At 46.0% G+C, this 438215-nt stretch overlaps 4 protein-coding genes and 2 long non-coding RNA genes across 24 annotated transcripts; 3 read left to right on the top strand and 3 right to left on the bottom strand.

Moving 5' to 3' along the window:
- The first annotated feature begins 10304 nt into the window (after positions 1 to 10304).
- Positions 10305 to 215392, top strand: CRYBG1 (crystallin beta-gamma domain containing 1). Of its 3 annotated transcripts, XM_070073735.2 has the most exons (22): positions 10315 to 10757; positions 101788 to 101926; positions 162528 to 164089; positions 169380 to 171594; positions 175722 to 175769; positions 175857 to 175975; positions 177779 to 177944; positions 181026 to 181165; positions 191347 to 191473; positions 195315 to 195350; positions 195875 to 196032; positions 196661 to 196787; positions 196879 to 197024; positions 201358 to 201484; positions 201691 to 201723; positions 202623 to 202735; positions 205130 to 205259; positions 208021 to 208160; positions 209400 to 209523; positions 209916 to 210074; positions 211962 to 212124; positions 214806 to 215392. In XM_070073735.2, the coding sequence occupies exons 1-22, from the start codon at positions 10585 to 10587 to the stop codon at positions 214892 to 214894; spliced, it is 6234 nt and encodes a 2077-aa protein (XP_069929836.2). In that variant the 5' UTR covers positions 10315 to 10584; the 3' UTR covers positions 214895 to 215392. The 3 variants fall into 3 exon arrangements, with proteins under 3 accessions (XP_089188898.1, XP_069929836.2, XP_069929839.2); XM_070073738.2 differs by lacking the exons at positions 10315 to 10757; positions 101788 to 101926 and adding an exon at positions 147700 to 147877; XM_089332772.1 differs by lacking the exons at positions 191347 to 191473; positions 195315 to 195350; positions 195875 to 196032; ... (9 more) ...; positions 211962 to 212124; positions 214806 to 215392 and adding an exon at positions 184675 to 184836 and having other exon boundaries at positions 10305 to 10757.
- A 2173-nt stretch (positions 215393 to 217565) lies between these two features.
- On the bottom strand, positions 217566 to 286007 carry RTN4IP1 (reticulon 4 interacting protein 1). 7 transcript variants are annotated; one of them, XM_089332773.1, is made up of 9 exons: positions 285899 to 286007; positions 276124 to 276275; positions 274679 to 274747; positions 273350 to 273474; positions 251209 to 251257; positions 242734 to 242870; positions 240371 to 240554; positions 228604 to 228696; positions 217566 to 217693 (listed from the first exon to the last, which is right to left on the bottom strand). In XM_089332773.1, exons 2-9 carry the CDS (start codon positions 276247 to 276249, stop codon positions 217586 to 217588), a joined length of 891 nt encoding a protein of 296 aa, XP_089188899.1. In that variant the 5' UTR covers positions 276250 to 276275; positions 285899 to 286007; the 3' UTR covers positions 217566 to 217585. The 7 variants fall into 7 exon arrangements, 6 of the variants coding, with proteins under 6 accessions (XP_089188899.1, XP_002714919.3, XP_089188903.1 ...); XM_002714873.6 differs by lacking the exon at positions 285899 to 286007 and adding an exon at positions 284315 to 285049; XR_016233810.1 differs by lacking the exons at positions 251209 to 251257; positions 285899 to 286007 and adding an exon at positions 284315 to 285066.
- On the top strand, positions 285116 to 314730 carry QRSL1 (glutaminyl-tRNA amidotransferase subunit QRSL1). 2 transcript variants are annotated; one of them, XR_016233809.1, is made up of 11 exons: positions 285116 to 285253; positions 292350 to 292509; positions 292837 to 292935; positions 294669 to 294765; positions 296566 to 296739; positions 302299 to 302474; positions 302559 to 302671; positions 303893 to 304033; positions 305087 to 305204; positions 309583 to 309788; positions 314450 to 314730. XR_016233809.1 is itself a non-coding variant. In XM_002714875.6 (11 exons), the coding sequence occupies exons 1-11, from the start codon at positions 285230 to 285232 to the stop codon at positions 314671 to 314673; spliced, it is 1584 nt and encodes a 527-aa protein (XP_002714921.3). In that variant the 5' UTR covers positions 285116 to 285229; the 3' UTR covers positions 314674 to 314730. The 2 variants fall into 2 exon arrangements, 1 of the variants encoding a protein (XP_002714921.3); XM_002714875.6 differs by having other exon boundaries at positions 303841 to 304033.
- Positions 314731 to 316674: 1944 nt separating this feature from the next.
- LOC149126537 (uncharacterized) lies at positions 316675 to 358120 on the bottom strand. 4 transcript variants are annotated; one of them, XR_016233811.1, is made up of 4 exons: positions 357773 to 358120; positions 356370 to 356433; positions 318706 to 318802; positions 316675 to 318460 (listed from the first exon to the last, which is right to left on the bottom strand). It is a non-coding gene; the product is annotated as an uncharacterized LOC149126537 (long non-coding RNA). The 4 variants fall into 4 exon arrangements; XR_016233813.1 differs by having other exon boundaries at positions 357673 to 357778; XR_016233812.1 differs by lacking the exon at positions 318706 to 318802.
- Positions 358121 to 406069: 47949 nt separating this feature from the next.
- On the bottom strand, positions 406070 to 432652 carry LOC149126536 (uncharacterized). 7 transcript variants are annotated; one of them, XM_089332771.1, is made up of 5 exons: positions 431591 to 431727; positions 428301 to 428379; positions 425865 to 426011; positions 425361 to 425490; positions 406070 to 407439 (listed from the first exon to the last, which is right to left on the bottom strand). In XM_089332771.1, the coding sequence occupies exons 2-5, from the start codon at positions 428321 to 428323 to the stop codon at positions 407242 to 407244; spliced, it is 498 nt and encodes a 165-aa protein (XP_089188897.1). In that variant the 5' UTR covers positions 428324 to 428379; positions 431591 to 431727; the 3' UTR covers positions 406070 to 407241. The 7 variants fall into 7 exon arrangements, 1 of the variants encoding a protein (XP_089188897.1); XR_016233805.1 differs by lacking the exon at positions 428301 to 428379 and having other exon boundaries at positions 406080 to 407439; positions 425361 to 425449; positions 431591 to 432652; XR_016233803.1 differs by lacking the exons at positions 406070 to 407439; positions 428301 to 428379 and adding an exon at positions 421359 to 421496 and having other exon boundaries at positions 431591 to 432652.
- Positions 432653 to 432867: 215 nt separating this feature from the next.
- LOC149126535 (uncharacterized) lies at positions 432868 to 437817 on the top strand. The gene is made up of 3 exons (XR_016233808.1): positions 432868 to 433006; positions 433107 to 433282; positions 437699 to 437817. It is a non-coding gene; the product is annotated as an uncharacterized LOC149126535 (long non-coding RNA).
- Positions 437818 to 438215: the final 398 nt, after the last annotated feature.

Here is a 438215-nt window from a genome sequence, read left to right as displayed (position 1 = left end):
TTGTTTTTGTTTTGTTTTGTTTTTAATTTGACAGGTAGAGCTATAGATAGTGAGAGAGAAAGACAGAGAGAAAGGTCTTCCTTCCACTGGTTCACTCCCCAAACGGCCACTACAGCCGGCGCTGTGCCAGTCTGAAGCCAGGAGCCAGGTGCTTCTTCCTGGTCTCCCATGCGGGTACAGGGGCCCAAGCACTTGGGCCATCTTCCACTGCCTTCCCAGGCCACAGCAGAGAGCTGGACTGGAAGAGGAGCAACCGGGACTAGAACCCAGCGCCCATATGGGACGCCAGCGCCGCAGGTGGAAGATTAACCAGGTGAGCCATGGCGTTGGCCAGGTCACTTATTTTTAAGCAAACATAAAGCAACATAAAATATATTGTCCTGGGGGCCGGCACTGTGGTGCAGTTGGTTAATCCTCTGCCTGTGGCATCGGCATCCCATATGGCCACTGGTTCTAGTCCTGGCTGCTCACTTCTGATCCTTCTCTCTGCTATGGCGTGGGAAAGCAGTAGAAGATGGTCAGATCTTGGGCCCCTGTACCCTCATGGGAGACCTGGAAGAAGCTTTAGCTGTTTGGCCATTTGGGGAGTGAACCAGCGGGTGGAAGACCTTTCTGTCTCTCCTTCTCACTGCCTGTAACTCTACATCTCAAATATATAATATATATAAATATATATATAGTCCTTCTTTAAAGTTAAAACTCCAGAAGATCACACACTTGTTAAACAACAATGTAATTACCCAAAACATCAACAGAGTTCTTTTGTGATTGTCTTTAGAGTCAGTTAAAGAAATAAATAAGAGAAATAATTCATATTTGTTTACAAATACAGTTTTTATGCTTACTTGAAAAGTAAGTTGGATCTTTTACTTTATTTGCTATATTTGCATATAGATAACTTTTGGCTTTTTTTTTTAAAGTCCTTAAAGAACAAATTTTGCAACTCTTAAATATACTAAAATAAACATGATATAGGATTATTCTAATACACTGTTTCCATATTGAGAAATTCTGAACTACATACACAGGTCTCAATTGTGTAGTAAGGACTATCTATAATTAACTCATGCACTTTTTAAGTTAGCAAAATATTAATAATAATGAAATATTAATAAAGAGAAAAATTTTAGCATGTAGCTTTAAAACTCAAAGTTGGTGAATAGCAATTATATTTGTAATAATCGCATTACCAGGGGCCATAGAGGCTTGATGGAACACAGATAGGAAAATAGCTAAATTATATGACTATAAGCAAACGTCTAGATTTTTTAAAAAGTGTGGAATAGATATTATATGATTAGCAGAAAGCAACATATTTGACTTTGCATTATGCAATGGAAGTAGTCTTCCACTCTTTGTATTAGAAGCTTCTTTGCTAGAAAAGTATTGCTAGAAAGTATATATTTCTAAACCAGAATAGGTTCTAGGTGTTCAGCAGCATAATTGGTTGTTTCCTACAGCTTGAATCAGCGGAGATGCTGACTTCACAAAAGGGTGTATGAAGCTAGCTCTGCAAGGCTGACCTTCTTTCTGCCTTCTACTGCTTTTTTTTGTTCTGCAACAATCATAAGATGGATTTTTGGAACTGGATCAGACCAGAGCCAGTGTCAGCTAAGGCTACCATTATATCAAAACTGTCGATATAGATGCTGATCATCATTTCACCTGCAAAACTCAAAGGCGAGCTGCTGGAGGATGGAGCTCACCCAGGTCTGACACATCAGGTAGCCATCAACTCCCAGATTTTATTTGGGGAGATTTCTAATGCAAGTGACTGATGAGTTTCTTGGTTGTGATGTGAACTTAGAACTCAAAATATATTGAAATACTTACTACCATACCAATGAACTAAAACTTTGTTTGCTTTTAATGTTATATAATGCAGAGTGTACACCTTTTTTTTTTTAATTATTTATTTATTTGAAAGTCAGAGCCAAGGAAAGAGGGAGAGGCAGAGAGAGAGAGCGAGAGAGAGAGAGATCTTCCATCTGTTGGTTCACTCTCTAAGTGGCAGCAAGGGACAGGGCTGGGCCAGGGCTGGGCCAGGCCAGTGCCAAGAACCAGGAGCATCCTCTGGGTTTCCCATGTGGGTGCAGGGACCCAAGCACTTGGGCCATCCTCTGCTGCTTTTATCAGAGAGCTGGATCAGAAGTAGAGCAGTGAGGACACAAACCAGTACCCATGTGGGATGCCGACATCATATTATCTGCTACGCCAACAACGCCAGGTCCCCAGAGTGTATACCTTTAAGTCAACATACAATCCTTTTATTTATTTATTTTTTTATTTTTTTATTTTTTGACAGGCAGAGTGGACAGTGAGAGAGAGAGACAGAGAGAAAGGTCTTCCTTTGCCGTTGGTTCACCCTCCAATGGCCGCTGTGGCCGGCGCGCTGCGGCCGGCGCACCACGCTGATCCGATGGCAGGAGCCAGGAGCCAGGTGCTTTTCCTGGTCTCCCATGGGGTGCAGGGCCCAAGCACCTGGGCCATCCTCCACTGCACTCCCTGGCCACAGCAGAGAGCTGGCCTGGAAGAGGGGCAACCGGGACAGAATCCGGCGCCCCAACCGGGACTAGAACCCAGTGTGCCGGCGCCGCAAGGCAGAGGATTAGCCTAGTGAGCCGCGGCGCCGGCCCAACATACAATCCTTTAGCTCATAATAAATCATTTACGGCAGCTTTACCCACTACGCCACAGTGCTGTCCCAATGATAATGTTCTATATCATGATTGTAATGGCAGCTACATGACTACAGGCATTTGTCAATATGACAAATTACTTCTACAATTGAAATTTAAATATTGAGCACAGGTTTGAAAGGTTGTTTTATAAGGCTATTTCAAAACACACAAAATTAATTTTTCTATTGTGACAGTAAAAACTCTCCCATAGTTAATAAATTCCTACATTATGGTGCAGCAAATTGAAGATCAAATTTATTATTCTCTGTATTCCTCTTCTACCCTTTTAATGTCCAAGGAACAGTCAAAACATACTGGGGCCAGCGCTGTGGTGCAGCGGGTTAACGCCCTGGCATGAAGTGCTGGCATCCCACATGGGCGCTGGTTCTAGTCCCAGCTGCTCCTCTTCAGATCCAGCTCTCTGCCATGGCCTGGGAAGACAGTAGAAGATGGCCCAAGTTCTTAGGGCCCTGCACCCACATGGGAGACCCAGAGGAAGCTCCTGGCTCCTGGCTTCAGATTGGCGCAGCTCCGGCCCTTGGATGAGTGAACCTTGGAGAGTGAACTATCGGATGGAAGACTTTTCTCTCTCTGCCTCTCCTCTCTCTGTGTAACTTTGACTTTCAAATAAATAAATAAATACGTTTAAAAAAACCATACTTCCAGCTAATATATGAATATTCCTTTACTTAAAAGGGACACAACGGGGCCGGCATTGTGGCATAGCAGGCACCCTAGCAGCTCCACTTCTGATCCAGCTGCCTGCTAATAGCCTGGGAAAGGTAGTGGAAGATGGTACAATGCTTGGAGCCCTGCACCCACATGGGAGACCTGGATGAAGCTCCTGGCTCCTGGCTTTGGCCTGGCCTAGGCTTGGCCGTTGTGGCCACCTGGAGAGTGAACCAGTAGATACATGGAAGATCTCTCTCTGTAACTCTTTGAAATAAATAAATACAATTTTTTTAAGGGACCAATTAAACTCCCACTGAGGGTCCACATTTAGGGCACAAGAAAAACATTCCCTGTCCTTGTAATACAGTCTTGTTTTAGAGGTAGATTTTAATAAAGAATTACATGCATACATATTACAAGTAACAAAATAAACACAGATGCACATGTAACTTGGAAACATTCACATGAAAGAATGGATGGCCTTAAAATTCTGCAGAGATAAGAACAAGCTACAAGTTTGCTTTTTTGGTACTGATAAGAAGGGGATGCAGCTGGCATTGTGGCGTAGCAGGTTAAGCCTCTGCCCATGATGCCAGCATCCCACATGGGTGCTGGTTCAAGTCTCAGCTGTTCTACTTCTGATCCAGCTCTCTGCTAATGGCCTAGGAAAACAATGGAAGATGGCCCAAGTGCTTGGGCCCCTGCCACCCATGTGCAAGACCCAGAAGAAGCTCCTGGCTCCCGGCTTTGGATTGGCCTAGCTTCAACTGGCCGTTGTGCCCATTTGGGGAGTGAACCAGCGATGGAAGATTGATCTCTCTCTCTCTCTCTCTCTCTCTCTTTCTGCCTCTGCCTCTCTGTAATTTGGCCTTTCAAATAAATAAATTGATTAAAAAAAAAAGAGCTACCATTAGAGGTCAGCTGAAACTGTCCCAGACCAGAAGTGCCCAGCAGAATCATGAGCTAAGTAAATGATGCTGTTTCAAGGCACTGTTTGTTTGTTTGTTTTGTATAAAAATATTTGTTTCTAAAAAAGCAATGACTAGCATAAAGTCCATATACAACCTACTCAATTTTTTTTCCATGAGCAAGTTCCTCATCATCTTCTATATATGAGTATACATGAGTGTTTCTTCTTTTTTTTTTAAGATTTATTTATTTATTTGAGGGGCAGAGTTATACACAGAGAGATGGAGAGACACAGAGAGAGGACTTTCATCTGCTAGTTCATTCCCCCAGATGGCCACAATGGCCAGAGCTTGGGCCATCTTCTACTGTTTTTCCATGCCATAGCAGAGAGCCAGATTGAAAGTGGAGCAGGCAGGTCTTGAACTGGCGCCCATATGGGATGCCAGCACTGCAGGTGGCAGCTTTACCTGCTATGCCACAGTGCTGGCCCTGCTCTCTCTCTCTCTCTTTTTTTTAAAGATGTTTTTCTTATTTATTTATTTGAGAGGAAGAGTTACAGAGAGAGGGAGAGACAGAGAGAAAGGTCTTCCATCTGCTGGTGGCCACTTCCAGTGGCCACAAAACTGTTGGAGCTGCGCCAGTCTGAAGCCAGGAGCCAGGAGCTTCTTCTGGGTCTCCCATGTGGGTGCAGGAGCCCAAGCCCTTGGTCCATCTTCTACTGCTTTCCCAGGCTATTAGTAGAGAGCTGGATTGGAAATGGAGTAGCTGAGTTGGGGCCTGGTGCCCATATGGGATGCTGGCACAGCAGTGGAGGCTTAACCTACTACACTACAGTCCTGGCCCCATAATGGGCTCTTTCAGTATGTCTGAGCCCAGTTTGTGGGTTGGACTGGTTCCACATGGCCCCATTCTCATTTCTGACGGTTGGCTATCTGTTGGCTGGGTTGGTGTGGGTGATTTGGCCACTTATCTCATCATCCAGGAGGCTACTCTAGGTATGTTCAAATGGCAGCAAGGTTCCAAGAGCATCAGAAAGGTAGGCTCCAATGTGAAACACTTTTCAAGTTCTGTTTGGATTATATCTGCTAATGTTTCATTTGCCAAAGTAGGTCTCACAGCCAACTCAGACATAAGAAGTGTGAAGGGGCCGGCACTGTGGTGTAGGGGGTAAAGCTGCTCGCTGCCTTGATTCTGGCATTCCATATGGACGGTGGTGAGAGTCCTGGCTGCACCACTTCCAATCCTGCTCCCTGTTAATGGCCTGGGAAAGCAACGGAAGATGGCCCACATGCTTAGGCCCCTGAACCCAATGGGTGACCCGGAAAAAGCTCCTGGCTCCTGGCTTCAGATTGGCCCAGCTCTGGCTATTTTGTATCCATTTGGGGAGTGAACCAGCAGATGGAAGATTCTCTCTCTCTCTCTCTCTGTCTTCTCTGTCTCTCCCTCTTTCTCTCTCTGTAACTCTGCCTTTCAAGTAAACAAATAAAATTTTTTTAAAAAATAAGAAGTGCAAAAATAGACTGTTTCTTATAGGGAGAATTGTGAGCATTTGTGCAACTTACTATGACATCAGTTGAAATCCAAAGACAGAATAATAGAAATAAGCAAAACGGAGAGGAGAGGATGGATACAAAAGACATGTAAGTGTTGGACCCACCAAGACTTCTAGTGAGTGAAGGAGAAGCAATCAAAGACGACTATGGGGTTAGATTTCCAGTTTAGGTAAATGAATAGAAGTGAAGCCACGAACTAAACACTGGAATACAGGGTGGGGTGTAGGGGGTTGGTCTCTTGGAGGAAAGAGGTAGATCTGAAATGGACTTCAGATTATTGAACAGAGAGGAGGCATTATAAGATAGAAGACACAGCAAAAGCAAGATCTTGAAGATAGAAATCACATGACCTTGGTCAACCTCAACCCTCTGCCCTGGACAGCTGGCCTCCTCTTCAGCTGCTCTGTCTGGCTTCTGCTGTCTGTGGGCGCTCCCTTACCCCTGACATGTTACCTATGGTTTTATCTTTGCTTCTCTTTTTTCTGCACATTTGCCCTGGGAATCTCATCTAATTTTGCAACATCAACTCCCTCCTAGTCCGTGATGACATCCCGATCTGCATTTGTAGCTCTGACCTGTGACCTCTAGACCACAGTTCCCCATGAACTCTTAGACATGTCTGGCTATATAGCCTCTAAGTCTCAATGCATTCAAAACTGAACCTATTTTCATGCCCAGAAGCCCTGATCTTTCTCCTGTATTCCTGGTTTTAGCTCATGGCTTCATTTCCACTCAGTAAACTAATTGGAAATCTAAGCTCGTGGTCACTATGGATTGCTTCTCCTTCACTCACTTCAAGTCCTGGAGTGTCCATCTCCTACCTTTGTATCCATTCCCTGCTCTCCATTATCACAGCATTGCCGGACTTCCTGCCAAATCCACTTAACTAGTTTCCCTCAAACATGCACAGTTTCACCTTACTCCACCCCATCCCCAAGCTTTATAAAAACCCAAGTTTATGCAGGTCACTCCTCTTCTTAAAAATGTACGCCAGCCCCGCAGTGCCTCTAAAGCTAGATTTAAGCCCCGAAGCCTGATTTACCAAGTGCTGAGCAATTCGACCCCACCTGATTTGACCAATGTCGTTTCCTGTCACTCTGCCTCACCCCATCTCCCTTTTCTCCAGCATCACTGAGCTCTGATTATTCCCCTGCCCTTGTGCAACCCTGGGCCTTACCCCACGTTGTTTACTCTTCCTGGAGTGCCCGCCCCCACTCCTCCATCTGCTAAATTCGTATTCATCACCTGTAGATCATACTTCTGTCATTTCCCTTCTGATGACCTCCCTGGCCATCCAGACTTAGTCACTTCTTTTGTGTTCCTGTAACCCTTTGCCCCTTCCTTAGGCAGCGGCCAGCATTTCCACTTTCGTGTGCTTAACCTCTTCTGAAAAACCTACACTACGCTAGCAAATCTGTAGCTCCGTGAATTCCACCTTTTGGAGAAGAACCCAGAGAACACAAGTTTTCCTTGCTGCTAGGGGGCAGATAAATGGCCCTGGATCTTCCAGTCTGATGTATTTGCTAGAGCTTTTTTTTTTTTTTTCTTCCAGAAGTGAGCAATCTGTGTGCCAGGGAGGTAAGGCAGGAGACTGTTCTCCTGGCAAGATTGATCTGGAGTGGCAGAGCTGCTGGTACGGTGCCCCTGGTGCTGGGGGATCATGAGAGCGAGGTTTGCCTGACCAGCCTTCTGCAGCTGGGAATGTTTGCATTTCAGAGTCTGGCTCTTCAGCTGTTCTTAGATAGTCTGTAACCCACCTAATATCCCTTGACAAATTCACTTACTGCTTAGATAAGTCTGAGTGGATGTGTTTTTGCAATGAGTGAAAATAACATGCCTGAAATACCCTGGTTAGGACACTTATCAAATATTATTATATGCATTTGCATAGGTGTCTGACCGCCATAGCAGATAAATCTCAGTAGCTATGTCTTACCCTCCCATGCATCGTTCTAATTTCTTGAATAATTCAAGGCATAGTTGTTGTGCCATGCACTATGCTTACCTTTGGGGATATAATAGTGAAAAAGGAGACATGTGACCTTGGCTCTGATGAAGCATGCTGTCCAAAAGATCTGTGCCTGCAGCATGCTACATGTCCAAGGGAGTGAGTCCCCAATTCATTGCATTAATTGTTTCAACTAATGAGTCTTGTGTCTTGAAGATATAAACGAGAAGTGTCCTTACATTTCTTTCTGGCTAAAAGGAGACACGGATGCGTAAGTTTCATGCAATGTGAAAAGTGTGATTGAAGAAATCACATTCCTGATTCCCTGGTGGCACAAAGAAAGGGAGGAGTGAGGTTCCTGCTGGGCAGCAGCAGGAAGGAAGACTTCCTGAGTGTGCAAATATGGAAGCCAGTGTGCACAAGACTTCCTCTCCATTTCCCCTTTCTTCTCTTTCCCCTTTCTTGTTATTTCCTTTGCCTTTTAGGCTTCCACTAAAAGGCAGCTTTATAATGAATTTTTAATGACCACTCCCCTTCCTCCCTCTCCAATTACCAGCCAGGGTTAGTAACATCTCCAGTCTCCTCCAGTGCCCTGGGCAATACCCCTGCTGATTCTTCTAGCCTTCATTGTAATCACCTCTGTGTCTGCCAGGGATGCCCATCAGCCAGATCCTGGCACAGGATGTTGAATAAATGTTTCTGGAGGGAACAGGAATGCAAACTGCGGTAAGAGACTACCATCTTCACACGGGAGTGGCCACAGTGATAAGGACAGATAATTTCAAGTGTTGATGAAGATGTTAACAAATGAGGGAATTTCAAATATTGCTGGAAAGGTTAGAAAATGGGACAACCCTTTGGGGAAACTGTTGGCACAATTCAATAAAGTAGACATATGTGTGCCTTGTTACCCAGAGCCTGAACTCCTGGGTGTGTATGTGTGTGTGTGTGTCTCCAACTGAGATGAATGTTCATATTTATAATTATAACAGTTTTATCCATAATATTCCCAGAGGGGAAACAACTTAAATGTCTACCCACAATAGAGTGTTAAGTAGGGGCCAGTGCCATGGCATAGCAGGTAAAGCTGCTGTCTGCGACACTGGCATCCCCTATGGGTGCCAGTTCCAGTCCCGGCTGCTCTACTTCCTATTCAGCTCCTTGCTAATGGCTTGGGAAAGCAGTGGATGATGACCCAAGTTCTTGGGCCCCTGCACTCACAGGGGAGACTTAAATGATGCTCCTGGCTTTGGCCTGGCCTAGCCTGGCTGTTGCGGCCATTTGAAGAGTGAACCAGTAGATGGAAGATTCTCCCTCCCTCTCTTGCTCGATAACTCTGCCTACAAATAAATAAATAAATCTTAAAAAAGAATGGATAAGTGAATTTTGTTATGTTCATATCACAGAATAGTATCTAGCCTTTTTAAAAAAGAATGCTAAGCTATAATAGGTATTATTTTTAAAGACTATATTAAGTCATACACAAAAGAATACTTATTGTCATTGTACTCCAGTGAAGTTCCAGGAGAGGTAAAGTCGTCTCTGGTGAGAGCTGTTGAGATGATGGCCAACTTTCACAGGAGGAAGGGGTAACGCCGTGAAAGGGAACAGATATTCCTGCAATCCTGGAAAAGCTTTGTATTTTTACAATGGTATGTTCACAAGTCACATACAGAAGGATTTTCTAGGACAATATCAATGTCCTTCATTAAAAAACATTGTACTCCCCAGCCACATAAATGTTGGTGCATTCTTAAGGGTGCATAGGTTCTATACCTCTGCAAAAGTGTAAATTAAAAATAATTAATAAAAAGGAATGAGTGAGTGAATGAATGAATGAAATGGATCGTCAGAGAGAAAGAAAAGAGGAAAGTCACAAAGGAAGAAAGACTTGTACTGCACTGAATTTTTAAGCAGTGCTTGGTTCTCGAGCTCTTTACACTGTGATCATGCCTGAAATAATCATCCACATCCTTTCTTTGCTGACATCGGTTGCCTTTGCTGTTTGATGGTGAGGTTTAGGAATGACAGTCATTACCAGCAAAGCAGAATGTGAGCACCTCCTGGCACACTGAGTGATCTAAGAAGTCCTTTTGGAACTGGGGACTATGGCTAGTGCTGTTTTTTTTTTTTTTTTATCTTTTTGTGCTGCATGAGATGCAAGAATTAATTATTCAAATTCTCGAGAAGGGGGGGGAGCTGGCCATTGCCCTCCGTGTTGACTAATGGGGACAGAAGCCACCCAGCACATGACATTGCTCAACTCAACCTAGGAGCAGAGAAGAGTCCTTATTGCCGGGCGGCCCGGCCATGGATGTACCACTCCCTTCCTTCTCCAGTCCGGGCTCATGGCTAAACGGCCACTCACCCGCCAGCCTGGGAGAGGTCCAGGGCGGTCAACAACCCCCGGGGCGACCAATGCCCAGTGCACGCCTTGGCTGCTAACTCCTAACCCAGAGCGGGGTCCGAAGGCGCATTTCCCAGCGCGGCCAGTAGGTGTCGCTGCCCGAGGGGGGTCCTATCCGCCCCCACCTGGGGCTGCCGGCGCGCGCCTCCTCACCTGGACTCGCGCCCCTGGCTGCCCGCGCCGCGCGGGTGCGCTGTGTGGTGACCGGGCCTCGGCCTCCGCCCCGGGAGCTCGGGCTGCGCTCGGCCCTGGCCCTCCAACCCTCTGCCGTCCCCCGCAGCGGTGACGAGGGGGCGGGGTCCGACGGCGCTTCGGGAGAGGCGGGCGAGGTGGCTCTCAGGTGTGTTCTTCCACAAGGGCCGGCCGACCGACTAGACAGCGTCCGAGCCGTGGGAGAAGGAGGCGGACGAGAAGATGCCGCTGTCGTCGCCCCCGCCAGGCGACCCCAGGGAGTCCAGCCCGTCCAAGGCCCCCAAGAAGCACGCCACCTTCCACATCTGGCGCTCTAGAAAGAAGCAGCAGCCTCCGCCGTCCGACTGCGGGGTGTTCGTCCCGCACCCGGCGCCCGCGCCCGTCGGCGAGGACAGGTAAGCTCCGTGCCCGGAGCGCTGCACTCTGGCACCCTTCCTGGCGCTGTCTAGGGCCGCGCTGACCCGGGGGTCTTCGCCGCCGACGTCACCCGGGGTGCGTTTCACCTAGCAGCAGGGTCCCGGGGTCCCCAGGGGCGCGGTCGGGGCCGCTGCAGGTTACCAGGTTCCTCGAAGCCCCAGCGAGAGGGCGTGCGCCCACCCAGGTGGCCTGCGTTTTGACCTGCGAGGGTCTCCACCAGGGTGGTGAAGGGTGATGACCGTAAGGAACGCTGTGATGATAGTACCTGGTCGGGAAGACCCCCACTCAGAGGCAGCGCGCTTCCGCCAACGCCCCAGGCCACGAGTGAGGCAGCAGGAGCAAGTGGCGCAGGTGATTAGCCCTGTGTTCTGAGTGGAGACACTGAGACCCAAGGGTAAATGGCGTGTCCCCGCGGGAGTCAGTGGCAGAACCAGCCAGCAACAGTGCACTCAACCTGTAATCGCCATTGCGCCCTTCCATTTTTTCATGATTTTTGTATTGGTGTTATTCTATTTGTATAATTGCCCAGTTATATTATCAGACTTGCTTCCTCAAGTGGATAGTAATTGATTTTGTAGTTTGGAGGTGTAGAATATTTTTTGTGATGGACAATTGACAATGCCCAGTACCTTCTTTCTGAATGTGTTTGTAACATATGATGTACAGTCATGGCTAGAATAATACTTTTGTTCAAAATTTACATTTAGACATTTTACTTTTATTTCTAAAAAATTTTAATGTTTCAATCTATTTAGATTTTTAATTAATCGTTATTTATTTGAGACGCAGAGAACACAGAATCTTCCATCCACTGTTTCACTCCCCAAATGCCCAGGACAGCTGGTACTGGGCCAGGCAGAAGCCAGGAACCTGGAATTTAACCTAAGTCTCCCGTGTGAGTTGCAGGGATCCAAGTACTTGAGACATCGCGGCTGCCTCACAAGGTGCACATTAACACCAAGCTGGAATCAGGAAAGGAGCCAGGATGGGACAGGTGTAGTAACTGCTAGGCCAAACACCTGTCCCTGCAATCTATATTGATTTAATACAAATTCTGGGGCTGGCTCTTTGGCTTTTTAGGTTAAGCCTCCACCTGTGGCGCCAGCATCCAATATGGGCACCGATTGAAGACCTGGCTGCTCCACTTTTGATCCAGCTCCCTGCTAATGGCCTGGCAAAGCAGTGGAGGATGGCCCAAGTGCTTGGACCCCTGCACCTGTGCGTGGGAAACCCGGAAGAAGCTCCTGGCTCCTGGTTTGGGATTGCCCCAGCTCTGGCCATTTTGTGGCCATTTGGGGAGTGAACCAGTGGATAGAAGATCTTTCACTGTTAACTCTGCCTCTCAAATAAATACATAATTTTTTGAAAGATTTTATTTATCTGAGAGGCAGAGTTGTACAGAGAGGCAGAGGCAGAGAGGGGGATCTTCTATCTGATGGTTCATTCCTGAAATGGCTGCAATGGCCGAAGCTGATCTGAAGAGGAGCAGCCAGGTCTTGAAGCGTCAGCTATATGGGATGCTGGCACTGCAGGTGTTGGCCCTATAAATAAGTCTTTAAAAAAATATTCTATCGAGGGGTGGGTATTGTGGCATAGCAGGTTAAGCTATGCTATCCGGCATCCCACATGGACACTGGTTGGAGTCCCTGCTGTTTCACCTCCAATCCAGCTCCCTGCTAAGGTGCCTGGGAAAGCAGCAGCAGATGACTCAAGTACTTGGACCCCTGCACCCACACGGGAGACCTGGGTGAAACTCCTAGCTCCTGACTTCTGCCTGCCCAGCCCCAGTCATTTCAGCCATTTGGGGAGTAAACCAGTGGATGGAAGGTCTCCCCTTCTCTGTAACTCTGCCTTTCCAGTAAATAAATAAATACTTAAAAAATTCTATTGAGCACCTTAGCTAAATGCCGGGTATTAAAACACACACACATACAAAACAGCAAGAGAAAATAACAATTCTCAGTCATCAAGGAATCCCTAGTCTTTGGCGGGGACCAAAATGTAAATGGTGGGCAGAGAAGTGCATCTGGCGAGGCTTCTTGGAGGAGGTTCACAAAGAGGCTTTGTTTCTCCCACAAAAGGGCAGGAGCAGCAAGTTCCAGGCACGGTTTGCTCCCTTGAGCATCACAGCCACTCGAGCGAGACACCTCCGGAGAAGCACTGGTTCTGAGTTTGTGTGAAGAGGCAGAGGACAGAGTGCTGAGAGAGACAGCATTGTATTTTTTCCCCATATTTTATCATCCAATCCACAGTGGTAATCAGTTGCAGTAGAACATATTCTTAATTGATGCAGACACTTAATGTGCTTCATTGTGGATTGGACTTTGGAACAAAATTGGTTATTCAGTAATGATGTGCCCAATATCGAAGTACCTTTCCTATTACCTCTACAGATATTTTTAATGTCGCCATTGTGGTTTTTCTTATCTGACCTTGTTCCATTATTTTCTTTCTACCCAGTTGTTGTGTATGATGCACAGCTGTGGAAAATTTACTCAAATGCAAATACATTTTCATCTGAAACTTACAATAGGAGCCTTTGCTCCTCTCCTTGAGCTCCCTGTATCTTAGCTGAGTCTTTTATTTATTTTTTAAAGATTTATTTATTTACTCGAAAGGCAGAGACACAGAGAGAGGAGAGAGAAAGAGGATGAGAGCTTCCATCCTGTAGTTCACTCCCCAAATGGCCACAATAACCAGGGCTGGACCAGGCTAAAACCAGGAGCCAGGAGCTTCTTCCAGGTCTCCCACATGGGTGCAAGGGTCCAGGGACCTGGGCCATCTTCTACTGCTTTCCCAGGACATAGCAGAGAGCTGGATCAGAAGTGGAGCAGCCAGGACTCGAACAGGAGCCAACATGGGATGTCGGCGCTGCAGGTGGAGGCTTAGCCTACTACACCACAGCACCTGCCCCTCAGTCTTGAAGCCCTTCATTCTTTTCCTTCAGAACTACAATGAACTTTGTCCTAACAAATACTCCTACAACTAAACCTACTGGTCTGTCTTTGGGATGTTTTTCTGGTTAGATCATCTTCATAAATATTTCACTTACTTCTGAGAGAGAATGTGCTGGTAAAAGCGGAACAAGACACCTTGGGCTTTGGTCAGCCTTTGGCCACTGTACATGTCTTGAGCCACCTGACTGTGCCCTTCAGTTCTGTCCAGGTCTTGGTGGTGATGGAACTTGGCTGTAGTGTGCAGCATTCACTGTGGCCTTTGTATTTAAGGAAGGGACAATTGGGTGAGCACACTGATTTGCTGGATATATATATAATTTGTATTATGCTTTTAGATCAGACAAAAATGAATTTATGTGCTGGCTCTGTGACCTTGGGAAAGTTACTTCACCTCCCTGGTTCTGTCTCCTCATTTGCAAAGTGGCGCCAATAGTTAACAGTGACGCTAATGTTTATGTTATTCAATATAAAACCCTTATCACACTTCTGGAAAGAAAGCAAAAAAATCAGTAAATGTAAAAGCATCCTGCTCCTCACCATCATGATTATCATCTTCATCATCATTATCATAAAAGGACAGATCTAATGGAAAGAATGGGAAAAGAATAAAATTGAATGGGGGAAAATGCTTCTACTCCTAGGAACACTTACCATTCCAAAGGTAAAGTTTACAAGTACCAAATTTTTGTATTTTGTAAATATTTAAGGGTTTGAATGTGGGTGTTCTAAACACCAATCATTCTTTATATAAAATAATTCAGACATGGCCGTCTGTCTTCCTAGTGTTCACTCTTACAGTTTTTTTGCAGCTTGGTTTTGGTAAACTTGTTACCGCAGTGTCGTTCTTTGTAGAAGTCGTGCCTCCTGGGTCAGTGCACGGCTCTCTTGCCATCACAGGGCTCAGTGGTGTGCGTGGGGAGGGCCCTGAGGGCTGTGACCAGACCCCCACCCCAAGCAGCCAAACACCATTGCTTTTCGCATTTAGAATTCTATTCCATTTTGCAAACTGTTCATTGGGAGGGCGGATTCCGTGCTTGGGTTTAAATCCCTGTTCTCCTGCTCACTCTGACACCTGGTTCTGTCATCCTGGGCAAGGTATTAACCTGTTTGTGCCTCAATTTCCTCAACCACAAAATGGGAGTAATGAGTAATGAAAACAAGTTCATACACCCAGAGCAGTGACTCGAGAGGTGGGAGCCGTTTCCGTTCTGCTCACTGACAGCTTGCCTGTGCCTCCTTTGGGTGGAGTCACGTGTTTTTCTGCCAGATGATGGAAATGGTACTCGCTGTTTGTTTCCCCTCTTCCCACCACCCAGTGTTGCTTTGATTAGAAAGGGGCTCTCAGCTAAAGGTCAAATGCCAGTGAGCTCAGCGTGGTCACCTTGGGTGGACTCGAACCCTAACCTGGAAGCAAGCACTAATGTTCTGTGCAAGAGCCGAACGCCAGTGGAGCGTGGGCCTTGTAATCCTCTGCAGTCAGCTGGACCATGTTTGAGTGGCAAGGAGAGTGCAGCCAGGGCCTGAGGGCAGAGCATCCTGGCTGGGCAGGGGGACCCCACCTGGGAGTCAGCAGGAGCAGGCTCAGGTTTCCAGGCTGTAGACAGTCCCTTGGTTTTTCTGTGCTTGAATGGACTTTTCCCTTCTGTTAGGGGAAAACAACTTGTTCTCTGTTTCTGCCATCAGAACGCTGTGAGGATTGTTATTTGGAAGGCTTGTTTCTCCTTCAGGAAAAGAACACGCATTTAAGCATGTTACCTGAAGGCATCTTAAACCCAGAGGGTTAGACTTCTTAACATGAAAGTTATTGTAATTTTTAGTCTTTTGTGGCTTAGTGTTCGGAACGCTAAACAGGTTTGATTATTCTCCAACACAAAGGGATTTAGCCAGGTAAGTCTATTTTTGTTTTGTCCAATGTTAGATTTCAGTGGGTTGATCCTGGGTTAGTTCCCTTATTTTCCTTTGCTGAAGGCAAGAGTTTACACTTGTTTTATTTCACTACTGATAAACTTGGATTCTTTTAAAAAAGATTTTATTTGTTTGAAAAAGAGAGTTACAGAAATGGGGAGACAGAGAGCAAGAAAGATCTTTTTATTTATTTATTTAAAGATTTATTTTTATTTATTTGAAAGAGTTACAGAGAGAGGTAGAGCTAGAGAAAGGTCTTCTATCTGCTGGTTCACTCCCTAAATGAGCACAACGGCAAGAGCTGAGCCAATCTGAAGCCAGGAGCAAGAAGCTTCTTCTGGGCCTCTCATGCGGGTGCAGGGGCCCAAGCACTTGGGCCATCTTTTGCTGCTTTCCCAGGCCATAGCAGAGAGCTGGATTGGAAAAGTAGCAGCAGCCAGGACTTGAACCAGCACTCATATGGATGCTGGCACTGCATACTGGGGCTTTAACCCTCTGACTGCGCCACTGCGCTGGCACCAAGGGTGGACACTTCTACCACTCTTATTCAACATAGCGCTGGAAGCTTTAGAGCAATTGAGGAGAAAGAAATAAAGGACATTAAATTGGAAAAGAGGAAATCAGACTATCCATGTTTGCAAGATAACATGATGTTGTATAGGTAAAAACCTAAACACTCCACCAAAAAGCTGTTAGAATTGATAAACCAATTTATTAAAGCTGCAGGTTACAAAAAATACAAAAAAAAAGTAGCTTTTTTGTATGCTAATGATGAACTCACATAAAGAGAAATCAAGAAAGAAATCCCATTCAAAATAGCCACACACACACACACACACACACACAAACCCACAAATATTTAGGAATAAATTTAATCAAAGAGATGAAAGATCTCTACAGTGAAAATTGTCAAACATCGATGAAAGAAATCATCAAGGATACAAAAAAATGGATATTTCTTGCTCACGCATTGGAAGAATAAATATCATTAAAATGTCTATACTGCCTAAAGCAATCTACAGATTCAATGCAGTCCCTATCAAAATACCAATGACAATCTTTATAGAACTAGCAAAAGCAATCCTAACATTTGTATGGAATCACAAAGGATCTAGAATAGCCAGTGATCCTGAACAAGAAAAACCAAGCTGGAAGCATCACAGTACCTGACTTGAAAGCATACGAGAGAGAGAGAGAGAGAGAGAGAGAGAGAGAGAGAGAGATTGAGAGAGATCTGTCCACAGATTCACTCCCCATACGGCCACAACCCAGGAGCCAGGAACTCCATCCAGGTCTCCCACATGGGTGGCAGGGACCCAAACATTTGGACAGTCTTCCACTGCTTTCCTAGGTACAGTAGCAGGGACTTGGATTGGAAGTGGAACAGCAGGAAGTTGAACTGCTGCTCGTATGGGATGCTGCCTTTGCAAGCTACAGCTTAACCTGCTGTGCCACAGGTTGGCTCTGAAACTCGGAATTTAAATTTAGTTCCATCACTTACCAGCTGTGAGCTCTGTGGGAAGTTACTGCTCAAGCTTCAATTACATGATCTGAGACTGGTCTCTCAGCCTTGCTTTGAGAGCTGTAAATATATATAATGTACATATATTCATATATGTGTGTGTCCAATGTTAGATTTCAGTGGGTTGTGCATATACACTTATGTGTATGTGCATATACACACATATATGTGTGTGTGTATATATATATATATTTTTTTTTAATGGCTACCCCAGGGCTTGGTGGTGGACTCTTAAGAGGATACCCAGTGAAAAGAACACAGACTTTGGTCTTGGGCAGACCCTGTTTCATATTCGCCTCAGACATTTGGATACATTTTTAACCTCTTTCAGCCTTAGTTTCTTCATCTGAAAAGTGGGAGTATTTTGCTTTCCTTACAAGACTCTATGCGGATGGGTTGTTTTACAAGCATCCTCCATAGGGCCTGGCCCGAGGCAGGTGCTTGGTGGAAGACAGGTGGTGGCAGTAGCAGGAATGATAGTGGCAGGGACAGATGTGATTGTTGTGGCCTTTTGGGTAGTAATATATACACTGCTACTTTGTAAGTGGAGTCAAACAACTTCAGAAGCCTGGAAGAAGTAGCCAGGTCTGCCATGCTTTGAAGTACCTTTGAGTATGTGGATGTTCATGTTCCTCCATAAACGGGATGTCTTTCCTGCCTTCAGTGACTCCCAAGTCTTAGTACATCTACCGAAGAAGCCAAGGTTACTCATGAGCTTCAAACTTGAACTTGTAGAAGTTTCTCTTGAATTGGGTTTGAGCCTTAGTATTGGATGCTTCTTTCCCATTTAGCACTGTGTGTACTCTCTGTCCCTGCACTTGCAGTCAGAATCCACTTAGTCCACGTACAAAGTGGTAGTGAGCACAGAAGCCCTTTTGGAGGGCTTTGGAGACCTTGGGGACCTGGGCTCACTTCCTTCTTCTTCAGCTCTTGATTACAAACCTTATTTGTGAGATGAGACAACTAATTGCTGCTTTGTTGTTTGCCCTTGAATAAATCAATATAGTGAACATATTAGATGTTCAAAAAGGCTTTTTTTTTTAAAGATTTATTTTATTGGGGCCGGCACTGTGGTGAAGTGGGTTAGCGCCCTTGCCTGAAGCACCAGCATCCCATATGGGTGCTGGTTTGAGACCTTGCTGCTCCACTTCTGATCCAGCTCTTTGCTATGGCCTGGGAAAGCAGTAGAAGATGGCCCAAGTCCTTGGGCCACTGCACCTGCATGGGAGACCCGGAAGAAGCTCCTGGCTCCTGGCTTCAGATTGGCACAGCTCTAGCCATTGCAGCCATCTGGGGAGTGAACCATCGGATGGAAGACCGACTGACCTCTCTGCCTCTCCTCTCTCTGTGTAACTGCCTTTTTAAAAAAAAAAAAAGATTTATTTTATTTATTTGAAAGGCAGAGTTACAGAGAGAGACAGAAAGATCTTCCATCTGCTGGTATGTATAGAGAGAGATCTGTCACCCACCAGTTCACTCCCCATAGCGTCGCAACAGCCAAGGCAGGGCCAGGCCGAAGCCAGGGACCAAGAGCTTCTTCCAGGTCTTCCATGTGGGTACAGGGGCCCAAGCGCTTGCCATCCTCCACTGCTTTCCCAGCCACATTAAAAGGGAGCTAGATTGGAAGTGGAGCAGCTAGATTGGAAGTAGAGCAGCTGGGACTTGAACCAGTGCCCATATGGGATGCTGGTGCTGAGAGCAGTGGCTTTACTGGCCAGGCCCTGAAATAGCTTTCTGAGTCCTACTATTCATTCCAAATGCCATGTCACTATGAACATTAAAAGCATGTATTTGTCTGAAAGGTTCACTTTATGTAAAGATCGGTTGTATTTCAGGGATGTCCCTGCAGAAGAAAAGTGATCTATTTATTCCAAAAGCTGTGTCTGGTTGCAATCAGAAGTTCTTCCAAAGCTTGGACTCTGAGCTTTTCTCCCTACCTTGAAAAGCATCACCAATAGTTGTTTGACCTCCATTTAGTCTTTGGTTTGCTGCATAGGAGTCTTAGAGATCCTATTCACGAAAAACAACGCACTCTCATCTTTAAAAACATTTTCTAGGATTGATGATGGGTTTTCTATGGCATAAATTCCTTTTGTGACTCCCTATAATGATGGATTAAATTTTAAAATGTTTATTATATTCAACAAATACCAAGCACTTATATATCAGACTTATATATAATGTGGAATAGAACAACAAATTCAGAGATTATCTCTGCTGTTAAAAAAAGAAGCTTGTAGTCTAGCAGATAGTAGAACATATAGATGAAAATGAACACAGGAACATATGATGTATTAGGTATAGAAATAGAAGACTTCTTCAAATGCACTGAAATCAGAAAAAGGATTCCCTTGAAGAAGCAGAAAATATTTTCTCATGAAGAGGGCTTACTCATATTGAATAATTAATGAGAAAATTTTCTCCAATATGGAAACCATCAGAGGCTCTAAATCTTGAGGTTATGATCATCTTAAACTATATTGAGGGGGCCAGCACTGTGGTGTAGTGGGTATAGCCACTGCCTGCAGTGCTGGCATCCTGTATGGGCACCAGTTCGAATCCCAGCTGCTCCCCTTCTGGTCCAGTTTTCTGCTATGGCCTGGGAAAGCAGTGGAAGGTGGCCCAAGTCCTTGGGCCCCTGCACCCACGAGGGAGACCCAGAAGAATCTCCTGGCTCCTGGCTTTGGATAAACTATATCTAATACCAGACCAAAACAAAATTCATGGAAACTGCTTATTTCCATAGTGGCATTTAAAACCAAGCGAATAATGTATTCATGATTATACATACATAATTTCCTCCAATTCCCTAAGATATTGAGAGCCTAAGATCAGATTATTTGTATTTTGGCACCTCAGAATGAAGATTGGGTTTGGACTGTTTCAGACTTGAAAGCAGAGGAAATTATAAGTAAGCATGAAGTTAATATTAGAATCATATGCTGAAAATGAGGGATTCTTGACATTATTTTCCAATATATTTGTGGATCCAAAGAGGGCTGTTATTTAGGGCACGTGGCTACCTTGATGGTTTTTCGATCTCTGTCGAAATGATTCTACAGTCTTTGTCAAGGAGAGTTTTGCATTGCCTGTGCTCTCAAAGTAAGGTTTTTTCCTTTAAAAACAACCTGTGTTTACATTTTTTTATTCATTTGAAACAGACAGATTTTTCGTCTACTGGTTTATTCCCCAAATGACTGCTTTTGCCAGGGCTGGACCAGGCTGAAGCCTGGAACTCAATCCAGGTCTCCCACATGGATGACAGGGACCCCTGTACCTGAGCCACCACCTGCTGCCTCCCAGGGTGCAGACTAGCAGGAAGCAGGGATAGGAAGTGGAACAAGGCTTGAACCCAGGCACTCCAACAGAGGCTGTGTACGGCATTGTAAGCAGCATTTCAACCACCATGCCAATTGCTTCCCCAGCAGCCTATCGTGATAGTCATACCAAATTGCATGGCAACTCCAACATATGTGCTTTCAAATATTCACTTTAGAAAAATGAATCCTGGGCTTTTGCACAGAGGACACTGAAATGTGTATTGAATAACTCATCTAAAACTGAATGTTCAAGGTTAAGTACTAGGGTACTTCAAATATTTGTGGAAAATGGAATGAAAATAGAAGTTTATTTTGGTAACCAAAATTTTGAAATCCATGGGTTTGAAAAATAGGTATGCATAGATTTCAAAATTTTTTTCAACAGAATAAGCTTAGCTTTTAATTCCAGTGTCTATGAACTTTTGAAGCATCTCCATGTGTCTGACTGTTACACATGAGGAGAGTTTGGCAAGAAAGACAATGAATTTTTTATGAGTCTCATTAGCTCCTTTATAGCTCCCTTAAAACAGAGGTGTTTTGAGCTAACCCAAATACCTCATCAATAACTTTGTGGGTTCAGCTTTACAGGAATCATCATTCTAGAGAGTGAGCATTTGCTTAGTGCTGTCTTTGTAGCCTTGTGTGTCTCCTGGATTGGCCTCTTTGGTGGCAGATAAGCAATAACAGAGACCCTGTATTGTAGGGGATCATTGTGACAAACTTGCAGTTGACCCCAAGGACATACCTGAGAGGCAGAGAACCTGAAGTCCATCCGTGGCGTCTGCGACTTCTCTCGCCAACAAGTTATAGACACAAGGAGAACAGGTTGCACCAGTAGCTAACAGAAAAGTGAATCAGAATTAACAAGGGCCTTTTGTTTTTTACTTTCCCATAAATGGCAGTTAAATGAGTAAAACTAAGTTGGTGTAAACCTTGGCAGAATGTTCTGTGGTGAAGAAGGTTGACTGTTGTGGTGTTTATTATTGATGGATGCCATTTCAAGCCGGCGACCCTACCTGTGTCTTATTTGTGAGAAGTTATGGTTATGCCATCTCTGAGGTGAGTAGCAACAACTCATGTAAGAGATTTGGCCAACATTGACATCAAGGCACCATGCGTGAAACACCTCTTAATTTTCAGCTTGGTAAGCAGCTGTATCAGCTCCTGAAATTTCTTTGGATTCTCTAGTTGGATGGTTCTTTATCTGATAATTGGAGTCCAAGGTCAAAGAAATATGCACCCTATAAGATAAGAAAATAAAAACATTTGGTTTATGATAGCAACTTTAGCACATGTCTTTGAAAACATTGTTTTCCATCGAGATTTGATTGAAAGATGCAGTTTATTTGGCATTCACTGCATGCATCAAACATTATTCTAAGTGCTCTAGAAGTATTCACTCACTCCAGTTAATGAATAATATCCTGAGAGGTAGGAAGTATCATTATCTACATTTTGAGTGAAAATGAGGCATAGAGGGGTATAGTAATTTGACTGAAGTCACAGAGTTCATATTGTAAGGGGTGGACCTCTTACCTTACCTCTCTGGCCGCTGGGTCTTGAGTTCTTGCTAGTAGTTAATCCTTGCAAGTCACTCAGTTAATTCTGCCTTCTTTATATTCCTGCAACAAGTATATTTAGGCTCTAGCTCTCATAAGCAGAAATTAAAATATGTATAGGAAATCAAGTTAATGTTAAGTAGAAGACAATTCTATGTTAATAGAATACAAATATGTATATTCATAGAAATATGAGTCCATTAAGCTGTTGGAAGAACAAATGATTTTAAAGTGTATGTTATAAATGAAAGCTCTTGAGTTTGGGGAGACAGCATAGCCCAGAGGCAGGCCCTGACTGCACTCGCTTCTTCCTTGCTGGCCATCAGGTACAGGCATAGAATACCAGGTTACTGGCGCCTAGGAGACTTTTTTGAGTTTGCAGTTGCTGCTCAGGCTGGGTAGGGATATCAGAATCTCTCAAGTACACTCATTGCTTTAACAGCTGATGGAAATCTTTAGGGCTCTAGAAGATCTGCTCTTCAAATCCCTCAGTCAATGAATAAAGGCTCCACCTTTTGTTGACCTTACATTTTAAGGATGATAAACCAGTGTTGACATTTTATCTGTTTGAGGCACATAATGGCTCTGTGGGTTCAGCCCAGGCCCTCATTTTGAGGACAAGGAAACTGAAGTTCATAGACCGTCATGCAGATGAAGGAAGCAGGATTAAAACTGAGATTTTGATTCTGCTTTCTTGTTCTTTTTGGGTTCTCTTGGATTGCAGATTATACCTCTTCTCTTGGCCTATACCCACCTCTGGCAAGAGACAAACTGACTCATCTAACCTGCTGGTGGCCTTCCCCTGAAAATCATCCTCTTGTTTCATAAACTGACAACTCTGAGCCTGTCTGAGCCCTAGACAGAGTTACTAATCATTTGCTGTAGTCTGGTTACTGACATACTGAATTCTTACAGAGTGTTTGCTGTAATCAGCACCTTACCTACTCCCTAAAAAATAAACAGATACATACAATAAAATAATTCATGTTTTTGAAAAAAAAAACACAGTAAAAGGATGGGCTTTTGCATGGCCAATAGGATGCTGGTTGGGACCCCCATGTGCCTTTGTGACATTGGAGTGTGACATTGGAGTGCCTGGGTCGGATCCCTGGTTCTAGCTCCTGATTCCAGTTTCCCACTAATGTGGACCCAGGGAAGCTTACATGTTTGGGTTATGTCCACTCATGTCAGGGACCTAGGTTGAATTCCTAGCTCCTTGCTTCAACCCCCTGGCTGTTGAGGACATTTGGGGTGTGAACTGGTAGATGGTATCTTTCTCTGTGTCTCAAATAAATTTTGAAAAATTAAGCATGTGCAAGCTACATTTTACAACAACAAAATGTCATTTGGAGTTATGGAGCCTATCTGTATTGTACCATATTGTACACAAGAGCTCCCTTTATGGGCTTGAAGTGATACTGTGACACATCATATATTTTATTTATGATTTGTCATTTAAGTGTGGTCATAATATTAATGGATTCATAAATATCCCAGGAAAGTACAGCTTGATTGCTTTTGCATCTGTTATGAGAAAAAGATTGGCTAGTTGAAGCAGCTGTTGATAATCATGTTGAAATACAGCATCTCTTTCATCGTATGTGTCATGCACAAACCTAAGAAATGGCCCTTTTCAAACCTGTGCAGTGGAGGCTCAGACAGGTCTTGCCAACCATTCTTGGCTCTACTGCTTTGCAAATAGTGACTTGCTTCCTTTCTGTTTAGCTCCATGAACAAACTGGTTGATACTGTCTTCAAAACAAGAAGATGTAGCTTCTGGAAGGGTGGGATTACAAAGCTATTCTCTTGTAGCATTGGCTATCCAAAACGATTTTGTCTGGAGTGGACTCAGTTATTGATCAGGAATCCTTCATTGGAGCATCCTTTGGGTTGAAAGCGGAGCATTTATCAGGAAACATGTTTAAGCTAGCCAGTCTAAAATGAGACTTTGGGTTTTATTCAAGATAAAAGCAAAAGCAAAATATGACTGAATGTCTGGAGTTTGCTCAAAGGTTTGATTTTTACCAATTTGCCTTCTGTAATTGTCCTAATCTCATAAGAAGTTTCAAGTCCTTTGACCTGGAAGTCTTAGTAGCTGGTGTACCATTGGCATATAATTGTACTCTTCTCTCTTATTTCACTTTTGTTTAAACTATGTTTTTGGGGTTTTTGTTTGTTTTTAATGCTTACAAAGGGACAGCCAGCCCTAGATCTAGGTGACAACTGCTGAAAAGACAGAGCAGGTGTGTCTCCTCCATCATCATGTCCTTTCTCCCTACTGAGACACTCCTCAGGAGTTTGTGCATCAACCTCCTTGCTTATTGGAGGATTCCTGGGTGCCTGTCTGTGTGTGTCAGCTTATCTTGGTTGCGGTTCCACTCATTTACAAAGCCAAGCCACTAGAAATTAGACAGAAGAGCATTGATTTATATCTTAAGGACACTCAATAACTGACCAACTTAGAAGAGCCAGTGGATTTGAGCATGCTTACTGAGGAAAATGAGTGTGGCATGGGGAAGAGAGGAAGAGAATGTCTTTCAGGCAGATAATTCGCAAGCTCACCTGCAAAGGAAATAGGGAACTTTTGAGGACAAAAATAAACAGAAAGAGCAGATGTTGGTACAGCAGTTAGGGTGTCACTGGGGACGCTTAATTCTCACATCAAGTAACTGGGCTCAAGTCTTAGCCCTGCTCCTGACTCCAGCTTCCTGCTAATATACACCCTGGGAAGCAGCAGGTGATGCCTCAAGTACTTGGGTCCCTGCCACCCACATGGGAGATCTGGACTGAGTTATCAATTCCTGACTTTGTTGTCAGAATGTGTTTCCCAGTTTTTTTTTTTTTCCAAGTCCTTGCCCCACATGAGATAAGACTTTAAAGCAAAGGCATAAATAACATGCAAAATGACAGCAGTATTTATTGAAAGTGAGAGTAAATATACATTCACACCTGAGTGTGGGCAACCACATGTGGAGAGATACTTGCCATGAAAGGGCCAGAGAGCTGCCTACAAGGTGAGACATAGGAGAAAGCAAGAGTAGGGAGGCCAAAAAGGAAGAAGCGTGCCTGTCTGTAGCAGTCCCCTTTTTGGGGTGAAAGGGGTGGTGTCCTAACTGAACATACAAATGGGTGGGAGTTTGGGCAGGGCTTAGTATGCATGAGGTTTTCTGGGAGCTTCCTGGCATCTCCTCGTGGAGTTCAGCTTACATGTGTTCATGATAGCATCTCCTTTTTCCCAGTCCTGGAAACTCAGGTGCATCATGGGAAAGTGAAATTACTAGATTGACATGCAAGTGGGTGGAGTTATAGCACAGGGCTGCCAGAGACAGAAATTGTGGAGAAATCTTCCAGCTCATTTATTGCAATCTAACTTTCTGCTGGGTTCCCCTGTATCACCTTCAGCCTGGCCTAGCCCCAGTTGTTGTAGACAGTTGGGGAGTGAACCAGCAGATGGAAGATGTCTGCTTCTCTGCCTTTCAAATGAACAATAAATAATTTTTACAAATTTTTTTTTCGACAGGCAGTGTCAGACAGTGAGAGAGAGAGAGAGAGAGAAAGAGAGAGAGAGAGAAAGGTCTTCCTTCCATTGGTTCACCCCCCAAATGGCCACTATGGCTGGCGCTGCGCCAATCTGAAGCCAGGAGCCAGGTGCTTCCTCCTGGTCTCCCATGCAGGTGCAGGACCCAAGGACTTGGGCCATCCTCCACTGCCTTCCCAGGCCACAGCAGAGAGCTGGACCAAAAGAGGAGCAACTGGGACAGAATCCGGCGCCCGACCAAGACTAGAACCCCGGTGTGCCAGCGCAGCAGGTGGAGGATTAGTCCAGTGAGCCATGGCACCGGCCTACAAATTTTTAAAATACTAGGACAAGGGGCATGGATGATTTTTGAGTACTTATTATGTGGTAGTTGCTTTCCTGCTTGACGCATCTCATTTAATCTTCTTAGAAATCCCATCTTTACAATTGAGAAAAGAGAACTTGAAAGAGGTGAGTTATCTAGCGAATTTCAGAGCGATATTTGAACACAGTTCTTTCTCACTCCAAAGGTCATAATACTTGGGCCATAGCATGAGAATATTAAAGCTCACTGAAGGAGTAGTTGGTAGAGGGTTGTGAGTGCATGCATGGAAAGTTGCTAGCCAGAGAATGCAGGCATCCCACAGAAATGTCGGTATCCTTTTACTCTCAGCTAGCATTCTTTGAAAATCCAGTGAGCTGGCCGGCGCCGCAGCTCACTAGGCTAATCCTCCACCTAGCGGCGCCAGCACACCGGGTTCTAGTCCTGGTCGGGGCGCCGGATTCTTTCCCGGTTGCCCCTCTTCCAGGCCAGCTCTCTGTTGTGGCCCAGAAAGGCAGTGGAGGATGTCCCAAGTGCTTGGGTCCTGCACACCATGGGAGACCAGGAGAGGCACCTGCCTCCTGCCTTCGGATCAGCACGGTGCGCCGGCCGCGGCGGCCATTGGAGGGTGAACCAACGGCAAAGGAAGACCTTTCTCTCTGTCTCTCTCTCTCTCACTATCCACTCTGCCTGCCAAAAAAATAAAAAATAAATAAATAAAAATTTAAAAAAAAGAAAATCCAGGGAGGAAGGACTGCCCCTCTTTGATTTTCTGCTCTTTACCTGGTCCCATCACAGAGAAGGTAACCTCCAGGAATGAAGGATTCACGTCCATCACAAAGTCTTTGGGACACCTTTGTTTCTCTGTCAAGATGATTGTCCTGAGAATCAGTGACTCAGTATCAAGTGTTAACTAAACTTGTTGCACCTGATTTCCAATCCAGCCAAAAGGCCGCACAGTCCTACTCCCTGCCGAGATGATTCAGAGCATGCAAAGGAATCTCAGGTGGAAAATGTTGGCCATTTTTCCCTCTGTGTGAAGGTTAACCACAGCCCCGAAAGAGGAAAGAAAATGCTGGTGACCTCAACTCCCAATGTATAGAAGAACAAGTTGGCTTGAAAGATGTAGCTGCAGAAGGTGTGGTATCGAAGGATTGTGGAAACCCTTGTTAGGGGCCAACAAGAAGTTTGTTGTCAGTGACCATTTGTCTCAAAGTTGAATTTTATTTTGAATTTTTTTTGTATTTGAGAAACTTTTCAAGTTGTACTGAAGGTTGCACATTGATTTCTATGAATACTGTGTGCACAGAACTAACAGCTATGGAAGAGAGAAAACCTCTTTTTACCTTATACTGAAATGTATGTTCTCTGATATCTGGTTGTTAGATAAGTAGTTTTTTTAAGCATAACTGACTATAGTCATCAATACTGTTCAACTTCCAGAGCACAACTGCAAATTTGCTACTTTATCTTTTTTTTTTTTTGCTACCTTATCTTAAACTATGCTTTCTTATATAGACTTTCCCTGTTTTTAAAAATCAATATCCAGTGATGAGAGCAATTAAAGCATCGGGCTTGCTTCTTTCATCTATGCCGCAGGTAACTCCAAAGCAGCCGTACTGTATGGTCTTCAGTAATGTGTCTGTCACACTTAGGACAAAAAATAAATACAGGAGTGAAACTGCACTGGTATAACTTATTTACTAAACAAACATTTCTGGCCACCTGCTGTGTGAGGCCCTGGGGTGTTTGCTGGCAAACCAGTTCAGGCTCTGTTATTGGGAAACTGAGTCTCCCTCTTCCACCTTCTGGAGAAGCAGTGTTTGCCACTAAGAAAACAGTTGTTACATTCGCTGTTATAATAGAGGAGAAAAGAATATACTCCAGTATGTTCAAGACAGGTGGAGAGAGAAAGAAACTTAGAACAGAGGATGCAGGATTTATAATCCTTGAGAGCTCTCTCAACACTGTTACTGCTAAGGGAACTCCAAACAATAGCTGATGGTTTCAGTGCATATGTACACATATATGATTCTTATATAAGTTCTTAAATATAGATACAGATGTGTATATGCAGGTACTAATACTGAATACTTCATTAAACACTCAGTGTGAGATAGATGACCTACTTGGTAGATTCAGCAGGTGCTTACAGCATCAACAGAGTGCGGATGAGAGAAAAAAAAATATAAAATATGTCTGAAAGTTCTGTGATATTTCGAATATTCAATTTTTATAGGGTTTAGAATGGTTTGTGTTCTGAGTGACCTTTTAGGGAAGGGCAGGGATATTTTTAGTGTTGAAAGTTTCTAAAGGTAATAGTACAGACCTTGTTTAAAGAGCTTTGCGGGGGTGGAGATGAGGGGCAGCGCTGTGGCATAGCAGATAAAGTTTCCACCTGCAGTGCTGGCATCCCATATCTGCTCTAGTTCCAGTCTTGGCTGCTCCACTTCCAATTCAGCTCTCTGCTAATGCGCCTGGGAAAGCAGTTGAAGGTGGCCCAAGTCCTTGGGCCCCTGTACCCACACATGGAAGACTAGCCATGAAGACTAGCTAGAAGAAGCTCCTGGCTCCTGACTTCAGATCATCCCAGTTCTGGCCGTTGTAGCCATTTGGAGTATGAATCATCAGATGGAAGGTCTCTTTTTCTCACTCTGTCTCCCTTCCTTCCTCTCTCTCTGTCTCTGTAACTCTGTCTTTCAAATAAAATTAAATAAATTCTTGGGGGAAAAAAAAGAGCTTTGGGGTAGAAGCAGGTGTTTGGTTTATCAGTTAAGCTGTGTAGGACACCAGCATCCCATATAGGAGTGACTGGGTTGGAGTCCCAGTTCTGCTCCCAGTTCAGCCTCCTGCCAATGCATTCCTTGATAGCCACTGGTGATGGTTGAAGTAGTTGAATCCCTGTCACTGCATGACAGACCTGGATTGTGTTTCCAACTTGGGGCTTGCAGGTATTTTGGAAGTAAATGGGTATATGGTAGATTAAAGGAAAGAAGTCTTCTGGGAGCCGGCAGAGATGTGAACTAGGGAAAATGAGGACAGATAAATGCAGCCCATTTCTTCTTGAGCTCCTCTTGGGTTGGATTCCAGACCCAAAAGGTATCCCTTTATTTATTGAAGGGGTTTGATTGGTTGTTTGGCTCTTTTGATGTCCTGTCCAGTTCTGTGGAAATGGGTCAGACCTGAGAACATCCCGTATGGTCTACATTTGCCCTATTTTGGCATCTTTACCACATTATCACAATCATCCAAAAATTCTATCTATGTGTATTTCCATGAAACTTAGCACCAAATATGAAATTTCAAAGGTAGCGATTTAGATGCCTTTTATTTTTGTATCTTGTTTTTCACTTGACTTTATATCATAAAAATCTTCTCATTTCACCAAAATGTAAAATAATTTTCATGCTCATTCCTGCTGCTGTCCATTTAGGGTCCTTCTAAAGTTTCATTATTACAGTTAATGCTGCAGTGACCTTCTCTATGCCAAACCTCAATCCATGCCTTAAACCTTCATCTCTGGATAGTCTGTTATGCCTCCAGGTCTGCTTTCCATCCTTCTCCTCCTTTATAGTGGGGGCTTGAAAGAGAAACTGTAGCTCAGCACTTGCCTGGGGTGGTGATGGCTTCCACCTGTTGAGAGCCCTAGGCCACTCTGCCGTTCCTTAGTGATTTTTCCTTACCTGCCTGCATCTTGTAAGTGGTCCTTTGAACATCTTTCAATCATTTCTTTTGTGTGTATCCTCTGTTCCCTGCTGAGATCCTGGCTGACATATCCTAAAACAAGAGAGATGTTTTTTTCATTATATTTTAGGTTTGGGACTTTGTACTGCAGAGGGATAAAAGATAGTCCAGAATTAGGTCGGGGGGTTAAATCAGTTCAGATGTGAGCTAGTGTTAGTGAAGAGTGGCATAGATTGAGTTAAAAAGCATTCTCAATGAGCTATAAGCAAATTGCTATGGGAACAGAAAGAAGGGAGCAGTAAATTCTTCCATGTACTTTTTTTTTGGATGCTTGAAGATACCTTCCTTGCCAAATGTTTTCATTCTCTTGTTTCATTTGGATAGTATTGGTTCAGTTGCTTCATTTCCCTTTTCACTCAGGGCTTTTGTAGCTAATCCCTTACCCTTTTCTTACTCTTCTTAGGCAATTTGCACATCCGTATATATGAAGTCCGCTGTGTACACTGTATATTCATTTCTCATCCACATGTTTGCTCATGACTTCTCCCTCATAGAAGGCACCTGCAGGGTTTTGTGAGCTGAACAGATTGTTGGCATTCCTCCGCCTGTGGGCTTAGTCCTTGGTCCTTAAATGAAACAAAAAGCACGTAACAAGCAGTTAACTTCATTCCACTTTGCTTCAGCCCTAAATCTTAGGTGTAACTTTCCAGAATGAGAGCCAAAGTGGTCATCAAACTTACTAGGGCCATTAGTATTTCACAGACCTTTTAAGGCGAATGATAATCTTTCCTGTGGTTACCAGCTCATCACTGACAGGATCTCTGACTGATGTGGAAGGTGAGGCTTCTGCAGGACTCACTGGGCTTCTCAAAGGTCCTAGTCAAACATCAGGTGTTTGGTGCAGTGGTTAAGACTGCTGGGGACTCCCGCATCCCATAGTGGAGTTTGTGTCCTAGTTCTGCTCCCAATCCCAGCTTGCTGTTAATGCATGCACTTGGAGGTATTAGGGGATGGCTAAAATATTTGGGTTCCTACTACCCATGTGAGAGAGATCTGGATTGAACTCCCAGCTCCTGGCTTTGGCCAGTCCCAGTCCTTGCTGTTGCAAACATTTAGGGGAGTGAATCAGCAGATGGGAGGTCTCTCTTTGTCTGTTTCTCTCTCTGCATCTAAAATAAAATAATAGATAGGTGTAACATAGGAAACTACAAGACCTAAAAAAATCCTAGTCCATTTTAAAACTAAATGTTACCTATTTTAAGAAATATCATTGCTGATTTAATATTCTTATTTCAATCTCTTAGAATATTAATTACTCAGAGTATATTCTGCCTCAGGTAAAAATAAGGATAATTTGCTTAAAAAAACCTCAATATATAAAATTTCCTCCATTTACTACCAGTGGAAAAGCTGTGATAAAGACAGTGATGTTGGAAAAAAAAGTTACACACAAAAACTCACAAGTGAAGGAACGAGAGGGCTTGGGCTTTGACCCTGGATTTCTTGGGATGAAGCAACTTTGGACAAATCTCCTAAACTCTTCAGCATTCTTCAGTAAGGTGAGGCTGACACCAACGTGTCCCTGGTCACCATCAAGGCTGCCAGGGGCTCCTCTGACCACATGTGGAAGGGTGTTGAGAAGTAGGGGGCATTAGGCACAGGTAAACTCTAGCATTGCTTCTTTTCTGGAAGCCTTGTACGTTCAGTAGTGATTGGAGAGACTAGGAGGAATCACTTTTCCCTACATTTTCTCCATCCCCACCTCCTTTCCAGCCATTGTTTTCTAACTTCTCAGCCTATTTCTAAAACATCTCTGGAATTCTGGTTGGAAGCCAGGTCAGGGCCTTCCCATCACTCTCCGTGTGTACAGCAGCAGGTGGAAGTGGGGGCCTGTGGTTGCTGCCACCACCCTGCCCAGCTCGCTGCAGTCCTCTTACCCACCCCCCCAATGCCTCTAGGGTGGCTGTCACTGGACACACATACATGCCACTGCTGCCATGTTGCCTTTCTCTTTCAGACATGACCTGTTTCCCAGAGGAATCTCATCGGAAGCCCAGCTAATTCCAAGGGGTGGTTGGGTTTGCTTGTCTCCATTCCAGAGATTAAGCAGTTGAGGCATGAAATGGTTTAATTATATTCAGGATTAAATCCTATAGTTTTAGCCAATGCTCTTTTCACCATCGCTCCACAAATGTTCCCGTAGAGTAGCGGGTCGGGGCTGTTTTGTGGCTTTACTTGTTTAGTGTTATAACCTTTCTTATTTTTTTTTTTTAACTTTGTGTGGAGTAAAATTATGTTGAAGTAGTACAAGGAATTGAAAACTCTTTGATTAGTCATGTAAGATATTGATTTTTATAATTAAAATTTACACTATGATGATTATTAAATTTTAATGTAATATTACTAAGAAAATTCTTTTTTTAAAAGATTTATTTATTTATTTGAAAGTCAGAGTTACACAGAGAAGGAGGGGCAGAGAGAGAGAGAGCAAGAGAGAAGTTTTCTATCAGCTGGTTCATTCCCCAATTGGCTGCACTGGCTGGAGCTGCACTGATCTGAAGCCAGGAGCCAGGAGCTTCTTCTGGGTCTCCCATGTGGGTGTAGGGGCCCAAGGACTTGGCCATCTTCTACTGCTTTCCCAGGCCATAGCAGAGAGCTGGATTAGAAGTGGAGCAGCCGGGACTCGAACCCGCGCCCATATGGGATGCCGGCACTGCAGGTGGCGGCTTTACCCACTATGCCACAGCACTGGCCCCACTAAGAAAATTCTATAGATAGGATATGTTTGTTTGTTTGTTTTTTTAATGCTTACCTACTTTATGCTCTTCTGAAAGACAGTTGTCTCCAGGGCATTTCCATGTTTGGAGTTTGATAACCATAGGCACTGCCCTAACTCGTTCGGAGGAAATCCCACAAGGTATTACCCACCCCCCCCCCAGATACCTTTCTGAGTAGAGCTGTTGATGTTCAGGTCCTGACACGCATCTCAGTTTTTTCTGAAGTACAAATTCAAGTAGAATTCAGTGCAGTGTATTTAGGAAATTCAAATAATGAACAATTACAAATATCCTAGAGTACTCTCCTTTGGGAGCTTTTGACTTGAGAAGGTTGCTATTGGAATTCTCAGGGGATTCCAGAGCTGACACTTAGTCTTGGATGTGGGACAGAAACCCAGAATAGCCGAAACCCTAGTTCACTGAGGCATCAGCGCCCAGTGGTGGACCAGAGGGCTGAAGGATGAGCCTAAATGAGTCTGATGGTTTATTAGGCTGAGCAGGCGATGGGAACAGTTCTGTCACAGCCTTTAGGATTTCATTTGTATTCCAATGTTATAGATAAAGCCAGAAAAGAAGATTAATACGAGTAACAATTGGAGGAAAGAAGTAGACCAAAGTTCCAGAGATCTGAATCTGTGCTTATTAGCTATGGTAATTCTGTAAAATTACTTTCTCGAGGCTTAAATGCCTCATTGATAGTAGGAAGGATGAATCCAGTCTTTGATCATGATGCTTATTCTCATCTCCCCGAGTTGTTGACCTCTTTGTGGAGCAGGGAGGAGGTGCCTCTGCAGGTTGAAGGCACCTGGGAATTTTACGGTACCTCCCGAGTTCCACGTGGAGCTTACTATCCATCGCTCCTTAGGTCCTGGGTGAAGCAGATGCATCCGGGGAAATGTACGCTTTGACTGATAAGAAGGGCATTGAGGGAGGGGAGGTTTGCAGGTACTTCCAGCTCACATGGACCTATCTCGCTGCCTGCTTATTTATCCCACATCAGTTCTGGTGATAAACTGTTATCTCCACCCTTTTCAGGGGGTCCCCTTGGTATAGAGAGCCGTCAGTCACAGGGTAAGCTGGCAAGGTTAGGGTTTGTAAACTCTTCTCAGTAGAAACCTGTACATCTTAGATGATTGCAAAAGGGGAAAGAAAAAAACTGCAAAAGTGGTGCATTTAATTTAGATCGATGAAGGGGTAGATTATTTAAATGCTATTTTGGGGTCGGCTCTGTGGCTCAATAGGCTAATCCTCCGCCTTGCGGCACTGGCACACGGGGTTCTAGTCCCGGTCGGGGTGCCAGATTCTGTCCCGGTTGCCCCTCTTCCAGGCCAGCTCTCTGCTGTGGCCCGGGAGTGCAGTGGGGGATAGCCCAAGTCCCTGGGCCCTGCACCCTCATGGGAGACCAGGAGAAGCACCTGGCTCCTGGCTTCAGATCAGTGCGGTGCGCCAGCCACTGTGGCCATTGGAGGGTGAACCAACGGCAAAAGGAAGACCTTTCTCTCTGTCTCTCTCTCACTGTCTACTCTATCAAAAAATAAAATAAAATAAATGCTATTTTGAGGAATCTCTTAAGATGGACATGGCTATACTTGTGTCTGGGTGTTCAATCATCAATTTAATAATCAGCATAGAATCATAGCATATAGGCCGGTGCTTCTGTCCCAGTTGCTGTTCTTCCTGTCCAGCTCTCTGCCATGGCCTGGGAGTGCAGTGGGGGATAGCCAAGTCCCTGGGCCCTGCACCCACATGGGAGACCAGGAGAAGCACCTGGCTCCTGGCTTCAGATCAGTGCAGTGCACTGGCCACAGTGGCCATTGGAGGGTGAACCAACGGCAAAGGAAGACCTTTCTCTGTGTCTCTCTGTCTCTCACTGTCCACTCTGCCTGTCAAAAAAAAAAAAAAAAGAATCATAGAAGAATCATAGCATATAAACTGAGATATATACTGCATTCCTATGTGCAGCCTAGAAGATTTTCTGATAAAAAAAAAACTTCAGAAACAGGAAATGATTTAGAAAACTTCACTGTCTGGCTTTTGTGTAGTCATAATGTATCTTTTGCCTTAATAAAATGGCATTTTGTTTACAGGCTTAGGCAAATTTCTTCAGTTCTGTGTTTGTGACCAAAATTGCTGAATTTTGTTTTTGGTTCAGCCATTTCCTGACTGTGTTGTCACCCCGGTGGGGCTCAGTCTCAGTGCCCTCAACAATAGAGGGCGGGAGAATTCTCGTGGATCTCATTCCAAAGTTTACGTTCTGTCTGTCCGGAGGTCCCAGCTTGCTGCTGAGGAGACTGAAGGGCATGAACAACGGAAGCCTGGTGTGGTCTGCAGCGTTTCTGTGCCAGCCAGTCCTAAACACTGACCACCAAATCCAGCGGGAGGCACTTCCACCGAGGGGAGGTTTTACCTGGGAGACTGGTGTCTTAGGTGGGTCCGCCCATGACAAGGGTTCACACACAAATGTGATCCAGGTAATACCTGTAGGGAATGAGGACGTGAGGCAGGAAAAGGAAGCCAGCTCATAAAAGGGGAATGATTATGCCTGTTTCCAATGCTGGCAAAGAAGTGTTAATCCCCTTGGGAGCTAGGCAGGCCCTGGGGGAGAGGAACTAGGGCGCTCGGTCCAAGTTCTGCCAGCGGCTTGCTGAGGATGGCTCCTTCTGCACAGTGCTTCTCTGGCACTTCCCATCTCGGGCAGTGTGGGCTCCTGCCAGCCAGAAAGTTCCAGCTATCCCGGGATATAAATATACTGAGTACAGAGGGCAGGGCAGACACCCTCTGTCTTCGCTGGGTTGCAGTGGTGAAGCCAGAGTAGGAGTTCCCAGTCACTGCCCTGTGGTGCTCTGAGAGAAGGAGGTTGATACACTCTGACTTCGACAAGAGACACCGAAGCAGGGCACCAGGAAGCAACCAGCAGTCCTTGGGTGTCTACCTGTAAACACGATGGCATGCGGCAGCCAGGGAGGGGCGGGTTCCTGAATGCCTGCTAGCCTGAGCCTGGGGAGGCCCGTGCTGGGCCTCACCAAGAGGCCTGTTGACAGTCTAGGTGCTGTCCCTGATCACCACTGCAGGGCCTAATTGCTGGCTACACCTAGAACAAAGCACTGTCAAGGAAGGATCACCCAGGAGGACTCTGTCTTCATGATACAAAAGGCGACGCTACATGCAGATTTTGATATATTTTGTAGAAACTCTTTGTTTGCTAGAGAAAGCAGATTCTCTGATATGCTGTAAAAAAAAAAAAAAAAAAAAAAAAAAAACCATGCTACAAGGTACAGAATCTTATATCCTGTTCTTTAAAGAATCCAACAAGCTGTCACCAGCATCCCTGAAAAGTTTGGAAACATCTGGGCCTTGAAACAGAACATTGGCAATGCACTGAATGGTTCACCAAGGCTTTATGAAAACTCACTTCTAAGTCAACTTGCCTTTGAAAAATCAGTCTTTATACTAATTGCTCTTTATGCAATAGTAAAATGTGTTATCTCTGTCAGAATTATAACATTGTTTCCTTTTTTTAATAGTAAGTTAGATTTTTAATTTTAACACTTGAGCCAGAATTGGAAACCACGTATTTAGGGGACAGCTGGCCTGTAACACTAGCAGAAGGTTCTTGATAATCCATGTACCTGTGATTATTATGAAAAGCTATTTTTAACATTAAATGACCTGGTAAAGTCATTATCTTTGAATGAGCCATGTTGCAAAAGAAAACTACAATTAAGATATCACAACATTATTCCTATTAGGTAACCTGTTTACTGCAAAATGATTGATATCCAAACAGGGAGCTACTGGGAAATCCTGAAATCATCTTTCATATGTCTGTATCCATGAAGGCAGGTGTGTAGTCAGGTGGGTAGACAGATTCCTGAGGTAACTTTTATGGGAAACAATGTTGTGAATTCAATTTGACTTAGTCATGGAACCAGAATTTTATAGACTTCTAAAAAGTATGTGAAGAGGTCATCTAGTGTAGTTTTTCTCAAAATGTGCTGCTTAAATATCCAAATCAGAATTGTTTGTGGAAAAAGAGTCGGGAAGACTTGTCTAATGAGGCCTCTGGAAACACTTGGAAGGCCTGGAGTAGGGCCTGGGAGTCTGCATCTTTATCAGTCTCTCCAGTTAGTCATTTAAGTTTGAGAACTGGGGCCGGTGCTGTGGCATACTGGGTAAAGATGCCACCTGCAGTGCTGGCATCCCAAATGGGTGCCAGTTCGAGCCCTGGCTGCCCCACTTTTGACCCAGCTCCCTGCTAATCCCCTGGGAAAGCAGTGAAAGATGGCCCAAATATTCCCTGAACCCACATGGGAGACCCAGAAGAAGCTCCTGGCTCCTGGCTTCAGATTGGGTCAGCTCTGGCCATTGCTGCCATTTGGGGAGTGAGAGTGAATGGAAGAATCTCTCTCTCTCTCTCTCTCTAACTCTGCCTTTCAAATAAAATAAATGAATCTTTAAAAAAAAAAAAAAAGGTTGAGAGCCATGATCTCGCCCAGTAGGGATTAGGAAACTGAAATCCCAAGAGGAGTTCCCAAGGGGACCCAGTTGGCTGGTGGCAGAGCCAAGGCCGGAATACAACTCTCTCAAATTCAATGTTCATTTCTCTATATTATGCTTATACTTTTTGATAAATATTTGAATCCATATTCCAGACTCATCCTTTGCACAAGTAAGTCCTAATTTACTACCTAACTAAATATAGCAGATGTTTAAAGATTAATGCTTTTATAAAGATAAATATGTAAAGGCAATTTACATAGACTAGAATAACAGATGGTTTTGCAATGCTGGCCTTTATTCAGTAAAGGGCCACAAAACAACACAGATGCAAAGTGCTCGTAGGAACGGCCTTCTCACAAGGCTCCGCTGTGATGTATCCTATGGTTAATCTCTCATACTCTTTCTCTGATCATTTCTTCATTTCCACATCTCTCATTCATATTTGGTAAGTTTGCTACAGACAGCTTCCTCCTGCAACTTTTCATATGCAATCTCCTATGTGTTCTAGGGTAGACTATTAAGATTCGCATAGGGGCCGGCGCCGCCGCTCACTAGGCTAATCCTCCGCCTTGCGGCACCGGCACACCGGGTTCTAGTCCCAGTCGGGGCGCCGGATTCTGTCCCAGTTGCCCCTCTTCCAGGCCAGCTCTCTGCTGTGGCCAGGGAGTGCAGTGGAGGATGGCCCAAGTCCTTGGGCCCTGCACCCCATGGGAGACCAGGAGAAGCACCTGGCTCCTGCCATCGGATCAGCGTGGTGCGCCAGCCACGGCGACCATTGGAGGGTGAACCACCGGCAAAAGGAAGACCTTTCTCTCTGTCTCTCTCTCTCACTGTCCACTCTGCCTGTCAAAAAAAAAAAAAAAAAAAAAAAAGATTCACATAGGTGTTGACCATCTGGGCTGGTGAGTTTGTGTGACTAGTACTTGGGGCTGGCTGGGGAAGCTGTAATTGTGGTTCTCATTCCTGCATGTGGCTGGTCAGCATTGCACAAATTAACAAAATGCTTCCTTGTTCATAAATTGCTTTTCTAATGAGGCAGATCTTCCTGTTGCTGTGCAGTGTTGGCCACGCAGGCACCAGGGGAGAGCACGTCGCCTGCACATAGCCTCGATTCTGGAATGCCTTGTGGAGCACTCACTGCTGATGGTGGTGGTGTCACTGTGTTGAGCATGAGAAATTGTATGAGTTTAAACCCTGACCCCACAGGAGGTGCAGAGACTCTTCTGTGACCCACTGGCCCTCCAGAGCCTCCCATAGCACCTGGACCCCCTTCTTTTAGAAGACAGTATTAATTTTTGAAAATATAGGGTTGATTTGGATATTGATTAAAGTAAAATTGGAATTTGGAAGAGTAGCTCTACTTTTTTTTTCCTGTTCTCCTTCTTATTCTTTTAAAAATGTATTTATGTATCATATTTGAAAGGCAGAGAGAGAGATATCCCATCCACTAGTTCACCCTCCAAATTCTCCCAATAGCTAGGGCGGGGCCAGGCCAAAGCCTGGAATTGGGAACTCAATTCAGGTCTCCCACATGGGTGGCAGGGACCCAGCCATTTGAACCAACACTGCTGCCTCCCAGGGTGTGCATTAGTAGGAAGCTGTGATCTGGACCAGAGCTGGAACTTGAACCCAGGTACTTTAACATCAGATGTGGGGTCCCAACTGCTAAGCCAGGTGTCTACTACCTCTTCTTAGTCTTATGTTAATTTAGTGAGGATTTCAAGAGGTTTACCAGAAACAAAGTGTGACAGAGAAGCATGATAGCAAGAATTATAGACGTAGCAAAACAAGAAATTAAAAATAAAAGCAGGACCCATGTTAATAAGGGCTAAAGCTGAACCAGCTGATCATAATAGTCTATCCATTATGATCAATATGATTGGGTCTCAAATTTGGCTCTAAATTTTCCCACACTTTCAGTAAAATGGGATATAAACTGAGTTATACAGCTAACTTGTTAAGATAAGCACAGCCATATGAGGAGAATTACAACCCTTCTCTGTACTCAGAATTCTCTCTGGGGCATCCTGAGTAAGACAGTTTTATGAAGTAAGGAACAATGTTATTGACAGCTTTAAAAAAAAAAAAAAACCAGACTAAACAGACTTCCTGAGGATGTTTCTTATAGCTCCTGATATTGACTTGGTATATAATTTTGTTAAAGCAAATCTGCAGGGGGCCAATGCAATACAGCCTAGGAGCTGATGTGCAAATTAATGAAATGACAACAGGAAATTGTAGGGATTTATACAACATGTTTCCTTATCAGAATTTCCCCAGGGAGATAGTCACTGGAATTGTTAAATGATTTGAACTCTGCATGAAATGAAATGTTGTGATATAAACACAGGGAGAAGTGAGGAGAGAAGCGAGGCTGAGGAAGATAATATTACAACCTGCCCTTCACTTCCCCCAGTGGGACTTCAAGCTGGGGCAGCTGTACATCTCTCTGTACTCACAGCTGACCCCTAACGTGGCCTTCTCCAACCACCTGTTTGTCTTTCTGTGTTCACCAAATGCTACCTGCTTCTTGTCACACCTCCGCAATGTGATAAATGTTTGAATCCAGCTGGTGCCCACAGTCTGTTTTGTGGCTTCATGAGGTTATCAGAGGTTTTCAAAAAGTATATAGATTTCAAAAAATATTTTTGCACCCAAATAAACTTCTCTTTTAGTTTCATTTTCTCAAGAACTTTTTGGAGTACCCATGTATAAAACTCCTGCTCCATCCCAAATGAATTGGGTTAATAATTTAATTGAGTTAGGATAGGAAATCTGAGGAGGACAGGCCTCCCCCACCCAAGAAAGAAGCTTTTGAGTTCTCACGATAGTGGAATGATGGGATTATCATCACCAAGATTCAGACATAGCTCATGGTGCTGTCTCCCTGCTTCTGGTCATCCATGAATGTTACTGAAGAATTCTCAGGTGCTATAAAGGTCACCGGTGGCCTTTAACCCTCCTGCAGGGCTGTTGTCTCAGCACAGTCATGGCTAGCGCTGTTCTTGTTCTGAAAGGAGTCACTCTGGACCATATGCCGTGTCACTACTCCAAGAACCTGCCTGCGCACTGTGACTGCTTTTCTGCGTTTCCACTCAGGCTTCTGCTGCCATGTTGGTTGAGGGGTCAGTTACCTGTGCGTCTTCTCTAGGTAGATTGACACTCGCCAGAAGTCTGAAAATTACTTAAGGATGTGCTCGTCGCCTTCATCTTTGCAACTCCAAAATTCTCTGGGTCCTCAACTACAAGTATCCCAGGGGGTGATAAGGGAGCATTGAGTGTTTTGTCCTTGCACATACATAGGAAGAAAAAGAGCCTTGTTTTGGTTAGCATTCTTATTTATTTATTATTTGAAAGGCAGAGAGTGAGATAGAGACCTTCCATTGGCTGTTTCTCCCCACAAATGCCCACAACAACCAGGGCTGGGCCAGGCCAAAGCTGGGAGCCCAGAAACCCATCTGAGTCTCCCATATGATTGGCAAGGACCCAAGTACTTGAGCCCTCACCTGCTGCCTCCCAGGATGGGTATTAGCAGGAAGCTGGATTAGAATCAGAGGAACTGAGAATTGAACCATGCACTGTAACTTGGGATTTGGGCATCCCAAGCAGCAGTTTAACTGCTACCCCAAATGCATGCCCCAGGGAGGGGAGTTTTGGTTCTCTTTTCCACCCTTGTCCCTCCCCTTCATCCCAAGCTCAGAACTGAAGTGTTCTTTATGAAAAGTTGGCAAAGTTTTCATTGAATTGCCTCCTTCTAGCTTTATTATTCGCAGCTAAGAGCAAAGGCCCTTATGGGGTAAAACATTTTGGATTTGTAATCATATGTGTTAAAATGTTTAGGTAGATGCTTCTTAAAAGGGAAAACATAGTTTAATTCTAGATAGAATAATAATTTCTGGTATCAACTATCATTGTGCATGGAAAAATACTTTTTGACAGATGATTTTGTGCATTGTGCTTTTTACTTTGTAGTTTCAGGTTGGCAAGATAATTTCTCAAGTTGTGTCTTTCTAAGTACTGTGCTGACAGAGTATGATGTCACCTTATAAGAAACACTATTTTGGTTATGGCTATTTTGTAAAAGTGCTAGTTGTATACCACAGGGCTGGCTAGCTAAGAGAAAGATAGTAGTACAATTTATAGTATTACAACTTTAAAAGAAAAACAATTCTTTATTATGATAGCTAAGACAATGTAATAATTCTAAATTTTTCATTTTTTTAAAGATTATTTACTTATTTATTTGAAAGGCAGAGAGGGAGAGACCTCTGTTTATTCCCCAAATGCCCACAGAAGCCAGAACTAGACCAGGCTGAAGCCGGGAACCAGGAACTTGATCCCAAACGTCCCACGTGGGTGGCAGGAACCCAGTTAGATCAGAAGGGCAGAGGTGAGGCCTGATCCCAGGTGCTCCATATGAAATGTAGGCATCTCCATTAGGACCCAGCCAGCTGTGCTGCAATGGCTGCTTCACTTCTAAACTTAAAAACAAAAATGACAGCTACACAGAGATGTAATCACTGATGTAATAATCATTGTTCATTTCCACCAATTTTTAAAAAAATATTTATTTGTTTATTTGAAAGGCAGAGTTACAGAGAAGCAGAGAAAGAGAGAGATCTTCATCTGCTGGTTCACTCCCCAGATGGCTGCAAGCCAGGAGACAGGAGCTTCTTCCAGGTCTCCCACATGGGTGCAGGACTTGGGCCATTTTCTACTGCCCTCCCAAGCCATAGCAAAGAGCTGGATAGGAAGTGGAGCATCTGGGACTCAAACCAGCGCCCATATGGGGTACTGGCAGTGCAGACAGCGGCTTTACCTGCTACACCACAGCGCCAGCCCCAGGATATGTTTTATGTAAACCCTTTGAGAAAGTATTTTCTTATCCTATAACTAATTTTCATGGGAAGTAATCGCTTGGTCTAGGTAAACAGTTTAGTTTTATCCATGAAGCTTGTTTTCGTTCAGGGACAGATAACATTAAGGTGAATCATTTGTGAAATGGACCTGAAAAGAAAACTGTGTTCTGATCAGACATGCCAAAGAACAAGAGCTGTGCTCTTGGAAACGCTGGGTCTGGGGAACTTGGTAACAAAGCAGAAAACAGAATCGCCAAAGTCACCTTTGGCTCCTTGGAGCTCTCCCTTATTAACTCACATTGTCTAAACCTGTGGCATGATTTAGGCCTGATCCTCCCTTCCTTTCTCCCCTGCCTTCCCTTTTCTTTCCTCTCTACTCCTTTCCTTTCTAATTGTGTTACAACTTACGCAGATCAAAATACAACATATTAAGTATGCAACGCCAGTTTTACATATATATATATATACACACACACGTAACCGCAACTCAGATAAAAATATAGGACACTGCCGTCACCCCAGAAAGCTGTCTTGTGCACCTCCCTGAAGTCATGATAGTAAGCACTCTTCTCATTTCTGTTCACTGAATATTGATTTTTTGCTTTTTAATTTTCATATCATTGGAGTCCTATGGTGTATCTGGCAGCTTTCACTTAGTTTCATGCACTCTATTATCACTGGTTATTGGGTTGTTTCTAGTTTTTTACTTTTCTGAAATAAGATCCTAGGACCACTCTTGTATGTGTCATTTGGTGAATACAGTATCTGGTCATTTCTGTTGGGCATATTCCCAGAATTTGAGTTGCCAGGATATAGGGTCAGCATAACTTTCTTTAGTAGACACTTCAAACTGCTTCCAAGTGCTTGTACCAAGTTGCACTCTAACCAGCAGCAGATGAAGTGGCTTGTCAGTCCTTTTAATTTTAGTCACACCAGTGTGCAATGGCAGTTGATAGTATATCTCATTGTGATTTCTTAGTTTACATTTCCCTAATGACTAACAATGTCACACACATTTTCATAAACATATTGGCTGCTCAATATTCTTTAATGGGAAGTGCTAGTTCAAATGTTTTGCCCATTTTAGAAAATGGACCATTATCTTTTAAAGTAATCAATTTGTAGGTATATATCTACACATAAATTTTCCATTTTTAAATTACATGTCATAATCACCTTTTTACTATTTTAATTTTTTTTTTGACAGGCAGAGTGGACAGAGAGAGAGAGAGACAGAGAGAAAGGTCTTCCTTTTGCTGGTGGTTCCCCCCCAGTGGCCTACGCGGCTGGCGCTCTGCAGCCGGCGCACCGCGCTGATCCGATGGCAGGAGCCAGGTACTTCTCCTGGTCTCCCATGGGGTGCAGGGCCCAAGGACTTGGGCCATCCTCCACTGCACTCCCTGGCCACAGCAGAGAGCTGGCCTGGAAGAGGGGCAACAGGACAGAATCCGGCGCCCCGACCGGGACTAGAACCTGGTGTGCCGGCGCCGCAAGGCAGAGGATTAGCCTAGTGAGCCGCGGCGCCGGCCACTATTTTAATTTTTTAAAGATTTACTTTATTTATTTGGAAGATAGAGTGACAGGAGAGAGAGACAAACTGAGATCTTCCATCTGCTGGTTCACACTTCAACTGGCCAAAGCCAGGAGCCTAGGCCATCATCTGCTGCCTCCCAGGTACATTAGGGAGCTGAATCAGAAGTGGAGGAGCTTGGACTTGAATCGGTACTCTGATAAGGAATGCTGATGTCATAGGCAGTGACTTAACCCACTGCACCACACCATTGGCCCTCACAATCATCTTAAAGTAACTGCCATTCATGTAGTGCTTTTTGGACACATGAAAGGAGACTGAGGGTGGCCTAGCTGCCTTTGAGGCTGGAAGAAATAAATAAAACAGGGGCTTTGGTGCCTGAAAGACAATGCTGAAGCGAAGAGTCAGAGCTCTCGCAGCTCAGCCAACACACCACACCTGCTTCCTTCTTGCTCTCCCAATTCCCAGTGTTATTCTGTGTCTGTTAAAAGTAAAATAAAACAAAACCAAAAAGAAGAGACAAATTCCCAGCTTTAGAGGCACTCTTACTGGCCAGAGCACAAAGGTGAGGCTGCAGCTAGTTTATAATTGAAATGTGTGTGTGTGTGTGTGTGTGTCTGTCTGTCTGTCTGTCTCCTGGGAAGAAGAGGAGAGCATGGGGGTGAACCTTCTCTTGGGGAAGCATGAGCAGCTGTGTGCTTTTAGATTAATTCATCCTGGTGGCCGATTACCACCTCGGAGGATGGCAAAGAAGACTCTTGATGGGATGCAGTGCAGGGGAGCCCAGGAAATCTGTTGGGCTGTGGGAGTTGTGGGAACAGGGAGGGCTGGGCGGCTGGAGGCAGTGTGGCTGTTTACATCAGTCCTTTCTCTTTTCTGCTGGATGTGCAGTGCTGCTTGAGCCAGCCCCTCTGCTGTCACACAGCACAGAAGGACAAGTGGAGAGCAATCAGATCTTCCACAAATGAATTTCACCATTGTGCAAAGGGCAACACTGCTTAAGACCCATTAGATGTTTTGGTTGTTTGAAAGAGAGATGTTTAGTGAGGTTTGCTTTTGCTCACTAGGAATGTCTCATTGTCTTTCACCATGAAGGCATTATTTGAATTATGTTGGTGTCTTTCTAGCTGTGCTAAAGGAGCATAACACACACACACACACACACACATTGTATTTATATTGTACATGAAATTACTGGAATAATGGTTTAACAATCTGTTCCATCTCTCTTAGGATTCCCATTATAATAATTTTTACAGACCTTGATGGTGTTGTATTATATATGAGGAAAATAAAAATATCTTGTTAGTATTACTATATGTGACCTCAAGAATGTTTAAAGTCTGTAGAATGTTTTTTATCTCTACGTTTTCATCTTTTTTTAAAGACTTATTTTATTTATTTGGAAAGCAATTAGAGAAAGGGAGGGAAAGAGATCTTCCAATCACTGGTTTGCTCCTCAAATGGCCACAACTGCCAGGACTGGGCCAAGCTGAAGCCAGGAGCTTCTTCTGGGCCTCTCATATGAATAGCAGAAGCCCAAGCACTTGGGCCATTTTCTTCTGCTTTCCCAGGCCATAGCAGAGAGCTGGATCAGAAGTGGAGCAGCCAGGACTCGAACCGGCACCTATATGCTGGCACTGCAGATGGTGTCTTAACCTGTTGCACTACAGGCCGGCCCCCTAGATTTTCATTTTTGTTCATTATAGTGGCTGAAGAGAATTGCCTCACATGATTATCCTAAGTTATTCAGAAAAAAAAAAGGATTAAATTGTCCTCTTTGAGAAGGCAGGGGAATTTTATAGTATACTTGGGAAATATTTTATTTTCAAATATTTACAGTTTAAAATATCAATATTTAGAGAGCTTTTAAAAAACACACCTATGCAGAATAATTCTAGCCCTGAAAATAGACTAGCTAAGGCCATATATTATTTTGGAAAAATAGGTTTTATGATTGTCATTCTCTTAGCTATTGAACATTGGTGGACAGCAGAGCATTTTTTTTTTATTCCTTTGTCATTGACTTAATTATGTTCAGTGCTCCTTTTCTGTAGCACAGTTTAATACGTTCATGACTGAATGTTTAAGCTGGATCTGCAACTTGTACAATTCTAAACAACACGCTGTATGCTAGACTACTGTTCACCACAGGTCTTTTGTCCTCGAATATGCCGATAGTTTCTAAGTTGTGGTTGGTGGGCCAGCTCTTCAGAGTTCTGTGCAGCAACACAGAGGAGATCTGATAGCTTTGTCTAGAAAATAAGGCCTGGGGACGTGGGACAATGTGGCTCAAGGAGTGCAGGGAGAATGGCTGAAGTGCCTTCTTAAAGCCCTCATCATCACAGTGCTAGTGTGTACCTGTATGCACCTGTGCAGCCTTAATGAAGTACTGAAACACTAACAAAGTGGTGAGCAAACAGGTGCTGTCCAAAGCTGCCTGGTTATTCCTCCTGCCACCCACTGCCTGACTCCCTGGACCTTCCCTGGACTCCCACTGCAGGGGGACCTCTAGATCAGAGCCCTGCGGCTCTGCCTGCACGGGCAGGGATTACATGGTACGCAGTCCTTCTCCTGTGAAATAGTTTGAATATTAGCACTGCTGTCAGGAATAAAGACAAATGATTCTTTGTCAACTCCTTCCTCCATTTGTGGATTCTTGGAACTGCAATTAGATCTTACTCTGCCCTTCTTTCTCCTCACCTTTATGTCTTCTCCTGTCGTTAGAATATTTGACTACTGATCAATAGTCCTTTCAAAATCAGAAATTGAATGCAGGGTAGATGGCCATTATTGAGTTTATGAACAGCCAGGAACATCAAATTGTTGCACCTACAATTTATCCAGGCTACAAAGCCTTGGATACACATGCCCAAGCTCCCTCTCTCCATACTATTTCTTGATCATTTTTGAACATAGCTTGTTAATGAGCAACTTTAACCTCTTTTGCTGTTCTTTCTCCTCTTCACTCATGTTTTCCACCTTGATACCTGTACAACTACATCTTGCTCTTACATCACTCATTAAATGTTGACTTAGTGGCCACATTTTCTGTGTCATATCCACTTCCATTTATGTCCAGCCTCTGGAAATTTTTTGTCAAACTTTTTATAAGCTTCCCTTGTGTTCTTATAAGATTATCTTAACATTGTTATGAAGGGATTGTTTTAGGGGCTGAATTCTAGGAAAGTTGACATTTAGGACACTTTCATTTTCACTCCTAGCACTGTTAACACTCTGGAAAAAAAGAAGAAAGAAAGAAATGACGATCTTTTAAAGTTGTTTCCAAAACATAAGCTTGTTTTTGAAAGTAAAGCAGTTTCTAAACAAGTAAGTGAACTTTGTTTCATAAGAGTGCATTGGAGTTAAATGAACCATGTAGTTTCTGCTTATAGATGACAAGTTAAAACACAAACATTGTTTTTTTTTTTTCAAACTTGACAGGCTTAATCTTTCAAAGGAGAAAAAGAATATTTCAATGAGTAGTGCAGTGCTTTAGGGAGGTTATACTAATAGTAGGTTAAATGCACAGCAGGAGTTGATACTAAATACATTTTTTAAATATTTTATATTTACACCTCAAGGAAAGAGTGCAGAAGACTTGAGATCTTACTAGAACCTTAAATATGAGCAAGTCTTCAAAAAGTTCATATTAAATGCATATTAAGAAAATGTATAGGGGCTGGTGCTGTGGCATAGTGGGTAAAGCCGCCACCTGCAGTGCTGGCATCCCATATGGGTGCTGGTTCAAGTCCTGGCTGCCCCACTTCCAATCCAGCTCTCTGCTATGGCCTGGGAAAGCAGTAGAAGATGGCGCAAGTTCTTAGGCCCCTGCACACAAGTGGGAGACCTGGAAGAAGCTCCTGGCTCCTGGTTTCGGATTGATGCAGCTGCAGCCAGTGTGGCCATCTGGGGAGTGAACCAGAGGATGGAAGACCTCTTGCTCTCTCTTTGCCTCTCCTTCTCTCTCTGTGTAACTCGTTCAAATAAAATAAATAAATATTTTTTTAAAAGAAAAAGTATATACATAAATTTCACAATTTTTTTGCAAAAAAGAGCCTCTCTCAGAACAGCATGGACTCTAAAATTTATGAAGTAAGAGCAAATATACAATTAATGGTGCAGCCTGGGTGGAAGCATGGTGATGCTATTGTTGCTTTACATAATGTATGGGGGTACTTGTACCGAATGAATCAGCAGTTTATAAATGGATAATGTGTTTTAAGGGACAAGGGGCCAGTGTGGCATAGAGAGTCAAGCTGCCACCTGTGATGCAAGCATCCCATGTGAGCTCTGGTTTAAAACCCAGCTACTGCACTTCAGATCCAGCTTCCTGTTGGTGTGCCTGGGAAAGCAGTGAAAGATGATCCAAGTGCTTGGGCCCCTGCTGCCCATGTGAGAGAACCAGATGGAGTTCCTGGCTTCTGTCTTCAGCCCGGTCCAGCCCTAGCCCTTGCAGCAGTCTGGGGAGTGAGCCAGTGGATGGAAGGTTTGTCTCACTGTGTCTCTGTCTCCACCTGGCCCCTCCTTACCCCTATAATTCTGCTTTTCAAATAAATAAATATTAAAAAAAGATGAGATGATGTTAAAGATAAAGCCCACAGTCTTAGAGGACCCACATCAATGGGCAAGGAAAATAAAATGACACTTGTTCATGCCCGAATTGAAGAGGAGTAGTGATTGACAGCAGAAATAATAGCCAGCACCATAGACATCTCAACTGATTCAGCTTAAAGTGAACAAACATTCTGTTTGATCGATTCCAAAACTGTTGTGTCCCGATCAGCTACAGGTAAGAGCAGGGCCTTTACTGGAAATTGTAAACAAGTGGGAGCAAGGTCCTGAAGCATTTCTTTGAAGAACTGGAACACCAGATGAAACGTGGCTTTACCAGCACAATCCTGAAGACAAAATGCAATCAAAGCTGAATGCCTACCAGCAGGTGCACGTGGTCCAGTCAGAGCCAAAGTGGTGACTGGTGTTGTGGCATAGCAGGTTAATCTGCTGTGTGGATAACTGACATCCCATAAGAACTCTGGTTCAAATCATGGCTGCTCCACTTCTGATCCAGCACGCTGCTAATGTGCATGGGAAGGCAGCAGAAAATGAAAACAGTGCAAGATGTTCCAAGTGCTTGGTCCTCTGCCACCCAAGTGGTAGACCTAGATGGAGTTCCAGACTCCTAGTTTCTGACTGGCTCAGCCCTGGCTATTGGGGCCACTTAGGGTAGTGTATCAGTGGATGAAAGATCTCTTCTTCTCTTTGTCTACCCCTTTCTCTGTAACTCTTCCTTTCAAATAAATACGTAAGTCTTTAAAAAAAAAAAAAAGCAAAAGTGAACCAGTTAAGAGCAAAGGTCATAGCAACAGATTTTTTGGATGCTGAAGGTATTTTGCTTGTTGACTTTCTGGGAGAGTATTTTGAGAAAGTCCTCCAAAGCTTTAGCATAAAAATGCCTGGGGAAACTTCTGGAGAGTCTTTCTCCATCACCACAATGTTTCTCATCAAGAAGGGGCAGAGACCTTCAGCTGGTGATGTGGGCGTCACCTTGCAGTCCTCATTTCCTTCTCTGACTTCCTTTTTTTTTTTTTTTTTTTTTCTCTAGTCTTTAAAACTGTTTAAACAGAGAGGGGGCATTTGGCCTGGTGGTTAAGATGCTCACATTCCACACTGGAGTCCCTAGGTTTGATTCCTGGCTCCACTTGCTGACTCTAGCTTCCTACCAGTATGGACCCTTGGAGGCAGTGATGACTCAATAATTGGGGTCCTGTCACCCACATGCAGGCATGTGGGGAGCGAATCAGCAGTTGAGAGAGTTCTCCCACTGCCTCCTTCCTACCATCTCTAAAATACATAAAACATAAGTTAAAAATTTAAATCTTTGAAGGACATCCAATTTTCTTCAGTTAATCATGTAAAAAAGAGTACATTAACATGTTTAAATTCCCAGGACCCTCAGTTCTTTATTGCTACTCTATAGTTGTATGCTAAATGTTTGGTACTACCACTTGCAAATGTGCCTTGAACTCGTTGGAGCTTAGGTTGAAAATAAAGTTATATAAGCTTATTTAATAGAAATAATATTACATTTTTAAGTCCTATTTTCCATGAACTTTTTGAAGTCTCCTCGTGTAACTCAGTATATACCTAATTTGTAACAGACAATTCAAGGGAAAGAAGAATTTCCCCTATCAACACCCAAAAAGGATGGACCTGCAAAGTCTTATTTCCTTCAGTTATTTTTTTAAAGATTTATTTATTTATTTATTTGAAAGAGTTACATAGAGAGAGGAGAAGCAGAAAGAGAGAGGTCTTCCATCTGATGGTTCACTCCCCACTGGCTGCAACAGACTGAACTGCACTGATCTGAAGCCAGGAGGCAGGAGCTTCTTCCAGGTGTTCCACGTAGATGCAGGGGCCCAAGCACCTGGGCCATCTTCTACTGCTTTCCCAGGCCATAACAGAGAGTTGGGTCAGAAGAGGAGCAGCTGGGACTAGAACCGGTGCCCATATGGGATGCCAGCGCTTCAGGCTAGGGCATTAACCTGCTGAGCCACACACACCAGCCCCATATTTCCTACAGTTATTAAAAGTTACTACTTTGTTTTTTCTTTTAAGGATTTATTTATTCAAAAGGCAGAGTTACAGAGAGAGAAAGAGGGAGAGAGAGGTGATCTTCCATCTGCTAATTCACTCCTCAGATGGCCACAATGTCTGGAGCTGAGCCGATCTGAAACCAGGAGCCAGGAGCTTCTTCCATGTCTCCCATCCGGGTACAGGGACCCAAGCACTTATCTTCTGCTACTTTCCCAGGCCATAGCAAAGAATTGGATCAGAAGTGGAGCAGCCAGGACTTGAACCTGCACCCATATGGGAAGCCAGTGCTTCAGGTGGAGGCTTAGCCCACTATACCACAGCACCGGCCCCAAACTTTTACTTCTTATGGCATAGTTTTAAGAGGGCTTTAAATAGGAGATCACTTTTGAAGTTAAGGTTATATTGTCAGGTTCCAAAAGTATGTGTACACACCTATGTCCTCAAAAACTTTTAGAAAAATTATATAATATACATTTTATGCACCAAAAAATTTAACAGATTTTATAGTTCTTAACAATTTGCCTTGTCTGTCTCTTTTAAAGCAAAACAAACAAACAAAAAACTATTACAGACACACTTTAGGGTTGGCCCCTCTGTCCCGTTTCTGTCTCTCTTCTTCTGTGTGTGTTCTTCTGCTGTGTTCTTGCCAGCTCATGTTTTACTTTCATGGCTTGTGTATGACTTCTCCGGGCACATCTGCCAACCCTTCCAAAAAATTTTACCAGTCTTCCTAGTGCATTAGAAGATGCTGCATTACAGTTTTCTCTGTCTTCTCTTTGAAAGCAATATAATATTAAGGACTTTCATGGTAATATATTTTTAGCAATGTAGAAAAACATCTAAGTTTTGAAAAACATTTAAGTTCTGAAACATTGCCATTCATTTTGAACTCAGCCAACATTTTTTGAACTTTAAGGCAGGAGATCGACTCCTAACTTGCTGGTCATCACATTTCTGTTGATGAAAGGGAGAGGGAGAAGGGATGTTGCATTTCTCCATCGACCTCGGAAATGCTTGTTTCACAGAGGGGTAACTTTTTGCTATCGAATGATGCTTACTGTATGCTTTTCGTAGATCCTGACAGAACTCTAGCCTCATTGAGAATGACAAAAGTAACAAGTCTCCAAAACACCAGCAAGCAAGTAAGCAGAACTTCTTGCTAGAACTTCGTAGATGCCAAAAGAAGATACCAAGACTTCATAGCTCAGAGAAGGCAGTTTGTTATTCACAGCCAATAGCTTTTTGAAATTGCTTCAGCATCTTTACCTTAGTGTGTCTCTCATCTTGAATCAGTTTTGTTTATTTGTATGCTTTTTTTTTTTTTTTTTTTGGACAGGCAGAGTTAGACAGTGAGAGAGAGAGAGAGACAGAGAGAAAGGTCTTCCTTTTCCATTGGTTCACCCCCCAAATGGCTGCTACGGCCCGTGCGCTGCACCGATCTGAAGCCAGGAGCCAGGTGCCTCCTCCTGGTCTCCAGTGCGGGTGCAGGGCCCAAGCACTTGGGCCATCCTCCACTGCCTTCCAGGGCCTTGTAGGATTTTTTTTTAAAGTTTATGCTTTCTTTAAATTTTTACATGTATTGGTATAGTACTTTTGTGATCTAAAAATCAGCTTCCATTTTCATAGTTAGGTTTCTGTCTTTATTAATAATTTTTTAAGTTTTCTTTTCCTATGCTATTTCTTTGTTTTCTGTCGTGTTCATTTCTAGTTTTCATATTTGCTTCCTTCTCATTTGAGTTTATGCTCTTCTTTGTCTCTTCTTTGTCTTTGAGTGAGTGCTTATTAGTTCATTAATTTTCAGTATTTCATTTTTTAAAAAATTTATTTATTTCCTTGAAAGGCAGAGTTACAGAGAGAGAGAGAGGTCTATCCACTGGTTCGCTCCCAAAGTGGCTGCAATGGCCAGAGATGGGCTGATCTGAAGCCAGGAGCTTCTTCCAGGTCTCCCACATGGGTGCAAGGGTCCAAGCACTTGGACCATCTTCTACTGCTTTCCAAGGCCATCAGCAGGGAGCTGGATTGGAAATCTTGCAGCTGGGACTCGAACTGGTCCACTTGGGATGTTGACGTTGTAGGCAGATGCTTAACCTACTATGCCAAGCATTGGCTCCAATATTTCCATTTTTAAAAAACATTTTATTAGCCGGCGCCGTGGCTCAATAGGCTAATCCTCCACCTTGCGGCGCCGGCACACCGGGTTCTAGTCCCGGTTGGGGCGCCGGATTCTGTCCCGGTTGCCCCTCTTCCAGGCCAGCTCTCTGCTATGGCCAGGGAGTGCAGTGGAGGATGGCCCAGGTGCTTGGGCCCTGCACCCCATGGGAGACCAGGAAAAGCACCTGGATCCTGGCTCCTGCCATCGGATCAGCGCGGTGCGCCGGCTGCAGCGGCGGCCATTGGAGGGTGAACCAACGGCAAAGGAAGACCTTTCTCTCTCTGTCTCTCTCTCTCACTGTCCACTCTGCCTGTCAAAAAAAAAAAAAAAAATTTATTTATTTGAAAGAGTTAGAAAGAAAGAGAGAATATGAGAGTCTTCCATCTGCAACAGCCATGGCTGGGCCAGGCTGAAGCCAGGATCCAGAGCTTCATCCGGGTCTCCCATACGGGTGCAGGGGCCCAAGAATTTGGGCCATCTCCCACTGCTTTCCCAGGTGCAATAGCAGGGAGCTGGATCAGAAATGAAGCAGCTGGGACGTGAACCACTGCTGTGAGTGGTGGATTTTACCTACTTTGCAACAGCACTGGCCCTACCCATTCATCCTTTTAGACAACTTTAGTGTCAAAGACAAAAACCAGTACTTGAAATCTCTGGCATGCTGCTGTTAGCATGTGTAAGTGGAAAGGTCAAGTTTAGTGGTATTGCCTCTTGAGCAAATGTGCAGACTGTAGACTTTCTGACACCTGGTTCTTCCAGAAAAACAAGACCTCAGGGAAACACCCACAATTGACATTTTTGATTGATTATATCACTGTATTCAAAGACATCCAAACTAAAGTTGCTGCAGTTATCACATGAAGGGAAGTCGTGATATTTAAGGGCTATATTTTTCTAAGTGAAGTTTACTCTGATTTTTTTCCTATCCTCAGCTTTATTGAGGTATAATTGCCAAATAAAAATTGTGTAGATTATAAAAAATAATATGGTGTTTTGATGCATGTATAATTTGTAAAGTAATCACCACAATCAAGCTAATGAACCATTTAAGATCTACTCTGTTGACAAGCTTCAAATATATGGTATTGATTAATTAGAGTACGGTATTGTTAATTATATATATTTATACATATAAAAATATATGATATTGATTGATTAGAGTACGGTATGGTTAATTAGAGTCATCATGCTATGTATTATTTCTCCAAAATGTATTCATCCTGCATAAATGAAGCCATGTTATTTTTAATACGAATGTAACTATAGACTCATAGGGAGCTTGGAGTCATTCTTTGAGAAATTGCCTCAAATAAGACAAACATCAAGGAAGACTTTAGCAGCCAGAAGGGTTGGTGCTTTGAATGAACTTGATTCAGCTCAGTGCTTCAGCATAATCTTTCTGTAATCCTCGGCTTGGGGCCCTTCCTCCCTGATAAAGGAGAGGGCGTGACCCAGGAACAGTTTAAAGTCAGCACATTGTGCTGAGACTGTTGGTTTAGGGTCACTGGAAGGCTACTGCTGGATCTCCCTGTATGAAATTAGCAGGGTGTAACCCCAGTATCTGTGACCCCCCGAGCAGTGACGATCTCTGCATTTGGAGCAAAGTAGTAGCCAGATGTAAATTGTCATAGTCACCTACTCCCTATAGGAGTCCCAGAAAGCCCATTTTCACCCTTTGCTGGTATAGCTCTGTGGCAATGGAACTTTTGGAAATTGACTATCTCCATATCATAAATGTTTCCCCTGCCATTCTCTGGAACTCAGTGTCATGGTGGCAGGTGCTCATCTTATAGTTTACCAGTAAATGTGAAAAGACTGAGTCTCACTGAGCTATGACACACAATTGTTTTCTGTGTTTTCTCCAGGAGGTTTTGAAGTACAGTCTGTAGATTGAACGCTTGCCCACCTTCCCTACTTTTTTATTTTTTATTTATTTGACAGGTAGAGTTATAGACAGAGACAGAGACAAAGGTCTTCCCTCTGTTGGTTCACTCCCCAAATGGCCGCTACAGCTGGAGCTGCGCCGATCCGAAGCCAGGAACCAGGTGCTTCTTCCTGGTCTCCCATTCAGGTGCAGGGGCCCAAGGACTTGGGCCATCCTCCACTCTCTTCCCAGGCCATAGCAGAGACCTGGACTGGAAGAGTAGCAGCCAGGACTATAACCGGTGCCCATATGGGATGCCGGCGCCGCAGGCAGAGGATTAACCAAGTGAGCTACGGTGCCAGCCCCACACCTTCCCTACTTTTAAAGGTTCTCAGGCCTAACAGACTTGGGCAAGCTAAACTGAGAGAACAGAATAACAATTAAAAAAATAACATTTCAGCAATTGAGAGCGAAACCCACTCCTGATAAAATATATAGGAAGTGCTTTCTTTTTAAACAGTATTTTTAAATATCCCCATATATTCAGAGACTTATGTTGGGTGACCCCTTTTCTGACCCCTAAGCTATCTTCATTCATTTTCTTCTCCCACTCCTCAGCTGCTATGCTAGCATGCCCGCGTCATCCCTTCCATGCGTTCTGGGTTTGCTCCATGCACAACTGACTCCCTTACTTCTGTTTGCCACATCTTCTGAATCCCTCTGTCACAATGCCTGTTAATGCGTTCTTGCTTTGCTTACAGGCCTGCCTCCCTCTCCCACAGCAAAACTTCTGAGAGGCAGGCACCGTCTTTTCACACTTTATGCCTAGCATGAGCCGTGGTGGTCTGCAGCGTGTTTCTCACAGGATCTGTTGAGTGACTAATGGAGACTAGGAGCTAGTCCTCTGGTGAGCCATGTCCTGAGTGGGTTTTCACCTTGCCACGAAGACCTGGAATTCACCTTTCTGCTAAGCCTTCTTCATGAGGAAGTTTGCCCAGAGAGCCAGTTTGTTTTGCATAGTAGAAGCATCTGACAGATATACATATATGTGAATACTTATGAATACCCAGTTTAATTCCAACCGGAATCTAGGCATTAAAAAAAAAAAAAAAACTGAAGAAGCCTGATGAATCACCTTCCCATTTCCTATCAAAACCTCTTCACCCCAGAAAAATCTGTTGGTCAGCACTTTGATAGTTTTATGTGGAAAATCCTGGTATGAGTCAGTAGACTCATATCAGGTTTGTAATCAGGTTTTGGAATCTGCTTAAGAGGAATTTCAAACCAAAAAAATAACTCACTATGACTCTACAACTTGTTTGGTGCTCTTGTGGCTCAGTCATTAGTATCACGAACTTAAAAAGTTGAGTTCATGTCTCTTAGACAGTGGTGGACCTTCAGAGGGCACCTGTTCGAACAATTTTTGGATATATGATACAGGCATGGTAAAACTTTTGAAGACCATCAAGACCCCAAGAGGTAAACTTTCAGTATTCTCTTATGGTTTGGAAATGAATATTCTATGTGATAAATTCAGTCTGGGTTTTCCACATCTGTCTTTTAAGATGCTATGTTCATTAAAGATGTTGACCTACACACAGAACAATAGACATGGTCAAATCTTATTTGAGGCAATGCCCTTTTCTAAAACTTTATTTTTCGTATTGGTATGATTCTGTTTGTGTTTTCTTCATCTCTTGCCTTACTTTATTAGATCCTAACAGTGGATGGAAAAATATTACAGAAGATTAAGAGTAGAAACAGGTGCAGTGAGAGAAGTTCAGCCACAAGAGTGGGCAGAATATTTGTATCATGGAAAGAGTTGCCTTGGTGTTGTAGGAAACTAGATGACAGCAGAACTCATTAAGAGTTGGCTCTGTAAATATTCCATAAATATTTATGGGCCTCAGAATAAACTCTATTAAGTGCCAGGAACTGTGCAAGGAGCCAAGAGTAGAAGGAAAAAATGAAGATGACACAATTTCTGTGTACATGGACCTTATCGAATGAGTTAGATTGACATTGCTTATAAAGCCATATGAGAATGACAGTAGCCACACAGCCGCAAGTGTGTATGAGGACATAAAGGAGGGTGACTGGTTCTCTAAGGGAAAGCCTAAGGTTTCACAAAGGAGACATGTGAGCTAAATCACAAAATAGGAGAAGGGTTTTGTCAGGTAGAAGAAGGTAAAAGCAAGGGAAAACATCATCCATATGCCAGGGCGTGGGGCAGCCATCATCCTTGCTGCTAGTTAAAATACTGGGCAGTGTCTCATCTCATGCTCTGATGAGGCAGTGCCCAGCAGGTGCTGGCTTTTCCTCCTCCAAGCTCCTAGATCATCTAGTGGCCTTCTGGTCTTAATTGAGTTTTCAGATAAAAACAGGTATAAGGAAGATTGGTATTTTCTTCATATTAAATCTGGAATTGTGAAGGTCCTTCCACCTCTTTTCAACCCACGGAGCAGATAGTAAAGTTGGATTCGTCTGCAAAACGTGATTCTTACAGTGACTTGATCAACTCTTGTCCTGACTATTGATGTACAGTGTAATACTTTATCCATGTTAGTATTTTTTGGTTCTAGTAATATTGATTGAACTCTGTAATTAACACACAATTATTCTTAGGTGTTTAAATTTTAACTGAAAAGTGATCCCTGTTAGGAATTTGGAAAACATTATGCTGAGTGAAATAAGCCACTCCCAAAGGGACAAATATCATATGTTCTCCCTGATCAGTGACAACTAACTGAGCACCAAAAAGGAAACCTGTTAAAGTGAAATGAACACTATGAGAAACGGTGACTTGATCAGCCCTTGCCTTGACTGTTGATGAACAACTTAATACGTTATCCCTCTTAGTATTTCTTATGTGTTCTACTTAATACTTTAGGTTGAATACTGTAATCAATACACAGTTATTCTTAAGTGTTGAAACTTAACTGAAAAGTGATTGCTGGTAAATATAAGAGTGGGAATAAGCAAGGGAAGAGATGTGCAATTTGGGACATGCTCAAGCTGACTTGCCCCAAACGGTAGAGTTAGAAACATACTGGGGGATTCCAATTCAATCCCATCAAGGTGGCATGTACCAATGCCATCTCACTAGTCCAAGTGATCAATTTCTGTTCACAATTGATCATAATGACAGGACTAAGAGCCAAAGGGATCACATAAACAAGACTAGTGTCTGCAAATATTAACTGATAGAATAAAAAAGGGAGAGAACAATCCATCATGGAAAGTGAGATACACAGCAGACCCATAGAATGGCAGATGTCCTAAACAGCACTCTGGCCTCAGAATCAGCCCTTAAGGCATGTGGATCCGGCTGAAAAGCCCATGAGAGTATTTCAGGCATGGAAAGCCAAGACACTCTGGCAAAAAAAACAAACAAGCAAACAAACAAACACAACTAAATGAAAGATCTCCGTGATCTCCGTGAGTGAGGTCCCAGTGGAAAGAACAGGTCATCAAAGAAGGAGGTACCTTTCTCTGAAGGGAGGAGAGAACTTCCATTCTAACTACAACCTTGCCTAAATATGATCAGAGTTGGTGAACTCAAAAGGCTTCCATAGCCTTGGCAACTCATGACAAGAGCCTAGGGTGATTACTGATGCCATAAACAAGAGTGTCAATTTGTTAAGTCAACAACAGGAATCACTGTGCACTTACTCCTCATGTAGGATCTCTGTCCTTAATGTGTTGTACATTGTGATTTAATGCTATAACTAGTACTCAAACAGTATTTTCACTTTGTGTTTCTATGGGGGTGCAAACTGTTGAAATCTTTACTTAATATATATTAAATCGATCTTCTGTATATAAAGAGAATTGAAAATGAATCTTGATGTGAATGGAAGGGGAGAGGGAACGGGAAAGGGGAGGGTTGCGGGTGGGAGGGAAGTTATGGTGGGGGAAGCCATTGTACTCCATAAACTGTACTTTGGAAATTTATATTCATTAAATAAAAGTTAAAAAAAAAAGAAAGGAAAACGTGATTCTTAAGTAAGAATTGGTGAATGCTTTGGCTTGGATTTTGTGTGTTATCTGCTGTAGGGAGAGTTTAGCCTCTATTTGCTTCCCTTAATACATAGTTAGATTCTGAGAATTTTCAGTGTTTGTTTTTGGTTTTTTAAAGATTTGTTTGTTTGAAAGTCACAGTAATACGGAGAGGGGGGAAGAAAGAGAGAGAGAGAGAGAGAGATCTTCCATTTGTTGGTTCACTCCCCAAATAGCTGTAACAGCTGGGGCTGGACCAGGCCAAATCCAGGAGTTAGGAGCTTCATCTGGGTCTCCCACGTAGGTGGCAGAGTCCCAAGTACTTGGGCCATCTTCTGCTGCTTTTCCCAGGCCTTTAGCAGGGAACTGGATTGGAAGTAGAGCAGCCAGGACATGAACCAGTGCCCATATGGGATGCCAGTGTTGCAAGTGACAGCTTTAACCACTATGCCATGATAGCCAGTCCCAAGGCTTTTTATCATTGGTGATGGCATTCTCTCATCTTCTGGGTGATTCTTTGAGAACCACATAAGATAGTTCAGGGGATGGTGGGGACATGCAGGGAAGGTGACCCTGAGGATGTGGCAACTGAGTCCTTGATCTGTGGGCTGAAGGAGTATGAGCTGGGCAGTGTGCCTGGGGAGGTTGAGAGAGAAAGGTGTGGCCTTGTGGCCAGCAAGCCTACCAGCCACAGGAGCACCATGCCCCAAGAATATGAGCTCTGGGAAAGGCAGGAAACTAGGCTGCCTCCTACACTTAGAACACTGTGGGATGTACAGTAGGTTCTTCACCAGAAATGTTTGCTGGAGGAGTTGAAAAGATTCCAGTGTGACTGAGATGGGGTCACCTGGACTAAAGTGATTCTAAGAGAAAGACAGGGCCATCCGAGACCTTGCAGTCCTTGTTAAAGGTGATGGGTTTTGTCCTCGGCAGTGGGTCACCATCAAAGGGTTCTCAGCAGGGGGACATATGATTGCACTTGCCCTACAGTGTAGAGCAGCGCTTTCTACTTCCTAATGTGATCAACAGTGAGAAACTCCTTGTACGTTGTGACCTAGTGAAACGCACATGTGCACATACATCCCTGAGACAGTTTCTAATGAACAATGCTTATCCTGGCTAAGCGTGAAATGCTCCATTATTTTGTGTTCCAATTGATGTTTTCAAAATAGCTGTCAGAAGTGTGGCCAAAAGTCATGAGTGGCAAGTACAGTTTGAGGGACACTCTGAGGGGGGAGTGCATATTTTAATGATAAAGGTGATGTGTGTAAAACTGAAGCAAATGGTGACTTTAGGTGATCTGGGAAAGGTGAGAATGTGCTGACTTAGAAACAGCATGCAAAACAAGGAATTCATGATAGAAGGTCAAGGGTGGGAAGGACTTCAGGTCCTGGAGAATCCAGCTGGAAGGTGTCAAGGGCATGTGTGAGTCCTATCAGGAGTCTTCCCAGAGTCCTCAAATATCTGCTCTCTCTCCATGATTCCCTTCACCCTCTCCTGTGTGTTCGTTTCGTAACAAGCCATGAGACATGGAGACTCCATTGCCACTTTGTACCTCTGGAAATGGAAGTAAGGAAGTGACTTGCCTCAATGTTAGATGCCTAGGCAGAAGGCAGATTGAGGCTGGACTCAGGCTTCCTTATCACCTGTCTGGTGATCTTTCCATTGTCCTGCTGTTTCATACAAATGCATGAAAAAAAAAATCATGGCAGTGCAACATTTTGGTAAGTATGTGTTTCTGTGCTAGAACTCTGAGAGTTGTGCCGCCAAGATCATTTAATCGGTTTAGTATTAAAAATTAAAATTGGAGTGCATGAGTTGCTTCTGCAGAAATCTGGAAGCATAATGTATAATCTGTTTCAAAAAAGAATGAATGTTTAATCTGAGCATTTAATTCTCAGTCACCTAATGTCTTTACTGACATTTGAGTGGGTGGGAGAGTAAAATAGGTAAGCTATTCATCATAAAAATGCAAATGGTGGAAAACCCCAGGGAGATTGATTTTATTCTTGAGAACTGGGTAAAAAAGATGATAGATAAAATGTGGTTAATAAATTATGTATATAAATCAGAAGGCATCTGCATAGGTTGATGTGATAAAAAATAACATAATAAAATCCATTTGAAATACACTTTCTACCCAAAGCTGGGGGATTTCTAGAGGAAATTGGCTTTGGGGGCCAGAACAAAACATTCAGATAACACTCTTCTACTTTATGGTGGGGGAACTCGTCTAATAGGAGCTCGTCTTTGGCAGGGTAGCTGTCCTTGGGAGTCCCACGTGAGCCCTGGTTTGTGGAGGTCTACGTAGGAGGCAGCTTAGCATTTGCCTACTGGCTTCATCAGGACTCAGCAATTTTGATGTTAGTTTTATGTCTTATCTCAGAGCTACATATTGGTATCTTTTTAAAGACTTGGGGTGCAAGTTATTTTCAAGTGATCCTTTCACCCAAGGTTTTCTTTGTACCTGTTGCCAGGCTAGTAGGTGGAATTCTACCCCTCATTCACAGGTAACATAGCATTTTTAACACTGCTGTCTATGTGGGAAGCCCAGTTTCCCCTTCCTCTCTCTGGGACCAGAGGCCTCCACACCCGTGCTGGTGCTGGCACTAAAGATCAGGCTCTGCTGAATGTTTCTGGCTGGATCCTGTGCCAGGCTGCTCATCACTGCCTGTGCCGAAGGTTTTAGGTTCTTCTTATTCCTCCTCCTCTTTTTCACCTTAGAATTCTTACTTTTGGGTGTCATTATGTACTTTCAATATTTTATCTTGTATCCAAATTTTTCCTGTATTTAGAGGAGGAAGAGAAGGGTTTCTTTTATTTTTCTTTTTTAAAAAAGATTTATTTATTTATTTGAAAGTTACAGTCACACATTGAGAGAAGGAGAGGCAGAGGGAGAGGACTTCCATCCATTGGTTCACTACCCAGTTGACCGTAATGGCTGGAGCTGTGCCAATGCAGAGCCAGGAGCTTCTGGGTCTCCCATGTTGGTGCAGGGGCCCAAGGACTTGAGCTTTCCCAGGCCAAAGCAGAGAGCTGGATTGGAAGTGGAGCAGCCGAGACTCGAACTGGCACCCATATGGGATGCTGACACTACAGGTGGTGGTTTTACCCTCTACACCACAGCACCGGCCCCTGAGAAGGGTTTCTTGATTTTCCTTATTTTACCACCTTGACTCAAGTCCTTTTTTTTAAAAATTTTTTTTTCTCTCAAGTCCTTTCTATTTAAAATTTGACTTTGCTAGGGAAAATGTGTATTATATTATTGTTGTACCCAACACACATGTAGGATGGCGTGCCTTGTTAGTGAAGGGTCACTGTGGCTAGGTTGGCTACTGATAGGAATCAGAAGGCATCTGCCTGGCCAATTTGATAGGGGACATCTGTCTTTGTCCAGGTTGGCCCTACAGAAGTTGGGAAATGTCAAAGCCAGGAAAATGAGACAAAGGTTATTAGCCAATCCTTTACCCTCAGCTCTGGACCTGATGAGCCTCCAAATTTCAGTATTTCTCATGTGGCAGAGTTCTTCCCAGTGGGTGCTGAATCCACAAAGCTGCAAGTGTCCATCTAAAAGGAAAGTGGGTGTTTTGTGTCACTCATGACTCTTGCACACATAGAAAACCAGCTCACATTCTAAGAAAAAAGAACTTTGTCAGATCACACACCTGAGAAGTCCAAGGTGATGCTGGTTGTAGGAGTGGCTGAGCCTAGACGTTCGAGTCATTTCCTGGTCTCCTGGCTCTGTGGTCTTCACCGAGGCCAACATCCTTAGGTAAACAGGCGCCCACCTCCTGCGGTGAAGTGGCTCCCATCAGTCCTAAGACCAGTCGCCTCCACAGCCAGCAAGCCCTGCCGTAACCCAGCTTGTCTTTCTCAGTTGCTCTGATACGAGGTGTGAGGTTGTGTCTCCTTGGTCTGTTTCGAGCTGCAAGTCCATGCCTGTGAAATCAGTGCATTCCATCCTCCCAGCCACAGGGGTTGGGCCCACGCCTAGGACTGGGCTTTGGGTTAGTCCCAGCAGAACCGCACAGTCAAAGCAGGGCAGCGCTGATTGGCCTCAGAGGAAGCCTTGTGCTACAACCACAAGAAAGACCGCCGAGACTCTGGGCCAGCGAGAGGAAGCAGGTGTTCACTGCCGACAGGGCACCCGTGTTTGAGGAGAAGAGAATGAACCTGAGGAAGACTTTGCTAGAATTTGGATCTGCCCAGGCACAGAAGCCACGTCTTTGAGTGTCTAGGAAGTTCTCACTGGACAAAGGAAGCCACACACAATCAGACTGCAGTGAAGCTGTGTGGTGAGAGAATTTATAGGCCATCCAGGGCCTTAGGTCTGAGGAAGTAGATTGTACCAGAGTCTGGAATTTTATGAAGTCCAACATTGCTGATATTTCTTCTAGTTTTTATAGCAGGTTTTGGGGGGACTGGCAGTGATTGGGATTCCTTTAGCATTCAGTTGACTGCAATTATCCACACCTTTCACTGCAACAAGCCCCTGATTTTCTTCCAACTTGTGTTGCTTCACCTGGTAGCAATTTCTGTTTTGTGGGACAGGCGTTTGGCTCAGTGGTTAAGACCCCAATTAGAAGGCTTGCATCCCCTATCAGAATACCTGGATGCAAGTCCCAGCTCTGCTTCCAATTCCAGTTTCCTGCTAACGTGTACTCTGGGAGGCAGCAGTGAAGGCTCAGGTCAGTGAGTCCCTGCCACTCACATGAGAGGCCTGGACTGAGTTCCCCAGCTCTCACTTAGGGGCATTTGGGTAGTGAATCTGGTAATAGGCTCGTGCTCTCTCTCTCGATCTCTCACTCTCTTGCTCTCTCCCCCTCTTCCTCTCCCTCTCCCTCCCTCCCTCTCTCCCTCTCCTCCCTCCCTCACCTCTCAAAAATTAAAAAAAGTTTTTCAAAGATTTATTTGAAATGCAGAGTTACAGAGAGGTGGAGGCAGAGAGAGAGAGAGAGAGACAGGTCTTCCATCTGCTGGTTCACTCCCAAATGGCTGCAATGACTGGAGCAGAGCCAATCTGGAGCCAGGAGCCAGGAGCTTCTTCCTGGTCTCCCATTCAGGTGCAGGAGCCCAAGTGCTTGGGCCATCTTCTACTGTTTTCCCAGGCCATAGCAGAGAGCTGGATTGAAGTGAAGCAGCCAGGACACAAACCAGTGCCCATATGGGATGCCGGCACTGCAGGTGACAGCTCTACCCCTTACCACAGTGCCAGCCCTCAAAATTTTTTAAAAAATTCTGTTTTGCAGGGGTAGTGCTGTGGCCTAGCAGGTAAAGCCACTGCCTGAAGTGCCAGCATCCCATATGGGTGCCGGTTCGAGTCCTGGCTGCTCCACTTCTGATCCAGCTCTCTGCTATGACCTGGGAAAGCGGTAGAAGATGGCCCAGCTCCTTGGGCCCTTGTACCCATGTGAGAGACTCGGAGGAGGCTCCTGGCTCCTGGCTCCTGGCTTCAGATTGGTGCAGCTCTGGCCATTGCAGCCAATTGTGGAGTGAACCAGCGGATAGAAGACTCACACTCTCTCTCTCTCTCTCTCTCTCTCTGCCTCTCCTCTGTGTGACTCTTTCAAATAAATTAATCTTTAAAAAAAATTCTGTTTTGTGAGCCCCTTTTAGATTGTTCAAAGATTTCCACTATCTTGGAAACAGTGAAAACTTACTGTTCCAAACAGCACTTGTACTGCGAGTACATCTTACTCTCTGCACTATCAGAACTCCGCTGCTATGCATAGCTATGCCTCTGATTTGCTCTCATGATGAAGAAGGAACTCCACAAGTGAGACAGCTCAAGGATTTCTGCACTGGAACATGACACCACGCAGGCCTGGCCAGAGGAAGGCTTGTCTCCTCTTGTCTACTCTAGCCACAGCCTACAAGGACTTCCCTTTTGAGAAGTTTTTGCCCAACATTGGGGTCACAGTGTCAAGTCTTCCCTTTCTACACTGGAGGCCACTGGTTTCTAGAAACAAGTTTGTAGTGTTTTTTGTCTTCTTCAGAATGTGTCTTTCTCTTTGAGGGAGAAATAGAAAGTTCTCTCACAGCACACTGACTGGGAGCCAGAGGTGTTGGCTTTGGCTTACGATAGTGTACCGTTTTTGCCTGATGGATGGGAGCCTTGTTATTCACAAGCCTGCAGGCAATGTGACAAAGGCCACCATTGGACTGGAGAGAAGCAGGGTGAGGGTAGCTGCAAGCTCCAAGCTGCCCCTCTGGAAGAAGAAACGAAGCACACAGTGTCAACTTTCTGGGGGTGGAGGAGGTGTTGGGCAGACTGTCTTCATTTTCTCTGAAGACGAAAACCACCTAGAAACACCAGACTAGGCAACAGAACTCTTTTGAAGGGTGAGTTTAAAATTGAAAACAGATTTATAATCTCTTCCTTTCTGCTAGCAAAATCAAGGACTCAGTCCTTGCCAGAGATGATCTCATTAATTCTGGGATGAAAGAAATAATGCAGATACATTCAGCTGGCAGAATTTTGAAGCAATTCTGATTTTTTTTTTTTTTTTACATCTTTTATCTGGCAACGCGAGGGATGAGAGCTCAGATTCTACTGCTCCTACAGTCTGTATGAGTCCAGGTTTTCAGTTGTAGTTGCCATTAATATAGAAAGCCCAAACTGATAGAATATTGAAGGCCATTCCGTGATTATCACAGTGAACAACCAATTGAGGCCCGTGTTGTGGGCCTTCTTCCTTATTGCCAGGGCCCCAGGTGACCCCCACAATGATCTCAACTATTTTTTTAAGATTTATTTTATTTATTTGAAAGGCAGAGTTACAGAGAAAGACAGAAAGATCTTCCATCAGCTGGTTCATCTTCTTTTTTAAGACATTTATTTGAGAGGTAGAGCCACACAGAGAGGGAGAGACAGAGAGAGGTCCTTCATCTGCTGGTTCACTACCCAAGTGGCTGCAACAGCCAGAGCTGGGCCGATTGGAAGCCAGGAGCCAGGAGTTTCCCCAGGTCTCCCACATGGGTACAGGGGCCCAAGCACTTGTATCATCCTCCACTGCTTTCCCAGGCCATCAGCAGGGATCTGGATCAGAAATGGAGCAGCTGGTACTTGAACCGGCACCCATATGGGATGTAGGTGCTGCAGGCAGAGTCTTAACTTACTGTGCCACAACGCTGGCCCCCACTGGTTCATTTTCCACATGGCTACAGTAGCTCTGGGCTGGGCCAGAAGGGGCCCAGGCACTTGGGCCATCTGCTGTTACTTTCCAAGGCCCATTAGCAGAGAGCTGGATCAGAAGTGAAGCAAATGGGATTTGAACAGGCACCCATATGGGATGCCAACATATTGGGCCATGGCTTAACCCACTGAGCCACAATGCCGGCCCCATGATTTTAACTTTTATAAAGGATTTATTTATATATTTATTTATTTAATTTAAAGGTTCAGTAATAGAGAGAGAGAGAGACCAAAAGAGCTCTTCTATCTTCTGGTTCACTTCCCAAATGGTGGCAACGATAAGACTAAAGCCAGGAGCTCCATCTGGGTCTCCCATGTAAGTGTGGCAAGGGCCCAAGAACTTAGCCATCTTCTGTTGCTTTCCCAGGTACAGTAGAAAGGAACTGGATCAGAAACAGAACAGGCCGGCACCGCGGCTCACTAGGCTAATCCTCCACCTGCGGCGCCGGCACACCGGGTTCTAGTCCCGGTCGGGGTGCTGGATTCTGTCCCGGTTGCCCCTCTTCCAGGTCAGCTCTCTGCTGTGGCCAGGGAGTGCAGTGGAGTACCTGGCTCCTGCCATCGGATCAGCGCAGTGCGCAGTGCGCCGGCCGCAGCGCGCCAGCCACGGTGGCCATTGGAGGGTGAACCAACGGCAAAAGGAAGACCTTTCTCTCTGTCTCTCTCTCTCACTGTCCACTCTGCCTGTCAAAAAACAAACAAACAAACAAACAAAAAACAGAACAGCTGGGATTTGAACTGGAATCCTAAGGGGCAACTTAACCTGCTGCATCACAATGCTGGCTCCTATTTCAACTTTTTAACTCAAGCTAAATTACATCAAGTTTCTCATTAAGGTACATATTTACACATTTTAGATATATTTGTTTTTCAGGAAGAAACCATTATTTTGTATTTTAAAAATTGTATTTCAAGGGGGCCGGCACCGTGGCTCTCTTGGTTAATCCTCCACCTATGGCTCCGGCATCCCATATGGGCGCTGGGTTCTAGTTCCGGTTGCTCCTCTTCCAGTCCAGCTCTCTGCTGTGGCCTGGGAAGGCAGTGGAGGATGGCCCAAGTGCTTGGGCGCCTGCACCCGCGTGGGAGACCAGGAAGACGCACCTGGCTCCTGGCTTCGGATCAGCATAGCTCCGGCCATAGTGGCCATTTGGGGAGTGAACCAATGGAAGGAAGACCTTTCTCTCTATCTCTCTCCCTCACTGTCTAAGTCTATCTGTCAAAAAAAAAAAAAAAAAAAAAAAAAAAAAGAAAAGAAAAAGAAAAGAAAGAAAGAAAGAAAAAAGAAAATAAAAGAAAACAAAGTGGTTCAAGATAGGAACTTAATTTGTAAAAAAAAAAAATGTATTTCCGTTTCCAACGTGTGTAAACAATGCATTTAACAAGTCTGTTTGTATAGGGATGATGTTCAAGGCTCTTTCTCCATCTCTGCTCTCAAGGTTTAGCAGAGGAATGGGGGCTGGAGGAAAAGGGGCAAGACTGTCACTCAGCTGGTGCAGTTTGACTGTCTTCTCTCCAACTCTACCTGATGGGTATGCAAATGCTGCCCCTCTCTTTCTCCCTTGGCATGCTTTGTGCATTCCCTGGAGGCACCCAGAGGGGCCTCACCCTGCAGCATTCCCTAATGTGTCAATGAGGTGGCTCTCAGGACCCCTTACCTGAGCTCTGCCCCTTTGCAGCCCCCCCACAGAACCCCCTATGCTGCATTTCCCTTGCCTCTGGGGGCCTGGGGTGGAAGGCAGTGCCCACCTGGAAAGCCCCTGCAGAGGGAACTGACTCTGTGTCCCCTGTAAACTCTTCCCTGTGCTGGTCCTCTGCTTGGGTCTTCAGCTTGCAGGGTTCTCCTGGCAGGAAGCCACCCCCTCTTACCCATGTATATCCTCAGACTGCAGGGCTCATGGCCAAATCCTCCCCAGAGTGCTGCCCAGGTGCTGTTTCCAGAGCCCAGTAACCCTGCCTCAGGGAGGAAGCGCTGGGCACCTCCAGCAGGGGCAGAGAGGTGCTCCCTCTTCCCCTCTGTGAGGGAGGGGACACCCAGGCGTAAGCTCTGTTTTGAGGGTGCTCTTCCTTCTCCTTTGAGATTTTTCAGCCTGTTTTATAGACGCCTGAGGTGAAAGGCAGGGGCTGGTAGTTGCTAGACTGGTTCTGCCGTGTTGTAGCTCTGCCGGCACAGATCTTCTGATGCCTTTCTTTGCAATGTGTTGCCCGTTGTTCTCAAATGTGGGCCTTGGACTGAAATGTTGAGAAAAGAAGAAAGTTGTAAGTGGGTGAATCCATGGATGAATGTTTATCTCAGAGTGATTTATAAAAGCAAAAACCTGGAACCATCTTAAAGTCCCTCAGTGAAGGATTTACTAAACAAATGACCGTATTCATCAAGCATACTGTGTGCTAAGTAACAGAAGACACTGGTGGTACACTGTTAATCAATTGAAGAAATAACAATATACAGTCTAATCTCACTTTTGTTGAAAACATGTGAGGAGGCACTGAAAAATGCCATGGTCATCTCAGGGTAGTACCTTATGAAGATTTTAATTTCCAGATTGTTTCTGGGTTTCTTGAGTTTTACATGGAGTTTGTTTTACCTTAATTAACAAGAAAAAAAAGCAGTGATGGAATTTACATTTTAAAATCTCTTTTTTAATTAAAACTTTAAAAAAAATTTTTTTTACAATTTATTTATTTATGTGAAAGTCAGAAAGAGAGAGAGTGCTTCTCTCTACTGACTCACTCCCCAAATGGCCACAATGGCTGGGGCTGGAACAGGTGGAAGGCAGGAGCTTGAAACTCCATCCAGGTCTCCCACATGGATGACAGGGGCCCAGGCACATTAGCAAGAAGCTGGACCAGAAGCAAAGCAGATGGAACTGAAACCATGGCTTGGATGTGGTATGTCACAGTCACAAGCAGTGGCTTAACCTGGATCACAGCGCAGACCCCTTCCCTCCTAATTTATTTTAAGTTTAAAAGCAGGGCGGCAAACTGGCAGCTGAAATGGTGAAAAGGAAGGAAGAGAATGTGATGGCTGAGCCGGTGCTTGGGTGAGACAAAGCAGCGTCTAGGGTGTAAAATAGAAGGCAGTCCCTGCTTCCAGGGTAGTGCAGATGAACTGGGGCAAGGTGCACAGAGGTGAGGGCTCCCTTCCGTTTGCAGCCTACCTGCCTCTCTCACCTCACCCTAGGCCCAGCCCTGTTGGAAAGAACCAAAAAGAGCAAAACATGGAAGGCAGTCCTCTGTCTGTCCTCTGGACCACAGCCCCAGATCCAGGGGGTGTGCTTGGCTGCTGAAGTATAAAGTTCTGTAAAAATAATGGAGGCACTTGTCCTTTCCCTCTGCTTTGCTTCCCTCATTGGCTTATGGCTGAAGCGAATAGCTTATAACTTCTTTACCATGAACAACTCTAACATTGAATTCTTTTTTTTTAACTTTTTTTTTTAATTTTATTTTTTGACAGGCAGAGTTAGACAGTGAGAGAGAGAGACAGAGAGAAAGGTCTTCCTTCCGTTGGTTCACCCCCAAAATGGCCACTACGGCCAGCGTGCTGCGCTGATCCTAAGCCAGGAGCCAGGTGCTTCCTCCTGGTCTCCCATGCGGGTGTAGGGCCCAAACACTTGGGCCATCCTCCACTGCCTTCCCGGGCCACAGCAGAGAGCTGAACTGGAAGAGGAGCAACCGGGACAGAATCCGGTGCCCCAGCTGGGACTAGAATCTGGCGGGCTGGTGCCGCAGGCAGAGGATTAGCCAAGTGAGCCACGGTGCCGGCCACTAACATTGAATTCTAAATCGCTTCTCCAAACTCCACTTTGGATTCTTCTGGAAGAGCCTCCCCATCAACTGACAGCTATTTTCCTGACCGGTCAACTCCCGCCATGAGTCTTGGCAGTGACCTGGGCTCATTACTGTGGACTCAATACACGTATGGCATGGTTCAGCAAGCACTGAACCATGAGAAAGACAAAAAAATGCAAGAGTTAGAAACAACCTTTCCAAGTTGCAAAGTGAAAAAGTGATGACACTGACAAAGAGCCTCCAGCACGCTTTGCTCAGACTGAAACCAAAATCACAAAGCAGGAAGAAAATTCCTGAGCAGCAAGAACGGAGATGCTTCAGGAAGCTCATGGCAAATGAAATTAAACGATGACTTTAGTAAGATGCAAACAATTAGAAAGCTATCCATGGTGGTTTTTTTTTTTTTTAATTAAAAAAATTATTGAAAGGCAGAGAGACAGAGTTGGGGGGAGAGAGAAAGACAGATAGACAAGACTGGGCCAGGCTGAAGCCAGGAGCCCAGAACTCAATCGGAGGCTCTCATGTGGCTTGTGGGGACCCAAGCACTTGAGCCATTACCTGCTGCCTCCCAGGGTATACATTAGCAGGAAGCTAGAATCCAGAGTAGAGCCAGGATTGGGACCCAGACACTCCAGAATGGGATGCAGGTATCCCAAGCAGTATCTTAACCATTGCATGAAATGCCAACCCCACATAGCTTTTTTATAATACGCATTTTCCATGGACTTTTTGAAGACCCTTGTATATGTGCTCTGAAGTCTCTGTTCCCTTCTCTACAGAAAGTTGAAGCCATCCCTAGGCCAGACGATGTTGATTCAGAATCCTGTGTCTATAAACTCACGTCTAGTGACTTGATTCTGATTTAAGCTGCAATTCTTCCTAAGTCTAACAGCTAAGAAACCTTTCACCTCAACTTATAAGGAATGAGCCTTGTAAGAAGTTCTCCCAGCTGGATCCCACAGTACAGTGTAATGATTTTATACATTTTGATATATTTTTTGACAGGCAGAGTGGATTTTAAAAATTTTTTTGAAAGCAGAGTTACACAGGAAGAGACAGAAAGAGATCTTCCATCTTTGGTTCACCCACCAATGGCCATAATGGCCAAGGTTGGATCAGGTCAAAGCTAGGAGCCTGGTACTCCATCCAGGTCTCCTGTGTGGGTGTTAGGTGTTAGTGGGATGACCCAAAGGCCCAAGCACTTGGGCCATCTTCCACTGCTTTCCCACATGTATTACTAGGGAGCTGGATCAGAAGTGGAGCAGCTGGGATTCTAACCTGTGGCCAGAGGAAATGCTGCCATCACAGGCAGCAGTTTGAGCAGCTCACCACAATGCCAGCCTTGATATAATTTTAAGTATTAAAGACAAATATGAAATAACATTTAACAAACACTGAAGGCAAAGAAGTACATCTTTCATGTAGTCAAATTTCTACAGAAAAGTGCTAGGTTTTGTTTGTAAATTTGATCAACTTTTCTAGTGCATTCACTTATGGGTACGGCTGTGCTCACTGATATGGGGCAATCCTAGTGGGATTTGAGTGATAGGAGAATGCAGTAGCCAAACATCAGGCAGAGTAAGAACCACGGAAGGGGATGTCTCTGGGCAGCTTCCTAGCTTGTGGAGAGACGTCCTGAGGGCGTGCATCTGTATTGGAATGGAGACAGGAAATCGTGCACTCTGAGAAACTGAGGCAGTTAACACACCCAGAAGAGGAGTGCAGTGCAGCAGAGGCCAAAGAAGGGGAGAAGAGCCGCTTGTCACTATTCAGGCCTTAGGGAGTGACATCCTGCGTGTTGGAGGCCCACAGTGGCAATGGACAGTAGGAGCCCGGTGTGAGCATCATAACAGAGAGGCGCTCCTAACAGGGTGGTCGTGGACACGATACAGCTCCAGGCAGGCTCTAGGGTAGAAAGTGATGTCTAGGCTTCAGGTCTGCCTTTAACCTGGGTAAAAATTCATTTTTGGCACAGGGGGAGGTGGAGTGGTGATGAGTTTGAAATGGCTGAGCTTACACGTGGAGATGTGTTCTTCAGGCATCTGGATACAGTGTGCTTTTGGAAGCATGGCTGCTGCACCTGAGAGAGTAGGGCCTCTTGTGCTGGAAAGCAAAGAGCCTTGCCTTGGTCATTGGTTGTGATGCGACTGCCTCTGGTGTGACTTAGTGTCTTGTCCTGTTGTTAATCTATGCACTAGAGTCTCAGCACCCTCTGGGTGTCATGTTGCTGCTCTCACCTTCCCCAATTTCAGCATCCACCAAACTTAGCTTTCTTCCATTGTTCCGAGCCTTGATGTCGGCTTGTGGTTTTTTCTGACATCATCGTATTAGAATTGAGGCCCCTGTCTTGTTCACTGCTACAGCCTATACACACAAACTTCCTTCTGAAACAGTGTTTGCATGACAAAGCTGTTGGTCCGTTCTTGAGGGCTGGGACTGTGGTTCTGAAACCCTAGTGACTAGGAACTTCAATTTGACAGTGGTGTGGTCATGGTAAAGCAGGTTAAAACAGAAGCTATTTAAGCTCCTTTCTTCTGGGGCCAATGATGATTAAAACACTCTAAATGAATTGTTTCTATAGATAAATTCAACAAAATGTTGAAGGCTATCAGGCCACCATTTGATAATTTTCTCTCTTGATGTAGTTACTTCTTGATGTTTGGAAAAATGCATTTACTTTTTTTTTTTTTTTTTTTTTGGACAGGCAGAGTTAGACAGTGAGAGAGAGACAGAGAGAAAGGTCTTCCTTCCGTTGGTTCACCCCCCAAATGGCTGCTGTGGCCTGTGCGCTGCACCGATCCGAAGCCAGGAGCCAGGTGCTTCCTCCTGGTCTCCCATGTGGGTGTAGGGCCCAAGGACGTGGGCCATCCTCCACTGCACTCCAGGGCCAGAGCAGAGAGCTGGACTGGAAGAGGAGCGACCGGCACAGAATCCGGTGCCCCAACAGGGACTAGAACCCGGGATGCTGGCGCTGCAGGTGGAGGATTAGCCTAGTGAGCCATGGTGCCAGCCTCTGCATTTACCTTTTAATGGCCCCTAGTCCTGCAGAAAATAGTAAATTGGCCTTAGAGACTCTTAGCTGGGCTGAAAGAGTGGAGGGACTGATAACACCTGCAGAACAAAATTTGAGTACTCAAAGTAAACGTTAGAGTTGATTGCTTTTTATCAATAAGACTTTTTCATAGCTAATGCATTTTGCTAAATTATCTCCCAGCCATAGTTCAGTCATCCAGCTTCTTCCTTTATCATTCTTGGACTGATTCTGTAGGAAATATATATATATATATATATATATATATATATAGAGAGAGAGAGAGAGAGAGAGAGAGAGAGAGAGAGAGATATTTCCTTGTAAAATTTTCTGCACCAGAAACTCTGTGTAACACAAGGGGTATATTGAGGCACTGAAATGTTAGTGTGGCTCTAGTGAACTCTTCTAGTTAAACTATGGGGGCACTGTTTTTAAAATACTAAAAGATGGGGCTGGCGCTGTGGTGCTGGCATCCCATATGGGCGCTGGTTCAAGCCCTGGCTGTTCCACTTCCAGTCCAGCTCTCTGCTATGGCCTGGGAAAGCAGAGAAAAACAGCCCCAGTGCTTGGGCCCCTGTACCCATGTGGAAGACCTGGAAGAAGCTCCTGGCTCCTGGCTCCTGGCTTTGGATCAGCCAAGCTCTGGCTGGCCATTGCAGCTGTTGAACCAGCAGATGCAAGACATTTCTCTGTCTGTCCCTTTCTCTGTCTGTAACTGTACCTCTCAAATAAATAAATAATTTTTAAAAAAAAAGAAAAAGAGTAACAGAATTTTTATCTACTGGTTCACTCCCTAAATGGCTGCAACAGCCAGGGCTGGGTGAGGCTGAAACCAGAGCTCCATCCATATCTCCCACATGGGTAACAGGGACCCAAGCACTTGGGCCATCTTCTGTTGCCTTCCCAGGTGCATTAGCAGGGAGCTGGATGGGAAGCAAGAGTAGCCAGGACTCGAGCTAGGGTTCTGATATGGATGCCTGCCAGCTACAACATGGGCTCCAGAGAGGAATTCTTGAAAACCCTAAGTCATTTGATATGCACCTGCTCAGTACACTCCAGTGCTTTCCCGGTATACTCAGAATAGAGCCAGAGCAGCTTGGGCTGTGGCCTAATCCCTGACTGCTTGGGCCCTGGCAGACACACTGGCCTTCCTGCCTTTCCTGGCCCATGTCTGAAGCTTTTGTGCTTGCTGTTCCTCCTGGAGATAAGGCTTCCCCCACCCCTACGAGTGGTCCCGCTTGGCTCCCTCCCTCACGTTATTTAAGGCTCTCTTCAAACAGTACCCTTGTGGGAGACCTGCCTTGACTGCTCTGAAAACAGGGCCTTTTAGTACTTTATCTTCTCAACCCATTTTCTTTTTCTTTGTAGACCTTACCAATACTTGGCATTATAATTAGTAGCAGCTTGTTTTGTGTTTATTCTGTGTCTCTCTCATTCAAAATATAAAGGCATTATTTTATTTATGTCATTCAATGATGAGTTACTCAAAAAAAAAATTGGGAGGATGTTTGCATCCCATATCAGAGTGCCTGGGTTCAAGTCTGTCTCTATCTCTCTGATTCTCAAGTAATTAAAGAATTTTTTGTTGAATGAATATTTCTATTTAATAGCACATAGTGCTTTTTGTAGTGTGTCCAGTATAAACAACCAATACAATAAAGGGTGGCATATTTTCTTTAAAAATTCAGGAAACAGGGTCAGCATTGTAGTACAGCAGGTTAAGCCACTGCCTGTGATGCCAGCATCCCATATGGGTGCCATTGGAGTCCCAGCTGCTCTACTTCCCTCCAGCTCCTTGCTAACATGCCTGGGAAAGCAGTGGAAGATGTTCCAAGTACTTGGGCCCTGCAACCCATGTGGGAGACCCAGATGGAGTTCTAGGCTCCTGGTGTTCGCCTGTCCCAACACTAATTGTTGTGGCCACTGGGAAGTGGACCAGCATATGGAAGATCTCCCTCTCCATCTTTCTTTGTAACTGCCTTTCAAATAAATAGATAAAAATCCTTTAAAAAGTTAAAAATAAAAACTTTTGAAAGAAGCATGCTCATGTAATATGTTCCCATAAAGAGACCTTATGATAATTAAAAATTGTGATGAATTTTACAGTGTAGAAAGTGCTTTCCTAAGCAGTATCTCATTTAAATGCTGTAACAATCTTGTGAAATGTTCTCTTCATCTTTTTATTTTTTTTAAGATTTATTTATTTATTTGAAAGGCAAAGTTAGAGAAGCAGAGGCAGAGAAAGGCCTCCCATCCACTGATTCACTCCCAAAATGGCCACAACAGCCAGAGCTGTGCCAATCCAAAGCCAGGAGCCAAGAGCTTCTTCCAGGTTTCCCACATGGGTGTAGGGGCCCCAGGACTTGGGCCATCTTCTACTGCTTTCCCAGACCATAGCAGAGAGCTGGAACAGAAGTGGAGCAGCTGGGACTCGAACCAGCACTCATATGGGATGCTGGCACTGCAGGCAGCAGCTTTTACCCACTACACCACAATGCCAGCCCCTTCATCCTGTCTTACAGATGAGGAAGCTGAAAACCAGGGAGAGTAATTGTCTTGCCTTGAGTGGTATACTTAGATATGGCAGAGATGCAGTTTTAAGCACAGTCTTCTGGTACCAAGTTATACCTTCCCTTTGTGCTGGGGACACAGGATGTTTGGTCTGAGGCAGGTGTCTCAGCCCTTCAGCTCATTGTCCTGTTTGTGTATCAAAGCACCATCCTGAATCCTAGTGCAGTCTGGCCCAGCTGTGATGGGTCTTTGTGGAAGGACCAGATCAGGTGTCCTGAGGGGCGGAGACGTCTCCAGCTTTGTATCACATAAATGAGAATCCCCTTTCCCTTGATCCTTTGTGAATATAAGTTGCTCATTGAGGTTCTAGAGACAGCCCAAACCAGCCATCCACTTGGTATTACAGCATCTTCTCCCTGTGGGAGTTCTTATGATGTTTTAGACTCCTTGGGATAGAAAAACTGAGATGGGGCCAGCAGAATTGATCTGGAGAAATTTCCTGCTGGCTAAATCATGTTCTTTTCATTTCTTGCTGTTTTCCACCTCTGGGTGGACGGGATCACCATTGACAACCTTGCCAACCATGTTATGCCCTCTTGGATGCCAAGATGGCATGTGTTCCTGTTGGGGAGAGCATGTGCTTTAGAAAGAAGGGAAAACAGGTGGGCCAAGAAGAACCAGCAAAAGCAGAGGGTGAGTTAATTAACAGGAGAGCTGAGCTGGATAAGTCACTGGAATAAGTTGCCTGTGTCTCAGTTCTCTGTTTTGTGCAATGAAAGGCAGACTAAAGAAAGGCCGGGTGTCCCATACCATGTACAGGAATTATTCCTGTGTCCTCCTAGAGTTATGTAACACGAACCCCGTCACATCCCATCAGTTAAATGCAGGAGGATGCCAAATCACATCCATAGTATATCAAGTCACTTACTCAGGATCAAGATAATCACTTTTATTTTTAGCTTTTTATGGGGGGACCCATTCCTCTCTGAACAGGAGAGTAACCAAATAATGAAGTGACTTTATTTCTAAACATGGGGCCACACAGTACAGTAAATAGTTATATAGCTTTGAAGTCAGGCTGAGCAGAGCCAAATGCTAGCTCCACTAGTTACTGTGAGACTACAGGCAAATCACTTCATCTTTTCAAATCTCAATTTCCTCACCCACACAAAATACCAGTAACAATGCCCACCTCACAGGTTGGTTTGGAGGATTAAATGAGATAATAGATGTAAGGTGCTAGGCACAGTGCTTGGGATACAGCAGTCACCAATAACAGGAAATTACTAATTAAGTAGGATGTAGATGTGCTTAGTACTACTGAGTTAATTCTCTGCGCTTCCTACTGCCCTATTTATTTAAAATAGTAAGAGATCAATTGAGAAATATGTTGCCTATGATTTTTAAAAAGTCTCCCTGAACCTATCTTTTCTAAAGTTTATCTATTCAGATGTTAAATTCTACTTAATTCTCTAAACGGCTGGATGTTCTGTGGATGATTTCTGTAAGAAATGACCAAGTGTGGGGTAGGCATTGTGGCACAATGGGTTCATCCACTGCTTGTGACACCTGCATCCCATATCAGAGTACCAGTTTGAGCACCAGCTACTCTGCTTCCACTCCAGCTTCCTGTTAATGCATGCTGGAGTCTCAGTGCTTGGGCCCCACCACCCACATGGCAGGCTCCTGGCTTTGGGTTGGCCAAGCCCTGCCTTACAAATAGATGCCAAACTAACAAAAAAATGACTTTTTATTATTAAAAAAAGAAATTGACCAAATGTGATTTCTATGAAGAGCAGATTTTAGCACAAGGCTACGTGATTTTGGCCTCTTTTGGTTTTCTCTTGCTGCATAACATCTACCCCCACATTTGTAAAATAACATTTATTGCTTCTTGTGATTCTGTGCATCTGGAACTTGGGCAAGGCCTGGGGTCCCTGCCTGTCTCTCTTGGGGCTGGAACAAGCAAGGTGGTTCCAGAGGCCCCTTGCCCCATATCTCTGCTGGGGGGTCTTGAACAGCGGAGCTGAACCAACTGCCCTGGGCTCATGATGTCTGCACCTCCTGCGTTGCCGTCGCTTGGGTCCTGAGGTTCTGCCCGCACAGTCTCTTGTGCTTTCACTGTCTCTGCAGCTGCTCCGGCAGGGAAGCCGTCTCCTGCAAGGTGGTTTCAAGAGGAAGATGACTACCGGCAGGTGCAGGGCAAGGGAGGGTTGTTGGCTGTCTTTGGAGATGGGTTACCACAGCCTCCTAATGTATGGACCTCTGCCATAGAGTGTCCCAAGCTCTGCCTCGTGAAATGAACAGCAACTGCCCAAGTGTTATATAAATGCTGTCGTGGCTCAGCATCTGTGGAGGACTGGTTCCAGGACTCCCCTCAGGTACCCAGATCCGCAGATGCTCATGTCCCTCACGTATAATGGTATCATATTTGCACAGAACTTATACAGATCCTTCTGCATACTGGAGATCCTCTCTAGATGGCTTATGATACTGAATACAGTCTAAAAGCTAAGGAGTTGGTATATTGTCTTATTTAGGGATTAATAACAAGAAAAATGTCTGCACATGTTCAGTACATAGGCAGTTTTTTCCTTAATGTTTTGACCTATGATTGGTCAAATCTACAGATACAGAACCCTTGGCTACAGAGGGCTGGCTGTACATTCCTACATGGACACTTCTTTTGATGTTTTATTTGAGAGATAGAAAGATGGAGTTATTCCATTTGCTGGTTCACTCCCCACATGCCTGCAACAGCCAGGAGCCAGCAGGAGCTCCATCTGGGTTCCCTCTAAGGGTTTCATGGGCCCAAGTACCTTAACCATCACCTGCTGCATCCCAGGGTGCATGATAGCAGCAGCTGGATTAGAAACAGACCCAGGACTTGAACCAGGTACTCTAATATGAGACAGTGTTAACTGCTGTGCCAAATGCCCACTCACGTGACTGATTTCTTCTTTCTTCACAGTCTTCATAAATGAAAACATTCAATTCCAAACTATCTTGGAATTATGTCTGAGGTCAACTCTTGGATTATAGACCCAGACTGGCAAACAAATTGTTCCAATTAAACACAAAGACCAGCCTGAAAATGACTTTGGGCTCTATTTCACTGGCTTTGCCCTGTCCGTGTGGGTTCTGCAGCAGTGTCGCTGCTCCTCCTACAGGGCGGCTCAACAGAGGGAGATAACTCCATCCCTCAATGGGAGGTACAGCATGTGGTGTAGGAGAGTGTTTCTGACTTAATCAATTTACCTGTAGGTGGGCAGAATACACCATGAAGGGGGAAGATGGATGCAGAAATGGCCACGCTTTTTGAAGTGTGTTGTAATTTTGTTGTTGAATACTGTAAATATTTCTCATATGACTTGTAGGAGTAGGAAAGGGACTGTTTTTGTGCATTTCTGTATCCTGAAGCATCCTCTGTACGGAAGGCAGGCTAGCTCCCTGGGAGTTCTGTCAAGGTCAAGAGCTGGAGTGGACCAGATATCATCAATGAGTGCAAATGACATGATGGATTTGCTGCTTGAAAGACTGTGTGGGCGTGGAGCAGATTCTTTGTTATTTGCTCAGGCGTCAATTAGATTATAAAAATGTTTGTGGGAGGTTCCTGTTTTATAGGAAACATAGCCCCAAATACTGATTAAGTTCTTAATGAGCCAGCATTTTTTTCTAGCATGGCAAAATCATTGCTGTCTTCTAAATGCCCCTTGTCTCTCCAAGCTCTCGGAGTGAAATAGTCAAATAACCATACTCTCCTAATTGTACCTCATAACCTGGGAGTTGAATCACCTTTAATGCAAAGATTTCTCCCACCCTGCTTGGTACTTGTGTTCTGCATGACTTTGTCCATTTCAGGACTTTTAAATGGAAAGGAGTCCATTGAAAGCAATTACCCAAGTTTGTTTAAAAGACTTTTTAGGAGCTGGCGCTGTGACCAGTAGGTAAGGGCATCCACCTGCGGCACTGGCATCCCGTGTGGGCGCTGGTTCAAGTCCCAGCTGCTTCATTTCCTATCGAACTCCCTCTTGAGGGCCTGAGAAAGCAATGGAGAATGGCCCAAGTGCTTGGGCCCCTGCACTGGCATGGGGGGCCTAGAAGAGGCTCCTAGCTCCTGACTACTGTTTGGCTAAGCTCTGGTCATTGCAGTCATTTGCGGAGTGAACCAGGACATGGAAGACCTTTCTCTCTGTCTCTCTGCCTCTCCTTGTTTGTAACTCTGCCCCTTAATAAATAAATTAAAAAAATAATTATAAGACTTTGCAATAGAATGGGTTTTATAGTTTGAAGGAAACCATGGGGCTCGTGTTGTAGCATAGCAGGTAAAGTCACTGCCTGCAGTGCTGGCATCCCATATGAGTGCTGGTTTGCATTCTGGCTGTTCCACTTCCAATCCTGCTCCCTGCTCATTGCATGGGAAAAAGAGTGGAAGATGGCCCAAGTGTCTGGGCCCCTGCCATCCAAGTGAGAGACCTGGAAGAAGCTCCTGGTTCCTGGCTTTGGCCTGGCCCAGCACTGGCTATTGTGGCATCTTGGGAGTGAGTCAGCAGATGGAAAATTCTCTCTCTCTCCCTCTCTCAAACTGTCAATAAATAAGTGTCTTTTAAAAAAGAAAAAACCATTTGTACTTCAAAACTATTCTTTGCTCCTTTCCTCCCTCCTTTTCCATTTCAGAAAGGTATCAAGTACCTCCCAGGGGAGCCTACTGTGCTACTGCCAGCTGCTGGGAGCACCAAGGGGAAGGATGGCCAGTATGCACCCTCAGGGGGAGTTCAGTGCCTTTTAAGGGGAATCAGTAGGTTATGGGGGCCCTAAACATCAGAGTGTTAAAGGTGCAATACTCCCGTCTCAGTGTCAGAGTAATTCTGGAGAGTGTTAGCTGTGCGAGGCTGAACAGGTGGGGAAAAATGGAGTTCTCTGGTAGGACCCTGGTAATGGGCCCACCAGGTGCACCACCACCTCTCCCCCACTTGCCCCTGGCTCAGTCTCCCCTAAACTTCTGTGTTTTGCATTTTCTGGAGAGCGTCCTACTACTTCACAGAAATAATTAGATGTTATTTTCTATTTTTATGCTAACACCTCCCCCTACCCCTTTTTTTACACAAAAAATCAGATGACTCTTAATTGAAACCTTCAAGTCAGGATTGCTTTGAGGATAGAGATAATGTACTCCGGAGCACTCCTTTTCACATGATAAAGGACTACACAAACCTAAGACATTAGTTTAGTTGTAGTTCACTGTCCTGGTCACAGTGAAGCTGTCTGGAATCCTAAACTTGTGGGAGTTTGAGAAGCTTGAGGTTTGCTTTGGGAGTTTGGCCATTGGATGTGTTTGCTGTGTTTTCAGTTCTCCTGGGGTGAACATGGTGTTGTTTCTAGTGCTGATTTTCTCAGTCATTTAATCTTCCTCCATTCCACATCTTTTTCTTACATTTCAGAGTTAGAGAGCTCCAATCAGCTGATTCACTCCCCAAATGCCTACAACATCCAGGACTGCTGGCTGGAGCTCCTAGCTTTGGCTGTTGTTGGTGTTCAGGGAATGAACCAACTGATGGGCTCTCTCTCTCTTTGCCAGGAGTGCTCCAGGGCCGGGCCAGAGCCAGGAGTTGAGAACCCAAACCAGGTCTTCCCCATAGGTGGCAGGGGCCAAACTACCTGAGCCATCACCTGCTGCCCTCCAGGACGTGCATTAGCAGGAAGCTGGACTTGGGAGCTGGAATCAGGACTCCAACCCAGGCATGCCGACGTGCAGTGCCGATGTCTTAACTGATAGGCCCACTACCCACCCGTAAGTCTTTGTCTAGGGTCAGATAGAGTAGAATACTGAAACCTGCCCTAATCTGACCTAAACCTTTGGTTTTTCTGGTATGGTGGGAAGTCTAATGGTGTGTTGGCAGCCCACTATGTTAATACTGTGACCTGGGCTGGGTCTAGTTTGTAGTCTATGTCAAGGTAACGCTTGTGTCTGACAGTCATCGTGTGCTTTTAAAAGCTGGAGGCTGGGGTGTATAAGGAGGTGCCAGATGTAAGGAGATTAGATTTCCATTGCTGTGTAACACATTTCCCCCACATTTAGTGACTTGAAACAGCAAATATTTATCCTCACAGTCTGAACAGTTAGGAACGCGGGAGCAGCCCAGCTGCTGGTGGAGCTGCGTTCTCTCCAGGGCTGCGTCACCTGAAGGCTGGAGCAGAGCTGGAGGCTCCATGTCCAAGCTCACTCAGGAGGCTGTTACGGGGAGACCTCAGTGCCTCACTGCCCTCGGCTGCAGGCCCCAGTTCCTTTGGGCCTCTCCACGGGTAGCAGGGAAGCTGGCTTCCCCCAGGGCAGTCAAGGGGAGAGGTGTGGGGCATGGGCAAGCGTGGTGTCATTACCAGTCTTGGAAGTGAGATGTCATCACTTATATGTGAAGGGGGGAGGTATGTGAGGTCTAAATACTGACTAAGGATTGTGTGGAATACCTTGGAAGATGGCTTCAATGGGAGTCAGGAAAACTCAGTAAACTTGAAAACTTTTAAGAGTTTTGACACGTATCTAGGGCTGTGGGTAGATTTTTCCTATCTTTGAATTTACCCAGACTTGGGCAAACTGATGCTTATACTGAATTATAATTATCTGATAACCTTTATTAGAGTTCCAGAAGTCCTGAAATGTTCACTGAAGGCTGTACAGGTGCAAAAAGAAGACTGTACCCAGCAAGCTTGTCAGAACTTAGGTTCTGATGTGGGGGCAGGGAGGCAGCAGTGAGAACAGAGGTGACTGGGTGTCTGCTCTCACAAGGGAGACCTGGCTGGGGATCCTAGCTTTGGCTGTGGTCAATGTTCGGGGAATGAACCAACTGATGGGCTCTCTCTCTCTCTCTTTGCCTCTCAAATAAATAAATGAAAATTTAAACAATAAATAGCTAAAGTGGGGGCAGTAAACTTTTTCTTCGAAGGGCCAATAGTCACTGTTTTCAGTGCTGTCTTCCACAGAGGTTCTGTTGTAAATGCCCAGCCCATCATGCCAGCACCATGCAGCTGCCGACACCGTGTTAGGTGGTTGTTCCAGCAGACTATCTGCAAAAACAAGTGTGTGCCAGAGTTGGCCAGCAGGTCATCGTTTGCTAACCCCTAACCTAAAGGATAACTGCAAACTACTAAATCAGAGTATGTTATCCAAAAGTTAGTGTGAAGGAGGGAACATTTACTTGTAAATCTTCACCAGTTTCATTTTATGGATTCCCTGGTTAGTTCTAAGAAATGTGTGTGGGTAACACAGAGAAGCCATGGGAGGGATACAGAGCTCGGCAAAGGGAAGCAATGAATGGGGTCAGGACACCCTTTCATTATTTGTTGTCTCCTGTAAGTGGAATAAGTGATTTGGAAAGCATGCACAGTAAGCAATAAAACAAAGTCATTCTCCTGTCAGTTTCTGTGCCTTCCTATCCCTACCCCAATATAGCTGCCGCTGCTGCAAAATTACCCTCCATGATTGTTTTAATTCTGTTATGTGACAAAGGCCAAAACACATGCTGATTGCCTTAAATGGGTAAAGTTCTCTACAAGTATTATTTTCTTTCAAATTTTAAAAACAAATAGTGTCTTGAACCCATCCAAGAAAAAAATGTGTGGCTCTAATGAGAAAACTGACAATAACCTAGGGTATTCCAAGGTCTAGGTTGGGAATTATTAGCCTAAGAAATTAGACTGGCAGGCAAAATCTGGGCATTAATATTTTATTAGATTATATAAAAAGGTCTGTTCCATCATTGGGGTTTTACTTTACATTTCTGCCACTCGAAGTCCTTATTTAAACTTCTCTGAGGCATCTGTTAGCAGTTTTGAAACTTTTTAATGAAATATTTTTCTTATAATAAGAAAATGCACGTCAACTTGTGAAAATACGGAAGTGAATATAGATTGCTCATGATCCTACCAGCCAAAGATGGCCACCGAGAAGCGTTTAGTGTATTTGTTTTCAGTATGCTCCTGGATTTGGAATACAGCTGATGTACAATTTCTTATTCCATTTATCTACTTATTATATCACAGCTCTAGCCCTGTGGTTTCAAGGATAAATGGCATTCAGTAACACAGATGTGCAATAATGAATCATTGCCTGAGTGGGTTGAGTTGTTTGCAGATTTTACTATCAGAAATAACAGTGCCATAAGCATGATTGTAAATAAATCTGTGCTCCTTTAATCATCTCCTTAGGATCATTTTCTAGAAGTAGAATTATAGGGTTTAGGTATTTTAGCATTTTTAACTCTCTTAAGAATAAGAACTGATAAATTGCTTGCTAAAAGGCTATAGCAATTAATGTACCCCCAGTGGTATGTAAAAGCAATGAACATTGTCAATTTTAATATTGTATCCTGTTGTTACCTTAATTTGCATGTTTTGATTACTAATGAGGTTAGGAAAATACTTTTATTAACACTTTGTTTCTTCCTTTGAAAATTATTCATTTCCTTTGCCCATTTTGTTGAGTTGCTATATTTGTCTTAAATGTTGTATGATATCTAGTATGGCTTTTTTTTAAAAAAGATTTATTTATTTATTTGAAAGTCAGAGTTACACAGAGAGAGAAAGACACAAAGAGAGAGAGAGGTCTTCCATCCACTGGTTCACTCCCCAATTGGCCACAATGGCCAGAGCTGCACCGATCCAAAGCCAGGAGCCAGGGAGCTTCTTCTGGGTCTCCCACGTGGGTGCAGGGGCCCAAGGATTTGGGCCATCTTCCACTGCTTTCCCAGGCCATAGCTGAGAGCTGGATGGGAAATGGAGCAGCTGGGACTCGAACTGGTGGCCTTATGGGATGCCGACACTGTAGGTGGCGGCTTTATCCTCTATGCCGCAGCACCAGCCCCTCTAGTATGGTTTTTAACTGTCAGGTATATTTGTTAAAAATCTTCCCTAGGCTTGTTGCCTTTAATTTTTAAATTATGGTAAAATAAATTTTATAGAAAATATTTTTCTTTTTGATTTCTCCCATTGCTTTTAATCTAAAGAGGTTCTTCCCCACCCTGTAGTGTCTTATAACATACTCTAATATGTGTCTCTTCTTTATGATTTGCTGTTTCTACACTTTTTTTTTTGTCACCAGGAATTAACTTTTCTGTGTGGTGTAATGTGGCTGGGCGTTAAAGGAATGGGTGGTATAGACAGACTGCTTTCTCTAACCGCAAGATTCTCACTCCGCACTTCCATTCTTGAATTTACTTGAGGGTGTCTTATTTCCCAAGATTGTTTTTTTGTCTTGAGACTGTTGTTGTCCTTGGAGTGCCAGGCCGGCAAAGAACTTACCTCCTCCTTTCATTTCCCTTTCATCCCTGCGTGGGGCTTCAGAGGGTGCTGCACCCAGAACCCAGACAGAGCTGTGCCCACAGCCCCACAGGAGGCTGGCCCATCTCCCACTTCACTAACAGGTGTGCAGAAGGGCTGCTACCCTGGTGCTGCTCCTCCTCACATAGACCCGTGGTCTCATCGCTGCGTTCTACGCCACCCACCGCTCTGGAAGTCTCGTGCCATGCATGCTCTCTGCAGGGGAGCACAGGGTATTAGTTCCTAGGGCTGGCTGCCCAGGAAGGCTGCAGACCCTGTACCTTCAAAGGACAAGTTTATCCTTTCGTAGTTCCGAGGCTAGTGGAGGTGTGGGCGGGACCAGGCTCTGCTCCGAGGCCGGGGGAAGATCCGTGCCTTGCCTCTTCCTGCTTCTGGTGGCCTGGGCAGTGCTTGCGGCTCTCTGGGGCTGGCAGCTGCCTTCTTCCCCGTGTGTGCAGGTATGGTTGCTCCTGCAGCTGTAGCCACCATAAATCCACATGTATTCTGCTTTCTCAGTAACTTGTATTCGTTTCAAGGGGAGAATCCAGTTTTTGCGTGGTTTAGTTAGTTTGATTGACAGGTTCCTTTCCTTTTTATTAATTTATGATCATTTTCTTCAAAAGACAGAGAAACAAAGAAAGAAAAAGAGACAGAGATCTTCCATCCACTGGTTCACTCCCCAAATGCCCGCAATAGCCAAGGCTGGGCCAGGCTGAAGTGAGGAGCCTGGAGTTCAATCCAGATCTCCCCTGTAGATGACAAGGATCCAAGGACTTGAGCCATTTTCTGCTGCTTCCCATGGTGTGCAGTAGCAGGAAGCCAGATTAGAAGCAGAGCAGTGAGGATGTGAACCAGAAGCTCAGGTGTGAGATGCAGGTGCCCCAAGCAGTGATGGCACCAAGTGCCCATCCCTCTTTCCTATAGTAAAATAGGCAAACTGTTAGGGGAGTGACAGGATAAAATGTATGGCCCATTGGAATGATCCATGTAATGGTTTGACGTCAAATCTTTTTTGCTTTCAAAAATATATATAAACAGTAATTACAATTATATGATTTTCTCACAGTTGAAATTTAGTGACATCTGTTGTAACTATTAGATTTGGTAACAAGAAAAAATACTTCTTTTTGAGTATTAACTACATGAGACAACCTGAAATTTTCTTTTTTTTAAAGGGAAGAAAGGATGACATGGGGCCAGCACTGTGTGTGGAGGCTAAGCCTCCACCTGCAGCACTGGCATCCCATATGGGGACCAGTTCACATCCCAGCTACTCTTCTTATCCAGCTCAAATAAATAAGCAAAATCTTAAAAAAAAAGATGGACGGCCTCTCTGTAACTCTGCCTTTCAAATAAATAAATCTTTAAAAAAAAAAAAAAAGCAGATTCTCAGTTTCAGGTAAGAGTTGTCTTTAGATTATTTATTTTTTGACAGAGACAGAATGAAATCTAATTGATCAAAATCACTGACATGGGGCCGGTCGTGGCATAGTTGCCTGAGTCTCTGCTGTAGCACCAGAATTCCATATGGGCACTGGTTCTTGTCCCAGCTGCTCTTCTTCCAATCTGGCTCTCTGCTATGGCCTGGGAAAGCAGTAGAAGAAGGCCCAAGTGCTTAGGCCCCTGCACTTACATGGGAGACCTGGAAGCTCCTGGCTCCTGACGTCAGATTGGCTCAGCCCCAGCCTTTGCAGCTATTTGGGGAGTGAACCAGTGGATGGAAGACCTCTCTCTCTATCCCTTCCTCTCTCTGTCTGAAAGTATACCTCTCAAATAAATAAAATAAAATCTTTTTTAAAAAGATGACATATTAGAAATCAATTTTGCTAATAAAATTATTTTTATTCTTTTCAGTGAAAAAATTTCCAAAGCTTGGAAATGCCAATAGCATTTTTTTCTGGTTTAAACAATATATGAAATGAAAAATTTTAATGCAATTTATGTATCTGCTTTTTGATTTTGTGAATTTATCATTTTTAGGATGCATATCCATATATCTTACCATTATCCAGTTTATATTAAAAATTGTATTTCCTTTTGGAATTATTGGTGATAGTTGAACATTTTTGCTACAAAACCAGTATGGAGGTATTTTCAGTGAAGACAATGAATGCATGTGCTCTTTCTGTAAAACTGGGCCCAGTTTTCACCAGTGTTGTGAAAGTTCTTGCCTTCATCTTGAGGACAGAAATAAAAACCTGCAGTTGACTCACAAGCCCTCGTTCTACCCGATGAGATAACACTCCCTCCTTTAAAATCCTCTCAAACAAAATAAATATTTTCTTGGGACAGAATGCTTTGTGGTTTAGTGACTCAACTCTCTCTCACTCAGTGCTGGGAGTCTGCATGCCTGATCAGCCGGTGGCACAAGAAAAGACTTGTTTTCTGTCATCCCTAGTGGGAAACAAAGGCGTATGATTTAAACCCAGTGAGCATAGGTTTTAGGGTTAGAAGATAATATGGCTTTCAGCTCACAAAACATCTATAATTGAAAAACTGACATATGTTCATAGGAACCCTAATATGAATACATTCTCAGTAATACTAGGTTCAATCACAGGAAGTTGCAGTATTTGTGGTATTTCGTAATATTCAGTGTCAAAATTCAAAGCCAGCTACCGTTCCTTGCGTATGTTGTACACATACTTCAGTCTTTTGTGCACAAAGTACCATGCATGCAAAGGCCTGTGTTGAACCTGGTACGCTCAGTGCTCCCTGGGGAGCAGGTGCGGCCAGTGGCTTTTCCCTTGGAGAGCTGTGCCCTGGCTCTGAGGACTCTCTTCTTCGGCCCTCTGCTTTAGGGATGCTGTCCACAGAGCGGGAGTGTTCCTTCCTCCTCAGCACACCCCCTGCATACTTTCCTCTCTTCCTTCTCTTTCTAGTCTTGGTCAAGGGCAGCTGCTCCTTCTCCCTCACTTCTCTTCCTCTTCTTTCTTTTTTTTTCTTTCCATTCTTTGTTTCTTATTTCAGTTCACGGTGAATCACCATCAGTCAGTTATGGCTGTGATGCTAGTGATGCATTTGCATGAAAGTAAGAGAAAACTAAGTTTTGATGTGAAATTAGAAATAATTAACACAATGGGCCCTGCGCTGTGGTGCAGTGGGTTAAAGCCCTGGCCTGAAGCACCAGCATCCCATATGGGCGCTGGTTCAAGTCCCGGCTCCTCTTCCAATCCAGCTCTCTACTGTGGCCTAGGATAGCAGTAGAAGATGGCCCAAGTCCTTGGGCCCCTGCACACATGTGGGAGACTTGGAGGAATCTCCTGGCTCCTGGCTTCGGATTGGCACAGCTCTGGCCATAGCGGCCTTCTGGGGAGTGAACTAGCAGATGGAAGACCTCACTCTCTGTCTCTACCTCTGTAACTCTGTCTTTCAAATAAATAAAATAAATCTTTAGGAAAAAAATAAAAGAAATAATTAACACTAGCAGAAACAAAGGCTCTAAAAGTCATGTTGCAATATATGAAAACTTCTCCAACCATAATCTCATTGGTTGAACCTGCTTTCTCTCAATAATTCCTACTCTAAATGGATGTTTTTAAAGGGTTTATTGACTTTTCATCTACTTGGAAGGCAGAGAAACATGGTGGTGTTGGGGGGTGGTATCATCCATCTGCTGATTCACTCCCCAAATGCCCACAACACTCATGGCTGGGCCAGCCCAAAACTAGAAGCCAGAAATTCCCTCTGGGTCTTACATGTGGGCAGCAGGGGCCCATGTACTCAAACTGTCACCTGCTGCCTCCCAGGATGCATTAGCAGGAAGCTGGATTGGAAGCAGAGGAGCCAAGACTTGAACCAGCACTCTGATTTAGGATGTGGGTGTCCCAAGAGGTGGCTTAACCTGCTCAACCATAATATCCACTCCATTAATTCCTCTTCTAACAAAAGAATAGTCTGTACTTGAGAAAAGTAAACACTATTTCTAGGACTATTTTATTGTTTTTTGTTCTTTTTTAAAGCAATACTGAAGCAACTTTATGATTCATTACTTTTTTTTTTTTTTTTGCTATGATACAGTATTTCAGTTTTATGCAACTGACTTTTAGGGACTTATCTGAAAATCAGGATAATAAATCATTGTCCTTAAAAAAACAATTTTGGAACATATCCCCGTTGTAAGTTGGGACTTCCTTTTGTACAAACTAGATAGTGAAGGGGTTAGGAAACACAAGATTTATTACAATCAGAGAACCCTTGGAGGAAGTTGATTTTGAAGGTAGACTCGCTGGAATTTCATAGCCAACAGCTGCAAAGAAGAGAAGGAAAAATTGGTAGGAAATGCAAGCAGAGATGTGTAAATAACGGGGCAAGTTGTCCTTGTGTGTGAGGGAATGGCAAACAGATCTCTGCCCACACCAAAAGTCTGACATTGGAGGGAGACAAAAGCAATTCTAGAGGACCCCTCAGGTTGGGAATTTGCAATGGCCTTGTTAGCCTTTTACCAGCCCCTCTGTAGGGATATCACTATTAAGCCGGAGGGAGAGGAGGGGCACTGCGACAATCTTGCCTTGCCTCTGCACCTGAGAGAATTTCTGTTTCGGAAAGCTGAGTGGACAAGTAGCAGTGCCTCTCCAACTCAGCTGCACGGCCTTCTCTTTGTCCTCACTCAGCAAATCAGGGTCCCTGCTGCAGCCTGAACACAAGTGATTTTTAATTAGAAATGATCCTTGATGAGAGTGTTCTGTTGTAATACAGTAATTGAGCTCATTCGTTAGATCTATAATCACAGTTCTAGTCCCCACCAAAGCCTGTATCTAGGAGCCTTGTAAGCAACTCAGGTCTCTTGTGGACTTGACCTACCCGGTGCAGGTGGAAGGGGGACGCCTCAGATGTGATTCATGGACTGATGTGAGTTATGTACTAATTACTGTTCATTTTATATTCATCATTTAACAACTAGCAGCTACTGGGAAGTTGACTAAGATGATGAAACTGACAGTTATGGAAATTTATGTAAAAGCTAACCTACATAAGAATTATCTTGGAAAATTAAGATAAAGAAACCTCATAGTTTAAAACAGTTTCCTTAATTTCACATTCCAATCAAAATATTTACCATAAGCACTGTATTGTTTGAGGGAATGTTCTATATGTCAAAAATTAACACTTAAAGACTCAGTTCTCACTTCTAGATGTATAAGATTTCTATATCACCATCTGGAAGGATAGATTGAGTAGACAGCTTTTAAATTCCTTATTTTATCTAAGAAAATTGAGTATCTGGTAAGAAAATAAAATGTTTATGAGTTCAGGAAGTACAGTAATTTAAGAAATTTTGAGGTAAGAACAGTTACACAATATCTCTTGAAATTTTATTGCTTCTAAGAATGTTATGAAAGGGGCAGTATTGTGGCATAGCTGATAAAGCTGCCACTTGCCATGCTGGCAACCCATGTGAGTGTTGGTTCGAGTCCTGGCTATCACATTTCCAGTCCTGGTGCCTGCTTATGCACCTGGGAAAGCAGCTGATGATGGGCCCAAGTGCTTGTGCCCCTGCCATCCACCCATATGGGAAACCAGGATGGAGTTCCTGGCTCCTGGGTTGGGCATGTCCCAGCCTGGGCCATTGTAGCCATCTGGGGAGTGAACCAATGGATGGAAGATCTCTCTCTCTCTCTCTCTCTCTCTCTCCTTTTTGAATAAATGAATCTTTTTTTAAGTCATGAAATGACATTTGTAATAATTCAAATATCATCAAAGAGACCGGCACTCGGCTCACTTGGCTAATCCTTTGCCTGCAGCACCGGCACCCCAGGTTCTAGTCCCAGTTGGGCGCCGGATTCTGTCCCAGTTGCTCCTCTTCCAGTCCAGCTCTCTGCTGTGGCCCAGGAAGGCAGTGGAGGATGGCCCAGGTGTTTGGGCCCTGTACCCTCATGGGAGATCAGGAGGAGGCACCTGGCTCCTGGCTTTGGATCGGCACAGCGTGGTGGCCATTTGGGGGGTGAACCAACGGAAAGGAAAACCTTTCTCTCTCTGTCTCTCTCTCTCTCACTGTCTAACTCTGCCTGTCAAAAAAATATCATCAAAGAGTAGGATTAATGAAGATAATTCTTTGAGGTCCTGGAATGACTTACTAAGGCATGTGAGTTTGGTGCCAGGCATTTTAGGGGACCCCAGCTTTTCAAGACTCTTACTAATTGTCCCTGGCATGAGTCATTTTGAGCTAGTGAGCTAAGGTGGGGCAAAGGTAAACAAAACCAGCAGATGATGCATATTAAAGGTGCTATAAAGTCAACTTCAAAGTGTGTGACGTCACCACGGACTTCTGGAAAATACCGACAGAGCAGCCTGGCATGCAACTGTCATGGTTAGAAGGGGATGCTTTTGAACCAAAGTTTTATATTGATGTTATTTGAAATGGTTGTAAACAGCAGCAGGTTCTGCCAGCAGCTGCTGAATTCATGATCAAACCATCTTTACCGAAGGGGCTTAGTAGTCACTCTCCCAGGACACCCTTACTGAGCAACTGTGATGTGACAGCTGTTATATGCTATGGCGGAAACACAGGAATCAGACATGGGATCCCTTAAAGAGCTTCTTCTCAGTGGCTGGCCCTGTGGTGTAGTGGGCTAAGCCTCTACCAGAGGCACCGGCATCCCCTATGGGTACCTGTTCATGTCCCAGCTGCTCCTCTCCCAATTCAGCTCTCTGCTGTGGCCTGGGAAAGCAGTAGAAGATGGCTCAAGACCTTGGGCCCCTGCACCCACATGAGAAGACCTGGAGGAAGTTCCTGGCTCCTGGCTCCTGGCTTCAGATCGGCACAGCTCTGGTTGTTGCGGCCAATTGGGGAGTGAACCAATGGATGGAAGACCTTTCTCTCTCTGCCTCTCCTTCTCTCTGTGTGAACTCTGACTTTCAAATAAATAAATAAATCTTAAAAAAGAAATAAAGAAAAAATGCACTGGATCCAGAAGCTGGAAGCACTTGAAATGACTTCCACACAAGAGAATGCACCAGGAAGGTCTATTTGTAAAGTTAGAATGAGTTAGAGGCTAGAGGAGAGACTTGATAGCAGAAGAGTCACTATACTGAAGACAGGGAGGCTGGGAACTGGGATGTTGGGGACCGCAGTGAACGAGAGTGGACAAGTATCACACTGGTGAGGTGGAAGCCACATGTTTCATGTATGTATATCCAGCACCTCATCACTTCCTCCTCTGAAGGGTTTATAGTGGTTTATATCCAAATAGCCATGCAAATAGGTAAAGACCAGAAAACTAAAGGTACGGTCATATGATAAAACCTGAGTAACAGTTACTTTGCCCAAACCATACATTCGTAAAGTTCTATATGATTACTAAAGCTGACTCCTGATCAGGTGCACATCCTACTGGAAGACAATGGATGAGGAAAAGAACAGCTTTTCTTGGAACTTGAGAATGATACATCTTTCTCCCTTCATTCCCCATAGGGAGGATATGAAGTGAGATCGCAGCTAACACCCTTCTCACTTCCCTGTGATGGGTCCAGCGAGGAGTCCTGGCATGGCTGCCTCTTACAGTGGCCGGCAAAGCTTGGGTCCGATGACAAGGAATCTCTTGACCAGTGATCAGAGGCAGCTTGACTGCGGCAGGAGGCTCAGAGATGACTCCTTATAGTTGTCCCTGGTGGTTTTAGGGTGCCCTTTCTACCCTTGTGCCTGAAAATACCTTCCACCAGGCTTCCTCTGCTTTTCCTGCTCAATGCTAATCTAATCACCAATAGCTTTGTGTTGTGTTACAAAGGATAGCAACTTAAAACACTCTTGTATTATTGATGTGTTTTTTTTTAAAGATTTATTTATTTATTCGAAAGAGTTACACAGAGAGAGGAGAGGCAGAGAGAGAGGGAAAGAGGTGTTCCATCCAATGGTTCATTCCCCAATTGGCCACAATGGCCAGAGCTGTGCTGATGCAAAGCCAGGAGTCAGGGAGCTTCTTCCAGATCTCCCACAAGTGTGCAGGGGCCCAAGGACTTGGGCCATCTTCTACTGTTTTCCCGGGCCATAGCAGAGAGCTGGATTGGAAGAGGAGCAGCCAGGACTCGAACTGGTGCCCACATGGGATGCTGGCATTGCAGGCCAGGGCGTTAACCCACTGCGCCACAGTGCCGACCCCTATTGATGTGTTATTGATGAGATCAGTTAGGTCATTAGTCTCTCTTTGGGGGTTGCCATCACAAAAGAAGCCGTTAGGTTTCTGGGAATAGGAGCTGCCTTGAAAGGGAGCTTCCAGCAGTCAGAAAAGCTTCTTTTGCACATGGACATCTCAAAACTAACACGCCATCATGTGGCAGACACCAATTCGCGATAAGTCTGAGGCTTCCTCGGGGTTCAGATCGTGGCTCCTCCACTCAGTGTGGCTTCAGGCCGTGGTTCCCCAGGCTGTTGGGTCCTCTACTGCTCTCTGCTCTTGCCTAGAATAAAATCCTTCCTCCTTCTCGGGCCAATAAAGTCAAACCTTGTTGGGCCCAGCCTGGCCCTGGGTGGATTTCATAATTTGTTCCTCAAGCAGAGTATATATCAAAGTTCCAAAGGACCAAAAAGTATAAATCATTGGTTCTGAGATAGCTTGGTTAACTTTCATAGACTCTGTGGCACCCACAGCCTAGATTTCACCAAATGGGCCCTTAGGGCATGGGTGGCCAGCCTTTGTCAGAGAGAGGATCTGAATTCCACTGGTCAGACATGAGTGGAACTTGCACATTTATGCCCTTCATAACACACTGGGATATGGCTCCTGGCCTTCAAGTGCCATTTCAAATGCCAAGGTGCCCAAGAAGATGGAAGCAACCAGGGAGTAGAGGCCAACTGGACCAGGGGGAATGAAAAATACCCCAGAACACTACTCAAAAAGACGAACAGGCTGATACTCAGAGCAGCCACCAGATGGCAGAGTTTCAGCATTCCATTTGCTGACTCTAAATACTTCGATTAATGAAGTGGTATTCATTCAGCTAAAACTTTGATGATGTTTGACTTTTAAATATTTGAATGAGAAAAGAAGACATTTGGCACAATGGTTAGGGTGCCACCTGAGATGCCAGCATCTCATATCAGAGTGCCTGGTTCCAGCTGTACTCCCAATTCCAGCTTCCTGCTACTGTGCATCCTGGGAGACAGCAGGTGATAGCTCAAGTGATTGGGTCTCTGCCACCCATGTGGGAGACTGAGATTGAATTCCTGGCTCTGGCCTGGCTCAGCCCCACTGTTAGAGGCACTTGGGGAATGAATTAGTGGATAGAGGATCCCCCCCACCCCATATCTCTCTCTCTCTCTCTCTCTCTCTCTCTCTCTCTCTCTCTCTCTCATAAAATATGTAAAAATAAAGTACTCCAGTATTTAAAATCAACTAAATTTGAATGAGCATAGAAAACTGTCCATTTCCCTATCTAACTGGGGATTCTGTAATCATGAAGACATCTTCTGAGAAGTTTGAAATTAGGCTCTGAGGCATCAGGTGGGTTCCCTGCTCCTAACCCTGCCAGTAATTAGCCAGTGACCTTGAACAATGAATGTCTCTGGGCCCCATGAACTCATTTGCAAATTGGATGGTTGGGTCACAATGTTATGGTCCAATGGTATATTCTCACTTCTGTGTCACTTCATATTTCATCTGCATGCTCTGAAAACTGTCAGCTGACATTCAAATGCCTAATTGAAACAGCTGATGATTTATTGAACATCTGCTATGTGCCAGCACTAGGCAAAGTATTTTATAAATATTACCTCATTTAATTTTTGCAACAATCTGATTATTACCTCCATTTTGCAGGCTAGGAAACCCAGGTTTAGAGAAGTAATAGCTCAAGACCACACAACTAATGGTCAGGCTGCTGTATTATCCTTTATTAAGTTGAGATATCCTTTATTAAGTTTGAAGACAGTATTGCTTCTGAATTAAAAACTTACCTGTGGGAGCCAGCATTGTGGCATAGCAGGTTAAGCCACTGCCTGAAATGCTAGAATCCCATATGGGTGCTGGTTTAAGTCTTGGCTACTCCACTTCTGATCCAGCTCCCTGATAATGCACCTGAGAAAACAGCAGATGATGGCCCAAGTCTTTGGTCCCCTGTCTGCATGTGGGAGACCTGGATGAAGCTCTTGGTTCCTGGCTTTGACCTGGCCCAGGCTTGGCTGTTGTGGCCACTGGGGGAATGAGCCAGCAGATGGAAGATCCCTCTCTCTTTATTCTCCACCCCCTCTGTAAAATAAAAAATAATAATAAATCTTTAAGAAAATAAAAAAAGCAAACCTTATTCGTGAATGCAAACTCCTTGATCTTGCAAGCTGATACATTTTTAAAAGATTTATTTATTTATTTATTTGAAAGAGTTACACAAGGAGAAAGAGAAGCAGAGAGAGAGAGAGAGAGAGAGAGAGAGAGAGGTCTTCCATCCTGCTGGTTCACTCACCAATTGGCTGCAATGGCTAGACCTGTGCCGATCCGAAGCCAGGAGCCAGGAGCTTCTTCCAAGTTTCCCACACAGTGCAGGAGCCCAAGGACTTAGGCCATCTTCTACTTTCCCAGTCCATAGCAGAGAGCTGGGTTGGAACTGGAACAGCCGGGACTTGAACCGGTGCCAGCACCACAGGTGGTGGCTTTACCTACTACACCACAGCACCAGCCCCAACAGATACCTTTTTTATTTTCTTTTGTGACACTTTGTTTTTCTGGACATGGTTAGATTTACATGGCTGTGTTCTCATGCTGTCATTGGTTGCCTTCCTGTGAGACTGGGCACGGAAATGTGGCTTCCAGTAACTGAGGCGTGGGTAACCAGCAGGCTCAGTGCTGTCAATCACATGGTTTCTCAGTGGGCAGTGTCTTCTAAGTCTACAGTGAGGTGTCTGCACCAAGGCAGTCAGTAGCAGCCTTTCAGGTGTAGAATGACTGATGGTGTATGTCCATAGTCTAACACTGAGTCCTGTGTTAGCAGGGCACAGGTTGTTTGGTAAATGGCAGCTCTCTCCCATTTGGCATTTGCAGTGAAGAGATGCTACACATACTGTTAGTGCTGCTTGTTAGTGAGTTTAATGTTCTCCTTCCTTTGTGGCCAGGAAACTTGGGTAGCATTACAACCAATGTCTTCATTCAGAGGAGTATGTAGCATTTTAACCTCTATCTAAGAAATAATTTGATACAGGTGGAGGTATTCTTTGATACTTGTAAATCATTCTTCTGAGGCTGGATGGAACACTCCAATAATTCTTTGGGTAGACAATAGGTGGCAGTACAGCATCAATTTATACCTACACTATAACTTATGCCACGTTTTATTATTTTCTTATGCATTGTCTTGGAAGCAAGAATTATTTGATAAAGAAACTCATATTAACTTTATATTGCACTACACATGCTAAAATGCTCCAGGAATAACTTGAAAGGCTAGACCAGCATCACGCAAATCTGATGCTCGTTTATAGGGAGAAAAAGGAGCTTAAACTTCAGGGCTCCCTCCAAGACCTTAGGAGAGACCCCAGCACCAGCAATTCTGAAAAAGAACATTTTTTTTCTTAACAAGAGTCCCTGCCTCCATATTGTATAAGCTCCAAGCCATAGAAAGGCTGGATTTTTCTGAATACAGCCTTGTGGCTTTTTTTTTTTAACCTGAGAGAAGGAAAAACAATCTTGTCATTATTAATGTTGCCATCAGCTTAATCTCCATGGGGAAGGGCATCTGCTTTTTAAAAGTAAGCAAGATATAAAGGAAATAAAGAGAAATCAAATGAACTAGCAAATGTCCCACTTAAAAGTGTGAATAAAAGCGAGCACTCACTGAAACTCTTCCACAAGTGCTGTGTCTGTGCCTCCACGGAAAATCCGGAAGATTGTCATCAGCAAATGAACACACTGGCCTCCGCTGAGACTAGCCCAACATGGCAGCATTGGGGCATTTCATTTCATCTCATTTTACTGGCCCAAGCATTTGTTGTCCTTGTAAGTGAGCAGTGGCAACCATTCACAAAGCAAATTCTGCTTCCATTTACAAGCCTTGCATCTCATACCAGACAGCAAGCATAGCTTGTCATCTGCTGTAGGTTTAGTGTGTGGATGACCAGAGAATGGGGAAACTGACAGATAGCTCCAGGGAGGATCCTTGCTTGGTCACATTTCTGAGACAGGAAATTCTGTGTGGTCTTGGTGCACCCAGTAACCTCTGACCTGCCTCGGAGGTGGGTGGGAGAGGAGGAGCTTATGACCACACCTACCCATCAGGAGTGAAACTAAAATTTATTCTTTGGGAAAGAAGAATTAACACATGTTCCAATCAGCATCTCCTGTTGCAAAGCTATGGGAAGGTCGGCTTTTAGGCTGGGGTGAGGTATGTGTGGCTGGTTCCCAGTGCAGCAACGACCTGTGTTCCAGGACTGAAAACACCAAGTGCTGCCTATTTGGTGAGCCCCTGTGTGGCCTAGACGTTTGTATCCTCAAGGGCAGGCATCTCTGGTAGCGCAAGATCCAAAAGGTACAAAGTTAACCGAGGACCTGTTATGTTGGTTCACTGTCCCTGACTCAGGCCTGTATTTTGCTTGTGATCAAAGCCCTAGCTTCGACTATAGGATTCTTTTTCCCGTAAAGAAGAGAAAGGTTGTAAAGGTGGTATTTGGGGAGATAAACTAGTCCAGCGAGTTTGCTCTGAGTAGAAGGCCTCTGATTGATATTCCAGAAAAGGAGGTGGAAAATGCTCTCTGGGTGGCCTGAACACCCAGGGCTGGGTGAGAGGGAAGCTTCCCCCAAGCCGAGCTCTGCCTGTGAAGCCCTCTGAGCCCACGCACCTGTGACCTTGCCTCACCTCTCAAGCAAGCCCTGGAGCAAACCCGGAAATAATGGCCCCTGTGGCCTGGATCTGGGTCACAGGAAAGGGAAGTCGGTCAGCACCCTCTTCCTCCTCCTCCTCCTCCTCCTCTCCCTCCCACCTCCAAGGCAGGGCGGAGGTCATAGGGTGTACTATGAACACACACAACTTCCTGTCTCAGAATTACGGGAAGCAAGGACCTTCCCTGGAGCTACCTGTGATAGTTTCCCTCGTTTTCTGGCCATCAACAAACTAACCCCACCCCCAGTGCCATGTGTATCCTTCCGTCCATGAGATCCTGACTCCAGGCTTCTAGAAAGGAGCCCTGGAGAGCAGCATGTCACGTCAGATTAGCTTCTTCCCCGTATCAGGAGGGTGGGAAGCTTGCTGGGTTCAACACGCTGTGAGGCCGAACTCAGGAACGTCCTTTTGTGGCTGTAATCATAAATCCATAGCAACTGTACCAGCAGCGCCATCAGTGTCGGAAACAGGTTTCAAGACAAGATCAGGGCGGTGGCAGAACACACGCCACCACCCGTTTCATGGCCTCCACGGCTCCTTTTCCCCTCACAGGACCCCAGCAGTGCCCTTCAGAGGCCCGGTGATCGGGCCGATTCAGGCAAGAGCCGTCCGCCGGGTCACTTCCAGGACGTATATTCACTTCCGGGTCAGCCATGTCAGCCTCAGGAACTGTCGCACCCTTCTGTGACCAATTACGTGGTAGCAGCCACTGAATTCTGTAGCAACTGAATAAGCTGAATAGACCAACTCAGTTCACCTCTCTTGTCTTATACGTGACAATATTTTTTTTAAACATCAATCAGGCTTCTGTGTTTGGACTTCCTGTTACTGTCAGGCAGGTGGGCTCCATACGATGAGTGGGGACTGGTTTCCAAGCAGGATACAGGCATACCTCAGAGATGTTGTGCTTTGGGTTCCAGACCCCTGCCATAAAGCAAATACTGTAATAAAGGGAATCAGACAAATCTTTTGGTTTCCCCGTACATATACACTGTTAAGTGTGCAATTGCATTGTGCCTTAAAAAGGTACATACCTTAATTAAAAAATGTTTTTTTTTTCTTACACATCTGAGCCTTCAGCAAATTGGTGTGTGTGTGTGTGTGTGTGTGATTTGCTGCTGGAGGGTCTTACCTCAGTGTTGCTGGCTGCTGACTGATCAGGGTAGTGGCTGCTGAAGGTGAAGGTAGGAGTGGATATGGACATTTCTTTAAGATTTATTTATTTATTTGAAATCAGAGTTAGAGAAAGGGAGAGACAGAGAGGTCTTCCATCTGTTGGTTCACACCCCAAAACGACCAAAACAGCCAGCGCTGGGCCAAGCTGAAGCTAGCAGCCAAGCGCTTCATCCAGGTCTCCCAAATGGGTAAGGCCATCTGCCCAAGGATGTGGGGCTGTCTTCTGCACTTCCCTAGGCACATTAGTGGGGAGTTGGATCGGAAGTGAATTGGCACCTGCTATGCCACAACACTGGCGCTGAAATGTCTAAAAACAATACAATAGTGAAGTTTACCACCTCAACTAATTCTTCCTTTCAGAACAGATTCCTCTGTTTGCCATTTGGTAGTGTATTACCCACAGAACTACTTTCAAAATTGGGGTCCATCCCCCTCAAACCTTGCTGCTGCTTCAAGTAAGCCTATGTGTCAATCCTTTGTCATTAATTCCACAGTGTTCAGAGTGTCTTCACCCAGAACAGGTTCTATCTCCAGAAACCACTTGGTTTGCTCATCCAACTCTTGATCTGTCGAGGTTTTATCATGAGATCACAGTGCTTCAGTCACAGCACCAGGCTCCAAGGCGCCACTTCGAATTCTTGCCATTCCACTCTTGCCATTTCCACCGCCTCTGCAGCAACTTCCTCCACTGAAGTCTAGAACCCCTCAAAGTCTTCCATGAGGGTTTCAGTCAGCTTCTTCCAAATTCCTGTTAATGTTGATCCTTTGATTTCCTTCCATGAATTATGAAAGTTCTTAATGGCATATAGAATGGTAAAAATCCTCTCCAGAGAGTTTCAATTAACTTTCAACATGTTCAGCAAAAGAATCACTTGTTTATGGCAACTATCACCATACAAAATGTGTTTCTTAATAAGATTTGAGGGGTAGGTGTTGTGGCACAAAGAGTCTGCCACTTGGGACACCCATGTCACCTGTCTGAGCACCTGAGATCAAGTCCTGCCTCCCCTTTTGATGCAGCTTCCTGCTAATGTGCCTGAGAAGCAGCAAATGATGGCCTGAGTACTTGGGTTGCTGCCACCCAGGTGGGGAGACCAGATTTCATTCCTGGCTCCTGGTTTCAGCCTGGCCCTGCCCTGGTTGTTGTGAGCATTTGGGGAGTAAACCAGCAGATAGAATCTCTCCTCTCCTCTCCTCTCCCTTCCCCTCCCTACTGCTTTCTTTCCCTCTCCTATCTCTCAAATAAATAAGTAAATAAAGCTTCTAAAAAAACTGTTATTAGAAATAATAAGACTTGAAAGCCAAAATTACTGCTTGATCCTTGGACAACAGAATGGATGTTGTGTTAGCAGGCCTGAAAACAATATTAATCTTCTATATTTTTGTCAAAGCTCTTGGGTGACCAGAACATTGTCAGTGAGCAGTAATATATTGAAAAGAATCTTTTTTTTTTCTTCTGAGCAGTGGTTTCAATAGCAGGCTTCAAATACTGAGTTATAAACATGTGGTATCATCTAGACTTGATGATTCTACCTGGAGAGCACAGGCAGAGTAGATTTTAAGTAATAGTCTTCAGGATTTCTAGGTGATAAACAGACATTGGCTTCAACTCAAAGTCACCAGCTGCAATCACTCCTAATAAGAGTGAGCTGTCTGTCCTTTGGAGCTTTGTAGGAAGCATTGACCTCTCCAGCTATGAAAGTCCTAGGCTGTACTGACTTCTGACAGAGAAGGCTTTTCTGTCAACAATGAAAACCTGTTGTTTGGTGTAGCCACCTGCACCAATAGTCTTCTGCACACTTGCTCAGCTTCTGCATCAACACTTGCTGTCTCACCTGGCACTTTGATGGGGACCATTTCTCTCCTTAAAACTCATCAAACACCCTCTGCTAGCTTCAAAGTTTTCCTCTTCTCTGCCCCTCTCAGGCTCACAGACTTGAAGGGGGTTGGGGTCTTACTTTGGATCAGATGCTGGCTTACAGGAATGTTGGGGCTGATTTGATCTCCTATCCAGGCCACTAAAACTTTCTCCATATCAGCCATCAGGCCCTTGCTCTTTCTTATCATTCGTGTGCTCACTGGAGTAGCACTTTTAACTTCCTTCAAGAACTTTTTCCTCGTGCTCAGAACTTGGCTATTTGGTGCACCAGGCCTAACTATCAGTGTATCTCAGCTTTCCGCATGCCTTCCTCATTAAGTTTAATCATTTCCAGCTTTTGACTTAAAGTCAGAGACATGCAACTCTTCCTTGCCCTTGAACACTTAGAGGCCTCTGTAGGGTTATTGGTTCACTTACTTCAATGGGGTTGTCTCAGGGAATAGAAAAACCAAAGAGAGAAGGGAAGGGCCAGTTGGTGCAATCAGTGCAGCCTCCCCTGGGTCTACATTAGCTGGCATGGAACCAGTGGGACTCAGGTGTCCTAACTGACATCTTAAATGCTAAGCTAAACACCCATGCTTTATCGCTTTGTATCTTGAAGTCTTGTGAGTCATTCAATAGACTTTTCAACAAAGAGTGGGTGGCAGCCTGCCTATACATTTCTGGTTTACTTCTACAATAGAGAACTCCACTGTGGTTGGAATAAGTTCAGATCCAAGGGGTCTTCTCTTGCTTGCTGCCTCTCTTGGTGTACTTGTGAGCCAAAGGACAAAGTGAACGCTGTGGGCTAGGGTTTGTGAGAATTAAAAAGAGGTCTTGATGCAGATGCATCCATGCATCCATGGTAAGACTGCAACACCTTCTCACTGTAAGGGATCTTTCAGTTGCCATCTGAATTCTCCTAGGTGATCTCGGTTTCTCTGTACTCTTTAAATTCTTGAGAGAGATTTGCCTCAAAGATACCCTTCAGCACTCTTCAGAGGATAGAAGTGCATTTTCATAAGTGCTTGATGTGGCATAAAGTGTTGGAAGAAAGAAACTGTCCAGAGCGATTACTTATGCAGTATGGAATTGTTATCCCACTGGAGATTCTTTTTATTTCAATGCCCTTATCTACTGATTTGACTTTTTTATAGTGTACTGCTTTTTACCATGTATTACTTTTATATTACAAAATTGGGGGTTCAGGGTCGATGCTGTGACATAGTAGGTTAAGCCTCCACCTATGGCACCAGCATCCCACGTGGGCGGTGATTCATGTCCCAGTTGCTCCTCTTCCAATCCAGCTTTCTGCTAATGGCCTGAGAAAGCAGTGGAGGATGGCCCAAGTGCTTGGGCTCCTGTACCTGCATGGGAGGCCCGGAAGAAGCTCCTGGCTTCTGGCTTCAGATAAGTACAGCTCCAGCTGTTGTGGCCATTTGGGGAGTGAATCAGCGGATGGAAGACCTCTGTCTCTGTCTCTGTAACTCTGCCTCTCAAACAAATCTTTTTAAGAATGGGGGTTCTCATTTTATATAATATGAAGAATAATGTTTTTAATTTTTAATTTATTTGTAAGGGAGAGATATTGATTGATTGATTGATTGATCTGTGACAGGTGGGGATGAACCAGGCCTAAGTCAGGATCCTGGAACTCAATCTGAGTCTTCTGGGTCTTCTGTGTGGTCGGCAGGGACACAACCACTTGAACACCTGCTGCCACCCTGGGTATGCACCAGCAGGAAGCAGGAACTGAATGCAAGGCAGGACTCAGATCCAGGAACTCTGCTATGGGATGTGAGCACCCCAGGCAGTGTCTTAACTACTGTGCCAAATGCCCACCCCTAAGAATAATATCTTTTAAAACAAAGATACACATGATAGAGTTCTCCCAAATTATGCTCATACAAATCACCCTTGCTGATTTTGCCATAGTGATATATATATATCTGCCTTTAAAGTATTTGTATGATGCCTGATTTACCTTTCTAACCTCAAAACAGCATCAAAATTCCACAGAAGTTTGTACTTCTTCTGTAAAACAGCAGTTTTGTAGTTCTCCTTCTCCTTCATTGGTATTTTCCATCAAAGCCCTGGTCTTGCTCCCATGTTATGAGCATGTCTCAGTATCTGCAATGCTGTACTCCTTGTGAAGAATGACTCCTCATCTCAGCTGCTTAGAAATACACAGGGAAATGGGCCTTGGGTTCCTGGAGTATTCAGCGTTCTTGAGAGCTCATTGATGTGAATGTGTTTTCCACTCCTTACAGAGCTTTGGAGGGCCTGGATGGAAGCCATGCGGCTCAGGAGTGCCGGGACATTGCACTGCCTGGTGGGGATCCCCAGTCCCTTCTCACCGCCAGCCATGCACCTGGTCCTTTGCCCGCAGAATCTAGAACACTGAAAAAGGTAATGCTTCACTTCTAGTATTTGCCTCCCAAGAATAAACATTGCTAAACATTTAAATACTGCAAAATCACCCCTATCTGACTGAAAAACTCGTGCTTGATGGGCACAACATATATTGTGAGAGGTCTTCGGAAAGTTCATGGAAAAGTGTGTTATGAAAAAAAAGTTTGCATGGATTTTAAAAAATTTTGGTACCAAAATAGACATCTTTTAACTCCATTCTCCATGAACTTTTCAAAATAGCATTTATAACATATCACATATGATATATGTAGTATACATATATGTTGTACAATATTATTATATTTGATAATACAATAGTTTGTTTAAATATAAGTATTACAGAATATATAATGCATATTGCATGCCGTCTCTAACATTATGCATGACAGCAGCGTATTATTAATAATGAGTCTCTGTGTGAACTTGACTCTGCTGCCTCAGGTGTTCTTCATTGTATAGCTGCCCTTTTCTGCCTTGTTCTTGTTACACAAGCTGTGATTTAACACAACGGTGCACAAAGTAATATGGCATCAACTTTGGGACTAGTGTTTCCCATAAAAAGCACACCTACTTCTTGCTACTATAAAGCACTTAGTGCTAGTATCTCATCAGGAGTACTTTCTTTTTCTTTAATAATTTATTTATTTGAAAGGCAGAGTTAGAGAAAGATCTTCCATCTGCTGGTCTACTCCCCAAATGGCCACAAGAGCTGGGGCTGGGCCAGGCTGAAGCTAAGGGTCTGGAACGCCATCCGGGTCTCCAATGTGGGTCACAGGGACAGAATTACTCTGGTCATCTTCCGTTCATTTCCCAGGCACATTAGCAGGGAACTGGATTGCAAGTGGAGGAGCAGGTCTCAAACAGGCACCCATATCTGGCTGCCTCCCCCTTCCTCTCTCCTCCTCTGCTGGCCCCCTCTCCTTCCCCTCCTCCCTCCTCCCTCCTCCCTCCTCCTTCTTCCCTCCTCCTTCTTCACCTCCCACTTTCTCACTCTTGCAGTCTTTCTCGGTCTTTGCATGTTATACCAAGAGTACAGGGAAGAGGCAGAGCAGCAGCCTTTCTCTCCCCAACCAGAGGGTTTTACACCTTATGTCTCATGAGTCATGGCCAAGAGGGCCAACTGGACCATTAGTTCCGAAGTGCAAGACCCCACACATGGGGCCAGCGCTGTGGCGTAGAGGGTAAAGCTGCTGCCTGCAGTGTTGGCATCCCATATGGGTGCCGCTCCACTTCTGATCCAGCTCCCTGATAATGCACCTGGGAAAGCAGTGGAAGATGGCCCCTGCACCCATGTGGGAGGCCTGGAAGAAACTCCTGGCTCCTGGGTTCAGATCTGCCCAGCTATGGCCCAGCTTTGATCTTTGTGGCCATTTGGGGAATGAACCAACAGGTAGAAGATTCGCATTCATTCATATTCTCTCTCTCTCTCTACTCTCTCTCGTTCGCTCACTCTCTCTCTCTCTGCCACACATGCCACCACTGTGGCCAGGATTCTTGGTAAACAAATTTTAAGTGTACTGAGATCCTGGGTGGTGCATACTCACAGTGAGTGTCCGGGCACCTCTGAGACCTTCCAAATTACTCTTCTCTCAGTCTGCTCTCCCCAGTGGGAGAGCATGAGATCCAGTAGGTTTACTGAAGCGACAATGCAAGGACCACCCTGGACCTTCTCTCCTGGACAGATGGCCTCCCATTCCTGAGTATATCTAGCCCTCAAAATTGGATCTACTTTTTCAAACTAGGATTTATTTTTTTATTTGCATTAACTCTAAGCAATTTCTATTTCCCAAAAGCAGAATTTTTATCCACTCTCTATATGTGTTTTGTATACTCAGTGTTATTGTTTTTATTTATTTCTTGCCTTTTTTAAGATTTATTTATTTATTTGAAAGAGTTACACAGAGAGAGAAGGAGAGGCAGAGGTAGAGGTCTTCCATCTGCTGGTTCACTCCACAATTGGCTGCAATGGTCAGAGCTGAGCCAATCTGAAGCCAGGAGCCAGGAGCTTCTTCCAAATCTCCAATGTGGGTGCAGGGTCCCAAGGACTTGGGCCATCGTCTACTGCTTTCCCGGGCGACAGCAGAGAGCTGGATCAGAAGTGGAGCAGATGCCCATATGGGATGCTGGCACTGCAGGAGGTGGCTTTACCCACTATGCCATAGCACCGGCCCCTACTTATTTATTGCTTTTAATGTGCTATAACAATATTACTTCAACCTGACAACACTATGCTGAATCCTTCAATTAAAATAAAAAGACATTTGCTGTACCTGCTAGTATACGCAGATACATGATTTATAATTACAAAGACAATACTATGTCTCCACATACCAGCTAGGGGGAAGTGGAACCACAAATCAGAATGTTACTAGAATCTAAATGTTGGATGGGAAAAAGCACCAGGAATCATTCATTTATTTATACAAAACAAATTTTCCATTGAGTGGCTATGTTAAACTTTTAGTTAATTTTAGAACAGAAGACATTTTATTTAAAACATCACTGTTTCTGGGATAGACAATGTGTCACAGAGGGTTAAGCTGCCACTTGAGACATCTCCATCCCATATGAGAGTGCCTGGTAGGCAGTCCTGCCTCTGTTTCCCATCGAGTTTCCTGCTGCTGTGCACCCCGGGAGGGAGAAGGTGATGGCACAGGGAATTAGGTCTCTGCTGTCCATGTGGGAGACCTGGGTGGAGTTCTGGGCTTCTGGCTTTGGCCTGGCACAGCCCTGACTGTTGTGGGCATTTGGGGCCTCCCCTGTCCCAAATCTCTGATTTTTAGTCAGATCTTGACATAATTTCACCCCACCCCACCTGGGCACCTGTCTCTTACGCACATGGGTGGGCCTGGTACCCAGCTTCAATTTCTTGAGCACTTGGGTGCCTCCCACCCGTATGGGAGACTCTGAGTTTTGGGCTTCTGGCCTTAACCTGGCCCAGCCCTGGATGTTGCAGGCATCTGGGGGGTGAACCGGCCCATACATCTCTGCAAAGAGGGCAGATACTTTAATGAGAATTTTCCTGTAATGATATTTTAATTCTCCTTAAATTCTGATAGCTTATTTTGAAAATGCTGAAGATTGTATATGACCATCGTGAATATAAATGAAATTGCCATATTTTCAGGTCTTCTCAAGATGCATTCAAACAAGTGAAATGCACAGCAGCTATTTGAGTAACTCAAGTAAAAAAGCTATTTTGGCTTTAATTCTTTGGATCTTTTCCTTATTGGTGAGCCAGATAAAGCCACTATTTCCTAACAAAGTATGTGTGTGTGTGTGTGTGTGTCTGTTTCTTTTTAAGAAGAAAAACAAACCCACCTCCCCTACAAAGTAAATGAATGAATGAATGAATAAACCCCACAGAAGTAACTGACCTATAGAGGAGATGAAATCATATCAACTCAGTGCTACTCTCACTGTTTAAGACCGGGATGCACCCACATCATCCATAATAGACAGGTGTCTGCTTTGCTCTGAAGTGGCTCAGAGAGGGCTCCGCTGCAGCCACCTTTGGCAGCTTTTTCTTTTCTTAATTAACCTTAAAGCAGTCAAGATGTTGTGTCTCTCAGTTTCTAGCCTGATGTTCTACATGACTCTATAACACTTCAGTTCAACAAGCCTTGGCACAAACGTGCATTCTCCACGTGACTCATAGAGGCAACCCACCCCTCTGTGTCATTTCCCTTCCCACTTCTCTATTTCTCCTCTCTCCCTGTAGCTGTTCCACACTAATCCACTGGCTTGTCTGAATGTCAAATCCTCCCCACCCTCACCTCATTCCTTAGGCCAACCCAAGTTCAAAGTATAAAGTACTTAAGCCTAGGACACAGTATATGAACCTTGATCACAGAACTCCCACTCTGTCTGAGCCACCTAGGCTGCTGACCTCCCCAGGGATGGTGCTTGCATCATCCTGCAACACGTGGGACCTCCCCATACCCTGATGTCCATCCTACTGCTGCAGCCTTGGGAGTGGAGCTCTTACTAACTAGGTTTCCACCTTCCCCCAAGGTGGCTTCCATAAAGAATTTAGGAATATCGTCCATGTAACACTCAGCACTACAGTCCACCTTTCCACTGGAACTCCAGTTTGAATTATCTGTGCCATCCTGTGTTGTGACCAAAGATGACTGAGCCCTTGGGCCTCCCCTGTCCCAAATCTCTGATTTTTAGTCAGATCTTGACATAATTTCACCCCACCAACCTGGGCACCTGTCTTATGCACACAGGCAGGCCTGGTATCCAGCTTCAGTTTCTTAGTCCTCTCTATAGCTTCTGCATGGCAGGAGTCTATGTGCTCTGAAAATACGGCTCAAAAAGACTGAACACACTGCTGGGGGAAAAGGCAAGATAGAGAATAATGTGTATAGCATATTTTGTAGATAGATAAATCAATAGATTGATTTAAAAGGCAAAGTTAGAGAGAGAGAGAGAGATCTTCCATCTGCTGGTTCACTCACCAAATGTTCATGACAGGACCCGGGAGCTCCATCTGGGTCTCCCACATGGGTAGTAGTGGCCTAAGTACTTGGGCCATCTTCTGCGCCTTCTCAGAGGCGTTATTAGGCAGCTGGATTGGATGGAGCAGATAGGACTTGATCCAGCACTCATGTGGGATGCCAGTGTCACAAATAGTGACTTAACCCATGTGCCACAATGCCAGCCCCATGGCATGTTATATTTTGTGTAGAAAAGTGGGCAAATAGAATATATGTTTCTGTAGTATGTGTGTATGTGTATGTATTGGTAGATGCATTAAGAAACTATGGAAGTATACATTAAAAGCTAATAATAATTACCTGTAGAACATATACATTTTTGTTGCACAGTTTTTAATGTTTTTATTTCTGAGCTCTGTGCAAGTATTCCTTATTCAAAAACATTTTTTAAAGATTTATTTATTGGGCCGGCACGGTGGCGCACTAGGTTAATCCTCTGCCTGCGGCGCCGGCATCCCATATGGGCGCCAGGTTCTAGTCCAGGTTACTCTTCTTCCAGTCCAGCTCTCTGCTGTGGCCTGGGAAGAGAGTGGAGGATGGCCTAAGTGCTTGGACCCCTGCACCCTGCACCTGGCTCCTGGCTTTGGATTGGCGTGGCTCCGGCCATTGTGGCCATTTGAGGAGTGAACCAATGGAAGGAAGACCTTTCTCTCTATCTCTCTCTCTCTCACTGTCTGTAACTCTACCTGTCAAATAAATAAATAAATAAATAATGGATTTATTTATTTAAATAAATAAATAATATATAATAAATAAATAAATCTTTTTAAAATTTATTTATAAGGCAGAGTTACAGAGAAGCAGAGACAGAGATCTTCCATCTGCTGGTTCACTCCCCCAATGGGCCATGATGGTCAGGGCTGGGCCAGGCTGAAGCCAGGAGCCTGGAACTCCATCTGGGTCTCCCATGTGAGTGGGAGGGACCCATGTACTTGGGCCATCTTCTACTGCTTTCCTGTTAGCAGGGACCTGGATCAGAAGTAGTGCAGCCAGAACTTGAACCTTTGCTCCTATGGGATGCCGATGTTTCAGGTGGCAATTTAACCCAATGTGCCACAACACAGACCCCTTCAAAAAATGTTTGAAGATGTCAGAGTAATAAGTTACATTGTGATTAAAGTTAAAATGGCTTAGGTATGCACGTGTAATTTTTTAGGACTCTCTCAATTTGCTGTAAACTACACCAGTCCTGATTATATTGTCTGGGAAAGCTATTGTTGCTCCCAAGTTTCTTAAATGGGCCATCTCACCACCTTTGCTCTATGCCTTCCCATGGCTAGGAAGCTGTTCTGCTTTTTGCACACCTGCAGACTTCTATTAGTCCTCTAAGATCCTGCTCAAACAGTTCCTCCTTTTGTCTGCCCCAGAAAGGTTGTTCATGGTCTTCTCTGGGCTTCCCACTGTGATGAACATTTCTAGAACTCAGCATTTGCTATACTGATTGACAAGCCTTACCAGATAGAGTAGGAGGTTCTAAGGATCAAAATGCATTTGTGTACCTGGAGCATTATTTATAAATGTTTCAGTAAAATGCATATATTCACAATGAAAAAGAGGAAAAGAAAAACAGAACACGCAGTGCTTGCTGCATTCTGTGCTGCAGTGCAGCCCTTGTATGGGTTTATTTTCAGTTAGGCTTTGGAGGGTAGAGCAGGAAATCTCACCAGATCCGTCCCTACATAAATGAGCCCTGTGTGGGCAGCAGAGAATGTGGCAGTTTCCAGAGCATGACTCCACCCTGCCCCTCCAGCACTGGTGTTGTGCAATTGCCAGGATCAAGGTGAAAACAATATGATGGCCTAGGGAGCACTGCTCCGACTCTGAAAAAGCCCAGGGTTACCAGGTGCAGCAAGAGCTGCCTTTCATACATACAAGGTTTCTGAAGTCAGGCATCCAAGGACAGGAGGACATTGCTTCGTATCCTAAGCATGACACTGCTAACAGTGGGATTCAGGGCACCAAGTATTTTCCTCGTGAAAGCCAAATATCTGCTCTTGCATGAAAGAGATCGATTGCCTACTTACAACCAGCTTTGGACAAACTCAGGTTATCCCTATCTATCCGTGATGTTTCCATTTGAAGGTGTCTTGGTCGCCAGTTTGTAACAGGAAAGCTCAGTGAGTGGCTTGTTTTTCTTTCTGCCCCAAGTGCATGTGTTGTCTTCCTTTGAAGCAGTGATTGTGGGTGCCTCTTAGGTACACATGTATAAATATATGTCAGCCAGTCCATTTCCTGTTTTAGCCCAAACTAGAAGGCATTGTCTCTTGTAGGGTGTTTTTGGAAAGAGTGTGGTTATACGTATGTATATATATTTTTTCTGTACTTGCTTACTACAAAAAAAAAAAAAAATCCCAACAGTATTAAAACATATAAAACAAATACTTAAATTCTCTCTTCATTGTCCCCAAATTTGTATATACTAAATGCATGAAGCTTGTATTCCTTAAAAAAATTCTCTCTTTATCCTGAAAATTGAGTAGTTTGGTATATATTCTATGTTCTGTGTTGTTTTTTCCTATGTTCTATGTTGTTAACCAAAAAAGGATTATCTACTACCTACAATTCTCTAAATTTTTTTAAAGATTTATTTGTTTATTTGGTAGGCGTAGTTACAGAGAGAAGGGGATACAGAGAAATCTTCCATTCGTTAGTTCACTCCCCAAATGTCTGCAATGATTGGGCCAAAGAAGGGAGCCAGGAACCTCATCTGGGTCTCCCACAGGGATGCAAGGGCCCAAGCACTTGGGCTATCTTCAGCTGCTTTCCTGTGCACTTTAGCAGGGAGTTGGATGGGAAGTGAAGCAGCTGGGACTCCAATCTACATCCATATGGAATGCTGGCACTGCAGGCCACAGCTTTACCCTCTATGCCACAATGCTAGCGCCTCTAATTTTTTTTAAAGATTATTTATTTATTTGAAAGTCAGAGTTAAACAGAGAGAGAAGGAGAGGCAAAGACAGAGAGAGAGAGGTCTTCCATCTGCTTGTTCACTCCCCAGTTGGCTGCAACGGCCGGAGCTGTGCCAGTCCGAAGCCAGGAGCTTCTTCCAGGTCTCCCACACAGGTGCAGGGGCCCAAGGACTTGGGCCATCTTCTACTGCTTTCCCATGCCATAGCAGAGAGCTGGATAGGAAGTGGAGAGGCTGGGCCTCAAACCAGCATCCATAGGGGATATCAGCACTGCAGGCGGCAGCTTTACCCACTATGCTGCAGTGCCGGTCCCCTCTAATTTTTTTAACCAAGAAATCTTTGTGATCATTTTCCATATAAGTTTCTATAAATATGACTCCTGTGAGTTTCTAAGTCATATTCCAGTGTATAAGGTGGACATACTATCATATGGTTTACCAGTCTTTATTTACAGACACTTAAGGTGTTTCTGCCTTTTTTCTTTCATAAACAATCTGTCCTTATGTTTTCTTTGGCCAGTTATTTCTCTTTTTTTTTTCTAAGACTTTTTTATTTATTTGAAAGGCAAAAAGAGAGCGATCGTTTATCTGCTGATTCACTTGCCAAATGCCCATAACCACCAGGCCTGGGCCAGACTAAAGCCAGGAGCCTGCAATGCAACCCAGGTCTCCACATGGCTGGCTGAGAGCCATCCTGCTGCCTCCCATGGTGTGCATTAGCAGGTAGCTGGAATGGGTGCAGGGCCAGGACTGGAACCCACATACTCTGACATGAGATCTGCGTGTCCCAAGCGGTGTCCTCATCACCAAGCCAAATGTCGGTCCTTGGCCTGTTATTTCTGAGGGGTAAATTCTCTAGAACTGCTGAATCCACAGCATGCGTGATTTTAAAGAATGCAGATACTATCAGTTTGCTGATTAAAAAGGCTTAATCAATATGTGTTCCCATGGTGAATGAATGTGTTTGTTTCTCACCTCTTTATGAATGTCATATACAATCAAACTTTTTCATCTTGCCAGTCCGTTCCTATCTCATATTTAAATTTGCGGTTCTTCAGTTACAGTGAGAATGAGTTCTTTTTTATGTTTACAACCCTTTTGTGTTTCTTCAGTGAATTATGTTTTCAAGTTCTTTGCTCATTTTCATATTGGGTTGTGCATCTTGCTGAAGCTGTGATAAAGTGATAATCACTGGTATTCATAATTGATAAGTTGTTTTTTCATAGGGTCTCCCCCCCTTTTTGGAAAAGCACATTACTTAGTGTTCTGTCATCCAGTCAGGGTGTACGTTTGCTGTGAGTTCCTCAGGTGGAAGGTTCTATAGAGGCGAAGCTGTGAAGTGATGCAGAACATGGCCACTTCTCTGCCCTTGTTCTAGAGCAGGCTGGCATTTGGAAACCGTAGTTTTTGGTCACTCGTATGCAGTGGGGTTAAATGCAGATCTCAGGAGAGTAACCGAAGAGTTCTTCCTTCTCACTTACCCCAGCTCTTTCAACCCCTTCATTCAAATAAACTTGCATTTAACACTAGCCGTCCTAGACTTAGAGCCCCAGGAAGGAACATCATTTAGGTGAAGTCCTCTGTGAGCCAGTGTTTCACCAGGAACACAGGGGCGGTGATCCTCCTGGCCAGCACGCCCGTCTTGCCCCAAGGAATCTCCAGTGATTGGAAACCACGGGCCAAGTACAAAGCTGTATGTGAGGGGTAATTACTGTTATTGTTCTCTGACATCCTCACATTTCAAACTGAATTCCTAGCAGCTATTGCAGTCCAGGAGAAAATTAAAGCTCTGGTGACCTCACCCCCCTAATAAAGGGGAGTCACCGATCACTGATGCTCATTTGTGTTCCCGAGGCCACCAAGAGAGGCTGGAGAGATGTATAACCGCGAGCTTGTCTTCTTTTGAATTGAGGAAGGGTCTTTCCTAAGAGAGCATTCGTTTGGATTAGAAAAGCCTCTTTGGGGACCTCTTCTTTGATCAGAGCAGAGGTCACTGGCTGCGCTCTGCCTTGGGCCTCTTGAGGGACCCCTGGCTGTGTATGTAACTCTGGACACAGTCCCATTCTATAGCACTCCCTCTCCTCTCTTGGGGAAAATCTGAAGACTGTCCCAATCCAGAAACTCAATGGGGGGTCGAACCTGCTGTGGATGTGGCTGTCGCAGGTGTAATGGCTGTGCCAACAATCGCAGCAGGAGTGTTGACTCTCGGAACAGGTGTCTGGACTCCCGGAATAGATACGAAAATCCCAGAAACAGAGCCTATGACCAGGATCCGGATCTGGAGGTAAGTCCTTTCTGAGGAGATCTTTCAGCGTCATTGGTTTTTCCAGTGTCTGATTGGTTTTGAGGTCCATGATTGTGAATCAGGATCTATTACTACAGGATCTATTGCACAGGGCTAACTACATATTTCAGAGTCATGTATGTTAGTGTAATCGTTCAGCTGTTCTTTCACTGAATGTTAAGCAATTTTTTTGTTTGCTTTTTGCTGTTGGTTAGAGTTTAATTAACAAACTAAGTGTCGTAGAAGCCAGTTCCTGGGGGATATTGTTCCCTGAGACTTCAAATTTCTATGCTAGGCTTTTTAGCACCTCTAGCATTGCAGTAGGAACCAAACAGTATTGTATTCTCTCAAAAACCACTTCCTTTTTGCTGGGCTCATCTGCAGGATACCCAGTTCTTATTTGACTTGATAATAGTAAATCCCATAAAGATGGCTTGGGAAATGGCCTGATTGGGTAAGATTCTGAATCAATAGCTCAGAATTGCCTTTTGTGTACCATTTTGAAAGGTGATACTTTAACATTGAGAAGTGAGTCCAGCTCCTAAGCCTGGTGGCTGTTCATTAGCACCAGTCCCCTTTGTGAAAGCCAGTGTGTTTTTGTACTGAATCTTCTGTGCTCCTCTGGTGAGGCACAGGGTGGCCATCTCCACCAGCCCGAGCTCACCTCCAAGGCTTATTCATCCTTCTCTTCCCCAGCTGTAATAGTACATGTTTGCTTTGTTTTGCACCTGCTGGCTTTGAAGCTGTTGGATGGAATGTGTAGAATGTATGTCAGCCTCATTTTGGAACGTGCTCTAAGAAAAAGCATGCCCTGTAAACTTCCGATCTATTCTTTTTTTTTTTTTTTCCTGTGAGGGTACTGATTAGTGTCTAACCTATAATTTGATGAACTAGGTAATGTATACATGTTAGTAATATTTGTTTCTCTGTGTGTGTATATACACACACACGCATACTTCTGGAAAGCATCTAAGCGCTGAAGCAATAGTCGCAGATGGAGTAAAACGTTTGGTGCTGGCAATGCACTCACCACATCAGTCAGATGGACTCTTTTCATTGCTTATTGCATTTGAGACAGTGGGAAAGGGATTCAGCACTGTAATTTTTCCTTTGATTTTCACGACTATTGGTTTTACTGTCATTTCTTCTTAGTAGAGCTTTGATTTCTCTCTGCTGTTCAACCTGTTGACTCTCTTGGGAGCTTTAATCAAATGTTCTATAGAGAGAAGACCAAAAGGCCCAGGCATGGGTTCATGTGCTTCAGTAATCACTGGTTAGTTGTCAGCTACCAGAGGATATTTCTAATGATTTCCAACCAACTTGAAAGAAAATGTCTGAGAGAACTTTGGGGGAATCTAAAATGTGTAAACAGATAACTCTAACGTAAATACTGAGAAATGCTGTGATGACCTGTGATTATGAGAGGTCTCTCGGCCGGCGCCGCAGCTCACTAGGTTAATCCTCCACCTTGCGGAGCTGGCACACCGGGCGGGGCGCCGGATTCTGTCCCGGTTGCCCCTCTTCCAGGCCAGCTCTCTGCTGTGGCCAGGGAGTGCAGTGGAGGATGGCCCAAGTGCTTGGGGCCTGCACCCCATGGGAGACCAGGAGAAGCACCTGGCTCCTGCCATCTGATCAGCACGGTGCGCCGGCTGCGGCGGCCATTGGAGGGTGAACCAATGGCAAAGGAAGACCTTTCTCTCTGTCTGTCTCTCTCACTGTCCATTCTGCCTGTCAAAAAATTTAAAAAAGAAAAGAGAGAGAGAGAGAGGTCTCCATGATTATGACAAATACAGCCGAAAGGATTGACTCCAGGACAACCTGGGTCATCGCAGCAAACCTGGGAACCACCCGACCCAGCACCCTGCTTGACTTTCAGTGAGGATCTCAGGAACCTGCAGGGGCACATACTTTTTGCCAAGATGATTTGAAGAAGTACCGTAAATAAAGAGAAACTCTTTGTCCTATTCAACTTAGAATCTTAAAGCATAGCAGGTAGGGGTTCGGCACAGCAGTTAAGATGCCGCTGCATACCATCCTGGACTGCCTGAGTGGGAATCCCGGCTCCGTGCCCAACTCCAGCTTCCTGTTAATGCACATCTTGGGAGGCAGCAGGTGATGGCTCAAGAAGTTGTTAGCTCACTGCCATCCACGTGGAAGACCTGGATTGAGTTCCCGGCTCCTGGCTTAGATCGGCCCAGCCCTGGCTGTTGTAGGCGTTTGGGAGTGAATCAGTGGAGAGCAGATCTCTTTTTTCTTCATCACTCTGCTTTTCAGATACATAAGATACATACATAAATAAAAAATTGCAGCACCTTATAGTGAAGATCTCCCAACTTAGAAAATGAAGGAAGTAGGAACTGTTTTTGGCACTGATGCTCAGAGTCCTAATTGAAAAGGTCTTCCTCTTGGTGATGGTGCCGTTCAAGCCCATGCACATGCCTTTGTTTTTGGGTCTGCTCATAACGTTTGTCTAAAATAACAAAAGAATATTCAGGTACTTCTTTCAAGTTAGCTTCTAAAGGCTTAGGGAACTAAGAAATATTTCACCATAATGCATATATTAATTCAAAATATTGAATTTTTTATTTTACAAAATGAAAATATACATTACAAAAATGTTAAAGTACCCATAAAAACCTTCTTTCATTCTATATTTTGTTTAAAACTGCCCTATCCAAACTGGCTGTAGTAGTTTAGCAAATATTTGTAAATTCAGAGATTATACCTGTTGAGATTTATTGATCTTTAAAACTGATGATCTATCTTATTTGTGAAGTTTTCCTGCATTCCCAGTTGGTGTTGTCAGATGTTGCTCATGAAATTCAGTTATAGCTCAGATAATAGTTCTGTATGATTATTCAGAAATTATATCTCTTCTCCACTGGAGAGTTTGCTGCTGTAGAACAGGGGACTAATGTCATGCTGAAACCTGCTGCACACAGATGACATCCAATACGGGCAATCACAACGACTGGACAAGTGAATTATGAAGCACTGAGTGGAGCCAAGACCAGAGTCCCGCTTTCAGCTCCTCTCTAGACCATCTGTGTTTCTGTGGGTTAGGTCATTTATCCTTCCTGCACGTTGGCTTTGGTGTCTGTAAATTAGGGGATGGCAGTTGGATTAGTTGTGCCTGGTGGAGCCCCACGCGTTCCTTTGAGATGCCTCAAGGGTTGCAACAGGACGGAAGAGGCAGCTGGGTGGGAGAGGAACTCAGGCTTGCAAGCTCACGTTCACCTGTTTTTAATATGTGCCAGGATCTGTATGGAGTTCTTTTGAATAAAATGTACTGCTGAAACAGATCTGGAAAACAACTGGACTAGATCATGTGTAATGTTTTTCCTCATCTTGTATTCTGATTTTATGTAGCAGGTTTATTAATTCGTTTCATTATCACATTGCCTTTTTTTTTTTAAGATTTATTTTATTTATTTGAAAGTCAGAGTTAGAGAGAGAGATCTTCCATCTGCTGGTTCATTCCACAGATGACCACAACAGCCTGGGCTGGGCCAGGCTGAAGCCAGGAGCCAGGGGCTTCTTCTGGGTCTCTCACATGGGTGCAGGGGTCCAAGCACTTGGGCCATCTTCCACTGCTTTTCCCAGGCCATTAGCAGGGAGCTGGATGGGAAGCCGGGACGTGAACTGGCACCTGTATGGAATGTCAGTGTTGCGGACAGTGGCTTTAATTGCTACACCACAATGCCAGCCCCAACACATTGCCTTTTGTAAGAAATTTTATCACATTGGTGACTACCACTAAGTCATTATGTATCTTCCCCCTCTTCCAGCACAGGCCCTTATTGTTCTAATACCTAGTTAATTTGTCTATTATATCTTGTAATTATTCTTTATCCTAACTAAGCTGCCTGTCTTTAATGGATTTCCTTTACCTTATGGAATTGCTCTATAAATATTTAATGAGTTGATTTGAATTTTATTCTTATCTACCTGGGCATTGGCAACCTTAAATGTCTGGGTTCATCAGTTCCTTCCAGTCATTTGTGAAGTCCCTGGAAGGAATGATTCTCAACTTGGAGCAACTAGGGGAGGGAGTAGCTGACTTTCCTACATTGCTGGCTGGTCGTGCAAGAAATGTCTTCTCTGCCTTCCTCTTTTTAAAAAATCACACTTGAACAAAGAATTTTCAAGGTGGTTAGAATATTGGCTTTCACTCGAGCACTCAATGGAGCAGCACATACTTGCACAGCATAAATAGTAATGAAGGAATTAGGTGTGTTACAGGAGAAAAGGAAAGAAGTCTCAGGTCAAGGCACACGCAGTAGAGTAAGGGAGGAGCAGGTGTCCCACTTGCGAGTACCTGGGTTCACTTCCCAGCTCTGGCTCCTGCCTGTAGCTTCCTACAGCTGTGAAGGCTCGAGTAACTGGATCCCAGCTGCCCATGTGGGAGACCTGGATTGTGTTCCCCTCTTCTGACTTGAGCTGTTGCAGGCACTTGGGGAGTGAGCCAGTAAATGAGAACTCTCTCTTTGCCTCTCAAATAAATATACTAATTAAAAAAAAAAAAAAAAAACAAGAAATGGAAGAATTCAAATACCCATGCACACAATATTCATGCAAAGCTCAAAGTCCCTCATGCTGCTGCAGTTCTGATGGGAAGCTTCTACCCCATTGCCTGTCCTTTGCTCCTTCTGTGGTATATTGGTATTCGTTTATTCATTCTGTACTTGTTAATGAGGTACCCAGGGAGTTTCTTCTTTTGGAGAAGTTGGAAGAGATTGAAAAGGAAATTACTGGAAGTACGCTAAGTAAATTACCAACAACTTAGTCAAAACCAAGCCTAAGAGGAATGACAAACTCATTTTACTAAAGAGTAAAAAAAAAAAATAAGCTGTATCGTATTTGTTGCATTTAATATTATGTTGCCCTATGTGACGGTTAGGGAAGGCATCATAGACTGGATGCCACTGGGACACAGGGAGGCTGAGTTAACCAGGGTAGAATGGTGTTTCCAGAGGATGGTGCAGAGGAACTTTGGTGGGGTAAGGGTGGGGGTGGGAGTTTGGTGTATGTATGAAATACTACTTGGGACACCTGTGTCCCATATACGGGGTTTGAGTCCCAGCTCTGTTCCCTAATCCAGCTTCCTGCTCATGTGCTTCTTGGGAGGCAGCCAGTGATGGCTCAAATAGTCGGGTCCCTGCCACCCACTTAAGAAACTCAGATGAGTTCTGGGCTGTGGACTTCAGCCCTGCCCATCCCTAGTTTTGCTGGCATTTGGAAAGTGAACTAGCAGGTGGGAGTTCTCTGTCTCTGTCTTCCCTCAGCCCCTCTTTCTCTCTGCCTCACAAATGAGTAAATAAGTAATTTTAAAAACCAAAGTAACCTCGGGAAGTAGAATTTTTTTTTCACGAATAAATGTGGGCATGCTCCATTCTTTAAATTCAGACAAAGACATTGTTTTAAGATCTTGAGCAAGGCAACATCTGTAATCAGTGAAATATCTCACAGACAGTGGGTTTGGCTTTGCTGGCATGATGGCAGAGTTGAGTGAAGGGAAATAGAAAGTAGCTGGGGACTGAACTTCCACAAACTGCACAAGAGGCAGCTGGAACAGTCTGGTCTTACATGTAAAAGGTTGCTGAATGCGATGAAGTCAAGAGATTTGCTGATAGATCTCATGTGGGAGCAAAAGTAAGTGAAATAAAAAAGATGGTATGACTGTAGTGTAGGAGGCTAGAAAAATGGTGTTCCCAATAACAGATGAGATTCTTCCAAAAGAAAACCTGATTGCCAAGAAAAATCTGTTTGTTCTTTGTAGAAAATGTTGGCTTTAGAAATAACAACTTGAAAACTCTGTAGAAAGTTTTAGGGTAATGGGGCGGGGGGAGTTGTAAAGAGAAGTAGATTTGTAATATCATCAGAACAAATTAGAAGCTGAAAATTTTCAAAATTTTCTTCTTTTTTTTTTGGTAAATTAATATGAAAATTCATTTGGCAGCAAAATCTGACCTGAACTAATATGAGGCAACTAATTACTTTATTTAATTATCCCACTACAGTGTGAATAGCTGTGCACTTTTGCTGCAGAAATATTCATGGGTCATGATACGTGCCCATGGTACCTTTCTAAAATCTGAAGATTATTTCTTTTGAAATATGCTGTTCCAAGGAGCTTTTCATGAGGGCATAGGGATTGTGTGCTTATATTGAGTTTAGAGAAAGAATGGCAGTGAGCAACGCAGACCCCAGGAGGCAGCAGTGGTAACTAAAGTAATTAGGTTCCTGCTACCCCTGTGGGAGACTGGGTTGAGTTCCTGCCTCCCAGCTCTGGCCCGAGCCCACTTCAATGGGAGTATTTGAGGAAAGCCCTCACTTGCTCGCTTTCTTTTCTTTTCTTTTCTTTCTTTCTTTTTTCTTTTTTCTTTTTCTTTTTTTTTTTTTTTTGACAGATAGAATTACAGACAGTGAGAGAGAGAGACAGAGAGAAAGGTCTTCCTTCCATTGGTTCACTTCCCAAATGGCCACCACAGCTGGCGCTGTGCCGATCTGAAGCCAGGAGCCAGGTGCTTCCTCCTGATCTCCCATGCGGGTGCAGGGACCCAAGGACTTGGGCCATCCTCCACTGCCCTCCAGGGCCACAGCAGAGAGCTGGATGGGAAGAGGAGCAACTGGGACTAAAACCCGGTGCCCATATGGGATGCCGGCACTGCAGGCGAAGGATTAACCAAGTGAGCCACAGCGCTGGCCTCTCCCTCCCTCCCTCCCTCCCTCCCTCTCTCTCTCTCTGTCTTCCCTGCCCCTAATGAAAAATTCAAAAGACTAGCTGTGAAGGATATTACAGAATCACACATGATGAGACTTATAATGAATGATTAAACTTGAAAAGAGAAACATAAAACTGCACACAAATAGAAAATAGAAGAGGAAACTCAAGCAAGAGGCTATTTGATTTGGTGGGAAGGGGGATATTGTTGAATCTGGGATTTTTGAAGGTTATGGGAGTACAAGCAGGTGGATGATAGTAACTGGAGAGAGAATCTGAAGATTTGCTTCCAGGAGAGGCAAAGCTGAGGAGGTGAAGCTTGGTGGCTGCCATGGGGCTGGCGCAGTTAAGAGAAGGGCTGCTTGCCATGATGGGTCATGTTAGGCAGTTTTAGAATCAGGAAAGAACAAAAAGGAGAAGGGAATATAGTAAAAAATGCCTGGGAGGGAGGGGATAATTGGGGAGGTACAAATAGGTTAGAAGGAGAATGTTAAGCCTGGGTGGACCACAGATTTGGAAAGGAGGAAACACGTGTAGTTGAGCTAAGAGCAGTAGCAGAATGGGAAGATGATAGAGGAAATTCACAATGCAGAGTCACTTTCCTCTGTAGGGAAAGAAAGAATATTATTGCCAAAAATGGGTCTGGGGGAGAATCGATGATGGAGAAGACTATTTTTGGAGTAACCTCAGATGGAAGTATGGTGGGAAGTCAACAGGAAACCGACGGCTGTCAAAAGGGCCAGGGTGGGCTAGTTAAACACCATAAATCTATCATCCAGTTGTGTGAACAGTGCTGGCTGGCTGTGACTATCTTGCTATTCAATGAAATTTATAACATTGGCCTACTTCTTTACCGTCTGTCCTTCTCCCCTACAATAGAAACTCCACGAAGCAGACGTTTTTGGCTCAATTGCTCACTGCTATATCGTATTCCTACCATATGCTAGATGCTCAGTAAATATTGCTTGAATAACTTAATGTTTTATCTGTATCTTTTAGTTTCACCTTCATTTACTTAATTATTTCTCGAGAATCACTTACTACTTAGTAGATGTTTGGAAGCTTGTTCAATTTGACTTGGTTTATTTCAGTTTGCTGCAGTAAGAAGATGCTTCTTGGCCAGCACTGTGGCTCACTAGGCTAATCCTCCGCCTTGCGGCGCCGGCACACCGGGTTCTAGTCCCGGTCAGGGCGCCGGATTCTGTCCTGGTTGCCCCTCTTCCAGGCCAGCTCTCTGCTGTGGCCAGGGAGTGCAGTGGAGGATGGCCCAGGTACTTGGGCCCTGCACCCCATGGGAGACCAGGATAAGTACCTGGCTCCTGCCATCGGATCAGCGCGGTGCCTTCGGATCAGAACGGTGCGCCGGCTGCAGCGGCCATTGGAGGGTGGACCAATGGCAAAGGAAGACGTTTCTCTCTGTCTCTCTCACTGTCCACTCTCCCTGTCAGAAAAAAAAAAAAAAAAAAAAAAAAAAAGAAGATGCTGCTTCTCTTTCCCACAACTTTGTAACTTTAGGGATTGACCATCCCTGCAAGGTTTCTTAGGCAGCCCGGTCCTAAACCTATTTTGTTCCCTTGTGCCACAGTGGTCTCATGCATGGCTCCAGGTAGTGGCATTGAAAGAAAAACAAAGTCTTTCTGTTGCGCTGTCTTGCGTAACAGAAGACTAATACGTTTTTTGTCAGGAAGAAGTTTTGCAAGCAACAGCTTTGGCAGTTCTGCTTCATGGCCCCCGAGGCCTGCCTGCATGAAGAGGGTAGGCTGTCACAGGTGCTGGGCGAGGGCCCCCATGCCTCTGCTGAGCATCTGGCTGCCAGGCGCAGTCTTGAGTTCTCCATGGAACCAGGAGCTTCCCTCTTTAGTCCTCGGGGTGCAGGTGTGGTCACCCCTGCCTTGTCTGTCCAACACCAGCCCGGTAAACACTGCGCTCTGTGACACACCCAGAATTCGGAGTGACTCTCAGCAGGCCACTGAACTGAAACGAAGGAAAGCCAAGCATGTGTAAGGAGCTAAGGAAGTCACACAAATAAAACGCTTCTGCACTCTGAACAGGACTAGCCTGCAGCAAGACCCCAAAAGCAAATGGCTAATCGTGAAAAGGAAGTGGGTAGATCTGCAGAGACCACCTTCCTCAAAGTGATTGACAGCTGTGCTGGGCTCCGACGCAGTGTAATTAATGCGTCTCACGCCTAAAAGGTCATGTTACCTGCCTGTCCCATGAAACTTCTTTATATTTACCTTCATGTCATCAGTAATTAGGCCATCCACGGGCCCCTGAGTTGGGTGTCATTATCCCTGCTTTGCAAACAAGGAAGAGCAAGGGTGTTGGTACCTAGACTCCAAGCAGGTGTTGCCAGACTCCATAAAGGATCCTGGAATTCTAGACTCTCGGTCTGAACTCAGGCTTCCTGCACCGTGGAGCAGACAACCAAGTGAAAATAACCCAAATACATGTTGTTCTGGCAGTGTTGCAGCCCCACCCTGGTTGTGTTCTACCCGAGTGAAGATGCTCCCTGCTTGGCATGGCTGGGAGCTGGAGGACAGGGACAGTGGGGGGAAGCGGGGAGGATGGTGGAGTGCAGTGCAGGGTCCATGCAGCACATGGTTCCCGGTGTCTGGGGAGAAGTGACTGCAGCAGGCTCCTGCGGATGTTGCTCAAGTCTGAGGGACGTGCTGGTCTGTAGGGAGTAGGGCTGAGCCTGCTGCCTGGCCTTCCCTTCAGGAATGTTCCCAGTTAATCGTATAAGCAAACAGCAGACAAGTCTTACCCATAAAAGAAGCACCCCAGCACAGGGAGGGCAGAACCAAGATCTATGAAGATGGAGACAGCACAAGATCTCAGTGTGGGGTCCTCTTTGCAGGCTGCCTGGTCTGCGATAGCAGCGCTGGCCTGGCTCCTGCTATTTGTGCTTCCCCAGGATCGTTGCTATTTTAGTCTTCTCCATAAATTATTCAGATAAGCCCAGATACCTTTCTGCACCAGATGAGTAAAGACATAACTCGGGTTATTTCTGGAACATTACACTCCAAGAAGAGTCCTCTTAGGAGAGCACTTGGTACAGACTTTCCAGTGCCAGTTACGCTCCCAGGGACACTGCAGCACTTGCAACCAGGTGGCAGGCGGGCTGTGGGTCAGTCTAGGGGCAAGGAGGCAACCTCTGGGCTATTTCAGTTCTCCAGCTCTCCCCTCTTCCACCCACCCAAAGGGTGCTGTAGCCTTTTTAAGTACTCTTAATGCCAAGAATTGAGAGGAGAGCAGAGAAGTCCTATTTGTGTGTCTGCTGAGAACAGCGAGGAAAAGACAGGCTCTTTCACATCAACTCTTACCTTTGATCTGACTTAGGGAGAAAAGTTCAATAGCAACTATTGAAACAGTTCTTTCACCTGATTAATCTAATAAAGAGTTCAGATCTACATAAATGTTTAGGCAAAGCATGCTCTCTGAACACTAGACATATTAAGATGGCTTTAGGTTCCTCTTCTTCAATATTAAGTATTTCTTTTTATTTATTTGAAAGACAGGGAGGCAGAAGGGGAGGACAGGGAATGGGAGAAGAGAGAGGATGAGGGAGAGAAGATCGCCTATCTATTGGTTTATTCCCCAAATTCCCATAATACCAGGAGCTGGGCCAGGCCAAAACCAGGAGCTGGGAACTCAGCCCATGGGTGGCAGAAACTCAACTGCAAGGGCCGTCAGCACTGCTTCCTAGGGCATGCAGTAGCAGGAGTGTTGGAATCAGCAGTGGAGCCAGGATTGAATCCCAGGCACTCCCATAGAGGATGCTGGAGCCCCATGCACTGTCTTAACAGGGACACCAAACACCTGTGGCTTTAGCTTCCCTTTTGCAGAGAGACAATTGTATGTTTGTAACTGAACTGTAACACTTAACTGTCTGAAATCTGAAAAATGAGTTATGCGAAGCAGCTGAATTTTGTAGATGACTTAGTGTCTATCTTTGTATGTTAAAAACTAGAATTCTGACTTCTTTGAATAAAACCCATCTAAAAATATGCTTATTTTTCTGTATTTAAAAAACAGAATTTGCTAAGCATTGTTTAGCTTTTCCATGATGATAATATGATTCTTGTGAAGAGAGTTTTTCTATAGAAATGTAGTAACATTCTTCAAGTTTATTGAAGTGCATAGTCTACCTGTTACTGCAGTAAATTATCATTTCTCTGTTATTTTGATATTTTTGAAAATTTTTTATTTTCATTTTATTTGAAAGGCAGACAGAATCTTCTGTCCATTGGTTCACTCCTCAAATGCCTGCAACATCCAGGACTGAGCCATTTGAGTCTCCCACGAGGGTGGCAGGTACCCAAGTACTTCAACCATCAACTGCTGCCTCCCATGGTGGCTTTAGCAGGAAGCTGGATTGGAAGGGGAGTACCAGGACTTGAACACAGCACTCTGAAATGGGATGCAGGCATCCCAAGTGGTGATTTAACTACCGTGCTAAACACCTGCCCTTATTTATTTTATGATTTTTTTAAAAATTATTTATTTATTTGAAAGGCAGAGTTACAGAGAGGCAGGGGTAGAGAGAGAGAGAGACAGAGAAAAGTTTCCATCGGCTGGTTCACTCCCCAGGTGGCCACATTGCCAAAGCTGTGCTGATCCAAAGCCAGGAGCCAGGAGCTTCTTCTGGGTCTCCCATGCAGGTGCAGGGGCCCAAGGACTTGGGCCATCCTCCACTGCTTTCCCAGGCCATAGCAAAGAGCTGGATTGGAAGTGGAGCAGCCAGGACTCGAACCGGCGCCCATATGGGCTGGCAGCACTGCTATGCCACAGCGCCATCCCCCTTGCTCTTATTTCTAATAGGTTTCTCCAGATGTTGCCTTCTTTTTACCCATCATTTCTTATTTTTGTCAGTGTGCACCTTCAAAAATCTTGATATTTTGATTAGTTATGTGTTTGGAAATTAATCAGCAATGCTCATTAGAATGTATATAGTAGAAGAGTAACAGGAACATGGAATGAGGCTGAAGTGTCCTCCCCCACCCTCACCATTCTTCTTTTTAAAGTTGTTATGGGACTTGAAACATACAAGTAGAGAATAAAATAATGAACCACCGTCCCAATGCACTTCCATTTATGTATCATCCAGTTTCAACAATCACCAAGTTCTGGCGAGATTGCTTCTTCTCTACCTCTCAACTCGCCCATCCCGCGGTCTCCCCAGAGTTTCAATAAAGTCAATCACAGGGCTAGTGCTGTAGTGTTGTGGGTAAAGTCACCTCCTGCAACACCAGCATCACCTGTCAGCAATGGTTCAAGTCTCAGCTGCTCCATTTCTTTCTTTGTTTTCAAACAGGCAGATTTAGACAGTGAGAGAGAGAGACAGAAAGGTCTTCCTTTCCTTTGGTTCACCCCCCAAATGGCTGCTACAGCCAGCACGCTGTGCTGATCCGAAGCCAGGAGCCAAGTATTTCCTCCTGGTCTCCCATGCAGGTACAGGGCCCAAGCACTTGGGCCATCCTCCACTGTACTCCCAGGCCACAGCAGAGAGCTGGACTGGAAGAGGGGCAACCGGGACAGAATCTGGCGCCCCGACCGGGACTAGAACCTGGGGTGCCGGCGCCAAAGGCGGAGGGTTACCCAAGTGAGAAATGGTGCTGGCCATGCTGCTCCATTTCTTATCCTGCTCCCTGCCAATGGCCTGGGAAAACAGTGCCTGGGTGGGCATTTGACCTAGCAGTTATAATGCTGATTAAGATACCTGCATCCCAGGGCTGGTGCTGTGGCGTGGTGGGTAAAGCCATGGCCTGCAGCACCGGCATCCCTTATGGGCACTGGCTCGAGTCCCAGCTGTGCCACTTCTGATCTAGCTCCATGAGAATGCCTGGAGAAGCAATAGAAAATGGCCCAAGTCTTTGGGCCTTTGCACCCATGTGGGAGACCCAGAAGAAGCTCCTAACTTCTGGCTTAGCCTCAGCCATTGCAGCACTCTGGAGAGTGAACCAGCAGATGGAAGAGCTCTCGGTCTCTCATCTTTCTCTGTATCTCTGACTTTCAAATACATAAACAAGAAAAAAATATTAAAAAAAAAACAAACCTGCATTCCATGTCAGAGTGTGTAGATTTGATACCCACAACCAGGACTCGAACCAGCACCCATATGGGATGCCAGCAGTGCACGCAGTGGCTCTACCCGCTATGCCACAGTGCCGGCCCCATCAATGTTTTGGTTTTTTTTTTTTTTTTTTTTTTTGACAGGCAGAGTGGACAGTGAGAGAGAGACAGAGAGAAAGGTCTTCCTTTTGCCATTGGTTCACCCTCCAATGGCTGCCGCGGCCGGCGCACTGTGGCCCGCGCACCGCACTGATCCGATGGCAGGAGCCAGGTACTTCTCCTGGTCTCCCATGGGGTGCAGGGCCCAAGCACTTGGGCCATCCTCCACTGCACTCCCTGGCCACAGCAGAGAGCTGGCCTGGAAGAGGGGCAACCGGGACAGAATCCGGCGCCCCGACCAGGACTAGGACCCGGTGTGCCAGCGCCGCAAGGTGGAGGATTAGCCTAGTGAGCCATGGCGCCGGCCGATCAATGTGTTTTTAATACAAATCATCTTGATGTTAAAAGATTGATATCTTACTAGGAATTATTACGGTATGTGATAACTTTTAGCGTTACAAATTTTATCATTATACCATATGTTTCTTTTTTTATGTGCTTTCCCAGTTAAGAAAATGAAACTCCTTGTAAAGATTTACCTAGATTTATCAGTGTTATTTACTTTATCTGTTTGAAAGGCAAGACAGACCCACAGAGACAGGGAGAGAGGGACCATCTGCTGGTTCACTCCCAAATACCTGCAATGGCGCCTTGGGGACGGGGAGGAGGTTCTAAAGCTGTGCACTGGAAACTCAGCGCAGGTCTCCTGGGTGGGTGGCAGGATCCATCACTGATCCATCCAGACCCTGAAAGTCTGCATTGGCAGGAAGCTGGAGTCAGGGGCCAGAGCGGAGCACTTAACCCAGGCACTCCAGGGTGGGAGGCAGGCATCCTGACCATCAGGCTGAATACCAACCCCTAAGGTTTACTAAGTTTTTAAAGTCATAAAGGTATTACTTTTTATTTTATATTTTTAAAAAAATTCTTAATTTTTATTTGTTCAAAAGGCAAAGAGAGAGAAAGAGAGAGAATGAATTTCCATCTACTAGTTCACTCCTCAAATGGCTGCAACAGCCAGGGCTGGCCCAGGCAGAAGCCAGGAGCTAGGAACTCAATCCAGGTCTCCTATGTGGGGGACAGGGAACAAATACGTGAGCCGTCACCTGCTGCCTCCCAGGGTGCTCCTTAGCAGGAAGCAGGAAGCAGGAGCCAGAAGCCAGGCCAGGACTCACAAACTCAGGCACTCTGATACAGGATGCAAGTGTCCCAACTACTGTGTCAAATGACGGCTGCTATTTTGTATTTTGAAAGCAGCTAAAAATTCTGAATGAAAATGTTAAGTGAAAAAGAGGGATAAACGCTTGGCTCAGTGGTTAAGTCACCATGTAGGGTACACACAACCCATATCTGAGTGTCTGGTTTGAGTCCTGACTGCTCTGCTTCCCACCCAGCTTCCTGCTAACGCACATCCTGGGAGGCAGCAGATGATGGCTTAAGTACATGGGTCCCAGACACTCGCATGGGAGACCCAGATGGAGTTGTGGGCTCCTGGCTTTGGCCTGACCATACCTGACTGTTGTGGGCATTTGAGGGAGAACCTGGGGATGGAAGATCTCCCATCTCTCTCACTCTGCCTTTCAAATAACATGAAACACTATTTTTTAAAGAAAAAGAGTAAACATCATAGTCTTTAAAAAGAAGTGAAAAAAGAATAGATTCAGTGTCTCCCTTTGATCTGATCACAAGTGGCCTCGCTTTAAAACAAAGATCCCTGTGGACCTCTTCTCAGTCCGTCGCTTTGAGAGGAGAACACGTTGTTGCCAGGCTGGCCACAGGCAGGGAATGTGCTTGCTGAGGTGGCCACAGGCCCATATGGAAGCCGCTTGTGGTGTAGAATGGAGATGGAAGAGGAAAGGGAAGAGGCAAACCCCGGCTTCCGGTCATTTGAAGATGTATATATTTTAAATAGACTTATCTATTTATGTATTTGAGAGGTATAATTACAGAGAAATGGAGAGACAGGGAGAGATCTTCCATCCTCTGGTTCACTCCCCAGATGGCTGAAACAGTCAGAGCCGGGCCTGTCCAAAGCCAGGAGCCAAGAGCTTCTTCTGGGTTTCCTTTGCAGGTGCAGGGGCCCAAGGACTTGGGCCATCTTCTGCTTTCCCAGGCCATAGCAGAGAGCTAGATCAGAAGAGGAGCGGCCGGGACTAGAACCGGCACCCATATGGGATGCTGACACCGCAGGCAGAGGCTTAACTTACTATATATGCCACAGTGCCAGCCCTGAAGACATTTTTTTAAAACCTTTTATTTTAGGAATACAAACTTCATACATTTCATAGTTACAACTTTAGGAACATGGCAATTCTTCCCACCAAACCCGCCCTCCCACATACTCCTCCACCCCACTTCCCCCTTTATCTCCTATTCCCACTTTTATTTTTTACTAACATCTGTTTTCAATGAACTTCATACACATATGACTAAGTCTATGTTAAGTAAAGAGTTCAACAAATAGTATGAGGGAAAAAAACTGTTTCTCAACAGTAAACAAGGGCTGTTCAAAGTCATTGTGAAGACACATTTGTAAAGGCAAGAAATCAGAACATCATTTACCAGTTTCTTAGTTGATCTGTAACTTTAATATTAAATGTATTGTAGTTGAGGCTGCATGTATATTCTTGTTCCTCTTTCACCACCACTTTTGGGGCAACGTTGGATAGATTTTTTTTAATAAACATTTTTATTTATTTAAAAGAGAAAGGATGAGGAGAAATATTCTGTCTGCTGGTTCACTCCCCACAACAGCCAGGGCCGGGCCAAGCTGAAGCCAGGAGCCTGGAACTCCACCCAGGTCTCCCACATGAGAGGCAGGGGCCCGAGCACTGGAGCTGCCTTCCCGGTTGCACATCATCTGGAAGTTAGATCGGAAATGGAGCCAGGAGTTAACCCCAGTGATTCTGCTATGGAATGTGGGTGTCCCAAGCAGCAATTTAGCTGCTATGCCAAATGTCCACCCTGAGTAAATTTGTTTTTTTTTTTTTTAAAGATTTATTTATTTATTTGAAAGAGTTACACAGAGAGAAGGAGAGGCAGAGAGAGAGAGAGAGAGAGAGAGGTCTTTCATCTGCTGGTTCACTCCCCAATTGGCTGCAGCAGCCGGAGCTGTGCCGATCCAAAGCCAGGAGCCAGGAGCTTCTTCTAGGTCTCCCACCCAGGTGCAGGGGCCCAAGCACTTGGGCCATCTTCTACTGGTTTCCCAGCCCACAGCAGAGAGCTGGATCGGAAGTGGAGCAGCTGGGACCCAAAATGGCACCCATATGGGATGCTGGTGCTGCAGGAGGCGGCTTTACCACACTACGCCACAGCACTGGCCCTGGTAAATTTGTTTTAAAAACAAAACAAAATTGAGTCTAAATGTTGTGCCGGCGCCGCGGCTCACTAGGCTAATCCTCCGCCTAGCGGCGCCAGCACACCGGGTTCTAGTCCCGGTCGGGGCGCCGGATTCTGTCCCGGTTACCCCTCTTCCAGGCCAGCTCTCTGCTGTGGCCAGGGAGTGCAGTGGAGGATGGCCCAGGTGCTTGGGCCCTGCACCCCATGGGAGACCAGGAAAAGCACCTGGCTCCTGGCTCCTGCCATCGGATCAGCGCAGTGCGCCGGCCGCAGCGCGCCGGCCGCAGCGCGCCGGCCACGGCGGCCATTGGAGGGTGAACCAACGGCAAAGGAAGACCTTTCTCTCTGTCTCTCTCTCTCACTGTCCACTCTGCCTGTCAAAAAAAAAAAAAAAATGTTGCTAATTTTTTAATTCTCTTAACCTATTAATAAATACTCTGTAACAGGTTATCTTTGAATTTAACCATAAGTTTTAGGTAAAAGATTCCACCTAAAAATATACAATGGTAATTTAAATAGTTTGTGGGGGAAAAGAAATTAGAAGATGAGGGGTTTTTTTTAAGTCTATGCATAGTTTTCTTATAATATTCATGTTCAATGAACTTTTTTTAAAAATACTTTATTTTATTTATTTGAAAGATGGAGTTACAGAGAGAGAGACAGGGAGAGAGGTCTTCCATCACTGGTTCACTTCCCAGATGGCTGCAATGGCTGTAGCTGCACCAATCCAAAGCCAGGAGCCAGGAGCTTCTTCTGGGTCTCCCACATGGGTGCAGGGGCCCAAGGACTTGGGCCTTCTTCTACTGCTATCCCAAGCCATAGCAGAGAGCTGGATCAGAAGAGGAAAAGCCGGGACTAGAATTGGTGCCCATATGGATGCTGGCGCTTCAGGCCAGGGCTTTAACCTGCTGCACCACAGCACCGGCCCCTCCATGAACTTTTTTAGTATCTTTGAGTTCCATGAGCTTTTGGGTTTTTAGAATAAATCCATAAAATTCCCCAAAGTGTTAAATACCAACTCTTCAAGGAGACTATGGGGTAAGAGTGGCAGACAATTAGATAATCAATGATCTGATACTTGGCACAAAAGAATAGCTTTCTAAGAAACATTTCTTGCTGTAAAGAAATCAACACACCAAATGGGAAAGTAGAAAAGATGTACATAGAAAAATTAGAACATTAAACATTAAATTAAAACATTCTAGTTAAAAAATTAGGACCAAAGACATGAAATTGGTGTTAGTAGTAATAAATGCTTTCAGAGAAGGATTTCAGTAACCCGTGGTTCTCAGAGAGGCTTCCTGGGCTGGGCTCTCCCGTGTGAATCAGAGCTGGGTTGGCCCAGGGAAGATGTTCTGGGAGGGAGGAGCCCCATGGGCAGGCGCCAAGAGACAGGCAGGTACCGTGTGGGTTTGGGGAACTGGGAACCTGCTGGGGTGGAACCGATGTTTGGGGCAGGCCCAGCAAGGCTGGAAGACATGGCAGGCACACGAGTACGGTGCCACACTTTATGCTAAGTGGAGTGGGGAGTCGCTGAAGGATTTCTAGATAGACATGCCAGGGTAAAATCTGGGACTTGAAAAGAACAGCCACGTGGCTTTGTGTGGATGGCCTGGCAGGGGGAGACAAGAGGCAGGCAGACATGAGCTTCTGAGCTCCTGAGCCAGAGAAGAGGGTGAGGATCCGATGTGTTTCCACTGAAAGAGAAATTCAGAGATCACCAGTGATTTCCCCTGGGATCAAATGATTGATAATGGGGTGGGCGTTTGGCGCAATGGTTAAGATGCCACTTGGGACACAGGCATGCCCTATCAGAGGGCCTGGGTTCGAGTCCCTGCTTTGCTTCTGATTTCAGCTTCCTGCGGGGAATAGGTGGTAGCTGAAGTACTTGATCTCTGCCATCCATGTGGGACATCTACATGGATTTCTCTCTCTGTCCCTGACTCTCTGCCTTTGAAATAAATAAATAAATAATGGTCAATGATGAAATATAACAGAATAATAGAAAATGAGTACCCATGTAAGATAGAGTAATACCCATTTTCCACTTAGCATACTCGTATTTTGTGTCCGTCCGTGTTTTGTGATATTACCTGATTGCCACTCTAATGAGGAGCAGGTTAGCAGCACCCAGCTTGTGTTGGAAGTAGACTGTGTGTATTTCCACAGTCCAGCCAGTGAGATAGGACTGCGCTCACCTTGTCCCTACTGAGCATGGGGAGGCACTGTGGCCCCAGGTCATGGGAGCATGCTCCCTTGTCATACCAGACTGTCCTGGGGGTGTGGTGGACCTCGTGAGAAAGCATAGAAAGCACAGAGAGGCACTGGACGCCGGGAGCCTGCGACCCTTCACCTGATGGCGCTTCCACTGTGGTGCGGCTGCGGGGCCTGGGAGCCCCGGGCACCTTCCTGGGCAGCTTCACTTAGGAGATGGCATTCTGCAGACTCCAAGGTCCTTTTCAGCTCTGTGGTTCTGTGCTTTTTGTAAATTAGACCCAGCACCAAAGATTTAATAGCATGGATTTCTAAATAGGCCGTGAGTCAGACTCAGGTTGAATTTCCTGGTGGCCATGACACTGAAGAATGACGCAGCAAACGGGCTTATCTGTGATTAGTTCGTGGGAAACTTGAGGCAGGGTTTTTCTTAATGCTGATTGTGTATCAAAGTTAGGTTGTTCAGGGAAATGATGTCTCCCCTTCCCGCAAATCACCCAAGAGACAGGTGAGTTGTAAGTGTGGTTTATTGGATGATACTCCTTTTGTGAATTTTGTAGGGACATGAAGTTTGGTCACTTCCCTATGCAGAACCATAAGCACCTTTTAATTTTTTTTTCAATTTTTCTTTAAAACAGACATACTACTATCATGAAGAGAAGGATTCATGACACTGATCATGCCATGGGGAAAGAAGGGTGTAATGTCATTTACATGGTATGATCCGTGAAGCAATATTGATAACTTCTGTCTATGAATATGACATCTGCACAGTTTTTATACTTTATACTAACTTCTACAAGTAAGAGAAAACAAGTGATGTTTGTCTTTCTGAGGCTGGTTTATTTCACTTACATGATGGTCTCTAGTTTCATGTATTCTGTTGCAAATGTCAGGAATTCATTCTTTTTTATGGCTGAGTAAGATTCCATTGTGTATATATACCACATTTTATTTATCCATTCATCAGTTGATGGACCTCTAAGTTGATTCCATACCTTTGCTATTGTGAATGAGCTGCAGTAAGCATTGGTTAGAAGCATAGATTCTAAACTCACATCTGCTCAGATTCGAATCCAAACTCTGCCACTTGATAGCTGTGTGGCCTTGGGCTTGTTACCAAACCTTCCTGTGCATTAGTCAAATTCTTCATCAGGTTGTTATGGGGATTAAATGTGTTTATTACACGTAAAGTGCTTAGAATACCACCTACCATACACATTTGGCAGAGTAGTATAATTATTGGGTAAGGCAAAAGAACACATGTTGACGTAGGAAGGGACCCTGACATATAGTTTTGAGGTCAAATTTGTGTGGACCCAATATATCTACTTTGAGACTAAAGTATTTTGGCAATTTTTTGCCATTGGTCCCATTGAATTCCAAAGCCACAAAAATGGCACTGTTCCAATCAGTGCTCCATTGTGTTTGCATTTTACTGAAGAGGAACGCGTTTTTCTGTGTGGGGTACACACAGTGTCCCACAGTGAATGGACGTGCAGGAAGAGGAGGGGTAGAGGCGGAAGGAACGGCGGAAGTGAATCTTGCGATTTTAGTAGGCAATGAATATTCACCTGAAGGGTGTTTACTGGAAGAAAAGTTCTGCTGTAGTTCCAGGAGCTGAAACATCAAGTTCAGCAGAAGGAGTGAGTCAGCGTTTCAGCAACTAGTCCCGTTTCCAAGCTTCCTTTTGGTTAAGGAGTTCAGGTTGGTCTTCGGCTCAGAGTTAATGATTTACCTCACATTATCTCAAATAAGCTTCAGCAACTTCTCTGTCATGCTTGATGACCCAAGCTGTGACCAGCTCTCCACAACAGAAACCAAGAGGGAGGGGCACCGACAGTGGGTCCTTTTGTGGCCCCACCCTTCCTGCATCCCCTTGCCCTGTTGGTGAATGATCTTTCTGCCCGGGTTGGGGGTTGTCCTGAAATCTGTCTGCCCCGCAGGCTGAGAGGGAGCCGTCTTTGTAGGGCTCACGAGAAGCAGGCGTGAAGCTTCTTCCGTCTGGAGGATCTCAAGCCATGAAAAGGTCTTTTCATCCTCCCTCTGGGTGATCCAGAGCTGGGAACCGCGGCTGTTTGGAAAACTGAGCCGAGCTCTACTTCCTTCCCCTTCGGGCAGTGCAGGCAGAGCCGAGTTCCTGCCCTGTACAATAGTGGAGGGCACAGCTGTTTGTCTCCTTGGTGCAGAGCCCACCAGCTGCCCACGTGCCAGACTGTGCCCCGCAGCTGGGTTGGAGCCGAGGGAAGCTGGCCACTGCTCCCTGGGCTTGAAAGGTTTGGGATAATCTTTCATGTGTTGTTTTAATAGGTTGGGTCTGTATACCAGGTAAAACTCCTCAATAATGAGGGTACTCGGAAATGATAAAGACAATAATGAGTGTGTATGTGTTTTTCTTTTTTGTTACAAAGATTAGATCTCTCTTATCTCTCCTTCTAAGCTTTAATTCCAATTATGTTTGTAACCAAATAAAGGCAGTTGGTTAAACTGTGGTTTGGGCTAAGACTGATAATAGCTGCCATTTAGAAACTGATGCACTTGCTGAATTATGCTATCTTGTGCTGAAAGTAATTGGCTCACAGGACAATGCCTGAAGGCTTGGGCTGTGCCTCTCAGCATCCTATGTGAGCACCAGTTCAGTTCCCAGCTGTTCCATTTCCGGTCCAGCTCCCTGCTGTTATGCCTGGGAAAGCAGTGGAAGATGTCCCAAGTTCTTGGGTCCCTGCCGTTCATGTGAGAGACCCAGATGAAGTTGCAGCCTCCTGTCTTTGACCTGGCCCAAGCCCAGACATTGTGCTTATTTGGGGCATAAATAAGTAGATGGAAGACATCCTCTCTGTCTCTCGCCCTCTCTCCCTCTTTGTTTCTCTCTCTTTCCTCACCTCCCTCCCTCTCTTCCTTCCTCTCTCTCCCTCCCTCCCTATCGCTCCCCCCATCTTTGTTTCTTCCTCTCTTTCTGCAACTCTGCCTTTCAAATAAATAAGTATTTTTTTTAAAATGTGCCCATGTCAAAATGCATTTCTACCTCAGACATACCATTTTATAGAACATATGTAAAGCTTCACAGATTGGGACAGAATCCAGCGCCCCAACCGGGACAGAATCCGGCTCCCCGACCGGGACTAGAACCCGGTGTGCCGGCGCCGCAAGGCAGAGGATTAGCCTATTGAGCCATGGCGCCGGCCTATATTCTATTTTGAATACTGACAGTAGTGATGTAAACTAAATATTTGTGATGCTGAAACCCTACCCTGTAGTAAGATGGTATTAAAAAATGGGGCTTTGGGAGGTGATTCGGCCATGAGAGTGGAACGCTGCTGGATAGGGTGACTGCACATAGAAAAGAAACCCCGCAGGTGGCCATGGCTCAAGTATCTGATCCCTGCCACCCACATGAGAGACCCAGTTGGGTTCATAGCTCCTGGCTTTGGCCGGATCCTGCCCAGGCTGTAGGTGGCATTTGGGGAGTGAATCAATGTATAGATCTGTGTGTATGGCTACCTCTGAAATAAATGAATCAATACATAATTAAAAACCTATTTAAAAAGAGACTTGGGAGAGCTAGCTGATCCCTCCCACCGTGTGGACCCTGTAAGAAGGCGCTGCAAAAAGGAGCCCTCACCAGACGCGGGATCTGCCACCAGCCCGACCTTGGGCTTCCCAAACCCCAGGGCTGCAGGAAATACAGCCGTGTTGTTTATGAGTCCCCGGTCCGTCATAACGCTTCTGCTCAGCCTGAATGGACCAAGTCACATCACTTGATCGTCTCACTGTTCGTGGCTAGGGAGACCATGCCTTTCTCAGCTCACTGGTAAGGGAGGCTCATCATCATCAGCATGCCTCTCTAATTAGACAGAAACCTGTGACACGAGAACACTTGCTGGATAAAAGTTGATGATGCTCAGTCAGTGTTTGAATGAACGAATGAGTGAGCACAATTCTGAATGAACGAATGAGTGAGCACAATTCTGATGGGCTGTAACATCAGAGCATGAACTTGGATACAAAAGCATTTCCACCAATTGAACTTGGGTCTCTGGTACATACTATATGATTGCAGGTTCCTTCTCTTCTCATCTTCCCAAAGCAGGAGGCACCATCGCCATGGCTCTGATGTGCTGTTAAGTTTCATCTTATTCTCCATGGATCTCGTGCTTCCTCCCCTACAGGCTGTAGGCTCCTCCATTAGCAGCTGTGCCTTTCCCACCCCCAGGTCACCTCCTCAAGCTGGACTCCTAACTCAGTGTCTACACTGACTCTCTGGAAACTCAGATGAAACTGAGCAGAAATTTCAGATTCCATTTTAAGATTCTGTTACAAATGGGTATATTTACTTTTTTAAATCTGATCTTAATTTAATTCAGGCTGCTTTAACAAAATGTCATATACTGGGTTGCTTATAAACAAAAGAAATTAATTTGTTTTCATGGCTTGGGAGGCTAGAAGTGTTGTTAAGGGAGCCAGCATGGCTGGGTTCTCCTGAGGGCCCTCTTCCAGGTTGCAAGCTGCTGACTTCTTGTGTCTTCACCTAAGTCTCTTGTGATTCTTAAAAGGCAGGAATGCCATTCCAGAGGGCTCCACCCTCACAACCTAACCACCTCCCAACAACATCCCAGTGCAAGGTAGGGTTGCAGCATGTGAATGTGAGGGGAACACAGATGATCCGTCCAGAACACCTGCTCATTATCTTGCACTGCTCTGATTTGGAGGAATTATCTATACCCTAATAGCAAAGTTTTTTTTTTAGACAGAGGTCTTCATCTGCCATTTCATTCCCCAAATGGCCGCAGTGACTGGGGTTGGGCCAGGCTGAAGCCAGGAGCCAAGAACTTCTTCCTGGTCCCATTTGGTTGCAGGGGCCCAAGCACTTGGGGCATCTTCCTCTGTTTTCCTAGGTGCATTAACAGGGAGCTAGATCAGAAGTGGAGCAGCTGGGACCAAAACCAGCAACCATAGGGGATGATGGTGCTGCAGGTGGCAGCTCACCCAAAATAACACAGCACAGGCCCAATAGCTGAGTCTTGCATAGCACAGTGTTTGGTCCATGGCGGGCACTATTCTAAGTACTCCACAGATATTAACTTGTTTAATCTTCATAATAACTCTGTGAGGTAGGTACAGTTACTCCCTTCATAATAACTCTGAGGTAGATACAGTTGCTCCTATTTTACCAGATGATTATACTGAGTTCTCTTAACTCACTTTGGCAAGTGTCAGAGCTGGGATTTGAACACATGTTGCACAGCTCCAGTGTGTATGTGTTTGACCACAGTGTTGAGTACCTCTCACATACTGTGGTAATAGGAGGTGTATCTTCTTAGGAAGGCCTGGTATGAATTTTAGCAACTCTACTTGCTATGTGGCCTTGGAGAAGTTGCCCTTATGTCTAGTGTCTTCCTTGAACATGAGGACAACTCATCTGACCTTGTTTTGCATTCACGTGACATTCAGTATAATTTGGCCCTTTTTAATTAAAAGTTAATTTTTATTTGGGGGCTGGCACTTTGGTGTGCCAAAGTGGCGACTGCAGTGTTGGCATCCCACATGGGCTCTGGTTTGAGTTCCAGCTGCTCCTCTTCCGATCCAACTCTCTGCTATGGCCTGGGAAAGCAGTAAAAGATGGCCCAAGCCCTTGGGCTCCTGCACCTGCATGGGAGACCTGCAAGAGGCTCCTGGCTCCTGGCTTCAGATCAGTGTAGCTCCAGTCATTGCGGTGATCTGGGGAGTCAACCAGTGGATGGGGGACCTCTCTCTCTCTCTGTGCCTCTGACTCTCTGTAACTCTGCCTTTCAAATAAATAAATAAATCTTAAAAATAATTTTTATTTGAAAGGCAGAACAACAGAGAAACACACAGACACAAACACATGCATATGTACACACACACACACACACAGACAAGAGACAGAGTGAGCTTCTAGCTGCTGGTTCATTCCCCAAATGGCCACTATGGCCAGAACTGGACCCCAAAAGGCAGCCCTGCATTTACTGTCCATCCCTGCTTCCACCAGCCCCTGGCAACCACTAATCTACTTTTTTGTCTCTGTGGGTTTGCTTATTCTAGGCACATGTGCTAGATGGAATTATTATGTGGCCTTTCATGCCCGTCTTCCTTCACTTAGCATCATGTTTTCAAGGTTCTTCCATGTTGTAGCATGTATCATTATGCTACATTCCTTTTTGTTGCTGAAAATCACATTTTTAGTTTGCTTATCATTGATTAACATTTGGGTTGTTTCCAATTTTTAAAAACTGTGGGTAATTCTGCTATAGGCATTGGTTTACAAATTTTTATGTGGACGTATAAATGTCATTATAGCTTTGGTTTGTGTTTCTTTAATGATTAGTGATGCTGAATATCTTTTCCTATATTCATTGGCCATCTTTGGAGAAATGTCTATTCAAGTTCTATTTGAAGTTCAAATATTTAATAATATTTCATTATTAGAGAGGCAGAGAGAGACATAAATAGAGAACTTCTGTTCACTGTTTCACTTCCCAAATGCCCACAACTTCCAGGGGGCCAAAGTCGGGGCTGGAAACTCAATCCAGGTCCTCCATTGTAGGCATCAGTAGTCCAGTAACTTGAGCCATCACTGCTGCCTCCTAGGGTCTGCATTATCAGGAACCTAAAGTTAGGAACCGGAGCTGGGAAAAGAATCCAAGTACTCCAAAATGGGATGCACACTTACCCACTAGACCAAAAGTCTGCTCCCTTTGCCCATTTTGAATTAGGTTACTTGTAGTTATACTGTTGAATCGTTAGAGTCTCTATACTAGACCACTATCAGATACATGATTTATTAATATTCTGTCCCATGCTACAGTATGTCTTTTTACTTTTTTTGATAGTGTTTTTAGAAGTACAGACTTTTTAATTTTGAACAAGTTCAGTTTGCCTTTTTTTTTTCCCCCGGGGGGGGGGGGAGTGGGGTGGTTGAATTTTAGGTATCATAAGAAACCATTGCCAAGTTCAATCACAAAAATTTACACCTTTGCTTCCTCCAGTTTTATAGTTTTAGCTCTTACATGTAGGACTCTGATACATTTTGAACTAATTTATAGATATGGGGTGAGGTAGGGGTCACATCCAGTTTTGCTAGAAATAGTCGGTTTTCTCAGTGGCACAATGCCAGGGTAGACATAATTGAAGCAATGGTTGCTGGGACTTAGGAGAAGGATAAAGCTCACAGGGCAGACACTGAGTGGCTCTGATTAGGAACAATATGGTAGGCAAAAGTGATGCAGGCCACAGGAGGGCCTGGCTGGCCCTGTGACCAAGTGAATACAGGTCCCTGCAGCCTGGCATTGTCAAGAGGATTTGGGCATTAGAAGAAATGTGGCTGCTACAATGGAGGTGAAAGTTTAGCTCAAGGGCTGGTGCTGTGGTGCAGTGGGTTAACGCCCTGGCCTGAAGCGCCGGCATCCCATATGGTTTCCAGTTCCAGACCTGGCTGCTCCTCTTTCCATCCAGCTCTCTGCTGTGGCCTGGGGAAGCAGTGGAGGATGGCCCAAGTACTTGGGCCCCTGCACACATGTGAGAGACCCAGAAGAAGCTCCTGGCTCCTGGCTTTGGATCAGCGCAGCTCTGGCAGTTGCGGCCAATTGTGAACAATTGGCTGGAAGACCTCTCTGTCTCTCTGTCTCTGTCTCTGTCTCTCTGTCTCTGTCTCTCTCTCTCTCTCTCTCTCTGCCTCTCCTCTCTCTGTGTAACTCTGACTTTCAGATAAATAAATCTTTAAAAAAAAAAAAAGTTTAGCTCACTGTCTAAAGTTTAAGAAGAGACAAATTACAGTGAGAGGTGAGATAAGACACATGGCAGTCTCTTGAAAAAAGTCCCTGTGTGTCTCCGATACTCCACACAGGTCTTTAAGAGAACCCAGGCCTCAGTTCATCCTTTTTCTAGGCTCATCTGCATCTCCTGCCTCAGAAGGAGCAGGAGACAGAGGCCCTTCTTGGATCCTTAGGATCCTCTTCTAGAAATGTCTCTTTGACCGTGAGGTCCCACTTCGCCCTAGCCACCCTGCCCTGTGTCCTGGGTCAGCTCCATCCAAGGACTCGGGTGTGTGGACTCTCCTCTGGTGTGTTTTGGGGGTTGGTTTTGGCGGTAGCTCAGAGACAGAGGGAAGTGAGACCACTGCATCCATTCGCCTTGCTCCATCCTCCCTGCAGGCTGTCTGTCTTTCAGCCCCTGGCAGGCCCCCTGCACAGCCCTCTCTGAGGCCTCTTCCTGTTCCCTCCCTGCCCTCAGGGCTGCCCTCAGGGCTGCCCACCATTAGTCCTGGGGTAAGACCCTTCCCTTGAGGGCTCCTTTCACTTCTTTCTTAGCTCCCAGTGAGTCAGCCACTTCCCCTGTTCTCCTGTTCTTGCTTTCTCTGAGGACCTGAGACCCCTCCTCCCAGGCAGGCATCTCTATGCCGCACAGGCCAGCCCTGAAGCCTTTCATTGTAGAGCGGTTCTGTGAAGTGCACTGGTTCTGTGGTTGAAGGGCCAGGAGTCAGCTCCTGCAGGCACTGGAGAATTCAGACTGAAGGGGATGAAATTCCTAGCTTCTAGCAGCTCCCATTCTAACAGGTGACAGACAAGAAACGAAGAGGTATGGGTGGAATTCAGACAGTTTGTGGGAATTGGATTAAAAGATAAGTTTATTCTGGTGCAAAAAATATTTAAAATCCCTGAATGTAAAGGATCTTCAGAAATGTCATGAAAGATGTATATTATGAAAAACCTATATATGGATTTCAAAATTAATTGCTACTTTAAAGAAATGATTGTATTTACTTGAAAGGCAGAGAGAAAGAGAAAGAATGCCCCCATCTCTTGGTTTACTTCTCAAATGCCTGTTAACATCTGGGGCAGGGTTAGGCTGAAGCCAGGAGCCAGGAACTCCATCCAGGTCTCCCACATGAGAAGGGACCCAGCTACCATCTGCTGCCTCTCAGGGTATGCGTTAGCAGGAAGCTGGAGTAAGGAGCCGGGGTCAAACCCAGGTCCTCCCTTGTAAGACAAGGGGTTACTGACCAGTTCCTAACCATCATGCCAAAGCCCTTCCCCAAAATCAACTCTTAAAAGAAGGCAAGCAGAATAGATTTGTGAATTACTCTGCTGGGTGCCACCCACCCTGCCCCACCCCATTGTAGAAATGGATTCCCTTACTGTTTCCTTGCAAAAAGTAAAATTTCTGGGGCAGGCATTTGGCTTTGCTGTTAAGACCCTGGTTGGGACACCCCCATCTTATTTTGGAGTACATGGGTTCTAGGTCCTCCTCCATTCTCAATTCCATTTTCCTGCTAATGCAGACCCTGGGAGGCAGCCCACTCAAGTAGTTGAGTGAGAGAACTGGAGGGAGTTGTCTGCCCCTGGCTTCAGCCTGGCCCAGCCCCCAGCTGTTACGGGCATCTGGAGAGTGAACCAGCAGATGAGAGATCTTTGTTTCTCCATCTCTCTGCCTTTCAAATAAATGAATAAAAAAATTGTATAGTCATGGTTGCTGAAAACCAAGGATTTTTTTAAAAAAGCAAAATTTCCTTTCTGTTTGTTTAAGCAAGGCACCTGGGATATTGTTGTGGGAGAAGCTAGTGTTTCCTGCACAACCTGGAGATTCCCAAGAGACAGAAAAGGCTGAGTGTCAGCATCCGTAAGATGGAGAGGGCAGAATAAGGGGCCTCCTCTTCCCCATTTCGGTACTAAGAAAGCAGTTAGTCTTTCAACACTGAAGGAGACCAAGTGCTTGCCACATTTGTGCCTCCCGCAATCCCCCAGTGGCTGCTGGTTCACCCCTGGGGAAGTCCCAAGCTAGCCCTGGGGCTCAGCCACCACAGGGCTCCCCCAGCCCCTCGCAGAGCAAACATTACCCTGTGCTTCCCTGCCTTGCTCCTGCTCCACCAGCCTTCTACATACAACACGATTGAAACCCTAGCTTGTGCCACCAGCTTCAAAGTCGTCCTTGTTGCTCTTTCTTCAAGTTCCAAAACTTAGCTGATGGGACTCATACAGCTACCTGCTGCTTCATTTTGTCATCACTTAGGTGCCTATGTTAGGACTCCCTGGTGGATTAAATTCCTCAGATACACTCATACGTATGTATAAGTTATACAAAATGTACTACAGAGCCTAGTGCATAAACAGTGGCTAAGAAATATTGATCAGGCCGGCGCTGCGGCTCACTAGGCTAATCCTCCGCCTTGCGGCGCCGGCGCACCGGGTTCTAGTCCCAGTCGGGGTGCCGGATTCTGTCCCGGTTGCCCCTCTTCCAGGCCAGCTCTCTGCTGTGGCCAGGGAGTGCAATGGAGGATGGCCCAAGTACTAAGGCCCTGCACCCCATGGGAGACCAGGAGAAGCACCTGGCTCCTGCCTTCGGATCAGCGCGGTGCGCCGGCCACAGCGCACCGGCCGCGGCGGCCATTGGAGGGTGAACCAATGGCAAAGGAAGACCTTTCTCTCTGTCTCTCTCTCACTGTCCACTCTGCCTGTCAAAAAAAAAAAAAAAAAAAAAAGAAAGAAATATTGATCAAATGTTGAATTGGTTTTATATTGCTGCATAACAAATTAACACAAACTCAGCAGCTGAGAGGCCAGTGCTGTGGCCCAGCAACTTAAGGTGCCTGTCATGCCAGCATTCCATAAAAGCACTGGTTCAAGTCACAGCTGCCCCACTTCCCATCCAGGGAAGTGCTTGGGCCCCTGCCATCCACATGGGAGACATGGATGGAGTTCCAGGCTCCTGGCTTTGGCCTGGCCCAGCCTCAATCATTTTGGCCATTTGGGGGAGTGAACCAATGGATGAAAGATTCTCTCTGTCTCTCTGGTTCTCTCTCCCTAACTCTGCCTTCCAAATGAATCAATCAATCTTTAAAAGAAAAATAGTAACAGCAGCTAAAAGCAGCCTGTATTTTCATTGTCATTTCCCTGGGTTAGGAGCCTGGACAAGGCTTGGCTGGGCCCTCTGGTCAGAGTGTGGGTGGGGTTGCAGTTTCATCTGACACCTGGAGTCCTCTTCCAAGCCCTGGTGGTGGTGGTGGTTGGAATTCACTTCCTGGCAGCTGCAGACCTCTGACCTCTGGATGCCCTGTAGAGGGCTCACCAATTAGGACAGACTTGCCCAGGATAATCTCCCTTTTGAGTATCTCCAAGTCAACTCATTAAGGAGTAATTGCACCTGCAAAAATCCAGTCACCTGCCAAGTACTGTAACCTAATCAAAGGAGTGAGCTTGATCCTGTTCCCAGGTTCTGCCCACTCTGCAAGAGGCCATTACACAGGGCAAGTGCACCAGGGGCTGGGATCCAGGAGTCCTCTTAAAATTCTTATGACCACAAAGATTTGGGGGTGAACACTTTGGTAAAATGTGGCAGATTTGATTATATCACATGACCCAAACTTGCTACAAAATAGTAGGGACAAACCCTCAAGTTGATTATTATTTGAAAGGAATTTGGAGGAAGACTTTTCTGGTTGGTTGAAAATGTTGGTTTTAGAGGCTGGCTCAGTGGCACAGTGGGTTAAGCCATACCCTGAGGCACCAGCATCCCATATGGACACTTGTTTGAGTCTCAGCTGCTCCACTTCTGATCCAGCTCCCTGCTAACGTGCCTGGGAAAGCAGCAGAAGATGGCCCACATCCTTGGGCCCCTGTACGTACATGGGAGACCTGAAAGAAGCTCCTGGCTCCTGGCTTCAGCCTGGCCCAGTCCCAGTTGTTGCCATTGTGGGAGTGAACCAAAGGGTGGAAGATTTTCTCTCTCTCTCTCTCTCTCTCTCTCTCTCTCTCTCTCTTGCTAAGTCTGCTTTTTTTTTTTTTTTTTTTTTTTTTTTTTTTTGACAGGCAGAGTGGACAGTGAGAGACAGAGAGAAAGGTCTTCCTTTACTGTTGGTTCACCCCCACAATGGCTGCTGCGGCTGGTGCACTTCGGCCTGCGCACCACGCTGATCCGAAGCCAGGAGCCAGGTGCTTCTCCTGCTCTCCCATGCGGGTGCAGGGCCCAAGCACTTGGGCCATCCTCCACTGCACTTCCAGGCCACAGCAGAGAGCTGGACTGGGAGAGGGGCACCGGGACTAGAATCCGGGGTGCCAGCGCCACAGGCGGAAGATTAGCCTATTGAGCCGCGGCGCTGGCCTAAGTCTGCCTTTCAAATAAATAAATAATCTTTAAGAAAGAAAATGTTGATTTTAAACCATTTTAGTTAAGTTGTAAGTCTATGTGGTTTAAAGTTCATTTCATAAAGTTAGTTTCAGTTCATTTAATTTAAAAACAATAACACAAAATTACCCTCCATAAGTGACAGACTTGAGTTTGTTAATAGCTGGGGGGACAGAGTGAGTATCTGTCTAAAACTGCATAGGTGGAAGAACATGAAGAATTAAGGGTTGGGTGTTTGGCAGCAGGGGTTAAGACACCCACAGCAGAGTGCCTGGGTTAGAGTTCCAGCTTCGCCTCTGATTCCAGCTTCCTGTTATGCATCCTGGGAGGCAGTGATGGCCCCTGCCACCCACGTGGAAGACCCAGAGTGAGTTACAGGCTCCTGGCTTTGGGCTGACCTAGCCCTGGCTATTGCAGGCATCTGATAGATGTCTGGAAGGATTTTGTCATCTGTGGAGAGGCTCATGCCTTCAGCAGGGCTTGTAAATGCGACCATAGAGGAGTCTTTAGTCTCATAATGAACCCACGTGACAGTCTGGCTTCCCTCTTGGAATTCTACCCAGTGTTTTAGTCAAGTATATCCACCGGTCAGCAGTGACGTGATGCCAGGAGAATTCCTAGGTCACCCTATGCGGGGACAGCCACCGTGACATAGCCGTCTTTACAGTATGCTTGTGTGGCACGAGGTTCACTGGAGGAGAGAGGACAGAAAGACAATTCTGTAATTCAGTTATTGGGGAAACATTTCACCCCCTTGGGAAACTGTGGATGAACTGGCCGGGACCAAACGTGATAGATTGAGCAGATGAAAACAGAGGGTGGGGCCGGCACCGAGGCTCACTAGGCTAATCCTCCGCCTCGAGGCGCCAGCACACAGGGTTCTAGTCCCGGTCGGGGCGCTGGATTCTGTCCCGGTTGCCCCTCTTCCAGGCCAGCTCTCTGTTGTGGCCAGGGAGTGCAGTGGAGGATGGCCCAAGTGCTTGGGCCCTACACCCCATGGGAGACCAGGAGAAGTACCTGGCTCCTGCCATCGGATCAGCGTGGTGCACCGGCTGCAGCGGCCATTGGAGGGTGAACCAATGGCAAAGGAAGACCTTTCTCTCTGTCTCTCTCTCTCACTGTCCACTCTGCCTGTCAAAAAAAAAAAAAAAAAAAAAAAAAAAAAAAACAGAGGTTGGTAAGTTAAAGGTGATTTCTCCTGGGAAGTTGCAAGCTTTAAACATGGGATTTTCCCACTGGAATATTGAAGGGGTCCCACGAACACGTGTTCCACGGCTGCTCCCAGGCACCCTGTGGCTCAGAGCTGAACTATGTTTGTATGCATTCTTCCCAGTTTGGTATGGAAGGGCGGGGCTGGGCAACGTGGGAGCAAAGTCAGGTGCGGGCGGTTTTGCTTTCCTTTGCCCCTTGCTGTCTCTCTGTGCTTTGCTGGCACCCGGTCCTGGGATCAGGGGCGGGGGCAGAGATTCACAGGAAGACTGAGCATGGGAGGAAAGTCCCCAAGCTCCAATTGACCCCTGGGGAATTTGGCTGAGGGGACAGGCAGTAAATACACTAAATTAGTGTACCCTCTGCGGAAAGGCCTGTTGCTAGTGAGGAGCACACGAGCAGTTTTCCAAGTGTGCTCATCAGACAACAAAGTGTGCTCATCAAACAACACGGTACCTCGAGTAGGGCTGCAAGTCTTAGAACCGGCAAGGCTTCCTCTCATCTCTGCGATGTTAATGATGTCTCTTGCAAGAGGATTTCATTGGTTTGTTGAAGCACAAAACTACAGGCTTGCAGTTTTTATTTCGTTCTTTATGGTAATCACAAACCTTTTTCAGACACTTTGTTTAAACAGAATGATGAAATCCTCTTGAGTCGTGTCAGAGTAGTTATTACGTATGCTGATTGGTGAGCCCCTCACTACAGACGCTGTCCAGCGTGTGCCGCCCTGGACAGGCCGCGTGCAGGACTGACTCCTGATGAAGAACAAGCAGGAAACTCCCAGGTGCTGATGGAGCTGCAGACACAGAAATGTGTCATTTGTCTTTCACAGGGAGTAAGCAGCGCTTACTGTCCTACAGAAGAGGGGATAGTGCCATCACCAACGGGTGCTTCTATTTTTCCTAGCAAAGTGAGGTCTGATGCAAATTAGGGTTCAGATGAAGCCGGTTGTATAGCTTCAAGCAGGAAACCTACATGGCTTGTGGGCATTTCCTTTTGGGAATGGCAACCGTCCCTTACCTTCCACATGACCCGTGCCAGGCTCCTGAGCCTCTGACTGAGCTGGGCATCCCTCCTGCTCAGCTCTCTCTCTCTCTCTCTCTCTCTCTCTCTCTCTGCGTCTGCTTCCCCACTGTCCTTTCTTGCCTTCCCTCCATTTCCACCGTCGGTGCTCACATCTGAACTTGTGACTCCACGTTCCCAGCCAGCTGGGCCCATCAGAGCCTCCTGTGCTTGCTTCCTCCAACACTGCTTTGGATCACATCACCTCCCTGCTCAGAACCCTGCAAAGATTCCGTATTTCCCATGGCATCGCACCTAGGCTTCTTGAATTCCAAGGCCTTGCCAGGTGAGATTAATCTCATCTTTCAACCTTCCACTTTACTTATTTTGCTGACCACTGTCATGCCCCCTGTGCCAGTGGTCACTTGGGCACCTTTCTTCAGGCTCTGCCCCTCACTTGGAGTGTCGTCCCCTAACCTTGTCTTCTTAAATTCAAGGCTAGTCCTGCCTTCTTCCTGTGGCCTTCTGTCTGCACACCCTCACTGATCTCCTCCTCTTTGAACTCTTAAAGGAGTACAAATGTCTACTACACACTTTAGCAGCTAATTAGATGCCTGCCTCCACCCCAGTGGTTGTTTTATAGACCAGTCTATAAGCTTCTAGAAGGCGAAATAAACTTTATATTCTCTATCACATCGTGAGTACATGGTAAGTGCTCTATAGAAGATGTTTTGTTTCTTCTCTGTCAGCAGAATTCTTATTTTCAAATTATGCTGTCAAGTATGTGTATAGTGATAGTACCAAGTAAATGTTTTTAATATAAATGATTGCTTCAAAATTGATTATTGGTTAGATAAATATAAGAGTTTTGTCACCTGTAATACTTGTGTTTTTTTTTTAAAGATTTATTTGAAAGGCAGTGTTAGTTTCAAGAGAGGAAAGACAGAGAGAGGTCTTCCATACACTAATTCACTCCCCAAATGGCCTCAAGGACTGGGGCTGGGCCAGGCCAAAGCCAGGAGCTAGGAGCTTCTTCTGGGTCTCCCATGTGGGTGGCAGGGACCCAAGGGCTTGGGCCATCTTCCACCACCACTTTCCCAGACTATTAGCAGGGAGCTGGATCAGAAGTGGAGTAGCTAGAACTTGAAATGGTGCCCATATGTGATGTGGGCTCTGCAGGCATAGGCTTAACCTGCTGTGCCACAGCACTGGCCCCTGTAATACTTGCTTACAATGAAAGAAAGGAAGAAAAAAAAAAAGCCCAGAGCTAGGGTACCTGCACATCAACTCTTAATTCAAATGGCATGCCCTTAACAAAGCGTTTTATACATAGGTTCTTCGCAAGTGATAGCTATCCTTGTATGCCCCCTGCATCCCATTCATACCTCTAAATGACAGTGTCCTCTTGCATTGTCTTCAGACATCTGTCTTGCTTCCTTTTTTTTTTTTTTTTTTTTTTTGACAGGCAGAGTGGACAGTGAGAGAGAGAGAGACAGAGAGAAAGGTCTTCCTTTGCCATTGGTTCACCCTCCAATGGCCGCCGCGGCCAGCGTGATGCGGCCGGCGCACCGCGCTGATCCGATGGCAGGAGCCAGGAGCCAGGTGCTTTTCCTGGTCTCCCATGGGGTGCAGGGCCCAAGCACCTGGGCCATCCTCCACTGCACTCCCGGGCCACAGCAGAGGGCTGGCCTGGAAGAGGGGCAACTGGGACAGAATCCAGCGCCCCGACCGGGACTAGAACCCGGTGTGCCGGCGCCGCTAGGCGGAGGATTAGCCTAGTGAGCCGCGGCGCCGGCCTGTCTTGCTTCCTTTTAATTTACCCCAAACTGTGGTGAAATCCTTGATTTTAGGGCCTCTGTTTTTAAACACTGAATCTACACAGCTGTCCGCCAATTAATGTTTGCTGAATGAGTAAGTGAAACATGTCACATGCTGCAACATGAATGAAACTTGAGGGCATTGTGTCAATGAAATAAGCCAACCACCAGATGACCAATGCAGTACACTTATATGAGGTACTGAAAATAGTCCAACTCAGGGAGAGAGAAAGTAGAATGCTGGGGGCAGGGAGGAATGTAGAGCTTCTTCATAGATATAGAGTGTTCATTTTGGAACATGAGAAAGTTCTAGAGATCCTTCGTACAGCAATGTGAATATAGTTAACAATACACAAATTGTTAAAGTGGGATGTGCATTTGGCCTCGCTGTCAAGATGCATATCCCACATCAGACTGCCCTGAATTTGATTCCTGAGTCAGGCTTCCAAATCCAGCTTCCTACCAGTGCAGACCTGGGAGGCAGCAAGTGATGGCTCAAGGTGTTGGGTCTCTGCCACCCTGCTTGGAGACCTAGCTCGAGTTTCCAGCTCCTGGCTCCAGTCCTGGCCCAGCCCCAGCTTTTATAAGCATTTGAGGAGTGAAAAAAAAAATGGGTAGGTTCAGATGGTAAATTTTATGTTCTATGCTTCTGCCACTGTTTTAAAAGGAGACAAAAAAAAAAGAGTGTTTTACCTCATGCACTCACCATCATCAAGTTATGCCCACACATTGGTATGAGTCAGTAGGAGCTTAATAATTGTTTCTAATACTGGTGATCATAATGAAAGAGATAGGAGAGTTTTTCTTTTCTGCTTTGCATCACCTCAAAGACTTGAATAATGGAGGTCTAATGGTTGTGTGACTTGAAGAGAAGAACTTTAACAAAAGCAGGTTGCCAAGTACTGAAAACTTCTCATAAAACAGATGCAAACTAGAAACCAACAGAGTGAGTGTTATGATAGTTTATAATTATTGAGTTACATTTATTGATGAATGTAGGTGTCAATTATTTGGGTATTAAAGGTTGGACGTAATGTTTACTCTTTCTATTTTTATGTTACGTGTTTGCCCACAAATTTTGTCATTTTACTTGGGATATTTATTTATTTAAAAAGCATAAGTGCATAAAGGCTGGAGTTAAAACAAAAACTCACCACTGAAGTCCAATGACCATGTACACCGGAGGAAGAAAATCAAAACTAAAATATCCTCCCAGCTCTATCTGCTTCTGGCCTCCTACAACCAGGTTTTCACATAATTTCCTGCAAGCAGGGTGACTTTCCCCGAACCGTCTACTAGCTCCTCTGCTGTCCTTTCAGCAGTTCTGGTTCAGTGTCTCACACCCAGCCAAAAGGGCACACCTCTTTAACTCTTTCAACTGTTGAATCAAACACACCCTTATTAAACGTGCTTTTCACATAAACAGTCAGTATCTGTCATTCACCTCTGGCTCTCTGGGAGAGAGCAGTGCCGCCCGAAGGTGAGCCGGGGAGTTAAACCCAGGAGGTTGGAGGAGGAGGGCAAGAACGGGCTCTTTGGAGACGGAAGAAGACTGACCCCGGTAATGCACGCACTGCTACATTGTCCTTCTCATATTCTCTTGCTGTATCCATAGAAACCAAAAAGGAAGCAAAGTCATGGTAAGAGACTGACATTTTGTTCTCTCTTCATTGCTTAAGTCTTTGTTTAGAACTTACATAGTAGTAGTGATAGTATCAGTAACATCAATTAGCTTCACAGTGTGTTCATTGTTTAGATCTGGCAAATTCTTTTGCCTTAAGAATCGTAAGCATTGTGAATAGAAGGAATATGGTAGGAAGCTGAGGATCCTTGCAGATGCTGGCTTGATGTGGAAGTGAAAACGACTGTGACCTGGTCTGCTGCTATCTGCTCTTTCTCAGGGTCTTTAAAATGTAGCAGGTGATCATTGGCACACTACTCCTGTTAAACACATTCGAGTTTGTTCCATCGGCAATCTAGCAATGTCTATTTTATAGACCTCTTTCCTGCTGTGTGCTATAAAGAACTTAGTTCATCCTTTTCTTCCCTGGGCGAAAAACACCTTTTCTCCCAGCCCGGTTTTGAAATCTCGATGGCAAGCTGCACTCCAGCCCCTTGGGTGAAGACCAGTGGGGCAGTGCTGTTTTGAGAGTTAGGGCTGACTTTCATTTCTCTTTGTGGCAGAAGTTCGCACTCTGTTACACATTCTTCTGAAATGTGGGTTATCGTTCCAATGCGTTCCCCAGTGGGTGTTGGCCGCCTGCTGCCTCCTGGGCCTGTCCCCGCCGCGAGTCATTATGTGTTGCACAGACTTTCCCCAAACGAGATTTATTAGGACACAGACATTTATGGGAACGCCTCGCCTTCGGACAGCCCTGACATTCAAGAGGTGCTAGTGATTAAAATAGGTGAAGAGAAAAAAGCAATCTTGTAAACTTTTAAGAAAAAGGAGTTTATGTAAGACCCATTAAACTTTGCTTCACTGGCTTGGTCACAGAGGCGTAACTATGAAGCCCAGAGTAAGGGGCAGGCGTTACTGCTGCCCTGGTCCCTGAAGGCTTTAACACTTTCCTCCACATCTGACATTCTAGACACCATGCTTGGTAACTAGGCAGATAGCCTTCACCCAAGGTCTGAGCTTTTGATGTCCTCCAAGAAATCTTTTTTTTTTTTTTTTTTTTTTTTGACAGGCAGAGTGGACAGTGAGAGAGAGAGAAACAGAGAGAAAGGTCTTCCTTTTGCCGTTGGTTCACCCTCCAATGGCTGCTGTAGCCAGCGCACCACGCTGATCCGATGGCAGGAGCCAGGTGCTTCTCCTGGTCTCCCATGGGGTGCAGGGCCCAAGCACTTGGGCCATCCTCCACTGCACTCCCTGGCCACAGCAGAGAGCTGGCCTGGAAGAGGGGCAACCGGGACAGAATCCAGCGCCCCGGCTGGGACTAGAACCCGGGGTTCCGGCGCTGCAAGGCGGAGGATTAGCCTAGTGAGCTGTGGCGCCGGCCCATTTTTTTCTTTTTTTTTTTTTTCCCCAAGAAATCTTAACAACGAATACCTTGTGTACAACAACAACAACAACAACAACAATGCATTTTTGAACTGATTTGCCAAATAGATTTAGAAAAAAAAAGTCAAACTTCTAGGATTGAAAGTCTCATGATTGTGAACCTACAGAAAGCATTTTAAATTTAGTAAGTAAAATTTCTTGTATTTTGGCCAACCATTTTTATTGAGGCCTAACTGTATCTAAAATATCTTAAAGGTACCAAGTAGATGAATTGAAGCCTAGCCCATGTAGGTTGGTGAGTAAGCCTGGGTGCGGTGGGCAGTGCTGCAGGGAGAGCTATGCCAGCCATGCTGACCATTTGGAAGGGTATTTCTCCCTCGAGTTTCTCTGTGATGGGAGAGAGTTGAGTGGACTGCAATGCTGGGAGTCAAGCGCAGTGGCCAGGGAGCCGGCATTTCAGTTATAATGGAAAATATTGAGATGGGCAGGGCCGGCTGCCCATGTCTCCAGGCGTAATCAGGACGAGGGCAGTGCAGGAAAGCCTGGGTGTGCAGGCTTGTCTGCCTCAAGCCCGTACAGGAGCAAGGTTTGCAATATGCAACCTAGACACACAAGCTGAGGCAGAGGAGGCCGCCTGGCCCACGCCGCCTGCCAGGACGGAGCCGTGCCACGTGACAAAAAGCTTTACCTTTCAAAACCGAAGGGGAGCAGATTTCTCACGGTCTTTCCACACCGGACATACACGTCGGCCTCTCCCCGCCACCCAAATGCCAGCCTCCCCAAGGCAGGGATTAAGGGAGGGAGTGAAATAAAATGAAAATCCAAAGGAGAGGAAGGCAAGCTCGTGTGGGCAGAAAGGAAGTGGAAGGGCAGTGGGTCCAAGGAGGGGGAAATACAGCCAGTGTTGCATGAGAAACCCCACCAGGATGATTTTCTAGACCCCAGCAAGTTGCAGCGTGAAGCGCCCCCAGAAGCTGGTTCCTGCATAGCTCTTTAGGCTCCTACTTCTGACTTCCAGGGTTGATTTCCTGCCCTTCCATCTGCTGCCCCTCCCGCCCTTCAGCAGGCTTTACTTCTCAGCTCTTCCTGCCCTGGTCTTCCTGTCCCTGTGTGTGTGTGTGTGTGTGCACGCGCACCTGTGTCCAGGTGATAGTCAAATGAAGCCAAAAGGAACTGGAAAGGAAGTGAAAGAAAGAAGCAGCATATGCATTACTATGCATCTTTTAGTCTCACCAAACAAGTGCATTCGCACCGCAGTTTTCCTGGATGTGAATGGAAAATGGCCATCGCCACTCCCCAGGGCTGTGCTGAGTGCCTGGCCCACAATAGGTTCTTAGGGAATGTCACCTGAAGTACATCATGAAAGAGGAAATATGGAAGGCCAATAAGTATATAAAACATGTTCAGTGCCATTAGGAACCAAAGAAAGGCATGTTACCTACTTATTGTGAAACATAGCTTGCGTCAGAAGTGTGTAAGATATAAATGTAGAGCAAATGACTAATTATAAAGCACCCGTGTAACTAGACACAAGCACCTGTGTAACTAGACACAGAAGGAATGGTACATGCTGTCATCCCTAGTCTCCTATGGGTCTCTCTGATCACAACCTCTCCATCACCATTAGAGTAATGGGAGTGAGACAATTGCCTCAAGACAATAATCAAGGTAAAGGGTATTTTGATGCTGAATTTATTTCATCACTAAAAAGTAAAAACTAATGCAAAAAATTCATGATGAACAAAATTTAAAAAAAATACAGGATATGCTCCATAAGAGGTATCTACTCTCTTACTGCTATGATAGTTGCATCTCTGCTGTTCTTTAGTTTTATCATCTATGAGTAAATTCTCAAATAGTACCATTTAGCTTTCCTTTTCTTACCCTTTAATGTAAACGGGATTACACATGGCGCTCTTGTTTGTATCTGGATTCTTTTTAGTTATTTTTTTAGGATTTATTTATTTATTTGAAAAGCAAAGTTAGAGAAAAGGAGAGAGAGAGATATCTTCCAGCTGCTGGTTCATTCCTCAGTGGCTGCAACAACCCAATCTGGGCCAAGCCAAACCCAGGAGCTTGGAACTCCATTCATGTGTCCCACATGGGTGGCAGGGGCCCAAGTACTCAGGATATCTTCTGCTGCTCTCCTAGGCATGTTAGCAGGCAGCTGGATTGGAAGTGGACCAGCCGGATTTCAAACCAGGGCCCATGTGGGATGCTGGTGTTACAGCTTAAACCACATACCATAGCACTGGCCCATATATCTGGATTCTTTTGACGGATTATATTTGATAAAATTCACATATGAATTTTGTGCAGCTGAAGGCCACTCATTGCTATTGCTCTGCTCTATTTCATGAATGAACCACAATTAATTTGTACATCCTACTAAGGGTGGGCACCAGGTCTGATGTTTTTGGGGCCCACAACCCACAAGACTGAATATTGTCAGCAGGTGTCCTGGAACAATGTGTGTGAGTTCCTTGAGCACAACAGTTCTCAAAGTGAGACCTTTCAGGAGGAACCTGTGAGGTCAGAACTCTTTCCATAATCATGCTAGGATGTTGTGTTCGCTTTTCACCCTCATGTGCCCACCAGCGTACAGTAGAAATCCAAGCTATGTGCAGTGATCTGCAGCTCTGATGGCTAAAGAATGTGTCCCAAGTTTTCTTGAATTTTAAAAACTTCCCAGTCTTAATTTCTAATGTGACAAGTGTTGACAGATATAATCTCCATAAGCAAAGGCTCTCAAGTGTCCTTAATTTTTGAGAGCATCAAGCGGTTCTGAAACCGAAGTCCTGAGAGTTGCCGCTCCAAGGAAGGAGGCTTCTGCAGAGTGGGGCTGCTTGCTCATCGGATGGCTGCATTGCTCCAGCTCTGTAGATACCACCAGACCCTCTGCCAATGCAGTGCTGCAATTCCCACTCCCGTCATAGTGGCTGACAGTTCTTGTTGTCCCACGGCCTGTCCAACATTGGAAATTATCATTCTTCTTCATTTTTCCGATCTGGTGGTTGAGTAAAGGTATCTCCCTCTGATTTCTCTTCCTATTGTCATGACTAACAATTAGGAATGTACTGTATCCTATGGAAATAACTAAAGCTGTTTATAGAGGTAAGCTACAAATGTCTTTGGCAGTCTGCAATACATTGTAAAGAACGTAATGAGGCCGGCGCCACAGCTCACTAGGCTAATCCTCCACCTAGCGGCGCCGGCACACCGGGTTCTAGTCCCGGTCCGGGCACCGGATTCTGTCCCGGTTGCCCCTCTTCCAGGCCAGCTCTCTGCTGTGGCCCAGGAGTACAGTGGAGGATGGCCCAAGTGCTTGGGCCCTGCACCCCTTGGGAGACCAGGATAAGTACCTGGCTCCTGCCATCGGATCAGCGCGGTGCGCCGGCCGCGGTGGCCATTGGAGGGTGAACCAATGGCAAAGGAAGACCTTTCTCTCTGTTTCTCTCTCTCTCACTGTCCACTCTGCCTGTCAAAAAAAAAAATAAAAATAAAAAAAAACATAAATGAGAAACTAGGAATTGCGGTACACATATCGTGGAATTCAGTGCAATCATTAGAATATTCATGCAGAAATATACTTGATAGCATGAATTCAGTGAAAGAACAATATATCAAATAGTATGTGCAAAATGATAGTGTATAAAAGTCTAAAAAGAAAAATCCAGGAAGCAGAAATAATAACTGTGGTGTTTGGGGGTAGAAGAGGTAAGGATAATTTCTATTTTTTTTTGTCATTGCACTTGCTCTTGACTTTGAATTTCAAATATAAGTATGTATTTATTTATGGTTTCCTTCTTCATTCCTTGCCTCTTTCTCAGAGAGCGCTAAGTGTTTCACAAACATCTCCTTTGGTTTTCAAAGCTATCCAGAGGACAAGCACTGCAGAAGCTGGGGTTTTGGGGGAATTATTTGAGAAGCAAAGGCCAGAAAGAAGCCCTTGATCCTGCAGGAAAGTTGCTCCCAGGACGTGTGATAATGATTCCCCCAAACTGCTGGCTGCTCTGTTACACACCATCATTGTGTGGGTCTTGTTTACTGATAGGTGGGAGAGTAAGGGGTTCCTAGAAAATGTGTTTGATGTTGTAATCATTTGATAAAGCTTTTTGAGTGCTTATTGGTACCAAGCATTGATGAAGAGCTGGGAATGTGGAAAACAAAATTCCATTCTTGTCTTCATGAAGCTTACATTCTGTAATGACCGACAGACAACAAAGCAATAAAAATATTCAAACAAACATGTACCATGTTTCAGGAGGACGATGTTATAGGAAGTGAGTGTGCTATTTTATGTTGGGGTGATCCAAAGGCGTGTACCCTACCTGGTTGTGTGTCTTCTATACAGTATGATCTACCAAAAAAAAAAGTTGAAAGTATAGACTGTTGGTTTTCTTTATTCTAGTCATGGCGCATTAAAGAGGAGGGCTAAGGGCAGGCATTGTGGCACTGTGGGTTAAGTCTCTGCAATGGCTCACATGACCACAATGGCTAGTGCTGGTCTAGGCCAAAGCCAGGAGCCAGGAACTCCATCCAGGACTCCCATGTGGGGGACAGGGACTCAAGTTACTTGGGCCATCATCCGCTGCTTTCTTTCTCAGGCACATTAGCAGGGAGCTGGATTGAAAGCTGAGTAGCCAGGACTCAAAAAACTGGTGTTCCCATATGGGATGGCAGCATTGTAGGCCACAGCTTAACCCCACTGTGCCACAACACTGGGCCTTCAATCCCCTTTAGTAGTGTGATGCTACATCAGAATTTTGTGGAAAAAATGGAATTAAAAGATAAACCTGTTTTGGTGTAAAATGTTTTTGAAATCTATGCCTAATTTTTTTCACAATACACACTTTCCATTAACTTGTTGAAGATCCCTCACATTCCTGAGTTCATGGAAGCATGCATTCTGCTTCTTAATTTGAAAACATGGCTAGGAAATCCATTCTGGCTAGCAATTATAGGAAACTGAGATTGCAGGGCAGTATAGATTAATTGGAAAGATAGATCGCTCCTTTTCCCAACAGTAAGCCCACTATTTTCTGGCATGATTTATTTATTTATTTATTTATTTATTTATTTGAAAGAGTTGCACAGAGAGAGAAGTTCTTCCATCTGCTCGTTCACATCCCAAATGGCCTCAACGGCTAGAGCGGGGCTGGTCGGAAGCCAGGAAACAGGAGCTTCTTCTGGGTCTCTCATGCAGGTGCAGGGGCCCAAGCACTTAGGTCATCTTCTGCTGCTTTCCCAGGCCATAGCAGAGAGCTGGATTGGCAGTGGAGTAGCCCGGACTTGAACCAGTGCCCATATGGGATGCTGGCACTACAGGCAGTGGCTTTACCCACTGCACCACAGTGCCGGCCCCTTTGGCCTGCTTTAAAATGGGGTTAAACTGACCATAAGTTATAAGGTCTCAAGGTCACTGGAAGCCTCAGAGGCAGTGCAGGATTGGTAGTGCTCTGTGGGAGAGATCTGTCCACTCTTCTTTATAGAACTGCCCACTGCCTGTCCTCCCCCATCTCCATCGTTGTCTTGTTTATACAAGGCATCTTTGAACAGTCCATGGACAATGTATGTTGTGAAAAAATGCATGGATTTTTTTTTATTTTAAAGTATGCATGGATTTCAAAATTGTTTTCACCAACAAACTTACCTTTTAATTCCATTTTTCCTTGAACATTTTGAAGTAGTCTCATACATGGATAGTAGAACTAAAGATTAGTCCTTGGTCCTTTGGTGCTTTGGTGATCACTGATGGTTTAGTGTATTTTAAAGCATTTACTAGCATGAGCTGTTATACAGATCATTCTTTTAAAATTGCACAAGGAACATGCTTTATGTGTTTGGTTCCAAGTCAATTAAAAAGGAACTTTTTGACTACTTCTCAGTGAGCACATTTGCATTTTCCAGTTTGGCTAAACTTTATACATAGGCAGTGATTTCACTGTAAATCAGGGTATGCATATAATTCAGGAAGCAGAATAATAAATATTCTTGCTATCAATTTCCAACCCTTCTCTTTCCTTTTAATGGCCCTTTATGTACAAGGAAAAAGCACTTACCAACTTAGGATCAGATATCTCAAGTATAGAGCAAATTAATTCAAGCTGATTGTTATCTTTGTAAGAAAATAAAAATATTAGGGAGACTGTTCAGTTTATGTATACAGAAACATTCCAGTTATTCATTATTCATAATTATATTACAATAAGCATTGGTCAGAAAGCAGAGAGCACGCTCAGCTTGGCTAACTGAGAAAAGTAATAAGGACCATTTACAAGTGGGAGCAAAGTTTTAAGGACCAAGAGGCAATAAAGAAGCTTAAACTTCAGAATTCTTTGCTCACATGACCTCTTCTAAGGCTGTGTGCTCCAGTCTGGAAGTTTGTGTTCTTTTTCAGAAGGAAACCTTGCAAGTCACACACTTTACACCCACAAATCTGCCTGTAGCAGAGGCAAAGGCTAGGGGAGCACTCCCCAGCTGCCACCTGCAGAGACCTTTTCCTGCCTTAGACCAGAAAGAGCAGGAGGAGGAACTGGAGCCTGGAGACAGCGCAGAGCTGCAGGAAGCTCTGTTCAGACCCAGCACCTCCAGCCCAGAATCTAACTGGGAGAGGGAGGGCGCGGGGAAAGCGCCTGGCCTTCACTCCCGTCCCTCCCTGGGTTCTGCCAGTGCCTCTCACTGTTGAACCCAGCCAAGGCCTAAAGGGCCGCAGACAGTATCTCCACTCCTGCAAAGCTGGCAGTGGGGGCCCTGGCAACAGTGAGGAAGTATGAGCCAGCAGAAATATCCAGAATGGACTGTTTGTGGAGGTAACTGAATTTCAAAGCCAGCGTTCCATATTAACATTATAGAGCTCCATAATTATCAGTGTAATGAATGAGTAAATTATCCTACAATTCAAATATCCCACAATCTTACCTTTTATCTTCCTTTCGTTTTAAAAAATACTTATTTATATATTTTAAAAGTCAGAGTTAGAGAGAGGCAGAGACAGACAGACGGACAGACATACGCACACACACACACACTCACACACGCAGAGAGAAAGAGACAGAGACAGAGACAGAGACAGAATCTTCTAACCCCTCGTTTATTCCCTAGATGGCTGCAATGGCCAGGGCTAGGCTAGGCTAAATCCAGGAACCAGGAGTTTCATCCAGATCTCCCATGTGGGTGACAGGGGCCCAAGCACTTGGGCCATCTTCTGCTGCTTTTCCCAGGCTATTAGCAGGGAGCTGGATTGGAAGTGGAGCAGCCAGGACTTGAACTGGCACCCATATGGGATGCTGGTGTCATGGGTGGCGCCTTAACCTGTTTTGCCACAATGCTAGGGTCCCTTATCTTCCTGATTGATCAAATGCCAGTGGTTTTAGTCAATTCATTTTGTCTCTGTCAAAAAATAAAGACAGCTCTTACCTAAAACTGACAATCTGCTTTTTTTTTTCTTTTTTAAAGATTTGTTTATTTTTGAAAGGCAGAGTTACAGAGAGGCAGAGGCAGAGAGAGAGCTTCCATCTGCTAGTTCACTCCCCAGATGGTCACAACAGCTAGAGCTGGGCCAAACCGAAGCCAAGAGCCTGGAGATTCTTCCAGGTCTCCCATGTGGGAACAGGGGCCCAAGGACTTGGGCCATCTTCCACTGCTTTCTCAGGCCAGTAGCAGAGAGCTGGATTGGAAAAGGATTAGCCAGTATATGAAATGGAGCCCATAGGGGATGCTGGTGCTGCAGGTAGATGCTTAACCTTCTATGCCACAGCACCAGCCCCTAAATCCCTATAATTTTAAGGCTACACAACTAGAGCTATTTAAAAAGAAATCTATTTGGAAAACATTCTTTCACAAACACAAACCTATATGTTGTGAACTGAAGGCATTATCAAAGTAACATGGCCAGTCATCTCTTCACAATAGTGTCTATTTGACTCATTTCTCATTATGTTGGAATCGAAGTTAAATCTAAGGTATCTTTAAGAACAAGGCACAGGTGAGGACATGCAGAAGATCTTTATCTGCTTTCCTGAGACAGCTTCGGGCTGCAAGACAGCAGTAAACTTGAAGAAATCCCAGTTTGTGTGCCAATAGCTGCATCCATGTACAGAATCTGTACGTGGGAAGAAGCTGCAAATTCTTGACCATGCTGTATCTTGGGCAGAAAAGGTTTTCATTCCGTTTTGTTTAGAGCTAACTGTTTTCTAGTTATCTGCAAGAATATTGATAACTCCCTTTTCTTTCTTTGAGAGACAGAGACAGAGAGGGGCTTGTGTCTGCTGGTTCACTCCCCAAATGCCCAAAAAGGCTTGAACTGGGCTGGGCTGAATCCACAAACTGGGAAAGCAATCCGGGTCTCCCACTTGAGCCATCAGCTGCTGCCTCTCAGGGTCTGGATTGGCAGGAGCCAGGGCATGGAGCCCAGGCACTCGGATGTGGGACATGGGTGTCTTAATGGCTGGGCTCTGTGCCCCCTCCTGTAACTCCCTCTTGACAGAAGGAGGGGTGTTACTGGTTCTTCAGTAGGAGCCACTGGTTCTTCAGTATGTCCATTCTTGCTGTGGTCCTGTTAGGAATGCAGACAGGACATTTTACCTGCTCGCAAGGGGCTGACATTCCATGGGGAATGCAAAGGTAGGAAAACATGGGAAAGACTTCTGTTTAAACAGGATGTTAGCTATATCTTCAAATGATGTGTTCAATATTTTCCTTCAACCTCCAAACATGATTTCAGGTGAAATACTTCTAAATTTAAAGCAATGATTCTAACTGGTAATCTGAAGAAAAAAAAAAAAAAAACACAGAGAAGTAAGGACACTGTTTTGCCCATGTGTCCAGACAATTTGGACACACCGCAGTGTAGTAACACCTCTTCCTCTATGTCCTGGCCTTTGCTTTCCCATTAGTTGAGGAGGCATATGTCTCTGAAGCTGTGTATCCCAGCTCAGGTAATGTTTAGTAAGTGACACGTATACATGGTGCCACTGGGTTCAGAATCCCAAAACAGCAGGGCACTCAGCACTGCCTGAGCCTCTCCACACGGCGGGAATGATGATCTACTGTCCACCCTGTGTAGAACTGCTTACACATGCTGCCTAATGAGCCACACTTACTATTAGCCAACAAGACCTCTCTAAACAGGTCTCCACACACAGCCGGTGGACCATCTCCAAAACAGTGCTGTTGCGCACAGCTCCCTCCCCAGCAGGGCATGGGGGTTGGGAGGGTGCCAAGTGTAGCTTCTGCACTATGAGGGGTGCTGGCTGCCTTAAGAAAGGTGGGCGGACAGTGCACGGTCACCAGGTGGCTACCATGGAGGTCCAGGGATACCATGGGCTCTGGGAACCTTTGGCGCCCTGCTGCGGTGCAGAGGGTCAGAGAGAGAGGTAGGAATCTGGGTGGCCTCTTTGGAAAACACATCCTAACACATTGTCATCAAGGTTGAGGGAGAACGTGCTGGTCTGTGACCTCCCATCCTAGGTTTAAGACTCCAGACCCAAAGCTCCTGCCCCAGCAGGTGCTTTGTAGAAAGCAGCTACAGCCAAAAATGGGAGCGGGACGACTTGCCTGCATGGAGCCAAGGGAGTATGGCTGATGAGGCTTCTTCCTGAGGACTCTGCCATCTGGGTTTTCACTCTCCACCTGCCATGACTCCCTCACTGACCCCAGAAAGAAAGAAGCCCTGGCTGAAAAATGTGTATCCTGCTTAGGAAGAGGCATGCCTCATTCCCGAAGTGACTGAGAACTCTCCTCGGGAGGCGTGGGGCATTCTGTCCAAAAGTCAGAGCCGGGACGTCTGCAGGGACTTGGCCTCTTGGCCAGCACCACCTTCCCTGGAAATGAGAGCGTGAACCCACCCCCTCCAATAAGAACTGTGAAATGTACACCCAAGCCAGAGGGCCCATGCCCTGCTTTATTTTCCAGGGATGGGGTAAAATGTACTTTTAAAACAACTCTAGGCTGGCGCTGCAGCTCACTAGGCTAATCCTCCACCTGCGGCGCTGGCACACCAGGTTCTAGTCCTGTTTGGGGCGCCAGATTCTGTCTCGGTTGTTCCTCTTCCAGTCCAGCTCTCTGCAGCGGCCATTGGGGGGTGAACCAATGGAAAAGTAAGACCTTTCTCTCTGTCTCTCTCTCACTGTCCACTCTGCATGTAAAAAAAAAAAAAAAAAAAAACAACCTATTGAGATTGAATTTACATATAGCAAATTACAGAATACCTATTTTAAGTGTTTACTGGGTTTCGTAACCATCACTACAATCAAGATAAACATTTCCAATACACCCAAAAGTTCCCTCTTGCCTCTTCCCAGTCATACTGCCCTCCCACCTGCTACCCTGTCCCCGCTCTGCAGCAACACCAATCTACTCTCCATCATTATAGGTTAGATCATCTAGAATGTCATAGAAATACAGCCACACTGTGTGCAGCCTTTTATCTGCCTTCCATTTAGCAAATGCCTTGGAGATTCATCCATGTGGTTACACAACTCAGAAAGTTTTTCCTTCTTGTTGCTGAGTAGTAGTAGTCTGTTGTATAGAGAGACCACGATTTGTTTAACCACTCACCAGTTGATGGACATTTGAGTCATTTCCAGTTTTTTAGCTATAATGAGTGAAGTTTCTAAGAATACTTGTGTGTAAACAAACAAGACTGGAATTCTAGGAAATTCAATAGAGCAGTGTGTCTGGCTGGTGATGAAACCTTAGGAGAAGTAGCTGGGGAGGGTTAAGTAGTTGATGAGCAAAGTTGAAGACCAAACAGCTTATTTTGTAAAAAGCAGCTATAGCCAAAAGTGAAAAAGTGTCAGCCCTGAGCATGGAGGGACTGCTGACCAAGCATTCTCACCATGTGGGAAAAAACAGTTGCACCATCCCTGGTGGGGCAGAGTAATGTATACACTTAGCCGTTTTATTTTGACAGGGACTGGAGTAGAGCCAGTAGTCTCAGACCCATTTTCCAGTTACGTCTTCAGGATGTCTGAAACCTATCCAGGCAGTAGAGACAAAGAGCTCCATACCCAGCGCCAGACAGACTTTGCTGGGGTGGGTCTGGGACCCAGCTTCATGACCTTGGCAAGTGGGCTTAGAAGACTGCCTGCCCTAAGGACTCTTGGGAGGATAAAATAACACCACAGAAATCACTAGGCAAGTGTCAGGCACATCAAGGGGGCCCAGTGAGGGTGGGCGTTTGGATGGTGGCTACGGGGTAGCTTGGGATGCCTGGGTTCGAGTCCTGGCTCTGTTCCCTAGTCCAGCCTCCTGCTAATGCCTAGCCTCAGTAACCCAAGTAGCTGGGTCCTTGCCATCTGTGTGGGAGACTGGGATGGAGTTCCTGCTTCCCAGCTTCAGCCTGGCCCAGCCCCAGCTGTTGTGGGTATTTGGGGGGAATAAACAGGTGAATAGGATTTCTCTCTCTCTGCCTCTCTGAAAATAAAATTTAAAAAGGCTCAGTAAATCCTATTACGATTAAAAATCATGTAACATCCTTGTAGTAACAGAATCCAAACGGTTCTTTGTAAGTCAGAATATTTTGATGTATTTTCTTAAAGGTACACTGTGATTTGTGTAAACGTTAGATTAATGAAGATCTGGATAGAGTTGGAAGCACATAGCCCTTTGTCACAAGAGCTCCAAGGCTGCCCCTTAGCTTGTCCGGAGCAGCAGCCGCTGCTGCCAGAGCGCCCACCAGGTGCTTCTCGGAGCAGAGGAACCGCCAGAAGTTTGCGAGCGCTCGAGGCTCATGGGCAGTTTCTCGGCAGCGCGGATTCTGAGGGTGAGAGACTGGTTCCTTAGGACCGACTCGGGCCACAGCCGCCCTGGCGCCTCTGCACCTCCGTGGCCTCCACAAGGGGCCCCAGAGGTGGAGTCCAAGGAGCACCCGGTGGAAGCCAAGTATTCGGGTTTGAATCCCACCCGCAAGACCCTCGTAGTCTCTTGGCTTCCTTCCCTTCTCTCTGTGGGGCAACAGTGGTACCTTCCTGGGCTGCCGCAGGCTTACACGATGCGCGGGGCCAGGACTGAATGGACAAAGGCCTGCGACCCAGTGCAGCCCGGCCCTTACTTTCTTAGTCTGCTCTATCCCCACCGCCTCCAAAGTCCCCAGACCGCGCGGCATCCATATCAGATACGGCTGCTTTAAGGAGTGACTGGGGAATCTCCAGGGGCGTAGTTATTATGGTCCTGAATGTGACCTTGCCGAAAAGGGGGCTAAGTGGTGGGGGACTGGACTTTTTCTGCCTCACCAGAGTTCAAGCCAGCTCCTGGGTTTTGAGCCCGAGTTGGTTCCCAAGTGACAGTGGCCACGCGCATGGGCCTGGTTTCTGTGAGGTCGTGTACCTGAAACACACCTTCCCTGCCCCCTCGGCCTCCCCTTCCCTGCACCGGCGCACCCTGGCGCGCCAATCAGCGCCTTTGATTTTATTGATCTGTCCTGGGCTCGCTCCGGGATGACCGCACGGGCACCTGGTACCGGCCGTTTGGCTCCAGGCGAGGGGAAGCGCAGGTTCCTCCCCTTCCGGAGTCTCACGCTCCTCCCGTGGGTGGGCCGGCCCCTGGGCGGGGTGCAGGTAACGCGGAGACGGTCATCTCAGTGCCCACGCCCCCTTCCCTTCGCGCCGGGAGAGGCAGGAACCCTCCAGGTGCGCTCTGGAGCTGCGCGAGCGGCGGGCGTGCAGGCGTTTGAAGCCCGCGCGCGTCTCCGGTTGGAGGAGCAGAGCCGCCGGCCCGCGGCGGGCGGGAGGGGCCGAGGGCGGGGCGCAGGGGCGCGGCTCCTCCGAGGTCGTGCGCCTTTGCGTTTTGCCCGAGTGTTGGAGCCAGGTGTCTTCTCAATGTTCTGCCAGTATTGTATTTTCCTAGTCCTCTCCCTCCCACAAAAAGAAAGGGCGGTGTTTCCGAAAAATATTCCGCCCTAAAATACGTTAGTGTTTGCTACCCCGTTGTCACGCATGGCTGCTTTGAAATTACGTCTTAATGGAGGAAGGAGGGTTCAAAAAAAAAAAAAACCACCAAGACCCAAGAGAGAACTGGGATTTGTTTTTGTACACTATTAAGGGACCTTTCGAATTTTCCCTTAAAAATGGTTAAAGGAAATATTAAGTGCTAAAGTGCCCAAAACTCTAGGTGTTTAAGACATTCAGAAAGTAAGTTTATTTCTGCTGGATGAAACAGACACAGCTTGCTTATTTTCAATTAGAAATTCCGGTCTATTATTTTGGTTTGTCCTGTGATACACTGCCAAAGGGGGAGAAACCAGCTTCTCATGTTTTCTCTCCCCAATCCCTTCTATTTTTCAGTCCAGAGCGCAACCACCGGAAGAGAACAGAAGGAAGCCGGTTTTGGGGAAACTTGGCACTCTCTTCACGGCGGGCAGGAGGAGAAACACCGGCTCAGATGCCAAGTCGGTCTCTCCCAAAGATGGAACTGCTGCTTCCAGGCTGCCTGAGAGAGAGGGCGGGAAGAGTCCATCTCAGAGCAGCCCACCCAAGCAAACAGACGCCAGCCCGGAGGGCTGCCCGCAGGAGGCAGCGGGCGAGCGCCCGGAGGGCTGCGTCCCGGCGGCTCCCCCTGCCGAGCGGTCGCCGCGCTCGCGCCACGAAAGTGAATCACCCCAATTAGAACCTCCGCAGGCAGGGGGAGAGCCGTTCCCAGATGCCACCGCCGCTGCCAAGCAGCCGCATTCCGCACCCCGGAATTTCTCCGGGCTAGAGCGCGCGGAGACGCCCGCCCGCAGTGCGGGGGAGGACGCGGCGCTCGGCGCTGGCGGCGAACCCGAGCCCGCGCCGGGTGCGAGGGGTGTGCGGGGGTCGCCCACCCACGAGTGGCCCGCGGGAGGACGAGGCGAGGCCCCGCACGCAGCCCCCCGCGCGTGGCCAGAGGGAGGCTCTCCCGGGTCCAGAGGAGCGCTCGGCCAGTCCCGCGAGGACGCGTCTGCTCCTGCAGGTGATCCTCCCGCCGAGGGCGCGGAGAGCTCAGCCAGCCCGGAGCAGGCGGGCAGCCCAGCGCGGCCCGGAGGCTGCGGGTCCCGGCCGGGCGAGCGCGCCCACCCCGCCAAAGTGCTAACTTTGGACATCTACTTGAGCAAGACCGAGGTAGCGCAGGGGGACGAGTCAGACGTCCTTGCGCCCGAGGCGGAGGACAGTGGCGACGGGGACGACATGGAGAAGAGGTCGAGCGGCCGCCGGTCCGGCAGGCGGAGGAAGTCGCAGAAATCCACCGACTCGCCGGGCGCCGACGCCGCGCTGTCGGAGAGCGCCGGCCGGGATGACGCGGTGTTCGACGACGAGTTGGCACCAAACGCGGCGGCCGAGAGCCAGGCTGCGGAAAAGAAAGTGAAATCTCCGCGGGCTGCCCCCAACGGGGGCGTTGCCTCCACCGCGAGCCCAGAGTCCAAAGCCAGCCCCGGGCCTAAAGGGCAGCTCCGAGGAGAGCCGGAGCGCAGCAAGCAGGCGCTCCCGGCCTCCTCGCCCACCAAGAGGAGGGGCAGGGGCCGCGCCCCCGAGGCCGTGCCCACCCCGCCAGGCGGTGCTCTGCGCTCTCCCGCCAAGGAGTCCCTACCCAGGAGGGTGCCCACGCCCGCGCCGGACCCTGGCCAGGCCGCCAAGGGCGCGGCGGCCGAGAGCGGCGAGGAGGCGGCGCGGGTCGTGCCCCGCGAGCTCACGGTCAAGAGCAGCTCGCTCCTGCCGGAGATCAAGCCCGAGCACAAGAGGGGCCCGCTGCCCAACCACTTCGACGGCCGGGGAGAGGGAGGCCGCAGCAAAGAGCCGGGGAGGCTGGCCCCTGCTGCGGACGCCGACGGCTTGAAGCCCCGGGGCCACCTAGGTGCGGGCAGGTCGACGGTGACCACCAAAGTGACCCTGTAAGTAGCTGCGGCTTCGGCGGGCGCCGGGTTTGCCTCGCGGGGCTGAACTTAGCACAGTAGAGGACCGGTTGATTAAGGTTTAGGGTGACCCGTTGGTAGGTTAATTCCGAAAATTAGACTGGCCTTGGAGGCGCAGTGTTTACAGAAATAGACGTAAAACTTCATGGCTTGACATGAACTGATTTTGTTCGTTATTCCAAACATACCCGGCCTGGGTAGGATCAGGCATTCGAAAACCACACGGTGCGTTAGAAAGCACGGGGCAAATGCTGGCTTTGACATGTGTGGGTTTTTAAAGAATTCACAGGATTTAGTGCATGATTGGCTAATAATAATTTTTAAATGGCCCTAATCCAGGCGTCTTAGTGTCTCTCCTCCCCCACCCCCCATACTGTTAGGAGATCTGGGGATATTTTGGCCCCAGGTCCGAAAGTAGTGTGTGCAGTTTTTTAAAACCAATCACTGTCCCCGAGGGAAGATTATCTGCTAAACCAAAGGATGCAAGACAACAGATTGACTGCTTGCCGTTAGGTGTATCTGTCTGGCAAACATTGATTGTGCTAGGTGGTGCCAGGGTGGGGAAGGGCACACACATTGCCTCGGAACACTCGATGGCCCCAGCACACACAAATCAGATAAAGATGTGAAGGGCTGTCTGACTGAACAGAAGGGCTCTGCCGCTCTCTAAAGGCCAGGGCAGGAAGGAATGGCTGCCCCATCTTGGGAGGAGCTGGGACCTTGTGCCTCCTGAGAAGTGGGATTTGTGTAGGTGGAGGGCACTGTAAGAAGGTGAAGATCCTGCCTTCCCACACTTCGTGTCCCCCACCCAGGTAGCACAGGTGACAAGTGATTGTCTAAGGGCTCGAGGTGTTGCTACCTTCACACACTCACTAAAAGAGCAGGCACGTTGACAGTGTTTCTGGTTTTGAGCTGACGCTTTCCTGCTCTGTGATCGCTTGGGTAAGTGAGCATTATTAGAGTAGGAGGTCTATTTCGTAAACACTTGCGAGGAAGAATGGGCTTAACGGCTAACCACACTAACCAGCTTTCAGCATTTGATTGAATCAGGTGTTTGTTCTGTACTGGTGGCTTCAGAGAGGCCTCCTTCCCTGGTTGCATGATGCCCATTATTTGCAGAAGATCAGGCTGACCGCACGCTGAAGCTTGCTCCCTTGGGATCCCTGGCGAAGCCTTGCTTCACCTGTCTTCCAATATGAAAGCACCAGTGGAAAAACCTGAAGTGTGACACTGGGAGGGGGCAGGGTAAACAGCAGGAGGCCGTCTCACGGTGAAACTCAGTCACTGGCTCTTTCCTGTGCCACAATGAACCCCCTTGTCTTTTTCTCAGCACTGATTTGCTTTCTATATAAACATTTTCTTTACCGCTCAGTTTAATAATTGTTTTGCACGGTGCTTTGGGTGCTTTGCGCATGGTGGACTGGCAAACCATTGAAATGGAAAATTAATCACTTTTAGTCTTTTTGACCCATTTCTGTTGGGCTGATGGGTTTTCGTCACACCCTTTCATTCTCCTATGACTGTGTTTCAAGTAAAGATGTTAATCAGATTTTTTAAAAAAGCAATTCAAGACTGAAAAATTAGCAAAGCCTGTGTATATCCCCTGGAAGAGCGTGGCTGTGAAGCCGCGTGCCTCTATGTTATTGGAGAAATTATTCAGGTTCTGTACCGGGGAAGCTGGCTGTTGAAATTCTTAAAGTCGCATGTTTGGAAGAAGGAACATTGTCCTCGTAGTTTGTAACTACGGCTTTTTGGGCTCCCAGTTGTTTTCCCTTCTATTATGATGAGGGCTTTACAACACGTATTATAGGAACCTGCCTTGTAATCAGCCAGAACTAGGTTAATTGCAGTGACTCTTGGTAGCAGGACCCAATAACACAGAAAGTGTGATTGTAAAATGCATTTTGATCTTGGTGCAGATCTTTCAAGTGCACATGTGCTGAAGGTAGCTTGTGGGCTAACCTGTAGCATTTTCCATTCACATCATAAAATACACTTTGATGTTGGACTGGAGTACTGTTCCCTGAGCTGCCTGGTGGGAATTCTTTCAATGCACATTCCTTGTTGACTGATAGCATTTTAACAATTGCTGATCATCTTAGTGGCTTTAGAATTTAATCTTGATGAGAATGCTTACTAGTTAATTTTGCTTTTAAATTTATGGTATGGGCCTACAGTCAGGGAGCCTGGGTTTTCTTTACTCTTTTTTTTTTCTTTTTTTAAAAGATTTATTTATCTATTTAAGAATCAGAGTTTGAGAGAGGAGAGATAGAGTTCTTTCATCTAATGGTTCACTCCCCAAATGGTGACAATGGCCAGGGCTGGCCCAAGCCAAAGCCAGGAGCTTCTTCCAGGTCTCCCATGTGGGTTCAGGGACCCACCGACTTGGGCCGTCTTCTACTGCTTTCCCCAGGAGCATTAGCAGGGGGCTGAATTGGAAACGGAGCAGGTGGGATTTGAAGTGGCACCCAAATGGGATTCTGGCACTTTAGGCAGCAGTGTAACCTGCAGAGCCACAGCGCCAGCCCCGAGCCTGGTTTTTTTTAAAGGTGATATTCAGAGAAATTTATGCGCACATCTCAGATTTAGTATTTTGGTAAAATGTACAAGACTGAAAATGTAAATTCTCAGTACTGCATCTGAGGAGGACTTGGTGGTACCTAGCCCAGTCCTTTCATTTTATTCAGAAAGACCAGATGTCTCGGCCACAGTCATACAGCCTGAACCTCCTAGCGGCTCCTCACAGCCGTGCCTCCTGAAGGCCAAGTCCACGCGGGAGATGGCGGGAGAGCGCAGTGCTTCTCCATGGGCGTGCGCTCCATAAGGTGGTCTCCCCAGTCTGACTGCGATCCCATAGAGCTCACTTAACTGGTAGAGATGGGAAGAACCCGAGGAGCTCTTCCACTTCTGGGGAAGCAGAAAGGTGTCCTGGTGGGGAGTGTGGCGTCTGAACCCCCCCCCCCCCAACTCAGGGCCCTGTCACTTGCTGGCTGTGTGGCCTCAGGCAAGTTACTTGCCTTCTCTGAACCTCAACTTCCTCATCCTAAAATAGATCATGCCAGGACCACACTGTGTGCTCAGCCATGGAGAGTACTTGGTGGGAGCTTGGCTGGCAGTGGCTAGGAGTGATGATTTTTCTCTCTCTCTCCAATTATTTATAAGCCACTAGACCAGTGAATTAGCTTTTTTTTTCTTTAAGCTTTGGAGCCCTTTCTTCTAAAGGAGCTTATGTAGCAGTGGGATGTAAACAGTGAGTGGGAGTGATTTTGGTTGAAAGGCAGGTGGACAGCTCCATCCCTTGGTCCCTGTGGTTCTCAACTGCAGCCCTTAGAGAGAACTCCAAGGATTCCTTCGGCCCTGCATCTGAGAGAAGGAAAACACCCCTATTCTATGTCATCTAGGATCCCTCACACCCCCGCCCCAGACTGGGGAGGGAGAACAATCTGACCAGATTCACACAGGTCATTAGTGGAGCCAGGGCCAGAGCTGTGAGTGCCTAACAGAGCACATGTTGTTTCTGGGAAAGAAAACACTGTGTACACTCAAAACTTAGGATTTCCATTAGGGGGCGGTTACACCTAACAACTTGACAGAGAGGATGCTTTCTTGGCCCAAGAAGTGGTGACAAAGCAACACTTGAATAACTGATAAGTAAATTAATGTATGTGCGTATGACAGACTTTATGCAGGCATTAAGAAAACCTTTAGGGGCCTGTGCTGTGGTGTGGTGGATAAAGCCACCTCCCATATGGGCACTGGTTCGAGTCCCAGCTGCTCCACTTCTGATCCAGCTCTCTGCTATGGCCTGGGAAAGCAGTGGAAGATGGCCCAAGTTCTTGGGCCCCTATACCCATGTCAGAGACCTGGATGGAGTTCTGAGCTCTTGGCTGTGGCTTGGCCCAGTCCTTGACGTTTTAGGCATTTGTGGGAGTGAACCAGCAGATTCAAGTTCTTTCTCTTTCTAATTCTCACTCTCTTTCTCTGTTGCTCTGCCTTTCAAATGAAAATAAATGAACTTATCTTTAAAAAAAAAAATCACTTGCAGGGCCAGTGCTGTGGTGCTAGTTTGAGTCATGGCTGCTCCAGTTCCAATCCAACTCCCTGCTAATGGGCCTGGGAAAGCAGTGGAAAGTGGTACAAGTTCTTGGGCCCTTGTACCCACATGGGAGACCTGGAGGAAGCTCCTGGCTCCTGGCTTTGGCCTGACCCAGGCCTGGCTGTCTCCGCCATTTGGGGAATGAACCAGCGAATGGAAGATGTCTCTCTCTCCCCGAGTCTGCATCTCTCTCTAACCCTGACTTTCAAATAAATAAATATTATAAAGGAAAAAGAAATTTTAATCTAAAAAAAAGAAGACCCTTTAAACAAAAATTTTTAGTTAGCTAACAAAAGTTGACTGTAAGATTAAGTAATTTTACACGCACGCACACCCACACATGACGGGCATTTTGCCTAGTGGTCAAGATGTTCTGTCCCACGTTGGAGTGCCTGGGATCAATTCCTGGCTCTAGCCCTTGCCTCCAGCTTCCTGCCAAGGCATATGCTGGGAGACAACAGTGATGGCTCAAGTAATTGGATGACTGCCAGCCATGTGGTAGATCTGGATTGTGTTCCTGCCTCTGGTTCTTGTGAGCATTTAGTGTGTCTCTGCCTCTTAAAAAAAATGACACCAACTCTTTGAGCAGAATAATCTCAGTTCTATTAAAAGATAGTTTACTATGCATATACAAAGATTAGAAATATGTTGAATGTTAACAGGGGTATTCTCTGGTTGGACTGTGATTATTGAACATTTTCCATAATGACCACATCGATCAGAAGAATTTTTACAGAGAAGGAATGAAATCCCCAAGGAGATCTGTAGTGAATGTTTTTGTAATCTAGCCTTTTGAGATATTCTCTGAAGGACTGGTGAAATAAACATGTAACTGATGTTCGGGGAGGTCATTTCCCTATGCAAGTGTGGCAGAGCGTTAGATACTGAGGTCTGTTCTAGCGTTCTTGGGCCCTGGGCTCACACAGTTGCTGCCTATGTTACCTTGCCCCACTCCAGAGTTTCTTAGCTACACATCCTTCTGGTACACCAGCAAAAGAGCCATTTCACTTTGTTGGTAGTATACCTAGGGTTGATCAAAACCCGTTTCATAAAAATCAAATAGCGTGCACCAGGAAGGGAGAGGCTGCTCGTGGTTTTGCGATTCGCTGGCCTGTGAGTTACTGTTTTTTCACACTGGGTCGCTAACTGTGTCTTGCCTCTCTCCTCTCACAGCCCTGCCAAGCCCAAACACGTGGAACTAAATCTTAAAACCCCTAAGAACCTGGACAGTTTGGGAAATGAGCATAATCCATTTAGCCAGCCGGTTAACAAGGGAAACACCGCCACCAAAATCTCCTTATTTGAAAACAAACGGGCTGCCAGCAGCCCGAGACACGCCGACATCCGAGGCCCGCGGAACAGCCCCGCCTCTAATAAAACGTTTGTCGGTAGGGCAAAGCTGAATTTAGCCAAGAAAGCCAAGGAGATGGATGTACCCGAAAAGAAAGGAACGCCAAGCAGTCACCAGAATGGAGTGGCCGAGAAAGAGGCCCCTGCCGAATCCCAGGGCTCCGTGCCTGGAGGGGAGGTTGTGCCAGCGGCCAGCCATGGCGATGAAGCAGGTGTGCACCCAGATGCTGGCCGCCCCTTGGAACCAGTGGCTGCTTCTCCGATCCCTGCCAAGGACCAGGGGCTCCTAGGTGAGGACAGCTCAGAGGCCGCTGACAGCAAGAGACTTGCTATGCCCGAGGCAGCGCGAGGCGTCCCCGCCACTCTGGATACCCAAGGTTTGCCTCCAGCACCCACACCAAAGCCGCAGGATGAGTGTTCTGACTCACAACCTCCCGCCGAGGAGGCTCAGGGGCCCCCTCCTCCCAGGCCTGCACCCGTTCCTGGGGACAGCCCCAGAGACACCTGTTCTCAAGTCCCCCTGAGTGACTTGCCGTGTCCTGAGCTCAAAGCATCAGAGAGCCAGAACGGAGGTACAGAGTGGAGGGACAGTGAGAAAGCGCCAGAGTCTGGACTTGGAGGGGGAGAAGCAAACCCTCCTTTGTCCCCAGAGCCGGAGGGAAATGAGTGTCCATCAAGAGTCCTTGTCCAGGTCAGGTCCTACGTGCTGCCCCTGGACAGCCCCGGGGATGTCAGCTCCCACCTCATCTCAGGAAGCTCTGAAGTTCGGGAAGTGCAGTTGCCAAGCTGTCACAACAATGAACTCGAAGTGGTTTCGGTTGCAAGCTGTGCCCCCACCCAGCAAGAGGAAGTGCTGGGTGGTAGGAGCCTGTCACCTACGCACCCTCACTGCGAGGGAGGACATGTGGCGGAGTCGAGCCCGCAAGTCTCGCCGCGGCACACAGAGACGGCCCTGCCCACACAGGCTCAAAGTCAGGGCGAGAGAACCCCGGCACGGGCAGGGCCTGATGGCAGTGCCGTGAACGGCCAGGACACCCCGGCCAGTCTTCTGGATGTTTCTGCTGGGAGCGATGACAGTGTGTTTGACTCTTCTTCTGATATGGAAAAATTCACCGAGATCATCAAGAAGATGGACAGCACAGTGTGCCTGCCCCAGAAGAAGAAGAAGGCCAGGATGCCGCACTCCCCGGCCCCTCACTTCGCCATGCCGCCCATTCACGAAGACAACTTAGAAAAGGTGTTTGATCCCAATGTGTTCACCTTCGGTTTGGGGCGGAAGAAGGAAAACCAGGCAGAAATGTCACCGGCTCTGCATCTGATGCAGAACCTGGACGCGAAATCCAAGCTGAGACCCAAGCGCGCGTCCACTGAGCAGAGCATCCTCTTCAAGTCCTTGCATGCCACCACTAACGGGAAGAGCGAGCCTGCGGCCGTGCCAGAAGGCAATGACAGAGAGACCCGGGATTTCCCCAACGGGGGTGGGGTTAAGAGATCGAGGCTGGAGAAAAGTGCCCTTTTCTCCAGCATCCTTTCATCTCTGCCGCAAGACAAAGTCTTTTCCCCCTCTGTGACGTCAGTCAACACGATGACCACAACGTTCAGCAATTCTCCGAACAGTCCCGCGGCGCAGTCTGCAGCACCCCAGCCCGCTGCAGAAGGGGCCCCGCCCTGTGGCTCACTCCCCGAGCCGCCCAGCCTGCCACCCAGCAACTCAGGGAAGGTCTTCAGTTTCAATTCACATCTGCCTCCCCCTGGCTTGAAGAGTGCCAGCCCCATGGAGAAGCACCTGCAGAAAGAAGAAACCAAGGAGGAGCTGCATCCCCAAAGCACCCCGCACCTGCCAGAAACCAGGCTTTCGGAACTTTCAAAGCCAAAGAGCGACACCGACGACACGGAGCGGGCGAATCATGTGGAAGGCGTCCTTAAATCGAGCGTGCCGACCTATGGAAGCAGCGACCCTGACTTCATGGAGCTTTTCAGATCTAGCCGGTACGACCCAAGTGTGGCCTTCTCGGGAATGTCACTGTCGGACACAATGGTGAGTAGCGACCTGTTCTCGGTCGATTGGGGATTTACAAAGCAGAGGCGAGAGAGTGAGCATGAGCAGTTTCTGTTACTCTTGGAGAAGTGGTTATGCTTGTGTAAGAGAGTTTTCTGTTCATTCACATATATGCGTGCATATTTGAAAAATCTGGACTGTTAGGGCCCAAAGAAAAAGGTGGTAAGTTTCTTCTCTCTAGTCCTCTGCGGTCCAGCCGGGAGGAGAAGGCAGAAAGATTTCAAGGCACCTGTGAATTTATACGCTGTGTTAGGAAAGGCATAGGGCAGGTGCTTGGAGAGTGTGCAGGCAGACAAGAAGCCTTTCCACGGCTCTTCTCTGTAAAAATGCTCTGTTCTGTACTTAGAATTCTGGCTTGTGAAGCTGCTTCCTCTATTTGGGAAAGCCCCAGCCCGCCCCGGAAACCTTTTCTTCCTCCCTTCTCCGAGCTGAACCGTCAGGTTCGCTCTGCCTTTCCCTGGGAAGCAAGGCTGGCTTCTCCCTTGCAGCTGGGACTGGGGATACATTCTCATCAGGGACGTCGCCCACCTGTCTCCCCCCCCCCCCCCCGCCCAAGTTTTGGAGAATAAAGAGTGTTGGTTCATGCTGGATCTTTTCTCGAATACCACAACACAGACAGGGCAGCCAAATATGATCTGGGGGAACAGTTAGGATTTCTCCAGCCCATTGTATCTGAGGGCTGGAGGGTGTTTTCTTTCCTCGTTTTTTTTTTTTTTTTTTTTTTTTTTTTCCTACATGAATTGGTACCTTTTTGTTAACAAGCTGGATACTCAACGTTGAGGGAGGCAGAACAGCAAGTCCAGAGCTCAGCTCTGCTGTCCTAGAAATCTGAGCGGAGCCCGTGAGTCGGCGGCCCAGCCTGTGAGCCAGGCTTCCTGACAAGTGTAGACTGTGACCCAAGGCAGTTAACCGAGGGAGAAAATACTTTGCGCTCACCTGCATGTGTCCAAGGCCCTGCAGCATGTTCAAGGGCGTGATACTGGCTTTTGCTACAGCCCTCTCATAGAGAGTGGCTTCGGAAGCTCTTTCAAAATGTGTAGTTGGCTTTCCAATAGCAGGATAACATCCCCCTTTGCTTTTTATTGTTTAAAAATAATTCATCACTTACACATTTTGAAAGGCAGACACACACACACACACACACACAGATCTTCCACCTGTTGGTCACTCCCCAAATTCCTCCAACATCTAGCCCTGGCCCAAGCTGAAGCCAGGAGCTGGGGACTCAATCCAAGTGGGTGGCAGTACTTGAGCCATTACCCGCTGCCTCCCAAGGTGTGCCTTAGCAGGAAGCTGGAATCAGAGTGCAGCTGAGACTAGAGCCCAGGTGCTCCAGTAGGGCATGGTGGTATCTTAACCCTGCACCAAACTCCTGGCTCCAGATTCCCTTCTCCATGTGATTTTGTAAACCGGTGGGTTTCAAATTTTTTGTCTTAGATTCCTTTAAAATTATTGAGGACCCCAAGAGAGCTTTAGTTGCTATATGGGCTATGGCTATCAGAACTTAGGGTATTAGAAATTAATACTGAGAAAGAGTTTGAACATCAGAACACAAGCATGCATTCAGTAGCCATCAGAGCAATGTCACCATTACTCGTCATGGGGCTTATGCTCCTAGGATAGTCAAAACTAGAAGCATTTTGGGGGTTCCCCTGAGCACCTCGGGACCATACTTTGAGATTCACTGTTGCAGACAAGTAAGATTGAATCACCCCATAGTACTCAAAATTATAAGGTTTTAAGCTACTGCTCTTTAAGCACGGAAGGAATTTCTGCAAGCATTTCTGTTCAAGATGGCTTTGTTTTAAATTATTTGTAGATCATCTATGTTACAGTAGTGCAGTTTCCTATGCAAACCAGTTAATTGGAGTAAAAGGGAGAAGCAAAGGGCTTCATACTTTGTCAAGGTCTTTTTAGGATTAGAAGAGTCATTTTGAATCCTGATTGATTATGAAACCATTCCTGTATTCAACCTGAGTTTTGGCTTGACTTTTACATTGTTTCTTCATTTTATCTACTTCTGATATGTACGAGGAGTCTTCAGAAAGTTTGTGGGAGGGGTGGGTGTTTGGCCTAGCAGGCAAGTTGCCAGCCAGGATGCCCTTGTGCCGTATCAGAGTGCATGGTTCACGTCCCAGGCACTTCCCTGCTGGTGTGCAGGAGTCATGTGAGTCAGCAGTGGTGGTTCAAGTACCTGGTCCCTGCCACCCACTTCCAGGTTTCTGATCTTGGCTGGCTCATGGCTGTTGTAGGGAAAAAAACCACTGGATGGGAGCTCTGTCTTTGTCTCTCTGCCTCTCAAATAAATTAAACCCATAAATAAAAGATTTTTTTTAAAAAAAGTCAAGGGGCTGGCATCGTGGCTCACTTGGTTAATCCTTGGCCTGCCGTGCCAGCATCCCATATGGGCGCCAGTTCTAGTCCTGGTTGCTCCTCTTCCAGTCCAGCTCTCTGCTGTGGCCCGGGAAGGCAGTGGAGGATGGCCCAAGTGCTTGGGCCTCTGCATGCACATGGAAGACCAGGGTGGGGGGGTGGGGGAAGCACCTGGCTCCTGGCTTTGGATCGGCGCAGTGTGCCCGCCATGGCAGTCATTTGGGGGGGGTGAACCAACAGAAGGAAGACCTTTCTGCCTCTCTCACTGTCTATAACTCTGTCAAATAAAAAAAAAAAATAAAGTCAAATATAAAAAAATTGTGTTCATGAAATGAGTGTTATGAAAAAATATGCATGGATTTCAAAATTTTTTGCACCAAAGGAAACTTAACCTTTTAATTTTCTTTTCCCATGGTGAGTTTATGGCATTCTCTGGTATGATGCAAGAGCAGTCAGATCAAAGGTGATTCTTGGAATAGGCATCTGGTCAGCACTGAAAGTCGTCCATGTTTTGTAATATTTTTACACATGTAATTACCATTTTTATTATCTTAGGCATTTCTGGTTTTACTGGTCTTGTTGGATGGTCTTGAAAATGATTACTTTGGGAGGCATATACAAAGATATTTTGTCCATGACTAAAACCGGGGGATTAAATATACCATGTGCAGTGTACTCTCTGGAATACAAACATTTTTATTTGGCCTAGTAGTTAGTACATGATGGTAGATATTATTATGAAAACACAATGTATGTAGATTCAAATAGGGTGTGTGTATGAACACATAAAGTTGACTCAGCTCTTTGTAGATAAGTGATAAATACATTTCAGTTTCTCATATATTTGAGATAGTGCTGAGATTATGGAAATTATAATCTCTTCGGTGGATTCTTGTTCTCTGAACTGGCATATGGGTCTGATTTTGGGGACCTGAATTTTCAAACATTGTTGGAAATAGCCTAGAAATTTGTTTCTATAGGGGCCGATGCTGTGGCGTAGTGGGTAAAACCGCTGCCTGCAGTGCCAGAATCCGTATGGGCGCTGGTTCAAGTCCTGGCTGCTCTACTTCTGATCTATCTCTTTGCTATGGCCTGGGAAAGCAATGGAAGATGGCCCAAGCTCTTGCACCTGCACAAGATGGAAGACCTCTCTCTTTCTCTCTGCCTCTTTGTAAGTCTTCCTTTCGAATAAATAAATAAATCTTTAAAAAAAAAGGTTTATGTATTTATTCAAAAGTCAGAGTAAGAGAGAGAAAGAGAAAGAGATCCGTCTTCCATCGCTGGTTCACTCCCCAGATGGCTATAATGGGCAGTGCTGGGCCAGGCTAAATCCAGGGCTAGGAGCTTCTTCTGGGTCTCCCATGTGGGTGCAGGGGCCCAAGTACTTGGACCATCTTCTGCTGCTTTCCCGGGTACATTAGCAGGACGGTGGATTGGATGTGGAGCAACCAGGTCTCAAACTGACACCCATATGGGATGTTGGCACAGGCGGCCGCTCTACCTACTAGGCCAGAGCACTGGCCCCCTACCCTAGAAATGTAAATGAGCAATAACAGTTAGAGGGAAAAAGCTCTTAATTTAGTAGAATAAACTCAAAGAGTTTTAACAGAATGTTGGCATAGCTCAGGTGAACAGTGAGGGAAATGCCATCTTCCTGGAAGGCCCCTGGGTGGAGCCGAGGACTGTCCTATGGAGCTGTAACTGGCATTGTGTTTCTGTTCTTCTGATTGCAGACACTCAGAGGAGGAGTCCAAAATAAACTCAACCCCCGACCTGGAAAGGTGAGCTCATCTTCTGTTTCTAGTCTGGATTTCATTTTGGTCCACAAAGAGTACAACCAAGTGCACTGCCTGCCTCCCATTTTGTAGGTGGTGATCTACAGTGAACCTGACGTCTCTGAGAAGTGCATGGAAGTGTTTAGCGACGTCCAGGATTGCAGCTCCTGGAGCCTGTCCCCACTGATACTCATCAAAGTGGTTCGAGGCTGGTGAGAATGGCACTTCCCCTCCCTGTCTGCCGGGGTCTGTGCTGAGCATGCTGAGTTACGTCTCTGGGCCTCACCGCTTGTGTGAAGCCGTCGTTAGCAACGCCAGGCTCAGAAAACAACCAGTCGTGGTCAGATAAGGAATTCATTTCTAAGAAATACCGCTTTGATGCAAGTTTCTGATTATAGGAATGGTTCCTAGTTATGGTAGAAATATCAGAAGAATAAAGTAGAACAAGCTTCTTTCCCCTACGTGTCCCCCAACGCGTTGCTGTGGATTGATCATACGTCAGAGCCCATCAGATAATTTTGGTCAGTAAACGAGGTTACTAAAAACTGCACTGTCATATTGAGAGGCCAAATGTGACTTCAGAAGTGTGTAAGGACAGACACTTTTGCTGACTTTTCAATGATTGGTCAGTGAAGGACTAGCTTCAAATTTAATTTACTTTCTCATTTTTCTTTTGGTTAAAAGATAGTTTTGATTAAATCAAGAAACTGGTAAAAATGGGAGTACTTTGACAGTTTCTGAAATTGCTTTTTTAAGATTTATTGATTTGAAAGGCAGACTTAGAGAGAGAGGGCGAGCTTCCATCCACTGGTTCACTCCCCAAATGGTCACAACAGCCACAGCCAGGGCTGGGCCAGGCAGGAGCCAGGAGCCAGGAGCTTCATTTGGATCCCTCACATGGGTACACTTGGGCCATCCTCCACTACTTGCCCAAGCACATGAGCAGGGAGCTGGTTTGGAAGTGGAGCAACCAGGACTAGAACCAGAGCCCTTACAGGATGTTGGTGTTGCAGGCGGGAGCTTTACCTGCCGCATCACAGTGCTGTCCCCTGCTTTTATTCCTAAGTTGAAAGATTGAAAATTACATTTAAAATGTATCATAATTTGATTTTATATTTTTATGTGAGAGGCAGAGTTATAGAGAGCAAGGGAGAGACAGAGAAGGAGAGAGGTTTTCTATGCACTGTTTCACTCACTAAATGACCACAACAACCGAGGCTATGCCAAGCCAAAGCCAGGAGCCCAGAGCTGCTTCTGGTTCTCCCATGTGACTTCAGGGCCCCAAGCACTTGGGCCATCTTCTGTTGCTTTCTCAGGACATTAGCAGGGGGCTGGGTCAGAAGTGGAGCAGCTGGGACATGAACTGGTGCCCATATGGCGTTGCAGTTGGCAACTTAACCTGCTACACCACAATGCCATTCCCACATTTTTGATTTTAATGGAACAGTGCTTTTTGCCTTCAGTGACCTTATTTTGTTTCCTTGGAAGCATAAGCACTTAAAGACAGCACTTGCATTGACTTGACGTTTTTCTTAGTGTTTGGCTGTTCTTGGGATGACTGTTTTTTGAATGCTTTCTGCTAGCATGCATGGAGTCCTTTCTATCAACATCCGTTGATATGATTGTACCATGTAAGTTAGAATTCCTCTAAGAGAAATGTTTTCTACACATAAAAAGAGGGGGGAAGCACTGTGGCCAACCCTCGTTTACCTGTTGTGTTCTCATTTGGAGGTCTTAACCAGCTGAGAATCCCATAGGACGTTAGTAGCTGTACAGTGTTCATTTTGATCATTGGAAAGTTCTCTAAGACCCTGATGTAGTTCTTGAATTATCAGAAGCTTCGTTAGACCCTGTCAAATTTTAGTTTCAAGGAGAGTTTGTTATTTTAATTGCTAGAGACTCTGTCAGTAACATAAAGTTCTATGTAGTGGAAGTGAGCGGGAGTATCTGAGTAGTCAAAACCTTTCACTGAAACTGGCTAATGGTTTCTTTTTTTTTTTTTTTTTTAACCTTAGCTGGATTTTGTATGAGAAACCAAATTTTGAAGGGCACTCCATTCCGTTAGAAGAAGGGGAATTGGAACTCTCTGGTCTCTGGGGTATGGAAGATCTTCTGGAAAGAAGCGAGGAAGAGGAGTCTGAGAAGTCCGTGGTAATTGGCTCCATCAGGCATGTGGTCCAGGTGGGTTGTCCTAAATCTGGATTTCATTCGTTCTTTAGTGTGTTTTTTAAATGCCAGGAGAGAATAATTTTTTAAAGATTTATTTATTCAAAAAAATTTTTTTTAATTTCGTGTTTTTAAAAGATTTATTCAAATTAATGAATTACAACAGAGAGAGAGAGAGAGGGAGAGACAGAGGAGAAAGAGAAATCAATCGAGCTGTTGATCAGTTGGTTGGTCTTCTATCCACTGGTTCACTTCTCAAATGCCTGCAACAGCCAGGCCAAAGCCATGAGCCAGGGACTCCATCCAGGTTTCCCGCACGAGTGAGTGGGGGCTCAGCCCCTTGAGCCATCTTCTGCCTTTTTTCTTCTTCTTCTTCTTTTTTTTTTTTTTTTTTTTGGACAGGCAGAGTAGACAGTGAGAGAGAGAGACAGAGAGAAAGGTCTTCCATTGCCGTTGGATCGCCCTCCAATGGCCTGCGCGGTGCACTGCGCTGATCCGAAGGCAGGAGCCAGGTGCTTCTCCTGGTCTCCCATGGGGTGCAAGGCCCAAGCGCTTGGGCCATCCTCCACTGTACTCCCGGGCCACAGGAGAGAGCTGGCCTGGAAGAGGGGCAACCGGGACAGAATCTGGCATCCTGACCGGGACTAGAACACGGTGTGCCAGCGCTGCAAGGCCTTCTGCCTTTCCAGGTGCATTAGCAGCAGTGTGGTTCGGAAGTGGAGCAGCCAGGACTTGAACTGGCACTCTGATATGGGGTTGCCAGCGGCCCAAGTGACAACTCAGTCCCCTCTGCCACTGTGCCTACCCCAGGAAGGAGTCTTACTTTAAGGGAAAACTTCATTTTATGAAATGAATGATAAGGAAAAGTATTATTTGATTGATACTTTATGGATATATTTTCTATAATTTAAGTGTCTGTATACTTTAGAGTGAATTAGAAAACGGTCTAACTGATGAAGTGTTTTTTTTTTTTTTTTTTTTTTTTCACCATAAATCCTCAATGTAAATCTTTCACTCCTGGCCCTTGTTCTCATCTTCTACTTAGTAACCTGGTTGTGGTGAGCCCTATATGATCATATTTTCATTTACTTAGTATTTTGGTTACTCATGATTTCTGATTGCTTTGAGTGGTTTATAATTGTTCAGCTTTGTACCGATAATCCAAAAACTATCCAAGTTGATAGTGCAACTCTGGGGTTTCATGTAGGTTGAAAAGAATATTATTTGAGACATTTGAGACTACATTTTGGATTTGGTACAATTTCTTGGCTACTTTTTTCATTGAGGAGAAAGATATTATCAGAATCTTTGTGGCTCATGAGATTATTATTTCTTTTACCTTTTCAAAACATAATTAGTGACATTGCCTAGCAATTGAGACACTGTTTAGGATGCCCACATCCTGTATTGAAGTCCCCGGATTCAAGTTCCAGTTCCATTGTTGATTCCAGCTTCCTGCTGATGTACACCCTGGCAGGAAGCGGGTGAGACCTAGTGTGAGCTCCTGGCTCCTGGCTTAGCTCAGATCAGCCCCAGTTGTTGTGAGCATTTTGAAAATTAACCGGTGGGCAGGAGACCATCCATATCTCTCTCTCTCTCTCTCTGTCTCTCTGTCTTTGTCTCTCTGTCTGTCTCTCTATAGCTCTTTCTTTATCACTCTTTTTGCCTTTCAATTAAACAAAAATATTAACATATTTTAATATAATTAATGGTATCTTCCAAGAGGAAATTAAAGTCCCAAGTTTGTGTAATAGAGATGGATTTCGAGATGCAGTAGAGAGAAACTGGAAGATTCCAAATTGAATGAGAACGAGGAGCAGTTTTTGGTAGAGGAAACTGATCCTTGTCTCCTATGTCAACCTTTCCGAGTGACTTAGATGGTAATTGGTGTCCTAAGTGATGTGATAGGAAGTAATACATGAGGAGCCCTATTTCAAAATGTCCTCATTAGTGGAATATTTTACTTACAGTTTTTATTTATTGTCCAATAACATTGGCAGTAAAACAATGCTTAAAATATCACCTGAATCCCACCCAGAGCAAATGTCCTCTCCCTTCATTCTTTACCCTTTGTTGGCCATTTTCTATCTGTTTTTGTACATGTAATCATAATACAGATACGGTGCTCTATTTTTAAAAATTTATTTATTAGAGAGAGAGAGAGAAAGGGAAAGACAGGAAGTGAGATCTTTCATCCACTGGTTCACTCCCCAAAGGGATGCAACCAGAATCCCGAAAACTCTATCTGGGACTCCAAGGAGCCTTAGCACTTGAGCCTTCCTCGGCTGCCTTCTCAGGCGTGTTAGCAGGGAGCCAGATCAGAAGCAGAGCAGTTGGGAATAGAACCAGCACTCTGATATGGGATGCCAGTGTCATGAATTACATTCTCTCTGCAGACTGGGTGTGTGGATCCTTGGATGCGTCACAAGATATACGTGAAGGGGTCACCTTTATAATTCCTTAGCATTGTTCCTTTTGGTAGTGTCTGAAAGAGCCTTGCCTGACCTGACCCGTGTTGCAGTTCACCCAGCTCTGCAGCATGGGAGAAGCTCAGGAAATCCTGAGTTGGCGCTTGGGCTGTCAGCCAGGAGGGCCTGCTGAAGAGTGTGCAAGGACCATGGACCTGCAGGGCCTAGAACAGGGGTCATGGTGCAGATGTTGTAAACCACCATGAATGGGTGCTCTTACCTGTGTAGATGGGAGACGAAGTGATAGTCAAGGAGGGCTCATGGGCACAGGAAAGAGCTGAGGGAGAAGCCACGTGCAGCCATGCTCTGGCCCAGAGTCCCTGCACCTGCACCTGCACGTGGAGAGTTAGCTCAGAACCAAGCACCGACTCCGGTGACCAAGGAGAGCCAACTGAGGATGAGAGGAAGAAACGTCTCAGGACTCAAGTCAAACCCATTTCTGATCATCTTGGTCTGACTGTGACCTGGAGTTGTGTGACTGAGCAGCGTACTGTGACGTCACGGGTGGGATGGGGCAGGATGACATGGCAAGTGCGCCATGACATGGGAATATGTAAAGCAAGAACAACGAGGTGACCATGAGTTAAGTGCGTGTATAATGTTCTATGTGCCTGTGTGTTTTTTTCAGGATTACAGAATTAGTCAGATTGACTTATTTACTGAACCAGAGGGGCTAGGACTCCAGAATTCCTACTTTGATGACACTGAAGAAATGCAAGGATTTGGTGTCATGCAGAAGACGTGTTCCATTAAAGTACACTGGGGCACGTGAGTATTTTATTCCAAATGCGATTTTAACCACATGTTTTTTTGTGCAGTTTGAGTGTAGTCCTGGAAAGAAGATACAAGATACGGTGATTTGTTGTCCTGTTGACTAACCATGAACTAAACTGTATTCTTCATAAGGCACATAAAATGCTGACTCTTTGGCCCCTGTGTTACTGTGACTCACCTCTCAGAAACAATAACCATTTATTAGAGGAAGTGTTTAGTGGGAGGCTTTCCTTATCGCAGAGGAACCTGATTCATTCAAGGCTCCGTTACAGATTGGTCACTTTTAGATGGTAACTTGGAGCCTGTGTGCCTGGTATTTCAGTTGGGCTGGCAGCCAGCACGCAGGGTACTTCTGTTAGGATTTGCACACGATGCTGCCCACAGCCCCTAGGGTGTTGGTTTCACAAGTCACAGGGAATGGGCGAAGGAATTGGGAAAATCTCAGACAGGGGAGGCATGGGGCCAGCAGGTGCAGACTGCAGTCCTGCAGAAACGCGGCCTCTCAGTGGAGTGTGCAGCCCGGGGCTGTGGAGACGCAGATGGAACTCCGCAGCCTCGTTGCGTTTTGCTGGAAGTTTCTCCCTTTTCAGATTTGATTTTTATGTATGATTTCTAATATGTATAATGTGTTAATTCAGTGGTGATATCTGATTTTCAGAGACTGTTCATGAGTTTTTACTAATGGGATGTGCAGTTAAGCAGGTGTGTAGTCTCCCCTATCCATGCTACGGACTGTCTCTGCAGCGAATGACAAGGTGCTCCTTCTTTGTGTCTTTTGCGTTCTGTTGATCACTAGAAGTCTTGGCGTGCCGCTGTTCTTGGAAGAATGATTTGATTATGCAGAACGTAGGAGCTGGGTAAATCAGACCTCAGAGACTCTGACTTTGGTTCCTCCCGAAATAAGGAACTAAAAAGTGCCGTCTAACTAAGGAGTGTGACCCTTGAGGCTGGGAAGGCAGTCTTGTTCCCCGATATGTCCTCGGAGCTCCCAGGAAAAGCCAGTAGACATTAGGAAGGGTGGGTTTTGACTTGACCCAGGCAAGGCCTTGCTGGCGGTTAGGGTGGGTAACATGCAGGTGGGCTGCCTCCGCAGGGAGAGTTTCTCGTCACAGAAGGTTTCCTGCAGAGGAGGGGGAGCAGCTTACTGCAGGGGTCTTTGCACTGAGAGAAAAGTGTGAGATGGATGGCTCCTTCGAGACTGTTGGTTCATGGACGTGTGTGCTTGCTTCTGACACCTGAAATGCAACACCTGGGAAGAGAGTTTGCAGAAGGTCAGTGTGCAGCTAAAGTGACCCCTAAGTAGGTGCCACTCAAGTCGAGAGCAGGAACCCCACCAGCCCCAGGTGTCCCAGTGTGTGCGTCCCCTGTGCCGACCCCTCACCCAGACAAGTCGAGTGAGAGGGAGGACTGTGGTGGTTCTTTGTTGACTCACAGGGACATATTCAGCTGGGCAGAGGTAGGGTGTAAAGAGCAGTGTTAATCCAGATAGCTCCTTTGCTGTACAAAGTCTCTGTCCTAGAGCATGGTACACTGCACTGCTTTTTTTTTTTTTTTTTAAAGATTTATTTACTTGAAAGAGTTACACAGAGAGAAGGAGAGGCAGAGAGAGAGGTTCCCCCATCCACTGGTTCACCTCCTAACTAGCTGCAATGGCTGGAACTGGGTAGATCCGAAGCCAGGTGCAGGGGCCCAAGGACTTGGGCCATCTTCTACTGCTTTCCCAGGCCATAACAGAGAGCTGGATCCGAAGTGGAGCAGCCGGGACTAGAACCGGCACCCATATGGGATGCCAGCACTGCAGGCACTGCCACAGGTCATAGATTTAGGTCTTTAATCTATTTTGAATAGATTTTCGTATAATGTGTAAGGCAGGGTTCCTGCTTCATACTCCTACATGTGGAAATCCAGTTTTCCAGCACCATTTGTTGAAGAGACTGTCCTTCCTCCAGGGATTGGTTTTAGCTCCTTGGTCAAATATAAATTGGGTGTAGATGCTTGGCTTGATTTCTGGTGTTTCTATTCTCTTTATTTATTTAAGAGGCAGAGAGACAGAGAAGGAGAAAAAGCTCCTGTCCACAGTGGCCCCGGGGTGGGGGACTGGGACCCCACTGCAGAGCTCCAGGGTGGGCCACGGGAACCCCCTCACTTGAGTCATCACCACCACCTCCAGGGTCTGCGCTTGCAGGAAGCCCTGTCAGGGCCAGACCGGGTTGCAGACCCAGGCGCCTACTCTGATGCAGGGCACGGGCATCTTACGTCCTAAAACATGGTCAGGGATTAAGGCTTTCACAAATACAGACCTCTAACAGCAACTGAGCTGTGTCCATTGCCACAGTCTGCTCCTGAATGATGAGTCTGCTGTGTGTCGGGTGCTTTTCTGAGCACTGGGAGCACAGGTGTCCCTGCCCTCCTGGGGAGTGGCACTGCTGGGCGTGGATGACACAGGTGCGCTGCGCCAGGTGGGATGGGTTACAGGGCCCCTCAGTTATAGCAGGAGCAGAGGCAGCGCTATGGGGGTGGGGCAGCTCTCTGGGGCCTGGAGGAAATGAGGGCACCTGCCTGGGGCTGCGGAGCGGGAGGGGGCAAGGAGGGGTCACAGGCAGGACAGCCTATGGGGGCAGAGGGGAAGGAGGCCGCCCCAGGAGGAGGCCGCCCCAGGAAGATCCCCAGGCGCCCCTCCCACCTTATCAGCCTCTTTTATGAGGTAGGGGTGGGGCCTTAATTGAATATACATATACGGCTGAGGTGGGGTCTGGGTGGAGTTTAGTGTGCCCTAGACTTTTTTTTTGGTGTTTTCATGGTACCTTCACCTGGAGTTTAACTTCCTTCTCCTCCTCCTGCCTAGTCTCTGAGGGGACGCAGGTGCATCTTGGGAAACTAGGAGTTTCAAACTGACAGGGGAGGGGATAAAGTGACAACGCAGGGCTGCCAGAAATTCCTCCGACTCCCTGCCTGCTCTCCCCCATCCCCATATCAATAGTGGTGGCAGGGAATGGTCAGGTGCGGATGCACTTTGAAGGTAGAACCAACAGCATCGGGTGTGTTTGGTTGGGAGGGGCAAAAAATGTCCAGGGCATAAACTCAGAATGTGCTGAGCTGGAGGCAGCTTGGAGAAGCAGATAGGGAGGGAGAGAAATTCAGGAGTTCAGGTTTGGACAGGCTGAGCCCAAGGGTCATGGCAGGAAGCTGACTGGATGTGTGAGGCTGGTGTTCAGGGGAGAGGCTGGACATATAAATTTAGGGGTCATTGGCAAAGAGACAGTATTTTAAGCAGGCACAGGATGGGGTCCCAAAGCAGAGTGAGTGCAGTTAAGGGGAGAGGAGCAAGATGAGCCTTAGGCACGTTTATCCAAGGGTACTTCAGAATGATCAAGGCAGAGTGGAATTAAAAGATAAGTTTAGGGACAGGCAGGTGTTGTGGTGCAGCTGGTCAAGCCACTGCTTGGACGCCTGCAGCCCAGATGGAGTGCCTGGGTTGAGTGCCACCTCTGCTCTCTGTGCAGCTTCCTGCTAACTTACCTGGGAGGCAGCAGATGATGGCTCATGTGCCTGGGCCCCCGCCACCCATAGAGAGACCTGGATGGATGGAGTTCTGGGTTCCTGGCTTCAGCCTGGCCCTGACTTGGCTGTTGGGGGCATTTGGGGAGTGAGCTCATGGATGGGAAATCTCTGTCTCTGTGTTTCTGTGACTCCACCTTTCAGTAGATGAAAATAAACATTTTTTAAAAGATGTCTTTATTTCAGTGCAAAAAATTTTGAAGTCCATGCCAATTTTTTTTTTTCACAAGACCCATTTTCCAGAACTTTCTGAAGACCCTTCACGCCTCTGATTGGGAAGAAAAGGAATCTGAGCTAAAGAAATGCTTTCATCTCTTGCTTGCTGCCTTCAGTTGTGTCACATGAAAGGAATCTCTGCATCTCTTTTCTCCTCTCTGAAAGTGTTAGCTTTAAGTCGGGAAGCATCACTTTCCTTAGGAAGGAATGAAAAAGACACCTGCCATACTGGGCTCATGACAGTGTCTGGAAGACTGGATGACTCAAGCCTGGGCTGTGTTGAAGCCACACAGCCTTTGTGTTTCCGCCTTTGCAGTAAGGTTGGCTTTGCTTCACAGGCGGTAGTTCCCAGCTGTCATAGCCTGGAATTTATAATGGGCTTGAGTTCCTTTCTGTTTTCATTAGGAGAATGGAAAGCTGCCTTGGGTGGCAACTCAGAGTCTGCGCTCCTTGAACTTGGTAGGTGAGCTTGGGCACTGGGCCATCAGTACTTTTACAGATCTGTAAGGAAAGTCTTGATGCACGGAGAGAATTAACAGATACGCAGTACACGAGCTCATGTTGCTTCTGTAGTGTGCCTGTCCCCTCAGCTGGCATAGAAGTCTGCTTTGTAGAGTTGGCCTTTGTAGATTCAGTTTCCTTATTCCAGGCCCATTCTGCACACACACAGCAGAAGGGTTTGTCCTATTACACTGTTATTTGAGGAAATGAGTAATTTCTAACTCGGTTTGCCCTTTTGATTCTTTTGAGTGTACTTTGTTTTTAAGTCTGCAAGCAGCTGGCCAGTCCCAGCACCCACCCTCCCAGAGGTGAAAGAGTACTTTTCCCAAAAAGGGAAAAAATTTCCAATAAAAGCAGAGATTCTAGAACTTCATAGATTGTATAAAGAGAATCTTGCCAAAACCCTCATTTAGCCAAGGAAGGCAGGCACTGGCCACTTTCTGCAGACTGGGGCCATCGATCACAGAATGTGGGCTAGAATGCAAGTGTTCCAAAGGCAAAGGAACTTCCCAGTGGGCACACGTTTGTTGGTCATTTTTACTATGAAATCTGATGTACACCAGAGAGTGCATTCTCATATATATGTAAGTAATGGAGCCTACAGTGAAACAAACCCCATGGGCGCTCTGCCCACCTCGAGACCTGCAGAACCCTGTGTGGCCCCCTGTGGTCCCACCCCTGACTCCTCCACACATGAAACCGTTCTCATGAGATGTCCCATAATGATGACTGTTGGCTGCATTTGATCCTTTTTTTCACTGCTATTTAATATATTTTTTAATTAATTAATTATTTATTTTTTTGACAGGCAGAGTTAGACAGAGAGAGAGAGACAGAGAGAAAGGTCTTCCTTCCATTGGTTCACCCCCCAAATGGCCACCACACTGTGCTGATCTGAAGCCAGGAGCCAGGTGCTTCCTCCTGGTCTCCCACGTGGGTGCAGGGCCCAAGCACTTGGGCCATCCTCCGCTGCCTTCCCGGGCCACAGTAGAGAGCTGGACTGGAAGAGGAGCAACCAGGACAGAATCCAGCACCCCAACCAGGACTAGAACCCAGAATGCCGCGCCACAGGTGGAGGATTAGCCAAGTGAGCCGCGGCACCGGCCTGCTATTTAATATTTACCATGTATATTTCATTGAGGAGTCTTAACACTCAGAACCCAATTTTTTATCATGAAGGTTTTCAAACACAGACACAAGAAAGACTAATTCAGTGATCACTAGGTACCATCCACTTAGATTCCGCAACTGTTGGCATTCTGCCATATTTGTGTTATCTTTTCCTGAGTCCTTGAAGCTGTAGATGCCATGACCTTTCAGTCATCGTTTAGCCTGAATCTCATGCATCATCCTGCCTGTCAAGATTACACCTAAGAAAATGAACAGTGTGCCCCTGAGACTAGCTACTTTGTTGTCCAGAACCAGATTTTCCCAGAAGGTGTGATATTCTGGATTTGTCTGGAATGTTTCCTTGTGATATTTAATTTTGACTGCTTGATTTTGGATGTGCAGGGGGCTGGGTCTGGAGGATTGATCAGGTTCAGGTTGAACAGTTTTGGCAAGGGTGTTTCATGTAGGTCGTGCCGTGTATTTGCATCACAGCGGCATGTGCTAACCAGTTCACCCATTACTGCTTCCAAACTTGCTTGCTTGCAGTGGTGCCTCCCACAGCCCTCTATTGTAAAGTACCTTTTCCCTTTGAGATTTCCAGCCTACCCTCCTGTGAACAACCTCAAAGTCAGCACATTCCTAGTTAATCTTGCAAGAATCCAGTGGGATTCATGTACGGCCATGTCTGGGGTTAGGGCGATGAGACTTGGGATCCAGCAGGAAACACTGTATTTGGTTTAGGAACAAATGAACAAGATAAGACTGATTTTTCTTGTATGACTCAAAGGGTATTCCTACAAGAGAAATTATGCAAGTACTTTTAATGAGCATCCATGGTCATCGTGACTTCAGTATCCATTTGTGTGTATACCTGGGTTTGCAACCTAGGATCGCACTTTGTGGTTGTACTGTTCATGAAGTATGACGCTAGAATCATACTTTGTTATGTCTGAGTGTGTAGGCAAAGCTCACTACCTAAGAGGGAAAACGAGAGACTGCCTGGGGGTAGTCTGGCTTCTCCTATGGCCTCGTGAGTAATGTCTCTCATGGGAACTGAGTTGAGAAGTGAGTCACACTCTGTGCCTGGCTTTTCAGATTCCAGAGTCTCCCCCCGGCCATGCGCATGTGAGTTCCCCAGCAGGCCCCGCGCACACTCACTGGGCGGTGCCCTCCAGCAGCAGCCGCTTCACATGTAGCCGTTTGTGCGTCCAGGGTGTTAGCAAACTCCCCTTTGCCCAAAGTTGCCTGCCTTCTAAAATGCTAAGTGACTGTACCACATGCTTCACGGGCAGTGAGGATTTAATATTAGATGAATAAATCCCTTCAGGACTCAAAACTATAAAGGGGAGGGGGCGGTGTTCGGCACAGCGTTAAGCCACCGCTTGGAGTGCCTGAACCCCATGTCGCGGTGCCTGGGTTTAAATCCTCTCCGTTTGCAATCCCAGCTTCCTGCTAATGTGCGCCCTGGGAGACAGCCGTGATGGCTCAAGCACTTGGGTTCCTGCCACGCAGGTGGCAGAGCTGGATTGAGTTGTGGGCTTCTTGCTTCTGCCTGGCCCAGCCCTGGCTCTTGTGGGCCTTGGCCGGGGAGTGGGGGTGGTGGTGAAGCAGTGGCTAGAAGACCTCTGCCTCCCTCCCTCTCTTCCTTCCTCCCTCCCTCCCTCCCTCCCTCTCTCTCTCTCTCTCTCCCTTTTGAATATTTTTAGAAGAACTCTAGAAGTACAGATTTAATAAAAGGAGCATCATTTCAGAAATCTCGGAATCACGTGTTTATGAAAGATGCTGCCTGTTCACTGGTGAGCAGCCTGACTCTGGGCCTCTGACCTGGTAGCCGAATCACACAGTTTCTCACCGGACTGCTATCATTCAGTTACAACATGGAATCCATGCAGCTGTGCCGCTTGCAACTCTGAGCTCCAAAATTATGCAATAAGTCCTTACCCATCATGCTTTAGACATGAGGAAGTTTAAAGAACCTCAATCTTAGCCTGTTTTCTTCTTCTTCTTTTTAAGGAATTGATGCATACATTAGATTCTCAGGATTACAGCAAATGCATGATAAGTACACATACAGTTTTCATCAGTTTTCTCTTTCATGTGATTTTAACACAAGGAGAACAGGTTCAGTGTAGTCCATAGATACAATTCTAGGAATATAGTGATACTTTTCCCTCCCTTCCTTCCTCACCCTCTCCTTCCATCTTCCTTTCTTTCCTTTATTTTTAATTTTAATTTTTTAATTTTCCTTTCTTTTTCAATTTTAATAGCATGTTTTCAGTTTACATTATCATCAAAGGCTGTCTGCTCCATTGAAGAGTTCAATAAGTAAAAAGCAAAAAGAATGAGCAAAAAGACATGAACAATAATCAAATGAGAAGATGTCCATTTCACTCATATCCAGTAACTTTTAAAGTAATCACAGATCATTAAAACTACAGTAGTATATCTATATATATTAACTACCAGAAAGAAGAGAAAATGTGATATCTTTCTCTCTTGGGTCTGGCTTATTTCACTGAGCATAGTGATCTCCAATTGCATCCACTTTGTTACAAAGCCTGTGGAGCCTGCTCTCTTGTGGCAAGGAGTCATTCTAGGGGCATTTAACAGATAAGCCTCTTTTTTCTTTCTTTTTTTTTTTGGAGTATAACATTTTAGAAAAATCCTATGTGTATATGCTGAGGGATTTTCATACAGTGACATACACATGTAACCATCACCCTGGCCAAGAAGACAGAGAATATTCCAACATCTTAGGTGCCCTCTCGCAGGTCACACTCACACCCAGTTCACCCAGTGTTGCTGTGGCTTCTAGGGCTATAGGTTAGCTTTGATTCAACAGTCACATTCCACATTCCACACCTGGCCTCCCGGCATTCTGTGAGTGAGTGAGTGAGTGAGTGTATGTGTGTGTGTAGAGGGGCAGATCTTCAGTAGGACTCTGATTGTGAATCCCTGGATAACCATTGCAGCTACAAAAGTTATCTATCCAGGGGGATCTGTAACAAAAACCTTCATCAGAAACGTGCCTTGGAAGGGCCGCTGTGTGGTACCGCCGTAAAGAGCCCTGCATCCCATATTGAAGTGCCTGCATTGAAATCCGAGCTCTGCTTTCAATTCCAGCTTCCTGCTGGTGCACCTGGGGAGGCAGCAAGTCGTTGGGTCCCTACCACCCACCAGAGACCGAGATGGAGTTCTTGGCTCTCAGCTTCAGCCTATCCTGGCCGGGGGCTGTTGCGGGCTCGCTCGTGCGCGCGCTCTCTCTCTCTTCCTTCCTCTCTCGCTCCCTCCCTCCCTCCCTCCCTCTCTCCCCCTCCTCTCAGTTCAAAAGAAAGATGTGTGCCTTCTCAAAATTGGGAGCAAGAGAATTGCAAAGAGGAGGAGCATCAGACCTGTTTTGCTTGTAGAAGATTTCATTTGTATACAGTATACATGCATCCTCTTCTTGGCATGGTGTCTGGAGGGTATCCCAGGGGCCAGTGCTCATAAGGAATCAGAGTGCTTGCCTGACCGGCTGGCCAGAATCCCACATTTGTTTGCAAAGAGGGCTCATTCACCCCTGTCTTGCGGCAGGTGCTGTTTTCAGGGGCAGTTCTAACAGGCACGATTTTCTGCTTTCGTGCTTCGAGCACAACAGAGGCGGGCGGGGCTGCCAAGCTCCTGAAGCAGAAGTGACAGCTGCCAAGCCTGATAGAAGGTGTGGTGTTGAAAAGCCCTGAGAATCAGAACCAAGAACACGGGGAGCTGCACGGCCTGGGAACAGGCAGCCCGCTGGCTGCCCCGGCCCCAAGCTTTCAGTAAGGCTCACCGTGATGATCTTGAGCCACTGCACAAGAAGAGACCCCGCCCGCTGCACCCCCTGTCAGGAGGATGCTCGCTGCCCACGGCTGATCGGGAGCCTGGTCGTGGAGTTGGCTTGGGTCAGCCCTGCCTTTGGCACTTGCAGCTGTCTGGCCTGGGGCAGTTTACTTAATCTCATCTGCAAAGTGGGAGTAGCAGTCTTCCTTCCTCTCTTAGCATTGCTGTGAGGATGCTGTGAAATTCTGGGCTGCCCCCAGCTCTGGGGAGATGTTAGCTGTTAGTGATTTTTGACACGTTGCAGATGGGTAGGTAGGACACTCCATTCTTTGCCTTTTAAAACCAGGCTTGAGATTTCCTAGCCAGGGCCTCTCTACATACATACAGTGCAACAAGATACCTCCTTTTTGTTTTTTTTTTCTTTAGGATTGACTAATTAATTTCAAGGGCAGAGTTAAAGAGAGGGTGGGGAGAGACAAAGAGAGATCTTTCATTTGCTGGTTCACTTCCCAAATGGTTACCATGGCAGAGCTGTTCCAGGCTGAAGCCAGACCACGAGCTCCATTCAGGTCTCCCAAATGGGTGGCAGGGGACCAAGAACTTGGGCCATGCTCCGGTGCATTAGCAGGGAGCTGGATTGGAAGCAGAGCAGCCGGGACTCGAATTGGCACCCCAATTTGGGATGCCAGCATTACTACCGTGCTGTTTCCCATAACTCACTTTCTTAGTTGGAAGTAACAGAGGCACTTATACTTAGAGGCAATGAGTCTAAATTAAAACCAGCGAGCAAAGCCAGACATAGGAAAATGAAATGTCGGGAAGAGGCACACAGGATGCCTAGTACCTCCTTGCGTGGAAGGTCACTCTGTGTGTACCTCTCATCTCTGGGGTCCGAGTGGTCTCTCGGCAGCGGGGTGCTATGCACCTGAGGGCAGGAAAAACCAAAGTAAGTGATGCGCTGTGTCTGTTTTCTCCTCCCATGGTGGCTGTAGATGGCTGATTTATGAAGAACCCGGATTTCAAGGGGTCCCTTTCATCCTGGAGCCCGGAGAATACCCTGACTTGTCCTTCTGGGACACGGAGGAAGCCTACATCGGATCCATGCGGCCGCTGAAAATGGTAAACGTGAAGGCAGCCTGAGCGTGGTCGAAGGCGGTGGTGCCCCGTCAGCTGGCCCACCATCCTTTGCGGGGTGTGACTGCAGTAATGCAGCCGACTCTTTCAAAACATCTGTAGTAGACGGCACCTCTGGCTTCGTAGCCATAAGAGAGTCGATAACTTGCCAGGGGCCACCAGTAAACAAAAGGAGAGGCTGTGGCCTTGGCCCTGGAGGCAGTGCCGGCCTTGCACTGCAGGTGTAGGAACTTCAGCCCAGTGCAGGTGTCTTAAGTGAAGTGGCTGAAGAATCAGACATTTGTGGACAACAGGAGGAAGGAGGGATAAAACGCGAATGTGTGGGTCAAGTGACAGTGTGCGATGATGAGGAAGGCATCATGATAAGCTGGTCTTTAAAAATGAGCAAGGATTAGGGGGGTGTTGGCATCTGGTGCAGCGGTTCAAAGGAATTTGGGAATCTGGGTGTGGCTTATTTTGACAAAGGTACGAATATGAGATGTTCACAGCAGGGAAATTAGAATGAGGTAATACTCTTTGTATTACTACCTCAACAACTTCTGTTTCATAAATTTAAAACTATTCTGAATTTTTTAAAAAAAGAAGATGACTGTATCCCACACTGGAGTACCTAGATTTGATGCCTGGCTCCAGCCTTCTGCTACTGCAGTGCTGGGAGACAGCAGGAGGTGGCTCAAGTACTTTGGTTCCTGCCACCATGTTGGGGACCTGGATGGAGCTCCAGGCTTCTGGCTTCTGCCTGGCCCAGCCGTGGTCACTGCAGCCACTGGGGAAGTGAACCAGTGGATGGGAGCTCTAGCTGTCTCTCTCTCTGCCTCTCAAATGAGTGAAAAATGTATTTTGGAAGAGGAGGTTAGGGTGATTGTAGATGGAGCTATCAGGGAAGGCACTGCATGAGCCAGAGTGCACAGCTGGGAAAGGGCCCGTGGAGGGCCGGCCCTGGGGCAGGGAGGAGGCTGGGCACAGCAGTTAAGGGGCTGCTTGGGATGCCCACATCCCACGCTGGCTCCACTTCTGATCCAAGCCTCCTGGTAACTTAGCATGCCCTGGGCTGCAGCACATGGGAGACCTGGATGGAGTTCCTGGCTCCTGGCTTCAGCCTGGCCCAGCCTTGGCCATCGTGGCCATTTGGAGGAGTGAACCAATGGATGGGAGATCTCTCTTGGCTTCTCTCTCAAATAAAGTTCACAATCTAAACAAACAGAAAACCAAAAAGAGTGAGGCGCTTGTTACCAGCATGTTTTGGAAACTCACTTTGCAGTTGTTTTCAAAGCCCGTCTGAGGAAGTTAGGATGCCAGCGTTGTACCCTAAATTTACCTCTCCTGACAAAGCATTTGGTTTAATTGTCTGCATGTTTGCTGAACTCAACACAAAGGAGTTGTTTTTTTTTTTTTTTTTTCCTAAGAGGAAACCCACTTTCAAAGAGCAAAGTTTTGTTAGGCGTGTGACTGTATCAAAGAATTCTCCCAGGTTTCGAAAACAGTAGTATGTAATAATGATTTTAGAACCCTGAGATTGATGGTGTTTGAAAAGGATTACTTTAGCAAAGGGACTTACTTGGCTGTGTAAGCACTGGCTTGCTGAGAAAATCAGCCACAGGCCTTTGTAATTTGAATTCCTCTGATGCATTTGAGTATCTGTAGCTGCACCTTTTATAAGCTGTCACCTTTTGTAAGCTGTGGAGGTGTATAGGTGAAAAATATTCTGACTTTCTCACTGCTGATTTCAACTCTTGACCTGTTTAATGTTTTTTGGAGTACCTCTTCTCTGGTTTATTTGGGTAGTTTGGTGAGAAACCTTCAAAACCTTTTTTTTTTTTTTAAGATTTATTCATTTATTTGAATCAGAGTTACACACAGAGAGAAGAGAGGCAGAGAGAGAGATCTTCTATCCGATGGTTTACTCCCCAATCGGCCGCAATGGCCAGAGCTGTGCCGATCTGAAGCCAGGAGCCTAGAGCTTCTTCTGGGTCTCCCATGCGGGTGCAGGAGCCTAAGGACTTGGTCCATTTTCTACTGCTTTCCCAGGCCATAGCAGAAAGCTGGATCAGAAGTGAAGCAGCCAGGACTCGAACTGGCGCCCAGATGGGATGCCGGTGCTTCAGGCCAGGCGTTAACCCACTGCGCTACAGTGCCGGCCCCACCTTCAAAACCTTTAAAAAGTTTGTTTGTTTATTTATTTATTTATTTATTTATTTTTATTTTTTTTGACAGGCAGAGTGGACAGTGAGAGAGAGAGACAGAGAGAAAGGTCTTCCTTTGCCGTTGGTTCACCCTCCAATGGCCGCCGCGGCCAGCGCGCTGCGGCCGGCGCACCGCGCTGATCCGATGGCAGGAGCCAGGAGCCAGGTGCTTTTCCTGGTCTCCCATGGGGTGCAGGGCCCAAGCACCTGGGCCATCCTCCACTGCACTCCCTGGCCACAGCAGAGGGCTGGCCTGGAAGAGGGGCAACCGGGACAGAATCCGGCGCCCCGACCGGGACTAGAACCCTGTGTGCCGGCGCCGCTAGGCAGAGGATTAGCCTAGTGAGCCGCGGCGCCGGCTTTTTTTTTTAATTATAAAAAGATAACAAGCCTCCCCCCTCTTCTACCCCAGACCCATGCTTGGCAACGTTTGAAATTTTGCCTACTTGTTTGTCTAATTATTCCAGTAGTTCTCCAGAGCTTACTGAATGAGCCTCAACAGCTTTGTAGGCAGTTGGTTGCAAAATTAAATGCCTCCAGGAGTCGGCTGCAAGTACACATGGGTGAGGCTGTCTGGGAGTTGCACCAAAGGGAGTGGTGGGGCCAGGCAAACTGGGGCCTGTGCCAGGCTGAACGATGAACCCAGTGTGGGATTAACAAATGCTGAAGGTCAAGGTGGGGATCCAGGTCCCCAGACATTAGCTTTTAGGATTATTTATCAAGAGCAGTGAGAAATTCAGATTTTTTTTTTTATTTGAAAGACAGAGTTAGAGAGAGAGACCTTCTGTCTACTGATTCACACCCCAAGTAGCTGCAAAGACTGGAAGACTGGGGCTGGGCCAGGCTGAAGCCAGGAGCCAGGTGCCCACATAACTGGCAGTGCCCCAAATACCTAGGCCATCTTCTGGGAATGCAGGTGCATTAGCAGGGGGCTGGATTGGAAGTGAAGCAGCCAGGACTCAAACTGGCACCCATATGGGATGCCAGCATCACAGGCAGTGGCTTTACCTGCTATGCCACAATGCCAGCCCCGAGAAATTCAGAATTTTATGAGAAGTTTTGTTGAGTTAAAAAGAATTAAGTGAAAAAGACACACTGAACATGCAGATTCTGCTTACACAACAGACCACTGTGAGAGACTACTCTAACGGGGCTTTCTCTTGTGTCTTCATGTGCCTGAGGGCAATTTTAGAACTGTTGCACAGACATTAAACTGGGAGGGTTGGCGCTGTGGCATAGCAGGTAAAGCCATTGCTAGGATCCCATATAGGCACCAGCACTCCACTGCTGGTCTAGCTCCCTGCTGATGGCCTGGGAAAAGCAGTGGAAGACAGCCCAGGTGCTTAGGCCCCTGCTGCCCACGTGGGAGACCTGGATGAAGGTCCTGGCTCCTGGCTTTGAAACATTTTGGCCCAGGCCACTGCAGTCATCTGGGGAATGAATCAGTGGATAGAGCATCTCCGTCTCTCCCTTTCTGTCACTCTGCCTTTCAAATAAATAAATAGATCTTAAAAAAAAAAAAAAAAAAACTGGGATGCATTTATGCTGTGAGGTTCATCAGCTCACCACAAACTGCTGTGGGTGATATACAATGGTTTATGTGTCAGTGGGAAACTGTTTTTCTTTGTTGTTTTTCTTTCCAGGGTGGCCGTAAAGTTGAATTCCCTACAGATCCCAAGGTAAACACATACACACACACACCCACCCACCATCTATCCCCACTCTGTCTCCATGCAGATCATGCTTGTGTGGCTTCACATACAAACCTCCGTCAAACGTAATTACAGCGGAAGGAAACTCAGCTCACACGTGCCATCCTTCAGGCTAGAGCAGGGTGCTAATCATGCTGGTCATCACTAACAGGATGTGTAGCCGTGGCTCAAAGCGTTCATTGTTAGGTTTGTAATTGGTGGTTATATTTAACATTCTAAATGCCACTTCTAGGCACTGAACAAAAATAAATTAACAAAAAACAGGCTTTTGAAACTTGGCTTTGGGCTATACCACACCAGGGAAAACAGCCTTTTTTTTTTTTTTTTTTGCTACATTATCATAGGTTGGGATCTAGTTAATTTTTAAAAACATGATTCAGAGGTTTAATTTGTGTTCCAGGACTTAATGATATCAAATGACTGATTGAATATTTATCTGTCAGGATATTTAACTCCTTGCGACTTGTGGCTGTGTCTCATCTCCGTTGTAGGTTGTTATTTATGAAAAGCCTTTCTTTGAGGGGAAATGTGTGGAGCTGGAGACAGATATGTGTAGTCTTAGCGTGGAAGGAGGTGAGACGGGAGAAACGGCAGGAGACGCTTGTCTGCCATTGTCATCGGTGGGCTCCATGAAAGTCCTGAGAGGCATGTGAGTAGACGAGGGTCACCGAGCACCGCTTCTTTTCCTTAACAAGGCACTGCACATGCCTCCCTCCCCTCCCCCGCAAAGGTACCGTGGTGTCCACGCCTGTCTCCATGTTCTCTTCGGCCTGGCGTGGGTGGGGTCCCCTGGCAAAGGCCAGTGATGACCTGGCCTGTCCTGATCGCGGACACCTAGGGTCTCCGTTATTGGAATGATCTCCAAACTACTGAATTGTTAGTGCTTTCTAACGTTCATTGTTTTGCATTTATAGATTTTTAGCCATTCCCTGCAGATGCACACACTGAAATGGGTCATAGAAATAGTCAAAAATTCATAAAATTGTAATGACTACTTGAAGAAAGTCTAGCTTCACTTCTCTGGTGTTCTTTTGAGTCTGTTCTTATTAAACATACACGCACACATGGGCTTGTGCACATGCGTTCCCTACGCGCCCTTGCGGAACTGTGAGGTAGGGTCCAGCCTGTTCCTCTCCCAAATTTTAGAGAATTCAAATACTAATACAGAAGTTCACCTGGAGCTTCGTAACTATTTGTATCTGTCAATAAAACGGAGATGTACACGGGGAAATTTCAGTGTCTGAAAGCAACTGCTTCTTCCTGTTCTCTCTCTGCAGCTGGGTGGCTTATGAAAAGCCTGGCTTCACAGGCCATCAGTATTTGCTGGAAGAGGGAGAATACAAGGACTGGCAAGACTGGGGCGGTTACAGTGGAGAACTCCAGTCTCTACGGCCCATTTTAGGTGTAAGTTCTCAAGAAGCTAGTGGCTAAAACCTGGTCTGTTTTGGATAATAGTTGGCCAGCTTTTGAATTTTGAATTTTTTTTTCTCAATAGGACTTCTCAAATGCTCATATGATAATGTACAGTGAGAAAAACTTTGGATCCAAAGGTTCCAGTATTGATGTGTTGGGAATTGTCGCTAATTTAAAGGAGACTGGATATGGAGTGAAGACACAGTCTATTAATGTACTGAGTGGAGTGTAAGTAAAATAATTCAATTGGAATTTTCAGCATGGATTTCACCTTGGTTTGTGTTAAACCAATAGAACCTTTGACATCAAATAAGCTCTCAATAAGTATGTCAGTAGCTAAACAGTAATTCAGGCATTTTAATACATGGCCACAACATTTTCCTAATTTTATTAAAATGTCTCATATGATATTTTTTTTTTTAAATGTAGCAAAACATTGGAGTAGGCTTTTGGGTGCACCTCATGATGGAGAGCCACAAATCTGCTTCCCTTGTCGATCTGCATGGAACAGCATGCATTTCTGATTATGGGAATTGAGCAACAGTAGTAACCTGACATGGCAGCCTGCGGTGGGACCAAGTCCCATTAGATCGCCCGACTTGCCACCCCTGCTCCAGTGCATTTCCTCGCTGTCGTTTGGACATAAACGTGATTGTTTCAGTGTCCTTGGAGTTAGCAGTTGAGTGCTTTACGAGTGACAGAACAAGTTCACGTTGAACGGTGATCAGTGAGGACTCTCTGGCACGCAGGTGACAGCAAGCCAAGCTAAACTGGCTCAGGCGACTATGTAACCAGAACTCCGGGGGAAGATTCCGCTTCTGGCCTGGCTGGATGCAAGGGATCAAACTCGGTGCTCAGAATGTGGTCTCTGCCTCCTGACCGGGTTTCTTTTTCTTCTGTTGGCTTCACCTTAGGCGGGCTCTTTTCCTCTGCTGGCCTAGAGCTGCATCTGACCTTTGTTCTCGCTCAGTGCTTACAGTGAAAAGGGCTGCTCTCTCCCTCGGAAGTGCCAGTTTTGACTTTGATGCCTGAGTCATGCGCACGTGCTCGAGCCAAGCCCCTCAGTCAGGGAGATGGCCGGGCTCGAGTATGCGCCCATTCTGAGAGCTGAGACATAAGGCACGTTGACCCTGGGAGCCGTGGGGAATGATCGGGCAGGGGCTTCCCCGGGAACGCAGGGAGAGCAGGGATAGACACTAGATGGGCAAAACCAGAGCATTGCTGGGAGTCGCGTAAGTATTTGTGTGACCCATGCTGGTGTTCCTTCTACGTTCTGGAAAGTGAGAGTCTCCCTAAATGCTCACGTGAGGTAATCTGACATTGGTTCTGTTGCAAGTGTTTGATGCCATCCATGCATGACCTAGGCTGTTTGAGTCATTCTATTGTACTTCATGGGGCCTCCCACAATAGCCTGGATATGTGGGATGTGTCGACGAGGTAATATACCTTGACTATTACTCACGCTCACCAAATCTAAGCAGCGTAGGCTATTGCTTGTGGTGCCACCTTTCGGCAGAATGACATCCATGACTTCTGAGTCTTCCCTTCTTGGAAGGAAATGCCTTCTCTCGGGGCCTGTTTTGAAGCCCTGGCGTTTCAGAATCCTGGTGGGTGATTTGCAGAAGGCCGAGGTCATCTGGAACGTTGCTGCGGCTCTGCAGTATCACAGGTTGTCTTTACTGATTATTCCTTAGAAGGCAAATGCCGCGACCTGCTCAGGCTGCTGAAACTGACCAGGTGTGTTGGTTCCATTGCTGAGAGGCCAGTCATCCAGCCCAGCAAAGGAAGCAAAGGGATGCTGCGTAGAATCCTCTTGGGGCATTTATGTTGATTATGCTGGTAGCACAGGTGGAATTACTGTGCACGGACCTGTCTCCTTTCCTTTTTCCCCAGCCCTTGCTTAGAGGAAGCTGGTTTCCTTTATACAATGTTGCTTTTATGTGAGTCATTTCTAGTTGTTCAGAAGGTTTCCTGGCTTATGCATTCTGGTTGTAGTCGTTGGATTTCATGTTGTGGGGGGAGTTGAAGGGGACGCATGTACGCACACACGCACCTGCACACACACTCATCCAATGGGTGCCTCTTCTTACGGTCTGTGGACGTGGAGAGGCTTCCGCACATACCAGCGCCAGCTGCTTCCTTCTATTTCAACTTGACTTTTGACAAATATTTACGGAGGCCTGTTCTGTGCAAAGCAGTTATAGTTGTTCTTCCTACCAAAGAGGTACAGACTGAGTGCTTTGGGGACCTGCTGCAGAGAGAGCTTACTTTCCAGACTCAGGGTAGGACAGCTGAGATGGCTCGTGATGAGAGCGGGAGACTAGTCTCACAGGCAGTGATTTTGTTTTAATGGCTTTCTTTTGATAAATAAGCATCTTAGTTTAGTTCTTTATTCTTTAGCATGGAACCCAAAGTAAAAACAAAACCAAAAATGTTTTTGCAATTCATGTTCTGTGGCAGTGTCTACCAGGTGCCCCTGGTCACGTGGGTATCAGCTGTGGAGCAGTGAGCAGCTTTTGGGAAGAACCCTTAGGAACCCAGCAATCGAAGGCTTAGAAGGTGCATTCCCCTGTGTGCAGTGGCTCAGAGCAAGGACAGTGAGGAGTTCCCTCGAGTGCCAAGTATAAGCTGTCAGCAGGCTCCAGGTCACAGAGCAGAGAATCTTGATCTGGATTGCTGGGGTTCACCTCTCTGCCCCTCGTATTCATGGGTGACTCATCCGGGGCTGCATCATGGGGTGACAACAGCACTGTGTCAACGCAGGTCCCATCTCACTGCCTTGTTCTCCCGCTTCGGCAGCTTGGCCTCAGCTGGGTGTCGTGTGCCACCTCACAAGGAGTAGTTTTGTAGGGAAATGCAGGCTGCATGCTTGCGAGGAGGCAGCCCTGCCAGTGCTGCTTCTGGGACCATCCTGGCTGCTGTCTTCTCTGCTGTGGGCTCTGGCCTCCCCTCCTCACTGGCTGATGGCCCTCCAAACCTGGATTCCACACGGCCCATGACACTCTGTTCTCTAACTCATGTCAGATCTTCCTGCCAAGCAGCCAGTGTACAAAGTGTATAGACTGTTTAGGTAATTTCAAAATATTTATTTGTTTGAAAGGCAGAGTGGCAGAGAGAGAGAAGGAGAGACAGAGATGTTTTGTCTGCTGGTTCACTCCCCCAGTGGCTGCAGTGACCACAGCTGGGCCAGGCTGAAGCCAGAAGCCTGGAGCTGCATCCAGCTCTCTCACGTGGGTGGCAGGTACCCAAGTATTTGAGCCATCTTCCATTGCCTTCCCAGGAGCATTAGCAGGGAGCTGGACTGGAAGTGGGGCAGCGGGGGCTGAAACTGGTGCTGTGATCTGGGATGCTGGCATTGCAGGGGGTGGCTTAGCCTCCTGCAGCCATGATGCCGGCCCCAGGTATGGTTTGATAGAACAGTCAGTGGAAGGGAACCGTGGCACCTGGCAGCTCGGGTCACAAAGCAAAGGAGAGGGCGGTTAGCCTCAGAAGGCGCAAACCTGTTCTGGCCATGGATCGACTGTGTCCCCCTGTTTGGATCACTTTTTGTCCAGAACACTCACTGCTCAGAAGTCCCACTGGATGCTGCGTTCCCACCTGTGAACACTGCAGGGAAAGGATGCTGTCTTTTGCCTCTTTGTATTCCAAGTGTGAGCCTGGCTGCTGGCCTGTGGCAAATGGGCAGTTTACTGAATGCATACGGTCCTCACATCTGTGACGTGGGAGCACGGGCTTCAGGATGATGGCAGATGTGGGAGCGCTTTAGACCGTTCCAAGCACCGTGCAGGTTCAGGTGCCGTTCTTGCAGGCAGCAAGCACCATCAGAGCGGTGCATTAACTGAGTGGGCGCTGAGTATGTGTGCCTGTAACAGATGGAACCACTTTCCTCCCTTCAAAGACTCTGTCCTGAGATAGGAAACAGTGTCATCACTTGGCTTTGTTGATTTTCCTTTGAGTGTAGATCACTTAAAAGATAACAAATGAAAACATCCCTCAAAGAGATTTGTCTAGTATTCCTGGGAGTTTGTTCAGTTTTGCTTATTACATAAGTGTGTCTTCGTGGAAATACTTACTGAAACAAAAGTTGAGTTCCTTCGCTACATTTTGTGTAGCATTTTTTTTTCTGTTGACTCTCCTCCCTGCTGTGTGGGTGGTTTGTGGTGTAACAGAGATGTTGCTTCCTGCCAGGATCTTCCGGCAACATTGTTTCAGTATTGAAACACAAAGAATCCTTGCTTATTAAAGAACCAGGTTCTTCTTAGTCCAGTTTGCTTGTTTAATGGAATTAGGAAAACACAAAGTATCCCCACTGGAGCTTTCTCAAGGACTAGGATTTGATAAATGAAGACCTCAAGAGTTGACATCGACAGATTTCCTTTAACACTTTCATTTGTCACGAAGATAAGTCTGTCTGCTCATAAAGGTTAATGGAGAATCAGAAAAATTAAGGAGCCTGCTTAGTCAAACAAATGGAAACTTCTGAACAGTGCATCTGAGGACAGTGTGACAGTTTGATGTGTAAAATATGAACTCCACTAAGAAGGTGTTTTTCTTTCTTTAGATGGGTAGCCTATGAAAATCCTGATTTCACAGGAGAGCAGTATATACTGGATAAAGGCTTATACACTACTTTTGAGGACTGGGGAGGCAAAAATTGTAAGATCTCTTCCGTTCAACCTATAAGTTTGGTAAGGAGTTATATTTTTAAATGAGGATATTTAACTGAATTTGGACTTCTGTAATGTGTGCTTCTGGTTCATATAACATTGACTGTAATGAAAAATACTCAGATTATTTTTAACAGTAATTGCGATGATCTGGGAGGGAAAAAAAAACTGCTTTCCAACATGTTTGTTCCATTCATTCCCTTTTTTCTTCCTTTCAACATTTTTAGGATTCTTTCAATGGGCCAAGGAGACGAAATCAGGTAACTTTAAAATATGTTATATTTTATAAATGGGAGGCTTCCCTTGAGGAAGCTGAACTTACATGTAAAACATCAGACATTTGAGACATTTTGCTAGTTTTATCCATTTTTATTCCTGAAAGCACAATTATATTTTAAAAATGGAATTTAAGTTGACTTTAATGCTTAATTGACAACACTGACTCATGTCTAAAGATTTCTGATAAAATGCTCATATTTAACATTGAACTTTATAGCATAACATCAAGTCAGAGTTTACATTAATAAACTAAAACTAATATTTCAAACAACAGCATGCAGTTCATCTGCTAAGTAGTAGAGTGAATTTTCCTGTTTGCTGTGTCTGCATCAAACATTTTATATGGTCTCACTCAAGCCCTTTGAATGCTGAGTCTTTAAATCCGCTGAAGCATTACATTTGTTACATGGGCCTTTTACTGGAAGTGTTCAGCCAGCCATAATTACAGGGGCACAGCCACCACCCGCAGCCTCCCGTATGGGCAGGTACAACATTGTCATGAGTCAGCAAGTGTCTTCCATTGAGAGAAGACACCGATACTACCTGTTTCCAAAACAGGGATCACTGCTAATGTGAGGACTGGGGACCACGGCAAAGCTTTAAAGTGGCTCACGGCTTGTTAACAAGAGGGTGTTCCACTGAAAGTCGCTTCTGTTGTTGGCTTGTCCTTTGATGCCTCTGAATTAAAACAGCCATGAACGGCGCAGCCAGCGTGTTTCTAACTGGTCATTAGTGCAGAAACAGAAAAGTGCAGCATTCATAAAATTCACACCAAGTTACCACGATGAGCGCTAACACGGCACGGGAGGGTCATCATTTCACAAGCTGTAGTTTGCGACTTTAGGAAAATCATTTTGTGTGTGTTTCTGCTTTCTCAAAGATCCACTTGTTTTCGGAGCCACAGTTTCAAGGTCACTGTGAAATTTTTGAAGAAACAACAAGTCAAATTGACGACTCATTTTCTACCAAGTCTTGCAGAGTTTTAGGAGGCAGGTGAGCAACACAGTGGTGTGACAGAGCCAGACCTCTGGGGTAAGAGAATTCCCACGTCGGCAAGAACCTAGGGACACCCATTGAGTGCCTGGCCCTCTGCAAATCCACCACCTTAGCTGGAAAGTGTGCTTGAAGTCACAAGACATATGGGTGCCAATGTGGGTTGGGGAAGCTGAAGATCACCTCCTTGTGCAATGGAATTCAGGCCACGATTTTTTTTTCCCTTTAAAGATTGGTTTATTTATTTGAAAGGCAGAGTTACAGAGGGAGAGACAGAGAGAGAGATCTTCCATCTACTGGTTCACTCCCCAGATGGCCACAACAGCCAGGCCAAAGTCAGGAGCCTGGAATGCCATTTAAGTCTCCCAAATGGGTGGCAGTGGCCCCAAGCACTTGGGCCATCTTCTGCTTTCCCAGGTGCATTAGCAGGGAGCTGGATTGGAAGCAGGGCAGCCGAGACTCAAACCGGTGCTCATATGGGATGCCCACGTCACAGGCGTTGGCTTAACCCACTGTGCCACAGTGCTGGCCCCAGACCAGGTTCTGTGCTCTCTACACACTCCATCATCTGTAACGGGAGAGCTGCACTCTAGATATTTGCTAAGGTTCCTCTCCAGGAACCTTCGCTTTTTTTTTTTTTTTTTTAAAGATTTATTTATTTGAAAAGCAGAGATACAGAGAGAGAGGGAGAGGGAAAAGAGAGAGAGAATATCTTTCATTTGCTGGTTTACTTCATGGATAGCCAGGGCTGAGCCAGGCCAGTTAGGAGCCTGGAATTCCATCTGGGTCTCCCACGTGGACGCAGGAGCCTAAGCGTTTGGGCCATCTTCTGCTCTCCCAGGCACATCAGCAGGGAGCTGGCTTGGACGTGGAGCAGTTGGGACTCGAACTGGCACCTATTTGGGATGCCAGTGCTGCAGGCAGTGGCTTACCCACTACACCACAGCGCTGGCCCCCTAGATTTTCTTTTAGACAGGTAGCTAGGAATAGAATGGGCACGCTGCATGATTGGCTAGTGAAGATAAGTCCATGGCTGGAGGGCAGTTGGTCTCCCCGGGGCTTTGTGCTGGGGAGGAGAGCCGGGTTGGACTGGGAGGGGATGGTGGGATCAGGCTGTAAGAATCCCCCAGGCGTGTTGAATTTCGATGGATGCAGTAGAAAACAAGACAGGACCGGCAGCGGGCTCAGAGGGCCCTGCAGAACAGCGCAGTGGGACAAAAGCTCCAGTACAAAAGGGAGAGCCCCAGGCTAAGGGAACTTAGGAACCCTTAGGAGCACTCCGTGCCTCGCACTGATAATAACAGTATTGGTGCCTTTCATCATGGAGGTTTGTTCTTAAGATTTATTTACTTATTTGAAAAATAGAGTGACAGAGCAGGAGAGACAAAGAGAAATTTTCCATCCACTGTCTCACTCCCCAAATTGCTGCTAACAGCTGGGGTTGGTCTAGGCCCAAGCCAGGAGCCTGGAACTCCATCCTGGTCTCCAGCATGGGTGCAGGGGCCCAAGCACTTGGATCATCCCCTGCTACCTTCCCGGGTGCACTAGCAGGGAGCCGGATCAGAAGTGGAGCAGCTGAGAGTTGAACCGTGAAGCTGGCTGCAATCAGAGGTCTTTATGGTCCACAGAGCACTGTCCCACCATGTAGCCTTGCACAGGGACTGAGCACTGGTTTTGCATTCAGACACTGACTAGAGGTAAAACTTCACACCTCTCCACACAGCCCAGCTCCTCTTTATCCCGCCTACCCTGCTTCTTATTCTGGCCAGACTTCCAGAGAACAAGGAGCTGGGTTTGTTCTCTGCTGAATCTCTGGCCACAGAAAAGTACCTGCTACACAGTGGGTCCCTAGCAAGCATGCGTTGGGTTTGGACAACAGAACACAAGGCCCTCTGGAGAGGCATCACCAACCCAGCTTATCCTTCCACGGGAGGCCTGGAGAGACCAAGCCCCTGGGATGTCCTGGCTCCTGGCCCAGGGCAGAGGGGCTGGGAGTGTTCGGAGGGTCGGGGAGGAAAGCAGCAGGCCCTGATGCCCGAGTAGCTACAGCAGTTGCAGCAGGTGGTTCTTCAAAACGAACTCGAGGGCTCGAAGCAACCTTGGATGGCAGCCTGGTAGCAGGTTGAGAGGAGCAAGGCAGGCGGCAGGTGGAGAGGTAAAAAGTGATTTCGTGGAGAGGTTTTACTTCCCAAATGCAGAGTTAACTGACTTGGCGTGTTAGTTGGTCACAAGATGAAATGCAGTAAGTATGTACGTACGGATGTTTCTGAAGAGCGAGCCCTGATAGCCACAAGTGTTGTACTTAAACTATAGCGAGCTGTCCCTAAAAACGCGTGCGCCTCACAGGAAGTACTCAAGTTGCATACTCAGTGTGTGTGGCTTTTCCTCCCGTAGCTGGGTTGCCTATGATGGAGAGAACTTCTCGGGCAATCAGTATGTGCTGGAAGAAGGTCACTATCCTTGTCTCTCCGCCATGGGATGCCTGCCCGGAGCAACTCTCAAGTCCCTCCGTTTTATAGATGTTGTAAGTATGCCGGCCTGAACGGAGCACTGTGCCAGCGGGTGGGTCTCGGAGCAGGACCCCAGCAGCAAGAACCTGTCGGGGTGAGAGCTGGACGCAGAGGGAGCACAGCTGCCGGGCGCTGCCCGTGCTGTGCCGTTAGGTCCCTGCCCAACTTGAGCGTCACAGATGTTCCTGCCGGCTGCTTCCCAGCCCGGGGGTGGGGTGCTCCGCTAGCTCTGGCCCCCTCCCCACTTCCATCCCTCTCCCCTTCACAGGCACCCATTCTGATGTGTTGGGATACAGCTTGGGTATTCTTGCCAAAGATATTTTCTAAAAACTGTATGTTGGCTTTTAATTCCTATAAACATTATGCTACAGTTCTCATTGCATTATAAACGTAACTGAATGCTTGCATTAACCACTTTTTAAGTTCTGTTTTGCTCTATGTATGTTTATTGATTCTAACTGGCACTAATACCTAGCCACCCTGACTTACCCAGGTAATCCTCAGATGTGTGTCCCTAGGGACCTGCATGGGTGGCTTGGGGCCATGGAGGTGCTGGATTTAACGTATATGAACAGGCAATTTCAGTGTCACCAGCTCCCTCCACTGTAGACTCCCAGCGGTGCTGCCCGTGGGTTCCTGCTTCCCACACTGTCCCCACGTTCTGTCCTCCTAATTTCAGTTTGATAGAATGAGTAGCAGGTTACCACCTCACCACTGGGTCAGTTTGTGGGTTAGAGATCTGTAATCCCTCACCAACTCTGTTTATCACGTGGGCTAATCCAGAATATGGTGCCTCCTTGTGGACAGAAAGCTCTGATAGTGTCAGCGCAGTAATCAGAGCAAAACTGCAAGAGAACACTCAGAAGTTGCAGTCTGGGTATGTCTGTGGTTTTTTCATAAAAAACCTTAAGCGTATGTAATTGGTGATTTTTGTTTTGGGCCTGCCTGTTTAACTGAAATGCTGCCGAGGCAGGAAAACAGCAACAGGCACAGAAAGATGTGATAAACTTCATCAGCTTATAAAGAATGCTGTAAGGCTTTAAGCATTTTTTATTTAATTTTACTTGAAAGGTAGAAGGGGAGAGACAGAGATACACACAGAGGGAGAGAAGCCTCCCGTCCGCTCAGCTGGGCAAGGCTGAGGCTGGGAGCTCAGGCTCCATCTGGGTCTCCGGCACGGGTGGAGGGACCCTACTGGGCTATCACCCTGCTGCCTCTCAGGGTGCACATTATCAGGGAGCTGGAGCTGGAAGCAGAGGCTGGACCTGCACCCAGGAACTCCAATATGGGATGTAGGCACGCCACGTGGCATCTTTTAAGATTTTATTTATTTGAAAGGCAGAGTTGAGGGGGAAGGGGAGGGGGAGGGAGAAGGGTCTTCTATCCACTAGTTCATTTCCCAAATAGCCTCAATGCCAGGGCTGGGCCAGGCGAGAGCCAGGAGCTTCTTCCAGGTCTCCCCCATGGGTGCAGGGGCCCAAGCGCTTGGGCCATTCTCTGCTGCTTTCCCAGGGGCATTACTAGGGAGCTGGATTAGAAGTGGAGCAGCCAGGATGCGAGCCAGCACCCATATTGGATGCCAGCGCTGTAGGCAGAGGCTTAACCCACTGCGTCATAGGGCCGGCCGCCTTTTCAGGTTCAGGTTAGGAAGTGAGGATCATACCCATACAGGGACTGTTCCTCTTGAATTGTGACTCAGTCCTTCAAAATTGTGTGGCTGATTTCTGATACTCACGGTGAGCGTCTGGAACATTTTTCACATGCCATCTCCAAGGAAAGAGAGAGTGTGGTCGTACAAAGCAGAGCCGCTACCACGCTGATTGGTGTCTCCTGGGTACGTTCTCTGTCGCCTGTCCCCACCGCCCTTCCCTTCGTGTCGCCACACCACAGCCCCGCCGCTAAGCTTGAGGCAGGCAGGGCAGTCCCCGAAACCCCACGTGCTCTCCCCACCACTGCTCTCAGGACTGCTGTCTGTAAGGGCACAGAAGGCTCTGTAATTGGAAAACATAAGCTGCCAGCTTCCCGTGTTTCTGAAAGTCCGTGAACTTTTTACACTGCTGTCTTCTTGAAAATGATTGACAGTTTGAACATGGGGCTCCTACCTCGTGGTGACGCCTGCAGGAAGGTTTGGAAGCATGGCTTTTACAGAACCTTGTCTTGCTGATAAGTCAAAGGAGACAATAACAACAACAAAACATTTGAAAATGGGTACAGGGCGCCTTGAGTTGGCACCATCTGTCTGCCCCCAGGCCACCAGACCCTGGCCTGCTGCAGTCCTCTGGCCCTTGCTTTTCATATCCATGGCTTTCCAGCCTCTGTCCCCATGAAAACAGCCAAGTCCAAGAGAAATTCCAAAGGAGTTCCTGGCTCCAGCCTGGCCCAGCCGTGTCTGTGAGGCCATGTGGGGACTGAACCAGCAGATGGAAGATGTCTCTCTCCCCCTCTACCTGAATTCCTCTGTCTTAGGCTTATCTTTCAAATAAATACAAAAATAAATTGCGTTGGACAGGTTGATATTCCAGAAACACTCCCATTTTTTGTGCCCAGGTATTCCCTCCTGGGCTGTGACCCTAACCCCACACACCTGCCCTTCTGCCCTCCAGCCTGGTGCTCTGCGGCCTCGGCGCCTCTGACGGTCCTGGGGAGGGAGCCCGGGCATGGGTGGAAGCAGGCGGAGCTGGTGCTCCTTTCTTCCAACAAGGTGGTTTTCTCCTGGGTATCCATTAGATTTGTGAGCAAAATGAGCAACAGAACATTGCTTTTGCTCCCCGACAGGAATTTTCTGAACCGACGGTTATTCTCTTTGAAAGAGAAAACTTCAAAGGAAAAAAGATTGAACTTAATGCAGAAACGGTTAATCTCCGATCCCTGGGATTCAACACGCAGATTCGCTCTGTTCAGGTCGTTGGTGGCATGTGAGTGACGTAATTCCTTGTTGACTCAATAAAGCAGGTAGTTTCTTTAAATCCCATTTGATCAGGTTTCTCTCTTGCATTACTTTAAACAACTTGACATTTTAACACCTTATTTTCTGTAATAGTTAATAATGATGCACCTTGGTAGTAACTTCTCCCACTGGGCAAAGCCACGTTTAAGATGCCTCTGTCTCCTTATTCAGTTTTCTAGCTTTTTTTGGGTTAAGACCTTGTCTTTAACGGCTTCCAAAAGTCCCTGGGGGAATGCTTTGTACCCAGGTGCTCGGCAAATGTACTGAGCGCTCTTTTAGCAAGTAAGAAAGAGCTTAATTTTTAAGTCCTTTTGAAAGATGAAGTCCTTTGATTTTGCAGTTCAGACTTGAGATTTTCCTTTGTGTAGGAGCGACTGCAGGACAAATGATTAAAGGTCAACCTGGGAAGATTTTTTTTTTCTTAGCATTAATAATTTTGAAATGAGTCAGATATAAAAATGAGTTAAGCACCATCGATGCATTAAGTGTTTTCAAGAAAGTAGTTTTCTTTTACTCACCACAAACTGGGTGTTGTCGGCCTGTATTTATCAAATGTTGCAGAGGAACTTGGCCATTTAACAGCACAGTTCTGGAACGTCAGGGTGGTAGAATTATGGCTGACAGTTTTCCCTAAATGACCACACTGTAGAATTGCAGGATGCAAGGCAGAGCGCCTTCTCCCTGCAGTGTGTTGCGTCTGGGCAGGAGGGAGGGTCCAGGGCTGCTCCCAGCGGTCCGTGCCGGAGCCCACACCCCCCATGTGTGTGGCCCCAGCACTTCTGGGTGGAAGGGACCTGAGTCTCCAGGGTTTTCCAGATTTAAAGGTTACTCTCATTTGAAACAAGAAAAACTACTTTCTATTTAGTCCTCATTTCCATGTACCTTTGTGAATATTAACTGTTTAAATGACTTAGTATCCATTGTTACAACTGGAGGTGTTTTATGAACAGTGCGTGCAAAGGCTGGGGAGTCCCAATAAAACTATCTCTGTGCTTTATTGGAGGAAAAAAAACTTACCTATTCCTCTTCAAGAATGGATCTTTCTGCTAAAAATATGCTATTTGTCAAGAAGCAGTTGCTGGGAGTGTCCCAGGAGATGGGGTCGTTCAGTCTAGAAATTGCAGGCAGTGGGAGAGAGAGTGCGTCGGGTCCACTGCTGAGTGGGAACTGGCGCTCACTGTGGCCGCCTGCCGGCTTCGTTTTGCAGCTGGGTGACTTACGAGTTCGGCAACTACCGAGGCCGACAGTTCCTGCTGTCCCCCGCTGAAGTGCCTAACTGGTACGAGTTCAGTGGCTGTCGCCAGATCGGCTCCCTACGACCTTTCCTTCAGGTATTTCCTCCTCCTCCTCTTGCCTATGCAAGGCAGCGCGTTAGCACCAGTGTCAACTCCGCCATTGGCCTCACCTCCCCTTCTCCCGCGCTCCCCTCCCGAACGGGGGGGGGGGGGGGCTGCTGCGGGCGAGGAGCCGTGTGGTTGCTCCAGAATCTATGCTGTCCAGCCATCCCATGCCCTGGCTTGTCCGCAGACAAGGCCCTACCCTGGGCCCCTTGAAATTGCTTGTCAGATGACCTCACTGAGGAAATCCTGAAGCTGCTGTGGCGGCTCCTGAGTGTGGCTGTGCCTCACCGAGCCCGCCCGCCCGCCCGCGGGGTCAGCGCCTGCCCTGCGCCTTCCACGGCGCAACCCGCCTCGGACTTATCACTGGGATTTTTGTCTTCTAGAAGCGGATTTATTTCAGACTTCGAAACAAGGCCACAGGGTTATTCCTGTCGACCAACGGGAACCTGGAGGACCTGAAGCTCCTGAGGGTCCAGGTCATGGAGGACGTCGGTGCTGACGATCAGGTCTGGGTATACCAGGAAGGCTGCATCAAGTGCAGGGTGAGCGCGGGGTTCCAGGTCTGCCGGGGCTTCTGCCGGGGTTTCCGCCGGGGCTGACTCGTCCTGCAGCAGGCTCTTCACCTGTCCTCGGACACGTGTGCTCTTGCACAGTTCCTGCAGCACTCGGGGAGAGAAACTTGAAGTTTTTGTGTGTTTTTTTGTTTGTTTGTTTGTTTTTGGTTTTTTTTTAATGAGAATATTTCCTGGTTCTGGTAGAACGAGTCTAGGAACTTAAAAGGAGGTCAGTCCAGTGAGAATATTTTTATCTGTTATTGATTTTTATGTAGCAATAGAAAAAGGAAGTTTTTCTGTTGCCCTTCCACTTTTCCTTAACCCCCCCACCCCCAGCACAGTGAATGAAAGCCCCTCTTGGGTCTGCCTGTGCTTTTGGAGAACCCCACGGCAGGGAGAGGCGGCGAAGATACCCGCAGGCCCCGCGCCGCGCACGCCGCCCACGCCCGGTGCTCTCGCGCTGCTGCAGAGTTGGGACAGGCCCAGCTCCTCGAGCTCCACGCCCACTGGGACGGGCGCTGCAGAGCTGAACGTGATGAGGGCAGGCCGCGCTCCCGCTGGGGCTCTCTTTTACGGCATGCTTTTCATGGGCTGCCAATGTTTAAAGACGCAGTGCGCCATGAGTCAGCAGACGGGAGACGGCCCTGGGAGAGGAGCACGCCTTGTTCACTGAGCCTGACCCGGCTGGAGGGAGACGCGTCCTTGCAGCAAACAGACGTACTGTCGGGGCACGCGAGAACACACAGCGTGCCAACCTCAAACAAGTCAAGAGAGTGGGGCCCGCCAGCGGTTGCTGACAGACGTCCTGGTGATTTACGTAACCACTCGACCGACCGAGGCGGAGGAGTGCGGGGTCACGGGCCCTCGCGGGGTTTGGTCTCCGTGTAGCACAGCACGCCGCGAAGAAGCGTCTCTCAGCACGTGGTGCCCCACACGTGCCGACCCTCGGGTTAAGGGCAGGTTGAGGGCAGGGAACGACTCGTAAACTTTTCATTAAAGCAGCCTCTAGTGAGTCTATAGTTTTAAGATTTATTTATTTATAAGTTGGAATTAGAAGAAGAAACAGAGATCTTCCATCTGCTGGTTCAGTCCCCAAATGGCTGCACCGGCTGGGCCTAACCCAGGCTGAAGCCAGGAACCAGCAGTTCCTTCCAGATCTCCCACGTGGGTGCAGTGACCCAAGCACTTGGACCATCATTCGCTGCTTGCCCAGGCGCGTTAGTGGAGCAGCCGGGACTCAAACCTGCACTCATTTGGGATGCTGGTGTGAAGATGGTGACTTGACCCACTGAACAACAGCACGCACCCCTCCCCTCTCTCTCTCTTTCTTTATAGTTGGGTAGCATGGCTATTTAGGAAAATTTAGGCATTTCTCCTGAAGAAGGGACAAGAGATGCCAAAAAATGCAGTTTCAATCTTGAAATGATAAAATGCCCTTTGGCCATTCTGCTGCTACAGGGTTGAAGTGCAGTCACATACCGGACAGGCAGTCTGGCAGAGGTGATGGGCCCGGGAGCCCGGGGGGCAGGCCTAGCCTTGATCAGATTCTTCTGATGGGGGAAGTTACCACAAAGGGTAGCTGCAGCATCCCGAGGCTTTTCTCACCACTAGACAGGGAGTCTTACCAAAGGCAGAGATCCCTTATGATGGACAAGTATTGAGAACTTGCCGTCACTGATGTCATCGAAAGTTCAGGGCATAATGTTGGATGTCTGGTTCCAGTTCCCCTCACCGAAAGCTGAAGTGTCTAACGTGGGCCATGTGGAGCCAGGGACCGGGATAACTGTACAGATCAATTTAACGAGAGGATTGATTGCTATGAGACTTAAATACGTCTCCACTGCTAAGACGCATCTGGTTGGTTCCTCTAAGCAGATAGCGGAAGACTGCTGCCTGACCATTGTGGGCAGCCTGGTGACATCTGGCTCCAAGCTTGGCCTGGCCCTCGACCAAAACGCTGAGAGTCAGTTCTGGTGCATGAAATCCGACGGCAGGATCTACAGCAAGTTAAAGCCAAATTTGGTTTTGGATATCAAAGGTAAGAATGATGTTTGTTTTCTTTATTATAACGTGCCTTTCTTGAATTTAAAAAAAAAAAACTTAACTTTTGAAAATCGTTAGTATCTTATTATTCGTAACAGCGAGAAAGACACTACGTGCCAGCCCTTGTTTGTAGCACTTGACATGTATTATCCCCTGTGCTCCTCACAGCAGGCCGAGGGCCCAGAGGCAGGAGTGAGATTTTGGCTGAACTTGTCACCCTAACACCCTTGGGCTCTAATAAACTATGGGTTTTACTATAAGGGCTGTGATCTGGCTCAGCGAGAATAGTTGAGGAATCGGTGCCCCATGGGATGCTGGCAGCTTTACCCATTACGCCACAATGACAGCCCCTCTTCTTGAATTTTTTCAACATATATGAGGAGGGCACTTCAAAAACCTTGTGGAAAATAGAATTAAGAGGTTTATTTTCGTGCAAAACATTTTGAAAACCCATGCATAATGTTTTCATCAAGTGTATTTCCCATGAACTTTTTGACAACTCCCATATGCATGTAGTTCAGTTAAAAAATATATTTGAGAAGCAGAGGGACAGAAACAGCGAGAGTGTGCTCCCATTTAGGGAGAGTTTACTCCCTAAATACACCACACGATCCAGACCTCTCACATGGGAGTCAGGAACCCAATGACTTGAGCCATGACCACTGCCTCCCAGTATTTTGCAGCAAAATCGGGTTGGCATTGTAGTTTCTGACAGCAGTCCCAGCTGCTCAACCTGCTGATCTACCTGCGAAGGCAGCGGCTGATGGTCCAGGTGCTTGGGCCTCTGCTATACAGCTGGGAGACCTGGATGGAATTCCTAGCTCCTGGTTTCTACCTGGCCCAGCCCTAGCTGTGGTGGCCATTTGAGAAATCAACTAGTGATGGAAGATTCTCTTTCTGCCTTTCAAATAAAAAATTCCTACAACATGCCAGAGGCTCCCAGCATAGGATCCCCCCCCCCCCTCCTTGCTACACTAGGAGTGGGCCAGAAGTAAGGACACCTGGTTTCTAGTCTTAGCTCCAACTTAGTGGGGCTTTAGGAGGTGGTCTCTTTAGGGCTGCACTTGGGAACTCCAAGCTGTAAGTTCTAATGCATAATAATCCTTTAGTTATAAATTAATCAAGTCCTCGTTCATTTGTGACCACTGTCTCTGGTAGCTACGACAGTCAGTTTCTTGTTGAACTGAGTAACTTTCAGAACGCTGGAGAACGGTGCCATCTTGTGGACATGAGAGAGTAGGGCCACGCGCCCCACACAGCCGCGCGAGGGGCGAAGCACGCCTCTGCTCACACTGCTGAGCCACCTGTTCCCTGCTAAAACTGCCTGGAGCTCGAGCTGATCACGTTCTGTCCCTTCCAGCCATCTCCTGTGTTTGCAGAATGAGCTGTTTTGGCAAACAAGTTGTATTCCAGACGCCATACCTTGTAACGACAGTAGACACTGACTCATGTTCATTTTAAAAAACATCAACAGTCTGTGACGACTTAGGTCCTTCCTTTTTAAAAGCAAAAGACTGAATCAGATTATTTCTCATGCACTTCCTCGTCTTCCTGTTTCTAATTAATGTGATGTATACAAAAAGGATCGTAAGATACCTTACTCTTGAAGAATGAAGAGACATTTTGCCCTTCAGATAATGAGCGTATCTTTCAAAAAAAAAAAATATGGAAAATGTAATTAAAAGTTTTGGTGCAAAAAATTTTAAAATCCGTGCATACAAGGAGTCTTCAAAAAGTTCATGGAAAATCGGTCTCATGAAAAACCTGCATGGATCTCAAATTCAGGAGGGGTTTTCCACGGGCTTCCTGAAGGGCCCCATCCTTCCTGTAGCCCCAGTGCTGTCCGGGGGTGTGTGTGTGTGGGTGAGTGATGTTGGAGAGTTGGAGAGTATGGCGGTGGCAACTTTCCTGTTCCCACGGCACCTGCACCTGCACCCACACCCACACCCACACCCACCTGGGTAGAGGCTCTGGGTTACCAACGATACAAACCTGCTTCTCCCGAGAGGCTTACACAAGAGGATTTCCTCCGCCCATCTTCAGACCTTGGGAGTTCATGAAGGTTTGTGTTTATTTCTTCTTGGCCTGAGGCATCAATTTAATAGCAGTCACACCCTGTGTCTACACAGATCGGTGTCAGAACCTCAGAGTAGAGGCTAACGCTAAAAAAAGATACGGTCTCTGAAAGGAAAAATTGCTCGGGTCACCCTTTGTTCTCGTGAGTGATGCTTCCCCGTCCACAGAAGCCTCGAGCTGTCTTTACCTGAAGTTCCCAGTAAGCAAACCTGGCAGGAGACGGCGGCGGAGTTCCCGATGCCCGACTGATGGCGCAGTGGCACTCAGCGTCTTCAAGGCCACGAGTTTGCGTGCCGCCAGTTTCCGCTGCTTTCCACCCCTCCTCCCTTCCCATCTCTGCCTGCTCGGCCGGCCTTTGCCTCATTGGCACCCAGCAGCTCTGATCCTGAGTGCATCTTGGTCCCTTCTGCTCCCTCCTCCGTCTCTAAGCTGTCCCCCGCACCCCCCAGTTTCAGGAACCTCATGAGAGAGCGTGGGCCTGAGCAGACTGGTGCTCCCCGCCCCCTGCGTGTTCACACCCTGTTGGCTGGTGCTCGCTGGTACTGTGGTGACTGCCCCCCTCGCGCACTTCCCTTCACTGTCTCCCTTCTTCCCTTTCAGGGGGTGCACAGTATGATCAGAATCACATCATCCTCAACACCGTGAGCAAAGAGAAGTTAACACAGGTGTGGGAGGCCATGGTCCTATGACCTTGGGCAAGGAACGCAGGAGGAATCTTCCTGGAGGCCTGTCCGGTCACCTCATTTAAGACTCACAAAAGCACGAGGCCCACAAAGAGCCGAGTGGAAAGCGAGACCCGGCTCCTTCAGCAGCCACGAGCTCAGTCTCAGTGAGGCGGCGCGGCGGGGAGGGCGTCCGGCTCACCGCTTCCGAGGCCACCACCGCGTGAAGCCAGTCGTCTGCCTCTCCTCGCGGGAGCTCCTCCCTGGCAGCTCCTGGGGGCTTTGTACACACGTCACTCCAAGATTTCAAGACCACGTACCTGTCTCAGTGACCTCCAGACCCCCGAGGGAAGGGCCATAGTGGCCTGCAAGTTTGGTCAGTGGCCTTACTGTTTACCGGGACTATTAATTATCTTGTATAGCAAAGTAAGGAAGCCTTAGATACTCATATTTTAAGGAACTCAATAAAATCCAACAAAATCCTATTTTCTTTCAGGTAATATTAAAAACCTATACATTTACAAACGTTGATGTCCCTGTCTGCTAAGAGTGATTAGAGCTCCCTCACACGTGGTGCTCAGTGACAACAGCACTACCGCCGTCTTGCACTGCTGCCCAGGGACCGAGCCAGGTTCTGCCAGCCGTCGCTCGCAGACCTTCCAGCCTGGTCTCCTGCCTGCCCAGCCTCGGGGCGGGGAGTTCTGCAGCCCCTGGATGTGCAAGGCTCAAGAGGATGCCCAGAGTCCTCTCCAGACCGTGCCGGAGAGGAGACGCTGCCGCTGCAGAGGTGTGCTGCTCCAGTCTCGGGGCTCGGAGAACCCTGGAATGCACGCAGTCAGCATTTCCAGGATGGAAATCAAGACTTAACTGCTGCCAAGGCACTGGCCTGTACGCTGCTGTTCACACAGTGGGCGTCAGTTTTGTATTCCTCCTCCCTCAGGCCTCGCGTCTTGAACACTGGGGCTCTTGTCGCCTGTTCAAGCGTGTCTCCAGTTCTAAAACGGTGACCCTCGGTGAGCCTCGCAGTAAATCATGGTCCTTAGCGTAGTTTGCCTTCAGGTTCAAAACAACGTGCACACAGCGTCTGACATGTCTGTCTTGCTCTCAGATGGACAGCGCCGACTTTAGACCTTTTGAGTGTCATTAGAACAGGGTGGGTAAGACATTCTACATGAGCCTGTGCGGAATTCATCCCTGGAGTAAACCTGGCTCGCTTGGTGCGATCTGGTGGATGAGGGCTGCTGAAGGGACTCCGATACATCAGAGCAAGCCAGCAGCTAGGACAGGAGCCACGCACAGGGGAGGCGGCGGCGGGCGTGTGGCTGACCGCGCTCCTGCTATCCCAGGCGGTGGACAGAGGGGGAGGGGTCTGGGCTCATTTACCCTCCCTTGACTGACCCCTCGCGACCACCAGGGAACCCTCAGAGGAAGTGAAGTCGAGAGCAGGGGGTTGTAACTGAAAAACGTTAGCTTGTTAAACAAGCCATCTTAGAGAAAAGTCCACCTCAAACAGTGAGTCTCCGAGAGGAATAAGCCAAGTCGAAGGTTTCTCAAAACGGGTCTCCCTCAAAAGCGGACTGCAAGTATCCAAGTGCAATAATGGAGATGAGGGTGACAGGAACGCACGACTTACTGCAGCTGAGTGACGCGGGAGCACACAGCTCGACGCATTCCCGGGCGAGACCCAGCCACAGCAGGCCTTTGAGCTCAGAACATGGTGAGCCTGGGCTCTGCTGGGAGGGGAGTACATCTCACTTGTTGAAAGGCCCTTACGCAAAAGGGAAGGGTTTCTAAAAGTTAGTTCCTGTAGCCAAACTTTCAATACTGAGAGTAAACCGGCACATCACTGGTGAGATCGTTACATAAGACCCTGAGAGGGTCAGAACTGTGTAGGCCGAGATGCCACGTCAGAGTGCGAGAAGCAAAAGGAAACCTTGGCCAGTTAGGAAAAGTGCTCAGTGAGCAGTTCAAGAAGGCACCGGCAGGGCCGGCGCTGTGGCATAGCAGGTAAAGCCGCTGCCTGCAGTGCTGGCATCCCATTTGGGCGCCGCTTCTAGTCCCGGCTCCTCCACTTCCCATCTAGCTCTCTGCTATGGCCTGGGAAAGCAAAAGAAGATGGCCCAAGTCCTTGGGCCCCTGCACCCACGTGGGAGACCTGAAAGAAGCTCCTGGCTCCAGATTGGCCCAGCTCCAGCCTTTGTGGCCATCTGGGGAGTGAACCAGTAGATGGAAGACTTCTCTCTCTGCCCCTGCCTCTCAAGTAAATATTTAAAAAAGAAAAAGGCAGCGGCACTGGCTTAGACAAGCTAAGTACACTAACGTCCATCCATGCACCAGAAGTTTTAGTGTCTGACAAACATTAACATAGGAGAGTACTTCAAAGAAATTCATGGAGAAATGGCATTAAAAGATGAATTCATTTTGGTGCCAAAATGCTTTACATCTATGCATAGCTTTTCCAGAATGCACATCTTCCATGAACTTTTTGTAAGACCCTCCTTCGTGCCTGTGCTACGAGAAGACAAGATGTCTCAGTGAACACAGACACGTCCAGGTGCTGGTATTTTTCCAGCAGTCACTGGCAAATTACTGCTTTAAAAAAATTTTTGTTTATAACCTTATGTCATGGAACTTATAATCTAACCTGGGAGACTGAAAGGGATGGAACCACAGGCGCTCACCAAGAAGAAACCCAACATTCACAACACTGGAGTTTATTTAGACAACATTAATTACGGTCTTTCCTCGTGCGTGTCCTTTCTCCACCTTCAGGAAGGCTTCTGGAACTTTAGAGAAAGGGAAGGTTTGTTCAATAACGGGCCGGATCTGGAAGACACAAGAAGAGGTTGACTGGTGGAGAGGCGCCTGGATCTCCCGGGGCCGCCGCCGCCTAGGTCGTTTCCTCGGTGTGTCCTCCAAGGCCAGTCTCCCAGGCTCCAGCTGGTGTCCCCACGTCACACCTGGCCGTGACGGTCACCTCATCGCACTGCTTCTCTCAGAAGCAGCCCAGCTTCTCCATGGCCCCATCTTTCTTCTACACTCTGCCGTGTGTGTGTGTGTCTGTCCCTCCTACTCAGAACCATGCCACAGCTCCCAAGGCAGGGATGCAGACACCCCCACCCCCACCCCGCCTGCCTGCAGACTCCGCCTGTGCTTTCCCTGACGCCTTTGAGCGTGGGTCGCTGACGCCTCTGCGCGTACAGGTCAGCTGGCCCAGACATCCCTCTCTGCAGCGCGCAGCGCCCAGCGCCCTTCCAGCCCGGGTCCCACCCGACCTCCCCGGTCCCCAGTGTACAGCCTGCGTGCCTTTCACTGAGACACTGCGCTTACTGTAGCCGAGTGTATGTCTCAGCCACCTGGCACACATGGCAAATCCCAAAGGCAGGGCTGAGTTCCTCTTGTCCCCTTCACAGACCATACACAGAAAAAGAACAAAGTGTTTTTAAAAACTGTTAAATGGCACGTCTACCCAACTACAACATAAAATGCCTGTGGTACAGCCCAGCCTCCCTGTGCCCCCACAGCACCCAGTGTGCCAGGCATACAGCAGGAACTTACTGTCGCCTCGGTGAAGGCCAGCATGGTAAAAGGGAAGCAAGGTCGCGTGAGCTCCTGGGCTGCGCTGGAGGCCCTGCCAGCAGCAGCAGCAGGTGCCTTCCCAAACCAGGTCCCTGGTGACGTCCCCTCCTCCCCACGCAAAAACATCCACTCGAACTGTTCCTTTTCAAAACCTCAAGCAAAACCCAGCTGTTGACCTCCGGGTGCCTCCCCCGCCGCAGTGGCAGGGAGCGGCTGTCAGAGGCGCGAGCCGACCCACGCGTCTTGCAGCCCTGTCCTTTCCTGAGAGGAAGACGCGGGCCCGGGTCAGCCGATGAAACCCTCGTGCGACTTGCACAGCCCGGTCAGCAGAGGGGCATCGGGGACTCCAAAAGCTCCCTTCCCCCAAGAGCTGCGAATTCTGCATCCACAACAAGCACACCCTAACAGTAACAGCTGGCACCTGCTGCCCTCACTAAGTGCCAAGCAGTGTTCCGAGGGCCCTCTGTATGTTACCCCACTGAATCCTCATAACCCCCGTCTCAGGTAGGAACCACTATTATTCCCATTTTACAGATGAAGAAATGAAGGCACAGGGTTACACAAGTTACCCAGCGTCACACGGCAGGCAATGGCAATGCAGGATTCCATCTCTCGCTGCTGCATGCTGCTCCTCCCACAGCTACCCCAAAGTCTGAGAGGAAAAGTACTGATTGGTCACAGCCTGCAGCTGGGTCCACCTTCCCGTGCCAGCTGAGGCTCGGGTCTCCAGGCCCTGTGTCCAGGCGACCTGGCTGACAGATGTGTGGTTCGTGGGCCAGCACTGCCCCTGTCCTCAGAGGCCATCACTAATGGATGATCCCCAGCAGGACGAGCATGACTTTGGCTCTCGTGCAACACCGCAGCTGCTGTGCGCTGCGCTGAGCCGAGCTGGCTCGGGGCGGGAAACCCCCTCGCCCTCCCCAGGAACAGGATGCAATGCGCTCAAGTTGCTTCCTAAAGCCACCCCAGGAAGCCTTCTGAACCCACTGCTCTCCCTCAAGCCTCTGGGACCTGGAAAAGGAGATCACCAAAGCAGGCCCAGGCCCCGGTTGGGACGGCGCCATCGCAATCTCTGGAGCTGGGGTGGAGACCACGCGTGTTAAGTCAGCATCCTAGGCCGGCGCTGCAGCTCACTAGGCTAATCCTCCACTTGGGGCGCCAGCACACCGGGTTCTAGTCCCGGTCGGGGCGCTGGATTCTGTCCTGGTTGCTCCTCTTCCAGTCCAGCTCTCTGCTGTGGCCAGGGAGGGCAGTGGAGGATGGCCCAAGTGCTTGGGCCCTGCACCCCATGGGAGACCAGGATAAGCACCTGGCTCCTGGCTTTGGATCAGCGCGGTGCGCCAGCCGTAGAAGCCATTTAGGGGGTGAACCAAAGAAGAAAGACCTTTCTCTCTAACTCTACCTGTCCAAAAAAAAAAAAAAAAAAAAAAGCATCCTAGGTGACCTGTATGCATAGGGCCATGGGCGTGACGCAGGCTTCTGCCTTCTTCTTAGGGTCCCTAACATGGATCCGCACCTAGCCATCCATTCCACAAAGACGAGGCATCTGCCTTCTGAGCGCCAGGCACTAACACAGGCAGGTCCACACAGGCCGGACTGCAGAGTGCACGGCTCGCTCAGGTCGCTGTGCTCCGTCCGGAGACGCGGAGCCTGAACTGATGACACAGGCGGCCTGTGGCTGCTGCCCGCTTTAATCTGGCTGCTTAGGCCTATTGTGGCAGCTGACCCGAGAGGGCTGACCGCGGCATAATGAGTCATTCGGCAGTTCCCGTAAGTGACAATGAAAAAAGAGGCTTTCAAATTACAGGCGGGCAAATGCCACCGTTGGCTGAATGTGTGACAGCCAATGGAGATTAGCTGGATAATGAGACACTGTCTGAGCACAGCCGCACATCAGACCGAGAGTGTTTGTTTGTTAAGGACACGGGGATCAGAGTTGAAATCCAGAGAGGGGAAAGAAAGGTTACTCTCAGAGAAGTCCCCGCATTTATGTGATGACACTGCTAGAGTCCACCAGGCCCCGGGAGCCCCGTTATAAAGCGGGCGGGCTCAACGCCACTCTGCCTGCCACGCGGACACAGCGCTCACCGCCAACCAGGAGATGCCCACGGCTGCAGCCCTCCCTCAGTCTTGCACACATGGGTGGGCTCTCCTGCCTGCTCCCTTCCCTTCCCTAAACAAAGGCTGTGCCTTAGGGCCGCCGCCTGCAGGGCTGGCATCCCATATGGGCACTGGTTCTAGTCCCGGCTGCTCCTCTTCCGATCCAGCTCTCTGCTGTGGCCTGGGAAAGCAGTAGAAGATGGCCTAAGTGTTTGGGCCCCTGCACCCACATGGGAGACTTGGAAGAAGCTCCTGGCTCCTGACTTCAGATCGGCACATCTCTGGCCGTTGCGGCCAATTGGGGAGTGAACCAGCAGATGGAAGACCTCTCTCTCTTTCTAACTCTCCTTCTCTCTGTGTGTAGATCTGACTTTCAAATAAGTAAGTAAATCTTTAAAAAAAAAAAAAAAAAAAAAAAAAAAAGGCTGTGCCACACCAGGCCCCATGACTTGGCGCCTGCTGCCTGACATCCCCGGAGGACACAAGGACAATGGAGACCTTGGCCCCCTCTGGTGCAGCCTAGAAATCGCTGCTTCCCAGCCATGGGCAAGTCTTCCCCCCTCTGCCCCTTGAAGGGAAGGAAGAGGAAGGGGAAACCTGTGGGCACTGCGAAGAGTCCAGGCTTTGCCCTGGTTCTCAGCGGCATGGAAGCGGAGGGTGCTCCTGATCCCCATCTACCCAGCACGATGCCCTAAATAGTGGAGCGAAAGGAATCCACACACCCGAGCGAGCCTGTGTGGACAGAGGAGGACACTGCAGCGCGAGTGGTCGCGGGATGGGTGCAAGGTCAGAGCCGTCAGGAGAAGTGCCAGAACTCGGATCTAGGCCTCCCGACTGCACTACTGTACAGGACCGATGCAGGCTGGGGCGCCTGGGTCTGTTCCGCTGCCCCACCTCGGCCCCTGGGCCTCACCTGCCTGCACGCACAGAAATGCGTGTGAGGAGACTGGCGGATGACAGACACCAAGGAAGACGGAAGGGCTCCTGGGATGAGTGCGAATCCACACACCTGTGGGCGGGCACCAGGACTCTAGCTCCAGCACCACCTCCTGCACGGGTTATGCCCCCGACCTCTGTGCTAGGTTCAAAGATTCCAGGGTCAGGGCAGAGGGGAAGAGGAAGACAGAGGAGAAGCCAACAGAGACCTCCAAGCAGGGAGAGGGGTGAGACGGGAGGGCATGACGGATGGGGGACGCCCCACAGGAGGAAGTTACACCCATTCTGGAATGCATCCAGGACTCGTCCCTGGGTCGCGTCCCTTACAACAGAGGCACGCACTCCTGCAGCCAGAAGGAAGGCGGAGACACTCGGCACGCGTTTCCTCACAGACGTAACTGCAGCAGCATCAGAATAACCAGAAGCCTCAGGGTCTGGGAGCTCTGAGTCTTCTCGTGGCCCTGGGGATTCAAGCCTGGACCATCAAGCTCCTTCTATGCAGCAAAATCTGGCTGCCCTGAGGGACGTCAGGTGTAGAAGGCAATTCACAGCTAAGCTGTCCAAGAGGAGTCTGGGAAGTTGCCTGTCTCGGAACTCATTATGCTGTCCTCCAAAGCTGTGGTGCTCAGTATGGTGGGCTCTAGTCACACGTGGCTATTTCATCAAAAGTGAGCAAATAAACCAGACGAGTCAGTCTCTCACTGCACCAGTCACACTCCACTGCTCAGGGGGCTGGTGGCTGCCACAGTGCCCATGCAGGCAGCACACTTCCATCACCATGGAAGCTTCTAGCAGGCAACACATCTCCCTATACCCTGTGCGGTGAAGAAGTGGGCTAATGGGCCCTCAGCAGATGTTCTGAACTAAATAAGTTATTATAGGCGCTGTTCTGAAATGAGTTAAAGAAAGAAATGGAGAAATCTGCATTTCGTTGCTCACCCAGGAAGCTTGGCTGGTCACTATATGTTTTTATCAGACCTGTCAACATGCCATCAGAGGGCTTCAGTAATTCTGTGAAGAATGTATGTGTGCAGACAGACATACTCAAAAAGACAAAGGAATAAAAAACCTTTCTCAGGGGCAGCAGTATTTCCAGTTCCCTTCATATCCTTTTGAGATGGCTCGTGCACCACGGTTGGCAGAATAATGACCCTCACACTCACGTGCTAATTCACGTGCTAATTCCCCGAACCTGTGTGTGTGCTCCTGCACAGCAGAGGGACTCTGTACGGGCGATGCAGAGTCTGGAGACGAGGAGGTCACGCTGGCTGACCAAAGGAGCCCAGTGTAATCACAGGTCCTTCGGAAGGGAGATGTGGTGACAGGGCAGAGGTCAGAATGACGCGGGGCCGTGAGCCAAGGGATGCAGGTGGCCTCTGGAAGCCGGTGAAAGCCCAGGAGATGGCTCTCCCCGAGGCCTCTGGGAGGAACGTGGCGCTGCTCATCATTTTAGGCTTCTGCCCATCGGAACATAAGACACTAAATTTGCGTTGCTTTAAGCTGCCGCGTTTTGTGGTAATTTCCTACATATGTAAGCAGGTATGTGTAAGTATTTTCCCTCAAGACAGTCACCCTTAGCAGCAGCTGACAACGGTCAGGACTCCGCCTCACCAGCCGCCCTGCTCTCAGTCCTGACAACCACGAAGCAACATGAGGATGCACCAAGAACTCCCACTCCACCTGGGTAGCGTCTGCAAGACGACTCAGACAAGCAGAAAATGAGGATGAGGGACCTGCTACTTAACCAGTACTGCTTCTTCTTTTTTTTTTTTTTATATTTCATTTATTTGAAAGGTAGAGTGACAGGGAGAGGAGGCAACAGAGGAAGAGACCTTCCATCCGCTGGTTCGCTACCCAGATGGCCACAAGGGTAGGGATTGGACCAGGCTGAAGCCAGGAGCTGGGCTGGAAGCAGAGCAGCAGGAACTCAGGCCAGTGCCCTAACGTGGGATGCTAGCACGCAGCGGCAGCTTTGCCTGCTGGGTCCCTACACCTGCCCCTCCTGCTTCATTCTTAAAGGCAGAGCCAAGTGCCCTGGAAGCAACTCTCCTTCAGGGTTCAGAAACCTGGTTCTGCTCACTATTTAATTTCTGAGGGCCTCTGTCTCTTCAAATATGACAATGGCTGGTGGGAGGGTGGGAGTGAGGACAGTAAATAGAGAGGTACTCTTGGGGCCAGTGCTGTGGCATAGTGGGTGAAGCTGCTGCCTACAGTGCCAGCACCCCATATGGGTGCTGGTTTGAGTCCCAGCTGCTCCACTTCCCATCCAGCTCTCTGCTATGGCCTGGGAAAGCAGTAGAAGTGACCCAAGTGCTTGGGCCCCTGCACCTGCGTGGGAGACCCAGAAGAAGCTCCTGGCTTTGGATTGGCACAGCTCTGGCCATTGTGGCCAGCTGGGTAGTGAACCAGATGATGGAAGACCATTCATTCTCTCTCTCTTTGCTCCTCTGTAACTTTCAAACAAATAAATAAATCTTTAAAACAACAACAACAAAAAAAGAGACATACTCAGCTTTTCTGTTTCTAAACTATGCTAATCAGTGTCACACACTGGGTCTGTCACACACTAAGAGCCTGTTAAATAGCATACACATAGGGAATGCTTATTGTGCTTAGGAAGAAATGCCAATAAACTGTTTATAGGCACAAGGCACAATTTCAGTAGCAACCCACTATACGCACAGTATGAATTATATTCTTTTCTGAAAACCAGAACAGTGGTTTTCAAAGCAGTGTGTGAGGGCCCAGGGTTCCTAGGCTGCAGTAGCAGCCGCTGGGAGAGAGGGGGCGATGTTCGCAGGGGAGGCCGGGAATTTCCCCATCACTGCTTCACACACACGGCAGCTCCTCCTCTGCCTGTTAGCTCAGGGGATACACAAAAACGGGCTGCAGACTGGCTGTGGCCCACTCACGGCAGTGTGCCAACCCTTGGCCCAGGATATAATGAAACACGATATACTTCTTAAAAATCAGACTGGAGTTGTGGCCAGCTCGTGGGAATGTGAAATCCTACTGTCTGCAACAGTGACACACAGTGACAGTCAGATGGAAACAACGTCCCAGTCTGGAATGGATCTGCGGACCCCACGTGTGTGCGCAGTTTCAGCTCCTCATCGCTTTTGGGCCTGCTGCTGATGGGCACACTAAGCGTAGGAGACCCTCCTCCTAGAAGTATTCTCGGAGCGCCACACGGTGAGACAGCAGGGCAGGGTGGACGTTCACGACGGAAGCCAAGTCTGACACCACTCACAGACTGCGTGCGAGGGCGCATCCTGCCGCTGGGAACTCTGTGGCGTCTCCATTTCACCAGCGCACACAGGGGTGACAGCGTCCACCAATAACACACACCAATCCAGATGCCATTTTTATCTGGACAGTTTGAGCCATAAGTGACCATGACAGATCTTCACATTCCTAAAAGCAAGTCTCTAATGAAGTAGAAGGCAAGACAGAGAGAGAAGGTGGGCTGCAAGGGAGACAGACCGGCGGCGCTCAATGGAGACAGAGAGAAGGTGGGCTGCAGGGGAGACAGACCGGCAGCGCTCAACGGAGACAGAGAGAAGGTGGGCCGCAAGGGAGACAGACCGGCGGCGCTTAACGGAGACAGAGAGAAGGTGGGCTGCAAGGGAGACAGACCGCCGGTGCTCAACGGAGACAGAGAGAGAAGGTGGGCCGCAGGGGTGACAGACTGGCGGCGCTCAACGGAGACAGAGAGAAGGTGGGCTGCAAGAGAGACAGACTGCCGGCGCTCAACGGGCAAAGCAGATTTTTAAAGCTGGCTGTTTCACTATCTATAAAAACCATCACTGCATGTACCTTTTGAGTCAGCAATTCCAGTTCCATACATGGAAATGCATATACTCACAATTAGGCACTAAAATCGTGAGCTATCGACTGAAGCATTATTTGCAAAAGATTGGAATAAATTATATCTATTCAATGGGATACTAATGCAGCTATTGCAAAAACAAATGAGGCGGCATTTCATAACCTGATATGAAATGAAGCTAAGTGTATGCTATTTTTAAAAGAATCAAGGTGTACAATGGTATAATTCCTTTCAGGAAGGGAGAGAAAAAAAATATGGGGATACTTCAAAGAGTTCATTGGAAAATGTAATCAAAGGATAATATTGGTACAAAAAATTTGAAATCCATTCACAGATTTTTTCATAATATGCATTTTCCATGAACTTTTTGAAAACATATATATATATATATATATATATGTGTTTTCCTGTTTTGATAGATAGGACATCCCAAGAAACCTAAGAAATATACAACATTGGGTGTATCGGACAAACAGAATTTTAGTGTCACAGGAAATTTTTTTTCTTAAGTCTTTATTTACTTTTTAAAAATTTATTTGAGAGGAAAGAGATAGAATGTATGCACTACTATTCTCTGATTCACTCCTCACGTGCCTGCAACAGCCAGGCCTGGGCCAGGTGAAAACCAGGAGCTAGGAACTCCCCTCTAGGTCTCCCACATGGGTGGCAGGGATCCAACTATTGAGCCTTTACTGCTGTCTTGCAGGGTGTACATTAGCAGGAAGCTGGGACCGGAGCCAAGCCAGGACTCAAACCCAGGCACTCAAGTTGCTTGGTCAAATGCCTGCCTCAAAGGAAGATTTCTTGCAAGAAAACTTTTCCTACTTCTTGGATTTTGAAGCTACTCTCAAAAAATAATTCTCAAACAACAACTCTCAGATACCTGCTAACTAGGTCATTAAACATCGGGGTGAAGCTTGGAAGAATTTAATGCCTCTGTCCAGTTTAATGAATCTCTAATAACCACATAATACATATGTAGATTACTGTGTTTGTCTTTCCAACTTGCCTCTTTAAATAGGCAGCAATTTCTCATGACCACGGAGAAGCAGGGAGAGGACAAGACAGCCCATCTCATGATGGCAGCCGGTGTCCCAAATCCAGCAGCAACGTCCCAGGGCCCTTCCCAACCCCCGCAGCCGGGTGGAGGAGAGGAGGATCACGGGCAACAGGAACACTTCCCCATCACCCTCCATCACGAACACTGTAAGGATATCCACTTTGTACCAGGCCCTCTTTCAGCCATCCTATGGGTTATCTGCCAATTGAATAGGTAGAGACATACACGAGTCACCTCTCATCCCTGTTGGGTAAACAGCAATTTCCAGGCAGAGAGAGAAGCACAATATTTTGATTACAACAGAGCGCAGCAGGCACGCGGATGGCCTGGAGGCATAAGGACAAGCACGAGCATGCTGTGTACTTCTGAAGGTCAGAGTCCTCTTTAATGACAGGGCTCCACCCCAGCGCAGCACACACTTATCCCATGATAGCTCACTTCCTTCTTCCTACATGTAAAATGAGCCTCCCTGCGGGATGTGGGGGAACCACTCAGAGACACGCAGTCACAGTAACACTACCCAGCTCACACGAGCAAGTCCATGAAAAGGCACACAAACTTGAAACCGGAAGACCTGGGAAACAACAAGCCATCACATAGTTCCTCGGCTGCAACAGATTTTACAATCCTACAAGCACAAAACACAATATTTCGTAAAACCATCCTTTCCAAAATCAACACGAAAAGATGCTGCGGCCAGCAAAGGGCAGGTGCCGGCAGGAGCAAGCCCACCTCAGGGGCAGCCCATGTCCATGTCTGAGCGTGGGTCATGTGACAGTAACACTGGCCTGCTCCAACCCCTTCTCCTGCCCACTACAAAATGACAAGGATGAGACAATGTAGGCTAAGTCCCAAGTCAGCCTCAAGTTCTAAGAAAGTAGCTGAAATATCTGTGAGATGAGAATCACTTGTCTATCATCATATGCAATCCTCTAAAATATACAAGGTTTCCATCCTCAAATTCCTTATTGTCTCTCAATAAAATCACAAATATCGGCACCTGAACATAAGCTATCTTCTAGGCTATTCCTTCAGAAATGGATGGTCTGGGAAGTCAACACCATAGAAGAATCCAAGTAAGAAAGTGGGGGCTGTGGGGCCCTTCAGCACCTAGGAGCCCTGGAAGCCCTTTAAACCCCACAAAAAGGATGACCACACTGTCTGCAACAACCCCTTTTTTTCTAATTTTTTAGAGATTTATTTTATTTGAAAGGCAGAGTTACAGAGACAGAGAGAAAGAGAGACACAAAACTCTTCCATCTACTGATTGACTACACCTTCCTAAATGGCCACAATGGCCAGTGCTGGGCCAGGCTGAAGGAGCCTGGAACCCCACCCTGATCTCTCACAAGTGTGGAAGGGGCCCAAGCACTTGGGCCATCTTCCACTGTTTTCCCAGGCCCATTAGCAGGAAGCTGGATCAGAAGTGGAGCAGCCTGGAGTTGAACCGGCAACCATATGGTATGCTGGCATCGCAGGTGGTGTCTTAACCCTCTGCACCACAGCACCAGACTCACACAATCCCCTTTCTAAAAGGTCCACTACAGGCCAGACAGATAATACCAATCAGCTGTCTCTATCCAAATCCTCACCAACCCTTAGCCACACCGTGGGTCTTTGACCTTCTCAGACATCATTTACTTGCCCTTGATTTTATCATGGTAGCATGGGAATTAGGAGATGTCGGGGCCAGATTTCTCACCTAGCCATGTGGCGATTTCAGAGTTCACAGTGTTTGCTACCCTGACTCATCTGGAAACTTGCTTCATCTCCGAGGAAAGAGGCTCCAGAATCAGCTAATGTAAACTCCTCAGTGTGTTCTCACCTGTGTGTGAGATCACTCTCCCAGTGCCATCTTTTCAGGACCATTACCAAAACATTAGCATCCGACAGTTGATCCCAGCCCTCCTACCATCTAAACAAGAGTCTTTGAGAAATCATATACCCTCCCTGGGCCTTGCCTCCTCATCTGTAAACCAAGAGGACTCGACTAGACGCAGGGAGATGCTACATCTTCGTCAGATGTAACATTCTATGTCTGTGACTCCCATGGAACTAGAACCAAAACAATGCACTTAAACTTGGCCACATGCAAGGCAGCACATGCACTGGCAAAGCCTACCTCTGTAGAGTTTCCTCTGATGAGGCTCAATGGGCATGTCCACAAGAGGTGCTCTAGCAGTAAGCTTTTCAAACAAAAGGTTTCCTACATGGGTTTCCACACGTACTTACCTTTCCCGCATCCACCAGTTCCGCAATTTCATCCAGACATGGACCACTGGCCATGAAAAAGGCCCAGCGATAATGCACTCCTTGCCAGAAATGCTAAAAAGGGAAAACAAAACATGTCAAATATAGAAAAGGATACTATCTGACTAAATGCAAAGTTAGGGAAAAGCATTTTCTGGATGATTCAGACGGACAAACTGACTTCCCACTTCCTGTCGACACAGTGCCTCACGGTGGACGCTCCACAAATGTCTAATAAACGTGTGAACAAAGATACATCCGTGCACCTCTGGCTGCTCCTCCAGGTGACTGACCATCAGGTATGCACAGGAAGCTCTCCCGAAACAGCTCAGCACCTGGGTTTCTCCCCTGGAAGGACTCAGGCACTAAAACCTCTAGGCTTTCCTACTGACATCTGAAGCCTGGAGGCAACAGAAAAGACATGTTTACCAAATCTGAAAATGTTTAGGGGCATCAAGGCACCAAAATATATCTTTAGGCAAGAAACCCAAATGTGATTTATTTTTTTCCGGCTCTGAAAGAAATAAAGCAGCTTTAAAGCCAAAATAAAGCATAAGGGTCCTTAACCACCATGACTTGGTTTCCCCCACATTTATGGAAATTACCAAGCCATCCAATCTACGATGGGATTAAACCTCTCCCGATAAAGATGAACAAAAGCTGACACCTGGAGGGTTTGTGGCCGCTCTACCAAACCTGTCAGTCTTCCTACTGGAGATAAGGTGGGCCATTATGACAAAAGTGGACTCAGGCTTCCCAGGACAGGTCAATGAACTCCCCAACCACTAGATGGGAGTATCAAAGGTAAAACACGGTTAGCCAGTACCCCACTGATGCCCTCCCTGCTGACCCACAACCGCTAGTGAGCTCAGCCTTGTCTTCCAGAGCTCACCCCAGCCTCACAACCTCACCGTTGATATCAGCCATTAGCACAGCCTGCAGCTAGCAAGTACAATGGCACTGCCCACTGCTCTAGCTCAGGCACTTGGGAGTTGCATTATATTGGTCAGGCTATGTCTTTCAGCCCATTTCCTGTGAGTGGTACCACCTCCTAGCTCACAGGGTTGTTGAAAGGTTTAAATGAAAAGTATATAAATGCCTGATTCAAAATAAGTGTTTTGTTCTTGCGGTTGGTGCTACAGCATACCAAGTTAGGCTGCTGCCTGTGACATTAGTATCCATGTCACAGTGCTGGTTCCAGTCCCAGCTGCTCTGCTTCTTATCCAGCTTCCTGTTAATGTGCCTGGGAAGGCAGCAGAAAATGACCCAAGTGTTTGGGCCTCTGCCACCCACACAGGAGGCCTGGATAGTGGCACTGGCTCCTGGCTTTGGCCTGGCCCAGGCCTGGCTGTTGTGGCCGTCGGGGAATGAACCAGCAGATGAAAGATTTATCTCTCTAACTCTGATTTTCAAATAAATAAATAAATCTTAAAAAAAATTTTTTTAATTAAGTATTTGTCTAGGGCTGAAAGTAAAGCTTACTGAGCTAAGAATAGGACAATAGCAAATCAGGGTTTAAGAATGTAAAAAGAAAGAAAGATCCAAGTTACTATCTCCTGGATGGGACAGTCAAGATAGTGGAATGGGTTGTGTGTGTGTTGTGGGGGAGCTGACTGCTCTAGTCTAGGGGAAGATAGTTAAAAAATAGCAGAGAGGCCGGTGCTGCGGCTCACTAGGCTAACCCTCCACCTGTGGCACTGGCACCCTGGGTTCTAGTCCCGATCGGGGCGCCGGATTCTGTCCCGGTTGCTCCTCTTCCAGGCCAGCTCTCTGCTGTAGCCCAGGAGTGCAGTGAAGGATGGCCCAAGTGCTTGGGCCCTGCACCTGCATGGGAGACCAGGGGAAGCACCTGGCTCTGGGCTTCGGATCAGTGCAGCGTGCCAGCTGTGGCAGCCATTTGGGGGGTGAACCAATGGAAGGAAGACCTTTCTCTCTCTCTCTCTCACTGTCTAACTCTGCCTGTTTAAAAAAAAAAAAGCGGAGAGACACAGTCTCTGGGAAGAGTTACGGGGAAAAATCCATGAAAATTACAGGGATACCGTGGACCCATGTGGAGGGTGTGGACGCGCACAACTCAGGATCCCAGGAGCCAACAGCATCAGTGCCAGCTTTGGAGGGAGCTGAGACCAGACTGCAGCAGCCCAAGCCACTGGCAATAAAGCTGCAGGAAGAGCCTAGAGGGAGTCTGGCTTGGAGCCCTGTGGCAGATAGTTCACGTTTCTCTCTCCCCTACCACCTGGCATCAGCATTCTGTAATTAGCTGAGAGAGGGCAGGTGCCATTTTGGACATATGCACCAGCTGCACCAGCTTGTGTCTGTGCCCAGCAACCAGCAGAGAGGAGACATTTGAGTCTGGCTAGCTGGGAGCACTGACAGGTGTCTGGGAGCTCCTGATTGTGAGAGCCTTGTGTGCCAGGACTGTGAAAACACTGTGGGAGTGTGGGAGGGTACAGGGTGTGGCTAGTACTTTGGGCAGTCACTGTGGGCAGTGCCACCCTGGTGAGGGTCATTGTTGCAGGATCCATGTTCACACTGAGGACTGCAAGGATCCTTTTTGTGCATCCTGTGGCAGCGTAGATAAAAACTGTACCCACTGGGGCTAGTGCCCAGGCATTGGTCTCCTTTGAGGAGAGAAGGTGAGCATGAGAATACACCAAACAGAGCTGAACAAACTTGCCCTCTGATTAAAAAAAAAAAAAAAGATTTACTATGCCCAACTTGGGTGTCACTTAGATACTCCCCTCACCCTGGAGCACTGAACAGAGCTCTCTGCTACAGCCAGTACATGCCTCAGGTTATTCACTCAAAGAGTAAACGCTCCACTAAGGCACAGAGGCATAGTCCAGAGAAAAAAGCCATCACAGGGAAAGGAAAAAAAAAAAAGCATCACAACAAACGGCCCAATAATAAATGCAGCAATTCAAGAAACAAGAATAAGGAAGATAATATGACACCCCCAAAAGAATACAACACTTCAATACTAGAATGTGAAGATGAAGAGATTGACATAGTGCCAGAAACGGGACTCAAAAAACTGATTGCAAGATTACTTAGAAGTAATCAGAAGGAAATTCATGAATTAAAGAAATCTGTAGATGGCATGAATGAAAATTTTTCCCATGAAATTAAGCTTTTAAAGAGAAATCAAAACAAAATATTGGAAATGAAGAATTCAATTGGCCAGCGCCACGGCTCACTTGGCTAACCCTCCGCCTGCGGCACCGGCACCCCGGGTTCTAGTCCCGGTTGGGGTGCCAGTTCTGTTCCAGTTGCTCCTCTTCCAGTCCAGCTCTCTGCTGTGGCCCGGGAGTGCAGTGGAGGATGGCCCAAGTGCTTGGGCCCTGCACCCGCATGGAAGACCAGGAGGAAGCACCTGGTTCCTGGCTTCAGATTGGAACAGCGTGCCAGCCGTAGCGGTCATTTGGGGGGTGAACCAACGGAAAAAGGAAGACCTTTCTCTCTGTCTCTCTCTAACTCAGCCTGTCAAAAAAAAAAAAAAAAAAAAGGAATTCAATAGCACAAATAAAAAATGTGGTGGAAAGCTTTAATAACAAACTCAGTGAGGCAGAAGAAAGAACATCCAAGTTAGAAGGCAAATGGTTGGAAATTTTACAGTCAGATCCCCCCAAGAAAGAAAGAAAGAAAGAGAGAGAGAGAGAGAGAGAGAAGAAGAAGAGGAGGGGAGGGTAGGGAGAGGAGGGGAGAGGGGGAGGGGAGGGGGGAGGGGAGGGAGGGAGGGAGGAATAAAGAGATAAGAAAACTAAAAAACAGCATCAGATATTTATGGGATGCTATCAAATGACCCAACATATGAGTCTTAGGAGTTCCTGAAGGTGTGGAAAGAAAGAATTAGAAGCCTCTTTAGTGAAATAATTACAGAAAACTTCCCTAATTTGGAAAAAGAAATGTTCAAGTATAGGAAGCACATACAACTCCTAATAGACATGACCAGAAAAGATCTTCACCATGACACACTGTAGACAAATTCTCCACAGTAAAACATGAAGAAAAGATTCTAAAATGTGTATGAGAGAAACACCAAATTACTTTCAGAGGTTTCCAATTAGATTCACAGCTGACTTCTCATCAGAAGCTCTATAGGCTAGGAAAGAACAGTGAGATATATTCTAAGTCTTAGGAGAAAAAAACTGTCAACCCAGAATACTGTACTCTGCAAAGCTCTAAAATGTGTATGAGAGAAACACCAAATTACTTTCAGAGGTTTCCAATTAGATTCACAGCTGACTTCTCATCAGAAGCCCTATAGGCTAGGAGAGAACAGTGAGATATATTCTAAGTCTTATTGAAAAAAAACTGTCAACCCAGAATATTGTACTCTGCAAAGCTCTCATTTATGAAGGTGAAATAAATACCTTCCATAACAAACAGAAATTGAAAGACTTTGTCACCACTCATCCAGCCTTAGAAAAAATACTCAAGGATGTGCTACACACGAAAGCACAGAAACATGCTCATCACTATGAAAGAAGGTGAAGGCAGAACATATCCCAGTAAAAGTACAAAGGAAATCCAAAGTAAACATTAGGAATATGTATGGAAAAATGGCAGGGCCAAGTCATTACTTATCAACAGTCACCTTGAATGTAAATGGCCTCAACTCCCCAGTTAAAAGATACAGACTGGCTGAATGGATTGAAAAACAAAACCCATCTATTTTCTGCCTACAAGAAACACAACTCACCAATAAAGATGCATGCTGACTGAAAGCGAAAGGATAGAAAAAGATAATCCATGTTAACAAAAACCAAAAAAGAGCTGGTGTAGCCATATTAATATCAGACAAGATAAACTTTAATACAAAAACTGTTAAAAGAGACAAAGAAGGGCACTATGTAATGATTAAGGGATCAATTCAACAGGAAGATGTAACTATTATAAACATATATGCACCTAATTGCAGGGCACTGAGCTATTTAAAAGAAATGTTAATGGATCTAAAGAGAGATATAGACTCAAATACAATAGTAATGGGGGACTTTAATACTCCACTTTCAGCAACAGACAGATCAACAAGACAATAAGCAAGAAAACAAAATTAATCAACACTATAGATCAAACAGACCTAGAAGATACCTACAGAACTTTTCATCCTACAGATGCAGAATACACATTCTTCTCAGCAGTGCATGGAACTTTCTCTAAGATAGACCACATGGCTAGGCCATAAAGCAAGTCTCAGCAAATTAAAAAATCAAAATCATACCAGGCAACTCTCTGACCACAATGGAACTAAGCTAGAAATCAACAAATCAGAAATCACTAAAACATATGTAAACACATGTAGACTGAACAACATGTTCCTGAATGAACAGTGGGTCACTGAAGAAATCAAAAGAGAAATCAAAACATTTCTGGAAATGAATGAAGATGATAATATAACAGCAAAAGTAGTGTGAAGAGGAATGCTTACAGCAATCTGGGCTTACATCAAGATATTGGAAAAGCATCAAATAAATGAGGTATCAATATATCTCAAGGACTTAGAAAAACAACAGCAACCCAAACCCAAAAATAGTAACAGAAAAGAAAAAATCAGAGAATAAACCAACTTGAAACAAAAAAAATACAGAAGATCAGTGAAACGAAAAGCTGTTTTTTTGAAAAAATAAAATTGACACAACATTGGCCCAACTAACCAAAAAAAGGAAGAAGACCCAAATCAATAACATTAGAGATGAAAAAGGAAATGTAACAACAGACACCACAGAAATAAAAAGAATTATCAGAAATTACTACAAAGAGCTGTATGCCAACAAATTGGGAAACCTGGAAAAAATGAACAGATTCCTGGACAGATACAACCTACCTAAATTGAGCTACAAAGACAAGAAAACCTAAGCAGACCAATAATCAAGATGGAAATTGAATCAGTAATAAAGATCCTCTCAGCAAAGAAAAGCCCAGGACCAGATGGCTTCACTGCTGAATTCTACCAGACATTTAATGAAGAACTAACTCTGATTCTTCTCAAGCTATTCAAAACAACTGAAAGGGAGGGAATCTTCCCAAACTCCTGCTATGAAGCCAGCATCAACTTAATTCCTAAGCCTGGAAAAGATATAGCAGAGAAAGAGAACTATAGACCAGTTTCCCTGATGAACATGGACATGAAAATCCTCAACAAAATACTAGCCAGTTGAATGCAACAACAGGTCAGAAAGATCATTCACCCAGACCAAGTTTGGATTTATTCCTGGTATGCCAGGATGGTTCAACATTCACAAATCAATCAATGTGATACATCACATTAACACATTGAAGAACAAAAACCATATCATTATCTCACTAGATGTAGAGGAGGCATTTGATAAAATATTATACCCTTTCATGATGAAAACTGTAAGCAAATTGGGTATGGAAGGAACAGTCCTCAACACAATCAAGGCAATTTATGGAAAATCCACGGCCAGCATCCTATCGAATGGGGAAAAGTTGGAAGCATTCCCACTGAGATCTGGAACCAGACAAGGATGTCCATTCTCATCATTGCTCTTCAACACAGTCCTGGAAGTCTTAGCCAAAGCCATTAGGCAAGAAAAGAAATCAAAGGGATACAAATTGGGAAAGAGGAAGTCAAACTATCCCTATTTGCAGATGACATGATTCTATATAGAGGGGATCCAAAAACCTCCACCAAGAGACTATTTGAGCGAAAAGAAGAGTTTGGAAAAGTTGCAGGATATAAAATCAACACACAAAAGTCAATAGCCTTTGTATACACAGAGAATGCCATGGCTGAGAAAGAACTTCTAAGATCAATCCCATTTACAATAGCTACCAAAAAAATCAAATACCTTGGAATAAATTTAATAAGAAGGTGAAAGATCTCTATAATGAGAATTACAAAATATTAAAGAAAGATTAGAAGACACCAAAAAATAGAAAAATCTTCCATGCTCATGGATTGCAAGAATCAATATCATCAAAATGTCCATACTAGCAAAAGCAATTTACAGATTCAATGCAATACCAATCAAAATATCAAGGACATTCTTCTCCTATACAGAAAAAATGATTCTGAAATTCATATGGAAACACAGGAGACACCAAATAGTTAAAGCAATCTTACACAACAAAAACAAAGCCAGAGGCATCACAATACCAGATGTCAAGACATACCACAGGACAGTTAGAATCAAAACAGCCTGGTACTGGTACAAAAACAGATGGACGGACCAATGGAACAGAATAGAAATGGCAAAAATCAACCCACATATCTACAACCAACTTATCTTTGACAAAGGAGATAAAAATCAATCCCTGGCACAAGGACAGTCTCTTCAACAAGTGGTGCTCGGAAAACTGGATCTTTACATGCAAAAGTATGAAGCAAGACCTCTACCTTACACATTACACAAAAATCCACTCAAAATAGATTAAAGACCTAAATCTACAACCTGATACCATCAGATTATTAGAACGCGCTGGGGAAGACTGTGAGACAATGGCATAGGCAAAGAGTTCTTTGAAAAGATCCAGAGGCACAGGCAATCAAAGCCAAAAATGACAAATGGGACTACATCAAACTGAGAAGTTTCTGTACTACAAAAGAAAACACCCAGCAAAGTGAAGAGGCAACCAACAAATGAGAAAAAATATTTGCAAACTATACAACTGAGAAAGGATTGATTTCCACAATCTATAAAGAGCTCAAGAAACTTAACAACAAAACAAACAACCAAGTTAAGAAATGGGCAAGGGGCTGGTGCTGTGGCATAATGGGTGAAGCTGCTGCCTACAGTGCTGGCATTCCAAATGAGCACCAGGTTAGAGGCCCAGCTGCTCCTCTTCCGATCCAGCTCTCTGCTGTGACCTGGGAAAGTAGTAGAAGATGGCCTAAGTTCTTGGGCCCCTGCACCCATGTGGGAGACTAGGATGAAGCTCTTGGCCTTGGCTTCAGATTGGCTGAGCTCCAACTATTTGGGGAGTATACCAGCAGATGGAAGACTTCTTTCTCTCTGCTGCTGCTGCCTCTCTGTAGCTCTGCAGAAGGAAGAAAGGAAGGAAAGAAGGAAGGTGGGGGAGGGAGGGAGGGAGGGAGGCAGCAAAGGACTTAAACACACATTTTTCATAAGAGGAAACCCAAATGGCCAACAGACACATAAAAAAATGCTCAGGATCAATAGCCATCAGGGAAATGCAAACAAAAACCACAATGAGGTCTCACCTCACCACCATTAGAATGGTTTTCATACAGAAATCAACAAACAACAAATGCTGGCAAGGATGTGGGGGCAAAGGTACCCTAAGCCATTGCTGGTGGGAATGTAAACTGGTACAGCCACTGTGGAAGACAGTATGGAAATACCTCAGAAGTCTGAATACAGGCCTACAATATGACCCAGCCATTCCACTCCAGGGAATTTACCCACAGGAAATGAAATCAGCTAATGAAAGAGTTATCTGTACCCCCATGTTTATCGTAGCTCAATTCATAATAGCCAAGATATGGAATCAACCCAAATGCCCACCAACTGAAGATTGGATAAAGAAATTATGGGATATATATACCACAGAATACTAAACAGAGGTTAAAAAAAAAAGAAATTCTGTCATTTGCAACAAAATAGATGAAACTGGAAAACATTATATTTAGTGCAATAAGCCAGTCCCAAAAGGACAAATATCATAGGTTCTCCCTGATTTGTGATGACTAATAGAACACCCAAAAGGTAATCTATAGAAGTGGAATTAACACTTCCAGATGCAATGATTGTGAATAGCCCTTGCCTTGACTGTTGAGAAACAATTTTTTGAACTCTTTACTTAGTATAGAGTTGATCGTATGTGTATAAAGCTAACTGAAAATAGATCTTAGTGAAAAAATAAGAATGGGAATAGGAGGAAGTGGGATAAGAGTATGGGCAGGAAGGTATGGTAGAAAGAATCACTATATTCTTAAAGTTGTATTTATGAAAAGCAAGAAGTTTGTACTCCTTAAGTAAAAGGTTGCTGGGGGTGGGGGAAAAACGCAAGATTTTGCCTAGGTAAAGACCCACACTGGAGTGCCTGATCACTTGAATGCCCATATGGATTCTCATCTGATCCAGAAAAACTGTGAGAGCTAAAGGCGTCACCATTAATCCGCAGGACAGTAAAGGCAGATCAGAGCCAGGCTTCCTCTGGAATCACTGTCGACATTCCAATGAGCTACAGGCTCCTCTCCGTCCCTGGGCAGCAGGTCTCCAGAGGAACTGCTCTTGTACCTGAGCAGCCGCAGTAAGCCATTCAATGATCAGCCTCTCTGTGTGTGCCATGGCCTGAAAAGGGCTGGGAGGCAGTGGCCTAGGCAACTACCTTCCAAGGAAAATGAAACAAAGCATTGTTTGAGGCTTACCTAGCTAGATTCCAGAAGCACTGAGCATGTCCCAAGCTCACGGTGGGCCCAGTTAATGATAATCGTAGGAGACGTGTGTAAGTACTTCTCCCTCAGGTCTGCCCTCATAGACTGCAGCGAAGACACTGATCATTGTTAGGGTGTTAAGGAAGGAACGGAAATGGTCACAACTGCTCCATCATGGATAATTCTTTGTAACATGTTGCTCAGAAAGTGAAACCATTGGTCTGCAAGAGCAGGGTTTGTATATTCTGCTGGAGCGGGTGTGTGTGTGTGTGTGTGTGTGTCCATGTGTTTTTTCCCAGGCTATTATAGGAGAGAAAATAAACCACAGCTGGCAGGAGCGTGGGAGGCCTGACAATGAGGCTTTTACTTGTGCACATTCTAGAAAGACATCGGAAACTGCTTAAAAGGTTTTCACATGAGATTACCACGATCGCCTTTCAAGTGGGGGGAAGGAGAAAACGAAGAAAGCTGTGTCTGTTTTACTCTCAGAGGACAACTCTGAAGAGTGCCTTGTAAGGGGTCTCACTAAAGAACAAATTGAAACTAGAAAAGTTAAATTTTAAAGCACTGGAAAGTGGGCTTTGTAAAAAGAGAAAGAAAGATACAACGACAACTAAGACTGTTGTCTCTACGACACAGTACCCTGTGAACACTGTTTCTCACTGCGCTCAGAATCAATCAAAAATACAGAACACGTGGAGGCCAGTGCTGTGACACAGTAGGCTACGTCTCCACCTGCAGCACCAGCATCCCCTTAGGGCACAGGTTCGTGTCTTAGCTGCTCCTGTTCTGATCCAGCTCCCTGCTGATGGCCTGGGAAGCAGCAGAAGATGGCCCAAGTGCTTGGGCCCCTGTACCTGCGTAGGAGACCAGGAAGAAGCTCTTAGCTTCAGACTGGCCCAGCTCCAGCTGTTGCAGCCATCTGGGAAGTGAACCAGCAGATGGAAGACTTCTCTGTCTCTTCCTCTCTCTGTGACTCCGCCTCTCAAATAAATAAAATAAATTCTTTAACCAACGACAACAAGCACACACACAGAACTGCAGCTGGAGTTGTTCATCTCTACTGCCCAGACCTGCCAGTGTTGCCTAAGAACTGAGTCATGGTCTCCTCTCCTGGAGCTCTACCTCACCAACTCTAAGTATTTTTTAGAACACAGAATTTAAGAGACCAAAGTGCTCAAAGTCACGCCCTGAAAGATCCCAAATTAATTTAATTTCTAGAATAAAGAATCAACTAAGGATAATTACCAAGCCTGTCATCTCACAAACATGGCTGAGTGTTGGCTGGATGGACCAGTGACTCACAATCTTTTTACCACTGAAGAACTCCCTACTGTCTTTCTGTAAATAAATAAAAAATATTGAGCTTACCTTTATATTTTCTGTCACATATTCCAATACTGATTCATATTTTAAGTCAGTGTCTATAATGATCAACAATTTATAACAAGAAATTATATAAGCTCCTGTCCCCAGTGTAATGACAAGAGGCTACCATGTATAGTGGAGAGCCGACTCTCAAATCTCCACTAAGTCCCTGAACTAAGGCTGCCTGGGCTAGTCTCCACCACCCTCAATCTTTTTTGCATACTATGGCTCCATACGGCCCTGCTAACGGACTCAGGCTGATTAATCATGTCCCAGAGACTCTCCTGATACCATTGGTAGCCAGAGTTTCAAACTCACATGGGCTATGCAGTGTTGGGCTAAGATGATACAACCCAGCAAAGGCATGATGCTTCTACGAGCCTCTGTAGCCTCACTGATGCAAGAATGCAACTTCCATTAGGTTTCAAATTCCAAAAAAAAAAAAAGCCCACACACCTCTAAAAGTCTGAAAGCCCAAGTCTGGCCACCACTGGCATACACTGTCATATCCCAATGCTGCCACCACAGAAAGACCAGATGTATGTTATCTTAATAGAACTCCACCTTTCAATACAGGAGACTGTATGTGTCAAGACTGGTGAGACAGAGAGGGGGAATCATCAAGTTTCATATCATATCAGAAGGCATTGAGAGAGAAAGAGCAGCTACTAAGAAAAGCTGACGTTTGCTAAGAGCGTTTCATGCAATAGGCATGGTGCCAAAATCCTCACACAGATGATCTCACTGTATCCTTACAATGACCCAGTAAGGCAGATATGTGATTATCCCCATTTTACAGGGATGACATTGAGAACTGCAAGATGTTAAGTGACTAGCAGAGGTCACACAGCTACTAAGTGCAGGTCAGAATTTGAACCCAGGTGCTATAACTCGAGAGTCCACACTTGCAGCCACTGTGCTATGCTGTCTCCAGGAGAGAAAACAGCCACGAGGCAAACCAGTTTCTAGCAGCGGGAGGCGCCTGCTTCCTCTCATCAACCATACCCTCCTTCTTACCTTCAATGCCTTAGAACCCATGGTGACTCCTGTCTGCAACATGCCATCTGCTATGCCCAACCGGTCCATGTTCAGGAGGAAGGGAGTCACCAAAGTCACATAGGTGGCTCCTGACCATTTCTTGAGAAAATTTAGAACCCATGTTTCAGTGGATCCACCCACATTATCAAGGATAAAATCAAACCTGGAGAGAAAGAACCACATCAAAACATCCTTGTTAGTCTTTGCACAAGGCCCAGATGCCCCTTTGCCCCCGCCACCAGTTGGCTGGAGGGTTTATTTCAGTGACTGCTCACAAACCACACAAACCACGCTACCCTGCACCACACGGCAGAGTGGTGGTCGCTGTGACACAAAAGAAAGGACACAGCTGCTCACTGGATCTCCGGCTCTTCTCTAAGGTAAATCAAATGAGACTAATAGTTTTGTTCATAAAAGCTCTATCAGTTTCTAATACTTTCAGAATGACTTCCACAAGTAGTTCTGAACCAATGGTGATTTGGGCTCCCTACAATGCACAGAAGATTCTCCCCCACGCCCTCCACAACAAAAATTATCCAGCCTACACAGTCGAATGTCGAGAGCCTAAGGTTGTCAAGGTTGAGAAGTTCTTACTTAATCTTTATAGAAAACTGCAAACCTATCCATTGAGCACAAGTCAGAGTATGAACTAATGCATACGCTACTTCAAAGTGTACACAGTTTTCACCACAAGAACGATTTGTTTGTACTCCCTCCAGTCAGAAATGTTTGTAGAAGCACCTCTTGGCCTTCTGGAAATTTCTCCCTTTTAGTTTATCCTGATGTACAACATCAGGACATCAGGACAATGCCCAGGAATAATCAACAGCTTCCTCAATCTTCAATTCTGCTCTGACCTGCTCCCAAAATCTAGTCATTATGGAATCCACAAAAATATTCAGCTCCTTAATCTAACCTAAAGCTGCTATAATCACTATGCTCTACTTAAAAGAGGTGAAAATCCAATGATGCTTTTAAGTGCTTTTGAAAACAAAGATCTATTTAAAGAATACATGCATACAAATTAAGCAAATCAATGATTAATTCCTTTCTGGTAAGTCTTTTCCCTTCCGAATTCATTTGGATGAAGACAAACATGAAAGCCTCTAAAATCAGCTTTGGCCAACTTTGTGGATCTTGAGTTTTTCATGAGACTGAAGTGAAGAAGGGCAAGCAGAGTTTGAAGAATAAGAAATGCAGGAGGACACTAGTCACAGACCATTCTTCTCAGTAGAGAAGCCTGCTCCACTCCCAAATTTTTGAGTAAACAAATATGAAGATACTCAGAGGGAATGGCGCTGTGGTGTAGCAGGTTACGCCTCCGCCTATGGCTCCGGCATATCATATGGAGGCCGGTTTGGGTCCTGGCTGCTCCATTTCTGATTCAGCTCTCTGCTTATGGCCCGGGAAAGCAGTAGAAGATGGCCCAAGTGCTTGGGGTCCTGCCCCCATGTGGGAGACCCGTCACTTAGATGGGAGATCTGGATTGAGTTTGCAACTCCCAGCTTCAGCCTGGCCCAACCCCAACTGCTGTGGGCATTTGAAGAACTAATGAGTAGAGAGGAGATATCTCTTTGTCTCTGCCTTTCAAACAAATAATTTTTTAAAAGATTTATTTATTTCAAAGGCAGAGTTATAGTGTCAGAGAGAGAGAAGTACAGAAAAAGATCTTTCATCTGTTGGTTTGCTCCCCAAATGGCTGAAGCTGGGCTGATCCAGAGCCAAGAGCCAGGAGCTTCATCCAGGTTTCCCAAGTGGGTGGCAGGGGTCCAAGTACTTGGGCCATCTGCCACTGCTTTCCCAGGTGCATTAGCAGGGAGCTGGGTCATAATGGAGCAGCTGGGACTCGAACCAGTGCTGACATGGGATGCCATCATCACAGGCATCAGCTTAACCTGCTACAGCATAGCGCAGGCCCCCCTCAAATAAAGATTTTTTTTTTTTTTTAAATTGTGTTTAGTGTTAACCATGTTATTTTCACATGCTATTCCATATTCTTCCTGCAGTGACAACAAATGCCACCACAGGGAACACACTTCCAATTCTGTCTTCACATCTTTTACAGTAAGTTAAGGTTAATTTAAAAATAAAAATTAATTTAAAATTCAGCAAAAGACCATGTAAGCTAAATAACTTCCCAGTATTGATCACATTAAGTGTGTTAACATCTGGAATTAACAACAGAAGCCTGCCCAAATGACTTCTGAAGACATGGAATGTTTTCATCGAGTACTCCTTACGATTCGAGCAAGACTGTAAGGCCACCAAGCCAAATCACACTTCCATATTATCAACGGTCCTTGTCCCCACCTTCCCCATGTGAACACTGTCCTAATACATACGGTTTTAAGGATCTCAAGTGTTCTTCCACACTTCCAGATTTGTAATCAATTACATCATCTGCCCCAAGCTTCCTTACAAGTTCACTGGCATCTTGAGAGCAAACTGCCGTCACATGAGCACCCCACGCTTTCATTACCTGCCAAAAAAAAAAAAGGAAAGTAGAAAAGTTGACTTCATCAAAAGAAAAAAAAGTTGGCACCCTCTGTGTATCCATCAGACTGATCTCTAGAGAACTCTCTCATCTTTACAAGAACTATAGGAAGCCATCTGTCAGCAACCAGTGAAAACAAGTAGACTCATGTTCGCGAAGGGAATTCCCAAGAAATAGACCTTATTTACCCTGAACGAGACAGCCAGTCGCCTGCTCACATAGTTTTAATCAGTTCACTCAGAAGGTGTCAGTGCCTCACCGGTATCAGCAAAGACAGGACTAAACGGCCTCAAATTTAGCACTTTCAGTGATGACAAAGGTAAATGCCATAAAATAAAATATCCCATGTACTCAGAAAATGTCCAAAATATGAAAGGTGATTTTAGAGAGAGGTAGAAGAAACTATGGGCATTTTATTTTGATGTATTTTATTTGAGAAGCAGAGAGATAGGGAGGGAGGACGGGTGGCAGAAAGACCAATCGTCCATCTTTTGGTTCTCTCCCCAACTGCCTGCAACAGCCAGGATCCAGAAGCTACATTTGGGTCTCGGATGTGGACAGCAGGGACCCGAGAACTTGAGCTGTTAGGGTGCGGTGTGTTAGCAAGAAGCCAAAAGAGAAGCCGAGATGGAACTCGAATCCAGATACTCCAATGTGGGGTGTGTTCAGCTTAGCCCACTGTATTTTATTTTTAAATCGTGGATTAGAGGGTAGGTACTGGGCTTAAGCCTGACACAGCACCAGCTATTTGGGCATTTCGGGAGTGAGCCAAATAAATTAAAAACCACACATAGATAAAGTCCTCTCCCCTGTAGAGGGAAGAACTAAATAGTCACCAACTTTAAAATGCAGATGCCTTACATTTTAAAGAATTACTAGATTTAAACAAAAAGATGAGCTGAATTCTAATGTTATTCAGGATTAAGTATCAGAATGTATCCTACTCCAAAACTACTATATTTATTTTCTATAATGTAAATGTAATGGAATTAATGTCATGGAATTAGCTATTTCAGCCTAATTGGAGAGCAGCTACTTGAAGTTCACAAAGAAATTTCTGCACTGACAGATATAGGCTGCAACAAACTAGCTTTTCCCTTAACCCTGTTCTGAGCACCAACTTCTTCCCTAATATAAGTGGCAAAGTTCATCAGAATATAAAGGTTGTGTTTGTTTTGTTCACTATCAAATCCCCACTCTATGTCACACCAACATGCTACATAAATACCTGTAAAATATAACAGAGCTTTTCTTTAAGATTTACTTATTAATTTGAAAGTCAGAGTTACAGAGATGGTGAATCAGAGACTGAGAGAGAAATATTCCATCCGCTGGTTCACTCCCCAAATGGCCACAACAGCCAGGACTAGGCCAGGCAGAAGCCACGAGCCAGGAGCTTCATCCAGGTCTTCCTTGTGGGTACAGGGGCCTAAGCCCTTGGATCATCCTCTATGGATTTCCTAGGACATCAGCATGGAGTTGGTTTGGAAGTGGAGCAGCTGGGACTTGCATCAGCGCCCATATAGGATGCTGGTGCTGCCACAGCACTGGCCCCAGAAATAAAGAGCTTTAAGCTCATTCATAATCTTGACCCAGTGCCCATTTTAGATGTTAACATCAAAGGCAGCAGCTTAACCCACCACAACACAATGTTGGTCCCAAGTTTTTTGGTTTTGTTAAGATTTATTTTATTTATTTGAAAGGAAGAGTGACATAGAGAGAGGAAGAGAAAGATTTTCCATCTGTTAGTTCATTCCCTCAATGGCCACAACAGCTGTTGCTGTGCCAAGCCTAAGCAAGGAGCCAGGAACTTCATCTGGGTCTCCTACATGGGTGGTGGAAGCCTAAGCACTTGAGCCACCTTCTGCTGCTTTCCTAGGAACATTGCAGGGAGTTGGTAAGAAGTACAGCAGGCTGGCGCCATGGCTTACTTGGCTAATCCTCCACCTGCAGCGCAGGCACCCCGAGTTCTAGTCCCGGTTGGGGTGCTGGGTACTAGTCCCGGTTGCTCCTCTTCCAGTCCAGTTCTCTGCTGTGGCCCGGGAGTGCAGTGGAGGATGGCCCAAGTGCTTGGGTCCCTGCACCCGCATGGGAGACCAGGAGGAAGCACCTGGCTCCTGGCTTCGGATCGGTGCAGCGTTGGCTGTAGCAGCCATTAGGGGAGTGAACCAACAGAGGGAAGACCTTTCTCTGTCTCTCTCTCACTGTCTATAACTCTGTCAAAAAAAAAAAAAAAAAAAAGTACAGCAATGGGGACTTGAACCAGTGCTCATATGGGATGCCCAATGACTCCACTAAAAAGTTTTGAGAACAGTTTTAGGGATGGGCACTGGGGCACATCTGGTTAAGCTTTCACTTGCAATGCCCATATCCCATATTAGAGTGACTGCTTGCATCTGAGATATTCTGCTTCCAATCCAGCTTCCTGCTACTGCATTGTGGAAGGCAGCATGTGACGGCTCAAGTGCTTGGGGCCTTGCACCTGCTTAGGAGACCCAAACATAGCCCTGGGCTCCTGGCTTCAACCTGGCCAATCCCTACATTTGTGGGCATTTCGGGAGTAAATCAGTGTGCAAGTGTGCAAGTGTGCTGGTGCTCGTTCTCTGTCTCTCTGTTTCTCTCTCTCTGTAACTCTGCCTTCTAAGTAGATGAATATAAATAAAAACTAAACCTTTTAAAAAAGACAACCTAAAAAAAAATATTTAAAGTTTTTTTATATAAAATAAAAAACATATAGAAAACCCTTGTAAGGCAATCACTACCCAGAAAACAAACAAACAAAAGCAGGCAGCCATTCCAAAGCTCTTTAATGTGCCTATCCAACCTGACCCCTCCTCTACCCACCCTCCCCATTCAGACATTAGTATCCTGCTTTAAAAGTTTTAGCACCCAAATACACATTCACTAGACATTACAGTTGAGTTTTGTGCATTTAAAAAATATGGTGTATTTTAAGTGTCTTAAATTATAGGCATATAAGGCGGCTCTTCTATTGCGTTGCTTTCCTAGAATCCACCTGGAGAATGCAGGCCATGCAATGGCAGTTTCCCACCACCTGGAACTTCTGATTGCAGGCTCAGAGGGCAGTCCCACATGCTGCTCTGTCCTGCATTTTCTGCAAGCTGGCAGATGGATCTAGGGACTGGATTAGATTCAGCTTCAATTCCTTTAGCAGAACTGTGGGGAGTGTCTGGCAAAACTGGAGGAGGCACACCATGTCTGGTTGTTGCTCTTTTTATGATCTTGGCAAATGCAAATGCTTAATATCTGTCAACTGGTGTTTGTAAAATAGTAATATCCTAATTCTCTCTTTTCACTTGGTAGTTGGGATACTTTTATAAAGGAACATCTCCCCTCACATAGTAGTTGGTTAACTCAGCTATACAGTTTATAGAGGAAAGGCGGAATAAATTATCAGTTTGTAAGATAATAAATCAGTTCCCTATCATATTCCAAATTGACCATTTTAAAAAGAAACAATCATGAACTCATAGATTTAAATATATATAAAGCTTTTCAATCCATTGTAATTATCAATATCATGGAAGCTCAAATCGTGACATCTTTGAGACTTCAAATTAGCTTCCAAGTAATTTTAAAAACATTTTTGGGCCAGAGCCACGGCTCAATAGGCTAATCCTCTGCCTGCGGCACCGGCACACCAGGTTCTAGTCCTGGTCGGGGCGCCGGATTCTGTCCCGGTCGCTCCTCTTCCTGTCCAGCTCTCTGCTGTGGCCCGGGAGTGCAGTGAAGGATGGCCCAAGTCCTTGGGCCCTGCTCCCCATGGGAGACCAGAAGCACCTGGCTCCTGGCTTCAGATCAGCGCGGTGCGCCAGCCGCAGCAGCCATTGGGGGTGAACCAATGGAAAAAGGAAGACCTTTCTCTCTCTCTCTCACTGTCCACTCTGCCTGTCAAAAATTTTTTTTTCTTTATTTTCATTTTCATATTATAAAGCAGAAAAACAAAGAAGCAAAGAGACATAAAGAGATCTTTTCACTGGTTCACTGCTCAAATGCCCACAATATCAGGGGCTGGGTCAAGCCAAAGCCAAAAGCCAGGAACTCAATGTGGGTCTCCCACAAGGATGTCAGGGGCCCAGAACTTGAGCCATCATCTGCTGTCTCCCAGAGTACGCATTAGCAGGAAGCTAGGCTAACCACTACTGTCAAACACTCCTCTCCTGAGCCTTCTGACATAACCTGATTAGTCTTTGATACTGCATATATTCAACTGAACACATTCCAGGTTTACTCCTATACATTTTGTGTCCTAAACCCGAAATCTATCACCTCTCCAATAAGCTCTGAATTCTTTTAGTGAGAAATGATATTTCAGTAGATAACTACTGAGTTTTTACCTAACACCTTGTTTGTTTTTACATCGCTATCTCCTTTGTTCCACACCTAGAGTCTCTGCTCTGACACAGGAATGACACAATTAAAATGTCATGAACATTCCTTTGCTCTATTATATCTTATCTACATAATGGTCTGTATATAATCCTAATGTACTACTAACATGATTAACAACAACACTAAGATAATATGTGCTCTCCTTGCTTTCCGGCACTTTGAAAAAACTAGTGGCACTATATAGTCAGAACACATGGCTTCCGCTGAAGCCCTCATTTGATTTTGTTCCACAGGTAACTTTACAATTAACACCAGTCCATGAACTGTCTCCTTCAGCATTTTAGCTGTCAGCAGCTCATTCTGTAGCAGACTGCTCGGAAAAGGGCCAGATGAATAGTGTTCCCCAAGTTCCTGTGTGCTGACCATAGTCCAGATGTGTCCTTTATACTGCAAGGCCAGTTTCGTTGTATTAAAAACACTTGGCACTCTTCCCTTGAATATCTCAAACATCTCAAACATGTTACTCTGTGAGCTTTTTTTTTTTCTTTTCTTTTTCTGGCATTGAAATGCTACCATCAAAAAAAATCTGATAATAATTTAATTTTATTTCTCTTATAAGTCATGTGCTCTTTTTTTCTGAATGTCTCAAAGATTTTTCCCCTTTATTCTTTAGTAATTTTGTCAGCATTTTCCTCAGCATTTTTACTAGTAATCTTCCTTGGTGTTGCTTTTTCTGGGGCAGTGCTCTTCGAGAAGTGACATGATTATTCAGTTTGCAGTGTCAGCTCATTTTAATTTAAGGAAAGTAGGAAACGTGGTAGGTTTTGTTATCTGTTCTTGTTCCTTATTGTGCTTTTCTTCTTCAGGGACTCCTATTATCCCATTTATCAATCTTCTTATCTTGCTTTCAATATCTGACACTTTCTCTTGAATCTATTTTTATCTTTTCGTTTCTTTTGTAACTTAAAATTTTCCCTACAATCTATTAGAGCAGCATTATGTGCTGTGTTTATTTGCTAATGCATTCTAGTTTAGTTTCCATTACTAAATTATTTTCCTTCATGTTTATGTCTTTTCCTTCTTCCAATTCTGATTTCTTTTTGTTTTTCCATGTCCTTATTATGCATTAAGTATCTTTTAACCTGTTTGATGGGCATGTTGTGACATTCTTTCACTGTCTGTAGATAGGTTATCCTATTGTTCATTCACATTTTTCCTATGCTGTTTTGTATAGGATTCAACCTTGACACTCATTATTCATTTTTCTAATTTCAAAATATTTTTGAGCTGGCACTGTGGCACAGTGAGGTAAGCCACTGCCTGTAATGCTGGCATCTCATATCAGAGCATGAATTTGAACCCCAGCATCCAGTGCTCCTCTTCCAATACAGTTCCCTGCTAATGCACCTGGGAAAGCAGTGGAGGATGGCCCAAATACTTGGGCCCCTGCAACTCACATGAGTGACCCGGATGGAGTTCAAGGCTCCTGGCTTTTGCATGCCAGCCCTGGCTGTTGCAACCATGTGCAAATGAACCAGCAGATGGAAGATCGATTGATCTCTCTCTCTCTCTCTCTCTCTCCATCAGGCTGCCTTTCAAATAATAAATCTTTTTTTAAAAAAAACTTGTTGTGAAATATTATACACAGAAAATAAAGTACAGTTCAAATTATTTGAAAGCAAATTTCATTGTAACAGTCACTCAAGATCAAGAGCTAGAATGCAACCCATGTCCCTGTACTTCCCAACAAAATCCCCTCACTCCCTTAGAATAACCACTCACAGAAATTTTATAGGAACCCTTTCTGCTTTTTGTTTCGATAGTTTTACTAAATTAAATGTTATGGTTTAGTTGCACCTGCTCTTGAATGCCATTAAGTAGAGGATGCACTCTTTGGGAGCTGACTTTACTCATCATTCTGCTTGTGAGAGTCATCTACTTTATTGTGTGAAATTAACTTTCATGACTGTATAATATTCCATTGGGAGAACAGACTACAGTTTACTTCTTTATTTTATTTCTTTATACTACTTATATTTCCTGTGTCTAGTTGTAAAATGTTAACAGGAAGAGTACTGTCCTAGAGTTCTGGAACACCTATTTTGATAAACATGCTTGTGTCTCTACCCATATATCTTAGGCTATATTCCTAAGACTGGGATTGCTGGGCTACCATAGTTATATTTATATTCAGATTTAGCAGACGTTGCCAAACGGTCTTCCTAAGGGAATGAAGCAATTTATGCTCTAACCAGCGGCATGCGATGTACTGTTTTTCTTCCTCCCTCTTTTCCCTCCTTCCGTTGATACAGTCAGTCACCATTTGTTGACAGAATGTCAAGACTGGGTCCCGGGTAACTAATAGTGAATACAAACACAGTCAAGGTGTACATCCCCCAAGAGTCCTCCCTGCTCCTCTCAATCCAGTCAGCAGAGGGATGGATGGGAAGCCCCCAGCACTATGTGGGTCTGCAAAAGGCCTGGGGAGTACACAGCACCCAAGCCCTCCCTCATCACGGTGCTCACTAGCTCCTGGACTGGGGGAAGGCCTTGTTGCCCCACACTGAGGGAGGCTTAATTAGGCCCCCTCCCCCAGGAGCCAATCAGTGAAACAGCTGACCACAACAGGGCAGCCACTGGGTCCTAGGCCTGTTTCTGGAGGCTTGGGTACTTTTTGTTTTGTTTTGTTTTGTTTTGTTCAGGTTGCTATGGTTTGAATGTTTGAATGTGGTTTGTGTTCCTACACAAATATTCATGTGTTGGGGAGCCAGCACTGTAGCATAGAAGGTTAAGATTCAGCCTGCAGTGCCAGCATCCCATATGGGCACCAGTTCAAGACCCGGCTGCTCAACTTCCCATCTAGCTCTCTGCTATGGCTTGGGAAAGCAGTAGAAGATGGCCCAAATCCTTGGGCCCCTACACTCATGGGAGACCTGGAGGAAGCTCCTGACTTCAAATCGGCAAAGCTCCAGCCACTGTGGCCATCTGGGGAGTGAACCAGTGGATGGAAGACCTCTCTTCCTCTCTCTTTGGCTCTGCCTCTCTGTAATTCTGCCTTTCAAATAATATAAATAAATCTTTTTTTTTTTTTTTTTTTTTTTTTTGACAGGCAGAGTGGACAGTGAGAGAGAGAGAGACAGAGAGAAAGGTCTTCCTTTGCCGTTGGTTCACCCTCCAATGGCTGCCATGGCTGGCGTGCTGCGGCCAGCGCACCACACTAATCTGAAGCCAGGAGCCAGATGCTTCTCCTGGTCTCCCATGCGGGTGCAGGACCCAAGCACTTGGGCCATCCTCCACTGCACTCCCGGGCCACAGCAGAGAGCTGGCCTGGAAGAGGGGCAACCGGGACAGAATCCGGTGCCCCAACCGGGACTAGAACCCGGTGTGCCGGCGCTGCAAGGCGGAGGATTAGCCTACTGAGCCGCGGTGCCGGCCATAAATAAATCTTAAATAAAAAAAAAAAAAAAGAATAAGCTTGTGCATTTATGGAAAAAAAAAAGCAGTTGGCATGTTGGTAGGGATTACATTGAATCTGTAGATCACTGTAGGGAAGTATTACCATCTAAACAGAGTTTTTTCTATTGCATTTCTGTATACATCTTAGACTCAGCTTATCAATTTCTACAAAAAGAGTTTGCAGACATTTTGATTGGCAACTGGCACTGGTTGCTTCCTACCACAGTGCAAACTTCCGTCTCTCTGCACTGCCCCTGGTCTTCTTCCCTGGCAGCTTTCCTGCAGCTGCTAGACAGACATCCACCTAGCCCGCATCTCAAACCACTGGAAAGGGGAGCACCTCCTCTGTCTATATTAGAACATTTTCTTCTTAGAAGAGTAAGTTCAAATTAATAGTGTATTTACCAGACCTAATTATCTCTCAGCTTTTTAAGGAAAAATAATTTATAACATGTGAATTTATAAATCCATAGAAACAAAATCTTCCTATTTACAAGATTAAAAATTGTTTTACCTGTATAGCAAAAGTACCAACTCCACCTGAAGCACCCAAGATTAAGACACTGCAATGCAAAAAAAAAAAAAAAGGAAAAATCCAAAAATAAAAATACACAATTAGTGATACCATTAAGCAGATATAACTGGACAATGTTTTCAAACGCAACTGGCTGACAAATAATCCCCAAAGCAAATAAAATGATTCAGCTCCCAAAATTAGAATTTTATTTTATACAAGGAATTTTATTTTAGGTTTACCAAGAAGCCAGAAGTGCTAAGAGATATGCTATGAGTGATTTTTCTTGTTGTTGAAATATTTACTTATTTGAAAGGCAGAGCTACAGAGAGGGAGAGAGCAGAAATGGAGGAGAAGAGGAAAGGAGAGACAGAAAGAAACCAATCTTCCACCTGCTGGTTTACTCCCCAAATGGCCACAATTGCCAGGGCTGGGCCAGGCCAAAGCTAGGAGCCAGGCGATTCTTCTGGGTCTTCCACATGGGTGTAGGGACCCAAGCACTTGGGCCATCTTCCACTGCTTTCCCAGGCACAACAGTAGGGAGTTGGATCAGAAGTGAAGTAGCCAGGACTAGAACTGGTGCCTACATGGGATGCTGGCACTGCAGACGGTGGCTTAATCTGCTGTCCACCACTGGCCCCAGAAGAGTGGATCTTGAAAGATTTTCCTATTCCTCACTATTTAGAAGTCTGTGAAATTAAAAGCTGGGTGTGGGTTCATTAAATGTGACAAATGTATCATACTAACATGAGACATTAATAATAGGGAAACTGGGTGTGGGATATATGAGAACTCTTTCTACAGAATTTTCGTCCTGTAAATTTAAAACTATTCTGAAATAAAAAGTTTAAAATCAGTAACTTCTAGAAGAAACACTCTACAAGGAGACTTGGTTTAATTACACTTAAAAGTGTTTAAAGGAAATAACTGGCTCAGAAATCTTAGTAATTTTAAAAAATATTGAGGGCCAGTGTTGTGGCATAGTAGGCTAAGCCTCCACCTGTGGCACCGGCATCCCATATGGGAGCCGGTTTAAGTCCTGGCTGCTCTACTTCTGATCCAGCTCTCTGCTAGGGCCTGGAAAAGGAGTAAAAGATGACCCAAATGCTTGGGCCCCTGCACCCAAGTGGGAGACCTGGAAAAAGCTCCAGGCTCCTGGCTTTGGATTGGCCCAGGTCCAGCCATTGGGGCCATTTGGGGAGTGAACCAGTGGATGGATCTCTCTGTCTCTCTCTTTAATAAATAAATAAATAAATCTTAAAGAAAGTTTAAAAAATATTTGTACTTATTTGAGAGACAGAGAGCGAGCGAGTGAGAGACACAGAGAGCATTTTCACTTGCCAGATCATTCTCCAGATGCCTGTAACAGCTGGGGATGGGGGTGGGGGTGGGGGTGGGGGTGGAGGTGTAGGGCAGAGCCAGAGCCAGGAGCCAGGATCATAATCCAGGTCTCTTACCTGAGTAGCAGGAAATCAAATACTTATCCATCCCTACTGCTTCCCAAGGTCTACATCAGGGGTTGGGAGTTAAACCCAAGCACTCCAATGAGGGACACAGGCATTTAATTTATGTTTTAATTGCTAGGCTGAATGCCCACCCCAACCCCCACCCCCAGCCCCGTAGTAATTTTTAAAGCATAAAGGGTAACAGCCAGCTTCTGTAATTTGGGTAAGAAAAAATGGGAGGGAATTAAGATTAAGACTGTGGACAGAACGTATGCTCCCAGACCCAGTACACTTTACAGGAGGTGCCGAAAGTCTGTGCACTTGCAGCAGCCCAGGGCTCCACAGCTAGCAGGTAATGTAAGTCGTGGTGACAGGTAGATAACGCGGGCACCCCTACACTTAGTCTTCAGAGAAATGTTCTTAGATGGGCACTTGTAAAGTGAACCCTTGGGAAGAATTCCCTCAACAGTATCTCCTTACCTAATGTGGCATCAAGTGTCAGTCACTTTTCATAATGTCCCCCAGGCTGATCAGTAGCACAAACACCAAAGTGCATTTCTGTGCAAACAGCTTTCTGGGGATCTGAAACTAGGCAGTCAATGTAGGCTGTAATTTAATTTGAAAATAAAATATAAGAGTATATAAGGCAGTGATTAGTCTCGAGTCCCTCTCCTTGCCAGCATACATGGTACACATACATAATACAATAATCACTCCAAGTTTTGCATGTTACTTTAGGAAGTTCACAGTTTCAGAGGGTTCATAATCCTTTACTCTCCCTCTCATGTCTGCCCCCATCCATAAACTCCCAAATAAGCACCCTGGTCTCGAGCGGCAAGAGGGGTGCATTGAGTAAGCAGAGTAAGAATCTGGGGAGTAAGGATGATTGGTGGACAGGACAGACTGATGGGCTTTACAGGAAATCAAATCAAGGCCGAGACTGGGGGAGTGGGCCTTCAGCCTACCAGCTAGTATGCCCACACCCACATCAGAGCGGCTGCTCCGGACTCCTGTTCCTTTAATGCAGATCTCAGGAGGCAGCAGAGTCAGCTTAAGTAACTGAGTGTCTGCCACGTGTGAGGGAGGCCTGGATTGAGTGCTGGCTCCTGCGTCACTCCGACTAAACCCTAGCTGTTGTGGACATTCGGGGACTGAAACAGCGCAGGGAAGCTCTCTCTCTCTTTCCTTCTCTCTCCTCCCTCTCACTCTCCCCCTTTCTCTCAGTTTCTGTTTTTAGGATGAGCTTGGTTTCCATTTATGACAGTTGAGGAGCTTGACAGAACAGGTATGAATAAACGAAGATTATTCCACTTTGGCAGGAATGTGGTCAGGAATGTGATTTTTTTGTTTTTCATGTGTTGGGTAAGTTTAACATAAAAAAAAAAAGCCCCAAAATCTCTTCTCTCATTCTGATAAAAGAAGATATGGTAATTTTAGCCTACAAAAGTTGTAAGGCAGGGGTTATAAACTGTAATCTGAGCTACCTAAAACAAAATGAAACAAAACACATTGCTAGTATTCTTGGTAAAGAGTTCATGCAGGGGGCCAGCGCTATGGCGTAACAGGTAAAGCCGCCACCTGTGGTGCTGGCATCCCATATGGGTGCCGGTTCGAGTCCCGGCTGCTCCACTTCTGATTCAGTTCTCTGCTATGGCCTGGGAAAGCACCGGACCTTGGGCCCCTGCACCCATGTGGGAGACCCGGAAGCAGCTCCTGGCTTCGGATCAGTGCAGCTCTGGCAGTTGTGGCCAACTGGGGAGAAACCAGAGGATGGAAGACTTCTCTTTCTTTCTCTTACTCTCTTTCTCTCTCTCATTCCTCTCTCTCTCTCTCTTTCTCTCTCTCTCTCTCTGCCTCTCCTTCTGTGTAACTCTGACTTTCAAATAAATAATAAATAAATCTTTAAAAAAAAAAAGTTCATGCAGAGGCCAGCATCAGGACAAAGCAGATTAAGCTACTGCTTCAACTGTCGCGCCCTGTATGCCAGTGCTGGTTTGAGTCCTGGCTAACTACTCTGCTTCCAAAACAGCTCCCTACTAATGTGCCTAGGAAGGCTGCAGAAAAACTCCCAAGTGCTTGGGCCCCTGCCAACCGTGTGGGAGAGCAGGATGGAGTTCCAGGCTTCTGGCTTCAGCCTGGCCCAGTTCTGGCTACTGCGGCCATTTGGAGAGCGAACCAGCAGATGGAAGATTTCTATGTATCTGTCTCCTCTCCCTTCCTCCACTTCTCATCTCTCTCTGTAACTCTACCTTCCAGAAAATAAATAAATCTTTCAAACCAAAAAAAAGTGCTCAGAGCATATCTTACTTCTAGCACTCACAGCTTCTTGGTGAACCTAAAATAAAACTCTAATTTTGGGAAGCTGAATAATTTTATCTGCTTTGGGGATTATCTGTCAGTTACCCAGTTACATGCTGAAAACATTATTCAGCTGTATCTATAATTCTGACTTTCAAATAAATAGTAAATAAATCTTTAAAACAAAGATCCACTCTTCCAAATCCTTTCAATTTACAGATTTTATAGATTTAGTGATTCCTAAATGGGGATAAAAAGCATTAAAACTGTCTCATAGATACATCCAAAAAGAATTCACCTATGAAGTATCTGACCCTCTTATTTCTGCCCAGCTAGTTCACTGTTCCTCAAGTTCTGCACAATCCAATCATCTCAACCATCCCCCACCATCTCCTGAACACAGCTCTCCTGCTCAGAGACCCTGGTCCTCTCCCACTCCCTTTACCCTTTTCCTCATTCTTTCTTTTTTTAAAAAAATATTTATTTTGAAAGGGAAGGAGAGAGGGGGAGAGGGGGAGAGGGGGAGGGGGGACAGAGGGGGAGAGAGGGGGAGGAAGGGGGTAGAGGGGGGACAGAGGGGGGACAGAGGGGGGACAGAGGGGGGACAGAGGGGGAGAGAGATCTTCGATCCACTGGTTCATTACTCAAATGACCACAACATGCAGGTTAAAATCAGGAGCCAGGGACTCCATCTGGATGTCCCACATTGGCAAAGGGCAGGTGCACTTCAAACTGACACTCCAAAATGGGATGTCAGCGTCGCAAGAGGCAGCTTAACCCCCTGGGCCCTCTTCTCTTTGCCCACGCCCCATGCACGCTGGCACATCCCTCTAGCTGGGAGACTGTCTTCACCACCTGCCAGGGTCTCCCCTCCCTTCAAGGCCAACACTCAGTTTTCTTCCGCTGCATCCTCGCATCTGTGCCGCACGTTGGGCACTGGCCACGCTGTTAACTTTTACACATGCTCTGCTTCCCAAGCTTTTCGGCAAGCACTCCAGGATGCAGACCACAGAATACGCCCTGCACTGGCCGTTCCATCCTGAATGCAGCAGATCCGGCCAGGTTTCCGACCAGCATCGTATCCTACAGTCAAGGCAATGACGGCTGCCACTTCAAGTGAGCGTGTCACCTGCTGACCTGGAAGACCCCATTACGGTTTTCTCCCAGTACACAAAAGCTTGAAATTAGTTTCTAATTCTCTCCCTGGGAACACTGGATTAAGAGGACAGCAAATTCAATGGCTGCTTAGCTCCAACTGCCAGGCACATCTCCCACCTTTCTTGCATAACCCTTGACCCCAACAGCCTTGGCTCCTCAAAGTAAAAGTAGCAGAAGGGATTTCGCAGCAGGGTGGCATAAGAGGGAGAGGCTCTGCAGTGGCAGCCTCATTTTTTGACGCTGCCACCTGATGGCGCCCCAAAAGTACAAAAGAGGCCAGGAGCAGGTCCACTGGCACTGTCAGCTGGGAAGCAGCCCTGGGGACGCAGCAGCCTCTGATCCTATAGACTCCACGTTTTGTGCAGGTTCAATGAGAGCAGGTTCCCTTCTTCAAACAAAGCCCCCAGAGAGACAGCAGGCAGAATGACTTTTCAAGCCAGCAATAAGTTGGTTGGTCCTCTAAGGTTTGAAGTCCTGTGGCTAACCTAACTATTCTTGTACTCTTCAAAGCACTTTCAATGAAAAGGCGACATACTACTGTTGCTGACCTCACAACAGCCCTTAAGTTCTCTACAGAGCCATACTTTTCACCAAACTTGCTGTAATGGTCACACTATATATTCCAACCTCACTGAAAGAGAAAATGACTTGTTAACAGTGACGAAAGGGGGAGGTGCTGTGGCATAGCAGGTAACGCTGCTGCCTGTAGTGCCAGCATCCCATATGGGTGCTGGTTCAAACCCTGGCTGCTCCACTTCCGATCCAGCTTTCTGCTATGGCCTGAGAAAGCAGTGGAAGATGGCCCAAGACCCTGGGCCCCTGTACCTGCATGGGAGACCCGGAAGAAGTTCCTGGCTTTAGACAGGTGCAGCTCCAGCCATTGCGGTCATTTGGGGAGTGAACTATTGGATGGAAGGCCTTTCTCTCTCTCTCTCCCTCTCTCTGCCTCTATTCTCTATAATTCTGCCTTTCAAATAAATAAATAAATCTTAAAAAAAATGATGAAAGATGTGCTACATTGTTTGCTGGTTTACACAGAGAAAGTGCCCAGAACACAAGTCTCCTTAGAAAGAGTACCGTCATTCAACATTGCCCATTGTTAATCCCAGGTCTCCCCCACTCCCCACATCCACATGCAGAGCTCCTTTTAAATCCATGAGGGGCAGACAGAGAAGACAGAGGGAAAACATGAAGAACTGGCGCTGACTTGCATTCTTAAACCCTCAAATCAGCCCACTCTGTCAATTCTGTCCCATCTCTGAATTCTGCCTAAACACACATGAAGGTATTCAAGTAATGTTGGTTTCTTTCCCAAGATTGAGTCACTTTTTTTTTTTTAAGTCTTTGCATACCTAAGTCTTCTACAATTACAATTTTCAGTATTACTGTCCGTCTTGTGAGGGAGTGGTGCGGGCTTCAAAAAGTTCATGGCAAAATAGAATTAAAACCTTGTATTTTGGTATAAAAAAAAAACTTTGAAATCCATGCTTAGCTCTTTCTATGAATTTCTGAAGGCCCCTCAGGTGTGAGTTTCATGATGCTCTTCTAGGGGGAACCCCAGAACAAGATTAGAATGCCATCAATGGAGCCCTAACAGCCTGGCAACAAAGACGGTTTAAATCTGACTAAATCTGCCATCAGCAGACACACACATGGCCATTGAGAAATAAGGATAATGCTACAAATGCATCACATTTTTCAGCTCCAGACACCACTTTTAAATCCGGAAAGAAAAACAGGAATAAGACAGAAAGTATCTTAGCATAACATAGCAAAGTTTATTCCTTTGAATGAGTGAGAAACTTAATTTGAGTAGGTAGAACAACAGAGCTAGGAGACAGATCATGCACAAGTGACAAGGCAGGCTGGATTTGCACGTCTTCTTCCCCTAAGCCTCTGTAATTCGTGTTGGCATTACCCAGTATTTACAAGAGTTCATGTGTGAATTAGACGTTTGGAAATTGAAACACATTTCCCATGAAAACAAAGCTATTCATACATTTTGGCAAGATGCCCAGGGTAGCTTTTTATAAAGGTTTAGTTAACTCATATTGGGCCAAGAACTTCACAGACAGTAGAACAATGGTTCTACCACCAGAAAAGCACTCAGAACTTTAACCAGGGGTACCAGGACTGTATCTCCCAAATGGGGCAGGCAGTGGGAATCATCCTTTATCACTGGTCCCTCCTATGCTGCACAGAACAATGCGTAAGACAGGTGACAACAGGTGATGACAGAGGACAACAGGTGGATGAGAGAAGTAAGTGGCGCAGTCAGAGAAGGATTTACCAAAAAGCCAATGAGGCAGAAGCTTTGGGCCCTTACTCTCACACAGCCCTGAGAAAAACCCTAGCAATGTACTTATATGAACATAGGCTTTGGGAAAATTTGCAAAATTTAAGCTAATCACAAAGTTAAGATTGCTGCCTCTTTCCACCTCTACACTCCCTTCAAACCTATTTCTCTTCTTACCAGGTCATGCTACATTTGGCTACAGGAGAGTGGATTTGGAAGACAACATCAATATGGTTCATGGGGAAGAATGCACAGAACGGGAGGACTTGTTTCTGTCAAGGGCTATGGGGTATTTATAACATTTGCAGGGGGTGGTGACGTGACGCATCGGGTTAAGTCGCTTCTTACAATGCCGGCATCCTACATGGTCACCGGTTCGACTCAGAGCTGTTCCACTTCGGATCCAGCTTCTTGCTAACGTGCCTGAGAAAGCAGCAGAAGATGGCTCAAGTGCTTGGACCCCTGCACCCACGTGGGAGACCCAGTTGGAATGCCAGGCTCCTGGCTCTGGCCTGGCTCAGCCCTGGCTGTTGCAGCCATCAGGAAAGTAAACCAGTAGATGGAATATCTGTCTGTCTCCCCTTCTCTAACTCTGCCTTTCAAAGAAATAAATCAATAAATATTTACCGAAAACACCACCATCATCCATGGTAAATAAAAAATTAGCCTCCTCTATATATTTATTGAATTTCGAGGGCCCCTGTTGTTGCCTTGGCAGAGCCAGACCAAATGACTTCAGGCCTTATACGGCTCTTGTACTGCATGTTCCCACACCTGACATAGAGTGAAATTACTACTAGCTGTCCTAGTGTAAAAATGTCTTCTAAGACTACTCCTATCTCTCACCACGTCAACTCACCTAGGCATCATGACATTTTAGTAAGTTAAGACTGAGTACCTGGGTACCTGGGTACCTAGAACTTGATTATGTGAGCAATGAAAGAAAATAAGGTTAGACAAGGCTTGAGACATACAAAGGCACATGCTAGTCTGTAGGAAATTCTTCAAATTAAAAGATGTTAGCGGCCGACATTGTGGTACAACAGGTTAAGCTGTCACTTGCGACGCCAGTATCTCATATGTGCACCAGTTTGAGTCCCAGTTGCTCCACTTCCAATCCAGCTCCCTGCTTATGTGCCTGGGAAAGCAGTGGAGGATGGCCCAAGTGTTTGGGCCCTGCACCCGTGTGGGAGACCCGGAAGAAGCTCCTAGCTCCTGCATTCAGACCAGCCCACTTCCAGCCACCGCAGTCATTGGGGGAGTGAATTAGTGGATAGAAGATTTCTATCTATCTCTCCCCTAACTTGTTTTTCAAATAAAACAAATAAATCTTAAAAAAAAAATAAAAGGGGTGGGGGGCGGTGGTGAGAACGGAGGATGAAGTGGGTCTTTTAAAAAATAAGAAGAAATGATCACAAAGGAGAGAACAACCAAAGTGCAGTGTTCCGGAAACCACAGAGGGGAGATGAGTACTAAGGGAGTGGTCAATAGTGCCAGGTACTTCAGAAGGTCGAATTAAAGAACTGAAAAGTAACACTGGGATTCCTGGCATTTTAGCTATGCAGATGTACTTGAATGGCCAGGCTATGATCAGGTATACAGCACACTGGAGAGCACATGACTTCAAAACCTCAGTTTACCCTAGTCACTCAGAAAGCTAATCTGTAAACACCAATTGCCAAGAGTGAAGTTTCCACTGTGCCTTTCATGGAGCCCTCCTGAGACCCCCAGAGTGTAGGCTGGTTCATTCACATCACACTGACTCAGCCACAGGTTCTACCTTTCCTCTCCTCTCCCCAACACCACCATTTCTTCCAGCAACTAAACAGCAGGGGTTCTTCTTCCCCCTACCCCTTTAACCAGATAATCCAGTCTGGGCCAGTGCTGTCGTGCAGCAGATTGGGCGGCTGCCTGCCAGCCACACCTGCATCCCACGTGAACACCAGTTCCAATCTCTGTGGCTCCACTTCCTACCCAGCTCCCAGCTAACGCACTTGGGAAAGCAGTTGGGCCCCTGAACCCATCCAGGCTCCTGGCTTCAGCCCGGCCTAACCCTGGCCATTGTGGCCGTGGCCGCTTAAGAAGTAAACCAGCAGATAGAAGATATCTCTTTCTCTTTGCATTTCAAATAAAGAAATAAATTTATACACACATATACATATATATTTACATTTTAAAAACCTAAAGCCCACATGGGTGGCACTGAGGAGAATGAGAAACAGATGAGTGTGAGGGTGAAGAATAGGCAGAAAAACAAATTTAAAAGAAGAAAGCTGTTAAAATTACTAGGCAGGTATTCTAATTTCAATACAGGCATATTGGTAGGGGGAAAATACAATATTTTAAAGTTTGAGTCCAATTCTATAAACAGAATTAATCAAGTGCCTAATTTACACTCACAGGACATAATTTTACTGTCAAAGCCTACTCTCAGAAAAGAAACAGTGGTGGTGAGCACTGTGGCCCAGCAGGTCAGGCTGCCACAGGATGCCCACATCCCGTATCAGAGTACCAGCTGGAGTCCGGGCTAATCTGCTTCTGACCCTGTTTCTTGTTGATGTGCCTAGGAAGTTGATGACAGCCCAAGCACTGGAGTTCCTGCCCCCTATGTAGGAGACCCCGATAGAGTTCCTGGCCCCCAGCTTCAGCCTGGCCCAAAGTTCCTGCCAGCATTGGAGAGTGAACCAGACAGAAGTTGTCTGTCACTCTGCCTTTCAAATAAGTAAATAAACCTTAGGAATTAAAAAAAACAGTAAAAAGCATTCCTCAATTCACTGCATTGTTTCAAGGGTACACAGTTTCAAAGTGAAATTTACTTTATGGAGAAGGAATATTTCAATCTCTAACAGTTTCAATTTCTAATACTTCTTTTTTTTTAAGTTGTATTTATTTATTTGCAAGTCAGTTATACAGAGTGAGGAGAGGCGGGGGGGGGGGGGGGGGGCGGAGTCTTCCATCCGATGGTTCACTCCTCAGATGGCTGCAGCAGCCAGAACTGCGCCGATCCTAAGTCAGGAGCCAGGAGCTTCTTCAGGGTCTCCCACAGGGGTGCAGGGGCTCAAGGACTTGGTCCATCTTCTACTGCTATCCCAGGCCACAGCAGAGAGCTGAATCGGAAGTGGAGCAGCCAGGTCTCGAACCGGCACCCATATGGGATGCCAGTATTTCAGGACAGGGCATTAACCCGCTGCACCACAGTGCTGGCCCCAATTTCTAATACTTCTGTCAAACAGAGTGAAGTATAAAGTTTCCCAATAAAATGAATTTCAGGCAGAGCACTAAATATTCAAGTGTCCCCCTTGACACCATCAGGTCATACCATATTCAAAAATTATCTGGTGTAACAGCATTTTTAAAAAGCTTTCTATTCATCTATTTATTTGTTTATTAATAAAGATTTATTTTTCAGTTGAAAGGCAGAGTTAGAGAGAGAGGAGAGATACTGGTTCACTCCCCAAATGGCCACAACAGCAGGGTTGGGCCAGGCAGAAACCAGGAGCTTCTTCAGGGTCTCCCATGTGGGTGGCAGGGGCCCAAGGACTTGGGCCATCTTCAGCTGCTTTCCTGGTCTCATCAGCAGGGAGCTGGATCAGAAGTGGAGCAGCGGACAGTGGCTTAACCTGCTGCAACAAAGTGCTGCCCCTCTGCCCCCCTTGAGAGCTCTAAGTTATTTATGTGTTCCTACTTTATAAATTAAGAAACTGTTAAGGCAGCTAGGTAGACATTAGCCTATGTGTGTAAAGGGGCCAAAGAAAAAAGGGGATTTTCATGTGGTGGAATAAGGGAAGAAATGTGAGATCAGGCTTTGGAAACAGACCAGCATTTGCACATCTAAAGTCTTGGCATAGTTTGCTAACCCTGTTGGGTGGGTCCCAGCACTCCCCTGGGGGCAGCTTCACAGACTTCCCTGCCCTAGAACAAGGAAGCTATTAGTTCTACTATGAAGTTCTGGGAGGAGTTTCAGAATTTCACACCCAGGAAGCTCTCTACCCAGCCATATTTCAGAGAGGGAGGTGGGGAAGAGGGCCATATCAAAATCCATAAAAACCCCTGTATCCTGCTTTTAAGAGCATGCCAGGACAGTGTCCCTTCTTTGGGAATTGAAACTAAACACAGCTTTCACCCAAGGAAAGGCTGCCTAGGACCCCACACCAGGGCTGCAGGAAGTTACACATGCCAACTGCTGCCTGAAGGTGTGTGTTTTTTTGAGTCAATCAAACTAGACAGGTACAAAATGTTAGCAAAAAACGGTGCCGTGTTCCTAAGCCCAGCCTGGCTTACCAGAAGTCAGGTGACCCAATAGCCCAATCACAAGCGTCAGCTCCACCCCCACCCTAACAGGATTTGCCACTCCCTCTTCCTTCCCTCTGCAAAGCTATATAAGCCCTGTTCTCCCAGTACAGGCTGCTGTGTCCTGTGCAGGGGGAGGTAGCCTGTCAGGTTTCCACCACCTGACAATAAACCTTTTCCCCTTACTTTGGTGTTTGCTGTGTTTTGTGGTGGCCTTTCCTTACACAAAACTATATTCTCCACTTTCTGAATGAGGCCAGCCAACTCCAAGATGAGGAGGTACAGGGTTGGAATTTCTGGCCCAACTGTGGGTTGTGGAAATCCTGGGTGTTGTCTCTCCTACTTTACCAGTTCTCTTTATAAATGTATCTTTAAGGACTCATTTGTTTTGTCTCTAACAAAAGCCATCCGGCTCCAGATGGTTCTAAGGCAGGGCTTCCAGACTGTTCTGTTGGAGGATGTGAACAGCACTCCGAACCACACAAGATAATCTCCCCAGGTCTCCTCTGCACACCACAGGACAGACAGCACCCTAAGAATAACCATAATCAGCTCTACTCCCATACGCCAGCTTGAAGAAAATACTGGCAATGTAGTACAACAGGTTAAGTCTCTGTCTGCAGTGGCAGCATTCCATATGGGCATCAGTTTGAGTCTTGGTTGCTCCACTTCCGATTCAGCTCCCTGTTACTGTGCCTGGGAAGGCAGTGGATGATGGTCCAAGTGCTTGGGCCCCTGCACCCATGTGGGAGACCAAGAAGCAGCTCTAGGCTCCTGGGCTTGGCCTGGCCTAGCCCTGGTTGTTGTAGCCATTTGGGGAGTGAGCCACTAGATGGAAGATCTTTCTTTCTCTGTCTTTCCCTCTCTCTCTCTGTAACTCTTTCAATAATAAATAAATAGATCTCAAAAAAAAAAAAAAATCAAAAGGGAAATAAAAAAATTCCTGAAAATGAATAAAAATGGCAATACAATATATCCAAACTTATGGGATATAGCAAAAGCAGTGTTTAGAGGGAAGTTTATAGCAATTAATGCATACATAAAGAAATTGGAAAAGCATCAAATAAATGAACTATCAATGCATCTCAAGGACATAGAAAAACAACAAACCAACCCAAAATTAGAAGGAGGAAAGATGGGCCGGCGCCGCGGCTCACTAGGCTAATCCTCCGCCTAGCGGCGCCGGCACACCAGGTTCTAGTCCCGGTCGGGGCGCCGGATTCTGTCCCGGTTGCCCCTCTTCCAGGCCAGCTCTCTGCTGTGGCCAGGGAGTGCAGTGGAGGATGGCCCAGGTGCTTGGGCCCTGCACCCCATGGGAGACCAGGAAAAGCACCTGGCTCCTGGCTCCTGCCATCGGATCAGCGCGGTGCGCTGGCTGTAGTGCGCTGGCTGCGGTGGCCATTGGAGGGTGAACCAACGGCAAAGGAAGACCTTTCTCTCTGTCTCTCTCTCTCTCACTGTCCACTCTGCCTGTCAAAAAAAAAAAAAAAAAAAAAAGGAGGAAAGAAATCATTAAAATTAGAGATTAAAGAAAATTGAAACAAAAAAAATACAAAAGATGAATGAAATGAAGAGCTGTTTCTTTGAAAAAACAAAACAAACAAAATTGATATGCCATTGGCCCAACTAAAAAAAAAAAAAACAAAAAAAGATGGATGAAAAAGGAGATATAACAATGGATATCACAGAAATAAAAAAGAATAATCAGGAATTACTACAATATGCCAAAAAATTGGAAAGTTTAGAATAAATGAATAGATTCCGGGATGCATACGATTTAGCAAAATGGAGGCATGAAGACATTGAAAATCTAAATAAACCAATGACCAAGATGGAGATTAAATCAGTAATAAAGACCGTTCCAACAAAGAAAAGACCAGGACTGGATGGCCTTAGTGCTGAATTCTATCAGACTTTTACAGAACTAATTCCGATTCTTCTCAGACCATTCAAAATAATTTAAAGGTAGGGAATCCTTCCAAACACCTTCTATGAGGTATCACCTTAATTCTAAAACCAGAATAAGATAGAAGAAAAAGAAGTATAGACCATATCCCTGATGAACAGAGACATAAAAGTCCTCAATAAAATACTAGTCAAATCCAACATGTCAGAAACATCATTCACCCAGACCAAGTGGAATTTCCCACTATTATGCAGGAATGGTTCAACATATACAAATCAATAAATGTGACATATTGCATTAACAAACTAAAGGATAAGAAAGCATTTGACAAAACACAACATCCTTTCTGATTTAAAAAAAAAAAAAAAAAAAAAAAAAACCTTAAGCAAATTAGGTATAGAAGGAACATTCCCCAATACAATCCCACAGCCAGCATCATAGTGAATGGGGAAAAATTGGAAGCATTCCCACTAAAATCTGGAACCAGGTAAGGATGCTCACTTTTATCATCGCTATTCAATGGAGTCCTCGAAATTTTGGCCAGAGCCATTAGGCAAGAAAAAGAAATCAAATGGAGACAAACTGGAAAGAGAAAAGTCAAATTATCCCTTTTTGCAGATGACATGATTCTAAAAATAGGGGAACCAAGAGACTTCACTAAGAGACTACTTCATAAGAGGGTTTGGTAAAGTGGCAGAATATAAAATTAACACACAAAAATCAATAGCCTTTATTTACACAGACAATGCCATGGCTGAGAAAGAACTTCTCTGATCAGTCCCATTCACAATACAAAAAAATTTAAATAACCTGAAAAAATTTAACCAAGGATTTCAAAGATCTCTACAATGAAAATTATAAAACATTAAAGAAACAAATAGAGGAAGACACAAAAAAATGGAAAATCTTACATGTTCATGGATTAGAAGAATCAATATCATCAAAATGTCCATATTACCAAAAACAATTTACAGATTCAATGCAATATCAAAATATCAATGACATTTGTCGCTCCCCCTCTTCGTGGAGGAACGACACAGGACCCTGCGCTGTTCTTTCGTCTGTTCGGCCCTCCCCGGGTTTGCTGCTGGTTCTTCCCGGGTTGGCTACTATCCCTTCCATCTCCGTGGAAGGGCAGTTCCCCCTGGCCACATTCCCCACTTCCGCAGGGGAGCGGCACACCGCCGGCCGGCTCTTCTCGGGGGCTGCACGGGTGGTCCTTCAGCTAGATGTTCCCTTTAGATGTTCCTGGTGCATGCCGTCTCTCTCCTCCTTTATAGTCCTCCTCCGCCAATCCTAACTCGGCTGCCCACACGCCGAGTACGCTGCTCTCCACCAATCAGTAGCAAGTCCTACAGTTTATTGGTTGAACTGGAGGCAGCTGTGCGGAAGCTGTTTACTTCTCTCCCAGCGCCATATTGTGGGAGAGCAGATGCATAGAATAAGTCTTAATTCCAGTAACTCAGTCTAGTCCGGTTTGCTCCCCACAGATCCCCCTTTCTTTTTATTTTTTGGCGTTGATACGCGCCTGTCTTCGGTGTCCCGCGGCACACACTCTGCTCTACTTGCTAGAGTTGCCACAGGCTCTTACAAGTCCTATCAATCAGGCAAACCGAATCCGGGTCCTCTCTTCGCCATGTTGTGAGGAGGTTTTTAGGCGCTGATGCGTGCCTGTGTTCGATGCCCTGCAGCGCATGCTCTGGTCGAGCCTGCAGGGGCTTACAAGCCCTATCAGGCAAACCGAATCCAAGCCTTCTCATTGCCTTTTTGTGGGGAGGCCTTACTGATGTTAATTCGTGCCTGTCTTCGGTGACCTGCGGCGCATAAGCTGCTAGCCGCCCAGGTGCTCATCGCCTCACTAATCGGGCAGACCGAATCCAAGCCTTCTAATTGTTGTATTGTAGGGAGGCCTTTCTATTTCTCTATTTCTCTATCTCCGGGCATTCCTATTTCTCCCATTTTACTTCTGTCTGCCAACATTCCCATTTCTCTCACTCCACTTCCAAACTTCTGTTTCTCTTATCCCCGCAGCTTCCCGCTGCCTCGCCCTGCCGGCAGCTTCACGGCTCCGCGCAGCTTCCCGGCGCCCGCCCCGAGGCTACTTCTCGGCGGCTTCCCGGCTGAGCCGCTTCAGCCCGCGCCTCTTTCATCTGCGCGGCTCGGCTTTGCGCGGCTTGGCTTCGCGGGCTCTGCGGTCTCCACGCCCTTCGCGTCTGCACCACGGCCTCGCGCCAGCCCCGTTCCCTATCTACTTGTGCCCCGCACGCTCTCTCTGCGCACGGCAGCCTCCGCGAGTCATACAGCGTAGCTTACGTGTCCGCCACTAGCATTCAATCTAAGTTCCCTGGGCTAGCCTGGCGAATTCAACCCAGCATACGTCTCCGCCCCACGGTTTGGCTTCCCGTCCTTTGCTCCCCGGGCTAATCAGACGGATCCCAATCTGGCTTACGTTTCAGCTTCTGGTTTCAACTTTTTGCCCCCTATTCCCGGGCTAACTTGAGAACCCCAAAGTGGCTTTCGTGTCCGCCTTGGCCTGCCCCCCGCGGCTTCAATTTCCCTAACATTTTTCTCTACCCGGTATGTTTCCCCAAGCTTTCCTCCAACAATATTCCTCCCTCATTTCTCCTGGCCTCTCCCCACAGTCCGCGTCCGAGTCTGTTTGTTCTAGCTTTCACTTTCGCTTTCGACCTTAGAGATTTCTCCCAGCTTCCCCCCGTAGTCCGTATCTGAGTCTATGCCTAGGCTTTCAATAGCTTCTTCCGGCACCCTTTTCGTCCGGCTTTTCCCTAGGCTGTTTGCTAGTCTCTCTCTCCGGTAATTTCCCAGTTCTTCCCGTTTCTTCCCTCCTAAGTTTGCTATCCGTCCTAGGTTTCCTAATCCGAGTCATTTCTTCCCTCCTAAGTTTCCTTATCCGAGTCACGGCACCATCATGTCGCTCCCCCTCTTCGTGGAGGAACGACACTAAACCCTGCCTAGGCTTCATATCCGAGTCACGGCACCATTATGTCGCTCCCCCTCTTCGTGGAGGAACGACACAGGACCCTGCGCTGTTCTTTCGTCTGTTCGGCCCTCCCCGGGTTTGCTGCTGGTTCTTCCCGGGTTGGCTACTATCCCTTCCATCTCCGTGGAAGGGCAGTTCCCCCTGGCCACATTCCCCACTTCCGCAGGGGAGCGGCACACCGCCGGCCGGCTCTTCTCGGGGGCTGCACGGGTGGTCCTTCAGCTAGATGTTCCCTTTAGATGTTCCTGGTGCATGCCGTCTCTCTCCTCCTTTATAGTCCTCCTCCGCCAATCCTAACTCGGCTGCCCACACGCCGAGTACGCTGCTCTCCACCAATCAGTAGCAAGTCCTACAGTTTATTGGTTGAACTGGAGGCAGCTGTGCGGAAGCTGTTTACTTCTCTCCCAGCGCCATATTGTGGGAGAGCAGATGCATAGAATAAGTCTTAATTCCAGTAACTCAGTCTAGTCCGGTTTGCTCCCCACAGACATTCTTCTCAAATCTAGAATAAACAACGCTAAAATTCATATGAAAACCCAAGAGATCCTGAATAGCTGAAGTAATCTTATACAACAAAAACAAGGCCAGAGGCATCACAATACCAGATTTCAAAACATACTATGAGGCAGTTATAATCAAAACAGCCTGGTACTGGCACAGAAATAGATATGCAGACCAATAGTACAGAATAGAACCCCCAGAAATCAATCCATGCATCTACAACAACAGATCTTTGACAAAGGAGGTAAAAATCAATCCCTGGAGAAAGGACAGTCTCTTCAACAAATGCTGCTGGGAAAATTGGATCTCCATGTGCAGAAGCATGAAACAAGACCCTTACCTTATACCATATACAAAAATCAACTCAAAGTATTTCAAGGATCTAAATCTATTACCTAATACCACCAATTTACTAGAGGAGAATATTGGGGAAACTCTGCAAGACATTCGTATAGGCAAAGACTCTTAGAAAAGACCCCAGAAGCACAGGAAATCAAAGCCAAAATAGTTGGGATTACATCAAGCTAACAAGCTTCTGTACTGCAAAGGAAACACAACAAATTCAAGAGGCAACAGACAGAATGGGAGAACATATTTGCAAACTATGCAACTGATTAAGTATTAATAAACAGAATCTATAAAGAGCTCAAGAAACTTAACAAAAAAACAAATAATCCAATCTAAAAATGGGCAAAAGACTTGAACATGCATTTTTCAAAAGAAAAAATTCAAATGGCCAACAGACACATGAAAACAAATACTCAGGATCACTAGCCATCAGGAAAATGCCAATCAAAACCACAATGAGTTTCATCTCACCCCGGTTGGAATGGCTCTCATACTGAAATCAACAAACAACAAAAGCTGGTGAGGATGTGGGAGAAAAAGTAACCTAATCCACTGTTGGTGGGAATGTAAACTAGGGCAGCCATTGTGGAAGACAGTATGGAAATTCCTCAGAAAGCTGGAAATAGATCTACCATATGACCCAGCAATCCTACTCCTGGGAATTTACCCAAAGAAAACAGAATCAGCATATGAAAGAGTTATCTGTACCCCTATGTTTATTGCAGCTCAAGAGCTAATTTTATGGAATCAACCCAGATGCCCATCAATCGATGACTGCATTAAGAAAATGTGGCACATATACACTATGGAATATTACTCAGCTGCAGAAGAATGAAATCCTGCCTTTTGCAACGTAATGGATGCAAATGAAAACCATTATACTTAGTGAAATAAGTCAACCCCCAAAAGACAAATATCATGTTTTCCCTGATCTGTGGTAACTCATAGAGTACAAAAAAATTAACATAATTATTTGCATTTAAATCTGCATAAAACTATTCTTGTATATACCTGTTCCTAGGAAATGGTTTACAGTCTGAATGAACTTAATTATCTTACAACCACACAGAACATATGTAAACATTACACTGTCATTGGTTGTATTTCACTGAAAGAAATTATGAATGACTAACCAAAAATACTGAATATGGATGAAATGGTCATGTATATATTCAATTATTGTTTATAGCCATTGTCTGTATTTCCACTAAACTAGGGTCTTTTTGCTCTTATTAAACTTATTTGGTGAAATATCAATCTTTTCACTACAATGTACATTGAAAATATGCTATCTCAAAATTTTGAAAAAAAAAGAAATAAAGGTAAAACAAAGAACGCTGGGAGGGGGGAGGGCAATATCATTATGTTCTTAGACTTGTATCTTCAAATCATTTTGAATCTGTTAAAAATTAACTAAAATAAAAATGAAAAAAAACCAAATGAACAAGTCTACCTCAATAAGTACATATCATAAGATAAAAAACTTTTCTACTTTTCAAAGTTCTCACAACCAACACTATCCTCCACTCAGTAACTGCTGAGAGACCATCAACAGCCCGTGGTCAATGGTTAGTTAACGGCAGAGTGCAGAGATGCAGGGATCCAATTTTCCAGTTTCAGGCTATCTTTGCTTAAGCACAAGCTAACAGAGTAGCAAAGAATTAGCCCAAAAGCCAACAATAAACTTGGGGCTCAGGCCTACACATCTGAGAAGAGACAGCTAGATCTTTGTCTCCACACTGTTTCTCAGTTTACATAAAGTGTGGCCCGAGAGCCCCGAAACCAGCAAAAGGAGCCACAGTGCACACACAAGGGTCTCCAAAATGCTAACCTGGAAAATAAGCATCATGAAAAAACTATGCGTGGATTTCAATTTTTTTTTTTTTTGGCAGCAAAACAAAGTCACCTTTTAATTATGTTTTCCATAAATGTTTTGAAGTACCCTTGTATAATCATGCAGGCATAGACTGTCTAACATTTTTAAGGGGAAAAAGAAAACCCAAACAATAAACATCAGTCATCACAGAACCTACAATACTAAAAATCTAAAAACCTTATATAATCTTTTTTGTAAGGTTATTAACTAAGACAGACAGAAAAAACCCATGTGGTCAAGTTAATTTAAAGAAAGTATTTGACCAAAACTGCAATGTCAAGAAAGAAAAGCTACAAGAGCTTAAAAAATAAACAGGGCTGACCTTTAGAATTCAAGGCAGATGTTTATTCTAAGATAAAGGGTAGCACACGCACGAGGTGCTTTCAGAAATACAGCAATTCAACTCAGTAAGTTCAATGCTTATCACCCAAACTTTAAATGGAAAGTCTAATATTTCACAAGAATACAGAATGATACAGACTTTAGTTAATTTACCTGTATAATCCTTAGTAATAAAAAAGCTATATTATTATAATTTCACCTGCAGCCCTCTTCTTCCTCACAATAATTAAATGCTTCTTATATGTAGTTTTCTCACCAGAAAAAAATCATCACCAGTTCTATGTCAATATCCTAAATTATGAACATTATATTCTTTTTGCTAACCCATGTGCTAAAACCTGTGTCACCAGCTTTGTATGTTATCTCATATTATCCTCATAGAAAACAAGAGGCTGAGTGGGTCACCCAGGTACAAAGTGGCAGTAATTTGACAATGAACTCAAGTTGCAACTGAGACAGTTTCTAGTCGCTGTCTTGTCTCTAATACTAAGTGGCAGACATTCAAGTCATCGGTGAACCAGAGGCGCTCAAGCAATGGGTGGAAGAAAACTCAGGAATACTAAACAGTGTCTTACAGCCCTGTATACATGAAGGGTGAGAGCAACTCCTGGTAGGGGTAAGAAAAAAATATCTTTCCCTGCATAGCACTCTCCAGAAACCACAGGTGGTATCTTCACCTTCTTAGGATGTGAGAAAAGGTATGGGCCTTCTTCCTAGAGATTCAGATCAAAATTCTACATTATTTTAGAAGATGCAGACTCATATAAACCATCAGTATATCTCAGTTCAAAAATTCTCATTTGGAGCCAGTGCTGTAGTAGGTTGGGCCTACTGCTGGCAGTGCCAGAATCCCTTATGAGCACCAGTTCCAGTCCTGGTTGCTCCACTTCTGATCCAGCTCCCTGCTAATGGTCTGGAGAGCACTGCAGGATGGCCCACGTGCTTGGGCTCCTGCACCATGTGGGAGACCCAGAAGAAGTTCTTGGCATTTGGCTTCAGACCAGCCCAGCTCCAGTCATGGCAGCCATTTGGGGAGTTGAACCAGCAGATGGAAGACCTCTCTGTTTCTCCCTCTCTCTTTAACTCTGCTTCTCAAATAAACAAATTTCAAAAAAAAAAAAAAAAAAAAATTCCCATTTGAGGGGTGGGCGATTGGTGCATCGGTTGACTCACCATTTGGGATACCCACATCCCATGTTAAAGCGCCTGGTTCAAGTCTGGCTGCTCTGCTTCTGATCCAGCTTCCTGCTAATGTACGCCCTGAGAAGCAGCAGATAATGGCTTAAGTACTTGGGTCCTTGACATTCAGATTGGGAGACCAGGACTGAGTTCTAGGCTCCTTGTTTTAGCCAGGCCCAGTTCTGGCTGTTCTGGCCATCTGGGGAGTTAACAAGTGGATGGAATGTCTCTCTCAACCTTTATATGTCTCTCTCTGCCTTTATAATGAAACAAAGAGGGCCGGTATTGTGCTGTTATAGGTTAAGCTGCTGCCTGCAATGCCAGCATCCCATATGGGTGCCAGCTCAAGTCCCAGCTGCTCCACTTCTGATCCAGCTCCCTGCTAATGTGCCTGGGAAAGTAGCAGAAGATGGCGCAAGTGCTTGAGCCCCTGCACCCACATGGGAGACCTGGAGGAAGCTCCTGGCTTCAGCCTGGCCCAGTCCAGGCTATTGTGGACATTTGAGGAATGAACCAGTGAATGGAATATCTCTTTCTCTCTGAATCTCCCTTTCTTTATAACTCTGCCTTTCAAATAAATAAAACAGATCTATAAATATATAAATGAAATTAAAATAAATACTTTTTAAAAATTGCAAATAAGTAAAAAGTCCCATTGATTTGGCTGGAAATTAACAGAATGAGGTTTTAAAAGTACAAACTGACACAAATAAATTTCATTGGAAATTGTTTCAAATGTTAGCAAAGCCCTGCTCACATAGAGAACTTACAGAAGGGGAGCTAGAACTGTGGTGTAGCAGGTAAAGCCACTGCCTGCAATGCTGGCACCCCACATTGGCGTCAGCTGGTGTCCCGCTCGCTCCTCTTGTGATCCAGCTCCCTGCTAATGGCCTGGGAAAGCAGCAGAAGAGGAACCAAGTTCTTGGACCAGTGCCATCAATGTGGGAGACCTGGATGGAGCTCTTAGCTCCTGGCTTCAGCCTGGCTCAGCCACTGCGGCCACTTGGGGAGTGAATCAGTGGATGGAAGATCGATCGATCGCTCTCTCTCTCTCTCTCTCTCCCTCTCTCTCTCTCTAACTCTGACTTTCAAATAAATACATTTTTTTTCTTTTTAGATTTATTTTACTTAATTGAAAGTCAAAGTAAGAGAGAGAGAGAGGGCACCATCTTCCATCGACTGGTTCACTCCCGAGATGGCCACAACAGCCAGGGGAAGTCAGGAGCCAGGAGCTTCTTCCGGGTCTCCCACACAGGTGCAGGGGCCCAAGGACTTGGGCCATCTTCCACTGCTTTTCTAGGCATATTAACAGGGAGCTGGATTGGAAATGGAGCAGCTGGGACTGTAACCTGCACCTGTATTGGATGCTAGAGTTGTAGGTTGTGGGTTAACCTGCTACAGCATAACACCTGCCACACCAAATAAATAAATATTTAAAACAAACAAAAAAAAACTTACAGGTGAAGGGAGGTTTAGGGGCTCCCATTGTTAACACACTTACCGTTTTCCTGTGCAATTCTTGTCATTCAGCCCGCCAACCTTGTTTATGGCAGACCAGGCTGTGAGTGCCACATACGGCAAAGAGGCAGCTTGAGTATGAGTGAGTGACTTGGGCTTGTGAGACACCTAGATTTGAAGACAACAATTGACAATAAGTAACTTGCAAACCAATGAACACAAGTAAGCACGTTTACCTTCAAAGGAATCCAACTGTTTTCACAGGCGAACTTATAAAATTCTTCCGGGTTCAGTGTTTATTTGCACAGCCTACTGCAAGTTTATCCCTAAGCAATATTCTCTAAATAGCTTTCTACCTGCCTCAAAGAGGTCCAGCAATGTTTAGCAAGCTACATTATCAGATATGGCTACTTCATTATTTTTAAAAACACCATACACACTAATCCCATGTAGTCCTGACTACACCAGAAGTAATTCTAAATAAACCTTGAATCCTCATAAACACAATCTAATTTGTTTTTGAGTTCAGTTACCTCCTTTACCCCCCTTTTCTGGAAGGTAAAATTTCTAGCCTTTTGCGTCTCAGTGACACACCTCTTTTCTCTTCTTGCTCCCCTTTCCCTGGCCGGTTTCCTCCATGTGAATCTTTCTCTCTCTTCAGAGTCGGGTCTGACAAATGTGATGGATTCCTGTTTTCACAGTTACTCCCAACAGCTCAGCGCGCCCATGCCCCTGCTCGTGACAGATTCATCCTCTCCACTGGGTATATTTGATTTCAAGCCCACGCTTGGTAAAACCAAGGGTTCTAGATTTCATTCCAAACCCCTGCTCCATTACACAAAGATGACTTCCTTGACAGGCAGTGTTATTTATTTATTGACAGGCAGAGTGGACAGAGAGAGAGAGAGAGAGAGAGAGAAAGGTCTTCCTTTTCCGTTGGTTCACCCCCCAATGGCTGCTGTGGCTGGTGCACCGCGCTGATCCAAAGCCAGGAGCCTGGTGCTTCTCCTGGTCTCCCATGCGGGTGCAGGGCCCAAGGACTTGGGCCATCCTCCACTGCACTCCCGGGCCACAGCAGAGAGCTGGACTGGAAGAGGGGCAACTGGGACAGAATCCGGCGCCCCGACTGGGACTAGAACCCGGTGTGCTGGCGCCGCAGGCAGAGGATTAGCTTAGTGAGCAGTGGTGCTGGCTGACAGGCAGTGTTATTAAAGGACACCAAATACCCTTTTAATCTTCCAAAAATTTCCTGCTCTCCTAGTTCTTTCAAAACTGCCCATAAAACAAGAACCCAATCTGAAAAATCACCAGCGATATCTGTCAGTCTTTGTTTATGCTTTCTAATAGCATTTCAGCAGAGTTGGTGAGTTACCTCATTCCCACTGACGACGACAAACTCTGAGAAAGTGCCTTGTTTCCAAGGAGGGACTGCGGCCCAGACCTGAAACACACATGCAGGCACTTATATTAAAGACATAGATCTTTCCTGTCCAAAGCAGAACATGAAGCCGTTCCCTAACACACACCCAACCCAATGAAAACAGCACAAATCAGCAAAACTGCAAGAAAAGTTATTCCAAGAGGCTGGTTTACGGTGAAGCAGGTAAAGCCACTGCTTGCAATGCTGGCATCCCATATTGAAGCCAAGGTGGGAATTCCAGTTCCAACCCAGCTTCATGTTAATGCTCCTGGGAAGGCAGCAGAGAATATTCCAAGTACTTGGGCCCATACCTCTCATATGGGAGACCAGGATGGAGTTCCTGGCTTCTGGCTTCAGTCTGGCGCAGCCCTGGCTACTGCAGGCATTTCGGGAGTGAATCAGGAGATGGAAGGTGTTGTTCTTCCTCTCTCTCTGTTTGAAAGGCAAAGTTACAGAGAGACTGAGAGAGTGAGTCTTCCATCCACTAGTTTACTCCCCAGTTGGCCACAACAATCTGGCCTAGGCCATGCCAAAGCCAGGAGCCCAGAGCTTCACCCAGGTTTCCCACGCAGGTGCAGGGACCCAAGGTCTTGGGCCATCTTCCACAGCTTTCCCAGGCCATAGCAGAGCTGGATTGGAAGTAGAACAGCCTGGATCTGAACAGGTGCCCATATGGGATGCTGGCACCACAGGTGGTAGCATTACCTGCCACAGCACAGGGCCAGCCCCTAAACCTTTTCTTTTTAAAAAGTTATTTCAAATGATATAAATGTATTGTTTAGTGTGATTCTGGACTTATCAGGTCAAACAAGGCAGAAGCTGATGCCATTATATCCTGGGGCACTTGCAGTACCAGAAACAGCAGTCTCTGGGTTCCACTTCTGGCTACAGCGCTGGCTAGCTGGGGGACTTTACAGTTTGGCTTTCTCATCTGTAAACTGTCTTGGCTGCACCTACTCCGTAGGGATTGAGTGAGCTTTTTTATGAAAAGCAATCCAAACAGTGTTAGAAATTTTTATGAGCTCACTATAATCTCTTGGCACAAAAGTTTAACATAGCAAGTGACAGGTGATTATAACAATCAGCTATTTTAAAACCACGTAACCCTTAATGTAGCCATTGTCATTTAAAGGCTCAAGAAAAATAAAAGTCTCAATTCTACATATCTTGATGTCTTACAGTTCTGAACCACTAAATTCAGAAAACTCCAGTACTATCAAGTTGGTTTGGAATCGTTGGTGAAAAAAAGGAACAGAACCAAAACCATGAGAGGGTTCCAGCCAAAGCTCAGTACACATGCTGAAAGGCATAAAGGCCACTGGCACAGAACAAACTTCCAAATACCGTGGAATGAGGGTTCCACGTCTTGAGAAGGAACAGCATATCTCCCAACTCACCTCATCTCCAGGCTTGAAGTACTTCACATCCAGCCCACACTCCATCACCACTCCGGAGACATCCCGCCCCAGGGTCAGCGGAAACTCTTCCCCTTTGGTTTTAATGTGTAAAGGATCCCGCTTCATGTTTAACGCCGTAGCTCCATAACCACCTAAGAAACACCATGATCAGTTTCCTCCAGGAAAGAACAGAATGACTTTAAAATCCCTATAGAATCATAGGTCAGGTTCAAGAAGCAGATTATAAACAAGCAACCTTTTTTAAAAAAAAAGATTTATTTATTTATGTGAAAGAGTTACACAGGGAGAAAAGGAGAGGCAGAGAGAGAGAGGTCTTCCATCTACTGCTTCACTCCCCAAGTGGCTTTAACAGCTAGAGCTGTGCCAATCTGAAGCCAGGAGCTTCTTCTGGGTCTCCCACATGGGTGCAGGAGCCCAAGGAGTTGGGCCATCTTTCACTGCTTTTCCAGGACATAGCAGAGAGCTGGATCAGAAATGGAGCAACTGGGACTTGAACCAGCGCCCATATGGGACGCCGGCACTGCAGGTGGCGACTCTACCTGCTATGCCACAGTGCTGGTCCCAAAACAACCAATCTTATGATCTTTTCCCATCACGGGGTAAAGCATGAAAACTTTGAGTGTTGTCTTTTCAAAGAAAATTACTTGGAAAGTCTCAACCTCTTCTTATCTACCTAAAGCCATCACTGTGCTCAGAATGTTTTTGAAATTCAGATTTTGAAACTGTCTTCAGGACTTTTAGCATTGTCTTTTATGTAGTTTTATTTGTTCTTAGAAGATGCTTCTTTATTAATTTATTCACACATGAACTTTATAAGCAAAGATATCTGGTGTCAAGTCTGGAAAACAAGATAAATGTTAAAGCTGTTGGAAGTTAATGAATAAATCAACAAGGGATGGATATAAAGTACTCGATATTGACACTGGTCTATGTGTTAACAGTCCCCACCTAATTTAAAAACGAAGTTTCTAAAAAGCAATTTTGCTACATAGATTCCTGAGTGGAAAAGAGCCACTTGACTGTAACTGATCTGATGTTACATGAGGTGAATTGCTTTACTGCACTTTTTTTTTTTTTTTTTTTTTTGGACAGGCAGAGTGGATAGTGAGAGAGACAGAGAGAAAGGTCTTCCTTTGCCTTTGGTTCACCCCCCAATGGCTACTGCGGCCAGTGCACCATGCTGATCCAAAGCCAGGAGCCAGCTTCTTCTCCTGGTCTCCCATGGGGTGCAGGGCCCAAGCACTTGAGCCATCCTCCACTGCCTTCCCAGGCCACAGCAGAGAGCTGGCCTGGAAGAGGAGCAACCGGGACAGAATCCGGCGCCCCGACCGGGACTAGAACCTGGGGTGCCAGCGCCACAGGCAGAGGGTTAGCCTATTGAGCCGCGGAGCCTGCCTGCACAAATCTTTTTTATTTAAAGGGCCAGAGTTGTAGTGCAGAGTTGTAGTGCTTGCGACACTGTGCCAGTTCGCGGCCTTGCTGCTCTATTTCTGACCCATCTCCTTGCTAATACATCGAAGGAGACAGAGATGGCCCATGTTGGGGGCCAGGACAGAGTTCTTGGCTCCTGGTTGTTGCCCAGCCCAGACCTGGCTGTTGCAGACATTTGGGGAAGGAACCAGTAGATGAAGATCTCTAAATAAATTTTTAAAAAAGGGGGGGCGGGGAATGCGGTGCCAGCATCCTATATGGGTGCCAGGTTCTAGTCGCGGCCGCTCCTTTTCCAATCCAGCTCTATGCTATGGCCTGGGAAAGCAGTAGAAGATGGCCTAAGTCCTGGGGCCCCTGCACCTGCGTAGGAAACCTAGAAGAAGCTCCTGGCTCCTGGCTTTGGATCGGTGCAGCTCTAGCGGTTGGCAGCCATTTGGGGAGTAAAACAGCAGATGCAAGACCTCTTTCTCAGTCTCTCCTTCACACTGTCTGTAACTCTACCTCTCAAAAGAAAAAAAAAATTGTGTGTGTGTGTGTGTGTGTGTGTGTGTAAGACAGAGACTGTCTTTCAAATAAATACATCTTGAAGGAAAGAATGTCAAATGCTGCTAACAGGGAAGACAGGTTTTTTCAATTAAAAGCTGCTGAGAGACTAAAAAAAAAAAAAGAACAAAAAACTGGATCCGACAAAAGCAACACCTTTCGTGACCTTGACAGTGACAGTTCCTGTGGCATGGTGTGCTACAGAGGGAATAGGAAACAAGGAATTGGTGACCATGAGAAGATTCAAGTCTTTCAAAGAAGGGAAACAGAGAAACGGAGTAGCAGCTGGACAGGACAACAGAGCCTGAGAAATCAGTTTTCAGTGGCTTTGTTTTAAGAGGGTAGAGATAACAGCAAATGTCTGTTAAGGGAAATAATCCTTTAGGAAGAAAAATACCGACGATGCAGGAGAGAAGTGCAGCAATGACAGGCCAGAGTGGTGGGAGGGGATGGAGTCAAGAACACGAGTGGAGTGGAGGGTGGGCCTCAGAGGAGAGCAACAACACCGCTCCACAGAGCAGCGGGCGAGGCAGAGCACACACGGACAGATGCAGACGGGGGGGGGGGGGGAGCTTGCAGAAGCCCTTTTTCTCATTAAAAAAGAAAAAAATCAAGACTCAGAGAAAGTCAAAGTTGAGATGGTCCCATAGAATTCAGGCCAATGGCCATGATGCCAACATCACCCGTTTACTATCTGGCTCGTGAGGACGGCACTCTTTCAGGGAAGAAAACAACTTCACACGTAACACTCACCAAAGTCGGATATGTCCCCTCCCCTGCCTTCCATTCCTTCTCTACAGCTAAAACATATGCCATCATTCACTGACACCCCTAGGAGGTTTGGGCAACAGAAGCAGGTAGGTAGCCATGTCAAATTTTAGCTACTGTTTCAGGGTGGCAAAAAGGTTTCAGTCCCCTTTGAAGTGCAGAACACACTTGCTCAAGGTTGTTTTAGAGCAGCTTTCTTGAGCATCATGAAACACTAACACATCACAGATACCATCTAAACTAGCTCCAAATCCAGAATGCAGCTGGCTGCTAGCTAGTCACTGAGAATCTGCTTAGCGACACTAAGGAATGGGCCCTGTGGAGTTTCCATCCCAAGGATGGAGGCTGCCACTTTGATTTGTTCAGAGAGTTGAGCTGATTAGGGAAATCCTAAATCTGTCATCAATTTCAAAGACTTTCATCCCATCTAAGAACACCAAGCTTTCTTGGTATAATGCTGTTGGCTGTATTTTTCTTCCTACTTTTAAAATTATTCATTGCTTCGGCCACTTCCATGATTTGTTATTTTGCGTCAAATGGTAATAGCCATCAGAAAAACAGCCAGCCTTCATCTTTCAAAACAAAGCAGACATGTCTCTTATTTTCTTGCCAAGGGAAATAACAGCTTCTGAAAATTTACAATCTTTTACTCATTATTTTATTTCCCCAAGCTATCATTGCAGAAATCTTCTGCAACAACAACATACATTCTCAAAGAGAATCCATGGGCAGGGGGGAAAAAAGAGGATGACTTACAAATCTTACCCACATCATTAAAAAAAGAAAAACCTAAGATGTCTCAAGAACACCACATAAAAGCAAAACATTATATTAATAAACAGTAGACCAGACGCAGCCATTCTCCCAAAATAAATATATATATACAGGAGCAGGTGGGTGTTGTAGCCCAGTGTGTTAAGTTGCTGCTTGGGAGGCCCACATCCTGTATCAGAGCTCTGTTCTGGTCCTGGCTGCTCTGCTTCCAATCCAGCTCCCTGCTAACGTGCCAGGGGAGCAGCGGATGATGGCCCAAGTGACTGAGTTCCTGCCACCCACATGAGTGGAATCTCTGGCCCCTGGCTTTCGTCCAGTCCAGCCCCTGCTGCTGTGATCATCTGGGGAGTCAACCAGTAGATGGAAGATCTCTGTCACTCTGCCGTCAAATAAAAAATGAAAGAAAAAAAGGTACACAACACAAACTGTAGAGTATATTCAAAAAAAATAAAAGTTGACAGATCGGGCCGGCGCTGCGGCTCACTAGGCTAATCCTCCGCCTTGCAGCGCCGGCACACCAGGTTCTAGTCCTGGTCGGGGCGCCGGATTCTGTCCCGGTTGCCCCTCTTCCAGGCCAGCTCTCTGTTGTGGCCCGGGAGTGCAGTGGAGGATGGCCCAAGTCATTGGGCCCTGCACCCCATGGGAGACCAGGAGAAGTACCTGGCTCCTGCCATCGGATCAGCGCGGTGCGCCGGCCGCAGAACGCTGGCCACGGCAGCCATTGGAGCGTGAACCAACAGCAAAGGAAGACCTTTCTCTCTGTCTTTCTGTCTACTCTGCCTGTCAAAAAAAAGAAAAAAAAAAAAAAAAAGTTGACCGATCTACTAGAAGACAAAATGTAAAAATTACTCATAGATAAGATATGCATTCTTCTCATTTAAATTTGTAATCAGAAGTCAGAATGAAAATACAAAATGGCATACAAATGACTGACAACCAAATATGTGCAGCACTGAAAGAGGCTGACAAATCGTGGAATCACTCTTCAAAGAGCTTACGATCAACAGAGAGGAAAAACACCAACCACTGAGTACAACCTACCACTTGAAGACATATTATATAAAGACTAAATTATCTTGAAGCCAATGTAAAAAGAATAAAGGATGCCAGGCATCTGTGTAGCCCACATTCCATGTTGGAGCGCCCGAGTTTGACTCCCTGCTCCACGTTAATGTACACTGAGAGGCAGCAGGTGATGGCTTCAATAAGTGGATCCCTGCCACCCAAGTGGGAGACCTGGATTAAGTTCCTGGCTCCTGTTTCAGCCTGTCCCAGCCTTGGCTGTTGCAGGCATTTGGGGACTGGACCAGCAGATAGGAGATCTTTATCTGTCTCTTGGCCTTTCAAATAAATAAAATAAATTCTCAAAAAATAAACTAAAACAACACCCTCAACTTCAAAAGAACACATGTGGATTTCATGAGACAATCATAGTAAAGTCATTTCAAATCATTCTTAATAGAACCTTATAGTCACAAATACCTTAAGACTCCCGAGTCTTTCCCCAAACCTCTTTCCCTAAAGAAATGTGTAATAGCTACTCCACTATATTGACCAGGCAAGTGCTGTCCAGTAGAAATAAAATTCAAGCCTCACATGCCATTAAAAATGTCCTAGTAGCCATTAAAAAGATTAACAGATACAAGTGAAATTAATTTAATTTACTTGCTATATCCAAAATATTATCCTGTCAACAAGCACAACATGAAATTTTTAAAAAGACACTTCACATTCTTTTTTCTTTGAAATTGATTCTGTATTTTATACTAACTGCTCATCTCAATCAGGCTAGCCAAACTGCAACAGCATAACACCCACATGTGGCTAGTGGCTACTACACTGAACAGCATAGGTCTAGATACACAGCAGCACTCAAAATTGGAGTCCATGGAGCCAATGCAGAAGTCTCCCAGTTTGGTACAACCTCAAAATCTTTGCAAATAATTTAAGAGTTCCTTTCTTTTCCAACAATCTATCGATGTGGGGCTGGCTTTTCATTAATTCAAACAACACACTGCAACAGACTGAAAACAGAACATATGCAAACCAAGGGCTGAGCGTTCGGCCTAGCAGCTAAGACATGAGTTGAAGGGGCCTGGCATCATGGCTTAGCAGGTAAAGCCACCACCTACAGTGCTGGCTCCCATATGGGCACCAGCTCAAGTGTTGGTTGCTCCACTTATTTTTTTTAAGATTTTATTTATTTGAGAGGTAGATTTACAGAGAGAGGGAGAGAGGGAGAGGAGAGAGACAGAGAGAGAGAGAGAGAGAATGAATCTTTCATCTGCTGGTTCACTCCCCAAATGGCTGGCATGACTGGAGCTGGGCCGGTCTGAAGCTAGAAACCAGGAGCTTCTCCCAGGTCTCCCACATGGGTGCAGGGCCCCAAGCACCTGGGCCATCTTCCACTGCTTTCGCAGGCCACGCCAGAGAGCTGGATGGGAAGAGGAGCATTCAGAACACGAACTGGCACCCATACATGATGCCAGCACTGCAGGAAGAGGCTTAGCCTACTACGCCACAACACTGGCCCCTAATCCACTTCTGATCCAGCTCCCTGTTAATGTGCCTGGGAAAGCAGTGGAGGGGGGCCCAGTGCTTGGAACGCTGCATCCATGAGGGAGATCAGCATGAAGCTCCTGGCTTCGGCCTGGCCCAGTCCTGGCTGTTGCGGCCATCTGGGGAGTAAACCAGCAGATGGAAGACCTCTCTCTTTCTCTAACTCTGATTTTTGAGTAAGATATATCTTAAAAAGAACAACAAAAAAAAAGGACACAAGTTAAGAAACGTACATCCCATACTGAAGTACCTGGGTTAGAGTTCTAGCTCCAGCTCCTGATTCCAGGTTCCTGCCAAGGTAGATTCTGGGCAGCAGCAGGTAGATGGGGCCCTGCCACCACACTGGGTGTGTGGGTCGAATTCTGGGCTGGCTTTGGGGAGGGCCCAATCCTATCAATTCTGGCATTTAAGGAGTGAATCAGCACATGGGAGCTCTCTGTATCTGTCTCCGTCTCTCAATAACCTTCAAAATCCAGTTGCCTTCGATAGCAAAAGGCCATGTAGAAGTGTAAAATGATGCTAAATTTCTTTTTCCTTACTTTAGAAAAGTTATTTTTCATTGTAAGTTCTTTGAAGGTAAATCCCTTGCTCTATCAGTTACTATTTAAGTATTTCACATATTTGTGTCTCTCAGTCATCATATTTATTTCATTTTCTATTTTTCTCCTTTTGTGATTTGTAATGTTATACAAAGGAGGTTTACTATATTTTTAAATAACATTTTAAATTTTGTTCTAACTTTAAAAAGGTAAATATCAACAGCTACAGTTCATATAAAAGTCCAGTAACTTAGGAGAGCAAAGAGGTCTTGAAACCAAAAAAAATGAGAATTACTATCCTAATATATCATACTACATATGCAAAAAGAATGAGAAGGAAAAAAGTCAAAGTCTCAACATTTTCATACTTAAAAATTGCACAAAAATGGTTCATTCTATCATTACTTAATTTTGTAAGTGGATATACATATATAAGCAAAGAAATTAAATTCATCACACACAAGTCATAAATGAGAATTGCTACTGAGGTTATCAGTTGACTTTAACATATAAGCCCTTCTTCACAACGCTGACCCATAATTAAGTTAAAATTCTACAGCAGTTTACTTGCAACACAGGTTACCTGACCTGTGACTAACATGGAGGTTAATAATCCCAAAATATGCTTTTCAATTTCTTCAAGAGACATGGATGAGCTACCACAAGCAAGACTGATACTGTTTTTGTCAATTTTTTCCCAAAGTTATTCACAAATACTAATCAGTTTATCACCATATATATGTGTGTGTGTGTGTGTGTGTGTGTGTAGTGCTTCTAACCTTTGCCAATATTCTCCAAGAGAAAGAATATTATTCCCATTTAGGATGGAGTATAACTGATGTGCAAACATAATCATACCTCTAAAACTTGCACCTCAGAATCAGGGTACACCAGAAAGGCAGCAGTAGACAAAACTCTTAAGTCCCAATCTACGTATGTCAACTGCTGAGGGCAGAATACAACAGCACAGAAGAGGAAAGTACAAGGAGTCTTCAAAATTTCATGGAACACGTGTATTAAGAGAATTATGTATTTCAAACAATTTTTACCCCAAAATAAGCATCATTTAATGTCATTTTTCCAGAAACATTAAGTACACTCATATCATGAACATATCCTAGAGTCTTGTTCTGCTGCTTTGTCTACTAGACCAATAAAGGATCCTATCAGTAAGAAGAGTGCAAAAAAGGGCAGGGATTGTTATGAAAATGCAAGTTCTTAGCTGACACACAAACAATCATACGTTCAAAGCTTATACCTCAGAATGATGGTTCTCAGAGGATCACAAAGTTTCCAAGAAAGCACACCAGAAAGTTAGGGGCAGACACAGCTCTAAAGCTCCAATTTATATATGAAAGCTGCATGTAAATACAACCTCTATTTTGTAAAAGACACCTCAACCACTGCAACTTAAAACTTTTTGGAAATATTTACAGTGGTACAGTCAAAAATCTGTGTACCAACCAAAGAAGGTTAAGCAAATACCAATCAATTTTTACAAACTGCATGCATTACGATTAATAAAAGAGGTAATGAAGAATGTCTTTAAAACTTACTTCTCATATTAACATCTATAGGGTTTACACTCGCGGCATGGACTTTGATAATGACTTCATTTGGATAGTGTATGATGGGTATCATCATGTTCTGAGTGAATCGCAACACTTCATTCTTCCCATATTTATCTATCACCCAAGCGGGCATGACAGTGCTCTTTGGCGAGGTAGTGCTGATCTTTCTAACTGAAGGCCTTTGTGCAATTTTGCTCCTCCACAAGTAAGCCGCAGTACATGCATTTCTTCTAAGCACACAAGTCTTCAGAAATTCCATCGTAAACAGTGACCGGATTGCGTGCCCCAATCAACGTGCACTCGGATTGGATCACACTCTCACCCCTGAATTCGGTCAAATTTCTTCACACACACTAAAAACGACTTCCAAATTGAGCGTTCGAAAGTGCGGTTAACCCGACGCAGCAACCAAAGGAAGAACGTGGAAATTACTATTCTCTAGGTTTCCGAACCGCTCCAATTAACCTTCCAGTCAGGATTCTGTCCATTCCCCCTCCCTTCCCTACACACCACTCCCCTTCAAAAAACACAAACACACAAGCAGGTGTGTGAAAACACCCCGGCCCCCGGCCCTGTCCGGGGAGCTCTTGGCAGAACTAGCACACAGCTCGCGACCCCGACGCCCCTGAAACTCCCACGCCTAAAAAACTCCAAATGCTACCCTAGCCCGGAGTCTCCTTGCCTGCCCGCTCTTCATTTCCACCGGGGCTTTGCGGAGCCAGCCAATCGCGTGCAGAGATCATTCCCTGTGGGCTGCGATTTGACCAATCCAAGGGCTCGGTGTTGAAGGGTCCGTGATGAGCCAAGATGGCTGCGCCCGTGTAATCCAGGCGGCGGCCGCTGACCTTTTTTTCCTCCCTGTCACCTGGCCCCTGGGGTGGTAAGCTGAGCACGAGGACCATGCTGGGCCGGACTCTCCGAGAAGTGAGTGAAATTGGCCTGCTGAGGGCCCCGGGAGGGCGGAAAGATTCGCGGGCGCCGTGCACAAGGAGTGCCCCCCGCCCCTGACCCTCCCACCTTGGTCCACCTCATTACATCCTTCCCTCCGGCCAGTCGGGAGTCCGAGCTTCGCGGAGCTGTAGGGTGGAAGGTCCATCCATTCCCACTAATCGGCGATTAGACTTTAGCTCTGGCTGTGATAGGGCATTGGAAGGGGGGCTTTGCCACGTCAGGGTTTGGCTTGCTCATTTCCATCTCTTCTGTCTCAGCTGATGAGTTCTTGCAGCCGGGCTTGGCAATAGCTTACAAAATCCAAAAAAGTAATTTTTAGCTTTTTGAAGAAAATTCATTCTCTAAGATGCTACTTTTTCCCAACCCGTGTCGGTTTCCTAGACATCATTTTTGAACCTGAGGCTGCATTTGTCCCTTTCAGATGCCCTCTAAGTCCCTCAAAGTCACTTTAACCAAGTTGTAATCATTATAACAGGACTACTACTCATCTTAATGGCAAAGTTATTATCCCATTTGTCCTTAGATTCTTCATCTTTCCTTATGCATTAAATCACTACGTCCTATTAATTCTGTTTTAGATATGGCTGGACTCGTCTCTCACTTCATTCCTGCTCTTACCGTTTTATTTTAGGTCTGCTTGCTTTCTAATCGAGTTCACTCAACCTTTAGCACGTCTGCAGGCCCACTGTTATAGGAATCACCTGGGATCTTTGTTAATTTCAACCACATCCCACTCTAGACTTAATCAGACACTGGTGCTCCAGGTGATTTCTGGAGATTAACATCGATTTACAACCTGCCCTGCTTTCCATCTTCCTTTTGCATCTACACCTGGGAGGTCTCCCGCATCTCCAGCTACCAGCCTTTTACGTTATAATGCAAACTTTAAATCCACAGGCCTTAAATAACATAGTTCCTCCCAAAATACATTATTATTTTACCATCTTAAATTGCATCCTATACATACTTTTAGTGAAAAATCAATGTTTTTTTTTAAATACCCAGGATTTGATTTGAATACAACCAATAAAAATGTGACATATTGTTTCCCTTTTCTGCCTTTCCTCCCTAAGCACAATCATATTTGTGTTACCCTTTTCTATGTTGAGTGAGCCATTGTGAGAAACCACTTTTGCCTCATGGAGGGAAACATTTAGGAGACCTGACCCAAGGGAAGACCAAGGAGTTGCCTTGACATGACTGCTTTCACTTAATCACTCCTTTAACAAAGATTGATTCATGCCTACTGGGCGGAAAGTATTATTTGTTGATTGTTTTCCCTGCTCAAATCTACTCTCTTTTTTATTTCACATCCCAGTACTGGTACCTTAGATTCTGTCAGTTGGAGGTTAATTCAGTACACATTCTCTTTTAGATACATACAGATGCCTGGGAGGGTTGAATGACTTGTTCTCCCACTGTTGTGAATGACAAATTTCTCTCCATAACACCATAGCTGAGATAATCATTTGAAGAAATGGAAAATTTGCTGGGGAAGAACTTAAGGGGAGGGATTGGAGACTCTGGACATGTAAGGCAATTTGGGGGACATCAGTGGAGGCTTAGGACAACAGAAAGCCCAGAGAAGACTGAAAGGAGATAAATGCCAAATGAAATAAAACCCCTGTTTGTACATTTTATCCAGGTATTTTCAGGGAAGAGGAGGCATCGCACACCTTTCTCTGCTGTGGCATGATCCCAGTGTTCGTAGGAGGCAGACACCAGACTAATAGTGTAAATCCTAAAGTTCAACCAATGATATATTCAGTTGACTTCTTGGGAGTCTAAGCTGATTTGTTCTATAGGAAAATAGATTCCAAATTTTAGACAATTCAGTTCTTCACTCACCTGGCGTTTATTGAGTTCCTCCGTGTTCCAGGCACTGGGGATTAGCACTGAAGACAGAAGCACCTGCCCTCATGAAACCTACAGGTTTTTGTTTTTTGGGAAAATAGGCATTAAGTAACTTTTAAAAAGTAAAATAATACAACTTCAGGTAGTTTTATAATGAAAAATTCAGCCATGAGAACTAGTTGGGGAGGAGCTGGGTGTTTTAGTGTGGTCAGGGAAGGTTTTTCTGAATTGATTGGGTGATATTTAATAGAGACAGGAAGGATATGGGTAGTGACCCCTCCGGGGAGAGTGTTCCAAACAGAAGGAAGAGTAATCCTGACATCAAGGAGTAGTAAGAAGGCTGGCACGGCCTAAAGAGAAGTCAACGAGGAGAGTCTTGGAACACAAAGTTAGAGATGGGCAGGAGTCAGATCATAGGGTACCTAATAGGCCATAGGAAAGAATGTAGATTTTATCCTAAGTATAATGGGAGCCTCTAGAAAGTTTTGTGTTGTGGACATGGTCTGATTTAATATTTTAAAAGCTTCTTTAGGTTATTCTTAATGGCTGTAGTCTATGGGAAAGCAAGTGAGGAAGCAGGAAGATGTGTTAGAAGGCTGTTTCGAGGGCAAGAGGTGATGGCAGTGGATCAGGTGGTAGCATAGAGGAGCTGCAAGTGAGAACTGTGTTTTACATCGTGGCTTGCGGATGGGCCGGATGTGGACGTGTCAGGAAAGAGAAGAAGCAAAGAAGATGTTTAGATCTGGAGCCTGGGTAATTGGGGAAGTGATAACATTTGTCAAGATGGAAAAGACTAATGGAAGCATGTTTGGAAGGAGGCGGTTATCACGAGTTCTGTTTTGGACATGTAAAGTTTTTAAAAAAGATGTATGTATGTATTTATTTGAAAGGCAGAGTAACAGAGAGGGAGGGCAGGAATGAAAAAGAGATCTTCCATCTGCCAGTTCACTTCCCAAATGCTTGCAACAGCCAGTTTAGACCAGGCTGAAGGTAGGAGCAGGGAACTCCAGCTGTGTCTTCCACTTGGGTGAGAAGGAATCAAGTCCTTTCCATCAGCTGCCTTGCAGACATATAAGCAGGAAGCTGCACCAGATGCACAGTAGATGTGACATGAACTGGGCACGCTGATATGGGATGCAAGTATCCCAAGCAGTGGCTTAACATGCTATGCCACAGTGCCAACCCCTGGACATAATATTCAGATGCCTCCTAGATACCCAAGTGAAGGTGTCATTTAAGCAGATTAGAGCTGAAGAAAGAGGGTAGATACGTGGGTATGAGTTAGCCACAGGACTGTGTTTCCTCTAGATCTTGTATCTATCCTCTGTCACTCTCATTGATTGTTGGCAGAATGTTTCCATTGGTTGAGGAACACAGGTCCCTGTTCTCTTGCAGGGCGAGTGGGTAGTTATGTCAATGAGCCCGGGAGCAAGAGATGGGGGATGGCTGGAATTGAGACTTGGGAGATTTTGTGGACATTGGTAACGATGAAGTCTTTACTACGACCAGGTGAGTTGGTAACTTGCATGAAGTAAAGGGAAATCAGATGCAGTGTTCAGTGTACTTGGCCTTGGAGACGGAAGTGAATGAGAATGACAACAGGAGCAGTACTAATGAAGATGTAAGCTAGGTGCTGAAATCTTCAAGGGATGAAAGGGAACACCAGGGAGAATTTGCTAATCCTCTCTGGAGCACAGGCTTCTGGTGAGTTGCGATTTTTGAGAGAAGAGAAAGGCACTGACACCTGATGGCACACACTTCCTCTCCCACTGGCCTCTGTGATACATGGTAGCAGGGAGCTAACACAGGAGAGGCATGGCTCCCCAGGAAAGCCTGGTTGCTATCTCAGAACAGAAGTGCCAGGAGCAGAGTTTTTGTTTGGTTTGTTTTTTTTTTTTAAACAATAACTTATAAAGTTTAATTTTATTTTGGATTTTAGATATGACACCTGCAGTTTTGTCCCCCGGGGAGCTGTACAATTTACATTTCATGTTCCTTCTGCTCAGGATATCCCAGCTAATTAGCATGTTTGTTTTCACTTCTGTTTTCCAATTCCCTTATTGACTTTCTCAAATCTCGACTTCCTGAAAATGGTCCTCCTGAAGATCAGCACCGTAGAAACTGAGGGCTCCTACCCTTCTCCACCACACTTGTCACTCCTTAGCTCTAGCCGTGTGCCACACCAATTGGCAAGTCAGAGAGCACCCAGGGGATTGTGGGCATTACAGGACTTGAGGGGTCAAAAACAAGAAAAAAAAGTGGCAGACACAATTTTCCTCACTATTGCAACTTACTTTATTTGACAGGTAGAGTTATAGACAGTGAGAGAGACAGACAGACAGAAAGGTCTTCCTTCCATTGGTTCACTCCCCAAATGGCCACTATGCCCATTGCTGTGCTGCTCCGAAGCCAGGAGCCAGGTGCTTCTCCTGGTCTCCCATGCGGGTGTAGGGGCCCAAGCACTTGGGCCATCCTCCACTGCCCTCCTGGGCCACAGCAGAGAACTGGACTGGAAGAGGAGCGGCCGGGACTAGAATCCGGCACCCATATGGGATGCCAGCACCACAGGCAGAGGATTAACCAAGTGAGCCACAGCGCCGGCCCCCGTTATTTCAACTTTGCCATGGGATACATATGCCTATCTTTGGGGGTACTTCAAAATATTCATGGAATAATTGGATTAAAAGATAAACTTATGCCGGCGCCGTGGCTCAATAGGCTAATCCTCTACCTAGCGGCGCCAGCACACCGGGTTCTAGTCCTGGTCGGGACGCCAGATTCTGTCCCGGTTGCCCCTCTTCCAGGCCAGCTCTTTGTTGTGGCCCGGGAGTGCAGTGGAGGGTGGCCCAAGTCCTTGGGCCCTGCACCCCATGGGAGACCAGGAGAAGCACCTGGCTCCTGGCTTTGGATCAGCGCAGTGCGCTGGCTGCAGCGCGCTGGCCGCGGCGGCCATTGGAGGGTGAACCAATGGCAAAAGGAAGACCTTTGTCTCTCTCTCTCACTGTCTACTCTGCCTGTCAAAAAAAAAAAAAAAAGAAAAGAAAAAAAAAAAGAAAAAGAAAAAGATAAACTTATTTAGGTGAACATTTTTAAAGAATATGCATAGTTTTCCCATAATACACACTTGCCATGACCTTTTTAAAGACCCCTCATATGCATAGATTTCAAAAAATTTTTGCACCCAAAGAAACTTACCTTTTATTTCCATTTTTCCATGAGCATTTTCAAGTGCCCTCTAGCATTGGGTTTTTGCTAGTTCCAGGTGTCTTCTACATTCTTCCCACTCAGTATTGACAATATTAGAATATACTGTTATTCTTTTATTTCTGTCTAGTGCCTTTCTTCTGAAAAGTTTGTATTTCATGCAAACCATTCAGCAGAAAGTGCTCTTCTTGCTTTTAAGTCACCTCCTTGAAGGCAAGCCTCACTGCCCCATCCCACCACTGAGCCACTCCCTCAGCCTCCCCCATGGACATGCTGTTCCTCCTCGTTTGTGAACATTAGGGGTCCTCTTAATGGCCTCTTCCCACTGCTTTTCTCTTTGGAAGCCCTCAGCGCTGAGAACACCATGGCTTTGATGATTTATTTAGTAGTCAAGAGCAGATCACGTGCAGATTTTCCCTGCAAGTGCAAACTCCTGTTGTTTGATGCATATGGGACATGTTAACCTAAACTAGAGGACAAACTAAGTGTCCCGTAGAGTGGAGCCAGAAATGGTGAGGGGCCTGTGTTATGAAGTCACCCTTTACCACTTGTGTGGTTTTGGAAAACTCACCCTCTCTGAACTTCACTTTCTTTATCTGTCCAATGAGGTTAATAGTACCTAAAGTTTAGTGGTTGCTTTAAGGGTTAAATGAAATAGTGATCCATGTAAAGCTACAATACCTGGTTCTTGGTAAATAATAAATATTGTTCCCTCTCCTACTCACTTTGTCTCTGAGTTCCCTTCATAAAGTTTATGGAAAATGGGGGTGGGCATTTGGTGTGGTGAAGATGCCTCTTGGGAAGGCTGCATCCCATAGTGGAGTGCTGGTTTAAGTCCCAGCTCTTCTTCTGATCCCAGCTTCCTTCTGATGTGCACCCTGGGAGACAGCAGGTGGTGGGTCAAGTTCTTGGGTCCCTACCACCTTCCTGGGAAACCAGGATTGAGTTCCTGGCTCTTAGCTTCAGCTTTGTCCAGTCCCAGCCATTGTAGGCATTTAGGAATTGAACCAGTGGGTGGAAGATCACTATCTGTCTCTGTTTCTCTTTCTGTCTCTCTGCCTTTCAAACAAAATTAAAAACAAAAAGTAATTTGAAAAGTTTATGAAAAATAGAATTAAAACCCAGCATCGCAGGTAGTGGCTTTACCCACTATGCCACAATGCCAGCCCCCAAACCCAAAGTTTTTTTAAGTTCATGGAAAATGCATATTTTGAGAAATATGCAAGAATTTCAAAAATTATTTTACACCAAAATAAACATCTTTTAATTCTGTTTTTCATGAACTTTTTGAATTACCCTTGTATGATCTCTAGAGTTTTGGTGTCATCTTTGATTTCTTGTTATTCATTCCTTTTATCTGATTAGTAAGTATGTAATATTACTTCCTACAGGAAATAATAAACAGTCATCATTTTTATCTTAGACCTTCTTATCAATATGAAGGTTCTGGTCACTTATCATGCAGTTGATTTTCAACCCTTTATTTAACCTTCCTAATGTATCAAAGGCAGAATTTCAGAAGTTTGAGTTGCTTTTGAACCTATATCTTATAAGTATCTGTCTCAGTTCATTCCATGATAGGTATTGAAGACCTGAGAGCATAAAATTTTGCAGTGCTTTTCCCAATCCATTTCTCTTTTTCACCCTGGACTGTCTGTGTTTTATCTAAGCTATCCTCTGTACATAATCTGCCCTAACCCACTCTTCACCTAGGCTGGGCCTCAGCTCCCACTGGAGAGGCTACTTTACCTAAACTGTTGCTACCGTTTGTTCAAGCCTTCCTGAGAAACAGAAAGTTAGCTTGGGAGAAAAACATTCTGTTCTCCAACCTGTCCTCAAGCCTTCCCCTTCATTCAGTCTGCTATCTAAGAGTAGGGCTAATAGGTTCTCTTAATTTGAACCCAAGCCTCACTTCAGAATTTTTTATTTGGCCACAGTATTGCCTGCCTTGGGCATAATATGGGAAATTTGTACAGCCTCAGTAAAAGGTTTTGAATTGGATCTGCTATAGGTTTCTGTGGCACTGAAAAGAGGCCAGGTTACACCCACAGAGCTCTGTCAGAAATGCCTCGCCCTTATCCAGAAGACCAAGTTTCTAAATGCTTACATTACTGTATCGGAAGAGGCGGCCTTAAAGCAAGCAGAAGCATCGGAGAAAAGATATAAGAAAGGTACGTTGCTTTTCATTATACTCCACAGTTACGCTTGTTTCTCCAGAGAAAGAATTTAATTGGATGTAGCAGTCTCCATTTGGCAAGTGAAGCTTAACACATAAAACATACCCTTATTTAAAGAACTTGCCATGAAGTATAATACAAGTGAGGCTAATGGATATGTGATGCTTGAGAATATCCAACTCTAATATGTTCTAGCATAAATTCGATTTCTGAAGAAGTATCTTTGCCAAAAACTAGAAGCTATTGTAATAACTGGTAATAATATGTCTGTCTATTTTGAACCATTATCTCCTATGTCTCTCTTTTGGCTTTTTAATGCAGGCCAGTCACTGGGAGACTTAGATGGAATTCCTGTTGCAGTGAAAGACAACTTTAGTACGACTGGCATTGAGACAACGTGTGCATCAAACATGCTGAAAGGTGATCAGCTCAGAGCATGAATAGTTGTTTTTTTTTTTTAAAGATTTATTTTATTGATTTGAAAGACAGAGTTACAGAGAGATGTAGAGACAGAGAGAGAGGTCTTCCATCCGATGGTTTACTCCCCAAATGGCCACAACGCTGGAGCTGCACCAATCCGAAGTCAGGAGCCAAGAGCTTCTTCTGGGTCTCCCACATGGGTGCAGGGGCCCAAGCACTTGGGCCATCCTCCACTGCTTTCCCAGGCCACAGCAGAGAGCTGGATCAGAAGAGGAGCAGCGGGACTAGAACTGGTGCCCATATGGGATGCTGGCACTTCAGGCCAGGGCTTTAACCCACTGTGCCATGGCACTGGCCCCATGAATAGCTTTCTAAAAATAGGCATTTTTCAGTTTAAGTTAAAAATACCAAAGCATGAAGATCATCTCAGACTAGTTTTATCTTTGAAGGAAATATTTAGGATGGAATATCACCTTTTTACTGTTTGCTCTTTCAAAATCAGCATTATCAGAGCCAGCATTGTGGTGCAGTGGATTAAACCACTGCCGCAACGTTGGCATCCCACATGAGCACCGACTCGAGTGCCCACTGCTCCACTTCTGATCCAGCTCCCTGCTAATGTGCCTGAAAAGGCAGCAGAAGACGGCCCAAGTGCTCGGGCCCATGCCACCATGTGGGAAACCCGGATGGAATTCCAGGCTCCTGGCTCTGATTGATCCAGCCCTCGCTGTTGCAGCCATTTGGAGAATGAACCACTGGACTGAAGATCTCTCTCTCTCCTTCTGTACCTCACTCTTTCTGCCTGTAACTCAGCCTTTCAAATAAACAAATAAATCTTTTTTAAAAAATCAGGTTTATGGGGGCTGGCACTGTGGTGCAGCAGAATAAAGCCCAAGCCTGCAGTGCCAGCATCCCATATGGGTACCAGTTCAAGACCCAGCTGCTCCTCTTCCGATCTAGCTCTCTGCTATGGCCTGGGAATGCAGTAGATGGCCCAAGTCCTTGGGCCCCTGTACCCATGTGGGAGACCCGGAAGAAGCTCCTGGCTCCTGCTTTCAGATAAGCTCCAAAAGCTGATCACCCACTCTTGTGGGTGATGTGAGGCTTCATTAGCACCTGTTCCCCAGTTACTTTTTATTTCCCAACACTTCCATCTTTCATAGCACTGTGTAGTGATGCTTTACAGACAGTCGATCAAAAGGAAGCATGGTTATCAAGATATCTGATAGGAGGAAAAACGGATGGAAAACAAATTATTCAGATTACTACACACAGTGGTACTCCATGATGAATATGTCCTGGGTTCCTCTAGTAGCTGAACCATTGTTAGTTGCTTTGGAAAATCCACTACAGCTCATCAATGGGTAGAGGATATTTTTTAGAATATATAAAGAAAATCTGAGAAGAATACGTCAAGTGCAGTGAACAAAATGAGGGTTTTGAATTAGTTTCAAATTAACTGGATATATTTCTGACCATCAGGTAATATTTTGTAGTACTGGTAAAGTCAGTGTTTAAATTATAAGACAGTGAATGTGCAGACTATTTTTTGGAAAACAAAAACAGCAGTAGAAAAATCAACTTCTGAAAAGAAGTACAACCTGTTCAAATTAGGAATAATTAACACATCAATATGAAATGCTTGGTGGCATTTTAAAATCTTGTTTCTTGCATATGACTTACATAGTCACTGTTTTCTCTGCTATAATAAGAATAGCAATTTTTTTTTTTAGGTTATGTACCACCTTATAATGCCACAGTGGTCCAGAAGTTGTTGGATCAGGGAGCTCTACTGATGGGAAAAACAAATTTAGATGAGTTTGCTATGGGGTAAGTAACATGGGAATTTTCTTCCCCTTTCTTTTTTCTATCTGCGCCTTTAATTTCACTGAATGGAGGGACCTAAAAGCAATGAGGTGATCTCTGATGATGCGGATGTCAGCTTCTTAATCCTTCTGATCTCATTTTCATTTTAGTCCTTGTTTCCCCGGGACCAGTGGTGTTAAGCACTTTTCATGTGTTTATTTTGCCATTCATTTATCTTTTTCATGAAGTGTTCAAATCTTTTGCCTTATTTTTTTAAAAGATTTTCTTTATTTGAGAGGCAGAGTTATAGAGAGAGACAGAGGAAGAGAGAAAGGTCTCTCATCTGCAGATTTACTCCCTAGATGGCCGCCACGGCCAGAGCTGGGCCGATCTAAAGCCAGAAATGGGAGACCCAGATGGAGTGACAGGCTCCCGGCTTCAGCCTGGCCCAGCCCTGGCCATTGAGGGCATTTGGGGAGTGAAACAGTGGATGGAAGATTTTTCTCTTTCTCTCTCTCTCTCTAATTCTGCCTTTCAAATAAATAAATAAATCTTTACATATATATGTGTGTGTGTATATATGAAAAAGATGACAGAATTGCAAGTACATGAAAAAATGATTAATAGCATAATCATTAGGGAAATGCAAATTAAAACCACAGTGAGATAGATATGCCTATTAGAATGGCTTAACAAAAATGACAGTATCAAGTACTAACTAGGTTGTGGAGCAATTGGATTTTTCATAAATTGCTAGTAGGGAATGCAGAATGGAAAATAATTCAGTAATTTGTTAACACCATATGACCCGACAGTCTCAATCCTAGGCTTTTCCCAAGAGATAAAGGTTTCTGTCTCCACAAAACACTGGCTAGGACTTTTCAGCACAGGGTCTACAGTGGATCTATTCAGTGGGTCTATACAGTGCCCTACACTGGGAATAACTCAGTGTCTACTGACTGGTAAAGGATTTTCAAAAATCAGCTGAAGAAATAATGAGTACTAAACATAATGCCTAACTCGATTTGATCCTGGAAGGGGAAAAAATGCTATAATGTACATTACTGTATCAACCAACAAAACTGGGAGTAGATGTACTAGATTAGATAAGGTAGATTGGTGTTAGTTTTCTTGAGCTTGATAACCGTATTATGACTGCTAACAGAATAGCCTTATTCTTGGGAAATATATACCAAATTATTTAGAGGCAAATTGCCATGACATATATAATTTACCCTTTAGTGGTTTAGGAAAAAAAAAGTGTATATATGTGTATATCAACACACCCACGCGCATACACATAGAACATGCAAACAATAAAGCAAATGGGATACAATTTTAACAACAGGTGCAGCTAGGTAAAGGGTATAAAGTGTTTTACATAGTTTTTGAATTTGCAGTCTAAGAATAAAATTATTTCCAAGTAATTAAAAATAAGTTATTAGCTTTCCACTTAGAATGCTTTTCTTAAAAGTTCCAATTAAGGGAGAGAATCCTTCCAAAGCCATCCTAACAGGCTAAACTTAGAGTAGAAATTATCTTTGGCCAGTTGAACTGGAGATTCAGGTGGGATACAATCTTTTCTTCCCAGCCTAGTTTTCTCTATTGGCTATCACAGATGTTTTTCCCATCTCCTACCTCCCCAGCTGTCTTCATTACATAAAACTACATCGGAGCAGGTTTCGTGCATGTTCCAGGTCCAGCTGCAGTTTAGAGCATTAAAGCTCAACAAGTGTCAGAAGAAAATAACATGAGCACACTGAGAAGAATTTCACATAACGTAAGCGGTTTCCCCGGGTATCTCACTTCTCTTCTTCATCTCAGATCTGGAAGCACAGATGGAGTGTTTGGGCCGGTTAAAAACCCCTGGAGTTATTCAAAACAATATAGAGAAAAGAGGAAGCAGAAGCCCCGCGATGAGAATGATTCTGATTGGCTCATAACTGGAGGAAGCTCTGGGGGCAGCGCGGCTGCCGTATCAGCATTCACATGCTTTGCGTAAGAGGTTTTTTTTTTTTCTATTTGTACTTTAAAACTCATCCAACAACAAATAGTCATGAACTGTATGGAAAATCCAACAATAGACTAGTGCAAACCTTGGTGTTTTTCTATTTCATGAGCTATTTGTCCTCAAAGATATATCAAGACTGTGTCTTATAAATGCACTCAACTGTACAGCACATTATGTGTAATTTGTACATTGAACTTGAATTTAAAATATTTAAACTTTTCTTTATATTATCCCATTCTCTTAAAAAGATGGTTTTTATGCCTCTTGAAGAATGAAGCATTGAGTAGAAAAGGACTTCCCTGAATTTCGTTTTTAAATAATTTATTCACTTCTGCTGATTATACACATACCTGTATTGGGACCAACATTGCATGGCTATCGTTGAATGCTTCAAAGCTAAACTGTTAGTAATAGTCTATTCTTCAGCTAAATCTGACTTTGCCAAGAAAACAAAGTCTGGGGGTGGAGTAGAGAAGAAAAGGGAAAAATGTTCCTAATGAATGTTTAAAATAGTGTTTCCATAAATCTGCAATTAAAAATGTTTATCAGTAAACAATGCTGTTTTTAAGCTTGTTAGGGATTGACTGGTTGTTATTCTTTGTATTTGGTAGGAATTCACTTATCATACTTGAAGTCCCATTTATAAAGCATTTCTTGAACACCTAAAGAAGAATAAGTAAATATGGATGTTATATTTATCAGTCTCAATTTAACCAAATTGGATGTGTTTCTTCAGTAATGCTCTATGTATTTTATCTCCTTAATTATCCACTAAAAGCAAGCTCTTTCACAAGCGTTGCAACTAATGAATTATTTATAGTTTTTCAAGCTATGGAGATTTAGGTTCTTCAGATTTTTTTTTTTTTTTAGTTTTCCTGAAATCTTGTTAACAAGTAAAACCATTTCATTTTATCTCTGTGGAATTTTATAGCACTGCATTAATATTAATGAGGTTCTGACAAGCTAGGACTGCAGGACTAGGTGCTGTTTTTTTCTAACTCATCCCACTTAGTGTTCATCTTTCTGAATGTGCTCTAAGAAGATGGCATTTTGACACATAATTCCTATGGAAATGCAGGTTTCACTTCTACACAGCCGTCAGTGAATGCTAATAAGTAGATGTATCTTTTAAAATTGTGAAAGCAGCAGTCTGATTCTGCAGCTTAAATGCACTTGGTAAGAAAGGAAAGAGAATTAGCATTTTCTGTGGAGCCCAAATGCCATGTGATCGTTAGGAGCTCCACTTTAAATACAATCAACAGAAGCACAGATTGAACATAACTTCAGATTGGATGCATCCCAAACTGTAAACCATCCTGCTTCTGTTTCCTCACTTTTGACTTGTTTCTTTTATAATAGTTTTTAAAACAAGAAGATATTTGAAATACTATGCAGCCACTAAAAAGAATGAGATAGAGCACTATGTAGTAACGTGGATAGATTGTCCAAGGTACATTGTGAAGTGATAACAGTTGCAGAACACTATATAGTATGACCCATTTCTGTTAACAATAGTAATTACATATATATGTCATTGTATGCAAGTGTCTGGGTGAATATATATCAAAATTAATAATAGGAGTATATGTGAAGGCTGTTAAGAGAAACATTGTGTTATGCATATACATCATGTAGTTATATACTTTAATTTTTGCAGTAGGCATGTACTACTTTTCTAATCAGGAAAACCTTTTTGTTTCCTCTGAAATAGCTTTTAATTAAAAAATTTTACTATTTGAGAGCGAGCGAGCTCCAGTCCACTAGTTTACTCCCCAAATACCTGCAGTGTTGGGGGTAGAGGCAGGGCAGGTTGCAGAGCCAGGAGCTGGAAACTCTATCAGGTATCCCATCTGGGCAGCAGGAACTCAGTTATGTAAGCCATCACCTCTGCCCCTCAGGGTCTGCATTAGCAGGAAGCTAGAAGTGGGAGCACAGCCCAGTATTAGACCCAGGGTGCCTCCAGTGACGGAGGTGGGCTTTTTTTTTTTTGAAAGAGTTAGAGAGAGAGGTCTTCCATCTGCTGGTTCACTCCCCAGATGGCCACAATGCTGGAGCTGCACTGACCCAAAGCCAGGAGCCAGGAGCTTCCTCCTGGTCCCCTGTGTGGGTGTAGGGGCCCAAGGACCTGGGCCATCTTCTACTGCTTTCCCAGGCCATAGAGAGCTGGATCGGAAGAGTAGCCGGGACTAAAACCAGCGCCCATTTGGGATGCTGGCGCTTCTGGCCAGGGCTTTAACTCGCTGCACCACAGCACCGGCACCGATGTGGGCATCTTAACCAGCATCTTAACTGTTAGACTGAACATGGACCATAAATTTTATTTTCAATTAGTAATTTATAATGCACATAACATAAAAGTGTCCGTGTTCACCATTCTTAAGTGTACAGTTCAGTAATGTTAAGTACATTGTTGTACAACCGATCTCCCGAACTTTTTCCATCTTGCAGAACTGAAACTCTATACCATTCAACAGTAACTCTCCATTTTCTCCTCCTCTCAGCCTCTGGTAGGCCCCCTTCTACTCTGTCTCTGAATTCCATCACTCTATGGAGGTCACTAAGTGGAATGATACAGTATCTCTTTTGTGATTAGCTTACTTAGCATAATGTCCTCAAGTTTAGTTTTCTTGTCTGTTCAAATAAGAAAAGCCATTCTCTGTAGGTAACTGTGTAAAGAAATGAACATATTCTTCATAGTTGGGTAATGCAAATACATACAAATATGAGAAGTTATTAAAATGCATTTTAACAAAGATTTATTATAAAATTTTAAAAAGATTTTCAACTGTGTGTACTCAGTGATAGTACTGAAACATTAAAGCAAAATCTGAAGGAGCTGGTATTTAGCCCAGTGGTTAAGACACCTGCATCCCACATCAGGGTTTGATATCCAGCTCTGGCCATTGACTCCAGCTTTGTGCCAGTGAGACTTTGGGAGGACTCAGTGGTAATGGCCCAAATAATTAGGTTCTTCCAGCCTACCTACATGGGAGACCTCGAATGAGTTCCTGGCTACTGGCCTGGGCCTCAGCCCAGCCCTGGCCATTGCTGGTGTTTGGGAAATAGCTACCTGATGGGAGATCTCTGTCTCTCTTTTTCTTTGCCTCTCAAATATGTTTTTAAAAACAATCTGATTCACTACAATTGGGAATATAAATTGGCATAATATTTGTGACAAGTAATTTGACAACATATCTTTTTTTTAAGATTTATTTATTTTCAAAGTCAGAGTTATGGGGAAAGGGGGAGAGAGAGAGAGAGATCTTTCATCTTCTGGTTCATTCCCCAAATGGCTGCAACAGCCCAGGCTGGTCCAGGCTGAAGCCAGGAACCAGGGGTTTCTTCCAGGTCTCCCATGTAAGTACAGGGGCCCAAGTACTTGGCCATCTACTGCTTTCCCAGCCACATTAGCAGGGAGCTGGATTGGAAGTGGAGCAGCTGGGACTTAAACCAGTTCCTATATGGGATGCCAACATTGCAGGCAGTGGCTTAACCCATTAGACTGCAACGCTGGCCCCAACAATATATATGTTAATTCTGTTCCTTCGCAAGGAAGTTAGCCTAAAATATAATCAGCAGAGATTGATTTGTAAAGGTGTTTCTTACAAAGATATTAATTGCATGGTTCTTATTGTAATTGGGAACAATGTAGTGTTTAAGTAAATTGTAGTACCTCTATCCAATTTTAAGTCAAGCAGCAGAAAGGCTGTATCTGTTTCTGTTTGGTTTGTAGTTTGTCATTAATTTATTTTAACTAGCAAGTAAAATCAAAGGAAGCATAAGATTTGTATGTTATTGATAGAAATGGCTTATGATAGATTGTTATACTTTAAATCTTCTGTAGTTTTAACAACACAGTGAAGGTTCGTGATAAGCATTAAAGAATGGAAATTGTAGAATGATCTCAATTATAATAAAAAGTGCTTTTCAAAAACACTTGAAGTTAATATGCTAAAATATTAGTGTTTGCCTCCGGGTAGTAGAATATTTAGTTATACCTTTACACTTTTCTGTATTTTGTGAGTTCTCTGAGATGAGCATGTGTTACACTACTTTTGTATAATCTGGCCTAAATATGCTTTATTTTTATTTATTTATTTATTTATTTATTTATTTATGTATGTTTTGACAGGCAGAGTGGACAGTGAGAGAGAGAGACAGAGAGAAAGGTCTTCCTTTGCCATTGGTTCACCCTCCAATGGCCGCCGCGACCGGCGCAGTACGGCCGGCGCACCGTGCTGATCTGATGGCAGGAGCCAGGTGATTATCCTGGTCTCCCATGGGGTGCAGGGCCCAAGTACTTGGGCCATCCTCCACTGCACTCCCAGGCCACAGCAGAGAGCTGGCCTGGAAGAGGGGCAACCGAGACAGAATCCGGCACCCCGACCGGGACTAGAACCCGGTGTGCCGACCGGGACTAGAACCCAGTGTGCCAGCGCCGCAAGGCAGAGGATTAGCCCAGTGAGCCGCGGCACTGGCCCCTAAATATGCTTTAAAAACATAACATTTTAGGGGCCGGCGCTGTGGCATAGTGGGCTAAGCCTCCACCTGCAGTGTCAGCATCCCATATGGACGCTGGTTCTAGTCCCAGCTGCTACTCCTCAATCCAGCTCTCTGCTATGGCCTGGGAAAGCAGTGGAGGATGGCCCAAGTCCTTGGGCCCCTGTACCTGCATGGGAGACCTGGAAGAAGCTCCTGGCTTCAGATAGCACAGCTCTGGCTATTGCCATCATTTGGGCAGTGAGCCAGTGGATGGAAGACCTTTCTCTCTGTCTCTCCCTCTCTCTGTCTATAACTCTACCTCTAGAATAAAAATAAACTAAAAAAAATAACATTTTAAAAAGTAGATTCTGGTTGTGAGTATTGTTTTTTTTTGTTTGTTTGTTTTTTGTTTTTTTACAGGCAGAGTGGACAGTGAGAGAGAGAGAGAGAAAGGTCTTCCTTTTGCCGTTGGTTCACCCTCCAATCAGCAGCCGGAGCGCTGATCCAAAGGCAGGAGCCAGGTACTTATCCTGGTCTCCCATGGGGTGCAGGGCCCAAGGACTTGGGCCATCCTCCACTGCACTCCCGGGCCACAGCAGAGAGCTGGCCTGGAAGAGGGGCAACCGGGACAGAATCTGGCGCCCCGACCGGGACTAGAACCTGGTGTGCCGGCGCCACAAGGCGGAGGATTAGCCTAGTGAGCCGCGGCGGCGGCCTTGGTTGTGAGTATTGTTAAGCTGCTACACCTCTGCTTCCAATCCAACTTCCTCCTGATGTGCCTGGAAGGCAGCAGATAATGGCTCAAGTGCTTGGGCCCCTGCTACCCACGTGGGAGACCTGGATGGAGTTTTGGGCTCCTGGCTTTGGGCTAGCCCAGCTTTGGCTGCTGCAGGCATTCAGGGAGTGAACCAGCAGATGGCAGATCTCTCTCTCCCTCTCTCTCCCCCTATTCCCCATCATCCTGTGTTTTAAGTAAATGAGAATTAACCTTTTTTTTAAAGGTACATTCTAAGTTCAATAAGAGATATGTCATTTTTCTAAAGAGAATTCCATTTACATTCCAGAGCTTTAGGATCAGATACAGGAGGATCCACCAGAAATCCAGCTGCCCACTGTGGGCTCATTGGTTTCAAACCAAGCTACGGCTTAGTTTCTCGTCATGGTCTCATTCCCCTGGTGAATTCAATGGACGTGCCAGGAATCTTAACCAGATGTGTGGATGATACAGCAATTGTGTTGGGTATTTATGTGATTCTATATAGTTTTGAAACAGTTTCACCCTAAGACAATTATGTCTGTTACTCATCAGTATTTTTCCTTACAGGTGTATTAGCTGGACATGACCCCAAAGATTCTACCACGGTACAAGGTCCTGTAAATTCATTCTTGCTTCCCAGTTTGACAGATGTGAGCAAACTGTGTATAGGAATTCCAAAGGTAACTTCATTTTCATACCTTTCAGAAAGTTAGGCTCCCACTTGGGATGCCCCCATTCCATATTGGGGTTCTAGTTCAAGTCCCAGCTGCTCTTCTGCCATTCAGTTTCCTGCTAGTGCTAATGGGAAGGTAGCAGATAATGGCCCGAGTGCTTGGGCTCCTGCCACCCATGTGGAAGACCAGGCTGGAGTTCCTGTCTCCTGGTTTTGGCCTGGCTCAGACTTGGCTATTGGCAGCCATTTGGGGAGTGAACCAGTGAATGGAAGATATCTCTGTTTTCTCTCTCTCTTTCACTACCTTCAAATAAATAAAAATATATATTAATATTAAATTACTGACCTTTAAAATGTTTAAGTTTTAAGCCCAGCAATTTGTTAGTGTTCTAAGCCTTTCAGAAATCTTTTTAGGAGAATGTTGTTCTGCAGAATAATGAGGTTGCTGAGCCCCGGCACAGTGGGTGCTTTGGGTTGGCTACTTTTTATTGTGGGAGACTGCCCTGTGCATTGAAAGACGCTTAGCAGCAGCCCTGGCCTCTGCCCCAGGTGCCAGTGACACCACCACAGCCCACGGCCAAAACTGTCTGCAGACATTGCCAGAGGTTCCCTGGTTGGGGAAAGGAGACAGCACTTGTCCCCAAGTGAAACCGCTGACACAGAGAAGCACTGCCTTCTTTAAAGTCTTCCTTTAAGGTAATGTCGGTGCTGCCTTTAAGGAATGAGAGTACAGCTGCAGAAACAGTCCGCGTTTGGAATCCCAGAGCCTGTACTTAACTGCTAAGTAACATTAGGAAAGTGACTTCACTTCTCTGGTCTCAGAATTTCCCATTTATAACATGACGGTGGTAACAGCCACAAGTAATGGGATTCTCAAAAGCAGTAAGCAAGTGAGCCTTTGAGAAGCATCTAGCAGCAGTCCTCATACATAGTGGATATTTAATAAATATAAATTCCCTAACCAGATCTCCCAGTCACGAAGTTGTTATGCCCAGCTTACACTCCCTAGTACTGTGCCTGCCACGCCATCAGCACTGTTAGTTTGATTTTCCTAGTTAGGTACCAGCACTTTCATAATTTTTTTCACATATTGCCAAAGGTCCTGGTGTACACATTTTTATAAAACCATCTATATATAGATGTTCCAATTTCTGTATCTTAACTTTTTTCTGCAAGGAATATCTTGTACCAGAATTGTCACCTGAAGTACGCTCTCTTTGGTCCAAAGCTGCTGATCTCTTTGATTCTGAGGGAGCCAAAGTCAAAGAAGTGTCCCTGCCCCACACCTGTTACTCAATTGTCTGCTACCATGTATTGTGCACATCAGAAGTGGCATCAAATATGGCAAGATTTGATGGGCTGGAATACGGTAAGGTGGTTGTGTGGGGACTTGAATAGTTATTGGACCTTGGATATTTGAAAGGTTTAGTTGTTAGTGATGAAAATAGCTATTGCCTGAGATACTATTAGTGATTCAGAAAAGCAAATCAATGAATCATCTTGCCTTTGTCTTTTTAGCATTGTACTTTCAATGTTTATAATATCTTTTTTATGTTCATTTCACTTCTCTGGACTATGAATATTTTGAAGGTATAGTTTTACTTTCATGTGCTCAGCCCTTCTAATGAAGTGTCTGGCACATGGTAGGAGCTCAGCAAACAACTGGATGGATGAATGGGTGGGTGGGTGGATGGATGGATGGATGGATGGGGGTGTGAAGAAATGAAGTATCTTTCTTGGTTGTTTTCTTTTCTCTCTATGAGCAGTCCTTGTGACTAGTCAGTCACAAGGCAGACAAAGAAGAACCATTAAGGGCAAGTTCCCCAAATTTTAACCTTGAGAATGTGAAGCACCTGCTCATACACTCTCATGAGGGTGTTGCCGGAGGCAGCCAGACCACAGCCAACATGCCTTTGGCTACAGATTTACTACATCCGCCCAGGAAGGAGGAAAAGAAAAGGCATTAGTAAATGGCTAGTTCAAAGTCCAAAGTAGTACTTTATGGGTATTATGGATGTAAAGTGTCCAGGTTGCTACAGGATTGCCGTGGTGTGCAGACAGAGGTTCTTTGTGTGGGTTGTTCTGTGCTGGTGTGCCAGCCTACGGGAGGGAAGGCCAGGCTCACTCACAGGAGGGTGTTGTTTTAGAAGAAAGCAACACTAGTGACCCACACAACTTCCTGGGTTAGTGACTTCTCACAGAAAGCCCTATCACAGTGCAGTAATTCTAGCAAGACAAGGTAATTATACTTGATTTTATAAGGAATACAACAGCAGTCTCCTATTGTATCAGTTTTTCAATAAAGTTTTGATTCTGGGCAAAAAAACATTTAATATTGGTCACAGAAAATGTGAATTTAGGCCTACTTTTCAGGCAAAATCATACTTCATTTTCTAGCAATGTTTATCTCTTTTGTCTCCAGGTCACAGATGTGACATTGATATATCTACTGAAGCCATGTATGCCACAACCAGACGAGAAGGGTTCAATGATGTGGTGAGAGGACGAATTCTCTCGGGAAACTTTTTCTTATTAAAAGAGTAAGACAAACAGTTCTCCATTTGTGAAGCCCCCAGAGTAAAGTAGTCAAATGTCTATCAGGTCTTACCAGTCAAAATTTTTACTAATGAAACAAAATCTTTATGACCTGAATTAGAAAAGGATTTCTGTGTGGCACTTTCGGTTCCTGGTTATTCAAAAGCAAAAAATAAAAAACATTGGCATTGAAGGAAAATAATTAGTACAGTCTAAGTAGTAAGGCCTGAAAGATTTTAGACTCATTAAAATGTCCTGTGCCTATGATTGCCGCCTTAGCTCACTGCTGTTAAGAGACTGAAGCAGGGAGTTGTACCATTGTCTCTTTTTTTTTTTTTTTTTTTTGACAGGCAGAGTGGACAGTGAGAGAGAGAGACAGAGAGAGAAAGGTCTTCCTTTTGCCGCTGGTTCACCCTCCAATGGCCGCCGCTGCAGCCGGCGCACCGCGCTGATCCTGGCAGGAGCCAGGAGCCAGGTGCTTTTCCTGGTCTCCCATGGGGTGCAGGGCCCAAGCACCTGGGCCATCCTCCACTGCACTCCCTGGCCATAGCAGAGAGCTGGCCTGGAAGAGGGGCAACCGGGACAGAATCCGGCGCCCCAACCGGGACTAGAACCCGGTGTGCCGGCGCCGCAAGGTGGAGGATTAGCCTATTGAGCCACGGCGCCGGCTTGTACCATTGTCTCTTAAAAACTTAATGTGAGTCAACTTAGTTTTCCCCTGCACTGTATCTGTTGCATCAAGAAAGAAGTCGAGATTACTGTGGTCCTTGCTTAGATTGTCATCAAGGTGTGTTCATTCAATATGTTATGAAGAGGATACATCTTCACTACCACCAAGTCTTTGTGCAAGGGGACATGAGAAGTGTGGGAAAGCAAAAGTGCTGCTTGCACTGCTGCTTGTAGTGCTTCCTAGGGTTTTTTCCTCCATGCCTTCAAGGGCAGAAAGCGTTGTATTCTTTGGTGCATCATTTTATGTTTTCTTTTCCCTTCTTGAAGTTTAGGATCTATTTTACAGTAGCCATTTGAATGTTCGTATCTGCTCATTCCAACATTTCTGTCATTTCTGGATCTGTTTATATATGATTGATTTTTCCCCCTTGTTCTGGGTCATATTTTCTGATTCTTAACTTACCTAGACATTGCAGATTTTCCATTGTCACGTGCTGAGCTTTTCCTATATTCCCGCAGTGTTGAACTTTGTTGTAGGATGTAGTTACTTGGATTCTGTCAGATCCTTTTCAAGTCTTCCTTTTGTGCTTTGTTAGGATAAGTTCAAAGAATGTTTTGTTTCCAAAAATGTACTTACTTATTTATTTATTTATTTATTCGAAAGGCAGAGAGAGGGAGAGACAGAGACCTTCCATCCTCTGGTTCGTTCCCCCAGATGGCCACAACAGGTGAGGCTAAGCCAAGACAAAGCCAGGGGACCTGGGACTCCATTTGGGTCTCCCACGTGGGTAGCAGAGACCCAAGTCCTTGGGCCATCATCTGCTGCCTTCTCAAGGCATGTTAACAGAGAGCTGGATTAGAAGCAGTATAGCCAGGACTCTGTCACTCCATTTTACGGCGAAACCCTTGAGATTCTACTATATGCCACATGCAGTACCAGCTCTCCCCACTTCAGCTGCTACTTCCAGCCCCTATGAGCTCTAGGAATTGCTTGGCTGCTGCCTTTTGGTGACCCTTTCTCGAGCTTCAGAGCTTTCTTCTCACCCAGGCACAGGGATCTCTGCATGCTGAGCGCTCTCTGTGTGCTACTCCCTCTTACTCGCTACTTTACAATTTCTCACGATCTTTTTCTCCCTGAACTTCAGTTCCCTGTCTTTGTCTCCCAAACTCTGCTTAGGTCTGCTTAGGTTCCTTCTCTCTGGACTGAGCCCAAAAACTGCCTCTAGGCATTAAGCTGGAGAAATCAAGGGCCCTATTTCATTTATTCTCTTGCTCTCCAAATTCTGTCTCCTAAGCACCGTTTTGGTCTGTTGTCTGAAAACAGTTTTCATGTATTTTATCCGGTTTTCTGTTGTTTTTTCTTTTTTTTGACAGAAGTAGACAATGAGAAAGAGAGACAGAGAAAAAGGTCTTCCTTCCGCTGGCTCACCCCCAAAATGGCCGCTCCGGCCAGCGCTGTGCCAATCCAAAGGCAGGAGCCAGGTGCTTCTCCTGGTCTCCCATGCGGGTGCAGGGCCCAAGGACTTGGGCCATCCTCCACTGCTCTTTCGGGCCATAGCAGAGAGCTGGACTGGAAGAGGAGCAACCGGGACTAGAACCCAGCGCCCATATGGGATGCCGGCGCCACAGGTGGAGGATTAACCAAGTGAGCCACGGTGCCAGCCCTTCTGGTTGTTTTAAGAAGTCAAGATAACTCCCATCCCTATCACTCTATCACGTATGGAACTGGAAATTCTAATTTTGAAGCATATTTTAAGTAGGAAGAAATTTAATAGAAAACATTAGTTTTATAAAATCCAGGTTTTTAAATTGCTATTCATACAGTATTCAAATGACCAACTGCCATTACTGTTGTGTGAATTTTATGAGATGCCTGCATTCATCTCTATACATTGTGTAATCAAATGATAGTTTGAGAAATTTCTAGAGCAACTCTTCTGGGTAAGAAGCATTTCACACTTTCATTCCGTTTTAGGTAGTGCTCAGTAGGGCTGGAATTGTTACCTCCACTTCTGCAGTTTAACTGAGATTTACAACAGTTAGTTCTTTTGCCAGCCTTCTTTAACAACCTCATAAGGATCTAAGAAAGTTTGCCTGGGGACATTTGACCCATCAAGTTAAGATGCTGCTGTGACTTCTGCATCGCCTGTTAGAACGCCTGGGTTTGCGTCCTGGCTCTGCTTCTAGGTCTAGCTTCCTGCTCATGCGCACCCTGGGAAGCAGCAGATGATTACTTATGTGCTTGGGTCCTTGCCACCCACGTGGGAAACCCAGATGCAGTTTCAGGCTCCTGTCTTCACCTGGGCAAGCCCTGGCTGTTACAGGCATTTGGGGAGTGAACCAGTGGGTGGAAGATCTGTCTGTCTCCATTTCTCTTCCTTTCAAATAAATAACTGTAAAAGTAAAATAAAAATAAAAGTTTTCTTTTTCCTTGGTTTGCATCTTTAGCCATGGTTACTCCTATGTTTGGCTTTTTCCTCTTTCCCTTTTCAGTCAAGTGAGGATCTTTTCTTGAATCCCAACTTTTTCATTCCTAGGCTATGCCTAAAATACAAAACTGCAAACACTGCATGCTTTCTTCAGTGTCTTTTCCAGATTCTACCAGGAACTACTCCTGGGAGTGTTTCCTAGTATCTGATCCAGATGGCATGTTAGAATTTGGCAAAACCAGCCGGCGCCGTGGCTCAATAGGCTAATCCTCCACCTTGCGGCGCCGGCACACCGGGTTCTAGTCCCGGTCGGGGCGCCGGATTCTGTCCCGGTTGCCCCTCTTCCAGGCCAGCTCTCTGCTATGGCCAGGGAGTGCAGTGGAGGATGGCCCAGGTGCTTGGGCCCTGCACCCCATGGGAGACCAGGAAAAGCACCTGGCTCCTGGCTCCTGCCATCGGATCAGCGCGGTGCGCCGGCTGCAGCGGCGGCCATTGGAGGGTGAACCAACGGCAAAGGAAGACCTTTCTCTCTCTGTCTCTCTCTCTCACTGTCCACTCTGCCTATCAAAAAAAAAAAAAAAAAAAAAAAAAAGAATTTGGCAAAACCTCTGAGTCTTCAAAATAATTAGCTATCATCATTCTATAGATGAAATAAAGTATTATAGTAGAAAGGAGATTGGGGTGAGCCTCTGGAGATCTGCGGTCTAGTCTCCTGTTCCACTCCCTATCTCCGGAACTCTCAGAGGTCACATAATTGCTATGAACTTGATTTTCCTCACCTGCAAATGAATGTTCTGGTTTAGTGATGTTTCTGGAAGTGTTAATATTTTGTGATTACACGAGGGGACTTCAAAGAGTTCATGGAAAATGGAGTTAAAAGGTAAGTGTATTTTGGTGCAAAAAATATTTGAAATCTGTGCATGTTGAGGGATCTTCCAAAGTTCATGTGTATCATGAGAAAAACTATACAGGGATTTCAAATTCGCACCAAAGCAAACTTATCTTTTAATGAAATTTTTCCATGACCTTTTTGAAGTCCCCTATATGTGTGGAATTATATTTAATAGTGAATTCTGATCAATTTCTAGATAGTCAATCTTCTAGAATAACGTTACAGTAGGACAAAAGTCATCTGTGTGTGTTCTTAGGAATCTTAGTGATGCCTGCTCATAAAAGCCAAGAGTCCAGTGGTTCGTTAACAAGCCTCGTGAGAGAGAACTGATTCAAGGAAAAATATAAAAAGCCCTTACCAGAGCCTCTTTTTTTTTTTTTTTTTTTCCTGCAGAAACTATGAGGATTATTTCATCAAAGCACAGAAAGTGAGACGCCTCATTGCTAATGACTTTGTGAATGTTTTCAACTCCGGAGTGGATGTCTTGTTAACTCCCACCACCTTGAGAGAGGCAGTGCCGTATTTGGAGTTCATCCAAGAAGACAACAGAACGCGAAGTGCTCAGGACGATATTTTTACACAGGCTGTAAATATGGCAGGTGAGGATCCCTCAAGAACCTTCTGGCTTTCTTCCAGTTCTTAAACAGATAGCCTCGTCTTCAGCTTACGTTCTAGACAGATCGTCCGCTAAAAGAAGTAACCGGTATTCCATGATTTTTGGAGTGTGTGTGCATGTGTGTACACACTTGCCACACACACTCACATGTGTATGTTTTCCATTTTTATTTATTTTCATTTTATTTGAAAAGCAGAGAGAGAGACAGACATAGATCTCCCATCCAAAATGCTTGCAACAGCTGGGGCTGAGCCAGAGCAAAGCCAGGAGTCTGGAACTCAATCTGCGTGTTTCACATGGGTGGCAGGTACTCAAGGACCTGAGCCATCACCTGCTGCTCACAGGTGTTCACTGGCAGGAAGCCTGGGCTGGAACCCAGGTACTGCAATATGGGGTGTGGGTGTCCGGAGTGGCATCTTAAATGCTATGCCAAATGCCTACTCTCAAAAGGTATATGTTTTGAAACCTTTCAAAACTATAGGAAAGTTGAAAAAGTAGTATAATGAATACCCACACGCTCTCCTCTTGAATTCTTCTTTGTAAACTGACTGCCTCATTTACTTTCTTTTTCTCTGTCTGTCTCAATGCACACACACACTCAGTGTTTCTTGCCCAGTCGTTTGAAAGAACGTTTCAGATACCATGACACTTTACCCCAAATGCATGACCCTTCTAAGAATAAAGACATTCTTCTGCATAATTACAATCCTGTTATCACACCTAAGAAAACAATAATTCAGTAAGAATCTGAATATAATGCATATTCAGATTTTATCAGTTGTCCCAAAAATATCTTAAAGTTTTTGCTCGGGTTGGTGCTATGGTGTAACAGGTAAAGCTATACATGCTGGCATCCCATATGGACACCAGTTCATGTCCTGGCTGCTCCACTTCTGATCCAGCCCCTTGCCAATGGCCTAGGAAAGCAGCATAAGATGGCAAGTGCTTGGGCCCCTGCGCCCATATGGGAGGTCCAGATGGGATTCCTGGCTTCTGGCTTCAGCCTGTCCCAGCCATGGCTGTTGTGGCCATCTGGGGAGTGAACCAGCAAATAAAAGATCTCTAACTCTTTCAAATTAAAAAAAAAAGGTTTTGCCCTTTATATTACATTTGTTTATGATGTCTTGTTTTTATTATTATTATTTAACAGAGTTAGACAGTGAGAGAGAGAGACAGAGAAAGGTCTTCCTTCCGTTGGTTCACCCCCCAAATGGCCGCTAGTGCTGGCGCTGCGCCGATCCGAAGCCAGGAGCCAGGTGCTTCCTCCTGGTTTCCCATGTGGGTGCAGGGCCCAAGCACTTGGGCCATTCTCCACTGCACTCCCGGGCCACAGCAGAGAGCTGGACTGGAAGAGGAGCAACCGGGACAGAATCCGGCGGCCCAACCGGGACTAGAACCCGGAGTACCAGCACGACAGGTGGAGGATTAGCCTAGTGAGCCTGGCCATGATATCTTTTTAAAATCTAGAACAATCTCCCATCTCTCTTGCTTTTTTTAGAAATATATCTGGCTGATTTTGTTTTTTTGTTTTTTTTTAAAGATTTATTTATTTATTTGAAAGTTGAGTTACATACAGAGAGAGAGAGAGAGAGATCTCCCATCCACTGGTTCACTCCCCAAATGGTCACTACAGCTGAAGCTGGGCCTATCAGAAGCCAGGAATTTCTTCCAGGTCTCCCATGCAGGTACAGGGGCCCAAAGCAGTTGGGCCATCTTCTACTGCTTTCCTAGGCCATCAGTGGAGAGTTGGATGGAAAGCAGAGCAGCAGGGATTCAAACCGGCGCCCACATGGGATGCTGGTACTACAGGCGGCAGCTTTACCCATTATGCCACAGCACTGGCCTCTGACTTTGTTTCAATCATCAATTATAATGTAGGAAACTCAAGAGGAAAAGAAAAGTCTACTGTATTTACCCATGCTTTTACTTATTGTGTTCTTTTTAATCCCTTCCTTTCTATTTAGAGGAATTTTTTTAGCCACTCTTTTAGGATAGGCCTGCTGGTGACAAATTCTCTTAACCTTCCTTCAGAAATGTCTTGATTTCTGCTTTATTTTTAAAGGTGTTTTTTGTTTTCGTTTTTTGCTGGAGGTAAGATCTGGTTCAATAGTTCCTGCCTTAAGCACTTTAAAACTACTGTGCCAGGGCCGGCACCGTGGCTCATTTGGCAGGTCCTCCACCTGTGGCGCTGGCATCCCATATGGGTGCCGGGTTCTAGTCCCAGTTGCTCCTCTTCTGGTCCAGCTCTCTGCTGTGGCCCGGGAAAGCAGTGGAGGATGGCCCAGATGCTTGGGTCCCTGCACCGCATGGGAGACCGGGGGAAGCACCTGGCTCCTGGCTTCGGATTGGCTCAGTGCTGGCCGGAGCAGCCATTTTGGGGGTGAGCCAGTGGAAGGAGGACCTTTTTCTCTGTCTCTCTCTCTCACTGTCTAACTCTATTAAAAAAAAAAAAAAAAAAAAAAAAAAAAAAAAAAAAAACCTGTGCCACTTTCTTCTGTCCTGCAGTCTCTGATCAGAAATCCTCCACCTTTTAAATGTTTTCTTTTAAATGACACTGACTCTTTTTGAAGAGTCTAATCCATTTGTGCTTTACGAGGTCCACTCATGATCTGGATTTATCATATTGGTAACTTCTGATTGGATTTAGCTAAACCTTTTTGGCAGAAATCCTATGTACTCTTCCCATCAGGAAACAGTTATAGCAGCTTGTCCCACTTTGGGACACTAAGTTGATCACTTTGTTAAGGAGGTAGCTGCTATATGTTTTCTTTATCAAGATACATCATTGCTTTTGTCATTTAAAAGGAATTTATAAGTGATACGTGGATACCCGGTGAATAAGCCACTGCTCAGTAATTTTGAATCCAGTTCTAGCAGCCACTGATCATTCTGACCTGAATTAAATCACTGTCTAAAGAATTACCAAATGCCGACATCTCTAATTCTGTCATTCCTATTGGTATTAGTTAGAAGACTTCTCCAAAGAGGAGCTTTTCTCTTTGTTTCTATACGATGTATTAAAAGGAATTACTGTAATCATTATTTTTGATAGTTAAATCATGCTCAATTTGGCCAGTTGGAGCCAAATTGCATCAAGTTGTATGCATCCTCTAGACCTATCCTCATTAATTTTGGAAAACTTCCTTGTTCTTTAAAAAAAATATTTATTTATTTGAAAGTCAGAGAGAGAGGAGAGGGAGAGGAAAAGGGAGAGGGAGAGGGGGAGGGAGGTCTTCTATCTGCTGGTTCACTCCCCAGATGGCCACAATGGCCGGAGCTGCGCCGATCTAAAGCCAGGAGCCAGGAGCTTCTTCCAGGTCTCCCATGCGGGTGCAGAGGCCCAAGGACTTGGGCCATCTTCTATTGCTTTCCCAGGCCATAGCAGAGAGCTGGATTGGAAGAGGAGCAGCCGGGACTAGAACCGGCACCCATATGGGATGCCGGTGCTTCAGGCCAGGGCATTAACCCGCTGCACCACAGCGCCAGCCTCGGAAAACTTCCTTGTTCTATGGCATAACAAGAAATCTCAGGATCTTGTACTTTCTCTGTCCTGGTGCTGGAATTAAAACTACCCTGCGTTAATCGATCTAAAACCTGGAATTAAACTACTGTGCGCTAACTTCCCATTTAATAGATTAGCAAAAATTCAAAAGCCCAGCAACATGCTGTGTTGACAAACCTGTCAGAAAAGCAGCACTCTGGGCAAGCGCTGTGGCACAGTGGGTAAAGCCTCCGCCTGTGGCGCCAGCATCCTATATGGGCACCAGTTCAAGTCCTGGCTGCTCCTGGCTCCTGCCTTTGGATCGACGAAGCTTCGGCCTTTGCAACCAACTGGGGAGTGAACCAACAGATGGAAGACCTCTCTCTCTGCTCCTCCTTCTCTCTGTGTGTAACTCTTTCAGATAAATCAATAAATCTTTAAAAAAAAAAAAATCCAGCTCTCTGTTATAGCCTGGGGAAGCAGTGGAGGATGACCCAGGTGCTTAGGCCCCTACATCCACGTGGGAGACCCGGATGAAGCTCCTGGCTTTGGATCAGCCCAGCTCCAGCTGTTGCATGCATTTGGGGAGGGAACCAGCAGATGGAAGACCTTTCTGTCTGTCCTCTCTGTAACTCTACCTCTCAAAGAAATAAATAATATCTTAAAAACAAAAGAAAAGCACTCATTTTGCTGGTGAGAATTCAAAATAATATAACTATTACAGGGGAATTTGGCAATATCTAATTATAGATGTGTTGATCCTTTGATGCAGCAATCTCTCTTTATCTGACAAACTTTGAAGGATACTAAAAAACATGTACATAAGGTAATTCCTTGTGACACTGCATGACATGGTCAGATATTACAAACAACCTAAATACCGAGCCATAGAGAACTAATTGAATAAATTATTGTAAAACTTTGTCATGGAGTATTGTACAGCTATAAAAAAAGAATAAAAGTCTCTGAACTGATACAAGAGTGATTTTCAAGCTCCACTGTTAAGTGAATAAAGCATGAGACAAAAGCATATCCACAGGATAAAATTTTTTGTTGCCTTTTTAAAGCTTACATGGTCTGGGCCCTGCTGGTACTGAAAGGTAGAAGAGGTCTCTGCTTGTAACGGCGAGCTCATCCACTCACGGTTTCTTTCTTTCCCTCAGGACTGCCGGCAGTGAATATCCCAGTGGCCCTCTCACGCCAAGGGCTGCCAATAGGATTACAGTTTATTGGACCTGCATTCTGCGATCAGCAGCTTCTTACAGTTGCCAAATGGTTTGAACAACAAGTACAGTTTCCTGTTATTCAACTTGAAGAACTCATGGATGATTGTTCTTCAGTCCTTGCCAATGAAAAGTTAGCTTCTGTGTCTCTAAAACAGCAGTGATGAATACGTAATGAAATTAAAATGACTTTCAGAGATTCTCTACCCTGGAGAGTCAAATGATCTTGGCTGGGTTCTTGTAATTAGGTTCATTATCAACACAGTCATTCCCTAGAATCACTTTTTAGAATTCCTGTGATGTAGTTAATTAATTATAAATAATCTGTCAGCACTTATTAAACATCCACTAAGCGTAAAATGCAGGATCTCTATTATAACACAAGATAGCATGTTCATAACAAACAGTGCGTCCTGCAAAATGTTGATTGTAAAGAATGCTTACAGCAAAGTAACGTTAGGGATAAACTTCTCAGAAGTTGCGCATCCTGGTAACTCAAGCACCAATAGAAGCAGTAATTGTATCTCCAGAGGTAACTGGAGAGCCCAGGCAGCAGCTCATTGTGTGGTGAAGCTGCCTCAGGGGATGTTAAAGAGGCACACTAAACAATCAGGCAGGAGTAGTCCTGGCTTCCGAGGGCTGAGCAGAGCGGGCGGCAGAGGGGTTGTGTGTGCCGGTGGCAACGCCACCTGCCGGCACCTGAGTCATGCGGGTTGGGGGGTCCCCGGCTGCAGGCCCTGCTGTTGTTTATCTAAAAACAGAGCTGAAGGCCGGCGCCGCGGCTCACTAGGCTAATCCTCTGCCTTGCGGCGCCGGCACACCGGGTTCGTGCCGGGTTCTAGTCCCGGTCGGGGCGCCGGATTCTGTCCCGGTTGCCCCTCTTCCAGGCCAGCTCTCTGCTGTGGCCAGGGAGTGCAGTGGAGGATGGCCCAAGTGCTTGGGCCCTGCACCCCATGGGAGACCAGGAGAAGTACCTGGCCCCTGGCTCCTGCCATCGGATCAGCGCGGTGCGCCGGCCGCAGCGCGCCGGCCGCGGCGGCCATTGGAGGGTGAACCAACGGCAAAGGAAGACCTTTCTCTCTGTCTCTCTCTCTCACTGTCCACTCTGCCTGTCAAAAAAAAAAAAAAAAAAAAAAAAAACAAAACAAAAACAAAAACAAACAAACAAACAAAAACCCAGAGCTGAAGTGACTGAACACTTGTTTCCTTTCCTCCTCAGGGTTAAAGTTTTTACTTCTGTTCCTGCCCAGAAGCCAGAACAGTTCTCCCACTCCATTCATTCTCCCATTACCAATCACAAATGAGCTCACTGAGGTCTCACAAACATTTGTTGTAACCTAGCAGACCATACTAGACTGAAACTTGGTAGACAGTGGAGGGTGATTTTGGTGAGAATGGTTAAAAATATACAAGTAGTATACGGTATGAAAAACTTGCAGATAATTTGGTGAAGCTGCCAAAGAGAGGTAGCCCATGCAGGATCCTCTGACCCCAGATTCTCTGTTCCTTAAGCTTTCCTTACTCTCCTGATTCTTAGAAGTGTCCTCTATTTGGCCCCCCCATCCCCTTTTTTATTTGAAAGCCAGAGTTACAGAGAGGAGGAAAGAGAGATCTTCCATCTGCTAGTTCACTCCCCAAGTGACCGCAACAGTTAGGGCAGGGTCAGGCCTAGGCCAGGATCCTGGAGCTTCTTTTGGGTCTCCTACCACATGGGTGCCAGGGATCCACGCACTTGGCCCATCCTCCGCTGCGTTCCCAGACGCATTAGCAGGGAGCTGAATCAGAAGTGGAGCGGGGCCGGCACTGTGGCATAGCGGGTGAAGCCACCATCCGCATCCCATATGGGCACCAGTTCATGTCCCGGCTGCTCCACTTCCAATCCAGCTCTCTGCTGTGGCCTGGGAAAGCAGTAGAAGATGGCCCAAGTCCTTGGGCCCCAGCAGCTGCATGGGAGACCCAGAGGAAGCTGCTGGCTCCTGGTTTCAGATTGGCGCAGCTCTGGCTGTTGCGGCCATTGGAGAATGAACCAGCAGATGAAAGACTTTTCTCTCTTTCTCTCTCACGCTCTGAAATAAATAAATAAATAAATATTTAAAAAAAAAAAAAAGTGAAGCAGCTGGGTCTCCTATCGCCTCCCATATGGGATTGTGGGTGTTGCAGGCGGAGGCTTAACATGCTATTCCACAATGCTGGCCCCTATTTGGGCCCCATAAGACCGAAGAGATATTGAAGGGAGTCTGTGCTTAATATTTGACAAAATATACTGAAAGTCATACACTTCCTCACTGTGAGGATCCATCATTGGGTTTCTTTGTCATTGCTAGAAACACTTTGTCATTCTGACCAGGTGTTGCAACAGGCACTTAAAAATTGTTGATAAATGAAGCCGGCGCCGTGGCTCAATAGGCTAATCCTCCACCTTGCGGCGCCGGCACACCGGGTTCTAGTCCCGGTCGGGGCGCCGGATTCTGTCCCGGTTGCCCCTCTTCCAGGCCAGCTCTCTGCTATGGCCAGGGAGTGCAGTGGAGGATGGCCCAGGTGCTTGGGCCCTGCACCCCATGGGAGACCAGGAAAAGCACCTGGATCCTGGCTCCTGCCATCGGATCAGCGCGGTGCGCCGGCTGCAGCGGCGGCCATTGGAGGGTGAACCAACGGCAAAAGGAAGACCTTTCTCTCTCTGTCTCTCTCTCTCACTGTCCACTCTGCCTGTCAAAAAAAAAAAAAAAAAAAAAAAAAAAAATTGTTGATAAATGAAAGTAGAAAGCCAGCTTTAATAAGTTCACATTGGTTAGTAAGTAAAAATTATTTTCTAAATATGAGGTACATAAAAAAATCAGCAGGCTGGCATGTGCCACTGGAGGAATTAAAACCTGTTACCTGTTACTTTGAATTCAAATTTTTTTCTCTGCCCTGGGTTGTGCCCATTCCCAAATAATCTGATCAACTTTAAAAGCTTTATGTGAGGGCTGGCATTTGGTGCAGTGTGTTAAGCCACTTCCCGTGACCCCCAGCATCCCATATGAGCATCGGTTTGAGTCCCAGTTGCTCCACGTCTGATCCAGCTCCCAGCTAATGCACCTGGGAAAGCAGAAGATGGCCCACATACTTGGACCCCTGCCACCTACCTTGGGAGACCCAGATGGAGTTCCCAGTTCCTGGCTTTGGCCTGGACTGGCCCTCCCTGTAATTGATATATATGTCTCCATCTCAGTCTTTCTCTGTGTCTCTCTCTAGCTCTGCCTTACAAATAAATAAATCTTTAAAAAGTTTTGTTATGTGCCAGACTCACTGATGTTTGTATCAATTTTGACTGAACTCTGAAGAGAAGAAATCCTCAAGAGAATTGCATTACTTATACTAAAAGGATACCATCTTCAGTGAAGGCACTAATATGATGTACAAAGCCAACAAATAAATCTTTGCCCTGGTCTTTTTATCTATGTATAATTTGAAAGGAAGAATTTTCAAAGAATATTTGTTAACTTGTGCTTATACCTACTTGAGCTGCACTAACTGTTGGAATCTACAAATAGAGAAGTGAAAGATGTATCATTCTTACATAGTAACACCCAACTCACATGAAATGATACTTAATTTGTTTTTCTTTCTCCTCCATCTTTCTCGTCACTCTAAGAGATCACCTTTTGCCAGGTCTGCCTGGGAATGTGACCATTTCTGTGTCTCAGCTAATTAAACCTCTGAAAGTGTTAGCAACAGGGGCTTCTGAAGGGCCACAGGTGTTGATGAGCTTTTTTTTTAAAAAAAAAAGATTTATTTATTTATTTGAAATTCAGAGCTACAGATAGAGGAGAGGTGGAGAGAGAGAGAGAGAGGTCTTCCATGCGATGGTTCACTCCCCAGTTGGCCGCAACGGGCCAAGCTGCGCCCATCCGAAGCCAGGAGCCAGGAGCTTCCTCTGGGTCTCCCACACACGTGCACTTGGGCCATCTTCTACTATAACCCAGCAAGACAGTAAGCAAAAGTTAGAAACAACAACAAAAGCTTGCTGGAGTAGGGGAAAAAAGTGATGAGATCACAAAACTTGGCACCCTGACACCACACAGACCCAAAGGAGGACGCGGGGAAACCACGTCCTGTTGGCCCACACTAAGCAATACCATGAGTGTCACCTGAAAGCAGGGAGGTGCACTGTACCCTCTGGATGGCCGTGTGACACCAGGTCCCGAATAACTTACCTGTTGTGTTTAATTAGACACTGCAGACACAGTTGAGAACAGAAGAGCTTCCCTGGCTAGTTCATAACTCAAGCAGTATGTACACTAGAACGTAAACCTGAAAATTCAACAGAGGCAAATAACACGAGGGAAAACCCAGCCAACATTAAGTAACCACTACAGGATTTCAAAGAGCTTTTTTATTTCCCTTTATACCACAATGGAATATAAATCCAAAAAGGATTTTAGGCAGTTTATTAAAAATATATTATTACAATGGCATAAAAGTAAATGCCTGTGGAAATCGGTCAAGTGAAAATGAAAGAGGGGAATAAGGCTAAACCAGACTCAGATTAAAAGCAGATGCTAAGGCTAGACAGCGTGTGCACAGTGGGAAATCCCCAGTTGCCTTCCCAGTGGGGTAAGGCCACCAGCTTTAAAAATCACACAGACCTGGGTTTGAATCTATTACTGTCATTTACAAGCTGTGAAACTTGCCTAGGCTTCAGTATCCTGATCTATGAAGTAGGAACACTGTCCCTCATGGGGCGGGATTGAATTTCAGTGGTGCACTGAGAGCGCCTCGCATGAGGCCTGACGTACAAGAACGCGGTAGCTTGGAGACATAAGTAGATGCTCACAATTGTGGAGTGATTTTTCTTACACAGACCTCATGGCAGACTAACGGCATTTAGCCAATTTAATTGAATGATTGCACTAAGGACCACTTATATACCTCCTTGATGATCTGGCTTCCTCTGAAATAAAGGTGAGAATATCAGGAAGAATGGTGGGCTCTCTATTTTTGAAACAGATTTTGGGACCTCCCCTACTCTAAGAGTTTCTGATTCCCTAGGGCAGGGGAGGACCCCAAGAATTTATTTTTAAGATTTATTTATTTATTGGGAAGAATGTCAGAGGGAGAGATGGAGAAGAGATCCTCCATCTGCTGGTTCACTCCCCAAAGCGGCCACCACAGCAGGGCTGGGCCAGGCCAACCCAGGAGCCAAGAGCTCCATGCAGGTCTCTCCTGTGGGTGGCAGTTCCACTGCCTTTGCAGACACAATGGCGGGGAACTGTCTCAGAAGCAGAATATCTGGGATGCCAGCCATCACTCTATGAGATGTTGGTGTTGCAGGTGGCAGCTTCATCTACACCACCATGCCCTGGGCTGCATATTTTTAAAGCAGTTTTGTTAAGCTTTGATGCAGAATTGGCTACCACATGGTTCAAAAACTTGGGGGTCTTCAAAGGCCCTTATTCATGGCCAGCCAAATGAAGGCACCCCCAAAATGGTAACCCCACATAGCTGTGGAGAAAACATTCTCCACAGAGCCAAATCCTTCTTCATAAAAATCAGTTTCATTTCAACATATACACAGATAGATATTTAAGGCCCCCAAATACTGTCTCTTACTGCCATTACTGTAATGTGAGATTTCTTTTAAGTCTTATTTATTTGAAAGAGTTACAGAGAGAGGTGGGAAGAGGCAGAGAGCAAGCTTCCATCTACTGGTTCATTCCCCAGATGGCCACAAGTACCAGCAGTGGGCCAGGCCGAAGCCAGGAGCCAGGAGGCTTTGTGGGTCTCCCACATGTGTGCAGGGGCCCAAACACATTGGGCTATCTTCTGCTGATTTCTCAGGCACATTATAAGGGGGCTGGATCAGAAGTGGAGCAGCTGGGACTCAAACCAGTACTGCTATGGGATGCTGGAATTGGCTGCTTTACCTGCTAAGCCACAGTACCCATCTCAACACGGGGAAAGTTTAAGGTATATGTTACCAACAGCTTGCTAGCTAATATATCCATCAAGGAAAAGAAGTTAACTCAATATTCAGTTCTAAACAATGACACTCATTTCGTGGCTGCTGTCCTTGGAGGAGGAGCAGGGGGAGGGGAAGGGAAAGGAGGGAAAAAGAGTCATAGCACCCTGGCCAAGGAGCATCTAGAACCAAGGTCACGTTGGGGGCCCGAGCCCCAGGAAGCAGTCCCCTGGTCACTTGGAGTTCCTCAGAGAGGAGAAGAAAAAGAAGTCTTTGGTTCCTTGGCCCTGTCCCATGGCTTGAGGGTCAAGACTTCTCCAGACCATTGCATTAATGTATTTAACCTCCATAATGAAATGTGTGCAATTACCAGCCCCACCTTACAGATGAGGAGCCCGAGTGTCAGGGACAATAATAAAATTGCTGGGGTCACCCACCAGTGTCAGGAACCCCAAGTCTTAAGTCACTCTTCTTACTCTGAGTGTCCCCAGAACATTCACTAAGCATAAAAGTTTCTTGTGGTTGAGAGAGGTGGGGGGGGGGGGCAGAAATTTCACTCCATGGTGAGTCTTCCAAGGTGAGTTAGTTGCAAAATGGACCTGCAGATGCATGAATGATATGACAGGATTCATGGCAGATAACTGCCAAAATGATAAGTGATAATTTTAGCATAATTCACTTAGCAGGAAAGGTTCTTTATAGAGGCCATCACAGTATAGAATACTTATCTTTCTGTTTCTGTGACAGGGACATTTGCACCTCAATTAGTCAAAACTCATTTTGAGTCATTAATCTACAGACTAATAGGAAGTGGGGCTGGAATTCAGAGTTTGAAGACTTACAATAACCAAGATATTCTAATACAGTACTGGCTCAGAACCACTCAGAAAGACAAGCATGGGAAAAGATCTATATCTTTTTAAGTACATGCAAATTATTTTCTTAGGGTACCACTTTATTTCCATGGAAATGGCCCTCAGGATGCAGGTAATTGGAGCAGAGTCAAGATGGTACTAATGGTAAAAGAAATGAGACATTATAAAGTAGAAACTAGAAGAATTTAGAGTTTAATTGGATTAGAGAGTAGGGGAGAAAGCAAGGAAAGAAAACTTATTTTTGTCCTGAGAAATGTTCACAACCGGAAAGGATGGTGTTATTAATAAAAAGGGAAAGTGGGGCCGGTGCTGTGGCATAGTGGCCTAAGCCTCCACCCGCGGTGCCGGCATCCCATATGGGCGCCAGTTAGAGTCCTAGCTGCTCCTCTTCCAAGTGCTTGGGCCCCTGCACTCATGGGAGAAATGGGGAAGAAACTCCTGGCTCTTGACTCTGATGGGCACACCTCAGGCCATTGCAGTCATCTGAGGAGTGAATCAGCAGATGCAAGACCACTCTTTCTGTCTCTCCCTCTCTCTGTAATTCTGCCTCTCAAATAAATAAAATATTTTAAAAATAAATAAATAAATGGAAGGCAACAATAATTTGTAGGGACTGAAGATGAATTCTACAAACAGAAGGAAATGCACAGTCAGTGGGAAGAGAGACAGTTAAGTAAGATGGGTGTGGGGAGTCGGAGGATAGACAAGTTTGTAGATTAGGCTCCTTTTTTTCTGTCATTCTATTGTGAAAAAAAAAGCAAACATTAAGCAGGGAACCCCCACATACCTAGCACCTATATCCTGTCATTGCTGCGTCATCCATTTGTTTATCATGTCATGCCCCATCCTTCACCTCTAGCCATGCATTAGTCAACCTTATGTTAAAATTTGTGTATTGAAGTTCACTTCCCCTAATGAGTACATTATGGCAGTTATTGAATTAAATATTTATGATTTTTTGGGTAAACTTTGCATATAATGAAATGCACAAATCTTAAGTGAAATGTTCTGATTTTGACAAATGCTTTCATCTATGCAGCCAAACCACCATCAACACATGGACTGCTGATGTGAGGAGTCAGATGGATTAATAGGTAGTCAGGATGGTCCCATTAGAATTTGGGGCGTAAAATATTTTCTTCCTCCCCTAAAACATTGTCTTTAGCAAGAACAAAAAGGCCGCCCTCCTTCCTTCAGAATCTCCAGATTTACCACAAGAATAGAAAGGGAGCTCTTCCTGAGCTCACAGCTTATTGTGAAAACAAGTTACCTATCCCACCCTTCTGGATGGTCTTTTGTTTTATCAGGAGCAGGCCAGACAGGATGGAGAACTGTAAATCAGGTCTTTTGACGGTTTTTATCCCCGCCTGGTAACTGAATGCCAATCTCATTGTCAAGTTTTTTTCTTCAAAACTGTACTTTAAAACTCTGCTGCCACCAGCCCCTTTGAGCTTTTTCTCTCTTGGAAGCCCTGCATCATGCTACTCTGGCTGGAGGTCTTTGATTCTAATAAATCTTTTTAAATCTCTCTGCTTGTCCCCTTGGAAATTCTTCTTCCATGTGAGACAAAGAACTGAGGTAAAGGTAATAATAATTTCTCTGCCACCATTTTCCCATAACACTACCATCATTTCTGTCATCCCAGAAAATTTCCTTATGCCCTTTCCTAGTCTATCGCTGGCCTCTCCTACCACTTAGGTTTTCTTCCCCAGCTCAACTTCGTTTTGCTTATTCTAGAGTTTCTTATGAATGTGATCTGCACTGAATCACTTAAAAGATTATGAGTGAAATGCATAACCTCAACTTTTGAACTTCAACTGCAATGATTTTAACAAGTTTTGTTTTTCTCAATACAGAGGTAAGAAAAGTAAGAAGAAAAAAACATAACAAAATAAAAAATCACTTGTTATCTCATCATCCAGTATATTAAAACTCAAGACATACTAAATTGGACAGCCCATTTGAGCAATGAATGATTCATGAGTCAGCAGCACTTGGAACCAGAAAGAGGTTCAGAGAACGTAACACCAGGAACATGAGATGTAGCAGGAATGTGGAAGCAAAGCAGAGAAATCACTCAGTTGGCTACAGCTAGCTGTGGTGTGATGAGGAGGGCCTTATTTGGGTATGGCCTGATTGACATTGACGGGCTCCTGTGGTTGTATAACCAATTGCTGATTGGCTCTTTGTGGTTGGCTGAAACTCTTTTTATTCTTTTGGTCAAATCAGTTACAAGAAATGTTTCTAAACTGAGTTCTTATGTGCTTTACCTGATGATGCTGGGCACAGAAACAATGCCATGTTAATGGCCTCCTACTTATTTTGCCTTAACAATATGTATATACATATGTAATTTATTAATAAAATTGGTATGACATTTGACAAAGTTGTGAAAATTCCAGAACTTTTTCATTAGCCTGCAAAGAAACTCTACATCCCACTCCCTCTAATCACCTGGCAACCACTAATTTACTTTCTGTCTTTATAGAGCCTATTCTGGACACTAAATACAAATGGAATCATACATTATGTGACCCTTTATGTCTTCTGGCTTCTTTCATTTAACATTGTCTAGTCCATCTATGTTGTGGCATATAACAATATCTCATTGTTTTCCATATCTGAGTAATATCCATCATTTATTTGTTTATTCATCATTAATTGATAGACATTTGTATTTGTTTCCACTTATTTCCTTTTATGAATAATGCCATTTGAACACTGGTATACAAGTTATCTGTGAGCATATTTTCATTTTGCTTCAATGTATATAGGTATGGATCACTGTTTCATATGGTAGCTTTGTATTTAACTTTTGGAGAAACTGTCAAATTGTTTTCCAAAGTGGCTGTACCATTTTTACATTCCTAATAACATCTGAGGGTTGTAGTTTCTTCAAATTCTTCCCAAGACTTTTTGTTGTCTTTGTTAGAGTCATTCAGTGGGTGTGAAGTAGTATCTCTTTCTGGTTTTGATTTGCATTCCTGTAATGACTAATGATGTTGAGCACCTTTTCATGTGCTCACTAGCCATTTATATGTGAGGAGACTTCAAAACATGTGTTGGAAAGCAGAATTAAAAGATAAAAAAAAAGCATAAAATGTGTTTGTCAACTCGAGTTCCATCAAGGTCAAAGTACTTTTCTAAGTGATAATGCCAACTAGTCTATCCCTTAAAGAACTGGGGGTCCTGGGAGTTTAACCAATAGGGTCTTTTGTCATGGTCAACTGGAAGAAAGCGAGTGTCTTTTAAAGATTTTTTAAGTGTAGGAAACAAAGATGTCAGATGCCAAATTAGCATCAGAAGGTGGATATTTCCTGTTTTCCCATGGAAACTGTTATCAGAATTGCACTGGTTTGATGAGGGAAATGAGAAGTAGCATTGTCACACTAGAGAAGAACTCTCAGGTGAAGCTTTCCTGGGGAGTTTTTGGCTAAGCTTTGACTCAGTTTCTCCAAACACTCTCCTCATGAGCAGATGTTCTCATTCGTCAGCCTTCCAGAAAGTTGCTAAGCAAAATGCCGTGAGCATCCCCAGAACTTTCGCCATTACTGTTGCTCTTGACCACTCTGTTTTGCTGTCACTGGACCACTTCCACCTCTTGGTAGCCACTGTTTCGATTGTGTTTTGTCTTCAGGATCACCCTGGTAAAGTTACGTTTTATCTCCTGTTAGAATTCTTGGAAGAAATCTTTCAGGAACTGGACTCCACTTGTTTAAAATTTCCACTGAAAACTCTGATTTTGTCTGCAGCTGAGCTGGCTGCAAGAGTTTTGGCACCCTTCACGTGGGATGTCTGCTCTTTTCAGACAGCACTTGAGATGTTTGTGATTTTTGGCTATTTTCTCTGACTCATTGGCCCTCTGTTATTGGGGCATGAACAGGATTTTTTCCTCACAAGTGGATGTTAATATTCTCCTGCCCCTTGTTGAAGCAAGCTACCCATTTGTAAGCTTATTTCTTTAGGACACTGTCCCCATAAAACTTTTGTAAATACCAGTAATATCACCATTCTTCCACCTAAGCTTCCCTATCAGTTTAATGTCTTTTCTTGCTCCAATTTTATCAGGATTCACGTTCTGACAGAGCTCTTTTCAATTTACTATCTTATCCTTCTTACTGCCTCAAATGGGATCCCATTCAGATGTGTCACAACAAGTTTGTATGAGTTTATTTTGGTGAAAATTTGTTTGAAATCCATGTTTTCTCATAATGTGAATTGTCCATGAACTTGAAGACTCCTTGTATTTTCTTTAGGGAAATATCTATTCAAATCCTTTGCTTTTATTTTTATTTATTTATCTTAAAATATTTATTTATTTATTTATTTATTTGAAAGAGTTACAGAGGGCCAGCGCCGCGGCTCAATAGGCTAATCCTCCACCTTGCGGAGCCGGCACACCGGGTTCTAGTCCCAGTCAGGGCGCTGGATTCTGTCCTGGTTGCCCCTCTTCCAGGCCAGCTCTCTGCTGTGGCCTGGGAAGGCAGTGGAGGATGGCTCAAGTGCTTGGGTCCTGCACCCCATGGGAGACCAGGAGAAGCACCTGGCTCCTGCCTTAGGATCAGTGCAGTGCGCCGGCTGCAGCACGCCAGCTGTGGCGGCCATTGGAGGGTGAACCAATGGCAAAAGGAAAACCTTTCTCTCTGTCTCTCTCTCTCACTATCCACTCTGCCTGTCAAAAAAAAAAAAAAAAAAAAAAAAAAAAGAGTTACAGAGACAGAGAAGGAGGGGCAGAGAGAGAGAGAGAGAGAAAGGTCTTCTATCCACTGGTTCACTCCCCAGTTGGCTGCAATGGTTAGAGCTGTGTCAATCTGAAGCCAGGAGCCAGGAGTTTTTTCTGGGTCTCCCACATGGGTACAGGGGCCCAAGCACTTGGGCCATCTTCTACTGCTTTCCCAGGCCATAGCAGAGAGCTGGATCAGAAGTGGAACAGCTGGGACTTGAACCACTGCCTGTATGGGATGCCAGCAGTGGCTTTACCCACTATGCCACAGCGCTGGCCCTCAAATTCTTTTCTTTTAAAAAGCTTTATTTGTAAGGTAGAAAGACAAAGAGACAAATAGAGCTTCCATCTGACAGTTCACTTTCCAAACGCCCTGCAAAAGCTGAGGAGGGGCCAGAGCTGAAACCAGGGGCTGGGAACTCAATCCAGATCTCCCAAATGGGTGGCAAGGACCCACTCCTTGAATCATCACTGCAGCCAGGGTCCGCATTTAGCAGGAAGCTGGAGTCGAGAACCAGAGCCAGGAATCAAGGCCAAGTGTTCCACTGTGAAATGTGGGTGTCTTAAGAGGCATTTTAACCACTATGTTAAATCCCTACTGCTTCTGCTTTTTTAAAAAATTGGATGATTTCTTTCTATTGTTGAGTTTAGTGGGTTTTGAAATAGGTATGTGTATTTTAAACAAAGTCCTCACTACATTATTAGGGCATGAACTCATCAGGTTATGAGTATTGTTTGTGATTATCTTCTCCCATTCTGTGGGTGGTCTTTTCACTTTCACAAATTTTTTTTTTTAGAAGTAATAGTGTTTTTGATGAGGTCTAATTTATCCATTTTTGCTTTTGTAGTCTTTGCCTTTGGTACCATATGTCAAACCTATCTATAACATATGTTAGTAAATGATGCGAGATAGGAAGGAATCTAACTTAAAAAATTAACCCATAGCTGTCTATACTCTTTCTTGTATATACTTATGGCTCATTTGAGACCATTGTTGAAGCTTTGTTGATTTTTGTGATGGAGATCCTCAAAGCAGCTGAGGAACACATTCAAAAGAAACAGTGATACCTAATTTTGCTTTAGTCCCACCTTTGTATAACCAGATAGCTTGCTCTCTAAAGCATTTGGTACACGTTGATTGCATTGGGTTGGATCGGACAGGATTGGCAGCTTCAGTGAGGAAAAATGTGAACAATCATGAAATAGCCAACTCTGGGATCCAGCCTTGTTCACATTGTTCCCATTTCTGCTGAGGTCATCTCTGCTGTTGCCAAAATTTCTCTTTCAACACGCTATCAATACAACCGTGGTAATCATGAGTTTTGTTTGTCAAATATTTCTAGTTCTCTCCACTGTCAGACCCTCTTGTGGTCCAGTGGGATCCTGTGCCTGAGTCTAGTGGAAGCATTGTGAAGGGAAGGTCTCATGGCCCTGGGTCACTTTGTTAGGGTTTCACCCTCTGGAGTTTCCTTTTTCCCTTTAGTAGTGGCTGCTCTATCAGCCCACAGCTCTGCGTGACAAAGGTTCACAGAGCTCCTTAGTTAACCCAGTGGGTGAACTGCATGAACAGGAAATAAAACTTTTTCATTTTTGTTGTCCTAAGTGACTGAAATTTGGGGAGGAGTGGTAGTGGAACACATGACCTATATAATAATGTCTGTCCTTTCTACTGCTTTTAGTTCACTAGTCTGCTTTTTAAGTTTTTAATTTATTTGCATCATTTTTTGAAAGGCAGAGAGAGAGACAGGCAGAGAAAGATCTTCCATCTACAGGTTTACTCCCCAAGTGCCTGTGATAGCTGGGGATGAGCCAGGTCAAAGCTAAGGGTCAGGAACTCAATCTGGGTCTCCCATATGGGTGGTCAGGACTGAAGCACTTGAGCCAACACCTGCTGCATCCCAGGGTGTGCATTAGCAGGAAGCTGAAGTGGAAGATGAGTAGCCAGGACTTGAACAGTGCACTCTGATAACGGAACTGGGTGTCTCAAATGATGACAACCCCCTATCCCCATGTCCTGCTTTCCTGAATGGGGAATAAGGGAAGGAGTTCAGGTAGGGCTTGAAAAAACTGGGTCAGGAAGTAAGTTTGGCTCAGCATCCTCACTCTCTCCATACCCATAACAAGTTTAGCTACATTTTAAGGGAAGCCTACCACTTGTAAATAGAAGCTGAGCGTACCAGATATGCTCCAGCCTCTCTCTCAACAGTGAAATGCCTGGAAAACGGACATTTCCTTCATAAGTAAAAGAAACACTGATTTAGTTACATTGGCTAGGTAACAATTACATTGAATAAGAAACGACTTTCAGTAGGAGACAAAGCCTTCAACACAGCCCACAAGGATCGCTATAAAGAGATACAAGGTGAATTCACCAAATTTGATAGATACCATTTTCAATCTTTTCCATGGTCTTTTTTGCCTGCATTTAGCAGACATTAAAAAAAAAAAAAAAAAAAACTCTCGACATTCTTGCATTCATGTTCTTTCCATTTCCCAAATAACTGAACTTTGAGGCCTCAGCAGATTTATGACCTCAGCAAATTGCTATAAATGTTATAGTAATAATATTTTTAAGTAGGTGTATACATAATTTGACAAATTCATCATCTGGCAAGTTGCTGTCTTGAGCTAGAGCTTTTCTGTAACACTGAAGCTTTGCAATCATGACCCAGATGGTCTTAAAGGAAGACACAGCGTTAGCATCATCAAAGAGCTTGCATGCACGCCGGTTTTTTTCTACATGATGATTAATTAGAATTTCAACATTTCTACAAGAAACAATTTAGCAAACCATTTTAAAGGAAATTTAAGTTTATTCCTTTGGCACTGTCTGGAATATAAAACCTCCTGGTGTGAGAGTACTTTCACTAGGAAAGGATCATGCATTTTTGAAGCTTATTAAGTTTCTTTAAAGATTTACTTTTTATTTATTTGAAAGGCAGTTACAGAGAGAGAGAACAAGAGAGAGAGAGAGAGAGTAAGCGAGCGAGCTATCTTCCATTTGCTGGTTCACTCTAGGGCCCCAGTATGGGTGGCAGGGGCCACCAAGATGGCCCCTGGACTGGGGATGGGTCAGTCCAAAGCCAGGAGCCAGGAGCCTCTTCTGGGTCTCCCTTCAGGTGGCAGGGACTCAAGAACTTGAGCCATCATCTACTATCTCCCAGGGTGTGTATTAGCAGCAAGCTGGACTAGAAGGCAGAAATGGGGCTGAAACCAGCTACTCCACTCTGAGATGTGGGTATCTCAAGTGGCAATTTTTTTTTTTTTTTTATATTAGTTAAAATGGACTAAAGTCTACAGCTTGGCTCATTAGTGACATCAGCCATGTTTTCTATGTCCCCAGGGGTTGTTTACATTCAGAAGAGTGGGCATTTGGTGCAGCAGTTGTGACGCCACCACTGGGGGTGGGGAAAGCCCACACTGGAGTGTTTGGATTCAAGTCCAGGTTCTTCTCTGGATTCCAACACTCTGCTGCTGTGCACCCTGGGAGGCAGCAGGTAAGAGCTCAAGCATTTGGGTCCCTGCCACCCACATGGAAGACGTGGATTGCATTTCCAGCTGCTGTCTTCAACCTGGCCCAGTCCCAGCCATTGTAGGCATTCAGGGAGTGAACCACCAGGTGGTGAAGTAGGCAGGCATATAGGTTAAAATCAATTAGGTCTGTGGGCTGGAAGACCACGCCTTCACCACGCCCCTGTGTGACCTCATGCCCCTACCTGGCCATACCTGGGTGCCCAACAGCCAATCAGGTTAATTAACCACTCCCCTTTGGAAGTGGGTTAAAAGCCTGGGACACAGTGTATCCGCCCTTCTCTTTTCCATGGCTTCTTGCCAAGAGGGGGCTTGCTGTACCCCTGTGCCTCCAGGGTACGAGGCCTTCAGGTTACCTGTCCTAGGCTTCCTGGCCTAGATGCTCCTCCACGTGCCTGGTTCCTGGTACTTGGTATGAACCCAGATTTACCCCTCTCTCTTAATAAAGCTCTCACTTTTCTATGCATCTTTCTCACTAAATAAGGGCTTAAAATGTACCATGCTGCTTCATTTATCTGTGCCGTTATTTAGAATTCTTCTCTAAATATTAGGCAAGAACCCTCTTGGGCTTATTAATATTGGGGATTTATTAATAAGCATATGGTGAAATCGTATGGCACCCCAAATTCTGGTAGCATATGTGGCATCCCAGATAGCACTTCTGGGGAACTTTAAGGGGCCACATTTTCATATAGATTTTAGGGGTCATTTCCTATTTCAGTGGGATCAATCTCTCGCTCTCTCTCTCTCTCTCTCCCCTTCCCCCCCACCTGCTCCCCCTTCAAAGAAATAAAAAGAAATTTTTAAAACTTGGGGAAGAAAGATAATCTAGAAACATTTTCTATAGACTATATGAAAAAAAATGCAGTAAAAGCTAAGAAAATTCTGGAAAAGAATAAAAATAGCAATGGGAAATATCCGGATATTAAAACACATTATCTGACTAGATAATAAGATGTTTGCACACACACATAAACAAAATGACAAAAATGTATTTCAACATCTGTAAGATTTTTTTCTTATAAAGTCAGTATTGGATGAATTATCCCATAAATCATGTTAGGATGCCTGAGTAGTCATCTAGGAAGAAACAGCTTTGTTTCCCTACTTCATTCCTTCCTCCAAAATAAATTCCAATGTATCAACAAAATGTAAACATAAGAGAAAGTTTTATTACAGCATTACTTGTAATAATCAAAGACTGGAAACAACAGAAAAGATTAAATATATTATGATATATCCATTCCATTTAACAGGATGCAACCATTGAAAGAAAATTCGCACTGTTACTATGCCCTGATATGGGGAGGTAGAAGAGTATATTGTAATCTACCATTGGTGTTGATTCAATGTGCTATGGTTTTGTGTGCATACAGAGTATAGACAGGCAACACAAGAAATTAGCTTCCTCTGAAGAGGAAAACTAGGCATTTCTGTACTATTGAATTTGTACAATGTCTGAATTTGTTATTTTTAAAAATAAGTTAATTAATTATAAAAATTAAAGCCTAAAGTTTATATAAATATTGCATCTCCCCCCTAGCTAACAGTATACTGTGCTCCAAGTTTATTGTAACTTCTTATACAAGAGCTGCAGAAAGTCTACAGGTAGCTATTTCAGACTTCAGTAGAGCAGGTTTGAATTTGGCCATCTACTAGATAAGTATTTAGCATGTAATGGAGACCTGACATTAATGTACTCAGTATATCTCAGGTGTAACTTTATATTAGGTAAAGACAAGTTTAAAAAGCAAGCCACAGCTGGCGCCGCAGCTCACTAGGCTAAACCTCTGCCTTGCGGTGCCGGCACACAGGGTTCTAGTCCCAGTTGGGGCGCCAGATTCTGTCCCGGTTGCCCCTCTTCCAAGCCAGCTCTCTGCTGTGGCCAGGGAGTGCAGTGGAGAATGGCCCAAGTCCTTGGGCCCTGCACCCCATGGGAGACCAGGAGAAGTACCTGGCTCCTGCCATCGGATCAGTGCGGTGTGCCGGCTGCAGCACACCGGCTGCGGCAGCCATTGGAGGGTAAACCAATGGCAAAAGGAAGACCTTTCTCTCTGTCTCTCTCTCTCTAACTGTCCACTCTGCCTGTCAAAAAAAAAAAAAAGCCACCAAAAGTAAGTGGCTTGTTTTATAGCAAAATCGAAGGACCAAAGTGGTCCGTAGACATTGCCTGTACACATCCAGATGGGCTAAATGATAAAATGCTGAATGAGTCTGGAGAATTCTCACTAGAAGAGTGCTTCACCTAGTGGAACTGAAATTGCCAGTACCCTCCCCGGTGCTCTGGTAAACAGCTGGCCATCGGTGTTCATGGTTTCCACATCTGTGGATTCAACCAGTCCAGACTGGCAATATTAAAGTAAAACTTGCTTCTGTATTGAACACGGACAGGCTCTGTTTCTTGTCCTTATTCCCTAAACAATACACTATAATTACATATATATATTGGTGTGTGTGTGTGTGTGTGCACAGCATTTACACTGTCTTAGATATCATACATAATCTAGAGATGATTTAAAATATACTAGAGAATATGTGTAAGTTTTACACAAATATGATATTTTACATAAGGGAGTCGAGCATTTGAGATTTTTAAGACTATACTTTTTTTTTTTTTTTTTTTTTGACAGGCAGAGTGGACAGTGAGAGAGAGAGACAGAAAGAAAGGTCTTCCTTTTGCCATTGGTTCACCCTCCAATGGCCGCCATGGCCGGCATGCTGCGGCCGGCGCACCGCACTGATCCGATGGCAGGAGCCAGGTGCTTCTCCTGGTCTCCCATGCGGGTGCAGGACCCAAGCACTTGGGCCATCCTCCACTGCACTCCCTGGCCACAGCAGAGAGCTGGCCTGGAAGAGGGGCAACCGGGACAGAATCCGGCGCCCCGACCGGGACTAGAACCTGGTGTGCCGGCGCCGCGAGGCGGAGGATTAGCCTAGTGAGCAGCGGCGCCGGCTCAAGACTATACTTTAAAAAAAGGATTTATTTATTTGAAAGGCAGAGGGGCAGAGAGAGATCTTCCATCTGCTGGTTCACTTCCCAAATGCCTATAAAGCCAGGGCTGGGCCAGACCAAAGCCAGGAGCTAGTAATTCTACCAGGGCCTCCCACATGGGTGGCAGGGACCTAAGCACATGGGCCATCTGCTTTCCCAGGTGCCTTAGCAGAAAGCTGGATCAGAAGCGGAGCAATCAGGACTCAAACTGGAGCTCCCATATGGGATGTGGGCATCCCAAGCAGTGGCTTAACCCACTGTGCCACAAAGCTGGCCCCATACGCGGGTTCTGGTATCAGCAGAGTCCTGAACCAATCCCGCACGGATATGGAGAGACAAGTGTATATGGCATTATATGCAGCTACCACTGTGAAGATTCTGCTAAGCCTCGACGGCCTCCTCCACTACCCACATTCTCTGTCATACTTTCAAGTTTCTAAATATACACCCAGCAATCTCCATCATACGGTATATCCCACTTGCCAACAGGCAGGGAATACGTCTCATTCCACAATTCACTGTTTGATGGGTCACACCATTTAGATCTTTTAAAGGTACAGTGAGTTTTTCTGGGTCTTGACAGGATGTTCTTGAAACCTGCAGAAATTATTCTGGAACAAGCTCATTAACAGGCAAAGACTACCCCAGAAATGCTATCTGCCATGTTTAACAATTTCTTTATATCAGCAGCTGCTTTAAAATTCCAGACAACTCAATGGAAAATAAAGGAAATCTATTGATAATTAAATGTACTGTTCACTATTTACATTTAGATTTCACTGGTAAAACACAGCCCCTGTGAGACTCAGTTTCCTCATCCATCAAATGGGGATAATAACATCTGCTCTCCTGACCCTGAAGAATTACTGTGTGAAAACAAAATGGAAGGGCCGATGCTGTGGTGTAGTGGGCTAAGCCTCTGCCTGCAGAGCCAGCGTTCCATGAGGTTGCCAGTTTGAGTCCCAGCTGCCCCACTTCCGATCCAGCTCCCTGGTAATGTGCCTGGGAAAGCCGCAGAAGATGGCCCAAGTGCTTGGGCCCCTGCACCCACGCGGGAAACCCGGATGAAGCTGCTGGTTCCTGGCTTCGGATTGGCCCAGCTCCGGCCATTTGGGGAGTGAACCAGCGGATGGAAGACCTCGCTCTATCTCCTTCTCTCTCTGTATCTCTTTCAAATAAATAAATATTTTCTTAAAAAACAAAACAATATGAAAGATTTCATACAATCTCAAGTTGACCATTCCCATTCCTTAACTTAAGGAAAGAGATAATCGGTTCTTTCTAAATCTATCAGATTTGTTTAAATCTTTGTTTCCTCTAACTTTAAAGTTGCCAAGTTTGCAGCACTAAATCAGTAGCTTAACTTCCTGTCTAGGAAAATGGAAATGTAAAAATTAGACGTAAGATGCCTTTATGATTAAAAAATGTTGGAAAAAATTATAAATATATAACATCTCCTGGTGCATAGAGAGAGTGGTGGTACCCTTTAATAAGGAGAAGACTGGGTAGCTGAGTAAATTACACCATAGATGCAGTCTATCTTGTAGATTTTTTTTTAAGATTTATTTATTTATTTGAAAGGTAGAGTTACAGAGAGAGGCGGACAGAGAGACATCTTCCATCCACTGGTTAACTCCCCAGGTTGTGGCAATAGCCAGGGGTAGGCCAGTCAGAAGCCAAGAGCTTCCTCTGGGTCTCCCACGTGGGTGCAGAGGCCCAAGAACTTGGATCATCTCCCACTGCTTTCCTAGGAACACTAGCAGGGAGCTGGATTGGAAGTGGAACAGCCGGGACTCAAACTGGCACCCTTATGGGATGCTGGCATCACAGGTGGCAGCTTTATCTGCTAGACTGCAATGCTGGCCCCATGTCATAGATTTTTTTTTTTAATTTTGAAACAAAAGTTTGGATTTACTCTCTTGGCTTCCTATCATGTAAAAAGAGGGTTTTCATTTTTATACTCCTCAGCCTCGTCTACATATACACATAAACACATTTCTTCTAATGACAGCATCATTTTTTGGTTGGATCAAATTTAGTGTTTCCAAGGAACATAAACCAATGGAACAGAATAGAGAAGTAAACCCACCTATCTCGAGTCAACTGATCTTGGACAAAGGTGCCAAGAGCACACTTCAGAGAAAGTACAGCATTCTCAGTCAATGGTGCTGGGGAAATTGATAACCCATATGCTGAAGAATAGATCCTATTTCCCACCCTCCCTCCATCTCTCACCATGTACGAAATGAACTCAAAATGGGTCAAAGACCCAAACATAACATCTGTAGATATTAGAAGAAAACACAGGGAAAACACTTGAGGACATCACTACAGGCAGCAAGTTTTTAGAATGATATACCAAAACCAAGACAACTGGGATTGTGTCAAACTAAGAAGTTTCTATATAGCAAAAGAAACCAACCGAATGAAGAAACAACCAACAGAATGGGAGAAAAGGATTGCAAACTATTCACAATACGTAATATCCAGAATATATGTTTATAAGAAATCAAACTCAATAACAACAAAATCTCATTTAAAAATGGCAAATGAGTGGCCGATGGTGTGGTGTAGTGGGTAAAGCCACTGCCTGCAGTGCCGGCATCCCATATGGGCTCCAGTTCATGTCCCAGCTGCTCCACTTCTGATCCAGCTCTCTGCTAATGTGCCTGGGAAAGCAGTGGAGGATGGTCCAAGTGCTTGGGATCTGCACCCACGTGGGAGATCCAGAAGAAGTTCCTGGCTCCTGGTTTCAGACTGGCCCAGCTCCAGCCAAATGAACTAATGGATGGGAGACCTCTCTTTCTCTCTGTGTCTCTCCCTGTAAATTTGCCTTTAAAATAAATAAATATTTTTAAAAAGGTAAATTATATGAACAGATATGTCTCAAAAGTAGAAATTCAAATGCCAATAAATTTATGAAAACACAGTGAGCAACATTGCTGGCAGGGATATGCAAACCAAAACCACAATATCATCTTACCCCAGTTAGAATGGCTGCACAAAAAAGACAAAAAATAACAAATGCTGGTAGGATATAGAAAAACAGGAATTCTTACACTTTGTCGGTGGGAAGTAAGTGGGTACAGCCATTATGAAGAACAATATGGAATTTCCTCAAATAAATATAAATAGGTCTTTGATATGATCCAGCTCTCCCACTTCTGAATATACGTCGGAAGGGAATGACATCAACATCTCAAAGCGAACTCAGCAGTCCCACATTTATTGCTGTAAGATTATTCATGGTAGCTGAGATATGGCATCAACCTAAATGTCCACCAATGGATGAATGGATAAAGAAAATGCAGTTATATACATAATGGGAAAATGCCCAGCCATAAATAGAATGATACCCTATCATTGGCAGCAAAATACATAGAACTGGAGGACATTATGTTAAGTGAAGTAAGTCAGACACAGAAAGACAAACATTGCACGTTCTTTTCAAATGTGGAAGTTACGACATTAAAACAGTTGCTCTGAGCATGAAATAGAGGTTATTAGAGGCTGGGAAAGGTAGAGGAGATGGAGGGTAACTGGAAAGCCAGTACCAAAACACAGTTAGACAGAAGGAATAAGTTTCTCTAGGGTTCCACAGCACAGTGGGGTGACCGTAGTTCACAATAGTCTATTATAAAGCTTATGAACATGTCGAAGACAGGAGCTTGAGATCGCCAAACATAAAGTAATGATAAGGAGCTAGAAACATTAATCACTTGATTTGATCAGTATACAATGTGTACACTTACTGCAATACACACTGAACCCCATAAATATGTACAATTACTAAGTGTTAATGCTAACCCTTCTTAATGTTTGAGAATGGAAATGTTAATTAATCAAGAAGAAACCCTGTTTACAGCTGTTTTGCAAGAAGTGGGAGCTTTGCTAAACCTCATTTAAATTGCACCAACTGCCCAAACAATGTCGCTTTTTAATTGAAGGTCTAGGAATTCCATGTGGAAACACACCTTGCATTTATGGGTCCATCTAGAACAATTCTCTTGTACTTCCTATCTCTTACATCAGAAGAGTACAGGCCTTTCATTTGGTAAATGATCATCCATCCGGGTGTGTCCAGTGTCTCCCTACCCCATCACCAGACAAGAGCCATAGGCTGTGCCAAGTAATACTTCCATAATGCCATGCTCTTTCCTGGTGCGTCACATCAGGTGTACAACACAAACCCTTCCCACCACTGGTGCTTCCAGCGCCGATCACTTGTCAGTTGGTTTCTGCACTTTTCTCCCCTGTAACTTTTTTTCAGATGTATTTATTTGTTGGAGAGGCAGAGTTACAGAGAAAGAGGAGAGACAGGGAAAGAGAGAGAGAAAGGTCTTCCATCTACTGGTTCACTCCCCAGATGGCCGCAATGGCCGGAGCTGGGCCGACCCGAAGCCAGAAGTCAGGAGTTTCTTCCGGGTCTCCCACGCAGGTGCAGGGGCCCAAGCACTTGGCCATCTTTCACCACTTTCCCAGGTTATTAGTAGGGAGCTGGATCAGAAGTGGAGCAACTGGGACTTGATCCAAGGTCCACATGGGATGCCTGCACCACAGGCAGAGGCTCAGCCTACTATGCCACAGCACTGGTCCCTAAAGCCACCAATTCTACTTTTTCATTTGACTGGCATTTTGTACAGAAACACTACCGGAAAGTGCCAGTACTTGCTCCTCACCAAACCTCCACTCACCAGCCTTCGCATCCATCCATCACCCTGCCTGCAGCAGCTGCTGGGGAGGAGATGGCCAGATGGTGATTATCGTTGTCCATTATCCCTTCTACAATTATTAGCTGACATCCTACTAGAAAGAAGGGCTTTCCTTTTGTTTTGCTTATGCCACTATGGATTCATGGATCTCTATTTTTTTTTTTTTTTTTGACAGGCAGAGTGGACAGTGAGAGAGAGAGACAGAGAGAAAGGTCTTCCTTTGCCGTTGGTTCACCCTCCAATGGCCGCCGCGCTGCGGCCGGCACACCGTGCTGATCCGATGGCAGGAGCCAGGAGCCAGGTGCTTTTCCTGGTCTCCCATGGGGTGCAGGGCCCAAGCACCTGGGCCATCCTCCACTGCACTCCCTGGCCACAGCAGAGGGCTGGCCTGGAAGAGGGGCAACCAGGACAGAATCCGGCGCCCCGACCGGGACTAGAACCCGGTGTGCCGGCGCCGCTAGGCGGAGGATTAGCCTAGTGAGCCGCGGCGCCGGCCTGGATCTCTATTTTAACCAAGGGTTTCAACCCTGTTTTCTTGTTGTTTATTTTTATGCTCAGTTTGGCCAGGGACAGCCATTCATGCCAGTTCTTTTGGTCTTTGCCATGCCCATGTCCAAAGGATGTTTCTCTGCCCTCAGCCCACTGGGAAATGGGGCGGGGAAGGGAAGCTTCCCTTAAAACTTTTTTGAAGTTTTCAACTGCTTCCAATAATATTTCTGTTTTCCTAAATTCCTTGTTTCTTTCTTTTCTCTTTTGCATGAGAAGCTTTCTTCAGATGCGTGGCCCCCATGGCTGGCTGGCAGCATGTGAGGCCCTGCAAGCCTCTGATGGGAAGATGTGGGTAGCTGGGTGGTGTTGGAGACTGAGCCTCTACCTGCAGCACTGGCATCCCATATGGGCACCGGTTCTAGTCCCGGCTGCTCCTCTTTCGATCCAGCTCTCTGCTGTGGCCTGGGAAAGCAGTAGAAGATGGCCCAAGTCCTTGGGCCCCTGCACCCACGTGGTAGACCTAGAAGAAGCTCCTGGCTCCTGGCTCTTGCCTTCGGATCAGCCCATCTCCGGCCTTTGTGGCAATTTGGGAAGTGAACCAGTGGATGGAAGACCTCTCTCTCTGTCTCTCCCTCTCTCTGTAATTCTGCCTCTTATAAATAAATAAATAAAAATTTTAAAAATTTTAAAAAGATGTGGGTAGAGAAGAGAGAGTGATCATTGACTGACAGATTTGACTTTGGGGTTTTAGGGTCACGGAACATTTGACAATAGCTGGAGACATGTTCGGTTGTCACAGCAGGGAACAGGGCGCTCCTGGCATCTGATGAGTAGAGGTTGGGAATGACACACAGAACAGCCACTGTGGCAAAAAAATATTACAAGGTCAAAACCATCAGCAGTGCTAAGGTTGACAAATCTCACCCGAGAGCATTTAGCGCAAATACTTCCAGCTTCCAGTTTTTCGGTGCTGCCTCATTATTTTTCTTCCATTCTGTTTTTGCGATTTTACACCTTTTAAAACCCTTACTGTCATTTAAGAGTTATTTCCAGAGGGAGCAAATGCAATTATTTAATTGGCACATTTAACCAGAACTCATATGGTGGCATTTGAATTTATATTTGTTGAAAATATTTCAATTCCTGCCTCAAACATTGGCGTAGATGAATGTTTAATGTTAGGAAGAATGTGTAAACCAAAGAGTGAAGCAGAATGCATGTGGAATCAGCTAGAAACGGACTTTGTGTCTCACATTAGACTTTGTACGGCTGTTCCGAGGGGGGTCACTTTTTTTTTAATTTAAAAAATGCAGGGGTGGGCATTTGGTGCAGCAATGAAGTTGCTACTTGGGGTCCCCACATATATCCGAGAGCCTGGTGTCAGTCTTGACTCCTCCACTTCCAATCCATCTTTCTGCTAATGAGCATCCCGGAAGGCCGCTAGTACTGGCCTAGGTACTTGGGTCCCTGCCACCTATGTGGGATTCCCAGATGGAGTTGGAGGCTCCTTGGTTTGGCCTGGCCCAGCCTTGCTATTTCATGCATTGTAGAGAGTGAAGGTAGCAAATGGAAGATCTTCTCTCCTCTCCTACCCTCTCCCTCTTCTCTTTCTTTTCTTCCCTCTCCCTCTCCCTCCCCTGCCTCAAATAATTATTTCACAAAGTTCAGTGAAAACTGAATTAAAAGGTGAGCTCCTTTTTTAAGAACACACAAACAAAAGCTACGGATGACAATAAGTACACCTTATCCGTTGAAATGCAGAAATATGTTTGAGTCTTTGTAGGAGCTGACCAAAATGTCTGTGATGGGCATTGGCCCATTCTCCCACTCCTGCACAGGTTAGAGGTTAAATTCACTCTTCACAGAGGTGTTAGCACTCATCAGCTGTCGTACATGCTGGCATTTGCTTGAACCACAGACAGATCACACAGCACTGCCTGCATGGACTTTGGATCTTAACACAGAAGCCCACTAAGCCATCCATAAAGAGGTTTCCAAATAATTAAGACTACAAAATACCAAATGGAGATGACTGTGCTCCAGGGCTCCATGCCCCCCACAAGGATGAACCTGTCATCCTGTGAGTTCCATGTGCCAATATCCACTCCCACGGGGCATGTTAGTGTCTTTTATTCTGGCATCCTATTTTATTATGTTTCAAAGACTTGTTTATTTATTTGAAAAGCAGAGTGACAGAGACAGGGGGTGAGGAAAGAGAGGTGGGGGGTAAGAGGGAGGGGAGGGAGAGGGAGAAAGAGAGAGGGAAAGAGAGAGATCGATCGATCAATCTTCTCTCAATTGGTTCACTTCCCAAATGGCCCCCACAGCTGAGGCTGGGCCAGGCTGAAACTAGGAGCCAGGAACTCCATCCTTGTTTCCTGCATGGGTGGTAGGGCCCCAAGCCCTTGGGCCACCTTCCTCTGCCTTCCCAGGCACGTTAGCAGGAAGCTGGATCAGAAGCAGAGCAGCTGGGACTCCAATTGCCGCTCCCATGTAGGGTGCTGGCATTGCAAGCAGTGGTTTCAACCATGGCGCCATAAGGCCAGCCCCTTGCATCTATTTTTAAGAGTAATACTTGCATGGAGTCCCTGGCACATTAATAAACTCACTCATTTATTTATATGGAATCAAAACCATCTTACAATTGGAAATTACTAATTGGAAATTACTCTGGACTACAAAAGCGCTTTCAAAACATGTAGTTTTATCCTGATTGTTTTGCCAATGGACTTTGGGAAATTAATATACATTCTCTACGAGGGAAAAAATTAAATTGAGTGAAAAAAACCCAATCGTGGTGATTACCACGCTGGTGGAATAGATTTTCACATTTGTCTGCAAGGTAAGCTTGGTGAGTTTTCAGGGACTCAAATGCATGAACTATAAGGGTACTTCAAAAAGTTAGTGGAAAAGGGAATTAAAAGATAAGTTTATTTTGGTGCAAAAAATCTCAAAAGCCATGCAAGGTTCTTTTATCCATCAACTCTTGAAACAACCTGCATAAGCATAGATTTCAACATTTTTGGCCACAAAATAAACATCTTCTAATTCCATTTCCACTACCTTTTTGAAGAAATGTAATATAGGCTAATATGAAGCTCAAAGGAGCATTTTGCAAATTTATTATCTAAAATATTTATTCTAATGTTAATACAAGTTTTTTTTCCTTATTTTCATTCAATAAGATTTTTAAAAAAGATTTATTTCTTTATTTGAAAGGCAGTGTTACAGAGAGGCAGAGGAAGAGAGAGAGAGAGAGATCTTCCATTGACTGGCTCACTCCCCAAATGGCCAGGAGCTTCTTCCGGGTCTCCCATGTTGGTGCAGGGGCCCAAGCACTCGGGCCATCTTCCACTGCTTTCCCAGGCCACAGCGGAGAGCTGGATCAGTAGTGGAGCAGCCAGGACGTGAACCAGCACCCATATGGAATGCCAGTGCCACTGAGAGCAGCTTTACCTGCTACACCACAGCGCTGGCCCCAATAAGATTTTTAAGATAATCAGAACTTCCCTTTGTCTTTGCCTTAAAATCATACACGTAGTCCCCTGACATTTCTGATGTGCCTTTTTCCATGAAAAATTCCCACAGTTCTCAAATATACAAGAGAAATGTCTCAATAGGTATAACTTGATAAATTTGTACATTCAATATAAAATACTTGCTTCAATGATGTAAATAATTCCATTTACAATTATTTGAAAAGTATTCAAGTGGTATGAAAAGAAAATGTAAGCTTCAGTCTAGTGTTATGATTCTGAAACTAAAATATTTAAGTAGTTCTCGTACTAAAAGTAAATACATAAACATAACACATCATATCTCTCTAATGTCACTTCCCTTTCTCAGAAGGAAAGAAAGTAAAACCAGTTGCATTTCAAATACAGTATATTGGTTGCCTAAGACTCAATCAATTTTTAAGCTACCAAGAAATTTATATCTTTTGGACCTAAATGAACGATCTCTGTGAGTGAGATCCCAGTGGAAAGAACGGGGCCATCAAAGAAGGAGGTACCTTTCTCTGAAGGGAGGAGTGAACCTCCACGTTGACTATGACCTTGTCTAAATAATATCAAAGTTGGTGCACTCAAAAGGCTTCCCTAGCCTTGGCAACTCATGACAAGAGCCTAGGGAGATTACTGATGCCATAAACAAGAGTGTCAATTTGTTAAGTCAACAACAGGAGTCACTGTGCACTTACTCCTCATGTAGGATCTCTGTCCTTAATGTGTTGTTCAATGTGAATTAATACTATTTTACACTTTATGTTCTGTGTGTGTGCAAACTATTGAAATCTTTACTTAATATACACTAAATTGATCTTCTGTATATAAAGATAACTGAAAATGAATCTTGATGGGAATGGAATGGAGAGGGAGCGGGAGATGGGAGGGTTGCGGGTGGGAGGGAAGTTATGGGGGCGGGGAAGCCATTGTAATCCATAAGCTGTACTTTGGAAATTTATATTTGCTAAATAAAAGCTAAAAAAGTAGAGCAAAAAAAAAAAAAGAAAAGAAAAAAGAAAAAGAAATATTAACCCTGCTTTGGGGCAGGACTTTTTTAAAAAATTTATTCATTTATTTGAAATGCAGAGAGAAGGGGATGGAGAAGGGGAGGGAGAGATCTTCTATCTGCAGGTTCACTCCCCAAATGGTTGCAACAGTCAAGGTTGAAGCCAGGATGAAATCAGAAGCCTGGAACGCCACCCAGGTCTCCCACAGGGATGCAGGGGCCCAAGCACGTGGGCCATCTTCTTTGCTTTCCCAGGTGCGTTAGTAGGGAGCTGGATTGGAAGTGGAGCATCTGGGACTCGAACAGGTGCTCATATGGGATGCCGGTGAAGTCGCAGGCTGGCTACACGGCAACATGGGCATGAGAGGGATGGGATGGGCATTTGATGTAGTCTAAGACGCAGCTGAAATACCTGCAACCCACATTGGAGTAGCTGGGATTGATTCCCATTCATGGCTGTTGACTCCAGTTTCCTGCTAGTATAGACCCTGGGAAGAAGCAAGCAATGGCTCAAGTATTTCGGCCCCTGCCATTCACATGGGAGACCTGGACTGAATTCCCAATTTCTGGCTTCAGCCTGACCCAGCCCTGGTCACTGCAGGCATCTGGGGAAGGAATCATTGAATGTGAGGTCTCTCTGCCTCTCTTGCTCTTAATAAATAAATGAATGAATAAATATGTATTAAAAAGTTTAGCTAAGACCTGGGAGCAACATCTCGAGCTCCCATAACTGTAGTGACACAGAGACTATGTTTCCTAGAGCTATGCTAAAGTCATTCCTCAGAGTTAGTTCATTAAATTTTAATCTATAGCATTGATGAACAAACTCATAGAATAAAGGCAATATTTCTATCGTGGGGACCAGTGTTATGGCATAGTGGGTTGAGCTGCCATCCACAATGCCAGCATCCCACATGGTTGCTGGTTCTTGTCCTGGCTGCTCCACTTCTGATCCAGTTCTCTCCTAATGGCCTGAGAAAGCAGTAGCAGATGGCCCAAGTGTTTGGGCCCCTGCTACCCAACCATGATGGAGACCTGGATGAAGCTCCTGGCTCCTGGCTTTAGCCTGGCCCAGCCCTGGCCATTGTGGCCATCTAGGGAATGAACCACTGGATGGAAGATAATCTCTATTTCTGTTTCTCTCTCTCTTTTTTTTAAATAAATAAATATTTAAAAATTGCTTTCTATCTTTTCAAGCACTAGTAAATGAGACTAAAATAATAAATGAAAAATGGCTTCCAACCTTGACTAAAAAAGAACTTTTTCTTAATTGTAAGAGTATCAATCTCAGCCAGCGCCGTGGCTCACTAGGCTAATCCTCCACCTGCGGTGCTGGCACCCCAGGGTTCTAGTCCCAGTTGGGGCGCCGGTTCTAGTCCCGGTTGCTCCTCTTCCAGGCCAGCTCTCTGCTGTGGCCTGGGAAGGCAGTGGAGGATGGCCCAAGTGCTTGGGTCCTGCACCCGCAAGGGAGACCAGGAGGAAGCACTTGGCTCCTGGCTTCAGATCGGCACAGCGCGCCAGCTGTAACAGCCATTTGGGGGGGTGAACCAGTGGAAGGAAGATCTTTCTCTCTGTCTCTCTCTCGCTCTCTAACTCTGCCTATAAAAAAAAAAGAGTATCAATCTCTTCATCAGAAAATGCAGGGGAAATAAAAGAGGAAATGTAATGCCACCCTCCACAGAAAACGCGGGCAACCTGGTTCTAAAGAAACATGTTCTAGGCTCCTGGATAATCTATGAACCTTTGGGGAAAAATGCAAATAGCATAGGGGAAACATGTTTTACAAAAATAACATTATATCTTCCCTTAAAATAAGCCAGGCTTTCAACCCCAGAGACTTGAGGTACTCTGTTTCCTTTGAAAAGCAAAGCCTGCTCTCTGGTTCTGCAGGTCAGTATCAGCCAGTCTTCCTGCTAAGGGCACCCTGGGAGGGAGCTGCTGGGCCATGGCAGCAAGCAAGTCCTCACCGGGCACGCCAGTAGCATCACAGGACAACCTGCTCTGGTCTCTCCTTTTTCCATGGCTTTGCCCGCAAATGCCACACTAGACACTCGCCAGGATAAAAGACCAAGGGCAGACCTCATGGCACAGCAGGTTAAACTGCCACCAGAGAAGCCAGCCTCCCGTACGAGAGCGTCTGTCCACATCTCAGCTGCTCCACTTCTGATCCAGCTTCCTGCTCATGCACCTGGGGAAGCAGTGACAGATGGCTCAAGTGCTTGGGCCCCTGCATCCATGTGGGAGACCTGGATGGAGTTCTGGGCTCCTGGCTTCCATCTGGGCCAGCCCCAGCCCTTGTAGCCATTTGGGGAGTGAACCAGTGGATGGAAGACCTCTCTCTCTGTCTCTGTCTCTCCCTCTAGAGAGAGGCGTAACTCTGCCTTTCAACTAAATAAATCAATCTTAAAAAAAAAAAAAAAAGACAATAGACTAGAAAGGGTCCACATGCCTAGACTAAGGAGAAGGAAGCACAGTTAGCAAGCCTTCCCTGTACTCACATGGAAACACGGGCTTTCTATGGTGCCAAAACCTATGTGACTTCTGAAAAGAGAACTAACAATCGTTAGTGACTGTTCTCATCCCTGCACCTGCCTTCTGTAAACAGTATTGGGAGAGAATCCGATGATCTTTTCAGGAGAGAGGCAGAGATGGAGCTGAAGCACCCTGGCTGGCGTCTGCATCTGTGTGTTCCGCCTTGCAATCCCTTGTGCAGCACCCTTGCCTGTTTACATACTGTCCGTTCCTCTTCCTGCTGTCCTGCAGTGGGCAGTAAGAGCCGGCGCTTGGGAGAAGGCATCTTATTCTTCGCCCAACACGAGCAAGTGAGGTGTTGGGGACTGAACTGCATCCCCCGAAAAGTCCTATATTGAGGGGCCTCTAGAGAGGTGACTAAGGTTTCCTGAGGTCCTACAGTTGAGTTGTAATCCAACATAGCCAGCATCTTAGGAAGAAGAGGAAGAGATGCTAGGGGTGCCCTCATATAGGCAATAAGGTGAGGAGGCCACAAGAGGGCGCCCATCCGCGAGCCAAGGAAGGAGGCCTCAGAGGAACCCCGCCCTGCAGCCACCTTGACCTTGAACTTCCAGCCTCCAACACTGTGAGGCCACCGGGTCTGTGCTACCTATCAGGGGAGCCCAAGCCGAGGAACGGACATGGCAAAGGCATTCCACATAGAACACTGCCCTGAAGGACGAGCTGGGCTTGCCCTGGAGTGAATCCCCACAGCCCAGCATCTTACAAGGCACAGAGAGACACATCCGCAGAAGCTCGCTGGCTACAGCACGATGACACTCAGAGCTTGCCTCTTTACAAGCAATGCTGTCTTCCAAAAGGTTACGTGTTAAAGGCTCTTGTCTGGTGCAGGTGTCTGGTGCGTCTCCCTGGCAGCTCTCGGACAATGCTGTCCGGAATCATTCCCCAGCTCTCTAATTGCCCATGTATTTTCCAGGTGCCACTTTGCTGATCAAAGCTGTTTACAGTTTCACCATGTTTGGGAGCGGAGTGGAGGGAGGGAGGCAGTGTGTTGGCAGGCACTGTCTCTAAAAAACTCGCCTCTTGTTTTCCCTTGGTACGGTTGGTGATGGCGGGAGAGTCCCGAGGGACACATGAAGTAGCAAGCAGGGTGTGATTCCGTGGGGGGGTGGTTCTCACGCATCACTCCCCAGCCATGGATGGAATGCTTTCTCTGTGCCAGCCACCGAGGGCTCAGCCGCCAACGAGTTACATTCAACTTACGTGTGATGTCTTCATGGACGAGCCCTAAGCCTGACGCTGCTTTAAAATGCAACCGGGTGCTTTCACAAAAGCATCTCCCCCGTTCGCTCGTTCGTTCGTTCGGAAGGCTCCACGGAGAAGTCTGGCGATGGTCGGAATGGAGGAAGGAGGCGGTTACTGCAGGAGCATAGTGCAGCACTGGCTCCCCTGGGCAGAGACAATGGCAGAGGCGGAGATGGGGGCAGCCTTGGGAAATGGAAGAGGCCTTGGCGTCCTCTCCACTCCAACCGCAGCAGGCCACAGTTTGGCACCTGTGCTGCGTCCCTGGCATTTTTTCCGTTGGTAGCGCAGTTTCCGACGACGACATGTAAAGCTGGACTTTGTCCTCGTGGTAAATGAACAGAACCATGACATGGGTGTGGTCCTCGTGGTGGCACAGCCTCCTCCCCCCGAGGCTCCACCACTCCTCTAGGGAAGAGAGGTAACTTTAGAAGGAGGGCCTGGCCTTTCCGTTTCTGGGGCAGGAGGGAGAACTGCTGGTGTACACATTGCAAGTCCCAGCTAAGCAACCACACTGAATGCCACCCCATGTGCCCCCCCCAACCTCCAACCACCCCCCAATTGTGGGTCAGAGGATGTCTCCCCAGACAATTCAGCATGGCTTAATTGTGTCCCTGCAAAGTTCAAGTGTTGGGAACTTATTTCCCCCAATTCATAAGTTAATGGAGTTGGAGGTAATGAAGAAGGATGAGGTCAGGAGGCTCTGGTGGCTTTGCGAGGGAGGGGGAGACCTGAGCTGCCCACTAGCCCTGATCAGCCGGGTGGCGCCCTCATTGTGTTGCATCACAGTGGAGAGGTCACTCTTGGACTTTCCAGCCCCCGAACCGAGAGCCAAACAAACTTCTATTCTTTGCCAAATAAACTTCTATTCTCTGCAAATTATCTGCTGTCAGATATTTCGTTATAGCCACAGAAAACGAGACCAAGACAAATACCCAGCATCAACCAGATCCAAAGCTGTTTCTTGGGGGAACTCTTCCAGATCCACTCACATGGAAAACAATGAGCCCAGGGAATGGTGAGGGTTTTACCGTTTCAGGAAACAAACACATCGAGGGAAAATCAAGAGGAAAAATACTGGAGGCAAAAAGAGTGACCATCGGAATCAACATCTTCTCAGAGGCCCCATCTGCAGTGTTTGTCACTGCTGCCATCTTCCAGGGTGAAAGGTTGACAGAGTTCAACAAATAGATTTGACCTAGAGGTGAAGGGCAAGATTGTTCAAATTCTCCAAAGACAACGGCTTCCAGGAACATTTAGAATGGTTTCTTTCTTTTCTAAAATTTATTTTATTTATTTGAAAGGCAGAGTTACAGAGGGAGAGAGAGAGAGATCTTCCATCTGCTTGTTCACTCCGCCAATGTCCACAATAACCAGGGCTGAGCCTGGCGGAAGACAGGTGCCTAGAACTCCATCCGGGTCTCCCCCATGGCTGTCAGGGACCCAAGTACTTGCGCCATCTTCTGTTGCTTTCTCAGGAGCATTAGCAGGAAATTGGATTGGAAACAGAGCAGCTGGGACTCGAACCGGTGCCCATACTGGATGCTGGTGTTGTAGGCACTGGCTGAACTCGCTGTGTGACAATGCCAGCCCTCAGTGGGTTTTGTTTGAATCCTTCAAAACAACAGACAGGCTAGTCTGTTTCCATCACTCTCATGCTCATCTCGGCTCATCTCAGTGTGTCTTATTAGCTTTGTGTTTTGCCTTTACTACCCCCGGCAGTTAAGCTCCTGCCTCTATTGTGATGGTCCCTGTGAACCATACATCCTGACACTCACGCTCTTGTGCAGTTCCATTCTCCTAGAGCTGCACTGACCCTCTGACAGCTCCGACCAATCAAATGTGATGCGAATGGCCTCTCAGGATTTCTGAGCCCAGGCACTATAATGAGTAGGAACTAGGCCGTTTATACCTGGGGGCGAGATGGCCATATTGTGAGAAGTCTGACCATCCTGAGACTATCATGAAGGCTGGAAGCCCAAGCTGGCCATGCAGGGGAGCCACGTGGCCAGAGCGAAGCCATTTCTCCAAGTCAAGAGGCCACCTGGGATGGTTCCACCAGCAGAGGCCATGAGGAGCAGAGGTGAGCCGGCCCTGCGCAACCCCACTCAAATTGCAGACTTGTCAGTGTTACTTTCAGCCGGTGAGTTTTGGGATGGTTTGTACATGGCCACGGAGTGCTCTCCATTGAGTCAGATCAATCACCTCCTTAAAGATCCATGTCAGGTCACCTCTGGAAACAAACCTGACAAACTCAACACAGTCCATCTCATTTTAGAACGCGTGGCAGAACGTGCAGCCTGCAGTCTGCTTTGGTTCGGGTTCATTAATTCGCCTCTCCCTAAGATGAATAATGACAATGGCTGATGTTGAGCATCTAGATCCGGCACTACAGTTGGGAAAAACTATTTTCCCCATTATTTTACAAATAAGGCAACTGAGGCTCAGACATTAAGCAATTTGTCCCAAGGTGGGATCTATACAAGTACACTTCCCCATGGTTTCTTCCTCTAATTGCTTTTGTGACAGGTACTCTGAGCTTTAAGTGCTAAAAAGGAAGCAGATGTGGAAAGAAAAAAAAAAAAAACAGCATTGCACCTGCATTCCAGCAAGAAGGAAGGAAGGAGAAAAGAAATAAAAAGGATCCAGAAATGGTGACATCACTGATCAGCACTGGACACATGAAATCATATAGACTTGCAGATACTGACCGGGCCAGTGTGGTGGTTGACGGGGAGGTTTGCATGAAGGGTACCGGACCTTGGAGATGCGTGCAACATGATCTGCTGTTTTTCATTTTGTTTGCTTTTGTCACAAGCTGGCTCTTACTTGTACTGAACTTGCATGGATTTCTGTCCCTTGCAAAAAAAAAAAATTTCTGGCTGGGACCTCCTCCAAAAGATCATATCTAGATGACCAAAGGAGAGGGCCATAAAATGAGCTGCTTTAAAGTATATTTACTGGCCAGGCAATTTTCTGCTCGGGAAAACATAGGTTTCCTGACAGATTTTCTATTAGGAGAGAAATGAAAGACCATGCCAGGAAACATGAAGTTCTCAGGAAGTAATTTGGTTACAAACATATTTCCTTAATAGGATACAATTTGATTCTAACTCTCATTACCTTGTGACAGGAACAGTAAGACATTGGTTGTTTAGTCAATGACTCGTGAAGCTTTCTCAAATGTTCCCCACTCAGTGGGGGACACAGAACAGATGCCATCATCCATCCCGGCTTTACCGATGGGATGCAAAGGGTTCAGCGACACGCTGGGGTTCCCATCGGCAGCACGTGAGAAGCTGCAGGTTCCTGGCCCAGGCCCCTCTCTCTCTCTACCTCTGTGTGTTATTCCACGCTGTCTTTTTCACCTGTGCACATGTCAAGGAGTTTTCTGTCGGGCCATACTGATTTCCAGGTTCCGTAAGCCTCCTAAGGGCTAAGTGTTTCAAAGAAAGGGACCATTCAAACATGAACAGTTAGGGAATCTCTTCCAAATAGGATGCTTATCATAGCATCATTTCCTGGCAAATGTCTCCTTCTAGGACCACAAGAGAAGCATTCCTGCTTGGAAATGTTTTGTTGAACCTGCTTCTACCACCTTCTATGAAAGTCACTGAGGCTTCCAGTCTTACAATGAAGGCTGCTGTGTGATCAGACTTTTGGGTGCTCCTAACAGTGACCCAGCATTGAGATGAGAAACACAGGGCGACCTTGATCCCTCCCTGCAGATATTCTGGACACCATGTACTTCTAAGCTCACACCTGCCTCCTGCTCAGAGTGGCAAGCTCAGTGTAATCCTCATAGGGCCGTCACCCCCTCCCCCGGAGTAAGAGGCTTAGTCCCATTTTTGTAGCCTTGTGGAACATTTTTAACTTCAGGTTGCCATGGGGAAAGTCACACACTTTGTTAAGCTCCAATAGAAATTTAAATTTGAAAAGAAACTCCAAGCGTATTCCATAGTCAGGAATAATCTGTAACAGTAGTTCGAGTGGCACAATGACCTTCCAACTTCGGCAGGAAAGGTCGGATGCTGTTTTTCAGGGGTTTTTTCCATCCTGCTTTTCTGATTAGGCAAAGCAAACTCCCAACCTCCCTTACACTAAGCCTCAAACTGGCTCTCAGGCAACTTGGACAAATGACTGTTACAAGGCCGGCAGGGGGGCCAGTGCTGGGGCGCAGTGGGTTAATGCCCTGGCCTGAAGCGCCAGTATCCCATATGGGCGCCGGTTCAAGACCTAGCTGCTCCACTTCCGATCTACTATGGGCTGGGAAAGCAGTAGGAGATGGCTCAAGTCCTTGGGCCCCTGCACCCATGTGGGAGACTCAGAGGAAGCTCCAGGCTCCTGGCTTTGGATCGGCACAGCTCTGACCGTTGTGGCCAATTGGGGAGTGAACCATCAGATGGAAGACCTCTCTCTCTCTCTGCCTCTCCTCCCTCTGTGTAACTCTGACTTTCAAATAAATAGATAAATCTTAAAAAAAAAAAAAAGTCCTGCAGGGCTGCCATCTTGCAGCCTAGAGGTTCCACTGCTGGCTGGTCTCCCCTCTGTTAGACAAGAGCAAGGAAGAGATCCAAAGCTCATGGGTTTCCATCTCACAGACATAGAATAGTGCACTGTGCCTTTTTAAAAAATAATTATTTTTGGGCCAGCACCGCTGCTCAATAGGCTAATCCTCCGCCTTGCGGCGCCGGCACACCGGGTTCTAGTCCCGGGCGGGGCACCGGATTCTGTCCTGGTTGCCCCTCTTCCAGGCCAGCATGCTGTGGCCAGGGAGTGCAGTGGAGGATGGCCCAAGTGCTTGGGCCCTGCACCCGCATGGGAGACCAGGAGAAGTACCTGGCTCCTGCCATCGGATCAGCGCGGTGCACCGGCCGCAGCGCATCGGCCGTGGCAGCCATTGGAGGGTGAACCAACGGCAAAGGAAGACCTTTCTCTCTGTCTCTCTCTCTCACTGTCCACTCTGCCTGTCAAAAAAATAAATAAAAATAAATTATTTATTTATTTGAAAGTCAGAGTTACATAGAGAGAGAAGGAGAGGCAGAGAGAGAGAGAGAAAGAGAGGTCTTCCATTCCGCAGGTTCACTCTCCAAATGACCACAACTGCCAGAACTGAGCCAGGAGCCAGGAGCTTCTTCCAGTTCTCCCACGAGGGTGCAGGGGCCCAAGGACTTGGGCCATCTTCTACTAAGCAGGCCATAGCAGAGAGCTGGATGGGAAGAGAAGCAGCTGGACTCAAACCAGCGCCCATATGGGCTGCCGGCACTGAAGGCTGGGGCTTTAACTTGCTGTGCTACAGTGCCGGCCCCTGCACTGTGCCTTTAACTGAGAGGCTTCTAACTTCTTAAGGGATGACTAGAGAAGAAAGTCACACCTTGAGTAGGTGACCTTTCTCAGTCCATTTCTCTGCTTTGTCTTACTGTGCTTTAATCTCCGATTGAAGGCAGGAAGCTGTTAAGTCCTAAAGGACTGTAGGAAATATTTGAAAACCATTCATCTGGATCCAGAGTATAAAAGGAATAAAACTCAACAACAAAAACCAAGCAATCCAGTTAAGAAGCGGGCAAAGGATCCGAAAAGAAATTTCTTAAAAGAAGAAATCCACATGGCCAATAAATGCACAAAAAATGTGCTCAATACCATAAGATACCAGGGAGATGTGGATCCACACCGCAAACAGACGTCATGCCACTGCAGTTAGAATGGCGGTTAACAGAAACCAAAAAATAACAACGCTGGTAAGGATGTGGGAAGCAGGAACTCTTCCCCACTATTGGTGGGAATTCAAATTGCAGAGAACAGTATGGAGGCCTCTCAAAAACCTAAAAACAAATCTACCACGTGATCCAGCTATCTATCTCTGGGCATCTAACAGAAGGAAATGAAATCGGCCCATCCAGGAGCCACCTGTGCTGCCATGTTCCTTGTAGCACTTAGTCACAATAGCCAAGGTATAGAATCAACCTGGGTGCCCAGGGGAGGATGAGTGGACGTATACACACCCAGACACATGCACATACACCCACGCGCGCACACGCATACACACACCTCCAATGGAATATGTTTCGGTAATAACGAAGAATGAATTCTTGATCTTTGCAGAAAAATGGATGGAGCTGGAGGGTGTTGTGTTAAGTAAAATAAGTCAGACCCAGACAAACACTGCCTGTTTTCCCTCAGCTGTGCAAGTTTAAGAAAGTATATTTGAACCTAGACTAGGGCTTACTAGACGCTGGGAAATGTAGGGGCCGAGGGAGGAAGCAGAGGTTGGCACAGTTAGATGGAAGGGAGAGGTGCTAACGTTCCCCGGCACAGTGGGGTGACCACAGTGCACAATAAAGTCTGATCCACTCTGTGAGAGGCCCTGCAGAGAGAGCTCATGACCTCCAAATGCAAGAGAAATGGAAAGGCTAATGACCGGATTTCATCAGTTTCTGCTGTATACATGGGTTGAAATTTTTCAAAGTATTCCATGAAAATGTACAAATATTACACGTCAATTAAAAAAAAAGACCAAAAGATATAGTTCCCTCATTGGGGCTACTATCAGCAGGAATCCAGAAAGTCTTTGGATCTTATTGAAGTAAATTCCAGAGACCAACACACCATTTAGCGTATTTGTTTGAATCAAGACCAGCGTTCATAGAAGGACCCATCTCGATTCACATTTACTTTTTTTTTTTTTAAGTTTTATTTATTTATTTGAAAGTCAGAGTTACACACAGAGAGAGAGAGAGAGAGAGAGAGAGAGAGAGAGAGAGAGGTCTTCCATCCTCTGGTTCACTCCCCAGATGGCTGCAATGGCCGGAGCTGCACCAATCTGAAGCCAGGAGCCAAGAGCTTCTTCCAGGTCTCCCATGTGGGTGCAGGGGCCCAAGCACTTGGGCCATCTTCTACTGCTTTCCCAAGCCATAGCAGAGAGCTGGATCAGAAGTGGAACAGCCAGGACCAGAACCAGTGCCCATATGGGATGCCAGCCCCGCAGATGGCAGCTTTACCCGCTATACCACAGTGCCAGCCCCTCACATTTACTTTTTTTTTTTTATAATTTTTTTTTTAAATTTTTTTGACAGGCAGAGTGGACAGTGAGAGAGAGAGACAGAGAGAAAGGTCTTCCTTTGCCGTTGGTTCACCCTCCAATGGCCGCCGCGGCCGGCACGCTGCGGCCGGTGCACCGCGCTGATCCGATGGCAGGAGCCAGGAGCCAGGTGCTTTTCCTGGTCTCCCATGGGGTGCAGGGCCCAAGCACCTGGGCCATCCTCCACTGCACTCCCTGGCCACAGCAGAGGGCTGGCCTGGAAGAGGGGCAACCGGGACAGAATCCGGCACCCCGACCGGGACTAGAACCCGGTGTGCCGGCGCCGCTAGGCGGAGGATTAGCCTAGTGAGTCGCGGCGCTGGCCCACATTTACTTTTAAATGGACCTAAGGAAACATTGGTCGGGACACTTCCCTTAGAGGCAACATATGTGTGTTTCCTCTTGGGACCCAGATTATCATCGACACTTCCTCTCCCCCCCAGACCCAGCCCTTCAGAGTGAGCTCATGTTCTCACCAGAACTCTGGGTTCCCATCCATTCACCTCAACACTGACAGCCAGGAACAAAATGTGGGTAAACACCGGGGCTCCATCTCCAGTGTCAACTACCAGGCTAACATCCATACTTCCTAATTCTTCCAGCTCCTCTTTGTCCATGGACTTTGGACCTTAGGAAACTGGGATTTTTCTTTCATTCTCTTGAAACTTCATTTACAACTTCTGTGTCATGAAGGAAAGTAATACCCCTGCAACCCCATGATGTTAGAAGGACTTGCTAGGTCAGTTTTTATTTTTCAAACCTCTCCTTGATTGGCATTTTAGTTCAGACAAATCTTTGTTATGGGGCTGTCCTCTGGGATGCAGGGTGTTCAGCAACATCCCTGGCCTCTCCCCATGAGATGCCAGTGGCGTCCCCACCCCTACCCTCCATGTAAACCAGTATGACAACTGCTATGGTTTCAATGTTAACTTGGGTATCCCCCTTCCATATGTTAAAGCTTGGCTCCTAGCATGGTGCTACTGGGAGGTGGCAGACCCTGTAGGAGGTGGGTCCTAGCAGGAGGTCCTCGGGTCACTGGGGCTATGTCCTAGATCCCCTGAGTTCTCATGAGAGGGTTGTTATGTAAGCCTGAGTTTGGGCTCCTCCATTTTCTCTGCTTCCTGGCTCACCACGATACAATCCTTCCCCCTGCTCTCCGCACTCTGCTATTCCACCATGGCCTCTTGGCCAGCTCCTCATCATGCCATGTGAACTTTGAGCCTACAAAACTGTGAGCTAAATCAACCTTTCTCTTACGAATGGGCTGCCTCAAGTATTTTGTTATAGTAACTAAACAAAAGAAATGGGGCTGGCACTGTGGTGCAGCGGGTTAATGCCCTGGCCTGAAGCACCAGCATCCTATATGGGTGCCAGTTTGAGTCCTGGCTGCTCCACTTCTGATCCAGCTCTCTGCTGTGGCCTGGGAAAGCAGCAGAGGATGGCCCAAAGCCTTGGGCACCTGCACCTATGTGGGAGACCCGGAAGGAAGTCCTGGCTCCTGGCTTCGGATCGGCACAGCTCTGGCCATTGTGGCCAATTGGGGAGTGAACCATCAGATGGAAGACCTCTCTCTCTCTGTGTCTCTCCTTCTCTCTCTAGGTAACTCTTTCAAATACATAAATATTTAAAAAACAAAACAAAAGAAATTGATGAACACAACAACCAGAAATTTTCCCAGACATTGCAAATGTTCCCTGAGGTGCAAATCACTCCTGGTTGAAATCTACTGTGCTTGGAATGGGAGCCAAAGTTCTACAGGGACTCTGTCTTGTTTGCATGCCCCTCATGGAACTTTCTGCCGAGGACCGAATCTTGATTCACTTGCAGAAACTCTACAAACACGTAGAGTTTCAGAACAAGAAACATGGAGTAGTCACCATATGATAGGCTCTTTAGTCAATGCTTTCTATACCTTCATTCATTAAATCCTGACATCAACCACAAGTAATATGTACAGCAGTAAATGTACTTATTTCAAATAAAAAGAAACACAGACTTAGCAAAGGTAAGTGATTTGCTCTGATTACCTAGAGCAAGGGTAGGGAACACACACAGCCCACAAAGTCATTTGGTTTGGCCCTGCCAAGGCAACCAGCCACAGGTAGGACTTGAAAATCAGTAAATCTATAACAGGAAAATTTTTCAGCAGAGATTTTTGTATGGCCTGTGCATGATATTATAAATACCCAGACGGCCCTTGGCAGAAAAAAGGTGCCGCACCCTCGAGGGCAGGAGCCAAGCCGGGAATGCAGATGTGGCTTCCAGAGATGCTCTCTGCACCACAGAACTCTCCGCCCCTTTTGCGCGGATGGTAACATTGAAAGATTCAGAGTCCTAACACTGGGCAAAATCCCAAGCAGACTCTGAGTTTGATGGTTTCTCTAAACTCTCAAGTCTGAATGAATTTGTCACCTTTCACTTCATGTTTTTATAAACACCAAGGGAGCAACAGCAGTTGAACAGTGAAAGTGATTTAGGATGAGTCTTCAAATTACATCGCATCATCCGCCACCCTGAGTGGACTGCGGTCCCTCCGGCCCCGCCCCCTTCTCTGCCCCCCTCCCCACCCCCCCCTTCCCCCGCTGCCACTCAACCGGGTTAGCCACACTTCTATTTCCCTTTTAATGTCCCAAACAAGATTGCATTTTGTATTTTAGATATTACTCCCAGGAACAATAACGGGGAACTCCACAGCTAAAACGCTCAGGAGGAAACCAAGTGAATTGAGAAAAGAGAATGGAAAAGGAGAACTGAAAATACAAATATTTTATGGACCCCTTGAAATGAAGCTTTGAAAAACCACACGGCTTTGCCACAAATCACATTCAATTGCTAGCTTAAAAAAAAAATCACACGGGGCATTGGACGTGTCTTTGGTACATGTGAGGCTGAAGTGGTGGCAGTGGATGACTTGAAAACCACACCCCGCCCCTGGTTGGGGCCGGGGCCTTTCAGCTTAGGCTGTTCTGAGATGGTAGAAAAGTACTAGGAGGTTTTCATTCTCTTTTGTTACTGTTCACCTTTCTCCACGCGGCAGACCACAGGGACTGCTGTGCCTATCTGCTCCTCCTGCAGAATCGGGGCCTGCAGCCAGTGCCAAGGAGCCGACATGGAGACATGAACTGTCAGGCAAAGGGCACAGCATCTGTAGGTGAGCCCGCCTGCCCTGGGACTGCCAAACCAGTGCGCCCTGGCACTTGAGAAACTGGCAGGAGCAGTAGGTAGGCCACTCTTACCTTCTCCTGAAGCAGGTCCGAAAGCCGCCCTTCCTATACCCAGAGGAGAGGGACATCCTTCTCCCTGAAGACACAAGAACACAGAGAAGATCTGAACACACAGGCCGGGTCCCCCCAGTAGAAGCTACCCTCTTTGTCCCATCATGCTCACCCCCAACCATCCACTTCATCAAACTGAGGCAAACAGACAGACACGTGCCCCATTTCTCTGGCTCTTCTTTCTGAAGGTTCTCATGTCACATACACCTTACATCCAATGAATGTGTATGTTTCTCTCTGCTAATCTGCCTTTTAGTCCCAGAGGTCTCAGTCAGGAACCTCAGATAAGAAAGGGAGACCCCAGTGCACTGCAGACCAAAGCCCTCACAGTTTTGCTATCTGGGAGCTTAACTGGGATCTCAGGCAGGATTATGGGAAACAGATGTGAAGTTTTTACGGAATAAGACTGGAACATGATCTCGCACTTACAAGGTGTTAACCATAGTGAACCACAGTTCTCCCTGTTCTTTTCCAAAACCAAGGGGTTTAGTTCAGAATCCTGTACATATGAAGAAAGCACAAGACTAGGGACTACCTTTCCTGGAAGATCAGACCTCCTTTGCTCCCCTCTGACCTGGCACAGAATTCTTTGTGGAAAGGGGCATAAGAGTTTTAATATGTTTCAGTGTCGGCAGAGTTGAGTGTTTTTCAAAGGCAGATTGCAACCTGTTAAAGGTTGGTCAAATCAATTCAGTAGGCTGCATCCAACAGTTTACAAACAAACAAACAGAGCAAACACTGGGATCAGGTCTGCTTGGGGGCTCGGCGTGTGAGGAGTGCAGGAAGCAGGGACCTTGAGTCCCTCTCTGCAGGTGCACTGTCTGCAGGTCATTGTCACAGCCACGGGAAGGAGCGCAAGGAAATATAATTTCCACTTCAAGTGCCCGCTGATTTAGTTGTGATCAACACTTTCCCACGCAGTCTAACAGAAAATGCTTATCAACGATCCCACTTAGACCACGGCCCTGCTCCCCTGCATGGGTGCAGATGGACAAGTGACTTTAGAGTGGTTGTTTCTAATGTGGGTACTCCGGTAAAAGGCTGTTACAGTCAAATATTTGAGAAACATTCTTGTAGATTCCTAGTGTGCATTAGCCTATCAAATAACACAGTCAAGACATTAACCTTTGCTCAACTCAATATGTTCCAAACATATTTGACCTTGAAGCCCTTTATTAAACAACCTCTGCTAAGAGCTCTGTTCCCCTCAAATGAACCCTTAGCCCGACACCTCCTTCCTCTGGCTGCCCACAGCCTGCTGTACCTTGAGCGTGGCCACTGCTGTTATACAACCCCCAGTCTCCACTCTGCAGCCCACAGTGGATCCCTGTTGGAGAGGAAGTGAGGTTTGCCAAGCTACCTACTTCATGCGTTGTGGACTTTGAACGCTTGAGAGCCAATTGTCCACTCTTGTGCTCCAGCTCTTACGTAGGAAGAATTTCTAGTCTAAGTTGATTTCTACAATTGCTGTTTGTGGAAACCAGTTGAGCTGAATCTGGTGGTTGCTCCATTGGTCACTGAGGGTAAAGTGTGCTTACTGGTTTTTAAGTGATTTTATATTCCTTTTCCTCTTTCCTCACGTGACGGCTGTACTACAAAGCGTGACCAGTGCACCTGCCTGTGTGTGCTTAGCGCTGTGAACTCAACCATTCAGGCGCCTTCTTCTTCTTCTTTTTTTTTTTTCCATGTTCAAACAAGAGATAAGCCACACTGGCCAGGGCACGTGGACTCTCTCTGGAGTTTATTAACGAACTAAACTTATACAGCATTGTAAAACAGTCAACACTCCAGGCTGTCTGGTAGAAACAGATGCAAAGAGAGAAAACGTTTACTATCCACACGTGGCAGAGCCTCTGCAGGGCAGACTTTCCAACCACGCTGAGTGTGTGGACAGAGTTACATCATAGGTCCAATTCTTCCCACAGCCTCAGCAGCCAGGCTGGCTGCTGGCTTGCAGCTGGCTCCTACGCAGTCTCCTCTCTTTGGCCCCGCAGCTTCAATGTTATCCATGCGGCCACGTCAACTGCTGCTTTGGGGTGGTGGGGGCTGGGGGACCTAGTTCTAGTTCCGTTCCAGAGTCAGCCAGCTTGGCGATTTGAAAGCCACTCTTTTCCACTAACCATTCTGTGTCATTTCACAAACAAATCTCTCTTTCCGGCACCTGGACTGCATAGGTCTCTCTTAAGAGCCGTGGGAACACACACACTCACCAGCCATCTTTGAAGTAAGTCCTGCCATCGTCCAAGTTTCTCCCCAGTTCAGCCTGTTTCTTCTCTACCACTACCCCAGTTTCAATACTTTCATTTTCTATTTTTATTTATTTGAAGGGCAGAGAGACAGAAAGATAGACAGATGGACAAAGATCTCCCATCCACTGGTTCACTCCCCAAATATCTGTGACAGCCTGGGCTGAGCCAGGCCAAACCTAGAAGCCTGAAACTCAAGCTGGGTCTCCTATATGGGTGGCAGGGACCCAACTCATTGGACCATCACCTGCTGTCTCTCACAGCTCACATTAGTTGGAATAGAATGCAGAGCCAAGACTTGAACCTACACGCTTGGATAAGGGATGTGGGCATCCAAAGCAGTGTCTCAATTTCTGTGCCAAAACTCCACCTCTTTTAAAAATTATTTTTATGCATTTGAGAGGTGGCAGGGAGAGTGTGCATCACTGGTTCATTCCTCAAATGCCCACAATGGTTAGAACTAGGCTGGCCCGAAGCCTGGAGCCCAGTTAATCCAGTTCTCCATGTGGGTGACAGGAACTTGACTACTTCAGCCATCACTGCTGGCTCCAAAGGTGTGCATTAGCAGGCAGCTGGAGTCAAGAGCCAGAGCTGGGTATCAAACCCAGGCCCTCCAATATGGGATACAGGCATCTTTATTAGAGTCTTAACTGTTAGGCTAAATGCCCACTTGATATTTTAATTTCTTCTTAGTTTTCTCACGTATGTTTAAACAGCTCCAACCAGTGAAATACTGTCAGATGAGTTGCTCATTATTGAGGGGGCCCTAGGCATCATGCTACCAAATTCTGCACAAGCTTGCAATGCCAGGCTTGACTCTCAAAAGGTACCATTTGTTCATTTGAACGATAAGTGCTGACTCTAAGTATGTACCAGAAAGTTCTGGGCTCTAGGTTCTATGTGCCAGGCTGTTGTCTTAATGACAACAACACCAGCTTTGCCTTTGTGTTCATAAGCTAAGAATAAGGGAGCTATAATAAGCAAAAGCTGTTAAAGATAGAATGGTAGTGAGAATTGCTCAGGAGAGAAATAAAGCAGTGAAGGTGCGGATGAGAAGTGTTGTGCCGGGGGTGGGGGTGAAATTTTAGATGGGGGTGGCCGGGGAAGGCCACTCCAAGATGCTATTTGTGCAAAGTTCTTATAGGAGTGTAAGAGAGCTGTGTAGGGGAAGTGTGTTCCACAGGATGGGGTTCAGAACATGTCACCTCCAAAACACAGCACCTCGGCATCGAGAGGTCCTTCCTAGGGTCACTGTTATCCCCCCACTTCTACTCTAAGCAGGTCATAAGACCCTTATCCAAATGTCCACCTTAAACCCAAAGGAAACAAATACCCTGTCTCTGAAGACACAGAGACCCAGAGAAGAATCTGAGCAAGGAGACCTTGCTGAGCCCCCTGGCTGGTCATTAGACCATCTCCCTTTGTCTGATCAAACTTACCCATGAAGAGTCACTTCTTTAGCATAAAAACACCAGGTTTGGGACCAGCACCGTGGCATAGCAGGTAAAGCTGCTGCCTGGAGTTCTGGCATCCCATATTGGCGCTGGTCCCAGCTGCTCTACTTCTGATCCAACTCTCTGCTAACGGCCTGGGAAAGCAGTAGAAGATAGCCCAAGTGCTTGGGCCCCTGCACCCATGTGGGAGACTCGGAAGAAGCTCCTGGCTTCAGATCAGTACAGCTTTGGCTGTTGTGGCCATTTGGGGAGTGCACCAGTGGATGGAAGACCTCTCTCTCTCTCTTTCTCACTCTCTCTCTCTCTCTGCCTCTCTGTAATGCTGCCTTTCAAAAAAATAAATAAATCTTTAAAAAAGAAAAAAAAAACAGGTTTATCCATTCCCTTGGGTCTTCACTTCCTTAAGAAGCCTCCATGAGACATAAAGTTTATATTAAATAAATGTGGATGCTCTTCTCCCGTTAATCTGTCTTTTGACTCAGGGGCCTCAGCCATGAACTTCAGATGGGAAGGAAAGATATTTCTTTTCCCCTGCATAGGCCTAGGGGTTTATCCCCAGGGTGTGGTTCTGGTACAGCAGCAGCAGCAGCTGCGGCACTGGGCCTGGTTGGAAATGCACTCTCCAACTACACTCAGACAGCATCAGACAGAGACAGAGAGGGAACAGAAGAGGGAGAGAAAGCCAGAGGGAGGGGGAGAAGAGTGGAGGAGAGAGAGGGTAATGATAGATAGAGATCCTCCATCCACTGGCTCACTCCCCAAATGCAACAGCCAGGGTTGGCCAGGCTGCCGCCTCCAGGATGCCCACTAGTAGGAGGCTGGAATGGGGAGAGGAGCCAGACTTTGAACCAGGTACCCTGATATGCTGCACTGAATGCCTACCCCAGCAACTGTGTTTTAATAAACCTGCTAGGTAGTTCTGATGTCTGTTCACCCTGCAGACCCACCGCCCCCGGGTTGCGTTCTCAGTGCAGGGCTGGGGAAGGCCTCCCGAGGTCACTCGGTCATTTCCTTTGCTCTCCACGGAACCGCGCTATCAGAAGGACAGTCTGTGACTGTTGTTCTTTGACGTTTCCTGCGATGCGATGCGCTGTGGCTGTCGGGGGCTGCAGCTCCCCAGGCGCTGCGAAGCCAGTCCATCTGCCCCCCTGCACCGATGTCACCGGCTCCTCCGTGAAAGAGGCTCCAGTGAGGCTCTGGGACCCACCCGGCCAACTTCCTCCACGCTGCTCACTTCCTCCAGTGCTTGCAAAAATGGCACTGACCGCCCGTGAGGGCTATTTTAAGTTTTGTGATTACAAAATTGAAAAAGAAAAACAACAAACTTTCCAAACCCAGAATGAACAGTTTCAGACGTTCAGACCCGTCACGGCGTTCTTCCTCTCCCTGCAAGTGAAGATGTTATCTTGCTGTTCACTGCGAATCAGAGAGCTCAAGATGCTGCAGGAGCCAGGACCGCTCCCAGTAATGTGGCCAGCATGGAGGGGCCCAGTGACCCCACGCTGCCATAGGAAATGCTGTGGTTGCCTTATAATAAACAACCCCATCGGTCCTCCATGCAACCACACAGGGACGGCTGGGCTCAGCACGCAAGAGGAAGGAGGCCTTTGGACTCTGAATTTGCCCCTCCTCAATTCCAACTTTTTGGTAACTTCCATGGGCCCAAGTAGCCTTTCCAAGGCCAATCCAAGACAGCATTACCTGGGGCTTTTGTCTGATGTCTAGATGCTTGAGACCCTAAAACTAGGGCTTCCAATGCAGGTGGTCCTTCAGGGTTTTAGAATTGCAAAGAGGCAGCCTAAATTTGTTGGTGTCACAGAAAAAATTACTCATGACGTCAGAGCTGCTACCCCCCAAAGAACACTCTCTTATGGAACACAACCAGGGCCCTAGGGTCAGCTTTTGGCAACTGGTCATCCCCCAGGTCCCATTCTCAGTGTCAGATCCTTGTCTCAGGGAGCCTGGTGTTTCTGAGCCTGAATCCTCGTGGTCCAACCTCTCCAGAAAACTTTCTTCCAGGAGGTAGGGCAGGCCACTTATCCGGTGTGAGGTGAGAAAGGTGACCTGGGAGCCAACTGCTCCTTGTATTGATTTTTAATTAATTACCATGTTGTTCATTCCTCTTGGGTTCCTCCATCTTCAGAGGTACTCTTGATTCCTCCAGGTCCTGAACATTTCTAGGCCTGAGCTCACTCCCAGCTTGGGTCTAGCTTTCCACCGTCTGCTGAGTCCATCTGTTTTGAAGCTTCCAAAATGGCACTGCTGACGCCTCTTCTTGTTCGTTTTGTCCTTCAAGGTTATGCCTCTTGTACAATGTCACTCATTTGACCAGAATTTTGGTCGAGAACAGTAGTAATGTTTCCATTCCTTTTGTGAAGTTTAACCAGTAGTTGTTGGTATTTTATTCAGAAATTTGCATTCCCTGAGTAAGATCACTTTACAATTTTCTATTCCTAAAATATGTTTTATCGGGTTTTTGCATGACACTTCTGATGGTTTACAAAATGGTTGCCTTTTCATCTTCTTCCATAGCCTGGTGGTTTGAATAACACAGGATTTATCTGTGTTAAAGTTTAGATAAAGCATGGCTATGAAGCCATTCAATGGTGGATTTTTAAAACTGCATATCTAATCTATTCTATGGTAATAAATCTGCTGAAGTTTTCTACTTCTTCTTGAATCCCTTTTATTACTTTAGATTTTACCAGGAAATCACCCAGTTTCAAGTTTCTTGTAGTATTCTCATGCAATTCTTTTAATCTGTTATATCTTCTTTCTCATTCTAGCAATTATAAATTTTTCATCTCTTATTGTTTTTCTTAATAGGTTTTTGAGGGGTTTATCTATTTTGTTAGTCTTTCTGAAAATCCCATTTTGATCTTTTTTCTATTGTTTTATGGGTTTTTTTGGCATGAGCCTTTATCTCCATTAATTTCCTCTTCTTTTTATTCTTTTTTTTTTTTGAGAACACTGCTTTTTTTGTAAGTACTTTAATATTTATTTTCATTTTACTTGAAAGATCTCCTTTTTTGATGACTCCCCAACTTTAGTTGTGTTTCTTATATAGATAGGTTGTAATTTTTTTTAAAAGATTTTCTTTATTTCTTTGAGAGGTAGAGTTAAAGTCAGAGAGAGAGACAGAGGGAGAGGTCTTTCATCTGCTGTTTCACTCCCCAAATGGCCACAATGGCCAGAGCTGGGCCGATCCGAAGCCAGGAGCAGGAGCTTTTCCTGAGTCTCCCACATAGGTGCAGGGGCCCAAGGACTTGGGTCATCTTCCACTGCTTTCCCAGGCCATTAACAGAGAGCTGGATAAGAGGAGCTTCTGGGACACAAGCCAGTGCTTATTTGGGATGCTGTTGCCACAGGAGGAAGCTTAGTCTACTATGGCACAGCACTGGTCCCAATAGGTTGTATTTTAAAACTCAATCTAATGGCTTATTATTTTTTAAAATTTACTTGAAACAGCGACTGAGAGAGAAACAGAGACAAAGAGAGATCTTGTATCTGCTGGTTCACTAGCCAAATGCGTACAACAGTTGGGGCTGGGCCAGGCTGAGGCCAGGACCCAGGAACTCCATTCAGATTTGCCACACGGTGACAGGAACTCAAGTACTTTGGGACATCATCTACCGCCTCCCTGTTGAATTAGGAAGAAGCTGAGGCCAAGACTTGGTTCCATATGCTCTGATACGGCATGTGGCACCCCAAGTAGCAACTTAATCCCCTGTGCCAAAATCCCTGCCACTAATAACTTATCTTTTAAACAATTCAGTCATCACATTTTATGCGTGAGTTATGTACTTGGTTTATTTTTCTATTTTTTCCTATAATTTATTTTTCTTATTTTTTTCTTTCCCTTATTTTAATTGGTTTGAACAAATTATCCCTCTCTCGTTCCATTTAGGTACACACTTGTGCACTAATATTTGAAAAACAGATACTAACTACTGATTGGACATCTCTGTCCCCAAAATCTGAAATCCAAATGTTCTGAAATCTGAATCCTTTTGAATTCTGGGATTGACACGGTGTCACTGACTGGGTGCCTAGTTTAGGCTTGTGTGGCCAGGCAGTTTCTGTAAGTTCCCAATTTAATGCCATCCTCCTACCTGTCAATCAAAATGCCTCCTTTCCCAGGATACATCTGCTTCTCCTGGGATCTAAGGGGGAAGCAATGAAAATACAGATATTAAGTTCCATGTGGAGGTACTCTACATTTCCCAGATGGCTCTAAGCGTGTAGAGGAAACCCCCCTACCTCATAAGCAGCACAGAAAGCTGGAGGGAGCTCTCACTCGCTCTCACCACAGGCCATGGCTGCAGGTGCTGTTCAGGTGTCGCTTTCTCTCTCCCCCAGCCCCTCCCTCCGGGCAGTCCTCTGACCCACTCATGATGGACATTTCCCTGCTGGGGCAGCCCATACTTGAGCATGAACGTATGCTTGTCTCTCTCCCTGCTCAATAAATCCTGTTCTTATTTGTGTACTTTCTCAATGTCTGCTCTTAGTCATTTTGTCTTCATATGAGACAAGGACCTGGACTACAATGAACACACCTAGGCCCACATCAGCATGACATCACAAGTGGAAAATTCTACCCTTAACTGTTATGTGCGCTAAAAGCACTGTAGAAAATTACCTCCAGGCCATGTGGATAAAGTATAAGGTGAAACATGAATGAATTTTGTGTTTGGGCTTGGGATCTGTTTCTAAATTATTATTATATATATATGGAAATATTACAAAGTCTGAAAAAATTCCAAAACGGGTAAGGGACACTCCACCAGTAGCTGCCTTGCTATTCCCTCTCCCCCACTGAGGAGCGGCCTCCCGCTTCTGACCTCTCCCTCCCACAGGAAGAGAGCTTCAGAGTCATTTTGCTGTCCCCGCCCCCCCTTAGACTCCTGGAACCTTGTTTACTTCTCCTTCCACTCCACACCCAACAGTTGCTACTTTCTCACAGAATCCCCTAGACTGCTCTCAAAGCTCTGTTTTGCTGGGGATGAGTTTTGCATTTCATAGCTGATAATGCGCTCTCTGGCTGCTGGCCCTTTCTGAAATGGGATGTTATTTTCCTCATTAGGCCTCAGGGTACGTGCGTGTTTGCACGTCTTAAGTTTGGGAGCTTCGTAGATGGCAGAAGGTGAAGAAATCACAGCCCTCACAAATGGAGGCGTAGAAGCCCCAGCACCCTGCTAGGCACCTGCAGAAACCCCCTGCCCACCCGACTTCTCACACTGCCCCAGCTTCAGGGTAGGGCCCAGCCCCTCCCCACCCCCTCACTGGGCTCCTGCTTGGCCTCCTGGAGTAGGAAGCCCCAGCACAGTCCCACTGGGCCTGTGCGCACTTCAGCCCTGGCAGCCTAAGTCTTGGCAGGATTTTGCTGCCTCCCATGATTCACACTTTGATATACAGACACTGGCCTGGCCCCCTGGGAACCCCTGGGAACTCTGCTTGGAACCCCCTGTAGCCCAAGGCCTCACTGGCACCCAGCCACCACAGGAGCTGGCAGCTGTTTGACCCGGGGAGGAAGAACGTTAGGAGTAGAGGGTGGGAAAGATGGAGCCTGTATCCAGGGTGTCATATTCCCAGAACACATTTTGGGTCCCCCTACGTGAATCCCGTAGCCATTAATCCTACAGGGAAGCCTGGCTTCAGGATAGGCCGGCTCCACACCTGGATATCAGCTCTTCCCACCCCCAAGGCTCAGGTTAATCCGTCTGGGAGACAAATGCCAGCTCTCCGTGGTTCTGCGCCACATTTTCAGGCACCACTGCAGGCAGAGATAAGACGGACTTATTGTACTTACCCTATGGAAAAAAAAAAAAACACAAACCAATCTGCATGGCTTAGAGGGAAACGTAAGTCTCTCCTAACCAGGCTTTATCTGATGAGATGGCCACCTGCAGCGAGGAATCACTACCAGTCGCCCCTCAGAAAGTGGAAAGATCGGGCTGGTTCAGGGACGGAAGATTGAGTGGGCATATTATTAACCTACATGGAATTGGGTTTCTCTTTCAATAAAGATTCCCATTAAGGCTGAAAGCAATACAGGGAGAACAGTGCAGCACTAACCACCCGCTGTCTGTAGGGAGGTATGCTTGTGTTACACCTGGCTGGGCACCCCATTCTCACTTTGCAAAAGGCAGTAACTTGAGGTGCACCTCTGCCGTCACTGTGTCCTTCAGGTGATGGCCCCAAAGGGATCCTGGCTTGGAACCAATCAATACTCTGAACACGGCTCGCTTATGTGTCAGCACACAACAAGAAGCTGGCGATGACTAACCAACTAAGTATGACAGGCTCTTCCGGGGCCTTCATATGTGATGTGTCAGCTGCTTTTGAATTGTGATAGCAAATAGGAAGGTATGACCACAATATGAGGGGCATCTTCAAAAAGATCATGGAAAATGTGTATTATGAAAAAAAAAAACTATGCATGGAAAAGATTTTTTTTAGTCCAAAGTAAGCTTAGCTTTTAATTCCATTTTTCATGAGCCCTTTGAATGACCTGGGTCTTTCATTCAAACTGTGTCTCTCAAGAAGAGGTGTCGGTGCCCTTGTCTCCCTTGGGTGGCAGCGTCGGGTCCTGTCATGCCAGGCAAGAAGCAGCCAGAAAGTTTCCGTTCTATTTCCAGTCTGATGAAAATTTGAGCCCTCCTCTGTTTAAAGACTTAAGAAACAAGGCACACACTGCATCAGGCCTCAGCTTTGTTTTGTATGACCAACAGATGATTTTTGATTTTTTTAATGGATTCACTCTCTACCATTAATGAATAAAAGGATTTAGCGTAAAAAAATCTGGACTTGTCTCCTACTCATCATCTAACTGGCTGCTGACTTAGGAGTGCAGTTGGGTAGAAACAGTCACCACAGATCTGTCCCCACAGTGCTGGGAAACCCTGGGTACTTAACATCACAATTTTAAGCCTTTCTTAGGTATCAGAAAATGGGGGCCAGTGGCTTGCCCAAGGCCTTCACCCAGTGTTTTTTTTTTTTTTTTAACTTTTATTTAATGAATATAAATTTCCAAAGTACGATTTATGCATTACAATGGCTTCCCCCACATACCGTCCCTCCCACCCACTACCCTCCCCTTTCCCACTCCCTCTCCCCTTCCATTCGCATCAAGATTCATTTTCGATTATCTTAATATACAGAAGATCAGCTTATCACCCAGTGTTTTTTCCAAGGTACCTGTGAGAGAGGGCCTAAGCGTGTTAGCCAAAAGTGCTTCTGTTGTTCACAGGCAAGGCCAGCGCCAGGAGCTGCAGGGGCAGGGACCAGGGTGCCTGCCTCACCCAGCAGATGCGTCTGCAAGGACGACCCAACTTCTCTTCCTGCTTCCTCAGTAGACAATGCCAACAGCTCCATTTCCTGGTTCCTGCACACCTGCCACTTTGAATCCAGATGAGAAATTCCAAGAATCCCTTAGAACCCACAGCACATCTATGGCTTGGAGAACCTCTGTCCAGATCACAGTGCCAAGGGAAGTGACACATCCTGGAACCTGGATTTCCCCCGCCCCCTCCTTAGGTGGGAAATCTTCCTGATACATTTAGAGGGAACACCAAGCCCTAGGGGACTTCGTGCTGATCTGAATTGCTGAACCCCCAAAAGACAAAAACAACATCAAGTCTTCAGAGCGCACTGACAGAGGAGGAACCCGGCAAGCTTGCTCAAATGTAAATTACGATCAGAAGCTCCAGGGAGGGCCTGGAGATGCTGCATCTCTGATCCCCTCTTGGGTGATGTCCACGTCACTGGTCATAGACCATGGACCACACTGGGGGACACTAGAACCACCACCCATCTCTGCCCAGGGCCAGGTCCTACTCTTCTGAGACACCCTGGCCTGTTAGCTTTTCCTTATGCTTCCTTGCGGCCACCTCAGTGTATCCCTATCAGCCCCCAACCCTCTTCCACTCAAGGATAAAGAAACTCTGCCTTTGCTTCTTCCCAACATTCATTTCTCTCCCTCCTCTCTTCACGTTTGCCATGCCAGGAAAATAAAGGTCACCCTTTGTTGACAGCTGGGTGCCAGGCACTGTCCCAAGTGCATTACTCATATTATTTAACTTTCACAACAGCCCTATAAAACATATGGTATTATTACGTCATTTAGTTTAGATTTATTTATCTGAAAGGCGGAGTGAGGAGCAAGAGGGAGAGACGGAGACACATGGAGAGAGAGAGAGAGAGAGAATCTTCCATCTGCCAGTTCACTCCCCAACAGGCTACAATAGCCACTGAGCCAGGAACTCCATCCAGGTCTCCCACATGGTGGCAGGAGCCTAAGTACTTGGGCCATCATCTGCTGCCTTCCCATGTGCACTAGCAGGGAACTGGATCAGAAGTGGAGCAGCTGGGACTCAGACTGGTACTGACATGGGATGCCAGTGTTGCAAGAGACAGATTATTTTGCTGTGCCACAATGCCAGCCCCTATTACTGTCATTTTAGAAATAGAAAATTAAGACTTGGGATAGAGAAACCTTGTTCTCAACCAGGAAATAACAATGATTAGAATTTGGGTTTGCTTGAGACCAAAGTCTGTAACCTGGGTATGACATCATGCTCACATGAGGTGGAATGGGCTAGAAGTCAGCTGGCCTGAGCCAAAGCAGTGGAGTGTCACGAATTCTACAGTGATGCTTCCAGCCCTCTTCGCTGGACCTCTCTGAAGCAGCTGCCCTCGGGCCAGCGTCCACCCACAGTAAAAGAGCTGTTGTAGGAATGCTCGGACCAGGTAGGATAGAATAGGATCTACACAGCAGGGCAGAAATAGCCAATAGTGAAACTCAAACCTGCTCATATGCCCACATTTTCAATGTAACTTTTGTTAAAGGACTAAATTCAAGAACAATCGAAAGATCTCACTGGGCTTTATTTTCCAGGCTAGATATTGGGCAGCACTTCATTCCATAAAACAGTGAGTGTTGCTACAGGCTGAGCACAAGAGTTTGGTTTTACAGAAAGGGCTAAGGAGAGCAGAAACAAAAAACCAGCAGCAGGCTGGTCATTTTAAGTTCACTGTCTTTGGAAAGTGTGCACGGGGAACAATGGAGAACAACAGGAGAATGACTGATTGGTTAACTGTGGGTTATTTTAGGGTACTTTTTCTCTTGTGTGGACGTCATCCCGTGCCAACGGAAACCACTCTATCAAGGGAATTCAGCCGCCGTCTCTCTCATCCTGATTTCTCACCAGCTTAGTTTTAGCTTGGTGAGGTGGAACTTGAGGAGAAGTGACTCTGTTTACGCACAGCCTTGCTCCATTCAGGAGCTTGTTCCAAAAGAATGATCTCCTGCGATTTTTATTTTACACCCTTAAGTTGGGCCCATGACTGTACACAGAGTCTATCAGCAAGAAAGAAACCCCTACACTGGCCAATCACCCATCTACATGGTGTCTGAAGGGCAATGTCAGGTCTCCCAGCAGTCCACACAGGGTCCTCCTTGAACGGATGGTCCATTCCCTTCTCCCTAGTTTCTCTTCTCTGACTCCATCAGCAGTACCCCTTTGCTCTTTCACCATTCCTTGGTCCTTCCTCAAGAACCTACTTGAGGGTCCTGGCTTCCCACCTGGGAGCATGTGCCCCATCTGAAGACCTGTGTGTCTTTCAAATTCCTTGCACTTTAGTCTCTATGAGACAGACAAATTTTCTCTTGCTTATGTTGGCTCGCTCCATTCCCTGACAACCAGCCAACATTTTTCTTCTAGATGGAAGATAGATCAGAAAAATAAAAATTAGATCAACACAAATTATGGAGCATGGTGTTTTCCACTTTTGAAGTGAACATGTAATTAAGTTTGCTTCAGGCCAACTCATGAGCCCCTAAGTGTTTCAAATTGAAAGAGAGACGATGCCTGCCTCTTCTTATCTCTCCCTCTTTAAACATACCAGATGGGAAGACAGAATTGCTGGCGCTCACTGCCCACTGGACTCTGAGTATGCACCCCTGCTCGCATAAGGACGAAGGTAATATATCTCGGTGCTCTGTAGCTGTCTGGTTTGGCAAAAATGTACTCGTGTATCAACCTGCTTGCGTGCCATCTTCCTCAGTGCCACAGTGGAGGGCGCTCCCCCACACCTGGCCCTTACAAACCTGACGTCACTTATTTTCTGGGAGTTGGGGAAAAATACAACGAAGAGTGTGACGAGAGCAAACAACGGAAGAGTTTTCTCGCCATGGAGTCAGGAGACCATGAAGGGAGCAGGACTCACACAGGATCCCCGCTGCTGCCTGGAATGCGAAGTGTGGCCGCCTATGCCCTCTTACCAAAGGCATCTGGAAGGACCTGACCGACTGGACAATTCCACGCTGCCCAGAGGCTCGAGATGCTTATCAATGGGTTACCGGATTCTTGCTTTTATGGACATTTCCATTCTGTTCATTCTTTTCTTTATCGGCTGACTTCACATAATCCCTGTTCCCTTCTGAACATTCAACAGCTGGTGTAGCTCCCATTTTTCCTGCTTTCCGAGCCTGCAATCCCTAAGACCCCAAATAAATAAAGTCCTTTCTTCCTTTGCAGAGTTCCTGAGTTTGGATTGGCCCCCAGCATCACCCACAGTCAGCACAAACCATTCCTGCAGGAGGATTCCCAAGCCTTGTCCTGAGGGATTGCCTTGCCCGCAGGAACATATTCTGTGATGGCTAATTTTAGGTGTTGGCTTCATTTGGATTAAAGAAACCTGGAAAAGTATTATTTAGGTTGTGTCTCTGAGGGTGTTTCCAAGTAAGATGAACACATGAGTCTGAGTGGACTAGGGGAGAAGATTCGGCCTCAGTGTGGGCGGTGCCATCAGGTCTGGACAGAATAAATAGGGAAGGGGACTTGGTCTCTCACTCTGAGAGCTGGGATGCTCTCCACTCCTTCCTTGGGCACCAGTTGCTGGCATCTGAACTCCAGGACCTAGACCAGTGGCTCCTTTGCTGGCAGCTGGGCTTCTGGCCTTGAGCAGAGAGTTACGTTCTTGGCTTCCCTGGCTGGAAGGCCCTTGGACTTGGATGGGGCCATGCTACCAGCATCCCAGGGTCCCCAGCCTGCAGATGACCTGATGTGGGACTTTGCAGCCGCCATAATCCCATGAGCCAATTTGCATCGCAAACCTTCCTTCGTACGACTGCAGACATGCCTTATCAATTCTGTCTCTCTGCAGGATCCTAACACAGTGCTCTTCCCCTGGAACCTCCTTCTGGCCTCAGGAACAAACGGCCTCTATGCCAACATCATAATTGAAAATCTTTGTTTCTTTGGCCCTGACTTCCAGGCCTGACTTCCCTTTAGCATTGAGCTAAGTTTTCCTTTATTTAATAGCAGTTGTTGGCTTAAAAAAAAATGACATAGCATTTTGTGTCTACCATGTTCCAAGATAAGGGAAAGGAAAAGTAGCAGGAAGTCCAGAATCAGAATCCTCAAGACAAGTTTGAGGGAACATCGTATCGTACCTCTTGCTCCCTCTGCTAGCCACTAGGATGTCTGTCCATCAAGAATGATAAAAATGCAACATGGCTGACATAAACCAAATTGACCATTCGGGAATCACCAGGTTGCTGTGGAAAATACTGGTGGACACCTGGGTATAGAGGATGGTGGAGACTATAATCCTTTCCACCATCTCCTTGTCCCAAGTAGCTCCATATGATGAGAGCCAGTCTTAGGCCAGTTTTGCCAAACATACAAACCTTTATTAGCAAGCAGACACACACACAAAATCATTGTAGAATTCTCCCTTTCATCTTGCTCAAGTCCCCTGCTCAGGTATCAGTAAGCACCGTACATGAGAGGGACACAGATCCCACCACAATATTGTGTCGGCAGCTCATGGCTTCTGGTAGGGTCAGGCAGCAGAGGCCCCCACTCAGGCAGCAAGGCCAAATGAATTTCTGGACCAAGGGGTAAGACTCAGGAGCTTATTGCAAAGGTACTCTATTCCCATGCAAGGATGGGGGGATCTTGAACAATCTTCTACAAACCTCACGGCTGGACTATATTCATATAGCTGATAAAAAGTTTCTTATATCACCCATGGTGACTGACACACTCCCCAGTATAGACTTCTGCACCAATGTGTACAAAACTTACACAACCACTTCCACATAGCAGCTTCCTGATTAGGTTGTATCAAATGCCACCCATGACATTAGAGTTAATATACACATATCCACATCCTAGATGGCATTTATACAGGTGCCTTTTCAGTCACCACAGATGACTTTCTCACATGTCCTACCTGCAAATCCACTCTCTTTGTACAACATGGTGACTACAGTAAATAACAATGTTTGTACTCTTGAAAATCACTAAGAGTACACGTTAAGTGTTTTCATCACAAAAAACACAGTATGTCTGAGAGAATACTTAGATTAATTAGCTCAATGTAGTTATTCTACAGTGTGTACACATTTCAAAATACCATTTGCTACACAAATACATACAATTTTATTTAATTGTGTCCATTAGAAATAAATTAATTGGGTGGGTCTGGCATTGTAGCCCCATGGATTAAGTCAATGCTTGTGATGCCAAGATCCCACCTGAGCACGAGTTCAAGTCCCAGCTACTCTGCTTGTGATTCAGCTCCCTGTAATGTGCCTGAGAAGGCAGCAAAAAATGCCCCACGTCCTTAGGCCCTTGCCACCCATGTGGGAGACAAGGATGGAGTTCCTGTCTCCTGACTTCAGCCTGGCATAAATCTGGCTGTTGCAGCCATTTTGGGAGTGAACCAGCAGATGGAAAATCTCTTTCTCTCTCTCTCTCTCTCTCTCTCTGACACTCTGCCTTTTAAAAATAAATAAATAAATATTCTTTAAAAAATAATTAACTAAAATATTGGATATCTTGAACCTCTCCACCACTCCTATCTAACGTATGACTGGACACATTAGAGAAATATGCAAATACAATTATACTATTTTTTTTGAATTGGCATCTCATCTCAATGTTTGGTCTTTATAGAAAATGTACTCGAATGGAATGCAGAGAAACGAAGGCACATGCAGACAAGGTGGGGAAAGAAATGACCCGGACCTTGGAATTTGTTTCAGCTTAATTAAATGATTACAGCATAGCAGAGTTTGCTAAAAAGGACGATGAGGCATGGGCTGGAAGGGAGACTGGCGGCACAGGGGCGCTTCCTCTCTGCCAAGGAAACGCAAGGCATTTCAGAGGTGAGAATCCCTTCTTGGGCTTTGTGTTTTGAGTTTACTGAGCTAACTAACAGTGGCTCACAGAGCCACTGCTTAGGTAAAGGACACAGTGAAAGGGGCATTCCCTGGGGCAGGTGTTGAGGTGCAGCAGGTTAAGCCACAGACTGCAATACACATATCACCTACTGGAGTGCTGGAGTCCCAGCTGCTCCACTTCTCACCCAGCTTCCTACTAATGTGCCTGGGAAGGCAGCAGATGATGGTCCAAGTACTTGGGTTCCTGCTACCCATGTAGGAGACAGACAGAGTTCTGGGCTGCTGGCTTCAGCCAAGCCCGGCTCTGGGTGATGCAGGCAATTGGGAAGTGATCCAACCAACAAATTTCTCTCTTTCTCTGTCACACCCTGCTTATCAAATAAATAAGTCTTTTTAAAAAATTCACCCTTCATTTGTTCATCAAAACAGCCAACAGTTTTTTTTCCAGATTCATTTAACCCTTGTAGACAACTCAGACTTTTGTCCCCTGTGGCAGGGACAATGACTCACTAGATCAACAACCCACTGCTTTATCAACTGTAGGAACTTATGCCTCACCCCCTTCCACTCACAAGGGACATTTGCTTTGAATGATAAGTTAACAGATTAAAAGAGCAGCATAGTTTCATTTGACAAAACCTCCAGGAACACATTCAGCACTATTCCCTGTTCTTTTACTTAATTATCAGTTGATGCTATTGAGCTTTCATCTATATACAGAAAGTGGTAGTGTGTGTGAAGAGCAATGAGCCAGGAAAAAAAAGAGACACTTGGGTTCTTGTCCCAGCTCTGTCACTAAACGTGCGAAAACCTGGTCCCTTCTCTGAATGGAGATCAGACAAGCTCTAAGGTTTCTTCTGAGATGCAGCACTCAGGCCTTTAATGATTATTAAGCACCTCCCATATGTGAAACATTGTTCTAGGCTGCATCTAGAGGCTAGAAGAGTGCACGAAGGAGACAGGCAGAGGCGGACATTTGGCTTATTAAGGGGCCGGTGCTGTGGCGTAGTGGGCTAGGATTCACCTGCAGTGCCGGCATACCATATGGGCACCGATTCAAGTCCCAGATGCTCTTCTTCCAATCCGGCTCCCTGCTAATGCACCTGGGAAAACAGTGGAAGATGGCCCAGTTTCTTGGGCCCTGCACTCTCATTGGAAGCCCGCAAGACGCTCCTGGCTCCTGGCTTCAGATCAGCCCAGCTCTGGCCATTATGGCCATTTGGGGAGTGAACCAGTAGATGGAAGACCTTTCTCTCTGTCTCTCTCTTTTTCTTCTGTATAACTCTGCTTTTCACATAAATCAATCAATAAATAAAGTCTTTTTTAAAAAGATGCTTATAAAGATGCTTATTAAGATGTCTGTATCCCTCACCAAAGTGCCCGGGTTCAATTCCCAAATTCAGTTTCCTGCCAACACAGCTCCAGAAAGGAAGCCAAGATCATTCAAGTAATTGAGTTCCCGCTACCCATTTTAGAAACCTGGATTGAGTTCCAGGCTCCTGGCTTTGGCTTTGGCCCTGGCCCAGCCCCAGCTGTTGCAGGTATTTGGGGAGTGAGACAGTGGATGAGTACACACTCTCAAAAAATTATTTTCTAAAAAAGTTTAACATGGGGCCAGTGTTGTGGCATAGCAGGTAAGGCCCTTGTCTGTGATGGTGGCATCCCATGTGGATCCAGTTTGTATCCCGATTTCTCCACTTCTGATCCATCTCTCTGCGAATGGCCTGTGAAAGGCAGCAGAAGATGGCACAGGTGTTTGGGCCATTGCCACCCACATGGGAAACCCAGATGAAGCTCCTGGCTTCAGCTGGCCTAGTCCTGGCCATTGCAGCCTTCTGGGAAGTAAACCAACATTGAGGATCGCTCTCTCTCTCTCTCTCTCTGTTTCTTCCCCTCTCTCTGTAACTATACTTTCAGACAAATACATCAATCTTTCTAAAAAATTAATATAAGAGGGGCCAGTGCTGTGGCGTAGCGGGTAAAGCTGCCGCCTGCAGTGCTGGCATCCCATATGGGCGCCGGTTCTAGTCCCGGCTGCTCCACTTCCAATCCAGTTCTCTGCTAAGGCCTGGGAAAGCAGTAGAAGATGACCCAAGTCCTTGGGCCCCTGCACCCATGTGGAGACCTGGAAGAAGCTCCTGGCTTCAGATTGGCACAGCTCCGGCCATTGCACCCATTTGGGGAGTGAACGAGCAGATGGACGATCTCTCTCCTTCTCTCTCTCTCTCCTTCTCTCTCTGTGTATCTCTGACTTACAAACAAATAAATAAATCTTTTTTAAAAATTAATATAATAAAAAAGGAAGAGGCAAGCACAGTCTCTTCAATAAATGGTGCTGGGAACATGTAGAAGATTGAGATTAGGCCCGTATCCACTCCTGATTTCTCACCATATACAAAATTTAACTGAAAATGGATTAAAATTTAAAGGTAAAACATGGAACTATAGAATTATTAGAAAAAAACATGGTAGAAACATTTCTTGGCATTGGTGTGGGCAACATTTATTGGACAAGAATGTAAAAGCTCAGGCAACAAGGGAAAAAATAAACAAGATTATATCAAACTAAAAGCTTTGGCACAGCAAAGAAAATAATCCACAGAGTTAACAGACAATATACAGAATGGGAGAAAATATTTGCAATCTGGCAAGAGATTACTACCCAGAATATATAAAAAACTCAATAGTAAGAAAAAAACCGCAAAACAAATAATCCAGTTTAAAAATTGGCAAAACATCTGACTAGACACTTCTCAAAAGAAAATATACAAATGGTCAACAAGGATATGAAAAAATGTTCAACGTCACTAGTCATAAGGAAAATGCAAATCAAATCCACACTGAGATTTCCTCTCATTCCAGTTAGAATGTTTTCAATAAAAAAAGACCAAAAAAGGCAAATGTGGCAGGAATATGAAGAAAGCAGAACTCATACATTGTGGGTAGAGATGTCAATCAGTATATCCACTCTGGAATATGTATGAATATTCCTCAAAAAAAAAAAAAACCAACTAAACATAGAACTACCATATGGTCCAGCTATCCCATAACTGGATATTTATTCAGGTGAAATGAAATAAATATATCAAAGAGACACCACAATCCCATGTTTTTTGCAGCACTAGTCACAATATCCAAGACATGGAACCAACTGAAGTGTGCAACAACGGGGGGGAAATGTGCTGTATATCTACACAATGGAATACTACTCAGTCACTAAGGACACATCCTATCACTTGCAGTATCATGGATGGACCTGGAAATCATGCTAGGTAGAATAAGTCAGACACAGAAAGGCAAATACTGATTGATCTCACTCACATGTGGCAATGGAGAAAGCTGAGCTCCTAGAACTAGAAAGCAGAATAGTGACTACTAGAGGCTGGGAAGGCCAAGGCAGGGATGATGGGTACAAAGTCACGGCCAAAGAGGAGGAATGAGTGTTGGTGTTCAATTACACACAGGGTGGTAATAGTTCACAATACGGTACAACTTGAAATAGCTAGAAGAAAGGATTTTGAGTGTTCTGATCACAAAGAAATGATAAGTGTTTGAGATGAGGTATCAGCTAAGTATCCTGAATTGATCAATACACTATAAATGGGCCAAAACATCACATGGTACTCCATAGAATTGTGCAATTATCTGTCAATAGAAAAAGAGAAAAGAGAGATGAAGTGCCCAGCCTCATGGAACCTACATTCTGATGGGGAAAGAGAAACAGATAAATAAGAAAACAGTATGCACGGTATGTCACATTGTGCAATAATTGCTGTGGAGGGACATGAAGCTCACAAGGGGAACAGGCTACTATTTCACGTTGGTTGGTAAGGGAAGGCCTTGCCTATAAAGGGGTATTTAAGTAATACGAGCAAAGCCCTCAGGTAGGAAGGTGCGCAGGCAGGCAGGCAGGCAGTGCGGCTGGAGAATGAGGGGGAGAACACAGTGGGGAACGGGCCAGAGGGTGTGTGGCTGGGGCCACGGAGGGCTTGCATGCAAGAACGTTCCTGGACCTGAACTCTGAGAGATTTGACAATCCAGTGGAGAATTTTTGACCTGAAACCTCCCATGCTCGGGCTTATATTGAAACAGAATCTCTCTGGCAGCTGATGATAAGGCTTAAAGTACAGAAACAGGCCTGAAATGACAGTGGCTTAGACCAGGTTGGTAGCTACAGAGGTGTTAAAAAATAGTTTCTGGATACTACAACTTACAGTTACGAGAGAAGGGAGCAGTCAAAAACAACTGCAGGATTTTTCCAAGTAGAATAACAAAGTAGATTTTCTATGTGCATTTAGCTTGGGATGTATTAAGAATGAGATGCCAAATTAGCACCCCAAGAGACGTTTAGTAGACCATTGTGTATACAAATCTGACATTTAAGAGAGGCTTCAGACAGAGACAGACAGCAGGTCTAGATGATGTCTTGCCAATACCTATCTGGCACAGCCGGGCAGCCACCCCAGCAGGAAGAGAGTGGCAGGCAGACTCTTAAAGTAGCCTCGACAGCCTCTGCCTCTGTGTTTTCACTCTTGCACGATGTCTTCCTTGTAAATGCGGAACTATGACATGCATAGACTAAAGGTGACAAGACATATGCGACAATGTGTTCACGGTGATGGGTTATGTTCCGTAGGATCACAGTGCCCATCTTGTTAGGGTCTGTCTTCCCCTTGCTGACTGCAATCCCAAGAGGAAAAGAACTGCTGGTCTCTAAGAGTTGAGAATGGTCCCCGGGCAGCGATCAACTAAAAATGGAAGCTCTTGTTCCTATAACCGTAAGGAACTGAATGCTGCCAGCCATCATTGAGTGGAACAGCAGGTCCTGAAGATTCTCCCTTGTCAGAAGATGCTCTGGCTTGGGTTTGGATTAGGGCAGATGTGCTAAAGAGTTAATGTCCCTAGGAGCAACTTTTAACCAATGAGTAACAGAAGTTAGACAAATACTCCAAATTCCACAACCCATTGGCTTATCTGAGGCAACTAACTTTATGAGGTGTTTATCTTGGCTCTCAATTTTGGAAGTTCAAGTTCCAGGTTAGGCAGCCCCACTGGTTTGGTGTCTGGTGGGGCAGGGAAGGAAGATGGCAGGGTGGGTGCAGAGGAAGGATCATTGGCAAGTCAGGAGAGAGAGAGGTGGGGGTAGGAGGAAGGGCTGGGCCCAACACAGGTTTTTTTTTTTTTTTTTTTTTTTTTTTTTTTTTTAAAGATTTATTTATTTTACTTGAAAGTCAGAGTTACACAGAGAGAGAAAGAGAGAGGTCTTCCATCCGCTGGTTCACTCCCCAATTGGCCACAATGTCCAGAGCTGCACCTGCCAGAAGCCAGGAGCCTCCTCTGTCAGCCATGCGGGTGCAGGGGCCCAAGGACTTGGGGGCCATCTTCTACTGCTTTCCCAGGCCAGAGCAAAGAACTGGATTGGAAGTGGAGCAGCCGGGTCTCGAACCAGCACCCATATGGGATGCTAGCACTGAAGGCAGCAGCTTTACCCGCTATGCCACCATGTCAGCCCCCAACACAGGTTTTTGTAATAAACTTCTCACAGGAATTATCTTCTGAGGGCACACCCCCAATGACTTCAGGCCCTCCCACGAGGCCTACCTCCTACATACCATAATTAGATTAAGTTTTCACCCTCTAAGCATAGTCAATTTATGACTTTAAGGTTAAAATGTTGGGGTCTGCATTGTGGCATATTGGATAAAGCTGCTGTGTGTGATGCTGACATCTGATATGGGCACCTACTCAAGCCCCAGCTGCTCCATTTCCAATCCAGCTCCCTACTAATATGCCTGGGAACACATCGGAGGATGGCCCAAGTCCTTGGGACCCTGCACCCATGTGGGAGACCCAGAAGAAGCTCTAGGCTCCTGGCTTTGGTGTAGCCCAACCTTGGCTATTGTGACTATTTGGGGAGTGAACCAGCTGATGGAAGACCTCTCTCTTTCAGATTATGCATTTCAAATAAATAAAGTAAATCTTAAAAAAAATAAGATTAAAATGTCTGCATGAGTTTAGGGTCCACATCATATTCAAACCACTGTAAGACCCAAGGACAAGGAACAAGAACAGGAGAGAGAGTCAAGAAACAGATAAAAATTTGAGTGGATTTTGATTATGACAAAGGAAGCACCAAAGAGTAATAGGAAGGGTTGGATTAAGACAGCAGAATAGGGAAGGAGCTTACTAATTTAGTCCAAGAGAAGATAGTTTTGTGTTTTTTTTTTTTTAAGATTTATTTATTTATTTACTTGAAAGTCAGAGTTATATAGAGATAGAAGGAGAGGCACAGAGACAGAGAGAGGTCTTCCATCCACTACTTCACTCCCCAGATGGCTGCAATGGCCAGAGCTGTGCCAATACAAAGCCAGAAACCAGGAGCTTCTTCTGGGTCTCCCACATGGGTGCAAGGGCCCAAGGACTTGGGCCATCTTCTACTGCTTTCCCAGGCCATAGTAGAGACTAGATCGGAAGAGGAGCAGCAGGGACTAGAATTGGCACCCATATGAGATGCTAGCGCTTCAGGCCAGGGCTTTAACCCGCTGTACAACAGCACCAACCCTGGCTAAGATAGTTTTTTAAAAGTGGAGAGAGTTCAACCTCAGGGAAGAGTTAGATAAAAAATGATAGAGGAAACACCACACAAATTAGAAGGACACTGTGGACCTACGTGGAGGGTGCAGATGCACACAACTCAGGACTCCAGCAGCCGAGAACTGCAGCACCAGCTCTGGAGTGAGGTGAGACAAGTCTGCAGCAACCCAAGCCACTGGCGATAAAGCTATGGGAAGAGCCTGGCAGGAATCAGCTTGGAGCCCTGTGGAGGGCAGTGTAACTGCCAAACTGGAGGAGAAAAAAGGGGGGGCTAGTTTCTCTCTCCCCAAGAACCCTGTAACCAGCATCCTGTAACAAGCTGATAGAGGGCAGGTGTCATTATAGACATATGTAGCAACTGTGCCAGCTCATGTCCATGCCCAGCAACCAGCCGAGTAAAGACTCCTGAGTCTGGCTGGGACAACTGACAGTGGGCTGGGTACTCATGACTGTAGAAGGCTTGTGTGCCAGGACTGAAAACACTGTGGCTGTGTGGGAATGCAGAAGAAATGGATAGATTCCTAGACACACACAACCTACCTAAATTGAGCCACAAAGACACAGAAAACCTAAACAAACTCACAACCAAGATGAAAATTGAACCAGTAATAAAAATCCCCCCAGCAAAGAAAAGTCCAGGACTGGATGGCTTCATTGCTGAATTCTACCAAACATTTAAAGAACTAACTCCAATTCCTCTCAAGCTATTCAAAACAATTGAAAGGGAGGGAATCCTCCCACATTCTTCCATGAAGCCAGCATCACATTAATTCTTAAGCCTGAAAGACATAGAACAGAGAAAGAGAACTACAGATGAATTTCCTTGATGAACATAGATGGAAAAATCCTCAACAAAATTCTAGCCAATTGAATCCAACAACACGTCAGAAAGATCATTCACACAGACCAAGTGTGATAATCCCAAGTGTGATTTATTTATTGTGATTTATGCAGGGATGGTTCAACATTTGCAAATCAATCAATGTGACACACTACATTAGCAAATTGAAGAATAAAAACCATATGATTATCTCAACAGATGCAGAGAAAGCACTTAATAAAACACCCTTTCAAGAGGAAAACTCTAAGCAAAATGGGTATGGAAGGAACAGTCCTTAACACAATCAAGGCAATTTTTGACAAATCCATGGCCAGCATCCATACTGAATGGGGAGAAGCTGGAAGAATTCCCACTGAGATCCAGGTACAGAGAAGAATGCCCACTTTAACCAATGCTATTCAATATAGTCCTGGAAGTTTTAGCCATAGCCATTGGGCAAGAAAAAGAAACCAAAGGGATACAAATCGGGAAGGATAAAGTCAATCTATCTCTATTTGCAGATGACATGATTCTATATATAGGGATCCAAAAGACTCCACCAAGAGATTATTGGAACTCATAGAAGAGTTTGGAAAAGTAGCTGGATATAAAATCAACACACAAAAATCAACAGCCTTTGTGTACACAGACAATGCCAAGGCTGAGAAAAAACTTCTAACATCAATCCCATTAGAAACCTGCTGAAGTGAAATGGACACTATGAGAAACAGTGACTTGATCAGCTCTTGTCCTGACTGTTGATGTACAATGTAATACTTTATCCATTTTAGTATTTTTTTTGTTCTAGTACTATTGGTTGAACTCTGTGATTAACACACAATTATTCTTAGGTGTTTAAATTTTAACTGAAAAGTGATCCCTGTTAAATATAAGAGTGGGAATAAGAGAGGGAAGAGATGTACAATTTGGGACATGCTCAATCGGACTTGCCCCAAATGGTGGAGTTAGAAATGTGCCAGGGGATTCCAATACAATCCCATCAAGGTGGCATGTACCAATGCCATCTCACTAGTCCAAGTGATCAATTTCAGTTCACAATTGATCACACTGATAGGTCTAAGAGTCAAAGGGATCACACAAACAAAACTAGTGTCTGCTAATACTAGCTGATAGAATCAAAAAGGGAGAGAACGATCCATCATGGGAAGTGGGATACACAGCAGACTCATAGAATGGTAGATGTCCTAAATAGCACTCTGGCCTCAGAATCAGCCCTTAAGGCATTCAGATATGGCTGAAGGGCCCATGAGAGTATTTTAGGCATGGAAAGCCAAGACACTCTGGAAAAAAAAAAGAAGACCTAAATGAAAGATCTCTGTGAGTGAGATCCCAGTGGAAAGAACGGGGCCATCAAAGAAGGAGGTACCTTTCTCTGAAGAGAGGAGAGAACTTCCACTTTGACTATGACCCTGTTGGAATAAGATTGAAGTCGGCGAACTCAAAAGGCTTCCATAGCCTTGGCAACTCATGACTAGAGCCTAGGGAGATTACTGATGCCATAAACAAGAGTGTCAAATTGTTAAGTCAACAATAGGAGTCACTGTGTACTTACTTCTCATGTGGGATCTGTCCTTAATGTATTGTCCAATGTGAAGTAATCTATAACTAGTACTGAAACAGTATTTTACACTTTGTGTTTCTGTGTGGGTGCAAACTGATGAAATCTTTACTTATTATATACTAAATCGATCTTCTGTATATAAAGATAATTGAAAATGAATCTTGATGGGAATGGAATGGGAGAGGGTGTGGGAGATGGGAGGGGTGCGAGTGGGAGGGAAATTATGGGGGGGGGGAGCCATTGTAATCCATAAACTATACTTTGGAAATTTATATTTACTAAATAAAAAAAATTTAAAAGAAAAATCAATCCCATTTACAATAGCTATAAAAAAATCAAATACCTTGGAATAAATTTAACCAAGGATGTCAAAGAGCTCTACAATAAGAATTACAAAACATTAAAGAAAGAAATAGAAGAAAATACAAAAAAAAGGAAAAATCTTCCATGTTCATGGATTGGAAGAATCAATATAATAAAAATGTCCATATTGGGGCTGGGGCTGTGGTGCAGCAGGTTTAAGCCCTGGCCTGAAGCGCCGGCATCCCATTCAAGCACCGGTTCTCATCCTGGCTGCTCCTCTTCTGATCCATATCTATGCTAAGGCCTAGGAAAGCAGTGGAAGATAGCCCAAGTTCTTGGTCCCCTGCAGCCATGTGGGAGACTAGGAGGGAGCTCCTTGCTCTTGGCTTCGAATCAGTGCAGCTCTGGCCATTACAGCCATCTGAGGAGTGAACCAGTGGATGGAAGATCTCTCTCTCTGTCTCTACTTCTCTCTGTAACTCTGTCTTTCAAATAAATAAATAAATCTTTTTTAAAAAGCTCACATTACCAAAAGCAATTTATAGATTCAATGAGATACTAATCAAAATATCAAGGACATTTTTCTCATATATAGAAAAAATGATGCTGAAATTCATATGGAATCACAAGAGAGCCTGAATAGCTAAAGAAATCTTGTGTAGTAAAAACAAAGCTGGAGGCATCACAATACCAGATTTCAAGACATAATATATGGAAGTTATAATCAAAACAGCCTGGTACTGGTACAAAAACAGATGAATAGTCCAATGGAACAGAATAGAAATGCCAGAAATCAACCCATGTATCCACAAGCAACTTATCTTTGACAAAGGAGCTAAAATCAATCCCTGGCTTAAGGACAGTCTCTTCAATAAATGGTGCTGGGAAAACTGGATCTCCACTTGCAGAAGTATGCAGCAAGACCCCTACCTTATGCCTTACACAAAAATCCACTCAAAATGGATTAAAGACCTAAATCTATGACCTGATACCATCAAATTATTAGAGAACATTGCGGAAACTCTTTAAGAGTTCTTGGAAAAGACCCCAGAGGCACAGAGAATCAAAACCAAAATTGACAAATGGAATTACATCAAATTGAGAAGTTTCTGCACTGCAAAAGAAACACTCAGCAAAATGAAGAGGTCACCGATAGAATGGGAGAAATTATTTGCAAACTATGCAACTGATAAAGGATTAATAAGCAGAATCTATAAAGAGATCAAGAAACTCTACAACAACAAAACAAACAACCCACTTAGAGATGGGCCAAAGACTTAAACAGACATTTTTCAAAAGAGGAAATTCAAATGGCCAACAGACACATTAAAAAATGCTCAGGGTCACTGTCTATCAGGGAAATGCAAATCAAAATGAGGTTTCACCTCACCCGGTTAGAATGGCTCACATACAGAAGTTAACAAACAACAAATGCTGGTGAAGATGTAAGGGTAAATGTACCCTAATCTAGTGTTGGTGGGAATGCAAACTGGTAAAGCCAATATGGAAGACAGTATGAAGATTCTTCAGAAATCTGATTATAGACCTACCATATGATCCAGCCATCCCACTCCTGGGAATTTACACAATGGAAATTAAATTAGCATATTTTAAAGAGTCATCTGTATCCCCATGTTTACTCAGCTCAGTTCACAATAGCTAAGACATAGAATCAACCTAAATGCTCATCAACTGAAGACTGGATAAAGAAATTGTGGAACATGCACACCATGGAATGCTACGCAGTGGTAAAAAAAAAAAATCCCGTCATTTGCAAAAAAAAATATGGATGAAATGTGAAAACATCATATCTGACTTAGTGAAATAAACCAGTCCCAAAGGAACCATACGTTCTCCCTGACATGTAATAACTAATAGAGCACCTAAAAGGCAATCTGTAGAAGTAAAATTGACACTTTGAGAAGCAATGACTTTGAATAGCCCTTGTCTTGACTGTTGAGGAACAGTTTTTTCTCCATACTATTTGTTGAACTCTTTACTTAACATAGAGCTAATCATATATGTATAAATTTAACTGAAAATAAATCTTAGTAAAAAAATATGAATGGGAATAAAAGAGGGAGGAAGAAGGGGGGTGAGAGTATGGGTGGGAGAGTGGGCACTTTGTGAAGAATCACCATATTCCTAAACATGTAATTATGAAATGCATGACGTTTGTAAAGCTGTATAGCTCTGCATACATTCCTACAGACTTACTTCTAAGGGTACAGTTTAAAAACTTGCCATGGGACGCAAAATCCCCTTAAGTCTGGTGGTAAAAATAGCATTTTAAGTGTTAACATGATCATATAGATAGGATTAAGTGTTTGGTAATAATAATAGATAAAATTAAAAAGGAGTGAATGTTCTAACACAGGAAGCAATCCACACAGCTGACTCATAATAAAATGACAATTGCTTTAAGGTAGCACTCTGACTTCAGAATCAGCCCTTAAGGCATTCTGGTCTGGCTGAAAAGCTCATGAGAGCATTTCAGGCATGGAAAGCCAAGACACTGTGACAAAAAGTATCCTACATTAAGGACCTCTGTGGGTGAGACCCCAATGGAAAGAAGCGGTTATCAAAGAATGATGTACTTTTCTCTGGAGGGAAGAACTTCCACTTTGCTTATGGTCTTGTCTAAATACTGAAGGAGTTTGTGGATTCAAAAGGCTTCCATATTCTAGGCATGTCAAGAGCCTCAGGTGATCACTGACATCATATATAAGAGTATTAATTGTTAAATTAACAACAGGAGTCACTGTTCACTAACTTCACATGCAGGACCTCTGTCCTCAGAGAGGTGTATCATGAACCTTAATAGTAAAACTTCTCAAAGTTTTACTTTGTTTTAGTGTATTAAGTGGAGGATATTCTTATGCCTCTTAAGTTATAGTTATGTCTAAGTGTTCACAAAAGATGTATCATTCTTGAACTCTTCTTTAAAGTTAATTAAGTTTCTGAAACAAAAAAGAATGCTTTTAAAAAAAAGTGAAATCAACTTCAAGATGTGATGATTTTAAACAGCCCTTGTCTAGACTGTTGAGGAAGTTTTTCATACAATTTATTGAGCTCTTTACTTAGCATAGAGTTAATCTTCTGTGTATAAAGTTAACAGAAGATGCCAGTGCTGTGGTGTAGCAGCGTGCAGTGCCGGCATCTCATATGGGTGCCAGTTCGAGTTCTGGATGTTCCAGTGCTCCGCTATGGCCTGGGAAAGCAGTAGAAGAGGGCCCAAGTCCTTGGGCCCCTGTATCCATATGGGAGACCCAGAAGAAGCTCCTGGTTCCTGGCTTCAGATCGGCCCAGCTCTGGCCGTTGTGGCCAGTTGAGGAGTGGACCAGCAGATGGAACTTCTCTCTCTCTCTCTGTCTCTCTCTGCCTCTCATTCTCTCTGTGTGTAACTCTTTCAAATAAATAAATATATCTTAAAAATCTTTTAAAAAACAAAGTTAATTGAAAATAGATCTTAGTAAAATATAGGAGAGGGAGGAGGAAGAGAGGTGGGAGTGTGGGTGGGAAGGCGGGTACAGTGGGAAGAATCACTATGTTCCTAATGTTGTATTTATGAAATACGTAAGTTTGTATTCCTTAAATAAAATGTTTCTTTGGAAAAAAAGAGTAATAGGAAAAGAGTGGTTATTTCAATAAATGGTATTAGGTCAATAAGATATTCATATGGGAAAAAGCACTACTTGACCTCTACTTTATTCCATATACAAAAATCAATTTCAGTAGATTGTAGACCTGAATTTGAGAAATAAAACAAAGATTATAGACAATAATTCAACCTGTTCAGTTGGTGACTATTATTACTCCTGCTGCCCAAACCAGATTGTAAATTCAGGTCCCAGACTAAGTTCCATTTCTCTGCTATTTCTCATGGCTCTCATGGCTCTTTGTATAGTGAAGGGCCCACCTTGAACCAATAACGCTTCAGTGATTTGTGAACTCTCAGAAGTAAACCTGGTAATTTTAGGCAAGACGTTCAGTGTTCTCCGTCACCTTTTCCCCATCTGTGTGAACTCTTTCCTGTGTATTTTTATACATGTCCCTTATTTCCCTGAGATTTTACTATAACGGGCCTCAATAAATATTCATGAAATCAATAAATGACTTAGAGGGGAGCTACACACACACACATACACACACACTCAAATATTGTCCCCATCTGGCAGGTGCAAGAAAGTTGTTAATCCTGGCAAAATATCACTATAGGTATCTTTGTAGAAATAACACTTTAAAGTATTGTTAGCCATTTACACTTTAGCATGAACAAAGCAACTGAAACAGTTCTGTTAGGAGCAATTTGGGACCCCCCAGGGGTCTAAAGGAAGACTCCTGTGAGGTTCCAGAAGAGGAGATTTGCAGGTACCAAAGAGTGGTTACAGCTCCTTGGCAATTTTGTCTAAAGCTCCAGAATGCTGGGAAGCAAAATCAAAGAAGAAACAGCTGGAGTCATCCTCACCGTGTTGTTCCGTGGCACTGATCTGCAAAGCAGCCCGTCCATTCTCACGGAAGGTCTCTGTCTTGGAATGCTTGCCCTGAGCTTACATGATGTATATTAACTGTGCCTGGTCCCCTTTCCCGGCCCAGGACAGGGAGCCACCAGCTTGTACACCGAGCCTGGAGAAACGTGCCCTGGCTCAGGCATTTGTCAGCCCCTTGATGCCTCCGCCCACAGCAGTCTCCTGGCAGCAGCTCAAGTCCAGCCCTGGAGCCCCGGGTACAGGCACTGTCTGGATATTGAAGGTCCACCAGTGCCTGGAGGAGGAATGGCCTGTCTTGATGCACGTGGCTCCACTAATTTGGACAAGAAACACAAATCACCGTATCCCTTAGAGTGGTGTGGCCTGGAGAAACTCGCTTATAAACAGGATGCTATCAGGAATGTGGATTCTGTGGTTCCCCTCACACTTTGTTTTTGTCATTGTTGTATTTTTTTATGTTTTTTTTTTTTTTAAAAATGTATTCTCATATATTTGAAAGGCAAAATGCGAGAGGGACAGAGGCAAAGAAAGATCTTCCATCCACTGGTTCACTTCCTAAATGCCCGCAGAAGCCCAGGCTGGGTTAGGTCAAAGCCTGAGGCCTGGAACACGATCCATTCTCCCATAAGGGTGGCAGGGGCCCAAGTGCTTGAGCCATCTTCTGCTGCCTCCCAGGGTGCATTAGCAGGGAGCTGGACCAGAAGCGGAACAGCTGGGACTCCCGTATGGGCGCTGGGGTCTGAAATGTTGATTTCAGCCACAATGAAGGCTTCTTCATCCTTGCCTTCCTGAAGTGAGAGTTCTCATCTTCTCTTCACATCTTACCCTCCTGCTTCCAAATTCATAACCCTACACCCCAAAGCATTGTTCAGCTCTGACTCATGTCGCTCTGGGGAATTAAAAAAAAAAAAAAAAAAGCCTGCCACTCAGCTTATGGAAAACTAGAAAGTTTGAAGACTTTGCTCATTGCTGTCACAAAAGACAGCCGTGCCCTTGCACGCCACTCCTCTCAGGGTCACACTCAGAGGCAGAGTGTGGATCATGTGTTGGTGACCAGCGCTCACAGTGGGGCCAGCACTGTGGTGCAGCGGGTTAAGCTGCCACACGAGGAGTGCTGGTTGCCCGGCTTTCTTCTAGTGCATACCGGGAGGCAGCAGGAAACAGTCCACGAGCTTGGGTCTCTTCCACCCACGTGGGAAACCCAGATGGAGTTTCTGGCTCCCAGCTTTGGCTTGGCCCAGACCTAGCTGTTGGGGGGCATTTGGGGAGGGAATCAGCAGACAGAAGAGAGATTCACTGACCAACTGATTGATCTCTCCCCTTCCCCCATCTCTTTCTGTTGCTCCCTGTGTCTCTCCCTGTTTATAAAACAAATAAGTAAATTATAAAGAAAAAGAGCTCACAAGAGGAAGAGATCTACTTTATGCAAATGATAAAAGGTGAAGAATCATTCATGGGAGAGCAAACACTGTTGAAGATTCCTGTAACAACCAAAACGTGTTAGGAAAATCTCCATGGTTTCTAGCCACGGCTTTCAATAAGTCACAAGTTCTGCTAATGTGCTAAGGCTACTTGCCTACATCGTAACTTTAGGAAATAAAATTTAAATTGCAGTTAAGTATGCGGCTCTCACGGGTCTCTGAATTCCACCCTAGGCTCTCCGGACAGTCTGCACACCTTGCGCTAGGAACGGCCGCATCATTTGGGTAGCTTCTAAGCTGCCATTTTCAGAAAACTCAAACTGGCTCAAACAGAAAAAGAAATGCATGATTTTACCTCTTGGTAAGCGTGGAGGTAGGGCAGGCATTATGATCTCAGCCCAGGCGTTTTCTAGCTCTCTGCTCAGCCATTCTCAGGTCTAATTTCCCCTGGTTGCAAGAGAGCCAGGTCGCAGGGGGAGCATGCATCAGAATGTGACGAGGTCCATCAGGGAAAGAGAGGGAAGGATGGGGACACCTCCCAGAGGTCTCCGGGCAGACCCTGTGCCCCACCACTGACTGCTCACCCTGAGCAGTTATACTCAAGAGAATGGGACCACGAGGACTGATGGACGTAGCCAACTGGAAGTTGCCTCGACTGGGGTCCCTGTCCTCTGAGGAGGGAGCGCTGCAGCCTCTGAACAGCACTGAGGTCCCGTCTGGCAGGGAGGGGGGGGCCGCCGTGACACTTGGAGACACAGAAGGGCTGGGTCCAATTGTGAATCTTGATGTATTTGGCAGAGGGAGAAGGAAGCTGCTTCTTAAATTCAAAATAGGATGCAAGAATAGAAGTGCATTCTGCTGGCTTTATTTGTATTCTTTAGGATGAAAAGGACACAAGCTGGTAAGAAGGCAAAACCAGAGAGAGGCACAGGGCCTGGTATCCAGGGGCCCAGTGAGATTACAGGCTGGGCTAGAATCCGTGAGGGTGTTCACAGGTGCGGGAGGCAAGGGCGAAGAAACAGCGTAGGGGAGCTTGCTGAGCAAAAAGAGCTCTTCTCACCCAACCCAAAGGACTCATGGGGTCACATGGGGTCCCCAGCAGTGGACTGGTGAGTAGATAGTCTAAGGAAGGCCAGACTGAACCAAGCTAGCAATTATGTTTTAAAAGGCTGAAATCCCAAAGTGGCACAGCAGGTTAAGCCACTGCCTGCAATGCTGGCGTCCATAGAGGAGCACCAGTTCGAGTCCTAGTTGCTCCACTTCTGACCCAGCTCCCTGCTAATGTGCCTGGGAAGGCAGCAGAAAATAGCCCAAGTCCTTGGGCCCCTGCCACCCACAAGAGATGCTCAGATGGAGTTCCAGTCTCCTGGTTTCAGCCTGGTCCAGCCCCAACTGTTGTGGCCATTTGGGAAGCGAACCAACAGATGGAAGATCTATCTTCTTCCTCTTCCTCTTCCTCCTCCCCCTTCTCCCCCCTCCCCTCCCCTCCTCCTCCTCTTCCTCCTTCTTCTTCTTCTCTCTCTCCCTTTCTGTCACTCTGCCTTTCAAAAAAAAGTCTTCTTTAAAAAGCTGAAATCCTGTTTTAAGTATATTGCTCTTTTCAGCAAGCCTGGGGTACAGAACCAGGAGATGAAGCAGCTCCTCTTTAAATGTGTTATTGCCCAGGGAGGCGTGCCTGCTGGAGAATGCAACACACCATGGAGAAGAAACTAGCACGTCCATTCTAGATTGTTCCAGTGGAATGTAGAGTCCACTTGAATTTTGCTAAAGCAATGCCAAGCTGTGTGTGTGTGTGTGTGTGTGTGTGTTTCTCCCTTCCTGTGAGTTTGAGTTTCCTATGGGCTACAAAAAGCATTTTCTACTCCCAAGCACAAGGCCATCTCTGTCAGACAGGTAGGAAAAAGGCTTCATCCCTCTCCCCACTCTCACTTTTTTATTGCAACTCTTCCCCTTTGCACTCTGAACAAGCCAGAGAGGTGCTCAGCCCAGGTGGAAGCCCAGTGCCTCTCCTCTGGACGGCAGGGCAGGAGCCACCCCTGCTCAGTCTCGGTTTATGTTTCCATCACCCAACAGGACTGAGCTCTGGGCTGAATCACAGAAGAAGAACGTGTCAGTACTGAACATGTACAAGCTTTTCTTATTCTTGTAGCTACTCCCTGAACAATACAACAGCTATTTACATAGCACTTACATTCTAGCAGGTGCTGTTAGTAATCTAGAGATGACTTAAATATACAGGAGGATGTGTGTAGGTAATATGCAATACTATCCCATTTCTTAGAAGGGATTTGAGCATCTACAGATTTGGGTATCCAAAGCGAGTCCTAGAATCAAGTCCACACAGGTGCCAAGGGACAACTTTACTTCTCTAGGACGCGGTTAGCCCAGCACAGAGGAAGGAGCCCAGCTCCTCTGTTACAGGCCGAGCTCCTGAGAAGAAGCATCACCTGCTCCAATAGACGATGGCTGCAAGTTTTTTTTATCTTATTGTTTGAGAGGGAAGGGGGGAAGCAGGGAGAGAGGGAGAGTGAGAACACACAGATTCCCATCCTCTGGTTCACTCCCCAGATGCCAAAATACCTGAGGCTGGACTGGGCCAAGGCAGGGAGCGGAGAACTTGCTCCACATGGCTGGCAGGAACCCAACAACCTGGGCCATCGCCACTGTTTCCCAGGCTCTGAATTAGCAAGAAGCTGGAGTCAGGAGTTGAAGCTGGATGTTGAGCCCTGGCACTGCAATATGCTACATCTAGGCTTCGAAATCCCCGGCTCAAACACCTGCCTCAACCATTTTTTTCTTCTAAATTTTTTACCCATCCATCCATTCATCCATTCATTCATCTACCCACTTGGGACAGAGAAAGACATGGGCTGGGGGAAAGCACACCCGTCCACTCATTTGCTTCTCAAATGCCTGCAAGGGGCTAGCAGCAAGGAATCTGATCGAGGTCCCTCACATAGGTGACAGATGGAACTTTCTGAGCTGTCTTTGACCCTGCACTCTAGGCCTGAGATGAGTGCAGGGAGCAGGAGTGACCACCACCCAACACATAACTTACACACACACACGTGCACACATAGCCTGGCCTCAACACACCAGGACGACCTGTCAACAAGGCGGGATTCGCTGGCCAGAAACCCCATTCCTCATGGTCACTAGGCCCCTGTCCCAAGCCCTATCCCACGTGGCCAGGGAGAATACCTCCTTGGTGTTCTTAGATCTGATCTCTCACAAAGCCTGTGAGCCCAAGTATGGGTGCCCACAGGTCTACGGTAGGCAGCCTTCCTCGAGGTGGGATCTACTTAACTCTTTCTGAAAAGGTGAGAATGAGTTAAAAGTTCACCTACCTTCTCCCCAATTCTTTATGCTATGTGGTACTCAGTTTTCTCAGGGAGCCCTGTGGAGAGGGTAAACCTGGAGGTAGGTGCTACAGTGTCCCCTCTCAGCCACAGAGGATGTGTTCCAAGATCCCCAGGGGACGCCGGAAATTACAGGTGGTACCAAACCCTGGATATAAGGATTTTCCCCATGCACACATACTGTTATCATCTTAACCATAACACACCCTGTGATGGTAACTTTTGTACTTTAAGGTGCAAAACAAAACTAGCACAAATTTCTTTTTTCCTTTTTCACAATTCCACAGACAGATTTCCTATTGTAGATCTCATCAATCTCAGAATACAATTTTTTTTTCTTTCCTTAAGCTCAAAACTTTGTTTATCTTAAAGACGCACTTAATGACATCTCTCTGGCATCTCTGAGTGACCAGCTTACCACTCTTGTGCTTTGGGGGCATTATTAAGAAAAAGAGGAGTCACTTGAATGCAAGCATTTCCATACCATGATAGCTGATCTGCTAATGGAGATGGCTACCAAGCGACAATAGGAAGAAGCATACAGACATGGATATCCCGGACAAAGCAATGATTTATATCCCAGGTGGGATGAAGTGGTACAGAGAGATTTCATCACGCACCTCAGAAGCACGTACAATTTAAAACTTACTAATTGGTTACTTCTGGAATTTTTCATTTAATATTTTCACATCATGTTGTCCTCAGGTAACTGAAACCCAGGAAAATGAAATCACGGATTGGGGTGGGGGGGACTATTGTTATAGGCTATTCTTCCCGACATGGCTTCTCCAAGCACACTTACCCAAGGCCCAGGTCAGGACAGGCTGGAAGGCCAGTGCAGTGTCTGCCCTTGAAGCGTGACCTGACCCCCTCAGTGGTGCCCCCTGCTTCAGGCACATGCCTGTAGTTTGTGGTGTTGCAAGGCTGAGAGGTAGCAATAGATGGGGCGTCTGGGGCATCGCTTGCCACAGGTGCAGGCAATGAGAGCGTGCATAGTCCACTGAGGGTTTAAGAGCAATCATAAAACCAAGTCAAAACCAATTCTACATGATGTCACTCGGCAAATATTCCTCCCTCAAAATAAAAATTTTGGAGGGGTCTAATTTCTAAACAATTCCTGTGGTTGTTTTTGAGTTTTGATTATACAAATGTACGCTTCAAATTCTGCAAATTGTATTACTTCTCCATTGACACGCATTGTCCTCTACTCGAAAGCCAGGTTTGGAGGGCTCCCAGGTGTACTGGCTCTTGACACACACTCACCTGCACGATCTCAGCTGCGCCAGGACACATCCGGAAAGGTCAGAACCCTGCGGGGTTTCCACTGTGGGGCAGCTGTTTGTCCAGGCCCTGGATCCCACACATACCTGTGTGCAAACAACATAACTGAAACAAACAAGAACACAAGGACTGCAAGGACAAAGCAATAGAATTTCAGTTACTTCAATACTTTCATTCCGGGTTACCACTTGGAGTTTTTATTACAAAAATGTAGCAATCAAACAGTACAAAAGGCGAGGTTTAACATTTTTTAACCTTCTCTTAGATTTGAAGGGAAATTTACAAAACATAAACTAAACCATTATAAGGTGCACATTCAGCCGCATTCGGTACATTCATGGTGTTATACACCCTCCTCCCTATCTAGTTCCAAAATATTTCCATCATCCCCAAAGAAGGCTCTGTACCCATTAAGCAATTACTCCTTATTCCACTATATTTTTGATTGGTAACTTCAAATTTTAGTTTATACATGGAATATTTTACTATTTTTAAAATAACATATATATTTAAAGATTGAATGATTTATTTGAAAATCAGAGTTCCAGAGAGAGGAGAGACAGAGAAAGAGAGACCTTCCATTTGCTGGTTCACTCCCCAAATGGCCTCAATAGCCTGGGCTGGGCCAGGCCAAAGCCAGGAGCCAGGCGCTTCCTCTGGGTCTCCCACGTGGGTGCAGGGGTCCAAAGACTTGTGCCATCTTCCACTGCTTTCCCAGGCCCATTAGCAAGGAGTTGAATCGGACATGGAGCAGCCAGAACTCAAACCAATGCCATGTGGGATATCAGCACAGCAAACAGCTTAACCTGCTGCGCCACAGTGGTAGCCCAAAATAATATATTTAAAAATTGAAATTGACTCATTATTATTTTTTGCTATAAACTGTATTGTTATCATTCCACACTATAACCAATAAATATGTAGGGTACAAGTTTTCTCATTTTTTCAAATACCACATTATTGTTATCAAAAATTTAATCCTGGGGCAGGTGTTTGGTGCCTGCAGCCCATACTGGAATGCCTGGGTTCAAGTCCCACAGCCCCTTCCAATTCCAGCTCCCTGCTAACACACACTGCGGGAAGCAGATGATGGCTGGAGGACCTGGATCTCTGCCACCCACGTGAGAGACCTGGATTGAGCTCTGGGTTCCTGTTTCAGCCCTGGCTGTTGCAGGCATGTGGGGAGTGAATCAGTAGATGGAAGATCTATCTGTCTGTCTACCTCTGTTTCTCTCTCTTTCAAATAAAAAGAAAATTAAAAAATATATATATAATCATTTTCTTTTTTCCTTTTTATTTTATTATAGTATGTATTTCATTTAATTTTTATTTTCTACTGACATGACTACATATATGAAGTTCAATTTTAAAAAGTTAGAGATTCTGTTTCTTTTCTGGACCATATTATTATCCATTCCGTTTGATGATTACTTCTGAAGATAATTTTGTCATATGATGAGGACTAATAAAAACGGACCTATTCAGAGTATAAAATAAGCCAGGTACGCATCAACCATAGCCCTAGAAATGTAGCCTGGTCCCTGCTGGGTCATTAGCGTCAACTCAGCTGTCCCTGCTCTGCAGCTGGAGTCACTCCCATCCCTGTGCTGCCTGGCCTGTGCTCTTAATTCACGCGTGCGCAATGTAGAAGGAGGAACAACTCTCTCCTCCACCTCTTAGGCTCTCCAGCTGGAGCCCTGCGAATCAGACTGACAGAGGCCGCCTAAAAGCAGAGGGAAAAGCCAACAGTGCATTAACACGTGCAGCACACGCAAAGATCAGTGATGAGTAGCGCAAAGAGCGGGTTAGAACTTGGGCGGACAAACATGCCACCAAGTACAACGCATCCAGAGAGAAGTGACAGGACACTGGAAGGAGACAGGCACGGGAATGGGGCTTCAGGCCTCCAAAGGCAGCAGACACATGGAGGAAACTAAAGGAAGGGTTGTTGCTTGGGTGAGGTTTGCTGTACAGATTCATGTCTCGCGGTCTCTGGACTGATAAAACTGGGACCTGGAAAACTGAGCTTGCGTTTGGGCAGATGGTGAGAGGAAGGGGAGCAGACGTTTTGGCCTCTGGTGCTTCTTGATTGTCTTACCCCAAAGCGGCACACTTGGGATGGCGGACTCAGACGACGCCCCTGCAGCAGCTCCCCCTAGAGGGGACGCTGCCCCTCCAGCTTCTCCCTGTCCTCCGGCGCCTTCCTTCACAGGCAGCCCATGTTTCCAGCTCTCCTGGCTTGGCGCTAGCAACACTTTGGAGATCCCCTTCCAGAAAACCAGCTGGGGCAGGTGAACTCAGCACGCAGCCTGGGGCACATCCTGACCCTTGGCCCACTGTGGGGCAAGCCCCAGCGCACCCCAGCAAACCTCACGGAGCCTCTTAATTTCACCTGCTCTCCAGAGCAGACAGGCACAAAAACAAACGACCCGGCGAGTATTGCAAAATATTCTCTCTCACGTGCCTGCTGTGCCAGAGGCCAGAGGACTGCCTGACTGGTTCTGTGTGTGTGTGCACTGGCATGGTCCCACCTGCAGCACTGGGCCTTAGTGATGAAGGATCATTTGAGCTAGCTTATCCCTGTGGTTGGAGGATTCCGTGTGTTAAAAGCTTAGGTAGGGGCTGGCACTGTGGCTTAGCAGGTAGAGCTGCCACCTGCAGTGCCAGCATCCAATGTGGGTGCCAGTTCGAGTCCCAGCTGCTCCAGTTCAAGTCCAGCTCTCTACTAAGGCCTGGGAAAGCAGTGGAAGATGGTATAAGTCCTTGGGCCCCTGCACCCACGTGGGAGACCCAGAAGCAGCTCCTGGCTCCGGATCAGCACAGCTCTGGCTGTTGGCAACCATCTGGGGAATGAGCCAGCGGATGGAAGACCTCTGCTTCTCTCCCTCTCTCTCTGCCTCTGCCTCTCTGTAACTCTGCCTTCAAATAAATAAATCTAAAAAAGAAAAAAAAAAACTTAGGCAGATGTCTTACTATTCAAAGGGATATTAAGGGATATTGAGATAATATCATCCATCATCTACTCCCAAAGAGCCCAAGAGAAGTTTTTAATACCCCATTTTGCATACAGCATTCCAGCGAACCTCCCCGCTCGTGGAAATAAATTCCCCACAGGGATACGAAAGCTGAAGCTTGGGGCCTGCTTAAGCCCCTTTCGAAGCTCTGTGCCCAATTCTGTGCCCATCGTTTCTACTCTTTCTCCTAAACAGGTCTGACAGGAGAACAACAAACTCTTTCCCTCCCATTTAGTTACACCCTCACAACACAGTGGGCTTCTTGGGCCAGATGTGGAGGGGTGGTCTCCCCACACAGACCAGCTCGTCAGCAGGCACCAGCTGGGTGTCTACCTGGCAGTAGCATCAGATGCCACAGGTTAAGGGGGCAGTCCCACGGGACTGCCTCCCCTCTACTTCAGAGGCCAACTGCAAGCCCCAGATTGAGCCCCGCACTCCCCACCAGTGGGTGATCAATTGGGAAGCCCACAGTCACTTCCTCGGGTACTAATTTGCTAGTAGAGAGCAGCCCCCAGAGCTCAGGGCCACGCTTCACTTACATCTACCTATTTACTGCACGGGATATTACAAAGGATGTGGACAGTCAGATGGAAGAGATGCCTAGGGCAAGGCATGGGGAAAAGGCAAGGGCGTGCCACCCTCCAGGCACCTCTCTGTGTTTTGCCATCTGGAAGCTCAGCTGAGCTCTCTAACTTGGATTTTCTATGGAGGCTTCCAACTTGAATTATGTATGGAGCATTGATTAAATCAGTGACCATTGGAAAGAGTCGACCTGAGGGTTAGGGTTGAGGCTGAAAATTCTGACCTTTTCTGTGATCAGTCCTTATCCTGAAGCTTTCCAGGGGTCCCCCAGCCATCAGTCATCTCATTAGCACGGAAAGAGACACCATTACTTTGGAGATTCCACGAATTTCAGGCACTGTGTGTTAGGAACCAGTGACAGGAACCAAATAAGAAAGGGCTTAAGAGTTCACCGAAAATTCACATTATTTTTTATTCCATTTTCCCACAGTCTTTTTGAAGCCCCCTTGTATATCTTTCTTATTACATCACAGGTTAAGACCCCGTGTGATAGTCTCCAAATGGTATAAACATCAATATCCCTTTCATGGAACTGCACGAGAATTTCCAAGCGACCTATGCCTCCGAGTGGAATTGTTGGGCCTTAGGTTATCCACACACTTAATTTGCTTAGCTAGTGCCAGATCATTCTGCAACCTGTGCTCTCTCCGGCAGTGGGAAGAACGCCTTTCCCCACACCTCTCCAGCACTTGACATTGTCCAGCCTGCTGACATCTCAGTCTCACAGCTTTCCACAGCCTCAGAGCGTGCAGTGATCTCTCATTGCTCTGGATCGCATTCCTCTGATCGCTAACGGGTGGTTTCTCTCATATCCTTGTTAGTGATTCCTGTCTTTGAATATTGTGTTTATAGACTTCCTGTTTTGAAACTGTAATTGTTTGGATGTCTTACCTGTTTTCTTTTGGTATACTATCTTTTGTTGCATGTCAGGAGTTCTTTGTATATTCTCAATATCAATGCTTTGTCACATTTACACATTGTAAATCCTTCTCCCTGTCATTTATTTCTCAAATGCAATTCAACTGCGGTATTACTTATAAATGGAAACCTTTAATTTTATGTAATCAGATCTGCCAATTTGCCTGATGGTTTGTACTTCTGAAGTCTTGTTTAAGAATTTTTTTAACCACCATGGGTTTCAACACTGTTTGCCTACTACTTTTATAATTTTCTTTTTGTATTTAGGTCTTTAATTTATTGGGAATTTTTGTATGTGTTAGATAGGAATCCAACGTAGCTCTCTGAATCCTTTGTTTCTCTGCCTATTTTTCCACCACCATCTACTAAAGAATTCACCCACCCCCTACCAACCTGGAGTGCCAATTCTACGTTCTGTGCCATGTAAGAAAGAACTTTAGTGTCTCAATGTCTGACAGACAATTATATCCTCTCTATTCTACCATTTCAGGTATTAGCTACATGTGGAACTTACATTTCCCTGTACATTTTAGGATAAGTGTGTTGAGTTTCCAAAAAATATTTACTAGTATTTTGATTGGAATTATACTGAAATTATAAGTTGATTTGGGGATAACTGACATCTTTAAGTCATGTAATTCAAGGTCTGACACGTCTGTGAGAGGAGATTTAAGTGGACATTCACAGATGTCTTCGCCAGGTTCCCAAACGCTGTCCTTACCCATGGCCTGGTTTGAATTTGGGGAGGCAGGGCCGCAAAAACCCATACTGATCAAGGGGGACTCAGGTGCAGGGGGAACCCGGGGTGGGGAACCTGGGGCTCTGCAAACATGGAGGAGAGGCCCTTGTCTGCTTTGCGCCTCAGGGACTGGGCAAGGGGTCAAGGAAGGGAGAGTCTCAGAGACCCATGTGGCAGCAGTGAGGAGAGGAAGCAGCCAAGCCCTGCCGACTTGTGGGATGCAGACAGTGAGGCTATGTGGGTCTGGTGACTGGAGACCGTGGTGGGATTCAGGACATGCATGGCAGATCCCGCACGTGACTATGAGGCCATGAACGACTTCGGCTGAGCCAACGTCAGCAGACGGTGAGGACAGTGGTTAGCTGGGTACTCCCTCTCACCTGTGCCCTCTGTGCAACAGGGTCTTCGATGGCCTCCAGTGGGAAGACACCCCAGGGGTGGGGAAAAGTCCATATGTTGACTATGTATTTAGAGGATTCTGCATTTTATTTTTTATTTGTATTATTTTAATTTGAAAGGCAAAGAATCAAAGACAGAGAAAGATCTTCCATCTAGCAGAATAACAAATAATCACAGGAAGGCAGGTTTATTCTCCAAATACTTACAATGGCTGGGGCTGGGGGCCAGGGCAAAGGCAGTAGCCCAGACCTCAATCTGAGTCTCCCACGGAGGTGGCCGGGACCCAGGTGCTCGGGCCATCACACTGCCTCCTGGGGTATGCCTTAACAGGAGGCTGGAATGGGAATGGAGACAGGACTCAAATCCAGGCACTTGGATATGGGGTGTAGGTACCCCAAACAGCACCTTAACCACTGTGCCAAATGTCTGACCTGGATCTGGGTTTTATTTATTTATTTATTTATTTTTATTTTTATTTTTGACAGGTGGAGTTACAGAGAGAGAGGCAGAGAGAAAGGCCTTCCTTTTCTGTTGGTTCACTCCCCAAATGGCCGCCACGGCCGGCGCTGCACTGATCCGAAGCCAGGAGCCAGTTGCTTCTTCCTGGTCTCCCATGTGGGTGCAGGTGCCGCAAGGTGGAGGATTAACCAAGTGAGCTACAGCGCCAGCCCAGGATCTGAGTTTTAAAGGAGAAGTTATTTTGAGTTAAAAAGTTCAGTTTTGTTGGGGCCGGTGCTGTAGTGCAGCAGGTTAACACCCTGGCCTGAAGCACCAGCATCCCATATGGGTGCCGGTTCTAGTCTCGGCAGCACCACTTCCTACCCAGCTCTCTGCTATGGCCTAGGAAAGCAGTGGAGGATGGCCCAAGTCCTTGGGCCCCTGCACCCACATGGGAGACCCAAAAGAAACTCCTGGCTCCTGGCTTTGGATCAGTGCAGCTCCGGCCGTTGTGGCCAACTGGGGAGTGAACCAGCGGATGGAAGACCTCTCTCTCTCTGCATCGCCTCTCTCTGTGTAACTCTGACTTTCAAATAAAAATTAAAAAATATTTTAAAAAATGTCAAAAAAAGTTCAGTTTTGCGGATATGAATAGTTGTATTTTATTTTTACCCCAAGATGTTGAACTATAGTAGTTATAAAAATTCCATGTCCCCTACACAAGGGGTCTTCAAAAAGCTCACGAAAAATGTGTATTTTGAAAAAACTATGCATGGATTTCAAAAATTTTTAAAGCAAAATAAACTTAGCTTTTATTTTCCATGAACTTAAAAAAAAGTTATTTATCTATTTGAAAGTTGGAGTTATAGAGAGAAAGGGAGAGACAGAGCCCCTTCCATCCATTGGTTCACTTCCCAGATGGCCACTGTGGCCAGGACAAAGCTGGGAGCCAGGAGCCTCGTCAAGATCTCCTACATGGATGGCAGGGCCAACACACTTGGGGCATTTTCTGTTGCTTTTCCCAGGCCCTTAGCGCAGAGTTGGCTGGGAAGTGGAGCAGCCAGGACTTGAACCAGCACACACATGGGCTGCTGGCATTACAGGCAGTGACTTGACCTTCTATGCCACAATGCCAGCCCCTTTCCATGAACTTTTTTTACAACTTTAAGTTTATATAGACTGGCTCAGCAGAAGAGGTCTGGGGAATTAAATAACTACAATAAGGCAAGTAAACAAACGGAGGCATAAAGGAACCCACACTTTGCTGCCTATGAAAATGAACCCACGCAGACAACTGTAAACTACTGCACCCTTTGCAGGCCTTGCTCTGGTTCTGAATTTAAATGAGTCCCCTGAGGGGAGGGGGCAGCAGCATGCAGACCCAGCAGCACGCTGGCTGTGACGCTCTGTCCCAGACAGAATGTGCATCCCCTCCGGTGGCCAGGCAACACGCTGCTAGCCTGGGGAGATCGCTTGTCCTGGGGGAAGAGACAGGTGTGGCTTTTAAACATTCCCTTTTGTGTGCGGATTAAAATGCCTCTGCAGAAAAGATAGCTCCTACTGGCAGAAGATACACTGCTCTGAAGTCCTGGCTGGCAGCGTACTCTGTGTGCGATGTTTCTGCTCCCTCTAGCACAACCGAACAAACAGCCACCTCTGCCGGCCCCTCACCAGCTCTAGGCAGGAGAGCAGTGCGGGCAGTGTGCTTCTCTGAAGACAGCCTCGTCCACGTGGTCTTTGGGCATCAGCTGCTGCTCTTGGTTGAAACCGAGCTTCTCTCTCTCTAATGCCTTTGATGTCAACTTCAGTGGACTCAGACTCTCGCCTTTCACCCAAAGTTCCTCTTCCTCTACTTTGATGATTGCAGCCCAACTCCCCGCCAACAGTTAATTCATAAGGAGGGGTGCATGGGTTGGGTTGGCCTCACCAGACCCCAGATCACCAAGATTCAGAATTCAATGAGCACCTCTCTAGTTAACATCGCAACACCAGGCTCCATAGTGAGAGGCTTCACAGGAATGCCAGGTCTTGATCCAAGCAATAACCAGTCTACCCATGGACCACAGGCAGACCGGAGCTCACTCTGCCATCACAGCACTCTCAGGAGAACACGCCAGCCATCCCATGGTTGACCAATAAAGGGAAGGCCACAAGCACAGTGGACCAACCACAGACCTGCATGTGAGCCAATCACACATCGCTCAATCCCAACTCCAATTCCTAAGATTCAGCTCCCTTAATCCCTTGGGCATTGAACAACAGCTGCTTGGTTCCTTGTTCTGTACATTGCTAATAAACACTACTTTCTGCCATCACCCCCAGCATCATGGTTGGCTGGCTGCTTGTTGGGGAAGCAAACACCGGCTTTATCTAGGATTCTACAACATGCTCTACCTGCCAAGGGGACCCTGTCCTGCCACCAACTGAAACTCTTGGATCCAGGCAGTCTCTCCTCCTAAGACAGCTTTCTGTGAATCTGCTGGCTGGCCATCAGGCTCCTCAACACTCCCTTTGAACAGGATGGCTCAGAAACTTAGACCAGACTGCCCTTCCCACAGCTGGCTCCCGGCCCTCTCAGCCCCGCCAGCTGGCCTCCTTTGCTCTTATGCTCCCGTGCACTGGGGACATGAAGTTTCTCCGGGAGGCTCAGAACCACTCCATGCTTCACCCTGGGAGGAGAGGCTCCAGTCTTCTTCACCCTAGGAGCTGCCCACGTTGATCTGAGACATCTATTCTACACCTTGTTCCCCGAGCAGTGAGATGTGGCAGGAAGTGGGGATCCCAAATGGACAACGGTGCTTTCATTCTCTGATTTGGTACAGCCCACAAGCAACAAAGGGTTTTACATTTTTTAAAAGGCCAAAAGGAAATTAAAAGAAGAGGGACCAATATCGTGCCGAAGTGGAGGAAGCCCTACTTCCTAGTTGCTCAGCTTCCAATCCAGTTTCCTGCTAATGCATCTTGGGAGGCAGCGTTTGATGGCCCAAGTGTTTGGGCCTCTGCCATCCATGTAGGAAAGCTGGATGGAGCTCCTGGCTCCCGGCCTCAGCCTGCCCAGACCTGGCTGTTGGAGCCATCTGGGGAGTGAACCAGTAGATGGAAGATCTCTCTCTCTCCCTCTCTCTGTCTCTCTGCCTTTCAAACAGTTGGGTGGCAGGAGCCCAGGTACTTGGACCATCGTCTGTTGCCTTTCTAGGCCCGTTTTCAGGGTACTGGATTGCAAGTAGAGCAGCTAGGGCTTGAACTGGCATGACGTCACAAGCAAATGCTCAACCTGCTGTGCCACAACGCTGGCCCCTGGATCCACATCTTGAAAAACTAGAGTGCTCCTGTAAATCCATAGAACAGGATGTGGCCCATCCTTTGCTCAACTGTGAAAGAGCCAAACTGAAGACTCTACAACAGAAGACAGGTCAGTGTGTGGGCTCGTCTGTTCACCTAGGCTTTGAAAAACTCATTCATTCAACATCCAGCTCCTGAGAACCTACTACCTACCAAGCATTGTATAGGCAAAGAGCTACAAAGACACTGAGGGTCTTAAAATGCATATTACAAAACAACAACAACAACAACAAAAACTACCCCTGGATTCCCTTCATGCCAAAATAAACTCTTTTCTTTTTGTGTGAACTTTCTGTAGTGCCCTTGCATTTGTCACAATCCCTGTGCTCAGAGAGGACACAGTAAATTGGCAGGGTTTTCTTGGTCACAAAGAGCTAATCCAGGTGGGCTCGCTCAGGACAGGGATCTTTTTGTAATCGCAACCAGGGAACAGGAATGGAGCTGGTCTTTTGCAGATGGTAGGATCAGGTCCTGGGGGGCAGGCCTCAGAGCACTGGGACTGGGGGCCACTGTGTTTCCAGGAGACCCTCAGGCTCCTGGTAGGAGTTGGAAGGATATGCCCTTGACCTAGTCCAGCCTCCTCTGAGCTGCTGCTTTCCCTGGTCCTGGACTCTCCTTTCCTCTGTCAATATTCTGCAGCTGGGGCTGGTTATGATTCACTGCGGTCCCAGCTCTAATATTCTAATTGCTAAGCATCCTACTAAGTCGTTTTTTCCCTTGACAATCCCCTGTTTAAATTTCCAAGGAATAAATGGCAGTTAACCTAACCCAGCTTTTATGTTTGTGTGCCAGGCTGTAAGTTGCTGCCTTTTGGTTAGATGACTGCTCTGAACCAATCTACTCCAGGGGCAGGGTCCTTCAGGGTAGAGTACAACCACTTAAAGCTGTTCTTTTGAATTTCTTCTAATAGACAATATGGAGAACTTTTTTCATGGAAAGAGGAACATAAAATTAACCTTCCAGCTTCCTGCTAATGTGTGCTGTGGGAGGCAGCAGGTTGGGGCCTTGCTGGTCCCTGCTTTGTTCTGGCCCAGCCTTGGCTGCTGTGGCCATTTGGGAAGCAAAATCTCTCAATCAATCTCTCTCTCTCTCTCTCTCTCTCTCTCTCTCTCTTCCTTTCAAATAAAATAAAAACTTCATGATTACTGTTATGATATCATAAGCCAAATTCACTGGGAAAGCTTGGGCACATACACTAGGAAGAGAAAAGAAGCCATGAACAGGCAAGGTTAGAGCTAGGGGGAACCTCTTGTCAGCATGGTTTGCTCTTCCAGGGTAACCAGAGGAGCTTCAAGCTGTGGATTGAAGCCAAAGGTTTTCCCAGTAGCTCCAGGCAGGAAGACAGGGCTCTGGGTAATGGGTCCACTGAGAACCAGTGACTGGTTGAACCTCACTGGGGAGAGGCTCCAGTCCCACTGGAGCCAGGCAGGATCTCCAAGTTGTTTGAACAAAATCACTAACCCCAGTGCGAAACTAGAGGGTTAAACAAATATCTAAGAGGCTCATTTCTACAGGATGTCCATGGTGTGTGTGTGTGTGTGTGTGTATGCACACATGCATATACAGTGGTCAATCTTCTACAACTCTAGGCACACACATAAGCCACAATAATGCAAAGGATCAGTAGTGGTACAAATAACTTGAGACCCCCCCAACCTGTGACCCAGCTTACACCCCTAACTGCACAGAGGCTGACAGTGCAGGGCATGGGGCCTGGAGATGAAGGGCTAGAGAAAGTAGCAACAGAGGGATGAGTGATGATTTGGGGCAGTGGCCACAGATGACCTCAGCTGTGGGGAGCAATCCGGACTGGACTGAGTTACTGGAATTAAGACTTATTCTGTGCATCTGCTCTCCCACAATATGGCGCTGGGAGAGAAGTAAACAGCTTCCGCACAGCTGCCTCCAGTTCAATCAATAAACTGTAGGACTTGCTCCTGATTGGAGGAGAGCAGCGTACTCGGCGTGTGGGCAGCCGAGTTGGGATTGGCAGAGGAGGACTATAAAGGAGGAGAGAGACGGCATGCACCAGGAACATCTATGGGGAACATCTAGCTGAAGGAACACCCGTGCAGCCCCCGAGAAAGCCGGCCGGCGGTGTGCCGCTCCCCTGTGGAAGTGGGGAATGTGGCCAGGGGGAACTGCCCTTCCACGGAGGTGGAAGGGATAGTAGCCAACCCGGGAAGAACCAGCAGCAAACCCGGGGAGGGCCGAGCAGACGAGAGAACAGCGCAGGGTCCTGTGTTGCTCCTCCACGAAGAGGGGGAGCGACACTCAGCTGACCGTGACATAGCATTTATCAGAAGCAAACGGGGAAAGTAAGGACACTTGGTTCACAGAACCAAAGTGTTCTGGGCCCATCGGATACCTTTCCCTTCAACCTGAAGTTTCCCACCCAGCTGAGGAGGCTGTGAGGGAACCCTCAGTTACAGCCTACAGACCACTCCACCTGGGGAAGGAGCTCCCCTGAGGACTGCTAGGAGCAAGCAGAGGAAAGCCCTAGAGGGCCAAGTCACTCTCTTTCCCTTCCCCAGAGAGCAGGGCCTCGTGGGGAATTCTAATTGCTCTTTAAAAGTCTGAGCTGCTTCTGTGGCTTCCATTAGTTCACCATGAAAAAGTGATTTAGGTGGCTGCTCCAAGTGCTTTAACCATCTTTATCCGAGTCAACAGCAGAAGCTTGGTTACTTGGGTAACCATTGATAGGAGTGGCTTCTCACTGGGAAAATGGATGGTCTGTTCACTATTCCTCTACTATTGAAGGCAACAATACATGGACAAGTGGGTTGGCTAACACGTCAGGGACACTCACACTCTTACATAAGCTCAACGTGTGCTCCCAGCCAGCCCCTCACTTGTCACCTTTTAGAAGGACATGGGAAGAGTAATTCTGAAACGGTCCTGTGTTCAGCCATGAATTCAGTTCACTTGATGCTAATTAAAATCTGGCCTTTAGAATATCATCCTTTCACCCTTAAAGAGTATTTTGTGCAAAGTATAAAGCAGGCACCTGGCCGGCACCACGGCTCACTAGGCTGATCCTCCACCTGTGGCGCCGGCACTCTGGGTTCTAGTCCCGGTTGGGGTGCTGGATTCTGTCTCGGTTGCTCCTCTTCCAGTCCAGCTCTCTGCTGTGGCCAGGGAAGGCAGTGGAGGATGGCCCAAGTGCTTGTGCCCTGCACCCACATGGGAGACCAGGAAGAAGCACCTGGCACCTGGCTTTGGATCGGCACAGCACATGGCCGTAGCAACCATTTTGGGGGTGAACCAACAGAAGGAAGACCTTTCTTTCTGTCTCTCTCTCACTGTCTAACTCTGCCTGTCAAAAATAAAATAAAATAAAAAAATAAAGCAGGCACCTGAAATGTCAGGGAATTGGAACTTCCTTGAGTTTACAGAACCAGCTACGAGAACATCTTTGGACTTTTCCTCCTAATAAATGCGCACATGTGGCAGCACTTGTGCCAACAGGTGCTTTCGTTATCACATGAGGGGGGGATGGGGCTGCTCAGAGCCACGACCGGCTGGCCAACCTCGGGGATGCAGAGATGGCATATTCTCCAGAGGCTGGGCAGCGTTCATTCATTCATTTGTCCGCTTGGCAAACCTTTCTTACATCACTTCCATTGGGCAGGCACGTGCTGGACACTGGGGGTTCAGGGTTGCGTGGTCTCCTCCCTGCAGAAGCTTATGGTCCAGGAAGCAAGTGATCACGCAAGTAACAAGCAGCAAGAATGATAGAGAAGAGAGACACAGAGAGACAGAACATCTGGGAGTGGGAGATTCAAACAGTTCCTTCTTCCTGCTGGAAAAACATTCAAGTACTGGATTTATTGCTCAGGCCATTGGTGTGATCGGACCCTATTACGGAATTTGCAGCTCAGGGGCTTGTGGTCATCCTCCTCCCATTAGTCTGGGGCCACATGGACACCTGGTCCCCTCCTATTTTTATCCTGGAGGGTACTGGGGTTCAAATCCTCACGATGCAGTTGGCACATTTCATCCCCAGAGACCGAAGCAGGAAGAGGCTCAGTGCCTTACCCAAGGGCATGTACCGAGTCAACAGCAGAAATGGGGATAAAACGCAGTCACCTGGCACTGGGGCCGTCTCCCCTTCCCCTGACACATCATCGGAGGGGGAAAACTATGTTCCGAAGTATCAGATAGCTTTGGTCTTTTGATGACTGCGCAAGCCAATGAGCAAATAACGAGAACAGTGGGTGTTAAATTTCCCTTGACATAACCCCTTTGGAAAATGCAGTCACGGACGCAAGAAGAATGCGAATGATGTTACAACCCAAGCAAAAATAGTTTAAAAGGGCCTCAGAGGGCTGGCCGAGAGGAGGCCTGGCTGAGTGACAGCCTAAGGGAGAGCCAAGGAAAGAGTCAACTGTGTGATGTGTCCTGGAGGTCGCAGCCGGTCAGGACAACCGCACACAATTCAGTCTGTATGTGGGTGGCCCGGCGTCGTTTCCCATCCTCTTAGGCATGGGGCAGTAAGACAGCCACTGCTGCAGCAGAGCTGTCTCCCTTGAGACTTCGGGAAGCCGACACGTGCCTGAGGAGATCACAGTTGCCACGTCCTTGCTGAGGTGAGAGAAGATGGTTTCTGCCTTTGGGAATCTGGGCTCTGCGACTCTCTTCTCTCCATGACAAGGAGACTCAGGAGAAGACTGGCCCATGAACTGTGAATCTACGGACCCCTCTCTCAGACATCCACAGGAACAATGCAAGAATGGGCTTCAGAATGTTAGATCGTGAACTCTCAAAGTTATGCGATTGCTTACAGAACTTGTTGGGATCCAGTTTGACTTGACGGTAGCCATCTTGGTCATTATCATCATGTTGCTGACGGTCATCCTAAACCCAACAGAATAAACAAAGTCATTAAGGAAATCTGCCGGGGCCAGCACTGTGGCATAGCAGGTAAAGCCGCCACCTGCAGTGCCAGCATCCCATATGGGCGCTGGTTCAAGTCCCAGCTGCTCCACTTCTGATCCAGCTCTCTGCTATGGCCTGGGAGAGCAGTAGAAGATGGCCCAAGTTTTTGGGTCCCTGCACTCACATGGGAGACTGGAAGAAGCTCCTGGCTCCTGCCTTACAATCGGCACAGCTCAAGCCATTGCAGCCAACTGGGGAGTGAACCAGCAGATGGAAGACATCTCTCTCTCTCTCTGCTTCTCCTTCTCTCTGTAACTCTGACTTCCAAATAAATAAATAAATCTTTTTTTAAAAAAAAAAGAAAGAAAATCTGCCGACTGTTTCATCCTGGGTGCTGACGCCTGAATGTCTCTTTTCTGATACCTGGAATATTAATATTTCTTGAAAAACTCCAGGGATACTTTGGGTAGCCATGGGCAACCTGTGTCTATAAAATGCCTTTCCTCCTGTCTTATGGCATGGGAATCCCATCTTACGACTGCCCAAGACACGCTTCTGTGTAATCCTGGCTTTTCTTTGGCTCTTTCTGTGGTCTCATGGCACCTTCTGCCCATGGTAGCCTGTTCTCCAACACTGGAGTTTTCCAAAACAATTGGTGAGCCAGACAAGGGACCGAGGAAATGGGCAAGAGGAACTATGCTTCTGTAGAGGAAATCCCAGGATAGGGAGGGTCCTTATGCGGATGCTTGCAGCCCGCTGTGTGAGCACAGGGACATCCTGAAAACCGCTGTTGGGTTTGGAGCCCTTGTTGCCTGAAGGTCACCTAACCCACTGAGGTCAGGAGGGCAGCAGATCACCACTGTGGTGGGATGCACATTGCTGTAGGCTGTTCTGACTGATGTACCAGTGGCGGCAGAGGTGAGGGTAAAACAGCTAGGGAGGAGGACAGCGCTGAGATGGATGGAGAGGAGGATTCTCAGACCTATGAGCCCTGCTTTTGTGCCAGACTGCTTATGCTACAGAGGGCAAGGACGTGACATGAGCAGCGGCTGGCAGGAGACGGAGCACCCCCCCCCGACACACACCTTGCAGGATCTTCTTAGAATCAGCTCAGGGTACTGAGCAGGTATCAGCAATGAGGCTGGCTGTGTTCGAAGGGCCTGATGAGGCAGCTTTTAACACTGGTATGACAAGCAAGCTGTCACAAAGTACTCCCCAGAATAGGACAGTCCCCCTTCTCGTTCTCCTTGGCCTGGTTGTCAGAAATATGTGTGTGTTGGTGAAGTGATAGCAGTTTTGGGGAGATCAAACACAGCCACGATAGTCTGGGTGCCTTGTTCCTCCCCACACAGGGAAGAGAGGAAAACACACTTAGTCTGGGACAAAGAAAAGTAAGGACCTGGGTAACAAGAAAGCAAATGTGGCACCATCTCCTTGGTGCTTATATTTCCAAGAAAACAAACAAACAAACAAACAACCGATCGTTATGATGGTTGCTGAATGAAAAGACCTAAGGCCCACAAAGCCAGCTGAACCCTCATATCTGCTCTCCCATGGAGGCAAAGGACTGGGCTTCAAGTCAGGCATTGCCGTTCACATGGGCAGGGACCGAGATTGCAATGGGGGCAACCAGTGGCCCCACGGAGAGCTCACCATCCACAGTACCCCTCAAATAAAGAGCACTCACCCTAAGAGACACCAGTGCCAAATGTATTCTAATCCATGACCATGCAGAATACTGCCCAGGGCCGGGGCAAGACCATCAGGGTTAACCAAGTATTACTGCATTCAGGTACCGTGTATCTACTGCACCATGTTCATTTTTTCAGTGTCAGACAATATTGTAGGAAGGGGCGACTTGCTGGGGCAGGTGCTCCAAGCTTCTGAGGGAGAACTTTGGCTTAACGTCAGGGTGGTAAAGGCTGAACTGAGAGAAGAGGCACAGTGTGGTCCCAGCAGCCTCCCTGCCCCCCATACAAAGTAGCAGAAATTCCCTGGTGGCCAGGGCCAAAATGGGATATACCATGAGGGAATGGAAGAGGGTCGGAACACTACCGCCTGCCCACAGTGCTTTAACAGCTTTGACCAGCCCATAAGAAAGTCGGAAGGGATTTAAAGATTGCAGATTACTCAGAACTTCACAAGTAGTGTCTCCGATACATGCTGCTGCTCCTCATATTACCCAGGTACTGGAAAAACTCTCCCCTTCTCTGGGTTCTATTCCAGCTGCTTTGCATCTAGCTAAGACCTATTTCTAGCTAAATGCAAGCAGGTACATGAGATCAGTTGGGAGGGCAGGGCTGCCCCAGGTGTGTCTGCGTAGTCTGACTGTGTGTCACGGCCTGCTGGCCTGGGACCTCACCCTGCTCTCATTTCTTTTCTTTTCTTTTTTTTAATTTTTTGACAGGCAGAGTGGACAGTGAGAGAGAGAGAGAGACAGAGAGAAAGGTCTTCCTTTGCCGTTGGTTCACCCTCCAATGGCCGCCGCGGCTGGCGCGCTGCGGCCGGCGCATCGCGCTGATCCGAAGCCAGGAGCCAGGTACTTACCCTGGTCTCCCATGGGGTGCAGGGCCCAAGCACTTGGGCCATCCTCCACTGCACTCCCTGGCCACAGCAGAGAGCTGGCCTGGAAGAGGGGCAACCGGGACAGAATCCGGCGCCCCAACCGGGACTAGAACCCGGTGTGCCAGCGCAGCAAGGCGGAGGATTAGCCTAGTGAGCAGCGGCGCCGGGACCCTGTTCTCATTTCTTACAGCCCTTCCTGGTTTCATTGTGCCAATGACGTCACGCTAAGTGGTGAAGGTCATGCTCTCCTACAGGACGCAGTGAAAAGTCTGTCCCCACCTCCAGTGAGGGGACAGAAGATTAATTCCTACCCCCAGATTCAAGGTCCTAGACCAACCATACAGTTTCTAGGGGGTGGTTTGTTCAGGCAAGACCCCTTTAGTAATAGGAATAGTGCTTGATAAAGTACAAACGTTCCCTATACCTCAGACAAAAAAAAAAAAAAAAAAAAGGACATGCAGGTTCTTGTGGCATTCTTGGGTTATTGGCGAGCTTTCATCCCCTATTTAACTCAATGCCTTCACCCGTGACACAGGTTAATTTAAAGGGGAACACATGAGACTTGGGTGTCCCCCCAACAGAAAGCATTTGAAAAGACAAAGGTTCGATAGCGTAGGCAGTGGATATCCCTCCACCTGGCGTGTCAATCACCGGATGTCACCAGTAGAGCAGATGCTCTGGCTTGGGCCCTCTGACAGCAGCGGGGACAAAGGGCCTTCTGGGTTTCTGGCACAGCTCCGGAAGGGAGCAGAAACTAGAAACACGTCTCTAGAGTGCCAGTTCCTAGGGGAGCACGATGTCCTGTGACAGGTGGAGACGCTGAACAAGACTTTCCCGGTCACAGTGCCCACAGACCTCCCTATCAGGGCATGGGCAGCCGACCTGTTTCGCCAGCCTCTGTGTAACCGTAGGCCCCTGCACAGCCTCCTGCCTGACATAAGCGTCCTGTCCACCTGCTCACCGACTCCAGTTACTTAGGGAAACACCTCGGCACCGCAGCTGGCTGTCTCACTGCCTGTGTTTTCACAATCACAACAGGGGCGGCTCCCAGACCCCCAAATGCTAGGCCTAAGATGGGTCCAGCAGAGGGAACCCACGTGTCTAGACTGTGCCGTGGTACAACCTGTCATTGGACCCGGCCTGGTTTGAGAGTTGTACATGAATCAGAGCAGCCAAGGGCAGAGCTACAGGTGGTGTGGCTGGTAGTGACTTAGGAGCCATGGCCGCTGGTTGTTTGTCTGACAATTGGGGGGCAGTGTACCGAGGCCTATCACTGCAGATGGCACAAAGGTGTGCAGAACAATGTCTGTGCCACGGCGGCTTCTCTGGGGACCCATCATGCAACAATGAACCTGGGAGCTGCTCCAGGGGCCTGAGCACTCCCAATTGTGTATCACACACCTGCTCATGCTGAGACCCCTGCCCCTGGAAACATGGAGGCAGATGCCTGACTGAGGCGCAGGCCTGATCCTGACCCAAGAGCAGATGCGGCCGCATTTTATCTTAGTAGCACAGCTTCAGAAGAAGACCCCAGTGGAAACAGCAGCAAAAACAGCATCAGGCCACAGCTCTGGGCAAAGAAGAAAGGTTTAGTGGAGATTTGTCATGGCAGATCCGCACTGTGCAGCGAGACAGTGCTCTGTCAGACCAGACAGCGGCAGCAGCTGGGGGCAGGTGCAGTGGGGAATGTCACCAACGCTGGCCAATAGGATGGGGGAACTTAACAGTGAACTTACAAGTGCTGGAGGGGGGGTGGCCTGTAGCAAAACGGGAAAGATTACCACCAAAATGTGAGGGGACTTCATAGAAAACAGAATTAAAAGGCTTATTTTTGGTGCAAAAAAAGTTGAGATCCATGCACAGTTTTATTATAAAAAGTTCATGGAAAATGTGTATTACAAAAAAAAGAAAGAAAAAGAAAAAAATCTATGCATGGATTTCAATTTTGTTTTTTTGTATGAAAATATGTCTATCTTTTAATTCCATTTTTGCAAAGACTTCTTGAAGTACCCTCGTGTAGGGACTTGGTGGCAGCCACCATCCAGTGTCAGGTATGTTTGTGCCTCCAGCCCTGCCACTAGTCCCACATGCAGGCACAGATACACTGAGGTGTCAAGCTGCATGGGATGGACAGATTACACTGGCCTTGCCAAACAGTAAAGAACATAAGTATGCTTTAACCTGTGAGGACACAGCTGCTGGCCTTACACACCAGCCTTTCCTAGCAAGAGAGCTCATGAAACAGACGGTCTCGTGGGTATCCTTGCCTCCTTGGTAGTGACCAAGGCATCTGTTTTGCAAGATGTGCTGCATAGTATTGGGATTATTTTATATTTTTTAAAGGTTTAAAAGCAAGATTAGAGTCAGAGACCTCCAGCCCGAGTGGCATGGACATATTGGGTTTAAGCACATGATATATCATAGCACTTCCATCTGACACATAACTCCCAGGCAACAGGGTTGCTGGAGAAAAGAAAAATCCAACTTGTTAAAAACTCCTAGTATGGGCTCCAATAGGTAAACACACCTTCACCAGCTGGATTGAAGTCCTGGGAAAAGCATTTATAGATTTAAACCTATAAATGCCTGCCCCTCATGAGTACCTGGGGACTCCAGCCCCAAACACCTTCCACGTCCAAGTTCACATCCAGATGCTGTGTTGCTGGAGCTGGTGCATGAACAGAAAGCATTACTGTTTCAAACCCTGCAAACACTAAGCCCAGGAGAGGGGACAATTAACTGTGGACCCAAATGGTCTAATTCCCCCAGGGTGGATGGGATGTTTATAGCCACCACACACCTAAGTTGGTCCCCACTGATGGATGTGACTTATGCTCTGAGTGGGCTAAAAGAAATGCTATGGGCAAGAAAGTCAGCCTCTAGGCATGACATGCTGTTTCACTGTTTCAGGAATCACTGATGGCCCCATCCTGTTGGTCAGCATTGGTGGTGTGCCCCACTGTACCTGCCTCTAGTTCCTTCCTTGGGAGAGATGCTAAGTCATTGGTTTGATTCCTGGTCCTCTTGGTGGGAAAAGCTGGTTGTTACTGTGATTTTCACAGTCATCATTTGTCTCTTTTCTTGCATGTGTCTTTATTGCTGCTCTGAACACTGCCTATAATCCAGACAAGGGGCTCCAAGACACAGCACCAAGATAACGTCAAAACCTCTCACAGGCTCATGGCACATTCCAGAAGACAGGAATATACAAGGTTGTAATAGTTAGCTACAAGGGTGGATGAGGGGATTCAGTTCCACACAACTGCAGTCATTTGGTGATAACCAACACTTTGCCCTTTAGGTGACCCTGGCAGTCATCCCGATCCCTATGGGATAAAGTCACTAAGATAACCTTCCAAGTGGTTTTGTGCTGGGTACCGACACCTGCAGTGTTTCTTATCTGATGCCTGGAATGCTCACATTTCTTGAGAAAGTCCAGGCACTTTCCTTTTAGCCATGGGCAACCTTTGTCTATACACTCTTCTCCTGCCTCATTGCCCAGGGATTCTCTGTCCTGCTGTCACCTGCTGTCCATAACCCCTCACAGATCGCCCTCTGTGTAACCCCTGGATTCGGCTACCTCCGTCTTTGGTCTGCTAGCATCTTCTGCCTTTGGCCACTGGTTCTCATACTCCAGGGTTTTTCTGAAACAGAATTCTGTACTTATTCTCTTTTAGGTGGAGTTTCTATGAGTTTCTTGGCCTCAAACAGTGACCGTACAGTCTCCCCTCCACACAGCTCTGCTCTATGCTGAAACAAGGTCAAGTCTCTTCCTAGTCCTTCTTCACCCCGGGGCAGCACCTAGATTCGGGTTCCTTTAACAAAACAAAACAGAGTGGGTGGGTTTCTGTGAGAGTTAGGTCTGTGTGTCAGTTTGAGCTAACAGATGCCCTCATAGCTCATAAAACATTAAGTCTGGGGGTGTCTATGGGGTGTTTCTGACTGAGATTAGCATTTGAATTGGTGGTACCAGTGAGTAAAGAAGATCACCCACATGCATGCAGGTGAGGATTCTCCGATCCCTTGAGGGCCCAGATAGCACAAAAAGGCAGAGCAAGAACAAATCTGGTGTGTGCTGGAGCTGGTGCACCCATCTGCTCCTGCCCTTGGACTTCAGCCCTCCTGGTTCCTGCACCTCCGGACTCAGACTGGGACTCATGTCATTGGCTCTCCTTCTCCAGCTAGCAGATGAGGGGGCTTCTTAGCCTCCTTATCCTGGGATCCAAGCTCTAATAAATCTTTCTACATATCTACGTATTTATATATATCCTATTGGGTCTGTTTCCTGGACAGCCCTAATACAGTTTTCTTAATACCTTCCTGTTTGAAAGAGAAAAGGAGGTTAGAGAGGACAAGATTGTCCTCTGACCCTTTGCTCTACTTGTAGGCCCTGTTTACTGAAACACTTCCATGGGCTTCATTTGACAAACGCAACCAAATACGATGCATCAGTGTGGTGGAACATTTACCATCCAGATTCCTGGGCGATGCAGGATTAGAAAGCTCAGTGGGCCTGGCTGTGCTCACTTCCCTCCAATTCTCTCTCCTCATCTAGGAGATACTCAAGCATCAACAGGTGGATTGTGTGGGCAGAAGCAAAGGTAAGCGAAGAATAACCATAAAGTGTGTAATCCTTTCCCGTTTTCCAAAGATGTGTTAACATGGAAACAACTATCTCTAGGCCAAATTTTATAGAAGATGCAAATCCTATGGAAATCCTATGGGACAACATTCTACCTGGAAGAATAAACTCTGATTTTCTGCAGGTCAGTGCCATGGAAGAGCCTGGAGCCATCTGCAGAGACAGGTGGATAAACGCAGTGGGGATTTCTTTCCTGAGATCTAGTCCCACCCATCCAACAGCTGCCTGACGTCACCCAGCATGTCCGAAACAGAACCCATGGCGTCCTCTTCCCACCCCTCCAACAGGCTCCCCAACAGCTTTCTTTACCTCGGTGACATCACCATCTTCTACTGGGGTCCAGACCCACAAACCAGGGAATCGTGGTTTGAGGCTTTAGGCTTTTCCCTCTCACCCTCCCCACTGTCCAATAAGCTACCAAGTCCTAGGACTTCTGCCTCCCCAGTCTTTTGCATGGCTATCCACTTCTCTTCATTCTCACTCCCTGCCTCTATCCCAGCAGAGGCTCCCAGCAGCTCTCACCTGGGTCACTGCATCCAGCTCCTCACGGGGGCCCAACCTCCTGCCTTACCCTCCGTCTGGTTCCTACGCCAGAGGAGAGCGATCTTTCTAAAATGCAAATCAGAACCCTGTCACTTTCCTGCCTAAGAACCATCACTGACTCCCTCTGGGAAATAAAGGCCAAACAAGGCTTATAAAGAACTTCATTGTTCCAGCTGGTTCCTCTCTTCGGATTCTTGACTTGCCACTCCTCCCCTCTCCTACACCATGAGAACCTGGAGGGCCTGAGTGAAACTGCCTTGCAGGCTCTCTCTGCGTGGCCTCTGTCCACCCTTGCCCCGGGCTTGCAAGGCTGCTGGCTCACACTCCTCGCCTGGCCCTTCAGAGCTCAGCAGAGAAGCCCCTTCTGGACCTCTGTGCCCCATTTCAACGCTCCCTCCTCCTGTGGGAGGAATGCACATGTCTTTGCATTTGGCTTTATTTGCTATTAAAATGCACGTTCTTCATAGAAAAGGCAAAACTCTAGTGACAGAAAACAGATCTGTGGTTGCCAGTGGGTGGGGGTGGGGGAGGAGACTGACTGCAAAGCAGCCTGAGCAAAGTTTTGGGGGGAATAGATTGATTTTCTGTCTTGATTATGGTGGTGGTTACACTTTTGCATTTGCCAAAACACATCAAAGTATACATGTAAAATGGGTGAATTGTATCATCTAGAAAGGTTTATACTTAGGACAGTGGCTGACCCATAGTAAGTGCCTACAAGAATTAATGGATTGGGACCTGTGCTGTGGTGTAGTTGGTAAAACCGCTGCCTGCAGTGCCGGCATCCCATGTGGGTGCTGGTTCGAGCCCTGGCTGCTCCACTTCCAATTCAACTCTCTGCTATGGCCTGGGAAAGTAGGAGATGGCTCAAGACCTTGGGCCCCTGCACCCGCATGGGAGACCAGGAGGAAGCTCCTGGATCCTGGGTTCGGATTGGTGCAGCTCCCACTGTTGTGGTCATCTGGGGAGTGAACCGGCGGATGGAAGACCTCTCTCCCTCTCTCCCTCTCTCCCTCCCTCTCTCTCCCTGCCTCTGCCTCTCTGTAACTCTGTAACTTTTTTTTAAAAAAGAATTAATGGATCAATGAGTGAATGGATAAATTAACGGATAGTGTGTCTTCTTCCCTACTGTTTGGTCCAATTGGCATACACTTGTTTTTTTAAATGTAGTATGTTATAAACGACATTGGCATCTCATGAACGGGACTTGGATTTCTTTCAGTGAAACCCGTATGCATCAGACCTGCGCCAGCTTTGTGGGGCCAAATGTTTCCTGGATGAATGCAGGAGGGGGAGCAGAAGGCATCACACTGCTTCAGGATCGCAGTCCTACTAGCCACAGGCACAGAGAGGCTGCGAAATACCACTTAGAGATGGCTATGGCAGGACTGAGGACGCTGCCCTGAAACTTCCTTTCTCTCCCAGGCTGAGCAGGGTTCTAGATGCACCGCATCCTCTTCCTAAGAAACAAACTCCAGCTTTGCTCCCAAACACCTGGCAGCTCAGGGGAAACGGACTAGGAGCTTCTGGCCAGGCTACCACATACGCCCCGCGACCAGACACGGAGAGGCCAACTCGAAACAAGCACCTGCTCTAGCCCGAGACAACTTTGACCACAGGCACAGGTTGTGCTCGTGCTTTTAACGGGGTTAACCCTTGCTCAGATGCTCAAAGTCAGGAGTACTTTCTGTTTATGGAAGCCTATAACAGAGATCCGTGCTAAGAACAGAAGAATGGGGCTGGAGTTGTGGCGTGGCGAGTTAAGCTGCCATCTGCAGCGCCGGCCCCCCATATGGGTGCTGGTTGAGTCCTGGCTGCTCCACTTCTGATCCAGCTCCCTGCTATGGCCTGGGAAAGCAGTAGAAGATGGTCCAAGTCCTTGGGCCCCTGCACCCACGTGGGAGACCTGGATGATGCTCCTGGCCCCTGGCTTTGGTCTGGCTCAGCCCTGGCCGTTGCGGTCATTTGGGAAATAAACCAGCAGATGGAAGACCTCTCTCTCTCTCTCTCTCTCTCTCTCTGTCTCTCTCTGCTTCTGCCTCTCCCTCTTTTTCTCTCTCTCTGCAACTCTGCCTTTCAAATAAATCGATAAATCTTTAAGAACAGAAGAGTATTTTGAACAGGAGAGGATCAACTTGCTCCTTTTCCATTTGCAGATGAGGAAGGTGGTTCGGCAAGATGACGATGAGATGGCCAGAGCTAGACCCTTGCTTCTGCCCATGACGGGCAGCTGCCAGCAGCCTCTTCCCTGTCCCCCTTGGCGCCATGCTTGGCTTGTTGGTCTTAAAGCACCACTGTGTGGGCCCCACTCTCTTCCTTCCAACCATCAGTGATTAACAGTGTTTGCTTGATTTTTGGAAAACAGAGTGAATCAAAATAGTGAATCTCAGAATTCAAGCTTCCTCTCAGATTTTACTCTTGAACAAATGAAAAGAACAAAAGGAAAAGGCAAATGTGCCAATTTTTCTGACGATCACAGAACCTCTCACCACCTCCCCTTTAAAAATTTTCTTTCTATTTACTTGAGAGGCGGAGAGAGAGAGAGAGAGAGAGAGAATAACAGACTGAGAGCACTCCTGTCCACTGGCTCACACCCCTAAACTTTTTGCAACAGCTGGAACTGGGCTGAGCTGAAGTCAGAGCCTCCATCTGGGTCTCCCACATGGGTGGCAGGGACCCAACTACTTGAGCTATCATCTGCTGTCTCCCAGAGTACCTGTCGGCAGAATGCTGGAGTTGGGAGCAGAGCTGGAAAAGGAACCCAGGCACTCCAATATATGGGACATGGGCACCCTAACTGGTGTCTTTTTTTTTTTTTTTTTTTGACAGGCAGAGTGGACAGTGAGAGAGAGAGAGAGACAGAGAGAAAGGTCTTCCTTTGCCGTTGGTTCACCCTCCAATGGCTGCCGCGGTAGGCGCGCTGTGGCCGGCGCACCGCGCTGATCCAAAGCCAGGAGCCAGGTGCTTCTCCTGGTCTCCCATGGGGTGCAGGACCCAAGCACTTGGGCCATCCTCCACTGCACTCCCTGGCCACAGCAGAGAGCTGGCCTGGAAGAGGGGCAACTGGGACAGAATCCGGCGCCCCGACCGGGACTAGAACCTGGTGTGCCGGCACTGCAAGGCGGAGGATTAGCCTATTGAGCCGCGGCGCCGGCTAACTGGTGTCTTAACCACTGTGCCAAATGCCCACCCCTGCCTTCCTTCTCATGGATCACCCTCTCAGGTGACCACCTCCCTCCCACCTGTGTGAGCACACACACGACATCAAGTCCCTAGCATTGCTCAACGCCAGCACCTCTCTCGCACACCTGGCGCACACTGTTGAATGGATAAACAGACTGCCGCATTTTTAAGTAGGTGGCTTGGAATCCAGAACCCAGTTTCCAAAGGAAACCACGTCATAGCAGGGTTTGGGTTTCCTGGGCTTGCCCACAATGCCTAATGGATCCATCGCACTACCAAGAGGCTATGCATTTACAGCAGGAATGACGGGGGGATAGAAGTACAGTGACCATGCTAGCATAAAATAAACAACAAAAACAACTGAACAAGCAATGCTGGCCCAGGGCAGACCTCAGCAGCACCGGCCAGCTCAGCTCAGAACATGAAGCAGGGCATCTCCCTGCCCCCCCCCCTCCTCCCTCCCTTCCTCTCGCAAGTGAGCGATCACGCCTGGAAATTAGCGCCTTCCTTTACTCACAGCCGAATCTGCCCCTGACAGCTGCTCAGATCGGCTAGGCATACATTCCTTTCATCTTTAATAAACAGGCACTCTGAAGTCAGTGGCTGGTCTCCATGGCAACCACATCAAGTTTTTTCCACTGATGGGAGGGCAGAAAGGAAGCAGGCATGGACCGCTTTTCCTGAGGACCCTGGGAAGGCAGGTGGGGGCTCCCATGTACCTTCCTCTATTTCTTGTGGGTCCTGGGCTACTTCCCAGCCCAAACAGGGAGTGGCTATGTTCACATTTTATGAGGCATAGAGGAAGAGGGGTCCTGATCAGTGATGCAGGAAACAGCAGAGAGGGCTGGATTAGAGAGTGTAGCACACGTGGAGGCCTGCACCACCAAGGAGCTGCACACACTTGCAGCCAGCTCAGCTCCCATTTGCAGTGTGTGCCCAGGGCCCGTGTGACACGCTGCAGGGGTTACTTACAGTAGGAGAACATAGATGATGACCCCAGAGGAAGCCCAGCTCCTGCCCCTGCAGCTCAGCCACACCCAGTTCCTGAGCTCTGGCCAGCGTGATACTAGCACCATCCGTCTAGCAGCTGGTCAGGCTGAATCAACAGCCTGTTGAGAGCTCACTGATGGAGCAACCACCGAGTCTTTAACACCTGGAGACCCACAGACTTCCCACCCCTCCTGAGCCCGCCCTGGTGGGTCAATTCGGCCTGCATGACTGGGATCCGATTCACTTGCCTAATCCAGGCTGGGGCTCGTCCCTGGGGCACCTGATGTAGTTCCTCCACATCCCCGGGCAGTTCCTGCTCTAAAGGAACTAGCCGCCTAGAACCACCCTGAAAGGTTTTCCATTTCACTGCAGCCGCCAACGGCCAACAGAGCTGTTGTGCTTCTGTGTGCTGGCAGGGCCCCTGAGGCTGGACCTCGAACCACTGGCATCCCCTTGTGTTACCATCCCAAATTCCTCATTATCCTCACAACCCAGAGATGCGGCCAACATACCAGAAAACCTTATTCCTGAGCCTGAATGGCCTTTACGAGAGGTGGTATTTGGGTCGGTGTTGTGGCCTTGGGGGTGAAGCCAGCATCAGAGGCTTTATACCAAATGGGTGGTGGTTTGAGTCCCACCTGCTCCACTTCTGATCCAGCTCCCTGCTAATGTACCTGGGAAAGCAGCGGAGGATGGCCCAAGTGCTTGGGCCTCTGCCACCCACCTGGGAGACACAGAAGAAGCCCCTAGCTCCTGGTTTTGGCCTGGTTCAGCGCTGGCCACTGTGGCCATTTGGGGAGTGAATCAGTGGATGGAAGCTCTCTCTCTCTCTCTCCCATACTGATTTTCAAACTAAATAATAGAGAGAAAGATAGACAGGGAAAGATGATATTTGAAATGGATCAAGAAAGGTGGCCAGGAATTGGAGAAGACAAGACTTCCTGTGTCAGAATCAGGATTCTTGATGAAAGGCATAGGGTCAGAGTATAATCAAGTCTAAATTAGGTTAGCCCAACTTCCTGTCCCTACTCAGCAGGTGATGTCCAGGCAGCCTGCTGGGGCACCTGCTGCACTGACAGGTATTCACTCCCTTTTTCCTCCAGGGGTTGGTTGTATAAATAAAGCCAGCACCCTCTGACACTTCTTAAAGGGGAACTCACGGCCAAATTTGTAAAAAGGATTATAACTAAAGCTTACTAAACAGAGCCACTTGTTATTTGCAAAATACGTGAGGCTGGGAGAAAGCAGGGACCAATCATGAAAGGCTCTTAGAGGCCACAAGACAGACCTTGGTCTTTTAAAAGGAGATAGTGCCGTACCATTAAATGATTTCAAGCTGAGGAATAAGTTCGTGATGAGATTTTAAGAAAACCACTGTGCTTCTGTAGGCAGAGAGGAGGAGATGGGAGGCTTGGAGACCAGAGGGGAAGGACCAGAGGCCATGTATCCCCCAACTTGCACCTTGAGGGGTACTATGGTTTGCATGTGTCCCCCCAAAGTTCATGGGCTGGAAATTAATTCCCAGTGCATCCATGCTGGGAGGTGGGGCCGAAAAAGAGGCAATCAGGCAACGAGGTCAGAGATCTCAAGGACAGAGGGATGTTGTTATCACAGTTATCACAATGCACTTGCTGCCCCCACCACGTGGCCTAATGGGTAAAGTTGCCACCTGCAGGGCCAGCATTCCTTATGGGTGCTGGTTCACGTCCTGGCTGCTCCTCTTCTGATCCAGCTCTCTGCTGTGGCCTGGGAAATCAGTAGAAGATGGCCCAAGTCCTTGGGTCCCTGCACCCATGTGAGAGACCTGGAAGAGGCTCCTGGCTCCTACCATTGCAGCCAACTGGGGAGTGAACCAGCAGATGGAAGACCTCTCTCTCTCTGCCTCTTCTTCTCTCTGTGTAACTCTAATAAATAAATAAATCTTTTAAAAAAAAAATGAGTCAGCCTCCTCTTGCCATTGTGCCTCTTACCCTTCCAGCTTCTCCCACAAGATGACTCGGCACAGGGGCCCTCACCAGAGGCTGATGCGGCGCTCTTGGACTTCCCATTCTCCGGAACCATGGGCCAATAGACTTCTGCTGCTCATAAACTGCGTAGACTCAAGTCACCTGTTCTAGCAAACGCAAAATGGACCAGAGCAAGGGGCAAGGAGACTCTCAGGCTGCGGCGCCAAATACACGATGGCCTTTGCCTCCAGGCTTCCTCTACTGCCCCGTCTCTGCTGGCTGCGCCTCCCCTCCCCTTGTCCCTGCTGTGTGCCCAGTTTCCACTATGGGTGGCTCCTCTGTTCTCCCCCTCTACTCTGCTCTTCTCCGTTCACTCTCGCTTCAGCACTCACTGTCCTTGCTGCTCCTTTTCTTGCTTTCTGCTCTGGTCTCCAACATGGAGAGGAAAGCTGCCTGTTTGGCCAAGGAATCTCCTCCCCACTACCCCCACCCCCACTGTCAGCTTGAGAGGAGGAGACAGGCCCTGGAAAACGAGTTCTTCTTATCTGTTGGAAACCAGGAGGCTGATTTTTTCCATCACAGGAGCACAACACCAAAAGCTGATGACCACACCAGTGTACTGGCAGAAATGCCTCCTAGGAGTTTATCACTCATTTCTACCCATTCAGTCTGGAATACTCTGGAAGCTTCTCTTGACCCTCCCCTGACCTGAAGTACCTCTTCTGGTGCCTGAAAGCCCACCATTAAGTTAGCCATCTCTTGGAGTTAATCATTACCTTCACCCAGTGGTCTTCCTTTGAACACATAAATACTCCTACAAGGGCAAACACGTTAGTCTCATGCATTGATGTAAACAGAGAATGGAAGGAAGAAAGCACTAAGCTCTCCTTCTGGGATTGGGATACAAACCTAATTCGACTAGATACAGAAATAATGAAATACTTTTAACAAGACTCCTCACATCCACCTAAACATTTTCTTATTTTTTCATTGAATAAAATACAATAAAGCACACAAATCTTAAATGTGCAGCTCAACAAATTTTTATAGATACATACACTCCTGTAACTGATATATTTCCATTGATATAACTAAATATACTTCCAGCATCCCAGGAAGCTCCCTGTGCTACGTCCTAGTCAATATTTCTCCAAAAATAATCACTTTCCTGGCTCTATTAGCATAGATTGGTTTTGCCTACTTCTTAAAACTTTTTATATTTTTATTTGTAAGGCCAGGGTGGGCATAGGGGGTGGGGAAAGAGAAAGTTCCCTTTTTTTAAGATTTTATTAAAATGTTATTTTTAAAGATTTATTTGACAGAGTTACACAGAGAGAGGAGAGGCAGAGAGAGAGAGGTCTTCCATCCGATGGTCACTCCCCAACTGGCTGCAATGGTTGGAGCTGTGCCGATCCAAAGCCAGGAGCCAGGAGCTTCTTCCGGGTCTCCCACACGGGCACAGAGGCCCAAGGACTTGGTCTATCTTCTACTGCTTTCCCAGGCCACAGCAGAGAGCTGGATTGAAAATGGAGCAGCCGGGACTTGAACTAGCACCCATATGGGATGCCAGCACTTCAGGCCAGAGCAGGGTGTTAACCCACTGTGCCACAGTGCTGGCCCCAAGATTTTATTTATTTATTTAAAAGGCAGAGTTACAGAGAAGCAGAGAGAGAGAGAGACAGACAGACAGACAGACAGAGAGGTCTTCTGTCCACTGGTTCACTCCCCAGGTGGCCACAATGGCCAGAACTGTGCTGATCTGAAGCCAGGAGCTTCTTCCAGGTCTCCCAAATGGGTACAGGAGCTCAAGAACTTGGGTCATCTTCTTCTGCTTTCCCAGGCCATAGCACAGAGCTAGATCAGAAGTGGAGAAGCCGGGACTCGAACGGGCGCCCATATGGGATGCCAGCACTGCAGGCGGCAGCATTACTCACTACAACATGGTGCCCACCCAAGTTTCCATTTTCTGATTCATTCCCCTAATGCCCACAACAGTCAGGGCTAGGTTTGATCAAAGCCAAGAAGCAAGAACTCAGTCCAGGTCTCCAACATGGGTGGCAGGAACTCATCTACTTGAGTCTTCACCACTTCCTCCCAGGGTCTGCATTAGCAGGGAACTGGAAACATGAGTCAGAGCTGATGGCTGAACCCAGGCACTCAGATGTGGGATGCAGGTGGCCTAATCAGCATCCTAACCTCTAGACCAAATGTCTGTTCCTCTTCTGGGCTTGTTAAGTTTCCTATAGAACAGAGTCATAAGGATCCCTGGCCTCACTGGCTCAACATAATCTTTGGATTTTTACATGTTGCATGTATCAGCTATTTGTCCTTTCCTATTATTGCCTAGTGTTCTGTTGTATGAATATGCTAAATTTTCTATTGATAACACAGGTTATTTGTGGATATTCTGAATAAAGTTGCTATGAATGCTCTTGTATAAGTTTTTGTGGACATATGCGCTAATTTTTCTTGGCTATAGATACCTAGGAGTAGGATTATTAGGTCCTAGAGCAGACACATTTATTTAACTTCATTAAAAAGTGCCAAAGATTTCCAAAATGACTATATCTTTTTGCATTCCCACCACCAAATCTATGAGGGTTGTAGTCACTCTACATCCTTTCAAACACTGGATATTATCAGTCTTTTCCATTTTAGCTATTCTTGTAGAGAAACATTCTGCAACATTGTTGCCTAAGATAGATTCCTGAGTGGGGGGGTCCTGAGCAGAGGAGCAGAGGCCTCCCATTAGTGATGGCTCCAAGAGTGGAGTTCTGATGAGCTTTGTGTGTTGCTTCAGTAACAAGAAAGTGTGGGTGCTGGGAAGCTAGAGAAAGATTTCATCCCAGTACCAACTAAAAGAAAGCTGGTCCTGGGGGCTGTGTCACCCATAGAGGCAACAGCTAACTAGGCCAATTCTAGGAGACTACTCCAGATGGGGTAGACTTGAAGACAACACTCTAGTCCCCCATCTAATGGTGGAGGATTCTTGGCTACAAGCAACTAACAGTAAATCCCGCTAATAAAATCAAGTAGTAATAGACTGAATGATGCCTGGATACTCTCAGTATTGCCAATAGAGTCTAGGATTGGGCAGAGATGGGCAGGAACCATGGAAGGTATGGGGGTGGGAAACATCTAGCCTGCAAGCTGTCTAAAGCCTATGAAATCATGATGGCCCTGCCAAGGCAACCACAAGTGGACTCCAACAGGTTCAGCCAGCACCTGTGATGCTGGCATCCCATATGTGGGCTGGTTCAAGTCCTAGCTGCTCCATTTCTGATCCAGGTCACTGCTAGTGTGCCTGGGAAAGCAGGGGAAGATGGCCCAAGTGCTTGGGCCCCTGCCACCCATGTGGGAGACCTGGATGGAGTACCAGGCTCCTGGCTTGAACCTAACCCAGCTCTGTCTGTTGCAGCTATTTGGAGAGTGAACCAGACTTTCAAATAAAAAATATTTTTTAAAAAATAAATCACTAGACCTACAGCAGGCTAACTTTCAAGTTGGTAATTTTGAAGGGCCTCTGAATGATCTTATAAATATCCAAATGGCCTTTGGCAGAAAAAAAGATCCCCCACCTCTGAAGGCCAGGGGCAAGGAATTCAGTCTACTCATCGACCACCATGCCAACTATTCCTGGGAACTGTGTCACCTTGGATTCAAAGAGCCAGAAGAGCTTATCAGATTTGGTGGAGCTATGGCTTTCCTCAGGGCTAGAAGAGACAAAATCTGGCCTCTTTCAGAGCTTCCACAGTAGGGAGCAGGGACTTGCATTTACACTCCACTAAAACTGCATCCACGGGAGAAGGTAATTTCCTAAAGGACAGTAGACACCACCAGGAAGAAGGAGTGGATATTGAAGAGCAACAGAAATGCTACTTGTTCAACATAGCCCTGGTATCAGCAGCATTAAGTTCACTCTATCATGTTCATGGTTACCAGAGAGATTAAAGAAAACTGACCTGAGTCTTTAGGGTAAGCAAGGAAAAGGAATCTTATGTGAACACAAAAAGCCTGGCTGATTTGCTAACCTGTTTGCAAATGGACTTGAGTAAGATGAAACTGTACAACTTGGTTTCCTGATGTGTCAGTTCCAGCACATCTGAATCACTCCAGGATCCTGTCGAGGGGACCACGGGTAAAGGCGATGGCAAGTGGGGACTGCAGAAACCCAGGAGAGAAGACAACAGCACAGACCCATAATCCCATTCAGGTCCTTCATGTCATAGGCTCAATAATCACAGTTCTTATAGCCACAGAGCTGCTCCCAGGCCAAGGAAACACCTGAGACTTGGGCCTTTAAAAATACTCTGTTCACCAGTTGGGTGTCCCTTTCACATTCTGTGGTGATATTCCTATTCGCAGCTCAGAATCCCCAGGCCCTCAGCCCATGTGCATTGTTCCAAATTTCAAAGCCATTAGCCACTAACAAAAAAAAAAAAAAAAAAAAAAAAAAGGGAGAGAACAAGCATCGCGTGTGCAGGCAACAGCAGGGGCAGGTGACCCGGCTGCAGAACAGGTTTCCACATGCTTACCCGTTTCTATAGCGAAGGATCCAAGCCAGCTCTAGAAAGGAAAAACTAAAGACAAATGCCTCAACCTCAGGTTCAGAGACCTTGTTTTTGGATTGACTCTTTCGTCCTCCAATTATCCAATGGCAATAACTCCATGTGGCCTCATTCCTAGAACAAAAGTATGAAAATGTCTGTGTTACCTGAAATGGCCAGCCTGGATGTTCAAGCAGCTGTTTCTATAGAAAGAAAACTGGCAGGGGTGTCAAAAGAGCCAAGTACAACCCAGGCTTTGCCATGAACTCACTCCATGACCTCAGGCAGTCTTACTTGTTCCTCTTGTGTCAAATGAAGGGGATTGACTAAGAGTACTGAAGGTTGGCCAAGCTCCATGGAGGAAGCAAACAAAGGAATCATGAGGGCTGGAGCTGTGGCGCAGTGGGTAAGACTGCTGCCTGCACTGCCGGCATCCCATGTGGGTGCCAGTTCGAGTCCCAGCTGCTCCACTTCCAATCCAGCTCTCTGCTGTGGCGTGGGAAAGTAGTAGAAGATGGCCCAGTCCTTGGACCTCTGTACCCATGTGGGAAGAAGCTCCTGGCTGCTGGCTTCGGATCAGCATAACTCTGGGCCATTGTAGCCATCTAGGACTGAACCAGCAGATGGAGAACCTCTCCCTCCCTCCCTTCCTCCCTCCCCCTCTTCCTCTCTTTCTGCCTCTCTGTAACTCTGCCTTTCAAACAAACAAATAAATCTAAAAAGAAAAAGAAATAAAGAGAGAGAGAGAAAGGAATCATGCTAGCCACTCTGGCACATCTCTCCGAAGCCCCACAGAAGACCAACACACGGAATAAAAATACTTCAGCCCCAAAAACTGTGCTCAATCTCCAAGTTGTGTAGCCTGTCATTAGTAGCATCCATTTTGCCATAATCGACCAGGGTAGTTCTAGGAAAATGTTATGCTGAATTTCATTAAGTATGCATTCATTTGAAATAAGATCTCTCCTGAGTTAACCAGACCACTGGGACTGACATACTGTACTGATTGCATAATGGAAGTACATCCAGTATCCTTCCATTTCAGGAGAACTGGCTTTCTAGTCATCAGTCTAAAGTCCACTATAATTTATTTTGTTTGTGGTAAGTGACAAACATGTCTAAATTAGTAAAATGACTTTAATATGTGGTTGCTTTAAGGATCAAAAATTCTTGACCACTCCTTCCGAGGAAACATCGTCCTCGCAACATGTGGTCTCAATCTCCATTTTCATTTCTTTGTTTCATTTTTGCTTCTTCCAATGACTTCATTTTGGTTGTTGATGCTAACGCCACAGAAATTTTGAATCTCAGGAAATTCTCCAATTTGATAGCTTGTGTTCACCTTTGGGCCATTTGCTTATCCTTGCTTCATTTGGCACCTGGAGAGTGAGCTCCTCACTCTGTCCATGACGAGGTGAACAACTCCCCGGCCTGTTATCGAGGTTTACAGCGTACAAACCACACTTGGGAAGTCACGCCCTGACCTGCTCTCATTCTCCAGCCTTCCAAGAGGAAGCCAGCGCAAGTCCTGCTGTTGATCCACATGAACGTGATTGGAAAACGTGCAAACACATTCCTAGCGATGTGTTGAAACAGCACCGTTCCCTTTACTGCTCATAATCCTTTCAAGTTATGATATAATTACTGCCTCTGGCATCACTTGAATATATACGGCACAGCAGGAATTACATTTGTCAAGAAAGATGAGTTATGAGTAGACAAAAATAATTTTCCTTGTCTCATAAAGCAGTTTTATTACTAGGATCTGTGTATCTCTTGTCTCTTTCAAAAAAAAAAAAAGTGGAGGTAACTTACAAACTAACACATATAGCAAAACTCTGGTAAAACAGGAATAAAACCTGGGTGAATGGTAAGAAAGTTTTTCTCAAACAAGATAAGAAGTCTTAAAAGAAAAACGTGACAGATTTGACTACACAGAAATAGAAATTTTAGGTGGCAAAAAGTCAAGCAGCAGGCCAGCAGATAAAAGGTTAATCCCTTTCACTATGCCTTAAAATCATAAAAAACCACCAACTCCATTGGGTATTTTGTGCAAAGAATATGATAATAAGGCCTTAGAAGGAAAATAATCTTGTGGAAAAGCAACAGTTGACTCTGAGTCCTACAGGAGTTCCCCATTATAGCAAGATGGCAGTTTCCACCCAGTTTTCACCAGTCTGAATGGGGAAAAGATCAGATCAGAAGAGCTGTAACATATAATGTCACACGAACACTTTGGCTGTCTAAAACTTTTTCAAGTGCAAATAAGGCTGCAATGATCATCCTACTACATATTTTTTTTAGAAAACACACAAGTATTTCTGCAAGGTAGGGATCTATAAGCAAAACTGAGTTAAAAACGTATATGCATTTTTAAACATCCTGCATTTTTCTCCCCAAAATTATTGTGCTGTGTTAACTTACGTCTGCAAAATATATCTGCCCATTTCCTCCTAAATACGCAATTCCTATATGAAGTAGCAATTGTCCTTGGGCATTTCTCCTGGGAAAATTACAATTTAGAGTCATACAAACACCATACATGAAGGCTCACAGCAATTTTGTAATAGTCAAAAATTAGAAACAATCCAGATGTTCTTGAGTGGTTGAGAGGTTAAACAAATTGTGGTATATCCATATCATGGGGTAGCACTTAGCAACAAAGTTGAGACACCTGACTTGAATGAATCCCCAGGGGGTAACACTGCATGAAAAGCAATTCCAAAATGTTACATATGATACTATTCCATCGATGTAACATTTCTGAAATGGCCAAAGTAGTTAAGTGGAGACCAGATGAGTGGCAGGCTGTTAGGCATGGGAAAGAAGCAACAAGGAGGCAGAAGTGGCTCTAAAAAGGCAACACCAGGGACCCTGGTGGTGATGGCACTCCTCTGAGTGCCGACTTGGATGGTGGATACACGAATCCACACAGGTGACAAAACTGGGCAACAGAACACACACACAAATGAGTGCAAGTAGAACTGGGGGAGTCTGGGGCCAGCGCCGTGGCTCAATTGGCTAATCCTCCGCCTGTGGCACCGGCACCCCGAGTTCTAGTCCTGGTCGGGGCGCCAGATTCTGTCCCAGTCACTCCTCTTCCTGTCCAGCTCTCTGCTGTGGCCAGGGAGTGCAGTGGAGGATGGCCCAAGTGCTTGGGCCCTGCACCCGCATGGGAGACCAGGAGAAGCACCTGGCTCCTGGCTTCGGATCAGCACGGTGCGCCGGCCGCAACGGCCATTGTGGGGTGAACCAACGGAAAAAGGAAGACCTTCCTCTCTGTCTGTCTCTCTCACTGTCCACTCTGCCTGTCAAAACAAACAAACAAACAAACAAACACCACACTGGGGGAGTCTGAAGAAGATGGTTGGATTGTATGAAAGTCAATATTCTAGTTGTTACATTGTACTGTGATTTTGCCAGATGTTACCATCGGGAGAAACTGAGAAATGTATACAAATGATCTCCATCTTTTCTTACAATCATGTGTGAATCTACCACTAGCTCAAAATAAAAAAAAAAAAGCTTAAGTAAAAATATAAAGTGGAGGGGCTGACGCTGTGGAGTAGCAGGTAATCCTGCTACCTGCAGTGCCAGCATCCCATATGGCACCAGTTCAAGTCCTGGCTGCACCATTTCTGATCTAGCTCTCTGGGAAAACAGTAGAAGACGGCCCAGGTCCTTGGGCCCCTGCATCCACATGGGAGACCTGGAAGAAGTTCCTGGCTCCTGGTTTCAGATTGGCACAGCTCCAACTATTGTGGCCAGTTGGGAAGTGAACCAGTGGATGGAAGACCTCTCTCTCTGCCTCTCCTTCTCTCTGTGTAACTCTTTCAAATAAATAAATAAATCTTTAAAAATATATACATAGGGGCCGGTGCTATGGTGCAGTGGGTTAACACCTGGCCTGAAGCACTGGCATCCCATATGGGTGCTGGTTCTAGTCCTGGCTGCTCCTCTTCTCATACAGCTCTCTGCTATGGCCTGAGAATGCAATAGAAGATGGCCCAAGTCCTTGGGCCCCCACACCCACATGGGAGACCTGGAAGAAGCTTCTGGCTCCAGATTGGCACAGCTCCAGCAGTTGAAGCCAACTGGCGAGTGAACCATAGGATGGAAGACCTCTCTCTCTCTGTCTCTCTGCCTCTCCTCTCTCTGTGTAACTCTGACTTTCAAAGAAATAAACAAATCTTTAAATCTATACATCAAGTGGATCCATATGTAATAAGCAGTCCATGATATACTGCTGATGTGTCACAAAATGAGAGGAATAGAGTGATTCATACAGCAGACTTTGTATGTGGATAACTGGAAAGTGCTGGCTACCTCTGGAGAAGAGCTGGGGACAAGGGAACTTCGTTTTAGTCCATATTCTTCAGTAGTGTTCTGGTGACTTACCACCAACATGCCATACTTTCTTTTATTTATTTATTTATTTTTAATTTTTATTTTTTGACAGGCAGAGTGGACAGTGAGAGAGAGAGAGAGACAGAGAGAAAGGTCTTCCTTTTTGCCATTGGTTCACCCTCCAATGGCTGCCGCGGCTGGCGTGCTGCGGCCGGCGCATCGCGCTGATCCGATGGCAGGAGCCAGGTACTTATCCTGGTCTCCCATGGGGTGCAGGGCCCAAGCACTTGGGCCATCCTCCACTGCACTCCCTGGCCACAGCAGAGAGCTGGCCTGGAAGAGGGGCAACCGGGACAGAGTCCGGCGCCCCGACCGGGACTAGAACCTGGTGTGTCGGCGCCACAAGGCGGAGGATTAGCCTAGTGAGCCGCGGCGCCAACTATCAACATGCCATACTTTCATGTTTGAACTGCCTTTTGAAGTATTAAGAAGATCCCCCCGCCTCAAGCCTATGAGAGATTAGCCATCATTCCAAAGTCTGGGGAAACAAGCGACCAAGAAGGAACCTTGAAAGGCGCGTTTCTGGGAGGAAAACAAAGCAGAAAGGGGCTCGGAGCAGAGCAGGGGGTGTGGAAGGGCAGTGCTTTGCACCAGACAGGCAGTGAGAACAGAATCCCGGGCAGCACTTTGAGGAGGCGATGCAGAGGGCCGACAGGAAGGAGGAAGGAGGAAGGAGGCAGGGGGCTGGCAGCTTTGGGAGTGCCCAGTGGTGTCAGGAATGGAAGGCTGCTGCCTTGGTTTTCTACTCGAAGTGGGTGTTAATAGCAGGACTTCCACATGGCCTTCCTAATAAAATAGTCCTCAAGGAGCCAATATGGAGATCCTGTCCATTACTGAGGATGTCACCTTACCATGTAGATTCTGGCACATTCTATGCTCTCCCTGAACCCCTGTTGATGAATTCAAGTCAAGATTCTATTATCTGATTTCTGCTTTGAAAGCAGACTCAGAGGGTAGCTCTGGTCTCTAGAAAAACAACCCCCTGGGAGCTGGCTATTTCCCGTCCCCCAGCACACAGTCACCCTGGCAGTCCCAGGTCCCCATAGACTTGGGGAAAGCCACAGCGTCCTTCCCTCCAAGGGTTCTGGGTCTGGGAACCAGTTCAGACCCGGGACTGGAATAAGAAACCAGGTGTTCCCACTTTGAAGATGCAAAATGGGTCTTTCTGCAGCAGAGTGAGTGTTTTTATCCCCGTGTACGTAAAAAGAAACACAGCAAGCTGCCCGTTCAGTTCACGTCTAGGAATGCAGAGATAAAGCATGGACTACAGTCCTGTCCTCATGGCATATTAAGGAAACTTCATTTACCTTCTCTGTGCTCCCGTGAAGACCAGGAAAGCCAAGTCCACTGAGGCAGCACCACCGTCACATCGGGCCTGCAGAGGAGTTGGCGCTGAGCTGCTCAAGGATCCTGATGCCCCCTCAACAGCGCATTTGTGCAGGGCTCTTCAGGTCCGCCCAGGGCAGGGGGTTAGGGGGTGGCCGCTCAGGCTGCTCGTGGATCCACTCCGCATTTCCGTTCACCGGGGCTCCAGATGCCTGCCTGTCCTGCAGCCTGGCTGCTCCAAGTGTGGCTCGAAGACCTGCGGTCTCTCCAGCCCACCTGGGAGCACAGTGCACTCTCGAAGCTGCCCCGGGCCTGCCCAATCTGAAGCCGCTGTTGACCCAGGGCTCCAGGTGCTCTGCAAGCCCTTCATTGGCTTTGTGGTGGTGCTTCCCAAACTTTAGTGTGCATTGACTTCCTTCCGAAGCACAGATTCCCAGGCCTTGGCCCTGGGGCCTGGAGTGAGCAAAAGAGTGGGGTTTAGGAATTCTAGTTTCTAACAAGTTCCAAGGCAACACTGAAGCTGGTGACCCAGGGATCACCCTATGAGAACTACCATCCTACTACACGCCAGAGAAGTGACAGCATTTCAACCCGAACAATCACAGGCTCTGGCTGACTCCCAGCTCCGATTAGCCCATTGAGCAGGCCATAAACACCATTTCCTGGTGCTCCAGTCAATCCTGAATCCTAGAAGATGTGTCGGGTCTGTGAATTCAGGCTGATGAAGCCTTACCCTTCTCCCTCCTTGGCCAAACACCCTTAATCTCTTGCCCTCCGCCTGCTTCTCCAGCTGCCCTGTGGCTCTCAGTGGATAGACCCCTTCAGCCCAGAGCAGGTGTCTCCTCTTTCTCATTCAGGTCTCTGTTGGGCTCCAGTTCTTGTTACGGGACTGGAGACAAAGAGCTGAGAGGGCCTGGCCATGAGAGCAGGTATCAGCACTTGCGGCAAATGCTCCAGGTGCAGCCACTGAAAAAGCTTTTCCATGGAAGAGAGCTGGGGGAAACCTGAGGTTTGGCTTCTTCCATTCCCCACCAGTGCCTCGCAGTAGCTGTAGAGACCTGGCGAGGTGGAGCCTTTAATTGGCACCGTGAACCTCGCCGTGAGGCCAGGCCTCGGTTGTTAACACCAACAACTGCACGCTGTTGACAGTCTTGCAAGGTTGCCATGGAGGCCAACTCCCCCAGGTGTTCTTCAATATACATTCATGGCTCTTAATTTGTCTTTTTGTCCATAAACCAGGGATCCCCCAGAAGCACATGGAAAATGTGTATTATGAAAACACAGTGCATGGATTTCAAAGTTCCCTGCACCAACAAAGCTCTCATCTTCTATGCCATTTTCCCATGAACTTTTTGAAGCACTCTCATACCCTCTCTGGAGCTGGAGGAAGAAGCCAGGTAATTCCATTAGCTTTAAAAGCCCTGCCTTTGACAGAACAATTGAAAACCACAGTCACTTAACCTCCAATGTCTCGCCCTCTTCCCTCCATGCTGTTAGCACTGATTATTTATATTCGTGCAGTACCATTGCATACGGATTACCAGCGTCCCCTCTGAACCACTCCATCTCCCACAGCTCCTCAAATGCGATCAATCCAATGGCAGAACCCTACTTTGAGGATCTATTTCCTAGTGCAACTTCCAGGATCAAGGACTGCATCAATGAGAGGACTGGTAAGAAACAGGTGGTACACTCAGACTAGGACAATTTACAGACGCAACTATTTATAGGGATATGGATGGGATAAAGGGAAATCACAAGAACTGGGTGCAATAATCCAGAAGTAGTAACAGCTGAGCATTCCACCCTAGCCTAAGAAAACAGTCGCGGGAAGAAGGCCCCACAGAGAGAAGCAGGGACCTGCAGCCCAGGCACTCAGCCAGCCTGTGACACCCTCACCTAGAGGACACGAAGGGAATAAACACCATGACCTCACTTTCCCCAATTTCCAGTCCCCTGCCAGGGATCCCCAGGGGCCAAACCCAGGTGAAGTCAGAGGCAGGGGAGCCCGGTGGGGAGAGCAGATCCAGGAGGCAAAGTGCAGAAATCTCTTTAGCACAATAGGAAAGGTCATGAATCTAGTTCTGAGCAAACTCTGCTTACTGCACTGGCTCCAAGCAGTAACATGGGTGGCTCAGAGAAAACCCTGGGTTCTGTGTAAATCAAAGTTCTCAGCATACCAGGCAAGGCCATGAAAGTGGGCTCGAGGACTTAGGTGGACAGGGCAAGGACAGAAGAGGGTCTAGGCTTGTGCCTGAGAAATTCCAACACAGCGATCAGGCAGAAGAGGGGAAGCTGGCAAAGGGACAGAGAAGGGCAGCCAGAGAGGACAGAGAAAACCCAGGGGAGGGTGACGGCTCCGAGTGTTCCCTAAAGAAGCTCTGTTGCAGCTGGCCGAGGGGTTACATAACACGAAGCCTGGGGAGGGCCTGTGAGGTGGGCGGGGGCTTGGGTGAACACAGTGCTAACAGGAGCGGGGGAGGCAGACAGGAAAACAAGTGTGGAATAAGTGCACACTGTGATTCTGTGCCGCCCTTGTGTCTCGAGAAGAAAACTGCAGATCTGGATAGAAAACGTGGGTCCAGGGATGGAACTGTTTAGAATGGGAGTGACTAGAGCACATTCACCCATAGCTGAAAAGAAACTATTAGAGAGGAACAAGGCAGAGAGAGAAAAGGGATAATTTGGGACCACTCCTTTTCCGAGGAGGTTGAAATCCACTGCATGGGAGAAAACCACTGACCCTTGGGGGGCAGCACTTCCGATCTGCCAGGAGGGAAGAGCCAAGGTGCAGCTTGGTTTACAGGTGCAGGTGGCAGGAAGTGAGTTAATTCCCACCCGAGGACTTCCATTTCTTCTGTGACCTGAGAGCAAAGACTTCTGCTGGGCAGGGGGGATGATACGGGGCTCAGAGCTTTAGTGAGTGCAGCGAAGTGGTCCTTACAGCAGCGGAAGGGTGCAGGACAGGAGAACATTGGGGTTCCCTGGGTGGCAGTGGCTTCAGAGTCCGTGGTGGAGATGATGGAGACAGACTGCTAGACCAGAGGATTTCTCTCCAGCCTTGCTTTGCTGCCTACAAGGAGACCTAGCATACGCAGTTGAATTCTCCCAGGATTGCTTCTCCCAGGTGAGGGTGATGAAAGGACCCAACAGGCCCATGAGTTTCAGGTATTGGCAACGTAGTGATTGACATCATGGACCATGGAATCTAACGTGGCTTCAAAGGGAAGCTAAGAGCAGATTAATGGATAGGGAAGAGTACAGTGGCCAGGGGAGCAAGGGTCTTGGTATGATGAGAGCAGAGCAGGTGGGCAAGAGGATGAGAATGATGGGGGACTGTGGTTAGGGTGAGAGATTTGAGGGGTGCCGAGGACCAAGCATAGAGGTGGTAAAACAGATTAAGGAATTGGCCAGTGGGGGTCAGGGACAGGCATTGTGGTTCTACAGTTGTTAAGCCATGGCTCGGGATGCCTGCATCCCTACTGAATGCCAGTTTGAGCCCTGGCTCCTCCACCTCTGATTTAGCTTCTTGCTAATGCACCTGGGAAGGCAGCAGAAGATGGCCAAGACCTTATGTCTCTGCCACCCATGTGGGGAGACCTAGATGGAGTTGTGGACTTAGACTTTTAGTCTGGCCCAACTCAGCTGTTGTGGGCATTGGAAGAGTGAAGTGGCAGATGGAAGATGTCTTTCTCTGTCACTCTGCTTTTTAAATTAAGACAATAAATAAAACTTTAAAAAAAGAGAAAGAGAATTTGAGGGACCAGGTACAAGTATCTGGCTTAGCAGTTAAAAAGATGGTTAAGGGGGCTGGTGTTGTGGCTCAGTGAGTAAAGCTGCTGCCTGTGGCACCAGCATCACATATGGGCACCCATTCCAGCCCTGGCTGCTCCACTTCCAATCCAGCTCCCTGCTAATACACCTGGGAAAGCAGCAGAAGACGGCCCAAGTGATTGGACCACTGCACCCACATGGGAGACCCGAAGAAGCTCCTGGGTCCTAGCTTTGGCCTGGCCCGGCCTAGATTGTTGCGGCCATTTGGGGAGTAAACCAGTGGATGGAAGATCTCTTTGTGTCTTCTCCTTTCTCTGTAATTCTGCCTTTTGAATAAAATAAACCTTAAAAAAAATTTTAAAAAAAGATGGTTAAGATGCCCACCTACTACATCAACGTGCCTGGATCCAACACCTCGCTTCAGTTCCTGACTCCAGCCTCCTGCAGCAGAGGTGGCTCAAGTGGCTGACCCTGCAGGCTGACCCTGGCCACTGGGGGCATTTGCAGAGTGAACCAGGGCTAGGGAAGGCTCTCCTGCTGTCTGTCTCTTCTTTCTCAGCCTCTCAAAGGAAATAGGAAGTTCACTAGGTTGCCCAAGGGAACAGGAACGATGGGATTGAAGTGTCTTGGGGGACTGAGATGGGGAGGGGTCTCCACGGGGCCCCAGCAATGATGGCTGAACTCAGAAGAGCAGCTATTGCTTAATTAAGGAGGTTCTGAGGCTGAGTTGGGGAGTGGGGAAGCGGCCCGGCTCCTCCCTCGTCCCGGGTACTTAGGCTGTCGACATTTATGTAGGAGGCCTGCGAGAGATGCAGCACTCTCTGGGTAGAGACATGTTTCAATTCAGGGAAGGAGGGAATGGAGGCTCTCTGTGGGAGAGAGGTTGAGCTACCCCAGCCTCCTGATGTGAGCAGTGAGTGCAAAAGTGACCAGAGATTAAAATGGAAGCTTTAACCGGACCAGACCAGGGCCCCGGCTTGTAAACACAACTGCTAATAGAATGATTTAAAAATCAACATCCTCGTCTAGAAAGCCTCATTCCTGCTTTTCAAGGAAGTACATCTCCTCCATCTCTGTCCTTGGCCATCAACGGTGACCCTTGTGCATGGCCAGGCTCTAGGGCACAACGCCTGAGCAGCAGTATTTTCTCCACGCTCAGGGCTGTCCTGGGCTGCTTTGGTCCCAGCTGTTGTTTGCTGAGTCTCGCGTGATATTTACTTCTGTCTCTGTCTTTCAGCTTGCGGAACACCATGAAGGATGATTTCCTGTGTCTGCCTCTCACTGGATCATTTGACCTTGTACTGCATATGGTTCTCCAGCCATGTCTCTCGGTGCTCTTCTTTCCTCACTTCACTTCTGCTTTGGTTTCTACCTTAGCCTACCTGGAGCAATGTATGGGTTAACAGAGAGTAGGAGTAATGCTGAGGTCGCCAGGTGCGTGGCAGTGTAACTGAGGTCTGGCATTACCGAGACAGGACCGGGACTAAACTTCCAGGACTTTCAGCTGTGCCCTGGATGGCTGGACAAATTCCGCAGCCACCATTAAGCAAAAACAAAAAGGATGTCAACAAGCAAAGTGTAGCCACCACTTTCTTCTCTTCACCTTCTCAGAAAGTCTTTTTTCTTTCATGGTAACTTGATTACTAATCCTGAGATGAATGCCCCATGGTGAATAAGCCAGCCTAGAACGCAAATGCAGTTGAGGGTGAAAAACAATTAGAAGACTGGTTCTACTCTGTGACAGGAAGGCTTAGTCACGCGAGAAGTGATTGCCGTCTGGAGATTTCCAATCCAAACTTGTCCGTAATTTTCAGTTGATCGAATCCGGCGTTCTTGCCTCTGTTTCGTGCGGCAGTTGCTGTTTCGGAGTGTGCACGCTGTCGCTGGAGCGCTCGGTCTTCTCCAGGCGCTGCTGTGGGTGGATTGGCTCTGTTACTGGCACTGTGTTTGACATAATCTATCACCTAAAATGCTTACAAACTGCCTCAAACACACAAATTGCTGTCTATCAAACCTGTCTGATCTCGAGGGACCTTAAAATGATCTAACACTAGAGAAAGCCCCAGGGTGCAGGCAGGCAGTTTCAACAGCAATGCCCTGCAATTTAGTAAGACAAAGTAAATGGAATTACAATTAACAGTTGCTAAGGGAGATTTCCTTCTGTATTATCATGATACTGCACTCTAGAACCTGATAAGAGAACTTGGATAGAAACACAGACTAGAAGGTTCCCTGCCTGTATCTGTTCTAAAATCTTTTTGTTAGCATCTAATAGCATCTAAGATAAATACCTTTTTCCTTGCTGGTTATATTAGACCCAAGGGAAGGACTTACAGTCCATGACTGAGGGAAGAATTTTCTTGCCTTCTCTGGAGCCATCACCTGCTGCCTCCCAGGGTGCACACTAGCAGGAAGCTGGAATTGGGACTCAAAGGTGGGTACTGAAACCAGGCACTCTGGTACGGGGGATGCGGGCAACTTAACCTGTCCCCCTACAACTTCCCGAAACTTGAAAGGGGACCAACTTTATGATGGCAGCTTTATGGGAGCAGAGCAGAACTGGGAAGGGGAGAGCGTGGGTGTCTACACACCTGGCTGAGCTGCTGAACCAGCCAGCTTGGAGCCTGTGGCACCTGGCCTCTCCCTTTGCAGAAGTAAGAGATGCCCCGTCTGTTTCCCACAGTGCTTGCTGTGTGTTGCTGTCCCTGCCCCTGGAAAGCACTGCCCCAACTCAATGCCTGACCTGTGTATCCAGAGCTCTGCAGGGAGCCAGCAGCCCTTCAGGGGTAATTCCTGCTGGTCTGACTTGTTTACTCACCTGGATGCCTGCTA

This window comes from Oryctolagus cuniculus, chromosome 5, assembly GCF_051225735.1.
Source record: "Oryctolagus cuniculus isolate XC-2025 breed Fujian yellow rabbit chromosome 5, ASM5122573v1, whole genome shotgun sequence".
Classification (NCBI taxonomy): domain Eukaryota; kingdom Metazoa; phylum Chordata; class Mammalia; order Lagomorpha; family Leporidae; genus Oryctolagus; species Oryctolagus cuniculus.
This window is presented reverse-complemented; position numbering and strand designations above follow the sequence as displayed.

Coding starts and splice junctions, on each gene's coding strand:
- CRYBG1 (XM_070073735.2), top strand. CDS start 10,585: ATGCCGCTGTCGTCGCCCCCGCCAGGCGACCCCAGGGAGTCCAGCCCG. Junction 171,595..175,721: donor TGTCACTGTCGGACACAATG/GTGAGTAGCGAC, acceptor TTCTGATTGCAG/ACACTCAGAGGAGGAGTCCA. Junction 196,033..196,660: donor ATGAAAGTCCTGAGAGGCAT/GTGAGTAGACGA, acceptor CTCTCTCTGCAG/CTGGGTGGCTTATGAAAAGC.
- QRSL1 (XM_002714875.6), top strand. CDS start 285,230: ATGCTGGGCCGGACTCTCCGAGAA. Junction 302,475..302,558: donor TGATACAGCAATTGTGTTGG/GTATTTATGTGA, acceptor TTTTCCTTACAG/GTGTATTAGCTGGACATGAC. Junction 304,034..305,086: donor ATTTGATGGGCTGGAATACG/GTAAGGTGGTTG, acceptor TTTTGTCTCCAG/GTCACAGATGTGACATTGAT.
- LOC149126536 (XM_089332771.1), bottom strand. CDS start 428,323: ATGGGCAGATATATTTTGCAGAC. Junction 425,491..425,864: donor ATCCTTCGCTATAGAAACGG/GTAAGCATGTGG, acceptor GGGTTTCTGCAG/TCCCCACTTGCCATCGCCTT. Junction 407,440..425,360: donor TCAAGTCCATTTGCAAACAG/GTTAGCAAATCA, acceptor TGTTGGGTTTAG/GATGACCGTCAGCAACATGA.
- RTN4IP1 (XM_002714873.6), bottom strand. CDS start 284,588: ATGGAATTTCTGAAGACTTGTGTGCTTAGAAGAAATGCATGTACTGCG. Junction 273,475..274,678: donor TCGTCGTCAGTGGGAATGAG/GTAACTCACCAA, acceptor CTTCAAATCTAG/GTGTCTCACAAGCCCAAGTC. Junction 240,555..242,733: donor CACTTGAGATCCTTAAAACC/GTATGTATTAGG, acceptor CTTTCTCTCCAG/GTTTGATTTTATCCTTGATA.